Source organism: Serinus canaria, chromosome Z (assembly GCF_022539315.1).
Source record: "Serinus canaria isolate serCan28SL12 chromosome Z, serCan2020, whole genome shotgun sequence".
Classification (NCBI taxonomy): Eukaryota; Metazoa; Chordata; class Aves; order Passeriformes; family Fringillidae; genus Serinus; species Serinus canaria.
In genome coordinates, this window is record NC_066343.1 from 52858523 (window position 1) to 53403819 (window position 545297).

General features: G+C 38.3%; 7 protein-coding genes, 1 long non-coding RNA gene and 1 pseudogene across 16 annotated transcripts; 4 read left to right on the plus strand and 5 right to left on the minus strand.

Annotated features, from left to right (window-relative positions):
- The first annotated feature begins 12572 nt into the window (after positions 1-12572).
- LOC127061048 (uncharacterized) lies at positions 12573-21274 on the plus strand. The gene is made up of 3 exons (XR_007780469.1): positions 12573-12725; positions 13779-13894; positions 21112-21274. It is a non-coding gene; the product is annotated as an uncharacterized LOC127061048 (long non-coding RNA).
- Positions 21275-44002: 22728 nt separating this feature from the next.
- Positions 44003-80757, plus strand: SCAMP1 (secretory carrier membrane protein 1). Its single transcript, XM_009094022.4, has 9 exons — positions 44003-44231; positions 56300-56377; positions 62486-62584; positions 62845-62956; positions 66384-66512; positions 72090-72249; positions 73963-74064; positions 75858-75975; positions 77580-80757. The coding sequence occupies exons 1-9, from the start codon at positions 44175-44177 to the stop codon at positions 77742-77744; spliced, it is 1020 nt and encodes a 339-aa protein (XP_009092270.1). The 5' UTR covers positions 44003-44174; the 3' UTR covers positions 77745-80757.
- Positions 80758-83690: 2933 nt separating this feature from the next.
- Positions 83691-87838, minus strand: LOC127061097 (uncharacterized; annotated as a pseudogene).
- LHFPL2 (LHFPL tetraspan subfamily member 2) lies at positions 83691-203423 on the minus strand. 5 transcript variants are annotated; one of them, XM_050987045.1, is made up of 5 exons: positions 203243-203423; positions 142055-142107; positions 106306-107255; positions 101577-102360; positions 83691-88164 (listed from the first exon to the last, which is right to left on the minus strand). In XM_050987045.1, exons 4-5 carry the CDS (start codon positions 102004-102006, stop codon positions 87908-87910), a joined length of 687 nt encoding a protein of 228 aa, XP_050843002.1. In that variant the 5' UTR covers positions 102007-102360; positions 106306-107255; positions 142055-142107; positions 203243-203423; the 3' UTR covers positions 83691-87907. The 5 variants fall into 5 exon arrangements, with proteins under 5 accessions (XP_050843002.1, XP_050843001.1, XP_030093167.1 ...); XM_050987044.1 differs by lacking the exon at positions 106306-107255 and adding an exon at positions 115636-115764; XM_030237307.2 differs by lacking the exon at positions 106306-107255 and having other exon boundaries at positions 203243-203422.
- Positions 203424-214461: 11038 nt separating this feature from the next.
- ARSB (arylsulfatase B) lies at positions 214462-289038 on the minus strand. 4 transcript variants are annotated; one of them, XM_050987198.1, is made up of 9 exons: positions 288722-288844; positions 287303-287484; positions 285798-285984; positions 283378-283568; positions 282620-282827; positions 258822-259065; positions 250647-250717; positions 228307-228435; positions 225956-227739 (listed from the first exon to the last, which is right to left on the minus strand). In XM_050987198.1, the coding sequence occupies exons 2-9, from the start codon at positions 287315-287317 to the stop codon at positions 227474-227476; spliced, it is 1311 nt and encodes a 436-aa protein (XP_050843155.1). In that variant the 5' UTR covers positions 287318-287484; positions 288722-288844; the 3' UTR covers positions 225956-227473. The 4 variants fall into 4 exon arrangements, with proteins under 4 accessions (XP_030093210.1, XP_030093208.1, XP_030093209.1 ...); XM_030237348.2 differs by lacking the exon at positions 287303-287484 and having other exon boundaries at positions 225949-227739; positions 288722-289038; XM_030237349.2 differs by lacking the exons at positions 287303-287484; positions 288722-288844 and adding an exon at positions 288983-289032 and having other exon boundaries at positions 225955-227739.
- A 6557-nt stretch (positions 289039-295595) lies between these two features.
- Positions 295596-333912, minus strand: DMGDH (dimethylglycine dehydrogenase). 2 transcript variants are annotated; one of them, XM_030236836.2, is made up of 15 exons: positions 333620-333912; positions 331586-331751; positions 326645-326743; positions 325187-325351; positions 324559-324763; positions 317751-317999; positions 316424-316622; positions 312923-313092; positions 312611-312764; positions 311543-311708; positions 308950-309080; positions 307344-307561; positions 306311-306468; positions 305046-305104; positions 295596-295695 (listed from the first exon to the last, which is right to left on the minus strand). In XM_030236836.2, the coding sequence occupies exons 1-14, from the start codon at positions 333694-333696 to the stop codon at positions 305057-305059; spliced, it is 2205 nt and encodes a 734-aa protein (XP_030092696.2). In that variant the 5' UTR covers positions 333697-333912; the 3' UTR covers positions 295596-295695; positions 305046-305056. The 2 variants fall into 2 exon arrangements, with proteins under 2 accessions (XP_030092696.2, XP_030092697.2); XM_030236837.2 differs by lacking the exon at positions 333620-333912 and adding an exon at positions 333092-333156.
- A 104-nt stretch (positions 333913-334016) lies between these two features.
- On the plus strand, positions 334017-351204 carry LOC103819545 (betaine--homocysteine S-methyltransferase 1). The gene is made up of 8 exons (XM_030236838.1): positions 334017-334154; positions 337872-338004; positions 341785-341903; positions 343946-344137; positions 344726-344873; positions 345756-345938; positions 349489-349717; positions 350180-351204. Exons 1-8 carry the CDS (start codon positions 334032-334034, stop codon positions 350349-350351), a joined length of 1299 nt encoding a protein of 432 aa, XP_030092698.1. The 5' UTR covers positions 334017-334031; the 3' UTR covers positions 350352-351204.
- Positions 351205-381146: 29942 nt separating this feature from the next.
- Positions 381147-444814, plus strand: JMY (junction mediating and regulatory protein, p53 cofactor). The gene is made up of 11 exons (XM_030236643.2): positions 381147-382137; positions 399231-399404; positions 412700-412850; positions 414666-414835; positions 419714-419879; positions 423186-423373; positions 429932-430018; positions 432524-432619; positions 433826-434372; positions 435969-436279; positions 439442-444814. The coding sequence occupies exons 1-10, from the start codon at positions 381298-381300 to the stop codon at positions 436274-436276; spliced, it is 2727 nt and encodes a 908-aa protein (XP_030092503.2). The 5' UTR covers positions 381147-381297; the 3' UTR covers positions 436277-436279; positions 439442-444814.
- Positions 444815-453761: 8947 nt separating this feature from the next.
- HOMER1 (homer scaffold protein 1) lies at positions 453762-539562 on the minus strand. Its single transcript, XM_050986467.1, has 9 exons — positions 539492-539562; positions 516227-516383; positions 509818-509949; positions 505259-505351; positions 498984-499126; positions 476843-476999; positions 463709-463819; positions 461915-461995; positions 453762-456348 (listed from the first exon to the last, which is right to left on the minus strand). Exons 1-9 carry the CDS (start codon positions 539494-539496, stop codon positions 456160-456162), a joined length of 1068 nt encoding a protein of 355 aa, XP_050842424.1. The 5' UTR covers positions 539497-539562; the 3' UTR covers positions 453762-456159.
- Positions 539563-545297: the final 5735 nt, after the last annotated feature.

A 545297-nucleotide genomic window follows, 5' to 3' on the forward strand; every position in this document is an offset into this window, starting at 1 on the left:
TGGTCTGCCCTCCTTACATCCTCCCTTCAGATACTTAAGCATCAATAGATCCCCTCTCAGTCTTCTCCAGGCTAACCAAAATCAGCTCCCTCTGCCTTTCCTAAAAAGTTACGTGTTCCAGTCCCCCCATCATTGTAGCCTCTGCTGGATTGGCTCCAGAAGCATCATGTCTTTGTTGACCTGAGGAGCCCAGAACATATGAAGTGCTGTAACCTCACCAGGGCTGAATAGAGGGGCTGGATCACCTTCCATGACCTGCTGGCAATGCTCTTCCTAATGCTTCAAGAATACCATTGGCCTTCTTGGCCACCAGGACACACTGGTGGCTCATGAACAACTTCTTGTCCATCAGGACATGCAGGTCCTTCTCTTCAGAGCTGCTCCCGAGCAGGTCAGCCCCAGCCTGTGCTGATGCCTGCGGTTGTTCCTCCCGAGGTGCAGGACCTTGTGTTTCCCTGTCATTTAGAGATAGTGTCAAAAGACTTGCTGAAGTCGAGGTAGATGATATTCACTACTTTCCCTTCATTTGTCCAGGAACTTGCCTCACTGTAGAAAGTAATCAGGCTGAGCAAATGTGATTTCTCCACATTGATGACTCCTGATCACCTTCTTATTGTCCATGTGGATAATGATGGTCTCCAGAATGAAGTGCTCCATTACTTTCCCAGGGATTGAGGTGAGACTGACTGGCTGGTAGTTTCCTAGGTCCTCATTCTTGCCCCTTTTGAAGACCGGGGGGACATTTGCTTTCTTCCCATCCTCAGCACCTCTCCTCATCTCCATGACCTTTCAAAGACGGTCTCACAATGGTGTCCACCCGGTCTATCAGTATTCATGGATATGTCCCATCAGGGTCTGTGGACTTGTGGATGTTAAGTTTGACTAAAAGGCATCTTACCTAATCCTTCTCAACCAAAGGAAAGTCCATCTTTTTCCAAACCTGCTCCCTGATCTTCTAGGTTAGAGTTCCTAAGGGGTGGCCTAGGTAGAGAAGACTGAAACAAAAATGTGCAGTAATTCTACTTTCTGTGGAACCTCTATCAGTGGGGTCCCTGTTCCATTCAGTAGCAGGCTCACAATATGCCTAATATTCTTTTTCTTAATGATTAATTGAGGTATTGGTATTGGTATTTGTATTTTAAAACAAAATATAAAGTGGAATGTGGAATTAAATAAAAGAAAGCAGAAAATTGGTTTTAAAAACTGGAATGGCCAAAAAGGAAGAATGAAGTCTCAGAAAACTATAGTGGCTCTTTCAGATGGTGATCACAGAAGATAAAATTCTTAACAAGAGTGTAATAGAATTTGTGTGAGAAACATAGGATAGTTTCTTATTGCAGGAGAAACAAAGGGAGAAATTAAAAGATTAATGCCAAAAAATTATTAGTCTTAACATTTTTCTAAGGGTGAAACACTTGCGTTACTTATCCTAGCAGATTTTTTTAAATGTATGATAATTTATAAATAGTTTCTAGAAAGAACATAATGAACTGGCTGAGAGAATAAGGTATTTAAGCAATTGCTACACTCAAGTGCATTTGTATATTAAAGGGGTGAAAAGGTCAGTAAATTATTTTCCTGGCAGACACCAGGAATAAAGAAGTTGAAATAACATCTTGGAAATAACACTAGTTACAAAGATAATTTCAGACAAGGACGGAGGGGGGGACGAAATAAACCAGCAATTTTTTTTGCCAGACACTTCCCTTTCAGTCACATCTGAATAGCAGCCATTCCTAACCTGGCACTCCCAAGGCCATGGAATTGTGTGTTCTGTTGAACAATATCTCTAGGTTCTAGAAGTGGGGTAAGGGCTTCTCAAGACCCTACAACTTAGATTCAAAAGCTAACTCATGTATTTAGTTAACTAAGTCTTAAGTATTTTTCCTATGATTAAGAAAGTATAATGCACATTTCTAAGCTCTTACTGTTGAAGCTATTTTCAATGTGTATTCACAAGCCTTTTTTAGAGCATAGGCTTAATTTAAATAAATTCGTAGTTTGTCCTGTTCAGTGTATCAAAAGATGTATTTAACAAAACTTGAAATGATACAGAGAGATCAAGATAAAGAATGACCTATATATGAGAGGAAAAAACCTGAATAGATCTGTAGTCTGTGGCCTAGAAAGATAGAGATCATTCTGGTTTATGATCTATATCTATAAAGTCATGAATTGCACAGAGAATGTGACTCATTGTCCCATCTGCTTGGAGTTATCATATAAAACCTGTAGACTGTAGGTCCAAGATAAAGAGATACTTGTTTTACAGTGCAGCTGAATATGTACTTTGTTAGTTGCCAGAAGCACTGTTGATGCAGAAGTTTCCATGAGTTCAAAGAAAAAGAAGACAAAATCATGAAAGAAAAGATTCATGAACATAAAGGTTATTGAAACATCACTGGCTCTGAAAGTTCCTGAACCACAAGTCTATTACAGAGAAATACCATTATATAGTCTCCTCAATCTGATATTCTTCCATAAGAATCCGATTCTGGTAATGCTTACAAGTTTTTGAGGTTAGATAGACCTTTGGTAGTGCTTCTGTTCTTATGTATTTCAGTTCACTATTCCTACTGCAGTTAGATAAATAAGTAGATATTCCTTTTATAACACAGTTCAGCAGCTGAAAAATGAGAAATTCTGCAAAGCACAAAAGAAATTAGCACATACATTATCTAAGGGACTGGTTCAACTTCTACCAAAGACTTGGAGTCTGGTAGAATGGGAACTAAAGTCATGCTACCTTTCTGTTTCTGCTTTCTCTTCTAAGGGACACATCAGTCTACTTTATCTGTATTTGAAGAATGCCACTTGTGATGCAAGTCAGGCTACACATCCCTTCTGATCACAAAAGCTGGCACTTTATTCAGGCATCCTGTTTTGTTTGAAGAAGCATCCTTTATTTTCAGTCTTATTTATCCCTCCATGTCTTGTTTGATATCACTTCTGAAACTAAAAAAAAAATTGTGTTTTCTCCTGACAAATCATTGTGATGAGTCTTTAAAAACTATTAAGATGTTTATATGGCGATCATGGCTATTTTTACTATGTACTTGAGATGATACAGCAAGGATGACCCATCTATTCTTCTCTTAGGGACACCAAGTCCCAGCTTGCTGGTGATCTAATCCTTCATTTATAATGCTTTGGTGTTGCATGGTTATTAGATCCAGTGCCCCACAATGCAGTTCACTCCGTCTAATCGCTTGAGTCATCACAGTGAATATCACACAAAAATACCTTTTCCTCTGAAGCAGTGAACTAATATCCAGTTTGTTTTTTTTTTTCCTAGATTCCAAGCTACTTCATTCATTTTCCTATGGAAGAAATATGAAATAAGATAACACTGAGTTATCTTGCAAAATCCTGTTTGGCCTTCTATACCTGTTTTTTCCATAACTGAACTTACATGAGGAAAGGTTTTCTACAAAACTTCATTGGAAATTGAATAGTATCTTAGGTGCATTATTCAAATATCAGACAAGCAACTAGCATCTAAGAGTAGCAGAGGCCTTAGACATACTTCCTTTCAAAATTTTAATAAAGTATTTATAGATTTGCTAATGTGTTGTGCAAATCTTTTGACACCATTCTCATCAGAAAGTTCTGCTTCCATAACCTTTGATGTCTGCATTTCTTTTTTATTTTTATCACTAGTGACTGAGTCATGAAATGCTAGTGAAAGAACACAGCTGCATTTCCACTACCCATTTTTACTGGGTAGAGAAAAATGTTTTTTACAGAGAAAAATGTTAAAATTTAAAATGTTTTACAGAGGAAAAACATTGCATGTTAGAGGTCTGAGTTGCTTCACAACAAGCAAGGCTTGTAATAATTATTATGTTAGAAAAATAAACGGATGGAATAAGCAAAGCCATAGCAGTGGTCAGTTGTACAAAGGAGCTTGTCTACCAGGACATTCAAAAGGAGTCTAGAAAAAGGAACTACTTTGAAACTGCAAAATTGAGCATATAGAATAGACAAATCTGACACACTAGTCCGAATAGTGAGGGTATGGGAGTGGTGTAAGGAATCCAGCTGGGACAGCAGGACAATGACCAGAGTGGTCAGCATCTGGTTCTCCTCAGCAGAGCTTTGTGTGTTGGGCTTTGCTTCAAGGGCAGAAATAATGCTGAGCATTAGAGAACACAACCTCACCCATGCACATGTCCAGTAAGATTTGGGATTGGGGGAACTGAAGAAAATTAAAGCAATGAGACATCGCCCTAGATGCCAAACACCTTCCTTCTGCTTTGACAAAGGCGTTTCTTTATAAAAGCTTAGTATATAATGTCCAATTCCTTGAAAACAGGGAGACAAAGACCAAACTACAGTTTCCTTCTGCAGTTTCCAAGCAATTTTTTAGCCTTCTGAGGCCAACTCCTATCCCTGCAGAGGGGAAGTCACAGCTGGTGGCTGAGAGCATCATGCTTCTTAAATTTTGGTAGTTTTGGGACCTATGAGCAGGTTGCCTGCTGAATAGATGAGGAAAAACTCATGGATGTATTCTACCTGGACTTCAGTAAAGCTTTGATACTCTCTCCCACAGCTGTAGAAGCTGACAGTCAATAGCTTGGATGAGTGTTCTTTTACTCTTTTTTTTCCTCTTTCCTGAGTAAAAAAGTGGCTGGATGGCCAGGCTGAGAGAGTGGTGGTGAATGGAGTTACATCCATTCACCAGCACTGGTTACCATGGCTGGTCACCAGTAGTGGTGGCAGTCGTGTTTAATGCCCTCATTGATGACCTGGACAAGGGGATCGAGTGCATTCTCAATCAGTTCACAGGTGACACCAGGCTGGGTGGGAGTGCTGATCTGCTGGAGGGCAGGAAGGCTCTGCAGAGGGATCTGGACAGGCTGGATCATGGCTGGGGCCAATGGTGTGAGGTTCAACAAGGCCCAGTGCTGGGTCCTGCCTCTGAGTCAACAACCCCAGGCAGCTCCACAGGCTGGGGCAGAGTGGCTGGAAAGGAGCTGGGGGTGCTGGTGACGGCGGCTGAACATGAGCCAGGGTGTGCCCAGGTGGCCAAGAAGGCAAATGGCATCCTGGCCTGGATCAGCAATGGTGTGGCCAGCAAGAGCAGGGCAGGGATTGTCCCCCTGTGCTGGGCACTGGTGAGGCCACACCTGGAATCCTGTGTCCAGCTCTGGGCCCCTTATGATAGAAAAGACAGTGAAGTCCTGGAACAATTCCAAAAAAGAACAATGGAGCTGGCGAAGAGTCTGGAGGACAAGTCCTGTGAGGTTTAGCTCATGTTTATTCTGGAGAAAAGAAGCTTAGGGGAGACCTTGTTTCTCTCTGCAATTGCCTGAAAGGAAGATTTAGTCAGGTGGGAGTTGGTAGCTTCTCCCAGGCAACAGGAGACAGAATGAGAGGGCATTGCCTCAAGCTGCACTAGGGGAGTTCAGGCTGGACCTCAGGAGGAATTTCTTCACTGGAAGAGTAGCTAAACATTGGAATGGACTGCCCAGAGAAGTGGAAATTCACCATCCCTGGAGACGTTCAAGAAATGGCACTTATCACCATGGCAATTTTGCATGATGGTGGTTGTTCAATGGTTGGATTTGACGAGCTTGGAGGTCTTTTTCAACCTTAATGATTCTATGATACTTATATACTTGCTTTTCAAAAGAATTGTGGACTTAAATATTTTTCAGCAAAAATTAATTGAAGCAGAGTTGGTAATTAGAGGGACAGGCTACTTTTACCCAAGTCCTTGCAAATGCATTGAAGTATGTCTGAATTCAGGCAATATATCAGAAGAGAGTATACCAGCAAAACTCTTCTAAGTGAACATGAGCTTCCAGGCTTCCTGAAACAATAGATATAATTTTAAATCTATATAGGAGCTCAATAGTTTGGCTACCTAAGTGCATCCCTTCTCCACTGCTTTGGACTTACATCAATACTGCTCTTTCCTTTTTTCTGTACCTTGTTTTCCCCTTTTTAGTTTCTCTGCATGGCAGTCAACTTCCCATGCATTAGAAATTTGATACCAAAATAAAGGAAGGCTGGGGGAAATCTCAAATCTCTCCTTTTTGAAGGCAGGAGACTAAGAGATGGCCTCTTGTTCTGGCCCACTCTGGCCTTTCTGATGGTCTTTTAATTGAGACATGAAAGCAGTACAGAAAATCTCTTCTAAAGTAAGAAGGGCAAAAAAAGCATGAAAACTTTATGGAACAGAAAAAAAAAATCAGAAATAAATTGCCTATTAAACAAAATTTTAGAAGAAGGGTTGGAGGAATACAGAATAGAAAACCTTGCCAACATCTCCATGACACCAGGTTAAAGACACCAAATCTGGTTCTCCAAAGATTTTGATTCCATTTAATGATTTCTACCCACATTAAATAAAATCAGAGTTCTAAGCCTCCTAGCACAAAATAAAAATTCATATTCATCAGGTACTTCTTGCTGTTGAAGTTACACTACGATTTTTGAAGTGAACTTATCTCTGGCATCTAATTTAACTTAGTTATGTTAGAAATCTGTGCTTTTGAAACTTTTTTTATGTGGTGATTTCTTGGTGTGACCTTCTTCCATAGGAGACCCTGTCCCTCACTGAGCCCTGATTTTTAAGTCCATAGAGAGAAAAGGACTGTGCAAAGATCCATATTACTCTTAACACTATGAAGGGCTGCATTATTAGTATGAATCAGCATTGAAGGGAAATAATAATAAGAATAATAAATTAAGCTTTATTCTGTATTGGTTAATGAAAATTGTTTGTGGCAGTTCCAACTTTAGGCACAAGAGGTAGATGTTTTCACATGGAACATTTGATTCCATCAAATACTTAACACAACTAGTCAGCTTTTATACTTCAGGATAAGGGGTAGTCAATTGTTGCTAATTTCCTCTTCTATGTTTTATGTATTAATACATTTGGAACAAGTGAGATTAATTGTAAAGATGTAATGTGGAGAATGGGAGTAGCCCAGCATTTATTTATAATGGGTTACGTATTTTGCCCAGGGGATCTTAGGGCTTCACAGGGAATGCAGTGTCTTGTAAATATTTTGTTCTCTTGACAAAATTTTTTTATATGCACTTACATGCAATTTTGAGATCAGAGTAATCACTGTGAAACAGATTTTGTGTGGGATTGAGTGTATATTGCTGGCATTCACCTGACCTGTGCTGAATCTAGTGACATTCTGTGTGGTTTGGGACTGTTTTGTTAGTTATTTCTTGCTCTCTTCAGCCTAAACAGATTATTAAGCCAAGACTGAAAAGCCAACCTGATTAAAAGCCAATCATATCTGTATCCTATAACACTGTTGCATTTTTGCATATTAAGATTACATTATATGGTTTGGAGTTTTTTAAATAAGTCATAGGGAAGAATTACTTGAGTCTATTAATATATTTGAGTTTTTGACATGGTGAAAGCTTTTCTATTCCTTAATATCATGAAGAAAAAGCAGCATGCTACTTTTACTTAATTTCTGTTGGGACAACAAGCACATTCCCTGGTTAATGAAGAAGGATTATCAGTGATGGGATTTTTGTATTAATGCAAATATGAGCATTGCTTTGGATATCAACCAAATTAACTATTAAGTTCAAAATATTATCTGTATTTTAATCCTCTTACAGCTACCTAAAGATGATACTGCTTTTTTAAATAGGCATCAGTGTAAGCTTTAAACACACTTTATCACAGACCTGTGTGTTACACAGACTCACAGACTCCAATGTAAAAACTAATCTTTTTCATTCTGGGTCTCTTTTTTGATGTGGGATGACCAGAATAGTGGGGTCTGGTTTGTGTATATGTTCATTAGAAGACACATTAACTTTATTGTAGTAACTTATGTGAGCAAGGATTGCTTGCATGAATGAGAGTTTCAGAATGGGAACTTTATCGTATGTTGTGGCCTGTAATGCCTTTTCAGGAAATGCAGTCAATGACAGGTATCTTGGTTTTGCAAATCACTATTTCTACTTAGTATCTGAAGATTTTGTTTGTATTGTCAGTGAGAAAATTGTTTTATGGAGAATTATAGGTACTTTAAAGGAGTCTGAAATTTTAAGTAATTACCTGCCATTAATTTTCTGAAATGCTATGGATAAATTGTTCTCATTTACATTACAATTCAAACTTTTCTTAATGGTACTTTCCAATGGATCATCAACATATGCTATTCTTTTGTGATAATCCATTTTCATTGTGAACGCTGCCCTATGCAGATTCCTATATCCAATGCATCCACTTCCTTCAGATGTCATTGTGCTGAATTTTATCAGGTAAATTTTCCTCAGAGGTTTAACGCTGTGAGTACATAATCCCTATTACATAATCCCTGATGCTGTGAGTACATAATCTGTGCTGTGGCAGATGATTTATAATTGCTGTCTCACACACTGCAAAATACTAATCATACCAAAAAGTTAGCCTTCTCTTGGTCCTTGTAACATTCATTGGCTTGCCAGCCGTTCACTGTATTCCAACAGGTTGTTGAAGCTGAAAGTGAAGAATAATTGATTTCAAGTAGTATGCTTGGTAGTACCCACAGAAATCTCTGCAATACTGTTCCACATCAGTGAGAGCATGGACTTTATAACAGTAGCTTACGTTCATTTAATAAGTTTCTTCATATACATGCAGTATTTCCACATAAAAGAAAGCCCATTGTGGAACAATAACTGAAGAAAACTCCAGCTAATGCAGTTTCATATTTCCAAATTAAGAAACCCTAAAGATGAGCAATCCAAGTATGTTTCGTTAATGCAGTATTACTACTTCAGGAATTTAAGCATCAAAAGCCAGAATGAGGCAAACTTTCACAGTAAAATGCTATCCTTTTAGCTTGAGGTGTTTGCAGAAACCTCCTTCAGTACAAACTGGAGACAGATTTGGTAGAAAAAGTGTCCATTCTAAGGAAAACCAGTCCTGCCTAGGGGAGCTGGGCAGGACTTTAAATGAACTACTTTTCTTATCAGCCAGACTGTGACAGGCTGTTTCATGCAGAGAGACCACAGACACTCTATCCTGTCCCTTAAGCAGTGAGAAGCCAAAAGGAGCAAATCTGCAGTGCTACAACAATGTGTGTTTCAGGTCACAGACTGCTTCTGTGAGCACAGATCAGACACCACAGAACAGTTTCACAGTGGTTCTTGTTTTTTAGAGTGGTTCTTGTTTTTCACAGTGGTTCTTGACCCATTTTTAGTATCAAGATTCAGAGTTCAGCTGGCATCCTAGTTCTCTACTACATAAAGCAAGAGCACCCTAATAGAAGGAAGAGTCATATGCTATAATAGAGTACTATGTAGAACAATACCTAAACTACAGCTACCTAAATTAGCTCTTGAATACCTGAGTGTGCCTAGGATATGTGATTATTGTTCATGAAGCAAATACTCTTATGGTTTTGTGGTAGATATCAGATATAATAAGTTGCACCAGGAAACTGAAGCACAATGAAATTACAAAACCAGGTTAGTTTTTACTTTTGAGCTGAATTGGATTTCCTTTTCAGTACCAAAAATGCACCAGACAAGAAGGTGGATGGATGAAGAATGGATAAAGGAAGAATGTAGAACCAGTGGAAAATAATGTGATGATGAAATGGGATTGCTATTTCAAACTTGACCTCTCCTACCTTAAAATTAGGTGTGTAAAGTTTAATACTGTGCAGTATACAGCTTTTGATGTTTTAGCATAACAATGTATGAAAAAAAGCTAAACATAGCAGAACTTAGTTGAGGTCCTGAAAAACCTCCTGATTTGTGCTCGTCAGATTCAACGGAGAAAACTTTTATATAGAACTGAAGAGGTTTACTCTTGACTGCAGCTTTCATTTGAGAAAAGGAAATGGATACCAGAAAATTACCAATAGAGTAATTTAGGCCACTGAGCACAGGAAGAAGAGGACAGAATGTGGTTTGTTAAGATTTTTCACAACAGCCCAAGTAAATAGTGATAATTAATAGTGCTAGTTATTGCTAATAGTGATAGTTATTCAGTTCAGAGGTTAACTTTTTGAGAATGTCTTATTGTTTACTGGACCTCTCTTTTTGATTAAAATGGTAACTAAACTGAGGTTAAAGCTAATGAACTTGCAGAGAAAAAAACCCCATCTCTTCTTTCCCTTAATAGCACAAATTTAGATTATCCCAGAAACATGATTACAGAGGGGTGGATTGAGTTAGCTAAACTATTTTAGCCACTTTATCTGGGACAGTAAAAATTTATAAACCCAGAATTTTTTTACCCAGAATTTTGGGTATTAATTTTCATACACAGCTTCCAAATGTGACTGAAAAAAACATTGCTCTCTTTGCAATGAAGAGAAATGAAATTCAAGGAGCTGGTTCTGTTTTGCAAGAACTTAAATGGTCCTGTGTGTCACATGCTTAAATTTATCTGTCTCTCCCATCCAGCTATTTGATTTGCACTAATCTAAAATTTTCAGATGTGTTTCTTGGAGGATGAAACTCATTGCTTCTCTTCCAGGACTGCCATTCTGCAATGCACTACCTCTAGATTATTCTTAAGCATGACCTTGATCTACTTGCAAAAAGACAGAATTTCAAGCTTATGGTTCCAAGATTTTATAACTAACTATGCACAATTCAATAAGTGGCAGGATCCCATTTAGGCAGTTATTTTAGGCTGCCTAAAAGGAGAAAGAGAAGATATTTTTCACTACTTACTTAATGGTTAATATTTCTATTTCACAGATTGCCTAGTATATTGTTTCTTCAATTCTTGTTTTTGTTTATCTTAAAATTACTGGAGATACTGTAGTAATTTACTTCATATAAATGCATATAGCTAATCTCTTTATGAACAAAAGGTAGCTTTGGAAAAATGTCTCTCAATGAGGAGAATATCACTATGTCTACCACCTTAACTTAGTATCTCCCTATTGCAAATCTTGAAAAACTGTAGCCACTATGTATTTCAGGGAAAAAAATTGTATTACTTATTCATTTATAAGATTATATGAACATTATTTTAATATTTGTATGTGAGTTGCAAGGAACTAAAAGACAGATATTCTTTGCTGGGTCTGGCCAAACTTTTAGGAATTAACTACCTAATTTGAAATCCAGAAATTGCTCAGTGCACACAGAAATGTATGTCAAAGGATGATGTTAATGCTTTTGGAAACAATTTTGCAGCAAAATAAACAACCAATAAAAAACCCCAAAATATTAAAAAAAATTAATAGAAATCTCTTCTTGAGAGAGCTGTAATTTTGGTTTCATTGATTATGGAACAGGCTTTAGCACTAGCAAAAGGACATAAAAATTGAAGAGAGATACTATTTTTAAAATTAAGGCGTATTTGCAGATTCCCTTTGCTCTAACTGACCATCTCTCTGAAGAATTGTTCAAATATGCTGTCATGTTACACTTCAGAACCCTTGGAAACAAGAAGAAGAAAGACAGGGGAATATACTGGAAGGCATTCTAATCCCAGGATAAAAGGAAAACATAAAACAGAGAAGTCAAATAATTTGCTACACAACTAGAATGAAATTTCTGTGAGTACTAGGCTGCATTTCATGAAAGTAATTAAAAGAAGTAGTAGTAGCTACAGGACTAAAATGTTCAGTTCTGCTATGAATATAAAAAAGTGATTTTTCTTTTTTAAATTAATTAATTTAGGCATTAGCAACAGCTTAGCACTGCCAGAAGGTTGAGGGAGCATCTCTCTTGTAAGGAAAGACAGAGAGAGCTGGGCCTGTTCAGCCTTGAGGAGATAGAACTGAGAGGGGACCTCATCAATGTCTGAGTACCTGAAGGGAAAGTGCCAGGGAGATGCACCAGGCTCATCTTGGTAGTGCTGAGCAATAGGACAAGAGGCAATAGAACAGAAACTTATGCTCAGGAAATTCCACCTGAACATAACGAAGAACTTATTTACTGTGGAGATGACCGTGCACTGGAATAGGTTGACCAGAGCAAGTGTGGAATGTCCTTCTCCAGAGGTGTTTAAAAGCTGTCAGCATCCTGAGTACCACTGGTGCAGCAGACCATGCTTGAGCAGAGAGGCTGGGCTAGGTGACCACCAGTGGCCCCATCCATTTAACTAATCCATGTGTTTCAGTGAACAAAGAAGGGTACAAAAGAGACTAAACAAAACTTTTCAATAACTCTAAAGAAAAGATAAAACCTTAGAGAAACTTAGAATTTTATCAGTTCAGTTTGAGGGGCAACCAAAAGAAAGATGAAAGATTACTTTATTAGGATGTACTTGCATGTCATCAGGACAAAATGAATGGTAAAAAAGAATGGAGCTACCCAAGGTAAGCGCAATAGCAATGAATTTAAATTAAAGCCATAAAATACAAAATAAGCCATTTCTTAATCTAAATTGAAGTGGTTAATCACTGGAACCAAAAACAAATTTAAAAGTGTATTCAGATGAAAGCTAAATGGTTACTTTCTTCTCCACTTGTTTGATTTAGACTCCATGTGTTTGGCTTAAAACTGGATTAACCATATAAAGCTTTGTGGTCCATGGTGCATGAAAAATTGAAATAATTGAACTAAAAATTTCACCTTACCCTTTACAACTGTGATTTTGAATTTCAGGTTTTAGAAATGAAGTTTACTGTAAGTAACATGGGAGAATTTGAAGAAAGCATCGTACACTTTTTGTCCTATTCTCCCTGATCTTCATCCCAAAATGAACACTGCAAAATAAAATTAATCTGAATCTGAGAAATCTGGAGCAGAAATCTGAAGCTTGTAGATGTGCATGCAATGTGAGTAAAACAGCTGTAGACAGAAGACACAATTATAATAACCTAGCATTTTATTTTTGTAGAAGTTAAGTACATGCATTTGTTTTTCATAACACTAGAAGTTACCCATCCTCAGATTTTTGAGTAGTTGCTACTATCCTCTCTCACCTCCCCACTACCATCAGTATGTAAAGAACTCAAACCTAGTACTGGAAAGGAGTTATTACATGGCCTACCATTGTACATAGCTAATACATAATAATGAAGATACAGAAAGATGATTTAGTGAGTTGATAAATATGATGGACAGATACTTAATTGCAGAGGAGAAAGTTAATTTACTGCTGAAGTGTCATTATTTAAGTAAAGCTTGTCTGTTCAACAGGCATCTACTTAACAGAGATGTTATTAAAGCTAAATTACAACAACGTGGTGAGACATCTCCATCTAAATAAGACAGACAAGTCAAAATGAGTGATGAGGTACTAATTTTACAAATTTTCAGTTAAGCCATTTATTATAATTACCATATGCTATATCTTTCATTTCTTCATTTCTCACTTCATATGTGGAGCCATTATATTTGTATTTTTGTTATTCTAAGTAGAAAACTAATATAGACCTTTTTTTCAATTTAGAAAAGTTATTTAGTTGAAGAAGGAATATGAAAGCAGGAAGATATAGGGAACACCAGAAATTAGCACATAATAGGAAAAAATTAACATCAACTGTTACATAAAGATAGGCACATGAGACAATCTGAAATACACATTAAGATTCATGGCTGCAAGAGAACAAATTTAAAATCTAATAAACTGGTTACCTCAAACATACAAAAACTAAAATAATTATTAAATCATATCTTTGACTATTATCTGAAGATAATTGAGTTTTAAGCCAAGAAAGAGTAGATCACAGTAATACCAATGTAATAAGAAAATATGTATGAAACCTAATAACTAGATGACCCAAAGTAATGAAAATATTGAGAATACAAGTCTGTGGGAATGGCTAATTGTTGAAGAAATTTTAGGTTTAAAGACTTAATGCAGAATTTCTATGTCGTTCTTCCAGCTCCATTGAAGAAGGAAGAATGTTCGTCTGTAATGCTCTGGCATTCCTCTAAGAAAGGAACAACGACCGAATGACTTTTGCACACTTATGGCCTTCACGTTTGAATTAATACTTAGGTCCCAGCTATGGCAAAGCCCAGCCGGTTTTCTGCTTTTCTGCCAAATGTTAAGCAAAAGCAAATCTTGCTTCCCTCCCAGCCTGCATGTTCCACACACGCCAGCAAACTGAGGGGGCAGCTGTAACAAGGCCCACTGCAACGCAGATACTTTGTAGGCTCCAATTCCCACCTGCACTGGCTCCATCAGACAAGGGCAAGCTTCCGTCAGCTTCCCAGAAGCAGCCTGGCAATTGCCCCCTCCCTGGCCCCCTCTCCATCCTGCCCAGCCCCTGCCAGCAAAGCCTTGCTAGGCAGTGCCATTTGCTGGGCTAGGTAAAAGAGTGACTTGGATTCTTCTTTGGTGCAAATAGCAAAGCTGGGAGAAGGGAGAGGATAGTGACCACAGCCGCTGTGCTTTAGCTGAGGAGATTGGTGGAGGCTCTGAGAGGGAGAGTGCTCCTTGAAATTGAAGCTGATCCTGAACTCCTGATGTCTTTGTGGTGCATGTGGACATGAATGGTGTAGAATGGGAGAGGTTGGAGATGTCCTGGAAGGCAGTCAAGTCCATCTGTCTCCCAAAATGAAACAAAGTTACTTTGCTGGGCAACAGAAAAGGACTGAACCCTCTGCTCTTATCCCAGAAAGTGGAGTGACACAAGAGCACTCATTTAGATCCAATTGATTGAATTCAAGAAAGCCTCCCTTCCCACTCCCAGCCGAGCTTTTTAGGCATCAAAGGATGAAGCCCCAGCGTTCTTTCATTGGCAGTAATGGAGACAGCCCTTTGTAAGTCGTGCCAGCTGAGCAAGGGGCAGGGCCTGTGGGAGGAATCCTGTGCCCAGATCCTTCTCTCAGGGCAAGTGCCACGTTTGCAACACCAAGCAAATGGAAGGAACCTTGCTGGAGTGATTTCATGCAGACCAAAAGGCAAAATGGAACCAACTTGGTTTTAATGATAAAGACAGATTATGTCTCAATAAAGGCAAAATGACAAAAGACGGAGTATAGCAAACACAAAACCTCCTACATTTACTGCTAAATCTAATACTACTAATACATCTTCAATAATACTACTGAATCTTAACTAACCAATTGAGAGATTCCTACCATGGAAACTAAGGAGAAGCATAAACAACCCTAAAGACTTAAAACCAATCCTATTTCTATCTAGTCCTCTTGATGCCTAACTCTTGCTAGCCCTGGACAACTGCAGCCTTGTCTAATTTGGCCTCTTCTTCTTGCGGAGAGGCTCTGCTTCCTTCCGTGGGCGATGTCTTCTCCTGTGTTTGTTCCTTTCCTTCATGGTTTCAAACACCCTGGAAGACAGGAAACAAACCATCCATGCTCAATTTAATACACACCATGAAAGCAAGCACCGAGATCTCTGTTTCAGTATCAATGTCTGTCTTTTCAGGCTGGGACACACTTGTGAATGGATCAGCACCATGAGTCTGATCTTTCTGGTTTCAATTCCTTGAAATGTCTTCCTCCTTTTGCTTCATCCTACCTTGAATTTGATCAGCACCACTGGATGCAACCAAAGCTTGGTTTGACGGCGCTGATCAAATTCAAAATTTCTACTTGTATGAACTGCGTCTTGTTGGGGCACGGCAAGGTTTCCTTGGGAATGCCGGGTTTGAACGGAGCCGCTTGGGTTGCAAGTGGCTTGTAACCTTGAGCACGGCTGCGAGGGGCGATCCTGCAAGTGGCCTCAGCTTCCCCTGTGGTGCCTTTGAAAACGGCCAGCCTGTTTTAGTCCAGAGGCGCAGCTTGGAGCAGAGAGAGGAGGAAGTTGCGCACCGTTTGCACTGCCCGCACGGAAAGGGGCCTCCCGCCGAGTGGGGCGGCTGGCGCGGCTGGCAGCAGGGACACTCGGCGCTGCGAGCCCTCCTGCGGCTTCTCTTCCCTGTCTCCCCATCCTCCTTTCTGGGGGGGCTTTTGCTCCTCTTTGGTTGGCCCACAGTCTGGAAATCAAAGAATCCTTATCAATGTTTCCTTCCTCTCAGGAAGCTGGAAATCAGAGCGTCCAGCAAAAAAATCTATTGGCCAAAGCAAATTCTTCCAAACCCTGAAGAGCTGAGGACACGGCTGCCTTTGGCAGTGAGCTGCCAGGGCTGCCAGGCCAGCACTTGGAGGAAAAGACTCCTCCTCTTCTCTGCAGCCCAAAGGGGTGGGCTGAGTGCGTGCCTATCTGTAGTTCTACATTTCTTATTTATACCTCTCTGCCTGACATCTGCCTACCTCCCTGCCTAATATCTATTTCTCTCTGGTTTTCTTCCACTAATGTCGAGGGAATGGGATTGGAATTCTGTCAAATTAGTGAAGACACGTGCTTCCCCATTTTCTACTACCCAAAATAATACTTCTCCCTCTCTCTACCTCTCTCTCTCTCATTGCGAACCAAATGGCTGTTTGCCAGTAAGGAAAGTTGTAGTGGAGCCACAGCAAGCACAGCTCCTTTTTTGGAGTGTGCTGGGATGCCACAAATGTGAAGCATCACCATGAACGGAACTCGGATTGCTGATGTTAGCAAGAGTGGGGAATTAAGGGTGTGATTGGAATCAGCGAGGCTGCCAGCCCTTGAGAAAGCAATCTGTAGAGAGTCAAAGGGCATTTTGGTGGCAGTGCTGCTTTCTTGGGTCAAAGTTATGCTCCAGGATTCCGTATTTCAGGGCAGCATCTGCTGCGCCTTTCCCAGCGCATGGGACGATGTGATCCTGGCCAAGCGGCGTCTGGCATGGCTCGCCAGCAGGTTTTGTCCCCTTCCCCATGTTTCTTGACCCTCCTGGCATGTCTCGATTCTCTTCCCACTCACCTGAGCAAGAGTGCTGGCAAGTTTATGCTCTTTTTTCCAGGAGTAGTAGTACTCCACACACTGTGCCACGGTCTTACTCTGGACCTGTTGTCAAGAGAAAAGAAGGAATCTAAAGCGGCCCTGCTGTAGGCTGCATTGGAGAAAAAGTAGAATATGGAGTAAAGGAGGAAGTAAAATCAGGGAGTAAATGGAGTAGGGTGTCAAATGAAATCAATGTGGAGTAAGAGAGGCATCCTGCAATAGACAGACCACATGGAATGCACAGATCAACAACCAATCCATCTAGCCCAGTTCTTCTTTCCCCAATTCACTCCAGGTATGCCAGCGCAACGTCTTGTGCAAGGAGCAGCACACGTGTGAGACAAGCCTGACTGCATAAAGCTTCTCCTTGCAAGACAGCTTGGAGAAAAGGGCTGCAGAGGCAGGATGGTCATTTTCCCACAGGCCTTGGATGTCCCGTTTTGTTACTACTTTAACATCTTCGTCACTTGAGAAGAGAGAGAATGAAGTCCCGTATTTGGTAGCTGAAATACCCAACCTTTCCTTCTGATGATCTGCTCGGGTAAAGAAGGTCCTATGGGGCTTTACCTGCTTCTGGATGAGATGAAAATCCTTGCCGTAGGTGTGGAAAGCCTTTTGGAAGGACTCCTTCTCCTCAGGTGTCCATCTATCAGAGCCTGGCCATAAAAAAAGCAGCAGGTAAATTGATGCCTCCATCCACTGGATGTAGATCCCACTGGCTGCCCAAACCAACTCGGCGCCAGCCATCGTTCACCCGTGTACATGTCTGCTCCCTCAGAAGGTAAGGAAGAGAAGGGCAGGCATTCCCCAGGGAAAGGGCATGGAAAACAAGGAAAGCTGAAGGAGTAGATGCAGCTGCTTTCCCCACAGAAGACCAGACCTTGTGCAGGTGTTCACACTCTGCTTTGGTTTACCTGCGTAATGGTAATCAGCCAAGGGATGGCCTTGAGATGTTGGAGGCCCCCCTGAGAGCAGCATCTCCAGAGCCTCCTGCAAGATCCAAGGGGAAAAACGCTTTTATCTACCCCACAAGAATAACCAAAAGCCAAAAATCATCAATGCTGCCTTTCAGCTTCTTTGCCCCTTCAGGGATTCTGGCCACTGGGTCCCATATGAGCCAAAAGTTGTGATTTGCTCCCAGTGCCTCGGTTTTGCTGCCCAACCCTTTGATCCTGGTCCCCAAGAGTGGCATTTGGCTCACCAACTCTGTGATTTTGCTGCTCCTGCACCCAGAATGGCCTCAGCTCCCTGAGCCTTCTAGGAATTTCCCCTCAAAATGCCTTAGAGAACACAGATCTCCAGGCAATTTACAAGGCAGCAGGCTGCAGGAGCCTCCCCGCTGGTGCCTCCAGGAGAGACATTGTCACTGCTGGAGCCATTTGGGCTGAGCCCTGGCAAGGCTGGAGGAGACACAGCAGGCATCAAATGCTCTGGGCTTCCTGTTAAGTGCCTTCTTCAAAGAGCAGCCAGGAAAGGCTGTCCCAGTGCCCGGTCCCCGGAATTCCCTGCCCATTCCTCCCTGCGCCCAAACAGCCGCTTCTTACCGGAACACTGCCGCGTGCCTGGTGCAGGCAGTGCAGGGCGAGCTCCAGGTTAGCTGCTGCCCTGGGAATGCCGCGGGAGCTGGCCATGTCCAACAGTTCTCTTACTGCAAGCACAAGAGAAAGGCGCCAAAAGGCAGGCTTGAGCCGAGAAGGGGCAAAGGTTGCCATCCAAGGCAGAAGGAAAGCACAGGAGCTAAAGACAGCAGCTTGGAGAGCATGGAAAGTAGTCCAAAGACAGGGGCAGCTGAACCAAGGGCATTCTCCTTGCCTCTAACACTTCCACGTGGGAAGATGAGCGAGGCAAGGAGAGCAGCAGAGCCTGCAAAAAGCTGCCTTTTTACCCAAAAAGCAGCCTCTCACACAGCCGAGTGGAGGCAAAGTGTGACAGCTACCTTTGTCAGGTTTTGCCATGTCAGAGTCATCTTCCTCCCAGGGCTTCCAGACCAGGGTTGCATGCTCTTCATCCTCACTTGGTGGTCCGGTCTGCAGCTCTGGGAGCTCGGCCTGAAAGTCACTGCCAACATTGATGTGTCTAAAGGAAGAAGGAGGTGAACGTGAGAAAGGCAAGCGGTCAAGAGGCATTACCCGTGGACCCAAAGCCTTGCACCAATCCTTGCAGCCTGACTGTGGAACAGCAGTTCTCCTCTCTGCCATTCCTCAAGCTTGCTGTCCTTTAACCCTGTGCCAAAACTCACGGCTGACTGTTGGCTCTTGCTTTCCTCTTCATTGTGCCCCTCCTTTGCACCTGGAAGAGATCAAAAGAATGCCCCAGATAAAAATCATTCTGCCGAGATGTGTTGGTAGCCTTCCTTCTCATCCTCCTCATTGCCAACCACAAGCTCCTCTGTCCCAGCTCCCCTCAGTTTGCTGTCGTTGCTGCGTTTTTGACTTGGCATTTGGGAGGCAGGACCCTCCAGCATTCTGCAGCTTGCTCATGAGTGGAAGCAGAAGGGCATGCACCAGTCCCTTCAGTCTTGGGGCCAGGGAGAAGACCCAAGAGAAAGGCAAGGAAGATGTGCCAGTGCAGACTTTGGTCGGATCTAAGGAAAAGTCTCCTCATTCAGAGGATGGTAAGGCCCTGGAACAGCCTCCCCAGGGAAGGGGTCACAGCAGCAAGCCTGACACAGCTCCACAAGTGTTTGGACCCTGCCCTTGGGCCCAGGCTGTGATTCTTGAGGCTGTCCTGGACACACCCAGGATGCAGGCTCAATGATCTTAGAGAATCCCTTCTAGCCCACAACATTCTGTCATAGTGTGACTGAGCTCCTGAGAAGGACCACTCAAGATGGCATTTCATGGCTGCCTCTGACCATGAGGCAGAAACAGCCTTATGGACATTTACGAAAAACACAGACAAATCTACACCAATATCTCTATGAAAAAGAGATCCAAAACCCAAATCTCTTTAAAGACATTAAAATAGAATGTGTCTGTAAATGGTGTAGGCATGTAAGTCTGTAAGATTTGTGGAGACCAGATCATTTTTGAAGATGAAAGGCAGTATTGGGGGAGAAGCCCTCCCAGAGGAGAAGTGCCATCATTCAGGTTTTGAAGCTTTGGAGGAGGTGTGGGCAGGGTCAGGGCGTAACAGGATTTCTTGACACTAACGCCATGAACTCCTCAGGAATGACCAATCTGTTTTGGGGTCAGCACAACTCAGCTTTAGGAGTGAAATGGGTGCCAAGAACTTTTAATCAGGTCCTCAGTGGACGAGAATCTGCAAGTGCACCGTGCCTTGCAGATCTCTACGTCCTCTATGGAAAGGTCTGTGTTTCCCCTGGAGGCAGCATTATTCCTAGAGAAGCTGGAGGCCGCCTCCATGCGGAACCTGGTCTGGGGAAAGTGAGCCCACAGCCCATGTGTCGTGGCTGGTGGGAGAGGCAGCTGGAGCCTCCTGTGTTCTGTTAGTGCTTTGAGGGCAAACGGGGACTTTCCTACCTTTGGCGGTGCCCAAGTGCTGTGGGGATGCCTGGCGGCAGAGGAGGAGACGAGGGTGTCGATGCAGAGGCCAGGTGTGGCGCCAAGTGGTGCCAGAAGGTGGCTGCTCAGGGAGAGCCCAGGAGCAGATCCTGCAGCTGCTGCTCCACCGCTGGTCCACCAGTGTTCCACCAACGGCCGCAGCAGTAGGAGACAACGAGAGTTGCTAGGGGCAACATTCCATGCAGAACCCCAGGCGAGCCAGGGCACAGGAACAGGGATGGGCCACCTTTGCCCCTCTTGCTTCTTCTGCTGCAAGTTTGCTCTGAGAACCTTCCCACTGCTTCTCAGCAGTCCTCTGAGGAGAGGGGCAAAAGCAGTGCAGGCACAGCTCTGGGTCTTCTCTGTGCTTGTCTGTCAGGTGCCTCCAGCTGAACGGGAGCCTGGCCCTGTCAAAGGGCCCAGACTCCATCTCCTGCCCTGGAGAACCAAAGGGACTTTTGTCCCTGGCTCTCCTGTGGCTCTGAGAGGAGCTAGAGGTTGCAAGTGGTTCAGTGGAGAACCAACTCCAAAGCTTTCTCTCAAAGTGGAGGCATTCATCCTGCCCACTTGCTCAGTTGTCCTATGGGTGCCAAGTAATGTCCCTTGATGTTTGACTCCTTTGGAATACTGAGGTGGCCTCTCACATCTACACTCCTTCCTTGAAACTTGGAGAAACAGGATGTTTTTCATGGGAACTGATGGGGACACACGGTGGGGCAGTCCAGGAGCATTTTTGTAGTCAACATGCAATGCAAAATTTCTATGTCATTCTCCCAGCTGCCTTTTTTGAAGAAGGGAGAATGTTTGTCTCTAATGCTCTGGGATTCCTCTAAGAGAGGAACACTGACCAAATGACTTTTGCACGCTCATGGCCTTCACGTTTGAATTAATACTTAGGTCCCAGCTATGGCAAAGCCCAGCCGCTTTTCTGCTTTTCTGCCGAATGTTAAGCAAAAGCAAATCTTGCTTCCCTCCCAGCCTGCATGTTCCACACACGCCAGCAAACTGAGGGGGCAGCTGTAACAAGGCCCACTGCAACGCAGATACTTTGTAGGCTCCAATTCCCACCTGCACTGGCTCCATCAGACAAGGGCAAGCTTCCGTCAGCTTCCCAGAAGCAGCCTGGCGATTGCCCCCTCCCTGGCCACCTCTCCATCCTGCCCAGCCCATGCCACCAAAGCCTTGCTAGGCAGTGCCATTTGCTGGGCTAGGTAAAAGAGTGACTTGGATTCTTCTTTGGTGCAAATAGCAAAGCTGGGAGAAGGGAGAGGATAGTGACCACAGCCGCTGGGCTTTAGCTGAGGAGCTGGTGGAGGCCCTGAGAGGGAGAATGGTCCTTGAAATTGAAGCTGATCCTGAACTCCTGATGTCTTTGTGGTGCATGTGGACATGAATGGTGTAGAATGGGAGAGGTTAGAGATGTCCTGGAAGGCAGTCAAGTCCATCTGTCTCCCAAAATGAAACAAAGTTACTTTGCTGGGCAACAGAAAAGGACTGAACCCTCTGCTCTTATCCCAGAGAGTTTAGGGAGACAAGAGCACTCATTTAGATCCAATTGATTGAATTCAACAAAGCCTCCCTTCCCACTCTCAGTTGAGCTTTTTAGGCATCAAAGGACAAAGCCCCAGCGTTCTTTCATTGGCAGTAATGGAGACAGCCCTTTGTAAGTCGTGCCAGCTGAGCAAGGGGCAGGGCCTGTGGGAGGAATCCTGTGCCCAAATCCTTCTCTCAGGGCAAGTGCCACGTTTGCAACACCAAGCAAATGGAAGGAACCTTGCTGGAGTGATTTCATGCAGACCAAAAAGCAAAATGGAACCAACTTTGTTTTAATGATAAAGACAGATTATGTCTCAATAAAGGCAAAATGACAAAAGACGGAGTATAGCAAACACAAAACCTCCTACATTTACTGCTAAATCTAATACTACTAATACATCTTCAATAATACTACTGAATCTTAACTAACCAATTGAGAGATTCCTACCATGGAAACTAAGGAGAAGCATAAACAACCCTAAAGACTTAAAACCAATCCTATTTCTATCTAGTCCTCTTGATGCCTAACTCTTGCTAGCCCTGGACAACTGCAGCCTTGTCTAATTTGGCCTCTTCTTGTTGCGGAGAGGCTCTGCTTCCTTCCGTGGGCGATGTCTTCTCCTGTGTTTGTTCCTTTCCTTCATGGTTTCAAACACCCTGGAAGACAGGAAACAAACCATCCATGCTCAATTTAATACACACCATGAAAGCAAGCACGGAGATCTCTGTTTCAGTATCAATGTCTGTCTTTTCAGGCTGGGACACACTTGTAAATGGATCAGCACCATGAGTCTGATCTTTCTGGTTTCAATTCCTTGAAATGTCTTCCTCCTTTTGCTTCATCCTACCTTGAATTTGATCAGCACCACTGGATGCAACCAAAGCTTGGTTTGACGGCGCTGATCAAATTCAAAATTTCTACTTGTATGAACTGCGTCTTGTTGGGGCACGGCAAGGTTTCCTTGGGAATGCCGGGTTTGAACGGAGCCGCTTGGGTTGCAAGTGGCTTGTAACCTTGAGCACGGCTGCGAGGGGCGATCCTGCAAGTGGCCTCAGCTTCCCCTGTGGTGCCTTTGAAAACGGCCAGCCTGTTTTAGTCCAGAGGCGCAGCTTGGAGCAGAGAGAGGAGGAAGTTGCGCACCGTTTGCACTGCCCGCACGGAAAGGGGCCTCCCGCCGAGTGGGGCGGCTGGCGCGGCTGGCAGCAGGGACACTCGGCGCTGCGAGCCCTCCTGCGGCTTCTCTTCCCTGTCTCCCCATCCTCCTTTCTGGGGGGGCTTTTGCTCCTCTTTGGTTGGCCCACAGTCTGGAAATCAAAGAATCCTTATCAATGTTTCCTTCCTCTCAGGAAGCTGGAAATCAGAGCGTCCAGCACAAAAATCTATTGGCCAAAGCAAATTCTTCCAAAACCTGAAGAGCTGAGGACACGGCTGCCTTTGGCAGTGAGCTGCCAGGGCTGCCAGGCCAGCACTTGGAGGAAAAGACTCCTCCTCTTTTCTGCAGCCCAAAGGGGTGGGCTGAGTGCGTGCCTATCTGTAGTTCTACATTTCTTATTTATACCTCTCTGCCTGACATCTGCCTACCTCCCTGCCTAATATCTATTTCTCTCTGGTTTTCTTCCACTAATGTCTAGGGAATGGGATTGGAATTCAGTCAAATTAGTGAAGACACGTGCTTCCCCATTTTCTACTACCCAAAATAATTCCTCTCCCTCTCTCTACCTCTCTCTCTCCTTGTCAACCAAATGGCTATTTGCCTGTAAGGAGAGTTCTAGTAGAGTCACAGCAACCGCAGCTCCTTTTTGGGGAGTACACTGGGATGCCACAAAAGATCCCTAAAATTGTGAAGCATCTTCATGAAGGCAGCTGGGATTGCTGATGTTAGCAAGAGTGGGGAATTAAGGGTGTGATTGGAATCAGCGAGGCTGCCAGCCCTTGAGAAAGCAATCTGTAGAGTGTCAAAGGCCATTTTGGTGGCAGTGCTGCTTTCTTGGGTCAAAGTTATGCTCCAGGATTCCGTATTTCAGGGCAGCATTTGCTGCGCCTTTCCCAGCGCATGGGACGATGTGATCCTGGCCAAGCGGCGTCTGGCATGGCTCTCCAGCAGGTTTTTTTCCCCTTCCCCATGTTTCTTGACCCTCCTGGCATGTCTCAATTCTCTTCCCACTCACCTGAGCAAGAGTGCTGGCAAGTTTATGCTCTTTTTTCCAGGAGTAGTAGTACTCCACACACTGTGCCACGGTCTTACTCTGGACCTGTTGTCAAGAGAAAAGAAGGAATCTAAAGCGGCCCTGCTGTAGGCTGCATTGGAGAAAAAGTAGAATATGGAGTAAAGGAGGAAGTAAAATCAGGGAGTAAATGGAGTAGGGTGTCAAATGAAATCAATGTGGAGTAAGAGAGGCATCCTGCAATAGACAGACCACATGGAATGCACAGATCAACAACCAATCCATCTAGCCCAGTTCTTCTTTCCCCAATTCACTCCAGGTATGCCAGCGCAACGTCTTGTGCAAGGAGCAGCACACGTGTGAGACAAGCCTGACTGCATAAAGCTTCTCCTTGCAAGACAGCTTGGAGAAAAGGGCTGCAGAGGCAGGATGGTCATTTTCCCACAGGCCTTGGATGTCCCGTTTTGTTACTACTTTAACATCTTCGTCACTTGAGAAGAGAGAGAATGAAGTCCCGTATTTGGTAGCTGAAATACCCAACCTTTCCTTCTGATGATCTGCTCGGGTAAAGAAGGTCCTATGGGGCTTTACCTGCTTCTGGATGAGATGAAAATCCTTGCCGTAGGTGTGGAAAGCCTTTTGGAAGGACTCCTTCTCCTCAGGTGTCCATCTATCAGAGCCTGGCCATAAAAAAAGCAGCAGGTAAATTGATGCCTCCATCCACTGGATGTAGATCCCACTGGCTGCCCAAACCAACTCGGCGCCAGCCATCGTTCACCCGTGTACATGTCTGCTCCCTCAGAAGGTAAGGAAGAGAAGGGCAGGCATTCCCCAGGGAAAGGGCATGGAAAACAAGGGAAGCTGAAGGAGTAGATGCAGGTGCTTTCCCCACAGAAGACCAGACCTTGTGCAGGTGTTCACACTCTGCTTTGGTTTACCTGCGTAATGGTAATCAGCCAAGGGATGGCCTTGAGGTGTTGGAGGCCCCCCTGAGAGCAGCATCTCCAGAGCCTCCTGCAAGATCCAAGGGGAAAAACGCTTTTATCTACCCCTATTCTACAAGAATACCAAAACCCAAATATATAAATGCTTTTATATACCCCTCTATTCTACAAGAATAACCAAAAGCCAAAAATCATCAATGCTGCCTTTCAGCTTCTTTGCCCCTTCAGGGATTCTGGCCACTGGGTCCCATATGAGCCAAAAGTTGTGATTTGCTCCCAGTGCCTCGGTTTTGCTGCCCAACCCTTTGATCCTGGTCCCCAAGAGTGGCATTTGGCTCACCAACTCTGTGATTTTGCTGCTCCTGCACCCAGAATGGCCTCAGCTCCCTGAGCTTTCTAGGAATTTCCCCTCAAAATGCCTTAGAGAACACAGATCTCCAGGCAATTTACAAGGCAGCAGGCTGCAGGAGCCTCCCCGCTGGTGCCTCCAGGAGAGACATTCTCACTGCTGGAGCCATTTGGGCTGAGCCCTGGCACGGCTGGAGGAGACACAGCAGGCATCAAATGCTCTGGGCTTCCTGTTAAGTGCCTTCTTCAAAGAGCAGCCAGGAAAGGCTGTCCCAGTGCCCGGTCCCCGGAATTCCCTGCCCATTCCTCCCTGCGCCCAAACAGCCGATTCTTACCGGAACACTGCCGCGTGCCTGGTGCAGGCAGTGCAGGGCGAGCTCCAGGTTAGCTGCTGCCCTGGGAATGCCGCGGGAGCTGGCCATGTCCAACAGTTCTCTTACTGCAAGCACAAGAGAAAGGCGCCAAAAGGCAGGCTTGAGCCGAGAAGGGGCAAAGGTTGCCATCCAAGGCAGAAGGAAAGCACAGGAGCTAAAGACAGCAGCTTGGAGAGCATGGAAAGTAGTCCAAAGACAGGGGCAGCTGAACCAAGGGCATTCTCCTTGCCTCTAACACTTCCACGTGGGAAGATGAGCGAGGCAAGGAGAGCAGCAGAGCCTGCAAAAAGCTGCCTTTTTACCCAAAAAGCAGCCTTTCACACAGCCGAGTGGAAGCAAAGTGTGACAGCTACCTTTGTCAGGTTTTTCCATGTCAGAGTCATCTTCCTCCCAGGGCTTCCAGACCAGGGTTGCAGGCTCTTCATCCTCACTTGGTGGTCCGGTCTGCAGCTCTGGGAGCTCGGCCTGAAAGTCACTGCCAACATTGATGTGTCTAAAGGAAGAAGGAGGTGAACGTGAGAAAGGCAAGCGGTCAAGAGGCATTGCCCGTGGACCCAAAGCCTTGCACCAATCCTTGCAGCCTGACTGTGGAACAGCAGTTCTCCTCTCTGCCATTCCTCAAGCTTGCTGTTCTTTAACCCTGTGCCAAAACTCACGGCTGACTGTTGGCTCTTGCTTTCCTCTTCATTGTGCCCCTCCTTTGCACCTGGAAGAGATCAAAAGAATGCCCCAGATAAAAATCATTCTGCCGAGATGTGTTGGTAGCCTTCCTTCTCATCCTCCTCATTGCCAACCACAAGCTCCTCTGTCCCAGCTCCCCTCAGTTTGCTGTCGTTGCTGCGTTTTTGACTTGGCATTTGGGAGGCAGGACCCTCCAGCATTCTGCAGCTTGCTCATGAGTGGAAGCAGAAGGGCATGCACCAGTCTCTTCAGTCTTGGGGCCAGGGAGAAGACCCAAGAGAAAGGCAAGGAAGATGTGCCAGTGCAGACTTTGGTCGGATCTAAGGAAAAGTCTCCTCACTCAGAGGATGGTAAGGCCCTGGAACAGCCTTCCCAGGGAAGGGGTCACAGCAGCAAGCCTGACACAGCTCCACAAGTGTTTGGACCCTGCCCTTGGGCCCAGGCTGTGATTCTTGAGGCTGTCCCGGACACACCCAGGATGCAGGATCACTCAATGATCTTAGAGAATCCCTTCTAGCCCACAACATTCTGTCATAGTGTGACTGAGCTCTTGAGAAGGACCACTCAAGATGGCTTTTCATGGCTGCCTCTGACCATGAGGCAGAAACAGCCTTATGGACATTTACGAAAAATACAGACAAATCTACACCAATATCTCTATGAAAAAGAGATCCAAAAGCCAAATCTCTTTAAAGACATTAAAATAGAATGTGTCTGTAAATGGTGTAGGCATGTAAGTCTGTAAGATTTTTGGAGACCAGATCATTTTTGAAGATGAAAGGCAGTATTGGAGGAGAAGCCCTCCCAGAGGAGAAGTGCCATCATTCAGGTTTTGAAGCTTTGGAGGAGGTGTGGGCAGGGTCAGGGCGTAACAGGATTTCTTGACACTAACGCCATGAACTCCTCAGGAATGACCAATCTGTTTTGGGGTCAGCACAACTCAGCTTTAGGAGTGAAATGGGTGCCAAGAACTTTTAATCAGGTCCTCAGTGGACGAGAATCTGCAAGTGCACCGTGCCTTGCAGATCTCTACGTCCTCTATGGAAAGGTCTGTGTTTCCCCTGGAGGCAGCATTATTCCTAGAGAAGCTGGAGGCCGCCTCCATGCGGAACCTGGTCTGGGGAAAGTGAGCCCACAGCCCGTGTGTCGTGGCTGGTGGGAGAGGCAGCTGGAGCCTCCTGTGTTCTGTTAGTGCTTTGAGGGCAAACGGGGACTTTCCTACCTTTGGCGGTGCCCAAGTGCTGTGGGGATGCCTGGCGGCAGAGGAGGAGACGAGGGTGTCGATGCAGAGGCCAGGTGTGGCGCCAAGTGGTGCCAGAAGGTGGCTGCTCAGGGAGAGCCCAGGAGCAGATCCTGCAGCTGCTGCTCCACCGCTGGTCCACCAGTGTTCCACCAACGGCCGCAGCAGTAGGAGACAACGAGAGTTGCTAGGGGCAACATTCCATGCAGAACCCCAGGCGAGCCAGGGCACAGGAACAGGGATGGGCCACCTTTGCCCCTCTTGCTTCTTCTGCTGCAAGTTTGCTCTGAGAACCTTCCCACTGCTTCTCAGCAGTCCTCTGAGGAGAGGGGCAAAAGCAGTGCAGGCACAGCTCTGGGTCTTCTCTGTGCTTGTCTGTCAGGTGCCTCCAGCTGAACGGGAGCCTGGCCCTGTCAAAGGGCCCAGACTCCATCTCCTGCCCTGGAGAACCAAAGGGACTTTTGTCCCTGGCTCTCCTGTGGCTCTGAGAGGAGCTAGAGGTTGCAAGTGGTTCAGTGGAGAACCAACTCCAAAGCTTTCTCTCAAAGTGGAGGCATTCATCCTGCCCACTTGCTCAGTTGTCCTATGGGTGCCAAGTAATGTCCCTTGATGTTTGACTCCTTTGGAATACTGAGGTGGCCTCTCACATCTACACTCCTTCCTTGAAACTTGGAGAAACAGGATGTTTTTCATGGGAACTGATGGGGACACACAGTGGGGCAGTCCAGGAGCATTTTTGTAGTCAACATGCAATGCACAATTTCTATGTCATTTTCCCAGCTCCCTTCCTTGAAGAAGGGAGAATGTTCATCTCTAATGCTCTGGCATTCCTCTAAGAAAGGAACACTGACCAAATGACTTTTGCACACTTATGGCCTTCACGTTTGATTTAATACTTAGGTCCCAGCTATGGCAAAGCCCAGCCGGTTTTCTGCTTTTCTGCCAAATGTTAAGCAAAATCAAATCTTGCTTCCCTCCCAGCCTGCATGTTCCACACACGCCAGCAAACTGAGTGGTCGCTGGTTTTAAAAATATTTTTCTGGAAAATAATACATTGTTCGTTCTGGATGTGTCACCCTTTATATGCCGAAATTCTTTGCTGGATAAAGAACATCCTTTCATTCTCTCCAGAGATCTGAGGTGTGGAAGGAATGAAGAACCTCCATTGGATGAAGTTGCTTTTTCCTCTTTTGTCCTGTTGTAGACAACTTAAACACAGACCTGAAACTCTCGTATTTTCTGCCTGATTAGAAAGTGGGTAAAATAATTTTAGTTATTGCTTATCAATCCGGAGTGGGATATAGTAAAAGAAACCAAATTTCAATTTTTCCTTTCTTGCTGTGGGTGCCCCTCATTTCCCCTCCCACCTTCCCCCCCAGCTATTTTTTAGTATGTTATCTCAGAAGTGCTTCCAGCTTTGCTGATGGATTTGCCTTGGCCAGGAGGTGTTTAATCTCGAAGTCAGCTGGAACTGGCTCCATCAAACATGGGGAAGCTTCTGGCAGGTTCTCACTGAAGCCACCCTTGTACTCCCCACATGAAATGCAGCCAGATGATTGTCAGCCCTTTTCTTTGCCCTAAGGAAGCCATGAGCTGTTTTCTTGAGAGCAAGAGCCATCACAGAAAACTGTCTGCAGGCGTTTTTTTCAGAAAACTCTAAAAGAATTAAAATTATACATTTTGACATTGTCCTGTAATTTGCTAAATTGCTGAATAAAATCAAAACATTTTCCTCAGTATTGTAGCAGTTGGTGGACTTCCTGTGGCACTTTTCCTTACACAATTTATGAGCTATATATTGCTGTTATTCCAATAAATTGTTTTAAGTTAAGTGTTTTCTTATTTCCCCTCTTTATCAATATGGAGCCTGGCATTCTCGCGAAGCCCATTAGTACTGCAATAATTACAATCACATCACTGTTGTGGTATTTAAATATAATTTGGGGAATCTGAGTATAATTTGGGCGATTTAATGGAGTCGTAATATTAACGTGTGGAGTAAGTGGGGAAACTTGCAGACTGCTGATATATTAAAACACCTGAGGAACTTAACTGCTACCCACCTTGTTGCTGGCATGTAAGGGTGCAGCTGACCCTGGCTGGGAGACAGAGATCACCAGGAGAGCCATGGTTCCATCCTTTGACAGGCACTCAGGGTTTGTAGGGGTCTTTTTTGTATCCCACTGTCTCCAGCGACACTACTGAGTGTTAATGCTTCTCATGTCATACACCATAACACAAAAAAGGGTGGGGGTGACCGGGCATTGGCCATCCAAGGACTTCAAAGACCTTTGCAAACAATTCTTAAATCCTTAGGATTTGTTTCCTTGTTGCATAAAATAAAAATGATAATATAAGCAACTGCACCAAATTTCTCTGAGCACAATATAATTCAGAGAGATCAGAGCAGGAATCCTCAGTGTTACAATTCCTTCTTTTTGTGTTTAAAAAATTGAGCTTGCTGTTGGCTAAAACTATTTTTCACTCCTATTTCTCAGCTAAAAGCTAGTAACAAAATCCAGAAACAGTAACATTATATGGAAGAAAAAGACATGGACATTTGTAATACTTACAACATTTTTATTTAGAAAGTCTTTTTCGATAGTTGTGTGGGGACACAGAATAAGATGAAGGGATTTACCTACCGGAAGCAGCAATTAGATTTCTTTATATTTTTATGACTTTATGTTCATCATATAATATACACAATAAATTTGGGAAGGATTATAGAATGTAGGCTTCTTTCAGCAATAAGCAAATTAATTAAAACACTCTAAGTCACATACAGCCTTGTTGTTTAAAAGTGTAAAGGATGGCAGATGTCTTCAGAATTGTATAGATAGTAGATGTTTTGGCATTAATGTTATAAAGAATGAAGACCTATTTCAATGGTATATGGAATGGCAACTACTTACTCTTTTGTAAGTGTGAAAATACTATTACTGGTGAGCATACCTGGTGAATTCTTCAACTTTAAATGCGTAGTGGGACTTCAGCTCTTTTTTTTTGAATCTGTTAATCCACAGAATCTTGAGTAACTTTATAAAAATAATTTACCAATTCCTAAATGTTAATTTCTTTTTTAATTTCACACAAAATAGAACAACTGGAACAGTTTTGTGGTAGGACAAACCAGGACAACACTGTCACAAAACTCCTGTAGGAAACACATTTTTAGAAACACTGATGGAATGGATTTTACTGACCACAATCTCATAATGTAGCTGGGTGAAAAATATTCCATCTATTTGCTCAACAATTCTTGCAGACATAAACAACCTCTAGAATTTAAAAGCACAAGTGATAGACTATGGCACATTGGGCAACATACAATTAACCAATATAAATACAGTGCATAGAAACATACACACATTGACATACACACAGAGAAAGAGAGGGAAAAATGTTTTCCCTCAGCCTCAAATTAAACATTGCTCAAGTCTTAAAACAACAGTAAGTATTAATCTATGGCATAGATTGGGAAATGTATTTTTAACAGACAGATTTAAAGATAACTATCTGTGATAGGAATTTTTAAAAGCAGTCAGTTATAAAAAGTTTATAAAGGCACTCAGTCATTACAAATCAAGCTGATAAACAATTTACCTTATGACATGTCATACAGACATCTGCAACCTTCAAAGGCAATGGGAATTGTTTTGCTATGTATTATTTCAACCCTATATTTTAAAAAGCAAAATTCAGTCTCTAAACGTATGGAGTATGGATTGCAAATGTGAACCAAAAAATTAGAATGAGCTGATACAGATCACAACTGTGACATCAAAATTGATCAAGCAACACGAATTCAGTACTGTTTCATGGAACATTTCAATTTTTATAAAACTTGCCCATATTATGTCCCATACGTCAATGTGAAATGTAAGATTACACAGGCACCATTTTATTCAGGACATATTGGAGAAGGGAGAGCTCATGTAGTGCTGTTAAACTGAAGTGGAAATGAATTTGGCAACAGCATTCTGGGAAGAGAAGCGCAATGAAAAATGTATTAGTCAGGGAAAGGTTCTAATAGTAAATGAGATGTGAAATGATGAAAGCCTTGCTGAAGGTTTTTAGGTGTTAGGGTGGATAAGAAAGGGGCCACTATGACTGTGTACTTCTAACATTTTTACTTCACTTTATGTTTCATTGCAAATGCTTGACAGAATCATTACCAAGCTTATCTTTTGGATGGGACATCTAAGTGAAGCTGGATTGCTTTTTAACATTTCCCAGGTAGTTACCAAGAAGATGGAGTACTTCTGTTGTATTTTTCACATTAATTTTCATCTGAATTAAATACCACATATATTATTTTGTTGTCTGCATTTTCTCAGCCTTTCTGTGATGTCTTTTCACAAATATAGGAAGAATGTTATTTGGTTGCTAAATATTACTTTAATGTTAAGTGCATCTCACAGCGTGTGCACATAGCAGAAAGCAGATAGTATACAGCATCCTTAATCTGGTTTTATGAATATTGCAAATCAAAGAAAAAATGTTTTACAATGAAATCACCCTTTGGAATAGAAATTTTAATAGTATTCTTGATTCAAAATCCTGCACTTTGTGTTCTGCATCACTTTTGGGTTCTTTATTATTCATATTTTCACTGATTTTAAATATGGATTTTCTTCCAAATACAGTTATGGAAGTAACTGTAAAACAGTTACAGCATGAAAAACAACATGAAAAAATAAGTGATTTTGAGTTACAGTCATAGTTTACATTAAAAAATATTAACTCCTTTGAGTCCAAGAATAAACTTTTGTATACTTTTTCTAAGAGATGCTTAGCAGGATGGTACCATGTTTCAAAGTAAGTTTCTTTCCACCAAGTGGATCATATAGCTTCTGGTGACTTATTTTAAATTAGGCTTAATAGAAGTGGCACCTTATATATGAAACCAGACACACCTACCAAAAGCTAACATAAAAAAAGGGAAAAGAATTTAGGGCTTTCAAGGCAAATGTGTTTTGAGAACAAAAATAATAGTTTATTATACCATCTTTTCCTGGCCACTTATGACTATTTAAATGATACTGGTACTTTCAAGATATTGATAATATAAGACATTATTAATACCCCAGTAGATAAAAAAATCAAACTGTAATTTCTTCTAAAATGCCATGACACTTAACAAAGAAAGTTATTTAGCAATTTTTAATACCTGGTTATGGGCTATACTCCAGCAATTTCAGTGGTTTGAGAAGTTTACAGATATTTCAGTGTTCTATTACAGATTTATAATTCCTTAATTCAGAAGTAATTTACTAGAGGAGAGATGGGATTTTCTAAGGGGAAAACTTGCTTTGGATTGATTCACAGTATTTTAGTAGTACACATGTACTTCTAAATGTTTTTTATTCCATCAGAACACAAGCTGGAGCAGAGCACTCTAGATGCACTACAGCTATACCACACAGAAATAATGGTACCTTATGATATTTGAAATAATTTGGCTACCCAGTTTAATAGATCTGTACTAAGTATATTCTCAATCCATAACTCTTTATCCATATTAATGCTGACAGTATCATCTATCATCTATTCATCCTTATGGAAAGACAGAAACAAGAACATCTTTGGCAAAACATTCCCTTTGTCAGTGGCCAGTCTTTCATTAAGGACCTGCATGTTTTCTCAACAACACTTCTGATCTCTGTTTACTAAAATGATGATTTACCATTTCTAGCTTCTAGGTTATTCTGAGTTTTGAATTTTCAGCTATGGACTGGAGCTTGCTGAACATTTGTGCTCTGGTATTTCGCAGGGAATAGTGAATCCACTTTAGTGTGCTTACCAACAGTTCAGCATTGGTGCCATGACCTTTAATGTCAAGCACTTTTGTGGAGTTCTGGATTTCTTTACCTATTCATTCAGATCATGTTAAAGTTTATCCATATAAATATATTTTTGGGTGTCATTTTTAATTATCTTATCATGGACATAAAAGGCTGCATAATCAACAAAGACAATGGGTTGGAATGGAGAATAATGGATATCCTTAGCTAATTTTGCAATTTAATGTAAACAGCATCTTTCAAAACTGGAGAAAAAGCATTTACTTATTTATTTTTAATGGGGACAAAGGGAGGTCACATTAATAAGAAAATCCTTCCTCATGAATTGCAGGGGTTTTGGCGCGTAACCTCCTGAAGAATTTTAAACTTTTGGGCTAATAATGCATTTTTTCTTTCCTTCTATGTAATGCTTCAGAGAGACAGGCTTTTTTCCAAAGGCAGAAAAGGCATGGAGAGTTTTTCTCTGCTTTTGATATGCTTCCAGTGATGCTTGCATCAACCATGAACAAACTAACCTTTGATAACTTAACATTTTAATGATTTTAATTAAAACACTGTTGTAAATAACTGATCAGGGTCACAATAAAGCAACTTATCTAGTTCCTGTGCTCTGTTTCTCTCCAGCAACTAAATTTAGTGATGCATCTATGTACTTCGCTATCTTCCACACCCATTTTTTAAAACAAACCTGTCCTAAGAAAGAACCAGTACAAAATTGAATCAATGTTGAAATCCTTTCCTCTAGAGATTTGTAACACTTAAAAGAAACAGTACTTTTTGTCTTGAAAGCATGCACTGAGTGACTGTTACTGAGAGAGCAATTACTGCATTTTTAACATTAAATAGACTCCTTTTCTAATTGACTTTAAATCTGAGCAGACAAAAGTTTAACAAACAATTTATGTTTCTTCTTCTTCAGAGACAGCCTAATCTGTGTGCTGAAATGTGTCATTTTTCATACCCATAATTTGCCCTTTCTGAAAATAGCCTCTGAAATTAGTGAGTGGGTAGTTTTTTTAGTTCTACCAAAATGCTTTTTCTTTTAAGGACCTGATTTACTACCTCTTATGTATGTCAAAGGGCAAATTCAGAGGGACAAGTTATTTATTAAAAAAAGTAAGTTCTTTCATATGAGCCCATGTGCAATAAATCTCTTCCATTTCAAACTACGCTGAATTTACAGCTGTGTACATGAAGAGCTATCAGAAACTGGAATTCCAGAGCTATTTTCTGTGTCCAGTCCTACTGCTTGCTGAGTGCCTGCACACATTCAGAGTATGCAAGTAAGATAAAATTGATTTTTCAAAAGTCAACTGTTAAATGAATGTGTGTCGGGGGTTGGTCAAATGTCAGTGCCTCTGCAAAAATCACTCATTCTCCTCTGCTATAGTTAAGGAGAGGAGGGGGAAAGAAAACACTTTAATAGGATTCATGAGTTGAGGTAAGGATTGGCAAGAAATACTTTAAGGGCAAAAAAGGCACAAAACTTAAAAGATATAAAGAAAATTTTATTAACAGAATTAAAAGAAGATGAGAACTAAAATAAGAAACCTTTAGAACATCTTTACCACCCCGCCCCCAAGCCCTTCTTTGTTGTCCAGTGACAGAGCAGGGAGACAAAACAGGATTTTTAGTCAAGCTGTTACTTCTAAGGATCTTTCTTCTGTTTGCTTGGGGAGAGAAGTCTCCTTTCCTATGCCATGGGGTCTTTCCCAAGGGAGACAGTTTTCTGTGAACATTTCCAATATAGTTCTAATTTTCATGAGTAACAGTCCTGCCTGAAAACCAGCTGAAACACAAGTCCCTCCCACAGGCAAAAACAGTCTTCCCAAAACTGCTTTTTTCCATGGGTCATTAAGTTCATGGGGTTTTGTTTTTAAGGATGAGCTGTTCTAGTACAAAAAAAAAAAAAAGCAAGGGTCTTCTTTCTGTCTCTGGAAGCAAGAGTTGTCTCTCTCTCTGTTCAAGTCTCTCACCAGATCACAGTTTTTCAGCATCCACATGTTCCAGTGTAAGCACCTTTTCTGCATGGGCTGTGGGTGAATTCAGCATCCCCACATGCACTTCATGAATTATAGAGAAACAGCTTGTTGTAATATGGTTTCCATATGGTTTCACCATAGTTTCCAGAAGAATCTCAGCTCCAATGCTCAGAGCACCTCTCCTTGCCCTCCTTCCTCTGCTCCGCCCTTAGAGTTGCTATGTTGTTTTCCTCATGTGTTTTCACCTTTTCCTTTTCTCTGACTCAGGAGAAAAATCAGTGTTTGTTGGTTCATTTGCTCTGAATTTCCATCAAGTGGAACAGTTTTTGCAGAGTTTTGTAGTGCTGAAAGGTTGATCTTGTCCAGGCTCCACATTGGGGAATTGCTCGCTGTGCTTTTCGCTGTTGGCCACGTGGTCTTTGCTGACACTGTGCAAGATGCGCTGGCTGCCTGTTCCAGTCAGTGTCAGTGTCCCTCCTCATGTGAGGGGCTGAAAATAAGAAAAAGCTGCTGCTGTTTCTGTCCTTTAGTCTGCAATGCAGCAGGTTAGAAGTGGCCAGGCAGGCAAAGTCTATTGCTGGCAGTGACAACATGGTGGTGGCCACATGTCCGCTTCTGGCCCCGTCCGCTCTCAGACTCAGCCAGGGCTGCTGCTGGCACCAGGCCACATGGCTGTTCGCAGCACCGCGATGGCCCCCGCTGGCATGGCTGCTCGGAAAGGGACCAGTGGGCTCCTCTGGGAAGGTGCCCAGCCAGTCTCCTCATCCCTCCTCACAGGTGAAGAAGAAACAGAGCTTCCTGCGGTTTTGTCTTTCTTAAGTATGTTATCATAGAGGTGTTACCAGCTTTTCTTATGGGCTTAGTTGTTGCGGTGCGCGGCCAATTTCCAGTTATGTTATCTCCCCTGTTTTGTACTGTTCTCCCCATTTCGTAGTGTTCCCCCCAGTTTCAACCCCATACTTGATTTGATGGTTCAGTCCTGGTTCCCCCATTCCCTCGAATAGTATCCTCCCTGTCTGGGCACGCTGCCAAGCCCTTGTCTCCACTCCCGTTCCCCTAGCAACTACCCCATTTGTTACATTTTCCTCCCCTCCCAGGCCCTGTCCATCTCCTGGGACCCTGCCCATCCTTCCAGAGACTTCTCCCTTCCCCAGGAAGTGATTGGACAGGTGCTCCGAGCCCCTCCCTGGCTTTTGTATCATTTGTTGCCTCCTGTGTCTGTTATGTTCAATGCCCCTCCTCGGTTTTCCCTCATTGGTTCATGTAATGTATCTTCACCCTTGTTCCACCCCCTTTATAAACTGCTGTCCCTGTTCCCCTTTGCCCCCTGGAATTTCCCGTGGAGGCGAGTAAACTCTCTCTGTACTGCATCCATGGGGTGGAGGACCTCTTTTCTTCCAACTTCCTCCAACCTTCGCCGCTCTCCTCAAACGCTGCACCAGCCTGCCGTAGGCGCTGCCTGGACACCCCTGGCTCGCCTGGGTAGTGCCCCCCGCTGCTAGCTGCTGCCAGTGCTCTCCTGCTAGCCGGCGCTTCCCCCTCCCCACCGTGTCGGGAGTCGAGGGTCTTCGAAGCTGCAGCGCGGCACTTAGTAGCATGTCTGTTCTCAGAGCCAGCCAGCAATTGGTTTTAGCAGGCATGGAGGAAGCTTTTAGCAGCTCCTCACAGAAAAAATCAGTTCCATGGATGGCTCCTTCCCTCCTTACCAAAAACCAATTTATGCAAAACCAATACAATATGCTTTCCTAAACCTTACAGAAAACTCCCATGAGAGCACCAACTATTGAAAAGGAGAACACAATATCCATATTTTATATATATATATATATATATATATATATATATATATATATGCCATCAGCTGATTTTGTTCACAAAAAAAGACTGTAGAGATTTGTGGAGATTTTTGAAAGCTGTAGTTCCTAGGGCTTATCTTATAAATTAGATTTGCCATATAATAGTAGATACCTTCTGGTTTATGTCATGTGCCTATTACATGTGATAGGAATGCTGTTTCCCGTTCTGTCATGGCCCTATAAAAAATTCCGAGGAATGAAGTTTGAGCAAAGAAAAAAATAAAATTACTGTATGCTATTAAAAAACATAGTTAGACCCAAACTGGGATATCTGGTTACCTAACTTATGGTTTACTGTCATCTCTTCTCCTTCCCCTTAGTAAAATTTCTGGAAATCATTCCTTTCACTGAACCATAATCTGCATAATTTTCCTTCAACACTATATTTTTCTTATTTCATGTTTAAATTGTTTATTTATGTAACCTTTTGTCAGTTTCACTTCTGTTCTGCTATAACAGCCTTCAGAATAACTAGACCACACTTGATCTTTCCAGCGGTGTGATAATCTGCAAGATGAATTTCACCAGTAGATCCTTAGATTTAATAATTTTATTTTTTTATATCCATGACAGCTTCAAACTATATGTGACTGTCTTAAATTTCCCTTTTTGTCTAAAGCTGTTGCAGCACGCATGCAGTTGTGCACTGTCATGTTGCCTTGGAATACAATCTGAGTCAGTTCCGATGTGAGGGCACATTTCCAACACTGTTGCTCAGTTAGCAAGAGTTATTAATGGAGGTTTCTGGATGGTGAGAAGCCTGATATTCTACTGCTTTGTGTGGAGCCATTCAACTGTTCATCATCTTTCCCTCTGGGACTCCTTGTGGACTGCACTCATTGGAAGAACTGGCCTTCTGTGTATCATACCAGCGTTCTGCGTTACAGGCCAGAAGGAAACCTGTCCTTAAATCACTGCCTACATCCAGGACACCATTCAGCACTGCAGACACTACTTTTGCTTTTGATGGGGTAGTGACTGCAGCAGCAGAGGCACCGATTCCTGCCTGATGACAGCTGAATGTGTCCTGACACAGCTGTATCAAGACTCTCTCTTAGACTCCTTGTCCGCTAATGGTCACATTCAGAAGGAACGTACATCTGTAGATGGAATTACACCAGGCTACCTCAGGCCAAAAACTCACAATTTTTGTGCTTTGTGAGAAGAAACTACTTGCACCTGTGCAACAGAATCAGGAGAATCCAATTGTGAAAAATGCACTCTGAGCTATTCTACACAAAACCCTAGATTAGTTCTACGAAACTGTATATTGTTGAATTGATACTAAATCACCTTTTGTTTTTCATCTTTTATCCTTTTTTTTTTATTTGTTCAGAACTCCTGACATTCTAGGACTACAGTTTTGAATTATTTTTCATTGAAATTGAAATTGAAAGCAATTATGAGAAAATACAAGTGATCAAAAGCAATGCCAAACATAAAATAAGCAAGAAAAGCACACAACTATCTTTGTTCAATTACGAAAGCACAGTTTTAAAATTGAAAGGATGAAAGATACACTAAAAAGTTATCTCCCAGGATCATTTGGCTGGAAGGGATGGTAGCACAAGTTATGCCACTGTCTGGGAAATTCCCACTGATGGATACCTGTGTACTTCTTATTGAGTGGTGCAGATGTGAGGAGAGGCTGGGGAGGTATAGAAATGGACCACAGAAGACAAGCATCTGCAGTATAATACAGAAAGAGAAAACACAGTAGTAGGAGAAACTGAGATCTTACTGGCTGAAATAGCTCTTTTATCACTTTCCTTAGCTTGTGCTTTTCCTCCCACTCTCAAGTTGGTAAATGGAACATATGCAAGCAGGACAGACTGCCAGTGTTGTTTGGCTTCATTCCAAAACTGCTTGGAGTGCACTCCTCACTCCCAAACAGCATGTGTTTGCTTCATCACATCTTCCCTCATGACTGCAGCTTACTATTCAATGCACCCACACACTGGCTTTCATGACAGATTAGCAATACTCGTAAAGGTAGCATTTGTGGCAGTGTGTGGCTGCATCCACACCTGTCATGACTCTTAAGAAAGGAGGGGAAAATTGCTATTGTTCTTCCAGCAGGAGTAACTTTTGTTACATGATTACATCCTGATGTTTTGGCCAGTGTCAGTGACTGCCAGAGTCTTTCTTACCTTTACTGTCTGTGGGATGGGGAACAGGCAGCAAGTTCAGTCAGGGGGAAGAATGAAAACACGTTGTTAGTGACAGTTATGATGTGCCTGCACAATCCTTAAATACAGGCAATCCCTGTCATGGGAGAAGGTCTCTACTCCTTACATGAAAACAAGCAACTGCTCCACAGGGAAAAAAACAGAGGGGAAGGATGATTTGATGATGATTTACTTTTTGTCCCAAAACAGACAGACCACAATAGAACTAAAGGGAGTAAGAAGAGCAGCACCATCTAATGGGTCCACTGAGGACAACTTTTACTTTTCTTATACCTTTGTTTTGAAAACATGACATTGAGCAATGTCATTCTAAGCCAGCAAAACTGATTCTTTACAGAAGCTAAGACTGGCATGAGTTTGTTAATACACAGCATGCCATTACAGCACCTGGACGTCAGTGAAATCAGTTACTTCGAGAAAAAAATACAAGTTAGTTCTCTGCTGTAAACTAAAGTTCAGTTCTGATCCTCCTGAGGGGCATGAGGAACACTGTCTGCGTTCATATATTCTTACCTCAGTGTGGGTCTGGGGTGTGTACAGGGCAGCAACAGCCACAGCAAGACTGGTGCAGAGCAATGAGCATGCTTGGCACGAGATCACTTGACAGTACTAGGCTGGCTTTTGGCAAAATGACTGCAGTCTGGCTGTGCACCATTTACCTGTTCCCTTCTGTAAATCAGCTATTGCCTTGGAAATCCTTCTTCTCCTCCCAAATAGGTGAGCTTTTTACAGAAGAATTCCAAACATCTTGCTACAAATCTGGAACATAGTGGGAAAATCTAAGTGTAGAGCTTCAGAAAGTAGTCAGGGTTCTCGTAAGAAGGGCAAGGTGCTCATCAGCTTGTGAGCATTCACTGTTATCCCTGTTAGGTGACTCCAGGGGCTTGACTTGGTTATGCACTGTATGCTTCCTGTAAGTTGGCTAAGCTGGTTCTACTCAGAAAAGAGTGCTACTGTAACTTTCGACAGTAGAACTGGCAAAGCTGCGCACTCCCAGAAAAAGGAGTGCTTCAACTAATGCTACAACTTCAGACTATTAAAACAGGCTTATATTAGTTCAACACTCTTTATGCTGGAAACAAAGAGATTTTGATTTAGTCATCGGCACAGTGAAAATGAAATTATTATCTTGTGGAATCAGGGCTTCCTTGATAATAAGAACAAGAGGTGAAATGGAAGTCTGCATGTACAGTTCTGCATGCTACCACGATTTCTGACCTTTCTCCTATTTTTTCCATGCGTTTTTCTTTTAAATTCATGTATAAGATTTTGGGAAATAATGCAGCTCATGATCTCCAAGTAACACAAGGAAATGCCTGTTTAACACACTTCTGTTCCTTCCCCTAAAGTTAAAATCTTTCCAAAATTTTGAAAGTAAATGTCTTTGCTGCAAAGCCTAGAAAAAATATCTTGCTACTTCAAATTATTCAATTTGGAGGAGCTACTATTGAATCACTCTTCTTTTATTAGTAGGAGCTACTATTGAATAACTCTTCACTAAAAGTTTTACCTAACAGACTCGGTGTTTTCTGCCCAAACTTTTGCAAGCCTTTACAAGTGGTATCTGCACATGATCTAATCTGAAGTTGTAACATGTACTTGTACTACCACAGAGTTCTACTCCTCATTCCCACTACGTGAGCTTCTAGGAGTCATCCAGTCTTCCATGTCAGTAATTCTGCTTAACGTCTGCAGTCTTAGCTATGTGCTTATGTGGCACAGGGACACTCATCATCCCTGCTTTCTTCTAACCATCATGCTGGCATTTGATGCTGGAAGGATTGCTCTGCTTTATGAGAGGAAACACTCTCTATAAGAGTTAAGGTTAAAGAGTTAAAAAGGTCTTTGTAACAGCTTGGTTTTACAATTTGAAGGTCCATTCTCTGTAAAACTGTGATCTATTTGGTTGGAGCAGACTACTGATCAAGACAGACCACTTGATGGTCTACTCATATTTTGAACATTTTAGACTGAAAAAAACTGAACTCTGTCAGGCTGTGACCACTTCCCTGGCGAGCCTGTTCCAGTGCCCAACCACACCCGATGTGAGGAACTTTTTCCTGATGTCCAACCTAAACAGCCCCTGACTCAGCTTCATGCTGTTACCTTGAGTCCTGTCACTGGTCACAATAAAGAGGAGACAGTGTCTGCCCCTCCTCTTCCTCTCATGAGGAAGTTGCAGACTCTAATGAGGTCTCCCCTCAGTCTCTTCTTCTCCAGGCTAAACAGACCAAGTGACCTCAGCCTCTGCTCACACAGCTTTCCCTCCAGACCCTTAACCATTTTCACTGCCCTCCTTTGGATGCTCTCCAAAAGGTTCATGTCTCTTACACTGTGGCACCCAGAACTGCCCCTAGCACTGGAGGTGAGGCACCTTAGAGCAGAGCAGAAAAGTCCCCTCCCTTGCCCAGACGGCCATGCTGTCCCTGATGCCCCCCAGGACACGGCTGGCCCTCCTGGCTGCCAGGGCACTGCTGACCATGGTCAACTTGCCATCAGCCAGGACCTCCAGCTCTCTTTCCACAGTGCTGCTCTCCAGTCTCTCATTCCCCAGTCTGTCTGTACATCCAGGGCTGCCCCATTCCAAGGCAGAATATGTTACTTGCCCTTGTAAAATTTTACATGATTGGTGATTGTCCATCTCTCAAATTTATTTTGATCTCTCTGCAGGTCCTCTCTGCCCCCAAAGGAGTCAACAGCTCCTCCCAGTTTAATGTTGCCAGCAAACAGTATTCCTTCGAATCCTGTGTTCAGGTGAATGAGTATGTTGAAGAGGACAGAGCCCTGCAGAACCCCACTAGCTGACTAGATGCCAGCCTGACGTTTTTGTAAAATATTTGCTATTCTTTCCCAAGAAAACATCCCATTGCAGTTTCATAATTGCCTTAAAAGGCATATAAGAGGAGAGATTATTCCTTTCTGTAACAGTGCACAGATTATTATCAGAGAAATGTCACAATGCCAAATGTGTGATTTGAAGCATGGCAACCATACAGGAAAATACATTCTTTTCATCTAAACTTCATGCATGCATTCATTAAAGCATGCATGCATACATTCATGTTTAGCTCAAAGAGAAGCAAATACACAGTTGTCAGTGCACACAGTATTTGGACTATCAACATATATTGAGCCATGATATATATGGCCATGGGTGAATATTGGAAAACAACATGACTTCATGTGCTGTCACCATAACTGAGATACATGTATGATTGGAAATAATACTGTAATGTACTTCTGTTGATTGTGCAACACTTGCCTTGTAAATTTTTAAAAAGTATTTTACACTTCATAGCAACTAAGAAGTTGAAAGTGATTTGCTTAGAAGCTATGCTTTTATGATTTGTCCCATTTCCATACCATTTTATGTCTGACAGTAAACTCACAGTACTTCACAAAAACTGAGAAATGTCTGCATAAATCAGAGCAGGCCCTGAAGCAAGTATTGCATTCTCTACAGATCCATGCAAAATCAATTCTCATTTACATATAGTACTCTCCCTGACCTGTTGACAGAATGGCCTGAATGTAATGACTGTCAGTGCTAAGATCAGAGTAATGATACCTGTAGAGCTATTAAAAAATCATAGAAGTGCTAACACTAGTGTGCCTCACCATCTACATTATCATGGGGAAAAAAATACACATTTGAATAGTAAAAAAAACCAGGTTTGCTGCCATAATAATTTCGTCTGACCTGCCTCAAATCTCTTTTTTATTTTTTTGGATTTAAATGAAACTTCAAATAATTTCTCAAGAAAGCATGTAAGGAAATTCAGGATTTGCTGGTTTTGAAAGTGCTGCATCAATGTAGACTGCCTTGGTAGCACTGAATTTCACATTTCAACCATAGCTCTGAACCAAAGGTGCTCCTTTGCATTTATTTGCATCTTTTGGACCAGGTTTTTCAAACTGCACTATCAGCAGAAAAGAGAGAAAGTATTTTAAAAGTCTTTTGAACTTTTGGAAATGCTTGAATACTTCCAAGAGGCCTTTTTAATACTTCCTCCCATGAAAGCGGGATTTTGTGACCGTGGTTCAAAGCCGAACCCTCCCTACTGTCCTTGCAGAATCTTTGTACAAGTCACCTGCGGCCACAAGCTGGACCAACTATTTACCATGCCAAAAAGAGGTGGGAACGAAAGAGTAAATGTATGTTTTACCAAGTAGGGCTTTCTACCTTCACACGTCCACTTCACTGCCCAAAGCAGAGCGGCTGTCCCAACCCGCCCTGCGGGCTGCGGGAGCGGAGGGTGGGGGAGGCCGCACGGGGGCCGGGACACCCGCGCACACACCGGGCCAGGCCGCCCCTGCCCGACCCAGGTCCGGCTGCCCTCCGGAGAGCCCCGGGCCTCCTTCCCCCCGGATCCCAGCCAGCGCTAACCACCGAAGGGGGATACAGCCCCCATTGCCCCAGAGGAGCAGCTGCGAACACGAAGCCGGCCCGTAACCGCAGGCCCTCCAACCAACAGCTCACACCCAACACTCAGCCAGCCCTGGAACCGGCTCTTCTCGCACTCCGCTGCACTCCGCCCCGCCTCGCCCCCGCCCAGCTCAGGCATGAGCTCTGCTCCCGCCCGCCTCGGGAGCAGCCGCTCCGCCCTCATCCCTTTCTCCCTCCCAGGGCCATCCCACCCGTAACTTCACTTCCGTGGCTGCCATTTTGGGCGGTCCGTGGCTGGTTGGTGCGGCGGGGCGGGCTCGGCCCGGGCCGCAGGGCTGTGACCGGGGCTGTGACCGCCGCGGGGGGGGACACCTGCGCCGGGCACTGTCGGGGCGCCGCCGCAGGGGCAGAGCCGCTGGCCGGGGACCGCAGCGCCCGCCTGCCCCCGCCATGTCGGACTTCGACAGCAACCCCTTCGCCGACCCGGACCTCAACAACCCCTTCAAGGTGAGGGGGCCGTGAGGTTTCCTCGGGGTTTCCGCTAGAGGAAGCAAGGAAGAAGGGAAGGAAAGGGGGAAGGGAAGAAGGAAGCAAGGGCCCCGTGGCAGCTGCGGGCCGGGGTCTCTGCACTGAGTGGGCTACGGAGACTCGGAGTGGGGGTGGGGGCAGGGCGCGGAGGATGGGCAGCGTTTCACAACTTCAGAGCTCCGTGTTTCCTTCTGTAGCTAAAATAATACCAGTCGTATTTCAGATGCGTTATTTCGATGGAAGATAAGAGAAAAGTTTGAGGTTTTTTATTTTGAGCCTAGATTTGTGCTAGGGGTAATGCTACTACTGTCTTTTTTTTTTTTTTAATTTTATTTCATCTGGTTGAGCTAAATAGTTAATGAATTAGAGAATTTACCGTCTTCTGTAGCCTGCTGCCTTTAAGCTTACTTGTTCCCTTACCTTTGGGTACCAATGACTGGCATGAATTCTATGCTGCATCTCATACTGCTTTGTTGTAATGTGCTATAAAGCTTTTAGGTTTTGCTCTATTGATTTGTCATACAGCTGTAAATTCTTTCTTCACTCACGGGCTTCAGTTGTCAGAACGAACTGACCTCTCTGGATGCTTCTCCTCCTGTTTTTTTCTTTGTTGTTCGAATCCAGTTCATCTAACTTCTGAAGGTAGATATGTTGATAATATTACTGGACCTTTTGCAGGCACTTTAAAGCTCATGGATAGTATATGGCAGCGAGTTTAGAATATTAGCTGGAATAATTAAGGCTTTTAAAAATTGAGCTGTCACATTTCAAGCCAAACATACTTCTCTCTACATAGATGCTGGAGACATAATGTTCCTAACATTTGTTCGTTAGTGTTGGTCTTAATCATTAGTTTCATTTTTATGGTCGTAAAACATAGGCAATAGCATTCATTAGGTTAAAATTCCTTAGGCTGAGATCTGTTTTCACTTGTTGTATGCAGTTCAGTGGTCTTCTAGGTGAACACAAGTCCTGGTGTTGAGTCTGCTGCTGACAGTAGTTTGGGCTGGTACCAGTGCTGGTGAGCACTCCTCTTTTTGGCACCAAACACGGAAAAGGCGTCGTTCTAGAATGCATCTTTGGCAACAGAAATACATGGTGCTTTTCCTCCTACTTCCATCCTTCTTGTAATAGTTAATCAAATGGCATCTAGCAAAATCCAGGGCAGTAAGGAGTATTAGATGCAAAATTGCTGTCTCTGCAGTGCTCATCAGGCCGTGTAACTGGTCCTGCATAGTGCTGTGAGACCTAAACTAGGCACACACCTGAATTATACTTCCACTTTGAAAATACTACTTGAAGTGCAAAAGCAGTTCCAGTTTCTCTGTAGGGAAAGACTTCTATTGTAACTGTTGGGCAGAATCTATGCTCTGCTTCTCATCTGCAGTGCATAGTGATAAAAGGACAGCTTCTCTGTAACTTGAACCTCTCTGTTTGGACTTCTTCATTCGCAGAAGATGGTTCAGGAAAGCTGTGTGCTTTTTCAGAGGCTTTTTTCCCTTCCTTCAGTTTTGCTAATCTCCATAAAAGTTATCTCGCATGCCTTTACGTACCTGTGCATTTAACTTGAAGGGGCAAAAGGCCACATATATAAGCCAAAGCTTGATGGTCATCTTGTTGGCAGAACAGCTTTGAAACTAGTGGGTACTAATGCATGTATGTATTTAGGTTTATGTGTTTTAAAATACTTTATGCATAGAACCAGTATTTCCAGATGGACTCCTACAGCCTAAGTCATATTGTCTAAACACTATCCTAATATACTCATATTTTTGTCTTCACTTGACAATTTTATGTATGATGTGATTAGTTCTTTTCCTTGCTTTTGAAGCTGCTTCCTGTGCTAATGTAAAATCACAAAATAGTATGGTTGAGAAGGGGTGGTGGGAAGGCATCAGGTGGAACAGTTGTTGCCAAGATCTAAAGATAGATCCTTTTTTTCTTAAACATTTTGGTTTTACTAGTTGTCTGTGATCTACATGGGAGGTTTCCTGTAACTGTTCCTATGCCTTTTAATAAAAAGATTAGAGCAGTGCTTCTTGCTTGATGTTGAATCCAATAAAAGTATTCTTTGGAAAGATAAAGGTAAAGCATAAACACCTAGTGCTCAGTATTTTGGGCAGATTATCCTTTTGGAAGTCTAAAAGTAAATTATCTGCTGGAAAAAACTGAAATTAGCTTACCTGGCTTGATCATGAAGTGCTGTGTATTTTGAGACAAGTGACTACCTAACTTTTGCATTTTTTTATTCTTTGTTGCTTTAAAAAAAGCAACAAACTGGAGCTCAATCAGAGTCGTATATGCTTTTGAAGTCATAGTTTCCCTCTCTAAATAAATGGGAATAGCATTCTGAATGCTATACCAACAAATCCAAGAGATGAGTTTTTTTGAAAGTCATCGGGTACTGAAATAAACAGATAAGTGGCAGGCTAACATTTACAAGCTTTTGGTAGCATTAAAGTTGTGGTGAAGAAAATGCATCTACGTACCATACAAATGAGGATGTAAGGATCCTTTTATAATATGATGTATCAGCAACATGAAGATGTACATAGTTGGTATAACCTCAGGTATCATGGTTGGAAGTGAGTTAGTAATGAAATCTATTAATTTTGTTTACTAAGAAGCACTAGTCATAGCTTCTGAGTGTGAATTCACACTTTGTAAAGTTCTCACTTAAAAATGCTGCAGTCCCACAGCACCCAAACAGGGTGAGCAGAGCAGATGTAGTGATGGTACCTGCATTCAGTGCTAGGCAGATCTATAGAGAGGCAACAGATCTGAGCCCAGGTTAGAAAGCCAAGCCAGGGTCAGGATCATGTCCAGTGAAAGTAAACATGATCAGCCAGCAGTCCTCTGGTGATCAGGTAAGGTCTTAGTAAGGAGAGGGGGTCTGACCACTTAAGAGGAGTTTGGGAATCCTCAAGGTCCTGACAGTCTGTCTTAAATAGGGTAAAGCAGCATGAAATAAATTTTGTATGACAAAACAAAAGCACATTTCTAATGTAGCTGTCTCCTTGTGTTCTTTTTTTCTTTTCTTTTTTTTTTTTTTTTTTAATGTCATAGGATAGGTGATGGTTGTAGCCTTCTGTCTTGGGAGGTGATACAGTTACAAAGGTTCTGAAATAGCAGTCTCAAAATTCGGTGTTAGTATCATTTACTCTGAAACAATCAGCAGTTCATCTACAGTGAAAATTGTTGGTTCTGTGTTCTTGGTTTGATTTTTTTTTTTTTTAAGTGAACAATCCTCCTATTCAGAGAAGTCTTTTTAAGTAGAGGTATGAATTTCATAGGCTCTTGGATCTTGGCTGACAGACAGCAAAAGGTTTGAAAACTGACTGTTAATTATCCTAAGATATGAAACAGTTATTTTTTGATAGCTGTAGAATGAGAAGTATAAAGACTGAGTTGTGTGATTAAATTCTGTAGGGTCAGTTCATCTGATGTGTTTAGCTCTGAGCAGATGCATGTATTTGACACCCTAGAAATTATGATAGGCCTGAAAACTAAGATACATTTCTGTTCAAATGTGAATGGTGACCTTCAGGGAAATACCAAATCACTGTGTGATAGGAAGATTTTTCTTTTTTCTTCATCAAATTTAGTGTGGAAGGGCACAATCAGAGCAGACCTCAAATGTATGTATTGTTAAGTATTTTTCTTCAAGTGGGATTAGGGATCCAGACTGTGAGTTGATAGCTTTGAGCTGTTGCTCCAAAAAGACAGATCTTATGTAGTTCTGTCATGACTGACATTCTTGTTTGGATGGCTGAGGTACTCTGCCATACCCAGAAAAGGCACTGAATTGCTCCCTCTGACGTCACAGGATTACTTGAGTCACTAGAGCTAAGTACAGAAGTAATTCCAGTTATAAATTGGATATTATGCTTAATCTTGGCTCACATGAGTACAAATTAATCTCCTGATTTGGTGGGAAATACACCCCAGAGGTTTGATGTGGAGAGCAGTTGTGCAAATGACTGTTACCTTTTGTGGCAGCAGAATCTGTAGAGTTTATATTGTGGTTGCTAAGGTGAAACTAAAGTGATAGAAACTTAGAGGAAGTAAGAGAAGTCCTGATTTTTTTGAAGAATTGGGACCCCTATTACATAAAATGTTTGTGCAGCTTTAGAATGAAGCAGTTTTGTCTCATGCCTATATGCATAACTGAGGTTTAATTCCTGTATCTGCCTATAAAATATACTGACTTAAGTTGTCTGTCTTAAAGTTAGTATATGGCATAAAATATAGGTATTTTTTCTGACTTTTACTATCTGCTTTCCCTTCATGTCTTCAAAAATTATGAATACCCCTAAATCTTGCATAAATTCATGCTGAACATCATGGTAGTAGATTGTCTTTTAGCTGTTCTAAATGGAAGTTGGCTTCCAAGAGTACACTTCACCAGTGGTGTAAATGCACTGTAATCTGTTAAAACTGTGGTTTTAATAGTTATTAAGTATCTTATAGCTGCATTTTCCCTCTAGATTTTCACTGAAGTGGTAGCACATATTGCCTAGGGTTATTATTGCACTGTATACTGAGATTCAGCATTACAAAGAGGAACATACACTATCAGAGCTGGGAAAGGAGAATGGTTTGAGAGCAGCTGTGAGATGGGGGTGATAATTTGTTAGGCATCCAGTACTTCACTGGAGGATGAGGCTGGTGCAAACTTTAGGACAGATTTGGCCTTGTCAACCTCTGAAGTTCTAGGTTTTAGAGGTGGAGATCTTGCCTTGCTCAGTTGCTCAGATCCCTTCACAACTCTGCTTTCATGTGATGAATGTCACATATAACAGTCAGCATTTGATATGATAAACTTGAAAAACTTGGAATTATGAAATAACTGTTATGTGGATACTCAGGTATTTTTATTATTATAGGTCATAATTTTTTACCAAATGTTTATTCAACATGTGTGAATTGCAATTTCAGAAGCTTCCACAAAACTTTAGGATGAATTCTTACTAAAATCTTACTTTCCAACTGTTTTTTTGGTTCTGTGTAGCTTCAGTGATTTTTATTTGAAATGGTTTTCAATTGCTGATGTGTTCTAAAAGCATAATAATTTCTATCCAAATCAGTGTTTAGTGTTTATAAATTCAATTTAAATCAATCAATTCAAATTTCCTGACCTCTGCAATAAAATACTGCTTTTATTTCCTTGCTAGTCCTTGGGACTAATGTAAAAAAATGTTCTGGGCAGAAAATGCTTTTGTCTTTTGGTAGAAGAGTAGCTATCCCTCAAAGTGAAAAGTTTTTTCAGCAATATGAGTGACAGTTTGGATGGGCTGATTGCTAGTTCACTATATTCCCTTTACTTAAAATCACAGTTTAGAGTATAAGCTTAACTGATGCTGTTTTTCAGATTATTACTATATTATGTATTTTGTAGAAGTTGTTTAGTGGTGGTGTAACAATTCTGGACCCATATCCAGTGAAGAGTAATTCTACCCATTGTTAGAGATGTATTTACTTCTTCAGTCTTTAATTTGGTACTGTCTTCTGTGTTAGTGAAACTGGTAGCTGATGACTAGTTTTGGTCTCCTAGACAACAGAGGTCTATTCCCTTCAATTCTGTTTTTTAAAAAGCTGTAAAAGCTCACATGGAATAAATTATTCTGCTCTGTTTTCAACATTTTGTTTGTAGTTAATTGTGTTTGTACACCCTCTGTGATAACTGGGTATTCAGTTAATTTTATCTGTATCTGAGTGATGTGAGCATAATTTGTTACCTTGGCACAGAAGATGCTTTTAATAGTTCTATAGGTGCTCTTGCCAGTATGAAATATAAATGTGTTGTTTTTTTCTGTGTTTTCTCAGTTTGTGTTACTGTTTGTTGCAGTATTTTTTATGACTTTTTCATTCTTGGCATAAAAAATAGGTTGCTGCTTGTACCTGTCTTGTCAGGGTTAAAAAAAATGTGTTAATGTTTTGTTTCAAGATTGATGGTACAGGAGAGAGATTGCAAGAAGCAGGTAAAAGGAAAGATTTAGATGGAAAATGGCTAAATAAGCTGTGCTACTTTCTTAAAACTTCAGTCTCCTAAACTAATTCAGATCTTGAAAATGTCATTTGAAATTACTGTGTGACTTAAATGCATCAATAGCTACGATAGATGGATATGAAAAACAGTCTGGTTTTACTTCTGTTCTATGATTGTATGACTAATAGTTAAATAAAAATATCAGAAACTCTGGGTTTGAACTGACAGGAATTTGGGTGAGATAAGGCTGGGTGGAACATGAGATATGGAAAATAAATTATTATAGCATAGATTTACTTACTCCTGTGGAATATTAGTTTTTACTGTTTTTAACCAGTAGAATATGCATGTTATGCAAAATAGAAATTTGATGGCTTTTATTTAAAGGCTGCTTCTTCTGAGTATGTCATCCTGCACAGCATTTATTGGTTGTATTCATTATTCAAACCCTGAAAAATTTCTAAATTCAATGGTTTTTTTTTTTAATTCTGCAGCAGTGAGTATGAGTGCTTCACAATTTTCATCACTGTGTTTAGATGAGTTGGCATTTGCTCCATTTTTAAAATGAGATTCAATGAGTGTAAGGTAAATTATTCAAAACAATTCTTTGTGTTTTGTGGGATGTAATCTCTAATCTCTTCAAAAATATGTTAAGTAGTGTTTTGAAATATGAAGTGTAGCTCCTGTTGGTATCAGTCATTTGATGCACTGTAGGTGTTCAGAACAATTAGAATAGCACCTACACCTGGGCACCCTGACTGTGAAGAGCTGAGGAGAGTTCTAGTAGTGAATGAGTTATAGGAGAGATATGAATTTCCATACTGGTACTTTCCTGCTTCAGCTCTGGCATTCCTCTTTTCCTGTGATGGCTGGTTTACTTGAGTCTTTCTGTGTCACAAACTTGTATTGAAGTCTAGACTGTGTAATTCAAGTTTTGTGAATGCAGGATTTCAATGCTACTTGCAGTGGTGGAGTTTCAATTTGTGTATTTCAATACAACTGTAATTTACTTCCTTTGCTGGGTAATGAAGATTTACTTGAATAGAGCTATTATTAAATGTCCTCTGGGTCATTCAGGTTTTTTTTAGAGCTGCTGCTGCTTTAGCAAACAATAGCAATATTTGGCAGAGGTGTAGCAGTTGTTGATTCAGAAGGCAGTGGACTTTTGATAAAGGGCTTCTTGCTCTAATCACTGCTTTTATTTAAGTGTTGAACTTATTTTTGAGTGCTAAGACTGTTGCTCTAGTACACCCTGTTGGCTTGGCATATGTTCTCTTTCATTGTTAGTGTTGGAATGTCGCAGTAGATGTACAGGGAGATCTGAGGAGTTTTTGACCCTGGTCTTCTTGAAAACACTTGAAGAAAAAAAGGCTTTCTTTCATCAGATATTGATTTTTGTTTGTATGTTGTATTTCTGAATATAGGTTGCTCTTCTGAATTTGACTTGACTACTGTTTCATGCTTTTTGGAAATGGCTGCTGTTCAGTTGGTGTCTCATGAGTCTGATATTGTAGTTATTCAAATAATTGAGTTTATGGTCTGCAGGCTCAGTTTGATTCAGTTATTTGGTTAGTACTCTGTGCATTCTTCAAACACAAGTTCAGTGTTGAAATACGCTTTTTAAGCAGCTAATTCAACCTAAAATCCTAAGTGCTATTCAAGTCATAGTAATTAGACCCGCCGTTTCACTGTGTGGCTGGTGGTTAGCAATCACAAGTTGCACATGTGTCCATACTTGGAACATTTTTCTGTGGAGGAGGGGGTTATATGAGAGCATTCTTGAAAGGAGTATCACATTGAAAGCATGAACAAAGTGTTTTATGCTCTGCTAATTGATGTTAATGTGTAAAGACTGGACTAAGTGTACTAGGCCTGACTAGGATGAAGTTAATTTTTTTCATAGCAGTCCCTGTTGTACTGCTTCAGATCTGTGACCAAAACAGTGTTGGGATGGCACTGATGTGTTTGCACATTGCTGTGCAGTGCTTGCACAGCACCTAGACCACCTTTGTTTCACACTCTCGCTGCCTCTCAGGGAACAGACTCGGGCCGGAGGCTGGGAGGGGGCCTCAGGCAGGACTGTTGACCCCTGCTGACCAGAGGGATCTTGCATGCTGCATAACATCGTGCTTGTCAGCAAGGCTGGCGGTCGTGGTAGTAAGGGGGGGAGCTGTTCCAAGCAACCATTGCTCAGAAGCTGAATGGACTTGTTGGTGGGAGTTGGTGAGCAATTGCCTTTGCTTGACTTGTGGGGTTTTGTTGTCTTTTTTTTCTTTGCCTCTACCTTCCCCTCTCCCCTCCCACCTTTAAACTGTCTGTTTTCTTAACAACCACAATTTGTATTTGCTTTTTCCTTTTTGGTTCTCTCCCATATCCCCCTGCGGAGACCTGTGAATGAATAACTAGTTTCAGGGCTTTGCTGCTGGCTACAGTAGACATACCACAATAAGATAAAAGTTTTCAGCTGTATTCAAGTTTCTACTATTCTATATTGAATTTTGAAATTGTCTTATTTATATTAACTTTGTTTTAACTTCATCTTTTTTGATCCTGTACTGGTTAGTCTAGTAAACCAATGTATAATTCAAATGTTATATTTAATTATTTGCATATTTTATGTACTTTTCTGTTTAACATTTCAAGTAATTTCTGGTTCAATTTTGACAAGAAACATACGTCTCCATGTTTTCCCTCTTTTTTGTGGTTCATCTGTTCAGTATTTTGTAATTGCATTTTAGCAAATAACATAGTAACAATAATAAGTTTACCAGTTTTTGTAAGACCTGATGATATTTTAGTTATAACAATGTATTTGAGTCTAGCATGGTAACTATCGCAGGCTTGTGAGGGAGACTCACCAGCATGGCTATTTTGAAACAACTAATTAAAGATGAGTCAAATATAAGAAAGATGATATTGAATTCCTTTTAGCATTGTTTTGCATGCATCTTTAGAAAGGATGATTCTTGTTCAGTGACCATTGGAATACTGTTTTGAAGCTAAATGTACGCTTTAATGAAAAGTAGTTTGTGACCAGAGGGTGTTTTAATTATGCTTATATACATGAATTTGTTTAAAATAGACAACATATAATTTTTAAATCTTTGAGGCAATGAATTTTCTTAAGCTTTTTTTGTAGCAAACTTTTAAAATTGTCTTATATGAAAAATTTTGTGAGTATAGCTGTTGGAATAAATGCACTTGTTCTCGTTTCCTCTGTTCCTTCAAATTTTAGAAGTGATTGGTGTTCTGCCTTTTTTTTTCCCTAGCTGTAAAGAAGTTGACTGCAGCCATTAAGAAAGTCCTCTGCCTGCATCTGCAGATAAATTTCCTTCTAAGACGACTAAGCTAAGGCCATAATAGATGCTGATTCTAAGAAAGCAGAGTCTGCATTTAAGCTTGATTTTTATTTTATTTAGTTGAACAATTTCTGTTGTAGATTAAGTCACTTACTTTTTTAAAAAGTCACTTAAGTCGCTTAAAAAAAAATAGGGTATGTAATAGAATCATAGAATAGCTTAGGTGATAAGGGATCTTAAAGATCATCTAGTTCCATTTCTTCAGCCATAGGCAGAGAGATATCTTCCACTAGACCAGGTTGCCCCAGAGCTCCATCCAGCCTGGCCTTGAGCACTTCTGGGGATGGGACATCCACAACTTCCTTGGGCAACCTGTTTTGGTGTCTCACCACCCTCACAGTAAAGAATTCCTTCACAATATCTAATCTAAACCCACTCTCTTGCTCTTCTAAAAAGTCTTTATCCATCTTTCTTGTAGATTCCCTTCAGGTACTAGAAGGCCACAATTAGGTCACCCTGAAACCTTCTCTTTCCCAGGCTGAAAAACCCCAATTCCCTCAGCCTGTCTTCATAAGAGCGGTGTTCCATCCCTCTGATTGTCTCTGTAGCCTCCTCTGGACTCCCTCCACCAGGTCCGTGTCCTTCCTGTGCTGTGACCCCAGAGCTGATGCAGCACTGCAGTGGGGTCTCAGCAGAGCAGAGCAGAGGGGCAGAATCCCCTCCCTGCCCTGCTGCCCACACTGCTCTGGATGCAGCCCAGGACTCGTGTGGCTCTCTGGGCTGTGAGTGCCCATGGCAGGGTCAGGTCCAGCCTCTCAGCCAGCAGCACCCCCAAGCCCTTTTGGGCAGGGCTGCTGTGATCTGTGCATCCCCAGCCTGTGCTGGTACCAGGGCTGCTCTGAGCCAGGTGCAGCACCTTGCGCTTGGTCTTGCTAAACCTCATGAGTGTCCCATGGGCCCTCTCAAGAGTTTGTCCAGGTCTCTCTGGTTGGCTGCCATCCTTCAGCTGTGTCAACTGCACCGCTCATCTTGGAGTCATTTGCAGATTTGCTGAGAGTTCACTCAATCTGTCTACATCATTAATGAAGATACTAAATAACACTGGTCCCAGAAGAGATCTTTGAGGGACACTTGTTGCTGATGTCCTCAATCACCTGCCTTTCCTCCATGTGCCTTAGCACAGCTGCCGGGAGTATGTGTTCCATCATCTTCCCAGGCACAGATGCAAGGCTGACAAGGGTTTTCCTTTCTGCCCTTCTTAAAAATGGCTACCCTTATCTGGTCACCTGGGAACTTGCCCCGAGTGCCATGACTTTTCAAATGTGATGGAGAGTGGCTTGGCACCTACATCAGGCAATTGCCTCAGGACTCAGGGATGCATCTTGTTAGGTCCAACAGACTTAGGTAAATTTCAGTCCCTCAGGTGATCATGAACCTGATCTTTTCCTTCAGTGGGTTGTATTTTGTTCTCCCAGTTCTCTTCCTGTCATCCATCCACTTCACAGGTGTAGGAAGAGAGGCTGCCTGTGAAGACTGAGGCAAAAATGATGAGTACCTCAACCTTCTCTTCCTTCTTGGTTACCAGTTTTCCATGGTTACCAGCTGCATTATTGGGGCTGAACCTCTTAAACCTTCCTTTTCTGCTTAACATACTTGTAGAAACCCTTACTGTTATCCTTTGCATCACATGTAAAGGTTTTAAATGTATCACTCTTCAAAGGGAATATGATTGTAAATATATATAACTATATATTTATTTTCTTCTCAGTCTTTATCAACTCCAGGTTTTTTCTAATGTTTAACTAGACTGTTGGAAATGAGAAAATACCTGTATATATCTAAACATCATAGTTATAAAATAAGTGAATACTTACATATATAAGTATATATATAGCTCTTTTTTATGTTTGGTGCACGTATAGAATATGGTACATTTGTACATTTAGGTAAATATGTAACTAACAGTATTTAAAAAATGGATGTACTAATTTTCAGGAAAGCCTGCCTTTTATCCATTGTTATATTCTGAAAATGCAAAAATTTTAAGGCGCAGAAACAATGTGATAGAACCAGGCATCACATGGAATAAGTACAGTTTTTTCAAACTGAGTTGGTGTGGTCCATTGTGGTGAGCTCTTCTGCAGAACAAAGCCTCCCTGACAGTAGCACAGAGAAACGTTTAATTTCTGAAACAGTTTTCTGAAGCTAAATCTTGAGCAGTCTTTTTTGCTGTATAATTAATCAAAGTAGAAAAAAAATTAAACTTTTTCCTTAATTCTACTAGTTCAAGTAGAAGCTGAATCAGAAGTGCTTTTAGCATTATGGGACCCTGTTTCTTCAGCTTCATTTTTATGAAATGTTTTCTCTGTTCTTGATGGAGTTGGATGTTCTTCTGGGTAGGGAGGTCCAAGCGTTGCAGAAAGCTCTTTTCTTTTCTTTTACTTTTCAAGTGTATAGGTGTGGAGTCCACGTCTGGTCAACATAGGATAGAGGTTTTTCCTGTTCTCTCATGGGAATTTTTTTTCCTTATAAATCAAATATATGACAGATGGGGTTTTTGTTACACTGTTAGTCTAGGTTTATAAAAAGCTCATAATAAACATAAATAATGTTAGTTTGGAGATAAAAGAGGTATATGTTTTAGTGAAAACAAACCTCTTTTACTTTGAAAGAAGATCTGATTTTTGTGTGATATAATGAGTATCACCTTTTTGATTATATGCATGTGCACAGATTTATACAACTGTTTCCTCTTCTAGGATCCTTCTGTTACACAAGTGACAAGAAACATTCCTCCAGGGCTTGATGAGTACAATCCGTTCTCTGATTCAAGAACAGTAAGCACATTTATTTCTTAATCATGCTGTTAATATTTTATTTGTAAGGTTTTATTTTCAGAATTGGGACTGATGTTGTAGAATGGGCTGGCTACAGGTAGTGGAAAATGTGTAAGAATAGATAGTTCCATTAAGTATTTGGAGGATGCACTGGAAAGGTTGATTTCAGAGAGCTTTGACTTTTTTAGGAATACTGGCCCTCTGAAAGGGGACCAAAACAGAACTGAGTTTTTTTCCTGTTTTTACTAACTTCTGATAGTTTTTACTAAATTATTTTTCCTGGTTTTACAGACTTCTGATAGTCTGTCCTTGTGGTTTTCTGCATTTCACTAGCTTTGGAGCTTTTGACTGTGACACGCTTACCCAGCATTTTGCTTTTGATTTCTGTTTTACTTTATGAAAATGCTGTTCAGAATAAGGAAAATATTGTGTTTAAATAACTGTCCACAGGCTTTGTGTGCATTAGTGAAAGGGAAAATTCATGCCAGAGAAACAGTTGTTTTACATCTCTAATTTATATAGTTTCAATATACCTTGTGCTTTTCTTTTCCATTGTGGGGAGGAATACAAGAAATAGGATAGTAAATTCATACTGTAACCACATTTTTCAGTGGCTGCTTTGGATAGTGAAGATCTTGTGCAAGATTATTAAATGCGTGGCTGGTTGTTGTCTGTCAATATAATTTATAAATGTTTAAATGCTGTATTTTTAAAATGCAGTTATATTTTTTATGACAAATCTGGTAGTAGTACTGTTAGGGAGTGTTCATATTTGAGTATTTGCAATGCCATGGATGGAACAACGGAATTCACTTGTGAGAGAGAAGGAGCCTATGTTAATTGATATAAACCAGCATTTTAACAAAGTTGCATAGCAAATGCAAATGTGGTGGTAAAGTGGTTTAGCAAGATTCGATGAGGTACATTTGATTACTGCCCAGAAGACATTATCAGAAAAAGCTATCAAGAAGGCCTTCCTGTTTAATCATGAGGCTCAGAAAGGGCCCCATTGCATTCTGGACTCCTTCCTGAGGGCAGGGGGTTTGGTATGTGTGGATCCAGACTTGCTGACTCTAGAATTAACAAAGCATTCAGATTTGATCCTGGGTGTACATAAAAGATGTGGAGAGGCTGGAGAGTTTCCAGAGAAGGACCACAAAGGCCATCAAAGGCCTGGGAAGCCTAACATATGAGGAATGACTGAGGAAACTGTGTTTGTTCAGCTTTGAGAAAGTCTTAGGGAAGACCTTAAGTCCATATTCCAAGCATCTAAAAGGTGGCTACAGAGAAGATTGGGACTCCACATTTACAAGAAGTCACTTGTGAAAAATGAGAGGTGATGAGTAAAAGTTACTGCTAGAGGCATTCAGTTGCACGCAACAGCAAAATGTTTCACAATGAGAGCAACCTGATCAACAACTTACCTCGACTAATCTCCCCATGGAAGTGTTGGATTCTGCAGCTTTCACATTGAGCTGGACAGAGTGCTAGGCCATATTGTTTAGACTCTGCTTTTACTAAGAAAGGTTGGACTAGATGGTCCTTGAGGTCTCCTTGCAGCCTGGTGTTTGTGATTCTTTCCCCATTCTCTCCAAATGGAGGTTAATGAAATATACTAGAGTGTAAAAATATTTCTCCATTTCAAATCCAGATGGATTTCAATGCATGATTATTCTGTGAGAAAGTGATTTCAAATGGAATACTAATATTTGTTGCATTATCTCAGGTGTGCTCACTTTGTCAACTGAGGTGCTTCCTACCAGTCTTTCCTGGGACAGGATGGGACACAGGAAGAAAACCTGAATTCTACTTTTTCTCAGTATTTCTTATTTTGTTTACTGGCTTCTGGTATTTTTGTGCCTTGACTTTTTTTCATCCTTCACCTTCAGTGGTAGGAAGGTAACTTGAAAGACATATGGAAAGAGCAAGACGGCATGGGAGATTTTTGGTTGCATATGTCACCGCCTTGGTATCTAACATGAGAAATCATTTTTGTTAGGGTTTTTTTCCCCCTTTATGTTTATCAGATTTCAAAATCTGTCTTATTTTTGATTGCTAAAAAAAAAAAAACACCCAAAAAATATCCTTGGCTGATCTTCAGTGGTTTTGTCTCCAGCTCCAATAGTCACCATGGAGATTGCATTGTATCTTTTGTCATGTTTTTGAAGATCAGCAATAAAGACTAGATTATACAATTACTATTTTTGCTTCATCATTTAATGAAATTATGTTAACGAAAGCTTTTAATCTTTTCTGTTTCTATCTATGTTCTGAACTTTTTGGAGCACTCTTTGTATATAGATAAGCCTATACACCCATATATGCTTATATACCCATATATACCTACCTTGGTGTGAAAAGACAGATGTCTGCTAAGCAAGGCAGGAGCCTCTCCCCCACAATGGGAAATGTAAAACCCCTCCCTCTGAGTTATTATAATTTTGAAATTAAGGAGCTCTCAGACAAAGATACGGGTGTAAGAATGACAGTTCTTTATTGGTAAGAAAAAAAAATAAATTAGGAATTGCAGTAATACAAAACAACACTGACAGAGTCAGAATGTGACCTGACACCCTGTTGGTCAGAGTATTGTCCCATTAAGTGGTGGCTGCAGTCCTGGGTGGCAAATGTGGTTCTGTTGGAGCAGTGATCCTGTAGAAGGGTGAAGTTTTGCTCTGAAGGTCCGGTGGTGGTGTAGATGGGCCTGGTCTTTCTCTTGGAATCTAGTGGAGAAGAAGATTGCTCCTCTGGGAATCCAGTGGGAAAAGGCTGCCTGTGGTGTTCCAAATATCCGATTATATCCAGGTAGAAATCCTTAACTACCCCCTCCCCCCGGGCAGAGCATCTCACAACAGGATGATGTAATTTTATCAGTCATGCAGTCAGACTCAATGGCCCATTAACAGAAGATATCTCTCTGGAGGGAAGATTGATTGTGGAAAAGGTAAAGGAAACTGTCCAATTAACAGAAGATAATTGCCCCACCTCTAACAGATGCTGATAGAATGTACACCCTCAGCTACATCTTCCAACCTAAGACAGTACCTATACATAATAATGCATATAGCAACCAATTTCAAATTGCTGCATTAGAAAATTGGGATAAAATCATTAGCAGAGTTGGATTTTCTGTTGTTGTTTCAAGAGATGTATTTCAATGGACTTTTTTTGTCCAGCAAATTCCTGGGTAGCTCCCTATCCTTCCACCTTGTATCTAAGCACAGCAGAAAAAACACAGAAGTCTGTGAAAAATCAAACTGATCATCCACTCCTGACTTCTTCTGGAAGTTTTAACCTGTCCCAAATAAATAAACTTCACTTGTATGAGGAAATCAATTCAAGAGAGAATGTCTTTTGAACACGTATCTCCAGTCAGTTGTTGAAAACAAGTTTAGTTAGATGAATTTTTTAAACTGTGTTCTGATTGTTTTTAAACTGACTATTGCTGAAACCTTAGGCTGCAAACTACAAACTTTCACTTTGGGAAGTTGAACTATTCTTTAACTATTACCTAATTTTGTGAAGGGAGCCTCTAATAAAAGTGCAAGCTAAATGATGAAGAAGCTGCAGCTGTCAACTGAAGCTGCACTCTGTCCAGATAAAAACAGGTGCACATAAAGAATTCCACAAAGAACTAATAGGCCACACATCAAAAATCATATGGGACCAAAAGGCGTGTGCAGGGCACAGAAAGAATATGTGGAGAATGAGTTCATAGGTAGTGAAGGTATAGAAGCCCAGGGACTTCTTTGTTCTAGCTTTCTCTTACGACGCAGCCAGCTTAAGCTGTCTTTCAGGTACTGGAAAGTTCTATAAGGCCTTCACAGAGCCTTTTCCTCTCCAGGCTGAGCAAACCCAACTCTCAGCCTGTCCTCACAGGAGAGGTGCTCCATTCCTCTGACCATCTTGGTGTCCTTTCTCTGAACTCACCATGTCCATGGTCTTCTTAGACTGAGGGTCCCAGAGCTGGATGCCATAATCTAGTTGGGGCATCACAAGAGGTGAGAGGAGGGACAGAATTGCTTCCACTGACAGAGGCCACTTCTGGTTAAGCTTCTTTGGATGCAGCCCAGGTTGTGAGCCCAATGCTAGAGCCTGAGAGTGTACTGATACAACTCAGTACTCCTCACTTCTAGGAAAAGCCCAGATTGTGCAGCTATATTTTGCAGGGTTTTTTGTTGAGCATTATTTTGAAGCTAAATGATTTTCCAAGGCATTTGAATACTTCTATTTGTTTCATTGTAAGTAGCTGTGGTATTCTTTTTGCTTCTCAACTTTGATTAGGGTTATAAAAATAAGTACTTTAGCTTGGCAGGAAGGCTTAGAGCAAACTGAGTTTAAAAAGCATGATGGTAATTTTTTAAAGAATCATCTTTTAAGAGCAAGCAATTTCAAAGTATTGTAATTCAAGGAAGTGAATCGGAAGGCCAACTTGGCAGGGATCTTCTTCTAGAATTTAAGTAAAAGTGGGAGGTGTTTGAACATTGAAAACAGGGACGGATAACACTGGAGGGTTTGCAGAGATGCTGTTTGCCACTGCAGGAAAGGGGAGTTGTGTGGTTAAAGCTTGATGAGCATCCAAACTGGACAGCACTGTGGTGGATGACAAAATGGCCTTTTAAAAAGGTCAACAGCAAAAGGATGTTCAGAGATAATGTTGCTCTATTTCTTGATAAGGTCAGTCACCTCACAAATAGGGTGTTGACAGAGCAGAGATGTTCAATGCCTTTTTTACCTCTATCTATAACATCTGATGGGCCCAGGGACGCTTGTAGTCATGTGACTCGAAGGCTTTATAAACTTTGAAGTTGTTCAGGATTTACTGCTCCAACTGAATGCACATAAGTCAGTGAGCCTGATGCAGTTCATCCCAGTGTACTGAAAGAGCTAGCTGATCATTATCGTGGGTCCTCTCTGTGTTATTTTTCAATGGTCATGGGAGTCTGGAAAGGTACCAGTTGACTGGAAGCTGGCAAATGTTGTCCCAGTTTTCAGTAAGACTAAGAGGGAAAACTTTGGTTATTACAGGCCAATAAGTTTTACTCCAGTGCCTGGTAAAATTACAGAGAAGGTTATTGTGTGAGCAAGGGACAAACCCTTGAGAGACAATACAGTCATTAGTCAGAGCCACAGTTAGTCCCTGAAGGGAAAGTCCTGCTTAACCAGCTTAAGCTGGGAGTTGGACTCCATGATCTTTATAGATTCCTTTCAACTAGAAATGCTCTATGATCATGATGCTTTCCTCACTAGGTTCTTCATCTGTTGTAGATAACTTATAATACCTGTGCCTATTGTGCATTGCTGTGTTCTTTGAGTAGTAACTTGGGAAAACACATTAAAGCCATATTGAACTTCTAGCATTTAAGATTGTTTTGATCACTACAACTTTGTTTCCCTGTGCACGCATTATGGAGCTAAGTAGTTATGAAAAAACTGTAGTATCAAAAATGTGTACTTTTTTTGTGTGTAATGAAAGAAATACTACTGTATTTCAGCAACAGTTTGTATCCTCTAAATACAATGGCTGAAATGCGACATTTGCGAAAAATGCATATTTTGCTGGGATTATATTCTTTAAACATGTATTACCCTAGCAGAAATTCTGGAGTGATACCTAGCAAAAATTGGTGAAATAGTAAAGCAGTAGATTATGGATCTTGAATTTGAAAGTTTCATATGTTACATTACTTCTCTAGTTAGCTGGGTGATATAAGCCTTTGTTAAGTAGAAGGCTCTGGAAGACATTCAGAGTTAATAAATTACATTGTGTTTCAGAGTATGAATAGATGACTCTTAAATGCTGCAATCCTCTGAAACAGTTATTGGTTGTATTAATATTCATGTCTGAACGAAATCAAAATTCCATTTACTTTTACTGAATTCCTAAAATTCTTTGTGTGTTAATTAAAAGTGATGCAAGATAACCTGCATTACAGAACTCACCTGATGTCTTTTTTGTAAAGATTGTAAATATTGAAAGCAGCATATCAAGTTTTCATTTTATTTCAGTAGCACTTCCTTTAAAACATCTAAATTGGTTCTTACAGATATAATGAAGTTTATTAGAATAGGGAAATGTTTCTCTATAATTGTCTCTTGTTTTCTTAGCCTCCTCCAGGAAATGTGAAAATGCCGAATGTACCCAGTACCCAGCCAGCAATAATGAAACCAACAGAAGAACCATCTTCCTACACACAAATAGCAAAGGTTTGTCTGCAACTTTTAGGCACTAGGTTCCTTTTAATAATTATTATTTAAATATGCTTCTGGAATAATATATTTTGTAAATAAGTATTGCTTTCCAAATTAAAATTAATTCTGCCTATAAGTAATTGGAAGTAAGTGAATTTGTGCTATATTGGGTCAGTCTTCATAAGTGGAGATGCTTAATTATAGTGAAAAGTCTTGGAATATTTATACCATGTTCATACTTTTTGTCAATATCTGGTGATATTTGTTTTGTTCAGGAGCATGCCTTGGCCCAGGCAGAACTGCTAAAGCGTCAGGAAGAACTGGAAAGAAAAGCAGCTGAACTAGATCGCAGAGAAAGGGAAATGCAGAGTCTCAATCAGCAAGGGGGTATGCATGAAAAATATACTTTATATTTCTGAAATTTCACCTTTCCTTAGAAACTTTTAATTTTACAGTGACGTTGTGAAGCAGATTGACGAGGGATTTTGTAATGTCTTCAGGAAAAGGAAGTTTATCTCCCTTGAGAAGATGAATACAGTGAATAAACTGTGCTCTCCTTTCAGATTTTCAGTGGAAAAATTTTAAATTTTAAATGTGGCCTCTGTAGCATGTTATTCTCTTTTCTCTATTATTCTCTACTGTTTTTATTCTAGATTAGTATCTGAGTAACCCTACTGAATAAAAATGGAGCATTTTGAGATGAAGTATAACCAACTTCTCAAAGTAACATCTCTGATTTCTCATTTGTCTGTTTTCAGCTGTATGAGAACTCTTTCTTATATGAAGAACAGCTCCGCCACTTTGTCTCTCTGACCTATCCTTTCTAAAACATTCACAGTCATGCATGAAATTATTCCAGTCATGTGAGCTATCTTACCATATCTCTGTAATTGCAGTGAGGTGATGGCCTTGCAACTACAGATAGATTTCCAGTTCTTGTTTATTCCCCATGCTGCTGTGTGTGTACAGGCAACTTCAGACATCCAGATTCCCGAGATAGGTAATCCAGCATCCAGATTCCCTAGATAGAGTGTAATAGGAATGATTGTAATCATGAACACCCTTGATGTCATTAGCCCTGTGATTCTCATCTTGAGAAGCAGTCAAGGAACTTCTGTTGATGCACTGGTTGACATGACTTCATCCCTAGAAGGAAGCAATAGAATGATCATAGCCAGTTTGGACCCTCCCCCCTGAGTCCTGTAGCCTAAAGTTCATCTCACCGAATTGGCCAGCATGCTGCCTAAGATTCTCTTGCTGTTTTTTAAGCAGGTGGATCTCATTCCACCCTACCACACCACAATCATTCATGCAAAACCTTGATGGTGGCCAGGAAGGCAGATGTTGAGCTGTACAGTGTGGCTGCTTGTGGCTGTCCCTGTTTCTGTGACCAGGAAGATATATGAGAAGATGACTTGGGCACCAGTGTTTGTCACTTGTCTTGCCAGCTCTTTATAGTCTTCTGTGATCCTGCATATTTTTTGGTTTGTGGTATCATTTGTACCCACATGAGAGAAGAATAGTAGGCCGGCCGTGGTCCATGCTCTTGACAAGTTGGGCTTCCCTCTTGACAGCATTGTGGATCTTAGTCCCTGGTAGGCAGCTTACCTCTTGTAACTCTCTACTGGACTGGTAGAGAGTAAGATTGTGGTAAGATTGTGTCTTAGGGACCCTAAGATAGTCACCTGCCACAATTAGTCAGTGTTTCATCTTACAGTAGCAACTGTGTGCTGCTGGTCCAGATGTTCCTTGTTGTACTTGCTAATGGACATCTAAAGCCTTTAAAACATCATATCTTTTCTGGTGTGGATATCAGAGGGTAGAGGTTGGACTTGAGCTCTGTATTTATGGGTCACCAGGATCTAAGGTGTCTCACACTCAGTGATGTCCATAGTAGGTATATGGTTTTGAAGCTGCTTCTCTATCTCTAGTCCCTCTAACACTGCACAGCCTGTTGCAATTTGTCCACCTTCTGCAGCAGTTCATCAAACTATGCACATTTTATGCAGGTGCAAGCCTTTTCTCCAGTAGAAGTATCCGTGTATCCATTGCAAACTACCACCTGTACTCATGTCTCTTCCATTATCAGTTCCCCCAGTGGATGTGTCAGTCGGACTTCTCTGGGGCTGTCTCAGTAGACACACTTGTTTTGATCCAGAGACCCACCATTATGGCAGAGACGTAGAGCACTTAGCACTTACCTGAGGCATGGACCTACCTGCACACTGCAGTACCCTCCTTGCTCACCCTGCTGCACAAACTGCCGCGTCACATCTTTTTGATGCACCATGTTCTTGTCACTCATGCTCCCTAAAGCTGATTAAATCTCCCACACTGCTCCTCCTAATGCTCACTCCACTCCTGACTGTTTAGTGAGAGCTTCTAGGTCCTCACAGGGCTTTGGGCTGCTGTTCAGGTGTCCCTGAGCTCAAGAAACCTCTGGACAGCTTGATTTCACCCCCAAAACTTACCCCCAAAACTTTGGTTGCTGCTGCTGCCCTCCTGACTGACAATGGCCATATAGTGCAACTGCCTGTCCACTTCACTACCAGTAAGTTAAAGCATGTTATTAAGAGCATTGTTCATATGCCCTGAAACACTGATAACCTGAGGATGTTGACCACTCCTCTGGAAACCCATTCTAGTGTTTGAACATTTTATTGGTAAGGAAATGCTTCCTGATGTCTGTTGTGAACCTACTCTGGCACAACTTTGAATTATTCCGTGAATTGCATTTCTGGATCCCAGGGACATGCACACTAATTTGGACTCTTTTGAAAACATTATAGAGTGGTCTTGATTGGAGAACAGGGTCTTTTGGAATTCTCTAGCTATCTGCATTCATTTGCCTTAAGATGCTTGCTGCACATCTAGGACACTGTTGTCATATGTTGTCTAAATTTGCTACAGTGAAAGGTCTTTGAGCTGGTACATCACCTCAGCTTGATGCCTTTGACCTTCTCGGCTCAGGTTCTGTGTGGCATTGCATTTGACCTAATAAAAGTGTGCTGCTTCCTATTTCAACTGATTCATTTGGTCACTCGGTGATTAATAAATCTCTTGCATTCATAGTTTGAAATGCTGTTGGCAAAGGTTTGTTGGAGTGATTGTCTCAGCTGAATCTCTGAGTCTGTGCTTGGTATGACTTGTCTTCAGCAGAGTGTAAACTCTAGCCTGCAATCAGATAAGCATTCAGAAAATCCAAGTGTCTGATCCTGTGTCCTTTGCAGTATCCTCACTCTGTCACAAAACTGTATCAAAATACAGCGATATTCCTTTTAGAAAAAGGTACTTCCAGACCATTTCAGTAACTGTCTTTCTTGACACTTCCTGCCTTTTAGGTAAGTTTTGACAGGAAACCATACTGGAAACTAGAGATAACTTTGACATTAAAAATACCAGGATTCTGAAAATGAAGTATACTTTTCAGTTCCTTATCTTTGTGTTCAACAGACTTTGTGAGTATGGAAATACTCATTTAAAAGTCAAGGAATTCTCAGAAATTGTTTTTCTGTCCATATCTGTTTTGTGAAAAATTCTCTTTTTAGGAAATGTTAGATGCCTGCTCAGTCTTTCATGTAGATAACTATTGTACTTTCCTTGAGCTGGCTACGCTTAATTGTATTTATTTTCTGAAGTTTATGTTGAGAATTGCTCTTAAAACTCTTGGGTTTGGTAGCCCAAGTTATCCATCCGCTTGAGAAACTCATGCATTAAACACTTCAAGGAAGTTAAAACATGTATCTATTTCAAGTATACAGAGACTGAAACTACATTATAAACACTTATTTTTTCTTTATTTTCTGTTTTGCAGGTAGAAAAAATAACTGGCCACCTCTCCCTGAGAATTTTCCTGTAGGTCCTTGTTTTTACCAGGATTTTTCAGTAGACATTCCTGTAGAATTCCAGAAGACAGTAAAGATTATGTACTATTTGTGGATGTGTAAGTATTTTCTTTTTAAGAAAAATAAAATTCCTGTTCAAACTTGGTGATATATACCTGCTACTTTGGCTTTTGGAGCATCTGTAATGAAGACTTGTTTTAAATCCAGAAGCCAAATATTGAAGCAAAATTTTATGTTAACATCAGTTTTAAAAGTATTGAATTACATCATAAAAGCTTCCACAGAAGAAAAGGAGGATTATTCTAGGGCAATTTGGTTCTAATTTATTGCAGTTGTCTGGTTTAAGTTTCTCCAGTTATAAAATGAACTTTGACCATTTATTAGCTTAGAAATAATTTTACTGGTTTTTAAAATCAGCTTATATATTAAGGAATAAATCTCACAATTAGTATTAATAGACTTTGAGTTCAAGATGTATAATATCCATTTACTTTAATATACATAATTTTATTTAGTTTAATATGTCTTTAATCTGTAGCAAAGGCTTAATATTGTTTTACCCAATTTTAAGAAATAGTGTCAATTAGCTGAAGAATCAATCCATTTTAAAACTATCCTTTGTACGCAAAGAATGCTCTATACCATCTTTGTATGATTAATTTTGCCCTCACTGGGGGGGGGGGGGGTCTGTGTTTTTACTGGAGAAATGCTGGATTAAAGAAGTGTGCAGATGCCATACTTGTTTCTTCTACCTTGTCCACTGTGATTGATACAAGCCTAGTAAATACTCTGACAAAATTGCAAGATTTAGATACTTTAATGCCTTTAATATATTTTCAGCCTTCCTAAGAAAATGGGGATTTCTGATGTTTTCTGAACTTTTTTTCATAGCTTAAGATGTAGTTAGGAAATCTCCATAACTGTACACATTACTCTGGTAATCTTATTGCTGTGATTGAACCGCGTAATTGAAACACATGAAATGAGCAGACAGCATTGAATCAAATCAGTTCCACTTCATCATAATCTGCAGCTTTCTGTATTCATTGCTAGATCGTTAATCTTCAGGTAAGCAACAGTAGAACGTATGACTGGTCACTCTCATAAAATTGACAGTAATTGAGATGTACATGAAATCTAAGGTGAAATACTCAAAATTTTAGGATGGTTACCAATTCTGGCCATTTGCAGGACTAAGTTCTGAAAGGGCATATCTTTCAAATGTGAGGTGAAGTTGGGCAGTTGGAATTGGAATATTAATACTCTTCTTAATTTTCCTTTTTATGGCAAGAAGTTAAGTAAGAAGAAATATTATTTTATTTCAAAATACATGGGAACTGTGCTTTTATACTGACATGACTATCTTCTAGGTAGACTGAGGTTTTAACCAAGTCTTCTTACACTCTTTGTTCTTTATCTGTAGTGCTCTCTGACTTATATATATTACTCAGGAAGGCAGGAATAGAGCATAATAAAGGAAAAGAAAGACAAAATCTATTTCATGGTTAAAAAAAGAAAGATAAAAAAGATTTGGTATAGAACCCTATCCCTTAGGGTTGGCTGTTGAATTAATTTCTCATTGATTGCTTATCCTCTGAGGAGGTACTTATTCCCATAGTAGACCTGCTTCTGCTTGCCTCTTTTTTTTCCTCTTCCAGAACTTCCTATGTCTTGTAAGGTCTAGGGCTTCTCTGAACATAATCACATTTGGATAAATCTAGTACTGCATTCTCAGCACTTTATAAAGTAGGTCCTTTTCCTTTGTAGTAGCCCTAGAAACAAATGACTAGTTTAGCTTTCTGTTTTTCCACAGTTAGTATTAATTTGATATCATCATTCTTGGTTTTTATGTCTCTGAGGAAACTTCTTTACCTGTTTAAGATCCGTATGCTCTTCCTTTCATGAGAAAACTACCCTGTTTGTATCCCTATTTCATTAACTCATCCCTCTTTTCTCCTTTTGTATCAGAAGTCAGAGTTTTCTAATTCTTTGATGTGTTTTATCTTTGCACATTTTTTCCCCAGGGGAGAGACTTTTTATTTTTTTTAGACTGAGTGCTCACATGTTTTTGTGAGCTATAACAATCAATTAGCAATGACTTTTCACAGTTGCTATTGGAGCTTTTCTAGTCTATCTTGGCATTGTGGCCATTGGTGCTTTAAGGGCTTGCACATGAAAATGACAGTTTTCCTAGCTTGTTAACACTGAGCATTGATGTTTAGATCCTTTTGTGCTATTACTGTGTCCAGTGTCAAGTACAATGTCTCTTGACTTATGCCAACTGTCAAAAACAGACTCAAAAGCATGTTTTCAAGCTACTTTCCCCACAGGCTGATAGCATGTGCAAAATAAACACCACTTTGATTTTCAAAGAATATTTCTTATTTGAAGTTACAAATGGAAGAGATTCTGGTAGAAAAATAGTACACTAAAGTGCCATCTTTTTTTTCTTTTTCTGTTCAGGAGAGTATCATCTCATCCTCTGTCTGAGCATATGATAGATGGGGTGTGTGTGGGTGTGGGTGTGGGGGTGTGTGTGTGTGTATCAGTCTGTGTAGATGTTTGTTCTGCCTGTCCCTGAGAACCTCCAATGACAGATGCTTTACAAACTCTCTCCAAGCCTGTTTTCTAATGTATTGCCGTCTTTTAGAATTAGAAGATGCTTCTTGGTATATTAGTTTAATTCTCCCCTCCTGTATTTGATCTTTCATGTTCTATCCACTGTTGCTATGGAAAATACATTTATCCCCATTAGTCATCTCCTTTTGCCTTACTTAGCTTATTTCACTCAGCCTTTCCTGGTGGGTGATGTTTTCTCAAGGTTTGACTGCTTGCTGTCATACAAATTCACTGTTAGTCCACTTATTATTATTATGTGTTTTTTAGTAGCATCAGGAAATTTTTAAAATGTACCTTCACATTTTAGATAGCACATGTTTATGTGCTGATAAGACTGTGTAAAGCCTATGTTATCTGTTTTAGAATCTATTTTTTCCCTATGGAAGATCTTCGTCTTTTTTTGTAATGCATGTTAGCACATCTCTACCATGTAAGCAGACAGAACTAGGAACAAAAGCCTAAACAACATCTGAAGCTACTTGGTGCTCCAAGGTGATCAAACTTCACTAGCTCAGTCCTCACTTGTGAGTTGCCTTGTGGCTTCAAAACTCTCCATTATATAGGCATCCTGTTTGCCTTTAGGCTGTTCCAATCAAGGGTGACAGTCATGTGTCCTAATGTGGACTTAGGTTTCCTGAAAATATAATCAATGAAACATTACTGAAATTAGGCTTAGTACAAAAATTTGTTTTCATATGGTCCCAAATGGAATAGCAAGATCATTTCAATAATTTACATGCCAAATATCTTGAGTGCAACTTGTGATCTTTATCTACAACTCGCTTTCAGACATTTATGGATCATAAAAGTGTAGTTAATTAAGAAAGGAATATATCTAAATGAGAATTCTTCTGTTTAGGGAAGTTTATACCAAAACCAAAAAAGTTAAAGTATTAATATTTATTAAACTAATGTATTTTCCCATTGTTGACTCTTATTCTGGCATGAACACCTTCCTTTTCAACTTCAGCTGCTTCCACACACAAACTAGAAGGCTTTCTTCAATCACACAGAGTACTCTATTGTTATAGCTGTGAGGTTGTCATACAGAAATTGCATGTTGCAGACTTCTGATGAAGCCCTAGGTGATTTCAGCTCCCAGGTGGTCATTATTTTCTAATAGCTTGTATTATGGTTTAATTTGCTGAGGCAAGTAGATGGAAGGTACTTTATAAATGTTAGCCTGAACCTACAAACACGTGTGTTCATATAAGAGCTTAAGCTTTCCTACATCCCTTAGTGAATGTATTGGCTCAAAGGATAAATGATTCTCTGTATCTTGCAGCAAGTAAGTGAAGGCCAAGCACAGTGAAGTGAGAATTGTCAGTCAAGTCTGCTGTCTTCCTCTATAGCATGCTCATATTTGTTTTGTACTGCCGGGTCTCTCTGTTACTGTAGTGAAGCAGACCCCTGTGTTGCTGGTTTTAGTATCAGTAGTGGTTGTGATGCTGCACCCTTTTCTGCACTGATGGTACTCTTTTAAAACTTGTCCTGTTACCATAATTGCAGTTATTAAATGAAAGTAATTTTGTAAAGCTCAGTCTCCACCAGAATTTGAATGTTTCTAGTAACATAGGGGTCTCCATGTGTTCTACTATTAAGTAGAAAAAGAGAATACCCCTTTCTTGTACTTATCAAAGGAAGGCAGGAACTGGCATTTGTATAGTTTTGTTTGCTTTATGAGGGATAAACACATGAATTCGGAAAGGAGTTGTTTTGCCTATCCTTATGGGGCAGTGCTAAGATATGTAGGTGTAATAATTGCCTTTTATTTTAAAGAACAAAGTGTTTTGATTCTGGCAACTCTTACCAGAAGATATGATCTATCTGAGGAAAGGTTTTCAGTTTCATCAGTCTTCCATGCAATGATCTGTGCATCTTGCTTTTAAGAGTTTTTTCCCACTGTGTTGGTTTAGAGCTCAAGCCATAATTAAGACATCAACAAAGAATTTCAGGATTCTCTTTTTCAGAATCTTTAGTATCTTGCCTGTTCTGTTAATCTTGCTATCCAAGAGAATGACTGAAATATTGCTCTGAACTTAAATAAAATAAAAATTATTGCTGTCAGGAGCAGTTTGTGCAGTTATAAATACCCTACTTTATCCTGATCCACAAGGAAAGAAATTGTTCTCTGAGGCAGAAAAATCCTTCCTGAATCACTGGTTATTGCTGAACAAAGAGAAAAGTTCGTGTTCATCTTTGAAGTCTAGCAGAACTAACTTCTGTGCCAGATAGCATGAAGGTAGTAGTTGTAATGTTTCTTAATATTGCCTTATTCTGTTCTAAGAAGTAAACTTAATAATGCATATGCATTTTTTAGTAAAAATTGAATAGTTACTATGTAACAAGGTCTGCCAATGAGAAAATTATAGTATTGAGCTAACAACATACCCCCAAAAAGGCAGATGTTCTAAGAAACACCAGTGTTCTAAGAAATATTTGAATATACAAAATACATTAAAACATCTAGAACAGCTTCGTGTTTTACTGAAGAACATTATAAGAAAGTGGAGTATCTGTTTTATTATATGGAGGACAAAGAGCTTTCTGTTGAAAGACTATTTGGGAAATTTTTGTTTTCAAATTTGAATGTGTACAGTGCCTGTTTTGTGATAGACTTTGTAATTTTTAAGCTTTCTCTCAAAAAGTATTCAGTGGTCTCATAAATATTTGTATTCAGTTATTACTGTAGGAAAAAGATCCATTATTGCAGCTGTAGAAACCTCTTTTTTCTCAATTTAATGTTTGAAAGTGTTTTATTTTTATGGCAAGATATTTTCCATTGCCAGGTAGCTGGTGGTACTTGAATTTTCATGTTGAGTGCTCTCACTTGTGAATACAGGGTTTACCTAAAATTTAGAAAACTATAAAAAATCAATTTATTACAGAAGGCCTTGAGATGGTATTGGTATTGTTTGCATACTGATATTTTGTTTAAAATGCTGTTGTCTTTAAATATTTAAAATGTTTAAAAGTTTGAGTATAACTTTAGGAGTTGTAATGATTTATTGTTTAAACATAACTTAATTAAGATTATTTTACTTTTGCTTCTACAGTCCATACAGTGACACTGTTTCTTAATATCTTTGGATGTTTGGCCTGGTTTTACGTTGATGCTACAAGAGGGGTTGATTTTGGATTGAGTATTCTCTGGTTCTTGCTTTTTACCCCTTGTTCTTTTGTCTGCTGGTACAGACCACTTTATGGAGCTTTCAGGTAACAATTTCAGCTTGACTTGGGATATTTAAAAACTTGTCAAAATGCATTAGCATTCCAGAATTTGCTTGATTATCATGATTATAATCCTTTAAAGTGCTTTCATTAGAAACAAAGAGTATGTTTGCCATTAATTCAGATGTTGAATTTGAAATACAGGTGCCAGTAGTTAGTAATATCATGGAATATCCTTTAAAAATATTTACTGTTTTTACTACAGACAAAATATTTGTCAGAAATACTTAACTTTGTTGAAGTTAATAAGGGGCTGGTAACAGTTGCAAAGAACATTCTTATTAAATCTCTGTTTCTACACCGCAAGAATTTAAGCAGATTGGTAGTCAATATTTTTTTGCTTCCTGAATGAACTTCATAAATAGCTACTCTTAAAATATTGTATTTTTAAGTGATAGACACCTACAGTATCTGTAATTGAAATAGCCTGAGATTCTTATGAATTAGTAGAGCAGGTATATGTTAAACAAACTAGTATTTTTCCTAGTCTTAGCAATCTTTGCAAACTTCAGAAGCATAAAGTGTGTGATTAAGAATATAATGGTGTGTTTGCATGCAAAAATAAACTTTTTCTTAGTGAAGATCAGCATGTAGAGATTTCAAGTCCTGTACTCCTGAAGTTTTGAGTTAGGTTTTTTTTTTTTTACATTGAAGTGATTCAGGATGTTCTCAGTTAAAATAACCTTATTCTTGTTTTAAAAGATTGATGGCCAGAAGTTGCAATTAGCTGTAACACTTAGAATACAGGAAGTTTTATTTTTGCTAACCAAGGAGGTATTGCCATACCCACAAATCTTCAAGGAATCAAATAGTTTTACTTGCATTTCTTGTCTAGTGAATCCATAGCTTGTCTTAGAGAAAATTGGTTAGTTGAGGAAGAAAAACTCTACTTGCATATTCAACTTTCAGTCAGTTGCTCAGCTGAAAATGAAATAGTTATTGAACTGAACTGGTTGTATAGGAATTACAAACTCCTTTCTGCAGGTAGAGCTGTTAAAGACAAAATCTCTTTCTGTGACTTAACTAAATGATTTCTACTTTCTTAAGAACTCTAGCAGGAAGCATATGATATGGTAAATAGTTTTGACAGTAGTAAGTTGAGTGTTACTGAAATTTTGCCTGTACATTTCTATTTGGCTGGGTTGGGTTTTTTTTGTTTGTTTTTGTTTGTTTGTTTGTTTGTTTGTTTTTTGTTTTTTTTATTTTCAGTCTTTGTAAGGCTGGCATTTTAGTAATTTAATTAGGAATGTATTTTGTTCATTTACTTTAAAATAACAACTGCTTCAGTATTCTGGTGTGCCATGTGTTTCAGTAGTTCCATATGAGATCTTACTTCCTTTCACAAGTTAAATATTCTCTCCCTATCTTGCTGTCACTGTGAACTTCACTCTGAAAGTGGAGCAGAATATAAACTTAAAATGGTTAGTTGAAGGGCGCCTGCTCTGGGCTGAACAGAATTATTCTCACCTTTACTAGAGATGCTGCTGGCAAAATCACTATATTAAAGAAGAAAGAGCAGCTCTTGTAAATAAACACTCTAAAAAACCACGGAATTGCTGATACTTCAGGTCACTTGATAAATGAAAGTACTTTTTGTCTAGTTAATGCAGTAAAAAGTTAGATTGGTACTACAGAATATGAATAAAAATGATTACTTTTCTGGCTGCTTTAATCTTTTTTTCCCCCCACCTCTTTCAGGAGTGACAGTTCATTCAGGTTCTTTGTGTTCTTCTTTGTATATATCTGTCAGTTTGCTGTACATGTACTTCAAGCTGCAGGATTTCAAAGATGGGGAAACTGGTGAGTACTCCGTTTGCCGTGGTGTTGTACTGTCTGTAAGACAAACACTCTTACTTGAAGTAACAGTTGCAATACAGGCTGTGTTTTCAAAGGAGTAATCTTGTGTTCACTAGAATGTTACATTTAACTCTCAAAATAGAGCATTTTTGGCGTGCTCTTGACTAGGAGAAGTGGGTGAAATGTATCCAAAGAATGTGGGGTACTTCTGTTACTAGACTGGTCAAAATATCATCCTTCAATTTAAACCACTTTGAACTTACTCTTTCATACACTACCTCCTCTGTTTTGGTGGTGTAAGGAGTTATTGCTCGTTCTGCATTTAAGGTAAAGGAAAGCAAAAATTTAGACAGCAACAACATGTTGTTTGCATATTTTTCGTATTATTAGGTATTTCTAGTTATATTTATAAACTTGCTACTTATTGAGAAATCTGTGGCTAAAATTGTAGAACAACTTAACAAGGCATTTTGGTGAATATATCTTGAATATTATTTGAAAAGTACATTTTTTTGAGTCACATCCATATTCTGCAATAAGTTGACCTTTCTTTTAAATGTTTGCAAATATATAAGCTTTTACATGAAGCTTGTATGTATATTATCTTTTATTTGAGTCTTTGAGGTCTAATATTTAGATTTTACAGGGAGAAACTATGGGGAATCAGTCGCTGTCCTTGAAATAAAGAAATTAACTAAAAGCAAGGTTGTAGTAGCCAGCTGGTAACATGAAGAGTCATAAGTGGCAGTGCTGTAGTTGGGTAATGACACTTCCCTCTATGAGTACTTTTTGCTGCAAACCTCAAAATATATGGAAGGCAGAGAAAACAGTATTACTTTAGAATTGTTTTGTAAGAAAAGAGCCTGATTTTTTTTCCTTTGGAATCCTCTATTGCTTATTCATCCAAGTCTGGGAAGTGTGCTTTTAAGCATATTTGGGGAAGGAGTATTGAAAGTAGCCAGATAATCAGAAAATCCTAATTACAGTTCAGATTTTGGGGTTTAGTGATAGTTTAGTGATAGTTTAGGGATACAGTGGATATCAAAGTAGTGTGTGAAGCAGGCAGGGGAAAGGTTTAAGGGTTTACATAATTTTTTGCTGTTTTTTTTTTTTTAATGTGGAAAAGATCTTATTTATCTTAATGCATGGGTTTTGTTCATAAGGCAGCCTGCTTTTTTTAGTTTTCAGGTCTGAAACTGTTGGTGTCTCTTGGTGTTTCAATTTTGAACACTGGGGAAATGCTTGAAGTAGATACTAACATAGCAGTTCTTTTCTACTAGTTCATCTGATGCTCTCTGCTTTAAAAAATTATATTAACCTTAGTTGAGAAAGCATCACTGAGTGGATACAAGTAAATGAGTCTTCACATGAAAGCAGTGTATGTGTGGTATTCTGTTCTGTATTTATAGATGTTAGAAACTATCATTTTAGGGATATTTTCTCATCTATGAATTCATGTAGTCTTGAATTAATCAGAAATGACGGTATATAACAAAAAAACCTCAAGAAGTTGAGAAGCAGCTCTCTAATTTCTCCACAATTTTGCTCAAGGAGAATAATATTTACAACTATTTTCATACAGTTTCACTGTATTTTCAGTGAAAAAATGGAAATTAAACTTTAAAAGCATATCATAGAACCAGAATATGCTCATGTAAAATTCCCATGATTTTTCTTTAAAAATAATCAAAATGGTTCATAACCAGGAGGTTATGAAATTTTCTTTGGTGAGGGTATCTTTGATTAAATGGTTCATGTGCTATACTAATAAAATTTGTTATTTCTCCTTCCTTCAGTGGGTGGATTTCATCTCTTACTGGACTTAATAAGAGTATTCCTGTTGGCATTATGATGATAATCATAGCTGCACTTTTCACAGCATCTGCTGTTATCTCATTAGTTATGTTTAAGAAGGTAAGTTACAAATTATTTGCCTCTTTTGTTTCCTACGTTTGATTTGGATTTTGCTTTCTGTCTTGAGAGATCTAATATTTAGATTACCCTTTCATAAAGTAGTGGGGATTAAATTACATTCTTCAAGGTGAGCCTTGCCTATTTACATTTGTGCAGTTTTGCTTATACTGTTGTGGAGTTACAAAATACTGGTATACAATGCAGGTATATTCTGCAGATGGGGAATGATAGCTCTGAATTAGAGAACCTGAGAGGTAACCCCAGCACAAAAGAGGAGGTGAAAGCACTGGACACTGTGATTGTAGCTGTACATGCCAGATTGTCCATCAGGCACAGAGAAGTGTGACTGAAATGATTGCTAAGTTACAGCTCTTAACAAATCATTCCCATTAAAATCAATAGAAGAGAGATGCTCAGCACCTCAGAAAAGGATTTTTATTTCTCTATTTTTTTTTTTTTTTTTATATTTTATTGCCAGCTAATGATGCAGGAGCATGAAAACTCAAGGAAATAAACTATTTCTCTATGGTTACTTCCAGTGAATTTCCACCCAGAATATCTAAGTATAGATATACTGATGCACTAGTAAGTCATTGAGATAAATGTAAATGAGAATTCTGATGATGATGTGCTGGCTGGATTCCAGTAATTCAACCTCAGTTACAGTTAAGTTTCAAGATTTTACAGATGCCTAAATTCTTTTGACCCGTTCACAGTAAACTAGAAATTATAAGTGTGTGCCTGGAGATGTCCTTTCTTGTCTTCTGTAGAAATACTCTATACATGAGAAGAAACAAGCAAGAAAAAAGTATGGTGGAATATCTTTTTACATTTTTCTTACCAAAGATTCTTTCCAAAAATCTGCATATTCATATATGACTTGGTTTATCTTTATGGATGAGAAGTAGTCACATTTATAACAGAGAAAAAAGTTACATTAATTTTCCTGATACACTGAATGAAAATGTCTTCGTAGTATTATTTTAGTTATTATTTAGCTAAGTCACAACCTTTTTGTAACTTAACTGAGTCAAAAATAGCATTTGAATTTCAATACTTGATAATTGGGAGTTAATCAGGATTTTTTTGTCTGGTTTTGTTGGTTTTTATTTGCTATATACCATATTGTTAAGAGTGTTTGTAAGTCATATTGTTTATTCCTCTGGTTATTATGCAGAACTATTTGTCATCACACCAGTTCTGCAAATGTGTAACTGTGTAATAAGAATATTTTGAAATTTTCAATATTCAGAGTGTTGCTTACTCTTGTAACTAGTCAGAGTAACTAAAATGTTTCTAAATATTGTTGTAGAGAAAAATTCACCAAATACACATCACACATTTTAGTGAACACGATGAGACCCCTCTGAACTTCTAGATAATGACAAGTATCCTCCACAGTCAAATAATATGTGCAATTGGACAATGAAAAATTAAGAAGTTTTTGGGAAAAAATTCCATGATCTCATCTCTGGATTCACTCAAACACATGAACAAATCACATTTCCCCACCTCACAGCTCCATTTTCATTGAGACTTTGCTGTTGGTCTGCTAAGAAATGGGAAGCATGGCACCATTTTCTCAGTGCTTTTCCCCTCTGTAGGTGCACGGGCTGTACCGCACGACTGGTGCGAGCTTTGAGAAGGCGCAGCAGGAGTTTGCCACGGGAGTGATGTCCAACAAAACTGTACAAACTGCTGCAGCCAACGCTGCCTCCACAGCGGCCACCAGCGCGGCTCAGAATGCCTTCAAGGGTAACCGGATGTAGAGAAACACCGTCACCCCTGTTCTCCTCAACTGTTCTTTATTTTCCAGTCACTTACTATATTCCCTAAATGCCTAGATCAAAATTCACACAGCATGTTCGTTTCTTCCACAGCTGTGCATGGGTTAAATGGGAAATGGTTGGTTTATTTTATTATAAATTTATTTATTTTAAGAAGAAAACCATTTTTCCCCCCTTCTTTAACAGAAGTGTTGAATTCTGCAGTGTAAAGCTTTACATATTTTATGGAGGATAAATAATTTCAACAATTGGCCTGAGAATGAACTCTGGTATATAATGATCAAATCAATGTAGTAAGAATCTGGAAGGTTTTTTAGCAATTCACTCTCATTTTCTTTTTTTTTTTTTTTTTGAGGTCAGGAAAGCAGTTTGGATTAATTATTTTTCTTTGCAAGAACTGATTTCCCTATGTCTACCTTAAGAAGTGGGGTCATAAGCGGTCAGTAAGACGTGACTGAGAGATGTAGTTAGGTTTGACTACTGTTTTTGCACTTTCAGCAGCTGTTGGGGGTCAAATACAAGTAAGGCAGAGAATATAAATTCTTGTTTGGTTTTGTTTTCTTTTTTATTAGGTAAGTCTTTTGATATAAACCTGTAAGTTTGCATGAATACTGTTGAGTTACCTGATCTTGTTTAGGTAGTGTTTTGGTCCAGAATTTACCTGCGCCACTTTATGGCATTTGTTTGTATGTATTTCCATGGAGTGTTCTCTACCTGTGAGAAATTACTATGGGGCATAAACATTCTCTGTAATAGAATAGTTCAGTTTAAGGAAGTTAACTGGTGATTTCAATCACGGAGCTAAGTTATATATTTGCTATTTTTAACTTCAGTATAACCATATCCCCTGTCCCTCTTCTATGTGCAGTGGTATTTTTGTTTTATTTGGGACTTTTTTTTGTTAGTTTTTGTTTGGGGTTTTTTTTCAAGTATAGATTTATGTTTAACAGTGGTACTAAATCTCTATCCTGGACAGTCACTCTGTTTACTGCCTGTCCAAAACACTATATACACAGTATTTAATTTTCTAACAGGAATGTTGTCTAAAATCAGGCTCTTGAAGCAAAGGCATTTAATGGATACTTGAATGAATTTTCCTATTAACTCAGCCATCTCTGTGATGTGATTTAAGCTATAGGAAAAAACTTTTAAACTATTTTGATTTGGCAAAGGGAGAGATATTTATCTTTAATAAGTTAGATTTTATCTCATTGAATTGGAGGCCTAAGTTAGATTGATGCTGTGAAACTAACAATCCATAATAGTATATACCATCACAATATTCTTGAATAAAATATAGTCAGGACTTGGGTATAGTTTGAGTTTCTCTGCTTTGAAGACCTTACGTTTTTCGATTGCCTCATGAGACTTACATATAATACTTACACAATATTTCAAACTCTTCATCATGAAAGATGACATCCCACAACCTGTGTAAGTACACACACACCATGGCTGAAATTAATTCAGCTCTTAAGGTGAATCATAGCACAGCATAAAGTTCTGAGGCCCCTCCACATTCTGAAAGTGGACTGAATTTCAATACACTGTATTCATAATAACAGAAGCTCATTTTAAAAAATACTCCCCTAGCATAATCCTTGAATCAGTAATATGCTGTTAGCATGAATTCTCTTGTTAGTCTCCTTTCACTAACTAATTTTTTTAAACCACACTCAAATTTGAAAAAAAATCATAGTTTCACCTATGCTGAAGTTCACATTAATGAATATATGTGCTTAAGTATTCTATCTAACAAGGCTGTTAAAATGTCATAATATTGGACATGCTAACATTGAACTTAAATTTGTGTAGAATGTTTTTAAAGCTTTCCAGATTAAAGTCACTGTTCTCTGCTGAGATCGGGGGACCATCATTCTAGAAGCTATACATCAAGATTGTTCTTTTCATATTTTAAACTTAACTTGAGGGTTGTATATAGGAACTCTGCTATGGATTACTTTTAAATCTAAATTTAGGGAATTCTTTTGGTACCTCTTAGATTGGAATCCTAGGGACTTTGTCCTTACAATTTAACTGAAGTTGAAGATTGCATAATAGCATAATTATCAGAAAAAACACCAAACAAACTAGAAATAAAACCTGAATTTGGCAGGTAGATTTTTTTCTCAAATGTTTGAAGGTTCTTTGAGAAAACATATGTAATGTTCTGTGTATAAGAATTGATTTGTAATATCATGGGTTGAATGTACAGATTTAAGCCTTCTGAGTGAAATTTAGGGTTGTTTCACATGTGAATTCTTTAAACCAGAAATCTGTGACACTTTGCAGCCCAAAAAGGAGGGAAAAGTTCATTTACCTTTGACAGCAGAAGGCTGAAATTTGTTAAAAATATTTTGTACCCAACAAAAATTAGATTTTATGATCTCTTATTAATCAGAGTATGGCGCCCACTTGAGTTGTCTTTTTGTAGTATTGTGACAAACAGAGTACAAGGTATGAAGTTTAAACACTGGAATGTCAGTAGTCTTTGATTTGTAATTTAGGAGTTGTTTTTATTTATCTGAGGATGTTTGTATATTTTGTAAATTACTAACAATGTTCTGCCATCCTGGTGAATGTCATGGTTCTGTACAAATGCACTTCTTCTGTCTCTCTGTTGCATGTCTGGGTAGTTCAGAAGTTTTGTATATTTATTGTATTAACACAGTGTCATAGAATAAAAAAAGACTTTTTTCCTAGGTGTTTGCTCTGTATAGTTTTGACCAATAATGGGGATTTTTCTTCTAACAGTCAGGGTGATGTGCAGGGAGGATGATCTATGTAAAAGTCTGACTTGCTTTTTATAATTCTGTATATAGATGCTGTATTTCTGCTGAAATGGTGAAGCAAAATGTCCACTATCAATAAATCTGGTTAAAGAGCATTAGTCTACTCAACTGTTACGAAGAAAATTCTTAAAATACTTGCAGTTTACCTTCTTGTGCTGTAAACTCACAAGGGTTAAAATTAAACATGCTCTGTCATGACTGGATGGAATTCTACAGGTATTGACTCTTAAAACATTATTGAAAGTAAAATGAAGTTGCTGAAAAAACTGCTTTGGTAGTATTTATTTTCCTAATTTCTGCCAGTGAATCAACATTTCTGTGTTACTGCTATCCTGCTCTTTCTTTTTTTTAGTCACTAGCACAATCTGTTGTTTTTTTTTCATGTAATGTCAGTTTTAGCACCTGCTCTCTAGTACTCATCTTACTACAGGGTTTCCTCTGAAGGGCTGGATGACTTCATCTAGAAGACTGTGATGTAGGTAAGTTTGCAAATGCATGATGCATCTTCGTGCAGTGATACAGTGAACAGTGCTCTGAGGTACAGTTAGGATTATTTTGGGAGATGGCAGATGTGTTTTTAAAGACACTTTCGTGTGCATGCATCAATCAGTATTGAAATTCTTCCTCCACTTGATTTTTCTAGTTTACAGATCTAGAATGGCAGTGTCAGCAGTCTGAAGGAAGGTTTTGTACTTTCTTGTAAATGTAAGCATGGTTGTGCCATATGATCCAGTCATGTTTTATGTTTAGAATTATTACACAATTTTAGTGCTCTTCATTGGACATAATTCCTCTGGTTTGCTTAGGTTACTTTCCTCAAGAAGTTGTAAGCATGGAAAAGCATGCACACATTGAGAGAAAAGCATGGTTAAGAGTACTGTAATTAAAAATACTCAGTGATACTTCTGGGAAGATATTTCTGCCAAGGAAGAGGCACACACCTAGAACATTCTGGTTATTAATCTGCATTCTGGCACAGTGGGTCAAATAATTAATTAGGTTTGACTCAGTTATATTAAAACATTTGTGAATTAGTTTGTACTTTTTTCCTACAAATTTATTTTGTGTCTGCAAGTAGCTTTTATTTTCATAATTAGAAAAATCAGGAACATTGCCAAAGGCACTAGTGCAGATCTAGCTCAGCAGCAAAACTATACAGTGAAACTTTATACAAGGATTAAACTGGATACGATGTCACATGATACTGAGGGGAAAATAAAAAAGGCATTGGTAAGGATGTGTAACTTGTGGCTCATGCTACCATATATTTTGTTCTGGGAAAAAAACCCCAAAATTTTCCCAGCAGTTTAATGGAAGTATATACTGCTCAACTAAAATTATGCTTTTTGTTGGATGAAAGTGATTACATTACACAGTTGCAGTTTCAGTACAGTCTCTCAGTACTCTTGGAGATTCCTGTTGACTAAGGAATGAGTGTATGTGTACATATATAAAAGTAAGTGTACTGTCCTGCTTTTGGTGAGTGCTCCTTCATGTTCCTGTTACATTACACTCAGATGTGAAGGAAAATGCTTCAATACAGAGGAGCTGCTCTTTACAGCATTGAGAATACCAGGTTTTACTTCTTTATATCCATGATTTAAGAAGGGAAATCTCCAGCTGGAGCTTCCAGATGGGAAGTATTTGGGACTGATTTTTATTAATAAAGTTTGAGGCTGTATTAGTAAAAACAGGGCTGGTGCAGGCCTGGGAGACAGGCTGGCTTCAGTTACTTGTGGCCCTGCACTCGGCTTTTCTGCTCTGTGACCTTGTACAGCTGGAGTTGGGTAGGCAACACTGGCTGGAGCCCAGACCACTGAACAGAACAGCTGCCTCTGACCACTGGTGCCTCTGTGGCATCAGCTGCTCTGCCACTGCTCCAGCTGGCAATGCTGCTAGTAGATTTTATCATGTTTCTAGCCTAATTAAACAATTGCGTATATCTGAGCTGTAGTCATTGCACACATGCCAAAGCATGGTTGCTGTTTTTCAGTGCAGAAGTGTTGTCTTTGCTGTGCCTGTATTTTTTTAGAAGAATGCATGATGTTACTTTTAGAGGAGTGCATGATGTTTTGAAAGAAAAAATGCATAGCCTGGGTTGGGCAGTGGGGTGACACTTTTTGTCCAAGGTAAGAGAACAACAGGAAGTGGTCAGAATACAGAATCACGGAATTAATTAGGATGGAAAAGACCTAAACACTCCTGAGATCATTGACTCCAGCCTAAGACTTATGTAATTAAATATAGCATTCTTTCTCTTTTACCTTGGTTAGACCAAGTTACTGATCCCACCACATCTGAGTGATACCTTAGGCCAGTTTTACTGATTCCTACTCTCTCAGAATTTCACTGATACAAAAATTTTCTAAATGAAAGGCATTTGAGAACAAGCTTTCAGTGAATTGCAGAACAAGACATCATCTTTATATTCCTGTTACTCTAACACTGATAATAGACATCCACTTTGTGATTGTTCCCCTATTCTAAACCCAGCTGGAGTTTGGAGAACAAGTTACAAGAACATGGAAAGGTGTGACAATACACACAACTGGAGTCTTGAACTCTGGGCTACTGCCAACTCCATTAACTTTACTGGAAAAGGAAGGTAATATTTTTAGCTGTTCGAATCAGTACTTCATAATTTCTTTAAGCAGTGTTTTATATTTGGAGAATAAGTGCTCTAACTATACATGTTTTCCAATTCGTAAATTGACAGTGATAGTGGTGCATTCAGTGGCATCTATCCCCTAAGTTCTGGACTGTATGTTTCCAGATGTTCCAAGTTGTAACTAAGAGCTACTTCTCTGAAGTTTAGGAACTGTTAGAAGTGTAATTAAACTATACATGAATAATTATATATAAATTTAATAGAAGCAGACCATTGCAACTGACAAATAAGTGACATGCTGACTTTAAACTACTGAAAGCCTTCCTCCTGGTTCTGCTATAGACTGGCTTTGTAATCTTTCTCTAGTGTTTGTCATGTCACAGCTGAAAGCTAAAACACTGTGGCAAACACCATTTTTAAAATCTGTGTATGATGAAGCAATATTTGTTTCAGAACTGTTACTACCCTTTTTCATGAAAAAGGAAATGCCGTGCTTTAGTTGCAAAATGAAACACATTTTGTCAGAGCTATATTCAATTAGTCTCTTTAATGCAACTGTATTGTATAACACATAGTTACAATTTCAGATCACGTACTTCTGATCAGTAAGCAGTAATAAGTGTTTAAGTCAGATGGGAATCTGAAATACATTATTGGACTGGGATCTTAAATGCTATTAAAGCTACAATCAAAGCTCAGCTTGGCTCAACTTGTCCAATATTCTTGTATTAAGGTAATCAGACTCCTGTTAAAAGTTCAAAACCTCACATTTAATTGAAATTTAGATTAAAAAGAAGACATTAGGTACATCATTCATGCTAACAAATGTACATAGTGGTGAGTCAAGAACAGAAAAACAGTACCACAAATAAACCATGGCTCAAAACCTACTCTAACTGGATCGCTGCAGCTGCTCTTCCTATACCAAGGAGCTGTGTCTGCATTGCTGCCATGCTCTGCTTTTGTTGCACTCTGCCCTTTCCTTGAGATGTAGGCACCAGTGCCCATGGCTTTCAAGGAAGGCCTGAACTCCTCTCCATTTACCACTAGGATGTGGGGGATGGGGGGGATTTAACAATGCAAAATGGAAATTATTTGGCTTAAAAAAAAAAAAAATCACAGAATCCAGAGAACTTTATTGAGTAAAACAGATACAAAGGTGATATAGACAACCCAGAAATAGCTCAGTAGCAATGTTTTTTGCAGTGCCACATTACACATAAAGCACGCTAAGAAACCTTGCTGAGGTTTTTCAGCTTTTTGAGTGTTAATGGCAAGGGGTGGACACAGCTTCACACTGGAAGTGTCTGTATCCTGAGTAATTCAAATCAATCTAGAAGATATTTTTGTTAAAGCTGCTGTTACTACCACTGTTGTATTGATCTTCCAAATCAGTGATTTTATTGCATTACACTATATCCATACCAACAAACTCCAGCCACTTCTTCCCTGGGAAGTCCCTTTTCCAATCACTTGTTAAAATGCAAAAACTAAAAAAAAAAAAAAACCAAAAAAAACAAAAACAAAAAAAACCACCCCAAAAAAACCAAAAACCAGCAAAATAACCAAAAAAAACCCCACAAAACCCATTCCTTGTATTGCACATCTCACACAAGTCTGTGTATATATATATATATATTTAAATATGCTACAATTAAAAAAGGTCTATGGCACTTTATTGAATATAAGTTTAAGAAATTGATGAAACCACAGATGTTTGAAGAAATCTTCAATACCACAAAACAAAGTTAAACTGAACTAATTGGCACACAGGTTTTAAAAAATCCACAGCAAATTCCTCTAGATCCTATGCAGTGCACGTACATTAAGAAGCAGTTACACTCTACAGCCCCCTCATGAAATCAGTTAAATCAGCTTAAAGCTGATTTTGCTTTTTTTCTTTCCCAGAGTGCCTTTGAAAGCTACTGCTGAGGTTAACTTCAGGAGCAATTTAAATAGCTGTGAAATTTAATGAGTGCACCCTGCACCTGAAAACCTCATCCAGGAAAAAAAAATTCACTATATATACCACCTTACCACTTGCTAGAAAAACAGAACCCTGAGAAAAGAAATTCTGATTATTTCTCCTCTGTATTTCTTCCCAGCCTGTCTTCTATCTGTACTACATGAACATGGGTATTTTTGCAAGTTAGTTAATTATGCTGTTGCAGAGCAAGCTGATAATATACCAGCAACAAGCAGAAAAGCTGGTTCTTCTTGGTTGCAAATGCAAACAAAAGCAAAATGTGCCACTGAAAATCTCTTTAATACTTAAAAAACCAAACCCAAACAAAATGTACTATTGAAATTTTTTTAAGCATCATGTGGATCACAGCAGAGGTCAGCTAGTAACCTGAAGGAAGGTTGTTCATTGTTTACTTCTCAACCAGAGCAAAGTATGCTCTCTCAACCTTTGTAAGGACTAACCTGACCTGATTCTGGCTAATCAAGTCCTTAAGCCAGTGCAGCATTTTTCACCCTAATACTGTGTCAAGACTTGTTGGCAGTGGTGATCTGGGCTTTGGATTGCTACCCACCTAAGGAAGCTAAAACCATACATCTGCTTAGTAATTAATTTTTAGCTTTTAGGTTTATATGGTACTCATACAACTGCTTACCCCCTCTTTTCCAACTGCAGGGCCCCCAAGGGCAGGGCAGACCTGAGCTGGTGGTCCAGATTCAGTGCATGCTCCAGAAGGGGCTCGGGAGGGATGCCTGGAGGAAGCCTTGCTGGACCCTGGGTATAAGCCCAGTGCATGTCCTTCAGGTGTGGGGGATGTGGCTAGGGCAAAGCCAATGACACACACAGGTGTGGACAGGGTGTGTGGACTCTAATTTTTACCCTCAAGCACCACTATGTGCTGGTAATTTTGCTTTATTAAAATCTTGATTTGTGTAGGCACTTGGTCCCAGACCATAACTTTTGGAGGGGATTTAAATTCAATATTTAAAAGAACAGTGAGTTCCCTGATTTAAAGTAGAAGATGGCAGATGTGGGTTGCAAGAGCAGGTGAATGCAAGAAGAGGCTAGGTTAAAACAATCCCTTTTTCAATACAGGCATACGTTGTTGCACTGCATCTCAGAGGTCACCTGTGTATCTGTCCCCCGCACAGGTGGCAGGTGCCATGGGCACAGAGGCACAGGCTGGAGCTGCTCTGTCACTGTGGTGGGCAGCAGGTGCTGCAAGGGGACCTCAGCTCCGTGACTGTTCGCCAATCCTCCAGGCTGCCCCGTGCCCGCTGTCAGGACTGCTGAACAGCTCTTGTCTTGTGGAGCACATCAGCAGGGCCTTGAAAGCAGCTACCTACCTGGACAGTAACAACGATTTTTTAATAATTAATGGCAAATTTTAAGGGACTGACCAGGCAAAACCAAGAATCTCTGCTCTGTGTAATAGTGAAGCAACACTGTCACTAGATGATGTTAAACTACCAAGAAATAAGAAAAGGAATCTAAAATTCACCTAGTATTTAATTAGAACTACTCAGATCAATTATCCCCAATGCTCCTATGGCACAGTTGCATCATTCCTTTCTTTGTTAAAATACCTTACAAACTTGGTATCAGAAGTAGTTCTAGGAAGTGAGGCAACACCACAAATAACACAACGAGCTGGCTCTGAGAAAAAAATGGCATTTGTGGCAACTGCTGTTTAATTTCTGCTGATTTAATTGGAAAAAGGTCTACTACTACACACACACATTAAAAAAAAAAAAAAAGGAAAAAAAATTCTTCCCAGCCACATGGAATTCGTAAAGGCTTCCTGAAAAGTTTACATTTCCTAAAGACTCATGTGCGTCTGGGTCATGAGACAGACTTATCTGTAGACTGGGAATGACGTTTCACTGACAAGAGAAAAGGTACAATGTTGAATTACAATTTGGAATCCGCAATTAAAGGAGAGGCTGCTGCCCACATAAGGCTGGTGCTGTGGGGAGCTGTTGTCTGCTTGGGATTTTAGAAGTTTTAATAAAGGCTATAGAAATATTTCAGTTTTATCTGAATCAAATGAGAACCAGTCTAACAACAGCTTCTCTGTCTTGTCAGTGGAAACAATATTTACCTGCTAAGTAATAAGTTGCACACACCTTGTGCTCTTAAGTTTCAAGAGAGAGAAATCTGGCAAGGACTTGACTTTCTAAATGCCTTAAGATTGGTGTAAACGTCAGCTTTGCTCTCTCCAACACAGAGTTAATATCCAAGCAGGCACTGTACTTCTAAGAAGTTCAGTACCAAAAAGCACCTCCATGAAAATGGTACCAAACCAGGTGATGGTGAAGAAATATACACCAGTGAGGGGAGCCCTTGGAAACAAAGCCTCATTAAAATAGGCTTCTCTTTTCCTTAAGAAAAAAAAATGTGCTGGCTTTTATTATTTTAAACCCAAATTCTTCAAAGTGACCAAGGTGGGTCAGGCAATCCGATCAATCAGAATTTTTCAGTTTTAACAACATTCCTGCTATATACATGTGATTACTCACATCCCCAGTCAGATTAATATATTCCACTGTGTCCTGATCACAGAATGAAACTAAAAATATCCCCAAGTATTTACATTCTGCTTTCTTGGGATCCTTTCTCTGATCCTCATTGCCCAGCAAAGAAGAACGACCCTTTCAGTATTTCAGGGTCGGAATGCATGGGGCTCAATCACACAAATGGTAAAAACACGTAAATGGATCTGCTTGCCCAGTCAATGGAAAGCAGATAAAGATCCAGGTGCTGGTATTTTTTCCCACTGGAGTTAAAGGAGGCAGATAAGGTTTTTTCCTTCTTCTATTTCTTCTTGCACTTTGTCACTGGACGTGGCTATTTCAGCTTGTGCCGAGAAGACTGCACAGATGAACGTCAGAACAGTGCCGCCGATTGCTGTGTAGAAAGCCCAGCCCAGGGAGCAGTCTCCCAGTTTGTAAGCAGAAGCATAAAATCCACAATAGCTTATCGCCTTCTGGCATCCCCAACCTGCAGGGTAAAGTATCAAACCTAAGATAAGGAAGAGCCCTAGAAATAAAAACAGAAAGAAGTTTTACAAACAATTAGTCTAACATCAAATGCAGCATATCTAGTAATTGTTATTATGGTCACTAACACTCATAATTTATCAGGATTGGGAGAAAACTGTCATCTCATCCATCTAATCTTCCTTTACTGATTGTTCCCTTCCCTAGTGTATGTCATGCAGTCTTTCAACTAAATTTTAATCTACCCTGTTATTTATGTTGTGAAAGGCTTACTTTTTATGAGAATGGTTTAATTCCTTATTTTAATCTCTGTATTCCTCCTACATCCTTTCCTCTCACACATTATTGCTACAAATACAGAGCATGCAAAATATTCAAGCATCTCCACCTACTGCTTATGCTTGCACTTCTCAAAAATGTAGGGATACTTGCATCCACTTTTGATTTTGTATTTAGCTAGCCCTCATTTAGCTTTGTTTAGCCATTCACCATAACGTGTTTGCCTGTTTTGATCTGGATTTTGCCTACATTGATTTTCCTGCCTGGAAAAAACAAACAAATAAAAAACAACAAAAAAACCCCATCCAAAACCAAAACAAAAGAAACCCATATAAAACCAAAACCACAAAAAAACAGTTACACTTCTACTTTTTTGGCCACATTAGGTCATAGTAGAAAGATAATACTGCCAGTTCACTGAGTGGCTCTCAGAACAGAGGGAATCTGGAGTCACCCTAAACAAACAGATCCAAGTACCCATAGCCAGTGCGTACCTAATCCTGGGATCCTCCAAACAGTTGACTAACTCCTTCAGAAGAAAAGCACTTTCCCAAGTGATGGCAGGGGCAAAAGCCTCAACTCCCCATGTCACTAAACACCCCCAACAGTCTGGTGTGCCTCAGGCTGGAAGTGAAAAGCTCAGACTAGTTGTTCTGCCCATGTGATTGTCTCTTGTATTCATAGGTTTCTCTGTGAAGACCATCTAAGCAGTGAAGGGCTTCATTAAGGCAATTGAAAGTCACATTAGTGTCCCTGCACACGTCTTTGTACAAAGAAAGGAGATTTAATCAAAATGTCTAACATGATAGTGGCTACAGCGCTTTCTTATGGGCACTAAAAAAAATCACAATGAATTAAGCACATACCTCCCTCCCATAAGGAATGTAAGAAGGAGCTAAACATAAGAACAGCTCACAGTATCAAAATTTGCTTTCTGTTTACCTTAAAAATTTACTTAAAAGGAAAATTATGAAAAACAGTTTTTTTAAATGCAGTCAGTTTATCCAGAAAATGAATATAGCTTTCCAGATTCCATAAATATTCCTGATTTACTTTTCCTGCACATCAGAGCCCTTTATTTAACCTGGTATGCTTGATGAAAACAGCTGCTAAAAGTGCTGTTATCTTCTAGAAGTAGGTTAAAAGTTGTGCACTAAAACCAGTCTTTTTTTTTCTTTCCTGTAATCAACAGATTAAAAATAAAATAACAGGTTTAAAGACTTGTTTTTATCTTCTTCCGTTCACTTAGACTAGCAGTTAGAGTTCTCTGCAGTATGTTAGGGTTCCTTAATTGTTCAAAGAAATTTGGCCAGATGCATGAAATCTTCCTCAACAATGAAAATGTGGGTCCTAGCTAAAGGACATGTAAGCAGTTAATTTACACAAAAAGCAAAAATCATCATCCAACTGTCTAAAATTAATGTCTGTGAATGCCAGACATTTCACAAAAGAAAGCCCTTCCTCCAGCGTTTTTCTAATGATGACACAACACCATGGGCATGAATGACCTAAATGTCATTACTCTTTGGGGCAGCAAAATCCATTAGTGAGTGATATCCATTCTCTGTGGAGGGATTTCATCACTGCTTACATTTAAGAACCAGTGACAAATTTTATGCAGTGTTTCCTGGCTGGTTGGCCAAATACATTAAGTATAAAGTATTGCTTTATCTTGGACAGACCTGGATAAGCTGTGCATTCATCCTGCTGAGCCCTGCAGCCATTTCAGACTAAACACCAGCAGTTCCTTCTCCTCTATTCATCACAGTTTCCTGTTCTGCGCAACCAGTGTGACCACACTATGTATCTTTCTGACTACACATTGGTATGGGCCAGTTGCTGCTCTCTCTAACATTCACAAGCCCTTTGGTAAGTAAAAATCACCATCACTGAATTCAGAAGCTGGATCTGAAATGCCAGCATAGCTGCTGCCAACACGGAAGTTTTTTAAGTTTACCACTCCATCACTCAAAAACCTAGACAGCCGGTGTTTACCAGCAAATCCTGCTTACGGCTGAGTGACACAAACAGCACCAAGAAGACACATCCATCACTTTTTTTCCAAAACTAGAGCACTGAGCAACTCCCGAGAGCTACTGGTTCATGGAATGTATGCCCCAAGCTGAGAAGCTATTACCCAAAACTCAGGCTCTCAAAAGGCACAGCACTGCTGCCAAATGTAGTCATCAGGACTTTACTGACTTAGACCTTTTCTTCAAAAGTACAGAAAATTTCTGGATATAAAAATATAATAAATACTATAAAAAAGCCACAATTTGATAAACTTCATCTATTTTCTCAGAGACGCAAACAAGATCTGGAGGAATGCCTTAACTATGGATTTGAATACAGTCAGACTATGTACCTGATTTCAGACAGCTAACTTTGTAACTCATATACTGGACCAGCATCATAAAAAAGTAGTTTCACTAACAAACTTCCTTTCTACTTCTCCATTTCAGTGTAGACAGAAAGTGTTTCATGAGCCTCTTAGCACTATCTCTAATATTTATCACAATTTCTTATTTCATTAATAACTGGCTCCTGCTTGACAGGAAAAGTAAATAAAGATGATTCCATTAAGTCAATTCAAAATACCCACAGGAGAAAGGCACTCCTTTGGTTCATGCTAACAGCAAGTGGAGAGGCACAGGCCCCTCATCACACACTCAGCTCAAAGTTCCCATATCCAGAGCAATGGCTGAGCTGTTCAGGGTCCCGGTCTGCCCACAAAGGAGTGTTTAATTACAGAGGAGCTTTGCCTCCTGCTACCCAGTATCTGAGAAGAGTCAGTCCCAGATCTCATCTCAATGACTCCTACAGCTTGAACAAAACAGGCAGATGATGCTCCACCATGCACTAATAGTGCAAACCATTGCCTAAATTGCCTAAAACAACAGACAGCAAACCAAAACCCTTACCTGTTCAACCACTTGCAGCCAGACACCCCTCAAAAAGAAACACCCTCTTACTCCTGGAAACATGGATGGAAAGGGAAAAGGAGAAAAAAAACTATCTTCTGTTAACAGTTTGCCTTGAGACATGTCTAGCAAGAGGAGAGTAATTATTAATTATAGAGGTTTTTTAATAAATCAGTTTTTGTTTGTCCCTGTGCCTTTGAAGAGAAGCCAATACTCAAGAAAAAGAACAGAGAATAAAAATTGAGTGCTCTGTCTGAAAAAGTTTTCTACAATTAATCTTTTCAGTTCTTTGTGCTGCTGTACAATAAGTGATTTTTAATTTACAGCCAACCTACCTGTGGAATTACTGCTGTTTGTTCACCCTGCTGTTTATTCCCAGGGAGGAACAAATTCACTCTGAAAACATTACAAGCTGTTTTCCACTGTGCTCATCTACAGGCACATCCACAGAGTTCATGCTTGCACTGTTCTAGATTTAACTCCCTCTCTGGGCACAGCTGCACTGCTGAAACTGCAGGTTCTGCTGTACACATACTGCTGTTCCTACTTTTTAAGCAGCACAATCCCACTTCTTGAAATCAGTATGATTATTTTTCAAAATTTCCTTTTTGTTAGTTGTCGCCAGTTCTCAATTACCTCTTCTCTGAGGAATCCTCAAAGCAGAGGTATGAAAGACTGTCACACAATGTTGCCAGATGCCTAGGAATGACAACAGAAAACTATTCAAATTTTTTACCCAGAGGCTTCACCTATAACTCTCTGGTGTAAGTTCTGTCAGCAGAGAACATTTTTACATCTTTCACTGAAGGCAATTTGACCATGTAACCTTTTATTTTCAGGCCCTAATTACTTGCTTTTGAAAAGATGTCTTTGTGAGATTTAGATTTTAATGTTACTATTAGATTACTATGTATCTCCTGATTACAACAGCCTATTAAACATCAGACATTCTTTACTTAAATGGTGTAAGAGCAACTCCTTTCTCCTAAAACACCAAAGCAAAACCTTACAGCACACTGAGAACATCAATATCAATAGAGCAGACTGCATCACTATGCAGAAATATTTCAGAAGACAGTTGACTAATGCTTTTCCTATAGGAGAAGACCTTTTGTATTTGTGCACCAAGAACTTTTCCCCTTTTAAAGGCCTGCAGCTGCAGCGAGGTATTGCTCCTCCTGGTTTTTATACACAGCAATGCTGCCAGGTCAACACAGTGGAAAACCAACAGACCAGCCTTTCATTGTGAGCATTTTTATGTCATATTATGAGCTGGGGCTCAGATCTGAGGAAAACCTTTCTTCTTCCCTGGAAGCAGCCCTTGAGACAGGAGGTAGGGCAGAGGCTTGTTTAGCCAAATGAAGGCATGCTATCTAGTTTTGACAGTCTCCTGTGCAGCTGCTGTTGTGCCACATTAAACAAGAGCATAAACTAACAAAGCCACTTTCCATTGCAAAGCCTGAAACTATCTACTCATTTCCTAGCAAAATAGTAAAAAAAGCTTTTAAATACTGCTGAAGAAACAGGAAATTAAGCAGCTGTGATCAATGAGGTGGCACTGCAACAGGCTCCTATGGAGCTGCACGACTGAGCAGCAACATTATGAGAGAGGAAAAGAAAAAGGGTAAAAGGGTAAAAGCAGGGAGGGACTAGCTTTGCAGTGCTGTGCAGGTGGGCTGCATCCCCAGTGGCACTGATCCTGATTGTTTTAACCTTCTGCAAAACCACAGGGGATTAAGAATCAGTCCAGGGACACGGCATCAACCTGGCACCCTGCCTTTATTGCTCACATTTCCACATGTGTCAATACGCTACCTGAACATTTCATGAGTTAAATATCTGTACAAATATACTAGTGTAGCTTAAGCCACGAAGGCTTTCCCATATGCAAATTTTTTCTTGACAAACCCAGCAGGGATGCTACCAGGTTACCACTCATGCACTTTTGATCACTTTGCCCCCTGACACACAGGTGAAGAGACAGCCTCCGACTCGGCAGCTGCACAACAGACACCTTCAGCCTGTGAAGTGATTCAGTAATACCATTTTAATCAGATGCGAGCTCAAGAGATGGGCTCAGGCCTGCTGACATGGCGTTTCTAGCACTCCACACCGGCTACAGGAAAAGCATGAGATGCTGAATGGAGCATTGCTTAGAGTACCCACAGCACAGGGCCCCAGACCTGCCTCTGCAACTGCTCTTCAGCCCCCTGGATGGCTGCCAGGCCCACCAAATGCAAGCAGCTGACAGAGGCACCTAGGTCTTTGTCCAGAAAGAAAGGGGAAACTTTGCATGTCCTAGTGTCTTGGAAATGGCCTCTGGCCCACTCATAAATGCTGCATGAGGAACAAAAGAAAAGTTCACAGCATTATGAAGATCAATGCTTTAAAAATCCTACCTGGACACCAGAGCTGGTGCAGGCTAACACAAGCAGATCTGTTTTGGGGCATGTTGGAAGCATGGCTGTTGAGAGGGGGAGGGTTGCCAGCAGGCAGTGCACTCAGGCAAGTGCACACCTTCATATCTTCAATCACTGCAGATGACTGCTCACATATATAGATTTCAGTGTACCCTAAGCTGAGGCAGATGAATTAATAGTTTAATACTACAACCAGGTGATGGCTCAAAACCTGCATGGATTTTTTTCCCTTTAGAATTGTCTCAGGGGCATGCACATACCAGAAGAAAAAAATGTTTCTCTAATCACTGTCTTTCCCAAACTGAGGAAGAGGGTAAGGCCCCTACTCTCATGTTTCTTTTCCCATGTATCCCAAATCGTAGATGCTTACTCATAACCAAACCTATGCAAACCTCTGATGACATTAGTTCTGTTGCAATCTGCAAACAGAGACAGAAACACAGCGCAGGGGACTACTGGTGGGACACTCAACCATTATGTTTTACAAAAAAAGTACAAAATAACTCAGTCTATTAGATCAATGTTAGGAATCTGGGGGGGGTTGTTTATTATATTGGTATGATCTTACTGCTTAGACTTCTCTGAAGTGAAGTGTGAGCCTGCAGACTGCTGTTTTAAAGAGAGGACATGGTAAATTCACCATTAGCTTTTAATAATTTTTACATATGTGGTGAGAGTGCCCATTAGTTGGGAGGGAAGAAAATGTGTAGACTCAAAGTAAAATCAGTCTCAAGCCTTGAAGTGACACTGCTGCCTCTTTGCTGGTTGTCAGCCAGGTAAAATCACCACACTCCGGGGGCTCCCATGTGGTGGCTGGAAACCCAAGCAATTGAATCAAGATAAAGCATGTTAAAAGGGAAAAACCAAATGTTTAAATTTTTTCAGCAGCACAGAAGTAAACAAAGACTCTGCACTCATCAGGCCATTGCTCAGGAACAGCCACCTCTCACATTTTACCTTAAGACCCAAAAAAGCACTGAGTGTTTTTAATGTAGGATGACCCTATAAAAGGCTCAGTCCATGTTCCCAATTGAGAAATTCAGTTTAAGATGGTAAATTCAAGGCGGCTTCTGAATCAGGAAAGAAAGGCCATATTAAATATTCTGTTCTTGAAAGAAGCAGGGGCCAAGATCCCATCTATTTCCTACCACTCACCATAACCTTTTCCACTGCCGTTCAACCAGTGAGTGCCATTGCTTCCAAACCACCAATCACTCATGCTGGATTAGCAGAAAGGGAATGAAATATGACTATAGCCCAGTAAGGGAGGCCAAAACAACCACCTCCCTAAGCTTAAACAGAGGTAAAAGGGCAGCAGGTCACCTTTTTCATGGCCTTACATTTCCTCAATACTGATCCCATAGTACAAACAAAACTTCAGTTTGGGGGTGGGGGAGAGGAGCTGCAGAGGAACTAGGACTCAGCCTGAAGGAAAAGGCAAATGAGATGCAGGAAAGGGAGAATTTCCTGTGGCTTCATGAGCTATTCAGCAGCACAGTGCAGGGCATCTGCACTGGGTAAGAAAGCACAATTCAAATCCACTTACTTCCTCACCACCACATCAGGACCACCAAAGACAGAAGCTCAGCAAAAGACAGCCCCTTTTCAAGAGCTCATTTCATCTTTTTTTCTTGTGTTTGAGTGAGAACACAGCATTTGCTAAGTTTGAATGTTTTCTTTGTGTTTGCATTCCATATACAGACAGCAGCATCTGTTTTGGCTCTGAGGCCTAGAACCAAAAATCTGACAGAAACAGAGCCCTTGTGCCCTCCTGATATCCCCGTGGCCTCTTGGGGTCACCAGCACTCTTTCCCACACCACCAGGGCAGGGGTGTAAAGAAGTGCTCAGCGCTTCACCTCTGCTGGTATGAGACCTCAGTGTGCACATGTGCCACAGGTAAAATCTTTTTGAGTGGGTAACATGGGAGCCTCTCTCACACTCAGCGCTGTTTGTTGGAAGAGACTTCTGCTTGCCAAGATAATCAACTGCCAAACTTGATCACTGAAAGCCTGAAATTTTTGTTTATTTTTCTATTCATTTTAATCTGCTGTGTGTCTGCCAGTTTTCATCTCCTGCACCTTGATAATGCAGGAGATGAGCTGACCTCTGAATCTAACAAAACACTGAAATCTGCATTTTATTTGTTTGAAGTTACTAATGGTCTCCCTCAGGCTTAAGAGCAATTTAGCACTTGAACTCAGTTTTCCTTCCCTGGCATATTCCAAGACAGCAGTCCCCTTTGCATGAACTTTCAGCAGCCAAGCGTGCATTAGATATCATGGTGGGATTGGGCCATATAGGTTACAGGAAGCACCATACCGCAGACAGCAAAAGCAGTTCAGACTGTCAGGATTTCCATCTGAAATCCCTCTCCCCTCCCTTTTTATTTCTTCCCACCCCAAGAATTCAGAATTCTGGCATCAGAAAAGAAAAACTCTGAGCTGAATCCAAAGAGGAAATATGCTTTTTGAAAAATGCATGCTCTGCATTTTAGAAAGACAAACAAGAAGCTTCCTTGCCTTCAAGGGCAAAATCACTCTTGCTTTGCTCTCCTACTGCTTGGGCTCCCTGGCTGTTCAACAGCTTCTGCTGCCTGCAGGCAACATCAGCTCACAAGGTGCTTTCTTCCTTATTCACCAGTTTGTCTCTTTCTCAGACAAAGTAATGCCTTGTACAGCATGATGCCACCTATAAACAAATATCCTAAACTATGCCGCAGCTACTGTAACCTTTTCTGTTATGGTATGAAAATGAAAGAGCTGTAGAAGTCTCGTGCCCCTTCTACCACAGCTTGGTGTCTCCTGCTTTTTCACCCCTCCATGATGAAAGGTCTGGCTGACCTCCCACTTCCTCCCCAGCTTCCTCCTCTGCAACTCCCACCGGCCTCCTTAACTTCCAGCAGCCAGGAGTCTGCAGTTGCATGGCTGCACACACCATGAGCCCACCCCGTGTGGCTGGATCCCACTTCACCCACCCCCACAATCAGCTCCAGATCCTCATCTCCTTCAGATGGTTCCTATCACACTCTGCTCAGGCCATCTTCCTAATCACCCAGCCTCCCAAAATGAAAACGGTGCCAAGTAAGTATAACAGGCCAAACAATTTCTCAGCTTAAGAGATGTAAAACAAACTCTTTCAGCAGTGAAGACAGACTGTTATACACACATCTGCTTTGAAACTGAATTTCACCTCTTCATTTTAGAAAGCTGCAGAGAAGTTTCTTTGCATTTGAGGGTAAAATTGTACTTCTGGAACTGAACTATTGCCAAGGTACTTCAGCAGCTCCTGATGGAGGAACCCTCCAAGATACCAAGAAGGGAAAAGGAGAAGACATGGATAGTCATAGAGAGAAATCATGAAAAGGTCAGAAGAAAGAATGCAAAAGAGCTCTTGAGACACCTGAGAAGAGAAAGTACTGCAGAAGAGCTATCATTCCTTGGGACTGAGCAGGGCAACAGTCATGGGGAAAAAAAAACCTCCCAGACCTTGGAAAAGAAGAAACTTCTGGGGTGACAGAGAGAGGCCCAGAGCTGCAGCATCTGGGCCCAAACAGACAGACTCAACTAAGCATCCAAGGGAACTTAATGCTCTCTGGCCTGCCTGCAGCAGCCTCTGAAAACACCAACCTCTGCTGTGGTTACTGGATATCTACCCGTTAAAGATGCCAGTGGCACAGCCAGCCACACCACACGACAGCAAAATGCAGCCATATATTCACCTGAATAAACCAGAGACACTCCTTGGTGTGCACCTGGCACACAGCAGGTCTTCTCACAGATGCAACCCAATTTTTACATGTTTCTGTCAAGCCCCATTACAGTTAGGAGACAGTGGACTGTGAACAGAAGAAGAGATGAGAAGGGGGAGACCCATGAGAGGCCTTCCTGACGAAGCCATCAGCATCCTGGAAAGATTTCAGAGAAGAGGAACTATTTTATCTTCTTTTGGTAAACGTTCCTGGCAAGGCAGCCCTGCTCCAGCACAGTAAAACAGAAGTAAAAGAAACTGAACTCCCAAACCCATTAGCCTTCCTGATGTGTCAGCTCCATTTCCCCACTGCTCTCCCCAAAGCCTTTGCAGGCACATGATGTCAAGCTCCACACAAAAACCCACAGGGGCTTGCTCAAGGTCTGTGGTTGATATAACATTAGTGCAGATACTTTAGCTTCCTCCCCCTGGTGTGCAGTCAAGGTGCTGCTGGTGCATTGTGGCTCAGCTGCAAGCCAGCCAGACACTGGCTGTGGGGAAGGGGTTGTGTCTGCTCAGCCATGGCAGAGACCAAAAAAGGAAGCCAAGTTGCTGATTATGAACTTCATAAAGGAAACTATCAGAGATGAAAGCCAAACTTGGTTTAGGCTCTGTCCTAAGCTCTCCCCACCCTCCTTTGAGGCTAGGTTATGTTTATATTATATTACTTAGCAACCAAGTGAAGTACACAAGCCCAAATAAGACTTGTAAATACATATGCAATTACACTATAGACATACCAAGATATGTCAGTACCAGATCACCAATTATTCACTTCCTATAGCTACATGATTACTGTGAAAATTTACTTTGAATTGATTCTTGTCAGTTAGCATGTAATAATATCCTTTCTCCTCCAGTCTCTGCATTTCAAGTGATTCACAGACTAAAAGTAGAATACTTTCCCTAAAAAGACATACAAATGAAAGTCTGCCTGGTCTTCCTGCTGCTGGATAGTAATTATCTATTCAATTACATGTCTCCATTCTCTGCACTCTCTAATGCAGAGAAAACATGCTTATCCAGATGAAGCAATCTTCAAACATCTCCAAAACCAGGGCTATTGATTACTGTTTCCACCGCTGCAGAATAAAAGACACTGCAGTCTGAAAGTAAAGGGGTAGAAATTCTTGCTCTATTACAAAGGAATTACAGGAGTTTAAACAACAGCCATATTTTCTTCCTTTATGGCCTTGTATTTCTCATTTTCTGCCACAAAAATAATAAAAGAATCCCTATGGTCCAGATAGTTGTATGGCTTCCTCCTGTTGATCTAAATGACAGTTTGCACATTTGTCCAAGGGCCATAACAGAAGAGATGTTGCTTTCTGCTCTGTAGTTTCATCGTAGGCATCATCCACAACTGATCTTGCTAGACTGGAAAGATATATCCGGTATCTGTTATTGTTTTTTCATGATGAATTCCAGGCATAAATTAGGTTGTTGTATGTTTTTAATTATATTAAATCTCTACTGCAAAGATAGAGAGATTTTAAATGAGATTAAGTCTGCAAGATCCTGAGTTCCTGTAGATGACTCTACCATGTGTGCATCTCATGTTTAAAAAGGAGATGTTTGACATACTTGCAAATATTGTACTGATATAGACTGACGAACAAAATTATTTTGTGAATTCTACTTGTACACTTACTAAAAACATAATTTTCATATTAGAAAGAATGATACTATGCTTAAAATTATTAAGGTGGGGTTATAACTTGTTCTCTGGTTAGGGCATTAGTTTATCTATCATAACCCCTGTCTGAATTAGCCACGCTGACAACTGTCCCTCTTGAGCAACTTGCTTTAAAAAAAAGCATTTTTCAAAACTCAGGAACCAACAAAGTTTAAATTAGCATCCACCGTTAGTGAAAAGGAAAATAATTGCAACTAAGTAAGCAGATGTTATAATTCTACTGGAACAAAAGCAGCAGTGGACCCAATAAAATTAATCTTGAGAAAATGAGCTGTGAGCCACAAGATGCCTGGCTGTAAATACTGGCAGCAACGTTACAGTAAGGTGACCTCTCTCTTACCCAGTTTCATGCTGCGTCATTTATCTGAATTGTAAGAAGGGAAGTGCTTCTATGCTCAGTACAACTTGTGAAGAACTGATCTATGCCCTAACACATACGAAATGCTTTGTCAACTGTACTGTTCAATATTTCAGGCTGCAAATCCCATTATGGGTACAGCTGGCTTGATAATAAAACATAAAACTGTCTTAGCATGCATTTTCTCACAAATGCATGGTCTCCAGAACACTATTCTAAAATATAAGTACCTTCTACCTGCTAATCCTAGGAGACAGACTAGGTGTTTTGAGATGGTATCAGAGCTATAAGTAAAGTCATCTTTTCAAAAGACCCAAATCTGACATGCCAAAGACCTATTCATGCTGCTAAGCAATCTCTCCTGTAAAAATGCCCCTCCAAAAGAAAACAAGTAATAATTGCATCTCCTGGAAAAACAGTCATGGATTATTTCTGAAGCATAGAGTAAGAAAGCAAGAAACTAACAACTTCCCCTGCTTTAATCTGCACTGCCAAGCTGCTTCCTTGTCACACTGCTTGTGGCAAATTCTGTATACCAAGACTACAGCAAAACCTGCCATATTAATCTAAAGGACCTGATATGCTAATTGTATGCCACCATATGAACAGAAGCATCTTTGGCCAATCTAGGGATATGATTCTGCTCCAAAAGTACAAACCTGACATTGTGGGTGACATGAAACAACTGTTATGCTTCTATACTGAAGATGAATGAAGAGGCCAGTGGTGAGAGCCACTGTGGTAGTGCTTCAGGAGGCAGCATCAGCCAGTCCCTGACATGTAACTCTGGCTTTGGAGGGTTGCAGCAGGCAGTAAAGTCAGTCTTCACCTACGTCTCCATGTGTATTTAGAATAAGATTATGTTAGGTCTCAACTAAGAAAATGAAACCATTCAGCTTCAGATAAAGGTCTGAATATCTATCATTACATCTCCTGTTCAGGTATAGCCATCACATACATGTTTGGCCACCTCAGTGGGGGTGAGAAGGGGGAAAGCTGGATTCACATTTCAAGCAAAACAAGTTAAAAGCTAATTTTTTGTTGTGATTAAATAATTTTGTGAATTGAAAACATCTGTTAAGAGCCCCACTGAGATAAGAAGAGGAGGGGGCCTTGCTCATTCCCTCCCTCCTCACGGGTCTCTGAGGGCTGCCAGAGGCAGGGCTGAAGACCACTCTCCTCCTCCAGGTGACCACACACACACAGAGCACAAAATTTGAACACCTGTGTATGACACAGGTTTTCCCCATGGCTCAGTGGCAACTACAGAAAAATGAATTCTTCTCTAACTAAGGTTCTAACCAGGGCTGGTTTACTAACAGTCCTTTAATCTCTGTAAAATCTATGGGTTTAAGCAGAAACACCAAATCCCTAGAACAAATTCGTCTTTTCAGGCAAAGCACAGCTGATCCTTGAACACTAAAAAGACAAGCTCACTGGGCTGGGTAACTGCAGCTGAACAATAAGCTGGCTAAAGGAAAGGTTTATCTCAAGATATCACTTGTCAAGCTCACAGCTTTGAAGGAGGCTGCTTGGAATGAAATGCTGGAGGAACTGGGTGTGCGACTATAACCAGTTCTTAGCCCCAGGGTGGTTTTTACCCTCACCACAGTGATGAAGCCTTTGAGACACTAAGGAAACTGCCTTCAGTCCATGGAAAAATTACTAAAGTAGTGAGAGGGAGAGAGACTGCCTTAATATGAATATTAACTTTGTTCTCTGCTGGTAGCAAAGGACAGAAGTTTTTGTAACTGAAAGAAACTCAAACAGAGGAAAAAAACCAAACAGCAAACAAAAGCAATACTGGTCAGTTCATTTTGGCACACAGTCGGCTGCAATTCTGCTGCCAATGTCAGTGTATTACATGCTGTGTGGCTATAAATTTCAGTTATGGTTGAACAAACACCAGCGTATAGAATCACTCTGGGTCTGCCTAATGCAGTCTGTGTGCAGGCAGGCCAGAACTGCTATGTTTCTTCATCTGAATCACCCCAAAATTAAAAGTTCAGTTGCTCTCAAAGTGCACGTACCTGCAATCCCTTGTAGCAGCCCACAGACATTAAAAATGCTTTTCTTCATAATGCTCTGCACACACATAGTAAAGACAGACACAAATGCCACGGTGCAGAGAATCATGATTCCCATGGCTAGGAAAATAGCGGTTGCCTGCCAGAACCCACTGGCAATCTCACTGAAATTTTCAGCGTAAGGCCCACAAAGCGTGTCTCGTCTGGAGAACTGCATGTGGGAGATCCTGGTGCAGCGCCCGTAGATGCCCAGCGTTGGACGGTAGGGCTCCTGCTGTCCCCCCGTTCTGTTGTCCACCTCCTCGGAGCTTGAAGGCTTTGCTTTGCCAATCAGCCAGTCCGCACTCATGAAGGCAATGAGCTCTGCAAAAGCCACCAAGATACTCAGGAGAGTCCACAGCATCGACCGACACGTTACAATGACATGACACATATTGATGTCCAGTGCTTGTGATCAGTGCAGCACACTTAAAAAAATCCAGATACAAGGGAGAAAAAAATTAAATTAAAAAGGAAAAGGACCCTAAGAATATCACTGCAGCTGCTCTGACTACTTTCTCAACTCTCCCACAAAGGCCAAGATGAAGCTTCTCAGAAGAAGAAGTGAACAGCCTCAAGTCTTGCAAGCAGTGCAATCATTTGCTCTCTCTGTTTAGTTCCTCCTTTTTTCTTTCTGGGATGCTGAGCTCTGAAGTATGCGTTTCTTTCTTAACATTCATACTGGCACATGACACTGCAGGCTGGTGGGGGAGGCTACAAGGACTGCCCACTGTTTGACATCATACACCTACAAGAAAAGAGAAAACACATCAGCAGTGAGAAATAAGTCATTTCCACCCCCACAACAAACTAAGATCTGGCACAGATTCACATCAACATATAAAGCTCTAACAAGGGCTGGTCAAACAGAGCCTGCTGGAAACCTCTCTGATTTGTTGCAGGGGAGTAATTAATCTCCCTCCCATTGCTGCCAATACTTACAATATCTGCTGTGCCCTATCCCATGGTGGGTGTTTGTCAAACACTTTGCAAGCAAAGGTCTCAGTAACACCCAGTGGTCCCACCCACTCCTACCACCACACCCCCATCATCTTCTTCTGGTCCAAATTACTAAAGGTGCTGGCAGTCACCCAGCAAAATGTTTGGACATGTTTAAGCAGTTTCACAGATGTGCAGCTCCTGCCTTCACTTTGGGGAGGCAGCACAGCCTGACTTCAGGACAGAGGCTGAGCACAGCTCCACATGCCATGGGCACCTAGGTGCAAGGGGCAATGAAGGAACCTTGTTCCAACCGTCTGGGTTTCTGCTGACTGCAGCTGAGCCAGCCCCGCCTCAAGAAGAGGTGAGCAAGATTACAGTTGCAGACAGCTCACCCTGTGATGTGGTGACCCCTTTGAAGCCTGGATTTTGCAAGGAGTGGTGCCTCCCTGGGTCTGGGATCAAGGTTTGCACCAGCATTTCAGGAAAACACTGCCTGCGGGTATGTCACACACCTCATCTTGAACTGTTGCCAGCACTGGCAGCCTGTGGTGACTTATGCCATTGTAAACAGGAATCTATGGAAAAGCACCCCCGTCACTGCCAAGGGGCCCAAAGCCCCAGTCAGAGAGTCTGCCAGTCAGCCTTGAGCCTCCCAACTCCCCTCAATTCCCCTCCTCTGCAGCCCTGTGTACGCTGCGACTGCAGCAAAATGTTCCCCAGGGCTTTCCCCAAGCCTTTATACTGCCTTTCAACAGCGGCTGATGACATTCCCAGAGTTACACTTATCTTAGTACAAGAGGCAGAGATCACCACACTTCCAACTCCTATCCAAATATCAGCCTCAAAATAACAAACAGGTCATCCCACACGCCTCTGCTCTTGAACTGAAACAGTGTTGCCTGAAAGCAAGGGTGGGAGCAGGAAATGCCCTCATGTTACCCCCTCCACCATGAGAATGCAGCACTTTGAAGTTTTCTTCACCAAACCCCAAATACTGACATTGAACTGGAGGCAAGAGTAAAGAACCAGATCTGGACCTCACTGCAGCGGTGCTGCAGTCACCAGATGCCAGGAAAACAGGCATCCCCAATATTCTTTTTAGGTTTGTCATGGGGTTGGTATTTAATTTCTTAGGAATTCTGAGTCGGATGGTTGAATATTAGTCCCACTGAATGCAAAATTGAAACAAACACATGCAGCTTCACACATTCAGAATTTCATCCAGAAATTTCTACTCCCTCCTATATTAGACATAGTGAATAATCTGCAAGATTTAATCCAGCAATTTCTACTCCCCCCCTACTAGTTGCAGTGAATTGTCTAGATCTGCAGATTCCTTTGGTAAAAGAAGCCTACAGCTGATGTGCCAACAGCAGAATTTGTCTCCTGTAGTTCAGTGTTATGGCACTGCCTTAAAAAGGGACTTTAGACATAGTGAGCAGAGCATTAAGTTTTCAAGCAACCTGACATGCTAATGACTTGAATACACCCTTTGAAATAACAGAGAGCTGAAGTGTCAGCCAGCCAAAGGAAGTTAATTTGCTCAGTATTTCCACTTAAAATAATGACTGAAATGTAGAGAATGTCCACTACAAACCAATATTCTTCCGATGCCATCTGCATGATTAAAGAGAATTTAATTGAAAATGCCTTTATTTTTTTAAAATATGCTCCAGGAAGTTCTAAAATCTGTACTTCTCTGCAAGAACTGCACCCATATGAACTCCTCATCTTTGTAATTCCAGGATTTTCAGTGAGGTGGAAGGGACGTCAGAGCTGAACACCCATAATGGCTGTTACTGTTGACTCTGTACTGCTGATATAAAACACCATTTATTGAACACAGATGAAAACAAAGGTCATATTTACTTAGGTAGGTGGATATTCCAGATGAACACTGGCAGCCATAAAAATATATCACTGATAACAAACATGGGGTGCTATACTAGAAGAAAAGACCGAATCATGGGGTTCTTTTCCAACTGAAATGTAAGCGCAATAAATTGCAGCAAAATTTTATGACAATATCTCTGGAAAAGTCACTGCATGAAAAAAACAGCCTGTCTAAAGCTGTCATGGAAGTCATGTCAACTCTCAGACATTCACTTCGCTGTTGCACAACTACAGGAAATTTTTCAGCATCTAAAAGTGAGGTAGTAGATGTCATTGAGAACTACAATTCAATTGAAAATACTTTGGTTTGGCTTTTCCTAGGCAATGAGTACTTTATTCTGGTGCGAAACACCAAGAGTCAATGCACATACCAATGTATCCTCATCCCTGGGAGAACTTTTGCATAAGCTTTTCCATGCACTAGTGATGTACTCAAAGAAGAGTACCACTCACCTGCAAGTCCTTTTTGTCAGACAGACAAAAACATTTAAAGTAGGATGGTGAGCTCAGAGGAGGGCAGAGGCATTTCTTTCTGAGACTTAGTAAGGAAAGACTGCAGATGAAGCATTGAAGACAAGTTCTAGCTCAGTCATATTTAGGTAGTTAACCTTTTCCTCCCAACAACCTCCTCCCCCCTATGGCTTTCGCAATGAACCTAACCATCTCTCATGTGGCTCCAACAATATGTTTGTGCTATACATGGAAGCCTTTCCAGCTACAGGCTGTGCTAAATAACTGTGCTTCATAAAGCTTCACTCTGCTCACCTCCTGCTTTTTTTTCCTCCATTTTCACTCAGCAGAAACTCAAACCAGGCCCTGGCAAGGCTGAAAACTAGCTGTTTATTCTTCCTCTCAGTTTCCCATCCCTCAACAAGTTTTTTCCATGACAGAGCCGTATGTTCTTCACAGCACGCCACTCAGCATCCACTTCTGACCGACTGTCAAAATATTTGCTTTGACAACCCAAATTCAAAATACACAATGGTTCTTTAACCCTTTTGGTATTAACTCATTCAAAGTAATTCCTGCTGAAGAAGCAGATTACAAGAAGTAGCCTCACATCATAGTCATTTGGGACTCTCCCTATTTTTACTACTGCATTCAGTCACACTGGTGTGGAAGGAGGCCATTCATGCTGCGAAACAGCCCTGCAGAGCAAGTGCCCACATGAGTCACACACCATAGCAGCACGAGGGCCTTGGCAGTGCCATTCTGGCCTTCCACAAACCCACAATCCTTGTCTGGACAGCACAGCTCTTGGATGTCTCAAACTAAACCTTCAGCCTCATTTACCCTGGCTACCAGAACCATGCTCATAGTCACGCTCTGCATTAAGTGAAGTCTAACACAGTGAAAAGATGTCAACGAGAACATCAGATCCTCAAAGTATCCAAAGAGAATAAGAATTCTCAAACGCAAAATTTTTTTGGTTATTTTAATCTAACAAATCAAGCCAACTTAAAACATTGCTAAAACTTCCTTTCTCTTCAAATTCTATTTTGACAACCAGATACACTGCCTCCAGTCATACTTTCACATCTCTAGCTAGGACTATTCAACTGTTGCCTTATACTATACAATATGTCAATGTTCAAAGTATATAAACAACGTATATTTTTCTGAATGAGATAAAGAAACAAAATTGCCTCCACTTTACTTACACTGCCAAAACCAGAAAGTGAGAAGCTTATCCAAATGATAATATTTGAATTAAAGTTTTGATTTTGAAGATGTTGAGCTCCAGGGTTTTGCTTTGGCATACCAGGCAGACAGAAAGGAACAGCTGCAAAATACAAATCTGAGGCTGTTTATTTTAAAAAGGTGTCTGACAAGTAGTGTACAAGAGAACCACAAGTACCTTGCAGAACAATGCTGTGGCCAGTCCTTCATGCTCCCCTCATGATTTAGCTGAAGTCCAAGGCTCGGACTACGATTCAGCTTTTGCCCTTTCCAGTCTGGTTCTGTCAGCTCAAGAGTGAGAATAAATAATTTTCAGATAAGTAGCTTTTGGCTTGGCTGAAGCAAACAGCTGAATGGAAGACCACACAGACTGCTGAAGCCATCCCAGTTTATAAAATAAATCCAAGCACAGTTAGACATTTTCTCCTAAAGTTTGTTGGGGTCCAAAGTACAACCACATAGAGGAATTTCTAAATCTTGTTTACCATACACAAGCTTGAGCATCTCATAATGAAAAATGAGCATATCTTGGAAGTCTGGGTCCTGCTTTCTCTGAAAAGTTTTTCATTAGCAGTAATAAACTCTCTGAATATGCTTTGAACTATGAGAGTGGAAGTGGCTCCTATTTGTGTTGATGTTTACTCACTATTTAAAACCAACAGAGAGAGGCTCACACACTAAGACTAATTACCTCAAGCTGACCCCCACCCAGGCTGACATGAGATCCGACTTTAAAAAGCTTCTATCCTTAGGTGTTATTGGACAAGCAAAGTGTTCAATTGTGAGCTCATCCTGCCTGGTGGAGCGAGGCAGCCATCAAACCACCGAGGTAAGAGGGACTGCACTTCAGACAATGTGATATGAGCACTAGAGATTGTTCATTTTCTGGATAAGTGATAAATGTTGGTAAATAAACTTCTACTCCCACTCAGTCCTCTCAGCATTCTTACAAAAACTGCTGCTCAGAAGGAGATGGCAGGCTTCTGCCAACTTCCCAGAAGTCTTCAAAGCAGTAGAGCAGACAACAAGCAGCATTTGTGAGGAGACAGAAAGGTGCGCCTCTGCATTTCTACCCCAGACACTTAGAGGTGACTTGCAAATGTGAAAAGAAGTACATGAATCACACTCCTGTCAAAAGAGAACAGTGACAAGGATTAGTACTTCAGAAAAGACCAGTTGTCCCAAATGGTTTGGTGTAGGCTCTCTTTGCAGACCTCTCTTTGCAGACCAAGGAGCTCTGGTGGCACAGGTTTCTGACAAACCCTACATACTCACCACAGGAAGCACCTGGACCAAGAAGAGGGAAGGACACTTCATTGTGCCTTTGTTTCATTTTCTAAATGTGACACATTTCAAAGTGATCAAAAAGATTCAGTGTCAGATAACAAAATGGAGAAGGTGCTTTAGAGCTGAAGTGGCTGCACAGCTTCAGACAAACAGCAGAGAACAAACAAAGGATCCTCCATTCACCTACGAATTTTCATCAAATTACTGCCAACCTAAACAACATTCCAGAACAGAGCTTTTTACTTGAAGAACAAAGAGCAAAGTTTTGATTGGTCTTCACTTGTGAATTAAAAAGAGTGAATATTTGCATATCTAATGAATATTTAACCATTATAAACCTGCACAGGCATATAAATGAGTGCATTATTGTGACAGGTGGTTGAAAACACATCAGACTAAACAGATGAATTTTACTGGTAATGGAAAGAATGTAGACTTATGATGCATCACATCTTATTCCTGTTGGCACAATGTGAGATATGAAATGGAAAATTAAAAGATTTTTCAAAATAGTCAAAACTCACAGAAGTATCCTAATCAAAACACTATTACCTTGTTTTTCCTTTAAATTATCCTGTTTACTTCAGCCTCTCCCTACCACAGGAATGTAGATGTAAAATTTTCATTAAACAATCCCTCATGTGCCCAAATATTGTGTACACCAAGTGAAAAATAAACTTAAAAAACAAAAGAAAATAATTTTGACAGTGACTGTTGGTCTCCTGAACCTGGACATGATGTTTATTCCATTTCATCTTGCAAATGCTATGGAATATGACATCTAATTACAGGTGGATTTGTTTCTAGAATACAACACTGTAAAAAAAATAAATACAAAACTTCTTTCCAACTTATAAAAAAAAAAAGCAGTTTAAATGTACTCTTCTTTTTCTGACCTCATTAAAAATCATGGCAAAACTCCCACTGACTTTAATGGGGCCAATACATCACTGAAAAATCACTACAAGAATGAAAGTTTCCAAATCTTCAGACCAACTGCAGGGGTGGTTTAAACACAGAATTCATTTCCCTCTTCCCTCATCCAGACAAAACTTTGCTTATTGCCCCCCCACTAAGAGGATATCAAGCTAACTCAGATTTCCAGCATTGCCTCTGAAGCGCAAATTCTCAAGCTGGAGATTTGTTCCATTGCTCTGTATTTATTGACTTACAAAATTCCTTAAATCTGCAGCCATTACGTCGTGTTTTGAAAATTTACTTGGGATCTTTTGTAATTCCAAAATTTATTAAAGCCTACAATGTTAAGAAAAGCTAATGTGTGGTATTTCTATTGTTGCTTCTCAGGAGAAAATTACACATCACATCAAAAATCATCACTAAGGGAGCAATCTTGGCTACAATTAGTGATAGTCTAACTGCTCAGGAATTTACCAACTGGGAGCAGAATCATGACTTTTCTGTCCTAGTTTGATTCCTCAGTAGCTCACTGAAGTCTCAGTCTTCAGAAATCTCATCTGAAGCCCCCTTTCTTGGTTACCTACATATATGCAAGCAGACTCAAATATTCATTGTGTTGTGATTTCTTCATAAAACTCTTAACTTGAGCTCCTAAGGGAGTCTGATCAGAAAAAAAGGGAGGTTAGGAGAAAAATGGGAAGTCAGAAGGAAGGAACTACTAATATTTATAATATTTATACTAATACATATATATAAGAAAGCCTTGCTATTTTCATACTAAGGATTTTTACTTTATAGGAACCCACACTATGGCTATTTAAATAGTTAATGATGTGTGCATAAGCTAGAGCATCAGACCAAAACCACACGTAATCTGTGCTTATTGTAAAAAACAGTTCACCCCCATGAGTTCATTGTGACAGATTTGGAACTAGTCTTAATAATTTATTAATATTGTACTAAGATATTTATTATACTAATTCATTGGTTATTGTTTAATATGAGACTAGTCAGAAAAACAGGCAGGAAAGGAAAGAATGACTCAGTTGTGACACTTCTCAGCAAACTCTAGGGAATTGCTCACTAAAAAGACAAAACCAGCTCAGGAAAAGGCTCACAAACACAGCAGATCAAAGACCTAAGAATTGTTTAGGAAGGAACAGTCTTTCAAACTGGAGGGAAGAGAAGCTGTTTTAGACAAACAAGCTTAAGAGAAAGGCACCTATGGGATGTGCCTATTGAAGTGAGGCCAACATGGAACACCATATTGCGCTCCTCATTTGCCCTTAAACAAAGCGGACAGCCCTGCAAACAGCCTTGGTTCCTTGAAAGAAGGAAACACCACTTCAGTTAATTCCCGAAAGGAAACCACTGCAATATCTCCTTTTGCATTTGTGGCTCTGTTAGCAGAGCAATCACAAAGGTTATGGCTCTCCAGCCTGTCTGAACAGCCAGGGGTGGGTCATTCCTCTTCAGAGACAAGACCTAAGGCTGTAGACCCAAGAACTGACCTTTCCGAGCAGGAAGGACCCAGAGCTGTTTGCACTGTTACTCACTGCAAACAATCTTCTACATCAGTCCTTCCAGACTAGAAAGACACCTGACAGGTATCGACTGCTCCCCAGGTTCATGACGTGTAACACTCCCTCAGTAAGGAAAGGACACACTTTTGGCACAACAGGATCTTTGCACTTTGGATCCAAGACACACAGCTCAAGCAAACTACCTGCTACGACAGCAGTGACTGATGAGATGGAGAACCTATCTTGTCACAAAACGTATTGTAATCATTCTTGTTCCTCTTAATTCAAACTGAAAGTGAAGCATCGCTCAAAAACAATCAATACAGACAAGGCCCTTGGCACAGTAATGCATAAAATGTGTGTACATTACAGGAACACCTTGACTGTGACTTTTCCTTGTACTTGAGCCGAGGAGAACCAGCAGTGTCTCAGGTAAGTGAAAAGGGCTGTGATGGATCAGAGCTGCCAGAGCTACTGCTTCTATACTGGAAAGGATGTCTGAAGTATCTGGGTGCCACATACAATAGTAAACTTGAAAAGAGTGCAAGAAAAACCTTTTATCCAGGAAAAGGCAAAGTACACAGACACTGGCATATCTCTGTGCACATCAACTAAATGTGAGCTATAGTTATTATTAATGATTAACCTATTGACTATGGCCAAAGAGAAAAACTGAAATTACATATTTTCAATATTGCATATTTCATTCATCAATAGTTACAGGAATGCAGTGTTTAGTTGGGATCTCTAAAATGGAAGCTCACTGCAAAGAGCCTGGAAAAATTTAGACTAATAGCTGAAATACTGGAAATCCCACTTTAGAGCAAGAAGCAAAAATAAACAGATTATTTATTTTAGCAACTGGATTTAATTTTAAAGCCAAGATTGAAGATAATTCTACAGTTGAGCCATGTGCAAAATTCTGGCTTGTTTTAATGCAGCTTGACTTGCTAGACTAGATAATGCTAACAATCCTTTTCTGTCCTTAAAATGTATACAACCACGAAAATTAATAACTAATGAATGTTTGTAGAAACTGAAAAGGGCTAGAGGGGGAAAACCCCCACATCTTTCTCAGCTTCACTTTCTCCTAAAATGCCTCTGACTCTGACATCATGTGGCTTGTGTCACAGAAACAATGCGCAAACTAAGCGAGACCTGTGTGGGGATATGTATATAGGTTGGGTAATGGCTCACCTTACTGCCATATAAACAAAGGCAAAAAAAAGCAATAACCATAAACCATCCCAGTCCTCCAGAGGAGGTGTTCCCTCACTCATGTAATGAAGTCTGTAGCAATACTGTGAACTGAACCTCAATGCTGCCACTAGAAACCCGAAAACTCCGGAGATTTAATATACCCTGCAGGGTCTTGCACTGTGCCAAACACTCTTCTTGTCATCCTTCTAACACAGACCTCAGCTATTCCTGTGCCACTTTGAATCTATCCCTGACACACCACATGCAGACGTACCTTTCCTTCTCCACAAAGGAGGACTGTGGACATGGTCACATCCCCAATAGTGACTTTGATTTTCTGCTCACTGAGAGATGGTTTAGGTAGTAAACTGCAGGGTTTTTTCCCTACAGTAACCACTGATGAATTTGGCAATTACCACAGCAACATGTCAAAACAGCTTCAAAGAAATTCACCTGTAAAGAAGCAAACTTAGCTCTATGACTAGTTTTCTCCACTTGTGCTTCAGAGAGGAACATAAACTTACTCCTAGTATCTGTAGCAGATGATTTCCCAAACATGTATCTCATTGAAGAGGATGAAGCTACGGATACTCACGGGTCCCACTAGATTGTAGGGAGTGGACTTACTTCATGACAGATCACCTTTTTACGGATTGGATTGGTTAGTTTCTTTCAGTTCTCAGTGACATTAATGCTTTTGAAAGCAAATGCAGCCTACAGACTGGTGGGAGGGTAACGCTTGATTGTACCGTTGCCAGCAGGTAGAAAGTCCTTGATTATGTCTTTCCCATTGGAAATGCAAATGAATCAAAACGCATATCTAAAGATCTCCCAAGGAACAGACAGATAATTATTACTAAGAAAAACGTCCCTGCTTACACTTTTTAAAGCTTCCATAAGCTTTATGGAAATCTGTCTGCTCTGTGAGTTTCAAACACTTAACTGAATTCTGAAAATTATCTTTAAATGTAAGATTATCCAATAGATTTCCTCACTGCATTTCAAGTTTTATGCAAGCACAGAATTTTATGGCAAAATTAGAAGCACAGTACAAGAAAGAGTTTCATTAACTGTCCATCATGAAAGTTGCTGTTTAAAACCAATTCTAAACAGTGCACTCATTGCATTCTGTAGGTTGATACTGATTATTATTAGCATTAATTGGTTCTTTAAAATACATGGTTGCAAATTAAAAATTTTACCTTCTGTTTCCTAATAAATGCTCTCCTAAAAACTAACTAGATATTATTAAATCATTAATATCATGTATAAAGCTGAAAAAATATGGTCATTCAGACTATACATGTACTTAAACTGATCAGAATTTTACTCAGAATTTTTTACCATGACTCCCCAATCTAGGACAAATGTCCCAGTTTATGTTGAATATTTACCTTTATCTGAGGCAAATAGGACATGCTCTTTTGCCAATCTTTTTCTCTTTGGTTATGTTAAGATTGCAGAATTAAAAGTTCAGATGATGCAATCAAATAAGCAAAACCATTTCAGCCTAAAACAGAATATACTGAAAAAACACATATTTTCTCTAGTTTTTGGTTTGTTTGTTTTTTTTAAAGATGCTTAATCCAACATTCTCTCACTTTTGAGCAACAGAGATGCCCAAAGCATCAAGGGAGAGAAAATAAAGAAAATAAATCAAAATGGACTACTTAATATAGAGAGGAAAAAAACATGCAGGAAGAAAGAATAACATTATAATCTATAAAACAGGCTTGGGGACAGGGGGATTGAGTTTCTTTCCTAGTGAAGCACTGCCTAATGTACTGAAATGTTTCCAATGACTGCTACTTATTACTAAGCTCCATATCTCTAACAATGTGTAAAATCTTGCAATCTGACAAAGCTGAAATTTTGTCTTGTGTATATGTGTGTGTGTGTATATATATATATATATATATATATATATATACATACACATTACAAAAAGCTTGGAAACATTCTACCCTTATAAAATAATTTTACATTCTTCCTGAATAAAAGTTGAATCAGGAGATTTACCTATTTTGACAGATATAATATCAAGGACACCAAAATTCTTACTTTATTAAACCAGCATAAATATTTCTAGAAAAGTTAAATTTCAAAAATTATCATCTCAAGGCTTTAAGAAAAAACATAAACTGTAACAAATTCCACAATCCACTGAATAAATCAAACAGGAAGTAAAACAGCTTCAATGCACACCCAGTACCCTGACAGTCTCCCAACAATGTTGGATGAACGGTGTCTACAACACTTGCAGGTCATCAGTTTGGTATCTCTTATGCCAAAATGGCATAACGGGCTCCCCTTTTTATCTTTATGTCAGAGAATACAATTCTACAGGAAACTGGAAATAAAACTCAGTCTGTGTTCAGTGTATGCCACTTTTAGAAAAAATAAGGGATTGTTTCTTTTGGAATATTGCTTCTTTTTTACAATTTAATTCATTATGTTGAGTAAGAGCTGACAGATCCATCTGGTGTTCTGCATAGGATAAATTCCAAGAATACACTGGTTGGTACACTGCATTTACTCCAGGGTAAACAAGAACTTACCAAGGTAACAAACCAAAACCCAAATGGAGCATTTGAGTCCTTGCTTCTGTAATCACTTTTCCCGTGACCTGTCATGATGGCAGAAGTAACAGAAAAGAAGCACTCAAAGATTTTTGGTGCAGCCTGGTCTATTTGCAGCACAGACAGAACAAAAGATTTAACTGGACTGACTCACTATTTGGATAATGATCTCATCTGAATTGAGCTGTGAAAAGACTAAGTTGCTTGAGATGACATAATTGCTGTTGCAAAATCTAGGTTCCTCTAGTAGCAGCTCTCCTAGAAAGAAGGCTTTGTTGTAAGACAGATGGTGCAGTTGGTACATGTGCACAGTCAGGTCAGAGCTGCCAGAAGTGCTGCAGCAGCCTCCTTGCAGCAGGCTGTGTTCTCACAGCTGCAATTTGTGATCTGTGCCCTTGCAGTTTCTGCTCTTGTAGGGCTGAGCTCCACATCAAATGCTCGCCTTTGTGTTTGGAAAAACTCAGCATGCACCAGGCTTTGATGGTGAAGCCGTCACCACTGCCTTCATTCCTGGCATCATCTACACTGAAGGTAATCCCTGTTTTGCTGCCTGAGTAATTCTGGATAGATCACAAGAAAAATTGTTTATCTTTCACAAAAAATTCACAGAAAATTCCATTTCCTATGGATTGGAAGAGGCATACAAAGAAAGGTGCAGGAAATGCCACAATTGGTGGCAATTGTGTTCTTCTGTGCTCAAGCTGCCTGTCTTTGGCTTCAAGAACATTCACATTTCTTTACTGCGCATGTTTTTTCCAAGAAAGGAAAGAACTACTTTATTCATTTTTTACTACAATCAAAATCTGCTATCCTATTTAGGAAAAGGGAACATGGAAAGCAGAAGATATTAGATGGCAAAGTTATCTTTTTTTATTTTTCTTTTTCAGTATGGCACCGCTAAACACTTATTTTTTACAGTTTCAAAACCAAACTTAGGGTAATTCCTGCCCTATAAGCAATATTTGTATTTGCTCATCATGATCATGACCTTGGCAGTGTGATTTAAGGCTTCTGAGTCCTTGCAACTGTAGTAAACTCTCCAATTCTTTTACAAAATACTAGAATAACAAAAGAAAAACACTACTACTCAGTGGAAAGTGTTTAACAAACCATCAGAAAAATTCTAAAGCATTTAGCAGAGTCTTAGTCCTTTTACCTAGGATACGCCCACTAGCTTGTCTCCCAAATGCAGGCTGAAATGAAAAACTGCAGAAATTGTAGAGTAGCATTGCACTGAAACAAAATACTGCTTGCAGCATGTGCACACCCCAACTCTCTGTATTCCACAGACACTGTCTTGTATTCAGGAAGGCTTAAAACCAGTTGAAACTGCAAGAAAATATGCTGAAATAACAAGAATGCACATAGCTCCTTTACCCAGATGTAAAAAATCTTCTGTGAACTACATTTTGGCTTTTTATGACCTGTTACATCAAGATCATATACAAATGGTCTAGTTGCTTGGTTTGTAAACAAACAAACAAACATGACAGGTTAGGTTAGGTTAGATTAGACATGTATGTCAGAAACATAAAATTAGCACGCTGGTCACAGTCATACCCACTAAAACAATCTTCTCCCTTGTTTTCAAACTCATAGTTTTGTTTAAAGGTTGTTTTTGTTTTTTTTTCACAGGAAGCTATAAAAAGAAACAATAAGCAGAAAGTACTTAAACCACAAACAAATGCAAGGAAGAGATAAGGTGAAATACTAAAAATAAATCTGGAGCAGTTGCAAGCTGGTGAGGAAGCAAAGTAACAGTAAAACATCCATGTCTTTATGCAAATGCAGTTAAAAAGAAAATAAATAAATAGGAACCAGCTGGTGAGAGGAAGAGCATGGTGGAACAAAGCACACTACGGGAATGAAAACACAGGCTGTTATAATAACCTGTACAGGAAAGCAGCATGCATAAGAGAAGGTCAATGCAGTAATCTGAGACAATAACAGTGTGCTAAAATATTAAGAGGAATACTAGGAATGTTGGACATTCCACGGTACCTGTGTGGAGACTGACAGCTGGTTCATACTCCAAGAGCCTGACTGCTGACAGCCAACTCAGAAAGCCTGTGCCATTCCCCAAGAAAACCCAGCCGGACACCTCAGCAGCACCACCACTTCTTGACAGCACTGGAACAAAAACAGTTGGACTAACCTGGGGAAGGTCTGACACAAGAAGGTGTCCTTGCTCCTTACAGATTATTTTCAACACTCACCAGTACAAAAAGTGACATTACTAGAAGTCTAATAATACAAATGTTAAATGATTACATAGGAAAAGTGATACTGAATTCTACAAGAAGCTGTAAAAGAATGGCAAATAATTTAAATATGTGCTAAAGAATGGTCAATCACTGTTTAACGTTTGGAAACTTGGGGAATTTGTAAAAAGAAGTTTAATATAAAAGACTGAAATTTATCAAACAGCAGTAACATTTCTATACTGAAGAATGTAATGCTGGAGGGTAAAAAAATCAACGTATACTCAACTAAGACCAAGAAACAGGAAACCTCTAAACTCTTATAAGCAACTCCCTTAAATCCATAAAGAACATGAGATTATGGAAGTAAGTCTAACCTTTAAATGGACTGTTTCTTTAGAATGACATGCTAAACCCCAAAACTTAAATTACTATTCCTTTGGGAGCAGAAGACCAAGAAGGGTCTTCAAACAGGCACTGATCCCTCTGTACAATTTAAATTATATTTTGTCTCCTGAAAATACTATGAAAAAATGCACAGAAGAATGCTGCCGAAGACAACTTGAGTTACACTAAATATGGATATATCATCCCATTTTCAAAGTCCAAATAATCCAGTTTCCTAAGGGTAGGCTACCATTCTAAATGAGGGATCACAGCCTTCAAGAGCTCTAGACAGCTGCTAAGATTAACAGAAGCTTCCCATCACTCTGCAGAGTCATGTCCTGAAGATCATGATGAGCAAATACTAACATTGCTCAGAAAGCTGGAATTAACCTAAGCTTGTTTGAAACCATCAAAAAACAAGTGTCTAGCAACACTGACAAAAATAATGTTGACTTGTCCATTCCCTCATTTGCTTTCTAAGACAGCAGAGGAAAAAAAACCATTCATTTAGGTTTGTTGGCAGTGTACTTATGTACATTTATCACTCACGAGTAAGCAATTCCTTTATAAGACAAATGAAGGATGCAAACAACTAACAGAGAAAACCTTGATTTGCCTTTTTTCCCTCCTTGTCTTGGTAGACATAGATTGCATTTGCATTAATAGTTAAAAACTGGGGATACCACACATTTTTCAAAAGCACATGATTTTAAGAATATACTATACCTTGGTTGATTAAGTGAGGTAGCATACAAAGAACATAATTTTTAAAAATTTATATTTAATTTGATAAAACTAGCATTAGCATAGAGCAGATTTTTAAGTCTGACAATACTAAAACACATCTAAATTAATTCAAAGTAATTCTCCACCACTGTTTTGCAGGGAAGAACTGTTATTCCAATACGCATAAACTGTTATGGATGCCATCAAACTGATGCTCTGTAAAAACTAGACAGAGAGAAAAAATGGAATACATCCCACCCACCTTTTCTCCCTGCCATGAAAACAAGAAATTTAGGCCCATTTTTTTCCAACAACAAAATTCAGGCAATGCTTTCTGAGGTGGAGTGATGGGGATGTGTATTTTGTTTTACTTTGAAAAAAGTTGTTAGATATATTCTGCAGATGCAAAGATATATTCATGCATAATATTATTTACCTCCTAGTTAAAATTGTGACTTAAAGCACAAAACAAATACAGACTATGATACTGATCTCTGAGTTGGTAAAATGCTTTCGTGTACCCACCAGAATATTAAGATACAAATCCCTCTGGTTAGTGACATTGTCTGAACTCAGTTCCCAGAAGACACCAATACAGAACACCAAGGCTATAGACATATCAGACTTCTCAACTACAGTGAAGCTTTTGAAACAGTTAATAAGTTTGCATAGATTTTTTTTTTTCCTCCAGCAGAGAAAGATTTCACAGGATACTGTAAATGTTCAGGATAATTTAAAAATTGTCATTTAATTGCCAACAGTTTATGAACTCATCATTTCCATGAGGCTTGCCTTGCTATTTGATCACAGGAGTAAAAACTTCTTTGGACACAAAATGCACCTCTACAACTGTAATCTTAGAAACTAAATAACAAAGTGACTCAGTTACTATGTTTTCACTTAGATCGGCTGGTATTCAGGAAGTGAGACTCCGATTACTAATCATCTGAGAGAGCCCTTGAAATGATGAGTGACCTTTTAAAAGTTCTGAAGAATAAACATGCAACATGAAATCACTGGGAAACAGCTTCTTAAAGAAAACAGGTAATGGAGAAACTTAGTTGAGAATGAATGCTTATCTGACACATCCTGATTTCAATGTTTTGAACCCAACAAGGCTGAGCACCAGCCCTCTACAGAAAGCAGGGCTGCTTGTTCTTCCTCTTAATTAAAACCCATAGTTAGATTTTATTCACATTCCCCATATATGCTGTTAGCACTAGAAGACTACTCATGTCACAAAAATTCTTATGCTGTGTTGCCATATTTTGAGCTCAGACAGTAGTTTACACTAAGTCCACCAAACTATCAGAAAATCCAAATAGGGGTTTTCCAAAACTGCATTTGGAAAAGACAGTAAAAAAAACCAAAGTATGCTAAAACTAAATAAATCAAAGGTAACCCCTACAACCTTTCACTGTATGCAGACATGATCTTTAGTAGAGAAATTCAAGAGGCATTCATGTAGAGGAATTCAATTTATTGAAATAGAAGTCAGTAATTGGATCTGCCTAGAGTAATTTCATATCATAAACACAATGAACTTGAAGCCTTGGTGTATATCAAGGGCTATGAATTAACTAACACCAGTGAGATTAACTGAGGAAAAGGAAAAGGGCTAATAAGACACTGATGCGCTTTGAAACAGCTATGCTGCTTTCTCAGCTACAAATAGTATATAAGAAGCAGATAATCTTTTGCTATATCTCAAGAATGTATGTATGTGCTCAGATGTGCAGAGAACTGCAGACAGAGAGATCTGGAATGTTTCTGGCAATGGGAAAAAAAAAAGAGGTGGGAATGGGGTGGGAAGGGGGGACTTAAAGGGAGATAGGATCAGAATGAACCCTACATCAAAACTATTCCATTTTCTCCCTGTCTGAAAGGGGATGGTGAATGAAGTTTTATTTTTATTTTTTAAAAACAATTGAAGCATCCAGGAATCTGTACATAGCAGAATTCAAATATTTCCTAAAAGTACAACACAAACTAGCAAGAAATCAAAAAAGACAACATCCAATCAGGGTAAGTAGCAAGAAAGAGAAGTATATAAATACAGACTGAAGAAAAGCTAGCAGTACAAGCTAGAAAAGGAAGTGAATGTAAAATGGGTCACAACTGAGTAGGAGTCAAAAGAATGACAAGAGGACAAAAGCAAAACTAAAATGTTCTAATTCAGAGATGTGTTAGTACTCCCATCAAAACACAAGAAAGCAGTAATTACATGCACTTTCAAAGCATCTGGCCTCTTGCTTAACATTTCAGCAAAATACACAGAGATGGCAAGAGAGATCAATGGCCAGAGGTCTTAAAAATGTGGAGGGAAGATAGAAGAAGCCTTGATTCATACGGAAGCGTAGATGTGATAGTAACTGAAGTGATATTGCTCGGACCCTAGAAACAGAGTTCTGGTTCACAATCAGCCCATTAACCTACCATATATTAATGTTTTGTCCAACAAACAATTTTAATCTTAAACACAAAACAGAAGCCTATATGGGTAGTTGAAAAAACAACTGCAGTACTGAATAGAGCTATAAGAAAACATAATGGAACAGAAAAAAATCTGTGTAGGGTTACCATTTAAAAAAAAAATCTGTATAAAGATTTTCTCTACCTTTCTTCCAGTTTCAAGTTTCAGCAAGAGCTATGAAAGCAGCTGTGGCTGGGATAAGTTTGAATGGCTGGACAGAAATGTGGTAAGAATTTCAGGGTGAACTGAAAAGAGCTTTCTTTTACAGTGCAATCAGTCAAACCTGAGATTCATGCCCTTCACATGGCCACTCTATAAATTACAGGACAATAAATCAACCAAATCAAAACAGGATGTGCAGGGCAGTTGCTGTGTTTCTCGAACACCTCCTCTGGGATGCAGATGCAAGACACCCAAGGGGGTTTGCAGTAACTTCCAGCAGGTGATGCATATGCTCAAAATGGTCCAGAAATAATTATAAACTAGATCCCATAATAGAATCTTCTGCTTGTCTTCCTGTCGACTTTTGCAGTGTGCTGCAGAAACCTGCAAGAATGCCATCACAATCTAAGGTTATTTTTTCCTCAAGTTTTAGTTATGTTAGCCCAGGGCCTCTCCATATTCCCTTTGGTAACAGCTAAGGTTGCATAAAGTAACTTTGTAAGTGCTAGAAAAATGTTCAATTGACACAGTTGTTTGATGGAGAATTTTAAGTTGGGTCAGGGCATCCCCTTACAGGAAAGCGGAATGAAAGTTGTTGCAGTTCGGGCTCAGACTCCATCACGGGTTCCCTTTATTCACCAAAATATAAGTTCTGCCTTAGTACAGATTGTTCAACACTTTCCACTCTTAAAATGTATTATCATTGCTTACAACTTTGCCAAAACAGCAATTTGGGCTAAAACTTTCCACACCAGATGCCTGCCTGAGGCTGAATTTTTTTGCACAAGTTTCAGCCAAACAATTTAGATGTTCTAGAAAATGAAGATGTGTTTTCCAGTATTAAACGCATTTGGTGATCTTTTCTTCAAGAAAGAAAGCTTTGTAAGAGTAGATAAACTCTTTTACTCCATAAGATGGTTCACTACACTGAGGGGTGCACATCTATCCTGATTTGGCAGCTGGAAGCCTTTTGTAAGCTTGCCCAGTGACTCAAACCTCCATAGTCTGCATCCGCACTTTGTACACCTTTCAGTCAAGCTGGAGTCCTGATGAGACCAGCAGAGCAGTCACTCTCCCTGAGGGACAACAGATGATTTCAATCAGCTGTGGACCATGTCAGATCAGAGCTGAAATCAAAGCTCAATTCAGAGCACACTTTTCCTCCTGCCAGTGACTGAGCTATTCAAAGGGCCAAGCTGGGGGGCTGCTTAAGAAGGAAACAGTGAAAGAGCTTTGAAAACTAAACCCAAAAAAACAACCGACCAAGCACACACACACACACACACACACACAAAACAAACAAACAAAAAAAACCCCACAAAAACCACAACAACAACCACACCATATCTGGGAGCTGGGTGGGCTGAAGTAATGAAGTGAGCTGGAAGAAGACAGAGAATCTGGATCAGTGAGAGACCTCACTAATGAAGAAACAGTTGAGGTCTCTCCAGGAGGCAACCCAACCAACTTAACCAACTTACTCAGGGATAGCAAATGGGTGTTAACAGTAACAGATGAAAAGCACCTAGAAGTGTACAGAATTTATTTTGCACAAGTACCCTCAAATCTGTCATTTCTTTACATTTTAAAATTCTGCATGACAGCATTCTCAAAAGTCCCTTGTTCTGCATCACTGCTCTACAATGTCCACACACACGTTTTGAAGAGTGGAATTAGATGCTACAGCAGAGCCAGCCAAGCAGGGACTCCTGGGAGACCAAACATAATCCATTTCCTCCTATTCCTGGACAAACTTTCCTCATTCCTTTTACCATTCTGGTAACCACTGTATTCCTCCATGAGGTGACTGAATCTGACAAGCCAGAAAAAAGTTAATCCAGAAGAGAAGGGTAGGAAAGAAAACCAGGAAGGAAGCACACAGGCATTTTCTCAGTGTGCAAGTTGAACTGGCTCCCAATGAAGATGAAAAGCACCCCACCGGGCAGTAGGAAGGCAGCAGAACCACACCCCAGGGAGCACGAGGGAGAAAAAGAAAGGCCTCTCCCTTCTTGTCAGATAAAGGCCTTCACCATGAGAAGTTGAAGGACGTTATTACAAAAGTTACAGTGTGACATAACAATTGTTTAAATCTCCCCATTGAATGGGGCCCCTAGAAAAAGAAGCTCCTTCCAGAAAACATGTCAAAACGACTGATATTTCTTCATTAAGAGTCACAAGCCAAGTCACATGCTGGAATTATTTCACTTTTGCAATGCTTCAATGATTCACTGGCTGCTGTGCAGTATATTACCCATGGAGAACGCGTCTTCATTGTTTAGCTCATATCTATGTGGTTAGAAAACAATATAGTCTTATGCAGTCACTCTTATTTTTCTGTAGTTCAGTCACACTGGTCCAATTGCATCCAGGGGTTGCCCACCCACTTCCAGATTAAAACTAGAAAAATAATTCTTCTGTTTTCATTAAAAGTTCTTCCTCCTTTACCCACATGACAACTGTACCCATACTCAAACAATACACTCCAGACAAGTTCTGAAGAGTTCTCTTTCTATTCTTCATACATAACAGCCCACTGATCCCATTACAACACCAAATCCTGGCAATCCTTGCAGTTAAAATAAATAAATAAGCCCTTAAACCCACCTCAAGAAAGGGATGGGGTGATCCAGCTCCCAGCTGCAGCACTTGTGTTTGAAAATTACAGCGGCGAGTGGCCTGAGGAGCAGCACTTCTGCCCCTGCACTAAACAGCCCAGCCTTTGGCTCCGACACTGAGCAGGTGGGCTGCTGTGACCAACATGAGTCACACAAGAAGCCTGTGGTCCCCCAGATACCTGTCAGAGAGTGCTAGGCAAGACCCCCTCCAGAGTTTCAGAGAGACCTAGGAAGAACAGCTTTCTTCATAAGCTAGGAGCAAGGATGCTAATTGTAATTGTGAAGCTGCTGATTATCCTGAGCGTGCAGAAAGACGCGCACGACTTAGCTTTCCAAATGATTCCCTGCAGATCAATCCTTACTGCACAGACAGACTAATCTGGCTGTAGCCTCTCCCTGCCCCACAGTCCTCTGGACAGAGCTGGGTCTGCATCACAGATCTGCAGCATTAAGTCTTCTGAAGCAGGGAAGGGCTTGCCACAAGATTCTCCAGCTACAGACCAGCATCATTCATCACACCAGCTGACAGATTAGACTTGTGTGCTTGGGAAAAAAGGGAAAAGCAACAAAAACCCCACCACACACTCAGCAGTCTGCAGCAAGAATCAAAGATTATTGCATCACATTCTTGTGCTGTATTCAGGGCTTTTTTGGCCTGAGCTTTCTTCCTGACATCATCTACCATGACTATCCTCCAAGTTCTGTTTCAGAGCTCATTTCCTCATGGGAGCTTAACAGAACTACAACTACACATGCACATTAAAAAAACTAAATATGCACACACTGTCCAAGTAAGCTCTCAAAGAACAAACTTCCAGTCCATTTGCTTATCTAGTACCAGCAACCTACCTTTTTCCAGCCTGTTGTTCTTATCTTCAATATACTGATTTTATTGCAGGATGCTTTTGAAATCAGGACATCAGATATGACTTTTCCTTTTATAGGATTAGTGACAGGAGGCCTCTGGTGGAGGCTTTCTGGGCTTCTGGAAGGTGGAATATATTTTTTGAGAAACTCCATCTCTTTCCAGACTGTCAAGTGCTCAGTACTTTTAATATTACATGCTTAATTGAAAACACCTTTACACTCACTCATGTGAGTTGGGTATATTAACCCTGAACACAAAATATGTCCTCTCAGAGTTTTAAATAATCAATGTTAACATTTATATTTAAACATCCCAACTGCAATAAATATTTAGTTTAAAAATTGTTGCAAGTGTGTATCACATAGAAAAACAAAGTACATCTGTACTATAGATATCTATAAGGACACACAGTAAAGAAAGCTACAAGACTCAGATTCCACCAAATAATAAGTATGTTAATAAATTTGTATTAAAAAAATAATAATCACATTTTCCTTTTTCCCTTCAGGAAGAGTGGATACTAACTTCAGTAATTTGGTTTTCAGATAACAGACAAGAAAGAATTTCTCTGAGAGAGATGAAAGGATTTAGGTAACACTGTATATACAATTAGAATTCCCAAATGTGTGTATCACTGGCAGTTCCTGCGGGTGCTGGGGAAAGATTAGGCTTGATTAAACTGTGCAAGTTTATTTATAAACTCAGTTGTGAAACACACAATAAAAATCTGTTTGAGACAAAACTCAATTTATTTGTGAAACATCTGAATTAAGTTTCCCAGTTATTTTCAAACTAAAATTCCATTCTGTTAATGTGAGCTGAGAAAGAAAAGAAGTCCCTTGAAAGCGTTAGATGCAGAAATAAGGGGAAGAAAAAAACAACTTCAGTTCAAGATTTCAGTGTAGATATTTTACTGCCTATTTGGACAACACAGATTTCAGATGTGTTTGTCTCATGGTTCCACTTCCACACAGTAATGATCAATTCAGTTCAACTGCCATTTATTTCAACAGTAATTACTCATTAGCAGCTGTATTTTGTCAAGACAAGATTTTGCTATTGTGAAAATATTTTCTGGGTAGTCTGGATGTCCTACCATATTCTAAACCATATGTCCTGAAGGCTAATTCAAAAATTTAAACTCTAAGGAGAAAACTTCTCAGCAACATATTTCAACAAAGAAACTGGAGGTCAGAGAGGGAAGGACACGTAAGTTTAGCAGAAGGTTCCTTTTGGTCTATGCTTTTCTTGAGAAATGTCCAGGTCAATCAGACAAACAAGTATTCCTATTCTTAATAGGGAAAATTAAGGTACTCATTATTGACAAAAGAGGTTACAAACCAAATCTAATAATACTGAATATAGATTTGAAATTTGTGTAAGAGTTTACAGCCAATCTTGAAGAAGATAAATAAAGACAATCTTGTATTTAACTTGTTCAACCCACTTCCCACAATACTTTATAGGGAGGAGCACATTCAGCCATATTTTAGATCTCAAACCTTTCAGAGAAGTATCTGACATGTATTTGGGTTTAACCCACTTATTACACCATGCTGCTGAGAGAAGAAAGTAGATTCTGTTCCTAAAAGAGTTCATACAGTCCAAAAGCAAGCACTTCTTTTCAGGAACTTGGATTTAGATGCATTACACATGATCTTCAGAATGAAGGTAGAAGAATAGCAAGCTTTTGCTGCTAACTTGGCATGTGAGAACAACAAAAACCCCAAAACAATTAAAATTGCAAGTCAGAGCATGAAATATTCCCTTCTTTGATTTTTTTTTTTTTTGTATTGTCTTGGTTTGTCTAGGCTTTGGAAATGTCCTACATTGCTTGTGTGCCAGAGAAATTGCACTTGTTTATGTGAAATACACTGCTGAGTTAGCCTTCACCCCTCAGGTCTAATCATAAATTATACTGCCAGGCAGATTTTGTAAAAGGTTTTAGCACTGACTTAGCCATGGAGATTGAAAATAGAATACCAAAATGGCAAAAAAACAGTTATTGATGGAATATTCTCTTACCTAAGCCACATGTTAAAGCTCTCTACACAAATCCTGTTTTAGTCACCTAGGCAAATGACAAAACTCAGCCCTTCAGGGCTTTTCACGGTGTAACAGAGGCTGAAGAATTGAATTAACAAAGAAACCTTGAAAGCAATAAAGGGGCTTGCATAGGGTAGAGCTAACTGCCAAGAAGTGTGCATAGCAAATGCCAACAGGGGAAATGCTCTGAGGTGGGCTAAGCTGCCATTTGATGTCCAAAGTCCTAGGTTATTCCATTAGCTTGCCCAAACAGAGTAAGATCATAAGTGAAACTCAAAGTTTTTACAGTTTATTTGGGATATTTTCTCAGCCAGCCACCTCATTCTTCTTAAAAGAAGCCTCTGACAGTAAAGAAAGTAAAACATCATTCTTTCATTTTTGTAATGCAAACATTATTCACATAGTAGACTATAAGAATATGCTTCTTTTTAAATTCTCTTTACTTACATAATAAATATACAAATGTGCCTGGGCTTTGTGTCCATAGCAATTAATCCCAGTCTTGCAGGATTAAAGATACTGGGGTGGGCTACTTAAAAAAAACCCAAAACACAAACAACCCTTTTGAGAGAAAAAGGGCTTTTTTGCTATGAGGAGCTCTGCAAGTTGAATTTCAATGCTTCTAACACCCGCTTGCTGAAAAACACCATTCACAAAGCTGAAAACAATCCATTATTCTTCAACTGCAGCCTTCAGCTAGAGCTGACAAATGTTTGAAACAAGTCTGAAAATAATATTCAAAATGTATCCAATTCTAAGAGTACTGCACTACTGTATTAGAACATACAGAGAAAATATGCTCTCCAATCTCACAGATTTAAAAGAAAAGCACAGATGAAAAATATGTACAGAAGTTGGAAAAAAATTTCTTCTCTAGTGTAGTAAATTGTATTCAGCTATGAGACACCTTACTAACTGAAAATAACCTTTTGATGACCTTTAGCTCATTAATTCACTCTGTTGGTAACTGTCCTTTCAAAAAAAAAAAAAAAAATTAAGCTTCTCAGGTGTAGGTTGAATTGATTTTCCTGTTCTGTTTCATTGTCATTTTAATTCAGACTTCTCAGTTTCTGTCTATCTTTTTCTATAGAGTTAATGCAATATTTGGCAAAGAAAAAAGGAAAGATACTTGTATTTACCTCTCCCTCCCACATCACTCACCTCTCCGCCATGAAGTGCAACCTACAGTCTCTCCATTTGTCACTGTCATTGCTATTATCCTAAGAGCAAGGGAAAACTTTTTATATCTTTTAATACAATCTTTTGGCAAGTCAAAGATAAGTCCTTACACAAAAAGCTGATGCCTGAAGTCAGATTTCTGTTTTAAGTAGGAAGCTTCTATTTAAATAGGAAGAATGAAAGCCTAATTTAAATTTTCCTTACGCTGTTTCACGGGTTGATGAAAATGGCATTTAAAGTCCAGAAGTCAGTCCTGACAAAAGGAAGAGATTTGCCATGCTCATCAAAGGTTTAAATTGCCTCCTTCAATAGCTAGCATGAGAACATTTTAACAAATAATTAAAGCAGAATAATGCAGATCCAGTTCAGAGGTCCTTAAAAAAACAAGACCAGACAAGTTATCATACTCTTCTGTAGGGGTGTATTTGACCTTGGTCTACCAGTATAATCATAAAATGGACCACTGAACCACAATGGTAGCCAGACAAAGCAAGAATTTCATGTGTTGCCAGTCCATGCTCTTAACGCTTTGTGTCACAGATAACCCATCTGTCTCATTGTCAACACATCTCTAGGAAGAAACAAACTTGCACTGCACTATCTTCCTCTTTCAAAGAGATCCTGCATTAACTTCTAGAAAATTAGCAATAAACTTCCTCAATCCCTACCCAAAGGTGTCAACTCTTTCTAATCATCTACCTTATCCTCCAGACAAAAGCTCTGCTGCTACTGGCAGACCTGACCTTTTGCAAAACTCAGCTCATGAATGCTGTCAGACTGGAGCAGCGGCAGAAGCTCACCCTGTCACTCAGCCTGCCTGTCCTGCTGGTTGTTCTTCCCTACCACTGTTGAAATTCATACATTTAACTACAAATAAAAGAAGCAAATGTGTCCATTTTGGATGCCATTGGAAAAACAACGGAAAATTATGACAAACTAACGAGGTAAACAAGACAAATTGAGGAAACGTTATGCCTTATCTGAAGATGGGAGAACGCATCTGAAAACAGAAAAAAACCAGAAAGCAGTGAAAACAGAAAGCATTCAAGTGAATGAAATACTGGAAAGATATTAATGGCTTGAAAATGATCATGAAGATAGCATATGTAATGATCTAGCCTTACAAAATTTTCAATTTTTTTTTTAACAAAGATAATCACTGTGATTCTATGTTTGGGACTCATAACCTTACTGAATAATGTTCTGTGTAATTGTTTTTCTCTTGTGCAAATATTTACATTGTATTAGTGGAAGAGAAATCCATACTCTTCCATCCCTGGCTTAAGGCATCACCACCAAGTTACACAAGAAGTCATGGCTAACTGGAAACAGCTGCTAAGCCACTTGCATCTCTGTTGTTTTATAATACCCACCAGTAACACAGAGGGATCACATCTTACATCTGCTTCTCTTCACTTCCACATCAAAGTCTTAATAGATAGATTGTAAGAGAAGTTGTCGTTGAAGCTAGGTCTTGAGGAGAGGCACAGAGAGTTGTGCTGCAGCTGCTGCAGATGTTTCTCTGTATGTTTACTAATAGCTGCCTGCTGAGTTTTAACATATTTGGAGCCAGGATTTCCAGATGTCTCCTCCAAAATTAATACAATCGACCAGGAAGTTTACAGAAATAAGATGATCTAAAAACTTCTCTCTTCTCACAATTTTATTTCTGATTTCTGCAGAGGAACTCTACTCCACAAAACAGATTTGCTGGCCAAACATAAGTATGCACAACAACAGCATACCAAATAAAAGTGCTGCAGAAGATCCCAGATGATACATCACCACTTTTATGTACCAGAGACAGTCCTTGATGCTCAGCAGCAGCGGTCAAGCCACTGCATTGCCTCTTCCACGTGCTGTTCACATGTTATCAGCACACCAAAACAGAAGCTAAGTGCTTGGCCTGACATGGATGCCTATCTCCTCTGAGGAGACATTATCCATAAAGTCTGACAGTATAAATGAAATACAAACTCAATACACTAAAATCTAATGGAAATTCACACCAGCATAAACTTTGACAAAATTTTTCTGTCCATCCTATCCTACACTGCCCTCAAGCAAACTAATCTAGCTTGTTTTCCAAATAAGTTATTTAAACAAGAAAGAGAAACCAAGATATGATTCACCGCCCCAAACTTTCGAGCCATGTTTTATTATAAAATGAATCCCTGCCAAGTCCCTTTATCAAATTTATCAAATATTTTCCCACTCCTATTGAAGAATTAATGTGCAGCCACTCATTCTTTAAAAAAAAAAATTAAAATAAAACCAAACAAAAGAGACTGTACTGAGGAATCCAGCTTCATATGCTGCATCTTATTAAACGACTCAAACTGTCTTCAGCCAGCAACCCACAACAGCCTGATTATGATACAATAGGCACTTATATTTCAGTGAAAATTTTGCGCACACAAAACAGGTGTGTGTATTTACAGACTTTACCTCCTGCCAGAAATTTTTCTTTAAACAAAGAACGACCACTTTTCCTAACAGAATCAACATTTCTAAAGCCCCAAAAAACCTAGCTGCAATTAGACAATATAAATCAAACAACAGTAATGAAACATACAGATGACCCAATTTTCTAACAACAAAGCAAGAAGTTTTTTTCAAAGTATTTTAGTGATTTTTAGCATTAATATGCCATTTTTGTCCGTCAGGCAGTTATTGTCCCTTCCTGGAAAATTTTTTTTATTCTGCACCAGGAGGAAAAAAATGCCCCCAAACTGAAAACCTACCAAAAAGTATGTAAAACAAAGAAAAACAACCAAGGAAACACTTATGCACTACAGCTAAAGGACATAGTCTATATATCTATCGAACTTTTCTTCATCACAAGAGATAATTACATCAAACACAGATAAGACTTTTAAAATCTTTACTCAGTATGAGTGAACAAGGACACAACTCAAGACTTCTGGATGAAAAGTGTCCAGCTTTGTTTCCAGTTTCAGAGCAAACTAATCTCTCTAGTTTGTGCTAACAATTCCATTCTTGTCAAAGTCTGTAATACAGACATGTGAAAAACACTGACTTAATGAAGTTTCAGGTTTTAAGAAAGTTCACAGAAAATTCTTCATCAGCTCGTTATCAGGCAGCATCAGCTGGCAAATGGCAAGTTGAAACAATTGCAAACTATTCTGGAGAACACTAAGTTAGAAAGAGATTTGATAAAAGCACATTTCAAAACAGTCTTGGCCCAATATCCTTTTCCAAACAAGCATAGTGTATACTTGTTATTGACCAACATTCAAACTGTTGCTATAGGAGCTTATCCATCAGCCTCCCATCTGCTCTGCATCTCTATTTTCTTTCCCTTTTTGAGCTAAAAGTCATTTTGAAAATGTGAGGAGGATTGCAGTAAGAATTTTGAATCTGAGAACATCAGACTCTGCAAAGAACTAGTGTTTTCTTATTAACCCTGGATAAGAAAAAACAACAAAACCATCACTCACTTTCAGGAAGAACATCTTATAACTTACAGATCAAACTTCACTGTGCCCATTTCAGTTGTACATGACTACGACCAAAATGGTTGCACTCACTAAAGGTACACTAGCACGCTATCTTTAGATTGGTCTTTCAGACCTAAAGTCATTGTTTGAATACCAATTATTTTTATAACATGTAAATGTCAGTTTAGAACAAGAAAGAACTGTATGAAGCAACTCTGCATTTCAAAGGTGGCAGCTATGGGTAAACAAAATACTGTGCTAGAATACTGCAGTGACAGAAGCTACATAATTTATAGTTTCTACAACACTGCAAACTCTGGAGTGAAAAGAAGCAGAAAAGTTAAGCAGTATGGAATGCTTTTCTCTGAATATAGCTGAAGGAAAGCTTTATAGTCAGCAAAGAAAGGACTGGAATCTACTCTTGATTCACTAACAGTCAATATAAGCATACAGCTTACCAAACGTCTGCATGATTTCGAAAAATTTTGAGATTTTCTTTTTTCCTTCTGTAAAACTATAGCTCCCCTTAGCCTTTTCTACTTTAGAAAGGAAAATTCACCTATCAAGAATTGGTAGCTCTGTTCAGCTAAAACTAACAGATATAACTACTATCCAGTAGTAAGTAACACTAATGTTAACAGTTAAGAACTAAAGGTACTAATAATGATCTGGGACAATGCCTCTTATTTTATGAAAATTATAAAGCCAGTATGTTAATCAGTATAGCTGCTGTCAACCCTTATTGTGTTAGCCATCATGCACAAGCCAGCAAAATGCTTTAGCAGTTGGAAAACTCTGTCTAGATCTTTATCAACAGTTGATCAGAATAATAAGATCACAAAGACTTGTGCATCCATTTATTTAAAATAATATGTTCCTTACTGCAGCATGTACTTTATCACACTTCAGCAAACCAACTCCATTCCTTCACTGTTTAAATAACTTTTCCACGGCAAAACCTTCTATTTTGTTATGATAAATGTATATCAAATGATATATGTTTTACTCAACAGACTTTTTTTCTAGACTGTATCACAGAAATACCAGACTGTTAATGCCTTCAGAGACAGAGTTCAGTCTGACTAGATCTTTTTCTTGATTCTCAAATTGAAGAATTTAAACAAATTAAGCTGTGACTTGCAATTTATAAATTAAAAAGTAGGAGAATATGAGCCATTCACAAAAGATTCAACAGAGTTTTCCATCTTAATACTCTCATGTCCCAAAGATGAACACTGCTTTTGTTCCAAAAATAATTAGTGCAATGACAAAAGGTCCAGTGTTTTATCTACTGTTCTCTATCTCTTGCTCTCCTCTTCTCAAAATCTTTTGAAATATCCATGACTATTATCTGCAACATTTCTTTCTGAGCCTCTTTTAACCCTGTGATTTATGGACTCCCAAAGTGAAAAAAAAAGTCTAATTATAATGAGGTAAAAGAAATAAAGCAACTTATTAGTCTTCTAGGAACAACCTTTTGCAGGATTTTTCAAATAACATGCCAAATTCTGTGAAGTTCTAGAGGACTGTTTTAGCAAGAGGTGTGTTTCAACATATACTTCACAGTTAAATGTGTAGTAGCTCTCACTGAAGCCAACTGGAGTTCTACACATACCTTCAGAGAGCACTCGACAGATGTGTACCCTTGTCACTACAAATACAGATGTAGTACCCTTCCTTGTTCAAACGTAATTGCATGCACACAAACAGCACATGAATAGCCCTTCAAAAAGCCACAGCTGTTTCTCACTTCAAGGATTAAATCCAGGTGGATCATATAACAACTCTTACAGTTGTGTTGATTATTCCAAGTTTTAACATCGCCAACATTTTAAAATATGTGTAAAAAAATTGGGTGGATTAGGCCACCCTGGTTGGAAAATCTGACAAAATACATAACTTCATGTAATTCTCACTGATTTAGGCATGCTGCAAATTGCTGGACCTATACAATAGACACTGCATCATTGCACTTTTTGCCAGTTGGGAAATGGGACTAACATACACAAACAGATGAGAATATAGAACTGATCTATAGATTAAACTCAAGTGGAAAATGGTCTCACTTTCTTTTCACCCAAGAGTCTGCTATTCTGACTCCTGTTTCTGTTGAATAAGATTGTAAATATTCATAAGAATATCAAAAGTCCAGCTTTATGGACCTATTTTGGAACATGATCCTGTTATTAAATACATTATGTTTTATAATACATTAGCTTCCAATGAATCACACTGTAAAGTTATGTGTCACATTATTTATTATATTATGTTTTGCAAATATGAAATCAAACTTATATAGTCCCCTTGTGAAGCATTTGGTATAATTACTTAAATCAATACCTATTATTTCATCAGCTGGCACAGAAAACAAAGTTCCATCCTCAAAATACCACTGCACAGTTCCCAGTGTTACTAATTTCTTTTTTATTAGCATGGATAATACCACAAAAATATGCTGCTAGCTGAACCTGCAAGCATGATCCTGTAAAGAAATGTGCAACTATAGCCAATACCTATCGAAACCAAGTGAGCTCAAATGATTTCCAGCTCTTGTGATTTTATCATGAGTCATATCTAGTGTTTTCCTTGAGTCACACATTTAGGAGCCTCAACCATGGTGCCCATAATTACATTTTACAATTTCATTACTGTGGTGAGAAAAAGAGGAATCTGTCAGTTTACATATATGCATCAAGACACTAAGCATGTAGGCGGCACCCTTGGTAACATGCCAGACTATTTTGTATAAAATTTTGGTGAAACAAAACCAAGACATAGTTCCAAAAGTGCTCTTCATCTGCTAATGGTAATTTCTGAGTGAATGTGCAACAAGATCCACATACGCGAATCCCAATGTGTCTTCTTTGTTGTGTAAAAATTTCAGAAATTGAAATAACTTTCATTTTTTCCCTCACAGAGGATAACAATATTTATTGGACAGCTTTTGATAGGAATGATATGACATTCCACCCATGTATAAGATGGAACAAGCCCAAATCTACAGGGACATACATGAAGTTAAATCTTACAGTTGGGTTATTTTTTCCTCTACCAACCAAATAAAATTAATGAGCAGTATCAGTAAGTAAACAACACTGACTGGGCCTTGGTTGCTAAAAGCTCTTATTCTGTTCTACGATTTCAAAGTCATTCAAATGCTATCCAAGGTGCAAGTGGGCATGAAAGAATCAACACTTTATAAATCAGAAGGTGAGTGAGAAATCAAGTGATGGCATAGTTTTCTATTTTAAATTCATCTCCTCTGAAAAGCCTTGAAACTCTTACTAAGTTTTTGAAAAGCCATAAACAAATTTCCTTTCAATATCCTCATAAACATCTGTAAATCTGAACCATTGCTGAGAGCAGATTCTGCTATTGCAGCACTGACCAAAACAACTTAAGGCAGTAGAGGAACAAGGAAAAAAACTTCTCCTGCCATCATTTTCAACACGTAAAACTTTCTCTCAGGTTGCACCCATCAGGAAGAAATTCTGATTACGCAATGGATTAAGTAGATGAACTAAGAGATCTCTGTCACATAAAATTGTTATGATATTTCGTATTTTAGCTAACTTGCCATTAAATATGGAAAACCCAAAAGACACCAAAATAAATTCTCTCCACAAGAATATTCAAGCAAGCATGAACATAAGGGTTCAACAGAGCTTAATGCAGTATGGGAAATTTGCAACAAAACCAACGATGAGCTTCTAGAACATGCTGTCATTTGCTAAAATAAGTAAGAATGTGCTCTGGCTGCTATTCTTAAAAACATTCCCATCTGGCCTCAGCAAACAGGAGAAAAGTGATGCAATTTTCATGGCACCCAAAGCCTCAAACCCAGACACTCATCACCTAGGTGTTAGCAAACCCTTACACAAGGCTTCTCAAATTACTGCTTCCCACCAAGACCTGAAACTGGCTCCCTTTAGCATCTGTTAATCTAATTGGTTCCTACGAGCCTGTAACAATTAAACCTCTTGTTGCAAGGAGCAACAGGGAAAGGGGATTTTATATATCCACAGCTGGGCTGTTAGCAGAACAAATGGACTGCATCTTACTCAAGGGCTCTCACCAAAATTCAATTATTAAACTGTGAGAACAAGAACAAGCATCAGATCAGATGAAGTTGATGGCCCCAGCAAGTGGGCTGAGCTCAACATACTGATTAGCTGCTCTATCACAACAGCAATCACAAAGGGGGACAAAGGCTGCCCCATTTCTCTAGTCATCAAATGCAACAAAGTTAGTGAAAGGGATGTCTAGTCATGGCAAATATGGATTGAAGAACTCATTCAAAGAGTAAACAGAAATTTTGCATGATCTATTATGAAGCTGATACTTTTTGGTTAGCCTGTAATAAGAAGGAAAAGAATGGAACCAAAGTCCTTGTTTAGATTCAAAATATTTTTTCAAAAGGGAAGTAATGCAACAGCTGAAGAAACTGAGCTTTTTACTTATGCAAAACACTTCAGTGTATTTCAAGTAGAAATAACTTTTTTTTTCCCGTAAGAAGAAGTGAAAATGGAACTAAGTAATACCCAGCTCGGTATCAGCCCTGGTCCCTTTTCCAGACATTTAAGAACACCTCTGTGTACTCACAGCAGATTGTCACCCTCAAAAGGAATTTTCATACATCTAAGCAATGTGAATAAAGGCTTGCAGAGCAGGAGCTGTAATATACTTAGTATCATTTGCCTACAGAAGAAAAGGAATGAAAACAGTTGTAAGTTTTGCAGATGTCTAAGCACAAACATCTTACTCTGTGAGAAAGCAAGTGAGCCCTGTGGTTTTCTTGCAGTGTACTGGAGTAATAAAGCTTTTTTCTAGTCCTTTCTATAGTCTAGTTTGTAAATTATTTAACAAAACCCTTCTCAGAAGTGTTTTTGCTCTGTGCTCTCTGCTATACTTTGTACCCTAGGATTAAGCCCCAAAGCAGCTAGGCACAGCACTGAATTGAGGTGACACCATCACAACCCTGAGAAGTTCCTCAGAAGCTCCTGCAACAGTCTAACATCACACACTTTCAGGTGTCCAAGTGCCTCACACTTGGACACCTGAAAGTTCACTAGCTCCCTTCTTAGGGAGTAGGAAGAACAACTGTTATTTACTTTGGGCGAGAAAGGGAATTAAGCTTCCAACCTTTGCTTCCTTGCTCTCTAGCCACTGGCTTTCATTTTTTAAAATCGTTTGCTTGCTATTTATCCCTTCCTAATCTGCTCCTCTAATTTTCAACCTTTGTGAAACTCCACAAAGTCAACTTTTAAACACAGAAATGCTTTTAACAGAGGAGTTGAGACTTGGTACTCAGAAGTGAATGCAGAAACTTCTTGCTTTTCCATGCATACATTTTCCTGAGTATTACTGAAGAACTATGTATCTGAAAACCCTTTTTTCCCCCCACTTTATGGATGTTTCCTTAGACCATCACAACTACAGACAACTACTACATTCCGCAACTTAAGCCAAGAAACAATTTCTTTTCTCTGATGATTGTAATACACTTCAAACTTATAATATTTGGTCATTTTGAATTGAACTCAGGCAACACTAGAAGGTTGTTCATGTTATGTAGAGATATTTGATGCTTTAACAGGTAAAATTATTAAAAGTATGCCAACGTAACCAGATTAATTCTAAAGATACTCAAATACCTGGAAACACACAAACCTTCTGACAGGCTTTCCATAGTTTTAATGTTTTGAGCTGTGCCTCCAGACACATTTGGAAAAAAGAACATAGCAGTCTTTCAAACAGTCACAAAACACGCTAAAAAATACAATTTTGCACAGCTAATCCTAATTCCTATCTTAGTGCTGTCAGCTGAGCACCATTCTAAAGCCCAAGTGATAAATTTTTAAAATAATTTGCTGAAAAGCAGCACAAATTAGTGTGCTATTACTGTTCATGCATTTCCTTTAATAAGAAGGAACTATACACACAGATTAGTGATTAAAAGAAATAAAAATATATGGGATAAAGAGTCATGGCATCTGGTCCACTTTCTTTTGATTCACTTAGATTATTTCACATGCAGAAAAAGCAGTATTCCCTCTACATTACACAGCCTTACTATGCTAGTAGTAACTCTGAGGTAGAGTTGCTCCAGCTGCCAGGAAAACAATAATTTAAAAACATACAGTAACAAATAAAAAAATCTATCCATGACAATGCTGGGGAGGCAGACCTAGAAAATGCTTTAATTGCATTAAATATAATGCTGTCTTTACATATGCCCATGCAAGAGTATTTTATTATCATACATCTAATGGTTTTTACAGTTTCAGGAAGAAATATGAGTAATAGTAGTCAATTTCATGAGAGAAATATGCTCAGCACAATCTGGAAAACTAGTTGGACTTCAAGAGATGTTTTCAACCTCCCTAATATTTTGTTCTTCTCAGATTCAACTTTTCCAATGCATAAAAAAAATTATCTGCAGGGGAAGATTTTTCCTTCATTTAATAAAATTCATAAATCTTTAGAGATTATAATTTTTTCACTGTCTAGTGCATTAAATTTTACCCCCAAAAGAATCTTTATGAAAACATTTATCTTCATGCATGATTTCTGTAAGAAGTGGATTAGAAAACCATCTGGTAAAGGACAATGGCAACCTTCTACAAGTAGACAAAACTGTTTTGCTTGTGGGAATAAAACAGATTTAAAGAGATATAAAAAGCACAAAACCAAAAAAAAAAAATCAGCCTATATTTTGTACAGATTTTTTTTTAATTACAGCAATATAGAATTTTATCAGGCTCTTAAACTATATTTCATCAGAGTAACATTTAATTAGAAACAATAAAATACTTATTTTAAAGACATTTTTCATGGGCATATTGATGTATTTTAGGAGGCATATATAGCATCAGATTGACTCATATAACATACCTTATTTTGGGTCAGGTATGTTACCTCACCTCCTCCCATTCATTTCTCCCATCCATTTCATGGCACTGAAAGTTGTTAATGTTCTCTCACTGCAGTATAGCCCTTGTCTCAAGTCCTTCTGCACTACCTAGCAGGGATCTGTGACTACTACTCTGAGAGAAGCACTACCCCTACACAGAACTGCAGCAGCATGATCAGACCACTGCACTCAACTGTCAGGGATACCTTACAACAGACATGTCCTCGATTTAGTCACATCTATGCTGATTTAAAAATCACTGAAGGAATTATGGGGGTTCCCTGGTATTCAAAACAAGTTCAGCCAGCAACCTTTGCTCATTAGGCTGGTCAGTTCTCAGTTTGTAACTGTCATTGAATGCTTTTTCCATGGTCTGGCTCCATAAATAATTGGGGGAAAATACATTGTGTTCTTACACTCCAATTCCGCAATTTTAGATGCAAGAATTCGAACAGCCATCAACAAGCTATTTTCCAGCTTGCTTAGAGGCTGTAATACCTTCCTCCATTTAATAGCTTTGGGAAGTAATCTAACAGCTCCAATAGTTTAAGCCAGGTAGGACCAAAAGGATGTAAGAGAATTTCTCTATGGGACATTGAAGAAAAATGGTAAGACAGCCTCAAGAAATGCAAAAGCAATTTGTTATTTCAAGCAGCTCAGTTCTAGTTGGTAATAAAGTACTTGGCTCCACCACTGAGCTCTGTGCACTTACTTTCTTCACAAAGTAAGTCTAGTCATCCAGGGTTGAAAGCAGGTTTCAACGAAAATGTTGGTGAGTTCTATCGCAATTTATCTAGATTTCACTGACAGTTTCTCTTTAAGAATATCTCTCTTCCCAGACATCATGATGGCCCTGTTTTAAAAAGACTTATTTGCATGCACAAGGATAAAATATCTGCTTATCTTCAGACACATGTTGAGCATGCAACCCACAGATCCTGCACTTTGGAAACAAGTCAGTATACTGCAGTATGTGGCAAAAGAAAGAGGGTGGGGGGAGAAGGAAGAAAGGTAAAACGTAGTCTATTTAGCACAGCTGAAAATAAGCTCAAGCTCCTTCTAGTTCCAGCAGCTGCCTGTAATGGAAAAAATGAGGACTGGCCATTGCCAAAGAAGTGGGCAGTAAGAAATAACAGATGTGAAATTTCAGCAACATCATTGGCTAGGTCAGTTTCACAGATGCTTGAGAGCCAGGGTCCCTGTTGGGCTGCAGCATTCTCAGAGGCACACTTGCTTTTTCTGCTGCTGAATTGTTATTCCTCCTGCTTAGCTGAATTCACTCGGCAACCTCGCCCATGAATGCAACTCATGGATAACATCAATGTCCTTACAAGCATGTGTAAAGGGTCCTTGCTTAAAGTTAGTAACTACATTTTCCAAAATCATATTAATATTTCATGTCTCTCTTTCTCAGTCCTGTTTATCCCTTTTTTTGTTTAATGGAAACTTATGGTGGGTGGGGAAGACAGGTCCTTAAAGACAAGATCTTATTACATGAGGCTCACAAAGAAAGCAAGATCAAAGAAACCAATCTAATCTGTTGTATACATTTTTAAGAGAAAGGGCAGTGAGTGAAAAATGCCCCTCAAAGAGTCAGCTCCTATTACACAAGTAATTTTCAAGGACTAATCAAGTTTCTTGATAGAGTTGAAAGGGGAAATTATGAATATAAGGTCTATAGAAATTATCACCTCAAGAGCAGCTCCTGACATCCAAATGGCAGGGTTAAGCTGACTTCAGTTTAAATTAAAATAAAATGAAAGATTATATTTAGGCATCAAAAATATGCCTTGAAATGTAATGCAGAAAACAAAGATAACTGCTACTTTAGGAAAAAAAAAATTAAACAACTGTATTAGAAAAAGACCACACCTAGTGAAGAACACCTAGCATCAGCAATTAACATCATCAGAACTGTAGCTGGGCTGTCACAACCATTGAAAGACACTCTTCTGTTGAGTTCAAAATATGGTTGTAAAATTCAGCTCTTTATAAGCCTAGGTTTCCATGCTATGTCTCATCTGGTATATTTATTACCTGTTGCTGAAAGAAACAGTATCACTCTCCCCTCCTACTTCCCCCTGCTTACTGTGTCTTTGTCCCTTTTGTTGCATCTAGTAATTTCTCAACCACAGGACAAGCCAGGCCAGCATAGTTTCCTGATTCAGTTTTCCTTCACTGGCAGTTAGGGTTTTTTTTTTTTTTCTGAATCAGCTGCCCACCTTGAACTCACCTTGGGACTGGGGGCTGATGAAAGAGAGGGAAAGAACAGGCTGAAGTATCCCTTTTGGAATCAGCCTGAGTTGCATAAGACCAGATGCAATATTAAACCATGCTCTGGAAAACATTACTAGCTTTCTTCTTGTAGAATAAATATTCAAGTGTCTTCAGGATTCCACATAATACAGTGAGTTTCTGAGAGCAAATGGGAAACTGCGAGGAAAAATTGTAGTACTATAGCAAATGAAGGACTCCACAGGACAAAAAAGCACAGTGACAAAGACTGAGGCTCAGTTTGTGGACAAAAGGCCTTGCAATCCAAGTTGACAAGAAGAGTAAGAAATTCATTACCTTTACTAATATCACTTAGAAGGTTAATAACAGAGGCAGAAGTCAAATGCAGGAGTTGGGACAGGCAGCTCTATGCACTACATCACACCGCTTCCTGTAGCAGCAATTGCTATTTACTTACTGCTTGTGGTATGGCGTCTCCATGTCAAGAACTGCACTAGGTTCCATTAGTAATAACACGAAAATGAAACATTGCATTTGCTAATTCATAAGCAAATTAATAGTTCAATGTGGTTCACGCCACCTGAAAGTTCCCAGTGCCTTCTGAAGAACTTGAAAACCATAATGTTTTTCTAACTCAGTAACATGTCCTTTCTTCCCTCTAATGACAAACAAAAGGAAAGAAAATTGAATAAAAATCCACTTTTATTTTTGTTTCTATTAAATGGAAGTGAGGTGCAATTTGTAATTAGTACTTTAGGTTCTGGGTGTTTGTTTTTGTTGTTGGGCTCTACAAGGGGTTCCCCAGATGGGGGAAACTTTTTTGTGATAGTTTTGAGTTAGGAAAAGGAGATGCACAAGACGTTTTTGGTCTTTAGCTTTTTGTTCATTGTTAGCTTTGTATGCTGCCTAAACTAGACTCAGTGAGCAGGAAAAATCTACTTTTGCTGATTGATCTCACTGGAGCGTGGATTACCATCAGCTGCGATGTGAGGTCCTGGAAGGATCTTAGCAGCCCTGCACTAAGCAATCACATCTTGGATAATATTATATGGAAAACAAAAATAACTGGTGCTTTCTTGCCTAATACAATTTCAGAATCTAACCATCATGTTTATTAGAAAAGGCATTATAAGCTTCTATCCTACTTATATTGCAATAAAAGGAGCACACACATAAGAGGAACTATGTAAATGCTCAAGAGTAAGCAAAATACCAAAGATTTTATTAAGAGATTAGCAGAAGGTAATTTGCTCCTTTAGAGTTTTATCTTAGTTGTTTATTTATTGCTTCCAGATACAATCTTATTAATTATTTTGCTACAACTGAAGATTTTTATGCAAATAAGTACTTAACTATTTTCAAACATTTCCCCAAGACAAATTATGCAACACCTTTGAATAAAATGCAGACAACTTGACTTTGCTGTGTTCTAGACAGAGACGACATTATTTACATATTTTGTTATGAGGGAAAAGTTATAATTTAAATTTTCTTTTAAACATAGTAGATCCCCACAGAGTTAATCTTACCAGTTGTGCAATTTTATCATCACGACTACACTTAGCCCTGTACACTGGTTTCTCACCTGCTGCTGCTAAGAGTCACTCAAGTTGTTTTTAGTTTGGTTTTAAAGTTTTAATGCACATGTTAATGTTTCTGTTCTGTTGTTTCCCCCCCTTAGCTGGTCTGAGGCACATTATTATAAAGTAAGTTATATCATCTTTTTGGGTAACAGTACCCAAAAAGCAATCCCAATTTAATGAGTCTCTTCAATTCTTAAGTATCATGTTCTTAAACAGCATCAACTTGAAGAAAGACTATCTGTATTTTTTGTTGAATATAGATATATGAACTGTCTATAATGCTTTCATGGATACAGCAGTTTAGTCCTGGTATTTGTCAGGCAGTGGAGGATGTGAGCAAGGCGCAGATTAAAATGTAGGCAAAAAAAAATTATCCAGGACCAACTGAAAAACTTTAAATTCACTTATCTAGTGAATAACTAGTATTTAACTAGTTTTTCTAGTTAAATACTAGCAGCAACAGAAAAGACACAGTAAATATAGACCTACATGAATGCAAATATTCTAAATTGATAGATCCCTTCAAAGATGTAACTAAATGATAATTTTTGAAATGAAGAGCAAACATACCTTTCAGGGGACATTACAGAAAAAAAAAAAAAAAAACAAACCAAAAAACCAAGGCAAAGGCTTCTCACTGCATTGGTCACCAAAGTGAACAGCACATGGAACAAAATACATGGGCTCTAAACATTTGCTGCCAGTAGCACTGAAATCAAACAAAATCCCATAAATATTAATTATTTCATGTAAATTGGCTCTGCCATGGAAACCAGAGAACTAGAAACATAACATTGTTCCAAATAACTATCTCTTGATAAGAAAATGCAGTTGCTTTTTGGAAGTATTATTTTACTCTTCTTCCATTGGCCTCTTTTCCCAAGCAGCCAATGACAGAACAAGACAAAATGGCTTCAAACTGCACCAAGGGAAGGTTCAGGTTGGACATTAGGAAGGATTTTTTAGGAAGGCACACACAATGCAGAGAATCAGCAATAAGCATAGGGGATCAGGAAAATAATTTAACTTTACAAAGGATACCACAGTTTACATAGGCAGAGTTAAAAACTACAAACAAAAACTGCAGTTTAAAGAAAAAAAAATTTGGCTTGTAAGTAGAATTTGTTAAGTAATTTATTAACTTACTTCAGGTTTCTAGAGTGATATTCTAGAATGATGTATTCTAGAATGATATCTCATTTTGTAACTGCTAAATGTATAAAATTGCCTTATTTTGAAAAGCCAATTCAGGCATCATTATTTTAATACAATGGGTCAAGCTACCACTTCAAAAAGTACAGGTTGAACTGTTACTTTAAAGTTTTTTCAAAGTCAGGGTGATATGAGGAGAGGTTTCACTTATCAAGAGCAGCCAATGAGACTACCTCCTCCTCTCCTTCTTAAAATTTCTGCTTAAAAAAGTTCTCTGAATGCTCTGAACAGGACCTTGGTGTTCAGAAGAAAATATTTAAAAGGTATAAACTTCTGAACATCTTTCATCCTTCCTTTGCAGCAGTAAAACTTCAGCATGTGAAAACACAGAAAATATGATCAGAATTTCATTGACTCACCGCTGTTACAAATCCTTACGTCTTAGTCAACCACTTCAGATGCCTGGCAATACCTACAGAAAAAAATGATGTAAAACGTAAGAAAGCTACAGAGACAAAAAAATCAAAACAGTATTCATTATTAGTATTGGTGGCTGGAATGGTAAAAATGTTGCTTGTAAGAGATTATATGCAGATGGGTAACATTTCACTACCAGGCCATTTTGCTTGGCTAGAAATGAAGCATCCTAGACATCATTCCAACCACAAAGGCACTAAGAAAAAGCACAAACTCTGGACTTCAGGAAGGTAGACTTTAGACTCCTCAGGGATATGTTAGGTGAAGCACACATGGGATAAAGCCCTGGCTGGGAGAAAGGCCCAATAAAACTCACTAATATTCAAAGATCACCTCCTCCAAGCTCAGGGACTACACATCCCAGCAACAAGGAAGTCAGGCAGAAATGCCAATCCTGCATGGATGAACAAGGAGCTCGCAGACAGACATAATCCATAGGGAAGAAGCAAGGACACATAGCCTAGGAAGAATACAGAGAGAATGTCTGAGAAGTCAGGGATAAGGCCAGGAAAGCTAAAGCCCTAATGGAATTAAACCTCTCCAGAGACATCAAGAACAAGAAAAGCTTCTTCAGCAGCTATGTTCGTGATAAAAGTGAGATGGGAAAATGTGGTCCCTCTCTGCAAGGAAATAAGAGATGTGGTTACCCAGGACACGAAGAAAGCTGAGATACTCTCTAACTTTTTTGCCTCGGTTTTCGCTGGCAAGTGCTCCAGCTACACTGCTTGAATTGCAGAAGGCTAAGAAAGAGATGGAACTGCTGGAAAGGGTCCAGTGAAAGACTACAAAGATCATCATAGGATCATAGAATATCCTGAGTTGGATGGAACCCACAAGTAGAGTCCAGCTCCTGGCTCTGTGCAGGATAATCCCCAAAATCACTCCATATGACTTGAGAGCATTGTTCAAACACTTCCTGAACTCTATCAAGCTTGGTGGTATGACCACTTCTCTGGGGAGCTTGTTTCAGTGTCTTCAGAGTGAAGAACCTTTTCCTGATATCCAGGAAATACGGCTTCATGCCGGTTTCCCATGTCATATCACTGCTCAGCAAAGAGTTACCCATTTCAACTTGTGAGGAAGTTGTAGACTGCAGGGTTATGGTTAGGGGACTAGAGTATTTTTCTTCTGAGGAAAGGCTGAGAGAGAAATCACACACTGTAGGACAAGATCAGGTTTTCAACCATCCTCAGGAACTGAAAGTGCACATGTCCATGGAACCTAATAGTGCAGAAGTCCATGGGACCTGATGAAATAACATTCTGAGTAAACAGGACACTACTCACCACGGAATTGGGAAGTTGTGGCAGTCTGGTGAAGTTCCCATTGACTGGAAAAAGGGAATTGTAACCCCCATTTAAAAAAAAGAGGGGAAGAGGAGTAAGACTACAGGAGAATCATTCTCACCTCTGTGCCCCCCAAGACAATGGAGAAGATCTTCCTGGAAACTATGCTAAGGTGCATGGAAAATAAGGAGGTGACTGGGGACAGCCAACACAACTTCACAAAGGGCAAATTATGCCTGATGAATCTGGCCTTCTATGACAGGATTACACTTCTATGATGGGATTGGTGTAGATGAGGAAGGAACAACTGATTTCATGTACTTGGGCTTGTGAACATCTGACATGGTCCTTGTCTCTAGACTGGAGACATGGATTTGACAGATCTACCACTCAGTGGATTAGGAATTGTCTGGATGGTTGCAGTCAAAACTCATGTCCAAGTGGAGACCAGTGCTGGTGGTGTTCCTCAGATGTTGGGTTTGGGACAACTGATGTCTAACATCTTTGTCAGGGACATGGACAGTGGGACTGAGCACACCCTCAGCAAGTTTGGTGATGTCACCGGGCTGTATGCAATCAAGACACTGGAGGGAAGGGATGACATCCAGAGGAAACATGACAGGCTTGAGAGGGAGGCCTGTGCAAACCTCATCAAGCTCAACAAGGCTAAGTGTAAAAAGTCTTGGACATGGATCAGGGCAATCTCAAACACAAGTACAGTCTGGCTGGAGAGTGGATTGAGAGAAGTCTTGAGAAGAATGAACTGGGGCTGTCAATGATATCAGACCTGACACTTGAAGCCCAGAAAGCCAATTGTATCCTGGACTGCATCCAAAGTAGTGTGGCCAGGAGAAGAGGGAAGTGATATCTATCTGCTCTGTTCTTGTGAAACTCCACCTGCAGAGCTATATCCAGCTCTGGCATCCCCAGCACCACAAGTAAGTGGCCCTGCTGAACTGAGTCCAGAGGAGGACTGGAGCACACTCACTGTGAGGACAGGCTGAGTGAGCTGTCCTCACAGTGGAGCTCTTGGAGCTCTTCAGCCTGGAGAAGAGAAGACTCTGGAGTGTTTCCTACTGGCCAGCTGATCAGGAAGAGGAAACAAATGAGATCAAATGTGTGTAGAACAAATGAGAACAAATGTGTGTAGAAACACACAGCTGGAAGTAGCCTCAAAGGCACAGGCACTGGTTCTCATGGGGTACTTGAACTACCCTGACAACTGCTGGAGAAGCATCACAGCAAAGCACAAAACAGTCCAGGAGATTCCTGGAAAGCACTGATGACAAGCACCTGTCACAGGTAGTGAGAGATCCCACAAGGAATGCTGTGCCACTCAATCTCATACTAACAAGTAGAGAAGGCCTTGTGGCAGATGTGAAGGCTGGGGGCAGCCTTAATTGCAGTGAGGATGAGATTGCGAAGTTCAGTGTCAGGTGAGGATGAGGCAGGGTAGCAAGTAAAATTGTAACCATGGACTTTCAGAATCTTATTGGAAGAATCCTGTGGGAAAAGGCTTTACAGGAAATAGGGGTCAAAGACAGTTGGTCGTTCTCCAGGCTTAAGAATGATGCATCCTAATGAGCAAGAAATTGGGCAAACGGGGCTAGGGACTTTCACAGATAAACAAGGAACTCCTGTCACTAATCAAGAGTAAGCAGGAAATACACAGGAGATGTGTATGGCAGGATCTGGCCATTTGTAATGAATACAGGGAATCTGTTAAACTAAGTAGAAATGACACAAGGAAAGCCAAGGCCCACCTAGAATTAAATCTGGCCAATAATGTCAAAGACAACAAGAGGGACTTCTTCAAATATATCAATAACAAAATAAAATAAGAATTATGTGGTCCTGTTGCTAAATGGAGGGAGGGACCCTGGTAACAGAGAATGAAGAGAAACCAGAAGAAGACATTTCATTGAATGTCTTTGCTTCAGTCTTCACAGACAGGACCAGCCCTCAGGGTTCTCTGACTGAGGAGATCAGGGCAAAGCAATTCTGGCGTGAAGACTTTCCCTTGGTCAAGGAAGATAGGGGTAGGACCACACAGGTAAACTTGACATCCACAAGTCCATATGTCCTGATGGGATTCATCTACTGTGAGGCTGCTCACAATGGCAGAAAGCAAATGCCTACCTAGTGTTCAACAAGGGAAAGAATGAGGACTCTGGGAACTACCAGCCAGTCAGCCTCACCCTGATCCCTGGAAAGGTGATAGGAGCACCTTATTCAGAAGGCTATCCACATGAGTGATCAGGAATAGTCAGCATGGATGCACTCTATTAAAATCCTCCTTGACCAAGTTGATTGCCATCTTTAATGAAACTTCCACCTGGAGTGATGAAGGGAGAGCAGTGGATATTGTCTACTTTGACTTCAGTACATTTCCTTAGACAAACTCAGGGATGTGGGCTGGATGAGTGGACAGTGAGATGGATCAAGAACTGGCTGAACAACAGATCCCAGAAGGTTACAATCAGTGGCACAGGGTCTAGCTGGAGGCCTGTCCTCGTGGTGTCCCCAAAGGTTCAGTGCTGAATTGTTTAACTTCTTCATCCATCACTTGGATGAAGGGGCGGATGCCTGCTCAGCAAAGTCACTGATGATACAAAGCTGGGAAGAGTGGCCAATACCTCCAAGTGCTGGACAGGCTGAGGCAGCTGGACCTGTTCAGCCTCGAGAAGAGACAAGTGAGAGGGGACGTCATCAATGTCTATCCTGAAATTTCCAAGGCAAGGCTGGATGGGGCTTTGTCAAACCTGGTCTAGTGGAGGATGTCCCTGCCCACAACAGGTGGCTGAAAGCAGAAAATATCTGAGATCCTTTCCAACCCAAACTATCATTCTGTGAACTTTTGATTCCATGAAGCAGTAACACATAAACTAAGCACACACAAAATCACATATTTTTCTGTTCCTCTATTTTACTAATGAAGTATACCAAGATATGAAAATACATTTAGGATTATTTGTATATTCTGTGGAAATTTATAATGACGCCTTAAAATCAAGTATGACTTAGGAAGAACTCCAAAAGTTCTTAAACCACTGCAATAAAAACCTGACTTACATAGCCTGGTTTTTCCAAAAATGTACCTATAAACTTCTGCCACCCTATTTCATGAACAAACACTAAATCTTGTACCTGAGATGGACTAATCCCTTGGAGATACTGGGCACTGGCTACCCAGGGTACACTTCCTGAAACAGAGTTGGGGGCCTGGGCAGCAAGTGGTCTAAAAATGAGCCAACAGTTAGCCTTGGCAACAAGGAAGGCCAAAAATATCCTGGGATATGTCTGCAGGCTAAGATCCCACTAAAAAGCTATTTTTCACCTCCAGCCAATGCTTTCAGGAATAGGCATCTTGAACAGTTTTGTATCCCCATTACCAAAAAGCAAATTAGGGTGACCAAAGTAAGGTTAGGTTGATTCAACAATACTGAAATATAGAATTTCCCACAGTAAAAGCAAATCCTGCATTTTTATACATCCATCAGGACAAGATATATGAATAACCTCCCCTTACATAAACAAAGTGAGTCAGAAAGTCAATTCGCTCTTTACAAAGGGAGATAATTTGGCCTTGGTGAAGATAGTTTAACAACAGAAAAGCTGGTGCAGAACTTCCAAGGAAGTGTGCTTCTGAGGACAAAGGAAAGTGTACTAGGAGCTCTGCAAAGTCAAGCACAGCTCTGAATTCCTGGCACATAGACTATTCCTTCAGGAAAAAAAAAAAAAAAAAAAAAACCACCAAAAAACACCAACTGACTGGACCAAGCAGCTGTGATTTCTTCAACTTTTCTGTCTCAAAACTAGTTAGCATGGTAATGAAAATATAGCACTGTTAGCAGAGGCAGAGACTATATTCAAGAACAAAAAGGGCCAAATTGTTTTCCTTAAACTCAAGTACCAAAAAATGCAGGATTCATTTTAAGTACATGTAAACAAATCTAATTGTCTGAATGATCCATTAGGTGCTGCTTTTAAGGAAAATTTCCTTGCTTGGAGTCTGAGCTCCCTAAAAAATAGTACAGGCAGGGTAAGACAGGATCAGCCCACAGAGGAAGCTGTAGAAAAGTCTCTCTTTCACAAAGCTATTCACCTGCCAGAGGCACAGTAGTGTTCTTCCTCACATGCACACAAAAACTAAAAAAATACCAAAACTTTGAAAAAAGAGGAAAGTAAGTATACCTTAAAAATCTCCTTTTTGTCACCACATTTGCAACAAAGCTAACAAGAAGAAAGTCCACACACCTTCCATTACCCCACCACCACACAGGCACTTCCCTTATGCTGCAAAAGGCCAAATCCTCCCAGACAAATCAAAATGGGAAAAACACATGTATGCTTTCATTCTTTCTCTCAGGAGGTGTTACTGATTTTGCAATAGCTCAGACAGATTCCTAGAACAGCTGGCAAAACCACGTAAAATCTGCTTCTTCCTTTCTACTCAGCTAGCTGTAAGTTTGGTTGCATTAGCTCCACCCCTCCAAAAAAGGTGGAAACACTACATTCTTCATGTTTAGCTCCTTTCTCATCTGCAAGGGATAAATGTCTTAGCATAACTGAAGGAGACAGAGTCTCTGTAACAAGCAGAGCCATTGATTTAAGTTCTCTTATTTACAGTCAACAGGAGAATCAAATAGACTGGATACTGCTAAGAGAACACAATGGGTTTGATAACATTCCCATGTCACATACCCTGTCTTTGTACACAGTAGGAAGTGGGTATACTTAGGCTATCCAGCACTAACACAATAAAAAATGAATACAGATATATCTGCTGTATCTTAAAACATCCTTTTCAAGTAGCTTTTTTTTCAGATATACTACTGTGTGATACTTCCATGTATTATATAATGGCAAGTACTGAAATCAAAGAAATATTTGCTTACTTCAAGCAGGTTTGTATGACCAATTATGTCACTATGAATAGAAATAATGCATTCAATGGGTTCTTTGTCTTTTGCTATCAATGCAGAACAACATAAAATGAAACGAAAAAAACAACTAGTATTTCATAGACGTCATTAAGGCTGCCTTCAGAAATAACAACAAAACAAGAAGTATCAGTGTATCCCTAAAGTATGCTCTTTAGGGATACACTGATAGTAGGTTAAAAAAAACCCTCACAAGTAAAACTGCCCTCTAAATTAATGAGAATGCTAAACACCATAGGAAGCTAACACCTCAAGATATGCAACAGATTTTTTTAACATTTCTTTTCAGGCTCATTATTTTCTCTCTCACACAATCTACAAAAGAAAAAAAATCCATTTTTCCTTTTTCTATAATCTACCTAATTTGTTCAATCTAGATCATGCTACATATCTATCTGTATGTAATTTAAAGCAAATTTAAAATAGTGATATAGAGCAGCTTAACTTACAACGGTTTCAAAGAGAACAGAAGAAAAAAATCCTATTTCATACTACAAAAATATTTTCCCCTAATGCACCTGTCCTGAAGTTTTCACTTAATAAAAGCCAGATGTACTTCTAATACACTGATCCCTGCTCTTAATGCCAGTTATCCCAGTGCACCAAGAAAACAGCACAGCATAGTTTTATACATGATTAAAATGTTTAAACCAAATAGTACATTTTTATAATCCTAGTAATTGTCACAAAAAGAAGCAGAATAAATACAAAAGCATTAAGAGACCCACACTGCAGATGAAAGATACCTCTTAGCCCTTTACCTTATACAATAGGTTATAGGTGATAAATGAACATTTCTTAAACAGGCCGGTCATTACCAATCAAAGCACAAATATGCAAATTTGGCTTTAGTTAAGTTATTATGTAAAATGTGTTTTGGCTTAAGGTTTGTTTCAGCTAAGCATAAATCCTTATTTGAAGTTTCATAATATAGAACATCAGCCATGAGCCTGATCCCACATTCGCTGAAGTTATTGGGAGTTCTTATCTTTAGCACTATCCACGAGGATAAACGGAGATAAATGGTTTATTTTAAAGGCAGTATAAAAGCACTTAACAAGTTCACTTTACAACATGCTTCTTGAGTCACATCTGTGATACAAAGCAAAATGGCAAGTCCCCCTTCCACAGCTGCACTATGAGTTACATCACAGCCAGCACTTCGATCTTCCTCGGTACAACCCTCTACCAACTCAAGACAACCTAAGCTTTGCAGAACTACCTCTATCAAGTACATCTTCAGCCACTAAAATTGTTCCTTGGCTCCATTTTGGTCATAGAGCTGCTCTAGGTGGCCACAATAAAGAAGAACCAGACAAGAAGTGATTAAGAAAGCAGCTTCACCCTGGGGCCAGCACCGCCTGTTGCCTGCACGCAGATGATGAGAGGACAGGTCCCATGGGCAGCCCAGTGACCATCAGACACAGGCAGGCTCCAGGCCAACCCCACAGCAGGCGGGCTGGAACAGGCACGCTGGCAACACAGCTCTAACACGGACTGATGGCACCAGGCTGGGCTGAAACACACTTCTGGGTCCCCAGGCAAGAGCACGGGCAAGACCCAGGGGAGGCTGAGTCACAAGAGTGCCCTGAAGCCCTGACATGCGGTTGCTAACCAAATGCTCTAACCAGTGGCATGCTCCTTAGCAATAATCACTTGGCAAGCTCAAGCTATTCTTCCTGAATGTCAGCTGGCTTAATAAGTAACAACTTTTGATGAGTATTTATTAGCATTTGAATTATTGCTCCCAGATTACCACACACTGGCCTGCAAAATCCTAAATTTACAAACAAAGTTGTCTTCTGGCAAAAGTGGAAGAGAATGTCACCAAGGGAGACAAGTCAGTTATCTTTTCCTGAAGGTCTAGAGATGGCAACTGTGGAGTTTCGTCACGTCATAAGTAATTAACAAATTCTTTTATTTAATCTGTACCACACATGCTCTTTAAAGCAACAGCTGCAAGATTTCTTTGGTTTTCAATGTCACACCCCCTGCTCCAGCCAAAATTATAGTCAGAGTATCATCAGGGTGACGTGACTATTACAAATCAATGAAACAATCATTAGACTGCCCAAATAGCCTGGTAACATTCCTGCATTTTTCAGTAATGATGCATTATGACTGAATTAGGAACCTATTTGTTTTGTGGTTTTATCCTAAAAAAAAAAAAAAAAAAAAAAAAAAAAAAAAAAAAAAAAAAAGAAAAAGGCTTAAGCACAATCTTTCTCTCCCTCCAAAAAAACCCACATCTGCTTTAACACTTGAGCTTTCCTTACATTTGGGACAAGATATCTAACAAAGCAACCAAACACAGAACTAGGGCCTAGCTTACTGAGTCACAAGCTGTTAAGAGTTCAAAATACAAATTCAAACTTCTCTATGGTGTCAGAAAAACAAAATTGTTTACTCTATGCATATATTCTACATCAAACTAACTTCCATGTCTTCTTCACAGCTTTCATCTACATTGAAGCAATAAAAATATATACACAAACAGTAGTTTAAATCAAAGCACCCAGAGGTATAACCTGTGACCTTCTTCCATTGAAAAACTGCTTTTTAATCCTGAAAGACTTCAGTGATTCATGCAATGATTTTGCTAAGTGACAAAATGTTGAGCTTAGGCCATTCAATTTGATCTCAAAGCAAACTTCCTTCCATCAATAGTTTATATAGACATTATCCACCTAACACACCTATCATGCACTCAAGACCTTAATTCAAGGCTAAAACTATTGCATATTAATTACACATTAAATTCAGCTCTTACACATTAGTATTCAGCTCTTCTCCAGCTCATGTCCGAGAACACTTCTTCAGTCTTGTAAAAAAAGAAAACCCAAAATCCAAAATCCCAAACCCAGTGTAAGAAAAACTAAATGAAGATGAGACTCTGAGCAACATTACACATGCCTTTGTTGAGCATTTCAGTAAAGTCATGTTATAGAAATGAAAATCCTTACCCAAGTACTATCTGCCCAGTTTTCCAGCTCTGGAGGACACCCTGCATTTTCTACAGAGCTCCAAAAGTCCTGAGCCATTTCCATCCAGCATGCTTTTCCAGCTGGACCTTACAAAGCCAGTCCTCTGATGCTAACCCAAGGAAGAGGAAATGAGCAAGCCACTGCCTGGTAAGTGTTAAGGGGCATATTTAATTTGCAGATAGAAGAATTAACTAGCCCGGGGGATAGTGGGAATTGAAAAGCAACTAAAAAATACAATAATTGTGGTTGTGTATACCACAGTGATGCTTTTTTATGCCTTTTAATTTTTTATTCATTTTAACCTTTTTCTGAAGCAAATTTACTTAAAACACTGCTAGAGAAACAATCTTTTCAGAAATGTTCTGGCAATACAAACAGAAAATCTAGGTTTAATTTTTCCTGTAGTCAGTAACATCCTCTTCAAAGAGTGTCACAGTATGCATTTTGTAAGAAGTTATAAATATCCTTTAAACTCCTCTAAATCTTTTAAAAATTATTACTTAACATCCATTTGTGAGAAAAACTGAGATATAAGTTCTTGACCATCTGAAAGAGCAAGATTTTGACAACAAGAAAAAGAGCAGAGATAAGAAAACTCTCTAGTTCTCCGTCAGAGGCTGATGACAGGGTGAAACAAATTCACAAAATTAACAAAATTAACAAATTAGCGAAACATAATATGGGGAACAACACAGGCATAACAAGGGAACAAACTCCCTTGCTAAAGGTTCTCTCATACCAAAATCTTTTTTTTTGGGTGTATTAGCATAGAACTTAGCCACTTATTTCATTCTAGACAAAGGCTAAAACAAGATATGGAGGTATAAAGATGTTTATTTTGAATGTTATTATATCTTTTTTTTTCTTTTTCAAAGCATATAAACAAAATATTATCCACGATAGAAAGTTATTTTGAAAGAAAACATGAAAATTTAAGGTCAAGCAGACCTCCCCAAAAACAAAGAAAAGCAAGAAATTGGTCACTTCACAAAGCACAAGCAAAACAGCCGTAGGAAATCCATATGAAAGATTTGTTTAAACAATATATAAACTCTGGTCTAAGCTTCATAGATCTCTCCAAAAGTCAAGCTAAGAGACAACATGTCTCTGGAACATAACAAACATTTCTGAAAGTTCTTTCTGTTCTCTCCACCTCTCAAAACACTGTATTTTGCTGTCTTAGTAGGAATTAACACTTTAATTGGCTCTGGCCACTTGCTTACTACCAGAATAAACATAATGATGAACCCGAAGGTGAGAAGTTAAGGAACAGCCAATGAGGCAATTAGGCAGAGAGCTCTGTGGGAGGCAGGAAAATGCATCATTACTAATCTCCTCAAGCCCCATTTCAAGTTTTGGGGGCAATTCTTTTATTTTCAAGCCAAAAGCCATACACAGTTGGGTTCATAGCCTTTTTAACCTTTTAATATAAAAGGCTAAACATCTAAGGGAGTTTAAAAACTTTTAAGGAACTACCATAAACCCTAAAATATGACATAATCTTGTCTGTTCAATCAAGTTCATCAGATTTAAGAAGCAATAAATTTATTAGATTCTCTCTTCACACCTCCACTCTCTTTTCTATTTTGAAGGGTCAGGAAGGCAAATTATTTCCAGGCTACACGGGATCAAGTAACTGAAAATAATCACATGTATGTAAGCTACACATTTTAACAACAGATTCAATTTGACAGCAGCAGAAAATGCAGATTCCTATGAGGAGGTACTATTTTTCTAGACCTATGCATACTTCAAAGAGGGCAATCACACAAGGATCAAATATCAACAGTTCTTTTTCCATGAGTTTTCTTATCAAGTAGGGAAAAAAGTACTTCAACAATCCTCAGGTCTCAGTGACCTTCTAATGCCCAGATCCATAATAAGAACTCTGTAAAGTTGAAGCTCTAAGTTTCAGAGTCCCCAAATAGTGATCCTTTCTCCTCCAAAACTAGCTTTCTGAAGTAGTTGTATGAACTGCCTTTTTAAGGGATTTTTCCAATTAAAACTAAGGTTTAAAACACAAGTAGTTTTCTGACATAATTACTTTCTTATGGCTTTCCAGCAATTGAACATGGACTTTAAATCCTCTTACAGGCAAAGCTGAATGGTTTAAGTAATTGTTTTTGAAAGCACACAAATGATATGCAACTACTCTTCAGTATCTTTACAGCATCAAAAGAGGTCTCAAATAAATGAAAATTTAACATACATACACAATCTCTCTTCCATATTCATCCACATAGTATAGTCCAGCTCCATTCAGATGGTCCCCTAAGGTTTTGGCTCTCTAGAAAGAGTTAAATATCTGAAACAGACCCTTGTCATGTTCATATATTAGTACTGTTTTCAAAGGGCTGTTCAGAGGATGAAGACTGAGAACAATGCAAATTCTCCACTCCATGCTCAACTAACAAAGCATCCAATCAGTTCCCACTGAGTTCCAGTTCATTTTGTGTCCAGATGTAAGTGATTAACAGTACATTGTTTGAAACTCAATTCCACATCTGTTCTTCTGTGGGACTTGGAAAACAGATGAAGTTTTCTGACAATTGTTTGCAGAGTAGATAATTGCAAGCATGTGTAATACTATCCCAAAGTGCAAAACACCATGAGTCTAAGAAGCTTTTTTTGCTGAATGTTTTTGTTGCTTTTCTAAGTAAGATAGAAAAATAAGATGCTCTTGGATGGAAATTATTAATACATTCATAAGAAGTCATCATCTATACCTAAGAAGGCAAAGCAAATAGAGACTTTCTTTCTAAAGATCATCATTTCACATCCCAGTATACTACCCAGTCAGCAAAAATCCATATGGCCTATCACTTTTAAAAGTTATGCAGAAGTGGCAAATTCCTGAAGAACTACAACACACAAAATACATTGTTTTGTCATGGAGCATTGTAGTAGTGAGAGAATTTTCTGGACTATGACAGTTGGCATCTTTTGAACAGATCACAGATTTAAGAGATATGGGTGAATTTTCTTTTGATCTCTAGAAAATGTGGGTAAGCACAGAAAGGAAGACTAGATAGCAACTCTTCCCTGTATTTGCCAAAACAAATGCAGACAGCATCAAAGCATATTGGGAAATGCTAGGCTCAAGAAAGCACTTCTTCTATGCAAGACACAGTTATACTGAAGAAATCTGACACAGTTTGCTATGGATGCTTAATTCCATATTGCTAAAGAAATTATGTAACAAATTACAAAAGAAACGACCCACTGATAGCCATTAAATGTAACAAGTGTTTCCTCCAGTATGTCCTCAAGATGTAGAGCAGTAGAAACTATGAAAACATCAGTCCAAATTTCCTCGGTATTTTAGGCAACTGGCTAATACTTCTACTGACCAGATAGTTCTAACTACTTTATTTATGGTCTTATGATATCACCTTGGACCTTCATCTGACCTCCACATACAACAAGCACAAGAGTTACATTATCTACACTGATTGAGAAAAATTCACAGGGAGGGCTCAGGGTAGATAAAAGACACTGTTTTAAAAAAACTTTTCCCAATTAATTCTGAGATTAAAGTAAACTGCTGAGACTAGCTTATTTTGTTAGAGCATGGTGGTAAGTGTGTTTGACCCCCTAATGGGCCATTCACTGAAGAGCTGGACTTGATGATCCTTGTGGGTCCCCTTGCAACTCAGAATATTCTGTGATTTCATGAACTATTAGTTAGCTATATATAAGAAAGCCTCTGAGAAGGGCCAAAATTTCAGTTCAGTCACATACAAATAAACCAGATACTGCTGCCAAGGGCTACCATGGTACTCTGATTTCCCAAATACTTGGTGTTTTCTTAAAAAGGCTCATGTCTGAGATATGGAATTACCTCATACGGGAAAAGGTGTTTTCAAACTTTTCTACGCCATCATTATCATAAAAAAATATGGACGAAACCAGAAGCTCAAAAAAAAAGCCCAAAAACCCCAATCCAAACAACCAAACAAAATCATAACATTTTATTTGTAAAATAAGAAAAGTCATTATTTTTAGTTCTGTTACACACATGTATGCATACACACACAATCCCCAGTACTGGTGAGAGTGGAAACCAGGTTAAACGTGGGTAGTTCCATGTGGCAGTGTGTCACAGCAGATGAAGAACAAGAATGAGAAACAGAGAAACTTCCTAAAATCAAAACACAAAAAGGTACAGAAGAAATCAAATTCAAATAACAGAATTCATATAATTTATGCAAAAATAAGCTATTCAGATAAGGAAAAAAAAGGTCTGCCTTCTACAGAAAAGGACAGTGATGGGTTCTAAAAGTATTCTCATCAACACAATTGCTGACACTCCTTAATTAGGACAGCCATTTAAAATGCATATGATAACCAATTACACAAATTAGAAGGCATGAAGGGGATGCACTACATATTATAATTATAAATTCTCATTTTCATTATGTAACTTACAGAGCATCAGAAAGGCAAGATTTATAATGCAGAGCATGTGATCAGACAGCATTGTGCTTTCAAAGAAATGTTCCTAACAAATCTGAACTAAAGTCACTACAACACTAAAAGGATAGGCAATATAGCTTTGCTAAAGATTAAAATACAACAAATATCCTTAGTTATGCAGAAAAAGTAGGCAGGTTGTGCAGATATGAATGCCATTCCATCAACAAACTGCAAACAATAATGACTTCAAGTTTTACTCTATGATTACAAATATATTTATGTAAAGAATCACTGAAGGCTTTCTGAGGCAAGTGAAGATCAGGCAAGTTATTAACTGTCTGCAGTGAGTATTAGGTGAACAAATGAAATTCCCTGCTACGCATACAATCCTGCTGATGTCAGGACAGCACCAAAGCTAAGCATCCATGCTGCTGAGTTATGCACCAGTCCTGAGCAAGTCCACTTCAGGTGCTGGGAAATGTCAAGGAAGACTCTTCATTCTTCCATGTGCTGTGGGCACTGAAAGAGAGGTACTCCTATTTTTTTAGCTTGAGTACCCTCTGCTAACACCATTTTCTAAAATACTTCTGCATAAATATAACATACACATGCATATATAAAAAAAAACCCCAAAAATCAAAAAGCACCACATCCCTATATTTATACCCAAAAGGCTACAAGCATATCTACTTTAAAGACTGCTATAGGACTTCTCTCTAATTGTGACCAAAAAGCTAAACAAAATTCAATACACATACTAGTCCCATGGGTCTCTTCCACTTTGTCCTTCTGTAATTGTACTAAAAGCTTGTCTGGAGTCTCTCCCTCAGGCATCTGGAGTTGACACTTCTCCTATTTATCTAGCAAAAGAAAGGTCTCCTGCTTCTTCCCTGCCAATACCATGAAGAATTTAATGTATCTGCAGGGACTCAAAGCTTGAAACTCGATCCACTATTTTCATAAACCGATTCACAGATTTACACCAAGTTTTTTGACTTGAGAGCAAAGGGCTTCCATAGAGCAATTTGGGGCTAGATTAAACCACTCATGTTTCCATCAGTGGGGGAGGGAGGAAGAGCACCATAACATGCAGCCACCAAATTGATTTTAACATCCTGAGACAGAAAAGAAATTCCTATTGAAGTCCCTTCACACCTTCTTAAAAAATCACAGCAGATATTTAATAAGTCCTGTGAAGTAAGAAGGGATGAACACAAAGCAATAAAGAGCAAATTGAGGAAATAAAATAAAATGGGAACCAAGAAAAGAATTTGTTTTTACTTTGCAGGAGGGAAAACAGTGGTTTGGAACTTAATTTTACTCCATACCAATACAATGGTATGGTATGGATACATACAACGATATGGATAACTATGAAGAAAAATCAATGGAGAATTTGCATCAAAGGAACATTGACGTGCAAAGCTGAACCAATTCCCCTTTTCATATCTACATAAGATGACAGGTACTCAACACAGAAGGACATACTATTCTATCACATATACTGAGGAACCTGTCAAATGCTCAACATCACCTTCGCTTCTATTATAACAATAAGTAAACTGAGCAACAGTAAGGCTAGTTATTCTAGCTTTAGGGTTTTTTTGAGAATGGAGTACTACTTTGACTGAAAAATTGCCTGGTTGTGCAAAATAGCATCTTCAGTTTCTCTGAACCTCTAAAAGTCTTCCATTAACACATCAGCCAAATGTCCAAATGCGTAAAACATGGAATCTACTTATATTGAAAAAGCTTTATCCCAGGCTTTCTGAAATAGATAAAAAATTTATAGCAGGCTTTCTGCCAATTATTTAAACAAATAGAAGATGATAGCTCTCAAAGATGGAGTTCTTTTTGGCCACCACAAATCAGAGAGAGCTGCTAGTCATCTATACAGAGTCTTAAATAATATGAAGTCTCAAAGAATATTAAACATCTTTTTAATTGATAGGGTACCCATCACTGAGATCCTAAAAGCTGTTTTCATCTTCCAAATTATGATCAAAGTCACTAAAATATCTCAGAATGCTAGGATTCAGAAATATCATTTTTTCATTTTTAAGGAAGAAGCAGGTTGTTATAGAGACTAATCTAGAAGCACAGCAGAATACTAAATTCATCACAGGACAAAACTCTTGGTTTGCATATAATGATGTAGTCACAAAAATCACAGAATCACAAAACAGTCACAGATGAAAGGTAGCGCTGGAGATCACCTTGGTCCAACCCCCTTGCCAAAGCAGGGCCACCTAGAGTGGTTTTTGAAAGTCTCCAGAGAGGGAAAGTCAGGAACACGTGGGTTTTGAAAGTCTCCAGAGAGGGAAAGTCCAAGGACTTCCTGGGCAACCTGTTCAGTGCTCAGCCACCCTCAATATAAAGAAGTTCTTCCTCATATTGAGGTGGAACTTCTTGTGTTTTTTGCCACTGGTCCTTGTGCAGCATCTGGGCACCACTGAAATGTTGGTCACCATCCTCCTGGCACCTGCCTTTGAGATATTTATATGCATTGAGGAGATCCCTCTCAGTCTCTTCTTTTCTAGACTAAACAGGCCCAGCTCCTTGTAGGTGAGATGTTCCAGGCCACTCAACATTTTTGTGGCCTCTACTGAAGCATAAGGATTGAGGATGGACATTGGAAACACAAGCTGCATGTAAGAGGAAGACGGTTTTCACTAGCAAGAATTATGTGTCATTACAAGTCATAGGCAGGATAGCCTTCACAAACACTGAATGCCCAGAAAGGACACCAACATGCTAGAATAAACACTGCCAAGTTTCTGCAACTTCTTCCGATTTTCTGGAAACAAAGTTCATCTAGATAAGGCTATTTAAGATTTTCCACCCAGGTGCAATGTTCAAGCTCGCAAAATTGCAAGTCATTTACAGGAAACGCAACTTAAAAAAATTCAGTCATTAAACAGTATCTGTCCTCTCTTTGTCTTCTGAATACAGTATATCTGCAATATTTCAGCACTTACAAGGGGCATGTAAAAAAGAGGGAGAGCAATTTTTTACACAGGCACATAGTGATAGAACAAGAGGAATGGTTTTAAACTCAAAGAGAAGTTTGGATTAGATGTTAGAAAGAAATTCTTTCCTGTGAAGGTGGTGAGGCACTGAACAGGTTGCCCAGAGATATGTGAATGTCCCATTCCTGGAAGTGTTCAGGGATGGTGCTTTCAGCAACCTGGTCTAGCAGAAAGAGTCCCTGACCATGCCAGCGGGGTTACAAATAGATGATTTTTAAAGGACCCTTCCAACTCAAACCATTCTATGATATTTTTGTTAAAAATACTTTAGATACTAAAAGTGGTTTTAGAGAGAGACTAGTCATAAGCACGTTGATGAAAGATTATATTTAACTCAAAATTCACTTGAACTTTAAAAAGAGACACAGAAACTAAATAATGTTAATTTCTAGGTGTATATTTCAGGCATTTGTAACATTTCTCTCAGATATTCATGTGAATTAGTATCTCTTACAACAGGTTATATATAGTACATATATAGTTATCTGCCACACATGTTCTTCTGAAAGACTGTACATCTAAAAGAAGGGTTTAATCTCTTTTTTTCAACTCTTACAGCCTAAACTGTTTGCTTTTAATGAAAGACAAGTAGTTTTGGACTAAATGACAGCATACATTGCTATTATGCTTGGCTCACAAATTTATGTGCCTAATATAATGGCTTCCCACAGACTCAATCGGGAGCATCCTGCTCCTGAAACAAGTATTTTTTTAATTAATAGAATCAAAGATTAATTAACTAAATGCTACTTCATTTTCTCTAATCATCAACATTATTGTCTTTCTAAATAACACTCAGTATTTCTGTGATCACATTACAATCAAACTCCAAAAATATTTGTATGTGATTTTAAAAGGCTTATCAGGGAACATTCTTCCTGATCACTTTGGATTCCTCAATCATTTTTTCTCACAATACTAAAAATCCATTAAAGTGGACCAGAAGTAAAGAACCTGAGAGGCCATAGATGTAGTTTCACCTATCCTTTAGTCGTACCTGGGGTTTTTCTTCATACTTTGAATAATACTAAGATGCATATCACATTTGGCTTGTTAAAATTTATTGCCTACAATTATCAGTGAGCAAGAATGAAATTAAGAAGTAGCTGCTACTATTGCAAAAGGAAAATAGAAACCTCCTCCTTCTGCATCTTCAAAATCAGAAGCTCTGTGGAGCTTTTGTAAAATTATATTTATTTAAAATAATAATGTTAGGCTACAAAAAGCAGGTTCTTCATTAAAGTAAGTATTCATAATTTTCTGGTTTATCTCAGTATTGCAGCCAAAAATCTTTTTATTGAATTAATTCTAGTTCATTTAAAGCTTTAATTTAACTAATAGTATTAACTACCTACCACTGAACAATTAAATTACTAACATTCAAGGGCACTACTACTCTGGTGTGCCTTTTTTGGTCAAAGACTATATTGCAGCACCACAGTCTGACTGAAAGGCAAAGCCCTGCTTACTGAAAATTTTTCTGAAGTTTGTTAAATGTCCATTTGCATTCAAATGACTAAATTGCCAAGACAATAAATTGCTGAAGAGTGAACACAATGGACTGCCCAAGAGATGCTGTCTGACGATGACTCTGCAAGATATGCTGGATCTTCACACCTGTGATTCTGTGATCCAGCAGTGTGTGGACAAGACTTAAAGAAGTTCTTAATAGCAATGAACTGGTTAGATACAAATGCAAAATTGTCTTTCAGACAGGTAAAATTTAACCTGCAGTACTAAAGAGCCTGTGGCCCAACAACTCATCTCTATACCAACAGCCTGGTCATAGACAAAAATTCTGTTTATTTTTCCTTTCAGCTCTATGGGAAACACCCATTTCTTTGGGAATTTCATCCTAGACTGATAAGCTACTCCCATCTTTCTATCTGTATGAAAAGACAACCTTGTTCAAAAATTCTTTTGAACCTTAACTTTGGAGTAAAGTTTTTCAATTTGTGGCACAGATTATCTAAAGTGAAAATGTCATAAGGTTATTTAGCATTTAGAAAATTATTAAAAAACAGAATGAGAAGGAAAACTATAGTGGCAGAATGAGCTTTCTTACTTATAAAGGCAAAGAGAAGCAAAAATCCTTCTCTTTAACCATTTCATAATATCTGTATAAAACAAATTTGTCTAGATTTTAAAACAAAAGTCTTTGCTATACAATTCAGCACAAGATGATAATTATGTAATACTTCCAGCAGAAAAACAGAACAACTTAGAGACTTGTGCATAAAAGTTCTGAGGCCAACCATGGGGCCAAGAGAAATTTTTAATACTCCTACAAAACAAACAAAAATCTTTCACAGCATCTTGCTATGCCATATTTATGCAGCAGTCAAGTATGACTTTTAAGCCACAATTAACATAAGTAATAAATAGTAAGAACTGATACTTAAAGCTATTGCCTGAGAATGAGAAAACAAAAAATTGCTAGTGTTTTTTTCACATAGAAGAATACAGCTCTTTAGTAATGAGGCTGTGTGCAGTAAAGAGTTGAAAGACACTCATCATGAGGAAGGAGAAATAAACCCCTTTAGTCCTTTACAGTTTATATTGCTTATTGTATACATAGGTTGTGTAAATTACTACTACTTAAAGTAAAACATTAATTCCTAAGAAAGCAGGAAGAACACACTTCCTTCATTGAAGTGTTTTGGGTAAATAATATGCTTACATTGTCCCAAACAGTTTTTAAATTAAGTATTTCTATTGCCTTTTACAAAACAAATCAATTCCTCTGTTCAGTCAAAACAATACCTGTAAATTAAGAGTACTTTCCTGGTTCAACACAATGCCAGTGGGATTTCCATTTGTTTCCTGCTTGAGTTTTAAGGGAGAGTTTTTCTGATAAATGCATCTTTGCTATTTATTTGTATTACACACACACAAAAAAAAAGTTAAGGATTTCTGTCTGTCAGACAGGCAAGATGAGTGTCTCAGCCAGATGAGGGACAGCAACTCTCTTCACATACCTAACACCATGAAAATCCACCTAGCTGAGATGTTCTGATGTGCATATAGTTCATTTTATATGTTATGCATTTTAACTTCACACCAAATTATTTTCCTTTTCTTTCTTCCTAAATTCAGACACAAACTATGCTGCAGCCACCAAAACCAATCACAACCAGCTGCCACAGTGATTTCAAAAGTATACTTTGCCCTGAGAAACTAGGCTAGCAAAGTAAAACTGGTTTAATACCAGTAAGCTCATGGATATCCTTTCATGGACACACATACCAGGTTAAATTTGTGATACTAGGTCAGCTTGCAGCAATTTCCTGTCTCACATCCCCCCCAATACAAATACAAAAAGCAAATGTTTAGATCAAAATGAGATCCATGTAGTGGTCTGCCACTGCTCAGTGTTTAAGGCCGCAAGATCTGTGTCTGCAAGAGAGAAGGGATCTCCACTCTGTTCTCCTCCAGTGCTAGTAACACAATCAGGGCCAACATCCCTTTCCCCAGCACACCAAGAGGGCTCAGCTCCCAGCTGCGCACTGGCACAGCTTCGGCAGGACCAGACAGAGTGGCCTCATGCTAACAAGCCAGTTCCAGCCCCTCTGGCCAGGAGAGGTGGGACAATCTGAACCACCCCAAAGAAAGGACAGAAACATACCTTCACAGCCAAGATCCCTAATGATTTGTTGACACACGTGGGGAGCGGAACAACATCTTAATACTCAAGTAATGCTTTTTTTTTTTCCTTTTCCTTTGCAGAACAATAATGCGGTAATTTTTTTTCAGGAAAGGGTTACAATTCTGGCTTCACTTCCAAGCCAGTAAAGTGTGAGATCATGGGGAAAAGGTTTCTTCCCCTCAACATCCTTGTCATGGACCATTTACTCCTCAAGGAGATGCAGAGTCTGAAATATACCAATGTATTTTCCTCCACATTTTAACATCTTTGTTCCGTGAGGCAAGAAAGAGATGTAAATTTTTTAAAAATTACTTTAAAAAGAATACAAACACATTTTATTTTCACAGCAATATTATAGACTATACACACGTTGCTTGCAGTTCTCCCACACCTGAATGCATCTGGTGACCAGATAAAGAAATTAATGTACAGCCAAGATGCCTCACATGCATGCACTGCTTGCTTTTTAGAAGCTTTCATTCTGCTTACAATCAGCCTCCTTCAGCTGTGTCTGGCCTCCCAGCAACAATATCTCTACCCATTTCAATAGCTGTTCTCTCTCTCTCTCTCCACTCTGGCAACCCACCCACCATGACCCATTCCACCACTATTTTTAAAGGGCTGTATCAATGGCTTTTATCTTTGTTCCATTTCCAGTGGAAACTAAAATTTCTGGAAATTTTATGCCTCCAAACAGCAGCAAAGGAAACTGATTTTATCCAGTGTGTGATTCTTCCTTCAGTCTGCCCATCAGGAGCCACTGAATTCAGCAAGTCACCTACTTGCAGACATATGGACCAGTTTCTCCACCCAAGTTCCCTCACAGAATCAATATACAGAAAAGGGACGTAAAAACAGTTGCAAAGATACAAAGAGTTTATAAAACCATAAGAGTTTCCTAACATAATCTTTAGATTGCACATAGAGAAATTGCCCAGTGCTGTACAAAGACTACTAATCAATTTAAAATCCTTGCTGAAATGTATACAACAGCTTAATAATTTCAAGATAACAATAAAAAGAGGGAGCATATGTGTCGTTCTTTTTACTTTCATTATATAGTTTTAATCTCTGTTCTAATGTATATTCAGAAAACAAAGGGCTTAGCTAAAGCATACATTTTCTAGAGAATTATTTTTAGCTTGTTTAACATTGAAGGAATTCACTACAAGCTCTCCACAGCATGGAACAACGTTCCCACCAGTCTCTCTGTTACAAATTAATGAAAAGCTGACTGCTCATTCTCTGCCTAAAGGCATCTACCACGCATCATAAATTTCAGTCATGGGCACTGAGGAGCAGATCAGGGTACAACCTTACCAAAGCAGTGCAAAGGAAGCTCTCCACATTCATTGCAGCAAGAGGATACCCTAAGCCTTCCACACAATTAGTTCTCATGTACTCTCCTCTTTCTCTCATTACCAGATGTCACCAAAAGCATCACATGGCGGACAGGCTCACTGACCCTCTTTAAAGCACAGTATGCAGGACAAGCTATGCGCTTTTAACAGCCAACTCCGCTGCTGAAATGTCATGTTGAGTTCGAAGGAAAGAAAAAGTATCAAGTATTTGCAAAATTGTATCAAAAAGACTCAACAGTGATCTTTCCATTAAAGGCCTACTCTAAACAAAACCTATGAAGTGTTTTGGCTGTGTACTTTGGAACAATGCCTAGAAAAAAGGCTACAAAGACCCCCCCCCCCCCCCAACCAAACCACTGCTCTTTGACTGGTATTTATCAATAGAAAAGGAAGTATAAAATTATAATATGAAATCACTTGGTTACACAAAAAAAAAACAACAAACTCTAAAGAAACAACAAAAATGTTATATATGATAAATAAATTTTTGAAAGCACTAAATACTGCTTTAATTCAACTGCTCCTGCTTATGTGTGAATAACTTTAGGCTGTTACTGGATACTGGAAAATGACTTAATTTTGAAAGACAAAGCAAATTTAAATACTATACTAAATTCAAGGCTTATAAGCCTTGTCAGTCAGAATTCTCTGTTTCCAAAAAAAGGGAACACCTTACAATTTCAAACAGAGAAGAGCCAATGGACTGTAATACTCTTAACTTGAACACTGTGTAAATTATTAGACAATAGTACAAGCTATTTACTAAAAAACCACCCACATTTTAGCTCATAATTTATGATCCCAGGGCTAGAATGCAATAGTATACCTGCCAAAACTCATCAATTGCTTTTGATTTCTGTATCTCAAAACAACATTGATAAATGTGCAGAGGAAAAACCCACAAAACATTTTCCCTTGATTTTAAGTGTAGTTTTTCACAGCAGGCCACATATTTGTCCCACCTTTTGCCTGCCAACCTGGCCTATTCTGCATTCTGGCAGCCTTTCCTGGAAATTCGTCAAGGTATGCAGTTCCAGGTTTGCACATTATAGACCATCGCAGGGTCAGCACAGACTTGGAACTTCTAGCCTGGAGTTGAAAACTGCACAATATACAGTATCTTTCATGCAACCTAGCAAGGACGGATGAGTCATCTCTTCAATCCTTCTCATGCTAAGGCTCCTAATACAATATATGAAGAAATCACACAAAACAAAGAGAGCTTTTCATCAAATTTTGGAGGAGTGAAGTCTGAATTTTTTTAGTTAAAATTTATAGTGTTTGTCTGCTAATGGAAAACTTGCATCTGAAATAAACCCTTATATGGCAAAGATTTCCTCAGCTATGGAAAACTAATTAAAGCAAGCAGATCCCTGAGCCCTACTACTAATGAAGCTTACTGTTGTCAGATTCGTGCTTCACAGCTGATCAAGCTTTGAGAAGTCTGCCTTTCTGTTGGTGGCTGAAATTAATCAACTGAACAAAGAAATTACACAGAGAAAGAAGCACCTACAGATCCCAGCACAGAAACCCAGGACAATGCCTTGCATCAGGACTGCACAAATTACACTGGCCGGAAGGTCTCGGTGCTATGCACACCCCTTATCCCCTATCACCACAGAATTATGTGGTTTCCAGGCAGAGGTGAAACACTAAAGAGGACTCAGACACTTCTCCATCACGCCCCGAAAGCCTCTCTGTTGCATCTTCTCCCAGCACCCACTGCCTCATGCTCAACATGCTCACAATTCAGCAGTGCTGCTATGCCCAGCCCTTCCCACCGCTCCCTGTTCTGTAATACTCTGCACTGCACAGTGCTAATGCACAAACCAAAGCTGCCACAACAAACACCCACAGTGCCCCTTCCACCACTGTATGCCAAATACACTCACTCCTTCATGCAAGGCCATAAAGGCACAGCATTGCTGAATGGGAACTAATCGGGCATTTGATAAACCACAGACAGGCTCTTATGCAGGCCAGTAGGGAAAACAAGAGGCACAACTGGACAGCCAGGACACCTGGAGAGAGTCTTTTTACAGGCTCAACAGACTGGTCACAGTTCAGATCCAGTTCATGACCAGGTAAATGGATGATTTTCCTTGGAATGAAAAGCAAGTGTGTGGGGTTTTGTGGGAACTCAGAACATCACTCCTGATGTCCAGAGCTACCGAGAGAACCCTTGGGGGTCTCGGAGGTCTTAGAATGTTGCCAAAAGCACTTGGTGGCTTGATTTTGATCCATCTAGGGATGTGCCACCGACGTATGAGAAGATGGAACCTGTGGGAATTACCCGGGTGTGAATGGTGAAGGGAAAATGTAGTTATAGAGTAAATTACAGATTTTGGGGTTTCTGTACAGGGGGGTTATGGAGGCAAGATGGAGGAAACAGGGCAGGTCACAAGACTCTTCCTCCTTCTTCTTGTCATCCATCTTCTGGTGTTGTGTTGGCACTTGGGGATTGGTCTGGGATAAGAATGTATCCGGTGACGAGAGTGATAGGTATTGGGGGTAAAAAGTAAATATGACATACGTAGTTTTTGTTATAAAAGATGTGCCCGCCTGGGGGTGGCCAGAGTGCCTTTGGCTGCCGTGCTGGTCAGATCCCAGTCGGGCAGAGAAGGGACTTTACCGATAAGATATAATAAACAATTCTGAAGACCGAAAAATCCTGGAGTCCAGACTCATCTTTTGAGACACAGCCTGCCAGAACCACCCTAAGCGTGTGTGGGGACAGAGACAAACAGCCGAACTCCACAGGGTTTTTTTAATTTTAGAGTAATTTTACTCCTATTTAAATGAAATTTATCTAACTGAATTAGTATATCAGCCTCACCAGCTGTTTGTCAACATGCTTTTCAAACAAAGTAAAATGCTATTAAAAAGATTGCCTTCATTATTCTCAAATTTTTACATAAAAATAAAGGCAGAAACCATAAAAACACAATTGTTACAAGTGCTTTTGGCACCAAAAAATGCCTGTGGAAATAACTTTCATGAAATTACAGCAGCCACTGTTAATGACTATGTACAGCACACAAAGGGAGGAACTTCAGTATTACACTACTTGAAGAAATTATCATAATTTTCACAATCTCATTCCTCCTTAATTTATATATGTCATCTAATCCGTAATTCACAGGATCTTAGTTAATTAAAGAAATCTTCACTCAGTTCTACTGATAACAAAGTAAAAAATGTCAGTGCTTTGGCCACCAAGTGGATGGTCGTACTTTCCCAGTCTTGTGAGATTGACTCTTCATCAGAAGACTGTCAGACCTTCCAAGCCTGAAGTGGTTAGAAGTCTTCAGCAAATAAAAACTACCAAGGAGAAGAGTACAAGAGGTTGACAGAATGACTGATGCATGGAAAAATCAACGAGGATCCATTTCTCAAAGCAAAATCAAGTGAGCAGGTTACTATAATGATGGATCTGCAATAAACTAGGAAATGCTTTTTCTTTGCAATGTACACCTGAATTACAGAATCATTGCAGCAAGACACTGGACACACATAATGCACAAACAGACTCAAAAAAAACCCCTAAATTCTTGAATGACAGACCCACTGCTGGTCATTGAAAACACAAATGCCTGTGTTCAACCAAGGACACTCCTAAACCACTAATTAAGGGACCTAACCATGGGAAAGAATTACTACATATACTTCATGCATTTCTTACATTTTTCTCCCTAAGCAAGTTTATTAGCTGCTTTTGGAAAGAGTATGAAACTAAATGGACACTTGGCCTGACTGGAACATGCCTAGTTGTCTGTTCTCATGAAATAAAGGAAAATATGCCAAATACCAGATGAAGGCAGACAAACCAACAAGCACAGAATGCATGCCGACATTAGACTCTTTAATTTTCTACTGGTTTACAACCAGCATTAATCACTATTTCTGTGAATAGCATGATATAATGTAAGATACAACAGATTTAGACAGAGTTATGTATAATTATTGTGAGAAACAAAAATTGCAAATAAGAAAAATTATTTTGCTTGTCTCATATGTGTGATTTTATTCACTACTGGGAAACAAGCCATGATGCATAGCCAACTCTGAAACAGGAAAACAAATTAGGTACAACCACTTTCAAAAGCCAAGGCTGTATTCCACAAAGAGGTTACATTTTGGTGCAGTTTTAGAAAGATTTTTTAATTCAGTGGAAATTAAGCCTGGACAGGTGGACCTCATACCTGAGGAACAGCAAAGTATGCAACTCCCAGTATAAGGAGAAAGTAGTAAATTAAGCCAAGTTCTGTTCCCTCTGTGTATTAAATGTCTCTTTTTAATGTGGTTAACTACTAAACTTCCATGAGGATCAATAATCCCTTCAGATTTATCTGAACATCAGTAAACTTGCCAATCAAGTCTAATTACGTGGCAACGGGGTGGATTTGCGGATGTTTTAGGGATTTATTTAGTGGTAGAGTTATTTATTGTGTTCTTGTAAAACAAGAAAAATTAAGTACACAGGAATTTTTCAAAACTTTTTCTAAAGATGAGGCTAAATCTGATATCTTTTCTATGGGGAAGACAACACACCAATCTAAATTTCATTTTGTCATCACCTGTTAATAATGAAATAGGATTTTGTTTTTTTGGAAAGAGTTTGCTGCCCAGATTCCATTCACTGCTATGCTCAAGAGCCATCAGAAATGACAATAACACTTCAGCCTGGAAAACTAGCATGACTGAGACTCCCTGTCTCTAGTTTTGTGACATGTGAGAACCTGTCCCTTCTAATAAACAAAAAGAAATGAGTTATTGAGAATATGCAAATGGATAAATCACACAGGAGATACCAGGTATTAGGCAGCTGCCACAGAAAATGGCATATCTAAGACAGTTCTTACTTTTCTACTATCCATTCAAATTATACTATTTTTTTTCTGCCCGACTCATAATGGAAGACAATATGTCCTATAAAGATATTAACTTTTTGTGAGAAGTCTTCCACAGCTCTCATTTTTTTTCCTGTGAGACTAAACAGTCTCTCCCTTCAGAATCTTCTTGCAGGCAATAGAATTAAAGCACTTTATTACAGCTGCTATGTGCAGTACTCTACCTAAGACCTCATCAGTGCTAAACAGAAAACAACAGCTATGTACCCTTACATGTAGCATTCCTTATTTATGTATCTCAGATGCATAAACAGGTGTATTTGTCCTTTAACTATACACTCCAGATTTTGACTCGCTAGACTGATTTAAGTTTTTATTCCTCTTCCAGGAAGCATGCAAAACATAGCAAGTTGTACTCATCTTTTGGAATTTCAACTCATTTTGTTTGCACTGTCTCTCCAAATAGTAAAAGCAATTGCTTTTCAGCTGTCCTTTTGACCACGTAAGATCCATCTAAATTTTCCAGTTGAGGCACAGGACCTTGTAGAGGAAATCTGGCCATCTGATAATAGGATTGCTTTTGCTACTTATATGTCATGACTCCTTACATGCAACAAATGGATCTATAGGGTCTGCTCAATAGCTATTTACCATATTCTCTGTGTTCTACTAGCCAAGTACCCAATAAAAATACAGAACAAAACCAAGAGGTACTGGACCCATCTGAAATGCCTTCTCAGTAGTCAGTAAACCATTAATGACACCTGGAGACCTTTTCTTTACTTGGAAACCTTTTCTCAACCACTTGAGTGTTCATTTTACAATGATTTCATGTGGAATTCCCTACCTTTTTCTACGAGTGACATGTGAGGTAGTCAAGAATATTACATATAGTCACTGCATGAAAAAAAAATAAAGTCAAGATACCTCATCTATCTACCTCTCATCTTCTATCCGCGAGGTTAGTTATATACCAAGGAAGGAAACTAAAATTGCCTGACACAGTTGGCTCTTTATAAATCTAGAATGGTTGCTTATCAATTTTATTATTCCAGAGGCACTTTTGCTATTAAAGCAATTGTTTAATAACTTGTTTAAAAAAATGTGCAGGGATTAAGGTTTCATTGACCACTTGTAATTCCTTTCTTCTTTCAGGTTTTATTGACTGGCTTACAATTCCTTTCATATTCCCCAGCACCTTTACAATATACATATACATATACACATATACATATATTTATATTTAAAATAAATAAAGAAGTAGGGAGTGTAGGTTCACATTTGCCCCTACCCAGTCTTCTGAAGACTCTCCTGTTGTTTCAAAGACTCTCTGAATATTTGGACTAGTACCTGACAAAGAGGTAAATTATATGTTGAGTTTTTAGTTTAGTAATCTTCCAGTTCTTATCTGAGCTATTAAAATCAGTGAAAGAAAAACATAAGTTGATCACACCAGACCTTAAATAGAAGAGAGGGAAAAATTATGAGAACTGGACCTCATTAAGAGTGATTCCTGGCTATCTAGAATAAAAAAAAAAGAACCAAACAAACAAAAACAACAACAAAAAAACCCCACACAAACAAGCTCCAACAACAAACCACTAGTTTTAAGCACTTATAGCCCCTAAGGCAGTAAATGTTTGTAGTTGGTTGTTTGGGCTTTTTTCTTTGAACTAAGATAGTAAAAAAGTGGTCTAAGCCACCAACCTTATTGCTTAGCTTCAAAAGCCTGTTGAGAGGCAATAAAACAGGGTTGTTCAATGAAGCTTCAAAAAAAAACTCCTGTGAAAAACTTACTAAGCCCCTTTGGGCAGGTTTGGCAAGTGAAGATCTACTCAGGTATTGCCTTGATCTACACTGCTGGGCAAGTGCAGGAAGCTGGTGTCTCCACTGTTGTGGTCAAAGGTACTCCTTACTGCTATAGCTGGAGAACATTGTGCTAACCGAAGTCCTCTGCTGGTTCTCAATCGCAGTCAGCACTGTCACTTCCCTGTTAAGTTTTCCCAAAATGTCAATGTAACCAGCCAAGACACAGGGAATGCAGCAGGAGGTGCAAGAAGGCACTCTGTCTTTCTGCACCTGCCTTGAAGTAAATGGAAATGTCAAGTTACCTAGCAGGTGGGCTACACACTGTATTCAGCACACAAAAACACGGCTTCACTAACAGGTATTGTTACACACCAATTAGTTAAAGTGACCTACTGGTACTGCCAGAAACCACTTCATCCTTTGTATACTTATTTAAATAATTTAATTATAAAATGTCTCATTAACCTAGGCATATCAAAAAGGTGTTCTCATGTCTCTTCCCCTCTTTTGTTTTTAATAAAAGAAAAATTTAAGAGAAAGAAGTTTTTTTAAAGAAAAATAAAACCAAGAGCAAGAGACACCAATAAAAAAGTAGGTCCCCAGTTATGTCAACACATACAATTTCTAGAATTTATGCCCTCTGGCTCTATTCTCCACCACTGTTTACTGACACTACAGATGCTGAGTTAACTCACATATTGTAGCTTCATACTTCCTTGTAGCCTAGAAAGTATAATATTAAAGTCCCTCCTTTTACCAGTACCCCATTGACCAGTAAAATATCTAAATTTTTTCTTTTCGCCTGATAAGCTTTGGGCTTATGATACTACTTGTTCAGAGTTTCAGCACAATTTCAGTTTGCTGTATTCAATGCATACATGGGACTTGAGAAAGTACAAGGCCTCACATCTTCTGTGTGTTGCCAATACAGTGCTGTACCTCATCAGACAGCATACCAGTGGAACAGTTAATGTTTAGAATTTAGAAGAACTGAAACGAATACTAACATGCTAGAGAAAAACACAATAACATACATGGATGAAGGAGGACTGATTAACTAATTTCTTAACCCTTATTTCTCACAGACATCCATAGTGTCCTTATTTCATTAATTAAATTCAAGATTTTTTTTTTCTTTTTTTTGATCAGCAGTAGCTACTTACACCATATCATTCAACAAGGACTTGAAAAATCAACTATGCCTTAACATTAATCATCCAGAAACACAGCTGTAAAGGATTCTCAATTCACACTGGCATTAATAAGGTTAGGTGAGCAGAAATCCTTCTGTTGGGATGTGGATCAAAATTCTACTGAATAGGATCAAGGTTATAGTATCTATACTGTACTTCAATAACACTGCACTGAATTGAATTAATTGTTTTTGACTTTTTAAAGTTATGTATTACCAGAAGAAATATCACTTTCCGCAGAACATGGCAGTTGAAGAAATTGGATTGCACAGCCTCCTACTAGTTTAAGAAAAAGAAAGAGGTACTGACTGGCTGACTCTGAGTGACCCTTTGTTCAGGAGCAACACACTTGCACCAGCACACCACAGTGTGTCCATGGGAGAGAAACAGGCCACGCTGCTTCATCCTGGCCCATCCAGTTCCTTCAACTACTCTGTAAGGAACTAAAGGTAACAGAGAGGTGAGCTGTAACATACCTGCCTGAAGTACAGCGTAAGCCAAGCCAAGCATTTAACTAATTAGTTGTCTTTCCACTGCTTTAACAACAGGCACTTTCTATTAACATGATAACAAAATATTCTGGAAAAGAAAAACTATGTCAATGCACAGCCCATTCCATGTTTTTCCCTTCTACAATACATAGTTTTTCATTACGTATTTCTTTGCACAGGACTTAAATAAGCCCCTCATTTATACAGATCCTTTAGTCTAGAAGAGAGGCTTATAGTTCCCAGTTTAAACAATTACCATGATGCGTACTTGGCTATCAGATTGTCTTAGTAGACCTTAATAATTCAGAAACTTGCAGAGAAAACATCACAGAAGCAAAAATGCTAGTGTTTGTATTAAACAATGGCAAACTGAGGAGTAAGCAGCAGCACCTAGATTTACATTGTAACAGTGACCCAAATTAATTCAGTTGTATTTCCCCAACAGATGTCTCAAAACCAGTAGTAATTCCACCTCCTTTTTTAATTCTAGGATCATTTATTTCAAGACAAAACATATTTACCTGAGCTGAACAGAGATGAATGTTTTTAATAAGATTTTGTCAGACAGACCATTTTCAGAACCACAAAATATATTTATTACCCAATTAACATACATTTTTATGCTACATATTAAGATAAACTCATGTACTTGGAAAACTAATTAACATGCTTCTAATGACATGTTAATTCACGCCATTAGAAAACAAAAACATGTATTTCTGAATTGGACACCATGCCCTCCACACATGTCAACCAATTTAGTCTCCTTCATCACTGTTCTTTTCAGATTCCATGTGTTTGTACTGGTTGTTTATGTGACTACACTAGAAAAGCACTGTAACTTGTTTTATCTGAGCCAAAGAAAAACATATACATACATATGCATCAGATACATTACAACCCTACCAAAAAAAAAAAGTAAAAGCTGATAGGTCCCATTCAGAAAAACAACTTATCTGCCTTTAAAAAGAAGAAAGGAATTTGCCTTTCATGATTTCACAATACAGCCTGGCACCATATGTTTCATTTGGATTTTTCTTCTATTTTTGTTTTTCTTCCCTCTTGAAGGACTAGAGCAAGCTCTATTATGCATGGATTCAGAAACTACGAGTCAGCCAAAAGTCGCAGATCTCTCAGGATAGACATGTCCATCTGTCATTTCACAGCAGGAGAACAATAGCAGCTTCAATATAGACACAACAAGCTCAACACAATCCTTACACAGCCAGACAGAAAATCTGCCATAGCTGATAGCTAGCTGCCTTTGAAACTCCAGACAGATGTTCCTGTGTAACACCAGGATCAATTGCTGCTTTCTTGTTTCTGTATTTTCAAATTCCTCATTTTTTCCATAGCAACCAAGAAACAGTAAGTTTACTACTTGTAACCTCTACAGACCTTTGGGAAAATCACACTTCAGAAGCAACTGAACCCAAGACATAGAAGCATATTCTTTAATCTGCAATTTTTCTGCTCTTGGGGCCTATTTTAAAAGCACATTATCCATAAAGCTTGACAGAAACTGTGCTTGTATTGCATAATGATTTTCTACAGCTTTGCTTAACAGCCTTCAATTATCTTCTCCATGAATCTGTTTAAGAGCATACTGCATTGCTTCTTGACTGTTGAAAAAAAAATCCACTTAGATTTTAAAAAATTATTTATTTCATATCTGTATATCTTGAAAATAAAATTTATAGACAAAAAAAGAGAAATCTTTATAAAGCACTCTAATTTAATCTTAGAGTGGCTATGCAGAAAAAACTGACAAAGCATTGGTTGCAGTTCAAGTAAGAAAAAGTGTTACTCCTAATAGTCAACCAATTTATATGCCTAAAAATAGTCTTAGTAGACCCATCTGTTAAATTTTTGTTTCAGTAGTATACGGTGGAGGTTTTTCCGGATGAGTTTCGCTGGGTTTTGGTAACAGCAGATCTGCAACACCAGTTGCAGATTCCTCACAGTTCTCATATTTTCCAGAAGTAAACAAATTAGTCCTTTTAAACAGGATAGTGCCTGTATCCAACTGTGAAGTTTGCTTCATTGAGAATGAGCTTCTAAAATGCTGGACTTCCAGTAACTGAGGGCACACTGAAAACAGACATTTTGGCACACCTTCAGAAGTCCATGCTGGTATTTAAAATTGAGCAAACCCAAAATTAAGCAAAAGAGCCTCAAAACTTGACAAGATGAAGGCTGACAGGGGACATCATACTAGCTCACCAGTTTTTGTTCAAGAACAATACCATCTGAATTTCTTCTTTATGGACCTCACAGACAGAAAAAGGTAACAGTCCAGAAAAGGAAAGAAAAATAAAGAAGCTTGAGAAGGAGCAAGAATAAAATACTCAAGACATGAAGCTAGAAGGGATGTATATGCATATGACTGAAAAAGTGTATGCTTTTTACCACATCCAAATTCCAAGGTTTCACATCAAAAATTTATCTGTGTCTCTCAAATATTTCTGGAAATTTCACAGGCACTGGATGTAAAGTTCTTCTTAGCAAAATCAACATGCTATTTGAAACTATAACACAAACTCATTTTCTTGTAACTTTCCACAAAGATGCACTTCAGGCCCACCCAACTGGCAAAGGCAATTAAGCCTGCATCAACCGAAAGTCCTTTAAAGTTTGTTGGGTAGAAACAGTATTTAAATAAATAAAGATCTCTCAAATATCAAGACAGTTTATGTATGCCACGGCAAGGGAAAAAACTGCACGGAAAACTCTTCTAGATGGGCTTTTAGTTTAGTTTTTGGATGGCAGATTGTTTGCCCTCTTATCTGTACCGAAGCTTGGAATAGCCTGAGGCAATGAAAAGCACAAACTAAGCAAGAGTAAGAACACAGCTGGAAAAGTCAAAAGGTAAGATCAAATTGAATTCCTCACCATTAAGCAACGGGAACAACAGTTAAACCTGTCACCTAGGAAAATTAAATCTGAAATACCTGCTTTTCACTTGCATCCAAATCTGTTAACATGGTTGGTATTTTTCCTTTTACATCACCCCTTTTTGTGAAGCTATGTCATAGTACATAAGTCCTCTGTTTTCCATTAAGAGGTGTTTTCCCAAATAACAGATAATTTAAAGCATGCATCAAATAATTTCTCATTCTGAAAAACAGGCTATGTTTTAAATATTCAAACTCTAAAATTTCACTTTGCATTTCTTAGCAACTGAATTAGTTGATGCAAAGTTAGTCTGTAAAGAAAATAAAGCTTCTGGTAAACATTAGAGCTTCCCTTTTCTTCCTTACATCAGGTGCACAGATCCATTAGAATGGGCCATGTGCCTCCAGGAAGCAGACCAGAGTCAGGAAGAGTCTGCTTCTCCAGGAAGCGGAGCAGTGCAGAGTATTCCATCCTGGACATACAGTACATTGTAAATGTGTCCACCTCCCCTCTGCTTTTCTCACTTTACTGTATTCCTTCAGGTATTTTAAATATACCAGAAACATCTGCAGTAAATAAGGACCAAGGCTGAAAAGTAAAAGCACACAATACTTAACTATCACTCGACAGACAACTAGATCCTTACTTAAGTTGTACAGCTGTTCAGGGTTGAAAATTACTAAGGAAATACAATGAAGGAGCAAGAGTTTTCAAATTGCACAAGAGAATGAATGGCCATGAGAGTTATAGGAACGGTTCCATAAAAAAAAACCAATTCTTTTCCTAGGAAAGTTCTTAAATCAAACAAAATCTCACACTGGAGATTCAGTAAACCTCATGATACAGCAAGACATTTTAGTATAGTGTTGGGAGAAATAAAGTCACAATCTATAAATTGCAGGGTAGGAATAAAATTTGTGCCTTAAGGAACTATTTCATGCTGGGATCCTTGCAGAGAATACTTCTCCTGCATGTGTTAATATCATTGATATAGTACCATCATACTTTTGCCCTAAACTCTCACAAAAAGCCATTAAGGTTATGCTCCACATGTTTAACACAGTATTTAACTGCTGGACTTTACATACACCAGTACAACACTTGTTGACATCTTTCTGGAGCCTAGCTCAGCACTGTACCACATCATCAAAACACTCTTTTCAAGTCCACACAAATGTAGATGGAAGCCTGCTATTCACCAGGAAACTCCCTCTGCCAAGGTGCATTTACAGAGCCTCTGAGTTTTGTTAAACAAACCCAAGAGCAAGCAGTTCTCCAGACAGAAAAGTATAAAAACAGAGTCAGGGCCACTCTCCTGCTCCTATCTTTTGTTCCATTATGGATTATCACTGAAATTTTTGAAAAATGCAGCCTTGAAACAAAAAAAAAAAAAAAAAAAAAAATTAAAGCAAAACAACCCAAACAGTTTCCACTGTGTCTTCACGTACTAGCTGGCAGAATGGGATTATTACTAGTAGTTTCCAGATGCAAACAGACTGATCACAAACTCATTGGCAGGACTCTGTAACATCCTTTATCCCAGCTGCAAGAGCTGCTCTGCCCCCCAGCATTGTCACACAAGAACCGGTCCATCTTCCTTCATGTAAACAGAAGTAGCACATGGACAGTTCACAAAGCAATGGGAAACTGACTGCCCTGAAACAGCAGGATTGCCCTGTGGGTCAGGCAAAACTGCAGCTTCCACAGCAAGCACAGATGAACATACCAGCACATTCCTGCAGGCAGAAGTAGTGTGACACTCAGTGAGCAGTGTGTAAGTGAAGCAGACCCTCAAATGCCCTTTGCTTCAGAAGATCCCTTTAAACAGAAATTGTCTTTACTGCCTACAGATGCAGAAGTGCATGATCCCAACAGGAGACGAGGACCCAGATGGAAGACATCTTGAGTATGGCAAGTAACTCAACCTCAACCAGACTGTCTCTGCAAGACAGCAAGTATTTTGATAGATCTCAGAGTAAGTAGGTTTTGTGTCTGTGATATCACTTAACTCCGCACTGCTGACAACTGTCTTCCATTTATGTTTTTCTAGGGCACTGGCTTGTACCTGGAAACATTCATCTTAGCATGGCCGCTGCCACGTCTGCCAGTCACTCCTCAATCCAGAGTACTACTACGTACAAGGGCCACAGCACCACGTCTCCTCTTTCCATAAAGCACTACTTCTATTTCCAGGAACAGACCAGTTTATTTTCTTCTTTCCAAAACTAACATTACTGCTACTGAAATCCTGGAAAAAGAGACACCCAGGGGAGAATCAAACAGCAATAACAGAAGTTGTGAAAACAAAATGGCTTCCTTCCATCTGTGAAACACAACCATTGGGGAGGGAAAAGGCGGAATGCTTTGAACAGGAATCTCTGCAATAAGAGTTTATTTAGATGTGTCAGACAGACAGTGTCCTGCTGTGCTTGTCCCCAATTAGCTGGAATTAGAAATAAGATGGGGAGAAGATTGCAAACCTTTGATCTGAAGCAGAACAACGCCAGTTTCATGGTATCAGTCATGTCATACCCTTAGAGGCAGCCAAGCCCGAGATCTGTTCCTAAAATTCTCATACATCTTATCCTGTATCCACTGACCTCCTTTGATCCAAATGATGAGTAACATACACAAAATGATACTACCTCATAGAAGAAGATGAGACCTGCCTGTAACCCCATCGCTGCAGCTCTGGGAGCTGCTTAATTAGTTCAAAGTTTTTTGCCAACGAAAAAGGAACATCAGGGCGGGCTTCCCCTCCTCCCCTCCCTTCACTCTGCTCCTGTACCTGATAAGAGAGCACCATCTCCTTCCCTCCTCTACATCAGCATGACAGACCATCCTAAGCCTGGGTTCTTTTTGTCGCGAGTTAGTCTGGGAGACGCGGAGAGAAGGCTGATCAGGAGCAGAGCGAGGCTATGCCCTCCCTCAATTCTGGGGAATCAAGACACTGGATCACCCCCAGTACTGCCCTCCTTCAATACCATCGGAAAGGTTGCCCACCTATGGGACTTTAGAACACTAATTTGCCTCACCTGTAATATTTTTTTTAGTATCATTTGACTAGAGTTAGGCTCACACATTGTTTTTTCTGATTACTCCAGACATCTCTGCTTTCTATTATGACTGCAGTACTGCACAAGCACTCAGCCTTGGCAATGCTCATGTTAAAGTTTTCTGCAATCATGGCAGAAGAGAAACAGAAACTCAGATTTAGGACAGACCTACCTAAAAACGTTATTAGCTTGCTGGTTTATTTTAAATTACTGAAGGGCACAATTGTTGTGCCTTAAAACCATTTTCTTATTGAGCAACACAAACACGGTTAAGTTTGTAGCACACATTTCATTAAAATGAAATATCTGTTAATTAAGTAACAGATGTTACTGCTAGCATTGTGAATCCTAAGTATTTTAACACACATATTCACATAGTAACGTACAAATGCATGTACTTTACAAATGTATACATAACTATCCAACTTCAGGGACAAATGCACATTTCACAGTTCAGTTAGAAAATACAGCTCTTACACAGAATAATATATCCAGTGCCTGACACCTGTCTTCACTTATTTGAGACAACTAAGTTTAAAGCATAACTGCTAATAATATACTGATCTCCCTTTTTAAGGATACTTAATGTCATGACAAAACACAAACCTTCATCTTTCACTTCCACCAGGAAAGTATTTGAGATCTCCTAGATCCTACATGTATTTTAAACAGAGGTTTAGAATTAAAAACTTAATTAAAGAACAGGAATTTAAATGGCCTAAACTTACCCATCAGTTAACAAACAAATTTATGTGGCCATATCTGAACACACACATCTGACGACTTGAAGTGTGCCAAGAGATACAACACTTCCTTCCTGTGATTTTTAAACCTAGAGGGACAGTGAACTTAGAAAAATTTGTCCAAGCAGCACTGTTTTGAAAATCCACAGAGGTTTTCAATGATCAGCTGACCAAAAAACGTTATCTGTCATCTGAAAAAAATTATATATAATTTGAATAATCTACTTAAATGCGAGTGTTAAAATAATGTCAGAATAAACTTCATACCCAAGCTTCACTATTTGCAAGGGTGAATACCTGCTGAAGCTAAATTGTCTCCTAAAAAAAAAAATCATCAAGAGCTGCACATTGCTGAGAAACAAGCTTTATCTCTTTAAGTGGTAGCAGAGTAAATTGTGACACAGAAGGAAACTCATGCCCCAAGCTAGATAAAGAAGTCTTCTTTCAGATAAGATTTCATTTGCATCTGTGTTTAGCAGCAAATTAATTGACAAGTTCATCTCTTAAGATGGTGGAGATGTTGGGAAAAAACACCCAAACAACCCAAATCAACAAAACCTCCTACTCTTTAAAAGGGAATTTCCAGGCTTTCAAGCACAGCACCCAGTTATCACACATCCCTGGTAATAGAGATGGAACAGTCCTTCTAAAAGATGAGCTAGACACAACAATTCCTGTAATTCTAGGAGTGACAAAAATGTATGCACACAAAAACAAGCTTATGAAAGTGGGAAGGGGAAGGGGAAGGAAGGGGAAGGGGAAGGGGAAAGGTTAACGGGAAGGGTGTACCTGGTCAACTTACCTGGTACGGTGTAGGGAGCAGGGGAAGTGGGAAGGATTAACTTGATTCTTCTTCCTAGCTTTTCCTCTCCATAATAAACTCTTATTGCAGGTCTTGCAGATAAAGCCTGACAGGCCTATACTTTTACTCAGTCCTCATTTGTGCAGCATACTTTTTCCCTACTACATAAAGTGTTCAGTTTTCAGTAACTACAGGAAAAATCTGAAGCAGCCTCAAAGTTAGCCAAAATTTTAAACCCATTCACAGATGAGCTGGCTTTATTTCAAATGAACACCCTTCCAAGACTTATGTATTTGTGTGTCTGTGCATCTGTCATATATATCTCTAGTAAGCAAAACTCCACAGATGTTAATTTACCTGCATTAGTAACTTGAAATATTTTCAATGGTTTGAAAAGAAAAAACAACAAACAAAAAAACAAGCACCCCACAACACTTCTCTGACAGAAACATGAAATAAAATTAGATCCCACTGCACTTCAGAAAAAAATCTGTTAAACCCAAGAGTTCAGTCAATAAACATTAGCCCCTTACATCAAATGTAGCTTATAAATGATTAAGCTTTAACACTCACACCCCACTCTAGTAGGTCAGATAAAATCTGCTGCTTCTTAATGGCAAAATATTTCACCAGTCTGACTAATCACTTCAGAGTAGTTAACTCCTTGATTCCATGTGTTTAAAGATTAACATTTACAGTGCTCAGAAAGTATAAGCCAGTTACTGAAAAAGACTCTATTTGCAGTTCATTTCCTTTGATCTGAAAATACATACAATAGCTACTAGCCAATAACAACTCTACACAGAAATAACTTTTTTAAAGATTTATATTAATTACAACAAGGAACCTGGTGGTCTGAATTCTATATCTGATTCTTTATGATCCAAGAAACTAATTTAAACTAATTTTCTCAATTAAAATCTTTACAATCATACATAACAAAAAAAAAAAAAAATCCCTGAAAAAAATCACCTGCTCAAACATGTGAACTCTACTGCTGGACAAATCTCATTTTATTACCAAGCAAAAAGCAGAGGCTTTTCTTATATTTCTTCAAAGAGGAATACCAATTCTAGAAAGCTAAACTTAAAAAAAAAAGAATTGTTTCTGAAAATCTCTTTGGAAAAACTGACATATATTAACATAGCTCCAAGTAAGGATTTTTAAGCAAGCACCAAAAGCAAAATATATGCTATATATAAAATAATAGCTGAATTTTACCTATATAAAATAATAGCTGAATTTTACCTTTAATCCCAGCATGTAAAAACAGTTTTTTCCCTTCCATTGATAATAAAAAGCAATCAGGAACAGCAAGAAGTACATCTTCCATTGCTTTTTACTGGAGCCATTGGGTTTCAGCTCCTTGGAGATAATCAAGTCTTGAGCATGAAGAATGCATCACAGTAACAAACAAGGGATGCATCACATGACATACTTCCAACATATTCTAGCAAATAACACTTAATTCCCTTCTTCTGATGATACTGTGAGGGAAATTTCTAACACAGCTGATAATTCAGTGTGCAAAGTTAACATCAAATTGCTCATGCTTTAGAACCGGGAGGAAGCTGGTTTCTGAAATACATATCTAATGAGACAATGGGGCAGCAGCCAGCCTGCCTGCCTGCCCCACGACCCTGACAGCTCAACAGTCAGCTCTGTTGAGCTGGAGATTTCCTTTCACTACTGCCAAAATACGGTCACTTATAACATGCATTTTTTTCTGTATCAGAAACCTAGCACCAGCTTTCAATACCAGTTGCTGGTAAAAAAACTGTTCAGATTAAACATGAGATGGCTGTCATGCCTCACACTCTCCTGACTCTCTGAAGTTTCACACATTTTTCATATATTTAAAAAGTCACCTAAAACCAGCCAGGGTCCTAAGTAGAGGGTTCAGAAAGGGTAATTCCCAACTCCTAACTGCAGGCACCAGCTAAGTGTCACGAAATCAGGTCCTTTCAAAGTCCTTTTCTGTGTCCTCTTGGCTCTCTTACTCTTGAGTAGGTCAGCTTCAGTAAGATGGGAAAATCCTCCAACTCCTCACCTTCTGACACTTCTGTGACCTGGTGGTGAGGACACTTGGAGGTGGTGACTACAGGTGGGTTCCCCAGCATGCAGAGAGATGGGAACACAGATCATCCACTTTCAGCGGGAGCACCCCAACTGACAGGCGAAGGGTGGCTACAGGACTACCCCTTAAACCAATACACGGTGGGAATACAGGACAGGCACAGTTCTTTTACCTACACAGCCTCAGGAGAGAATCCCATGTTGGTAGAGATGCGCAGCACCCACCAGCCAGGTGGTAGCACCATGTCAAAAGTAGGCCGGAGACGAGCAGCAACACTGCCCATGGGATAATCCCGCAAGACTCACCATTCCCTTAGAGATCTCTGGTTCTTTCTACTGACTCTACAAACATTGCAGGCTCTAAGATCAGGTAACACGAGTCAGGTGGCAAATTTTTCAGCACTCCATGGGATCAAATGTGGACTTGCTTTGAAGCTGCACCCTGCACTTTTATGACTGAATACACTTGTATATCAATTTCTGGCAGAATTTTAAAGCATGCCATTCTGAAAGTAAATTAATGGAAGAAAAATGAGTCAAGGGAAAGATTCGGTTTCCTTTTACATGCATGACTCATTTTAATTATCATCCTGCAGGCAGATCAGTTAATTGCTAGAAAGAACTGATTATTTACTCCTTTTCTCATTAGGTAAGAGCGATTGCACACTCAGACTGAAAAAATCATAACATGAACTAAAACCAGGCCTTGCTTTATATTTCTAGAATTTTTACTTTCTTTTGTATTTTTACCCTATTTTCAAACTATATTTTTTGGAAAATAACGGTGAGTCTACACTGCTAAGGCGTGGTTTTATTTTTTTTAATATCTGAACTCTAGTTACATCAGCTAATAAAGTGTTATAGTATCTATTTTTTAAACTAAGTATCCAGATGCATCTCTAGAAGTTTATATTTAGATCAGTGAATTAGGAACACTATTTCACAGCATAACTCAGTATACAGGATTTTCTTCAAAGCATTTATCATATCAAGTTTGTTTTTATTTTACTGTACTGTAAGGAATCTCAAATTAAACTAATTTTTCAGAGAAGAGAAGAAAAGGACAGAAATTTTAACTGCTTTTCAGGGTTGTGTGATATCCCTCTGGGATTTTTTGTGGAACAAAGGAAGTCATGCCAGAAAGAGAATACAAAACTCAAATTGAGCCCTGCTGACATGGCAAGTGCTCAGCTAATGAAATCATGCCAAAACTAGCACCTATAATTAACATACAATGGAATGGCAATGATGAAATCTTAAAAAAAAGTTATTTTTCATTCTGTATGAAGGAGTGGGTGGGAAAGTATCTTTTTTTCCCTAAAGAAATCACATACATATGTTGATATTTCAGCTTGGAAATAAGACACGGCAGGTATAAATAATGCAGTCCCCCAGCTGCCATGATCTATTATTGAGGAGTAATATATTTAGAGAAATTATCTGGATTTACGAACATTCTCACTTCTGCTGACAATCTTCAAGATCGCAGTATTTCAAGGACATATTACTTCATACAGGAGATGCCTCCAAGAAAGCATTCAAACTTGTGAGTGGGCAGAAATCCTAGGCCACTGGTTGCTGGCAAGGAAAGTACTGGTAGAGTCCATCTGGCCAGCTAAATGTGGCAATAACTGCATTGATGTGGAGGTGACTGCACTGCAGGAAGGACTATCCCACAAGCTAACAAGGGCAGAAAGTAAAGCCAGGTAGGTAGAAAGCACAGGTGACTATGGCTGACATGGCAGCAGTGTTGTGTTTCAACAACTTCCCTTCCCCTTCCCCTTCCCCTTCTGCTTCCCCTTCCCACAGGAATGACATGGAACTACCGGAGCAATTCCAGAGGAGGCCTCTCACAAAAATTATGAGAGGGCTGGAGCACCTCTCATGTGAGAACAGGTGAGAGATTGGGGTTTTTCAGCCAAGAGATGAAAAGGCTCCAGGGTGCTCCACTTTATAGCACCTTCCAGTATTTAAAGGGGGCTAACTAGAAAGCTAGAGAGGGACTTATTCAGGGGCATGGAATGACAGGACAAGGGACGACGTCTTTAAACAATAAATAGGGCAAATCCAGGTTAGATGTAAGGAAGAAGGCTTTTAAAGTGAGGGTGGTGGAACACTGGAGGAGGCTGCCCAGAGATGTGATGGATTCCCCACTCCGGGAAGCATTTAGTATCAGGTAGGATGAATCTCTGAGCAACCTGACCTAGTTGAAGATGTCCCTACCAATTGTAGGGAGGTTGGACTAGATGACCTTTAAAAGAAATTTCCAATTCAAAGTACTCTATGATTCTATTAAACGGATTCATACATCATCAAACTAGAAAGGCAGAACTGCTACGTAACTCAAGCCATATGACTTCTCTGAAATAATTCAGCATTGACCTACAGTTTATTTTCTAGGGTGGAGAAAGCTGTGGGGAGAAGGAAACTGTAATCTTGATTTATCTTTACTTTCTTAAGTTAAGAAAGCCTATCTTAGTCCACTATAGATTTTTATGGCTCTTCTCTGGTAACATCAACATCATCTTATGCTGTATCTCATGATATATAGACATTAGCAGGTTATCCCAGTAGCGATTGTATGAGTGCCAAATGTATGATATAAACTCCACTCCCAGGCAGAGCACCTCATTTTTATTCTCTGGCATTGTGACAGGTCTTTCTTCTTATCCTTGGATCTTCCCTCTATGTTGACAACTTATATTGAGCTGATTATCTGCTGTGACCCTCTTTTCAGAGCTGTCACATTTCCACATGACATGCCAATGGAGTTATTCATATTTCTCATCAGAATGACTTTGACTTCAGAATTTCCAACCTGTCCACATTACCATCTCTTTCTGTAATTTGTCATTCCACTACCTGCTGTATGTTATCAGCAAAGAAAGCATGGACTTTTTCCATCACTGGTGATTTTTAAACACTCTTTTCATGTTGCAGGTTGAACAAGAATTAATCCAGAAAAATATAATGCCTCCACGGCCCTGAAAGTCAGGCTGCCTGACCACAGGGGTTCTTTAGGGCCTTGCAAGCTCTGGTTTTGTGACTCTCCAGAGGTTCACATGGGTAATGTGATTTTTGTCACCAATAAAATAACCAGTGAAGAGACAGCAGCTTATCTGCAAATCCAGCTAAACAAGAACAACTCCATATTTACAGTTATATTAGGTACCTGTCAGTTAGCCAGGTCAAAGCCAATATTTTGATTTTGCTTCAGTTAACTTTGGGAACAAAAACGGTTATTGAAAGTTAAGTACTTCACCTGGAAGTGAAGATGTGTAAGTCTATTACACATTTTTATCCATCAACTGAACTTGTCACTTCACATAAGAAACAACATAGAAATTTTCACCAGATGAATTTTCCACAAGGCTTTAACAGCATTAGTTTTATACACTCATTCTATTGCCTATTAACTCAATCTCACGAAAGACAGCCCCATGTCATATACACAACCTGCCTTTTCCAACATTTCTATCAAGTCCACCCAGCACCATTTCCCTGGAGGAGGGAGAGCGTGGTTTTCAAGGCAGTACTCACTGCTCAAGAAGCAAAATACTGCTGCCTACCACAACCTGATGCAGAAGGTCAGGACTGAAACTACCAACCATGGGTCCCAGTGACCATTCCTAGTGCATCACTGCCTGCTACCACCAATCTGCTCTTACCTTCTCAGGCACCAAGGGCACTCTGACTGTTCAGGGCTGACAGCGCAGTCACTCACATCTATACATTCAGCTCTCCTCCCCAGCAGTCCATAACAAAACACAGATCCAGCCCGTAAGTCCATTGTACAACATTAACTCATCACATCTAATCTAATAAACTAGAGACAGAACACTTATGTCATATTCTAGCCTCTGAAACTTCTCCAAAAGAAGAAAAAAATAAATTGGTGGGAAAGGTGAAGAGGATGGAGATGTAAATAACATTAACAGAACAGAGAACTTAACTGCTCAGCTCTCCCAGATTTTCTGAATGCACTTTCTTTGGCCTTGGTGATTTTAAGGGATTCTGTTTATGGCTGTAGTTATTGGACTAGAGCCTGTTTTGTTACAGATTTGTGATAAGTGCCACAGTATCTGTTCAAAATACTGAAAATATTGAATAACACTAATTATAAACATCTTATGGTTTTGCTCCCTAATTTACAGTTATGCCATTCATACTAATGCCCTAACTGTAATGTGCAGCTCAATTTGCTTCTTATAGAAAAAGCTCAACAGTCCTGAGCACAGTGATCAGGACAATCAAACTCAAGCGGCAGAGTTTTGACTTCTCCTAGATTCATAGGTGACTCCTCAGTATCCAAAAACTAAAGTCACCTGTGAGGAAAATAGGTGGGAGTCTAAGTATTGATAACACTGATTATTATCCTCCCCTAATAATTTAAATCACAAATGATTAATATAAAAAACTACTATTTTTGTAATTTCAGATTTAATACAGATATACTGTGTATCTTAGAAATGAACAGACATCTGCAGTTTAATAGGTGGCACTGGGAAACATTCTGAGTTGTGTCATGATGAGAAGACATACTCTGCAAAGCTCTTAAAATTAAGAATCTATTGTATAGCTGCATACAACAGCTAAAGACCAGACTTCGCCACCCACTAGCCCTCCAGCAACTGTATGATCTCAAATAATTTCTAAAAAATTGATGTTTTTTCAGAATCTTAAGACAATTGAAAATGGGCAGGGAGCACTTACTATTGGAAAAGAGCTTTAACTGTAACTACATTAGCTATGCTGGATTTGGGTTTTTAATTAAATTTACAGCCCACAATTTCCATTTCTGCACATGCAGAACGAATTTCTTCTCATCTATGTGATCCTAAGCATATATACGCTGTATAATTTTGATGGAGGGAAGCCATACATTTTAATTCACCACCTTTTCCCCTTCATAGTACCTCTAAATTTCAGTCAGATCTCTGTGGTACTGCAACATCATCACTGCCAAATGGGTCATCTGTCTTTCATCACTTTTCAGAAAAGTAATTTTTTTTCAATTTTAGATCAACAGATCCACCTAAACTTGAAACCCAAATACATAGCTAAAGGCTGTCCACAGTTATTCCTAGTTATTAAAATTTTCAGCACCAGTTCATGTTATAGTTGATGCTGGTATTTCCTAAACTGTCAGTAAGCAGAGTTTTTATAAAGGAAAGGAAGATTACATCTCGTAAGTGTCAGTCAGCTTCTGAGGTAACTTTAAAAATACCCAAAACTCTCATCAGCAGGAGCTCAACACTGCATTATGGGCCTCCATACAACTCCATAGAGCTCCAAACAACATTAAACATTAATTCCTCCTGAAGAGAAAGAGAAGTAGATAGAATGCTCATAGTGTTATTTAAACTTACTCCAGTTTCTTTTGTTTTTTAAAACCCTAAATTAAAACTGTATCCTGTCACCATAACAACTACAGTTCTCAGATAGTTCATGATGTATTGTTATACAGTCTTACCATGTTTTAAGAATTGGAATTTGTGTCTTCAATGCTATATTAAATAAATAAATAAATAAATAAATAGACATATAAATTAGTTAGTTAGTTAGTTAGTTAAATGAATAGAATTAGGCTTTTGTAAGTGACTGAAAAATATGTCCTTTTCACTTGGTACCTCAAGACAACCTCCCAGTATTGGACACTCTCTCTGAAGCTGCTGACATGCAGAACCAGAACATTCTTCTTCTACCAAAGTCAGGCCAACCATAAAAATCCAGACAAACAAACAAACCCCCAAGACAAACAAACAAAACCCCCAAAACCAAAACAATCAAAAAACTCTGAACCAAACCCCCCAAAAAGCTGAAACAAACAAACAAACAACAAACAAAAAAAAAAAAAAAAAAAAAAAAAAAAACCAACCAAAAAAAACCTCCAAAGGAACAAAAAAAATACAACCCAAAAGCCTCCAAACCAAACGTTAAAAAAACCCCAAACACAACAAAACAAAAAAAAAAAAAAAACAAAGAGCAACAGATCTCTCTCTCTCTCTCCTTTCACTATTATCTATATCCATTTCTTTCTCAAATGCTTAACACAACTTCATTACTTGACTGAAAGAGCAATAAATTCAGACTCTGAGGAACTGACAGGAATAGGAAATAAAAAAATAGATACTAAAGTGAACATGCACCTTTTTGAAGCAATTATCTTCATTTCAGCTGAAACAAGACAGATGCTCCATTTAACAGATATAATTTCCATGCAAAAATCAGTACTCAAAATTTTATTGAGAAACTGACACCACTGAATTTTCTGCTATTCTGGTCCTATCAAATTGAAATCCAATATAATATCTAATTTTGCATCATCTGTTATGAGAGGAAAGCAAAGATATCACTGCAATCTGTTTCAGAATAAAACCTTTGGTCCACAGATCATGCTTTAAATTTTCATGTTTAAAAAATCCCTAGCTATAATGAAAGACCAACTGATAATATACATGTTTTCCTAACTGCAAAACAGTGTTCCTCAATTATGTTCCAGAATACTGAGGTTTCTTGGAAGCACTTTTTCTCAACAGCAGCCATGCCAGAATATGGGCAAGTTGAGTAACTGGTTGGTCCTTTAAAAGTCTATCCATTCAAACCATTCATGCAACTAAAAACCCTAACAGTTCAGCAATGCAATGAATGAAGTAACTGTAAAAAGGGATGAGCTAACTTCGCTTTTACAAACTTTTCATTGTGTTAATTTTTTGGGCAACATTTATCTTTCTAAAGTATCAACCGTAAACGCACAAACTATAACTGAAAGCAGACAGAATCACAGAAAGCTTCCTCAAATTATAAAGTGAGCAAGTGCCTCATGACTTCAAAATTTCTATTTACCAGGGATAATTAATTTAATGAACCACACTTCCTGGCAATGTGCCAACCCACCTCTTAAGGAAACACCAGAAGACTGTATGACTACAAATGCAGTTGGCCACTGATTTATCTGAGAAGTAAATTGTGAGCAGTACTCTTTAATTCATAAGAAGAAATATAGTTATGAAGTTTTGGAAGAGGAATGGAAATACCCCAGCTATTCCTTTTGTTCAAAAAATTCTGCTTCCCTTTTTTTTAAAACAGAGGTCATATTCCTTTGTTTTGTTTGATCTAGTTCATTGCCTATTGGTTACATTTAAAATTTCTCATTACTGTGACTGATTACATGAACCATCTGACATCATCACACATTAAAGTCTCCCAGACATGGAGAATGACAGGGATTAACTATAAACCTATACATCTAAGTATCACCATGCAGATCCTGCATATTAAAATCAATATTTGGCAAATATTTCCATTACAACTTCTAACACAAGTTCAAAAACTAATACACTTCAGCACTAATGAAGCTAAAGTTCATCTAAAAACAACACAAACCCAAATAGTTCTCAGAAATTGGAGGTAGGAAATAGAGAGTCTGCTCAGTGTAGGTCAATGCAAGACTGCTCATTACAGCACTGCTTTCTGAATAAAGCAACCCATTTAATTTTATTGTATCCGACTAATGCAATTTTTGGTATTTGATAAGAAATGGTTCCAGAGAAAATAATTTCAATATAAAACATAACACTGACACACAGCTCACATTTTCTTCATTTCATTACCACCTTGCTTCTTTGATCTAATTTCACCACTGTTCAAAAAGGCTGTTAAGAGTAGTTTTGTTTTTCTCATAAATCTTCCCACAAACCCTCTGATCCTTCTGACACCTTCTCCTTAATTCCTGTGAGTCTATCAACAACTTTTCATAACAAGTACCTTAAAATGCCTGCAATTCAAACAAACACAAACGTAAATGGACAAAGAAGTATTTATAAAACAGGAAAGAAGCACTTTTTCTCTCCTCTCCTTTGTTGGTCCCTAGAATATTTTTGCATACAATTGGAACTCATATTTTTTCATTACAACCTCAAACTCAGATCTTACAGGTTTTCCTGGTTCTTTAATAGTTTTTAGGTTTCTCAGACCCATTTTCTTTTAGTTTAAACTGCACAGCTGCATAGTAGTAAATAACATATTTCAAAATAAAACTCAATCAGTTTCTTCCTCTTACTTAATTTGGGATGCTTGATGCTGAATGAGGGATGACACTATGATGTCTATATCTGATGATATTTTCTTCACAGATACCTGTCCAGGAAAATCATATATTAGTTGTCCTGCGTGCTAATTATGGTCAAACACTACTTCTTCCACATGTCCAATCAATCAAAATAAAGACCGCGGGTATTTGTGAGACTCAAAATACATCTCAAAAGTTACCAATGTAACAAACAATCTCATTATTATAAATATTAAACATCATAAAAACTGCAACACATACCATTTGCTTTTGTAATATTTTCCAGACAGTACACATGTTTAAAAATTTAACTATTCACATATTTAAACAGCTATCTGTCTTGTGCTGGAATAAACCAATGTGTAGGTGGTGAATCTCCCAGCTGAGCTGCACGAAAACATTAGTACACAGAAAAATAAGTGAAAGGGAGCCAAAGCATCTCCCCTCCACAAGCAGAAGCTCATTTAAGCATATGAAAAAACATAGTCATTAGGGAAACTAATTTATCTTCTGTTTCTGAAAGGATATAATAAATAACAGACAAAACTACAGTGTGGGCCATGTTCAGGAAATCTGTGAGGTCTCTTGGACCACACACTCCCTCCAGAAAATAACACAAATTAGTCATGAAGCAACTCACCCACCCAGGGCAATGCTCAGATCACTTACATATGGCTGGAAAAGGAGAGAGAGACATCCACCAAATGGTTACCAGCACCAAGAACTACCATCACTGCCAGACTCAACAGCAGCTATCCCACTGGCATTTGAGGATGCAGGAATAGCTACAGGCTCTTCAGAAGCTTGAACTCCCCAATAATCCAATGCAAATAGGAAAAACAAAGTCTTCTGTTGACTACTTCATTTACTTTTTAAAACTTCAAGATGCAAAAGCCCTCAGAGCTACGAAGGTCTCTGAGCCACAGTCAGCAACCACAAAAGTGAGTATGGATGATATTGTGCCAGCCTGCAATGCAAAAGGAAACCTACCTGCAAAGGAAAGGGAAATCCAACTACTTCCTGATCATGTTAAATTACAGAAGAAATATGAAATTTTTCAATCAACAGCTGCTTCTCCTCCAACTAGCTGACAGATTAGGTATGTCAGCACTTTCCAAAAAACAAATGCACCCTATCTTTAAAATAAGATAGGTCACATAGGAGCCATTCAAAAAATTGGCTCTCAACAGATCCATAATCCAGGCAGATGGACCAGCTACTGAATCATGGATTCCACTGTGAAGGCATGTGACCTTCAAAGAAAAAAGGAGAGGGGAAAAAAAAACAGGAAAAAAAAAAAAATCAAGCTTCTGCAGCCTAGACAGTTTCATGCTAACTAAAGCCATATATGGTTTTCTGCTTTAAATCATAATCTCAGTCAAATGAAAACACACACACACAAATAAAAACAACTAAAATAAATTATGCATGTAGAAATTAAGATTCAAAGCTTAAAATTAGCCTCTACCCACTAAGGACAATGCTGAGCAGAAATGTTCATTCCTCTCTTGGTTCATAGACAAAGAGTGTACTACATTATTAAACCATTAATGGCATGGACATGTTAAAACAACAGAAAAACACAATTCGAACTAGTTAAATTCAGAGCTATGAGAACATGTAACTCATCCAGGATCAACTAATTAATTTACTTGTATAGAAAACAAGTTTTATCAAGTTGCTATTTGTAAGGAGCAAACAGAAGAAGTTGGTGGACCTACTTATTGTTCCTTAAGCAGGACACCAGCTTCACCGCAAGACCAGCACAAAGACTATTTCTATCATCAGGTAATGAGATAAATGCAAATTAAGAGATAGACTGTTTGCTTCTCTCAAGCAAAATCAAGATGCCTGTGGCTGTCCAAAGACAGAATGCTCCCTGTCCTGAGCAAGGAAGCTCACAAAGAGGGGCCCCTTGCACTGTCACTTGGACCTTCTACCTTGTCCTCTCTTTATGACTACTGCGCCCCATGTACAGGACTCTTTAAGACATTTCTGTACATTAAGCCCTATTAAATGCTTATTTGTTCCTATTTAATGGAATGTGGGTTTCGTTATTCTTACCAATTACAGTCCCTTTAGGAAAAACAAATGTTTGACCATACCTGCTTCCTCTTTAAATAAGAAGATACATAATGATGTTCCGAGCTTCTGAGGCTATGCAGAAAACCACAGGAAACAAACTTAAAAACAAGCCTCTGCTTTCTAAAAAAGAAACTTTGTATTTCTGAGAATTTGACTGAGGAAGGACACATAATGGTCTAAGTCAGCCCAAAGTAAGTAGCAGATAATTGTGTTTCCCCCAAACTACAAACCACTTCACCATACACTAGGGCTGTAAGTGCTCATTCCTCAGCTATCAGACCAACTTCCTCCTATGAGTTGTAACTGCTGAAGGCTTTGGAGAGAATTTGGAGTGTATTTCACTTTTGCAAAGATGGCTACACATAAACTGATCTCTTCAGCTGATAAATAATGCTCAAGACAGACATACAAGTCTGATGTACTATTACTACTAGATTTGAATTAACCAGTGCTCCTAAATAGCATTTCACATTATCAGATATAGAAGAACATAACAGAGCAATGATCAGTTTTTGTTCAGTCCTTCTAATAAAGGAAGGTGCATTGGAAAGAGAGAGATTTGGTTTTGTTTTGATATTGGTTTGTTTGACTCAAATAAGAACTTTTCATCCTCACTGGAAGTAAAAAAAAAATTACTCAGTCAATATCTGAGGTCAATGAACATTTAATCATGATAGCTACCTAAATACAATGGCACTTTTCTTTTCTTTTTTTTTCAGCACAACTCAATAGTAAAAGGCTAAATGGAGAAAAACCATTACAAATAGGTTTTTTTGTTGTTTACTGATTTCACAGATCATATTTACAGTGTAAGCCTCTCTGATACATTCCCTGAATCTCTGGCAAAGAACCTTGCACTATTCCTCAGCTAAAAGACAGTTAGATATCTAAACAGTAGCTTCATGTTACCTGGCACACTTGTAAGTATAATCAGTTAAAGACATAAGTATAATCAGTTAAAGCTGAATCTTTCTCTATCCATACAGGAGAGGTGTTTTAGTCCAACAGAAGAACTGAAACACTTTACTGCCTGAAAAGAATAGTTTCTTTTATCAGTTCCAAAATATCCAGCTGTGATGCTGTTGACTGTGACTAACTGAATCTGGCATAGCTTTAATAATCCTTCAGAGAAGAGAATTTTATTTGCTATATGCAAATACATCATCAGTTCAAATATTTGCAAGTATCAAATGATGATATTTGAACAAAAGAATTCTTCTAGGGTTTCTTACAGTCTATTCTTAAAGCAATCAGGAAACAACTTTCTTGTACTAACATCAATTAATGTTCACTCGGTGTGTGGAGATCAAAGTAGTCACTATATACAAATATCCCAACAATAACAGAAGAGCACTCACAGTTATTTACAACAAACTTCAACTACAAAAACCAAAATGTTGCTTTTCCCTTCCCACCTCCAAAGCCACACACTTCAAATAAAGCCCACTCTGGTGTGTGAAGCAAAGTGGATGCAGGAAACGTATGATCAATTTACTCCAACAGCAGATGTAGTTACAGACTACAGAGGCTCAAGTAGGATGACGAAGGTATTAGGAGCTTCCTAATACCTGCATGATCCTTGCCTCTTCAACATAGACTCCACTGCACTCAGGAAAAATCTAAAAAATCACCACTAGTAACACAGAACAGCCTAATACCTGGCATAAAACACCCTCACTGACACTATGACTACTGCACAGGCTTTCCACCTCCTGGCAAAATTACTTTTCCTCATGACACAAACCACTGAGAGGAGAAACATAAAATTGTTTATTTGATATTACAAGAATAAAGGAAACATTTATAAGGTAAAACATGAAGTAGCCTACAGACAGAGTCTGAAGGGAAAACACTATTAATTTAACCCCCACACTCTCTTTAGAAAACCCAGCCAAAATGTGTTAAACATATTAATACATTGCAGAAAAGTAAAGAAGACTTGCAACCTATGGCTGCATCTTCATTAATGCCAGATTACCATTTGGTACATTGCTATTTTGTATGACCACTACATACACTTGCAATACAAATTTATGCCCAAGCAAGCACAGGCACAAGCACATTTCTGTCAAGTTTGCCCGAGTGCAGGATGCTGCATTCAAGCCGACTTCATGTCAGCTGAAAAAGTACAAACAATATCTGTTTAGGTATTGTCAGAGTCACAGACAGATGAGCAACATCTGACAGAGCAAAAAACCTACTAGTATAAGGTTAACATTAAAACTGGGGATGAAAATTTATATTTACATGAGACATTTGCATATGTGGTTATGGGTTTCAATTAGCTTACAAGTGCCTTAAAGATGTATCATTGAATCAACAATCTAAATCAAGCCAGTAAATCAGTGTCTGTAGGGTAAAGAGCAACAAAGCATCCTCCTCCCTTGATACTCCTCTGTCCCAATCAGAGACGTAAAGGCTTTCAGTCTTTAACTCCGCAGGGAATCTCATGTAGCATGTGTTCATGTAAGCAGTTAAAATGTATCTACAGTAGAAGGGAGATGGGCAAAAACCCAAAAAACTTTCCTATTAAATACAATTTCACACACACGTAGGAGAAAATAATTCAGAAAAGCCAAGTTAAGATTACAGACATAGCTGCTTAGATTGCCTAAATGAGACAATATGTATTATCTCATCTGGCACTTTAGCATGACTGAAATGAAACATAATTTGCAGTTGATGCCAACTGGCAGGAGACAAATGTTCATGGTAATCTTTGTGTTTTATTAAGAAAGTTCTTCTGTCTTAAATTACACGGAAAATGGATTGGAGGCTTTTGGTCTAAAAAGTACAAGGCTTGCAGATGCTACCCTGAGCTGTTAACTCATAGAAAAATGTGTCTTGAGTTTTTACAATTTAAAAGGACAAATCTAAAATCATGCCAGGTCAAATTGTCTACCCAGTACCTCTGTCTCCAAGAGCAGCCAAAAGCAGATGTCTGGGGAAGAGCATGAGAACAGTGTAATCGTTTAGTCATACTTTCCCCAAATACGCTTGTCTCCAATAATTTGCAGCTCAGGGACTTCCAAAGCCAGAGGTCATGCTTATGTATTTAATAATCCCTTACAGACTCTTTTTTCCATTAGTTTTGTCCAGTTTCACTTCAAGTTGGTATAAATTTTCAGTATCCACAACATCCTGTGGAGTTACACAACTTAATATATGTGCATGACAAAATTCCTCTTTTTGCTATTCCAAACCCAACACCTGCTAGTTTCATTTTCATGCTCGTTAGTTCTTGTACTGGGAGAGAAAATGAGCAACATATCCCTAAGCCCCTCACCACGTCATTCATGTTTTTATAAAAGTATCATCACATCCCAGTTGTCTCTTCTCACAAATTTAATTGCTTAAGACAGTCACAGTGCTGAAAGAAGATCCTCATCAACTCACTAAGTATGAAGAGGATCCCATTCTGTTTTATTCTACATCATTAGAGCCTCAAGACAAATATATTTTTAACTGGACAAAAAAAACAGATGTGAAGTAATGAAAGGTAACCCAAAGAAAAGCAACAAAAATAACTGGTACACAAAACTCAGTGCCTGTGAGGCGAAAAAAAGCATGTTATTATAGTTAAAACACCACAACACAAAAAAAATTACTTGCTTTTTCCTAGACAAACGTAGAATGAGCAAAGGTAGTATTAAATTACTACCGGAAAGGAATTAATTGGATAACACACAATGAAAATTTTAACATGTCATGATGATGTAAGGGAGACCACTGAGTTCCTTAGAACAAGTCACAGATGACAGATACACAGACGATCCTAATCTGAGGCAGAAGAATGGGGTAGATGATGCAGTAAGGTCTCTTCTAGTCCTATCTTTGTATGATCTTCTTGGGATGTTAAGTGGAATCTCTTCCTCTCAGTGATTTAACAACAAAATAAAAAAGCAGGGGGGTGGAAGGTTAAAGAGAGCTACAGGGTTGGCTGCTCTGGAAAAGAAGAAGTTACAACCTGCTCACAAATAAATTGTTTATTGAGACCCTTTCCTTGCCCAACTCCAAGGAGCCTGTGGAAAAAAGAATGAGGGACCACCAGCTAAGAGCTGGAGACATTTTGCTGAAAATGGGGACTTTCATTCTCTGACCTTGCCTGGACATTCTTTAAATCTGGTTGGGAAGCAGAGGCATACTATGCAGAGTACAGTGCCCATGAGTACATGATGCACCCCCAATGCACTCTTAAGGATTGTTTACTTACTGTGCAATGCATGCAGTGAGCAACAGAAAAACAAGGTAAACTGTTGATACAGGCTAGTCAAAGATCAAAAAATTAGACTATTCCTAAAGCTCTGTTTTAGACAGGACTTTCACTCTTTAACATTAACATGTACCACTCTTGCAGTAACCAAGCTCAAGGAAGGCTGGATATTTCCATACTCCAAATTCAGCTGCGATAAAAGGCAAGCTTTAATTCAAGCTGCCCCAGGGTTGTCATGGAATGTGGTCTGGGCCACTTAGATGTAAAGATTGGTTGAAGGCAATTGCACTGATTTTATGCAGTCATGATCATGACTAATGATTGAATAAACATGTATACGCAACACAAACTTCATCCACATTCCTGCAAACTGGATACCTCTGCTAAATGATCTACCATCTCAGCAGCGCAATCAGCTGGGCAGTCTGCGGAATATCTTATGCCAGCTGTCATGTAATATGTCTATTAGTACCTTTAAAAGCCCCAAAACAAAGAAAAATGAGACAACTGTTAACTCCTTAAAGGGAAACCATACCAGACATAAAACTAGCTGGAGAAAAATCAATGCACAGACACAGAGAGAGAGAAAGAGAGAGAGAGAGAGAGAGAGAGAGAGAGATGAGATGTAAGAATGCATGAAACTTATATTATTATGCCATATTCTACCCACCATTTATGTTGAACTTAAAATGATTTACTAAGAGCACAGAAACATATCCACATTTGACTGAATATAAAATTAAAATATATGCTACTATTTCCAACATGCAAATAAAAGAATACATTACAATATCAAAACTAGAACTTACATTTAAAATTTTCTTGTAAACTTTAAATTACTCAGACCTGCCTGGGCAGAATGACATTCAGGTTTTATTAGGTGGCTGTTCAGAAACAGTTACAATTGCCAAAATTTTCATGATGACCATGATTACCTAGTGCCTTATTTTCTGAAAAAAGTTTCATAGAAGGCTGCAAGAACTAGAGCATCTGCACAAGATATTCTTAGTATTTTTATTTCAAGCATATTTATATTTCAAGCATATTTCAGTACATATTATTCATCAGTACCAAACAGTTGTGCAGAAAGATGCTGCCATTCCTTGCACAAAGGAACTCTGTTGAGGTACTCTGTACAAATATTACTTTAGTTGTCATGACTCGCTTACAGAGTGCAGTATGGGGATAGGAAAGAGAATTAGAAAAGGGAAAATTATAAAACTCATGACACTTTAATAGGTAAAGCAAAAGCCATGCACTTAAGCAAAGCAAAACTGGGAATTGAACTAATGCTTCACATGGGCAGGCTAGTGAAGCATAATGCTGGTTTCACACCATAGGACTTGGAGTGAAACATCCCTGGAGCCAGTTGTGGTCAGGTATCACAGCTGCATCTCCTTCCAACTTCTTGTTCACCCCAGTCTATTTGCTATCAGAGCACAAGAAGCTGAAAAGTCCTTGACTTGGTGTGACTACAGCTGAGCAACAACAGAAACATCACTGTGCTATCAACATCAGCCTCATACTAAACCAAAAACATAGGACTGTATCAGCTATTATGAAGGAAAATAACTAACTCAGCTGAAACCAGAACATGAGTAAACTCCTAATATCTGATAGAATACGTACTTTTATCTGACCAACTTCTCTTCTGCAGGTACTTCAACAGCAGGAACAGTAACTATATTTACAACACTGTATATACATACATGATTTATTAAACATTAAATAAAAAACCTCATCCCTTTATATGAAAGTATTTTTGACGCAGCCTTCCCTCCACATGCTTACTGCTTGCAGATGATGTATTGAAGTAATAAACACATGCTAAGAGACAAAATAAGAGTACATAACCATTAAAGACAAATGTATCTACCAACATATAATACTGGTGTATAATCCCCACCACACATTTCAGTGATGAGGTCAGGTTTAGACAAATGAAAGTTCAATGAAAAGTCTGAAAAATTTGTTTACAATGATCCCAGACAAAAGTCTTGCAAGGTGCAATTCACTGACCTATGTAAACTGATTTGGCTTTCAGATAATCTCCCAGTGAATACTATTGCAAAATCTATAAACACAGATGGCACCAACTGGCACCCTATCTGCAATCTCAGCAGAAGATCAAACAAATACAGAGACTGAATTTATCTTCCCACATCACAGGTAATTCTTTCCAAACAGGTTTAAGGGATTATCACTCAAAGCTGAACCAAGAAAGTTCTGTCACAGCTAACCAAACTCTCAACCACCCTGAGAAGTCACACTGCTCAAACAAAACAGATTTTAAAACTGTATGCTTTTAATAAAGTAATGCAACATTCAATTCAAAGTAGGCTCTGATTATAATTGCTACAATCACAATATTGACCATTTCTATTAGCAGTAAGCTCACAGGATTTTCTCCTCAAGCACCCTTACATAAAAACTTAGTTGGGATCAAAAGGAATGAAAAGGCTGACAAGCTACAGTCAAACTTTAAGGTAAAGAATCAGTTGTACTATTAAGGCATAGTATATTATTTTATCTACAAAACTTACTGCTATTGATCTGGAACAGAATGACAACATTGATACTTATTGCTGAATTTGAGAAATTATGTACTATAAAGGCATATAATGTATGCAATGCCAGGAGTCAGCAAGCATGAAGATCACTTAGTCAGCTCTAAAGCTACTACTGTGTGTAATTAAAATCCAAAACATATGCATCAGTAAGATGTAAGATGCCACACAGAACACGAGTCCAAAAATACTTCACCGTCTTTAATATGATATTAAGTATTAAGACAAAGAAATCTGAAATACAGCAGAGGCACCAATGACAAAGGAGCCACTTCAGCAATATTGCTTCACTGATTGTTTCTCAGCACTAGAAGCTGTTAAAGGTGAAAAAATCAGCTACAATAAGCCTTCCTTGTGTGTCTGGGTTCATTATAGTACTCTCAGTGGCTGCAACACAAAATTTTGCTTTCTTCAAGACATTTTTTGCTCTTTTTGTAGTATTTCATTCTCATGGTTCATCATTTAGTTCCTGTGTTTTCACCATGGGCTTCAGAAAAACCCTTAAAGAAACCCCAGCCAAGAACATCTAAACCAAAATACATAAGAAATATTTTAAGGAACAAATTGCTACAGCATTCCTCTCATGCATCAATGTCTCAAATATTCTGGATTCTCCTTTGAAGAACCCACATCTAACTTAACTACAGAGCTCCAAGCTGAAAAAGGGAGTATGATTATGAGAACCAAAAGACAACGAGAACTGGAGAAATTAATCTTTAGCAAAAGACCATGCTTTTTTTGGTTTTTTGTTTGATTTTTTTAAAATTACATTAGTGAATCAGAAACTGGAACCTATTGATTATGTGAACAGCACAACAGTCCCTAAATATCTTTTGCTGTGGTTTATTTATACTCAGTTATGGATACATACTGTAAATGTCCAACTGCTACATAAATTACCACAGTTCGGTATTTCAAATACATTCCCAATCCATTCAATAGATCGGGTGCATTTGCAGTCAGCTGTTTGCTGTGCAGCAAATTTATAATTTAATAATTTTTCCACTTTAATAATTTTTTAAATTATTTTGCATTTAGTTTTCTTTGGAATTAACTACCACAAAAAATGTCTTTTAGGAAAATACTTCTAGGAAAATTGATTACTCTCTGATTAAGTGATGTTGAAATACCTATTCATGGTTAATGTCTCACCTGCTAGAGTTGTAAAGAGAAACAAAGGCAAATTAGAAAGAAATTAAGACTTCAGACCTGCATTTTTTTTCCAAAATGCATCACCTTCTGTCAGCAGCAAAAGCATCTTTTACTTACAGACAGTAAAACAGTACTTGTTTAGACAACTTTCACAGTACCTAGCCAGATACCCTGAGCAATTTTAAAAGGCAAGGGATAACACTACTATTTTTTTAAACCGGGCTTTACAAATGCCTTACATTCAGCTTTATTCCAATTCATTCATATGTAGGACAGTGATGTTGGAATAATGCATCCTGTTAGGTCACTTTCCCAGGGCAGATTTTAGGCACCACAGCTCAGGAGAATCCTGTAAATTTTCAAGAAAGCTAAAAAGCCAGAAGGGAAAAGTCTCTGGTATTATTTTAACAGACTTGTCAACTAAAATCACATCAGCAATTTGTTGTCTTTGCAACAAAAAAGGGCTCTGAGAATCAGTAACATCTTCCAGCAAGTTGCCACCTCTTTCCTTGTTCCCAAATGAGTTCAAAATGCTGACACCCCAAAATTATTTATCATGTAGGCAGAAAGCAGAGAAATGGGAACTCTTGAGAGGGAAGGGAGGCACTGAAAACACAGAGGAAAGCAGGACAAAGGAAGACACAAAAAGCCCTTATTCACAGGGAAGGAATGGGGACATAAAACAGTTTCTCTTATTGCTACCAGCAGTTAGAAGCTGAGCACTGCTCTCCTCCCCACATGGTGTGAAGGGTCAGCCAACAAGAGGAGCTGTGTGTTTGTGCCTGGGCACGAACACACATGTGTGCAGGAGGTGAGGACAGTTAGGGACAGTGGGGCAGCCATCCTCACCCTCCCATTTCAAGCTTTAACAGCTCTGAGGCAAACAGCAGCTTCACCAGGGGCTATTTCTATGTGGAGAGAAATTTCTATTTCGATCTTTTCATCTTGTAACAAGCTAGGTTTAAGATGCTGAGGGTAAAATTCCTAGAAACTCTTTTCTTCCCTGATTTTTTTTTTTCCTTATGATTTGCAGAAATCTTACATTAGCTAGCAGCTGCCATGCGGTGTCCAACACATCCCCTGCGTTGCAACCACCACTTCTCTTTTAGCGGGGAGCCCTCCAATGGGTACTCAATGTCTAACAGAGTAGAATCTTCTGGAAACACAAATTTTGATGATAATAATTCTGTTCTCCAACACACTCAGGAAAATAATGAATCTTCCTTTTCATGTATTTTTTCTTGAAACAGCAATGTCTACACCACATGCAAAATAAAACACCAGGTTTCTTGCCTGTTGCCAACTAAACAGTCACCTGCAGCGCAGCCAGATTCTGCTGATGCAACAACACATAGCAGTTAAAAAGTCATTGTCCTACTGTATTACAGAACACCACAAGCAATCTTCACAGCTACAAGCTAGAACACGAAAAAGGATCATGGCAATTATTGGCTTCCTTTCAGTCTTTGCCAGCCGTACTTGTGATCCTAACTTACCAGCCCAGCACAATCAAGACTGTCTTAGAAGAAATGAAGGAACGATGCTTTGATTAAATAAGTAATAAAAATAACTGTAATATTCTTACACAGCAATGCTGCATCCATTCCCAGGGATTTACAGTCGTAAAAGAAAATGACACACTACTACTACTTGCCTGACATGTGGGTACATCATCATGCAAACATTTCCCAGAATGCTTAATAAAAACAGACGATTAACTAAAAAAAAGATAAAGTGGGCAATTTCCTCCATGCTGATTAAACCCACTGCGTGACTCAGAGGGAGAAATCCTGTGAGGAAAGCAGTGATGTGATTTAAGCTGGAGTGGCTGCAACTAGCATATGGAACGAAAAACTGAGCAATGGTCCCATGAAAGTGTGTCTGAGATAAAACCCTCTCATTAACAACTATCTTAACCGTCTGCCTATACCCTGACCTAATCATGCATAAACATGGATAGAATATTCAAGAAGATCCCAGAGATTAATTTGGTTTATATTTTTGTAGTATGTTTGATTCAGAAAAAATAAAATGCAATGTCACTGACATTTCCCAGTTAGCCATTCTTTGTGCGCAGCATAAATTTTCAGTGTCCATGAATTACTATATGGAGCACAAAGTTTCTGTGACCAAAGCAAACCCATTGAAAACAACAGGGCCCCATGCAGGTATGAGCTTGAGCAGTCAGAACCCACTGCAGGACTGGGACCAAGGAGACATCTTCATTAAGGGATCAGTAACGGTGCCTAAAAAATTTTTCCTAGGAAAGCCAAACCTTGTTATTAACATTTATAATATTTTCTTCTGGATGAGGTCAGCTGGAGCTCTGTAATTGTGCTCATTTATTCCTACTAATACATCTCTCATTAGGATGCACACATTCGCAGCGACTCGTCTGCTTAGTTCTGGCTTGGTGTAAACTTACTAGGATGGTGCAACGCTGCTGCTCTGCCACCAGGTACTGGCAGAGTGTGCACTTGTCTGGACACGGCACTGCCAGCCCATGCTGTTTTACTTGATGTTGCTCCAGCGCACCCACAACTTCTGAATTATGGGATCCAATCTCACCGGTATGTTACTGAGTGCCTTTGGAGTGACACCCAAACTACCAAAAAAAGTGCACCGGTAACCTGTGTCACCTACTTTCTGCCTTTCCCTGAAGGGCCCTAAAAACTAAAATACGCACAGATACACATATCCGTCCCTCAAAAACTGGTCCCAGAAACACGACGGGTATGAAGAACTCGTCAGCGATGTGAAGGCACCCAGGTGAGCTTTGAACCGTCGCTCCCAGAGGCAGCTCACGGAAAGTCAAGAAGCTCCCGGGGAGAGGCTGCAGGTGCCCGGGCCAGGGGCGACCAGGGGTGGCGCCTCCCACTACCCTGCTACCCGTCCCGCACGAAGCCGACCGGGGCCCCCCGACGGGCGGTGCCCCCCCCGGCCCCGCCCCGCTCCTTACGGCGCGGAGGGAGCGCGGCCGCCCCGCCGTCCCGAACGTGTGCGCGGAGTGCGGCCAGGCGCCGCGGAGCCCCTCCCGCTGGCCGGAGAGAGCCGCGTCCCGCCGGGAGCGGCCGCTCGGCAGGACTGCCGCGCGGGAGGGAGGGGAGCGAGAAAGGAGGGAGAGAGGGAAGGAGGCAGCCTGCCGGCCGCGGGCGCCTCGCCGGGTCGCGCTCTGTGTCCCCGCCGCGCTCCCCGGGGAAGGCGCCCGGGTGCAGTCCCGCTCCGCCGCTGCCCCGGCGGTCGCCGTTTGGCTCTCGTCGGCGCCACAGCCCCGTTCCTGCCACCACCTCCGCCCTGTGCCCCGTCCCGCCGCGGCTGTTCCCCGGCCTGTCCCTAAGGCTACAGCCCTGGCCCAGGAGAAGCAGCCGCCGCTCGTGCAATGAATGGAAGCACAGCCAGCGGTCTCGGTCCTGCCTCCAGTCCTCCCAGCCCCGCATAACTTCAGCGGTGCCGCTGCCTCACCTCTGCCGGGCAGAGGCGACTCCTCCGCGCAGGAGCTCCGCTCTCGCCGCCGCCTCCGGCCCGCGCCCCGCCGGGCTCACCCTCCTCCGCTCCCGCCACGACCATGCACCGAGGGAGGAGGAATGGGATCCCGGCGAGGGCCGACCCGGCCGCCCCCAGCCGGAGGGAGGGAGCCGCGGAGAGGGGCGGGGAGGGACGGGCCGCGGGCGCCCTGCCCTGCCCAGGACCGGCCCCCTCAGACTGACGTCCCCCGCTCCCACACCGCCGGCCGCGGGGAAGCGCCCAGAGCGGCCCGGGCGGGAGCCGGGCCGGGGCGTGCAGGCACTGCGGCCATGGGCGGGCTGGCGTGCCCCGATCGCTTCCACAGCCGGGGAGCGGGGCTCTGGAAATAGCCCAAATAACCGCTAGCCCGCCATCCTGGCGTTTGAATAACCAAGGGTTCTCCATCTGCCCCGTCCGACCCACAGGCTGAGAACGGACCGGGCAGCACGACTGGCAGTGTCAGGCCCGGTATTGCCTATTGCACGTCGCATCACAGTCTGCCCCACCGGACTTAGCCATAGTGGATGCGCCTCCTATCCAAAAATTCCTCTTGGTATAGACTTCAGAAATTCAATTTATAGTGCAACAGAATGTCTAAAAAGTCTACAATGCTTTTATTTTCAAACTTTCCCCCCTCAGAACAAATAATTTCCCATCGATATTCCTTTAAAATCATATTTAACACTCTTCCAGTTTCAAAGCAACACTCTGATGACCCAGGCTTTTCCAAAACTTTGTAATTTTTAAAGTATCTTGAGATATCTAATGCCAAGAACATACGTGTCTACAAGCAGTGACACTCATTTAAAGCATCTGCAGAGAAAATTAAGGTTTAGGCTTGGACATGTCTCTGCATGCCTCTGCTATCCCACACTGTTGCACCCTTGTGTAATATGCTGCTGGTTGTAAGTGGATGACAGGTGTCTAACTTCATACAGCTCATCTCAGTGTCAGCTTCACTCGCTGGATTGGAACTGGCTGTTGCAACAGATAAAACCAGCTGCTAAGATGGTCAATAAAATAAATCACTTTGGGTATCTCAGAGACATAAATGAAGTGCTACACCAGTGCAAAACTTGATTTGCAGCAGGTAAAGCTGTCCTCCTGGGAAAAAGTAAGGAGTTCTCTTTTCATTGCTATCAGAACAGTATCTTTCACAAACACTGCATTTACTTGAAGCTATGGCTTTTGACTAAATTATCCTTTTACGGCCATGATACAGAGCAATCAGTGCATGCAGATCCTGTTGACTGCTTGGGACTCCAAAGTCTTCAACTCTGTAAGAGCACATTCCATCTGATTGGACCCAGTTGCTGGATCTGTGCTTTTTTAATTGGTGTCTGCTGCTCAGAAAACCAAAAGCCACAAAATGTTCTCCCAGGTACATAGGTTGAGGAAGAAAAAACAAATACAAAACTCCAAGAATTATGTTACTGTGGCAAAAACAAGAAAAACATATGCAACTCTCTACACTTAATGAAAACAGAGCATATACTTTCATGTCTCATTATTGTCCAAACTTCTGTCTTTAGATTACTTTTCCTCTTTCTGGACAAGTCATTAATGAAACATTCTAAAAAAAGTTTTATTAGAGACATTTTTGAATGTTCCCATTAGAGAGTCTGAAAATTAATTTTCTACAAAATAAGGGTGTCTTTGTAAAGCTGAACTTTCTGTGACCTTTGAGAGCAGCTACTTTAACATACAATAGGAGACAACTCAATAGGTCTGTCCAAAAATAAACAACTCTTTAAAGAATATTTTAACCCTAGAGACTTCACACAAGTAGTGTACTGACAACATTATTCAATAACACAAAGTTAACATATTAGTCATATTTGTTTTCAGAAAGCTATGAGGCCTTTTGCATTCCTGCTTTGGAGTGCACTTTGAGCTAATACCAACAGTACATAGGTCTGCTACTTTTGGATCAGTTTTTTCTGAAATAGATACATGCTCCCCGCTGTTTCAAAAAGACAGAACCATGATACTACAACAGCAATGTGAAACTGAAAAATATAAAGTCTGTATTGCAAATATGCACATAGCAAACATCAAAAAATGCTAACTTTTTCAAAGATATATCTATTAACTCTTAAAAAGATAAAGTTAAATGCTAATTGAGTTAATAAAGCTTAGCTATAATGAAGGGAAAGAATTAATAAGCATTCCTACTATCTTCATATATGAAGTCAGCTTTTAAACAGACACCCACATGTGTCCAAATCACAGTTAAATCTCACAGCAATTAACAGACTGGATATAAAGAGTGATGTTGTGATTGTTGCTGCAGTAGCGGATCCAGTGGCAGCAACAGCTTTTTCTTCCTCCTCTATTAATTGTTTAAAAACTGTTTGCTATTTAAAAATACACAATAGGGACAATTAAACAGTGCTGCTATCAGTAAATGGTAATGTCCAGGCTTAGCCAGTGGATAAATTACTAATGGGAATGACACCTGATAATAAGCAAATGATAACCCATGGAACTCTGTTAAAGTGTTTAAGAAACTTGTTACTGACTTACAGCACTGCATGTAACACAAAGGGCAACCATGTCTTAGAACATTTTCATTTGGACTAACAAATAGTCTGACTCCATTGGATCCTGTCTGGTCCACACACATATTGTTACTTCTTAGTATACTACCTGGATACTATAAAAAAAACTTGTGTGGAAAGCTCTACTTTTTAGTATACTTCCTAGGTGCTAAAAAGAAAACATGTGTGGCAAGCCCAGTGCATCAAGTGGGGGCTGAACAAGTCTGTGACTTAGAAAAACAGCCACGAGCAGGCAGTTTTCACAAGGAGGTAGGAAGGAGCACAGTGAAATCCCCTGATGTAGTCTGAAGGTCAAGGATTGTGACCCTGGCAGATCTAAGCATAGCATAAAATTCTCTTAATTTGAACACTTCTTTATTTGGAATTGGTGTGAGTAACTTGGTATTTCCTTCTATCTAAGTAGCGGGGTTTTAATGCTAACTAATTACTATATTGTCTTTGATGTGCAGCTCTAAACATTTTTATTTAGCTTATCTTAAGCCCAACTGCACAAACAAATAACTCATCACCAGAATTTAGCACATATGCGTTATCCAAACAGGAAACAGAGACGTCAAACAAGCACACTTTGGATTAAGTAATATATGAGATGAAAAAGATGATATAATGTTTTTTACCCTTGCTCACAGATCTTTCCAAGTATTAACTTCACAGGCATTAATTTGTTTAGTCAGTTTTCCTCCCTAAATATTGGTTTACTTATAACCCCAGATAGTAATAAGTGATCTCATTTTGCTTGATCGATTTAAATTCTCCATGGACTGTTAGAATGAAGGATTATTTTACCCTGAAATTTCCTGAAGTTCACCTGAACAAATACAGTCTTGGATGTGTCCCAGAAAACATTCTCTGAAGGTTGTAAGAATAGAATATAGACAGGGCAGACAAAACAGGATAGCAGAAAGTACAACCAAAGAGACTACGACATCCAAATAACTAGCAAATAACATACAGGTTGGAAAGAAGAACAGACACTATTTGGCTCAAAATTATGTTCTCACTTAGCCTGTGAATAGTCACTGGAAACTATTAAAGTATTGGATAAGATACAAAAATTTCTATATAGAGCCTACAAAAAGCTAAGAATGAACAAAGTGAATATCATGTGTGCATACTGGAATTAGTAGTTAGGCTAAAGAGCAAAACAATCTCAACTTTTTAAGCTCCAGATATATTCATACTAGATTTGTTCCCTCATTGCACTTACTCTTCTGTTGCTTTTTGTTGTTGATATTTTGGTCCTACTTTTTAAGTGGCTGTTGTTCCAAAATCTTCTTACTGTGGAGGAATGGAATAAATTTTAATATTCTATTCAAATGAAGGATCTGACTAAAGCAACACAAGGGAAAAATTTTTTGGAGTAAAATAATGTTAAAGAAAATGCTGCATTTTGAACTTGTCCCAAGAACTCCAAGGGAAATGGGAAAAGAGGAGTTAATAGGCAGAAGATGGTGGGAAATATACAAAAGAGAGGACTCAGCTCTGGAAGAGTGAGGAAACTGAGTTGGGACATGGGTGTTATTTTATTGTGGGTTTTTTGTTCTTCTACACAAAAGAAAAGTAAGATGTAAAACATCAGCTGAAATAAATCTTCAAGAGAATGTGTCTTTCTCAAGTAACACTTGTTTTTGTTTGCAGCTTCAGAAATTTCAGTTTTTGTAAGCACTTAGCTATGACATTTGATTTTTCAGTAGTTCTATAGTGTCAACCAGTATATGGTGTTACAGAAAAGAATTTATTTCTCTACTGTATAGCTGTATAGTGACAGTGGGGACAAAAAAAAAAAAGACATTTGAAGAATGGAAAAACCCATCTGTTCATACTGGAGACTTCAGGAGCAAACAAGAAAAAAGAGGCTGCGGTTAAGCTAAAAAGGTCATTCAAAATTATCACTTTTTGTTGTAGATAATGAAAAAGGTGCAAGAGCATCCACAGTGAATAACAGCAATACTATATTGTATGTATAGATTTCAGAGGAAAGGAATTTTATAGCTCAGATCAAAAATAAAGTTAATGTGAGAATTGTAGTCATAGATAACGAAAAATTACTACCTCAAAGTTGTTATGCACAGAATCAATGTGCAGTATCTAGACTTAATGGCATGTGATGACCTAGGGAAAGGTCAGTGCTGAGTAGCAGAAAGCATGGAGATGTCTACAGAGAGAAAGGAAATAGGAAGAAGGTTTGGAAGGAAAGACTGGGACCTGTCTTAAATCATACTGAATCTGAACTTATTACTTCATTCCAATATATCCAGTGACATATCTTGAGATTTTCATCTCTACAGGAGAAGGAAGTCGAGGGTGACTCAGGAAAGCTAGTCTAATAGCCTATTTAGATACGAAGAATAAGTGAAAGGGAGAAAGGACAGGGCTGCTTAAGCCTCCGTGGGAAAGCGATGAAGAAAGCACTCTTCCAGACATACAGACCAATGCAAGGCAGCAGCAGGCATTCATCAAAATAAAAACAAATTGAAAAAATAAGGTCAGTTAAAACAGTGTCTCACAGTCTGAGACCTTTAAAAAGAAAGCAACATGAGAAGAGACAAAGGCCTGTGGTGGGTGTCTGAGATATCTGTTGACCCTGGCTGAGTATTCTGGGGTCTCACATTCCATCTCTGAACCAAGCTTGGTGTTTTGGGGACACTAATTGTTAAACTAATTTGGGACTCTGCCAATATGGTACAATAGAAGAATCCACCACTATATTTTAAGAAGGCTTTAATTGAATGCAGACACTCAGACTCACTGAAGGGATCCAGATTTATCACTCTGCCTAATCTCTATTTTTGAAACACATATTATTGTAACTAGTATGTAAAAAAAAGCTTTCTAGGCAAATAAATGCTGTCTGACACAACAGCGGTAACAGCTGTTTTATCTCCTTTCCCATAATTTGGCGCTGCAGGATGGAGAATATTTAAAAGTGCACTTTGATGCAGTAATTAATGGGAATTTAAATTATCAGTATCCTTTCAACTGAACAAACCAAGACATCCATTAGGAATAAATATTTAAAGAGGTTGAGTTTTAAATAAGATAGTCAATTATTGAAATTCCCACATTAATAACCTGCTATGCTAATCTGTTTCTCTTCTAATGTCCTCAGGAGTTCTGAGAGAAATCATGGACATTCAAATGACTGAGAAGGATACTATGCATAAAACATTTGAAATTACTCTATCAGCTCATATATCCAGTTGAAAAAAAGCAATTCTGATGCCTTCTTCAACTACTAGTTTATTCATCCACAAATGAGGCATTTTCTAGGACTTTTTCCAAAATATCCTACAGTTCTACTGGATATGTTACAAATTATAAAAGGAAATAGCCTACTGCTATTTCTAGGAATTATATATCTCAAAAATTCATTCATCAGTGTAAACATCATTAGAGATAAATCTCAAAGATTGTAACATCGCCAAGTTTTTCAAAGCAATTTAACACTTGAAAAAATTGCTTAAGAACTGGGAAGATTGACCCAAACTATCCAAAGAAATTCAGTGTAACAGTCTTGTTACTCCAGTCTTGTTATTCCCAGTTCTATAATAACTGCTTGAAACATTTTTCAGAATTAAAATTGGCATTTCTAGGAATTCTGACTTAAGCATAATTCAGACATGATTACACTTAAGTTTCCTAGGCACCACAGCATGTCAGTGAGAACCAGAGCAGCACAAATCAGAGCAGGTATAGACACCCACTACTCCCGCTGGCAGTATGTGCTGGTTTTGAGCTAATTTCTACATATTTCCCACATTCAAGGATAGGAAGTGGATTCCTAAAATATTTTATGCTTATCTGGATGCTCAGGATTTTGCACACTGATCATGGCATTGCCAAGAGCCAAAAGAAGGAACAAACAATGATGCAGATTGGTTTTTTTGTTAGATTCCCCTTTGTTTTGGTCTGGTTTGGTTTTTGTTGGATTCCCTTTTCCTTTGTTTATCCTGTAGACTATTGCATTTCCACACCTTACACTCTGATAAAACTGTCCTTATAGAAGATATAATTATGCCCCCCAGCCCTGGAGTGTGAATTAGTAGTTTATCCTCGTCACCTTGTCAGCTATCTGTAATATCTGTAATCTTCTAGGATGTTTTTGAAATCCCTCTCTTGTCTCATGTGGCTCTAGTTTTGCTGTTTTCCTTTCCTGCTCCTATCACAAATGTATTGAAAGTCTTCCTACTTCTAATACTGATATTATGAAATGATCACATCCATCTCCAAAATAGGTTAAATGAGCTTTCCAGGCAGTGTAAAAGAAAGATAGAATTCTCAGGGTAAACCATGCTGTCTTGAATCACACTTTCAATCTTGATCGTTGTTTCTCCCTGAGAAACCTTTACTTTCTGTTTTCAGGCTTATTGATTATAAATCCAAATTGGAAACCATGCAGCAAAGGACTTTTGCCAGCACTATATATTTTGGTTTACCCAGAACTCTGAAAATAAATTAAAAAGAAAAACAAAATACAAAGGAGTTGTTGCATGTTTAAATTTAAGCTTCCTGAGTAGTAACTCTTTTACCATCTGCTTGGACCTTGCCACAAGCTATTCCAACACATTCAAAATTAAAACGGCCCCTAACCTTTGGAGGGCATATTGTACAGCAATATCTTTCATTAGCATAATGTATTTAATTTTTCCAGAAGGTAGTTAGCACACCATATATAATTTAAAAAGAAAAAAATAATAACATTAAGAGAATTTTAGCTATAGAATACCTGAAATACCCATCAAATATGAATTTTAAATTATAATCTTACAAGTCAGACATACTCTCTCTGAAAAAAACCTCCGACAACATTAACACATCCCGTGGGACTACATCATGTTTATGTGAACGGCCTCACAAAAGCACTAATTTGACATGTGACAGATTAAAGAGATTCAGATGTCCTAAGAAGCCTGGGGGCACACAACTTCATGTCTCTTCCAGAGAACAAAAGATATGCACATACATACTGACAATAATTTGGGGATGATCATTTAATGTGGAGGATCACAAACCGTCTACATAACCTGGGGAAACCCAGATCTTGCTAAAAGAAAATATTTGTGAATTGGAAAAATGCTTTTTAAGGTTGAAGCATGTATTTTTGATATGGCCTGCATACTAACTGACACCAGTAGGCTTTTCTTCGTCAATCACTAATCACTAATGTAGCAATTTCCTTGTAACTGGGCAAACTATGGAGTATTATAATGTTAACTTCCTCAGCACAAGGCCATGTGTTCTGAATTTCAGCAGAAAAAAAATGGAACATGTACAAAGGGGTTTAACCACAATTCTTAAAAAACTCCAACACTTTTGAAATCAGATTTCATTGTTCATTGCAGCACATAACACTTAATTTAAGTGACCCTTAATATTAAATTCTTTCAAAGAACATATATACTGAATAAATGATGAAGAGTGAGGAACTACTCTCTTAAAACTAGCAAACAGACTTGCTGATTTTACACTACTTAGAAGAAAACATAGAACCTCAGAACTTTTTCAGAACTCAAAAAGGAATCTATTAAGAAAACCCAAATTTGTGTCAGCACACTAAAAAAGTGCTCCAGTATCTGAAGCTCTTAGTGACACAGTAATGAAATCTTTTTTTGGATAAGACTGTTTAGCCAAACAAATGCAATAAATGTTTTCTTTTTACATAACCCACTGAACTGTCTTCAGAAAGATCATAGTTCTGCATGAAGCTTCTTTGAAAATATTGTGCCTTTTCATTATAAAATGGCATTTCTGTAAAGTAACACTCTGACTTTGTATTTCAGCTTAGTAACAGCTTATACGTATAATTAGGCCACAAAAATTAATCTAGTGTTTTGGCTTTAAATTCCATGTAATTGAGCTCACAAGGTTACATCAGTAAAGACTTGTGTTTACCAGAACACTGGCTAAAAGAAAACCTTAAAAATAAATTTAATTTTAACTGCCTTCAGCAGCCTAAACTCTGCTGAAGGATTTATGGTATTCTCCCATAGGAAAAATTTTCTTTCTCCAATTATTTGCTGAATCTTGAATCAATCACTTTGTTTGATATGGTATCTCTATATCAACTTTAAAAGAATGTGAAAATCATGCCCAATATAAATACAGGAGACCTATTTAGGAGCTTTTGCTTAAAAGGCTTTTGCTAGAGGTTGAGGATTCTGGACAACAGGCTGCTGAATTTCTTTAGGGATACAGCCCTTTGCTAAAACACATATTTCTCACTAGTTTTAACTTTCCTTTAAATTAAAGACCATCATTTTTGTAACAACTCCTTTCACCTTATTGCTCATTTACCCTTTAGGTGCATATTTGCAAGTTACCATGAGAGATTTGCTGGGATGTATAACTCAGGATTCTACTGGTCACATCACAAAAACTCAGAATGTGAATCACTATCTTTAAATAGGTTGATGGGCCTCATGGAAAATTACACTTATTTTTCACAGCTCCTAAAGTCATCTACACTGCAAATCCACATGTCGACATAGGGTGTGTAAATTTCTCTTCTATGCCATTGGTTTGTGTACGTTCAGTGTTAACCCTGTCTGCTGATGAGACACAATTACCTTGTGTCTCTGCAAAATAATCAAATAATCTTAGTCCCTGCTAATGGTCAATTCTGACTGCAGCATAAAACTTGTTTCCACAGTATCTATCCTTGTTAAAGATAGATGCCTTGGATCACACACTCAGAAGCACAGCAAGAGCCTTTTATTTCTCAAAGATTCTCTCATACACTAAGTTACACTTCATCTTTAACTATGTTGTGTGTAAGGAGGAAACTTTAAATTGCATTTTTATGTTTTTGTCTCTGAAATAATTAAATTATCTGTTTAAGAAGTGATGAATGATCTATATTAAAACAAAAATGAAAATAATTAGCTGGAGATAACATTAATGAAACATTGCAGTGATTAGTCCTAGGAATTCATGCTTTCCTTATTTAAACAGATAAGATGGAATCAAAACAATAGCTTGGAAACAAACAATACTGATATTGCAAGGACATTGCAATTATTGAGAATAAGCAGGAAAATGAAGTAAGAGCTGAGAATTAAAATACCTCAACTGATTAAAAGTAAACATTAATAATTATAGTAATTATAGGGCTACTTAAGAGGAAAGAGAAAGGAAGCAATTAATTATGGAGAAAAAATGAGGCACATATTGACCAAGAGTATTACATAGTTATTAGTGCATACCTTTCTAGCAGTTGCAAAATATCCATAGAGAGGCAGTGAATAAAGAAAATTCTAATTTCCAACGCCAAAATTGTAGAAATTATTTTTTCAGTGCATAAGATCTTACTGAGCTATTGCCTACACCTTAGAACTTGATATCATAGCCAAATTCAATGATTATACTGTAGGGGACTACAAGACTAGCTAACAAAATAGTACTAAATAGACAAAATATACATGGTGGCCCCCATGCAAAAATAAGACTAACTCTCCCACAGAAACCTTTAAAAGATGGGGGTTTGCTAGTTGAATACATTTAAACAAAATTACAAATTTCAACTAAGAAAGATTTCTCTTAAGATTTTTTTTTCCTAGCCTTTTCTTATGTGGTATTTGGGGGACAGTAACACAAGAAATTGGTGGGTACATTTGCAAAGTCACTGTAAGCACAGGTGATATTTTAACATCAATATTAATTCAGCTGATGATCTTTCCTGGGAGTCACATTTCATTATGAATTGTTGCAACATTTGGAGCACTTAGAGGAAATCCTAAAGGAAAAAATTGTTAAGTATAATATAGTAAACTAAGGAGAATTCAACTTTTTTTTTCTTTTGACAAAGTAATCCATCAGGTTGCATTGAGAATTCACTGAGTGGCCAGGACACAGTGCACAGTCATTTCTAGTGCTGCAGGAAGAAAGTCAAGGTGCAAGGTCATTAAAATGTGCTTCCCTGAAGCAGTTTCTGAACAACTTCTGACATTGAAAATTAGGATTGAGGTCACTGTTAATATGCAGAGTATATATTCTGGGCTTGAAACCGCAAACAAAAAACCCCAGCCTTGTATGGCAAGGTGCCCATCGTTTCCAAGACATGTAACAGCAGCAAAATTAACAAAACCCAAAGTTGAGGGTATATCAGGAGCTTTTATGTGCATCCTCTGCTTACTGTGTGTATGCCAGTCTTCTGGATTCACACATTTGGAACAGTCACTGTTTCTAACAAATTAAGATTCTTGTGGTTTTGGCTATCTGATTTCAATCAAAACATGTGACTCAGAGCCAAATCATGGTATTTTTTAAAGTGATTGTAGGCCAAGTGGTCTTCAGGAAGCACAGACAGAGTCCATGCAGTGAAAACAAATAAGGAGCACCTTTTTATTTCTCATCTGTCATATTAATTAAAGAATGATAGTGGCCCTGAACTTCTATTAGTCCTATTCTAAACACAGTAAGTGAATCACTCTCTCTTTAAAAAATAACCAAAGAGGAAACACTTTTATTCTTCATAGTCTGGTCATAAAACATAAAATCCAGTGAATAAATTTTTTGCAAGTCATGGGTCTATTAATTTAAATGACAGGTATCTTACTTTTCTTATGTAAATACAAAGGAAGAAAAAAGGTGGACTAACTCACAAGAATAAAAATCAGGTGTTTTTACCCCCATACTTGGGGAAACCATATTTATTACCAGAGAAGTGGATGGTCTGTACCAGAATTTGAACAAGTGATAACCACAGCTTGAGAGACAGATCCAGATTCAGAAAAACTGAAGAAATATAAGGAGGTTACACATTTAGGCATGTAGTGAAACACCTGAAATGTCCTTAGCCTCAGAAATTAATTTTCAGTGGAATTATTCTTCATTTAGAACCTGTAAAGGAAAAACAAACATCATAAATTGTTCAGCTAAAATAACTTGCAAATAACTGAATACATAAATCCAAGGCCTGGGTTAACATGGTTGTACAGTAAGTTGAACTACATTCAGCATCTTTATATTGCTTTATTTTTCTCACAATGTTCAAACTAATAAACTTCAACTATAACCTTAAAATTCAGTGTCACTGATCATAATTCATCATGCTAGCAATTTTAACCATGTAATTAGGATTTTCTGTTGTTTTTCCCCCTGATTACGCTATTTTTTTGTTTAAATACAGCAGGCATGTCTCTAACATCTTCCAGAATTGCACCAAAAAATTCCATACCAGAGACAGCAAAGAATGCATAAAAGAATGACCCTTAGCCTCATAAGTAATTGGAGAAAGTTGGTATCACCCTCAGCAACAGCACATTCTCTCAACTCATCTGAAGTTGCCAATATCATCACATTTATGATAAGATGCAATTATGGCTGGAAGATTCCCACAGTCCTGCCAGATTCCTCAAGGATATTAGCACTTGTCTGATTGCAGTACACAACAAAGACATTGTTAAAAAATCAGTGCATCAATCAGGAGGAATTTGGAGACTTTGAAGTTTAAAAAAAATAAAACACGAGTGTGGGAAAGAGAAGCTACAACAGTTAGGTGCAGTTGTGTTTGTCAGGTTTAGTTAAATGACACACTCTTGCATAAAATTTTGTTAGCAACATGTGTAGAAATAAATTTTCTTTTTAAAAGAAATACATTAATATCATTAGTTATTTGAAAGTACTTCAGCTTTATGTGATCTTTTCCCACAAGGAAGAGCTAGCAAAATAGAACGGAACATTAATCATCATTAACCATGAGTCTCAGGTTTCTAATTAAGGGAATGCAGAGCCTGAGACTGCACTTCCTTAACACTGTTGCCAGTGTTCCTTCCTCCCAGCAGCTAATTTCAAAAGGGTGTGCAGAAAGTCTGAGGTGTTGGATCTATGAAGAACAGGGTGTAGTAAATGTAGTAAATGCATTCTCTTCTAAATCACTCTCTGCTTTGTAGGCAATACATAAACTTCAGACATACACAATTCACTAAAAGTGACAATGAAAAATACCCATATCATATCCTAGGAGCACAAAATCATTGTGCTGGAATTTACGATTACAACCTTCTTACAGTAAGCATAGGGAAATGTACACGCTTTTATTTTTCTAATTTACGTTTATAGTTTCCGTCACTGTTTGGGTACAGATCCAAGCTAAAAGTCATATACCAGAGGTGTCAGCTATAGGTATGTACTCAAACTCAAAGTTTAGAATTCACCAAAACCTTGCTATTTATTAACCCAGAAATTTGCAATAGCTGCAGGAGTGGACTTCTCAGAATTTCTTCTGAAAGTCCAGAAAATATCATAGTTTTAAGAAATGTTCCAAAAATACTTATCTCTTCAAAAGGATCTTTAACAGATTAGTCACAGAAGTGACTAAGGAGGTTCAATATATGTAGATAAAGTGCAGCACATATACTGAAAGCACAGAGAAGAGCAAGAAGAGATTTCCTAACTGCTGTCCTTACTGCATTTGTTCCTGCTACAAACAAGTCTTACGGAAGTTTACACAGTTCCAACTGAGTTTGCAGTTTGTATCATGCTTGAAAATAATCTGATTTTTCCAAATAGCACTAAGGTCTTCCAATGAAGTCAGAGGGCATGCTGACACCAGCATGAACTTGAACAAATCCTTAATGAGAACAAGCAGCCAAAGCAACTAGATAATTTTCCTAGTCCAGAGTCCAGAGGCTTTGCAATTACTATAGTAAAAATACATATCCATTACAGAAAGATAAATAAGCAGAGATGATAGCAGCAAGTAAAACTGTGTGTCAAGACGCTTGTTCTCTCAAGTGTCTTACAACCATATTCTACAACTGATGCAGCCATGGTGACTGCATGAGCAGGCTTATGTGCCGCTAGGACAGAAGTGTGCTTGAAGAGACATACTGTGCTTACAGAAAAATTGTGTTTTAAAATTGTGCAGCTGCCCTTAACCATAACCGTACCATCAGCAGAGAAATAACGAGCCTGTCAGAAAGAAATTACAGACTGACTAGAATTGAGTTACTCACTCTGAGCATGAAAAGATCCAATTGTTACCACTGCATACATATGCAGAAGTATGCCACCACCACATGCTTGCTAGAGACCAGATATTAAAAAATAGAAAAAAGGGACAAATATCTTTCTAATCACTGCATTCTTTTTGGTATGAACTAGCATAGCTCATAGTTGGGTACAGTCAAGCTGTATCAGCCTCCCAATATGAAGATTTTGGCTCTTCTACGACTTTTTATTCCTCATGAGTTTGGAACAATAGGGCTGAAATCAGAGAAATGCAAAAACATGATTTCTCAGTGAAACGTGCATAACTAGACAATGTGATGAGAGCAGGAACTGACAAGAGAAAGACCAGGTCATGAGGTTTTCAGTTTGTACATGCCAACAAATCATTAAATGTGCGTGAGGATTTACAAATGCTACATGATCTGAAAATCTGTTCTGCCTTTAAGTTTTTGGTTTACTGCCTTTGAGAGGAGAGGAATGAAGAGTGTCAGATTACAAAGTGGAATTCCTACTGCTGACCAGAAAACATTGGATTTCCTTGTTCGAACCCTAAGGGAAAGAACAGTAGCCACTGTTATGGCTTCTTGGAAGTCAATTCCTAAGCAGTAACATAAACCTAAATATGGGCCCATTTTAAAAATACAGAAATCTCCCAGATTTACTGGGCTCTCTGTCTCTGTGGACTTTACTATGGGTCTAACAAAAGCAAATTCTGTCTTAAGCATATTTCTTTATGGGGTTTATAGCTGTAATTTATTCTTTCTTTAAAATTTTTATTCCAGGTTTTTGAGCAGAAGGATGAGAAAATGGAGATCATAACTTTTTCAATGCAGTAAATTTAATAAATGACAGCTCCTAAGGTCTGTCCTGCAGGTCTGTTTAGAGACTGAAGTTCAATGAATAAATGTATGTTTGCTAACCTTCTCTGGAGTCACATCTAGATAATATTTCTTTTAATGTTACAATGAAAACCATGACAAAAACCAAAACAACATTAAGAAAGAATAGAATGTTTGCAATATGCATATATTTAAAATCTAGTTATTAGCTGAGAGAGTAACTCAGCTGAATTACAGTTATTAACTGAAAGAGCAACTTTCTCCTCTTCCAGCAGTGATATAGAATAACAGTTGTCATCTATCATATTTTCAGATTAATGTTCAAAATAAGCCATGATTCCACTACAAATATAACTTAATCAGTGAACAATAATCAAAGAGTTTTTCCTGAACTAAAACAATAATTTTAGTTTATATTATAAACAGGAGTATTTAATTCTGCTCTACAGCTTGACTGGATCAGTTTATAAAACAAACTGGAACCATGACTGCACTCGGGCTGAGTGACCAACACCCCAAACAAAGCTTTTCCAAACAGAGCCCTGTCTGTATTTCTCACAATACCCTGTCCTCTCCACCTTTTCACATGGGCAGCTAAGACACATGGATGTCACTTAATCACTAATTAATTCTGAATCTTCTGATGGCAGCTCATGGGCAAAGACTTTTCATGAGCACTGCATTCCCTTGAAGCTATGGCCTTGAGTGGAATTATTCTGACTTTCCCTTTGATCATACAGAGAGATCTATGCAGCAATCAGCTCCTAAGACAGGAGTGGAAGAAAATGGTGCTACAGGAGCACTGCAGTTGCGTGCGCATTTGGGGCGGACAGTTATGGACCTAAGCAATGCCAGATCTCTGCTATATCTAGAATTCTGATGATTATCAGTGTATTATAGTCACTTATTACCTGGTTAATATTTAGGATAAACCAAGAGTTCCTAATTCCTTTCTTGTATTCTCATGCATCAGCAGTACATTTATGACAAGGACAATGAAAATAAACTATAGATAAAACCAGCATTTGCATTTAGAAAGAGGCTATTACTTTATTTGAACATGCCATCAAATAATATTAAGTAAAAGGATGGATAGTGGCTGTTGTTAAAAAGTCTGCTTTTGCTTGCACCTTATGATGCTTACACTGCTATAGGCTCTGAAATGAATTCTTGTTAAAAAGTGTTGTGATAGCAAGGTCTGAGCATCCCCACTGCTTCTGAAAAAAACTGATACTAAGTAATTTAATATTGGTATTTAGAACCACAGACTCAAAATATAAAATTCAGAAATACAACAAACTTAGACAATGTAGGAGCTTGCTTTGTTTGGATTTGGGGTTTGGATTAGGTCCACACATGTAATGCATATTTTGTCACAAGTTAAATCTGAAATGCATAATTCACTGCATAATACAAAAATCTTTAATGATTTTTGTGGGCTAATAATTATGCTTGCCTCTTAACACCACACTCAGTCTTTATCACCAGGAAGATGGATTCTTCCAATTGCATTTAATGCTATAAATAGAATAAACATTTTGCATAGAAACTCTTATTTTTGTAAACAATTATTTTTAGAAATTCTTTTTAAAATTTCTTTCGTATGGCCTTCTCTTTATCAAAAAGTAAATACAGAAAAAGGTAAATTCTAAAAACTTCTTAATGTAAAGCAATGTTCACTAGGTTCTTGTGTACTATGGGCAGAAATAATTACAAAAAAATCCTGTTGTTAACAAGAAATTATAACTCAAAGGAATTTCAGACATCTTATACCTGCTGCCTCTAAGAGACAATCTCTCAATCATTCACATTCCTAAATGTTTCTTCACAGTGGGCTACTTTCTAGGGCAAACATAAACAGAAATGCAATTGTTCTACTCTATTCCCTCCTACATTTTTCAAAATCCAGCTGGGATATTTTCATAAGTCTCCTTTGATATTATAAATATAACTATTTTTTACTCAAAGGCTATGCCATTTCAGCTGTTCTGGATTTTCTTTTTCTAATGCTGAATTTATGGCAAAAGAAAACTGTCAGTAAATTCCTAGCCAGGCTTCTCCACTATATTAGTTTTGGAGCTTTAGTTAGAAGCAGAGTGATGGTAATGTATATGTTGCTCTTATCCAATTGTTTAACATACCATGACTATGCTCTCTTCATTATAGAGAAAAGTCAAAACAGAACTGAAAAGGCAGGAGAATGACTTTGTTTCTACAACATGTCACTGCTGGGGCTGTGGGGTATGACTAGACCAGACTAATAGCCACTTTGGGATTATTTCAGACAGTGCTTTTTCCATCAAGTATGACTTGTAAAACAACATATTTGAAAACAAAGCAAAAAGGACAAGAATTAAAGAGAAAATTCAGTACATCTATAGAGGCCACCTACAGGGCAGCAGTGCTTTCATGACTCTTGTGCTGGCAGTTACAATGTTCACAGCCTTTTAAAAAAGGCTCCTCTTACCACATACACAAGGGAAAGGGGGAAAAAATTATGATCCTCCAGGAATTGACTATTTTCCTGGATAACTGCACACTGATGAGCAACAGCAAGAAAACAATTTGGAATCACAGAATTGCCCAGACTATAATCTATAGCTAAAAAAACCCCAAACTATTTTTTACTGTAAGTACAGTTAAGCTGGAACTGCGAGTATGTTTGCTAGAAGTTAAGTCCACACTCTGACTCAATGCTCTCAGCATTCATCTCTTCATCGTCCAGACAGACTCATTAAAGTTTTTTCCCAGCGAAGCAGGATAAATGTGAAGGGTAAACTTAAGGGCTCAGATGTCCTTGAATAAGCCATTTCTGAGTTTTCTATCCAATAAAAATCAATGACTCCTAGTTCATGAGTGTGCTTGGGCAATGTACACAATCAAGAAAGACTTCAACATCCCTGGTTAATAGGGCCATCGAGTGATGTCTCTGGCAGATTTGCAGGTCCCATGAAATTTTTTGGGCAGGCTACAGATGTCCTGATCAAAGTTTTCCATTCATTACCATGGGCTCTCTGCCCAAAATTTCTCAATAAGCATTGCTGAATACCAAACACAGCTTACTTTGTTTGTACGTGTATTCACTGTGTTCTGACTCCTTGTTTGCTTGAAGAAATAGCAAGAATGCATAGCTGAAAAGAAAGACAGGGCTTTTTTATTTTTATCACTGTCCTGAATGTCAAAATCTGGCAGCCCAGAACTGTGGCTTTGGTGCAGTACCTTGTTGTGGCTTTTGAAGATTTGTCCAAATAAACACTGCATTCCTTAGATCCAAATCTAGCTATTCGGACTATACTTTTTTTTCTAACTATAGTCCTGCAGACAAAATATAACTGCCTTTATTGCTATTGAGTTTAGCCAGGATTAGGGGATCGACATCCAGTAACTGCTTTGGTGATGGCAGCCGGTAGTCACTTCTTTGAAACTTGGCAGCAGATACATCGCCAACCTTTCCAGTATCTCTGCACCCCACCCCACAAAACCAACACTCTCAGGAGGGAACACTAACACAACAAGAAGTACTGCAGCATCCTCCTTGCCTCTGCTAACCTCAGTATGCAATTATCACAAGGGCTGTCACTGATCCCATCCACGGTTGGATGCCTGACTGATTCTGAATACTCTGTGCAAAAAAAAGTTTTTACTGTTCCTTGCAGCAGTTCTGCCCGATCTAGATGAGCTCATACATTCATTACAATGCACTGGAAGGAAATGGGGGAGCACTGGATTCAGAAGCAGCAGCTTGGGACCCCAGGGAGTTCTTTACACCATATGTTCAACCAGGATTTTTCCACATAATAACCCAGCTTGAAACAAAATTGAGTCCACTGCCTGCAGCTGACAATGACAGTAAGCTGAAAGAGTTAAAACATTCAGCAGGAAACCCGCTGGCAAAAATATTGCTTAACCTCCTCAAACTTAGAATTGGCAGGTTTTTTTTCCCCTTCTCTTACCAAAAGCACTACTTCCCTATTACAAACCTCAGCTTATTTATAGTTGAGAGACATGAAACCTATGGGTCTACTTGGGGTGGGGCTCCAAAGAGACTGCCAAGGGCTGGAGAAATGGTCCTCTGACCCCTCCATCATGCTAAGGTTAATGTTATGAGAGAGACACAGCCTTGGGGTCTAGCTGGAGCAGGACCTGTGGTGGGCTGCCAAAGGAGCAGGTAGGTATGAAATTCTCCCTTAATAACTGCTGCATCTTGGAAATGGTTTGGTGTTCCTACATTTAGGACAGCCCTAACCTGTGGTTAGATTCTGGATCCTCTGGTACTGCTTGACATTTTATGTTTTTCATCTGTCAAGTAATCTTTCATTTTGACTTTAAGTGTTTTGTGATTCAGTTGCCCCTTTGTCATTTGGGTGTCTCTGGCCCCAGGGTAACAAACGTGGCTACACATATGGACTGCATGTCCTTGTGTGCCCAACTCCAGCACACACGCATAGGAGCCCTGTCAGTGCTCTATCACCGTCAGCCCTTCCATACAGACCTGTCTGCAAGAGGGTGGCACAAGTTTAACAGGATTCTCTGTGTAACTTCATGCTCATTAACTGCTTGTAAAGGAAAGCATGGAACAGTTTTGGGTATATATTCCTAGTAGTCTTTCTACCATTAAACCACTTTGTCAGAAAGTATGATGAAAGACCAAAAAGGACTGGTAGTGGAGTTTCAAATCCACATCAACCTCAAGTGTTTAAACTCTGGGTTCGTCTGTTCAGACATTCCAAAGAGGATTAAGCTTAGATCTTTATCCAAGACCCATTTATCAACCTTAGGAAAGTTGGGCAGATTATTTTCAGGTTGAATATATGGCCTTTGACTCAAGGAAAGATCCTGATCTTCTGTTTTGTTTATAAGATCATCCACTCCTTGACTGTGTACATCTTTTTTACAAGTAAGCAATGCAAAATGAGTAGCCAGTGGCAACATTCTTCCTAAACTTGGTTACTTTTCTGAAGCTTAAATAATTTCTAAAGCATAAAGATTAGAAGTTTCGAATTCATAATGCTCAGATGTTTGCTAGATTAAGAACGAATCTTAAATTGGAAAGGGATGAAATGATGTTTTATTTAGAGTTCAAAATACTTGCATTTTTGAATGTTACTCAAGTAACCACAAAACATATAAAGAATTCTCTATTTTCCAACTCGAAACAACTTAACAGTATACAACTCTTTGCAGATGCCACTCTAAATGTGTCAGCCAGATGTTTTTTTTTCCCTAACACAGTTCAATTCAAATGTTTTATGAAGGACCACCCATGGAAAATAATTAGACAATTTAAAAAAATAAAAATTAGGTCTACTGTAGCTGAGAAAACAATGAATTTTCGCATTTTAAAACATAACGAGAGGAAATAGAGGGTGAGTTGAATACCTGTGTGAGACAATGATATGTCACAGTCACTTCCTAATACATGAAATATAGAAATTAGAATATCAGCAAGATATTAAAATGCAGATTGCAGGACATAGAGAAAAAAGAACACATAAAAGCTCTCTTTACCTCTGAAATTAAAATTAGAATTTTTAAAATCTTTTCTAACTTCAGCCAAGAAGCTGAAATTGATGGGAGTCAAGGACATTAATTATTGAGCTTTTACAATTTAGGTGATTGGTTTTTTTCCTTCTCCATGAAACTAGCTATCAGCATAAAAAAATCCAGTTAAAAATATCATTAACAGAAATTTCCACTTCTGTGGGTAAGACAACATTTTTCCTCATGTAATACAAGTGCTGAATCCTGAAGGACAGACAGGAATGTCAGCCAAAAATTTCCCCCATCACCAAGTCCAGTCCCTTGTTATTGCGACAACCACATCTTGTAATGCCTACTGTAAATTGAAATGTTATATGTGATACTGACTGAGAACAGTTAGCTTTCTAATCTTACATGTCTGCATTTGTACATAGGACACTTAAAAATATGCACTACGAAAAAAGAGTAAGGATAACATAAACACTTCGGATCTACTTGCCTTACTTACATGGGAATGGCTGTCAAAGTCTCCATTTGCATTTGATTGCACAAATAAACTGTACCAAAAACATTCTGGATGAATAAGAACTAATGGAACTTCTGCTCTTTGGATGATTTATTTCAAAAACACATTTGAAGGACAACATGTATCATGATGACACATACAGAAACAATAAATCTAAAGGTCACAAAAGGTAATTCAACACTTCACTCTTTTAGAATCCTATACTGGAAACCACATTACTAACTGTATGCTACAATTAGAATATGGAACTTACAGTTGCACTAAACAGGTGAGTTATAAACTAACATAAATCACTGTATCAGTATAAAATAAACTGACTGCAACAGTTAGAAAAGGGAACTGTAATAAAGGTTTTTTGGAGCTACTGAAGGAAGATGCAAGCTTTGTCAATGTGATGCAATAGCTCATAAAAAGGTTTTGTTGCTTTCATTTTCCCTCCCTTGATGTGGTCAGCAAATAACAGAGCCTAAGCCTCAGTTATCATAAAGAATCTTCAAAAGCTCAAAAGTGAAATGCTGCTGTACTCTGAAGCCAAGATTGTTATGGTCCGATTGAATCTCTCTAATTTACAGGACAACATGGTCTGTAAATTATTTTATGAGCTCATTAGGAAAGGAAAGAAACACACACATCAAACAAACGCTCACTCTCCTTCAGACAAACAAGACTAACATGAGAATTCACTAATTAAGTCCTTAATTCATGAGGTTTTTAACTCACAAGTTGTCTAAGTCATAACTCACAAGATATAAGCAAAATATTCCCAGAGCTGCTGATGAAAGTGCTCATCCTTTCTCCTGTGTCACAGTGCAGGCCTCCTATGTATCCCATCAGGAAGCATGAAAACCTCAGCAGATTGGCTGATGCTGGATATGCTTTAGAGGTGTTTTAGGGCAAGCTGTCATGTTTACAAATTCCAGCTTTGAAGTTTGGTCTAGATGATTCCCATAAGTCAGTGGATTCTGAAGGAACTGACAATCAGTAGGAAGGATTATGTCTGTAGCAGACAAGTAATGTCTTCGCAATGACCTGAGCCCCTCCTGTAGGCTTCCTACGTGTTGCTCTCTCTTGGATCTCACAGCACTGGTCCCAACATCAGGTCTTTGTACGAGCTGAGTGTTAGCTAAAACCTGAGCAGGAACTGAAGGAACAGCCACATGACAGAAAGAAAATCCTAAACGTGTTTAATGAAATGGAAGGAGATATCATCAGGTACCAGTTTGGAGACTGCTTCTATGGTACGTATAACATTTTCAATTTATTATTTTAAATATATTAGTTCATACGAAAGTTGTTAACTGTAGTATAGTAGGAGCTTCTGTCACAGTAAGTTTTACCAATGGAAATATTAATCACCTGGAGGCAGGTAACAATCAGAGGATTCTCCCAGTGTCTAGATAAGCTGTGGAAGTGCATGTCTGTGTTAATACCAACAGCTTAGAAAGTATTTGTGAGGCTGGGTACTATGCCCCAGTGGAAAGGTTCGTGCAAATTAATGGAAGAGAAACTAGTCTTTGAGGCACTGAGCGATTGTTTAGAAGGTGAGGAACAATCTGAAGAGTTTGCCTAGTCATATCCTGCTGCAACCATTTGCTTTCAGCCACTGATGGATGAATGGAGAAGGAAATTGAAACTTGGTCTGAAACAGGATTCCATAGGAATATATCTAATTAAACAACAGAGAAAATATATTGTCTGTTATATGAGAATTACTTTTTCTGAATCTACGTTTCTTTTTTCCTTGTCTTCAAGGCTGAAGATAGTGAATGAAACAGAATAGGAAAAAAATACTGATGTAAAGGAGCAGAAGTGACAAAGGAGTGAGAGAAACATAAAGCTCTTTGGGAGAAAGATAAAAAGCTGAAGAGATTTCTGGAGAAAGATTTGCTTCCACTCATAGAAAAAACATCAAAGGTAGAAAAGACGAGCATTCAAGATTAGATTTAAGACTGTATAGTACTGAATAAGCTGTATTAGAAAGCATATGCATTTTCAGTTTTTTGTTTCATCTTTTTTTCAGACTTTATCTTTTCTTTTTTTTTTTTTTAATGCACAGATTTTGTCGAGCCTTTCTCTTCATTAATCTGTTTGCTAACAATTAGCATAAGTCTCCCAAGAGAAAACTGGGAAGTTTAGTAAAATTTTAGTCCAATTTATATGAGTTGGTCCTGGAGCCAGGAAAAAGGCAATTAGATTCCTGCTTTTTGGAGATGATGACAGATTGAGCTCTGCATCCTGAGAATTTAGCCAAGGACACTGAGAAACATTACCAGAACGCAGGGTCTGAGACACCAATAGAGAGCTGGCAGGTTATCTTGCATCAATTTGATGACTAACTGAGAAATGTTGCTTGGCTTGGTTTCTTCATGGCTCAGAGCCCACTTCAGGATGAAAACAGACTCCACTGTGGTAAAAAAGACAGGGTACTTACCAGGCAGACAATAAAAGTAAGGTTTTGTTCATCACAGGATTGTTGAGCAATTCTTGCAGAAAGGGGCCTGTGGAGGTCACTGGTTGCTCCTCACCACCTCTACCAAACCAGATCAACTTCAAATTTGATCCAACTTCAGAGACAGAATTGTTCAGAATCTTCTCCAACCAAAGACTGAAGATGCCCAGGATTAGAGTTGCCACATTTCCCATATTTAATTAAACCCAGAGTGTGATATTTTTTCCTTTCCTTATATTGCATTGGAACTCCACATGTTCCCTGTGTGCTTTTCATCTTTGTGCATCTCTGAGTAGAGTCCTGCTTCCTCTTCTCTGTGTTCTCCCATTAGGTAGCTGAAGATAGCAACTTCCCTTTTTCTCAACACCATAAACTAACCCATTTCTTAATCCCTCCCCATGATCATATTCAGAGCTCTCCACTGAACTAACTCCAACTGGCCAATATTTTTCCTACATAGGGAAGCCCAAAATGTGATGCTGTGCTCTAGCACTGATAGAAGATAATTAAGACATCCCTAGCTGCTGGCTACATTCTCACATATATGGAACAACAATGGGTTGGTTTTCTTCACCTAGAGAGAAAATGGCAACTCTTGTCCTAATTATTGTCCAGAAGGATGCCTAGATGTTAATGCTTTCCATCTGGTCATGGCCGAGCATGTACTCCTGAATGCAGCTGTTCCATCCCAACTGGAGGACTCTGCAATTGTTGAAATCCATGAAATCTTTAGTCACCCATTTTTTCAGCCTGTCAAGATCCTTCTACCTGACAGCCCTGCACTCCAGCTGATCATCTCTCTCTACTCTGGTTTGATACATTAAGAGAGAACAAGAAATAGAGATTTTGTTGTATTTATGAGGTTTTCTTTTTTTATTTTTCCCTTTTCTGGATGGAAGTACAGGTTAAAGGCAAAAAATTTATGCCAATACAGATTTATAACAGCTTTCAGTAGAATTTGTATTTTGGACAAACATGAAACAAGAAATCAATATACTCCCACAAGAATGATTAATTTTGGATGTCTCTGCTGCCATGATTCCTTAGAGGGAATTGCCATGATTCCTTAGAAGGAATTCAATTCCTTTCAATTTCTTTCAAGGAAGGAGGCAATTTTATCTTCTGCACTAGAAGTATATTCCAAAGAATATTAAAAAAAAAATTACTAACATTTCACATATAATTGCTGGGAATGAGAGAGTGGGAAAAGACTGAAATAGGATTCCCAACAGATCAAGAACAAAAAATAGTGAAATATTCAAAGAATAAGCTCACAGTTAGCAACAGCTCATTAAAGAGAGTACAAAATACATCACTAGGACTCTGAGTCCATAAACCAGGCTCTGCTACAGAGGTTTTTTGCAGGGTGCAAAGCTGTGTGGACTATGCCCAAGGACCCCAAACCCCAGTTGCTGCTGGATCACAGGCGGGATCCTCATCAGGGTAGAACACAGGCACTGAATGTTTGTGATAATACTGAAGCCGTGAGAGCAGTTTTTCCACTACATGAGGGTGTTTTTCAGACACATCATTTTTCTCTTCAGGGTCATGAACAATATCAAACAGCCAAAGCCTCTTTGTTGATGGATCAGACGACTGAATCTGTGACTCATTGTACAAAGACGGTGGAGGGAACCAATGACTGCAGCCTACAGGAACAGGAACAGACCAAGGGTCAATTCTGAGATACAGAGCAGCAGTGTGGAGACACAGTTTTGCTATAATTGATGAATTCACTAGGTCTCTTGACAAGCCCCTGCACAACAACAGTTGCTGGCAGACCTTAACTCTAGCCCTGCACCAGAACCTCTCAAGTGCAGGGCTACCTAAATAGGAGTCTCATTTATGCAAAAAAACCCACTGAAATTCAAAATTCCATGTAATTTTATTTCATATCAGCTAATTAATTCAATAGTCCCTCTTCTTAGATTCTATGATCCTTATGGATCCCTTCCAACTTGAGATATTCCATAACAGTTTTTTCCCTACAGTTTCAGTAAGTCGCAGACAAAATATTTGGCAAATGAAAAAAATACATAGTTTGGATTTTAGAAGTGCTCATTCTAGATCTTTGCATGCGGTCAAAAACCTAAGAAATTAGCTGAATTGCTAAAAAAAAATTACTAAAAAAATTAAAACACATGAAACAAAAGTAAACCATATTTGTGGTGGGAGGGAGATAGGATACACTGTACAAAAAGGAGTTATTTTGTTACCTGGATATCCAGTTAGTAACTTCCATTTTCCATGTCTTATTGCTGCATGTATGGATATATTGAAAAGTGTATCATCCCACCGAGAAGAATTGCTCTGTAGTAAAGATGTCCTCTTATCAATGCCAAGACCTTAATCAAACAATAAACTAAGTTAGGTACATTGCATATTCATGAGGTAATTTTTAGAACTCAGATGGAAAACAAAGCGGTATCACCCATTTATTCTTCCCTACTGGATAAAGAATTTGGTGTATATATATGCAAAGATCTGGGCTATGATTCAATGGATGTATTTAACTCTGAACTTGAACTGCATTTTAAAAACTTACCAGTGGAATGGTAAGTAAAATGTCACAGCTGAGTCCAGATAACTGGATTCATTTTGTATACAGATATTCTATGTGTATCTCATAGACCTGTATTAAGAACACTCATAATTGGAATTACTAAACTTGGTCATTCAAGTGCCTGTATCCTTTTCCAGGTAGGAATATAGGATTGAAAGCTCTCCTGAAGTCAATGTTAATTCTCTTAGGTCACTTCAGGGAGCAAGTCCCAGATTCTGACCACAACAGAGAGCTGTCCCTTTGGACTGAGCTGGCTATGTTCACAAAAATCCACATTTGGTCAGCAAGCTTCTTCTTTGGCACATCTTCATACTGTCTTTGGAGGAGCTGTGTACGATGTGGCCCTATCTACTATTAAAAACTGAAATGTCAACAATGCACACATTTCCTCTCAAAAGGAAACCTGAAGCTCCTTATAGGAGGGAGCTCAGGAAAAATAATTAAAATGCATTGACCAGGGATGGTTAGGAGACCCCTTTGCTATTGAAACCAACAGGGAGGAAGCAAATCAGACGGACAGCCCACGAGCAACCAAACCAACTTCCGTGTCAGCCTTCATAAATAAAATAGGCATTCAAGACATAACACCTAGAAGTTTTATATTAACTGTGTCAGCTGATAACACTTTACCAATGACTAACAGAAGGCAACTTTAATCAGACTAGAAGACACATTATGACATGGAGAGAAATCAATGCTGGTTTTGTAGCTTCTTTTCAAAAGAGATGGTTTTCAATCAGTTTAGGGAATCTGAAGGACACAGCTGACAGATTTTCAGATGAGAATCCATGAGATGTACAATGATCATGTAAGAGCCAATAGGAACTAAGTATTTCTAAAAAGAGTAAATTCTGCAGAAAACAGTGGGGCAAATACACATCTAATGGAAAGAAGAACAGAAGTTTGGGAAAGGAAATGCTAGATACAATTTCTCCATTTTTTATGAAGGACTTGCAGAGTTTCTATTTTCATACTAGACTTTACACTTTATTTTCTTTAATAAACAGATTTGTGCATACCCAAGTTCCCCGTCTACATCAGACTTGTATAATGTTCCCAGATTGTAAGGATATAGGATGAGGAATAAGGATATTAAAGGCCCTACTTTTTGGACTATGCATACACAGACAGGGGAGGACTCAGCTCATCTTACATCAAGAAGCACTGAAGCTGATCTAAAAAAGAAAATAAACCTCAAACACCTATGAAAACAACAAAAGCCTCATAAGTAACCCCAGCAGAATCTCTTCTGGAAGACAAATCCTCACACAGCCATGTGATGTCCATAAAAAATATGAAACAGTTTAAAGATTAATTGCTTGGTCTAAAGATAAAATTATGGGAACATGCATTTCTGATTTTAAAGTTTAGCATGAAGAATATGCTTCCGCTTGCTGAGCTACACACAAGTGGAACTACAACATTACACAAGATAAACTATTTAAAACACTTTGAATAAATTGTATGAAAGATTACATTTTTAGATATACTTTGCAAAATATCCTTAGAATGCCATATATGAGACTCAAAATGAGATTCAAGGAGATAAAACCGTTTTTAAACACTCTGATTTGGTCCAGGTAACAAAACTATACTCCTAAATGAAAAATAATGCTTGTACCAGAGAATGAAGCTGAAGTTACTTGGTGAAATACTGTCTTTCAGCAAAATTTCATAAAGAAAATGGATAAAGTCCCTCATGCTGAGCTGTTATAAACAGAACTCTGCCAGTCATGTTAGTTCACCCACTGCAAGCCCTTGTTTTGTGCCAAAGAAATATACTGTCTATTATTCAGGGAAGTGCACTGCTTTCCAGACAGTACAAGACAATTTTCATCAGACATTTTGGTCACGGAATACAGACTCTCTACAAGGATACTTACCAGGATTGTCAGTTTATTACATTACATAAGCACCAGATACAGAAGTATTATAAATAAAAATTTTGCTTCATATGAATTCTTTTCTTCCCATCCTATGACTTGCAGCTTAAACTCAGATATTCCTCCTGCTGCATTTACCCATCTTCCTCCTTCCCTTCTTTTACAGGGATCCCTTTTCTGATTTTGCAGACTGAAAAAGTCATATTGGTCTTGTTTCCTTTTCACACCAAAATGTTCATTCCCATAGCATCTAAGCAGGATTTTTTCTGCATTTGTTCTATATTGTGGGGGAGTTTTTATTTATTTTTTTCCATCATAGTTGACAGTAACAACAGCCTTGTGGACTATTCAGCAGTCAAAGGAAAGATGCCTTTTATTAAGTCCTTTAATCAAGCCAGCCTTCATAGGTCTGCGTACACTCCTTATAAATTAATATATTAAAAAATGTGATGCTTTTGCTTGCGTAGAGGCTAAATATTTTACTTTTTTACCATTGGATCAGTATATCAGTGGCTAATGAAATAAGCCCTTGTTATTACCTTGAAAGAAAGTCCCACAGCCTTTCCCATTAATTTTATTATTGTTAGACAGAGGCCACTGTTTCCTGAAGCTCAATTTTAGACCCTCACCAGTAGCTTCATTTCTTTTTTAAGTAGTCTCTTGGGAAATGATAAAACTTACATTAGTTAGGAAAGCAGTGACCTTTCATTCAGATATTTATTTTCAAATAGTTAATGCTAAAATGGATTTTTCTAGTATTTTAGAGTTTTGGTTGAAGTTCTAGGTACCAATTATTATTCAAATAGCTTTTATATCTCTGTAGGAAAAAGCTGGGTCTCACAGCAGACATTGCCCTTGGCAGATGATTTTGGAGTTTATAGTATAGTTTCCAGAAATCCTTTGTATTGACAGTCTTAAAAATAGTTTCAGGATCAGATTTTTAAAGGAGTTTAGGTGGCCAACTCTCACTACCCACAGAAGTAAATACTTTAAAAGTCTGGCTCTTTGCCCCTTACAGAAACTTCAGCTTAGTTCTTTTACTTTGGTTATCATACATTTTTTCTATACACATATATATTTCAAATTAGGATAAAAAATCCTATGTAATTTTCAATAGCTAATCTGTGACTTCAAGAAACTTGATTTTTTCAAAGGCCAATGTCATTAACTCTGAAAAAGCTACACAAGATGCTCGGAAAGCATCAGTCAAAATGTGGGCTACATTTGCAAAAATAATTGCCATTTTGATAATTTGTATTTTCCCTAGCATACTCTTCAGTCAGAATGTTGGAAAATTTACTACTGGATAAGTACATAAGTAATATCCTGACTGTTGGCCAGAGAATATCCTGGACTTTTTCGGAAAAGTGAACAATCTTTCAGTGCATTAAGTCTTGCTAATGCACAAATTTAAGTGCAAAAAAAGGGAAAGAAATAAACATGGTGGAGAAAAGCCAGCACTCCACACACAAGCTCTGAACTAGCTACTGCTATTTAGGGAAGTGTTTGCAAAGTTTTAATGAACAAGTATGGTCCAGAGGCTGTCCAGAAAAGCAATCCCAATACTAAAACAGGACACGATGCCACCACTGAGATCCTTCTTGCGCCTCACATGGTGTACTGTGCAGTTTTCGTTCTATGTTAGGCAACAGACACAGAAAAGCCATGCAAGATACAAAGACCTGAGACAAGGAAGACTAAAGCTATGGAACAACTTCCATGTGAAGAATGACTAAATAAATAGGACTCTTTATCCTCAAAAATGGACAACTGATACGAGAAAGTACAGGGGTCTAAGAAATTGTGTGGCCAGGGGAACCTGAGAAAGGAACAACAAGTCTTTCCCAATATGGGCATTGAATAAGTTATGATATCATGTACTGAAAATAAATTATGCATATATTTCCTATTTACAAACCAAACTCAGGTGTGGAATTCCTTTACATGGAATGTTGTAGGTGCCAAAAGTTAATACACGTTGAGTAATAAAAGGATTCACAAAGTGGAAGAAAAATCCCTCAAGAATTATTATATCCAAAATCACAGCCTAAAGATTAAGAGCAGGTTGTGGGGGCCACACAAGAGAGATGTACTTATGTGCTTGCCCTCATGTGCTACACAACTGCTACTCTCAGAACAATAAACTGGACTGATTTTTGGTGTGGTCTTACACAAGATGGGTTACCAAATTACTTTCAGTTCAGGAGATGCAAATCAAAAATTAACAAAAGGAAGTGCTATATCGAAGTACATTCATACAACTTTTATTATATTAATCCCTGTATTATATTAATCCCAGGACTGAACTGAAAGAAACAAAAACTAAGTAGAGAATCATAGCACCACAGCATATCTCCAGTAGTAAAGAATTCATGGGGATCATAGACTCCAACTCTCTTCTCCTCACAGGACTACCCCAAACTAAACCATGTGACCAAGAGAGCTGTGCAGATGCTCCATGAGCTCTGACAGGCACGGAGCTGTGACACTCCCTGGGGAGCCTGTTCCAGTGAAGAGCCTTTCCATAATGCCCAGGGTGAGCTTCTCCTGATGCAGTTTCATTCCATCTGCTCATGCCCAGTCAGCAGCCACAGAGAGAGGGGATCAGCACCAGCCCCTCTGCTTTCCCTCTTGAGGAAGTTGTAGGCTGCCCTGAGGTCACCCCTCAGCCTTCTCCCAGCTGAGCAAACCAAGTGACCTCAGCCACTCATCCCAAGCCTTGCCCTTGAAGTCTGACACTACATTGGCTGCCCTCCTCCCTAGGTATACATGATTCAGATTCAGGTTTAACTATGATTTCACAAATCCATGAACACCATAAGTAATTTCTAGCACATCCTCTAGTTTACTTAGAGTGCTATTCTTTAAAGGAATGGTAGAACAAAGTAATGGTAATAATAATTCCTACTAGCCATGACTTCCAATGCACAGATCAGTGTGCAGACAGGTCAGTTATTTCCTTAGGGCTGTTTTTTCACTTACACCAGAACATAAATCAAGAGGACAATAATTGAAATAATGGATTCTCACTGAAATCAGAATCTGACATCTACATTATTTCCTGCTTTATTCATACCATTTTAAACTTTAGAAAAGCCCCTACAATTTACAGAAATGTTACAAGATGACAGGTTTTGCCATACTGAAGTGTGTCCCAAGATGTGGTTACTAACAGAAGATTAAACATAAAACAGAAAAGATTAACCAAAACTTCTTACTTGGCCCAGCAATCTGTTTTTTCACTTCACTTCCCAAGCATAGGGAAAACCATAAAAAATGCTGCAATGTGCTTAGTCCTGTTTTATTCCTCCACACCTTTCATAAAAGCTCTCTGACCTCATTCAGTATCCCATGTGTACTCCTGATTTAAAACATCATTTCTGTTAGGAGTGTAGGTCTTCTAGAAAAAAAAACTGTCTTCCTACATATTTTTGCATACACTTACAGCAGCCTTCTGCTTAATTCATTAGTTCATCTATTCAACTGGGCAATGATTTCTGGAGGTGGAAAATAGGAAGTAAAATTTTTTCACATTTCTACCCTTCTGATCAATGTACTGTTGAGAATCAATCATCTGTTTCTTGGCTCATACAATCCTAGTTACCTACCAGAAACTTAACTAAAATTAAAAAATACTAATTTATCTGACTACCATAAAAACCACAAAAATGTCTGAAAATCCATTTATTTTCTGTACAATTCAAAACCTTTTAAATTCTTCTTCTACTGCTGCAAACCAAAACAACTTCATGATCCTTTCATGCCTGCAATGCTACATGGTAAGAGAAGAAAAGAAGGGTTAATCCAGTTATACTGCATTTTACAGCTTTAGATGCCTATCAGAAGCTCTCATCTTCCTGTGTGGACTATAAATCCACTTTATCTATATAAGTCTTATGATGTTTTCAACAGTTTCACTGATAATCTCTAAAATACTGAATATTTAATCAAGAGCAAATAATAGAAAAAAGTTATCCTAATACAACCAAAATCAAAAATAGCACAGACAACAGCAAAAAGCCACTGCCACACTTGGTAGGAAGGCTGGAAAATTCAGATCTGTAAGCTTCTTTGCAAATATTTCCTATGATTCACTTCAATCTTTGCTTTTTACTTTGCAAAGCAAATAGCCCAAGTACCACGTAAATGTTATTTGGAAAATGGTTAAGGAGAGTCCACATCCACATTGTGCAAATTAGCAAGTTAAAGAAAATAAAAGGTACAATCTGACCTGCTTTTTAAAGAAAGGCTTACTCTTTAAGTTAATCTAAAAGAAACATTTTTGGAAACATTTTAATAAATATAACTAGTTTCATAAGAGTACACTCATTTAAACATTGATATCTAATTTTTAACTGTCAGCAGGAAGAAGAGAAACTAAATAAAGTGTAAATCTTCAGCTGTGATTTAAAAGAAGGACTGTACATGTTCTATATCAATATTCATGGTATTTTGCAGATCTAATAAAAATAGATCAATTACTCTTCTCATTCCTCTAGCTTTCCTTCTTTCATCCACTGAGACCAGCTCAAGCAATTGGTAGAAACTTAAAAGTATGGCAACATAAATAGACAGTACATCTAAAAATATAATATACTCCCTTCAGTGTATGATTAAGATTATGAAAATGACTGACGTGGAGAACAAGTTTTCTTGGCTGGTATGAGATCAAAGAGTACACAGTTCTCCCTAACGTGCCACTTAGCAAGGTCCTGACCACAAAACTTTAAGTGCCCAAAATGCTTGAAGCATGCTGTATTTCTGTACACTGTGGTCTACAACACAAGTATGTGGGGAGGCAATGTTGAGTACTGAGGAACAATTTTGGAGAAAGACAAAGGAACGTTAATTTATTATTTATTTGTGAGCCAGAGCCTTGACCAAAGAGTAATCTGAACAGCTAAGTGAATATCAGAGAGGCCATGCCTGCAATTTTCCAATATCTTACACAGTAACAAAAACATTCTTTTATAAGCAGCTGCATATAATCAGTGCCCTTTAAGGAAAACAGAAGCAAATTAAGCTTCTACCGTTATTACCATTATTTCTTTATCTGCAAAACAAGGATGTCAGAAGTTATCTACCTTTCTCAGTATATTTCCCAAAGGAAAAATGAAAAATATCAGCATTCTCTGTAGTTAAACTTCTATTTCTGATATAATAATGTAGAAGCAGTATGACAAGGAAAATATAACCACAAAAAGCTCCAAGCTTAATTGCAACCTGCTTGACAGAAAAGACTGAAAAGTCTGTATTAAGAAAAGCCACCAAACCCAGGGTGAATTGAGATTTTAGGTGGCTCACACTCTTTGCAATCCAAATAAAAAATACATCTGAACAAATACTAAACAGGTGTTACTGCTTTACAGGTAAAGCACATAAAGAGCGTTCAGCTCAAGTAGGAATATCACCATCATTTCCTGTCAAACAAGTGTATGTACATATTACACTGGACGTCTCAATAGTTTCAAACCTTGCAGTTTGTAGGGTATACTGCACAAAGAGATTCCCTAGATATTTTCTTATTACTAAAATTTTTCTCTGTAGTTCTCAAGACGTGTATTTCAGTATAAATTTTGCCTGGCTATGCAACAACCCTTAGAACGTTTTTGCTTACTCCACTCCAGTACTTAAATAACAGATAACAGATACACATGGAGCAAAAGTTTACTTCTCATACCACATGACCATGTAGGTCAAGAAACTAAGCAACAACAGGAAAAGAGAGAAAGATTCTCACGTGGATAGAAAAGCACCTAAAAAAATAAAGAAACAAAAGCAATTTCAATTTCACACTGGAGAGACTACCACTGGTTTCCTAAAGGAATTTGTGCTGGGACCTGCACCATTGAACATACTCCAAATGACCTGGAAAAGTGAATGCACAGTGAGACAACAGAGTCTGTGAATGATGATAAGTTATCTGAAGCTGGCTGCGAAGGATGACAGAAGGCCTGTATGAGGCTGGGCAGTAGGTATTAATATAGTCAGTGATATTTAATGTATCACTGACTATATTAATGCAAGAAAAATTATGCACATGTGAAAAAATAACCTGAAATTCCTATAAACATATAAAATGAAGGCCTTTGTGACTCTCATAACCAAGAGTGAAACCCTGGAAGCACAACAGATTGAGCTGACACTTTTTTAGAATTATGTCAGCGTTGTACAAAAAGTGAACTGAGCAAAAGGAATTATTAGAAAAGGACTTGTTATCAAAGCAAAAAGCCCCCTGCAACTGGAAAACTGTAGCTTTCGTCTTCCCATCTCAAAACCAAGACTGAGAAAGTTCAGAAACCAGTCGCAAGGTTAGGTGGTATGCAATCCCTTGTAAATAAAACACCTCTGCTAGGTGTACATACTACTTAATAAAATTTGCATTTTCTATGGAACTCCAAGGACCAGGTTGTTTCTGCTCGCTCCCATCCTGTGTAACATCGTCCAAATACAATCATATAATCAAAACTTTTAAATGACAGGGGATATATAATTTAAATATGCAGGCCAAATACTTTGAGCACTTTAAACTTACTACACAGTAAGTAGTAAGTTACCTCATGAAGTATCCTGAGTGAAATCCCATGACCTAGGTAGTTTTTTGGGTTTTTTCAGGATAACTTCAGCCTCTACCTGGCCTATTTAGATATCACCTACAATGCAGAGCGGCACTACTGCACACTGTGTAGCCACAGAGAGGAAAACTCAAATATGCTGAAACTCTGAGTGACACATAAATTCTTCACTTAGGAAGTTCATTGTCTGCTTAGGCTAGAAATAGCCATGTTCCAATGGCACGACACTACGTTTTCTGAACAAAATGGATTGGTGTTTTATTTTTTGAACCACACTGGAGATGTTTCACAGATAATCTCCATGTTATTCTATCACTTCTTAAAATCTTTTAATCACATTTCAGCTATCAGAACAGCTAGGACAACTCTCTGAGCTGCCAGTCCCTTGATATCCTTTACCCAGGTTATAAAGGTGACAAAAGAGATGGCATTTTATCAGTAAGCACTATTGTCACTCAGACAGCATTGCAACCAAGTTCTGATTGTATTCAGAGACTCTTGGGGGGATCACTGCAAGCACTCATGTTTTCAGACTTTGCTAGCAGAAGCTGAAGGAACACACACAGTGCTACAGGTGTGACAAGAAGCTCCCATCGTGGGTTTCAGCCAGACACGGTCCCAGAGCAAGGGACACAGCCATTACAAGACTGCACCACACAGCAGACAACAAGAAACTACTGAACTACAGAAACCAGTGCTTGCTGCGAGGCAGCTTTAGGGAATGAAGCGGCACTTCTGTTAAAAAAAAGATATTGTAAATAATTTAAAATAATTCAATCTTGTGCATACTGGCTATTGAGTCATTGAAGACTCTCACTCTTAACAGACAGGCTTTCAAAAGGTAAGGCTTTCACCTGGCAATGGTTAGTCTCAAGGCAAGAAATTAGATGTTCAAATTCTGCTGAGATTACACTCTAAAACATTAAAAAAAGTTTCCTTATTTTGTAAAAATGTTTTTATTAGAGAAAGTGAACAACTCCACATATGTTGCAGAGTAGAATTCTGCCTAATAGTTGAACCAAACCACGCAGACTACTTCCACTAGGACTTAAAACCAACAAGCACTAACGAGTATTATTTCCACAGTAAGGTAATGTATAAGCCTCCATGCCTCTTGTGATCTGATTAGTAGGCTATGAAACCACAGAGGAGATCCCCAGACAGAAGTCTGGGACTGGCAAACCAAAATCCACTCATATATGAAACCCAAACAGAAAGAGACTATTTTCTAGTATTTTCATTGTCATCTTTAAAATCAACACACTATTTAATAATCCAGTAATTCCTATTGTATCCACCATCTTGTATGTATTGCCAGAAAAATGGTAATTGAATAATTCTCCTACTGCTTCCATTAAAATAAAAGCTTCTGTTCTTAGCTAAGTTATCTGATGCTACTATCAAGATTTAAAATTTTTATTTACATGTTGCCCAGTATAGAGAAAAAAGAAAACCCAAGCAGTTAAAAATATCACACACGATTACTTTCCTAACAATAGACAATGCAAAATCCTTATAATCATCTTGCCCCATTTGTGTGCTACAACAGCAGAACTGTAGTTAAAAAAAAAAATGAAGAACTTTCTTAAATATTATCAAATTCCAATAAAAATTACCCTCATGACAGCAGTCATCAGCCTCCTAGAAATCTCACCACATGCATACACTCAAATCCTGTGTGATTGGCAGGCTTCCCGTGCTTTTCTAATGCTCTACTGTGGAACAGTGGGAAGTCAGTTAGAGCTTCAAAAAATCTACCCTGAAACAAATGGGAACCTTTCCATTAATTCCACTGGGCTCTGGTTCAGACTGGTTAAGCATCAGCAGTAACAAACAAGGAATTTACACCCTACCAACTCCTCTTAATCAAATAAATGAAGCTAAATTCCCCTTTATCCATACAGTTCAGTAGACACAAAGTGTTTTCCACAAAACAGTCATATGAAAGGCTTTTTGCTGTAAATTTTTGTTGTTGCAAATTTGCATTTACAACAATCACTTCTGGCAACAACGCATAAGCTTTAATCAACTCCTCAAATAAAAGTGATTCTGAAATCAAAACAAAAGTGCCAATACATGATTTACCAATTCTTAAAAGAAAGAGTTTAAGAAAATAAGAACACACAATGGCATAAATTACCCAAAAAACTGATCCTTATGGATGAGCAGATGAAAATGAATTCCAGAGTAATTTTCCCTGCTCCAAAACCCATACTCTGAAGTTCTAGAAAATCAAAACAGTGTTTACTTAAACATAATTCCCTGCAGCACTGAAACAGCAGAATGAAGGCAGACTTCAGGTAACAGGTAACCAAACACTTGGTCCTTTATATGAACATGGAGCCACACACAGGAACAAAAAATCAAGAAATGAACTATAACTTCACTGCAGTAAAACTCAGGAAGCCACCCAGTAACTCTTCTTTGTGGTTAGCACTGCTTTCCACAACCACATCTTCTGAACTTTCCTCCAACCACATTTTTTCAACTGTCCAATAGTTTCCTCCCTGAGGAAATTCCCAGGCCACACCAAAAGCACTAACCAACTGAGTTATTTTCTTTGTTACAAACAGTTTTGAACAGTGACCTCCCATCTTTCAGGAGAGATTTTTCTCCAGTTCTGTGGAAGTCTGTACTTACATTTCACATCATTTAATAAATACAAATAGTATCAATGACAACACAGAAAATAAGTGATGGCATGTCCAGATGGGTTTGTGTTATTTTGATTTCTATTAATACCAAATTTGTATATAAAACTTTCAATTTATATAAGAAAGTAAGGAAAGTTAGTGGGTACACCATTTGTAATACATTCTCAACATTCTACTATCCTGTAAATCTTACTTCAATGATATACATGTTCTTGAAGCATTCAAGAAGCAAAATATTCTGTAGGCACAGTGTGGTTTTCATTTGCAAGTGATCTGGCCTACAGTTTGACTTGCAGACAGTCTAAAAATATATTAAATCCCAGGTCTCTACATTACACCATAAAAACCAGAACGGTACACAAAAAAATTAAAAAAAATTAAAAAAAAAAAGAAATCCAGATTTCCATTGGTATTTCCTAGTTTTTAAGTATCTGGATCACAGGAAAACAGAAAAGGTTCCAGGAAAGTTTAATGAGGGAACAAAGAACAGGGAAACACCTTTCAGGATACACCATTTCTAGTGAAGGCCACTTCAGCAATTAAAAAATGGTACCATCTATATTGTTTATCTGCACCCGGAATAGAAGTAGTCTGGATCTACAGACTGTGTCAGAAATGCCAATGGATTTTCATTCTGTTTTAATTTCTTTGCTTTATGTTTTCGATCAAGCACAAACATGCTGTACATGAACACTAGATATTTTTTTCCCTTCTAAATTTCAGGAAATAATATAGTGAACGTGATATTATTTATTATATACCCTAGATCACAGTGGTTACAATATAGAGAGAAGTGCAAGTACTACATTTTTCATTTCCACTTATGAATATTAAATCAAGTCTCTTACGTACCCTGAAAATCTGGACTGTCTCTAATGTAGTAATATAATTTATTACTCATTTCCCTAAAATCCTAAACCACTCAGATGGGTCAACTTCTCACCTGCAAGATAAGATTATATTTTCAAATAAAATTTTATTGAGAAGTAAAAAAGCTAAAGGATAAAGGTTACAGTTAATATTTTTTACAGTTGGAAGATAAACCTGGACTTCATATATATTTTATTTATAAACACAAGGCTTTTTGAAATGCCACATTTGTTTGATAACAGCATGAAAACACACGGCTGTTCTCCAAAAATTTATAACTCTCCATTTATAACTTTCTCTCGCCTATGGCTACAGAAGCAGAAAAAGTCTTCAATACAAGTAGAAAAGAATTCCCCAAGCAAAGTTCTCCCTTGACCATAACAGAAAACTTTGCACTGTGTTTCTCATGGATGAACTATAAATTTGTTGGTGCTATACTGCAAGTTTAGTTTGAGCATTTTATACAAGGGAAACTTCATGACAAGAATTACCTTTTGCTAGACTTGATTCTGTGGAGAGGCCTGTCAGTTACTTTTCATCAAGAAATGCAAGAGACAAAGCAAACTCCAGAAGGAGTTTTAAGAATTTCTCCCTATTGCTTTGGCAAAGAGCCTACTGTTATCTTAGCATGAACACAATTCATATTCCTCCAGCAACTGATTCAGCTTGTGAATTTGGCTCCCCTCCAGCAGACAGCTCAGTCAACTGAAGTATAATCAGCTCTGGTGAAAAATGCCAGTCTCATTATGATCCCTTTGATACTCTGCAAATTATCATAAGGCCTTTATTGATAACTGCTGAACTTCAGCAAATCTCAGTCAATGAACTCAAAAATGAAATTAGAGTAACTTTTCACAAAAATGCAGTAATTGTTTTTAATTTTGTGATTATAATGGGTAATATTACAAATGTATAGACTTTTCTTTCTTAGGATATATTCTTTCATAGGATATATGATTTGAACCAACTTCATTGTATTGTCTCTGAATTAACTCTTACTTACACGAGTAAAATTTTTGGAAGAGATGGAGAAACAGGCAGAAAAAGAATATTATGGATATTTATCTTAACATTCAAAGCCAAAATTTAGAACTTAATGAATTTAGAACTCACTGTATTTTCAAAAAATACACATAATTTAGCCTCTTCATAAATTTAGACTCTTCATAGTGGAAAAGTTAAATATCAAAGCCACAGCAGGTCATTTAGTGTTTTAAAGAAAGTATATACTAAGAGTATCCTGTTTGGGAACAGACTGTTTTTGTTTAGACACTGCTTGTTGTCCATTAACAAACCTTTAATCCTTATATTCATTAGTGATCCTTAGACTTTTGCCTTCTTATCAAGCACAAAGACAAAAAAATCTCATGGAAATCAAAGCTCAAAATTACAAGGTAGCTTTGAATAGCACTGTTAAATTAAGTAACATTTTCCCTCTTCACTATAAAAAACAAACACTATCAATGTGAGAGCAGAACAAGTTCTTCACAGCTATTTCTAGATCTGCTGCAAATCAGTGGATTGCTGGTTTAGGTGATTGTCTACACTACAGAAAATTCTCCTCACCAGAAGGAACATCTTGCACATATTTTGAAAAGGCTTGAAGTCACACAAGGCACATTCTTCCATCTACATTTTTATGTCTTCACCCAGATAAAGTCAATTCATTTTTGCTTTTCTGCTCATTCTTCTAAAGCCGACAATTTTTCCTTCACATTAGTAGTGAATAAAATACTTATTCTACAGTTTTGTCTGAAAGATAGCTCATAGAAAGGGATTTTTCTATTTCAGTTATAGAAATAGAACTTTTATATTGGCTTATCCCATTTATAAGGTGCATTTCTGAAGCTACACAAGTATTTGTAGCTCTGATGCCTTAATTAATGTGAAAGTTCATGAAAATTTGCCAGAAGGAAGAACAAAAATCTTGGTACAGCCACTTTGAAGTGCAGATGGCTCTGTGAGCTTACAAGACCTTTGCATTTATGTACTTTGTACTGATTCCCCTTTTTTTGAACCATGATGTGTAGAGCAATTATTTCAGCTCAACAAGGAAACTCTGGAAATGTCAAGGGCTCTTCCAACCTACACTGTGACAATGAATTAACAAAGAAATGAAGGGCTTAGCCACTTCACCGAGGAAAGACATTTTGTGACCTTTCGCTGCTTTATGGAAATAATGAGTTTTCTACAAAACTCTGAGTCTTTCTCTTATTTTTATAAAATAAAAACATTTGAGGAATAGCCTTGACCTTAACCTTGGGAGAACAAACAGAATACTGATCTTAAGAAGAGAATGAACCCTGAGACACTGTAACATCTGGACATCAGGTTGACAAGGTGTAGATCTGTGCTGCACACAAATTTAAACAGTGAAGCTCACCTATCTTAATTCACTTAGTTAAATGCTATGAAGATCTAAATCTAGTATTATTACTTCTAATGTCAGTTTTATCACAGCAACATTTGATTGCAAAGGAAAGATTTATACTAGAATACCATATTCAGTCTCTTCCCTTTCAAAATACATATTTACTTAATTTCAAGAGTAGACATTCGAAGCATTCACCTTCTCTTTTAGAACATATTATTTCTTTACAAAAATAGCACACCACATAAACAATTGAGTTAAATCCAGAATCATCAAGGGCAGCAAAAAATCCCAGTGCACATCAGCTAGGTGAATCACTTATTCAGTTACTACATTCTTAGACAACCACAGAATTAAAAAAAATTAAAGTTATTCTAAATAAGAACAAACTTAATATTACAGCCTACAATGCCAAACATCACAAAAAGAGATACAGAAAAATGAAATGTTAAACTTTCATTTCCAATGGGAAAATAAGGGAAACAAAAATCAAAATCTTGCTTTTTCTAGGGAACAAATTTTTACTGATTGTACAGAACTTACAAATTACTGAAAATATATCCTGTTGTGATGGCCTTATATGTGAAACACCCAAACCCCATCTCCATCACTGTAAGGATTCTGTGTTGAAGGTAAAGAGAGCTGAACAGCAAATCTAACAACCTGTGCTCTGTTAAAATTTTTTAGGTTTTTGTCTCAGAGATATTTAATTTGAAAAATATAATCTACCATTTATGTCAAAGCTTGCATAAAAACATAAAATGCTAGCATTATGTTCAAATAATTACAGAAAAGAATGAAGCATAAAGAAGCAGTATAGAGGAATTTCTGTCCTGATGCTTGCATTACACACCTAATCAAGTAACCTAACATTTCTAAATTCTAAAAAGAGATTATCTACATCCTAGAGGAAACATGGGGATTAGTATTTGTGAGGCTCACCAAACATGCAATCCTCTAGTATTAAATACTGCAGGGATGGATGGTTCATGCTGAGATGCAGATGGGCTAAGAGCCAAGGCAATGCAGAACCACAGCCCAAACTTCCTGACAGCAAGAGCTACACCCCAGAAACTCACATAGCTGAGAGTTAAAAGAAAAACACCACTTATCTCTGATGTGAATGGCAGCAGAGGTAGCTGGAACAGCAGCCCCCATCAAGGAGAGGAGCTGAGCTCTGCCCAGAATTGTCAGGTCAGTATAACACGCACTGCATGAAGCGGCTGAGGGATCCAGGGTCCTATGCTGGCAACTCCTGCCTTACAAACTTCCAGGGGGGGTCATTGCAATTTATGATTTTCTTGAAATGGGAAGATGACAGAGTCCAGATGGTCAGCATGCACATGTATAATTTTGCAGAAAAATGGTAATTTGGACAAGCAAAGAACACGTATATGATTTGTCCATTCTTGACCATTCTCCCAGCTGTCACTATGTAAGCTGAGCCAACTAACTTTGCAGGTCAATTTTCTGTAGAATTTTGACTCAAAAGTAGATTCTGGGTCTTAAGCCTGTCACAGACATGGAGTGTATTTATCCCATTCAACACCCATCCAGCACACTCATTCATGCATCTTCTGCTGCCACTGATTAACTCCATTATGACAATTTTTTCCCACTTTCTTTTTCTTTTTTTCCCCTTTTGTTAAATAATTCTGAACAAGCTAGATCATCAGTAATAGAACTGGAAAAGAAGTAACTTCTGTCCTACAAACTCTCAGGAATCATCTTTTACCTAGGCAAATAAATAATAAATGAGACATAGAGGACCCAGGAGCGTGTACTCTTTAATTAAGATGAATCATTTTGGTATATGTATGGATATAATATATAATGCTACAGGCATTATAATGCCATTTTAATGTCCACAAATGACACATCAGTCCCAGAAGAGAAAAGATTTCTCTGTTGTAATATATTATATGTTCATTCTGTATATAGCAGATCTAGCCCTTTATAAGCAATCATTTATTTTGGCAGTTAATAGCGCAACATATGAGGTAATGCCTTCTTTCAAATGTCAAGGAGAGCAATGTAAAAACTGATTAATTTTGCTCTAGGCAAATAAAGGCTTGGAGGAAAATCACAAAATGTTTTTACAAGTTCTCTGTCTTGGATGTCTCCCTCTGAATAGATATATCTTCTAAATAAATTGACTACAATTAGTAATCCACACTGTTATTATGCCTTTGAAGTTTTAGTTTATGGTTAAGTCTGGAATTTTAAATGAATGTAAAAGTTTTTTTCAGCCTAATCCAGTGCAACCCAAAACATATTTATTTTGAATACATCTTTCTAATTTAAATAAATTCAAGTTCTTTTTGAAGAGAAAGTGATGCTACACATGTAGTCTACAAGATTTTGTGAAAGTCACCAAATTTATGAATAAATTTAGCAAGTCAGATTAAAGCTAATACAGTGTGTACTGACAGATTCTGATTAACAACTCTGAATTAAGGGGTACATTTCCTTTCAGCATGTCATTTAGTTTTGATTCTCAAAATAAAATTGCCTTCTGTGGAATATAAAGTTTCAATGCTGCTTCAAGACAGGCCATCTAGCAATGACTGTGGTCAGAAAAAAGTTAGCAGTTAGGGGAATTGAGACTGAAAGCCAGTTGGGTTTTAATTTAGCTGAATCACCAAAACTTGATGAAATGCCATAAGGCTCTTTAAAAGACAGGAGATGTTTCACAATGGAGGAGCTGATGTCATCCGCACAGCTGCCAAACCATACACAACTTGGCTATCTTTTTATTTTTAAGGAAAAACTCAAAAAAATGGGACAAAACAATTTTGTTTCTTTCTCTTCAAATGTATGTAAATCCGTTTTTTTACTTATGCAATTTTAAAGTTACTTTATACATTTTATTTGTGCTTTCTTAACCTATACATTACAGAGAAAATTATACTCTCAATATAATTTCAGCTTTCTGTTTTTAATTTTCTTATTTTACTACTGAATCATTAAAGGTAACAGAAAATGTGGATATTCCAGACCCAAATCTGAAAGATAGTAGATTTTTCATAGCAAATTTATATAACTGTAAACTGTCTAATAAACTACAAGGCTACATTGAGACCAAGCAATTGAGATGTACGTTCACCACTTCTGAAAACAACCAACAGTGTGATGAAGAAACAATCAGAACGACGAAAGCAATGGCTTTTAGCAGGGAGGGAGAGGAGAAATCACTCTGAGGTGATTGGGTCCAGCTCCATCTGCAGAGCTCACCAGACTGGTTTAGGACAGCAAAACCAGTGGCTCAGCCAGAAGATGTGGCTTCCCCTCCTTCCCCGTGGGGTTCTTGTTCCAGAAGCAGCCAGACAGTACTAGGAGGTTTGCCTCCCCTTCTGCCTCCCCTCTTCCAGCCACACACCCTCCTTGCCCCCGCCTTGGGTTGCCACTGGCATCTATCAGCCCCTCCAATGTGCAGATTCAACCCACATTACAGAGGAAAACCAGGCTAGCGAGTTGGGTCAGTTCACAGAGGTATCTAAGAAGTGCCAACAAGAGCATGTGGCTGGGAAAGGGGAGGGGAGAAGGCAAAGCTCATCCCCAGCAGAAACCTGTTGGATCACTTAATCATGTATCATGAAACAGAAACCTCAGGGTTTAATTTCAGAGCCAAAGGAATCAGTCTCACCTGTCCCTCTAAACTCCTTCTAGTCCCAGTCTTTGTGCCAAAATGAGCATTTGGCTATCCAGCACAAATCCAGAGCAGGGGAAAAAACGATTATTAAAATCTGAGCCAGTATCCTGACCTGGTTCATAGCCCAGCTCTGTGAGTAGTTTTGGTGACCCATGAGAAAGGGGAGCAGTGGGGAGGCACTGTGGGAGGCAGAATATCCTCTGTGTCAGCAGCAGCAGCCTACTAGCTTAACTCCATGAAACTACTGCCTCTGCCTGAGTTTCCCAACGTGGTCAGAACTGATCTAGCTAGTGAGTCTAGCTAGTGAGTCCTGAGGCCAGACCCTCCATCTGCTACCAACCACACACTGATCCCCTGCTCTCCATCACACAGCTACAGGGCAGGTTGATTCAGCTCACTGATGTGGTAGAAACCTTTCCTCTTCTTTTGACTGGCTACCCAAAACAATCTGAAAACTGACCTAGCAGAAAAATAATCTTGTTACCTTGTGATTTCTACATCTAACACAAGTGAAGGAGGAAGGATAGAAGAAAGGTAGAGGACAAGCTGGCCATTTTGGCAACAGCTCACCACCAGACTAGCTCTGCAACCCCCAAAGACCACAACCCACCCCTCTCCTCATCCTAGTTTTGGAGATCCCACCCTAGGTTTTCATTCCACTGTATGCTCTTACAATAGTTGCAGGTCTGCACTACAAACCAGATCATTTTGTTAAGAGAAACGCTTGCTTTTAACTCTAACCACTCCACTGGGCTGCCACAAGTCAGAGGGAGGTTATAAGATAAGTCTGTGGCCAGGGAGAGGAATGCCTTTTTTAGCACTAGAGATGGAAAAAAATGAAGTTTAAAACACTGCCCGTGAGTGTCAGACCACAGGAAAGGTTTATATTTGAATGAAGAAAGCCTGCCTTCTGAGAAAGATGATCTACTTGAAGGAGTCAGTGAAATACGACCTAAGTATTTTTTTGTAAAATGGAACTGCAGGCAAACCATTTTACAGTGTTTTTCCTCTTGTGCTCTTTACTGTTAACAAAAGGAGATGTGCAGTACTTGATACAAGACTACTGCAGGGCTACAGTGTTTGCCACTGGACATCAGGTCCTGAGAAAAGGTAAGCAGATGCTGATCAGCAGATTCACCAGATCAGCTGGAGTAATCCGGGCTGATGTTCAGAGATCAGAAACCAGCGCTCAGTCTGAGAAACTAAAAAGTTATACACTGTTACGCCACAAAAGGTAAATAAACACACAGCCCAATGTCAGTGCTAGCAGACCACAGCCGCAGAGATGCTGCTAGCTCTGCCATCAAGACACCATGTCTCACTACTTTAACTTAACTTTATGTTGAATACTTGCCTGTAACAGTTGACTTGTCACTAAACTAATTAACGTCTTTTGCATAAATTCTTCCCTGAAGGAGTGCTTATTTTGGTGTAAAAAATCTGAACAGAACAAACCTCAATTTTCCTGCTTCAGTTAAAAAACCCTATTAATTACATAAGGCATCCCATCATTCATGCTTATATACATATATATAAAATATAAATAAAATCAGTGTTTTCTGATCAAGATGAAGATAAATGCATCTATTAAATAAAACTACATTATGGTGAAAGAATGTATACATTACAGACAAAACCACTCAAGAGTTCAGGAACACTGAACCTGCCCTGAGTGCAGGTAAAATAGTAACTTCATGCTCTACGTGTGTCCAACTACAACAGTATTGTCTTCTCGCCTGATTAACCACAGCAATCTGAAAACTCCTTTTTTAGTTACATTTAACAGAATCTTGATATTTAATTGCCTATTTGCTGTTTTACAGTACTCTGCAAACCCAAAGGCTCGGCTAATCTTCCAGTAGTTATTTCATTTCCTAATTCAAATTTCTATAAAAAAGAAAGTATTAGAATAATAGGAATACTTCATCTGACATCGGATGATTCAGGTGATGTGATTTTTCAAAGCAGGCTAGGACAAGAGCAAAATATGCATAAAGAGGGTAAAAGGTTACACAGGAGTTTAGAAAGAACACAGCAAAACCTGCAAGAGTGTTTTAGCACCATGGGCAAAAGAGTACTCCAATGTCAAAACAGTTAGGACACGGAAACCATAAACAGTCAAGGAAAGAGCAAGACTCCAGAGTGGCACAGTTAATCATTAATCATCTTGGTGAAAAGAAGAGTGCATGGACAATTTAAGATGCTTTAAAAAAAGAAAAAAAAAAAAAAAGGAAACCAACAAAACATAAAGAGAACATGCTGAAAATCTGAAAGTGCTTGTATATTCCAAGTTTTGTGTCTCACTTATCTATCCATAATAGAGACACTAGCATAATTTTTCTAGATATTAACTCTAAACTTATTATTCAGATTCAATAAATGAAAAACAGACAGTAAGTAAAAGTCAGCTGACTTACATACATATCCAATTACTCCTAATAATTCAGACTGCTAAATAGAAATTTTAATCCTTATATGACAAAGCATAATTTCACTAGGAGGCACAAAGTAATTTGCTGAAAGAATAGGCCTTTGCTGAGAAGAGACAGCGAAACTCTATATGGTACATAAGAACGTGTTGGTGAAGAGTTCAGTTTTTGTTTTTAATTACTGCAGTTTTGAAAGGCACATAAAAACATTGTAAATTTACAGGCATGCATATAACTTCCTCTGTTCGTGATTCCTAAAAACCACACCTTATGCAGCATAAGAGTTGCACCTAGTACAGCTTCTGACCCCCAGCACCACTTCTTGCCCACATTTCAGGCAATGCACACAACTAAGGACACGATACAGGTAGCAAACAGTGAATGATCATCAGAGCACATCATCATGGAAGCAGTTTGGGGTCACATTTGCTAAGAGCTCAGGTTCCTGAAAACCTCCTTTGCTTGTCCCCCCTTCTGCTTACTCCAGGAATCTGTCTATTCAAACAACTCAATCACAGGGCATTCCCACAAGTAAAACACAGTCTCTGAAGTAGGCCTGAGAGTACTTCACCAGGGTATAACATTGTACAGGAATCCTATGACTCACTAAGCATATTTTGAAGGGAAATTGGAGTAGCTACACCTTAATTCAATCAGTATGTAAGAACTTATCTGCAGGCAGTGCTGCCCAGTCAGCATTAGATAGGCACAATGTTGTTCCTTCTCAGAAAAGAGTCACAGAACCAGATGTGCATTGCAAAAGGCCATCTTACCCATTTCCATCCAGTCATTGCAGCACAATGTGCATTTGTCTTGCAGGCAACAGATCACTGTCTCCATTGCATTTCTTTTTCTCTGCCTGGATTTACTTGTCTATATAATGAAGTATAGAAATGCTATAAAAACTCTGGAAGGGACCTGTTCCAATGGTCTGTATGAAAAAAATGTCTGCCTGAAAAGCTTGTAGTCCTTAACAAACTAGTAATGTTGAATCATAAAACAGATGGTGCTTAAAAAGAGCTATAGAATTAGCAAAGTTCAGCTCCAATTCATGTGATTGTGGCATTAAGGATCCAACCCACATGATTGTGGAACAAAAGCAATCACACAGCTTGGAACTTCTCAGCTCCTCACAAACTCAAGCTTTCCATTTGCAAGGTCATATTATAGAGCTGTATCAAGATGTATTAGGGCGAGCAGCTCATTTGGAACCCTGCAGAGAGGGTTTGGAAAGGGTTGTTGGCAGTGTGCCTCACTGTGCATCTCAGGCACACAGCTGCTCCTCAACATTTCCATGTTACAGAGTTCTTTATTCATTACTCAGCGATGTTTCAGAGCTCTATGAAACAGGAAGCCCATGTTGATCGCGTTGAAGAACTTACTCCATCCAGGGGAGGATGTTTCTGTATTTTAAGGCTATTTATTTAAAAACAAAAGGCATCCTACTGTATTTTGTTTTACCTGGAAAAAAATACTTCACTTATAGAAGACAAGAAGTGCTCAGAAGGTAAACGAAAGGTAAAATAAAGGTATGTTTAATAAATCTTCAGCATACTCACATGGGGAATCATCCACAAACATGGGGTCTATGTTATGCAGAATTTCCACTCTGGGAGAAGGTCTTCCTTCACTAAAAGAGATTTCAAAATGAAATGTTAATTACCTCCTATAGCTCAATAGGAGTCTGCATCTTTTATTTTAAGGCTTTTTTTCTTCTTAATAGAGAGTGAGCTCATAACTTTAAATTGATTACTATCAAGTTTAATCTGAATACTCCTTCCTGGCTGAGCAGCAACAACTTTCGCTTCTACAAGCTCTCCCTAACTTCTGTGGTGTTTATTTAGATTTTTCATAAGTTTACTGAGTAGAGAATTGGCCCTACCTAAGCAGGATTTTACAACAACCAATTTTAAGAGCCAGCATAAGATGGCATAGCACTTGCTATGCTCTCTGCTTATCTGAACAAGTGCTGGAAACCTTATGGGTGGGGGCCTCAAAAAACACAACAAGCATTGCTATCCCACAAAAACACCACCTTTGATTTCTAATTGAGGTCACAAGGATTATTTAGATACTTAGAATCTTGTTGTGTTAAAGAAGAAAATAATCCTGCTTTTTCTAGCCATTCAGTACATAGAGATGGTGGGAAATAAGCCTCTAAAACTTACCCATAAATTTCTTAGCTAAGTAAATTCTAGACCTAAAAAACTGAGTAAATGAAATTCACTCCTTATAAAGGGCAACATGAGTAGGAAGACATAATTAGAAAGAAACATGTTTACACAAAGACACAATAATAATTTATTATTTGACAATGAACATAAATAAATACTTTCAGAAATTTCCAGATAATTTAAATTGATTTTTCTTTCATTAGAGAGCTCACTTAAGACACAAAAAATTCAACCAGGGCCCCTAAGCTTCTTGACATTAAGAATAAAAACTCAGGTAATGTAAAACTCCTCAGAGACATAAAAAATTATGGTTATTTTAATATATAGAATATATCGTTAAACAGTATTTACCTGTAATTTAAAAGTTGCAGTAGCAAACAAAATAATATTTTTCTGTTACATTTCTAAAAAAATTTCTGGGTGATACATTTTGAGTGAGTACAGAACCATCAAGAAGAACTAAAATATTAAATGTGTTCAGGTAATATAGTATTGTAATTAATAGAGAGGAATTACACTAATTAAGCTACAGTTAGTAATTTAATGTATAGAAACTGCCACAAAAAAGTTTTCTCCCAAAATGTGGGTGAAAGGCTAACTGTGTGCCCCTCCCCCCACAGTGTATATAGTAGTCACACTCTTAATTTAAGAATGCTTGGCCTTATTTAAACAAATTTTATCTTACATTTAATAAACTCTATGCGCTCCATTGACAGCTGTGTTCAAGTGTGCCTTTCACCATCTGTTCATAGGTAACAGTAACAAGAACCAGTTAGCACAAGTAAAACTAGGTTCAAATTTATAGCCTGTGATTGACTCTGCAATAACTGAAAAAACTGGGAGGGTTTTCTTTCAATTTCTGAGCTGCATCTACATTTTCCAGAATATTTTAAAAGAAAGAAACCACCAGAGTTACACGAAGTAATTCAGTATCTTCCACCAGAATCAAATACAGCACAATTAAGTAACTTACTCCTATTTACTTCTCATCTTTATAGATTCAATATTCATACAGTGCTGCTCAGTATTCACACAGTACTGAGTGACCAGCAGGGCAGGGAGGGGATTCTGCCCCTCTGCTCTGTTCTGCTGAGACCCCAGCTGCAGTGCTGCATCAGCTCTGGGGTCCCAGCACAGGAAGGACATGGACCTGCTGGCAGGAGTCCAGAGGAGGCTACAGAGACAATCTGAGGGATGGAGCACCTTCCTTTATGGACAGGCTGAAAGCTGGGTTTGTAAAGCCTGGAGAAGAGAAGAGCTCTGGGCAGCTCCCACAGCAGCCTTTCGGTACTTAATGGGGACAGACTTTTTAGTAGGGCCTGTTGTGACAGGACAAATGGTGATGGTTTTGCACTGATGGACAATTGATTTAGATTGGATATAAGAAAGAAATTTTTTATGATGAGGGTGGCGTACAGTACAGGTTGCCCAGAGAAGTACTAGATGATCCACCCCAGAAACATTCAAGGTCAGGTGAACAGGATTTAGGGCAACCCTACCCCTCATTTAGTTGAAGATGTCCCTGTCTAAGGCACGAGGGCTGGCCTAAATGACCTTTCAACCAGCCTCTTCTATGACTCCATATCAGTCTATGATAATACGAAGCATGTTTACAGTGTTCAAACAGGAAGGTAACTTCTTCATAAATTTTAACATGGACAGTGGATATTATATACTAAACATGGCTATTTACATTACAGCTGATAGAATACAAAAAATAAAGATTATATTTGCATTAACGTAAGTTTTTCATGCAGCAGTTGCCATTATTATTTAATCCATTTTTGTTCTGGGATAGAATACTGTTCTTAGTACCTTGGTTGTGATTTGTATGTAATCATGAGATTTACTCCCTGAAGCTAATGGCATCCCTGCATTAAGCTCCATGGAGCTATTACATGGTACAGCACTGCTTTTCAGTTTGAGTGCTACTCCAGTAATTCTTGTTGTACAGAGCGTGGATATTCAGAACCAGCATATATCACAAAACAATACCCGAAAAATTTGGCATTGCATGTTGAAAAAACCACCTGCCTCACAGCAAAAAACATCAGGAAAACAGAAACAACCTTCTGGGGACAACAGATAGGAAATTCATGCCTGTAACAGAGATCCGTTTCCCTGGAAGTGCCTTAACTCTGCCCTCCTTTCCATTTATAAAACTCCACAGAGACACAGATGCAACTGCAGATTCACCTTGGCAGATGTTCTGCAAGGGTATTTTGCATCAGGAATATAGTCTAGCCAGGAGAGCTACAATAACAAAGCAATAATATTCTCCAGGGAATCCTGCCTTTGTATTTTAGTAACTGCCTGGGTAACCTATCTTACAATGCTCTAATTTTAGAATATTTATTTTAAGACTTCAATATCCTAATACGTCATCCCTCCCCCTAAACATAAGGAACTTTTTATATTGTCTGGTTGTTATTCTACCCTGTCAGATGGTAGAACAATTAAGATATGTCCTTATTATTTAATTAAACTGTTAAAAGCTCCTGTTTTTCAAAACAGTCCTCTACGTAAGACCAGCCTAATGAAAGCATGTGGCCTAACTTCAGTGATGGTATGAGAATCAGCTAGTTAATTCTTCTGATTTGCTAAGTTCTTAAAACATTCTGAAAGCCTTATTATTCCTTAGTGAGCACAAACAAAGATCTACATGCAATCTTTCAGTTTTGTTGTTGTTAAACAGCCAGAAGGTGTCCTTGGCAAGTAATCCAAGGTTTTTCAGGGTGTGTTTGTCTTGCACAAAAACATTCTCACTGTCACTAAGCAAAATCTGAGTCTTTTTATAACGTTGTCATATTTCTTTGGGTCTTATTTTTAACATTTTCCTAAAATTATATTTCAGATACGTGGGAAATAAACATACTCTCAGCTTTACACTGCTCTTTCGTCTGCAATAATTTATATCATAACAATGATTTCTTTTTAAAACAGGTGCTTGATTTCTAAAATATATGTACCCATTCAGTACAGAAAAATTCAAGTTGATCTTACTTCATTTACTCCACACAATCAGTTATGATAGTTCAACATTATAAATATATAAAAATGAAACTTGCCCTACAAAATATATAAGTAAGACTTTAAACTCTCTGCTTAAAGAGATAATAAGCTTTGACAAAATAATAGTTACTTGTACTGTATTTTTTCCTGAACCTCTCAGTGCCTATCACACGGCTTCATGTGGTCTACAATTCCATTTTTCTGTTAATGCAAAATAAAATACTTTTTCAGAGCATGGACACACTAGACATTCAGTGCTGAAAATCAAGATGTATGAAAAAAATCTATCAACCAAAGAGAAACTACTTTGCCAAGTGTCTTTATTTCAATAGAGTAAGCATCTGGAGAACAGATGTTTCTTAAAAATGCAACTGCCTTTTGTGATACTTGCTTGGAAATGTGCAGTACAATTTAGACTCCATGACTGGTTGCATTTTAGTATTGTTCTTGCTATTCTCAACTGCTATTTTTGCAAAATCTATCAGCTATATTATCACTGTATTTTCAGAAATTATTTGTAATACATATGTGGTTTTAGACCTATATTGTAGTCTTGATAATCTAAGGCAAGAGAAAAGGGAAATCTACTATGATTTATTATTCATTTATAAACCTTTATAAAATGTTGATACCTGAGACTGAAAAGATCTGATAGCTATCTAAAAATGGGTTGACACAATGATACCATGCTAAGTTACTTTCAAAAAGAGGTGAAAGACATCAAAGAGGAAGTTACATTTCATTTCAAAGGTACTTGGAGAAAAATAAAAATTACATAGTACTGGTTTAATTATATGCTGCAACAAAATTTTGCAGAGAAAAATAGTCCAAGATAGGTATGGATGGAGAAAGAGTGGTAAAATCTGCATGTAGAGACAACATGATAAATACAAGAGCAGGGAAAGGGCTCTTGTAATGACCCATGTTAATGACAATCCAGACTAGCGTGTCAGCACAGCCCCAGCACATCAAGACCAGTGGAAAAGGAAGCAAAGCAGTGATGGCCCTCTGGGACTCACAGAGGTAGTGCAAGACACAGATGCAGCATCAAAATGACACAAACAGGCATAACTGGAACCTATGCACAGCTACCAACCTACAAAGAGCACAGAAGAATCTTGAAGGACTTCAGACCTGGCATCACAGCAACAGAAGCTGGGCCCATGTGTTCACAAACATCATGGTGTGGGGATGCCAGGTGGATGGCTTGAAATCCTCTGCCCCTGTGTCTGCCTGGCCAGACTCCCCAGACACACACACCTCTTGGTGAGTAAGACTGTCTGGCTGTAAGAGTGCAAGCAAAACCTGCTCTATTTCAGTTTCTATTTCAAATAAAATCTCATTCCTCTTTTATTAAGTCTTTCATTGATATAGTGCTGAAACAGTAAAGGGTCAGCAGATGGATTTGGAAAGAGAGGACAAGCTTATGAGTTAAAATCCCTGTCAAAGAGTTTTTATGTGCTGTGCAACTCTTTTACCTAAGAGTTCAAACAGTGGGAACCCAAACACTCTACTTCCTCCGTTTCATGCACTGTAGGCCAGAAACTTAATAGTATAGGTAACCAAAAAGAATGCAAAAGAAGGTATTTTTGTCTACAAGATGTGTGCTCCTGAACATCATCTTTTCCTGCTATTTCCTCCTAACTGTTATTTGTCTTCTGGTTCTTCAGGCCAGAATTAAGCAGACAAGGTATAAAAGGAACACTTGGCTCTCATGTGACTCTCAGCACTTCTTTGCACTACAAGTACTTAACATTAATTTGTGTCATGTTAGTGTGATTCCTAATTTGGACTACCAGTCATTTAACATCATGACAGAAAGTTCATCTTGGCCTAGAATTTCAGAATTTATACTCAGCTTTTAAAAATTTATGTTGAATTTCTCTGCATTGAATATATGTTAATATTTCTATAGTACATTACATTTATACTGTTATTTTAGTAGTGTAAGATTTATTATAAATTATTGCATTATATAATTATATTTTAGTATTGCATGAACATCATATTAAGAACCCATTTTTTAAATACTGATCATTAATAGACAGATATCAGTGAAATAGATTAAATATTTTTTGACTTCTGAAAATACCTTCACAATCCCATATATTCTTTTGACTATCTAAATTAAGGTTTCAAATTTATGATCATTTTTCTTTTGATTATCCACATACGAACTAGCAGGATCAGGATTAAAGTGTCCTTCCCTCAAAAAAAATCACAAGAAGCTTATGCATTTATTTATATCAGACTGAACTGAAAAAAAACAGGTGCAACACAGTGATTCATTTTCCTTTTTCAAATGAGTTAGAATCTTAGAAAGTTATAATTTCACTCACTGTGAGCCATTTGGTCCCAGAAAAACAACATATTTGAACTTTTCGTCAGAAATCACCAAAAGGGCACTGTGCCTTCATTGTTTGCTATCCAATATTCAAGTGACCTTTTGAATTATGGTCATGAAATTTAATATACTCATTTATCCTGATTACATGGGAAAATCATGTGAAACTTGACATTTTGGCTGCAAGGTCAACCAAGGAATAGCCCAACAGTTAGAAAACCTGACTCGTTACCTGTCCAGACAGAGGCCGTCTCTTTGACACACCTGAAAACACGGGTAGTCACCTGCTCCCTGGCAGTGCCAGTAAGGATTGCATTCATTCCCTTTACAGAGAGGGAAATGCAAATGTCAGCAGTCTGCTGGAACAGTTGTACCCATCCTTCCCAACAACTCTCCTGCTGAAGTCACCTGATCTGAGAAGATTAAGCCATTGCAAAAACACATGGTTGAAACTGAACCTGAAGTAGGCAGGAATTCTCATGGTAGCTGGAAGAAAAGTCTGTGGTTTAGGTGTATCCCGGATCTTGCCAATGCTGCATTTCCCCACAGGAACACCGACAAGTAAAACATTTTACTTCTTCTGGCTGGATGGGAGTCTCCATTCCCTCCTGGCAGTTAATGATCCTTGGCCTCAATTATACATATCGTTATCTTCTTCCACTTGGAAGAGAGCCACACAGTACACCTGGGCACAAGGCCATGAGCTTCCTGTAAACTCCAGCTACTGCAGAAAACCACTCCTTAGCTCTTCAGAAACACAGGCAACACTAAGAATGAAATCAAGATTACCAGCTTCTAACAGGTAATGTTACAGGTATAGACAAACCAATTGTGAACTCAGGATACAGGGCTTAGTTCCGGGGAGGTGCAGGGGGTGGGGTTTGGTTTTGCTTTTTATTTTTCACTCCAAGATCCATATAGATTGATCCATGGATGGGTACATGGGTTCAAACCTGTCTACTCTAACTCTCAATTTCTCATCTCAGTCCCTAACCCAGACAGCATTCCTCCTCATGCTTGTTTAGGAATTGCTTTTAACTCTTGCAATTCAGTCTAGGATACTAAGACACACAAAAAAAAAGGGAACAAAAGGTGATAACACGCATAATGTGGTACACTCTACCTGCTATAAAAGCAGAACAAAGGCTACCAAAAGAAACAGAACACTAATCCTCAACTGAATAGCGTGTAGGAAATGGGATTGTTAGTCCTTTTGTTCTGCTTTAGCAGTATTGAACTTTTCATCCTAAATTATTCTTATGTGAATTAAAACTATATTCAAAGACCTACTAAAATAAATATAACTTCTACAAAGACAACAGGATTTAGCCCCATCTATGAATACATTACATGCAGCGCAGAAAACGAAGAAACAAAGGAATTTAAACCAACACAATTTTTGCAAAACTGAAAACTGGTCACAAAACTTTCAAGTTCTGCAGAAACTTAGGTTTTAAGGACTTTTTAATCCTTTTTAGTGGAATAAAAGAGCATTGAAATAACCCAGCTGGAGCTACATTGCCTCTTTTTCCAGTCATTTAAGCATGTCTGCGCTGTGCTGTTGAGTATTTCAGCTTGCTTGAATCAGTCACATCATCATGACCTTCAGGAACCAGGTTAGGTGTACTTTTGTATTTGATCTCAAAGGCTTTTCAAGACACTGGACAGCATGACACAGGTCTGTGCAAATGGTTACACTGTGAGCCAGCCTGACTGAGCTTAAGTCCTGTACTGAGCTAACAAACCATCAAAGTTGGATCCATGTTCAGTGAGTTTAATGTCTGATCAGATTTCCCATATGTCCAATTCCACTGCAGAGGCACCTAACTGAGCTCTGTAGAGAGCAGGGTTTGGTCCATAAAATTTACTAACATGTACTCTATGCTGTGCAAAATCAGTTAACCTACTACAAGATAACAGAATGTTCTTTAAGAAGTATACCATGCTTGTGAGCTGTTGTGTTCACACTGAAATATTCAAAATACCAAGGTAAAGCTGTATGAAGGCTTTGCATCTGCAACCAGAATTAATTTGCACCCTGGATAATTCTCTCATAGACAGCACAATTGACTGCATTCATACCTTCCCTTTTTTACAGGAAAAGAACAGGTAATATTTCCCTCTCCATTCCAGTTCTGTTTCCTGGGCTGATGAAATTCTTCTCATACCAGAACGATGACTTGGTGATTTGACATGAAAGTTACCTGATAGTGTTCCAAACATCAAAGCCATCCAAAGGCTTAGTGCCATTGGTACGTCCTCCAGCAAGGTGCACCAGCGTTGGCAGCCAGTCAGAGATATGGATGAGTTCGTGACTTTCTACACCTTTTTGTTTCAGCAAAGGACTTGCAACAAAGCCTACACCTCTCACTCCTCCTTCCCAGAGGGTCCATTTTCTCCCTCTCAGAGGCCAGTTATTCCCCCCTGCTAGAGTTTGTCCTCCATTATCTGAAAAACAAATAAACAAAAAGAATTCTTGGTAAGAAAGAAACAGAACAATCCTCCCCACAACATCTTTTCATCCATTTGAAAAAATATTTTCACAGGTGAGTCATGTGATTATTTGCATACTGCTGTTAGGTGTCCATATAATGTCAAACATTCGGGGCCAAGCAACCAACATGTTACATTTAAAAACCTAAATTGCATCAATGAAAAGCTATCACTGGGCAGAAATTATCCCATACTAGAAGACAGTAATTTAGAAAGACTGTGCTAAGAATGACTTCTGACCATGATTCAAAATACCATTAGGTATTCAAAGCTTTCAGAACCAAAGACTCCAAAATTTTAGTTTCAACTAATTTAAAGACCACAAGAAGAGTTGCTATCAATGCCATCATTAGTACTCAAAATACACTGGTTTCCAAAGCAGTATAATATGCTTAAAATGGAAACCTGTTATTCCAGTCTCAGGGCAATACTCACACACCTAGTTTAAAAGCAGGGTTTTTTCCATATTTTTAGGAAGCCACACATAAGGTTAGACAAAACAGGGTTTCCTTCTCCTGAGGCAGAATGATAAAGCCCTAATAAAATGAATTTAAACTAGCATAACTGAAGTGATTCAGAAATTCAATTTATTGTTTGGTGAGAATAACATATAAGATGATCAGAGAAAAAGCTGAATCACCACAACTACAGAAAAATCTACGTGAATTAGAGATGGCTCATGGTGTGCTTTTAACTCTCTCTGACCAAGATTCCACATCTAGGGTAAAACCCAGATCCTTGAAGAAATGATTCTTTGAATTTACTTCATTGCTGTTATACAGTTGTTCTTGTTTAAACCTACTGTAATGCTTCCAGAAGAGTCATTGCTGGCAATTCTGTTAATTAAAATTTTTCTCTATTTTAATGAGGTTAAAATTATTTCAAATAGTAATTGCTGAACTGACATTCAGTGCAATTTGACAGGTTTGTATCGCATTTTCTAATTAAAAAACATGAATTTGAGGGAAGAAACAAGAAGTTTCCCAATCCCTTACAGAAGAATTTCACTGTAAGCAGAATAAAATTATCTTTCTGGTTGACAAGAGTTCAAGAAGCATTTGGACATACTCTTGGGCACATGGTGTGATCCTGGGGGATGGTCCTGTGCAGGGCCAGGAGTTGGGCTCAATGGTCCCTGTGGGTCCCTTCCAAGTCCCTTTCAACTCAGCTTATTCTGTGATTCTGTTTTTAATTAGGGATCAATGTAAACCCCCAGATCTTTCTACTGCACTTTTGTTCCACAAAGGAATAAACCATGGATACCTGTGAAAACTTTGAAAGGCAGAAGCCCAAGCTAAATGAAGCACTTGGCAAAAAAAAATTATTTGAAAAGAGTTAAATGACCTGTGACCCAACCAGCTTTCAGTTGGGTGCCCATGTTCCTGCATTTTTGGATTTAGAAGAAATTAATGAAGACTGCTACCATTATTTCTTGCACAACAATGTTGAGCTCTGAGATCTGAGAACTTAAAGCAGTTGCTGGTTACAACAAAAATGACAAAAAAACCTATGTCAAACCACGACAATCAGTTTCAACAATTCCTTCTTCTCATAATGTAAACAGGAATTCCTGTCAGAGATACTCATGGGACAGAGTTTTCAGTAGCTTTTAACCTTTGGTGGCCTTAGAATAAAAGGCATCTTATCCACACTGTATCAGAGCACAGTTTGGACATACAGAGGAATCAGAACTTAAATATTTCACATACCTCCTCTGTATCACAGACTGCTCACTGTCTGTGTCTGTTCAATAGCAGTACAGCAGGGTTTTTCTAATTCCTGATTATCAGCAACAAAGTAGCAAGGAAATTATAGAAGTAGGTGGTATTTCTGAAGAACAGCGAGAAAGAAGTTTGCACTTCTCGGGTTATAGTCAAATCTTTATGTTACTTTCTTTTTCCTTGCTTTCTGTAAAAACATTCACATTCTGCCAGTTTCTCTACAGATTAACTTCCCTGATAAAAGGAGTCTATCTAACACACATCCTGAAAAAACTTGTCTTTTATTAATAGTCTATCAAGTTTAAAAGAAAAGGTAGAAAATTTGTGTTTTGATAGTTGATCTAATATGCAAATGAAAAAACAATGAACATATGAAACAAGGCCCATCCCCTTCATTTGACTGCTCAATCTCACTTTGCTAAAACATTACTTTTTCCTTCCTTGGGAACTTATGTTCAAGTGCTCCTTCCTGCATAATTTCTTGACTGAGTTATCAAGAAAGTGTTGAAGGAGGGAAAAGGATGGTTTCTATTTTGACTACTAAGGTTTGTTTCCTTTCTAGGTAGGCAGAACACAGATGATGTGTCACTAGCAGCTTGCACGTAAGCAACACCTTCCACACAGTCTGAAATGTTATTGAGGGCTTCAAATACCTACAATTTGTTAAAGAGGAGCTGGTTACATAACAATGAAAGACCCTAATGGGACCTGTATTAACAAAATATTAAGCTAACTACTAAATAATAAATGGAGAGGGAATAAACAAGAAGCCACTGATTGCATGGAGTACAGACCTGGCAGAAAGTCCACTCAGGACTGTAATGCTGTTCTGGTCCTGGTTTTACCTCCAGGAGTACATCTGGACAGCAAGAGACAAGATAGGCACCAGCTATGTGTGTGTGTGTGTGTGTGTGCTGTGGATGTATTTTGATGCTAAACGCTTGCATGGGTTCAGAAAGCCAGTGAAGAAGTTATAGTCGAAAAAAGCATATAGTTCCTATATGAAAATACATCACCTCAGTTGCAGGAGTTTCTTCAGCCACAAATGCTGAAGATTTGCAAGTTTTCACTAAAGTTTCCTAGACACGTGCCAAAAAGAATTGCTATAGTGAGGGGGTGCCTGGCTAGACAGATCCTTCATCTGTGGAAGCACAGCCACTCTCATTTTCTCCCAAGTAAGTTATTCCTTACTAACTCCTCATGCTATTTTACCCAAGTATCTCAAACATGGAACTAATTCCAAGTCCAAGTGGAAACTCACATTAGTTTAAAACACACACTTAAAATCCACCTAGGTGTGATACAAATGAAATCATTGCTCCTTCATGTTCTACACTGGCTTCATATCCAATTCTAAATCCATTTCAAAACAATAATTTCTGAACTATTTATCGCACATTTTTGAAACTTTTTCTCTCCATGATTTATCCTATCTTATGTCAGAAGACAGTCTCCAGAGCAAAGCTTTTGGAATCAAGCTACCTATACCTTGTAGACCCAATTTATAAGATTGCTTAGAATTAAAGTTTCAGCCTTGCTACTTCAGCTGAAAACACAAGCCTCTCCCGGGCATGATACTTGATTATTTCTTTGCTGGAGACAAACATCAAATATGATTTTCATTAAAAATTCTGAAATAGTGTGGAAAATTTAGTGAGTGGATGTTTCTTATCTGTAAGAACAATTTTTGCAATTACATCTACATAACTTAGACTACAGCAGTCCCCACAACACACTAGGGGTATTCAAAAATTGTAAAACTAACCAGCTCTTGTCCCTGAAGAAAGGATGAAAGGGGAGTGAATAGGCTGTATCTAGAAATTAGGCCACTTGGCATAAGTATTATCTAGCCAATTTATGCGGTTTTGTTTTCTTTCTTTAACAGAAAAATCACACATTTTTAAAGAGCTTTATTCCTCGCTTGGCTTGGCTTGCTTTGAGAGATGCTTAGCTACCATTGTTTCTCACAGCATTAATCACTCTTATGTATTATTTTAATGAGGGGGGTACCTAGATGCTTTATGTCCATTCTCACTGAATTTTCTTCTACAGGTCGAAATTAGTGGCAACAAATGAGAATATGGGGAAGAGCCGGTCTCACTAATACAAAAATGGGCTGAAACAGAATTTTTAGCAGGCACCACTACTAGCAATGAAAAAATGCTCAGCACACATATGCTGAGTAAATGACAAAACAAGAGAATAAAGGAGAGCAATGGAAGCATCCTGGCTACTTTAAAAGGTAGTTTCCATCAAAGCTGAAACAACACCAGCTTCAATGGAACAAGTAGAAACAACAAAAATATGTCACAAAGTACCTCCATCCCAGAACAAATTAGGTGAAAACAGGACGTATTTTCGACACAGAAAAACAGACAATATAACCTATTCTTAAAATGCAGGTGATTGCCTTTCAAACTACTGTGTTTCTCTTATTAAAAATAAAGAAGAAGGGTTACTTTAAAAAATATACTTACTAAAAACTGTTCAACATAAGAAAAACAGATGCAAAGTAAACCTTGTGTATCTTGCACAATACAACTTTATAAATACAACTTTAAAAAAGGAGGCAAATGTTCTTCTCACAAACATCTGCTTTTGTAATTAATATTCATTGTCATATACATGAGAAAGATTTAATTTGCTAGATCTGTAATTTCTAAACTGTAAGAGATGGTTCGCAGGAGTTTTTAAGGGAATCAATAAACAAAACTATACAGCGAGGCCCTTCTGTTTCTCTCAAATACTTCTCTGAAGAGTTGCCAGCTACCAAACATTTTGACTAGCGCAGTGTATACACACGGTGATGTGGGATGTGTGTAACTAGGAAGCAGTTTAATGACTAAGATTTCCTTAAAGAAGAGATGGACAATAAAAAACATCAATTCTGAGAGCAATAACTTACAAAGCATGGACTCAAGTCTTTGGATGGACTCACTTTCTTACAAAATTACCCTGGAACTAAAGCAACAGTCTGCTTTGTGCTCTGAAGACACCACTGGAAATAGATGGTCACAACTATGGGGAAAGCTTAACATGGGATTTGTACCTTACTAGACAGCAGAAAAAGGTAAAAGTTGATTTAAGAACAAACTCTGACAAATGCCCTTCCCAGGTTCATAACCATATCTTGCCTACATACATTCATTGCCAAGAAAATTCACAGTAGTTACTGAACTCAGGGGCAATATTAATAGCATTAATAGATTTGTTTAGGCACCAGAGATCACTTCTCTGAAAAATTCAGTTTAGACTGATCAATGGGCTTGAATGTTATTTTCAGGAAAAGAAGCTAAATGGAAACAAGTACTGTAACACTGTGTAGGGCCAGCTCTCTAATAAAGCAAGCTTAATCTTCCCATGTTGTTCACATAAAAAAAATTAAAATTCATTCTTGTCTATGCAGTGGAATGAAAAACTTATTTTAAAAAGCTATAAAGAGACCTTTATATTTTATTTTTTCGATAGTGGGCAAAACCCAATAATAAGAGTTTCCAAAGACCACCTAAATACAGCACAGGCAACACCCTAGCTTCTCCACTACATGGACATGTGGACCAAGTGACTTCCTCCTGTGACTGCTACTGCCCGCACATGCTACCTCAGCAGCTTTTCAGATCTGCCTGATCTGCCTGCCTTACATTAATGGCTTAGAACAGAGGTACCATTTTCTCTGCAAATAGGCCAGAAATTAGTCTTCATTTAGAGATATTCCTTGCTGTTTTTTTCATCAAGTCTTAGATAGGGCTTCATTGTGTAGATTAAAAGCGATAAATAGTACACTAAAACTTTTTGCCTTTTTTTTTTCCCCAAAAGAAACAATGTGTCATCTTGTACAGCTACCTATTTGTTCGAACAGACCAGGCCTTGTTTCAATTACAGAAAAGTGAATTTATTTTTCTTCCTAACGGAGCATATGTTTTTTGTCTCCCTTGTGACCACTCAGGTTACTGCATTCTTCTTTCAACCACAACTGAGCTACACCCCACAGTCCCATTGACATGCCTGGCAAATCGTTCTAGACAAGCTCTTCCGAGAGGGCTTCCTGGAATTCCTCCAAAGATTCATCCAGGACTGTATCTGGTGCTGTTATTAAGCAGTTTTTACTCCAGCACTTCTCTTCAGTATGCATTTTCTTAATTCAAACAATAAAGAGCTACCTACAAGTCCCCTTACAAAGGAAATAAAAACTCACTCTTGCTGACTGCTTGAGTCAGACAGTAGGAATACTTCACAAACACACTCATCATTTACATAAACTGCCTTCAACTTGTTCTGCACCTTCCATTCTGCTGATATAATGATAGGAGTGTGTTTAAGTTTGTGATACATATTATCCAACCTTAATTACAGTATCAGAACTGTAATTTGATATATATGTCCTAATAATCTTAATTCTCAAGGTGAGTTTAACAATAGTTTTTAGCATTTGTAGAACAAGGAGTAATACAGAAAATCTTTATGACAATAATTTTAGAAAATACAATAGTAATTATATAATTCCTACCAGAAGAATAACAATCTTGAGGAAAAAAGTTCTCTTCCAGCACAATCCAATATGGTAAATATTTCTGTTTTTCTCTGTATACCTCACTGCACAATAAATTCTGCATAAAAAAATTTTAGCAGTATGTTACAGAAGACCAAAAATGCTTGATATCCCACAGACACACACAAAATTAAACACGTTAAATGTTTTATGTTACTAAGGTTTGCAAATTTAACTACTTCTTGTATACTTATATTCATTTTTTAAAATAGCTATCCAAAAATTTATTACATCTGTATGTATATAACTCCTATACTCACTGAACAAGAAATAACCGATCAACATTTAGGATTTGACTGACAAGGAATCATTTAAAAAAAAAAAAAAAAAAAAAGGGTGAGTGAAATCAGGCACAATGAAGTGCTGTGTGCCAAGAAAATCTTTGACTGTGAAAAGACTTTACTATCCTATTCAGAACATGGCCCAGATAAATAATTTGAAATAATAAATCTGCAAGGGCAACAAAAGAAAAAACTTTTAATATCTACGATTACATAAACACAATTAGGTGTTGTGAATCAATTCAGTATTTGTATATCATGTACTCATGATAACTTTACCAACCATTAGAGTCTTTAAAGGTCTAGTATAACATTTCTGGTTCATGGCTACCAACACCCAGGTGCAAACCCATTTGAAAACAATTACAAAACACTTGCCAAATAATGCTTATGTACCTACAGTACTTCTCAAATCCAATATTGGCATGCCCCAGCTTTTTTTTCTGTTTTCCACCTGTACTTTAGCTTCTAGTCTTTTTTTGAATTGATTAATTTCTCTAAAGCTGCAATAGAACTCCCATGTTCTTTGATTCTCCTCAAGGGCCCCTGAAGTAAGCTGATCTAGCACACATCTGTCTGATATGCAAACTGTGCCAAGCTCTGTTTGAAAGCCTTGTCTAAAGCCACACAATATTTTTGAAGTGAGTACAGACCCGAAGAAAAAACAACTTTAATTTTTTATAATGCAGGGTACTTCGATATGTTATCAAATTAAAATATCTTCAAAATCAGGAGAAAAAACCTTTTAAGCCTCTGCTACTTCTGAAACTAAAGGCTGCTACCATCCTACAACCATCAAACTATATGTAACTTAACATGAAATATGTGCATAAAAAGTTTGAAGGGAAAACATGGTCAATAATGACTCTCATTCCAGTTTCTTGCTTCTGATTAATATATTAATGGTTTTGTGAAGATAACAGTGAAACTAAGGTGGTTTCTCTTTGCTAAATGGATCAGAATCTCTCCTATATGCTCCCTCATTTAATTAAAAAAAAACTGCTGTAACTCAGAAGGATGTTCAGCTTCCAAGTGCATCCCCCATCCCTCCCTACCAAACAGAAGTGATATGTCCATATGGTAAACAGACAATATTAAGAGGAAGACAGGATGAGGCTGACATATGACCAAAAGTATGCTGGGAAGCACTGAATTTCACGCATTAAATTTTCTAAGGGCGGAGACTGTCTAACAGCTGGCAGCACCTAGGTGGTTTCATTCAGTAAAAGCATTCACAAGTTTATTCTGCATGCATTTGGGTTTCTTCCTCTACTTCTGGAAGCAGTGTGACTCTCTTAGAACAATATTACCAAAATAATATTATGGATCTAATTAGGAGGCATATTTATAGCAGCTTTTGGAAGAAAAATAGCAGGACGTAGGGATGCTTTTACTGTTCTTACGTATACTCTTTATAAGCAGCAACCAGCTAAAACCACACCTTCAGAGGTATGGAAAGATCTGACCTCAGACCTGCTACATTTGTACTTTAGGCTGCAAGATGTAAGGTAAGAAAAGAGGATGCTATCCCAAAGGTGAGGACAGGAGCTTGTGGAAAACTAGTTTCACATTTATTGCTGATCGGAGCCATACACAAGAAAAGAGGTCAGTGACTTGACATGAAGCAGAAGCACTGAGGTGCACATGGCCCACAAGGAGACTGATAACCTTAGGGGAGCATTATTTCACTTTTCTCGAGTGTCATTTGAGGGGGAGAGAAGAAATGACTACTTTGACCATACAAGATTTTTGTTTTCTTTTAAAAAGAAAAAATAAAAACAAAAAAGAAAAACAACCCAAAAACCCACTTCCAGGGATAGGAAGCTGCCAAAACTTAGAATTAAAATGCAAACAGCAGAGACCTAATCTAATATACAGGCATTAAAGCCCCAGGGCTCTTCCCAGAACCCATATTTTCCATCCTAATATCCTGTACCCTCTTTTTCTTGGCGTTTATTTGAGAGGAAGCAGCTTTGATTGCCTTCTGTCACTCCTCTGGCACACAATAAACAGAGCAATCTGGAGTTAATTTAAGCAGTTTAGCACATCAGGATACAGCTGGGAAAGGTTTTGGGAGAAAAGCTGGGGAGAAAGAACAGGGCTGCACACAGTCCAACCCAGCCAGCAGACAGGAAGGTGGTGCAGATGGGTACCCTCCAACACCACCGCCTGCAGACAGGGAAAACTGCCCCATGATGAAACTCTCCAATCAGCCCAGGAACAGCAGAAACCTCGGTGCAAGGAATTTAGAAATCCATTCCTAAAAGCTGGAGTAGGAGGGCCACTCCTTCATGTAAGGAGTATTACAGCCTATCCTTGGCCATTCAGTAGTAACCCAATCCCTCCTCTGTGTCTACCACTTTAATATTTCACCCTCTATAAGCCAGATGTCTTTTTTTCTTCTTAAGTTTAGACACATGCATTGATTTTACACTGTGCAAAGGATGACTTGATTCCGGCCACTGGACAGACTTACATCTGTTTTTTACATCACTTTTTTTTGAGTTCTTAATCTCTTGGGGCCCCAGCTATACCCAGAATATATTGACTGAGTTCATTACCAGAAAGAAACACATACCTGCTGTCAAAATAATATAAAAATGAAACAAAAGTCTTTAGTTATTACTTACCACAGGGGACATTTCTAAAAAGTGCAGCATGCACCTTAGGAAGAAGTATGTGTCCACACACTAATTCTCACACCGAGCACATAAACCCCAAAAACTGAAACTCTACTCCAAAGAGTGAAGAAAATAACATTTTTTATAACACTAGTTTTACAGAGAGGACGAGAAAGGCTAATTGTTTTGTGATCAGTTGTAACTGTTTTGCTTGAGGTAGGCTGTGTCATTCTCTAAGAGATCATGATGAAAATAAATAGGTAATTTTATGGAACAAGGTGGAAATGCAACCATTTTCTTATCTTGTATAGGCACATCCAGCATTGCCTAAGGCTCTCCCAACAGCCACCTCAGCTTTTGCTAAATGCAACCAAGATTACAGGGGAGGAAAGGGTTATTTTATAGGTTATAGCAGGGTTTTTAACCAGTTTCCATATATCTGTTCTTCAGCAATGGATTATGTTTTCCAGGCTGAGAAATGGCAAGCAAGCTATTTGCTGAATAAGTGATTGAGACTACATTTTGCTTGTTATTCCTTTCTTTAACATCTTTGCTTGGTTACAAGTAACAATGGCTGAATAACATACTTCTGAATCTAAAAAAGGGATGTTAAGCTGGACAAAACTGAACCTATGTTCTCCAAAAACCAGAAAAAAACTAGCATTTACAGTTGTAAATATATATATATTTTCCTCTCCTTCATTTACTTATACTTTCCTCTCCTTCATACTGTCACATCAATGCTTCATTCAAGTGAGTGACAAGAAGGAACACTTAAATTCAAAATTTTTTAACTTATTAATGATTATTTTATTCCAGCTTTGTTATTTTTTCCCAGCTACATGCCAAAACATGCCCTCTTTAATTACTCCCATGTTTGAATCTCTACAATCTGCCTGCACCATGCTAGTTCAGTAAGGTCACCAGCAATTTCCTCTTGGCAAGATCCAACCTTTATCCAATATCATCATCCTTGAACTTTCTGTCACTTTAGATCATATTTCCTGAATCCTGAACTTGTGAAATCTCTCCTCTTAGCAACATCTAGCTGCACAGACCACACTCAGTCCTCAAATATACACTATAACTCTCAGACATTTTTAAGGGGAGTTGTTCATATGCACAACAGAAATGACTGTAGACTTCAACAGAATAGTCAAATGGCATATTTTGCTCTCTGTGGGCATTGTAGTTTTAAGGGTTTTGTGCCTAATGATAATTCCCTAGAACATTTACCCTGGAAACTCTATCCTTTACAGGGTAATTTTTTTCCTTTTTCCATTCCCAAAAGTGGGAAAGAAGCAGAAAAATCCAAAATGCACTAACAGATTCCTCTGCTCAAAGACAGTATTTCATTATACACAAAGCTTTAGGCCTGGATGGCCTAAACTACAGTACACCCATACTTCAGAAACAGGCAAATCCTATCATTTTCAGAAGACATCTTGCCTTCTTTTCTCTGCAAATTTCTTATCTAATGCAGTGATATTAAAGCCATAGTGCTTTGTGATTCAACCTGTGCTTACCAATTAATTTTTTCACTAGTGCTTGACATCCCTGATGCCACCAGCAGTCAGAATTTATCATCTCATTTATATCACTGATCAAACCACCCACATGATCCTTCCTCAGCCTGCTTAATCCAACCCTGCCTTAAATATTAAGTCATAGGGTAAGTCACTGCAAATGAGGGGTGGCTAGAGGTGATGGTGGCATCTCAAGTGGTGAGCTCCCCTAATCTCCACATTTACAGCTGCAGTTGAGTAACCACTACCTGACGCATATATTAGTGAGTCCAGAAGTCATACATTCCCTCTACTCCCACTTTAGCAGGGCAGTTTTACTAAATCCTACTTCAGATTTCTCTTGGGATTTCAGAATACGTGACCCATTAAATTAGGCAAAGTCTTCAGGTCCATGTTTTCCCAAAGCCTATCTCCTCATTTGCCTGAGGCTGCAGAAAGGCTCTGACTGAACTAATTTAAAGAACAGAGGTAATTAAAACCTCTCAGATCACACAAAGGATAAACAATCTCCAAAAAGGGCTGATATGATTTGTAAGTATGATTACGCTTCACACAGTTATGTCAAAATCATCTCGATTAATAAATTGAAACCACTGTAGCTATTTAAAATGTTCAAGCTACCCAAGGTCACTTGGAGATAATCACAGGAAGCCACATGCAGGCCCTGAGCAGCTGAGAGACCTCAGGGGCAATTGCCTGTGAAAGGAGTCACCTGTAGGCAGAAAAAGCCCCTAACCTTAGCCCCATACATCAGCATCACTGTCTACACAGCTATTCTTCCACCTGAGGCATGCATTTTTTCCTTTTAGGTTTTTTTTGGTTGGTTTTTCCTTTGTTGTTGTTGTTGTTGGGTTTTTTTGCCCTTGCGTTTTTTCTGGTACCTTTTATTTTCTAATGAACTGTAACAGATGGTCAGCAATAGTTTCTCTCTCCTAGTCAATGCAAAGCATTTGTGGCCAGTAAAATCTAACTATTAAATTGTTTTAAACAAAGGCTTTGCTTTTTCAATCCTGTGAAATTGCTGGAACAGAGCTTGATGGCAGTAGAACGTGTGATACATTCAAGTAGGCAGATACCAATTAATATCCTCTGCTATCAGACTGCAATTATGTGCAACGTTACAGAGAAAAGTAATGGAAAGCACCTTTTGTTTTTTAACCCCCATAACAGAAGAATAGTGTTGAAAAAATTTGGACTTAACCAAAAAAACATGCAGGGGATGTCTTTCTTTATATCCACTTGCTACAAATGCTTATTTGATCGTAAAATTTGTTACAATGCTTCTGTGCAAATAGAAAGTAGGCCTAAAGCAGACTTAAAGAGATACAACTATTAAAACTCTCGTTAGGTTCTGCAAACCAGATGTCAGCATACGCTATCTCATTGTTGATTTGATAAAGTATATTCTTCCAAGTCATCAGAAGCAGTATAATGCTTCAGTACATGTAGTCCTCTGCAGTGATCAGTAACAATCTTTTGCATAGCCTAAACATGGAGATCATCTACAATACAAGAATTCAGTAATGAAAAACCTGCACTACATTTGCTGCATTATCTTGTTTTATGTGTTGTAGGTTAAAGCCGTTTACACTAAAATATAAGTGAAATTACTGCTGCAGACTTCTGATTCTTCCCAACCAGTTCAAGCTGCTCTGGAATCTTAATACAGAATTCAGGGTCAGCTCACTTCAATGTACACAAAGCTCTGGCTGTATTTTAACTTGAGAAAACAGAATTGGAGGTCAAATGTAAGAGCAAGCACAGGCAGCATTCCACACAGCAGCAGTGCTCAAAGTGCAGATAAAAGAGCGGGTGTCTCTTCCTGCTTAAAGAGAAATGCAAAGATAGATGCTGTATTGTAAGAGACAGATACTCCAGTCATAGGAGGCATGTCTAGAAACAGAGATTTCAAAAGGGCATAAAGAGTTTTAAAGAAAGCAGAGGAATGATTAAGACCAAGCTGTAAGGAACTGAAAAAAACAAACAAGGAATCTTCCAAAAGTAGAGGAAATCAGCTCATTAGTTTCAGTGTTAGGGTGAAGAGAGGGAAAAACCTGCAGTGAACACTGCAGTAATAGCTCTCCAAGCTATTTTCACATCAGAAATCTGCATAATCTGATACACTTACCTGTGGCCAAATCTTAGCATTCACTGCCTAATAACTAGCATGTTCATGGATTTCAGTGTTTCTTCTGGTATTTTTAACTCAACAATCTGTAAAACATATGTCTTCCTTTGCATTCAGCACAGCTATATTCTGACCATCTAAATAAATTCTGCTGGTTTTACTCTCCCATTAATTAAGGCAGAGAGTGGAAACCTTACTCTCTTAATGGACACTACACTAATATTGCCCACCAATATTGATCCACTATATTCTATGTATAAGAATAACATGAAATAATGGAAGGTGAAAGAAAGAACAGTTGTGCAGAGCTTTCATTTGGAAGATCTTACATTCTTCTGTAGTGTTTAGCCTAGCAGCATACTTTAGTTCTGGAATATTCATAAATATACGAAACAGATGTACTAACCAACCCATAGTTTATATGGACACATATGAAAAAAAAAAAAAAAAAGAAAAAGCAGGGAAGGAAAACAGATCCAAAACATCTCAGCAGGGATTCAAATAACCTTTTTCAGATACTATTCATTCAACTAAGGCTATCTCACAACACCTGCAACTTCTTCCAAATTCTTAACCCAGACCAGACAATATTGCTGCTTCTTTCCCAAGAGAATCAATGATTGATTTTCCCTGTGTTTCTATAGGGCTGTCAATGACTGACAAAGTAAATCCCCTGGAGAAGCAATATTTCTAAATAAATACTAAGGCTTTGTGTCAGATGGTTCTGGGTTGTTTCAAACAGTATTTATCAGTTACAAAGGAAACCTAAAAATGTATGTATATAAATATCAAACCTTGCTTTAGTACTATTAAGCAATTATTGAAAAAATACTGAAATAAAAAATCATAAAAAACCTAACAAATAACATTTTTATAATTTTGAATGGCCTTCTATAATATAATGTACTGGTAGAGTTTTCAGTCCTGAGAGATATGGGCCAGGTAAAGAGTGAAGACAGGATCCTGAATTTTAGGGAAGCAAACTTGCAGCTCTTCAAGAAGCTAGTCAATAGAACCCCCCTGAGAAAATGCCCTTGAGGACAGGGGAGCAGAACAGAGCTGACAGATCTTTAAGGACATTGAGCGCAAAAAAAAATCTCCTGAAATCCAGGCATAAGAAGTCATGGAAGAAAGGCAATGGCAGAGTCAACCTACTGGTAAAACTAAGGGGCAAGAAGAAAATGCATAGGCAGTCCATTTCACAATGTGGAAGTGCAAACAGATATTCTGGGAAGATCATAGGGATGTAGTCCAAGGCATGTATCAAGGTATGGCTGGAGCTGAGCAGCCCTTGGTAAGCGACACAGAAAGTAACAAGGTCTATACAGCCAGGATAGAATGGTCAGGGGAATGGAGTTCTCCCACAGCAGAGGTGACTGACAAACTGGTAAGAATGAATGAGGAAAAGACTGAGATATTCAACAACTTTTTGCCTCAGTCATCTTCTGACAGTCTCTTTTCTCACACCTCTTGAGTGGATGGACCACAAGAAAGGGAGCAACTGTAAGAGATCAGGTTCATGACCACCTGAAGAATTTATATAAATCTACAGGACCTAACAAGATGCATCCCAGAGTCCTGAAACCGATGGTGTTGCCAATCTGCCCTCTATGATATTTAAAAAGTCATGGCAGTCAGGGCAAGTCCCAGGTGACTGGAAAAGTGAAACATGATACCCGTCTTTAAGAAGGGTACAAAGGATGACCCTGGAAACTACTGACCTGTCAGCCTCACCTCTGTGCCTGGGAAGATGATGGAACAGACCCTCCTAGAGTCAGTGCTAAGGCACATGGAGGACAGGCAGACCACGGACAGCCTGACCACGGACAGCCTCCATGGCTGCAGGAAGGGCAAGTCCCATCTGAGAAGCACAATGGCCTTCCAAAGCAAAGTGACTGCATCAGTGGACAAAGGAAAGGTTACAGATGTCCTTCATCTGGACTTCTGTAAAGCCTTTGACACAGTCTCCCAAAACATCCTTCTGTCCAAACTGCTCACAGCTTAATGCATTCGCTGAATGGTCACATTCAGAGAACCAGTCAATCCCTCAATGTCTGGATGTAGATCAGTGGTGAGTGGCGTCCCTCAGGGTCTGTATGGGGACCAGCACTGATTAATATCTTCACCAATGACACAGTGGGACCAAGTGCACCCTTGGCAAATTTGCAGACAACACCCAGCTGAGTGGCGAAGCCGACATGCCTGAGAGACAGGATCTCATCCAGAAGGACCTGGACAAGCCCTGGGAGAGAGCCCACAGGAATCTTAGAAAGTTTAACAAGACCAAGTGCAAGGTGCTGCACCTGGCTCAGAGCAGCCCTGGTACCAGCACTGGCTGGGGATGCACAGATCACAGCAGCCCTGCCCAGAAGGGCTTGGGGGTGCTGCTGGCTGAGAGGCTGTACCTGACCCAGCCATGGGCACTCACAGCCCAGAGAGCCACACGAGTCCTGGGCTGCATCCAGAGCAGCAATCATTTCCTACATTTTATGAATCTTACGCTCCTTTGAAGAGCTGGGGCTTTAGGAGCATTCATGTTCTTAAACTTAATCATAACCACATGGAGGTCAGTGTGACGGCCCATCCAACTGAAGCAGAACTAGAAAGCATATTAAAAGCTAACTACGAAATTATTTTATATGTAACCTACAGAGTTTAAAAAGCCATTTTAACAATGTTAGTGTCTTGGTATTCTTGAAAACAGAGCATGTCAATGAAATTACTCAGGTACTTCAATATTTCTACAAATCGGATTTCTGAAGTTTGCAACTAAAAAGAAACAAAAGGTGTAACACGCAAACAAACTCAGACAAGCGAAAAAAATAGAAAGCAGGACAAAACCCCTATTTCTATACCTTTCCTCCTGTTGCCTATTTCTGATGGGGAGACTGCAGAAGAGCCAAACCCTCGTAGTTTCATTTGCATTAAGTGTTGACATCTCTTTTCTATAATGTAAATCTGGACTTTGTATGATTTTGTTTTAACCACTATTGAAATTACAGATTCAGTAGTAGTTCACATTAGTAAAGAGGAAAGAATGACAACCACAAGTAAAAGTGATTCAACAATTTAAACCCTCACAAGTATTTAGCACACATGATACCACCACGCATCATTTAGCGTGTACTATGTTAGTTAAAAATGAAGTAATGTATATAACCAGGAGACAAGTCTACTTGTCTACTAATAAGTAATGCTTAATAGTCGTACACAATTTTGAATGAAAACCACAATCAGTTGCCAGTATCAACAAAACAAGCAGGCAGCTAGTGCTTGGTTTGGTTGGGCCTTTTTTTTTAGCTTTTTGTGTGAATTTTGCATAGGTGAAAGGGAATTAAATAGCACTTACTAGTGCCAGACACAATATGAGCAAACATTAGACACAGCATCAATGCACAGCTCTGTATGTGCAACTCACTTTTGACCTCCAGCATTCTTGCTGAAAGTCTAGGTCACAGAACAGGACCTCAGAGCCCTTTGTCTGTGTGATTTAAGCTCATGGTTGTGAGTCACAGTTAAACAGAGAGCCCTGTCAATAATACTGGTAAAGGATCACATTTGGGGAAAATTTTTCCCCTCTGATCTTCACAGCAAAATAATGCTTTCTCTGTACAAGTTTCAAGTGCAGAACTCCCATTGAGGTTTCATTAAAAAAAAAAAAAGAGTACAGAATACATAGCAGAGATCTACACTGTGGATAGGAGACTCACAGCAGGAATTGGAGAATAACTTTGCCCTTAATTTGAACTCATGCTCTTCCCTTGTTCCCCACATTGCATCTGAAAGATCCATGTGTAGTTGCGTTTTCCAGTCATGCTGCAAATATGAATGAAGAACATTCACACTCCCTCTGATGACTTATACGAAACACATATTTCCAACAAAATGAACAAAAATCATTTGGCAAGACCAGCTGATGAAGAAACATCTCTTGTGTACCTCATTCTGATGTTGCTTACTCACAGTGGGAGGAATAACCTTGAACATTCAATTTTCAATGGCAGAAATGCCACTTTTTCTTCAGAGTGCTGACACATTATTGCAGTGCTTGATACAGATTTATTTGTGTATGTGTGACGGAAGCACTACTGAAAGCTGTTCAATTAGAGAGACAATAAAAAACTACACCTTCTAATATAAAATTCTGTTACTGTAATTCTTATTGTACTTTAAATACAACCATAGGGGTTTTATTTTCCAGAGCACCATTTACTGAACAACTTAACTGAGCATTTACAGAGTAACTTTTATCAAGCAGTGCTCATAAAAATCAGCCTCTATGGTTTTTTGCAACTCACCAAAACTTCCTCCTTATTCTCCTGACTTTTCCAAAATTGGGGAAAAAGAAAAAATTGATCCCATGGGAAAAGAAATTGATGTACACAAGCTTCCACTACTTACAGATTTAGCCTGACAAAAGGACAATCTTTTCCATCCCACTGAATTTTTTATTTTATTTTTTGCTTCTTAGTACAGTTTTCACGATAGCAGCAATCCTATCACAGACAGCTTCAGTCAAACACTTTCATTGTGAGCAGTCTCAGTAATTAAACAGGTCTCAGTAGTTACAGATCCTGCTGTGTCAAGGTCTACACCAGCAGGCACCATCACTAGACATGACAGAAACAGAGAAGGCAATTTTAACCCAAAACCAACAGGAATAACCTAACAAACTTCCTATGTCTACAATGAGCAAGTCAGACAAGACACTGTCAGGAAAACTGTGGATTTGTCCCACTGTCAGGAGAAGTGACCACTTTTTGGGTGTAGAAAATTCTGACACAAAGAATAAAGGCTTCTCAAACACTGTTACAGAGAACAAAACTAGTATGGTTTAGTTTAATACTAATAATTTAGGGCACCTTTTGGGAGCTGTGGGAAATTATTAAACATTATTGTTAATACACAAAATAAGCTGGTTTCAGCATTCATCTCATTCTGAGGAAAAAATCACTAGCATAGCTATTAACATGTTTGAATCAAAGCTTTATACAAAAATAGCCCATTTGCAAAATTCTGGGCAAAATTCACTTCCAAGTTAATTTACAAATGAACTTCACTTCAAGCACTGGCATCTGCTAAAAACAGGAAGAAAAATTCAAGATTCAACTTACAATGGAGTTTTTGACCATGAAGACAAAAAAGAAGCTAATATCTCTGGTATGAGGTTACTCTCTGTTCAGGAACTTGGCTTTGGAGTGTTACATTTTGCATGGAAAAATCTGTGAGGGGGGGGAGGGATTAATGCTAGATGGAACGGAAGATAAACAAACATTTCCTACAAAACATTCTGGGTTTTCATAGGATTTTTAAAGGGAAGGGGAGGAGGGAGTCAATATATTGTCTATCAACATCTTTCAGTATTGATTTTAAATCCATTCCCACCACAATATTTCCACCTTTGATGACACATTCTCAAAAATGTAGTCTCATTATAATAATCTGCATCATACGACAGAGAATGTGGTTTTTAATTTCTAAATTATCACTCATACTTTAACATGGAAAAAGCCTGAAAACAAAAACAGAAGCCAGCACTAGAGTACAAATCACCAGCCACATGCACCTTTCGTTGTCGCTGATATTTAACAATTCTAACTGATGCAAATACAGGGAACTGTCAGAACTTGCCTGTATAAAAATAAGACCAAATAAACAAGAAACAAAACAAAAAAATAAAAAACTGGAATAAATTAACTCAAATAACTAGTGCGATTGAAGGTGCTTGCAGCTAAGGCACTCGTGCTTTTTTCCACTTAGGAAGCAGCAGATGTTTAGGCAATAGATGCCCAGGCATCTTCCTCACTGAAAACACACCAAACCTCTCAGAAACCTCTGAAAGACCAATTAAAACAAATCTTCAGGTCTGCAATACAAAAATCTGGGTGCACAAGCTTCAAAATTAGCACCTCAGATATCACAGACAGAGAATAATGGCTCTAGTCAGTTGGTTTGGCCAATCTGCAATTAGAAGGCTCTCTGAAACTCCTTATAAGCAAAAGTGAAGGAGCAGGAGTTCATTTTTGAACAGAGATATCAAGAAGATAAAAAAATTCCCTTAAGGAATCAGTGAAAGTCAGATTTGTAGTCTCAAAGAAGGCACTGGAAAATGAAAATCCCAGTATTTCATTAGCCAAAGGCCACAATATGTGGGCTGGAATGAAAGAGAAAAAAAAAAGGAAAGAAAAAAAAAGGGTAATATGAAATTTTGTGGGGGGGAAAAAACCTGAGGGCTATGATAGAGACTGAATAAACATCAGTAAGTATGTCCAAAACAATCTGTGCTCTTATTAATCATAATTCTACAATGATAAAAACACCGTCTTTTGGAGTGAAAACAGTCATCACTGTCACATGCTCCATTATGGAAAGGATTTATGTGGTTTCCTCTTAGCAATGTAAACCAGGGCTTGAAAGGTTCCCCATGTTTTGCTTTTCAAAGCCCTCTGATGGCAGCTACCGGGCATTACAGTGCTAATCCACATTTAAAAACAGCAAGAAATTCTGGAAGAAAGGAGTGTTGCTCCACAATGTTTCAGTATAACAAAGAAGTGAAAGTTAAATAAAGCAAAGGATAGTATCTTTAATCCAGAACTGAAATTATGGGTCATATTCCTTTGCTTTAATGTTGGCAAGTTCACCCCAAAATTTCTTGTAATGCCTTGCAAAAACTATAATCACATTGGATTCACAGCAAATCCCCACTTCTTACCTCAAATCACAGTTCAGTATTTGAAGAAAAATTTGGACTCAAAGCCCGTGTTAATAGTTCTGAGCCAAATTTGTACCATTTTAATGCTTTTAATGACCTCTATTTTAAATCGAGCCTCTCTTCAGGGACAGTAGTTACAGTCTCCTATGACTGCTAAAAGGAAAAGTAAGCCCTATCTCTCCTTCTCTTTGATTTCAAGTGAACAGAAGGCCAAGGGTACCCAACACTGCTGCATTCATTTTCATCTGCTTTGTTTAAACAACCAATTATTTTATTTTCATCAATGACCTCGTTAGCACAGTTACTTGCATCTGCAGTGTAAAAAATGCTCCATAAAGTAAATTCTACTTCATAGCAAACCATATATTTGTGTATCAAGCTATTACTTGATACTCAAATACACCACCACATGCCATTGAACCTGCTCACCTTTTTCTTATTTACTTGTATAAATAGCCTGTCTATCTTTTCAAAAAGACACCTCAAAATGAGGGTTGATTTACAGGACATACTGATGGAGTCAAACTTTGCTAATGACCAAACATAATGAAGTTTTTATCCTAGGATCTCCATCAGGCCACTTTAAAGAGGAACTTAAGTTCTTCTACACAGTTCACAAGACCCTTTGAAAATGTGCAGTATTTCCATTTGTCAACTGGCATTGACAAATTGTTTCCAGGGCAATCCCTCTTAAGCCATAACAAATAGGAAGAAACATGAAAGAATATAATAATAAAAAAAACTCTACCACAAAATGAAATATTACATCATAATGAAATATTACATAATATTCTATGTTTTTTTAAATATGTACCCACTAAAAAGAAATCTACAGCTTGAGGAAAACACTTAACAGAGAACTAATCAGATGACTATGTTTGTCGCAATGCTACTTGCTATAATACAAAATACAAAATGACCATCTGTAAATTATTCCTTGGGCAGGACTTTTAAAGCATGTAGAGACACAAACATGGAAGTGTGAATTTTGGCCTCAACTAAAAAGGAAATAGTAATGAATCTGGTAAAATGTACCACAAAAGTAGGGCCTTCTTTTTCCTCTATAGACTTTCAACAACACCTTTATTAAACGACTTTGGTAACAAAATAGAGAGTGCTTTTCTCTTAGAATGGTCTGGGTTTGAAAGGACCGTTAAAAGTCATCTAGTCTAACCCCCATAAAATGAGCAGACTTCTTCAACTAGAACAGCTTATTTAGTGCCCTGTCCAACCTAGTTGTTCTAGGGATGGGACATCCACAACCTATCTGTGCAACCTGCTCCAGTGTTTCACCAACCTCATTATGAAAAATGTCTTCCTTATATCTAGTCCAAATCTGTTCTACTTCAGTTTAAAACCATCACCCTTTGTCCTATCACAACAGATCTTGTTAAAAACTCTGCTCCTCATATTTTTTAGAAGCCTACTTTAATTACTAAAGGCCAGCAGTAAGGTGTCTTCAGAGCCTTCTCTTCTCCTGGCTGAACAACCCCAACTCTCTGTCCTAACAGTGAAGGTGCACCAGCTCTCTGATAATTTCTGTGACCCTCGTCTGGACTCCCTCCAGCAGGTCCATGTCCTTCCTGTGCTGGGACCCCAGAGCTGATGCAGCACTGCAGTGGGGTCTCAGCAGAACAGAACAGAGGGGCAGAATCCCCTCCCTGCCCTGCTGCCCACACTGCTCTGGATGCAGCCCAGGACACATGTGGCTCTCTGGGCTGTGAATGCCCATGGCCGGGGCATTGTCCAGCCTCTCACCCACCCAACAGCACCCTCAAACTCCTCTGAGCAAGTATGATGATTCTGTGTCTTTAACACTGCTCATTAAACTTATGGATAAACTTTATCATTCCCTAGATTCTCCCTCGCAGTCTTCATAGAAATCCTTAAATTGAGTTTTAATCCCACAAAATGGGAACAACTTTCTTGGAGAGAGCTCTTGATCATAAAGAAAAGTGTGTGTCCCCTGCTGTGTCCCACTAAGTTAAAAAAGGGTCTCCCAATGCCAGAACAGCACTTGGGGCAGGAAGAGGCACTTCTCCAAGCAGACATGTCCTAAAGACCTGAAGGTAAATCATACCATAATCATAGGCTCATATTATAGCTACCAGGGCACAGCAGGACTCCCAGTTCCAAAGGACCTGGAGGCTGTGCAGGGAGATCTGACACAGCACAGCTCTCTGCAAGGGATGCTCAACTGCAGACCCTCGCATGTTTCTTTTCAACCATGTTCCAATGTCCATTCTGAAACACACCACCTGCAAAAGTACTAAACAAAATATAGAAAACCCAAATAATTTGACACGAATTTTCCCTTTTCTGGTCTTTTGAAAATGTTTTATGGTTATAACACTTAGTTTTTGAAACTGGGCCCTTATTGCATGCAATGTTTTATGCCTGTAAAGAATAACTGCACGAATTAAAGAGAGAACACTGAAAAGACCCAAATCACTGGCCCCTGTCCTGCCTGATTTAAGTCCAATTTCCATGCATTTTGATCATCTTAAATTTAACTCTTGGAAGTTTAAACTGTCAGTTAACTCAAAATAAGTCCCATTAGATAGGGTAGGCACTTATTCTCCTGATTGTTTGACTCTTGTTGAAACATGCCTGCAACTGATTGCAAAATAATCACTGTTAAAAAACAGGGTATGGAAAAACAAATACTTCATAAATGAAAAAAACAAATTTGTGTTTTTAATTCACTCATACCTTGTAATTCTATCTCAGATGTATTTAGTTTTATTCCACAATGTACTGAATAAACAATACTCAAATAACGCTACCAAGCCCCAGACTCAGCAAAGACTGGGTTTTTCCATATGGAATAAATACTGGTATAGTTTTCCATATGTCTTTGCTTACTTTCAGTTCTAAATATAAAAACATTGCAGACATGAATAGGCATAGACAAGTTATCAAATCCTGCTACAGCCAAAACCTGGACACAAATAAAACATCATAAGGCAAACAGGTTTGGACTCAAAATTAAACTCCAAGATTCTGAGTGCTATAGGCAGCAGCTGCTACACTCAAAACACGTAAGTGAATTTTCCTCAAACTTTGGTTGATTATTTTTTTTGTTTTGCTTGTCTGTTTGTTTCAGTTGTTTTTGTTGTATTTGAAGTGTTCACAGAAAATTAATTTGCCATTTTGACAGCCCTAATATGTAAAGTGTGGATAAAAGAACAAATGTATGCATTGAAAGGCTACTTCCCATTTCCAAACAAGAATAAGTATGTTCCTGAAACCCAGCCAAGCAGCTGTATTTCAAAAAAGTTCTGTTTCATTCTTAATTTGGAAACAAAGGAGACTGCTTTGCAATGTATTATTTACATTACTCTAATAACCTAGAAACTGGATCATGTGCCTGTACATATAAAAACTTAGATTGTAATTTGGCTGACTAGACTGCTAATCATATTTTCAGCTGTTTTGCTAACAGACTTTTGTTTCATGGGACTAAGATGCCAGTGAAATACTTCAAAAACAACAAAAACTACACGACATCTTAAAGTGAGGGAAAGAAACAGTTTTGGCTTCCAACTGCTTGCTGTCTGGCTGTTTGTCTTTCCTGAAACACATGGCAATTCACAGACAGGACAGACTGCTTCAGAAGAAATAAACTTGTAGACAGCTCTCAGTAAGGATTCAATTCTGACAGATCCTCAGCAACTGCAGTGTCAAGTAGGACACTTCTAACTCCACTGCAGTCCTCAGATTTTATAAAGGTATTTGTACACCACCAGGAGCATCCCCCATGTGCAGACACTACTTCAGAGTTGTTTTTGTCAAGCTTGAGAAAGCTCTTAGAGAAGGGAGAGAAACTGCTGTTTCACATAAACTCCTGCTCAACTTTCATCACTCTTATGTCATTAGAAGATATCCAGAGGAAAGACAGAGCGGCCAGATCTCTCTGTAGTCAGCCTGTTAGCAAAGTTATTACTAAAAGAATACTTGAAGGAACTTACCAGTAGAGAAAACAAAAACTGTGTTGTCCCAAAGACCATATGTTTTCAGAGCATCAGTAAGATTTCCTACAGCTTCGTCCATGAGAGTCACCATTCCTGCATAATGGCGCCTCTTCACATCTTCTATGGAAGAGTATGGTTTCACGTATTCCTCAGGGACCTCGAGAGGTTCATGCACAGACTGAAAGGCGAGATAGAGAAAGAGGGGCTGGGGTGCAAGGGTTAGAATGGAAATTGGTTAAACGTAAAGTAATAAGTGCAAAAGTTACTGCAGCAAAAGCAGACCTCTTTTATCAACAGTGCAGGTAGTGCCTTTGATTTCTTCTACAACTTCTACATCTTCTATTCCCTGCACATAAACTACGAAAGCTTTGAAAAATTACTTTTGAAAAGCTGTGGAAAAGCACCGGGTCTATTTTTTCTTCATGACGTAATTGTTAACAATTTCTTTCTATTAAACTTCTCACCTTAAGCTTCCTTTCTCTGTTTAGAAGTGCAAACTACTTGCTCAACCATTTCTAAAAATGTATTAATTACATTAAAATAGAAGAAATGGAGAAGGGTAGCAGGGCAGGACCAAAGCAGATTTTGGTAGCAGGTGAGTTTTACCACTGCTACTTCTCACATTTAGCTCGATGCACCCATTGAATAGCCCTGAACTGCAGCTCAAACACAGCTCTCCCCATTAATATTTCATCAATGTTTTTAGAAGCATTCTTTAATGCTGAAGTTATCAGAGTAACATCAGTTGCCTGTACCTTTTCAGTTTTGTGATTGGCTATAAGATCTATAGCTCTTTCTGTGAATAAATTTGTGGAGTACACATTTTTAAATCCAGTTGCAACTTCTTCCCCATCTCGAAAGTCCAGAGCACAGCGCGTCACATTCTTTGCTTTGATGAGGACACAGCGATCATGAGTATAATAATCCTCACTGCCCAGGAGATAGCCTACAACAGGAAAAGATGTCAAATGAGCAGGCCAACATCATGTCACATAAACACATACATCAGGAGGAGAAAAAAAGTCAAACACAAATGTCAAAACATTAGTGGTTTTGAGCTAAAACACAAATTCAGCCCTGGACCACCTACTGTGAGACCCCTGACACGTCTAAGTAGCTCCACATTTAATACCTCATAGGCTTTTCACTGCTAATGCCAGCATTAATTTCAAAAGAAATTAAACATTTTGAAAACAGTATAATGACCCCTTATTTCTACTTGGATGTCCATGAGCACAAAAATAATGCACTTACAGCCAAGGCAGTGATCTAGCCACAAACTAGTCTGATTGTTGGTGGTATGATTTCTGTGTTTGTATTTTGATGTAAGGTCTCCACCTCTACTGGAAAGTTTGGAATTTTAAAATCCATTTATTCAATAACACCCAAGTATGAATCATCTTTTATATCTGTTGTAATGCAGTTTCTGATCCACTGCTGACACCAGCTGGTGAAGAAGAGACACCATCATTTAGAGATATCCAAAAGAAATTAAGTAAAAAACCTGCATGTGTCAATTTGCTCCTACCTAGGGCTAGCCTGTTAGGCATGGAGAGCCCTTGTGTTTTAGCATGCACAAATAAAACTTTTCAAAATCACTCGAATCTCAAAAATTACACTTGAAATTGGATTTTAGATTTCTCCCCCAGTATCCTGAAAAAATGGATGAATCTGAAAAAAATACAGTCCTGTGTTTTGCAAAAAAAAGAACTTGTGACAAAAAACCAAAATGAAAGAAATGTACTTGAACATTTTCTTTTCAGCAGCTGCAGCCAGTTATTTCTGCAAAAACAAATGTACAGAAAAAATAAAGTTGTCTTAAATAAAATATAAATGTCTACTATATTTTTAGGAGAATAAAATGGTTAATTTTTCAAAAGATGAACTGATTTTATAGGCAGATTGCTTACATCAATGTACTCAGAGGCACATGTCACATTTTTTCCATTTTGAATGCCCTCTGGGCGAGACTGCATCAAGTGTGCCATGGAATCATAATGGATGCCTACTGGAATCACATGAACATTGCAGGATAAAAAAACCACTATATCCTCTGAAAAATTATGTCACATTGAGCACCCAAAAACCATACCCTGTCCTCAGGCTCCTGTATTTAAAGCCTGCTCAGTCCCAGGGTGAGATTTCACAAGGAACAACAGCCTATCTACAACCATGCCATCACAGAGATCCCAAGCTCCTGTGAAGGGATGGGAGAAAGCACAAATGCTTAAGCAATGAGAGCCATTATATTCCAATCCACATATATTAGATTAATTCAGTTGTGAAACCACAGCCCTGAGCTCCCTGAAGAGTGAAAAGAAGCAAACTATCTAAGGGAACAGTTTTTCCCACCTCATGTTTGGATGATCATAATTCATAAAAGGCACACACATAGTACAGTCACACTCTTCATTTAAGCTGCAGGTTAGACAAGAGCAATGCACACTTCTGCATTGAAATGAACTATTTTGAAATTCATCATTCAAGGAAAGTGTCTCCAAAACACTTTCAAGGAAAGTGCAGATGGACCTCTTTGAGCTCAGTGCTGTGCAGAATGAGATGTACATCAGACAGCTCAAATCGCGTAACATACGTGACACTTGTGCAAAACTAATTAATGTGGAATTGATACTGGGACAGGATCCCAAACCACACTCAGAACAATAAACAAAGCACAGCTACACGCTGCTCTGCAAGTAATGCACTCACATTTAGGCAATCTACTGTTTAGTCTGAGAGCTTCATTTCCTAACTTGTGAGTTTTTGAATACTACTTTACAGAGGCTTTCACACCATCTCACCACCAGCTCTGGAAAACCAAAGCTTCACAAATGGGCTGTAATCCCCCTTCCCTATTCCCCTGTGCTGCTGTAGGTAGGAGACAGAGAATTCAGAGCAAAAAGTTACTGGGAAGGAGGGAGGAGTGAGGGAAAATGGTAAGAGAGAAATACTTGGAGCCACACAGTCATTCTGATACTTTCTCCAGTAAGTTGTAAAGCTTGAGCATACATTTAAGGTATTGTCATCTTTTAAGGAGTGATACTTTGAAAATATGCATAGCCAGGTATGGCTTTACTTATAATTCAACAGTAAATCCACTGCTGTTACAAGAATGGGGCAGTTTCTGATCCTTTTCAACACTGCATTTATTGCCCATATTAAATCAAACCATTACCAAAATAAGTGTCAAATCCTCTGCGGGTTGGAAGGCATTCTTTTCTGTACATCCCCAAATGCCACTTCCCCACCATGTGAGTAACATATCCCGCCTCTTGAAGTAGCTCTGGGAGGAGTTTCTCATCCAGTGGCAGACAGCTGGGCTGACATGGCCAAATTATCTCGTGTTGTAAACCAGTGTGGATCTAGCAGAGAAAAGAAGTGTGAGAGATCCCTTACAATGCAGCCCACAGGTTAATTTATAAGCAGGTAAAAACAGAAGCACAGCAGCATTAGAGATTAGCAAAAATTTTAGGGGCTCTTCATTTTACCAGTGTAGCACTGAAGATGACGAGGAAGCTGCAGGTGAAGGGCAGGTGCTGCATGGAGGAAAACAAAAAAATAGCACTGCAAGAGTTAACATCTTCCCAGGCTTAAATCAAGCTCAATGAAAGAAACTCCAAAACAAACAAACAAACAAACAAAGACACACACACAAAGCCTTTTATGCTTTTAGCTAGAAATCTAACAGGTAAGAATTATCATTATGGTCCGTTTGAAGGCTAGGGACATCTCAAGATGGAATGAGAATTTAAATGGGATTGAAATGGGCAAAAATGCATACGGTGGGTGAATCCAGCAAGCTTTTGCCTGTATCAGAGAACAGTCACTGGAGGAAAGGTCTAGAAAAGAAAACTATTTTTCTATTACTCTTCTAAATGGACATTATATATACATACTTGTATATTTATTTGCATGCTTTAAATTAGTACAAGCACTACAGAAAGCATTTGGATATGGGGATTACACAAGCTTCACACTGACTAGATCTGATATTCACTAGTCCTACTAAAGTTTCCAGTCTTACAAAGTGGTGAATTTTGTATTAGTTTACAAAACCATCACTGATAACAATATTTCAAGTAGTGTATCACACCTGATATAAGGAACCTCCTCAGTTACTGATACTACAAGCTGACTTTTGTCAACTTCTCTGTCTTCTCCACAATAAAAAAGGCACTTCCCTAAACCTAGGCCTGCCAACATATGTACACAAGTATATATGTCTTGTTTATATATTAAATGCTTCTAGCAATCTGTGTGTGTCAAAGCACAAAGTCTCCAAGATTCCCTGGAGCAGATGACCAGATTTTATGACTTTACTAAGCACACCAGTGTAGCAAGCTGCATGATTAACTTTCAAAGCATTGCTTTGAAATTTAGCAACTCTCTGAACTGACTTTTAAAACAAATAAGCCGTGCTCTTAGGCAAGTGGGTAAGGCCCTTTTCTAAAGGGCCTACCACTTCCTCATCTTCTTTGAACAAGGAGGTTCCAAAAATTAAATTATAGTATATATTTTCTATTATACATAAAAAACCATTAAAATATTTAAAAATGCTTTATTACAGAAAGCATTAGTAAACCAAATGCACAAACTAGCAAAGCATTGTAATTTCTTGCACTGTATCTGGAAAATGAGAAAAAGGAGGAGGAGGCAACAATAAAAAATATCTATAGCTACCTTAGACAATACCATTGCTTTTCTTTCAGACGGCCTGCAAGGTGGCTACCAAAATTTCAGCTCCACATTTAGGTTACTTTCTCAAGTTTCTAAGCAACAGTTAATCACATCCATGGGTAAAACAATTTTTAAAAAGACCCCACATATTTGCTGCATAATTACTGCTGCATGGAATGTCTCCTCTATTAAAAAAAAAAAAAAAAAAAAAAAAGAAAAAGAAAAGAAAATTACTTAAATTTTCTAAGATTATTTTACTCAATTGCAACATGGTCAACACAAAGATTATTAAATTATCAAGTCAGATATGTGGGATGAATTTAAATCCAGACTGAACTATAGGTATTTTCAAAGTCCACTTTTAAGATATGATGCAGCAGTGGCCCCTTTCTTAGAAAGCACATTCAGATTATGAACAGTATTTTAAAAATATTCACTACGAAAAAATATTTTAGGTTATTTAATAGAACAAACTCAAGGGTTGTTAATGATAATGTAAATTGCTTTTTCCTATTTATCATTATTAATTCTTCAACTTTCAGGAACCAGACAAATCCTACTTGGAAGGAGTGTCACCTAGAACAACATTCCTGCAAGAAGAGAGAGCATCCACTAATACAGGATGATATTTATTTTCTTTCACTCAGAGCAGTTTATTTGGCAATCACTGAGGTTAACATGGATGTGCAGGACTTCTTGAGACAGAGGGGAAGTTCCTGAAACACACTTAACCCTTTGAGAGCTTCTTCCTTCTGTCTATGCTGTGTGTCCATACTTTCTTTCCCATCCCCCACTCCCCATGTTTTTGCCAAAACTGCAAAAAGGATGGTAAAGGATAGAATGATACCAGTACTATAAAACCCAAATCTTGTATCTGCATAATTGGAAGAAAAAAAAAAGGTGGGAAAATCAGGATAATCACAATGAACTATTTAGACACCCAGACTAATGCCCATTCTGTGCTCACTCCACCGAGGAGCGCCGAACATCTTCACCTCCTGCACCAGGTGGAGGTGAATGTATAGCTTGTGGCGCGTTTGGGCGCTGCACTGGAAATAAGTAGCAAACACAGAACAAGCAATGCTCATCTGCTTCTGTCTGCGTCTCGACCGGGTTGTCCAGTGGAAAAATATCCAAAAGTCAGGCGACTAGGGCAAGGATATTTTCCAGGACAGCCTGCCGTGCCTGTTAATCCAACCAAAGCACAGAGAACAACTCGGCTTTTCTGGAAGAGAACAATTTGCACTGATTCCATGTCTAGTTTACTCCCGAGCTCGCAAGGCGAAGTTTGCACCTTCAGAGCAGCTGGTTTCCGCAGCGCAGCGGCACAGAGACCCAGCAAGCCCCAGCGGCGGCACGGGGGCTGCCAGAAGCGGGCAGGGAGCAGCCGCAGCACGGCAGGGGTGGGAGCGCCCGCCCTACCTGGTAGCGGCCCGACAGGAGCTGGCTGCGGGACGGCGTGCACAGCGGCTGCGTGTAGTAGCGCTCCAGCCGCACGCCGTCCGCCCCCAGCGCGTCCAGCCGCGGCGTGCGGATGGCAGAGCCGTGCCAGCCCACGTCGCCCCAGCCCAGGTCGTCGGCCAGCACCAGCACGAGGTGCGGGGCGGGCGGGCGCGCCGCCGCCGGCAGCGGCAGGCACAAGGGTAGGCACAGGGGCAGCAGCCGGCTGAAGCACAGGCTCACCAGCCGGCTGAAGCGCGGGCATGACTCGCCCGCCCGCCGCGCCATCCCCCGCAGCCGGAACTGGGCCGCGAGGAGCGCGCCGAGCCGGGGCTCCGCCCGCCGGGCGAGCGGCGCGGCCCACGGGGCGGTGCCGGGCGAGCGGGCGGGGCTCGGGCGCCGCTGCGGCCTGGGGCGGGCCGTGGGGCTGGGGGCCTGGAGGGTGCAACCGTGCAGCGTTACGCCGATGGGATTTGGTGTTAGCTTAAAAAAGAAATTGTAAAGGTTTTGACGTGTTGGTAAGGTATGCAACCCGCTGATGCTGGCGGTTCCTTCCAATTTTGTCTTGCTTGAACTCCTATATTAAACACCCGGTTCAAACCTCGGAGCCTTTCCCAGGGGAACCAGAGAATTATGTGCAGGCTTGTGTCTCAAGTCATCTGTGGTTTTAATGAAGTCAGTACAACATTATGAGGACAGGACAGAGTGCCTTCTCGTAAAATTATCTGGACTGTTAGTTTTGCCTTCATAGCAGCTCGTCTTTCACACTGCCTACAGAGCTTATTCTGTGTGTAAGCACAGCAAGGCAGCTGCAACACACATACGGCCTTGCTGCTGGCCAATGTGCAAGAGGGAAAAACAAGCTGCAGCCATCACTGAAGATGCAGCTGAGGTGAACGAGGCAACGATTATTCCTGTTGGAGAAACTCCTGTCAGCATCAGCTGCTAGTGCACACACCCACCCACGCACTCACAGGAGAGAGAGACCCGTGTGTCTTCCCTCTCCCTTCAACCCACAACCCCCTGCAAAATCATAAGCAACCCGTGCTTTTTTCTCTCCATTTTGTCCATTCAGATGAGAAGCCTAGATCGAGGTCTGGCTGTAAAATGGTGCTTGTGACTGTTACAGTGTAGGAAGGAAGTGAAGTAACACAGAAGCAGAAATAGCAGCAATGTCAACGGGGCTGTTTCTTCAAACCATGTAATTGTCTAAAGCAATATTGCAATCTACCTTAGTTATAAGCTTGATGTAAAATTCAAGAGAGTGAGAGGACAGAAATAGCTGTCAGCTCTGATCAATTTTGTTCATCCATGGAGTATATATAAATTTCAGTGTCCAGTGGAACATCAACCATATATTTCCCATATTCCATTTAGCTGGAATGGTTAATACGTGTATTCCCAATATAGCCATTTGGTAACAGGCAAAAGAACAGTCCACATTAAAATTTGTTTTTCTTGGTTGGAAAGCTAAATATTGAGTATACTGGATTCCCGACTATTTCCTGACGAGTCTCTGTAGAAAGAAAGTTCCTGCTTGTTTTAATGAAATCTAGTGGATAAGCCTATGAAGCTACAAAGTTGGGTTTTTTAAAATCCCACAGGTTTCCCTGCTGGTTTGAAAACAACAGCTATGATGAGTGATGTCAGCTTTTTTTCTGCAAAGACAATGTCCTACAATCTACAGCCCATACTGGAATGAGAAGCCACTGTACTGTCCTAAAGTCAGTTTTCTCCAAAGTAAATTCCAGGATTACTGACACACTGGTGTGTGACTATGAGTAGTATTTTCTTTCTTGAAATGTGATTCATACTGTTCAAAAGCTTCAAGGTTCCGTTTTCTCTTGTTTCTAGTTCAGATCCCATGACCAGCCTCAAATGTCTCACTGAACTGTTTCTTTTTCTAACTTCTTCCATGTCGGTATTACAGGTAAAGTTTCATTCAAGTGTTAGCACATTCCCACAGAAACCCTTTTTGCTCTCTCAAAATAAGTACTTTGAAAATCTGCACAGTGCTGGTGAAACCAGAAATTTTGAAACAAAATTCATAATTTCTATTTACCTTTCAAGTTATCATGGTGTTCAGATGTGGCTGAATTCATACTTCCTTGCAGAGAAGCACCAAGAGTTATGTACTGGTTATCCTATTCCAGTAGAACTGGATATGCTTGTTGCCTGACCACAGTTAGTGGTGATTACATTGAATAGTCTTAAATAGATACTGCAGATACTGCACAGTCAGTCTGAATGTTGCTGCCTGCCATATTTTCTAGGATTTTGGGGGTTTTATTTATTTTATTACTAGTTGAGGGAACTGGAACCCCAGTCAGAAAAAACTATTTCTCTCAGAGAGTATTCTCGTGAATCAAAAGAATAAATCCAAGAAATGGTCTATGTTTAGTCTCTTACATTTCAGTTTATCTTTTCTGAATTTGGGTTTGAATAATTTGGATGTTGCTTTGGGATCAGTGATTAAAGAAGTCATTAGCTTGACACACAAGGTTACAGTATCAGTGTGGATTTATTATGCCGTAAAAAGCATGATGTGGACTCTTGTAGCACATGGAAACTTGGAAAAAAAATTCAAATGGTAATAGTAACATCTACTCTGGTGTGCAAAAACACTGGAGATGGAAAAATATAGGAAAATGGGAAACAAATCTTTCTGAGAAAACTGCTTTTTACATATCCTGATTTGAGTATTTCAGAAAATTTCCTAGATGACCATCATTTTTTCACCTCATTGCAGTCATGTTTCTTCTCTGTTTGCTGATGAGGTTGAAAAAGACTAAAGAAGTCCCTACCAATCTTTCTACACTGGTATTTCTGTTTGATTGGTTAGAAGCCCTCTTAAAACTCAATACTTAAACATTCTTGCTCCTATTCACTTCCTCTTGCTGTGTCTTGGCACAAGTTTACGCAACACCATATCTCAATCTGTAACGAAAAGAAGTGACAGGAAACTACAATAGCTGCTGAACACTTCCCCCAATGCATTTCTTCAGGTTTATGTAGTTTTTTTAAAGGATTGATTTATGTATGTGAACCTGTATGTTGGCATGATTTGTAAAGCTTTGTCCTGATACTTTCATTTATCCATGCTGTTCTGATAAATATTCAGTAAGCTGACTTGGGTATCAGAGCAGTAAGAACTCAGGTCAACTAGGAAACACTTTCAAGCATTGCTATCACAGCTACAGACCCTCTAATTCTCAGCAATCCTTGCTTAAAACAACTTCTGATGTCTCTGCTCCTGAATTCATTGTTAAAGAGTAAGGCATTCTTAAGAAGTAACAGAGAGCAACAAGATATTTAATTTGTCTTGCGTGTGGTCAGTGATGAATCCAGAGTTGTTTTAGTCTTGTAAATTGGCTGCAAGAAAGAAAATATAGCCTTGACCCAGAAACATTGTTAGCTTATCTAAATCTTGAAGTTAAATGAAACTTAGAACCATGGAATATACTAAACTGGAAAGGACCCACAAGTCTCATTAAGTCCAGCTCCTAGCCTTGCACAGGACAATCCCAAGAATCACCCTTTGTGCCTGAAACCATTGTCCAAACACTCCTTGAACCCTGACAAATTTAGTGCCATGACCATCTCCCTGCGGAACACACCCCAGTGCCTAAAAACTCTGTGTGTGAAGAGGTTTTCATAATATCCAACATAAACCTCCGCCAAGTGGGCTTCTGGCCATTCTCTCGGGTTCTGTGACTGGTCACCACAGAGAGGAGATCAGTGTTGGTCCCCCATGATGAAGTTGTGACTTCAGCTACTCCTCATACAGATTCTACTAATGGGCCAAGGCTTGATCTTGGTGTGACTTGGGTCACAAGAGCTGTCAGTGAGAAACCCCCAAAGAAATCAGTGTCTGGGCTTGTTTAATACTACACTGTAAAATGAGAGAAGTCTGTGTCAGCTACACATAGAAATTAGGGGTTGGGAGGTTACAGCTGGAAATGCAGTACCAGCTGCCAGAGGGTACAGGTTCTGAGTTCACTTGACTATTCATCATTCTTTGCTCAAGCTGCAGAAGGCCTTCACCTTCTGCAGTCAGATTGATCCAGTTGATACATGAATCTTCCTTCTGAATCAGAAAAGGAGTTACAAACCCAATTCTAACTGTCAGGCTGGGATATGGAAGCATTGTTGGAACACTTTGGCATAGTAAAGCTAATTAAGAAAGTATAGATGAATCTGTTTCAGAGTAACTGTTCCACTACACTCCAGGATGTGAGGTCTAGTGAATTTGCATAATCTTGGGAAATACTACAATTTAAAACAATGTTTCTAAGCATTGTTCTTTTTCTCCACAGTATAAATAAAACCATATAACATCAACTTGTACTTCAGATTTCTTAAATGCTCACAGAGTCACAGTGGTTAAGTGCCTCATTACAAATAATGTTATCTTTAGAAAAAGTAACATTTTGATGGTTCAGCAAAATAGAACTGAATCACTTATGAAAGTGATTCATAGCAGAATAGCAGAGAATAATTTCTGAATGGATTTTTTAATTCAAGACAGTATGACATGCAAACCTGGCAGAGCTCATATATTTAATTTTGACCTGCTCTATAAAAGATATTCAAAACAGCACAATGTAATGTCAGCTTACTTTATCAAGAGTGACTGTTCATTACTCAAATTGTGTTTCTCCTGGTATATACTATTAATAGATTTGCTTCTTTGTTGAAGATTTAGAGGCACCATCTCTCTTGAAGGAAGTGCATTTTGGACAAGATTCATACATACTTTGAAAACATTTATCTATAGCCTAAAGGACAGCATTACTAAGTTGGAAATTTTTACATTGTTATTCAAAAGAATTATTGAGAATATTATTGAATTCTGAATGAGTGTTTTATTAATTTAGTGTTTTCCCATCATACACACTATCCCAATGCTGCTCACCTGGTTTATTGAATATTTAACACTCATTAAAGCTCCTTTGCTGTGAATTTAATTATATTTTTTCATTGCTAATATTTCTATGCAATAATATATGGCTCATCTATATTTGCTTCAATCTATAATTAACAGTAAGAAAAAAACTGACCACCTTTGGTGCCTGTCTACTGGTTCAGATTTAATACAGTAAATCTGTAACTTAAGTTTTGTCCAGAAATTGAGCAATAATATACTGTTTGTTGTAGCATATTACATGTAATATGCCAGATGATTTATGTAAAATTGTGCTTCCTGTATGGAAAAATATAGAATGGGCCTCCTATAACTATTTCACTGAGAAGAAGTAGATTTCCGTCTTCTATGAGAATTTCTGCCAGGCTGGTACACAGAGAAAAAATGCCCAGAGTTCAGTTTACCTTTAGTAATGCCTTTATTATTTTAATGGTTAATGGTATGTCTTTCAATTCCTTATGAAGTATTCTGTGTAGAACTAGTGACATGATTTTATGGGAACTTGCTATTCATGTGTAAAGACTGGAAAAGCTATTTCACCTCAAGGGCAGGCAAAGGAGGAAGTGTGAGTGTGAGGGAGGGGGAAGAATTTGCTGTTGGACAGAATCAAGAGCACATTTTTCATATGGATTAACGCAGATCTGCCAGCCAATGTGGGAGCAAGCTGAATCAATGATGTGCTCATTCCTGCCACTTTCTGCTCTCAATTGCTACTGAGAAGCAGAACACAGGGCAGCTCATCAGCTCTGCTCAGTTCTCTAATGTAAACAGCGCATACAGGGAATTAGGAAGTAATGCCGTTGAATTTCTCACTCATGTATGTCAATGAAGATCTTGAGTTGAGTAATTAGAAAATATGAGTAAGTTAATTCTCTTAATTTTATGCATATTAATGGTACTATTTCCTACTGCACAATTTGCTGCATCCTCATCTATGTTTATATTTTGGGACTTTCACCCTTTTTCTGAAGGCGCGTTCTTGTTGGTTCAGTCAGCACCAGTGGCTCCTGTATAATGGTTGCTGGATAATTTTTACCTAAAAGTTCAACTTCCAATTTCTGTCCAACTTTGCTGAGTTCTATGGGAACATATGCGAAAGCTAGACTCTGCTGAGCTCCGTAGCTGAAACATCCAGATGTGGTATTGCCAATAACCTGAAAAGAACCAAAACCAATTGTATTTATTTTCAAGATGCAGTGGATTTTCTGGAAAAAAGAAACAAAAACAAAACAACAACAACAACAATGAAAAAACCCCATCCAAACAAACAAACAAAAAAACCCCAACCAACCAAACAAAATACCACCAAACCCCAGCCAACAACCCAAACAACTAGACATCTCACATTTAGGTTTATACACTTCAGACATCCTGAAAGTTTCAAGTGTGTCATGCAGTTCATAATATTCTCAAGAGAGTAAGACCACCTGAAACTGGGAAATTTTTGCTTCTTAAAAAAATACCCTGTTCTTATTATGCTTAATTAAGTTTTCACGGGAACATATACAATACACGTGCATATGTTTATTATCCATAACAATTTAACTGCTAGTGAGTATTTCAACATAATATGTGCTGAAGTGTGGAGCCCCAAACTTTGCTGTTTAATTTCTTTTGAGCAAAAGTGTTTTCTTAGAACAGCAGTGAACTTGCAGAAGAAGAGAATGGATGACAATACGTTAGTCTGCCCCAACCCTAGTTTCAGTGACTTGACAGCATTTCACATCTTCTCTGTAGTTATTTAACCTTTACTTCTTGCTTGAAGATTAGTGTGTTTATCACAGCTTCAAATTGCTCTGTGCCAGCAAAATAGAAATAATGCATTCACACTTAAAACACAAAGATTCAGTTCATGGGGAATTAAGACTGATTTTTGCAACATGAACTATATCCTTGCCTTGCCATTGTGCCACACACTTTCATTTCCCTCTGGATCAACATTATCTGTTTCCAGTGTGAGATATATCAGTCGTCGTTTGAGCCCCTTTTCTTTAATCTGCTTCAGTGCTTGTTTTCCTGTAAAGTCTGCTGCCTGAAAAAATAGAAGGTAATGATGATATAAATTTATTTGGATTCTCCAATATATTTAGAGATCTAAATATTCAAATGTATCTTAATGTGTTTGCCCATCACTAGTATTTTGTATGAAATATAGATGAAATCAAATCTTTAGCAGACAGTAAATCTTGTATCTTGGTATTTTAATACTGGTACATTATATTATATACATACATACTAGTACATTATGTTATGTTATATATATATTCTGTATATTCATTTTCGTAGATCTCAGCCTTTAATATCCATAATTCCAATGTAGTGGAAACACATACATAGTGAACTGTGGTAAAGACTACCTGCCCAGTCAAGGCTGTAAGCCAGAAGACTGTACATCATCTCAATGTCTATGAGAAGAAGTGAATTCCAACACCCAGATCGTAGAGTCTGGGCCTTGCTCTGTCAACATGCTTCATTTTGAAGCCATCATCAATTTATGACATTAATCTGTCAGTATTCCACTTTGATGTCTCTGCCAGGCTGCAGAGCTGGCAGTTTACTCCATATCCTTGTTTTAAGGCAGGTACGTTTTGTTCCCATATCTATCATTTCATGGATTACACAGCAACAGAAAACTGCTGTTGTCTGGAGTTCCCTTTTTCATCCTGCTAAGAAAGGTAAGCAGGATTCTCATATTTCCAGAAGAAGACTGCACAAATGAGTGACTAGAATGGGTGTAGTCATTGGCAAGTTTCAGAACCCTCAAGGGTATGTAGGACAGTATTTACTGTATTTGATCACATTGAGCTGATTCTCTCACAGGAACATATAGGTAGGAAGGGGCCTCTAAGCTCACTGAGTGCAATCTTTCACCAATCACTGCCTTGTTAACTACAGCACAGCAGGAAGTGTCATGTCCAGTGGTTTCTTCTTCACCATCTCCACAGATGGTGACTCTGCCACAGGCCTTTATAATGCTTAACAACCCTTTCCATGAAGAAATTCTTCATGATATCCATTTTTTTCTCCTATGGCATAGATTAGACAGAACAAAAGAATTGTATTCAAACTAAATTGCCAAATACACACAAGCCTCCCCATGGGTAGAAATATAACAGCCCTCCCCAAGAGCAGAAATATAACAGCAGTTACAAAGTCCTCTAGCTTTCGAGCCTTTGCTTCACTAGCCGTGAAAGCCATTTTAAGACAGTTGATCTTAGGTCTGAAGAAAGAATTATATTAATTTGATAAATGTTTAAGGGAAAAGAAATGAAATATTGTTGAAGCCTTCAAAAATATTATTTCTGGTAATGTTCTTTACTTTCATTAGAGAATTATTGCACTGTCAGAATTACAAGCAACATGTATTTGGAACAGATATGATACAGTTAGTTCACGTGTTCTTGTATTTCTTGAGGTCCATATAAATCCATGTGTAGGCTCAGAATAAATTATTTAAGTGATGAAGAGTTTTTGCATTAAGAAAGGTTAGGATCTTCAAGCAAAGAAAAAAACTTATGAACCAGTTAGGGAGCAATTAGTCTGAAAATCAAGGTGATTCAACTGGGTATAGAGCAGTTACTGCACATAAAGATCAGAGCTGACACTCTTTGGGAGAAAAAAGCATGAAATACAGCTCAGACCAGAAAAAAGACTGTGAGGATTCATTTTGGAATATAATGTCAAGATGCAACTGCAAAATATAAACCAAAGATCTAACACCAGAGAATAACAAGCTACTGGTAGTTCCCTCTCACTTTTCTGCTACATGGTAGGTGCAACTGTAGGAAACACCTAGAGTCAGAAATCCAAATAAGACTGTATACCATAGCATGGCTCACAGACTAAAATGATTTGCATAACAAAGAGAAATACCAAGAAGTAAGCATTCTACAGGGATACTTAGCACTGAATCAATTCCTTCCTATTCATGCTTGTGTAATATCAGGTATTTAGTCACATGGAATGTAACTGTGGAACTAAAGGCAAGTATTCAATGCCATGTTATATGCCCCAGGTATGGAAACCACTAGAACAAGCAGCTAGCAGGCTTTAGAATCTACCTAAGCGTGGATCATTTTATGCCTGTTGCTTGCAGATACAAAATTAAATCCTTTCCCAATTCATTTAACTGGGCCAAGCTTTTGGGCACCTGGAATAAACCACTACATAGCATTATGCTAACTGAAGATGCATATGAAGAATTTAATGTAAAGGTCTTGTTCTTTGCTATTTTCTGTTCATTGAAGGTTAAGAATATTCCAGTCTTTTTAGAATGATACCTTGGAAAAATAACCAGGATGTAACCTAGAATTCAAACTCTACAAAATACACGCCTCTCATATATATACACACACACATTACAAAAATGTGTTTATCTACATGTATAAATATATAAACAGATGCATACATGCATACATACTTGAACACTACATGAACATGCATAAAAACGTATGTGTGAAAATACATGTGTATATATAATGTACAACTGCCAGTCTATATGCGCCTTTAAATATTTAAAGCACTTCCTAAATTCCAACTGTAGGAATTCAACTAGCTCAGATTACTTCTTTTACAGTTCTTGGGTACTCATGGCAATTTCACACTCATGTATTCCCACCATTATTCATTTTTGCTTTTTAAATGCATGTGCATAGGATTGTTCATTCCAATCAAAACAGAATTTGTAAGCTGGTGCATTCAACCTCAGTCTAGCTATTTTTGGCAAAAAATGCTTCCTCTTTCTAGGAGAAAAATAGTTAGTTTTCATACTGCTTCTATTTGCTTTATCTTGTCATACAAAATATAATACAAAAAATCATATTTACACCAGTATAATCCAATAAATGAATATAAAATCCCCCAAAAACGACAAAACAGAAGAAAAGTAAACAAATGAAAACACTGAACAATTCCAGCCTTGAACAAATATCAAATTTAAAGCTGCTCTTTGCTGTTAAGAGTTTTTAAAAAAAAAATATGTGGCATGTAGGAACAATGCAAAATCTTTGTACTAATTGAAGTAAAGACAGTCCTAAAAAGCTAAGCTTAAAATAAGAAGACTTTCAAAGTAATCTTTGGCACAAATTCCCAAAGCATTAAACTTTGGCAGACATAATGGTTTTAACATAAAATAAAAACACTTCTTAGACACCAAAGATAAAGACCACATCTACTGTTTAGCTTCATTTAATTTGAGTGCAGTTCACCAGATAAAAAGATGGGCTGTTCCTTTTTACTTGTGTGTTAGATAAGTTTAGATAAAATTAAATGAAAAATCATATCACAAAGACAAATCAGCCAAATTTTTAAAATAGCACGTAGCTAAAGGGATACCACTGATTAGTTCATCTATTAATATCCTGTATATATGTTCCTGCCTTATCCTCCTTATCAGGCTTTTACTTTGTGTTATCTTGATAGCACAAGATAAGCCCACTGTCTTTTAGAAAGAGTTTACAAAACAATAACCAAGGTGATTTTTTTATGCGCAGTGAGATACCTTGAGGAGTTTAATTTACTGTGTTTCAAATGTACATGGCTTTCAATGGCACCCCAATCCTAATTCTAATCCTCTGTAAAAACCTCTTCTAGTTTAAGGGAAGCAAAGGAATAGAAATTATCTATAAGCCTTTCAAAAACTTTTTTTTCCATGTTTCTCAGTCTGTGTAGTTTATCAGAATTAAGTTGGAAGTGTCTAAAAAGAAATACGCTGTATCTGTTCAACAGTTACTTACAGCAAAGATATACAACTCTCTCAACAAGGAATTGCTGTAATTTATTCAGAATTCCATTTAGGCTGTAATTTATTCAGAATACCATTTAGGACTGTGGGCATAGAGCCAAATTATGAACACAAAGTGACCCAACAGAGTAAGGCAGCACCAACAGCTGCTGCCATCTACTATAACCATAATGTTACAACACTCTGGAGGCAGCCTCTATACAGTATTATGAAATTTTTCATAGCTAGATGCACTTTAATTATGTCAGGGATAACACTCCAAATGATATCTGCCTCACCAGCCTGATAAAGGAAGACAATTTTTCTTCTCGGAGAGCAAATATTTGACAAGTTTCTTTTTCTGTAGCAAATCAAAGCTACAACTTACACCACATAAAAAATTTTTAAGGGAGGTGGCCACTCTGTATGTATGACACCTGCACCAATGCATCTTTTACTCACTCCACCTAAGCTCTTGTATGCAGTCAGCTCTAGGAAGTTAATATGCTAGAAACAACTGATGAATTACTGAATTATTTTGGCTAAAAATCCCTATCTAAGTGGGTGCTTATTCCTTTACATGGCCAAACAAACACACAGGGAGACACCTAGATGTGCATTTTATACAGATTACAAAATCTTTGCAGATTCTTTCTAACATGTTTCCTGTATAAATTTATGAAATAAGTCCTCTGTTTTGTGACCCTCTGGACACCAAATGATGTAATGATAGAACACAGTTCTACTCACTACTGAACTTCAATTTGAATGGGGACAGGATTTAGGTGGAAAAGTACACTCAACAGGTTATACGCGTAATATATGGAGATTGAAAGGAAGGGGAGGGGAAGAAGTACCATGCCCCATCTCAAATTTCCTATCCATCACTCCATCTTTTTTCTTGTCCCCAGGCTCCTTAGCCCTCTTCAGTAAAGCCTCTTTTTTCTTCCTCCTCTTCCCTTTCTTGTGTGGAGTAAAGCTGGCATGGAACGCAATCTTATTCCAGGATATGGAGTGAAGTCAGTGACCACTATTGTAGTCATTCCTTTCAGAACAAAAGGGATGCAAGCTGGAAAAGTGAAGCAAGGGCAGACAATGGCAATCAGGGGGTGCTGCAGGAATTCTTGGAGCTCAGGCTGTTCCACATCAAGACCATGGGAACACAAGTTGGACAGAAACAACTGAGAGGCAGTTTTGGTAAGTGGCCAGGTCAGAAACAAATTACTAGAAAGAGGAGGGAATAGAACTGTAAATCGAAGCCTGCTATCAAAGGAATAAAAGGGTGGAGGCACATCCTTAGAACAGCTCATCCTTGTTTCCTGAGAGATAACATCTTACATATTGTTATGTTGGAGCATAGGTCAATACTCCAGGACTGGATCTTGTCATTCACTAACCTATAGGAAGCTGAAGGGTGTGACAAAACTTCTTTTCATAATGCATTCCAAAAAAATTAAATACTCATGTGTCTAACAAGTGTAATAGTAAAATCCACCAAATGTCTAAGTGAGAAAAAGAGGTAGCATTTGTAGCCTGAGAGATGTGCTTTGACAATAACATTCAGGCAGCCACTGAGTAGGGATGGAGGAAATGAAATGCAATTAGTGATAAGCAGACAAGGAAAAAAGCAAGAATCAAAGGAGAAGGTTGTAGGTTGGTAATACAAAGGGGCGGGGGGGGAAGGGGCGGGGGGAACCCTTCTAGAATTGACATAAGAAAAAACAAGCGATTCTGGATATAGAAAGATCTAAAAAGAAATTTCTAATTAAGAACAAAAAACCTGCCCCAGTAAATAAAGATGGCCGAGGCCAAGAAATGCTGCCTACGAAAATAGTAGTTTCTCCTATTGGAAACAGACAAAATATGAGTTAAGCACTCGGATCCTGAGTTATAAAAGCAGAGCAGAGTTCCAAAGGGTTTCCTTCATCTACTGAACTCCCTTCCCAAGCCATGGTGCTGCTCCCAAGTCTCTGTTTCTGCAGCGAGCGCGACCAGGAGATGGCAGTCTTGGATACAGCAACACAAGCACAAAACCACCAACAGCCAATTGCGGACTCGGAACTCAGAAAAATCTTTCTGAAAGAATTAATATCCGTGAGCTGGTATGAAGGTTTTTCACTCTAACATCAAGTTTCATAGGGATTTCTGGTCCATTACCATCAGGAATAATAAAGGGCTATTTTAAGCCTTCAGAGGTGATATCTTTGAGTACTCAAAACTCTGAGCAAGTGCAAATGTATGGAACAGTATTCTTGGATGTGGACCAAAAAGAATTGCAGATTTTCTTTCTTAAAAATATTCTGTGTATTTTCTGGCACAGTGACTAACATTAGGACTCTACTGAATATTTTGTAGCAGAGTGCTTATTAATGAGATGAGGCTATCTAACAACTATCTAACTAACTTACTAAATGTAATTGATCAGCCAAAAGGAAGACAACAGGTATTAAAAATAACCCAAGCCATTCCTAACCTGGAAAGAATTTTGTTGCAAAATTGTGAAAGCATTTTAAACTCTAAATTATAAATTAATCCTGCTAGTGTCCCTCCACTTTAGTTAAATTGCAGCCCATCCTGCTCATCTGTGCAGGAAAGCAACTAACACTTACATTAGTGAAACAGGGATTATCAAGCAGACTCTAGAGGAAACCACTTAGAACAAAGCTTCAGAGTTACTGGCAAAATGAAAGTGCCACAGAAACCCTGTGGAAATGTGGTTTACTTATTGCCATGTTATAATTTAATACCCTGTGAGGTATTAAAGAAAGTCAGCTTCAGCTTTGAAGAGTTTTTCCTATTATTAATGACAAAAAATTACTAGTCTGTCTGCACATGAAGATGATGCATACTAAACTTTCTAAACACAGAAACCATCAGGACTTTATGAGGACTTTACATCTCTTCATATATATTCCCCAGATATATGAATGTCCTTTTGTACAAATTAAAATTCTTTTTGAACATATTACCTTCACTGGCATCTGCTCTTCATTCATTTTAATCTGTTTAGAAACTGTCTTCATTTTCTATGACATACCATTCAAGATTCACTTATGCTGAAGTCTTTTCACAACAGTTTTGTGAGTGTTTCAGCTGCTTGTTGCACAGTAAGAAGCACTCTAGTAATTAACTGAACAGTGCCTTTTGGTTCTAATTTACACAGAAATCAGCACTTTCCCCAACTGGGGGTGCATGCTTGAAGAAATAATCTTTGTGAGGTGCTGGACAGGCCAAAATGTCAAAAAAAAGTATTTAAGTATCTGTTGCTTGTAATTTTTATCTCAGTTACCCTTTTTTGAGGGGAATGTTTCTGCAACAATACAAACAGGTAACAAAATAGTGTTTGGCTTGTGTTGACTCACAGCTGCCTGTTAAGAATGGTGAGGTCTCTGCTATGCCAAAGGTGCAACAAAACCAGAGGCATGGAACTGTGACTCAAACTGCCAAGAGGCAGAGTAAATAATCTCAGACTGCATTTCATGCTACACTGTTCAGAGTGCTTCCAATAGGTGAATTAGCTCAGGTACCTCTGAAGTGTCAACATATAGTCACAAGTGCCCTCATTTAAGTCAATAAAAAAACATTGATTATTTCCTTTTTCGCATTAGTTCAGCAAAACTGGCAGATGTTTCAGGCTGACACACTGCATTTCTGTAGGACATTCATTCATGCCCATTTGTCTACAATGTGAGTACCTGCTCTGGGGAACTTCTCCAACCCTGCATTTCCACCATGCAGAGTGTGCAGAGCAACTAAAGAATCAAGTGCTTTAATGCCTTCCTATGATCTGCATGGGCATCTTGGCAAGCTGTTTCCAACAGCTTTCCCTGCTTATGGCTGCTTTCCTACTTTAACTAAAGGAAAGGAAAAAAAAAAAAAACAAAGAAAAGAAAACAAACAGATGTATCAAAAGGAAGTGGAAAGAAAAACAAGTAATAGTAACATTTTTTTAATTGCCTTCCCTGTAATTCTACTAATCTCTCTTCAAGAGGGATAGGCCTGGATTTTTTGTAAATGCAACTTAATCCTAACCCATACAATTCTCTATTTCCCTTGCATGTGTCAATTCCTCAGATTAAGGTGAAATTATATTACCCAGTGTAGAGAGCTGTAACTCCACTACACGTAGGAACTGCCATTTACATTCTTGGGAGCACCCTGTCTCAGTCTTGCATAGGTTGAAGAACTTTTCCTTCTACAGAAGGTTCAAAAGTGAGAAGAAAAACACCTTCCTGGGCTTCTTCTGTTACGTTCAGTGAAATTGTCTCATAAATGTAAAAGCATCCTTTTATGTTTAACATGGTTCTGTAATTCTTTCCTGTGCAAAGTTTAAGATTTGTTTTTTATTTAGAGATGTAACCTAAAGTCTGGGATTCTTATTATCAGTTCTACAGTGCCTCCATATAACAGGGCAAAAATATCAAGGACCATTTATTATCTGTTTATTACAATTTCAGGTATAAAGGGAGCATAAATAATAACAGCTTGTTGCTATAACACAGTGCATCATTGTCAAGATTAAATGTTTTTCAAACAGATTTTCTTCTTGAAAGAAGAAAAAAATATATACTTTATATTATATTATATACTGTATTTATATTTATATACTGTAAATTTATATACTTTAATTTACAAATTAATAATTGAAGAAAAAAAAGATTAAGTCAGAAATAGCCAGTCATTTGGGACACTTCACTTGCAATCACTAGGACCAGATTTTTCATGTTAGAAACTTCAGATCCATTGTGCAGGCAACTACTGCATGAGTTGATGGAGTAACTGATAGCAGCAGATGGCTTTAGATCCGCACAGGACATGATTTCAACAGATTTTGTGTAAAGGTCCTCTATTTGACAGAGTTTAGACATTTGGTTTGTGATTCATTTGGACCAGGAAAGAGAATTACAAGCTTTTTTTGTATCTATTAGACTAAAACAGAATTTGAATTGCAAAAATAATAATACAAAAAAAGTGAGGTTGCTAATTAGAGGAGATTGAACAACATATTTTCTTTTTTACTGCACAGTTAAATTCATTCTTTAACCTTCAAATCAGGTGAAAACAAGTTATGAGCAGAGGACCTCTTCAGAAATTCCACGAGCAACTAATTATTCTTTTAACCAGTGTACTAATTTTACTTGTATTTAACTTATTGTTGTCAGCTGTCCCTAGCAGTTCTAAAAAATACAATTTTTTTCAGTAATTGTTGTAGCAGATGGTAGCCAGGGAAAAAAATTCTAGAGATACCTGCTTCAACAAGAATGAAAAGATAGAATATTATCACGATATGAACAGGTTTGTTCAACTTCTGTGTGTGTATGTATGTAAATATATATGTGTGTGTGTGTGTGTGTATACACACACTATATAGTTACAAAAGTACATGACTAAAATTGCTCTCTGAAAATAAACCACAAGGAGTTATTTTTCATGCAGACAACATTTAGCATTTGCAAATTTCTGATCTAATGTATAATTTTGGTAGCAAGGAACATGGGGAAGACTTTTTTAAACAAGTTGCTACTTGTAAAGTAATTATAATGATAGTCATTGATTTACTAAATCTATTTTATTTTCCAGATAATGGCATTTTTCATGTTCAAGCACTTAAGGAATAATCTTGGACGTAATAGAACATTTTGGAAAATAGTAAGACATACCTTGTTTAGCTTTACAAATACTCCAGTCCAGCTTCCAAGGGATTAGTGTCACAGTTCATCTGTTTAAAGATATAAATTCACCATCCATATGTTACGGACCATCAGAGCTTTTGGATTCTACACATCCTTCTATTTACTCCTGTGCCAAACTCTTCCACACTGTGCATGCACAGCTTCTGCCTGAATACACTGCAAGCTTCCAGCGTGGGATTCAGGTAAGGTATCAATTTGCACAGTGTAAACCACATCAATATTGCTGTGTAAACCACTCATCTAAGTTTCCAGGTGCAAAGTAAACACTTTTCAGTAAGAAACAGGGTTTTCCATCAAAGCAGAATGGAACCTCAGAAAACTGAGTAACTGAGGTATGCACACCATTTGCAGCACAGCAGAGTGGCTTAGCCATAGAAGGAAATAAAACACAGAACTGATTTCAGTCACTACCTTCCCAATAGGTATAGCAGGAATCATTTCTTAGGAAGCACTTGAAGAAAGAATGAAAATAACTAGCACAGGGCAAACCAAAAGGACCCCTAAATTCCCACAATTTCAACCTCTTGAGTTCTTTCATTTCCAAAGGAAAAATGTAAGGGGAAATGAAATTATACTGATTTACCCCAAATTCTCTAGGCCCTTTGAGTAGTTCTTTCTTATGAGTGAGCTAATTCTGCAGGAACAAGGTAATGGGAGACAAATAAGTTCCAAATACATTATGAAGCAAAAAAAAAAAAAAATTGCCTCTCATGACATAGTTGTTAGAGAAATAAAACATTTTGGGTACCTGTCAGCCAAACCTTTGATTGTAAAACACTAGAGCTCAGCAAAACCCTCATAATTTTGTTATACACAAGAGGAAAAGCATATGTGAATCAAAATAAATGTTTCTTTGCCAGCAGTGCAATGGAGTATACCAGTTGGTTTAATTTAGAAAATTACCAGTAAGAAAGCAGCTTTTCCTGCTTGAGGACAATTTTCTTTTCATGCTAAATGGAGAAAATTGTACAAATAACAGCTGGGCTAACAATGACTAATAACTGCATAGTCATAACAAAATAAAAAATAAAATTAAAAAAAACCACCAACACACCTCTCAGCCAACAAAAAAAAACACTCCAAAAAACCAAACAAACAACAAAAAAAAAAACAAACCAAAAAACCAAAACCAAAACCAAAAAAACAAACCCAAAACAGAAAAAAAACCCAAAACAAACACCAAACAAACCCAAACTTCCAGAAAGAATAATAAAGAAGTAATATTTACTGACCTCTGCTCCCCAGGCTCGGAAACCCTTTTCCAGCCTCAAAGCATTTAGAGCATATGTCCCAAAGTCATCAATCCCCTCTTTTTGTCCAGCTTCCATGATTGCATTGTAAAGAGGTACAGAATCTTCTTTTCTGTGGTAGAGCTCCCAGCCTAATTCACCTGTTACACAAAGATTAATATTTTAATCAGCTCAGTTAAATTATCCTAATAAATACATTCCTGTCCTTGATCAAAAGTAAGGATCAATGCAGTTAGTGTTAATTCACACTCTAGGGTCATTTCTATCATACAGCAAGTCTAATTCCCAGCAAGATCTACCAGGATTTGTGCCCTACATCTTTAGCAGTGGTACTATTATTCAAATTTGAACTGTTAACTGAAAACTGTGGGTAAAAAAACGATCAAAATAACTGATAAGAAAAGGTCATCTAACAAAGTCACAGGGATAAATTAGGGATATTATGAACAGATGATGACTTGGCAAGTGAACAGCAAATGTAACTGAGTGTAAATAAGAATTAGTGTATTTAGCATATTCAGCACAACAGAAAGAAAATATGAATTGCAAGAACTTCAGCTGCTTCAGAATGCTCTCAATTCAGTCTATTGCACTCAAAATTGATGAAAGATTAAAAAAAAAGTAACTCAGAAAGCCCAATACGAAGCACTACAGCTTTACATTTTCAAGGCACATTACAAACACTAATATACGGTAATCCAAAAACAATTCTTGACGTTGGTTTTGCAGCAAATACCAAAGAGGTTATCAGAACTGGCCTTTTGTTCTGCAAAATAAATATTTACACTATAGGGTATTTCTAGAGAAAAAGGTCTTGGAAAACTCAGCACAGACCCTGACCATATCACATCTGAAAATCAATGTACCATGAAGCCTCCCACACTTACGTGTAAGATGCAGCAAACCTACTTCTCAAGAATACATGAGAAGACTTAGTTTTCAACACCATTTTAGTGACATGTATTATTTTATTCATTGCCTCTTTCCTAATGTGTATGTTTTTCCCACTGCTTACCTGTGTAAGATATCCTAATGGCAGTAACAGCAATATTGGAAAGTTTCAGATGTCTACACTGGAGAAATTTAAATGAAGCATCACTTAGGTCTTCATTTGTCAACTTCTGGAGGACCTGTCGTGCATATGGACCTGCTACACTAAGTACTCCCATCTCATCTGTCACGTTTGCTATTTCTGCCTTGTATCCACCTCTTGTTATTTTGTCTTCTATCCATCTGCATATAAAATAGAACACTGATGTTACACTTCCTATGAAAAAACTTGAATTTTATAAGATTTTACTAGGTGTTATTTTTTGATAGTCTTCATTTCCCCAGCACCTCACAGTCCCCAGTCTCAAAACCAACCAAACTATGTGCTGAATTAGATAGACAAATCCATCATTGATGTTAAACAGTTTTCTGGTGAGACACTGATATAGGAACACAGGGATCTGAGGTACAGCCAGGAAAGAAAAGCCTTTAAATGGGTAGAACAGTATTTTAAGATAAGAGAAAGAAGTGATCTCCTACAATAACAACAGATTTGGGCTTGGATCCAGAATGTGTTAATAAAATGTTAACATACAGGAAGAGTAAGGAATAAACACTATGAACATAAGAATTCTCTAAATGAATTCTGTGACAACAGAAATGTACAAGCAAGTTTGTTGCTTCCTGCATAGAGCATTCAAAGTATTGGCAGGAAATTGAGTTAAGATTTAATAAAAAACAACAGCTGCAAATTATCTTTCAGGAAGCTCAGACAATAAATACAATGGGTACATTTAAAAATCTTATGGAGTACTATATTTTTAAGCAGTATGGTAAGATCTGAGGCCTAGGTAAGTACCAAACAAGACTGTAGAAAATCTGTAGATTTAAATACACTAGATCTGGCCAGTGCTCCTACCCATTCCTGTGGGGCTGTTGTGAAACAGTACATTATTCTTTGCCTGTCAGGGTAGGGAATTTCAGTCTTTAATGTGTTGATTCATTTTGATTATCTGACTTGCCAGCAACCTCCAGTAAGAAGAGCACTAGAAATGTGAATTCCAATGCTTTTCTATGAGAAGTAATTAGTAGAGTCATCCTCCTCTCCCTCTCCTTTCCCCTCCCTCTCCTCTCCCTCTCCTCTTTCTTTTTACTTTGTGAAAAGAGCCCGAAGCAGAAGACACTGCCACAGCATCAAGAAGACTGCACTGCCTATCTGTCTGGGCCAGGTCAGTGCCTCTGGGGTCATCCCTGTTAAGAGCCAATTTTCTTTTTTGCGTAAGAGAACACACTAGAAAGGAACAGCCATGCTGCGTTACATCATGCAATGCCAAAGACAGACAGGTTCAACAACAAAACAAGAACTACCTCCAATAAAGTGTATTACATAACTGTTAGCAAGTTCTCCATCTTTTTAGATCAGCAATAATCCAATACCCAACTGCTTATACTTCAGAATTCAAGTCAACCAAATTTCTAAGAAACTAAAATCAATAAATAAGTAGAATTCTCGTGAACTTTGTTAAAAATTTGTTGAGTAATAATTGAAAATTTGGAACTTAGTAAAGATTTTTTTGTACTAATGTGACTGTATAGCACTATGTACTTACTGTATAAAAAAATTCACTAACCTTAGATCATGGAGTTCTGACCCTGACCCAGTTACAAGCATGAATTCTCCAGGATACAGTTGAGAGACAGTTAGCTCAGCATAAACTTTTCCTGTTGGTGTTAACATATGGCTTATATTTGTGGAACCCACCTACAGAGTAAAACTTGTGATTATTAAGAATGCAAAATAAAATCTTTGAATTCTTAAACATCATTAAACATATGGTTATTTGTCTTCATTTGAAAAAACAATTTTTTAATGTTTGCTCTGCTATGCCTTAATAGGATCAGAGAGATATATAGCTGGCCAATCTCAAGATTTAGAGTAGAAACTTCACTTTTTCCCTTATGGAAAAAATGGAAATTTTTAAAATAAGTTAAATCTAGACCTTTGTAAATATTTTCTAATTATGCATTACTCAATGCATTCTTAAGCTACATTTGTTTTCATCTAAATAAAAAATTCTCCATGTAAATAACATGAATATTGTATTTCAATCCTGTGAACAAGGTTTTAGATCCCAAGAGACTAACATATGCCTTTCCCTTGACTATAAAGACAGAAATACTGAGCTGGCTTATGCTTTTGTGGCCCTGATTTATGAATGCTTTTCTATTTTTTGTAGTTGCTGACTATGAATCTATATGTCTGCATTTTTGAATCAGATTCTGTATAGAAACTCAATCTCTAGAGACAGAATTTCAAGTAACAGTTACTTAGCAGTGACCATAAAACACATACATGTTCATACATATATAATCCTTAGAAACAGAAATGTGAATGTGCCATAGCTGTTGTCTGGCCTGGTTCCAGAGGCAGAATATAATCTCTCTGCTTTAATCATTCTGCTTTCACTGAAACTTGTAAATAACCCAGTCAGCAGCCAGATTCCAACAATAAACCAAGCAAGAAAAAATACATTTCAGATATTAAGATTATTTTTCAGGCCTTATTACATCAATTAATTCTGCCATAGTTATAGTTAAGTTATAGTTATTGGCATATTACAGGCATACAGTTGAATTTTCAGGACCTGATGCTGGTCACTCACAATCTAATTGCAATACAAATATATCTCTGGTAACTCCACTGAATTATTTTATGATGGAGACAAGCATGAATGGGACTAAAAATCAGGCAGCTTAAATAACAACAGCTGTGAATGCTGGATTTTGAAGTGGACTCATAAACTGTACCTTCTGCTTTACCACCTAACTTTCCCTTAGCATTGCTGATTAAACTCTGTAAAAAGCACTTGGTTTGTTCTCATAATTTCCTGTTTAATCTTCATTTCCCTTTACCACATATTCACATATTCAGCAAGTATTATCCATGCCCAGTGATAACTCAGTTACTCTGCCTCTGCCCCAAACTAAACCGAAGACAAACATTCAATTCAAATTGTTATCACAAAGCTAATGCAGTAAAAAAATATGACTAGATGGAAATTCAAGTTCTTTTTTCTCCTAGGATATCAACCTTGTGCCTTCCCACTGAGTTGACTTTAACCTCTCAGAAGAGCTTATCCATCTTCAAAACTGTAGTCTCAGCATACTTGCTGTTTCCCTGTGTTTTCTCCCTTTGGTGTCTGAAGTAACAAAAACTGACACCTACTGCAAATACTTAGTGAAATTCTGTGCTGAAATGGCCAACCCAAGTCATCCTGCAATTGCAGGGTCAATTCAGAAAGCAGCAATCTGCTTGCTGGAGGTGTATCTCTAAAGTTAGACAATACATGAGAGTGTTTGACAAAGTAGGAAATAAAAAGGACTCAAGTTCAAAACCCGAAGACCAAGAATAAGAAATCTGGGGTAGTTTATCACAGTATGCCATTTTTGAGCACAGGATCATACTCTGAGGATCTATGAACAACCATATTTGTGAAGAAATGATACGTGTGAGGTGAAGTGGAATCTCCTGAGTATTTGCAACCCTGCCTACACCAGGCAGCCAGGTGTGAAGCAGAGTTAGTATGAATAGAGGAAAACAATGGGTTTCATTTGGAAAAAAAAGACAAAGCTTCTCCCTTGGGAACTCATTCAGCTGTGGTCAGGCAAGAGCCCCTTCTACTGTTCTGCTCTGCTGCTCAAGCTACCACCTTAAAGCACAAATTTAGACAGGCAGCTGCCAAGCTATTCTACTGTAAAAAATTTCCAGGTAGGATTCACTTGCATTTTTTAGAAAAAGATTTGAAACACAGGAGGCAGTCTGAGGACATAAGGAAATATTTTTTTACTATAAAGTGTCTAAGCATAGGAGCTAGTTGCCCAGTTAACTCAAAAGCCATCTGGACATACTCCTAGGCAATGAGCTCCAGGTGATGCTTGTCCAGCAGGAGGCAGGACAAAATGATATCCAGAGGTCCCTTCCAACCTCATCCACTCTGACTCAAAGACCTCTGCCAAAAGGTACTTCTGCATGGGGCTAGTCTGGTATAAACTTCATTTGTGTGCTTTTAACTGAGAGCAATACATCCGACCCAGAAACTTCTCCAAAGGATCTGTGTATTTGGTATCCAAGAAATAGTATTACAATTTTATAGTTCATTTTCCATATCTGAAACAGAGCTTGACTAAGTTGTACATTACAACAGTTATCACTGTCCCATTTACCTTCGGAACAACATTTGCAAATAGATGATCAAGCAGTTTAACAGAATCTGTGCCTTTTACTTTAAACTTGCCAAATGGTGACAGGTCAATCACACCAACTTTTTCCATAACCTGTTTGTACTCACGACCCACAGGGTCAAACCAATTTGTGCGCCGAAAACTGGGTCTGAAACAGAGCAGTTAAATACATAAAACACAATTTAGAAATTTTGTGCTCTTTGCAGCAAAATGTAGTCTTCAGTTTTTTCAGTTTAATAATCATCCAAAAAAGATAGTTGTAGGTAGCTTTCCTAGTTGTAGGTAGCTTACCCAATATTTTCCTTAGTCTAACACAGCTTAATAATTAAAATCCTTTAACAACACAGAAAGATATGGGTTGATATTATATCAACCACTCTGCCTAATGAACTGTGAACTGTTCAAATGTTAGAATAAGTAGTGGTCTGTCATGAGTAAATTTACAGCATACTTTGTTGATGAATCATTTATTTAAGTTTGAGGTGTCAAAGGTGTTTACTTCTGAACAGCAAAGTGTGTCTCTTTATTCCTTTATGAGCCTCATTTAGATAGAGTCCAATATCCCACATAAAATATTTATTTCCTGGAGACTACCTGATGCAGGCAGGTAACCATGTAAGCAGGAATAGAGAAGGGGGGGGAAAAAGCAAAGAAGATTGGGCTTCCCCTCTCCAGACACTTACACAGAGAGGAATGAGATTTTTCATTAAAATATTATACTGTGCTGCTGATCAAATACTAAGAGATGGAGAAAAACACACATTGATAATGAACAAGTTGTTTTCCAAGCTCTTCCTTGAGCTAGGTTGCTTTCTGGTATCTCAAACCTAGAACAGATACAAGATACCTTGATGTGCATTTTGAAATATCTTCATTATCAGAACAAAATGTATTCTAAACTATGGAAAAAGCAAGAATGGAATATCAATCTAATAGATACCTGTTGCTGAAATGAATGAAAAATGCATGCTTCTCATTAAATTTAAATTGATTGTCTCTTGCTATCATGACAATTTTTTAGGGGGAGAAAAAAATTAATATTTAATTTACTTGTATCCAGTCTCATCTCCAGGTTTGTAGAACCAATGAGGTTGCTCCCATCCTGCATGGAATCCCATTGAACATTTTGACTTTAACAAATCATAAAGCCCACTGGTTCTCTCTGTTGGTCTCCCAGCAAATCTTTCTTCTTTAGGGTAACCAACTAGAGTGAGGAAAAAAACCAAAAGTCACCAAAAACTACAGCATGCTAAGATCATGATCCAAGATAGAAAATACATCTAGAAGCCAAGAAATCTAGATAGAGGCTTTGCTGGAATCCATCTTCAGGACATAAATATATTTAAAAAAATATCTTCTTACCAATGTTATTAAAGCCGTAAGATTCTCTTGCTTTGGCTGCTGTGTATTCTGTGGTGGTCCACTTTCCATAGCGGTTTGGATCTACTTCTATCAGGTCAAATGGAGGTTCCCCCTCAAGGATCCAGTCACTGAGGTACTTTCCCATGCCACCAGCATGTATAATGCCATACCTTAAACCCAGGAAAAACAGTCCTGCAGCACCAAGTATTTCACATTTTGCTTTTTAAAATCAGTACTAACATAGACTACTAACACAACCCCCAAAGTATTTTGAATTTTCCCCTCTTTTTTAAAAATTCATTCTGTTTTGTTGTTTTTTCAGAAATTAAATTATATTTTAATGGATATTTCTACAGCTCCACTATCAGCAGCAGAATATCATTGGAAGTGTACAGCAGCTGCAATTTAATGACAAATAATCATTAATATCAAATAATTTAATTTTTTTTAATACTACTATGTCTTCAAAATAATTGCCTTCTGTCTAGAATATGTAAAAATCTTTGTTGTTTGTGAAGTGCTCCCATGAGCACAACAGATAAATCCTTGACTAAACAGTAAGTCTGTCCCAAATCAAGTTTAGATTAGCATGCAGCAAACCATAGACACTCCTACAGAATAATGAAGCTAAAACCAACTTAAATTGCTAGTCATCAACTTTGCAATCTGAAGTCTATGTCTTCAGTTAAAATAGGCAAGGACTTTGCCAAGAAGAAAAAAAAGAAGTAATCTTGTGCTTATGCATTCTAATACATATGCACAAGAAGAATGAATGCATAATAGCAATTATATGAACTTGATATAGTATCTTATCCGTTATTTACTTATTTATCTAACTAAAATAGAAACATCAAAAAACGGAGTACATTAAATAATTTTGCCAACTACTGTCAGTACAGCACAGTTCAGCACAAATCTTCAGACTGAGCAGAAACTTCTAACACTGCAGTGGATGCAGGAAGGATGAGTGCTTGTAAACTGCCACTACATAAGAGTTAGCTGGTGCTGGTGCTAATTTAATTCTTAGTCATTCATGGGTACAAGCGTTGCTACCATGAAAGCTTATGATGCCTTCAAGAACAGCTCCAGATGGAATCTTAGGCAGTTCAAGTCTGCCTGTGCCATTCACTGCAGCCAAAAGCAAAGGAGAGCAGCAAAGAGATTGTGAGTGGGGACAGACCCAACAAGATGTGTAAGAGCCGTGTCTCTCGGGCTGTTTTTTGAGTCCACTTTGGCAATGAAGACCTTCAGCTTCAGCTGAAGACTGCTGAGCTGATGGTAAGCCCAGGAGCAAGACAGTGCAGACGAGGTACGGGTACAGGTACAGCCGTGCAAATGGACTGCGAGGGCTCCATATTTTGCAGTTTTGCAGCCCTGACTGCGCACCCCATTGATTTTAGTGCTCTTAGTTGGGCCTACATTATCAGAGATTTTACATTACATAAGATGCTCAAATCCCTCTTTATCTTAGATAAGAGGGAGCTGATTGCGTGAATGCAACGACCACAATTCTGCTGCACAAGAATGAAATATGTATTTCAGGGATAGGATATTACAAGTAGCTATGAAGAGTGACACAGTGTAGGAATCTCAGCCTTCTTATGATTCAGACAAAATTTCCTTCATGAACATGAACCATTTTTCTCCAGTTTTTCATCTCTCCTTCCAATCCCTGACAGATTAACTCCCCTTGTAACTGTCACATTCTTGTGTCTTACCTATGAGGTGTTGTGTCTCACCCACTTTCAAGTCATTCCATTCCTATTCTGAAGAAATCTGAGTCTCTGCACACTGTGGTACCTTTTCTAGTGTTTTTGTCCCAAGTTATGGAATGATTTCATTGCTTTGAATTAAATTTTTCCGAATAAAATCCTTAAACTACTCTCGTTAATATTTTCAAAACTTTAAGTAGCTAAAAATGGGAAGCATTGAGCAACCTTAATAATAAATAGTGCTACAAGCTCTGCTAACTATACTTAACTTCTTTGCATGTTAAAATGCCTAGCAAGCTGCTAATTTTAGATAATAAAAATCCTCTAATCTAAAAGCACTAAGTCCTCTGTCACAATGTCCCTGCTAGTTGACTGCAAGATAAGGATTTGCTAATGCACACAAAAAATTACAACACTGGTAGAACCACTGCAGTGACCCAGAAGCATAAAACAGAGATTCAAAAGTCCCTGAAAAGCAGACAAAGTAATCCAGTGACAGCCACATAACTGCAACCTGTGTCTAAACAATACGAGATTACTCAAACACCTGAAATAAACTGTTTAAAGAAAATTAAACATGTAACACTAATCTTCAATTTTTTACATATGGAATTTGATTCTGCTCCCATTGACGCCAACAAAGGAAAACATGCTCCAAAGTCTGGCCACAGAGTAATGAACTTAAACAGTCGTTTTAGTGAACAAGGTCTAGGCAAACCGCTTTTGTAACTATAAGTTCTGCAAATGTTACTGAAAGATAACATTATTTTTTTTAAAAATCCAAGCAGCAAAGGTGAATACCTTTCACAATGAATCATTGCAAAATTACCAAGCTCTTTTATTTTGAGAGCCTCAGAAAGCACGTTAGTGATACTGCCTTATCTTACGATCGGAGGGTTTGTTTGGTTTGGAATGAAAGAAACCTGGAAAAAGCTGAGCTGGATTTTGAACAGTAAATTAGGCAATTGGAAAAGCAATGTAAACAGAATGTGTTCAGTAACATCTGCTTGGAATTGTATTTGGTTCATTCTATCCATCTTGAATCAATGGTCAAACTAAGACAACTAAAGAGATGTTGGTGTTTTAACATTTGCTCCAGTGCAGCCATAATGAATAAGATGTAAATCACATTTAAGAAAAACACCATAATGGATGGGAGAATGACAACAGTAAACCATATATTTCTATTGTTGCACTGCCCTCTTTATTTGATTTCCTCCAATACCCAGCAATGTAATTTTTCAGCTCCACTTTCAACAGTCAGAAACACTGGATTTGTATCCCTGCAGCAGTCAGTCACACACTACACTGGAATGTCCTTATTTAATATGCCTTCAATTCTTCCCACAGAACTGTATACTGCACATTCATTTTTGTCCAACTTCAGTGAAACCAGTTTTACATACAACAAACAACCGTAAAATACAGTGTTATTCAAAGCAAGAAATATAATTAACTGGAAAGTATACTTTTAAACCCAGTATTTCTATGACTTTAAATTGCTGCACAGACAGTACAAAGTACTTCAATTTTTTATTGCTTCATAAAGTGTCACAGCTATTGACCTCCAGATTAAAAGCAGGAAACCAAAAATTACTGAGTGTAATGAAAAAAGAGAGAAGGATGATCTTAAGTTATACAAGTTGTGGTTATTAAGATTACTTACAATTACATTTTAACACAAAATATGTGCAAAACAACTCCCAAGCCCATAAAAATGCACAAAGCTTGAGCTGACTACTATTTTAACAATATGACAGACAAAAATTGTCACAAAGAACTTACTCACCCGAAACCAATAGCTACCCAGTAATTTCTGACACCCTGATGTGGTCCCACCATAGGAAGAATGTCTGGGGAATAGGTGATAGGACCTGCAATTGTGTTTACGATGTCTGCTTTTCTCAAAACGGGGACCATTTCCATGGCAGCCTCAATATGTTCCATTATTCTGTCTAAATCAGACTCAAAAAGTTCTTTTCCAAATCCTGCACAAGTAATTGATTCTTATTAAATATACTTATTTACACAGAGAGCACATACATTTTCAATACAGCCAGAGTATCTATATATAAATATAGCTATCTCTACAATAGAGCCCTCTATATCAATAGAGCTATCTGTCTATAGATAAAAGTTTTATGAGAATAATCAGTGCATATGTTCAAGCCTTTGCCATCCTACATGGGAAAAATGGCATGCATAAAAACCTAGTTACCTGCAGGACCAAGTTTATTTGTCACTGCAATTATACTATCCTTTATACATATTTGTTTAACCCTAAGGTCATGCAAATTCAACAATGAAGTAGAAAGAAAGTGAAGACACACAGAAACTTTCTTCTACATTAATAAGACCCACTTATTTTTCTCAATAAGCAAATAATTTGAGGAGGAGAAAAAAGATAATTCCTGTATCTGCTTATGATTTCCATGAAATCATATGACTTTCTGGGTAGGTTTCAGCCCTCAGTCTCGACTCTAAGCAAGGCTGAACACCATTATGTAGAGGCACTTGATGCTACTGGAGACAGTAGGTTCCAGAAACTGTGACAGGGCGATCCAAAACTGAACCGTGTTACCTGCCCTTCCTTAGGAAATGCTGTGTTTTTTAAAACAGCAATACTAAGGACTTTGTATCACTTTCTGTCTGGAAGCAAATGGAAAGCTGGAGCCTAGATATAACAGCATTTTGTCTAAGACATTCCTTAGCTGTTCCTATTTGACAATCACATTACCTCTGGGGTATCAATAAACATCCAGGGCCCCTGTCAGCATGCTGGAGAGAATTGTAACTTAGAAACATTTCTATTCAGGCAAAAAAGGCTATATAGCGCAGATTGGGTGACTGCCTCAAATTTAAGCACATAAGCACCTCCTCAGGAAGTAGGGTAAGACTACATTGTAGTAGGCTTTTCTTATGTTACATTTGTATTTCTGTTATCTTTTATCGTTAGAGTTACATCTATTCTTTGAAAAAAGTTTTTGCATTACAATCATGCGTTGCAAATATTTTGTATTTTCTGTCACGTAAGTAAGTATGACAGCCTGGGATTTATGCACATTAAAATCTGTGCTAGTGCTTATTATGTTTAAAGATTTAATGTTCTTAATCACCTGGTGGGACTCCATTTGTTACCCATGACTCCTGGAGCTTCATTTTCTCCTCACTTTCGTATGGACCAAACAAAAGACCATCCCTTTCTTGCCTTAGATAATATGATCCTTCTAAGTCACGAATCACAGGCAATTCCGTTTTAAGGGCTTTCACTTCTGGGATAGTTGATGTTACAACATACTGATGATGAACAGGTATTAGAGGGTGTTGCAGGCCGATCATCTTGCCTACATCACGGGCCCAGAAGCCTAGAGAAGAAAAAAATCAAAACCAAAATAGAAATATTCAAACATTCATTTCAGTGAATGAAAAATGACAGTAAAATATTTGCAGTACACATTGTGTTTTTATGTGTGACAGGTTTTTTCCCCATACTTCTCATTTTCACTTTATTTTTCATATCATTTAGCCTATTTTTTCCTTCCATAATTCCATGTCCTTTTTTCCTAATTATACTATTACATATTATTATAGTATGTACATCTCAAAATATAACTAGTAAATTATAAATTAGACTTCTAAAAGTTCAGAAATGAATTTAGTTAACAGTTCCAGAAACCCCACGGCTTTTTTCAGGAAAGTAGGTCTGCAGTGTACTCCTAGCAAAGTTAGAGATACTTAAAATCCAGAATAAATTAACTCACATTAGAGGTGTCAACCAAGCCCCTTACTATCAACCAAACAAGCTAGTATGCTTTACCAATACACTAGTTAAATCCTAACATGCCAACAGACTAAGGCAGTACTTTTCAGGCAACTGACCTTCAGGAATTGGAGTTTCTCTCCTCTTTCACATGCATCATGTGACTCACATTAATTATGTTTCTCACTCAGCAATCAGTGCATAATGATTATTGTATTGGTGAACAGTCAAGTGTGCTTTCCCACAGCCATCAAATTAGAAGTTCTGATACAGACTCTGACCAGAAAACGCAAGCAACCATTTCCCTGCCTCTGAAGCTGGCTCAAGATCCTCCATGCATACCATGAGAGAGAAGTCAGAGAAGACCTAATTCTCCTGTGTTAAGTTGGTAAGGCACACTCTCTTAGTGAGGTATCTGTGTCAGAATGAAGGAGTGGAAACCACTTAGCTGCCAAGCACTGGTTTGGGCTCTGCATCATGGCTCTCACATCTGCTGCGAGGCAGGAACAAAACAGACTTGGGAACCAGACAGGTACAACTGACTGGAACGGCAGCTGCTCTCTGCTGCTTTGAATATCCCTCAGCCTACCTCTCCTGACTTTTATATCAAGGACCAGAGGTCTCAAGAGTGGGAATGAAAGGGGAAAATCCAATGAAAAAAGAGTTTCAGGGGAGTTTGGGAGTGAGGGTTGGAGGACGACAAAATGAAAAGCAATGAAGAGGTAGCAGGGCCTTCCAGATAAAAGGCTGTGTGCCATATGGCACCAAGTAAAAGAGGGCAAGCCAGTCTGGTTCCTGTGTATCGAGCTGACTACAAAGTGCTTAACACAAAATACCTCCAGCGAGATTTTCTACCTAACGCAGCTGTCCCTTCTCCTAGGACATACACTTCATGCAGCTCAGTTTAATGTGCAACTTTTCTTCCTTTTTGCTGTTTACTTGTCTTAACCAAATTCTCCTACCTCTCTCCTCAATTCCATACTCTCCAAGACCTGGTCAAAATTTGTCAGTGCCCCAAGGACACCAAAAGGCATAAATGAGCTTGAATAGCTTGACCTGGGACATCCACCCATACCCATGGGCACAGGAGTCCCATTCCAGGTCAGCTCAGGTCCTTCAGAACCTGTCTGAGCTGGTTTGATTGTGTGCCTGTTTACAGCTCTGTCACAACCATGCCTGTGCCTGGCCATGGAACACATTGATCCAGACCCTGATCCGTGGACTACTTCTCAGCTTGACCTCAGCTCAGTCTCAACTCTGCAGCCCTGCTTATCAATTGGCGGGCATCATTTGACCTCGGTTACCGTCACCAGGCCTGTTCCTGACCTGTGGTAACATTCCTGGCTTGGCCCCAGCCTGGCTTCATCACTATGGATCTGACTGTGCCCCATCTCCACAAGTCCATCTGGAGCTGAGCCCAGCTGCAGGTCCTGGGCCTCCCCTGCTCAGTCCCCTGTGCCCTGCTGGACAGAACCCTTCCTGGCTCGGCCAGCCTTGCTTGGCTCCTCCTGTGGGGAGCAGCCGGCTCATGCCGCTTGCTGACATTAACTGGGAATACATCCTCTCACCTCCGGCATGGCTCAAAGCCACGACAATTAGGAAAGCTGAATTGGGCCGTGCTGGCCTTGTGCCATTCCTCCATGCCAGGATGGCTGTCAGTCTCCCATTTAATATTACAAACCAGCCACAGGGCCCAACAACCACTGTATTTAAAAAATGTGAAGTTTGCAAGGAAAACATTTTCCGTGGTGATTCACTTAATAATTACTGACAGCCAGCTAAGGCGAAGCAGCAGAGGAAATCCAGCATCACCTTCAAGAGATCTGTTCAGCTAAAAGCCCTTGCCCAGTAAATGCTAGAAACTTGCACCTGTTGCTGTTGTCCTATGCAAGGCTTTTGTTTCTAAATGGCATCTCAGCATTTGGAGGAGACTCGTTGCCAGAACAGTTGTTATGTCAGTTAAATTGGCGAGGGATGATTGTGCCATAATCATTTAGAGTCAGTGATCCAAAACATCCTTTAAGGCTAATGAAACATTACTTCGGTTCTCCTATGCAGAAGACAATAAAAAATTTTAATAAATCTGCATTTCTGGCACATATGCAAGGGTTTCCTTTGTTACACAGGACACATGCAAATGCAGATTTAAGTGGCAGCTAACAATCATTAGGGAGCTTCTTTTGATTTGAGCATTTCCATGTCACCTACAAATAAAACTATTTTAAGGTAAGGTGAGCTAATGATCCACAGAGGTCATAAAAAGTTAAAGCAGCAGAAAATTAGGTCTTTGAAACAGCTCTGTTTCTTTCTTAATAATAAGAAAATTTTTAGCAATTAGATTTTGAGAGTAACATTACACACAGAGCTAATTTTAAAGTGGTTTTAAGTAAGAGACAAATAGTTTAGGTTTGTTTAAAATAAAATTTATGGTACTGTACTTCTAAAAAGGTCACACTTATGATAAGTACTTTTTTAATTGCTTAAAATAACAAAAGGTGACATTTACTAAAAGAAAAATACTGTGGTTTCTTTATTTAAGGTTTTTGAACAAAAGCAAAGATGGCAAAAAGAAGAATATATTCCCTGAAACAAAATTCTAATTGGAAGCAGATGTCAAGTCATATCACACATAGTAGAGATAAATGAAGGCATATATTATATCTCTAGGACATTTGTGAAGATTAAATTGTAGACTCTGCAAACATCTGATGCTGAAATATTTAGTGGTAGTATTACTTAACATATCTGCTGAAGTATGTCATCTGATCACTTCTTGGTTTTGAAAAGGAAATCTTCTACCACTATATATAAATTCTTATATATATATATATATATATATATATAGTGTTTACATGTCTGAAAATACATGCTTATATGCATACACCCTCACTGTATATAAATACAAAATTCACTATTTTTGGTGACTTCAATCAAACATTCCAAAAATAGGCTGAAAATAACTTCAGCAGGCTCAGTATGGTTGCTTCATGTCAGGGATTATTTATTAGGCATCTGCTTTCCTCTAAAATGGAAATCTCACATAAGGAATAGCTAAAGGTTGGTTGGAACTAGTTTGTTCCAGTTCTGCAGCAGATGTCAGTTGCAGGGTGAGGCAGGGAGGGAGAGAGGGAATGTAAAGAGCCTTCTGATGTATTTTTCTTTGCAACAAGAGCCTAAAATTATACGAGTCATGATCTGTAGTGGAATGAGGCAAGGCTGAGAAAAAGAATTCATGTTATCTGAGAAAACATTTATAAGAGATATGTGTTATACAGTATTGATTTTACATCATTAGCCAGAATGTTAAGCAATATGTGCTTCAAATATTCATTTTGGCTGAACACTTAACTATACAGGAGAATTAAGTAAATATATTGTTGATTTAAAAACTTTTTAAATAATAAAAATGATTTATGAAAAGCTCACAAGAGCGCATTCTAATATTAGCAAATAAGCTCTGGAAAGCATTTACCAGAAAGCCCTGCCTAATATCAACTTGATATATTAGCCAAAGAAGGATAATTTAAAAATGTGAGAAAATTACTACATCTGTGATACTTCATCCATATGATGCAGAGCGAATAGGTAGGAATAATGAGTGTCTGGAAGTCTGTGGCCTAAATAAGTCTGATTGCCAAGAGAGCTGCCTTTCCATTTCATAATCTTAGATCTGTTCCAGACCAATATATCCACACTGTGTAACAAGTGACATAAGGATCTTATTTGTAAGAGACCTTGTGATTTTGTAACTGAATGCTGTTCCATAGTTCATGCCTGAAAGATATGAACTGTCAGTCCAAAGGCAATCAAATATTGACACCTCTCCTTTTCCAAGTGCTTGACTTTGTGATTTACATAAAAATTTTTATGCTTCTTTAGTATGCTTCTAAAAAGCATACTAAACTCTTCTAGTCCTCTTTCCCTCCAGAATTCATTATGTGGCACTCATGAGCCAGCTTGGAGCTTCAGAGTCCTGTTATTTTAGGGAGGCATATAGCAATAGCAGGTGATCACCTATGTGTGGAAGGCATATATAGAAAGTGCACTTTTCCATGGGTTTTGCACTTTTCCATGGGTCTTTACCAAAAGCTTGTAATGATTTAACACAAGACAGGGTTGTCTATATCCCAGAATCTGAAAGAAAGTCCTCTAAAGCACATCCCCTGAGAGTCCAGCTGTTTGATCCCACTCTCTATAAATTCCTCTCTCTTTTTTTTCCTGCTATCTCAAACTCCACTTTTACTCCATTCCTTACATCCTCCTTCAGCTATTTTGTCACCATGTGCTAGTCAGTCTCCCTCGTTTGTCAAGTTCTGTCCCAGCAGCCTTCTCTTCCTTCCAATCCACTCCCATCTACCCTTCCCTTTCTATTACATATTACACCAGTCGCTCATGCTTTAACAGGACAGTTTTCCACTCAGTTTCACATACAACCATTCTTTGAGCATCTAAGCTCAATCATTTACTAATCATTTCATCTGGAAAGCTCCTAGCTTCAGTTTCCTTAATGAAACAAATGAGATACCTTCCCACTACCTCTCTGGTGCCATCCCTACTGCTGCCATTCACTCCTGGTTTGAGCTTCCTTACTCAGTAAGTCCTGTATCATCTAACTGTTCCACTTGCTGCCAGTGCTCCTAAACACTTCCAAAAATCTTTCCAAGGCATTTTGCCCTCCCAACCTATTCCCCTTCCAGTTCAATTCCTTCATAATTCCAATTGTCACCTATGGTATTTTACCCACCAATAAGAATAGTCCCTGTCTCACTTAACTTCTTCATTTTATCTGTCTCACACTAGAAAAAGGTGCTTAAATTTTTTTTATGTTCCACTGCAAATATAGAGAAAGGAACTATAAAGGTGTATTCTTCTCTCAGTTCACTTGTTCCATCTGAGTAAGAAAGTCAACTTGGTGTATCACAGCCTCCAACTGAAGACTGATGGTTCACTGCAATGGGAGGTATGCAGGACTAATACCCTAAAAATGCAGATATAATCCAGTTCAAGACAGAGTCAGCAAAACTTTAATCTATATGGTAAATATTCAACATGTTTTGAAACAACAGAAAACATAAAATCTTCTACTAGGAAGCAGAAAGCATGCTTCCCATAAGACCTTTCACCAATAATATATTTTTCTACACTTACATAAACATTGTAATAATAAGTGAATTAATTTAGATTGAATACAGGTTTTTGGACTTATTAAGTTGCTTAGGAAAATAAACACAAATCCAAATTACACCCGCCCAAAAGTTCTTTGAAGCAGAAACATCAGTTTGGCCTCTTTAACACAATGAAGAATAATATTAGTATCTGTAAATACAAGCTCCCTTGAGTTAGGCAACTTTTATGACATACAAAAAATGCGCTGTTAAGCCAGGCTCATGTTTAAAATGTGACTAAAAGGACAACAAAATATCTTCCATTTCAAGGATATGTGGATAGAGTTAAATCTTGGAGAAAGATCATAGTGAAACAGACAAGGTCAAATTCTCAGTCTCTTCAAAGAAACAGTGAAAATATTTCCATTTCATATGTACATTCCATCTGCCCTCCTAGGTATGTTTCATCAGGTTTTAGACACATGGGCAGTTCACCCACTGGGCACTGGAACAGGCTCCCCAGGGAAGCAGCCACAGCACCAGCCTGACGGAGTTCAAGAAGTGATTGATCAATGCTCTCAGGAAAATGGTGTGATTCTTTGGGATGTTGCTACGCAGGGCCAGGAGATGGAGTCCATGATCCTTGTGGGTCTTTTCCAACTCAGGATATTCTACGAGTCTGTGACTCTAGACCTGGACTCTCTCCTCCACAACTTATTGTAGACTAGTAAAGACCTATTTTGCTACTAAAATCTAACAGGGCAGTCTGATTACTAATTGCAGGAGACAAATTGCAGCAAATATCCTTAATGCCAATTCAAGGGCAATTAATATAAGAGCTAAACTTTCACCATACTAGAGCTACATACTGGAGCTCTATACTAAATGTATAAGAGCTACATTTTCACCATAAAGAAATATGTGCAAACCACAAACCAAGTGAATGTTCAAAACCATATATACTCCTTATACGTGTAACCCACACAATTCAGTGCAGGTGCTTTGTGTTAGCTAGTATGTAAATCTGAAAAGCATTCAAATGCTTATATTAAATCCTACCTGCAGCATTCACAATTCTCTTTGCTTGGATTATTCCAAGTGGAGTTTCAACTTCCCATGTCCCATCTGATCGGGAGTTCAGATTAGTCACTTGCACAGGATAATTTAATTGAGCACCGTATTTTCTGGCTCCTGCAGCCAAGGCCATAGTTAGAGAATAAGGATCTATATGACCATCTCCAGGATTATACAGGCCAGCTAAAACCTAAATGGAGGTAAAATCCCCCAAATGAAAGAAAGTACAATTTATCAAAATTAGATAGTTTTTTTATAAAGCTACTTTCTTACTTGAATATAGTAAACATTAGGAAGTCAAAGAAATTTTCAAAATATATAATAATTTTACCCAACCTAACAATGGCCTACGACAGTTAAATTCCTCAGATCTCCCATGCAAAGGCTGCAATTCTTTAATATCATAACATTATATTAATAGTATGTACTCTGACATACAGTATGCACAAAACTCACAAATTCTGATTTTAAGCTATGATACATCTCTTTTCCATTGAAAAAAAAGAATCTGCAGCACAATTTGTATAAAGAAAGGAGACCGTACATGTATATTTCTGATAGACCAATATTTAATTGCAATGGAAGTTATATTTCATAAAACTGGCTTTTTTACCTTATCCATGTTCAATAAGGGAAATAGTTCTTGCACTTTCTCAGGCGTGATTAAATATTGCTCTGTTGGGTGCCAACCAGCACGAGTCATTTGGTATTTGAATTCATCCACTCTAGTAGGGGTTGAAGCAATTCTGATACTGCCAGGCTGATGAAACCCCACAGGCTAAATCAAAGAGAAACAGCAAATTACTGAAAGAAACTTTTCTGATTGCCATATATATATATATATATATATATATATATATATTTATTTATTTATTTATTTATTCTGTGCTAAGGAGAGTCAACAGGAATTCTTCCACTAACATCATTAAGAAAAATGCAAGCAAGCTATGGGCCCTTGAAGGAAGAGGCCTTGGATATAGACTCCTAGAAAAAATAATTTTTCAAGAAGTTATCAAATTAGCTTCATAACTTAATGCATACTATCTTCAAAACAGTTGAAAGAAGTGTTTATTGAATGCCATGATACATTCATTTTTACTCACAACTAATAAATACTTGATATATGCACTCACACACTTTCAACACTAGAATCAGATACTTTTCAAAAGTAAATATATATGATATATTTTATTTTAAAAGCTGTCATTTGCATGACTTCTTATTGAATGTATTTAACTGTAAGCACCTGTATAAACACAATGAAAAAACACTCGCTGGTTTTGTCTTTTTAATAAATTAAACATCCTTACAGAGCTGGACACTGACTGCTTACTTTTCTTCACATTTTCTATGTTATGTCACAGGACAATGATAAGGCTGAATAAGTCTTTCACAGGAACTCACAATGATAACCTGATGTGGCAGCTTATCTATTTGAGTAGCAGAAAGAAGAAAAAAGCATTTTATGACAAATATGAAAAAAAAATATATATATATATGAAAAATATGAAAAATATGTTAAATGTGTAGACCAGTAAAATGAGGTTCATTTAATTTCTGCTGCTGCCCAAAACATTTAAACACAAGTTTACTAAATTATATCTATGAGGCTGAGAGATGCCAAATGAAAAAGATGACTTCTGTGTTTCTCCACATATCCATTCCTTAAGTCACTAAATAAAAACACTGAAAGGGACGGGAAGAATTGCAGCAATCTTCTCAAGTACAGACAGCATCATATCATATGAATTTTTAAGCAGACATATTTAAGGCAGGAATGTACCATAATCAATCTGCTCATTCCAGATTCCTTATACTATTTTAGCTCCTTTATCAAGTTAAAGTTGCAGACCTGTTGTGTCTTGAGATGTTTTATGAGCACCATTTTCCTAAACTGCAGAGGGATCTGGGAAACCATCTACAAAATGTAGTGACTGGGCATGAAGAAGAATGTATTTCAATAAAAAGGTATATACTCCTACTTCACACCGTTTTAACTACACTTTTTTGTAAGACTATTGCTACAATTGGTATTGCTCTGAATTAACACTTCAAAGGTTAAGGGGATTACCTGTCCTGTCTCTTCTTCCAGCTTTTCATAGAGTTTGATGCTGTAAGAATGGATTTTCTTCAGGTTTATTCCAGGATGAAAATAAGTAGTTAAACCAGCCTCAAATAAGAAATAGGAACAACATATATTAGAAATGCAGTGTTCTTGCCTTCCTTCCAACTGTCATTTAAAAAGAACTGCCAAGATACTCTAAAGAAAAACAACACATGGATAGAGCCAACTGCTACAAAAATAAAAATAAAGTCTTTTCTGTACTTAAGCCATTTGTGTTTTCTGCACAGGTGTTTTCCCATCTGTCTTTTCTCACCAAGTCTGCCAACCCATGATCCTGTTGCAGTTGTTCTCTCCTATCTGATATCTCAATTTATATACAATATCACAGTGCACCAGACTATTGAAATGCCCAGATAATCCAGTGGAAAGGAGTGAAAAATAATCATTTGTCAGTATAATATTTTACAGTTCTATCTATATTTTATTCATAAATTTGACTCTAAGTATTTTTGGTAATTTTTATTACAATCTGATTTGAACAAGAGATCACAGAAACCTGTAGGAGGGAGATTCATCTAGTAAGGGCCCCTATCAAGCACAAAGCAGGCATGTTGATTTCAGGGAGTCCCTGGGCTAAATTAATAGTCTGGAAAAAATATTCCTCGTTCATTTCTTATTATCATATTGAACCATTAGCATCACACAGGACACAGCTGAAGACTAGATATTTGACTAAAATGTGATTTTTGTCTCATTTGATACATGTGAGTTCATGTTGTGAACACATTTATTTAAATTACCTTAGAGTAATCCCCAGAGCTGTTTCATTGCAGAGTTTTTAACTGAAATTTGTTTGTTTCTCAAAAAATGTATTCTAAGGGCCTTTTTTCAGTGTGTACAGAATAAAGAAATAAAATAGGCATTGAAATATTTAAATTGCCTTAGCCATGAACAATGCCTAAGAGTAATTACTTCACATCTACCTGCAAATTTTGTTATCTCATTTTATTTTCACTATATTTTTTAATTTATGTAAACATTTTCTGGCCTTCTGTTATTCTTCCAAATGTAGCAAGAAATCTTCCAGATGTAAGGAAATTCCATTTTAGTGGTCACTATTAGTGTAGTCATTTTGAACTGAATAGGTCACAAATCTCTTGGAAGTTAGCTACAAACACACATATATTCAAGAGCATTTAATTGCAGAGATTAAATAAATACTTCAATCTCTTATATTTTCAAGTAAAGAAAATGAGTTTAAATGCACTTGACACCTTTTGGGTTGAGATAATAAATGTTTCTGATTTCAAGAGTGCAGCTAGCAAACAATGATAACCCAATTTCACTAAATAAAAATTAAGATAATTAAAATAATAATTAATAAAATTATAAAATAATTTTAATGAAACAAAAAGATTGAATGGGTCCTTAGGAGACTTCTCCTAAATTTCATATTCAAAGCAGGGTCAGCTACAAGATCAGACCACATTTCTCAAGATTTTTTCCAGATTCTTTGAGAATCTTCAAAAACAGTGGCTGCTCTACTTTCCTAGCCACATACGGAACTTTGCATTTGGCCTTGTTAAATTCCATAAGACTGTCCTTTCATTCTTGCAGCCTGCCTAGGTCCCTCAGCATGGTTGCCCTGCCCTTGAGTGCAATGACTACTCCTCACAGTTTGGTGTAAACTTCAAAAGTGGATGAGCATGTACTTCATCACCTACTCCAAATTACTGATAAAGATGTTAAACAGGATGGGTCCCAGGACAGATTCCTGAGACATTCCACCTATTTCCAGGGTTTGGGGAGAATATGACCCATTCAGCCCAGCCATCCAAAGAGTCTTTTAACTTTCTAGCTGTCCAGCCATACAGACTGTAACATCCTCAGTTGAATAAATGGATAGTGTGGGAGAGGGTGTCTAAAGTCTTGCTAAAATCTAGGTCACATCCATGGATCTCCCCGTGTCTAAGAATTTATAATATTCCGTAATAGACAGCAATCAGACTTGATCTGACACGATTTATTCTTTTCAAATCTTTTTTGACTGTTGCAAATCACATTTTTTTCTCCCTTATGGACCTGGGACTCACTTGATGATTTTCTGAAGAACTGAACTAGGGTTAGCAGACCTTTAGCTCCTCTGCTCAGTCTTTTGGCTTTTTAGGAAAAGTCATACACATATGCCCTCTGCTAAATCTCTGGCATCTCCACCAGTGTGGAGTGTTTCAAATGTGATACATCTGCAGCCTTGTGAGAATCAGCAGCATTATTGGATGCAGCCTGTCTACTCCAACACACAAGCATGTATCCAATTACTCCAGAAATCCCTGGTCTGGTCCTCACCCACTGCCTGAAGTTACTCTCCTCCTTTAAACTGGAGGCCTGAGAAACCCTGTCAGAGCAAACTGAGGCAAGAAGGCACTGAGACCTGATTAGTGTAAATTGTGACTGAATTACTCACCTCATTCACTTATTTTCATTTTTTCAGCCTTTTGCTATAATTGCAGGAGTAGAAGCAGTTCTTGTTGCCTTTCATTTTCCCTCCAAATCTTATATATAGCTGAGGTTTGGCTTCCCTAACATCCCCTTCACATGCTCAGGTAATTCTAAATTGGCTGATTTTCAGTTTTTTCATGTTCTATCACCAGTATACTGCATTTTTCTCTGGAACTCAGTCATAAATTCGCTCTGGCCCACCTGGCTTCCCAACACATCTACATGGTTTTTTTTCCTGAATTTCAGCGTGAACCATTCTTGTAGTTGAAGGAGATTTTTCTCTAGGCTTTACTCCATTTTTCTAAGAGACTTTGTAATTGTACATAACCATGATCTGGAAAAATAATTTAAAGAATGGCCACTTTGCTATGACAACTGATACAAATATTTGAAAGCACTTTTATAAATGAAATTTTTAAATGTTGAAAAGTTCATATATCAGTTTTGTTCTCAGTTTCAGATTTTATTCTAATGCCGTTATTAAATTAACTTTCTGGAGGAAAATGTTATTAACACTGTTATATGTGTTAAACTCTCTCTTCTTGCAAGTGTGACAAAATTAAAGCACTTTATTATTTGATTTGTGCTGTGCTTTACTGTCAGCAGAAAAATCAATGGCATGTTGCAAGAAAAAGTATAATATAATATGTAACAACTCACTCTGTTACACTTTTTCATAACTGATAATATAAAAAAATGTGCACATTTGTTGTGCTGTCTTAATAGCCCACACGAAAGTCAGACAAAGTTATCTCAGGCCTGAGAAGTGAAAGAAAGTTTTGGCAGCAGCACCAGAAGGAATCTTAGCTATCTGAAACATGATCGTGTGCTCCAGCAGGACTTCCTGGACAGTGAAAGAGGTAAAATGTGGTACAGCGCAGCAATATCTGAACCAGACTTTCAACATGTGTGGCTGCAGGCAATGTGCTATGTGCCATTTCATGCCTTAACAGCATGTGTAATTGTCATCTGTATTTAGTGTCATCTGCATTTAGCGAGGAAAACGCTGGTAAACACACAGTGTCTGGTATAACAAGGAACTCTCTCTCATAGTGATCTTTCTACTCATCTGAAACAGATGTCACCAACTTTTTCACCTTCAGACAAAGTCCTCTAATCCTGAGTTCAATGAAAAGAGACAATGAAGACAATGAAAATAGACCATGTAGTTATCTGTTTTAACATGGCCCATAATTAGGTGTTTTGCTGTGTTAATTGCATCAAATTCCTTTTAAGAGGTGTCATAAGGCATCTCTGTCAATTTTGGCAGTGCAGGCAATTTCTCTGCTGAGCTCCAGCTCCTTACCTTTGAAACTGACCCTCACTCAGGGCTCCAATGTTGCACTCACTAAGAACTGTAGGCAAAAGTACTGGAGGAAGGGTTCCTTTAATACTGCTATGAGCAGTAAGTTAGGGTGAGCGAGTGTAACAACAAGAGCACAGGAAACATTCAGTAACACCACCATTCAGGATTCTGGTTCCTTAAAGAACTAGGGGATTTTTATTGTTTTTTACAAACATATGGTTTTGTATATGCATTGGGCAAATGAAATTCAGTCTGTGCCTCTGAGTATTTTGTAGTCATGATTCAATACACAAGATGCATGATCTGACACTTTACATGGCATTGCTCTGTTTGCCAAACTGTTGTATTGTACAATTACTGAATGTTGTTTCTTCTTACTACATACAGTATGGTTTCTTTTGCTTTGTTTATTGAAAAGCAAGTACAATTAAGTATACTACTTAAACACTGCAGGCAATGATATTTTTTCATTTCATATTTTAATACTGTTCTCTCAAAAAAACCCCAAAAAACCACAAAACATCTGCACTAAGATGAAGCATTGCAGACTTCAGACTTCCTCCTCTGGGAGAAGTATGAAAGTACAAATAAAACATTATTAATTAATTTGTCCTCTGAAATGTAAATTATTGCATAAATGCTCTATTGTATTAACAGAATAGATCTAGAGACACCAAACTGTTGGGTTTCTGCTCTTCTGTGTTTCTACACACTGAGATAACAATCTCAGTTAAAAATAGCTGGAAATAAATGGGAGAAGCATCCACTACTGCATTATTGTGGCAAGCTTTATTTAACTTTGTTACATTACCTACTCCAGATATAGATTCAGAAAATACGGAATTACATAAATGCACATTGTGAACTAGTATGACCATGTGATTAACATTATTAAAGGAGGTGTTGCTACCCTGACATTATTACATGTGCATCTTTTTAGTTCATGTCCTTAGAATGCAGACAAATATGCAGGCTTAAAAAAACCCAGACTGTACATTTGTTACCCTTACTCCTCCAAGATTTTATGTAAAGTCAGCAATGGCATGAAAGAAAGAAGAGGGAATAAAAAGGTAACGAAACTTCCACTACCACTGTATACCCAAAGTATTGTTAATTTGAGACATGAACAAAACATTTCTTACTGCATGCCAGGTAGATCCTGCAGTGAGCTCAGATTTTTCTAGCAGGACTACATCCTTCAAGCCAGCTTTAGCCAAGTGATAGGCTAGACTCACACCAACACAACCACCTCCAATGATCACTGTGTCTGCTCTGTCTTTCCCTAAGGAAGGAGATGAGGCTTCCTTACTAAAAAAAAAGAAAAAATTACAGACAGTTAGAAAAAGTCAGTTACACTTTTCCCCATTTCTTTTGTTTACAGCTTTAAGCATAATACACATGGGTTTCTACTTGGGAGTTTACACACATAGCTTAAGACCTAACCTGTTCACTCATATCTACTTTTAAAGTAAATATTGTTTGAGGGTCATACGGGTAAACAGTAGTAATAAAAAGAAAAAAAAAACCAACAAAACCAGAAAACAACAAAACAAGTTTGCTTGCAACTTTAAATATTATTTATCCAATATACCCTTATATGTGGATCCTATTTCTCAAAAATAAGCTAATGAATAACATCACAATGTCAAAACCTGATATTTCCAAAGTACTGTAGTATGTGCAACAGATAGGTGTTTAAAATACTTACTTAGTAAGGACCCTTAATAAATTTCTAATACCAAAGTCAGTAGACTATGTCAGTGTACATGTTCATGAAGAAAAAAGCTTGATACGTACATTCATGTTCTGTCTATTTTGCCATGTTCACAGATTCACAGAATATCTTGAGTTGGAAGGTACCCACAATGAACATTAAGTCAAACTTCTAAGTGAATGGCCCATGTAGAGACTGAATTCACAACCCTGGTATTATTTGCACCATGCTCTAAACAACTGAGCCATTTCCAGAGTTGGCATCTCCTACTTTGCTTAAAAATTATAGAAACAGGTTTTTGTCAATGGCCCACACCTGCTGCTCCACACCTGCTGTACTTTCACCACTACATGAGTTCAGCATAAACCAGAACTGTTGCCATAAGCAGCCCTATTCTTCTGCAACTCAAGTAATCCTCCTCTCTACTGCCTCATCCACAGACAGCCAAGCAGCAAGCTACATGTGGAAATTTATCACAAATTTTTAAGAAGTAATTTTTTGGATGTGAGGCAAGGTAGCACATCTTATTACAGCAGCAGTACAGACTACCATGAAACAACAGTATCTTTCTCTTCAGTTAATCTATACTCATTTTTATCTCTCCTCTCCTCCTACACTTTCAACTTCTCTGGCAACAGACTTTTCTAATGTGTAACTAGTCTTCTACGTCTCCCAATCAGAAATGAAGGCTACCAGTTTTATGTCTAATGAAAGAAGATCTCACAACATTTTAAATGCAATTGCAGGCAGAGCACACACCATGATTATGAAGTAAGTGGTGGTGAATGAAAAGTAAAATAAGTGGGAGCGCAGGACACCACAGGTGTTCTGTATTTGGTGCACCACACACATGCACGGGTTCTTTTTTCTGATTACATATTAATTTTTGCAAGTTAACAGTAAGGTGTTTAACAGCCAGATGTGTGGCACTTACACCAGCTTCTCTATTGAATTTTGAGGCACATGATAATCAAGGTCAAGCATTAAGACTTTTCTTATTGTTCTTTTATGCTGTGGATTCGAAATCTCCTCATGTGCCTTTCAGCTTTTTTCAAACTTTTGCCCAGGAGCCTGGCAAGAATCCGGGATTCACCTTCACAGAGAAATAAACAGGTTACCCAGATGTTTGATCGTTCCAGTTAAAACCGGTCATTATTTGCTTATCGGTATGGCCCAGAAGACAACCGAAGGGACCTCGCTACACCAGGTCAGCAACACACCCAGAGCTGATTCCGGCTTTGGCACAGCAAGGCGAGGGGCACAGAGGTACCTACAGGCCACAGGTGCCCCAGCCGGAGCTGGCTCCCGTCGCCAGCGCCCTTTCCGCGCATCCCGGACAGCAGCGGCACGGGGGCCGCGCCTTCGGGCGGCGCGGAGCCACCGCGACCGGCCCCTCTGCCCGCGTCTCCCGCCCCGCCCGGACCAGCACGGCCCGGCCCGGCCCGGCCCGGCCCGCACTCACCGCCCCTGGGCGCAGAGGGGCCCGGGCCGGCGCGGGGGCCGCAGCCGCCGCAGGGCTCCCCGCAGCACCGCGCTCATCCCGCACACACAGCAGGGATGGAGAGTGCTGGCTCCGCGCCGCTCTCCGCCGCGTCCCGTCCCGTCCCGTCCCGTCCCGTCCCGTCCCTTCCCGTCCTTGCTCCGCCGAGCCCGGCCCTCCCAGAGGAGGGCGCCGGACCGCCCCTTGGAGCAGGGGGCAGTCGGGGGGGCGGCCGGGGGGCAGCCGGGCGCCTCCGAACCTCGGGCCGGGAGGCGGGAGGGAGCGGGGCTGCCCCGGCCGAACCAGAGCGCCCCGAGGAGTCAGGGGCCGGGCCGGGTGGGGTACCGCCCGCAGCGCTGCCCACAGCGTCCCGCCTCCTCCTGGGGCTATAAACATGCGGCAGGAGAGCCCAGAGAGTCGGGGATCGCATCGAGCCGTCGGGGAGTACCTGTGCGGCCATCGTCCCTGGGCGAAGAAGATGCTGCCGATCAGGAAGACCGCGAAACAGGGCAAAAGGGTAAATCTCCCGTCTCCCTCCCTCGCGCAGACCCGGCCGCTGCTCCCCGTGGTGCGGGGACGTGCCCGCCTCGGCAGGACGGGGCGGTGCGGAGCAGTAGCCCCGCGGCGGGTGCCCGGCACAGGGCAGCGCGCCCGGCCGCCTCTCCCGCCCCCGCGGGGTCGTGTCGGCGGGCTCTGCAGGGCAGCTGCTTCTTGACTGGCATAACCCGCCACTCTCGCTGCTTAACCTCTCTCTAAGGTACTCGGTATCTCCGCAGGTAAGGGGATCTTGTGAAAATCTGAGGTAAAGCCGTAGTAATTGTACCTGTTCAGCATCGAGACGTTGAGGATATTTGGACATCGTTACGAGGCAGATAAATTAGACTGATCTTAGCACAGTCACAGCCCATATAATCTTGGTTTCTCTGAACATATAGAGTGGAGCCGCCAGAGTACAAAACCATTTAGTGTAATACTATTTAATATGCAAATTAAGCAGGATTTGCAACACACTTTAAAAAAGTAAATTAAAATCAAAATAGTAAATAGTTTAAGGATAAACTGTCATTGGATGAGATTTCTGTCTCCAGCACCCTGCCTGCTCTGTTTAAAAGGTCCAGGTTTCTCACCCCTTGATTAATATGACTGGTATTTGTATAATATCATCCCAGACTTCTATGTATGCATACCTACTCTTTCCCCATTTAGCTAAAGAAATTAAGCCAGTATAAAAAGTTATCCAGGCACCAGCCATTCATGCCATTAAGGCAAAGCTATGAGCAATACCTGAGTCAAACTCTCTGACACACATCAGAACTGGTACCCTGTGCAGCTGCTTGCCAAGGTCAGCAGAATCACATATTCTATCTTCTATTTAAAGGACACTATTGCCATTAGTAGGGCACATCTTTCTCAGAATGGGTTTTACACATTTTTATGTGTAGAGCAAAAGAGCAGCAAGATATGGTAAGAAGTCTATGAGCTCTAGGTCCTACAGATAAATCGATTATAAAAGAAGAAGGTATTGGGTATTTGTTCTGCTTTTTATATTTTGGCATATACCACCTAATTTCAACACCTAGCAGAAATTCCCCCTACAAGCTGTGGAGTTCTCTTTAGGGCTTGAGATGTGAATAGTTGTTTCAAGATTTATTTTCTCCCAGATGATGAAAAGGTGGGTTATAGGTTGACCAAGGAGGCTTTTCACTTACACAGTCCAACTACATGCCTAGAGAAGGTAGTGGGAATATCTTCACAGAGGCGCTTGCACTCACACTTTCCATGTATAGGTGTATGGACCCTGTGGTGCCACTTCATTCATAGTAGCAAAAGTAAGGCAGCAAAAGATGGCTCAAAGAAGCCTTGGACAGCTTTTTACATATAATGGTTTTTGTAATTTACACTTCTTTTTTGTCTCCTACCAGATCACTTGACAGTACAATATTGATCTGGATTAGACATAAGTGCACAGCAGTAGGTCTCTGAACAAAACAATATTGATGCTGAATTTTGGTTAGTTATACGGTGGTTAAATAGGTGGTATTTTGCACAGTATATGAGGTAAAAATTATGTGAAGAGAAGATAACCGACCTATAATGAAGTCTGCAAAAGGTTATTTCCATTTGAATCCAGCATGACCCTATAAACTAAGGTTTTATTAAGCATTTTGTGCTTTATTTTGTATTTATGTCTCCTGTCAATAGATACCCTGGTGCTAGACTTAATATATCACAATATGTTTAGGTGCCATGGGCTATTCAAACATGTCTTATGTTGTTTCTGTGTGTCAAAAGTGAAGATTTGTACTTCAAAATGAAACAGAACTGTGAAGAAAAACTGCTATTAAATACTAGAAGTAACTTTTTAAAAGAAAGTTCTGTTATAGTACATTTAAATACATAGTATAATAATAAATATAATACCTATATATGATGTCATTTTGTGTCTATTACTCAATTGTTCAGTTGAAAAACAACTGAGTCTGCCTTTATGTTAAAGATTTCTTTTTCTTCTGCAAGCCTGTTGTCTGCATATCAAATTTCTGAAACAGGCTTAATCTACAAAAGATTCTTTGGCAGACAAAGGAAGCACAGACTCAAGCAGTGAGCTTTTGCTGGCACCGTTTGAGGCATTCTGTTACAAATGAAAATTGGTTTATTACAAGCACAATCTTCACAAAACCTCCGGACATTTACTCTAAAATTGTTTCTCCCTGATTCTGTGGAGACAATGATAAAAACTTGCACACTTCGTTCAAGTTTTAAGGTCAGTGGGCTCAATATTTTGGCAAGTCCATCGTATGGAATGGAATCTGATGCAGAGATTTTCAGGCCAACGCTTGGCAAAGCTCTGCACAGCAGCACGGTACAGACCAGACCTGCTGTTTTGCTGCAATGCCAGTGCCTCAGCCAAAGTAGGTGATGCTCTCAGCCAGGCTTTGTAGGCTCCAAGGAACCTTACACTGCTGTGTGTGGTGCTGAAACTGGCGCAGCTGGCACGCTGCTCCTCACTGTTGGGAAGGCCTTGTCCTTGTTCTAAACAGCAATTCTGAGACATTGTGTTTGTCTTTGTGGGATACATGCCATGAGGGAATTGTATTAGTGAAAAGGAAATTATCAAGAAAGATAATAATGGAAGTTCGAAGGGTAATTGCAAAAAAACCTGTCTGCTCAGCATGAAAATCACACTCCACTCTGTGTCCATAAGGCTATTCTTTTTCCTACTCCTGCAAACTTCTTCTGTTGAAATGAAGAAAACTACAATGGAAATTTCAGTCCTACCCTTGATTAATTCTTATCCTTTACTCACTACCTTCATATATGTATTCAACCACTTTTTAATACAGATGGGATTATGGTTGCCATTAAATTGTAGAAATCAATCCTACTCTAATAGTAGGTACTTTTTAGAAGTTTTGAACAAGTCAATAAAGCAAATAAAGGAATAAAAATGCAATGTGTTTTAGAGCAAGACAGTATTTGTTCTCTTGTTTTTCAGTTTTACAAAAAAGATAATTGTCACTTTCCTTGCATTAGTGTGGAGTTCAAGGGAGAAGCAAGGTTAATCTTGCATAGAGTTTTGTAAGGTTTGTAATTTGGCACTCTAAAATATTTCAGGGCTGTGCAAAACAAACAGGATTTTCTTTAATTTTGTAAATTTGGGTAAGCAAACCCAGGCTGTGAAAAGACTGCCAGAAACTGCAAGTCAGCTTTCTGAGATGTGTCTTGTTTGGTAGGAAACTGTTGCATGCTTGCTTTTCTGTGGTGCCTCTTGTGCCATCTGGAGTCACAAGCTGCTTGTGGTACGGCTCTGTGAAGGTGGCATTGGAAGCTAGAGAGCAGATGAGCTAATAGAGAGATCAGTGGTACTAGTGTCTTATTTTAAGAAGTTTCTCATGTATTTTACAGGAGAATTTGAGATGGCATATTACTTTCATAGGAAGAGAACTGGACCACTGACTTGCAGCTCTAGAAACAATATCTCTGGCATACAATATAACTGACTCATGAGAAGTCTTACACATAATATATCTGTGCATATTAAAGCCTTATGCTGCAAAAGAACACATCTACTGGTCTTTAATTAGAATTTTACAAAGGAAATTTATTACTTTTTATTATTGTGGCAAAAATATTTCTACTAGCTCAAAGATATTTGTCTGCCTTTCAAAAATACAGAAAATAGCTACCAAATGGAAGAACTGTAATTATTAACCTGCTCTCATGCTTTCTCCAGGGTATTCTAGAACGCTTGGATGCTGGAGAAATTGTGATTGGAGATGGGGGATTTGTCTTTGCTCTTGAAAAGAGGGGATATGTAAAAGCTGGGCCCTGGACTCCTGAAGCAACTGTAGAACATCCAGAAGCAGGTCAGTTTTACTGGGAAATGATATTCCTATAGTGAATATAAACAATGTAATCGTTGGCTAAATAATAAATATATAGAGCTCTTGTAGATTTTTAAATGCAAGTGTTCCTTGACACTGTAGAATTACATTAAGAACAGCCTGAAAACAGCTCATCTTGCCTGTTTTGTTTGCTCTAACAGTGGCCAAAATCAGTTGGCTCTGTAAGAATATGAGTAGTTCAAGCATCTACTGAAACCTCTTCGGAATGCTCTGCCAGTTTTCAGTAACTTCCATCCCAGGGACTTTTTCATGCAGATGAAGTAATATTTGTGTTTAATAAGATTCATTGAATTCTTTCTCATAGATTTATCCAGTCTGTTCTCGTGCTGATTATTTAAAGCTTGTCATTAAAAATATCTTATGAAAAGGAATTCTGCAGTTAACTATCTGTTTTGTTTTGTTCTAGTCATTCATTTATATTTATAATCTAAAATAGTTTTTTCATTAATTCTTGCAGAGAAATGACAGTTTTTAACATTGTAATGGGAGTATTTAATGTTTCTGGCTCCACTGTAAAATGGGGAATGATAAACCTGATAGGAACCTAAAAATTGCAATAAACATTTAACAGAGAGAAAATGACCAACCATTTTATGGCTTCCAGTGTAAAGACTGCAGTGTTAATCATAAATAGTGCAGAAGCAGATGGTATTATCTATTTATGCATGCTTCATTACAAGAAAGCATTTGCCCTAATAATATGATGTGCAGTTAATCCCACAAGTCAATTCAGAATATCCCGGAGAAAAAAAAATCTTTCTTCTAAGTGTTTTCCTTTCCAATTTAGTGTTTTCTGCTATACAGGAGAAGAAGGAAGAGATATCTTAGTTCTCTCTGCTACATCACTTTGTACACTTCACTTGTTTATTCAGCCGAATCTTTCTCAGCCTTCAAATGTCACTTATGTGTCACTTAGCATCCCTAATTTAGGGTTATGGGCAGCTTTAGATAATGCAGAGCTCCAGGAAAGGTTTAAAGATTGATGACCTAATTTGCTGACTCTCATCTCCCAAAGAGACAGTCTATCATCTCTCTATTTCTCTCCACATCTACCTCTGTCTGCCCCTGCATGTTCCATTTTACAGCTCATAGCACTTGTCCCATTTTTGCACCTCAAAAGCCCTCCCCACTCTGCACATGTCTCTTATAGGCTATTTATAAATCCACCCTTCAGGGCAAATCTGCTAATTTCTTTTTGTGCTGTGGGGCTGCTTTCCCTCCACACTTTTGCTCCTGCTCACTCAAGGGTCATGTTACTTTGAAAGCAGATGTAGTAGAACACAAGGAGCAACTGGTGGAGACAATGGGTGTAAAAAAACCATACAGCTACCAGATCTTCTTGTCTTTATAAAAAAAGGAAAAGGAAGGAAGTTCTGAGAAGGCAGCAAGGAATTAAAAAAAAAAAAAAAAAAAGAGTTCAAGGCCATTAACTGTATTACAGAAGAAGGGATTTGCCAGACTGGTAATTGTAGAAATTAGGAGATCTATATTTTTCTTCTGAGACAGATCAGGGATTCCTCTGTGCTGAGCCATATGCATGGGTGCTTATTGCTCCTATCTCCTTCCAGCTTATGTCTGTGTCTTTTATGAAATGTCCAACTTGTGATGCATTTAAATGAAAAATTGGTATTACACATCTGACTCCTAAAATGCATCAAATTATTAATAATGGTTTAGCCTCATGTGTGACTGTTATTGCCATTTCTCAAGTGCTGGAGGAAACATGCTGGAAGTCACACAAGTAAACTACAGAGTGGCTTGGGTTTTTGATATTGCATAGTGCTGTGGGTTTGATAAAAAGATCAGTGTATTCTACTGGTAAAGCCTATTTGCTTAAGATTGAATGAGATTCACGCTGATACTTAAAACACTATTATTTCCCTCAAAAATGTATGCCAGGTCTCCTATTCACAAACCTGGTATTTTGGGGTATGAAGTTCCTTAATCACATGTGTTAGATAATAATATTTCATTTTCCAACTTATGTCACCATCCGTATTCACACAAAACCCAGGCATTCTTCTAGGTTTGGTCTGCTATTGGAATGTCATAGAGCATTAGTGAAAATATTTGTAGATTTTTTTTTCCTTTTCTGTTTCCTGACCAGTTTTCACAATGCTTCCTCATTCAGGAGGATAAAAAAAAACCAACGAAAACATTAGAAACATATGGATACAGTCCTTTTATTTGGGATCAGTGGCCTATTGTTATGATGTAGGAAAAAGAATACTCCCAGCACTACAACTTTTTTGTCCCATCATAAAGATGTGAAAATTAAAGTTGATTCCAAGCATTCAGGCAGGTTCCAGAAACTTTTTGAAGAGTACCTCTGCTACAGTCTATGTTCCTGGAAAGATTTTTGTGACTGCTGGGCAAAAAAGTGCTGTGTTAAATCACCTGTGTAGTAAGAAAAGAAGCACTTTGTAGTTACCCAAGGCAGCAACTAGAAATAAAATACTGTGCCAGTAGAGACAAGCAAGGGATGCAACACGGATCCTTCACTGAAAGCAAACATGCTTGCATGTATGCATGTTAAATCTAGCTCTTTGAGCTTCTATGCTGTAGAAAGCTATCTTTGTTGCAGCATATGGGAGTTATTTTATTCTCATGACAAACTTGCATAATTTTTTAGTGACACAAACTGTGTCTGTAGACAGTGAGTTATGATAAACTAGGACTTCAGGAAAACCTTTCTAAACATCTGCCATAGAAATTGCAGTGTTCTTGTGTGTGTAGGTAATAAGTATCTTGTGTACAGTAAGTAAGGAACTCCTGTATTTGCTATAAGCTGTTAAGCATTTAACTCTGTTTTACATGATTAGTAGCATTCTAGTAATTATTGTAATTAATATTCTGTGGATATATATAAAAAATCAATTAACAGTTCCTGTTCTGTTGCTGCTGTGGCAATTGCTATGTACTGCTTACAGCCAGAAAGGCATGTCTACCATTACAGAGCCTTTTCCCAAAGTCCTAAGGTAGGAAATTTGTCTATTGAAAGTAATGATAACCTTTCCTTTAAAAGTATTGTTGTTTATGTAGTAAAATCATCATGTGGTGACATAAGGGAAGAATTAACTCTGTGCTGTGAGTCACTTTTCTGGAGCAATAAATCTTCTTTTAAGTAAGGATGTATTTAGCAAAATAGAGCTTTGGTTTTGGCTGACTATACTCTTCTAAAACTTTGGGGGAGAAAACTCAAATAGAGGAGGCAATGAAACACTGTGTTCTTCCATATAATTATCATCTTGTCTCTTAATTTGTTGCTATGGTACTTTCTTCTGTTTTCTTCTTCATAATATAGAAGCTAAGAGACGACAGCTTTTTCATTTGAAGAGCCTTTTGTCTGGTATTTCTTGTTGTGCTTTCATGCTCTTTTGTCGGACATCCATTATCTCTTCCTAAATCACTATAAAAAAGCTCTATAATGCCCTGTATCTGGGAGATCTGAAGGACTGCAGAAAATAGAGGATTGTCAAGGTGGCAGGCAAAACTGAATCTGCAGCTAAACTACAGAGAAATCTTTAGTCATTCTTAGCAGAAAAGAATGAAGAAGAAAGTTTTCTACCCAATGTTTTGATGGTGAGAAGAAAGAAATTCTATGCAGACTCGGGTACTGCTTCTAATTTCTCATAATTGGTCTTCTAGTAAACACAATGTCACTTACTTTACAGTAACATTACACCAATAAACACTGGATTTGGGGATGACACAGTAATAACCTTGTCTCTTAATTTGCAGTTCGTCAGCTTCACCGAGAATTCCTCAGAGCTGGATCCAATGTTCTGCAGACCTTCACCTTTTATGCCAGTGAGGACAAACTAGAGAACAGGGGCAATTATGTAGCTGAGAAAATAAGTGTGAGTAAACCAATTTTGGAGGTACAAAATAAGTTGATCAATTTCAAAAGGTTTGGCAAAGATATTATCAAGTTTGTCCTAACAGTTTTGGCTATATTTGAGGACCAGAGAAAGAGATGATAGAATGTCAGAGTTTGAAATAGCAAAAAAGCAAGGTGAAGTGACAAAAAACCCCAAACCAAAACAAAAAATCAAACACAAAATGGGGAAAGGATGAAGAGAGGAAAGGTAATGCCCACATTGTATTTTTCTGTATTTTTATCTGAGGAGATGGGTTCACTGGAGTTTAGGTACAAAGATTATAGGGAGTACTAAATGCAGAGAGAGCAAAACTAGTGAAAAAACAGAGATGTTTTAGCATCCATAGAAATTACTGAACTGTAAAAATGGTGAAGAATCTTAGAGAAAAATGAAAAGCTAATAAGGACAAAATGTTTTTAGAACCACATCTTCATTAAGTAGCAACTAAAATAATCCATGCTATACACTATATTCAATATTCCCCTTCTCTTGTGTGAAGATAATTTTTTACATCAGTAGAAGTACCATGTTAGTTTTTTCTTATCTGCTACATAGAGGAATTGTAGGATTTGGGTGTGTTTACTAGTCACAGGTCTAGACACAGGCCCAAGGTCTAGTGAATTCCTGGCCAAACATTTATATATAGTATCTTTGAGACTAGAATATTTGTCATTGAATGGTTTCTCTGATCCCGTTCCTTTGGTCCTACTGTACATTCTATCTTCTGCAAACTAGAGAAAATTCCCCAGGGCTCAGGGAGGAAGGAATAGCTGTATCTGTGAAGGTATCCTCAGTCAGAAATTAGAACAATCTGGATTAGGGAAACACTTGAGGCTTAATTGAGTTTGTGCCAAAAAGTCATATGACCAAATTTATCTGAAATGCTGTACCTTTTGCATTCAATGGATGCAACACTGAAATGTCTGAAGTGGTAGTCCCAGAAACACAGTAATCCTGAAACAAGCCATGCTTCAGTTCTTGCTGACATGCAAAATTATAAAGGCTGGGGAGCACCTGGTATTTGGATTGCATTACATTAAACCTCTCAAAATGTATTTCCTGCCATGTATTTTCTAGAATCAGGTTCCTCTAGGATTTAAGTAATTTTTGGTTCCACCTCACAGAGTCCCCAAACATGTACCCATGCACAAATGCAAATGGAAGAGAATCTGTCAGCAACAGCTTTAAAAATCAGCTGGGTTTTTTGAGGCAGCCACGTAAAACTTCAGTGGAGAGAAGATTATGGACATTCAGACTTCTAAATAGTCTATGGACTGCAGAGAAACCTGCTGTAATTAATACTTGTTAAATACCACAAATAATGATTCTTTTCCCATGATCTTTTTTTTTTTTTCTCGATTTAACCTTTTTTTTGAAAAGATATTCTGGTCATCCCAATTGAGATTTAGAAGGAATATGACTTCTGGTCTTGGTGATTATTTAGCAATATTTTTCTCTTTTTTTAAGTTGGCAACTTTATTATTGCATAATTAATGATCTCTTTTTTAAAATGTCTTAAATAACCCTGTATGAATATTATGTCAGGGGTGGGAACAGAACACTATTCAGAACACTGAACTTCAGAACACTAAAGTACATTTAAAAAAAGAAAAGTTGAAATTCTCATATATCTTGTTTTCCATTCACAAATTTCAGAATGAAAACATATGCTTAGGTGTAACTAACTCATTTTCTAAGAGGCAAAGAAAATTCCACTTTACACCAAATATTTGTTTTTTATGGGCTATTTGTGTAAGATCTATTAAAGGTATTGTATTTTGTAGTATTTGATAATATGATAACTTAGAAGAGGCAAGAAATTATTTTCCTGTTTGTTACTGTTTTAAAAAATCTTTCTTCTTAATCAATATTACTCTAAAAATCCATGTGACTTTAATTATAATTAGTTTAAATTTAACAAAAAATATGAAAAAGCCATTATGACTTCTTGCTGTTTTTGTCCTTCTAGGGTTGTGCAGGCCTCTGGTAAGGTAATACTAACAGATTCTGTATTCACACAGTGCCACAAAGTGAATGAAGCTGCTTGTGACATTGCAAGAGAAGTGGCTAATGAAGGTGATGCTTTAGTGGCTGGAGGAGTCAGTCAAACGCCATCCTACTTAAGCTGCAAGGATAAAACAGAGGTTAAAGCAGCCTTTCAAAAGCAACTGGAAGTCTTTATGAAGAAGAACGTGGACTTCTTAATTGCCGAGGTAAATCTGTAAAAATAAGTGCGTGCCTTCAACTGGCAGAGTGTTAAATTTTAAGATGTCTAGCCTACTTTAGGAACTATCACTACATGTTGCTACCTCCTTCAAAATTTTCTGCCGTGCTTTTATCTAAGTAGTATCAGATATTTTTGTAAATGTCCACCAACATCTGCAGGTGTTCTAGAATAGGATCTTTGAACCTCAGTTTCTACCTAAGTCAAGTAGATTTCTGTAAGATACAAAGAGAAAATTCTGATGGGATCTTGACTAATCCCTATCTCTTCCAGTACATGGAAAGCAACCTAAGACAACTTTTCTAGTTGACTATTGGTCTTGGGTTAATCCTTGATTAATTTCCCCTTATGGGCATTCTTGTTCTGAAATAAAAGTATCATTATTTTCAATTTATTTTTACTCACTTCTAAAAATCCTTTTTTTTTTGTGTGTGTGGCCAGTAAACTCAATTGAATTATGTTAGTATAAATCAGAAAATAATCAAATCATTGTATTGATGGTGAATTTGGGGTCTGGATAGAAATTTTTATATTTCTTTGCTGAGAAACAAAATAGCCTAGTTTTAATTTTTTTCAGTATTTTGAACATGTTGAAGAGGCTGTCTGGGCAGTTGAAGTTCTAAAAGAATCTGGAAAGCCAGTTGCAGCTACGATGTGCATTGGTCCAGAAGGAGACATGCATGGAGTGTCCCCTGGACAATGTGCTGTCCAGCTGGTAAAGGCTGGTAAGAACCTGTTTTAATGTGCCCTTTGAAAATATGGAACAAAGAAAAGTCCCTAATTGTTTAAATAAATAATTTATTAATAATAGACGCGTATGTCAAGGTAGGTAGGTAGCTTCCCAGTTGTATCTGATAGGAGTTTTGACTCTGTAGAAAAGTTTTTATGTGTACTTTACTAGAACAGTCTTGTAAAAACATATGGAAATACAGCTATGAAATGCTTGATTATGTGCATGAAACGGGTAAGAGCAATAGCCATAGAAATCTGATAGTGAATACAGCAAAATCCTAAACTGCTCAAATTTCATTGCAGACCCATCCCCAAATTCTAGAATCACAAGCACAAAGCTGCTTTTGATTCTCTGCTCTTGTTTTTGCACACAGTTCAAGCTCAAGATGAGAGAATTAAGAGAATGACAAAATGAATAATATTAGCTATGAAAGGCTGCTTTCTACAGTAGAAGGGGAAGGGGAGAAGAAATTATTCAGAGGCATGATGGGTGAAGATACACAGGTTTACATATCTATTACGAACTGCTCTTTTCTTTTCAAGTTATAGTTGAAACCCAAAGGTAGAACTTGTGTTAGAAACCTGCTACCTGTTTCCATATGTGGCTCTACATAATCAGACTTCACTGATTAAACACTCTAGGAGGGTAGAAGAAAAAACATCTGTAGAAGATGTGATTCATCATTAGAAAGGTAAAGAGGAGTGCAGCTGTGATGTAAATGGCATGATCAACCTCAGAAGAGTTGTGCCTGCACATCTGCCTTGTTTTCATAACACTGATGTGAAGGTGGACAGCACTGCTTCTAGAGTGCTGTGGAACTTGCACCTCCCACTTCCTGGGGAGTTGTGACCTGAAGTTACTTTCCTCCTCCTAGGTGCTTCTATAGTTGGAGTCAACTGCCATTTTGATCCAGAAACTTCCATCGAAACTGTGAGGCTGATGAAAGAGGGCTTGCAGGCTGCTAAACTGAAAGCCCACCTGATGTGCCAGCCACTTGCTTTCCATACTCCTGATTGTGGAAAGCAGGGATTTATTGATCTTCCGGAATTTCCCTTTGGTAAGACAAGGGTATATTTTTTGTTGGTGGTGTTGCTTTATTGGCTGTTCCTGGCGTTATTTTGCCCCCAGCTTTTAGTACAGCTGAAGCTGCAAGGTGTCCTTTTATTCAATATGATGAGTCCTAGTTATCCTGTCTGGCATATCCTAGATATCCTGTCTAGTTATCCTAGTGCTGGCATCATCCACATAGGGAGAATACTTCAGTAGTATCACAGTGTGTAACTTAATGTGTAATTATGATGAAAAGAGGTAAAATGCCACTATCTAAATTAATTTTAAAAATATTCTTCCTCATGCTGTAGAACCCCGTTCAGGACTGCTGTAAACAGTCCAAAGAGCAGCAGCAAATGTAGTAAAAAAACCTAATTTTTCTGGGTTGTGATATCTATTTCACAAGGCCTACGTTTGCCTGTGTCAGGATTTAATGTACAATACAGTACAATGGATATAGGAGCATTATTATTGCACTCATAGTAGTTAAATCCTGTAAGTGTGACTGACATTAGAGAGACATCAGAAAGGGGACTTTAGTATTGCTAACAAATTAGGAGTTTGGAGAAGAAGTCTCCATGTATGCTCAGGAGAAACTCTGCAAAAACTGAAAGAGTCAGCCATTTAATATTTATATGAGTCTTGTGAATTTAGGGCTTATTTTCATGTGAATATTTTGCCTGTAACATAAGGGCAAAATCAGCTTAAACATTTTAAGGCTGAGTAAAAAATTCTTTCATTTTTAGATAACATACACCCTTCTTTTCAAGATCAGAATAAATGGTCCTAAAACATTCACAATTTGAATTTGCAGCAAAACAACCTGAGAAGTAGATGTGATTTTCAGGAAGCTTGTGGTTTTTCTTTAAATTCCTCTCTTTACATAAATGAAAGAAAGAGAATAAAGCATAAGCTTGGGGCATTCATTAAATGATAATAACACGTCTGAGTCCTGAAAATATCTAAGATGCTAAAAAGTATTAGGAACTCATTTATCCTATTCATTCCTTCATATAGCTCCTCTGATTGCAAGCAGAAAAAAAATCAAACAGATGCAGTAAGCAATCAAGTGAATGGAAGGATTCACTCTGGTTTATTATGGTTCTTGGCTTGTGTGCTATAAGCAATCTGTATGACATCTCAGCATTTAGAATTTCCATGAATTATTAATTGGTAAAGATCTGCTCTGTGAGTGTTTTCAAAACCCAGAAGTAGCAATTGATTGCTTGACAGCAGATAATCTCTTCAGTAAATTATTTTTAAACTGACCAAATTACCTGGTTTTCATGAAGGCAATAACAGAGAGATATTTAGATATCTGAAGAGTACATGTACTCTCTACAGGGCAACAAGATCTAAGTTTCTAGGGAAGCATAAGTTATGTTGTATTGACATACTCCAGCAATTAGATGCCAGAAAGATTTATTTTTCTGTAGATCTTTTTCCATTTTTCTATGTTTTCTCTTCTGTTTTACTGCAATTTCTCTGAAATGTCACCAGTTAAATAAGGCCAATGTTTTAGAAAGAAATGACCTGGTAACTGAAAGCATACCCAATTATCTCAAGGGTAGATATATTAAGGGAGCAAATCAAGGAGCATGTTACAGTTTTTCCTCATCAAGAGCTGTTAAATTAGAGATATTTAATTCTGAATAAAGCCAAGAAAAGTATTGCATTGACAGACATGGAAAAAATAAATAAAACGTTAGTCAGTTTTGGGAAGGAAGGAAACAAGGATGTTGTGTGGGACAGTATCAGTGCTTTGTGAAAGTGACAGTCATCACTCTTCTCCACCTATGTTGTAACCCCATCATAGGAGGCCACCAAATTTGTAGGCACAGTTTGCCCTCAGTAAAGTCGTGTTGGCTGCCACCAATCACATCCACATCCATGTGCCTTAGTACAGCTTCCAGGGGATTTGATATAAGGTTTTTCTGGGCATTTTAAGACTGACCAGTCTCTCTTTCTCTGACTTTTCCTTTTTTGCCTTTTTTAAAGTGTGGGTTATGTTTCCCTTTCTCCAGTCACTAGGAAGTTCACTGGACTGTCACAAGTTTTCAAATATGATGGACAGTGGCTTAGCCACTTCATCTGCCATCAGGTCACGTGGATTGTGACAGGGTGATGGAGATGGCAGGGAAACAACCTATACTGTTCCCCTGAAACTTAGTTGCTTGTATAGGTGTAAGTTTAGTGCACAATGATGCATTCTTACTGTTGATCATTTGTATAAATTTTGCATTAGCTTCTAAATGATATTTGAAAGAAGAGGAAATAATGCATTTGTGCTTCTGATGCTTTCTATCACATCTGCAGCACTGTACAAAAGCTCGTTTTTATTTGAACAGCTTTCTAAAATGCTTAATCAAAGTTTTCCATGCCATATTTCCATGGTACCTACTTTTCCTTTGTCCCATATTTCCCTCTGAGTCTAATAATTTTCTGTATAAGAATCTTTGTCTCCCTTCTGCTTTTTTATTTTTAAACCTGAATCTTAACTACAAAATGGACTTAGGGTATATCTGCTTGTATCAATTTCTTGCATGTTAGGCATTTTTGGGACAGGACATAGGGACATTCTCCCATCCTACTCTCCTTTGAGTTTCTGGAGCCTTACTACCTCAGCCACAGATTCTTTGCCCAGCAGTGTTCAGTGCACAGACATGGTGCTGCACTTAACTGATAACCATGCTGGCTCGCAGATGAGTGTATGCATTAAGAAGTGAGAAGATTTTTGTTCTTTTCTTTCTGTATTTTCATTTCTTAAAGTTTCTCAAGTCCCCATTCTTTTCTTTCCAGTTAATGCCACTCGTGTGCCTCCAACTCCTTGAGGTGTGTTTTTCCTTGCTCTTTTCACTTTTTACTCCTTTCCTTCCACAAGTCTACTCTCTCAGGTCCTGTTATTCCATCACAATGCTCAACAAAACTTACCACAGGGATGGCATTCTGACTTACCTACACACAGAACTTTCCACAAAGAACGAGGTGTTTTGAGGCAGCAAGCTGCTCATGACTGGGATTATAACTAAGGACTGGGCTAAGAAATAGCTAAGATCCCAGCTGAAACAGCTGGCTGCCAATATCTGCTTGGGGAAAAAAGTGTAACAAGCATTTCTCAGGAATAATGACCAGGATTATTCCTATGCCAGTAGGCTGATACCTTCTCCTTTCCCAGATCAGTGTGTGGTAATCAGTTTTCCCAGGTATTGATTGTGTATTAAGAAATGTAGCCATAACATTGAAAGTATTCCAATTCTTCAGCTAAGAACTCTGCAGAATGGGGAACATGATCAGCCTCAGAATATACTAGGTGCTGTTTTGGCAGGCCAAACATGTTTACAAGCACAGGTCAGTGGAGCACTGCAGAATCTGAAAGCTAGCCTTCTAAAAGTTTCAATCACTGATTCTAGGTCAGACAGCTCAAACACATACATCTACATCTGCAACCACTTTTGCAAACAGAGTCCAAGTGTTTCAAAAACATGATTTCTTACCAAAAAAAAAGGTAAAATTTGAATGGACCATGGTGGAAACTTAGGATATTAATGTGTTTGCAGGTTTGGAGCCAAGAATTGCCACCAGATGGGACATTCAAAAATATGCAAGAAAGGCCTATGACTTAGGAATTCGTTTCATTGGAGGCTGCTGTGGATTTGAACCATATCATATCCGAGCAATAGCTGAGGAGTTGGCTCCTGAAAGAGGATTTTTGCCAGAAGCTTCTGAGAAACATGGTAGCTGGGGTGATAACCTGAGCATGCATACCAAACCCTGGGTCAGAGCAAGGTATGTATATCTGACCTGGAAACCAACACACCTTTTGCAAAGGCTTACATTGCTCCACAGAGTACACTGGCTTAGCTGATATGGGCATCTAAATATTACTCATTTTATGTTTAGAATTATACATTTTATACTTGATCTCCAAGAATTAAAGCTGATCTAAGAGCAGGGAAAGGGGTGAAGGAGAAGAAGAGGAGATCCTGTGAATGTAATTCATGACAATGAAAAGGAGAATATTTTATATCAGCTCCTAATGGTGGCTTGCTTGCAGTATTCCTTTCAAAGATGGAAAGATACTTTTAAAGCATGTAGCATTTAATTGCATACTTTCATTCATACTTCTATATATAAATATAATGTCCATATTTACAAGTTAGATGACCCTTTGCAATTGTCATTTAAGTCACATTTCCTTCCATATTATGAGGTGCTGGGAAAAAACTGAGTTTCTTTTTCTTTATTTAGGGCAAGAAAAGAATACTGGGAGAATCTGAAGCCTGCTTCTGGCAGGCCATATTGTCCTTGCATGTCAAAGCCAGATGGCTGGGGAGTGACCAGAGGAGCCAAGGAGCTGATGCAACAGAAAGAAGCAACAACTGAACAACAGCTGAAGGAGCTTTTCCAGAAAAAGAAGTAGAAAAAGAAGTTCTGATCCACTGCAGTCATATAAATCTTAAAATGATTTATCTACAGACCATCTCAGACCATTTAAGAAGAAAATTTGTGAAGATGAATACTGTGTTGATTTATCAGTTAAAATGTAATGAAAGAGAGAAAATGCAGAAAAAATGTGATTACATAGTAAATATGTCTAACATTGATAATAAAATCCTTCTCTGGACAAATAGCTTAGAGAATACACAGTCAAAAGTAATTTTGGATTCTCATAATAATTAAGCTTCGGTTAGCTGAGTGCCATTAATTGGGTAGACACAGAAATACCTGGAAAGTAATAACTGGCTCAACTCACCTGTGAAAAAAGAAAAAGCCATCTATAAATACAGTATCAATGGACTTCACCTCTGAAATCTGTTTTCAGTTTGTTATTCCTCAGATCTCCAGATTTGTTGAGAACTAGTGCAGCTTCCTCAGGCCTCCAGATTTGTTGAGAACTAGTGCAGAAATACACAAACTGAAAATTATTTGTGGTCACTTTCTTGGTTTCAAGAGAACAAAAGTAAAAAATGTATCTTATCATTGTTATCAAAACTTAAGGAAAACGAGATCTTGCAGGAATCTCTTAAATGCAGAGAGCTTTTAGAAGAGAAAAATGGCAGATAGGTAACTCAGTTTTTGCCTTAAGGTACCATGTATGCAAGATTTACTCTTATGGGGATTAAAAGCCTTAAGAAATTACTCTGCAATCCAAAGAAATGTCAAATAAATTAAAAAATAATATATTGAAATAGTACTGTATTATCTCCACATCTTAAATTGTAAAATGTCAAAAAGTATATTGTATCTCCAGTAAAAAACTAATTTTCAAATGATGCAGCTGATTTCTGGAAATCTCACTTAAATTAATTGATTATCTTAAAACAGCAGGTTTCTAAAATATGACTCTTGTTTAAAAGAGTAGTACAACTTTTTTTTTTTTTTTTTTTTTTTTTTTTTTTTTTTTTTTTAGCTGATTGATTCATTCTGCAATCTTAGTTTTAAAAATGAGAAACTCTGTTAGGAAATAGATGCATCAATTTAGTTAAGAAAACCCATGGAATTTGGGTTGATTTGTTTTCAAACGAGAAACACTGATTTGTTTTCAAACGAGATAAGATTTTCATAGGAAGGGTACCACTATATTTAGAACTTGTAAAGCACACATTCCCATCATTTATTTCTGTGAAGTACCATACAACTGCAATTTCTGTTTAAATGAATTTTCACCCATCCTACATTAAGGCAACTGTGAAACATTTATGAAAATCTCATTCTCACAGTTAATATTGAAAGATGTATTTAGACTACTTTTTATGTATAAGCTTTTTTCCTTGTTTCTATCCATGCTGGTATTCTGCAGTTCAGGAAACACTTACATATGCAACACTTCAATGAGAAACTTAATGCATCCTTTTCAGACTGTTATTGGCAGACCAGTTTAAGCCTGCCTTCCCCAGGCTTAAAGCATATTAAAATATTTACTAGCTAGAAATTTTGCCTGAAAGACAAAAGCAGACAAATCAAGAAAGTAGATATTTTAAAATGCAGATTATTTGGAAAGCGTCCATGTAAGTATATATACTTTATATGCTTTATAAACTCCTTTCTCCTCCTAAGTCATTCTCAATATTACCTCTGCAGAGAGTGGAATATTGCAAAATCTGTAAAACAGGGACGCCAGATCTTTGATCATCATCAAAATTCTTGTAGCATTAAGAACATATGCATGATTAGGTGGCTTAAAACAAAGGCTACAACCAGTACAGAAGTGTTTTGAACAATTATTACCTGTTTAGGGACTTCTTGTGGCATAGAATGATGTTTGGCCATCATACACTAACTATACAAGTAGCTGGGCTGATTTTTTGGAAACTGTCATAGCATGCAAAAGTTTGTATTGAAATGAATGACTTCACAACACGGAATGGTGAAGAACCTGGTATTTATGAAGATATGATTTTGAATTTTTGGTATCTAGTTTGGAAAAAATTAATTTTAACACATTATGATGAGAAATACTTGAAGGCCATTAAATACATGGAAAATGGGAGCTGGCCCAAGAGCAAGGTAAAACAAACATTCTCTGTTTTATCCATATCACAGGCTGGGCTTATAAAGGAATTTCCAGTGGGATGGAAACAACTTCAGGATGCTTTATTGATCACTAATAAACCCAATCTATTAAGAAAACCCGAAGTCCACTCCAAAAAATCCAACAGCACCATCCTCAAAAAAACCAGCCCAAACCCACAAAACCACCAACCAGCAAAGCCAACTAATCTTTCTCTCCCATTTGTTTCTGTGTAACAATTCAGGCATAAGGAAACTGTTAGATCTCACATGTTTCTAATGGTTAGTTACATGACTTGTTGAGGAAATAAGAAAAGCCAACAGCACACCTAGGAAATTTGATTCCCTGGAAAGCCTTTCTGAAAACTTTGGGAAGTGAAAGGGGCTTTAGAGGGCTAGCTCCTGTATTTAGTACCCTAAGGATCATTTATTTGCAGGACAAAGTGATTGCTTAACCTGTTAGGAAATAAATCTAATGATGTAGCTGCCATGACAACAGGTTAGTTCAGTGTCTACAATCACAGAAACACAAAATATTTGGAGTTGGAAGGGACCCCCAAGGATCATGTTTTGTTACTTCATTCTTAAAAAAATTTCCTAATTTAAATATTCCTTGACGGAATTTATTATTTCTTTATCATTTTTCATTTGTTTTTCTCCATTATGTCTTTACAGCTCATTAGAGACATGAAGACATGAAGAATTTCTTCCTTTGCTAAAGTCTGTTATACATTTGAAGATTTACATACATTCCTTGTTTATCTCTCAATCCAACATACCCTGTTCATTCATTCTTCCCTGTGAGTCTGTGATTCATCATATACCCAGAAATCCCCTCCATCAGATCTTTACCCAGACGTTGCTATTTCCTATGGTTTTTATCTGTGAGCTGAAGTGAAGTGATCCGAACCTCAAAAGTACAGATCCAGAAGTGAAAAGCTAAAGTCTTTGACATTTCTAAAATCTAAAGAATAACTCTTACTCATGACACTGAATGTCAGGACAAGAGGGGCATGAACAAACCATAAACTTCAGAAACTACTAGCTATCTGCCCTATGCATTAGGAGATGGCTACATATTAAGTAAGCTCTGAAGTTTCCAAGAATTTCAAGCAAAAAAAATCCTAAAAAACCTGATGTGTAGTGGTCAGTTGTTGGTCTGATTTATCTGTAAACCACAAAAATGCAAGGAAGGTATAATAAAGAAGGAAAATTGGGAGTTAGTAACAAAACCCACATTGGCTTTTTTGTTTTTGTTTTCAGAAAACAGCTTTTTTTCCCCTGCTCTCTTAAAAAGAAAGTTTTTTAAGACTCCTACTAAATCTGACATCTTCAGGTACCACAAATTTCTTCCTAAAGCAGTTTATGGCTCCACCTTGTCTTTCAACTCTGTTCACAAGTGCAATGGTGGGTTCAGTGACATTTTTTAAATCTAAACATCAAAAGAAGTGGATTCATGTGTCTGTCTTGTTCTGCTCAATTGACTTAAAAAAATATTGAACATAAATTAATCAACTTTAATTCTGCATTTAATTAAGTATAGACACCAATGAAATAGGACGGGCAGAATATTATGGTAAAATACATTATTTCAACAGCTTGCTCTGTTACAAAGTTCTCTGTTGCCTTTTTATGTTCCACTTTATTCAAATAGATGGTATTTGACATAAATTTTATGAAGTCATGATACTGAATCTTGCTGGTGGTGTGTACTCCATCATGTACAACTCCTGAGAAAGACAGTAATCAATTACATCCGTACATTAGGAATCTGAAGATGGACTTTCCATATATTTTGGTCAACTACACCTCAGAGCTCCTGTGTCTAGTAAAGTTGTGTTTCTGAAAGAAAAACATATTTGGGTAATAGGACTTGGTGCTATCAGAGTGGAGAGTATGAATTTTCAAAGCAGATTGAGAAATGTATGTTGGAATGGGGAGAAGTATCACAAAGCAAAAGCAATCAAACATGCATCAATCAAACTAAGATTTACAAGCATTCCCATTTGTCCCTGGGTGGGACAAGAATGTTTTGTAGCAGTCATTTGCAAACATTTGCATCTTATTGTTTCTGTGCAATTGAAGAAAGAGATCAAGGGGCAATTCTAACATGGGAAGGAAGTTCTATATGCAATTTTATTTATAATCAGGCAATCAATCAATCAATCAATCAATCAAACAAACAAACAAACAAACAAAAAATAGGTCAGTTCTACCCAAGAGAAAAAACAAGAACACTTTAGGTCATACTTTAGGTCAAGCAGCACTATTTTTCTGCTCCATGCAGGAAATTTTCCATGTTCTTTTTAATTATGTCAGCTGTTATGCTGGAGCATCCTGCTGGCTCTTCCTACAAAGGTTTTATAAAAAAGCACTTCACAGGAGCATCACAGTATTACAGACCCATGGAAAATCGAAGGTGTGTCCTATGAAGGCAAAGGATTTTTTTGAAAATGTCATGCTTTCCAGTATGTTTTTTTTTCTCTGATTTTTTTCTGTATAATGAAATCTCAGTAAATTGTACTTTGCAAGCTCAGGTCTAAAGCAACCTAGGAGAACACTGCCTCCAGGTGGCTCTGTGCACGGCTACAGCACTCGGGAAGGGTGGGCCCTCTGGTGGCTTCTCAGATCTGCACACACGGACAGAAACCAGAAGAGCTGCTAATTCCAATTTAACTTCAGAACAGGCTTAATTACACCTGTATTTGCTACTTAACAAGGAAGTGTCTTCTTTACAAGAACTGTAAGGGCTAATTAAGTCTCCAGTTGTGCAACATTTTAGTATTATTTTACTTCCTCAGTAAAAGGATTGACTAAAGTTTTTCCTTGAAAATGGCCAGGTCTGCTCTCATCTTAAAAAAAATCAAATTATATACACTGTAGACAACCATTTTAAATTGTAGAGAATGGACAAAGGACAGAAAGATTGGAACAGAGGGAGGACAGAGGCAAAGAGGCACTGTGTGCAATATTAAATGATGTACAGCACTGCACCTACTGCACAACCAGGCAGAATTTAGATGTGATAGGCAGGAACATCCATGTCCTCTACAGACACTGCTTTCTGCAAGGGCAGACCTTGGAAGGTTTCTCTCTGTTATTCTGGCAAGACTGCCCCATAACTGAAGGGCAAATTGAGGCTATATTCTTTAAACCTTCTGTTTTTCCTAATGCTTCTATTCACACGAGAATTCTTGTCTCAGACAAATCATTGTAATTCCACCCTACTCTCATACTGCTACACCTATGTTTAATGTGACTGGTTCTGCTGGTTCTTCTAGGCAGACAGGACTCCTAAAGATAATTAGTATTTGCACCATTGATCTGAAAGACAATTTAGAGGGTTTGTTTTTTTCAGACCTGAAGCTGTACATGCTCCATTCAGTTCACAGTGATACCGAGGCATAAAGGGGCACAAACAGGATTAACTGTTTTGCCTAGGAATGAAGCAATCCTTTTGTATCATAATGATACACCTTATCCACCTTGTGGGAATATAAAACTTCCTACATGTGGGAATATAAAGCATTGCAAAGGTGTGAGAGCATGACCAGGACAGCCCATACTCCAGTTACTTTTGGTTAGAAAATTAAAATAGCTTATCAGTTATGTCATGTTATCCTGTGGAAGAATGGCTGCATAGGAGTATGAAAGTAAAGAATTAAAATAAAGGATCTGTTAATGCTTTACTTTGATGCTTGACAGAACTGATACAAACTGCCCAAGGTGTAACAACATAGTAAATCAGACTTTTGGGTTTTATGTGTAATTTTTACCAGAATACTCAGCTTAGAGTGTCCTGAGGACACAGAAACTCATTTGGCTGAAAAAGGATTTGGCCCTTGGTTCAAATCTTCATGCATAAGCTACGCAGAAGTCCTCTACAAATCTGATTAGCTAATTTGTTCTCACTATTACTATGGATCTAAATCACTATTCTCTTGGGTTATTAACAATTGGGAAGATCACATGGGTGAGCATCCAGTGCTGACAGACCAAAGTGCTTCACTCCAGACCTGTGGGCTGGTATGAATCCCTGTAGCCAGGATCAAAGCCAGAAGACAGTCACATAAGGTAGCCAGATAAAACAGAGGTAGTAGGAGCAAGAATATATTTCATTCACTAGTGGATATGTCTTTACTGTTCATGGAAAAGCTTAACAGTCTGACTAGCACAGGATCTGTTTTATTAGGGTGCCTGGTTATTTATGTATCTGAAGCATACAGAGATTTCTGAGCAACATACCCTATTCCATTAGTCAGCTTGTTAGCTGCAATAAATCTAACTAATAAATCAAAGCTCTTCTCATTCTTTTGTCCAACGTCCTGGTCTCCTTTCTAAAAGTAGTACCAAAATGTGTGCTGGGCATGTGACAGACTTACCTTTTAATTTTATCTTACAGGCACCCTACAGCCATAAATGGGGCTTTGCAGATACTTGTGGGACATTCTTCGGGTTTTTTTCCTACTCATGAAGAAAAACTACATCGAAATTTCATAAACAAGCAAAAATCACGTTCGTTTACAGGAGCACACAGTGAAACTTTTGTTATAACCTTCAGTGATCTGATGCATGGAATTCATTAAAATAATCAAATGTATAATACTCTCAGCTCCAGATTTTCTTACACATGAAAGCCTGTTTCCATGTGAAAACCTGCTGCCCCTCAGCGGCTTCTAAAGGAAACAACAGAACAACGTAATCGAACATACAGAACAAGGAGAACCTGCTTAGAATCTGCTCCTGTTGGTTAAGAATAAATTAACATTTAATTATTAGAGCTAACTATTTGGTTAATACTAAAGAACAGTCTGATGCCAAGGAATAGTTTGTAAACAGTGCCTTGATGATAATGCCAGTTTGTTCTGCTTATTTCCTGAGCTTACAGTACCTCCTTCTATCCAAACAATGTCTGTTGCAATTCCTGTAGGGTGACAACAAGCTTCAAGTTAAATGTTAGATATAGGTCTTATTAGATCAGGTAAATTTCAAGAAGATAGTACAGTAGGGAAATTTTGCATTTCAGAAAACTGGGCCTGACGTTTAGAAGCACCAAGTGTTCGTAACTATGGATTAAATCAATGTGACCCAGAGCTTTCTATGACACAAAAAAATTGTTCATTAAGCAAAGAAAATAAGACTGGGATTCATCATCTGAAATAACATCTAGTCTCCACAACCACTAATAGTTCAAATAAACAACAAGGATGTAGCAGAAGGCTATGGTAATGAAAGTGTAATTCATCTGAAGAACCTTATATAATTAGATTACATTTATATAACCTCCCTTCTTGCAATATCTCAGTGATTCATATTTTTTTAAAGTCCTTAGTTTCACAGGCACTCAATGAGGTAAAAAAATACTGACCATCTATTTTACATCTGGGAGGCCAAAGCTAAATAATGAACAGGGGCAACATTCAGACAGGGTCATATAAGTTTACTTCACTATCATAAATACTTTGTCCACTAGTGCCTCTGGAAGCTGGATCTTCCAGTCTAGTATAAATAATGCTCTGAATAACTCCGTGGCACACTCTTATAGGTAGATGCCATGGCAGTTGCAAAACCAAAGGTTTGTACTGACAGCACACAGTCTGACTACGGCCCTAAAGACCTTGTCCATCGTCATGCTGAGTTTGAAGAAGAACAGAAAGTTTTCATTGGATGCTTCCCAAGTCCTGCAGGTCAGGCAGGAAAAATCTGGGCAAAGGAGGATTTGTGAAAGTAATCCTTTAATGTAATGGCTGTTTTAGGCAAGTCACAGGAAAGCATAGTGCCCTTACCTGGATTCATAATGTCATAGAGGAGCTTCTGGCAGATATTCAAACACACTTTGCTCTGGGATTCCTTTTACCCAAGATCTACTTAGCTCCCTCTCTGCAACTTTTTTTTCCTTTTTAAAAGATCAAGAGCTTCATTTTCAATTCAAGTGAAGATGATTATAATTGATGTGAATTATGCAAAGCCTTTTGTAGCATTTTCCATTCTGGCACATTCAAAGCCTTGGATCTGAAACACCACTCTGTATTGCTGTTCCAGGTCTCAATCTATAGAGCAATCCCATTCCTAGTTTCAGAAATTTTTTGTCTGGTGATCATATTATTAATTATGATTAATATGAATATAAGTCACTACATTTAAATTTGGGTCAGTGGATGAATACCATCAGATGAAACTGTCCTTTAGTAAGTCCTTTGCAATCCATAAATAACACTGATGAGAGCATAACAAAGGCCCTTTGTGTTATTGCAGAGTGGAGCCAAAAATGTTCTTGAAGCAAAGTTTGTTTTCAATATAATTACATACAGCTCATACATAAAACAGCTTCTTGTGCTAAAGCCAAAAATGTAGTCTTTTACATTCTATGAACATCCTCATCTATATTAACAATAGAAACAAATGTATGGCAAGATCATTCATGTTTCACAGGTTCTTTTTATTCTGTTTGAGATAAGACACAGTCCTGCAAGAGTCTCACTGCTGGCACAAATATTTGCCTGTACAAACAGCCTTGAAACACTGGGAGTTCAGTAAGTGAATGCAGGGCTGTTTTGCTGTCTTTTGCAGTAGTGCCTGTTGCTGATCCTGACTGAAGACTTAAAGATCCTCAGAAAATGAAGGAAATATATTTCAAAACTCTGCAGAAAAAGTTGAAAGTAAGTAACTCCGGTTTAGGGTTTTTTACATTGTGTGTATTAAGATGCATTTAAACTTTCCAATCAAAGTTAAACAGTTAAGATTTTACTTTAGAAAACTGAGCACGTTCCAAGCCACCTCCATCAGCTGAAGCATCCTGTCAGGATGGTCCATTTTAAGACTCTTCCACAATTAAATAATCATTCTGGATGGCATGATGGAAACAATTTTGAATCCCCCAAGTTGGGTGAGAAAACCAAACAATTTTCCCTGCAAGGAAGTACCATAACTCACCTAGGAAATTTTGTTCCTTAGTCATTTGTCCTCACATCCCTGCACCCTTCTGTGCTACAGCATAATGACTACAGAGTCAATGCCAATAATATACTAATTCTCCATTGAGTTGACTCATATATTTCAGCATTTAATCTTTCTTTTTTAAAGCACTAGTGGAAAACAAATTATGATAACCCACAGTGCTGTCTCACCCCTCACCAGCATATGTTTCTCTGCCATTGCAACATCTGGGTTTGCATGGTTCCAGGAAGAATCACTTTTTACAGAAAAATTGTCCCTGTATAGAAATTTATAGCAGCAAAGGGCTGCTATAATGACCCATCTCGTCTTCATCATTATTCCCACTAAAAGGACAGAAGAGACACAATGGCTATGCTACAGTGAGAAGTGGAATGGACCAAATGACAGAGGTAGCTGGAATACTTCATGTAAATGTCACTTCTCTCTGCTGGGGACAGGTCAAAACCCTGGAGGCCTTGGATCAGCATATTTGTGCATATTTGTGCATATTGCAGTTTACTTTGCTGGGAAGGCATGATCCAGATGTTACAGTTGGAAAATTTCTCTTTTAGAAAAAAATCTTTTTCCATCTTAGTTTCTGAGGAGTTCTTTTTCCAACAGGTAAAGCACAGTTCTGATCCTGACACAACCTGCACAATAAGGGCAGTATGTAGCTAATATTTCCACCAAAAGAATCACATCTTCAGAGAGCAAGAGTACTCACTCTCAATAGTGAAAGTGAATAGTCTTTCACTTTCTTGCAGTACTCTGGGAAAGAAAAGTATTCTTACAAGAATGCTGTTTTACTGTGACATTACCTGGCAGCTCACCAGGGCGGAGCTAATGCTCGAGCACCACCTCTGTCAGAGAAGCAGGATGTAATAGAAAGCAGTGACTCTACAGGAGGCCTGCAGTGTGTTATAGTAGCAGGTTTGCCCCCTTCGCTGCTTTACTTTTATTTTCTCACACTTCATACTCTACTCACTCTACTGGTAGTAACAACTAGGGGCAACAAAGGCAATCTGATACCCTTTTGCATTTCCCATACACATTTCCCTGACATATTGGGCAGACTAGTCTTGTTCTAAATAACAATCTAGATAAATACAGCCTGGAAATCATTAAATCATTTAGGTTGGAAAAGTCTCCTAAGACCATAAAGTCCAACTGTTAACCCAACCCTGCCAAGCCCACCATTAAACCATGTCCTTAAGTACCACATCTACACATCTTTCAAAGACATCCAGGGATGGTGACTCAGCCACTTCCCTGGGCAGCATGGGCAGTTTCAATGCTTAAAAGATAAAGAAACCTTTTCTTAATATGCATCTAAACTTCATATCATCATGTTGTCATATCAAAAATGACAACACAAAATTGTAACACAGGACATAAAATAAATCCCTCACTGTCCCTGAGGTTTCTGACTTTGATAAAAGTAAGGAAATCTCTAGAATGCATTTTTCTAATGGCACTCAAAGACAGAACCTAGAAAGAAACAAGATAAAATAATGTACATTTCCTAAGCATATCTGACCTAAAATTTAAAAACTGCCTACTCATTACCTTGCAGAAAGCAAAAATGTAAATTCTAAAAAAAGAAATAAGTGAATAAATACATAAAAATACAAGGTCCTCATCCACGATGGATAATATCATTACATGGAAAGCATAACTTTGCTTTTTCCATGGAGAGTAACTATCAGTTTCTTGAGGTTGGGATTGAAGGCACTTGAGACAGTAGTTCATGTTCTGACTTAGGTGTTTATTATTTCTTATCAGTGAAACAGCCCCACAGCCATGAATTCAGCAGCCTTTCATTAGCAAGGCACAAATTTACTATCTCTTGTTACAAGGTCTTTTAAGACTAAACTGTCCAATTAAGACCTGACACCTAGATTATCTTCCCTTTTAACCCAATAACTGATACCTCAAAGCCCGCAATGAATTTTCTGTCCAATTTTCAGTCCAACTGGACTTTTCTGTCCAATTACAAAACAACATCCAAATCCATGAAGAAGAAGGAAGAAGAAGATGAAGAAGAATGTAAGAATAAGAATGTAAAGAAGAACAACATGCCTCCGCCCTAAAACCTCCATCTCGCTAGATATTTATTTCTATATTCCAAACCCCCCAACTTTAAGTTTTCCAGCCTGTGACATTACACACTTCTAACCAACTACACACCTGTAATCCCAGTGCTATCAATCAGTTTTGACTGATAGCCTCAGGTCAATGGCAGTGTTTTCTTGTGGGCCTTTGCCTTTAGGCACAGAAAGTTTAAAATTCTCAGCATGCAGGATTCCAACAGTAACATCACAAGGGAACAGATTATTTTACTGATATGACTTAAATAGACCTCATCACCAAATAGAAGATATGCGCCAAGGATTAGTATGCATTTTATACTTACTATTAAATCTCCGGAAATAAAATAGTTAAATATCTGCTTGGGTAAGGAGTTTCAAGCTATCTTATAACATGCAGTGACAAAAAAATACTTCATATGAGATCCAGAGGTAAAACATAAATCCCATAAGGAGTGTTCTGTGCTAAGGAAGGAAACTTCCTCATACACAATTCAAATGTCATAAATAAAGGCTGGTAGAAAAGGTTTCCAGAAGAGAAGAACCTAAAAAACAGCCTTTTAAAATTTCAGCAGAAAAAAAAAATTAAAAACTGATAGAGACTCTTGCAACCTTAAACCATGGGGAGAGTCTACCAAAGCAGAACTACCTGCAGCAAAGTTTAAGGTAATGCAGCACGTGTTCTCAACATACTGTGACCATCTATATATCTGTGTAAACTGGTAGCACAACTGGGTAGGCAGCCTGGGTCCTAATTCTATCCTTAAGCACCATCTGCCTGTAGTTCAATAAAACTTCAGTATTAACTAATGAAAACAATTATCAAATACACTACATAATACACTACACTACACTAATGGGAAAAATTAGAAAATTTTTACTATAGAATTTCATTCAAATATGTGGCATTTATTTAGACAATCTAGTACTCAGTGAAGAGCAAGCCTAGCAGTACAACTAAATCCCTGTGTTTTACTTTATTTCCTAACATAGGAAATATTCTGTATTCTGTAGTTCTCCATTATCTAAGTTCCCAGTGAATTAGTTTTTGATCTGTGGGCAATTGCTTTGATGAAGTTGCTGGTGCGACAATTATCCTCCATCCAGCCTATTTCAGGAAACAATTTGGAGGGACCCTCTTGTTCGGCAATGGCTAAAATAGCAGCAAATCTGTCTCACAAGGACTAAGCCACTGAGGATGGGACAGATGCTGAACTGTGGGGTCCCATGAGATCTCACTAAGTGTGGGAAATGGCTCAGATCTATGGGACTGATTTGAATGCAGAACAATGTATATGAGTGTGTGTAGGCATTCACACACAAGTGAACATGTGTTTTTAAAAAACATAGCAGTGAAGGGATTCTCTGCAAATGCAGACAAAGAAGTTGGTAAAAAAGCAAGATATAGCCAGCAAAGGAGTGTCAGGAACATGACTGTGAACAAAATCAAAGCAGCTTTTGGGCTCTCTATGCTGAAAGAGGTTTCAAACTGAGGAAAGAGAAATTTGCTTCTGTTACTTGAGTTCAAATACACTCAGAGAAATCTGCTCAACCTCTCTAAAATCCCTGAATTACACCATAAAATACCTTGCCGCATCTTTATTTTCTTCTTTTAGTGGAAATACCCTGAAATACTTTCCAAACTGATGAAATATTCATGCCAATAATGGTGAAACAGTATTTAGGCGGAAAATTTGGGAAGTTGCACAGGAAGTGGAACTAAAATTGGAATCTGGAAAATATCTGTGTGTATGTTTTTGAAACTGAAAGAAGGAATGCTTTCAACTACTTGATTAATGAAAGTTGCACAATGCTATGTCTGTACTTATGTTCATATAAAGCCACTGAACAAAAATTAGGCTGTAATTCAGTTTTGAATTGCTACCTTCAGCATGATGTTTTAGTCTCGCCTGCTCCTCTCTCATCTTGCCTATCACAAAGCAAACTGAATTCACATTGTGACAGTATTAATGACAAGAGGCTGTTACTGACTGAAATTATTACATTGGAAAAGAAACTATACCACATATATACTACAAATTAATAGCAGAATTTTCTTTGTTTCCTTTAAAAGCAAACCAACCAACCAACCAAACCAACCAAAAGTTAAAAAGAAGAAGTGATTTAACAGATGCATTGCACTGTATTTCAGAGTGTCTGTGATGTTCCAAACCAATTTGGTGGAAATCCAAAGTTATATACATGCTGCATACTGGAATATACTCAAAATATTACTTTCCTCCCTGTTGTAATTGCAAGAGCTTACAGAAGATTTAAATTATGCCCTTTTCACAAAGATGACTCCATATTAGAATCAAAATGTCTCATGGGAACTGGGAATTATAACTAGAAATCAAAACCAACCCCTGTCATGAGCAGCGCCAGTTGCAAAATTGAAGAAAATGGAAGTAAAAAGCGTGCAGAAAAAAGCTGATCAAAGATGAAGGCACAGAAACTACTGCTTTGATTTAAATGTTAGTAATATTTGAAAGAAGAAGATGAGAAAATGAAATACCTCCATGATGTATATACTCAGAACCCAGTGGGAAAACAACTTGGAACTATTAATACATAAGGTTAACATTTCAATTCAATTTTGTCATATACCGAGAACACTTTAAGTCAAATTATACTGTGTAAGGAAAATGCAGTAGGGAAAATATGTTTTTCAATCCAAAAGTGTAATTAGATTTTAATTGGGGCACTCAGAGCAGGCCAAGTGACAAATGATAGACAGCAAAGAAGAAAATAGTAACTAAATTAGGAAGAGAAGAAAACCAGGGAAAGTAGAACAGGAGAAAGGAAAGAAAAAAACTATTTAGCTCTTGCTGCAGCCCCCACAAGCTTTTGCTTTCCACATCTCTTTCACATTTACTGTGACCTCCCCAAGGATCTTTGTGTTTCACAACCGTAGAAATCATGAAAACACATTTGCATCACAGAGTATCTATTTCTCAACCTTCATTTTTCTTAACTTGCTTCACACCTCCATCATTGACTACAGTCTGCTAAAATTATTTAAAGTGCTTTTCTGAGCCACCAATCTAGTTCCAAGAAACCCATCACCACAGACTGCCACCCAGCAGTCTCCAGCTTCTTTACAACTTCACCTTCCATTTCCCACAGGCTGCAGCTGCTCTTATTGATAGAGTTCATCAGGAGTAAAATGTATTCAGGTGTCTAAATTGGAGAAACTGTTTCTTTCATTATGGTAGAAAACCTAATTACAAAACAGCCCCTTGCCCATAGCTAGGCACCCATTAATTCCTCTTGGGCTCCAAAACCATTTCGTCTTCTTCATTGAAGGCATAAGAGCTCCCATTGCTCCTTTGCAGTTTACAAGTCATAGTATTCCAGCAAAATAAGTTTGAAACTGCTCAGTATTTCACACACACAAAAAAAAGTTTATATTATTTAAAAGATTCAAAAACTTTCATTTTCAAAATGAAACAAAAACATTTTTATCTGACTTCTGAGAAAGAAAAGAAACAAAAAGCAAAAAACCTATCTTCATTGCATTTCTGTGTAATGTCACTGAAATACTTTCTATTTTCAGCTGAAGGGAAAAAAATTACCAAAATTTTAAAAAGTCTTTGGCTTTTCTTGAAAATATTTTTATACTGAATCATCTGGGCTTTCCTACAAATCCAACAGAGCGAAGAGGCTGGGCCTCCTACCTAGGCCCTAGCCTGAGGAGCTGAAACACGTCTCAAGTTGTCCAAAGTACAAAAATCCAGCTCAGTTGGTATGAAGAAGATATGTAATCAATCTCAAAAATTACTTAGTATTATTATTATTATTAGTAGTAGTAGTAGTAGTACTAGTAGTTTTGGGAACTACTTAGTAGACTGCAAGATGGGAAATTAAGTATATCAAGGGTAAGTGAGAGCACACGTGCTACTGTCTCAAGAGAAATGCGAGGATTGGCATCCTGTGTGGAAGTCCAGCCAGAGAAACTGTTTTGAACCCTGGGAGCAAAAGGGGACATAGAGACATCATCTGGTCCTAAAAGAGATACAAAAAAAGGAAAACTAAATAAAATTTCATGTTTTTTTTACTTGGCTGGTTGGGGTTTTTTTGCAGCCAATTAGTGAGGCACTGGAAGAGGTTTCTCACTAGATTCCCCATCCCTTTAAATGTTTAATCAAGGTTGAATGGAACTTCAAGAAACCTGGTGTAGAAGAAAACTGGTGAACCTGGTGCACAAGAAACGTGGAATGGGTCTGTGTCCACAGCAAAGGGAGGTTTGAACTAGATGGCCTTGAAGGTCCTTTCCAATATAACTCGTTTTACAGTTGTGTTATAAAATAAATGTTTCCTCCCAAGACAATGAAGATAATGGTTAATAAGGACCAGTTGATGTTTACCCTGTATCCATTCCTACTCAAATAAAAGTGTAATGGTTATTTAAAGAAAAAATAGTCAGTGGCATGGCAAATCATGGTATTCAAATAGTCATGAGTGGCTCTCAAACTGTAATAGGAGTAGCAGCTCAGATTATCTGATTATCTGATATCCAAAGGCATTTGCTCTGAGAGAAGCTCAGAGAGGGAAATAATAGTCAGGAAACATCAGATTTCAGCAAACTGTCAAACAGTGTTATCTACATAACTCCAGAAGAAGATTAAAGAAGTTTAAAGCTAGAAAAATCTCCAGGTACCTGTCCAAGCACTGTGAAAAGACTGTGAGACAAACAAGTACATCCACTCTGACCCCTCTGGGTCTTCTTTACTCAGCCCTGAGAAACACCCTGACTAGAGCAATGCCTGATGTGAGCAGGCATTCAGCTTCAGCAAATGCAACTGCTGAAGACAACTTTCATTCCTGCCATCACATCTTTTTACCAGTGTCTCTTTCACTCCCCAACATTTTCTTCCTTCTGCTCCTCTTGCCATGCCTTCAGCTTAGGTCTTAGTTGGCTAGATCACTGTTTTTGGCAGCACAGATGCAAGTCTAAAACAGGCAGAGTAAACAATGCTTTTGAACAGCTCAATGCTCATAAAAGCCAAATCTTGAAGTCACTGTGTCTCCTCTAAGAACAATGCCGTAAATGAAAGTCAAAGCAGAAACAGAATATATATGTTCTAACTTGGCTTTTTTCCTCCCTTTTCCTCCTTGTGTGTCCATTTCCTAATTTATCATTGAGGAGGCAGATTCAGGCTTTGACCACAAAAGTAATAACATCAACTCCAGCCATTTCATCCAAAAAGAAGTTACTACTATCTTTAATACCACCTAAAAAGCTGCCAAGTACAACAGCTTCAATTATTATAAAATACAAAACAAAATTAACAGCTACTACTGCAGGTATTGAGAAGTTAGAAATGTGATTAAAATTTCCCTCAACTCCTTTCCTGATTTTTTTTTGTCTTCTTTGTAGCTAATAAAGGTTTAAACTTCTGGGATTTGGCTGGATTTTTGTTGGTTTTTTTTTAAGTGTGGATGCTTGTTGACAGACATTTGGGCGTCTCTGAATGGCCAGACTTTAATTACTTAGTACGTGCAGTGGGTCATATAAATAAATACCTTCTACCCTCCTGACTCATTTGTTCCAGTAAAACAGGCATAAAGTTTGTAATTAACACAGGATGGCACTATCATGTCTCCATCCCTCAGAGAGGACTCTGTAAACACTGTGCCATTGTTTCTTCATTATTTCCTTCATCCTAGTGCTCTTCCTCTCACAGCTTATCTGCCAATCCCTGGGTTACCCCCCACCCCATTCTTACTGCTTTGGGGACCTCAACCATGTCTGCTCTTCCTAGCCAAGAAAACACTCCAATCCTGATATCCATTACTGAAGTGAAAGGCAGTCCTTTCTGCTAAAACTCAGAGTCTTCACTTTTAATTATGAAAACCTGAGACAACACAAAATGAGGCCTGAGGACCTTTTTATATTTCAGATTGTTCATATTCTTGCCTACAAGATTCTGGTTTACAGCTAAGGTATTATTGTTACACTGCAGTTCCACTCCTCCCTTTTGGCCTCAGCAGTCACTGCAGCACCTCCAATCCTTTCTACAGCACTCCCCTCCTTTTTACAGGTTGTCTTTTGTGTAGACACTTTCCTTGGAAAGACTCTACACATGATGTGCTCCTGGGCATCCATTCTCTCCATTTACTATTCCCTATCACAGATTCCAGCCAAATTTAGAGCCAAAGCACTTCACCCACTATTGAAATGGCAGAAGGTAAATAACTCACACACAAGGAAACATCTTCCCATCAGAAAAAAGCCTCGGTGGTGCAGTTTACCTAACAAGACTGAGAAATCTCTGCTGTTGGACGCATCAAGAAAGAGATGGTAGAGACTTCTGATGAGTTATCTTGTGAGGAGTGAGTTATCTGCAGTAGATTACATTCTGGGAAAATGGATGTTCTACCTGATCTGTTGAGACTCTTCCAGACACAGTTCCCGATTTTGCAATAAAAGTAGGAATATCTGTGTACGGTTCAAGCAGCCATTTAAAAGCTGTGGTCAAATTGCATTAGATCTAAACACTTGGTAACAAGTTTTTTAACAGATGAAGTATGTTGCCACCACCTACAGCCTGGTTGCAGGTGCCCTTTTCAATACCAGCCTTTTCCCACATCCTTTCCCCTGTTTTGTAGTGCCTGTTATGACTGCAAACATGACAGGAGAAATAGCGGAAATATTTGCCATACCACTTGGAATGGATGATATTCCTTTCAAGTCAGTGAGACAATTCAGAGTAGTGAAGGAAAGCATGCAATTTCAGCAAAATATTAGTGTAATAACAATGAAGATTTGAGGCATTGTGGAGAGTCACACTTAAAGAGATGTAATAAGGAATTACAAATCACCACATTGAAGGTAAACTTTCAGTGAGGGAAGTGGCATTTAAGATTCTGATGTTGCACATATTAAAAATAACATCCTTCAGTAAATAAATTTGATAGCATTCAGATTACTCAGGAAAATTCTAAATGCAATTTGTGAAATTAAAATGAAGGGTGCTAAAAAAAAGCACCCAATGGGGAGTCTCCGGTTACTGATGAGATCACAAGGGAAACATTTGCTCCCAGAAAGAAATGATCAGTATCTCACTGGGGGAATGGTAAGCAAAAGATGAGGTGATAGAAATTCTTAATAGATAGATATTTGAACTCCCAGGATATATCAAATAAAATAAGGATGCAATGCAGCTGAATTCAATTAGTTGCAACTGGTGAAGTTCTTCAGTTGGTCCATTTCTGCCAGCAGGTGGATTCAAAACTTTGAAAACTATTAAAATACAGAATAGATTAAAGTCCATCGAGTTTTATAGAAAACAGGGAGCCACTACAAAAATGCAGTTGTTAAATCCAGAGGAATCATCAATATTTTAAATAAGCAGAAACAGATTGATCAATGCAATGTGTAAATGAGTTTTCTGTGTTGGTAAACAAACAAGGACTTACCAAGCAAAATAAACAGGGCCATCTTTCAGTATTCAATACATACAAAATTACATAATCAGAAAAAATCAGTCTGTCCTACTCTTGTAGACAATGTAAGGAGAAAATAATAGAATTTAACAGATAATGATTGTATCAATCAACAATATTTTTAAAAACCGTGTTTTTCTCCAACCATATTTGTCTAATAAAAGGCATATCTCACTCATTTTAACCATTGTTAGACTCTTTTTTTTATAGCCATGGCTATAACAATCTGAATATCTCCAAAAGGAATTAACATACAGAATACAGCTTTGATAGAATTAAATATAAAAGAATTGCCATGGTATGATGACAGGAAATTACCAACAGGAACTTTAATAACCACTCTGAATTCTTTAAATCTTGCATCAACAGCAAAAGATGTTGAGATGTGTTTGTCATATGATGTAATTTTAGGAATAAAGACTGGCTGGAAAAGCTGGTAATTAATGACAAGCACATTACAAATCTTTAATAAAAGCCATTCCTATGGATGACCAGTTTCCATGCAAAAGGAAACAAGATCACAGTCATAAAGCAAATATACAATAATAAAAATTGGTTTCTTATGTAATTCTTTTATGCATGCTATATCATGTTAAAATACATATGCTATATTATGTTAAAAGCAAACTGGTGACTGTTAGAATGTATAATAACTTACAGAGTCATTAGGTTTCATTTCAGTAATGTCAGTATGAAACAAATATGGTAACAAATTTACTAAACAGATGCTGAAAGTAAGCCTTGGTAATATGAGATGCAGAGCCCGAGCTAGTAACACTGAAATGAGAGTCTTGCACCCCACTGCTGGGTGTCTGAGAAAACAAGGCTTACACCATCACCAGCCATTACTCTGTGTCCCTGCCACTCCACACCTAATAACACTTCAATGGGCCAGACAATTCTTTAATTTGAATTGCAAAATAATTCATGCTGGATGAGTCTAAGTGATGAAGAATCCAAAGTTAAATCAATTTTAACAATTTGAGTCACAAAATTATTAGTATTGGATTAGACCTCAAGAGGTCATTTGGTTTCCAGTGATGAAGTATCAATGGATAAATACATTTTTCTAAGTTTCAAAAAAAAATCCATTAACTGACATCATTATTTGCAGAACATATGTTTTGAATCAGCTGACTGACCAACTATGACACATGTACTTGTGTTAACATAGCACTAGGTGAGTCATAGCACATACCTATGCTTACCCAGGTGGGATGGTGCCCTGGTGAGTGCTGGGTGAGTTAGGACATTGAATTGAGGATAGAGAACACAAATCTGTAAGAAAATGGCTTCAAACATTCTATTGCTCATGGAACTAAATTGTTGCCTGAGGCACAAGTGTAAGAACTGAAAATAGTAAGACTTATTAAATGGGCTACAGAACAGTAGCATAACATCTGATGTAGGTAATCTTCTAATTTCAGCTTAAAAGGCTCTGTTTCATTTACTTTAAAAAGTAAAATATGGACATTGCTTCTATTCCGAAGGGCCCACAATCAGAAGGTGAATTTTTGTGCAGAGTTTAAGCTACTGCTTGAGGGGAAAAATATTTTTTTCTAAAAATTAAAGCTTATGCTTCTCATTTGCAAGGCTGATTTCCTTTCAGATCATGTATTCACCAGCTACATGAAAGTAACAAAGACTCAAAGAAACAACCACCCTCTACAAATGCTGAACATTATTCAAACTTCTGATCAAGACTTCTGTCCCTTCCTCAACACTTGCATTTAAATCACAAATCATAGCTCTATATGATCTCTCTCAGACATTATTACTCTTCAAAATCTGATCATCTGAATCTGAAGAAGGATTTTATCCATCTGTTGGGAAGCATGAAGGCCCCTCAGCAGAAGATCTGTACTTGTTTTTAGCAGGACTGTTCTGCTTTCCTCAGTGCCGGCAGTGGGATCACATGACAATTTATTTGAAGATGGAACCAGATGAAGATACCATCTGTTTCTTCCGTACTGTGTAACTGGATCAGACTCAAGTATGTAGCAGCTGTGGGTGTATCTATCTCTATAGACTGCAGCTGATGCTATCCAATACTTCTCCAGAAAAGAAAAGTTCAAACAGGATGAGAACTTATTTGGAAAGTCAGTTAAATGTCAGGCCTTCTACTGCTGCATAGAGGAGAACACCTTAGATCTCCTAGATGTAGGTGTCTCATCTTGACATGCTCACATGAATACTCGGGAGGAAGTCTTGACTGAACATCAGCAGCATTACTGTGACATTTCCCTCCAGAACAGGAGTTTGTGCTGTTGTGTAGAGTGTTTCCACAGTAATCTGGAAAATTTTGTTGCAAGAGTTTCTCACTCATGTATATTTCTTTGCCCAGCAGGTTGTCCTCTGTCTTGAACTGTCTCTAATGTCACTGGATCCCAAAATGCTGGACGACATATGTGCCAAACTATTACTGCTACCAGCAGCTATTTCTGCTGAAAAGCTGGTGAGGCTTAAACCTTTGACTTGTGTTTTACAAGACAACAGAATTTCCAAATGCCTAGGAAAATAGCTGTGTTTAGTAAGTATCACAGAAGTCTAGTTATTTTTTATATTCTAAAGTCTGTCAGTATTGGTGGTTACTTTCTGTTTTAGCTTCTGTCTGAACTCTGCCTCTGTTTTAGCATACTTGGTTGCTCTTTTGGGAACCAAATCCAAATTTTTTAAGATGGGCCTTGTCAAAGGAACATTTAAGTATTTCTATACCAGAATCAGAGCTGTGACTGATCCCTGCACAGACATATACAAGGCAGCTTTAACAGAAGGATGTTGGATATTTAGAAGAGTAAAGCTGAAATAGCAGGGACATTACATACAGACCGGAGATACTGTAATTTCTGTGGTGAGGTTAGCAAGTGACTTAAAAAGCAATAGACAGCCTTGAGAGGGAGAACAAATAATAAAGATCACTAATTGTTCATTAGTGATGAAAGTTGGGCTGAATGATACACAATGTCTTGGGGGAAAAAATTACAGTGTTTTTACAAATATAAATCACAATTTATAATTGATACTTCTTAGTATTGTAAACAAAATAAAGAAAGCAATAAAGATCAATGGAACAGGAAAAGACAAATTTCCTGTCATTTCCTGAAGGTATTGCCTTGATTGACATCAAATTCCTTGTCTGGTAAGTCATCTTTGAAGTCACAAACATAGCAAACAAATCCTGATGCTTTCTTGGATCAGTGCACATTTTTGTCATATTAATACATTAAATTTACCAGGTTTGAGCTAAGACCTCTTGAGTACTGGCTAGAAATGTAAGACTTACGCCATAATCATGTAACTGAGCCATTTAGGTCCCTTACTCAATATATACTTGGCCTTTTAGAGAAAAGTATTTAGAAATTTTACAATCCAAACTGTGACCAAAGGACAGCATTGGCTGTGCTTATAATGAGTCTGTTAGGCTCATCTCAGCCAACATATATGCAATGACATAAACCCTGCAGAATCTTGCATAGGTCAGATTGCCTGGAAATGTACTGGAAATACAAGTGACTCATCAGTACTCAATTTTCCTCCCTCACACTACAGAAAAAACAGCTTAAACGTTTATGGGATATGTCAAGGATTAAACATGAGAAAGATAAGAGGTTGCAGTGGGTTGATCTTAGCTGTCAGGTGGCCAGCACAGCTGCTCTGTCACTGTCCCTCCTCACCTTGATGGAGGGGAAATAAATATGATGAAAGATTTGTGGGTCAAGTATAGACAGGGAAAGATCACTCACCCATTACCATCATAGATAAAACAGACTCAGCTTGGGGACACTATTTTAATTTATTGCAAATCAGACGATAAGAGGGAATAAGAAATAAGAACCAAACTAAAGACACCCTCCCCTCACCTCTCCCTAATTATTGGGCTCAACTTCACTCTGATATTTTCTACCTCTTTTCCTTAAGCAGCACAGGGGAACAGGGAATGGGTCTGCAGTCAGTTCAATACAGATTGCTTTGCCACTTCTTCCTCCTCACACTCTTCCTCTACACCCGTGTGGAGGTCCCTCCCAAGGGAAACAGTCCTTCATTAATTTCTTTAACATTAATCATTCCTACAGACTGCAGGTCTTGAACTGCCCCAGTGTGGTTCCCTACCACTGGGTGCAGTACTTCAGGAATCACTGGGCTCTCCATGGCTCCAGCCCAGGCTCTCCATGGGGACACAAGTCCTGCCAGCAAACCTGATCTAGTGTGGGCTCCTCTGTCCATGGGTCCATAGGTCTGGCCAGAACCTGCTCCACCATGGGGTTCCAATGGGGGTTACAGCCTCTTTTGGGCATCCACATGCTCCAGTGTGAAACCTGTCACAGGAGGCAGATGGATCTCTGATCCACCATGGATCTCCATGGGATACAGGGGCACAGCTGTTTCACCATGGTCTTCACCACAGGTTAAAGGGGAACCTCTTCTCCAGTGCCTGGAGCACCCTCCTTCTTCTTCACTGGCCTTGGCATCTGTAGAGCTTATTCTCTCTCATCATCTCACTCCTCTCTTAAGCTGCTGTTGATGTTGCATAGCTTTATCTCCCTTCTTAAATACATTATCCCAGAGATGCTGCCACTGTTTCTGATGGGCTTAGCCTTGGGCAGGGGCAGGTCTATCACAGAGCCACCCAGCACTTGCTCCATGAGATGCAGGAAGCTTCTCACTGAGGCCAACTCCTGCAGCAGCCCTACTACCAAACCCCATATAAACTCAATATAGAGGCCAAAAGCTAAGTGGCCTTGAACGTACTCTTTTGATCCAAAAGACAATCCAGAATTCTTCAGATAAATCTTTTTTCATACATTCAAATCATTTTAGCCCAGGCCTGGTCTGATCTTGCAGACAGAGAGATTATCTCTCTATCTGTGTATCAGGGATAGAGATGACACCTTCAAAATATCTGGACTATTCTCTTGTCATTTGTTCCATTGATAAATCAGAAGTCAGACTGTATTAATTGCCATAGGAGCTATAATTTCCGTTTTTAAGATTTGCTTAGGTATTTTATCTGTTGCAACTTGATGGTTGTTCTGTGGTTTGTGGCTACCCTTCCTAGTTCCAAATATTCTTCACTGAGTTGAATTGTGGATGTGGCTAAACATATTGCTTCCTCTTTCCTTGAGTAATCTCTTTCAACACTCCACTACAGTCTTGATACTGCTGCAGAGATCAATACACAGTATTCAGAGCCAAACAGGCATCTTCTTTATAGAGAAATATTTCAAGATTCCTCAGGAATTACTTACAGCTGCAGTTTTTTCACTCTCAGCCTTGAAGAAAAAAAGACTTTTGAAAAACATTTTTATGAAACTATCTTTTTTTAATAATGAGATATTAAGAATGTTTTTTAATGCCAGAAATATTTCTTTCATTTTTATACCTAAGATAAAAGAAAATTTTTCAAAGAAAATTTTGTATTTATCGAAGTTCCAAATTGTTCTTTCTGTCATCAAGATAGTTTTCTGTATCACTGTGTACTTGCATAGACAATGTAAGAATAATGTTTCTGTTAAACAAACCAGTTGACAAATTGCTTTGTAACCCACTAAAAGAGCTGCTAGAAATGCCACTCTCAAACCATCCAGCTTCCAAGAAAGGAGTGTTCCAATTTTTTCTCTTGCTGAAAAATGTTTTCTATCTACCACAAAGACTACTGATATCTTTAAAGCAATTTAGTAAAATTCTTATTACTTAGAGTAAAAACTAGTTAAATGGCACATTTAACTTTGGGTTTTGCATCATCTGATTTTACAAAGAGGGATTATTGAGTATTATCAACATTATATTAAATTAATTCTGCCTTTTATTTGAGCAGACAAACTGACCTTGCCATTGTACTTACTTGTTGGCCTAGAAGGGAGAAGATAATTTCATGAACCATTATTTTTAAAGGAAAGGAAATTATTTATACTTTAACTACTGTGCCCTCTCAACAGTAAGCAAGAGATTACATGTTCAGGTCATCACACATTTGTAAAGCATACAGTTACAACTCCATGTGTTCTACAACTGCAATAATACTTCGTTGCAGAAAGTTCTTCAGTTTAGAGCCAGCATAAACACCCAAAATATACAGTTGTCCTCCATGAAATGGATGGGCTATCACACGCACTGTAGCTATACTGGTGCTGCTGTACAATGCAAATCCTTGTCCTTGGAAACTATCTGAAATTATTTCAATCAAAACTGTTAGGGATGGGCACTTCCAGAATCTCAAGTGCAGATACAGCTAGAAAGTATGCTTTTGGGTGGGTGTTTCATTGCTACTAAGACATCACAAAGCCAGCAGTGGTTGTATGCAGCCAGTTTCTTGTCTCACTTCACACAAATAGAATCACAGATACAATATTAAAAGTTTTGCCAGAACAAAAAAAGGACTCCAACCAACAACAAACAGATGTTGCTATTCGGCTTGCCCATGCTAAAATTTGAATCACACCATCAACAGAAAACTACTAAAGATGCTTGTTCAGCATAGCTACGTTAAGCACAATAATTAATAGCAATTTCAGGACACCTAAATATAGTCCTGATGCTACTTTGAAGTTCTTTGACACACACTATTGAATTACCTCCCCATTTAATCTCAATTGCCAAAAGAAAATGCATTAACTGAGTTAAATAGTCAACTGAGACTCTATAGTCTTGTATTCAGGCAGAAATCACTTTTCCATAGCAGGTGTTTGGAATTGATCAAACCTTAAACCAGGCTTCCCAGATGAGGCCTTGTTTCTCAATAACATTTTGTAGTAAAGCTACTTTATCCAAGGTGGTCAAGGATTCAGATCCAGATGGGTATAATTTCAGCTCAGCCTGAAGCACGCTGCAGGAATCACAGACCATGTGCTGGAATGCTTGTATAAACACATACAGGAATATTTGTATACCTGTTCACAACATCAGCATGCAAAAGACAATTTAGGCAGCATCAGGTGAGATCACTTTGCAAGGGTTCAGGTTAACCAAATCTTTTACACCCGGCAATTACTAATCTACCTCACACATGTGCCAGTAAATATATATGTGCAGTTCCATAGGATTTCATCCCATCGCCAGATCAGTTTTGCATTTATTATGTGTGGATCTGCCTCGGCAGGTCACCTTTTCTGTCAGATTTGGATTCTACAGTTTTCTTGTTCTCCCAACACCAGCCTGAACTGCGATCACACTGATCGCACCAGCAAATAGAGGCTCACATAAATGATACTGCTAGGGAGAAAAAGCAGAAAACTCCTGGAAATTTGCAAACCTACTTGTTGCGGTATCACTAGTTCAAGATTATAATAAATATCACTGCCCAGGGATAGCAATGACACAAAGTACCTTAAAAGTTCTGGCACTTGACCCACTTCTTACAAAGAAATAGGACATCAATTGAATTCCTAATATTACATTTTAGCTCACTTAGCAGCAGGACTCTTGTGGCCCTCTCTTGTGGTTTGACACTGTCTGAGCATCAGACACCCATGAAAGCCACTTGCTCACCCTCCCTGGCCACAGCAGGGCAGAGGAGAGAGAAAAATTCATAAACGAAGGGTTCATGAATTGAGATAAGGACCAGGATAAAACACTTCAAGGGCAAACAGACTCAGCTTAGAGGTACTAAGTGTGTTTATTGCTAACAAAATCAGACGATAATGAGATGTAAAATAAGTCCTTAAAGAACACCTTTTTCCCCCAAGCCCTCCCTCCTTCCCACTGACAGCACAGGGAGACGGCATGGGGATTTTGGTCAGTTCATCACCGAGGTTTTCTTCTGCTGCTCAGGGAGAGGAGTCCTTCCCCTGTGAGGGCGTGGGGTCCCTCCCACAGGACACAGTTCTCTGTGAACTTTCCCAACATGGTTCTCATGAGCAGCAGTCCTCCCAAACTACTGCAACCCGAGTCCCTCCCATGGGCAGACAGACAGTCCTCCCAAAATGCTGTGGCATGGGTCACTCTTCCACAGAGTACAGTCCTCCAAGGACAGGCTGCTCCAGCCAGGAAGGAGAGGCCCCTCTCTCCTCCAGGCATCCACCCACTCCAGCATGGGCAGCTGATGGATCCCTGCATGCCCTGTGGATCCCCATGGGCTGCACAGGCACAGCTGCTTCACCATGGTCTGCACCACGTCCTGCAGAGGAATCTCAGCTCTGGCACAAGGAGCACCTCCTCCCCTCCTTCTGCACTGACCTCGGAGTCTCCATGTTGGTACCCTCACATGTTCTCATCTTCTCCTCTTCTCTGGCTAGGAAAAACTATGCCCACTCTGTTTTGTTTTTATTCTTAAATATGTTATCACAGATGGATTACCAACATCTCTAACTGGTCCAGGCTTGGCCAACAGCATGTCCATCCTCAGAGCCATCAAGGATTTGTTCTGCCAGACATGGTGGAAGCTTCTCACAGAAGCTACCTCTGTGCCTCCCTTGCCACCAAAAAACTAGGCTGTGCAGAACCATCACACCCTTAAAAAGCTTCAACTCTATAAACATAATAAGCCAGCTTGTTGCTGCTTCCAACAACCCTCTTGGTAAGGTAATCACACCTCTCAGGCATGCAGTTTCCATGATAGTGGCAGGGTCTCCATGTGCTGCAGTGTCATGCTCTCAGCAGCAGCATGGCAGCAGCAGCAGTTCCCTTCTCTCCAGAAAGCTCTGGGGGTTTTTTCAGAGACACGTGCCAGTAGTTCTTTCAGTTGCTGAAAACTTATCATCTTTTTAAGACATGTGAATCAACAACTCAGATGGATTGAATGCTACCTAACCCCCTTTTTTTAATGATGAACGGTCCAGTACACCCCACCACAAACTGCAGGAAATCTAGGTCTTTTAAAATGCAAATTTAATTTTTTTGCTGGTTTATTTGGGAACAATCAGTGATTTTTCCTTTAACCACCCTTAAAAAAAATTCACTAACATCTGAAAAGATTTGTCTATATTTTTATGAATGAAGTGTTATGGATGTTCTCCAATACAGAAACTACTATGAAGGCTACTCAATGCTTATTGATAATGTAATTTTAAAAAGTTATTTCCTTGCAGGTCCCTTTCTGTATGGGTACAATTTTAACATAGTATGACAGCTATTGAGAGCTGATGGTATGGCTTTTCTGTGCCTGAATAGAGGCTTATCAGAAACTTGATTGTAGCCAAGTGATTCCAGACTAGTTTTCAGCCAGCTCCTAAATGTTACATTTACCTAGTTCTTGCTTTAAATCACACCAGTTTGCCCCTCTACAGTCTGAGAACAGCCAGAAGACCTCAGCCTCTACACTAGTGTACCTGAAACACCAGGTGTCTCATCCTCTGTCTGATGAAACATATTTAATACATGTTAAATTTTCTTAAGCCTGGACATGTAGGGAGAGATATATATTGCTGCATCTTCACTGTTTTTTCTTTCACACATTAAAAAGACAAAGCTGGCTTGCTGATTACATTCCTCTCCAAAAATTTTGTTTAACAGAATAACACAATCACAGAAGAGGGTTGGAAGGGACTTCTGGAGGTCATCTAGGCCAACCCCCCCAGCTACAGCACGTGTCAAGCAACATATCCAGGTGAGTTTTGAATGTCTCCACAGTGGGAGTCTCCATCACCACCTTGAATACTTAACAGAAAGTACTGTATTTTCTCCACAAATGTATTCTTTGCTTGCTTGATTGGCCACTTCTGGATGGATTATAATCAAATCTTTTCCACACCATTTCGCAGGTGCTTTAATCTGATGCCTACATTTACAGTAATAGGAAAGAATGCTGCAATCCAAGATGTACAGAATATGTCACCCTTAACCTTAAGAACAGAGATAGTACATCTTTGAAATGCTGAGCCATAGTTCCCTCCTTTTTTCTAACAGCTAGGACTTCCAGACATAACCTCCATTCTCCTGCACTCATGAGGTTGCTTGGTTAATGCCCAGAGAATGTCTGAACTGCCAGAGGCCCTTCTCAAATACTTCAGCCTCCAAGGACAGGATGACAGTCAATACAGTAACTTTAGAAAAAGGTTCTGACTCATTCTGGCTTTCCTGACAAATGAAAATTCTAATGAAATATTTTTATTTCCTCGGTGTTTCCTCTAATCTGGAGCAGGACAATAATATCACTGATGGGCTGTATTTGGTCCAGCTGAGATGAAGTTAATTTTCCTCACAGCAGCCCTCACAGTGCTGTGCTTTGCACTGGTAGCTACAGAGGTGTTGATAACACACCAATGTTTGGCTTCTGCTGTACAGCACTGGCACAGCACCAGCACTGTCTTCCCAACATTCTGCTCCCCCCTCAGTTGGCTGGGCATGAGCAAGATTCTGGGAGGGGACACAAATAGGCCAGCTGACCTGAACAGACCAAAGGGGTATTTAATACCATAGGATATAAAATATCATAAAGCATAAAAAATGTAAAAGCTAGCAAAAGGAGGAAGAAGGAGGAGACATTATTTATGTTTGCCTTACAGAGCAATGGCTACTTGTGCTGAAGTCCTGGGCTTGTGGGCATGGAATCTTTTGCTTTTACTTGGGTAAAATGCTCTCAATCCACAAATTGTCTTCCATCTTATTCTCTGTCCCCCGTCCAGCTGAGGAGGGGGAGTGATAAAGTAGTTGGTGGCTACCTGGCATCCAGCCAAAGTCAAGCCACCAGAGCTCTTTTTGGCTTCTGATATGAGGCAAGACAATGGCAGTTTTATATCATGCATGCTATCATTGTTGTTATGTAGCAAGCTCCTCTTCAGAACACTAAGTTTGTGAGCAGCTTATCTCTTTATTTTGCGAAGCTTAGGAACGCATTTACACAAACAATGACTCTGTCCTTTGCCCTTACATTGATGGCTTTGCCATGCTGGAGGAGCTATTTTGTGGGGATGATGAGAGAATACACCTCCCTTTCTCTGACTATATTGATGTAGATGGTTTTATTATGCAAGCTCCTGCAGTCCTTGTTCATCCCTACAGTGAGCTGTTTAATACTAATAATTAATACTGCTAGCATATTATGGGATTTGTGTAATCTGGCGTCGTTCTGATGTAATGGGAAACAGAAGATGCAACAGTTAAATGTGCTGAAGCATTGCTTCCCAGGAAATGCCCAGTGACATCACTTGTTGCTGGTAAGTAGAGAATGAAATCTGTCTTTTTCCTTAGCTTGCATGCAACCTTTTGCTTTTACTTCAGTAAACTACCTTATTTGAACCTACTGGTTGTTTTCCATCCTACCTTTTCTCCTTTTTTCAGGGGAGAGAAAAACTGAAAAGGAGGACTGATAAAGTGGCATCCAGCAAAGGTCAACTCACTATATGGGCCAATGCAAATTGTCCACCAGTCTTTTTTTTGATAAAAATATTTTCAGTTTGTTTTAGTAAGACGTATTTTTGTTCACTTGTACATAAGGATAAATGGGATATTCCAAAGGGCACCAGGAAAGAGCTTCCCTTGAACTCAGAATCACAGGGGATTTATCATTCTTTTAAAGACAATCTTGTGAGAATTGTCTGTCCAACCAAAAACCTACGTGTTTTGCAACAAAACTGGTAACCTGGGAATGCACTGCAGACACTGCAAATTCCCAAGGTGTGAGCACAAAAGGCCAGGTCTCAGTTCAGTTTCCTTCAGTTAGTATGCAACTGCCTCAAGACAGCTATTTCGGAACATGCCCTTGTCGCCAGGACTCGTCACAGAATCTTCACTCTATTGCAGACTAACCAGGAGTGCAAGCTCCTGTTGCACGGCATACCGATGATCTTTTAAGTATTTTGCGTCAATCGCCAGTCACAAATACAGCACACAACAGCCAGAGAGCCATTGCCGGCCAGCGCCGCCTCCCTCTCTCCGCCCCCGCCTCACCGTCCCCTCACAGCCCCCGCCGCACCGCCCCCTAGCGGCCCCTCCGCACGGCGCTGCGCGAGACCGCCCGAACGGCCCCGTTGGGGTTCCGAGCCAAGGGGCGGGGCGTCTCTCTGCCACGCCCACCGAGGGAGAGCGAGCGTGGCGGCTCCTCGGCGCGAGGCTCCGCCCGCCTCCCTCCGCCAATGGGGGAAGGCGTCTCAGGGGGCGGGGCTGCCGCAGGCCGCGCGGGGGGCGGGGCCGGCGCGGAGTTGCCGCAGCGCCGCCGCTTGTAAACAGATCCCGCCCCACGTGACGCGCGCGCGGTGCTTGCGCGGGGGTGCCGCGCATTGTCTGCGTTGGTGACCGGCGGGACCCGCGCAGGGAGCGAAGGAGGCGATTCCCGTCCGCCCTTCCTCCCTCGTCGCTCCGGTGGGGAAGCAGCGCACCCTTCCCCTTGTACCCCGGCCGCTAAGATGGCTGGTGGTGGGCGGTAAGGCGGTGCGGAGCTGCGGAGCAGCTGACGGGACGGGAGCGCGGAGGGCGGGCGGCGTGTGCCCGTGTGCGGAGTCGCGCAGCGCCATGTCCGCCTTCGCCCTGGAGGAGACGTTGGAGGCCGACTGGGTGGCAGTCAGGCCGCACGCCTTCCAGGAGCGGGAGAAGCACAAGTTCGCCTTCATCGTGGCCTGGAACGAGATCGAGGGCAAGTTCGCCATCACCTGCCACAACCGCACGGCGCAGCGGCAGCGCAGCGGCTCCCGTGAGCTGCGCCGTGGCGGTCCCGAGGCCGGAGCCGTCCCCAAGTCCGGCGGCCCTGCGGTGCGCAGAGACCCGGGGCCGCCCCGGGGCTGCGCCCATGCCCGGGCCGAGGCGCTGCCCAAGAGCCCGCTGCGCCCCAAGGGCAGCCCGGCCCGGAGGCCGCAGCGCGGCCCGGAGGCGGCAGGTGCCGCCGAGGAGATCGAAGTGCTGGAGCTGGGGAAGGAGGACGTGGCCGCCGCGCTGTCGCTGCCGCCCTCGCCGCCTCGGGCGAGCGAGATGGGCGCTCCCGACGCGGAGCCGGCGGGGGAGGAGTGCAGCTGGGCCGGCCTGTTCTCCTTCCAAGACTTGCGGGCCGTGCACCAGCAGCTGTGCTCGGTGAACTCGGAGCTGGAGCCCTACCTGCCTGCCTTCCCCGAGGAGCCCTCGGGCATGTGGACGGTGCTTTTCGGAGCACCGGAACTATCCGAGCAGGAGATGGACGCCCTCTGCTACAAGCTGCAAGTTTACTTGGTTCACAGCTTGGATACCTGTGGTTGGAAGATCCTTTCGCAGGTGCTCTTCACCGAGACCGATGACCCCGAAGAGTATTACGAGAGTCTGAGTGAGCTGCGACAGAAGGGGTACGAAGAGGTGCTCCAGAGGGCCCGCAGGCGCATTCAGGAGGTGAGGCTACTGCGTGGTCCAGATGCTCCCACTTTAGTGTCGTATTTAGTTTAATCTGTGCCATCTTTTTTAGTCATTCTTGTTCTTGCTGTCCTGTTCCTTAGTGAGAAAAATGGGGCTTAGCCTTTCCAACGTCCCTAGGGTCAGGATTTAAGGAGGTGCAGATTTCCCTACTCATCGGAGTGTGGGTCAGTACTTTTTTTTGTGCAATCAAATGTAGATGTTTTTTAAATAAATATCCGATGGATTTGGCAAGGTCTTGCTCCCATATTTTTGTTCTTGTATTGCCTTGCACCAGGACGTGTTGGGGTCTGAATTTTTTTTCTTTTAAATGAGAGCAGCAACATGTGGTGTATATTTTGATAGTACAGTTTAGGCATTTAAGACCAGAAAATTCCGGGTTCATACAGTGGTGCTGAATCTGGTATTTTTGTAGCAAGATTATGTTTTCCAGTGGAGTAGGAATAAGTCCAACTTTTGTTCAGCTGAGAAGTTCCTAGAGTTGGAATTTAAAGAAAAAAGCAATTTGTCTCGTCTTAGTGAATATTTGTTATGTTGCTGTTGATATTGTCTGTCAATACTTGGGTGCTTCAGGACACTTCGTGTCTTTCTTAAGCCATATACTGTTCTAGATAGAGTAGTTGAGGACGCCCATCTAACTCACTTCTAGCATCAGTATGTGAGAATTTTTACTTTCTCGGTCTTCATGGACTGAGTTATATGAGGACCCAGATTTCACAGGTATAAAATGAGAATTTTACATTTGTTTTTGGACTTTGGTGGCCTTGGTCTAGAATATCTGGATCTATCAAGGCGTGACTATGAGTATGAGTCAGGTTACACTGTGCTTTATTTTTACAAACATCATCTTAATTCTGTTGTGGATGTAGGTCAAGTTTGACCGCTTCAGCTACCCACATATATCCTGCCAATATTCTTTTGCAAAATGTGTGGTCATGATTGTTTTTTCCTTGATGGAGTGTGAGGATATCTTCTTGCTCTCTGATGGCATACTTTTGAGTCCATAGAATTCATGCCAAGCTTTTCCTTTGTGACTGGAGTTACAGAGTATGAGAAAATTGTAGTATCTGTGATGTAATCATGGTAAGAACATCCAAGTATAGCATTGCCAGGTAGTTTATTTCCAAACTGTTGTGTTAGGGTGTATAATTTTGGTTTTCCTTTTTTTTTTTTTTTAATGCCTATTTAAAGGACTGAATTAAATCTTGCTATTTGGCATACAGTTGGTAATTTGTTTGATAAAATTCAGCATTAAAAATTCAGTTTGATAAAATTCAACGGTGGTTTTAGCCCACAGACTATGAAAACATACTGTCTTTCACTGTTTTTTTTAAATTACATGAATGCTTTGGAGTGTATGCTTAAAATTAGATTTGGTCTACAATTCAGCAGTCTTTACAATGAGTGGTGCAGGATAAGAGAAGTTCGTGTTAAACACAAGGAATTTGGGAGCTGGATACTTAACTCGAGGGATGTGGCATTTTTGAGGAAATACTAGTTAAGAATTACTGAGGAAGAACTATTTGTTTGTTAGAGAATCTCAATTTCTGTTTTGCCAGTACTACTGGCAAAAATAAATTGTTTCTCTAAACTACATAATTTTATTCTGTGTTAATGTTCTGAACTTGGTGCAGACAAAATGGCAGAGCCTGTGTATGTATTTGACTACTGTGCAACCCTCCTTTCCCATGATAACCAGTCTGGTAGTGTACCTAAAGTCAATACAGCTGTACTTCTGTCAGTTGTGTAAGTCGATCCTTCTTTAATTAAGGGTAGTTCATGTTTAAGAAAAGAAACCAATAGAATGACCTGCTCTTTCCTTCTTGGCTCTCAGGTTTCTCTTTTCCTTACCTGGTAGGGGTTTAGTTGGTCTACAGGAAATGTCTTTCTTTAAGCAGATACAGATGCTCTTTGTCATTTTAATTCTAAGCAAATGAAGCAGTGGATGATGGGCACTGCTTGGTATTTCTGAAGTAAAGATCTTTGTACTTTAAAGAAAACCTAGTGAATGCATGTTTTATCTCACATTTTATTTTTCCATCTGTGCTGGAATTCTGTCAACTGATAGCAGGAATGTTGGATCCAAGGAATTTTAAACAATTTTGTCTCTTGTAAGAATTTTTTGGGAAAAGAGGAAGTGATTGCGAAGCATTGGTAACCAGAATGGTATCTAGGAGGGAATGTGAAGGGTCTTCATTAATGTAAAATTGTGCAACTCCCAAGACCTTGACTTAGCAACTAAAAATGTGCCTCTGTAGTTTATAGTTATTTAATATAGCTCTTATATTTTCTAGGACAAATTCCTCTGTGCAGTTAGACTGTTACTTGAGAAAAGCTTGCAGTTTCTCTTGATATGTATTCTTAAGTGAGCAACCAAACCTCATGTTCATTGTTTTAGCATCCCCGGCTTGGACAGTCATTGCTTTCCATAAACTACACACAAGCGAGTTTATTTTCACAGCAGTTAGTAATCATTGCTTTTTGTAATAGCAATTTTTATCTCAGTCCAAATTTTAGGCCTTTAATAAACCATAATAATGTTGCAAGTAGAAACAGATCCAAGATGAGTAAGTACAATAGTTTTAGAGGAACTGTGTGACCTGGGATTTATTTCTTCTGCCTGATTTGCAGTTTTGAAATAACACTTCTTTTATTTTTTTTCAAATAAATTCCTCAACTATTTCAAAGTTAATAGTTTTATTTAGAGTAAAAACTTGTTCATTAGGTTTATACCCATTGAAAAAAACCTTCAGGTACTTAGTTAAAAGATAAAAAGATATTATTTCAACATAGAGTATACCATTGAATCCTTTTCTGGGATTCCAGCTTCCTGGACAGTATTTCCAAAATACTATACTTTGTGTCAGGAAGGCAGAAAAAGTTTGTATTCTTGGTTCTGCCTGTTTATGTTCTTCCTACATAGAGAAGAGTTTTTCTAGGCTAAATTTCTGTGAGTTTAGTAATAGCAGTAATGGTGCTTTATCTCTTTGTCCATTCCGTGTTTTCAAAAGGCTGAAGGTAGTCATGTTTTCCTGAATAAAAATGATGTTAGTGTACACTGTGAGCAAGAGGATGGGTGGCTTAGTCATGCCCCAAACACGTTTTATTGTGTGCTCTTGCATAACAAGTTGACAATTTGGAAAGTCTATATTACATGTCTACTTCAGCATCTTTGAAATATCAGTTCCTGGGAATGTTCCTGTTCCATACAGCTCTTAGTAGCCTGAAGTTTGGTCTACAGCCCTGGTTGGGGGAAATTTGGTGGATGATAGTCTATAGGATCTTGAGTGCCAGGTATAAAACTAGTCAAAAGCTTGCTTTGTTTTTCTTTTTGCTTTATAAAATCTGTGAATTCCAGTGTTTGCAGGTAGACAAAGACTGTTTTGTATTCCTGCTCTGTCTTCTTTTAAATTTTTTTTAATGTGAAAGTTCAAACACTTGTAAGTGCCTGATTAAATTCTGAAGTAAATCTGAAAGCATCTTCTTTTCAGTGGCTGACTTCAGACTGCTGTGAAAGTGAGGACCTACTGTTATTTATAATCTCCATCTCCTGTATAGTGATGTATTTGCTAAGCATGAGAACAATCCTGCTTAGTTTAATTTTCTTTTGATTCAAAGAGGTAGAAAGGCTAAGGAAAAATGAATCCATTTTGTTACAGTAACGACTTGTATGAGAAGAAAATGTGGCATTTTTTGATGGAAAGCTAAATGGTCACTTTATTTCCTTCATAATCAGATAAATTTTTAAATTACTTTTACATGTTTAGTAGGCAGGTGTTTTTTGTTTTGAATGTATGAAATATGCTTGTGAAATTAGAGGAAGTGGCAAGGAATTGGTTCAGTTATATATAATGGAATTTCACATTTGTTACTTCTCAACATGTATTTCTTCCGTATTGTCGCTCATTTCTGTTTATATCAAAAAAGGTATATAATATCCAATAACATTTTGTTTTCTTGAAGCTGTTATAATATTTCAGTAATCAGTAATATTCAGGGTTGTCTCAGTAACTAGAAAAATTTTATTTCGTTGGTTTTGGCTGTATGCATTCAGTTCTAAAATAAATGTTTATATGGTAGGTAGTGGGGCACTGTAACAAAAGTGGAAGTTTTCCAAAAGTGAGGTGACTGGTTGCTGTTCAGTGATCTGCATCTAGGCACAATAAGAGAGTTAAAAGAGAGTTTAAAGAGAGTTTCAACATCAGAATCAAAGGTAATACAAAAGTAAATATAAAACATGACAAAAATTGATTCAGTGTTCCAGTAACATGGAAAAAATGTTAGCAACAGCAGTGTTTCCATCAAAACCAATCTACCATCTTTCTATGCAAGAAGAAAGAATAACTGAATATTGTATATGAACTGCAATAGTTAGGTTTAGAGGATACATAAGATGTTTCAGGAGGTAACAGAGCACTGGTTTGAATTTGACATTGGGAGCACAGAGGATTAAAATAAGATACTGTGGAATTTTTTTCCTATTGACATGTGGAGAGCAGAGTTAAGACTAATGCTGGGTATTTGGGAAGTCCAAGCTTGTTTTGTTGGAATGCCTTTTTTGTGTGTGTTTATTATTTGTAGAGTTAACACTTTTTTCTAGTAACACTGTTTGGATTATAAATCCATTGTAAAAAAACTGTTTAAGTGCTGAACTAGTACTGTAAGTTAGTACTGACCAGAATATGTCAGCAGCTGTAGGGTATGCTCTGTAGAACTGCCAGGTAGCCTCCAAGCTCTTTGGAGACACCTACATGATATTAATACTTTGGCTGGTATTGGGCAACTGCTAAAGCAAGTTAACAGTGAGTACTGCAGCTGTACCTGAAAGTGAGAGTGCTTAAAACAATGTACATTTCTTCAAAATATGGGAAACTTATATGTACACAAAAAAAAAGGGCATTGACTTCAAAAATTAGATCATTCTTGACAGAATTTAAATCTTAGATGAAAAGTAGAGGTGCACCTTGTTCAATATAGCAGTATTAGTAACCCTGGTCTTAAGTTTTAGAAACTGAAGACAGCAGCTTGCAAGTCTAGTAATTAATTTCCTTATCCAAATACCTGGAAGAGGGGGAAAAAAATGCAGTATATGGTCTTTTTAACTGCCTAAAGTGGGATTGGGGAACCATTTATGTCTCTTACTTGGGGAAGTACTCTGATGCTAAGATAATTTCATTTAATATTCCCATGGTTTCCCTAGATATAAATTTTCCTTTGTTTTTTGTTTAAAATTATTAGTACCTATTTGCAGCATTTTCATATGACAGAATATTTTGAAGAGGTGCGAACAACCTATGTTATATATGTTCTGTACTCCATTGTGTGACTCAGGATTCACAGCTTCCGTAATTTCTTAGCCTTTAGAGATGATATTGGCTTGTACTTTCTTTGTGCTTACCTTTGTCTTCTGTATTTTTTCTCATTTTTTCCTACCATTATTTTCTTTATCTTCAATTGAATGTCTTCCCTTCAAGTGAATGCTTTTTAAAACTGCTTTCTTAAGCCAGTAACGTTTTTTTTCCTCTCCTTTTCTGGCTGACATAGTGTTATTATCCAGGCAGGTGTTGAATTTGAAAGCAGATTCACTGTCATAGTTTAATCTTTTTATGTTTCTGTAGCACGACAAGACACTGTTTACAAATAGTCAGGGACGACTGTGTGCTTTACATATGTAAATATTGCTACCACAAACCTAATGAAGGTTTTGAGAAGCAGAGATTTTTGGAAATTACTGCATTTTTGGGTTTTGAGGCTGTGCTTTTGAATTTATTTTTTAATATTATTAGAAACATAGCATTGCAGTGCACCAGGATATTGCTGGTACTGGAGAGGTCTTCTACAGAAGTTAGGGCTCAGGCCAGCTAAAGATATATCTGCCAAACTATTTTTGCAAGAGATGGAAGCCTAGTAGGTTTTGGTAGAGAGAGAAGGAAGCTAGGACAGGAGGAGATGGAAAATTATATTCTAAGGATACAGAACATCAGTGAGTTAGTCAATACCTATATGTATATGTTTTGGTGAGAACACAGCTTCCATGGCAAGCCAGGTTTTGGACATAATCATCTGCAGCCATTCACTGTAGATGTAACTAGAACATGCGTGATATATCATCATGACTCCGCTCACCAGTTACAAAACCTTTGGCAGATACTGCTTTCAGTTCAAAACCTTTCAGTGGTAAGACCCTATCTCTGGGTTTCTTTTCTACCTATTCTTTTCTGAGTGAGGGATTTTTGTAGGAATATCAGATGTATGTCTGTGAGTTTTTTTTAATTAGTAATGACAAACATTACCCATTCAGACAAATCTGAAAACTTGCTGGACTTTTTTTGTTAAGGATTTGCTTCTGGAAAGGTCTTAGAAAGCACTTCCAGTCATTCAGCAAACATTTAAAAATTTTTTAAAGGAACTTGAGTACTTCTGATTTCTTAAATACATAAAACAACCCAAACTTTTAATTATCTACTGTTAGAATACTTTCCAAAATGTGTTTGTGGCAAGTGGTTCTGACCTTCTTTTGGAACAATGCTGTGAAAGACTTGGATGGGTTTGGGTTTTTTTCTCTGAAAAATATTATTTAAATAATCAATTAGCATTTGTTTGTGGTGACTTGCAGACAATTTATGTGGTCATCTAAAATTAATAGTAGCACAGCTTTTCGCATAATAGTATTGCATCATGACTTTTTTGAGCTGCTTTAGGGAAAGCGTATTATAAAAGATTTTCAATAACTTAAAGTCATAGATTATTATGTTAGAAGGAACCTTAGTGTGTTTTTTAGTTGCACCCTATTCTTATAATAGAACTAGTTTTGATTAAGGCTTTCTTTTTTTTTAAAGGAAACCTGAACTTCAAAAAAACATTGTGTTTTATATCTGTTGAAAGGAAGTATAAAACAAATGAAGAAGAAAAAGAAGAAATGAAAAAGATATGAATGTATTAATTTAGTTGTGAAACTTTTGAGGGAGAAAATCTGTAGATTAATTCTGAAAGTTTCTAAGTTTGTAATTTTTCTACAGTGTAAATAGCCCTGTCACTTCAGATCCCAAATTTTTTAGCCTTCAGTAATGTGTTACTTGTTCATGATCATCAGATGTCAAAATTTTAAATTGTATCATTTTGTCACTTCAGAGTAGTATAATTCAGAAAAAAATTCATATGTGGGAGGAGGTTAAAAAAATCCCAAACTACTTGCAGTATTGGAGGTCTTCTGGAAGAGTTGAATGAGTAGATAAATGGTATGTATAATTTCAAATGTGTTTTATCATGCTGCTTTATCACACATGGATTTTATTTCCCATAAACATTTAAACTGAATATCCTTTCTCATTCATTTCTCCCTAAAAACGGGAATAAAACCAACTCAAACAATTAGCAGCACAGATTACAAGTTTGTGTTCCCCCTGGTGTTAACAGAAATTGCTTTTGCCTGAAATACTGTTCTGTTATGAAAGTGATTTAGTAGCTTGCAATTTACTGTATTTGCTGTAGGAGGAAAAATGTGCATGATGTGGGATCTGAGGATTTTTTTGATACCTTATTTATCCTTTTGTTCTTAGTAGTGGACTGTAAATATGTCCTTTCTACTTTTGGGTTTTTTTTTTAATTTATTCAACTTTTAAATAAAATCTCTATTATTTGAGCTTGGAAGCTTTAAAAATTGCATTTAGGGATGCAAAATGCTGTTTCCTTAGGCCTGCCTTTCCATGATTGCATTGTATAAGGTGCCATACAGGCTGAACTCTATCAGAATTGACAGAATTCACAGAGGGCTGTTTGAGTTACCTCTCATCTGTCACCCGGGCTTAAAGGTGGTTCATCATCTGTGTTGTTGAAGGGAGCTGAAGAACTGGATCATCAGCTTACTAGTGTTGACAGGGGGGATGCTATCGTTTTCTGTCCTCCCCCACATCAGCTTTGTGTTCCTTCCTGTTCTGCTTCTCTGTCCTTTCAGTATGCTGATTCAACTTAATAAACCTCAGTAAGTTACTTCTAGAGAGACTACAAAGTAGTTTTTTGCCAGACGCTGAGTTAGTTGAAGTATCTGAGAAGTACTAAAGCCAGTGGAGAAGAGGGCTCCTGAGAGCAGAAGGAACATGGAACTGGAGTAGACTAGGAAGAAGAGAGGCAAGAGGGGATGGGAAGAGGAATCTTCTCTTGATGGGAGCAAGCTATTGGGTCAGCTTTTAGGAGTAGATTCACCCTCACAAGTACTTAGAATATGTTATTGTTGTAATGCTTTTCCTGCTTTGAATCAGATTTTTTAAAGTCTTACAGTAGACATATCGGACATTTGAGAATTACTCGTTACCATTCCAAATGCACTGTAAAACTGCTAAGAGTACTAATTCACTGCTGCTGATCTAATTCCCATGAACTGACTTCTCAGTGAAATTGATTGTACCTCTTAATTTTTTTTTTCTTCCCATCAAATGTTTTTCTTTTCATAAAAGAAGAACATAAAAGAACATTTGCTCTTTACTGCAGGTGAGTATTTGGCTAGGCCTTTATCCTGACATGGCAAATCTTATGTGAAAGGGTTTAAGACTAGCGCTATAATACCTTCTAACTAAATGTATTTGTTCTGTGTAAATATTAGTTTGTTTATATAGTTGTCAGTTTTGGTGCTCTTGTGTATATTCTCCTGACTAACAACATAGTTCAGAACGATAGAAGAAGACAATCTGTGGACCAAAAGTTAAAGTATTTTATGGCACAGCCTGAATACTTATGTAATGTATGTTCTCAGTCTTCTGACCTGCAGAGAAAAAAAAATTACTTAGAACTCATTAGGATATGTGTAAAGTAAGCTCTTTGCCAAGCCTTCAGGGTGAGGTGTTGCCTAGAAGTCTTTTTGTTCAAGTTACCATGTTCCAACCAACCAGTGATTCATTAGTGACTTTATCTTTTAATTACTTTGCCACTTTTCAAAGGAAAGGAGTCCCAAAACACCATAATAACTCTGAAATACAGATTTAAACAGATCTATTTCATTCATGAAATTATGTTACAATGTAAATACCTGTTTCTGTGTAACTAACAGGAAAAGGAAAACCTAGCACTCCTGTAGGATGAGTGCTCCCATGCAGTTAGCCCTTGATTGCTATGATTTCTGTTGCTCATCTGTGGCTATCCAAGTAATATACTAAATTCAAACTAATACCTTGTATTTATAGACACTCATTTGACATGGCAGTCTGACTAAGGAGTTGTACAGCCACATCACACAGTAAGATAAGGTGACCAGACTAGTGCCAGCTTAAAAAAGTACCCCACATGGTGTTACATGTTTGTCTTGTTTACAGAGAAGGAGATGCATAGTTTTTAGTTGCTGACATTTCCCTCTTGAGCTTTCAGAAGAGATCTAGTTTGCCATACATTGTTGTCAGAGCTGAGAGCTTTAGGCCTGAGCCTCGTGATTTTCCAACAAGTTATATATGTACATACAGTTCTGCTTAGATTTCTATTTAGAATTCCATGTGGGAGGAGAGAAGTTGCATTGTTCAGTAATGATGTGTACATGGAAGTCATGTTTTGGCTCACTTGGCTGCATTAAAATTTCTCACTCAGTTCAGTTCTTTTCTTTATCTATGGAGTTGTATTACAGGTAGTATGTATAAATGAGGTGTGTTTTGGTAGGCAGTGTAAAAGAACTAGACAAAGGTAATTGTTGCTGTCTAGGAGCTGTAACCTGTGTATAAGTGAGGATTACTGATAGGAGTGAAAAGTGGCCAAGCAATCCGTGCTGGTCATAAGCTCCTGGGGTGTGCTCTTGCAGTGGGTAGATGTTGTTGGCCACATCAGGTGGCCACCAGAGCCACTCTGTGACTCCCTTCCTCAGCTGGGTAGGGTGAGAAAATGATGTGGCTCATGGGTTGAGATGAGGATAAGAAGAGATCACTCACCAGTTACTGTCACAGGCAAAACACAATCAGCTTGGGGAAATTAATTTAATCTATTGCTGATAAATCAAAGTTTGATAGTGAAAAATACAACCAAATCATAAAACATCTTCACACCATCCCTCCATGTTGGGCTCAGCTTCCCTACTGATTCTCTACCTCCTTTCCCTGGATACCATAGGAGGATAGGAAAGGAGGGTTGGTGGTCAGTTCATCATGTGTTTTCTTTACCACTCCTTCCTCTCCGTGTTTTTCCCCTGCTCTAACATGGGGACCCACCTACAGGAGACAGAACTCCATGGACTTCTGGCAGTGTAAGTCCAACTCATTGGGTAAAGTCCTTGGGAAACCAGGTGCTTCAGTGTCTGTCCTCCGCGAGATCATAGGGGTCCTGTCAGAAAACTTCTCCAGCGTGGGCTCCCTTGTCCATGGGGCCACAGGTTGCCAGTAGCCTGCTCCAGCATGGGCTCTCTGTGAAATTACTTCGGGGCCCATCCATCTGCTCCAATGAGGGTGGTCTTCCACAGGCTGCAAGGATATCTCTACACAGGTCCTTGGAGAATCTCCCCCAGATTCTTCTTCACTGACCTTAGTGTGTGCAAAGTTGTTCCTCTCACCTGTTCTTGCTCCTCTCTTGGGCTTGCAGTTTTTGTGCCAGCGCTCTTCCCCATCCTAAATGCATTATCCCAGAGGTGCTATTGTGGTTGCTGATGGATTTGGCCTTGGCTAGTGGTGGGTCCATTTTGGAGCTCACTGGCTTTAGCTCTGTTGGACATGGGGGATGCTTCTGGCATCTTTTCACAGATGTCACTTCTGTAGTCCCCCTGTACAAAACCCTTTCCACCCACCTGGAAGATCTCTGCGCACATATACTGAGGTCCTAGGCTCACCCTGTACAGGTAAGGGAACTGTTTTAAATAGTGTTTAAAGGGGAATTATGTGGTTCCTTTTGTATTAGCAACTCTTAAAGAGTCCTAGATGACACATCTTATGCAAGTATTCTTAATTTCTTGTGTTTTAAACACCCCATGTTTTGCTTTCCAGTATCTTTGTTGGGTTTTCTTGTTTGCTGTTTCATTTTTTTGAATACATGTGAACTTTAAACTTGTTTGCTCTGTATGTTTTATCTGTGGTTTTAGTTTAATTAGTTGAATTAGCTCAGCTCTTCTTTAAACAGCCATTTTAAAAACTACCCAAATCCAGACAATAACCTTGGCAGTGCATTAGCATACACTTCAATTCCCTGTCTTCAGAAGCCTATTTGGAAAAAAATGGACACTTTTTGTGCACTCAGTAGGTGGTCAGTTGCTGTGTTGTTTCCAGATAAGTTACTGAGGAATTCACTTGTTTTTATCTTTTTTAAATCTTACAAGGTTAGACAGATGTAGTGCTGGATCCAGCATTTCCCATGCTTGTCAGTAATAACTAATTTATTTATCACATCCTCCCTCTCTATCTAGATTTTGTGTTCGCTTAGATGATTTCTGCCCTAGCAGTAAAGTATACTTTAGATCTGTGTGGGAGAGTCTGGCTTTGGTCTGTTACTGCTACAGTAATGCTACTGATCTTTTTTTACCACAAAGGTAAGGATTATTGATGGCAATGCAGTCATGCAAATAGCTGGATATCCTGGCAAGTCTTAATCTCTTAACTGTGATGGGTGACATTTAAGTACAGAACCACATGTTTGTAAGAGTGAGAAAAGCAGTTTGCCTGTAGTGAAGATTTCATGTAATTGAGACTTCTGCTTATTGTCAGGACATGTAGGAGTATATTTGCTTTAAACAGCGATTTCTTTTGTTTGGTTAAAGAGAAACAGTTCTAAGCATGTTCTAATGCAAAAAACAAAACCAACAAACTTGCCTTCTAAGTTCAGTTGCTAGAATTTACATACAGATTTTACGTATTCTCTAGCTTTACTTCTTTATAACTCATCATCTCACTGTCGTTGAGGACTATTGCCAGTGCATCCTCAGGAGGCTTGAGTATTTTACTCCTAGGAATGCTGTTCTCTGGGCAAAGGGTGAAGTAGCTAAAACTACTCTATCTGCTGTACTGTACTTCTCTCTGACACCAGCTATCTGTGTTCTAAATATGCTTCAATTTGAATCTTTAGAACTCTTCTTGGAAATGGCAGGTAATACTGTCAGACTTCTGACAACCTAAATTCATAGAAAAATAGGCTCTTCTGTAGTTATTTCTGAAGTATGAAGGAATTTAAGATGATAAAAATAAAAATATCATTATGACTGAAAAAATATCTTAATAACTGATTTTATCTAAAAATGGTTATGTGTCATATTGCAATGTTTTTATAAAATACGCCAAAATAAATAGGAGTAACAGGGAAAGTTTTGGGAGTATTAGCAAAGGTGATTCTTCTATGATTAATTTAAACTTTGGATTATGCACCCAGCTGAGGTCAACCTGCACATAATTACACTCTCTGTTGTAATGCTTTTAAAGCTTTTTGAACAAAATAAAAAAGTACAGAAAAAATCTTTGTTATATAGTTCAAATATATGTGCTGTTAAATTTAAAAAAAAAAGTGTTTCCTGCTGGTTAGAGTGTATCTGCATAATAGTTGCCTAAAAAATATGGATTCATTTAGTTGTGAACAATGTAGCATCTGTGAAACATGATTCTTAAAATAAATGCAGCATTCAATGGGTATAGAGCTAGTCAGGCCTGTACAGGATGTTACTCTACTCTCCTCCACCCACTTCTTTAAATAATATAATTTAAAAATTGTGAGAGTCAAAAATTCATACTGAGACTACTGAGAAGTAAATGAGCAGTAACACTGAATGTCTGTGCTGAGAACTACTCTTCACTGGGGCATAAAACATGCCACAAAAATTGTTAGTGTATTTTTTGCCAACACCTTGAAAACTGCCTGGCTTTAAGGTTCTGTGTCGGTCTAGGCACTTGGCTAGGTGGGCATTTAGTACTGCCTGTGTGAAAATGGGAGCATACAGAGTCAAACTACCTGTGGGTCTATGGAGGGTGTGGTTTTCATTATGACATCAATTCTGCGCTAGTCCCAGCATCCCAGGTTGTCTGGGATGCTGGGAGATTCAGACTATAGTCTGAATACTATCTGGATGATAGCCAGCTAAAAAAAAAAAAAAAAGGTTTAGCTTACTTTGATCTGGAGCAGGAAAGTTCCATCAGGCTGCATTATAATGGGAGGTGCTCTATGCAGCCAGTTTTACAACATCTGTTTCCTGTGTTAGTGCCCCCTTCCAGACTGGTGGCAGTGAAGCACCTGGACTCTTCATCAGGGTTAAAAGCCTCCATATAGAAGTAGAATCAAAGCTATTGGTCTTCTGTTAATACCAACCTGGATTGTTGAAGCCTCCTGGTTGGTACACACTCTAGTTTCAAAATGTGAGAAAAAATAGTTCTGTATTCCTTTAAACCACTTTTGTAGAATCATTTAGGTCAGAGAAGACCTTTAAAATCATCAGGTCCAACCATTAATGTATCACTGTCAAGCCCACCAATAAACCATGCCCCTAAGTGCTACATCCCTGCATCTTTTAAATATCCCCAGGGGTGATGACTGAGCCACTTCCCTGCACTGCCTATTTCAGTGCTTGACAGTTCTTTCTGTGAAGAAATTCTTCTACTGTCCAATCTAAACCTGGCACAATTTGAGGTTGTTTCCTCTTGTCCTGTCACTTGTTGCTTAGAAGAAGAGATAGTTCCCCTCACAGCTAAAAAAAGAAAATGTTAAAAAAAACCAGTAAGACAAACTGTACATTTGCATTAGGCAAGATTAGGGAAGAGAGCTGGCAATGGTATTTCCAAGTGCTGTATAGCTATACCATCTTTTTTCTCTTTGTTTAATAAACGTAGAGTTGGCTTTTATAGTTAGTTCATACAGTTCAGGTGACTTTTCCTAGAAGCTGATCTACTCTTCTTGGGTTTTAAGTAAGCTACTGTACTATTTTGAGAAGTGCTGTACCTAGAAATCCCATTTAGTTTTTTGTAGGTCTTTCCTTCCCTCTCTCTTCTCTTGGGGAAGCACCCATGCAATGAGACACTATAGGAATTTTTCTGCTTCCTGGTTCCTTGGTAGCTGGTAGGGCGAGCAGCTATTTTTAACCAGAAGGAGTCGATATTTTGATTTATTTAGGCTAATCTTGTAAAACTTATTCTCTAGACAATTCACCAGTTCCATGAAAGGCACCTTAGTGCTTTTCTTGTAATGAGGGTCCCAAAGCTGAACACAGTATTCAAGCTTTATGTCCAAGGTTAGTGTTTTTTGTGAAAATGGGGTGTGAATAGATGGATGGGTGTAATGAGGCTGTCTGTAACAAGTACTCTCAGGCTGATTATTTACCTATCTGTTTTGAAGAATTGAAGAATACTCCTATTGAATAGCTCATTGATCTTTGCATTAAACCAAGTAAGAATATACTCTTTGGTTTCTAAGTAATTTTACTTGTTTTGTTACATCTTTTTTTGGAACTGCAGAATAGATGAAATTTTGTTGCCATTTTCATTCAGAAACCCCTATTAGTAATAGAATTCTGCTTGCATCATTGCCTTAGGGATGAAGAATGGAAGCTTACCTTGTGTTAACTGTTAAAGAACAAATATATGTCTAATTCTTAATTAATTGGTTATGAACAACCTGCCCTTACTTCTATGTTTGGGGTTTTTAAATTGAAGATTTGGTATTTTTGAAGGAGTTGAGAATTAGGATTTGATTTAGGTTTTGGGTAACTCCAGCAGCAGACTAACACAGGCAAGACCATGAAGTTACGCCCATTTCCTTACCTTTGGTATGCACAGGAACATTTTGATAATTCATTATTTTATCCCTGCTGTTTTCAGTGATAGACATGATTTTTTTTTTCGTAACAGCCAACTAGTTATAAGTAGCTGCTAGTTCTTAGTGTCGTTAAGATGTCTTTGTACTATTCTGATAGTCATAAAATTGGATTGGTCGTTCATTTCTTGGCCCTTTAATTTCAGCTTATGCAAAGTTGTGTCTATCTACTGAAATATTAGAACTACTAAATAGGCCTTAAGAATGATCTGTGAATAAAAAGGAAAAAGCCCCTCCATTGTATTGTTCTGTCCCTGGAATAAATGTACCTAAGATTCCCCTTTAAATGATTACATTTTCTTGAATTGTCATTTTTTGTTGCCCTCTAGGATTTATATCATAGTGGAGCTAGTAGTATTTCACAATGAAACCGAGGTGTAAATTTATTTAATAGTAAGATACTAATAGCCTAAGCAACTAAAAGGAAATTGTCATGTACTGGTAGAGTTGCTCTTTGGTGCAATGGGTGGCTTGAGAAGAAAGATTTAGGAGCTTGATGGAAGGCTAATTATAGCTTTGGGACTGCAGAGGGATTCCTGATTGTGCTTGGGGAAAGTAGGAGAAAGTTGGTATATGCAACTCTCCTTTTAGACCTTAGTCACATGGAAGTGGAGCTGAGGAAGATGGTGCATTCTTAGACTAGATGGTTGAAACAAATAGTGAGTTGGAATAGTGTGTGAGACTCATAGGGACTTAAGGCATGAATCCAAGAGTATCCGGGTTTCTATAGTTTCCGGTTATGTTATGTGTATCTAAGACTGAAAGTTAATAAAATGTTAGTCTTACAGACTGCAAGCCCAATGATTGTGTTCTCAGTGAGAACTGAAATGCTACAAAATACTGTGTGCTACTGGAAGAGTAGAAGAGTATAGGCAGTGACTTTGTGGTAGGAACAATTGTCTGTGTGAAATTGTTTAGGTAACAAAGCAGTTTCCTCCTTGTGAGGATTTTCACATGTGTTTTCATGTGTGTCCCAGACCTTTCTTCTCTGCTAAACCTTAATAAGGGAAAGCTCTTTCTGTCTTTTTATGGAATCTGGCTGTTACTTTAATGCTGAACATATAAATAAAGCCATTACGAGCATCTCTACATTTGGCTCTGCATCCTCTCTCTAACCTTTAGTGCTTCAGAGATGTTCTAAAACAAACTTTCCATTACAAAGGAAGACATTGTTCATACCCATTCTGGTAACTGAAACACAGTTCGCTATAGAGAGATTTCATGGATGGCTTAGCATCCAACTTCAGTGAACAGATAGGATGTATTTACACCACAGTGTTACTAATCTTTAAGTTTAAATAAACTTGGACTGTGAATATATGCTTTTCAGATGGTAATATAAAGGGCAAGAGATTTTGCCTTAGAAAATTATATAAGAGGGAAATTAATTTCAGATAATCTTGTCTTTGTAAATGCATTAAGTACTCCAAATGTCTGTATGAGATTTGTATTATTAAACAAGTAAATTTTTTTTTTGACCTGGTGAAAGGCTTCCAGCACCATGTGAAGTCTGCTCAGGCAAATGCCCAAAATAGACGCAAAATGAGCATATACAATAAAAAAATCTTACATTGTAGCTAGTTTGTACAAGTGGATTTTCTGCTTAATAAGAACTAAAAGACAGAACAGACAGACTTTGATGTTGTATTTTCTTATATGAATTAAAGTAGTTTTATTAACATCTAAGTATTTTTTAAAGATTATATTGCTTAGGTAATTCCCGTTGTAAAAATAAAATGAATGAAAGGTTCATACATTTGAAGTTTTGTAACTGAACTTTGTAGTAAGTTTTGTTTCATATGGGTTTTCTGTCTGAGGCCACACTGATGTAGTGGGGGCTGTGTGTATCCAAAGAACAGACTGACAAAAAACTGCAAAACCCAAACACCAAAAATTCTCAAAAATGTAAAAAATTCAAAATGCAACTTCTCTTTTTGTCTCCTTGTCTACCACTCAGTTTTCCCCTGCTCTGTTACCCAAAAGTGGGAAGTGTCTGAAGTAGCATACCTGCTCACTACAGTAGAAATTGTTGTGCTAAGTTGCTTTTTCTGTTTTCTTTGTCCTCATATTCATTACCTTCCAGAAATCTTTGGAAATTAAAAAATCAGTCTGAGTGTTGCTCAGTTAAGGTTTCAGAGATGTGCTCATACCTAACTGGCTGAATTGAAGATGTGTTTTGGGGACTAAGATTGTTTTGTTTATATGTGTGGTGATTTTGTGGGAAAGGGAAGATGATACAAGATGATAGGCTAAAAAAAGCTTTTTAAATTGCTTTCACTTTTATCAGGAATGTTCCAATATTTTCATTAAAACTCATACTTTTTCTGCAGCTTCTGGAAAAACATAAGAATACAGAAAGTATGGTAGAGCTCCTTGAACTGTACCAAATGGAAGATGAAGCCTACAGTAATCTTGCAGAAGCCACCACGGAGCTCTACCAGTACTTACTGCAACCATTCCGAGATATGAGGGAACTTGCGATGCTCAGAAGACAGCAGATAAAGGTAGGGTAAAGGCAACTCATATACTTATTATTTGGGAAGTTCTGCTCTTTATATCCTGCTTACTGGTTCTGTTATGCAGTATATGAAGTGATATTTTTCCACTAGATGCTGACCTTGTTTTTGTGGGCTCTTCACTAAGATGAGTGTTTTTGATGAGTGAGAACATCTGACATATGTAGCTAAACACCACCTGTTTATCTTACTGTCTTACCCTTCAAATGCATGGCTGAATTAAATAGGTCAGACTTAAAATTTTGTGGTTGGGAATACTGAGTAATATGTAAAATACAAAGAGATTTGCAGTATTTATAATATTGTTAATTCTAGAAAATTATCTCAGGAAACTAAAAGGAAAAGTAATTTTCTGTGTAATCAGGTGAACTGTGAAAAGTCAGTAGCTTTTTTTCTGATGTTGCAAAAGACTTAAACTCATGGAACATGAATTAAAATACATAACTTGTTGTAACCCTTGGACAGTATAGTTTCCTAAGAGCTAGAAAAGCCATCTACATTTTGGTAAATTTGTTTCAGAATGAGTATGTTTGTTATATTTGAAAGTAATTCTGATCTTGAATGCTTAGCCAGAACTAACAAATGTTATCTTTACTGCATCTTGGATGTACTTTTGATAAAACTACTGGTTCCTGTGCAGATTATTAAGACTACAGCCTTCTGATTCTAAGCTAAAATTTTGTTTCATTTAATCTGTATTGTAAATGTCATTTTATCTCAGCTTGATACCTTGTTCAGTTAGCCAGCAAATTTTTTTACTGTTTTCAGCTTAAAAATAGTGTTCCTCTTTGGCTTTGAGAAGGAATGAGGGAGGCAAAAGAATTTTTTATGTATTAGTTTTATTTTGACATATTGCTGTTAGCCTAAAGTAATTTTTCAGAAAAATCAGCAGTCTTAAGTGAACTCAGTTTTATAATGTGATGATGTTGTAACTAAAAGTGCTTTTTCTTCTCTTGAATGTTGTTGCTGCATAGAGAATTGGCATGAATATTTTTTTCAGATGTATTATACAGTTGAAACCTATAAACACTTAATTTATTAATATGCTTTCTTCAAAGCATGGTGAAATAATTCACATTTTATTGGAATTTGTAGTAGAGAAAAAGATGATTTGCTTGTTCTTTTGTCAAATAAGAGCAGTAAATATTAGAATGAGTAAAATTACATATTAAGAGTTTTGTTGTGTTTTCCTCTGCTTTGATTTTTTTAAACCTCAGTAATATCTTGAATTCTGGTTTTAAAATGTATCATTTAATATTCTTCCTGAAAGAGTCATGTTGATAAACTTCTGAGGTGTGTTCTGTGGTTATTTTAGTAACACATAATTTCTTTGAATGTACATTGTGTTCTCTTTCTGACTTGGCAATTTGTGAGTTAAAAAACTTGGTTGCCTGTATAATGCAGTAGAGAAAGATGCCATCTCTTGTTTTTCCTTTCATTGTTTGAGAGAAAGCAGTACTTGTATCTATGATGACAAAACATATATTTATTATACTGGGTAGCTAGGGTTGAAGAAATGTTTTATAAATAGAACTTGTGTATGAAATGGTTTGTATTAACTTGCTGCATATGTTTTCCTGGCAGGCTTTAATGTTTCAGACCTTTTCTGTATTAGGTATCTGTTTCTGATTTGTGGGGAAGTTGTTTTTGTTCTGATGGTTTGATTTTTTGGGTTTTTTAAAGAATTTGGAAGGTTTTAAGTTTTTTAATCAGCTTAATTTTGTCAGTTTTCACAGTGAGTTTAGAAGGAAGCTAATTACATCACCTGTAATCTTTGGGAAGAGTGTTTTTTGATTTTGGAGTAGGGCATAAAATTGGAATATATGTCATCTGGTGTTAAATTTCTGCTCTTCCTGTGAAATTTTAAGGAAGACACAAGCCTATAGGAGGGAAAAACAAAAACAAAGTTATGTCTTCAGTGGAAACTTACTAGAGAGGAACATCTGTATTGCACCCAGATTCCTTCTTTGGGGAAAAAACCCACCAAACAACAAACCAAACAACCCAGAATGAAAGTTCACAATGAGGTTAAAAACCATGTGGAAGCTTGGAAATGTAGATTACTGCTGCCCGTTATAGACATGATAGAATCTTGTTTCATTTTATATTTTGATCACGCTAATTTTTCAGGTGTATTTTCCTTCATTTTGTATAAAGGATGGAACATTTAGGTGTGTGAAGAGTCAAAGCTGTGAAGTAATTAAATATTTCTGGATTTGAAAAGTAGGATGAAAAAGGTATAAGATCATGAAAGGAAAAAAAGCTGGGTTATTTTGAAATGAAATGAAATGTCACTGTGGAAAAGTAACTTCTAATGGCATTTCTGCTTAATTATGGGCTAGTCATCTAACCCTAGAACAGTGTGTTCAGTAAGTGATTGCTTGTCTTTTTTTGGACTTCCAACATCAGAAACCTGGTTTTGTTTATATAAATGCTCTTTATATGTAAGTGCTGCTCAAATCCATGGGGACTTCCCTCCAAGCATTTCAAGATGCTTACCAGATACCGTGCATTCTTACAAGAGCTGAGCATTACAAGCACAGCTGTGTTCTGGACTTAAATCTTTATATGTATGATATGGGAACAACCCTGCTCACCCCAAGGCCTTTATGAGGGATACAGAAATAAAAGCCAACTTTTAATGAATGCTATTATCAAACTGAGAAATGCTTATCAAAGAAACAAGTCTGAACTCATTTCAAGATTAAAATATAAGATACACTTACTAGACATACTCAGTTTGTTTAGTATGACTGTATTTTGTAAGGTAAATGTGAAAAGTTGTTTTTATAAGCCAACCAAACAGTCCATATATTCACTGAATTCTGGAGAAGGCATAATACAGGAATTGAAGACAGTATTATATTTTTTTATATCCATAAAAGTTGGGCTGGATTTGTGTAGTCATTTTCTGATTTAATTACGGACTACTACTGGTTTAGTTGTAATAATATGTAAAGACATTCAAGCAGTGAGTTTTAGCATGGTAATTTCACAATATGCGTCACTGGACCTTTCTTCTGATTTCACCTTTTCTTTCTGATTCCGTTGAGTATTATATAGGCACCAGGCAAGTGAAGCTTGATACTCAAATGCCGTGTTACATGTTTTGGGTTGTCTGTATATTCTTCCAAGAACTGCGAAGTCAACTGTGAGCATAAAAGCACAGGACAAACAATGTTCGTAGATTAATCTAGCATTGATGTTGCATTTTAAATGGAATTTAAAATACTCTCTTTGCTAATAATCAGACTACTTGGCAGCTAAGAAAGGGTGTTAACATTTTTAGAATCAAAAATTTTCACCTTTATGCCCACAAATCTTTCCTTAATCAAAATAAATAATATCCCCGTGAAAATTTTGTTATTTTTTTTGTGTGCCGAACACATTGCCATAGCAGGAAAGTTGGAGGTAGTAGTCATCAATAGCTGGAAATAAAAATGCTAAGTGTTTCTGAAATTTGGAAAAATCGGAGTAGGTACCTCTGTTCTGGTGCCTTTGATTTCAGAAAGTTAAATCTAAACTTTGTGAGATCCTCCATATACAGTGGTGTGTTCTCAGAAAGTATGGAAGGGACCAGCAAGTTAGTGGTTGATACTTGGCTGTAGAACTACTGGCCAGGTTACTGTGATCAAGCTTTAAGTCCTGTAAGACTAAGACATGAAGGTTTCATTTATACAGGATACCAAATCTGGTAAATTAGAAAAGACAAAAATTATTTTAAAAAATGACTTCATGGGCTAAACCCCAAAGCCTTTTTTGTCTGTACGTCTGTGTTCACCAGTCTTCATACAGCCAAAAAAACTACCTTGCTACTTAGAATGTTTATGGTCTTGTAGTTGTGGACAGTACTTCAGTCATGATTAATAGGCACCCAGTTTGTTCAAATGCCAAGTGAAATCAGTGGGAGGCCTTCCCTTTTCATACTTGAGGGTTTTTTGGATGTCCTTGATATTGGACTAAAGATAAAATGTAACAAATTGCTTCACAACCTACTTATGGATGCCAGCAAAACTTCAAAACATGCATTCTTGAAGGTCTGAGTTGAGCTGGTTTTGCTTAACTGGAAACTGATAATATCTCATTACAGGTGAAAGCCTAGAGCCACCACCATCTCAGCTCATCTCCAGGAAATTAGAACACTGAAAACTTATTGTATGTTAACTATATTAAACATACTCATAGCTTTGTTGCTTACATGTTAATGATTTTTACTTGCTTGTTAGTTCACGTTAATGTGAAAAGATTTTAATCACTTCAGATACATTAATATTGAGGTCTATCACTGGAAGCTAGAGATTAGAGCAGTTTATATGGTGATGATTCATAACATCCTGCTTTTAAAAATTTTGGAATCTTTTATTAGTCTGTCTGAAAGTTTGCTTCCCTTTCAAGCTTGCTTATGCAGATTCTGGTATATTAAAATACAGTTCTAGCTCAACTATGTGTGAATTCCTTTGTTTAATATGTGGTGGTGAATTGCAGTAGTAAAGTTTTTAAATTATGTAACTTTGATTTATGCAAAATTAAGTACACAGAAATAAATTACATTGTATTGAACATGTAAAATTTTGGTTAAAGAATAGTTTAATGAAGTATGAAACAAGTTCAAGGGAAAAGAAATTTAGAGGTGAGAACAGCTGGCAAAACTGAGAGAATTACTTTTAAAAGTATGTACAGAATATCTTTTTTTGAAAAGTTTCTAATCACATAAAGATGTTTTGGAGAAACTGTAAAACATCAAGGGATTTTAAACTTTTTAAAAATCTATTTGCAGCTGAAGGTGTGTCCTCACATCATTAGGAATAATACTTAAATAAACATAGCTTTTGAAAAACCTGTAGACTGGAGAAGAAATCTTTAGTTTATGCGAAATGGTCAGAACCTTCAGGGAAATTATTGCTTGCATGTTTGTTGCAATATGGTAAATTATGCTAATTGGCTTTATAGATTCAAAAGGATTGTATATCAGTCGCTGTTTACAGTCTGGACTATAAATCCTCTAGACTATTATATGAACTCAGAACAGAACATTTTGCTGAGTTAAAGTTAGGACCTTATGGACTTTCTCAAAAAAAAAAAAAAGTTCCAAAGAGACAATCTGATAGAAAGCAGGCTGGTACCCTAAGTCATTCTAACAAAACTTTAGTTCCTGTTAAGAGGTAGCTGATTACAAAACTGTGGTGTGTATCTGATTGGTTAGATCTGCTTGTCTAAAAATTGAGTACAAGACTGCTGTAGATATTCAGCTATAAAAGTGGTTCATAAGACTTGTAGAAAAATTTGATTATGCTAGAATGCTGAAAGGTTTATAGTTTATTTTTTTTTAAAGTCACTGTAGAAAAAGCTGTTTTGGATAATAAAATGGTAGGTGAAATTTCAATAAATAAAAATTATTGTATGTGCAGAAGGTTGATGAGGAAAAAATGTATAAGATTTATCTTGAATTTGCTGTCAAACAATAAAATGGCGCTTTTGCCAAGTGCCAAATAGAAAACATCATACTCTGGTATATATCCATGGTATATTTGCATCTTGAATGTCACAGTTTTAGTTTCTTCCTCTCAAAAACATACTACAGTATCAGAATAATGACAGTATGAAATGCAAGGGTGTTTCCCTGTTAAGCATTCTCAAAGCTAGACCAGAGTTAAAGAATTGGATTGCCTTAGTGATTCATCAAAGATCAGAAAGATATATAAATCATGAATGTTAAGGGGTAGAAAGTATAGAAAATAGGGTGCCTCAATGAACCTGTGCTGCTTTAAAACAACCTACAAATAAAGCAGAAACAAACTCTTAGTACATGCTTAGTACATACCTTACATGCTCTGTGGCAATAATTTCCACAGTTTAACTGTGGACACCAAATATATGTGTGTTCAGAAGGAGAATCATCAGTGGTTATTAATGATTCAGATTAACCATCAGTTTAGGAGGCCTGTAAAAGAATTTGGTAGTTAGCAATGTATCTGTACGTTTTCTTCATTTATTTTTTCTAAAATGCTAGTAATGGAGGAAATGGTGCAGAAAAATGCAGAATCAGTGTATCCATTCAAAAAGGCATCTTGATGGAACTTTGAAAGGCTGATGAACATGCAGAAAATTCTAAATTATGTGTCCCTGAGGATTAGAGTCGAGGAGGGTGAAACCTAGAAATGTATGGTTTTTTTTTTTTTTTCCTTTGCAGTGTTGGAGATAAGGAAAGAGGAAAAAGGAAGAGACTTTGATGCAGTGTTATTCAAACTGCAGAGGTCAAGGGTAGGGAGTGAAGGCCTTCAGAGGTTGAAAAATTTGCTGAGAGTTTACAAATTTACAAAAAGATTTTTTACTTAAATATCTAAATTGCTTGAAATCTAGTACTTTTTAGCGCTTCTTTTCAGTAGTGCTCTGAAAAAACCCCTTTTTGTAAGCTTTCATCATATTTTCTAACTTCTTACTGAAACTTATCAGACTTTATTTGCTAGTTTGAGGTATTTTCAGTCAGTGTCTATGTTCATGGCTATTTTTATGTCTTCAGTCTGACTTCTTCTGGCTAATACTTTTGTCAATATTTCTCTTTCTTCATTATATCTGTATATAAAAATTGTCAACCATATTTTGATGAACTCTTGATATATATGCTTAACATTTTGTCTGTTGCATATATTAGGTTTTTTTTAACTGAAGTTTTAAAAGCCCATCCAATCATTTTCATGCACAAACAGAATATAGAATGTCTGGAAACACTCAAGCCCACTTGCCTTTGAGTTAACTTGGCTTAAACAGCATTTTCAAATAACTAGTAGAATGTCTTCTTAAAAGTATATTTTCTGAAAAATAAAAGCTTTCTTTTTGAAGGTGAAGTCTCTTTTACTCTAGGTCTCAGTCAGTGAAGCTGAAATGTATAGAAAGGTTTTATGATATACAGATGAATGAGTAAGGAAGGTGTAATGCTGAGTATACTGTGCTTGAATTCTGTCAATTGCCAATATGAAATACTGTAGCTTAGTGTTTTTAACACTTTACCTCTTTACATAAGTTCTTGTGTGTCTTGGGAAAAAATACCAGTTAAATAAACCCAGTCTTTCCTCTTATATGTTTACCCTAATGTAAATCATCATATGATTTTTCTCTTCTGACTACTTCTTAGTTTTTCAGTATTTTCCATTCTGGAAAAAACATTAACCACTGCACTTCACAGTAGACTGACCTTACTATTCAGTATTCTTTCCGTATGTCCTAACACCTTGTTACCTTTTGGTTTGTTGCTTCCCTTACCGTCCTGACTAAATTGTATATGTTGATTTCCTGTGTTTTAACATAATCAAAACTCATGCAGTTTGTATTTTAATCCCAGGTGCCAGATATTATGAGGAATCTAGACCATGCAAACTGAATGGGTTTTTAGGTATTAATATTGAAGTCCATGTCCATATTCCTTAGGGTAAAACTGTAAAGCCCTTTTCGAAGGCGAATGCTTTCACCTAATATATTTAGAGCTGTATGTACAGAATTATAACTTATTTGGGAAAATAGTTTGTGTTAACAGTTGGGATCACAGTTAATTTAAAAACAATAAAAACAACAAAAAAAGTTAGTAGGCCTCACTTGGATAAGTCTCTGATTAGATGCTGAAATAATTGTTTTCTGGCTACTATGTCTAGCAGGCTGTGGTTGGACTTGCTTTTTTGACCTCTTGGAGAAGGCAGATAGCTGAGCCTTTGATCTGAAACATGTTTTCATGTATAAAGCCATTTCTATTTTGTGTTTTGTCACCATCATCTGCACTACTCACTCAGCTGACTTTTTTTTTTTTGTTCTTATAATTAACTGAACTGCTGTTACATGTAACATTTTTCTCGTTTTCTACCTATTACAAGTCCATCCAGGAGAAGGATAACAAAGGGAGCTGGAGAGAGATGTGACATACCTGCCTAAGTTATTTCATGGCCTGGGCCAAGTCTTACTTCTGTCAATCTTGTTCATTGTCCAGAAAAAAACATGCAAAGTGTTAAAGACCTTCACTTAGTAGTTGTATAATATATGTCTATCCCATCATTTCGGGCCTGTTGCTCGTATTTTCTCTCAATAAGCTTACTTTAGTCTCTTCAGAACTTCACCATAATTTGCCAACTGTTCCAGAGAAGGATATTTCCAGTACAACATTGCCTTTGTTGATCCATCCTCGTTTGCTTATGGGCTAGTTTAGGAGCCTCCTTTCAGTTTGTTTTCTCTGAAGAATTTATTTGTTCTCCTTCAGAAACATATAAATACAGTGTTGAGATATGTTCATGTTCCATTAGTCTGAAGCAAAAGCTGATGAAAATAAGTGTTTGTGTGATGTGTTGAAGTTAATGGCTTCTGTTTCTATCCCTTTTTCTGTGTTTTGCGACAACCACTTTTGTGAAAGCTGTCATAATTTTCTTAGGCTTCAAAGCATCATTTGAAGTAAAACTTGTGAAACATGAAAGTCAACAAAAGCAAGCTTCATCATCAGGGAAAAAAAAAATCATAGCAAATTTTACCGTGAAGCTTGGATTCCTCTCAAGGAGATTATAGGATTTTTAAAGGAAGAATAGCTGGATTGTTTTATTGGTAAAGTGATGAGTAGAAGAGAAATTGTAGATTTGGCTTCTCATCTAGTTGTTAAAAGAGAGGTTTTTCTGTAGACCAGGCTTTCTCCAAAACTTTTGAGTCCAAATGAGCAATTCCAGGCCAAAAGCTCACTTTGAAAAAATATTAGGTAACTGGAAAGCCTTTTAGGTTAGGAAGAAACTTCAGCTGCATTAGAGCTTCTTAATTTTTAACTAAAAATATTATTATATCGAAAGTAGGTACACAATTTTACAAGAAGTGCCATTAGGTGACAGCACTTATTAGTTATTCTTTGCCTTCTTTTAGTCATACTTAGCATGGATAATAGTAATGTAAAGATTATTTGTTTAGTCTCTAAAATGACATCTGCTCTTTTATGAGCTGTAAAAACTGAAGATGCTTGCATCATAAAGGTGAGCAAAATACAGCATAAGCAGGTTATGCATATATTGCAAACAATAATGGAATGCAGAAGTATGTAAGAGCTTCCTTTAATTCCATAATGAGAGTTCTTGTCTTACATCAAGGTGATTAATTATTGAAGAGAATATAGAAAATAAAGTCTTCAAGACTCACAAGCCTGGACATAAACATCAACAAACTCATGTTGATGTTTATGTCCGTGGCTACTCCCTTTTCCTTTTTAACTTCTTAGCTAGGACAAAGTAAGGGAGTGGTCACTTCTGTCCTGGAGGTGTTTGCAGGTGGGGAGAAAACTTGCCATTTCATAATCTTCAAACTCCAGAGGCATGTTCCTTATCTTTACTCCCCAACTTTTCCCCCTATTACAGCTGTAGTCTTCATTTAGGCTATCTCTTTCCCTCCATTGGCTTACTTTCTCTTTCCTGTGATAACATATGCCATGAATAATTTCTGTCTTGTATATAAATGTACCACAATCACATTATTTAAATTGAATATTATGATTTAATATATATTTTAAAAGATTTTTTTCTAGTGGCATTTTCTTGGACTGAGGTCTAATGCCCAGATAGCTGTTTGGCAAGGGCACCATATATATTTCACCCCCATGTCTCAGTTTTTCATTTCTGTTTTTCTCTGGAGATTTTGTGTCCTGCCTGGAAAGGATGACAAGCATCAATTTAATTAATGACCAGTGGATTACAGTAATTCTCTAGCTAGGTTGCACTTGAGAGCTGGTAATTCTTCTAAGTGTTGGTGCTGTCAGTATGTGCACACATAATATCGTTATCTCTTTTTAATATGTTTTCCCAAAGTGTGCCAGGTCCATGGCTAGAAGTATCTTTTTGTATGCCCTCTATCTTCTAGTTTGTCATAGTTATTTAGTTTTGATTATAAAGAATGACTGTAATTACCTTTGGAAAGGTTACGATCAGTATTTTGTTTTATACTGTGGTTTTTTTGATTGTTTCTTTTTAATAACTTTTTCATTTTTACATTTTGGTGGCAAAATTGAATCAGGTGGAATGAAGTATCTGGATAGGAAGAGATTGGTTTTCCCATAGGTTTTTTGACTCCTTCAGGTCAATGGAGTGGCTCTCAGAAGTCCACGGGGCATGTGTGTCAGGCAAACCCAGCAGAGCAAGCTTGGGCAGGAAGTGAGAAGCAGGGAGCAGTAGCCAGCTAGATCTGAGGCACCAAAGGAACTCCTAAAGTTTGCTGCCACTCAGAAAGTCATTGACCTGATAGAAACACAGGTGCAAGCTGTCTTCAAGGAGGCAGTGCAGATTCTATTAGTTGAATACTGTTCTGGAGTTACCTTATGGCTGCTTTTCCCAAAATTAGATCCTGTCTTTCATGTATCTGAAGAGTAACAAAGATCTTTGTGACTGAGAATTGTTATTCCAGCCTGAAGCCTATTCTTGAACTTTCTCATTTGGAATTTTTTCACCTTGACCCTCAGTTCTCTCATGCTGTCATAGCTGTGGAGAGGTTGTAGCTGTGGTAGTCTGGTCCAACAGCTTCAGGAGTGAAGGGAACAAGCTTTTCAGTTTAAGGTTCATCATTAGCTTCTAGCCATTTAACTTTATTAAGAAAGCATGTGGGATATTTCTTCCCCACTCGTACCTATATTCTGTCTTCACCTTTAGATTGGATGCTGCCTTTTTAATAGTGAGAGCCTCATTCTTTGTCATAGTTGAACCATGACCATCAACTCAGCCCCATGACTGCTTGCTCACTCTAGCTCAGTGGTGGTGGGAAGAGAATCGGAAGAGTAAAACTGAGAAGACTCATGAATTGAGATTAAGACAGTTTAATATGAAAAGCAAAAGCTGTACATGTGAAGCAAAATGGGGAACTCATTCACTGGTTCCTATGGGCAGGCAGGTGTTCAACTGTCTCCAAGAGTGCAGTGTAACAGTGACTTAGAAAGACAAATGCCATCCCTCTGAACATTTGCTTCCCTCAGCTTTATTGCTGAGCACAGTGCTCTATGGTATAGAATGTCTCTGTTGGTGAGTTGGGGTCAGCTTTCCCACTTGCGTCCCTTTCCAACTTCTTGTGAATCCCCAGTCTCCTCACTAGTGGAGTGGGATGAGAAGCCGAAAAGGCCTTGGCTCTGTGTCAGCACTGCTTAGCAGTAGCTAAAATATCCCTGTATTACTAAGACTGTTTGCAGCACAATTCCAAAACAGAGCCCATAACAGTTAATACGAAGAATGTTAATCCAGCCAAAACCAGCACATCCATCCTCCATTATTCTGTGTCTTCAGAGCCAGAAAGTTAACACTCTGTGTATGTGTCCCTTATCCAAGCTGCAGAAGGCAGAGTCCAAACATGAACATTAGCTGTACCTTTTATCTTTGATTTTTTTTATTGTACTGTTCTAAGAGTTTGACTATCTGGCTAGATGTGTAGGTGTGGGCAAACGTGAAGGTAGATCAAGCAACATTAGGGAAAAGTTTCTATCCATTTTAGCTTTTTGGGGCTCCTTTCACACCTCGGTTAAGCATAACACTGTTCCTGCAGCCTAAAGGCGAATTGTTCATCTGTTCTTGTTCATGCAGTTGATTAAAGCCACGACTTCTTGGGTTTTCTCTGTGTTGCTTTATGTGTACCTTTAGTGCTGATTATGATATATGGATGACATACTTGGGATTGTGGATAATGAAAAAATGCTTCCCTTTTTTGTTGCTTGTAAATACTTGCTCTAGGGAACAAAGATACAATTATATCATGAAGTCATAAAACTCTTCAGCTTGCTGTGTGTGTTAAAAATATTTGGCAGACAAAACTTTATGAAAATATGTTACTTTGAGGCTTATTCTCCTAGAACTCGTGCCTAATAAGAACGTTACTCACATTATCAGTGATCCTTGGTCTATTCAGTGTCAAGTTACCTCACCTCTACCAAGGAGCAGAAAAGAATGACTTTTAACTGTGTTGCTTTTTATCCAGCTTCACAAATGAATTTGCTGTTTCAGAGTTCTGTGTAAATGGAAAGCATTAATTTCACCAGTGTGTAATTCACTGGTGTGTGTGTGTGTATGTGTATGTCTGCAGTTCAATATTTATTTGGAAACCTGTCTGTCCACTCATAAGTATTGCCTGTGTGAAACATGTTTCATACCTGCTCCATAGAATGACATGTTACAATGTATCTATGTATCTAGTGAGTGTTATTCACTTACCACGTGTCCACATTATGCTTCACCTCTTGCCTTTCTAAGAATTTTGGAAATATAAAAGAAGTAGATTCAAGTACCTTATTAATGTCTAAGTGTTTTTTAAGAAATGAACAAGTATTTAGATAGCATCCATTTGTTTTTACTTGTGAAAATCATCCATCTGAGAGACAGGGACAAGTGGGTACGTAGGTCCTGAACAGTCACTTAAAAACCTTTCATTTGCAATTTGAGTGGAATGGCTATTTAGACCAAATTGAAGCTCTGTGAAATCAAGATTAATACTTGAGGCATTAGAACTTCAGGTTGAAATATTCAGGGACATACAAAGTTATGAGCACTTTTGCTTTTGTTCAGTTTTGCCTGTACTATTAAGGTGTCTTCTTGACTGATAGATATGAAAAATATTAATAATTAATACTTTGGTATTGCATGAGCAGGCTTAAATTTTTAATTAAGATACAAGATACATTGTCTGTTGTAGTGTGACAGGTGTGTAGAAATTCTCAGGTTTGGGAGAGAAAGCTATGTATTTATTAACTGTAAACCAAACTCCAAGTCTTTTATTGGCTTCAGATAGCTGGGACCTCAGAATAAAATTGCCTTGATCTTGGCAACGAAAGGATGTTTGAGCTCCTAGACACTAGGAAAATACACTTTTTAAAGTCATCTATAACACAGAAAAACTTCTAAAATGTTGATGATCACTTAGCGCTACCCCCTGGTTGCCAGCTTCATTCTGATCAAAGAGCATTTATTTACTTCATAATTAAATAGTCCAGGCTGGAAGAAAGCCTGGATGAAGCATGAAGCATGCATGCAATCTGCTGGTAATGAGATACATAATAAAAAGATGTTGACAAATCAAGCTTATGTATGTGGGTTTTATGTGCCCGGTAAGAACAATAATTATGGAAGATGGATGTACTTTTTGAAGATAAGGGGGTGCTTCCGTAGAGTTTTTTACTGTTGAGTAGAAAGTGTGGTGGTAGTTTTATCTGTTTTGTTGCATTTTATTTCTTAGCCCTGAAGCTGTTTGCTGTTGGCAGGATAGCTGCAAATAATTGTATTTTTAATTATGGGCTGATTTATTTTCAGATCTCAATAGAGAATGACTACCTGGGCCCCAGAAGAATTGAGAGTCTGCAAAAAGAAGATGCTGACTGGCAGAAGAAAGCTCACATGGCTGTGCTTTCTATTCAAGATCTTACAGTTAAATATTTTGAAATAACAGCTAAAACACAAAAAGGTAGTTATTTCCTGTCATCGTATCCATCAAATAAAAAATTAAATCATTTAATGTTTACTATGTTCTGTGTTGTACTGTGAGTTATTTTTTTCATCAATTCTTCATGAGGAAAATGCAGTTGTCATTCCTATTTGGGTTTTTTTCTGTGTCTATTTCAATCTTTCAATTGTAAACCTTTTTAGAACGTCATCAGCAGTGAACAGACTAGAAATTTTAGGTAGAAGTTTTACAGCCACTTTCTCAATGTAATTGTATTAGTGGTACTCTGTATTTGCAAAGGATTTAGGAGCAAAGAGTCCCTGGTGGATTCTGTTTTCTGTACTGGATAAGGCAGACCCCCATAGTAAATGTTAATTGTCTTTCAGCTGATTCCTTTTCTAGTATTCTATATCTTTCAGTAATTTTTTTCATTACTAAGCATTAAGCAACAGCTCAGTTTAACTACTCAATGAAAGCTGCTCTGTTGTTCAGAAGCCTTCATGGATATAACCTTGGCTTTTCTGTGTTTGAAGAATGTGATGGTTTTAATAAAAAGTGGTACAGTAAAGCGAGGTCAAGTGACTTGGTATGTATGCCCATGCTCTCATCCTTGTACCATTTTACCTTAAATAACCAATTTAATAGGGCAAACATACGTTTTCCAGTTCACTGACAAAGTTTGTCCTGGTGTCCTCCCCTGCCTAACTGCAGGTCCCTCTTTCTTTCTTTGCCTTGGTGATAGTGATTGTGCAAGATCCACAGGAGAAATCCTTTTTTGACTGGTAGGTCTCTTGCCATCTCTGTACATGACTGCTACATCTGACTCAAGAGATGCAGGCACTGCATCTCTGTTCAGTGACCACCCAAGTTAATGTGAAATTTAGGTGTGAAATTTTACCTTACTCTGACTGGATGACTTTATAGGTTTAAGCATGTTGGAATAAATTTAGAGGAAATTCTAAATATACTAATCAGCTTCGCTTCTTTTCTAGTATGACAAAGGCAGCCAGTAAGATACACTACTAGTTGATAATGCATATTTATAGATATTTACTTTTTTTGTTCACATGATTTTTTATGTACAGCAATCAGGATTTGGGGGAGAACCAGTGGATAGTGACATGCTTGAAGGCTGAGTACAGTGTAGATCTTTAAAATACAAGTTATTTACCTGGTTTTTGTGTTTGGGGTTTTTCTTTGCCTCCTGGTGATCGCAGGGTAGTCTTACATACCCAAATACTAACAGATGGCAGAGGAAAAACACATGAGAACATAAAGGTGCTTCTTATTACCTAAGAGCAGCATGTAATAGCATGTGGTGACTTAATGCCACCCCTTTGATTCCATTACTTTTGTGGCTTTTGCTTTGCAATGCTAAGTACAGTATCACATGACCTGTCTATTAACATTGGTGAAAATCTTGTATGTGTCCATCTAGATGTTGTCTGGGGCCCAAGAATAGTAAATCTGAATCAGGCAAGGAACTTCTGCGTTTTGAGTTAAAAGATAGATGTTTTAATTTCATGCGGTGTTCTTACAGAGTTGCACTTGAAGTTAAGCTGAAATCTTTGTTTTAAATAGTATTTTTTTCACTCTTCAGATTTACTTTAATTTATGACTGTACTATAGATGTTATTAAGGTAAGCTGGAGACTTTAGTAGCTGATAATGGGTGGTTACAGAAGTGGGGAAAATTTGGGATCCAGTTCAAGACCAAATAGTTGTATTAATGAGATTTTTATTAAGTACAAATGTGTGCATTTTCTTTGCAGCAGGATCACTAGTGGTTTGAAGAGTAGACTAGTAAGATGCCTGCCTCTTCTGTTCTTTTTTGTAGCTGTGTATGATCGAATGCGAGCAGACCAGAAAAAATTTGGTAAGGCAGCATGGGCAGCAGCAGTAGAACGTATGGAAAAGCTTCAGTATGCAGTTTCTAAGGAGACTTTGCAGTTGATGCGTGCTAAAGAAATCTGTTTGGAGCAGAAGAAGCATGCACTGAAAGAGGAGGTAAGTTTTCATGCCAGTAAGTAGAAAAATAAAGTGCACAGAAGAGCGATGTTAGACAAATGATGTTGCAATGTAGGTGTGGTGAGTTTTGTGCCACTTACCTACGTTTTCTGTTCACTTTTTCCTGGTTAGTCAACCAGAAAGACAGTTTTTGCTCTTTATGTTTACAGCCATCCACTGGAATGAGTAAAATGAAGAGAAAGGATAGGACAGAAATTGGCCGCTATGTAATCTCTGCAGTTTAGCTCTGAGACGTGACCGTCTTTTCAGAATAGCTCTGACATTCTATATGGAAGGTGTTTGACTTCTATATGGAGTGTGTTGCACTCTTTTTCTGCTTACCTTAATTACTAAGGCAGTGTTCCACAGGGGGCTGTGCTAGTTACGGTTTTCCCGAGGAAAGAGTTAATGCATTAAACTGTGCTTAAATGTGTTAGCAGGAAAAAAATCCACATTTATTGGATTTTGTGACATTTCAAAAGTAACAATGTTTCAAATTCTCTTTTAAACCTAGCTACCATATGGATGTTTGATGCAAAGAACTTCCTGTCATACTAATGTTAATGTGTATTCTAGCAATTAGATGATTTTTTTAGGAGAACTTTTCAAACATTTTCAGCAAAATTTGATTAAACTGATGATGCTGTTATGAAAAGGTTATCCAGAGAGCTCACGACTTGAGCACTGCAAAGGCTGGTAGGTTTGTAAGGCTGATAGACTATGTGTCTATTTTAGGATCCCTCTGTAGAAGACAGCTTGATCTGCAGGGAAGAGAGAGTACATGCAAGACCCAGAGCACAAAAATAGGTTTACTGCATTTCAGTGCTCTTTAGATTTGGAAGTCCAAGAGTTGTCTGGAAACCTGAGTTTATCAGGCTGTTGTCATCCTTAGTCAAGAGTTGATGAGACAATCCTAGGAAATATATTGAATATATTGAATATTTTCACTTAGAGTAACCACGCATCTTCTTTTTGTGGCATATCTTATTTTTTTCCCTGTGGAGATCTCTGAATTTTTATTGAATGAGATCTCAGTCTGATAAATGAGTGAGTGTTTGGTCTGATATGCTGAGGCTGCACAGGAAAAGGAAAGATTCCTTGTAGTATACATTGGGATGAAAGTGAGCTGTGAGTTTGGGGCTTTTGGGGATGGAGAAAAAAGGACTATCTAATGACCATGGTGCTTTGGGATGGTGTATTACAAGGCTTAGAGAGCTCTGGGTCTGAGTACAGTGACAGGGAGATAGCACCAACCAGCTTCTGTTCTGATATATGCACAGCATGTGTTCTGAGAATGTAAAAGGCTTAAGTATAAAGAGTTGAATGTGAGAAACATGACTGGGAATCCCATCTTTGTGAAGAATGGTGGTAGTCTTGTAAAGATAATGTTTGTAGAACTGAAATACCTCCTGGCAAATCATTTAGCTACTAAGAAGATAAAAAGAGGATATTTGTTCAAAGATACTAAAATGCTCAAGAAATGAATACATTTGGATTTTAGCTCAGAAAAATGACAATTCAGAACAGAGATGTGATATGACTTCACTTGAGGAAAGTGTTTGTGTTCAACAGCTTGCCAATGGATTTTTGAACATTTAGTCTTGGAAAAGAAAAGTTTTGCAAGAGCATATTGTGGCAGGAGAAGGGGAAATAGCTTTAAACTGAAAGTGGATGAGTTTAAAGTACATATTCGGAATAAATTCTTGGAATTTTGGGGGAGCAACACTGGAACAAGTTGCCCAGGGATGTTGTGGACCAACATCCTGAGAAGTGCTCAGGGCCAGCTTGGATGAAGCTCTGAGCAGCCTGGTCTAGTGCAAGGTGTCCCTGCCTGTGGTGGGGGGCTTGGAACTTGATGAGATTTCAAGTCCCTCCCCAACCAAGCTGCTCTTATGATTCAGTGAATGCAACCACTCTCTGATTGGTATGAATGCAACAACAAAGACTGTAGAGATTAAATTATTTGCTTTCATTAGTGCAGAAAGTTGTGGCAGGAAATTGAACTTGGATCTCACCAGTTTAAGTTTTTTGCTCCACCACTGTGGTGTTTTAACCCCAGCCAACAACCAAGATCATGTGGCTGCTCACTTGCTCCCTCACAAGTGAGATCAGACAGGCTAAAAGCTAGAAAACTCATGGGTTGAGATTTTCAAAGGCAGTTGAATAGGGAAAGCCAAAGCCAAAGCCAAACATGTGAGCAAAGCAAAACAAGGAATTATTTCTTGTCTTCGCATGGGCAGACAGGTGTTCAGTCATCTCCAGGAGTTCAGAGCCCCATCACAGGTAACTGTGACTTGGGAATACAAAACTCCACTAACTCCAAATGTCCCTCCCTTCCTCTTTCTTCCCCCCACTTTATATACTGGGCATGATGTTACATGGTCTGGGATATCCCTTTGGTCAGTTGAGGTCGCCTGTTCTGGTTGTGTCTCTTCCCAACCTCCAATGCACTTCTATCTTTCTTGCTAGAGTAACCATACAAAAAGCATATAAGACCTTGGTTCTGTGCAAGCAGTGATAACAAGAACATCTCTGTATTATCAACCCTGTGTTCAGCACAAATCCAAAACATAGCACTGAGACAGACACTGAGAAGAAAATTAGCTCTAGTCCAGCTAAAACCAGCACAACTGCAGAATGTTTCCCATACTGTTCTCATGTTAAGTTTCTTTATGTTTTTCTCATTATGTTGATCAGCCTGAGAGCTACCAAGGATGCAGCAAATTAGTGGTACAGATTAGGTAAAAACTCGTAAGAATTGCTCTCAATTAAGGAGAGAAATTTTTAACGGCATATAGTGAAATACATCCAAAAGAGATTATATTGTTTTGAATTAGCACACATTATTAGTATCTTACATGAAGTTTTAACATAAATTGTTGACATTCAAGGTCTTCATTTTACTTTTTCGTGGGGAGCTATTATATGGCTAGAATATCTGCCTATGAACCATACAGTAGTACTCATTTCCCATTTCTTTTGCACCTCAAAGCTGAATAAAGTGGTGGGGTGTTAGTTACCCCTAAAACAGAACAGGTAACTAGCAGCATCTGTAGTGTGTGCTCTTTGTAGGGCAAAGTTACAGTTGTCAGATGATAAGATCCTTTATCAGGCAGATACCAGTGCAACTGAATGAGGTACTCAGCTGCTATAACTTGGTGAGCTGATACTTTTGAAGGTCATCTCTGTGTGTCTTTATGTCTTTATTTAGTTTTTATATACATTGTGTATTTAAATTTTGGAACATCTGTTTCTAAGGAAAAATTGTGAAGGTTTGAGTAATTTTCACAATTCATGGAAAAAGGGAAGTTCTTAGGGGTGGTCACATTTGACGCTACCTTAATTTAAAAAGCAGACAAACATTTCACACACTGAGTTTCCTTATCCCCAAACCCACCAAATTTTGCTGCCTTTTACAGTGAGGAAACCATGAAAAATGCCAAATGCCTTGAAAACTGCTAATATTATAATGAACAATAAAAATTATCCCTCTTATATGGAAAAACTGGAGAATCAGATTCAAGGGAATCAGTCCTTTTGTCTTGAAAAGTAGCCTGTAGTTCACTCCAGTTATGCAATCAGTATGTCATTTACTGTTCTCATCAAGTTATTAACTTAATATACATGCAAAGTAATAGAATGGCATAACAAGACATTTTTGTGTAGCATTGGACTCTAGCATATACATGATACATTAATGATTGTAAGGTTTCTGGTGTTCACTTAAGGACTTACTAGAGTTTTCAGACTAATAGTTGATATATAAAATATGCATACAGAAATACAAAATATAGCAGAAGAAATTTAAAATAGAAATTGCAAGACTTGATTTGCTGATCTTCTGTCTAGGAGTCTTATATGGAAATAAGTATAGTACACAATTAAATTTGCTTTTAATTGAGCTGTTAAATCCCTGTCAATAGATAATGGGGCAGGTGCTAAAAGCTTACATGTTTAAAAAAAAAAAAGGGATTGGACAAATGTTTTTATTAAATCCAATAAGTCTGTTTTGTATAAGAGGTGGCAATGTGGTTTAAGTTATGCTGCGGGCTGTGCTAGAGGCTGGTGAATCCTTTTGGGAAGATATCACTGCAGTGCCTTTTTTGTTTCATTGTCCTGGATTTTTGCAACATTTTCCCAAAACAGGGTATTGATTAAAATGGATCATTGGTTTAATTCAGTACAGATACCTTTCTAGTTTACTGTAGTCATACTTAAATAATCAAGGAACCCATTTGTAGCTGTTAGTTACAGACTCATTTTTACAATGAGAAGATAACACCATAATGTACAGAACATGCTAGCAAATATTTTTTTAGATGTATCGCCCAATAGGTTGGGCATTTTTTCTTGGTAGACAGTAGTCCTTTTTAAGGACTGTCTATAATATGAAACTGGACATTTCTTCTGTATAAAGAGGTAGACAGATCACAAATCTCCTTCAAAATTTACCATTACTTTCATCCAGTTTCTGAGAGAAGCCATCAGATATACATAATTTGAGCAGGTAAAGAATTTGGATGTGACCCTACATCTTCTGTGTGCAGGTTATAGAGGTGTATGAATTCCCTTCAGTCTCAGCACATAAGATTCCCTTACACGCTGGTATTTCTTAAATAAGATCTGAATGGCTGACTGTATTGAGCAGATAAATCTTGTTTCATTGCCATGTAGAAAAAAAGTGAGTTATTAAAGCCATCTTAAAGTGTGTGTCTGATCAGAACATATCTTAGGGACTTGATGTGTTCAGTTTTAATGTGTTGCATTTACTGTACCAGACAGTATCTAGCTGTAATCATAAAATCTGTGGTTTTGTTTTTGTAATTATCCTGAAGTTGTATGGTTTTTGTTTGTTTGTTGTTTTCTCTTTTTATTTAGATGCAGAGCCTGAAAGGTGGTACAGAAGCGTTAGCCCATTTGGACCACTTAGAAGCTGATTACTATGATCTACAGCTTCAGTTATATGAAGTGCAGTTCGAGATCTTGAAATGTGAAGAGCTGCTACTGACAGCTCAGCTTGAAAGCATCAGAAGATTGATGTCAGGTGCTTTATTTATTTCAATTAATACAAATCTGTGAAAGATAATTTTCTTCCTAAGAGTCCAGGGAAGCCTGTGGGAATGAAATGAGAACAGATTCTTTGCCATGAGAAGAGCTGCAAAAGTACTGTCAAATTAAAATTTACACCTGTTTTTAAGGCATAAGAAGTTCTGGTATGGTTCTCATTGCCTGTATTTGGAAATTTGCATATAAGATATGCAAACTATATATGTTTTGAAGAACTAAGATAAGGGAGGAGGAGATGCCTTAATTACTGTACTTGTCTAAAAATATGCAGTACGTATTGATATTACTTGTTTCTTGAAAGTGATTGGTTCCAAAGCTGTATGTGCAAATTTGATTCCTTTTGCTACACTTGAAGCTCATACTGTTATCGGATTTAGAGCAGCAATGAAAACCTTATGCTTCCAGAACCAACTATCCCACTACATCTCACGTACTTACAAACTGTGGAAACAGTACATGTAAATCATAAAGCATTTTTCCATCCAGTTCTGTCCTTTAGACCTTTATGTCTTTAGTGTTTCTATTTAAGCAAGCTTTGTTTTACTGTTTTTAGAGTGTAGGGCTTGAATTAAAAAAAATTGCTATGGATAGAACATTCTCGTAAGAGAAGTTTGAAGCTTGATTGTATTTTGAGTTGTCACTGGAAAAGGAGAAAACATAGGTGTTGCAGATTTGTCTCACTGTAACATGAATCTTCACCTTTATGGTTTCTGATGGAAACAACTATTACTGTATGATTGGAACATAAGGGTTGGAAACTTTGTAAATGAGTTACAGAAGTGTGGCAGTTTTGACTGGGTAGAGAATTAGTTAGTGGGTTTGAGATAGATAGATAGGTTTTGGACTGGGAAATCAGACATGTAGTTTTGTTACTGAAGACATCTGCTCACTTACAAAATGAAAGAAATCCCCTGAACAGGAGATAGAGAAGAAATGTGTATTAAAATCCTTTGCCTTTGGTGTAGTGAAACTAAAATGTCTGGGCTGTCAGAGACTTAAGCTGTAAAAGTGTCACAGGGCAATACAATTTGTCATTGATGTTTTCTCCAGAAATCTCAAAAAAGCCCTCAACCCACCACCTAATTCAAAATAAAACCCTCAGTCAGCTAAACCATCACCCTGTTCCTACCCTCATGGCAACAAAACAGTTCACCATTCTGTCTTCCTTTGCTATTTTAAATTTGTAAGATACTGTTTAATAATAAACCCAAAACCATCCCATAGGACAGAAAATGAAAAATAAAGTTCCTTAACGTCTGAGAATTGTTCAACACGTGAAATTACCTTCTCAGACTTATCTTAGGTGGATAGAACAATCAATGTGAAAAATAATGTGATGTGCAAGTGACTTGTATGTTTGAGACTATTCAACACCAAATCTGAATTCAAGCATCTAAAACATTTAGTGGTCTTTTAATATGTGCTGTTTCCTATGATGTCAAAAAAAAAGCATGCTCTGTTACACTTGCTTTTTGAAATGTGCTGATAGTAAAGTAAGAGACTTCGATTTTGCACATCTGTATGATTTGAAATTCGTGTGTGTAAGCCTAGTCTCTCTAGTCTCTGACTGTAGTAGTTCTGCAGGCATAGTTCAGTGAATTCTCAACTAATGTTTTGAGAGCATGGTTTGAATTGACTGCAGTTGGTTGTGACCTAGAGAAACATCTTTGCAAATTTGGTAAAGGATCGGAAATGGATCAAGTGATAATAGATTGTCATATTATGAGCAACACTAGTCATTAAGCAAATACCTGCATTAAAATTCAAACAGCGTTACTTTATTACGTAGAATTTACAAGGCTTTTATCTTATTCCTATGAAGTATGAGCGCATTCTTGTCAAAATGGTTTTGTGATGGGTGAGCTTTTATATTTCCAGTTTTAACTTTGCATGAAAGTCTTCTAAAGCAAAATTCTGGTGTAAATCCTCCCACTTTATAGCTATGATGAAATATAATTGTGAGCCGTGAGTCTTCTTCTTACTCAGTGGTATCTCAAAGGGAGTTCCAGTGACTTGACAGTTACATATTGATGAAGCTTTACAGGGTTTTTATTTTTTAAACTGAGTGCTGAAGTAAAGGGACTATTTGTTATGTTTTATTAGCTTTTTTTTTTAAGGTGGATATCTTGCTGTGCTTTATTGTCTGGTCCTGCCACAACTTCAGCTGAACTGAAATGAGCATGGTAGTCAGAATTCTGGTTGTAGCAGAGACTGTAAACACAAATAACATGAAGTGACAACTTCATGACAACAGCTTTTAAAATGAACTGTGTACTGAGGAAAATCCTTTGCCTGTCCCCAAATAATCAAGTAGCTGAAGCAGGAGAAATTACAGTCTTTCTGAAAGTAGTTAAAAAAGTTGAAATAAAGTTTGGTGTTGCTGTGGAATAGACACTTGACAGACATGCTAGCTGCATCTGCCTGTTTCAGACAGCAGTAATGCATTTCCTTCTTACTGTATGACAAATATATCCTACTTTATATGCCAGTGGAATAAGAACAAGAAGTCTTTGCTGCTTCTTCATCCCAACATCCTTCAAGGATTTATAATCACCACACTTTCCTCCTTGGCAAGAGATGAGAAGGCAGCATTTAAAGATGAGCTCAGTGTTATTCCAAATGCTTCACTCAGGAAGCTAAAAATCATGAGTGTTGATAAAACTATTAGTAATTACCTCCTTTTCAGGCCTATAATGCTTTGAAGGATTGCCTTGAAGTTGCCCTCCCTCCCTCCCAGGAGCAGTGACTGGGACATCAAAAACCTGTGAAAGGATTTTTGGTGTCCTGTTGTCTGAGTCCCTTACATGAAATTACGAGTTGGTTGTAACAGAAGAATCTCATACCAAGGGCTTCTGATTGTCTTGTCTATTCTGAATTTAATGGTGAAGAACAGAGAAAATTGCTACACACCTTGGGTCCCTTGTGAGACCCAAAGACATGCATGGGCATTGTGTTCAAATTAGGTGAAATGTACATTTTAGCTGTACATTTAGAATTGCATTTGTGTTTTAATACTCTAAGCTTGGCTTAATAGCAGGCTGAGCTTCATTGGTATTAATTTCTGTTCTTCATAAAGACCTTAAAGCTGTACAGTGTCTTGCTGTGTAATGCTTTCCCTCTCACCACTGATTTTCGGTGGTAGTCCTCTACCAAAGGACTGTGGCATTCTGCATCATATCTTGCATGTCAGTGGGAGGGTTGTTGGTGAAGAAAACAAAATGTTAATAAATTGCAAACCACTGATTTTATTTTATTTTCTTTATTGCTGACATCTTTAAAACAGAGAAGAGAGATGAAGTGGTGTATTATGACACTTACGAAAGTATGGAAGCCATGCTCGAAAAAGAGGATATGGCAACATCTGTACACTTGCAAAAAGAGGAGCTGCAAAAGTTACAACAGAAAATCCGCCAGCTGGAAGCAAGGCGTGGACGTATTTCAGCCAAGAAAGCCTACCTCAGAAATAAGAAGGTACTGTTTAATTACCTTTTTTTGGACATAATTAACAAATTTAATAAAACTTCAAAAGGTTTCCTTGCGGATACAAATTTCCCAGAATTTTAGTGCATTACGTTCATTGTTTGTTAAAAGTTGTTTTGCAGAATATTAAATAAAATAGCATGTATTATTATACTGATGTATTTAAGATTCTGTTTACTTTTCTTCTAGCTGTAAAGGAACCTTCAATTACTTTGAAGTCAACAAATAAACTTATTTCTATTAACTAATCAGAATACTTTCATGCAGGGAGTCCATGCTAGAATTAATGTTTTTATGGAGAGTAGTTTAGTATATGTTTGCCAAAGAGAACTTTCAAATGTGTTTCTCACTAGTGAGTTCTATTTTCATTCTCTTACCATCCTTTTAAACTTATGTCATGTGTTGTTGATATTCTTTGTTTGGCAGATCTATAGGAAATACAGTCTATATTCTTAATTTGTAATTCTGGGTGTGTTATTTAGGTCAAAGTTTTGGGAGACCATTGTAATGCTTGTTAGAAAATCAGTTCCACCCCATACTATGTACTGTAAAACTATGCAGAAATGTCAGTTGACAGGCCTCATTCTGGATTAGAATGAGTGATCTGTTTGGTTCTGTGTTCGCAGTCATGTCCTTTATGTGAAAATGACCCCTTCATATAAAGAGTTCTAGCAGATTGACAATAAACCCTTCAGGTTTTGACTCCATAATTAATATATGTATTTCTATACCTAAATCTGAAGCATAACAGAGTAAATGAAAAGCTGTTGATACATTTTATGTATTTTATTTTTTGTATTTTGTCAACCACTGCCTGGTTTCTAGTTAACCCAATATGGAGAAGACTGCAAATGAAATATTAGAAGAGAGGTCTCCTGTTAGCTAATTATGTGAAGTAGCTTGCTTTGTCATTGTGTTTGTTTTACATGAGTTTGTAAAGAGAAAAGGTATCAGGAACGTTGTTAGTATTTTAAGAGAATTTACCTGTTGTGTTACGCTAATTTAAACAGGCTATAGTATAATAAGATAATTTCTCCTGGATGTGAGAAGACATTGCTGGCACCTTACAAAGTAGACAAACCTGTTTAAAAAGGACAGCCTGTTTGCTGTTCTTTGCTTAACTTATTGGAGTTCACAGGTCAAGAAGAAACCCTGAAGCAGGAGTAGAGATTTTTTAGCATTCCTATATATCTGTATAATGAACTAATCACCTTCAATGGCTCATTTGTTTCAGTATTATGCTATGATAGATTATCTTTTTAAGCTGAAGGAGTTGGTTTTGGCTGTAGCAGGAGTAGCAGCATGCCTGGTTGTGCCCTGTGATGAGATGCAGAGCTGTGTGTGGTAGTGTTGCTTTTCTGCATCTGCATGCTGGAGTGGTAGTGTTGCATCTTCTCAACATTGTGCTGGGATAACTGTGGCTATACTGCTTTCAGGACCTGAGGTAATGTTTCCGTGTGGAACTTGGACATCACGTTGCTCTCAGAACTAGTTCCAGCTCTCTTACCTATGTCATTGCCCATCATAACATTCTCTGCAGTTGAATGCTGCAGGGAGATATTTAGCTTCTAAGAAAAATCACAGAGTAGAACAATGTGTGTTTAAACTTACAGGAGAAAATAAATGATCTTTATTTGAGCAAAAAGAAAGGGCAGAATCTGTTGTGTGCCATTGTGTGGCACTTGTTGGGCAGAAAAGAATATGGCCATTTTTTAGCTTCTCTTACTGCTGGATAACACAGAGTCCAGCTAAGCTTTCTGGCAATTACCTGAACATGAAAGCTCATAGATTTGTCTCATTTCTTTAAGCAATCTTTGCATTTTCAATGGCCTTTCTAGTGATACTGTAAAATGTTCATGAATGTTCTTTAAGGTGCCTGGTGTGAATGCTTGTATTTGTGGGGGAAAAAAAGGATTCTTGCTCTGAAGCGCTTGGAGGTTAAGTGATGTATGCAGAACTGAGATACAGATGGGATACAAAACCAGACTGTAGATGGTGAGAATGAGGGCAGTGATGACTGAATGCTATGTGAAGAAAAGTGACTTTTTGAGGGTGAATATGGAAAGTACATACTGTGTGGTAAATCTCTGTGTCTGTCTCAATTAAGAAACATTTGTTGTTGAACTGAGATGAGAGTGTACTTAATGCTTTTCAGATTGTGTTCCTGACTTTGCGTGTTTCAGCAAAGTATCTTAAAACATACTTTTAAACTGGTGTTCTGTTTTGGGTTGGGTTGGTCAGATTTTGGTGGTGGATGGGATGGGTGGGATTTTTCCTTCTTTTTTGTTGGCTTTTTTTTTGTTTTGTTTTGTTTTTTGTTTTTTTTTAAAGCTTGTCAGTTCTGTGGTGTAACACCAGTTCTGTAGGTGAAAACAAAAAACAAGCTATGCATTAAGTGGTGTATAGGACAGTCTTGTGATATGTTTAGAAATTGCAGTCCTGGCTCATTATCAAGATTTTGGCAACTGAAAATGCCCTTAGGAGGATGTCTCCTTTCTAGCAGTAGATATCAGAATTAAGGAAACAATAGGAAATTTTTCTCCATCATCAGTTTTATTTTTTCGAAGAAGGTAATTTCATCATCCAGGTATTTGAAAATCTTTTCTATAAAGGAGATAACACAATGAAAGGAAATAAATTACTCTTTATAGATGCTTTGTAATTTAAATATAAACTTCAGTGACTATAGTCTCTATTTTGTTTTTCAGAACTTCTTTCCCTGATTTTACAGATGATGCATCAGTTTTTCAGTGATGTTGTCAAATAATCGTACCAAGCTTTTATTTACAAACGTTGTTAGAGGTTTATTGCAAACAAAATTCAGTCGTGGCTCTAGAATAACTGAACTGGTATTTTAAAAATTCATGGTTTTACTGAATTTGACATTTTTCTACTGTACTACCATGAGTATAAACTATTCATTTTCTTTTTTTAATACAAATCTCTTTCCATTTGTTAAACAATCATTTCCTGATGTTCTTTTGTGTTGATGACAGTGAGTTATTAAAAAATAAATTTTTAATAGCAGTTTAACTTTTTTCCCTTACTTCTAGAGAGCTAGGTGTAAATTTTTCATGCAGGCAATTGCTATTGTTATGCCAGTCTACCCCCTGCTGGCTACACATTAGTATTAATTAAATTATCATATGGAACAAGCAGCTGATTTATTAGGGAGCTAGATTTATAGCACCGAGTCAAGGTGAAAAAAATAGTGTAGAAGGTATCCTGAAAACTCTGAAAAAACAGAGTTGTGATGAAATGAAGTTATTTTGCACCCAGAAAGAGTATTCCTTATCACAAGCAGACTGGTTGGTGAAACTGTTTGGGGTATGCTCATAATGTGTGTTTTCATCCAGGAAACTTCCTCACATGCCTTTGTGTTCATTTAATAGGACACGTTTAGAATTTTACAAGCCTACATTTTAAAGCACAGCCCATGCCAAAATAGGTGTTAGGAAGATGCACTGACAGCTGGCGTAGGATTATTAGTATTCTGTTATTAACTAGTCTTACAACAACAGCAGGATAAGAATGTAACTACACTGAATGCTTTTAGTAAAATATGGTTTCTGCACATGAAAAGCTAGCCTTTTAATTGGGATTTTTTCTAAGCTGAAAGCAAGACTCACTGGAACTAGTTAGATATAATACTAATGCAGATCTCTTTTACATGTATTGTATATGACTAGTCTTAAACATTGTAGTTCATGCAGTGACAAAGGTTGAAATGGTCCCTCAGCTCCCCCTTTTTTTCTCTAATAGAAGTACGACTTGATACTGTGAAATCAGTCAGTTGATTAAAGGAAGAATGGGTGTTACTTCTTGTTGCTTTCCCAGTTCCATACAGTTGATCAACATATTTCTTGAGGCTCTTACTGGACATAATTTCACAGGGAGGTGCTGAACTCATCCCTGAAGGTGTTTGAGAAGTGTCTGGATTTGGTGCTGGATGATGGTTTAGTGGTAACAATGGCAATGCTGGGTGGACAGTTGGATTGAATGATCTTAAAGATCATTCAATCCAACCTTAAAGATCCTTTCCAAACTTGATGATTCTGTGATAATGTGCCTGCTTACCAGTGCTTAGAAGTAAGAACTACCTTGCATGTGTAATAGGCTGTGTATTCCTGCTCACACACCCAATTATTATGTTTGGTTTTATTGTTTTGGTGTTTTTTGCTGGAGTTCATTGGTATAAATTGAACTTGTCATCTGCCATAATCATCCAGTTGGTTTTCTTATAGCTGTCATGTGGGTGTTTTTTATTTCATCCTTTATTTGAAGTCACTTAATTATGTCTACAAGTAGAACCCTGCATTTGTCCCTCTGAAATTGCAACCTTTCCTTTTTTTCTTAGGCCATTTCTGTAATTAGTTAAGATGATTCAGATTTCTAATCCTGTCCTGCAACATGTTTTCAGCCCCTCCTAATAGTTTTTATTATTTCATGTCAAAGAAATCGAATTACATTGAAGTAAGTTGTTTATTAAAAAAACTCAGCACCAAATATGTTTTGGTCAGGTTTGTCCTCTTTACATACTTAAAATATTTTTTTTTATTGCATTTAATCGGAAATGTTTAAGTACCGATGCTAAAGTGAAAACATTACAAAAAATTGTGCCCCTGAGCATCTGAGACATGTCAAAAACCCAAACTGTGCTTAACTTACATTTTCTCATTATTTTATAATATTTAAAACATAAATAGAGAATAAACTGTAAACTAGGTAGGAGTATTTGAGAAAGTTGTTCAGATTTTCTGTTAGTATAATGTAGCTTGCTGTGTCTTTGAAACACAGAGATGAGGTATTTTGTACTTTTTCAGCTACAAATTAAATTGATTGACTGGTCCAGGATTGACTCTTTTCACCAGGAGAAAAAACCTCCAGAAATAAATACAAAACCCAGCAGTGTTTGGCTGTATTATATGTGTGGACCTGTAAGAACAAGTCTAAAGTAGGTTCACACAGATGATCAGAGGGTTGCAGCACTTCTCCTATAATGACAAGCTGGGGTTGTTCAGCCTGGAGATTAGAAGGCTATGGGGAGACCTCAGTACAGCCTTTCAGAACATAAAGGGAGCTTATAAATAAGAGGGAGAGTGCCTTTTGACATGGACAGATATTTTACATGGACAAGAGGGAACAGCTTTAAACAAAGAGAGATTTTAATAGCTGTTAGAAATTTCTTTCTCTGGGGGTGGTGAGCTGCTGGTGCAGTTTGCCCTGAGAAGTTGTGGATGCCCCATCCATGGAAATGTTCAAGGCCAGATTGGATGGGGCCCTGAGTACCCTGGTTTAGTGGAAATTCCCTGTCTGTGAAAAGGAGGTTGGCACTGGATGACCTTCAAGATGTCTTCCCACCTAAGCCATTCTGTGATATACCTCTGATGAAGGTGGGACAGTATTTGCACAGAAATCTTTGCTTTTGTCAGTTACTTGTATACAGCAGCAACATTGATGTTTTTACTGTCCCATACAGGAACACTGGTACTGGTTACTTTTTTTATGTGATCAAAGCATGTCCACAGACAACTTGCAGAAGAACAGCTTTTTCTGCATTTTTTAGCATCCAAAATAGTGATGTTTCCTTAATCCCTCCCCTCCTTTTTTTTTGTGCTTTACTCCATCAGCTCCCTCAAGCAATGCTTTCAATGGCAAAGCTCTTTTCTGAATCTACCTAGGAAGTCATACTGAATGATACTTGAGAACCCCATCAGCTCCATGCTCTGTCTGGAGTCTCCAAATTGCTAACATTGCACCTTCTTGCCCAACTGTGAGATTTGTTTATGAATGTACATCTGACTTTGTTCTAGTTCTGCGTGGTGCTTGTACCAGGTCTATTCCATTGCTTATACTGTCCAATTTCCTGGCCCTCAGTATCATTCAGTGAAGTTGTCTATCTACTTGAAGTTTGACTCTTTGACTGTTATCCTCTTCCATTTTAACATGGCCTAGTTTTTTTGCTTGTTTGGTTTTAACATATTCTTATTTGCAGATGGTGTAACAAATTCTTGTTTTAAACCAGATGTTAAAGATGTGAACTCAATGGTCATAAATGAACATGATGACTTGTAACAACTTTATTCCTGTCTGTGCTTGTGGGGAGAGTACATGGAAAAAGATGAACTGATATCTGTAAATGGGAGGCTGTCTATTTGCATAAACAGAAATATGTAGTACATTCAAGAGTTAGTTATTTTCCGTTATTTTTTTTCAAATACGTGGTGTTAAACAAGGGTTATGAAGTGTTGACAGGTTGGTGATTTTTGCTACTCTTATATTGGTCCTGTAGAACAGAGTTTCCAAGCAGCTGTCACTTGGATCTACTCTTTTGATAGTTAAAGCTAATAGATTTTGGGGTTGTCTGGCTTGGGTTTTTTTTTTTTTTTTAGTTACAGTTCATTGTAAGTTAATGCATCCTATGTAGGTAATGCCTATGAAATAGGCTCTGCAGTTTCTATTTTTCTACCTGCCATTTGCTAAATATGACATTATGTAAATCTATATTTAAATTGCGTGCTTTATAGGTTGTGTTTTGTGTCACTGCAGGAGATCTGTATCGCAAAGCATAATGAGAAGATCCAGCAGCGTCACCAGAGTGAGAAGGAGTACAAAATGCACCATACTGTTCAGCTGGTAAGTTTGAGTTTTCTGCTGGTGAGCTTAGCCTGTCATTAATAGTTTGCATTCCTCATTATACATTAATTAGGGGTGCATTCAGAGTGATAGGTCTTTCAAAAGATGCTGTATATCGCTAACCTTTGCACCATGGATTTCTGTGTCATATTATGCTGGCAAGGGTGAGTATATAGTTGTGTTAGGAAAACATGGAAACCAAGCAAGTAGATCAGTTCTTTATGCTAGGTTGACATTCTGTGTGTTTTGTTATGTTTGTCATCATGTGCACATAGATGATTCTGAACATCTCTGAGTACCATGTTGGGTATGCTGATAGGAGTAAGGAAATCACACATATTTATTCTTGAATCTTAATAAGCTTGGTTACTACTTTTCTTCCTTCTACTAAAGCAATTAGTGGTATTATGTTATATGAACTTGTAGTTCCAGATAGACGCTCCATGATTTTTTTCATAGTCTCGTTGCAGAGAATAGACCAGCTGGTCTCTTACACTGTACCAAATAGGCTTATCTTAAAGGGTATCCAAATTTTGGGAGCTGATATAGTATCAATATTTGATAAAGATCACTGACAAAGATGCATTGAAATCCAAGTCACTTTAATTCAAGCTTCAATTAGATTTGTGAAAGTGATTCCGTTTCATCCTTATACATTTTTAACATTGATATTTTTGTCCAGGAAGTCAGCTGCATAATTTATTTTATGGAAAGGCTACTTGTCCAAGGCAGTATGTATTGGAATATTCTTTCAGGAATTGTAAAAAAGATTTTTTTTTTAATCAGTTCTTATAATAAGGCAGAGGAAGTTACTGTGTGGACTGTCGGCCATTTATCAGTCTTACAAATAAGACTTGACAAAGCCAAAGGACTTCATTGTCTCTCAAGTACTGCAGAGCTTTATATTATGGAGTTGCCTGCTTGAATGATACAAAGAGCCTTATGCTAATTTTTTGTGTTTGTGTGGGGTTTTTCTGGCAAAAATGCTACTGGAAAATTCTAGCATTATGGTAAAATAGGTTTTAAAGTACTAGATTTCATTAAGAATTTTGAAAAGATAACTCTTAGAAAACTTTGGAAAAAGGGAGTCCAAATTTGAAACCAAATCCAAATAAGAATTGCAGTTTTACTGTTTTACTTAAAAGTGAAACAAAACCAAATACACAAGTCAGCCAAAACAAAACAAACAAACAAACAAAAAAAGCAACACCTTGATTTTGAGGCTGCTTCAGGAAAAGTTTGATCTGAACGCATATGTAACATTCAGGTACAGTCATAGAATTGCTTTTCTTCCTTTCTCTATGTTTCTGTTCTAACTTCTTTGGCCATTGTTCTTATTTTCTTTTACCATGTGCTTCTCCTCTTCTTCACCTTTTTCTGTTTTCTGTCCTTACTATTTTTCAGACATGTTCTCATCTTTCTCTCCCTAATGCATCTATACTTCCTTCCAAATCACAAGAGTTGACTTTTTGTGAAGGACACCAGGCCACTAGCTGACTTAAGAAAATGGCAGGCAGACACTGCTTTTGTGATGACTGAATGAGAATAAAAGGTTGACAAAAGTGATCAGAATTTTTGATTATGAAGATACGCTTTCAAAAGTAATGTTAAATGCTGTGAGTCATCTTTAGAATTAAAGCTGCTGGTTTTGCTCAGGATTTTTGCTTTGTGGTCAGCTGTTCCATCACTTTTCCTGATAGCTTCTGAACTTGCATGCAGTGCAGTTCACCTTCCAGTAATTAGCTTCCATTTCCAGTAAATTTGACTGAGGAGTGAGTGTTTGTTTCCAAGGTAGCAACTCTTGCTGAAATTCTGTAAGAAGAAATGATTAGTTAAAGGAGATGTACCCAAAGGTATGTTTTCTGTAAGGTAAAATTGCTGTACAAGAAAAAACACAGCTGTACAGGTGCGAGGAAGAGCTTCAGACCTTTACTTAAGGCAATTACATAAAATCAAGCTGGATTAAATAACAAAAGCTGGAGTAAATGCAAAGCTTTATTTACTGTAGTAAATGTAAGTGTGAAAGCATTTACTTAATTTGCTCACTATTGGGTTCAAAACTTTGTGATGCTGAGTTCTGTGAATTCCTGTACTTTGTGAATACAAAAATAGCTTGTTTAAATGGACAGCCTTGCAATTTGGACTGTCATTTTGCAATTGGAATGAGGGGGAAATGATACTGCTTTGCTCTCTGGCTAATTTATGTAATTTTAATTCACGGGGGCCTCTCTAAGTATAGCATTCTGTCACTTGCTATTTCTCATCTCTGAAAGTAACAAGTCTGCCAAGTGTTCTGTTCAAGATTGAAACATATTTTTTCTGAGCTTTGCACTACTTTGAGACAACAAACCAAGAAATGTATACTATTTTTTAAGGGGAAGTCAAAGGCCAAATTTTGAGGTTATGTTTATTTGAGAAGTATCATTTTGAAGAAGAGTTTTTTCCTAGTGAAGCCAAATAGAGCCCTAGATGTAATACTTACATGTTTTCCATATATTTTCTCAGAAACGAGATCAGTTGCAAGATGAAGAGGAAAGAAAGAGCTCCTGGGTTAGTCAGGAACGACAGAAAACGCTGGACAGACTTCGTACATTTAAGCAGGTACCAGAAGAACAGTTGTTCTTTTCTGGCTGTTTTCTTTCTCAAAGAAGTTCTCACTCATTCCAGTAATAGCATTCACTTTCCTATTAGTTATTCTCTTTCGTTGTATCATTAACTGGTCTTTGGAAAATTCACAACATGCACAAAATGTGGCATTGGTGGTAACAGATTCCTCTAGCTGTTGCATTCCTAGTGCCATAATAAGTTTCCATCTACTTTTACACCTATACCTTGTCAAATACTCTTGAAGTATAATCTAAACAGTACTTCCCACAAAGAGCGTTGTCATCTGACATGGCCCGCTACCTGCTCCTTCTTATTACAATGGAAGCATCAAAAAGTGTATACAAGGTGGAATGAAGGGGAAGGAATAAAGAATAAGGGCTGAAAGTGAAAGAAAACAGAGACTGTATTAATTGGTGTAGACTTTTTCTTGTATACATTAAAATAATAAAGGTATGAGAAGTTTCTTTGCTGGAAAGTTGTCTTCTTCAGCAGTATTTCAGCAGTATATTCATGTCCTTATTGTTTGCAAGGCTCCTGAATTCTGTAACTTCTGTAAATTGAAGCAAATTTACTTATTTTAACCAGTAACTGTTCATGAGCTGACTTTTTCTATTAACATACTAAGACTTTAAGCTATTGCTTTAGGCCTTCCACAGTTGTGCAAAAAATATTACACCTGTCTTTCAGAAGCAGCTGAATTTTTTGCTTTAAATAGGCTATGGGTGAAATTAATATGAAAAGACTGATAATGAGGCAGCAAATTTAATAAGTAAATTAGGGCTGAAAATATCTGATGTTCCTAATATAAACCTTTTAAAACAATTTGATTCACATATAAGGCCAGTGTATTAAGTCAGGACTGGTCTGCACTTGGGGAGGGAGCCACTGACCAGGTTTAGAAGAGGAAAGCAATAGAGAATTTTGAATTTTAGTTTCCATTAAAAATGTTTTGAATGTGTAATCCAATTCTTAGTAAAATTGTAATTCTAATCTATGTATTTCACTGATTAGACTAATAAAATTGTGGCTTAAATAAGAAAAAAAATATGAATAATTTTTTGCATAAAGCTGGAGATAGATTTGCTTTGTTTTTACATACAGAGCAAAATAAAAATTGTTTGTCAGAAATGACAGGTATGTAAAATCTAAAATAGTCCATTGCAAGTGCTTACGTTATTGTCAATACCTTATTCACTTTAGCGGTACCCTGGGCAAGTAATACTTAAATCGACCAGACTACGGCTGGCTCATGCAAAAAGAAAATGTGCAGCCACCTCAGTGGCCTCTGTTGAGCAGCCTCAATCTTTGCCAGCAACCATACAAATCCAAGAGAAGAGTGAGGAGGTGGAATTGGAAAAAGCAGTTCAGCCTTTGCAAGTGCAGGAATCCACAAGCCGAAAACAACTTCAGGATGTCTCATTGCCTCCTAATGGTGTTACCTCTGAACTGCCCCATGTTAGCACTTCTCCACTCACCAATGACCAGCTTCAGCCAGAGACTGCAACTGGAGTACAGCTTCCACCCCCTTTGCCTCCTCCACCTCCACCTCCACCTTTGCCCTCCAAGGAAGATGCCACCAAATCCTCAGAGAAAAGTGACAGCTTTGTTAAACGTCAGAGTGTGGAGAAGGGAGTCCAGCACTCTTCTGGTGTCCCACCAGCACATCTGTTTGACAGCAGTCAGCTAGTCAGTGCCAAGAAGAAGCTTAAGAAGACTGGTGATCTAGAGGGTTTACAGAGGAGGAGAGGTAATGTTTTAACTTCTGCATATTGAATTTAAATTTTTTTGTTATTAATTTAAAAATTGCAGTGCATATCAGTTCATCTTTTGAATTGCTATGTAGGAAAGTGCATGGTGTGATTAATTTATTACTAATTGGAAAGTTGTTAAATCCTTTTTAGCTGAGAGATGCAGGCAACTCGAACACTAGGGCTTTTACCAACAGCATGGTGTACTTGTTCAGTGGGAAAACACTTGTGAAATTGAGTCTACGTTATCCCATGTTAGACTAAATAGAAAATGGACCTAAATGCTGTTGAAAAGAATATTTGTTTCTACTTAATGCCTGTAAATACTTTATGTTTCACCTGAGGATGCAGTGTTCTATTTAATAACTCAATAACAATAATTTTTATGTAGTCCTATTGTTTATTTTATTGGCTCGCATTTTATCTTGCATTTTTTTGTAAAGCACCTGTTGTGTGTGCAGTTTTATATGCATCATAATATGACAAATATAAATTCAAATCAATTATCCTAATAAGAATATTGTTAATGTCTGCAACATCACTCTACCTGCTGCTTCATATCCCCTGAGATGTTCCAAGTTTCTAAGTGGCTTCAGAAATTTGTCTCTGTGTGACAGACAGGGGCATTACAATCCGTCCTTCCTCTTTCAAATGTGCTATACTGTATTCTTTTATATTTCTCTTCTCATTGTGTTTTTCTGTCTAGGCCCTTAGTGGGATGGACAAAGCTTATTCCTAAATGCAAAACAGGTTTTAAAAAACATACTGTACAATGTACAAAAAAGAACCTGGAGATAGATATGTATTGATAAAGAGGTGCTGCACAAATTAAATGCTAGTGTATGCAGTGTTTAAACTTTATTATACTTTATTATAAAGCATTCTCTGGGATGGAGATATTTCCCACTTGTGGTTCTTACAAGAACAAAAGCCTAATTTTTATTTTTGTGGAAAACTAGTTTCAAAATTAGTGATAAAGGAAGGATTTGTCAGAAAGAACTATCTCTGACTTCTTTGTTTTCATTAATTATTAAAGAAGACAATTTTTATAACTGTGCTGGGACTAGATGCTAACAAAGACATGAACCCAGAGAAGTAGGAAAATGCATGCTCTTGCAATTCACTATATTGCTGCTTCCCTGGCTTATGGAAATAGTCATGCAATAGGTAAATTTGAGCTAAAATTGCAGATGGTAACAATGGATCCCACAGTCCAGTATGTAAGACTTGTACTAATTACCTGAGTTCTAAAGTAAAAAAAGATTATGCAGTAAACGCTTCTGTTATGTTGAAATCCTTGCAGTTTATTTGACTTCCCTGACTACAGACAGAAAAGCCACATTTGTTCAGAAAGTTTTTCTTCCTGATAGAAAGTTAAGTGGTTACAAAAATTACAATTGTCTGTATAAACCAGCTTTGACCTGGTAATAAGGAAGATTATTTAGAAGCTAAAACAGTATTTGAGCTACTATTATACTTACATATGGGACCATCATATTGATAGTATGCAGGCACTTTTTGGTCAGTAGGAAATAAAAATTAAAACTGATAAAATTTTGTGAAAATAATACTGAAGGTCTTTTGATTTGCTGCAGTGAGTTCCCCAATGGATGAAGTGCTGGCTTCCTTGAAACGAGGCAGCTTTCACTTAAGAAAAGTTGAGCAGAGAAGTCTCCCTCCTTTTCCTGATGAAGATGATAGCAATAACATCTTGGCACAGATCAGGAAAGGCGTGAAACTGAAGAAAGTACAGAAAGATGTTTTGAGAGAATCCTTTACAATTCTGCCTGATACTGACCCTCTGACAAGGAGCATCCATGAAGCATTGCGAAGGATTAAGGAAGCATCACCTGAGTCAGAGGATGAAGAGGAGAGTTTGCCTTGCACAGACTGGGAAAACTAACCTGTAATTAAGCTACATTTAAAGATAATATTTCTGCAACAGTTTTTTATAACAGTAGCAGCTAAGCCTCAGGTTGTGCATTCTAGGAGACTTAGTAGGAATGTGACTAAACTGTCTGACATCCAGTGTGATTAAAAATTTTACGTATGAATTGAGTATCACTGACTTTTCAAAGAATTTAAGGTTTATAATAAGGAAAACCTCTTTTCAGACAGTATGTTAGCCTTTTACTGTTCCGTACTTCTGCTGAATATTGACAGGATGACTGCAGAAAAAAGCTCTATTTTATTTTAGTAACTTTGAAGGGATGGTTCTTAGTTTACCTACAAAGTTTAAAAAGCAGCACAATCAGTCTGGGACACACCTTATACTTACTTTCTAATTATTTCTAGCCTTGTAAAAATTGGGTATGTCTTATTTCAGACTGAGTAACTTCTAAGTGAATGGCAGTTAGGTTTGAATGCTGAACACATCAAAATCTCATAGGTCACCTTGAGTGGCTGACTTGTTATGGCTTGGTGTCAGTCTCTAAAATCTCTGACTTAATTGAATTTCCAGGCTATAAACAGTAAATATACAATTTATACTTCTGGTAGTCATGTGAATTCCATGAACTTGCATTAATACTAAGCTACAGTGCCTGAAAGTACAGATATCAGACTTCAGCAGATGCAAATTAATGATTTCAGAACAAACCAAAAATTGGCAAGAGATCAGTTTTCAAAATAATTGCTGCATCAGTAGCACAAAGTTATCTCTGACCGCAGCAGCAGCATAGGGCACTTCTCTGTGGTGGCTCTCTCATGTTACATGTTAAAGAACTTGAGTGTCAATGAAGGTTCCCACTAAACCTAAAAATCTGAGAAGCCAGAGGCATGACAATCTGTAAAGAAATTTAAAATCTGTTTAGAAGGAATATTTAAACAGAATGGAAGACAAACTTTTGTAATCCTTGCAACATAGTTAGCAGTAGAAAGAAGATAACCTTTTTCAATATTCACAATCCAGCATTTTTACCCTGGTTAATTGTTACCATAGATGAGAGTGACTGTTGGTAAAGTACTACAACTGTTTAAAAACGGATTCTGATTTGGCACCTGATCTGCTGAATCTTCTTATGATTATGAAATACTGTCTCAATCTGTTGGCTTGGTGTGGTATTTTCAAATTATAACATTTTAATTTTTTGATAAGGAAAATAAATGCTGTGTTCAATTCCTCAGGAACTAGCCATTGGCCACCCTAATGATTTCACACTGTTTAATTATGGCTTGCTCCTAGCAGTACCAAATGTACTGCTAGTTTTGGTGTTGAAGCTCCAGGAGTGGAGATGTGCTTAACTCTTACTGAAACTCCAAGTGAAAAGAATTTTGCTTTCATGTAACTTCTTTCTATCCTTGCATATTGAAAACTCCCACTACCACAGCTCTTCAGAAATCAAGTGACAGCTATAAGAAAAGACATATCTTGGAACTAACTTGGCTTTCTTAGTGCAGTTGCAATTAGACTGCAATCTAATTTCCTAGATAACAGATCAAATTTAAACTTTATGATTTGACTTTGATTTTAGTAAATCTATTTGACTGTTTCGGATTTTGTTTCCATTTTTTTTGGCAAGATACAAAGAAATTTTCCAAGACTGACTTTATTTTTTTAAAAATCAAATTGTTGACCTCCTAAGCATTTTACATCGGAAGTGCATCTTAGAAATATTCTGTGGTCATTGCCACACAGTGTAAGTATATGTTTTTCTCTGCTATTTGCAGCCCCATAAAAGGAGTTCAGAATAGAACTGACAGCTGAAAACCAGGGACAACATGGCAGGCTGAAAATAACTGCCATGTGGTCCGTGGTTGTTGTGTCCTTTTTTACCAGTCTACATCCTGCTGAACTCCTGTGAAATCATTTGGACCTAAAAGCAGGATTCAGTGTCAGTTCAGTGTCAGGAGTATGTGCTCCTTGTTCTTTACATATCTGGGATTTAGTTTCTCTTACCAATATCATTTTTATTACAAAAACAACTGTGTTAGATGTTGTTTTAGGTGAGGTTATTTAACACATAATTGTTTAGATTGAAAAATGGTTGTAAATAATAGCTCAGAAAATAGCTCAGAAATAGCAGAGATTGAGACAAAGCCCTTGAAAAACACAAATGAAAAAATACTTTCCATATAGATGAGCATACTTGCTTGAAGATACAAAGTGGCTTACTAGCATTCATCATACAAGAGTGAAGTTATGAAAATCTGTTGTAGAAATAGCAGGCTAGTATTTTTTACTGTAAGGTCTTCCACTTAATATCATGCTTTAAGACTGACCTAGTTTTTAACTTGTAAGTGCTATGCTTAATTATATGTGTCTCTGGATAGGCTAAGTGTAATGCAGATATTTGCCTTACAAAAGGGAGGCTAAATCTGATACAGTGATGTATATTTATTAAGTACCAGAAAGTTTCTTGATATATGTGAAGTGAATATTAGCAGTGCTCAGTGAAGTGGTTTCATTAATTACCGAAGTTTGAAGACAAAAGAAATAGTAACTAATTCTTACAGGAGATCTAGTAATTTCTTGTATTTCCTGTTCTGTGAGTTAACTTCTACATAAAGTTATGACTAACCTTTTTAAGAGCAGTTCTTTCCAGACACTATGAAACATGTAGTAGGATACTGAGGCATTCTGTATACTGAAGTAGCTGAGTGGGCAGTATAAATGTGTAGTAGCTTCTGTGTGAAAAATCTTGAGATTACTGGTTATGAAAGTAGACTGAGAATATCTGCATATGAGTACATAACAGTGCACCATAGTATGCTAAGAGTACTGTAAGTAATGCAGAACCTGCGTTCCTGTCAGTGGTGGACAAAATAACAGATAACAAGGGAGCTTTTGTTCTCTTTAGTCTCCTAATCCAGTATTTTGGGCCTCTTCAAACTAATTTGTGTTAACTGCCAGTAATACCAGAAGGCAAAAAAAAAGTCCTGGTCATATGTGTGTTCTGGCTCCAGAGTCACTGTGTCATTACCCTGGGAGTAAAGAGAACCTTTGCTCAGTATATTGCACTGTTCAGTATATTGCATGTTAGAATTGCCTAATATGTTGAGAATATCAGAGAATATTTGTGCAGCCGTTTAGCTTTTCAGATATTCCTTTTTCTTTCTTCCCAAACAGGTGCTTGACAGCCACCAACGTGCGAAAAGAAACCCCAGTTGAAGATTACTTTTCTTCTGCATTTCTGAGAATTCAGAGCCAGCAGTTATGACCATCAATTTCACAGGAGGCTTTCTTTGGCAAAGAAATAGTCTTTCTTTGGCAGATCACTCAGTACTTGGAAAAAAATGTCCTGAAATGGTAATTTCAGGTCACTTTTTTCTTTATTTGTTCAAACAAATTCTGGTTTGGGCACAAAGCTAAGTTGTTAAGACATGCATTTTATACTATCAAGAATGCCCAATTCTTAAGCACTTTTTATATTTGCGTTAGTAATGTACGGCCAGTTAAGTGAGGGGCCCATTTTGAGTTGGGAGACTACTTGCTGTTGGAGTAACTTTGGGGTTCTAAACCAGCTGTAAAATGGCCCCTTCACTGCACTGAATATCTCATGTGCTTGAAAATTCAACGAAATGGCTCCCTGCAGAGAAGCTTGCTGTGTAGCAGTCTGATATTCCAGAAAGAGAATTCCTAGTTGCACTACAGTAGCTGAAATTCAGTAACATGCAACTAAGACTTTTTTTCTTCTTAGCTTGAAGAAGCTTATATCAGTATGAAAAGCAACAAGTGACCACAGCACAATGAGAATTAAGAGTTGAATTCAGTACATATTCAAGAATGTGTTTGTTTCCATCATGATATATTTAGCAAGACATACTGCAGCACCTTTTTAGAAGGTCATGTTTAGTCTGACATCTTTTTAAGGTAGACATTTTCATGCTTTTTAAAAATACTTAGCTATGCTGAACCAAGTTAGTTATACTTTTATCATTTGTTATAAGAAGCAATATTTTGTAATTTCATACTTAAAAATATTTTTCTCTTTTGGTTTAAAATGGCTTTTGATTAGTCTAAGCAGCCTTCTTTTAAAAGAGCTCAAAGCACTTAAGCATTCTGATAATTGAGTTGTGAAAATCATGCTATTCTTGCTGGTTTTCATTATTCCCTTTAGTGGCTGCGAAAATGTTTGTATTTCCTACCCAAAAGCCTACTGGCTGAAAAAAAGTTTCTTTTGATTCTGAGTGTTTTATTTTTAAAGGAGAGTTACAACTTCCTCTGCAGTGAATACTTAGGAGTAGTCCTAAACCTCATGACTAATGGCTGCAGGCAGCTACTCTTACAATACCACAGTACCAAGAGGTATGTCAATACAGAGATACAAGCCTTGTACCACCTAAAAACCTCATGTGGTATTAAAAATCAGCCCATTACACTTCTAGGAAAGCTGAATTTCCACTTGTATTTTGTTTTTACTAGTGTAACATACACTGTGTTTGAGACATACACAGTCCCTGTCCTTTGTGTTGTGTGGTCCATTCACTGTTCCTCGTATGACAGATAAACTACTTTATGGGGATCTGGGTTCTTTTAAGTGGAGTTACTCATTGCTGCTGTCGTGTAATGGAACACGTACTGTGTTAACATTTATAACAGGGGATTTCACGTCTTGCCGTTTACTTTCAGAGAGAGGAGCAGGAGACCTTACCTTAGCAATAGGCTGTGTAATCTAAAGGAACCTCAGCTCTGGGACCCTTCAGTCTATTGAAGATGTTTTGCTGTGGCTGTCCAAAAATCAAAGCTCTGTCAAACATCTCGGGAGGATTTTCTTAACCATGTTGCCTTACTTATAAAGTTAGTGAACATTAATTTTCCAAGCACCTGCGAGCAGCGTTACTGTAGAACTGTATAGATTTTTCTGTGTTAGTTGCTAGGTCTCTATTTTTCAGCTGTGTGAAACACCTGATACTGGCTTTCTACAGGCCTAAAACTACATTATGCTTTTTTCTTAAACTTATTGTCTGAATTCTGTGTTACATGGTATGGTTGCAAACTGTCTGATGCTGTGTTCATGTAGTAATTAGCAGCACTGTCAAGGTTCATCATAGTCATTTGACACTGCCTATACCATCAGCTGTTTTGTTCTACACTTGTTTGTACTTTCAGTCACACCACTCATTAAAACCAAGGTAATCAAATTTTTGGCTGTAGCACAAAACAGAACTTTGATGTAGAATGGTAATACACATTATACGTTTCATCTGAAACTTAGTGCTAAATTAAACAAGCAACTTTTATGTTCATTTTTTCCTATTTTCCAGCCTGTGGTTTCATTCCTTAGAGTATGCATACAGAACCCTAGCAAAATTTCAAGCCGAGGAAAAATAGTGTAATTTTAAGGTATTTGTGCAGTGGTTCCCTTGCACAACACGTTTGTCTGCTGTTTACACTGTGTTATCTAAATAGCTCCATCCTGTACTCTACTACAGTTTTCAGATGTTTGCCATGTAATCTGTCATCTTTGCCTTGAAAAATGTGTGCATGTTTGATGAAAATTATTCTTCTTAATCTGTTTCATATTTAGCTGAAATCTTAGATTTCTGTAGTAGCTTAGTCTCAATAGAAATGGAGTTCTCATATGAGCATGTATTTTATGGGCACACAAAAAGTAGTTGTTATGCTGAGCATAGCAGTATGTATCAGTTCAAAACTGCCATCTTCTGTGTGGAAAATGAATGGATTTTTTTCCCACATGCTGCTCAAAAAAAAAAAAAAAAAAAGTCCTGAATTTAAATCTCCATGAGTCACTAGATGTCACAATTTCACGTAATTTTCACTTTGATATAAAAATTGTGCATACATAGTGTACACAGGCTAATGCATAAAAGGTACCATCCTCTGCCATGTGAAATTTTCCAGTGGGATGGCTACTGCAGAAGAAGGAGAAAGTTTAGTATATTTACAAGAAACCTAGAGAAATTATGACAGTCCTGCGTTGAGGTCAGTTCCTCCACAGCTGAGAAAAGCTGTAATGATTGTGTTGGTCCATGAGAAATCTTGGCAAGCATCACTAAGGAAAAACACGTAAACATGCGCAAGGAAAAAGAGCCTCCATAAAAAGACCTGCCTATTGATATTTTTCATTTTACTGTTGTGGCTGCATTGTTCTGTTGCTAGTTATTTATCTTAAGTAGTTTATCAGCTTTTTGGCTTTTTTCTATTTTTAGAAACTTACTTCTTTTTTCAAATTAAAAGTTTTAGTATGGTATAACTGATACAGTGAAGTAAAGATTTGGGATGAATAATGTTTATTGTACAAATGCTTATGTAAGGACTGGAAAAACCTTTTATGAATGGGAACAAGAAACTAAATCAGTTTCTGCTAAAATAACCAAAATGTGAGGTAAACAGCAATAGTCTTGTTCAGAAATTGAATTTATATGAACAAGAATTTCATGTTCTAATTCATGGAGGTTCCATATCCTTTACAAATGACCAATAGTCTTACTCACTTTACTGTATTTTCATGTTAGTTATCTGTCTAGGGTAGATGAAGGTTGGTTTTTTTTTTTTTTTTATTCTTTTCAAACATCACTTCTAAGTTTTGCCTAGTTTTGTTTGGTTTTTTTTTTAAATCTGACAGTCTGCATTCTACACCAGACACTTGTAAAATAAATTAGTATGATTATATATTGTGTACTTTTGTGACTGAATTGGGGATAGAACTCAACATACTTCACTACATTATTTGTAAAGAATCATTTGGAGTATAAGCACTATATTCTGTACTGTTTAATAATAAAGTAATGATAGATGCATTATTGAAGATGCAACTTATTGAGAAGAGGAGACAGAAACATTTTTGGTTAATGTTACCCTTATTCCATTTGTTGCACTGAATTTCAGGAGTGTAATTTGTAAATCAAGTTTGCTCATGCGTGTAATCAGATTTTATTTTCATTGTAATGCTTATGTAATTAAATTACCTGGATGTATTTCTGGTAATGATTTCATAAGCATGGACAATATGTTGTTGATGTTTCGCACTACAGAATTAATGTTAAGAACAAACAAAGCTTCTTGCAAAGAAAAGGAGTAACAGAAGCACCTTACTGGGAGAGCATGTTGCATGATTTCAGTTCTCTTGGAGCTGACAGACAGTAGGTCATCCTAAACTTGACTGCAAATTGCTCTTTGGTGTAATAATCACATCAACATACTGCTATCAATGCTATCAACACAATGGCTATTTTTAACCTATAAATATACTGTAATTTAAGTTTTCCTACAAAGTGAATTTATATTTAATTGCTGCCTAATACATAAATACTTAGAATTTTTAGGAGGGTTGAGGGAGGGTGGGCGGGCATGCCAATATATTTGTGGGAGGGGCTGTTGCATATATGGGTCTTTGTACTTCCCTTTCAGTTTGACTGTTAATCCAAAACTCACAGCTCTGGCTTTGGTGAATCTGCAACCTGACATTTATGTATTTTTATTGTGATTCAGGTCTTCTGTATTCTGTAGCTCAGAGCTTCAGAATTTGACAAAAAAGGTCATCTTTCCATTCTCAAATGTGAATGCTCTGTACCTCTAATATGGAAAATGACCACGCAATTAATTTTATTCTGCTGAGTTTTTAATATTAATGTATAGAGCATTATCTAAAGCTCATTGACCAATAGTGTGTCCATTGAAAACAAGTAGAAAGGATGAAGACCATTTTGGTGCATACAGTCCAAACTCTGCAGAGACTTTATTCCAGAGACTGTCACCTATCCAGGAATTAATTTGCCATGAACTGGCTTGATTTTTCAGAGTATAAACATAGTTTTGACTTCTGAATTCATAAATAGGTCTTGGGCATTGGGGATATTCACTTAACATCTTCCAGCATGTTGTTGCTGTTGCTGTATGTTTTGAATTTCATTTTATGTGTATTCAAATGCATCATCATGAAAGGAAAGCTAAAGAAACACAGATGGCTACAAGTTGTCTTAATGAATGAAGCCAATGAAGCTTAAGGAAACTAACTTCTTTGTTAAGCCTGTAGAATAAATAAGAAATTATGAAAACAAATTTTCCATTCACTAGCTTTGTGCAATATTATCATTAGACTAAGACACTACTAGCACATTGTGCTTGGCTTTAAGAAAGTTCTTTAATTCCATTATATTCAAAAGGACATATTAAATGCATATTTTATTGTAAACAACTCTGCAAATTTACTATGCCTGAAAATGCTCAAAGTTATTAAGTATTAAGCACAAGTATGTTTAAAAAAAAAGTTTAACTAAACAAAGATTTCTAGCAATACCTAGAAACTAAAAAAAGTTTTAATTGTCTGCTTCTGGGTCTTTTTTCTTTAGTGCAGCTTTTCTGCAGTGCAAGTTTATTGCTGTGTATTTCATGGGGTTTTATTACCATGATTCAGAAATTAAAACCTGTACGCAAAGTACTGCATTCACCTTATTGTACATGCGATGTAACATCATACTCACAGTTTTGGTGCTTTAAAATTATTCCTCTTTTCTTTATTAAAGGATATTTATTTGATCACTGTCTTGGTTTTAACTTTGATTATGTACTGGCATTTAAAAAATACTTTTGGTACTGTTTGGTTCCCACAAAAAACAATTTCAGATCTAATTCATTTCAGTTCCCATTGATATTCTTACAACTCCTCAAATTCTTTGTCATGGTTTAATGATAGGTGGTTGCATCTAAGCTATGTTGCAGCATGGAATATTTGTATTTAGGTAACATCCTTGTAAATGAAGCCACATGAACAATTTAAGTGTTACAGAAGAACCTTGCTCCTAAATGATGCTGGGTAGTTGTGCATAATTACAAATCACACCCACTTTCCATCTCTTGATCAAAAGACAGAAACACTATCAAAAAGGGTGAAAGTTTAAATACAGAAATGTTAAGAGCTTAGCACCCTTATTTACACCTACCATGTCCCTGACTGGAGTTCCTAGGTGTCTGTGGGCAAGTTCTTCCTTTTATTGCTCTAATTTTGTGTTTTTATGTAGACCTAAATCTTGCAAAAAAGGTATCTTTATATTGTATCTCTTTTCCCTTTCTGTGTCTTTGGTGCAGTGCAGGTAGGTTCTGTTTCTAGCTGGTTCCTTAACATGAGGAAACAAAAAACCAGTGTATTTCTGGAACAGGAACTTTTTAGTCCCATTACAATCCTGAGAAAACAAGAAAAAAGGACATTTCAAAGAGCAACATGAAACCAACTTTGTATTTATAGTGCAAATCTACATTGCAACATGTCTTGTACAAAATTCAAAGCTGTCTGGCTTTGGTTTCCTAGTGGTGTTTTTCATGCCAGGTAATAATGACTCTTAATTTTGGGTTATGGCAGAACTTGTAGAACAAGGAGAAAATGTGTTTTGAAATAATCAGTTATTTGATCGTTACTGACTTAAGAGAGAAGAGTTGTATTTGTGTCTGAGGTCTGTTCCTAAAGCTCTGGCAGTGTGTGACCTTGATGTGGGTGCCTGCACAGGTTTTGCTCTGCAGGACAAACTGATGCTCCATCAGCTGGTTCTGCTTGGCATTGGCTTCAGTAGATAGGCTGATGGTCTTTTATAACTCTCTACACTATCCATACAGGTTGGAAATTAATTAAGTGCATGCATCAGGATTGCAGATGAGTCAATATTATCTGTAGGCAGACTTAAAAGGCAGTGGCATGCCATGCAAAATAAGGCCTCTTGTTTGTACAACACGGAAGATGAAAGACCATCTTTTTTTTTTTTCCCCCTGCTTGTTACATATCAGATGTAAATTGAAGGTACATTGTAAATTAATACTCAGTGGGCCACAGTGCCTCTGAAATAGGGGAACTACTGATACATGCAGGGTTTGTCTCTGTTCCACCTCTTAATACTCAACAGAGGGAGTAGGTACAAGGGAAAGAAGTAAAAATGGAAGGTGTATTTCGCAGATGTTTTTTTCCAAAACCTATGAACTGTTGCTTTTCTCAGCAATTCTTACTGCTGCTTCCCATTATAGGGAGAAGCCCGTTTTATAGGCTTCATTCTTCCTGCAATTGGAGGGAGCTTAGAGGAATCCTGGACTGCCGCAGTATCTCTGAATCTTGGGATCAGCAAGCCATCAACATGTCACTGTCACCACTGCAGATGGAGCTTTATGCTCAAGTCACAGATCACTATCTAAATCTACCATTACAGAGTTGTGCCACTGTGTTTTTACCGTTTGTAAAGGAAGGTTATAATGTCCATAAAAATGGATAAAATGGTGTCCTAAACCTTAGATGTACCATGTCAGCCATTTAACTGTTAGAGGCATCATTTTGCTTACACAAACTGCCCTTCAGCAGAAAACCATCCCAGAGGTGTTCCCAAGAAGCTGCAGCATCATCACCGTGTAACCTACCTTGCTCACAGAAGTGCTGCCAGTCTCTGTCCGCATCTCTATCCTGCAGATCTGATCCCACAGAGAAGCATTTCTGCCCTTTCCCCCTTTGCAGCAGGATTCTCAGTCTTTAATTACTTTCTCTAAACTTTATGCAGATCTTTACCAAAGTCATTCTCACTGTCCAGATTTTCATCAGCTCAAAAACAGCACATCTCCCTTGAACTGTTGCCTCCACAGGAAGTGCTGGTGGATAAAAACAGGCACAGATTACTCTCTGTTGTTAAAGCTGCTGCCTGTGTTGTTGCTGGGGTTCGCTTATCATTAATCAACCAAAACTTGGGGGGAAAAAGAACCAAAACCAAAACGAAAGTTATATTCACATTCACACTGTATCTGCTGTCTTACCCCTTTTTCCTATTGTAGTTTTGTGCTGTTTGTGGGATGTTTGTTGGAGATACTTGTGCCATAGGCAAATCATCTGTATTGCTTTCTTGTCACTCTCCTCACCATGGAATGCAGCAGCCTTCTTGACTTCTCTGAGATGTACCCACATAGCTTACATAAGACTAAGCACATTCACAGTCTTTCAAGCGTAAGTCAGTGTTTACTTCATTCTTTCATCTTAACAACTTTTCTAATTAGCATCACATTCCCTCTGTACATTACTGTTTAAAAGTCAGGAATAAGGAAGATTTAAGAATCATGCAATTCATACAAAGCACTTATATTAACTATACTTTTTCTTCCTCAGTACTTTATTTTAATCCCATTCAATTTCAGTAAGAGTGTAACTGTGTTCTTAGCATACAAAATCATCAGTGCATGCTCAAACTGCCATGCATGTTAAAAGCACAATTTAAACACCAGTAACAGACATTTATGAATCAACTTCTTTTGAAGCACCATAAAAGGATGGCCATTTACCCCCCCACACACACATTTTACTTGGCTTTGAGTAAAATGACTGTTGGAATGGATAAAATCCTGTGAAAACAATTTGACAGAAACCACTGCACACTGCTCTAGGTTTCTAATTACATGTTAAAAAAAAAAGTCTTAAATTGGCATTATAAAATAATGTTTATAGCATCAAAAAAAAGAAAAATAAAAAGCACATATCCTATACTTTTGATGATGGTGTACATATATTTTTGTCATGGTTTCCTAAAGATTTCTGCTGCTGAAAAGTCTTCTCTTAATAGCAGAGTAAGTTGAAATATAAGGTTTGTTCTCCTGCCCAGCAGCACTGTAGGAGGAAATTTATTTCCCCCACTTTACAACAGTGTTTTATGTGTCCCTGACACACCCATACCTTGCTCTGTCAGTCAGTTCTAAGTCAAACTGTGCTCAGGGAGTCAGGGTATTGGTTTTTGTGAGGTCTGACCATTCATGGGCCATTCCATCAGTGCTTGTGGCTGGGAGATGGGCAAAAAAACCCCAAGTGATACTTGGAGGGTGTCTACTCTTATTCAGCCATTCTGGGAAAAGATCAGAGGAGTGCAGAAATTGTCCTCAGTCAAAGGTTCTATTAGTTAAAGCAAATCTCTGTTTAGGAGATCAAGTTTGTCACTCTTTAAAGAAAAAAAAAAAAAAAAAAGAAGAAAAAGTCTACTTGGGCTATGTATTCAGGAAAACATGAGCCACACAGTGCCTACCAGGGCATGCTTTGCTTAACTGGTGTACAAAATAACATGCATTATATTTAAATACTCAAAAGCAGTTACATTTCCAAGTTAGTGCTATGTCCCATTTTGCAGAAAACCCCCAACCCTTCAAGTATTCAGCTTTTAATCTCTCTTTGCAGTGAGAAACTTTGAACAGAAACTTTGTGTCTCAGACAGTATTTGTTGCTGTCAGCCATCTGGGATAAACCTGGGTTCTGCTCCCAGCCATTAGCTGCCTGAGATAACTACAGAATCCCTGCCTTTTGAGGCCCAGATGAATGAATTTGCTGCACTCCTTGGTAGATCTCAAGGTTGCAGGGATACTCCTGGATAAAGAAGTGCTTGGTACTATCAGTAGTACCAGCTTGGCTAACTGAATGCAAACTTTAGCTTCTGCTCCCTTCCTAGTGGAAGGAGCCTAGCTGTTCCCCAAGAGGACACTACAGTGTCTTCTATTAACCCATCAATAAATGTGTCATTGCAATAGCAAGCTGTGAAGTTTCAGTTTAAAAAAAATGCTTAGCCTGAAATACTGTAAATTAGAATTTCTTCACTTAAATCCATCAAGATCTTCCAGCTGATGAAGGCCTGATCCCTTGACATGCCACTGTCACCAGCTAACTATTTTCCAAGTAGCTGCATGCCAGCATTTATGCCATGTAAGACCCAGCACTGTGCTTGTGGGAGCTGTAGAGGTCACCTTACAACTGCCTCAAGTAGTGGCCCCCTCTTCTAGTGCAGCCCCTCAAAAGAGAGACTTGAAATGTTATGGCAAATTCCACAGCCACCTAACAGCTATTGCTGAGCTGTAAAACTGGCCTCAAGGCTGGTGAACCTGTTTGTTGTCCCATAAGTGAACCATCCTCATTGCCAGGTTCAGAGAGACTATTCCATGTTTGGGCACATCAGCAGTTCCAGTGCAGTTGCTTGCTCCATCACAGAGGTGACCAGTGCTGTGCTCTGTGAGGCCTTATTGCCTTCTGCATTTTAGATACCTATGTCCTTGTCACGGCTTCAGCACTGCAATTAGGCCCAAGTGTCAAAATTCCTTTAAACCCCTCTGAAATGATAGCACTGTTTGCCACCTGCCCAACCTGTTACTCAAGACTAAGTCCCATAGCTGGATTTCCCAGCCTGACTCAGGTAATGAGAACTGTTCTCATCTTTGTACTTGTTCTCTCATGGAGATTTCCAGTGTAGTTATAATTCATTTGCAAAAGACCTGTCACCTATCCTAGCTGATGATAGAAATCCTCTAGCTTGATGGGAACTTCTGCTGCCAATCCTAACACATTTTTGCATTTTGACTTGAGGAGTTACATGTGCCTTATAGGTATTTTCTATTTGTGCAATACAGTTGTCGTCATTGGTGAAGAGCATGAAAACTCATGTCTTATGAAAATACTTGCATTGCTGTCTTTATGACAGCTCTGATTCAAGGTACTTTCTAGCAGTGTGCCTCAGTAATGCTTATTTAGATGATCCCCAATGCTTCCTCACTGAGGCTGAGATGATCATGCACAACAGTCAGCACCTCATTCACACAGGTATCTCTTGTGTGGGTGGGTTTTGGGCTTTTTGGGGTTACTGATGTCCCTGCTGGGTGAGCTTGACACTAAATATTTATGTTTCTCATTCCATAAGCAGTTTAGGACTTATATTGACTATAAACATGTTTGGTTGTTCCATGTAATGTAAAAGAAAGAACACAGAACAAAAGGAAAAATGCAAGAAATAGGGGATAATGAAAGTTTTGACTGGTAGGTTGAAATGGTAACAATAACCACCTCAAATAAAGCTTTCATAATTTCTTTTCAAAGAGGTGGGGAAAAGCAGCTTATAGCAAATCTACATATTACTCTGCTTCTTTAAGATATGCAGAATTAAATTTCCCCTTTCTCCCCCTGCAAGCAAAACTCTGAATGTGCAAAATGCTCTGGAGCAAAAGGGCTCCAGACTGGTACAGAGCTACAGTTTTGAAGCAGCAGCTTGTGAACAAAGGACAGCAAGCCTTCCTGGGTGGCTTCTGGGACAGACAGCAAGTGCAGTTGGCAGGGTGTAGCTGTGAGGCTGTGCAGCAGGGACTCGATGCAGGATGCTCGCATGAAATACTACTTGAGGCACTCAGCTACATACTTCTACCCTGGCTCCTCTCACTAAGTGAAGGTCAAAGAGAGCTGTACCTTACACTGATAGATTTCTGGTTCTCATTGCTGTGGATTCCTGAGAAACAAAACTGCTGGAATTATAAAAATAACCATATATATTCAGATGTGAAGAAAGAAGTTGATTTAATGTTAAAATTTCCATCCATAAGTAAGGGCAATGATCTTTCTCCTGCAGGCAAGTACAAGGTTATTTTGTTTCAAATTTCTTTTGTTTTGTTTAGAGACAATTCCACTGAACATTTAACAAAATACAAGCCAGACTCAGAGAATTTCAAAGGCCTTGTTCCCTCTCTGTAAGTATCTGCATGACTATATTTAATCCAACAGGAGGAAATCCATACACACAGATTATTTTTACACATACCTTGTCAAGTGTAGCTCTTCCTCTCCCCTTAGCACCTGGATACATGGTATTGTTTGTGAAGGTCCTTAGTTCTGCCCTCCTTCTTGATCTACTGGGAAAAAATCCTTCTTCTTCAAGAATTACCACAGTCACAGAAATGCAAGTTCTCTTCCAAGAAAATGTCTATGTTGCTATTCTCAATCTAATGGAAGCAAAAGCACCTGACACACTGCTGGATCCATGCAGTAAGATGAGGCTTGGATGAGAGGAGATGAGATTCCCAAAGCAGGGAACAAGGTTGGAAACTACTTCCAAGTTAAAAGAAAGAAAAAAACCCCAAACTCAGCTCAGAATTCCATTAACATCATAGGAACAAATATCATAGGAACTGATGGCTAATACTGGTATCAAACCTCTAGAGTCATGAAGGTAAAAGACAGAATGGACACGGGGTTTGCAGACTGTCAGGACTTCAGCTGGGTTCATGAAACACACCCCCAGTGCTGACCTTGGAAAGCCTCTAGCAAACAAGAGTGGACTTTCGGGGCAAGCCAGGTGTGCTCAATGTCAGCAGGATGTGAGCACCTAAGGGAAGTGAGATCCTTTCAGGTGGTTTGTCATTCCCTATGCAAATCATTCTCACCTATTTTGCAGCTACACAAGGGTTCCGCACTAGGGAATCTTTTTGAAATCTGTGCTTCCCTCACCCACCCCGAATTTACAACACCTTTGATAGTTACTTTCCTTCCAATGCCTTTATCTGAAAATACTAAGGAATTATCGTTGCATCTGAGCTCTGCTTATGCAAGACCCGGCAATAAAGGGGAAAGTAGGTATATTGTGTTTCTTTGGTCCTATGATGAGCTGCCAGCAGTGCAGAAGCAGAACTGGCCACTGCAGGTCCCTGAGAGGTTGTGGTGGGCAAGCTATGAGACCCCTTATGGTGAGAAAACCCACTTATGTCTATAGTATCTAGAGGTATTGTGACATTTAGACTCACACCTGCTTTCTGGCTAGGCATGGCTAGAAGAGTGGACACGAGCTGAACTGACTCTGGGATCTAAGAGAAAACTCCGCTCATTTCTTTCAAAGCGTTTAACAAAACAGGGAAAATTCATCCATCTTGTCTGAAGTAAGTGGAGTAAAACAAGGAACTAAGGCTGCTAAGCAAAACCGTAGATTTCAAATAATGTGTGTTATTCCATGATATGGTCTCTGCTTAGCACTGTTCAGAGGTAGTGCACAAATGCAGCATTACTAAGAAAATGTAAACAGGACAGTTTGAACATTGCTTAGCAGAGTCAGGTCCATTTTCTGAAAAAGAAACCCCAGTGTATAGGTGTGCACTTAACTGGCAGGTTCAGGTACTGAGACTAAACTATGCACATTGGGATGGAGTTTCTTGATGGTATTTTTTTAATTCTCTTCTGACATCCAGATCTAATCTCTAATTAGATCTATCTTTGGCCTTAAGGTTTTTTCAACTAACCAAGTTAAGTGCTTCTTCTGATATCTGCAGCTCTGCAGAGAATTAAGGTCCACAACAGTTTTCCATTCCTCTCTCCATGCAGTAGTTCTGAAAAATGGCTTTGATTTTGACTTTTGAATGCAGTGTTCACAGAGTGCTGTTCACCAGCCACTTCAGTATAGTATATATAAGATGATAGAATGAAATGAGGTTTAGCCTCTTATTGAAGGCAAACCTGAAGTTAATCCCCAACTGCTAGAAAAATGAGCAGAAATCAGAAACCTTTCACAACTGACAACTGAAAAGACATAACCCAAAACATTAATCTTTAATTGATGCATTGTTAATTCTAGGGTTTGCTTTAAAGGAATTATCTTGGAAATGCCACCGATAGCGTTAAATGATACTTATTTGTGTAACAACTGGTTTAGCCCTTTATTTATTTATTTATTGATTTCTATTTACCTGAAAATGTATTTTCTTAGAGATGTTATAACCGCATTTCTGCATTATCAGTTCCTTTTGTTCTCCTCTTTCCTGGATATACTGGCCAGGAAAAGGAACTTCCAGTCATCTATAATGGACAGTTTAATTCACACGTTTTACTTTGTCCACATAGAAAAATGCAATTTCTGGATCATTGAGGCATATGGATTATGAACAATACACTCCAAAAACTAGCTATCCAGACGGGGATATACTTACAAAAATTTTTTATGTCAAAGTCAGGATTTCACAACATAACACACTAATGCAAAATCCAGTAGCACCTGAAAGATTAAGGTAGCTGCTGCTATCACTTGCACATACTTGAAAAAGATTTAAGGAAAAAAAAAAAAAGAGTAATACATTCTCCAGAGAATAGCAAGTGTATTTCAAAAGAAAGAACTGTAGGTTTAATTTCTTTTTTCTCTTTTTTTTTTTTTTTTTTTTTTTTGGTTCTATTTCTGAATTTCTGTGAGGTTTATGGTAATTCTTTTGTTGGCTTTTTTTTTTTTCCCCAAGACTGTAGTTGCCATGTAAATTTATACACAAAGTAACTGCTCTCCCCTCCAGTGCAAGTTCAGGTCATGTTTTCAGGCTATAGTACTGAACACTGTTTTCTCTTATACATATTCCCATAGTTTCATTAAAGATAGATACAATGTACAGTACTTGTCTCTGGGACAATAATGTTTCAAATGGCAAAACCTTTACGTTTAAACAGAAGTGAAGAGGCTACAGTAGGTATAGCCACCTAAGTATGAACTTTCAATCACAATTTCTAAACACTTGCCTATTGTACATAAGCATTAAAAATAGTCTTAGACATAGGATTTTATTTATATGTGCACGTATGTCCACCTCATCCCATATTTATGTTTGGCAACTATTTGGGAATTCAAAGGTGCAGCCCTCAGTAATTGTATTATTTTAAAAAAAAATGAAGCTTATCTATTCTATGAGAAAAAGAAATTCTCCAATATCAATTTCCAATTTTAAATTTAATTTCAATAGGAAAATATTAAAAATGTGCACATCTAAATTTTTCCATGTTCTGTATATACATATGTGTGTGTACTTATACATAGAAATGCTCATGTACCACACATATTCACAAAATTTAAGTGGAAATATTTCTGTCCACTATTTTTCCCACACATATGACATCATATCTTTAAAAATGTCAATAATAATATCATTAAAAATAATATTACATTTATTCCATCATTATGTTTTTTGTATTCTTTCTTCATCCTTATTATGTCCACTGAGCATTAACAGGCCAAATTCTCCATGCACTTCCACGGATGTTATGCCAACGGAATGTTGCTGACATCACATCAAGGACACATCTGGTTTACAGCAGCACAAGTGACAGGAGAATCAGGCCCAAATATCCCCAGGAAAATTAAAAACTGGCTGTATCTGCTCATATGGACCTGATGAAGATATACACACTACTGTCTAAAATCCCCTGAATGATTAACATGTAGCTCACCACAAAGTTTTCAACCAGTAGCACAATGAAACAAGCTCCCCCCCCCACTTTAATAAATGTGAGAAAATACCCTAAAAAATATGGAGAAAGCGTAAACATTGTGTATATTACATACCATATAATACAAGACAGTTTTAGCATTTAACCTAAGCCACTTCCCTGACTAGTCAGGGGAGACCTGATAAATTACCAGTTAAGGGAAAAGAAAAAGGTATTTTAGAAATAAAGCATGTCTTTCCAATATAAATGACAACCTGCGTGTATTATATGGTACATACACACAGTACACACATGAAAACAAACTTATCTTTTCTAGTTTTGAATATCAGAATCTAAGTGAAGAAAACTGTGTTCTACAAATTGAATAAGCAGCTAGATTTCATGTTTAACATTCAAATTAATTTGGGGAGCAAACAAAGGTTCGTGCATCTTTCAACTCTGAGGTCTGACATTCATTCATACATTTTAAAAAAGCCCTCTTCAGCATTACAAGCAATTTATGGCAAGAATGCACTGTGATGCAAGACACATGACAATTGGCTTACCTTTTAAAGAGTTGGGTTTTTTAAAATAAATCTACTATATAAAGAAATATGCATTTGCCAAAAGTCTGTTAAAATTACATTAAAACAACTTTAAAACCTGCTCACTAAGGATAATTCAATTAAATGTCTTGTTTTTAAACACTAGTTAACAGTTCAGAATATTGCCTGGTGTAGTTTGGATAAAGGTGTGATATGAAGACCCACAAAAGAGTAAACATGTCTTCAGTTCAATTTGCTATGACAACAAAATTTCAAGAAAAAACTTCTAGCCTTTTTGGCTAGACACACTCAGTGTACGAACAATCCCTTGCGGTACCTCTGTGCTCTTAATGAATCTGTAACAGAACAGTGCACCTCCTAAGCCATTATTCATAGAACCTCTGTTTCATGTCACATTCTGAAAAAGTCTCTTGCAGAACAGATTAACAGCAAATTGAACATTCAATGTAAGTATCAAGGCCAGAAAACAAAAAACTGGCCATTCCTTGTTATGTGTGCAGGTCAAATTTAAAATGCTAAGTTTACATTTAAATTCTCAGGGCAGTTTGGGCTTTTTATTTTTCCAGTAGGACTCACCTTCTATCACTGGTTGGCTTCAAAATTTAGTTAAGTGGAAGATACTATCTCACTGTAAGTACATGGAATTCATATGAAAAACTAAACCTTACATTGGACAATATTGTAGAACACCAAAGTAAGCTCCATAAAGAAATACGGTATCTTCCAGTATATATGTATAGCTATAAAAAAACCAAAAAGCCAACCAGCCCCAAAAAACCAAAAATGAAGAAGTTTATACAAGCAATTATAGTAAATTTGTTTCAATTAAAGATGCAACTCTCTCTCATTCCTGGCAAGAATAAATTTGTTCCGGCACTGCTTCTCCACAGTGCAACATATCCTGAGAAATTATTAAGAACAAAATACAGGGCTGTCATCACAAAGTTCTTGCACAAAACACAGTATTTAAATATCTTAAATAAAACAGCCAATAAACTATATTGTATCTGTCATAAAATGGGACACTGCTAATTCTTCCATCACTGATAATTAGAAAAGGATTGCATTCAATTATTGTTAATGTTTTTCAAGTTATCTGTGGCCAATAATGTAAAAGGAGGTAATTTGTAATTCAAGTTTTTTTCTTAGTTATTTTTTTATTAAACTGGCTACAAGCTAAGTTCTAAATTTTACACTGAATTACAAGTCAAATTTAAAACAATCCCTCTCAGAGGAGAATTTTCTAATTTTGTGCAACTTTGATGCAGAGCCCAACACAGTCCTATGAAGAGAGACAGTGCATCTTTAAGCTGATTGGCACTGAAATCCCATTTTCTTTAACTGCACTCTATTAGCTTGGCCAAGTTATCTCGTAATTCTGTTAGTTCAAATATTTTTCCATCAAGAATTTCTAAAAGTGTCTTCAAGTTATTGCGAAAAGCTTCTTGCTCATTCTGACTTTTCTCCAGACGTTGCTCTAGATCAGACAGCTGTCCTTCCAGGTCTTTGTTTCGAATTTCTACTTCCTTCAGAGAAAACACACAACATGTTAATGTGTTGTCTGCAAACATAAAGCAGTCTAATGTCCTCCTGGTACTCATGGGCAATTTTTGTCAACTGCTTTTTAAAATAATTTGTAACCCTTTACAGTTTTCAGTATGTCAAAACCAGAACATGAATTGTTACTACAATTGCATATGTACTGCCACTTCCTCCATTTTTCCATAACTATCTGAAGGACTGAAACTTTTGCAGAGGAACAAACTTTAGTCAGTGGACAAATGATACACTTATTCAGGTATGGTATCACTTCTATCATTCAGAAATGTACTGCCTAATGAAAACACCTTCTTAGAGTTTACTTACATTACAATCAGTATGCCCTGATTTAGACTATATGATTTGCTCAAAGACACGGTTCTCCATCAAAAGTTCTCATGCAAAAACCCATCCAGAACACTGCTTTAGAGACAGAGGAGCACCACCTTATTCCCATCCTGTATATGGGCTTTGCACTCTGAAAATTAAGACAGGAACATAACTGGGCCCAAGCAGAGGTCAGGGTGACTGTAACAAATGTAAACCAGGAGGTGCAAGCTGCTCATGGTGCCTCGCTGCACAGCACCCACCTGCGGAGCAGGGACAGTGGCAGAGCCACCACTGCTGCATGGACCTGCTGTGCCCTTCCCATGCAGCGGGGAAAGATGAAGCACACATCCTGGGCACGATGGATGCAGCCCAGGGGGTCTTACCCTGAGCAAGCTCCGTTCTCACCCACAAGGAGAAGCCCTTGGCATTCGCCCCTGGGACTCCTCACAGCTCCAGCCTGCACCTGATGGGCGATGGTGCCAACTGCTCTACCCTGCCCTCTCTTCAACCAAATCACAAATGAATCGGTCACCTGGGTCTGGAATAGAATATTGTTCTTTGTTCCATTCATTGCACACCTAATAAATTCATGCTAAGTTTTGTAATTTCAGTTACAAAAATCACTTTCAAAGGCAGCACAGAGACAGTGTCTTTAGTACGCCCATCTCTGTAAAAGTGCATAGTGAATTCCTATTATGTACAGTAACATGTTATTCAACACCTCCTCCCTTTACAGTGGTTTTGTGTCACAAAGCTTTAGCAGGCCTGCTCTGAGATTTTACTGTAACTAGTTTTACAAATAAGAAGTGAGATCTGGAATCAGTCAATGATCACAGCATGAGCAACTCCTCTTTCAACCCTTCAACTCCCTCACTGGTTTTGGTGTGATTCTTCTGTCTCCCTCAGAGATCTCAGCTACCCATAGAAAACAATCTGACCTATACAGAAAAGTTATTGGGTCATTCTAGAGTAACAGGTATGTAATGGCAGCCCTGTGTCAAAGCCTGAGAAAGGTATCCACTTGCGAGGGACGGACAGCAGAATTGATTGGGTGCTGCATCCCTGGCCAAAGGAGGGATGGGGTGACATGGCCAGTGCTCAGCTTCAGCTCCCAGCCTCTGCAGCAGTGCAGAGTTCTGGGCCCCCCAGCAGGGCTGCAGGACATTCACTGCCTCATAGCTGTGGCTGCTTGTGGAACCAAGGGTTACCTCCCAGCCAAACTGAAGGCCTCCCTTACTTCTTGTTTGCAAATGAGCAAGTAAAAAACTATGGAGTTTTGGGCACCAGTCTTGAACAGCCAGCACACCTGAGAGCAGGAATTACCCCTTACTGCCAGGCTCAAGAGAAGAATTAATTTGTTTAGCACTGAATAATTTAGTGCCAAAGCACTAAAAGAAGCTAACTGGATAGCGCACTTGTAAAAATTATAGAAATAAAATGCATGCTTATATAGTGAATAACTACCCCACTGCTGCTACAAATGAAGACAACTGGTTATAACTCAGTCAGTTATACCATTTAAAGACTTCTTCATTGGATCTACTCCTGCCAAGTACTTACAAGTACTACCTGGTGTAGTGATTGCACATGTCCAAGACCCTCTGAGGGCCAAGTGATTACAGTATAGGACATAAAAGTGAAATCCAAGGTCCTCTCAGCTTTGCCAGAGTGACACAGTCCTTTAGCTCACAGAAATCTTATTGCTGTTTTTCAGTATTTGCCCATCCTGTCAATGCTCCTCTCCTAGTCACCAAATTTGTGTGTTCTACGAAGACTTCTTGCCACTGCTCCTACCTCAATGATAATTAATTTCTGCAAGCAGGCAAGCCAGTGATGAAATAGACCAATTTGGGACCAATCTATAGATACTTATATGGTTTTACATTTTGATATCTGGGTTTGACTAGAGCATTCTGTTGGCCTGTATCTAGCACCTAAGAACAACCTCAAGGCCCTTCTCACACATTTTTAATAAAATATGTCAGAAGATGTTGCTATTAATTTCTGGAAAATGCCACTTAAATTTACATTTGACTCTTATGCATATTTACCCTAAATTAGTATTAATGCTTTCTGCAATGTTATTGCATTGTAAGTTCATGTCCAGCTCATGTGCCGTTTCCTGTTTCAAATCAATCAACCTCAAAACTTGCTTCTTGATTGGAAGAGATGGATTACATGCAATGTAATCTATTCCCCTAACTGTGCCATTTCCCTTTACTGGCAGCTGATCTCATCCAACAATAAATTGACTCTTTGATACATTCAGGCCCTTTTCAGAATGTATTTTGCACTTGGATTTTTTCCTTTGGTTTTTTCAAGCTCTTCTTTCATCAGATGTAATCATTTCTCATAATATTTTCTCTTACAGAATAAATAAATCATTACTAGTTATGTTTGTTGTTCGCACTGTAACAATCTTTTGCAAAATTCAGTGCAAGGGTTGGAATAAAATATTAAAACCATACACAATAGCTACATTTAGGAATTAGCCATATTAATAAAGATATTCTGACCTACTGTGACAGTCATGCTGATCATGACTTACTGATATGACTTCTCTACATTACAAATGGAATTAAGACCCCAATACTTAATCTTCATGATAACATATTGTTCCTCGCTAGAGTTTTCCAATGATTGGTATCTAATCAATTCCTGATATGCATCTGTCAGAAATGCAATACACCTTAAAATACTAATTTCTTTGCATAGCATTTTTCACAGAGGATTTTTACCAAAATATTTTTAAGTTACATAATCATTTGCAAAGCACAACAGGGAAAAATAAAGCACAAGAATAAAGAGTGAGAGTAACAGATACAAACCCTGGAGAGAATCACCCTGAAAATAAATGATGAGTCAGGTAAGTGAACATATATGGACAGTGTGAAACTACAGCAAACAATGGGACAGATGTAGGGTGAAGTGCCTCAGAGAATACCAGTATAATCAAAGCAGGACAATTACAGCAAAGCACAGACTCAAGATCTTTTTTCTGGGTAGGATCAGGCAGAAATTAAGTTTAAGCTTAATAAAGGCACCTTTTAACTCAGATCCTAAGTGATCCTTTAACTTTACTTGAATAAAACCATATAGAGCCATTTCCAGAGACAGATAACTTACAATGTGACACGTGTACATATATATAAAATATATCCATTTGGTGATTAAACAATCACAGACTAATAAAAAGAATTAGGTTAGAAAGGCCCTTAAAACAGCCCAACAAAGCCTTTCAACCCTTTGCCATGGGCAGGAACCCTCTCTTCTAGATAAGGTTGCTCAAAGCGCCATCCAACCTAGCCTTGGACATTTCCAGGGATGGGGCATCCCTAACTTTTTTGGGTAACCTGAAGCAGTGCTTCACCACTGTCACCAAGTAGAATTTCACCCTAGTATCTAATCTGAACCTACATTCTTCCAGCTTGAAGACATTACTCCTTGTCCTACCACTGCAGTTCCTGATGAAGAGTCCCTCCCTGGCTCCCTTCAGGCCACTGTCAGATACTGTAAGGTTGCTGACAGTAACCTCTCCATGCAGCCTTCTCTTCTGCAGGCTGAACAGCTCAAATGTTCTCAGCCTCTCTTCATGGGAGAGATGTTCCATCCCTCTTATCAGCTTCATGGCCTCCTCTGGACTCCCTCCAGCAGGTCCGTGTCCTTCCTGTGCTGTGGCCCCAGAGCTGATGCAGCACTGCAGTGGGGTCTCAGCAGAGCAGAGCAGAGGGGCAGAATCCCCTCCCTGCCCTGCTGCCCACACTGCTCTGGATGAAGCCCAGGACATGTTTGGCTCTCTGTGCTGTGAGCACACACTGCTGGTTACTGTTGAATTTTTCATCTACCATCACCCCTAAGTCCTTCTGGGCAGGGCTGCCCTCAATTACTTACACATAAACATACCAAAATGGAACTACTGATTTTGTAAGGTAAAGTTTTAATAAAATTATACCATTTTCTAATCTTTCATCTTTTACTAGCCTCATAATTCTGCTTGCTAAGGACAATTCTGGCTCACCGCTACTTTTCATATGATCTTACAATGAAATTAATGCATTTGCTATTGCTAGAACAATTTCCAACTCTTACTAAAATGTTTCTTTTTAGTCTCTCACATTAATGCCTTTTCAGATGAAAACTTGTATATTTAGCCTAAAGCCAGCAACACTTCTTGGAACAGGCAAGGTCAGGTGTACTCAAAATGCTCTTTAAACACTGTTCAAAGTAATAACATACTTTGTATGTTATTACATACAAAGTTGATGTAAGAATGGGGAAAATGAATGAAATAATTTTGATCTTTAGTGTTTTATTCTGTAGGTTAACATTTGATTCGTGGAGGTTCCAATTCATGTCACACATTTCAAAGAATACCTGCCTAATGATTTTTATGTTATAGCTGTGATCTGATGGGGTTTGCTTTCAGCATGCTAAGCCATAGAACCAAGAGAATTCCCTTTCAGCACTTTAGAGTTGGAGCTATTTATTGCCTGAGTTTCCAGTTCTTTCAAAACTCAAAAGGCTGAACCCAGAGTTTAATCCACAAAAGCTTTTGGTCATTCCAGAGGCAGGTGTGACAAGGAATGTGGCTATGCAGGCTGGTCAGTGCAGTGACAGACAGAAAAGAGCTCAGATGAAGCACGGGAGAATATAATGAGAGAACATGAATTCCAGCAGCCTCAGGTCTCTGGCACTACACACAGTAAGAAACAACTGCTAAAAAACAATAAAACCACAATGTTTCTAAATAATTCCAGGAAAATGTAGAAAGTGTGGTTTTAAAGTCTGTACTACACAAGACACTTTACCCCCACTCTCTCAAGGCATATTTAAAAACTGAATACAAACTCATCCCAGGCTGATGATACACAGACAGATCATTTCAGTGGCATGCAAAAACTGTGGAAAGACACTGCTGTGAGAATGAGACCAGAACTGTCCAGGACAAGGATCAGGGAAGCATGTTTGTTAACCTGAGAGTACTCTGTGCACTCGTAAAAGCAATGTGGATGTTTTTCCTCAGATAAAAATAGCAATTTAGAGCAGGTAGAAATTTTGATACAAATTCTTAAGGGTCGTCCCAACCCAGCACTTTCAGGGCAATCTAACTTACACATTCATCTGGCCCATTCAGTGAATATAGCACAAGTTGCACATGTGAACTGCTCACTTGCTGATAATTTTTTCCTTTTCTTTACGTTAAGATGATGCACTACAGCTCACCTGTAACTTCTGGGTCAGAGAATCCCTCTGTGCCTGGAGCTCTCTGGCATTTTCAATTTCTTGTTTCAATCCTTCTATTTCCTAAGGGAGAAGAAACAACCTTGCTAGCAATGTGTTACCTGGCTTGGCCTTGGTGCTGGTAATCTGGCTCCTGCTTCTTCTTCAGAGAAACTCATCACAACAATACCAAAACTGGCAGTTGGCTACTGCCCATCAGAGAACATGATGTGTAAGCCCTGCTCCCAATACTACTGAATCACAGTCCCAAAACAGCAACTCCATTGAGAATGAACAACAGTCGACAAAAGCATTGTCTTTTGTAAAAGTCCAAGTTTTCTTTTCCCCCTGAGGAGGCATGAAATAATTTTTGCCCAAAAAATTAAGAAAAACAAATTTAAAAATTAATTAATTCATTAATTTTCAAATGTAATTAAAAACAAATTTATACTTTAAATTCTATTAAAATCTACTCTTCTCCATTTTTTCAAGAAAAAAAAATCTAATTTTCAAATGTAAACTGCTTATTATGTCACCAGCAGCAGGGCTGAACATCAAAAATCTGCCTGTTTCAATTAACTTCTGTAAAAAGAAAATCTAAAAGAAATGGCATCTTTAATTTAGCAATTAGAAAATCGTAAGGTATAAAACAAGAAATATAGATGAAATAATGAACAGAAGAGAAACCTGTTCACTTCCAGAGACAATAGAATCAGTGAACAATACAGTTATCAAACTTAAAACTAGTAAGTATTCTTGTCCAGACAGCATATTCACCTCCCAGAACTCATTCTGGCAAGATTGCTTTGCAGCCAACACCGCAGCATAATTCAAAACCGAATGAGCAACAAAATGGGAAACGTTACCAAGCTGAGCCTAATCTATTAAGTAGGAAGGAATTTGGAAAAGGCTTCATTCCATTTTGAGAGGATATTCAGGAATGACTGTGCCTCTCCTGCATCCTCCTTGGAAACACCTTGCAGCACTGAGGGAAGGCTTGGCAAGACACACTGCCCCTCCAAGTACACATGCCAGTGCCCACAGTATCTTACACGGGGCAAATAATTCTTCCTGTGCAGCTGCTTCCATCTCCTTTTCCCACCCATAAAGGCGTGATTCTTGATCTTTCTGTGGCACAGATATGCTTTCCTCTAGGACATATGCCAATGCAGGTGTTAGCCAATTCCTTTTATTTACTTGTTGCTGGTCCAGGCCAAGGCACACGGCACAGTAAATACAAGGCTTCAGACTGGGGGTTTGGCATGTGTTTAAGGAAATTGATCTTATGGAATTGATTTTATGGACCATAAAGGTCAACTCTATTAACAAAGCCCGAAAAAAAGACTGGACTAAGGCATTGATCTATTACTTGTTTCAAATCCTATTCTACAGAAAAACAGAAAGCATGCCTGTAATAGGTTCCTTTCTTAGGGAATCTGGACTAAGGGAATCAGTGTGATGATTGCCCTGTGGAAACCACTTATCACTTATGACTTACTTTTGCAAACAGGAATGTTTGGTAAAAGCAAACAGGAAAACATGATATTTTTTTGTTGCTATCCACATACGCAGTTCTATATTGGGCTGATTAATTATAAATTAATTAACAAATTATAAATTACTAATAAATTAGTAATTATATAAATGAAACATATTAACAATTTCAAAGAAGTTGAAAAAGAATGTACTTTGTAACATTAATAGTAAATAATTCAGTATCTAGCCATCACAAGCTTAATATTGAAAGGTTTTAAAAATGATGTAATAGAAAAGCCAAAACCAAATGTTAGCAGATACCTCTTCTTTTTTCTTCAGTGTAGACTCTAACTCCTGTATTGTCTGGTTTAATTCTGTTTTATGAGTGTGGACTGCATTGGCTTGACTGCTCACACACTCCAGCTCAGTCACCTGTTGAAATACGTAAAAGAAACACAGAATTAATACAGAATTAATTTCAAGGTACTATTACTTTGCATCAATAGCTGCCTTTGAAATACACCCTAACTTCTGGATGACTTCTGTTGATTAAAATGGTGAAGATTTTCTTATAAAGTTAGCATAATGTTCCATTATATATTGTTATGTAAGTTGTTGCTATGAATTCCTGGAAACAAAAAAAAAAATCATTTGTTATAGGCTGAGAAGAACACTAATTAAAACTTATACTAATTATCGAAAGTTTTAACAAAGTTCTGAATTTCCATTTCAAACACAGTAATGCCTTGATGACTAAACACAGATCTGTCTGTCTAACTAACCTCTCCATCTGACACTTCTTAATGTTCTACCACCTTACTAAGTCACAATGTTCACACACTTCCTAGAAAGCCAATTAACATTTCACAGCATCACTCGGCATCGACAGTGCAACACCAGACACTCAGCCACCAAAGTACAGCTGCCAGCTTCTAACTTTCCCTAGTAATGGAGCTCATCTCTCAGTGACAAAGGCAACAGCTAATGCCACAATTTGGATTTGCTCAGTTCTCTTTTTATTAGCAGACAGTAAGCATGCTCCATCTGCCATTGATTATGTTAAGATAATTGGCAGTGGTCTGCACTTTTATTTTATAATCAAAAGGATGCTAATGTTCTGCCACTCACAGATAAACAGTTTTTAAAAAAAGCTGCTGCATCAAGGAAACAAAATCCATGCAGCTAGAGCCTATGCAGAAAAGTCTCTGTTTATGTACCTCTCACATTACAGGTCAGAATATTAGAGAACTTTCACACCACATGTCTGGCATGAGTGCACTAAAACACTTTTGTTTAATAACTAAAACCTAATAATGAATTTCTCTCCAGAAGTTATGAGCTTGTCAATCCTAATATATTGTTTTCAACAGAGCTGCATCACATACCTACAAATCTGGCCACAAAACTCCTTTGAACAAAGTGCTAGTTAATTCTGCAAAAAAACCCTTTAACACTCAGTTCTGGGAGAGGCAGCCATTAGGCAGAGGGCAGACATTTTCCAAGACAATTTTATTTCTTAGGTAAAATAATATCTCAGGGAATCAAGGTTGCTGCTTTCCAGCACCAACATCCCCTAGCTAATAAAGCCACAGTGATACAAATCATTTCAGACTCTGAACTGAACTATTTGTAGGCCCAAAAGGTACATTACTGAATCAAGTCCAAGGGAGGACAAGATGAAACACAAGGAAATTAAAACAACTTCTCCTGTCTGAATCACAGACCACAAACCTCTCCTCTGCAATAGCCATGATGCATCTAGGCTCTTCTGCTGGAAAGCTATTGGTTAGACATTTCTGCACATGAGGTTTCTTGGCAGGGCTAAAGGGGATGAGAGAGTAGGATATAGCTTGGTAAGGCAACATGCCCTGTCTACTCCAAAGAACTTTCTTATTTGCTGGCATTGTCCCAAAAGGAATACCAGTGCTCATGACCAGACCAAAAAAAAAAAAAAAATTTTTTTTGCTTCATTTTATCATATGCCACTGAGCATTACAACTGAAGTCTTATATGATATTCTCAATTACACATATCTTAGATGATATTCTCAATTACACATGTCTATCTGTATTTAGATTCTTATAATACTGTTACAGTGTTCACCACTACAATTACACAAACAAGAATTGGAACACGTCGATGAGGACAAACCTGTATCTGCACAGTGTCTGACCTAGCATATAGAGGGAGCAAGAATCAGAAAGGCACAGAGCAATTTAGACTAGAAATGGACTGGTGGACATCTGGTCAAGGCCTCCTGGTCAAAACAGGGCAAATTTTGAGGTCACATTTGCTTGCTCAGGGTCTTGCCCAGTCAAGAATCCTCCACTATCAAGCAGAACTGCAACAGTTCTGACATTGCAGGTTTATGAAGAGCTCTAGCGCCTTCCTAAGTTTTGCTGGAACTGTCAGACTCATTCACCCCTTTCACTTTCAGCTCTTCTGATATTTAACTTCTCAAAAATTTCCAAGCTCTCCTGCTGAGATGTTGAATAGTAAGAATAGTAACTTCCAAGAAGACAATCTCTCTTACAAAGCTGTTGCATTCAGCAAGACCCACTGGCCCACAGCAAGCACCAGCACAGAATGCTCACTTACACAAAACCTCATCTGGAGAGACAAAACTCAGCCCAGTCCCCAAACTACCTCTGCCCTAGAACCTCATGCCTTGAAGCATGCCTGCAGAGGTCTCTTGTCCTGTGACTAAGGAAGCACCTGGACTCCCACTGTTCTCCATATGGTTTCCTCTTGGCTGGTACACATAGAGAGGATGTATGTATTGGTGCAAGCTTGGAATCCAAGGGGCTGATGAAACGAACTGTTGGATGAAATGTTGCTGTCCTAACTTGCATCTATTACTGCTGGTTAAACACACCTCCTGCAGCAGCCCTGCCAGGTGCACAGCTCGTGTGAATACTCCCAAGTACACCCTGGTCCACACTAACTCAACACACTGATTGAAATTGCTTAAGCAAACACAGATGATTATTCTTAAGCAGAGCAGGCTGTGCTCCCACAAACCTTCTTACCAACAGAGGCAACTGCTCTCAGAAGGACAATTAATTGCCAGCACTAAAAGGGCTGTGAGGTCTTACTCTAGCCCAGCTTTTCTCTGGGCAAACATCCATCTCTTACTGATTATGCAAGAAAATAATGTTCAACTGTTTTGTTTACTGTTGATTGAAAACTCAGTAAGTTGGGAAGAAAAAGAACAAACTCAATTAAAAAACCGGGTTACTTTAATCAGTCTTATTTAAATGCCCATTTCTACAGAGATCTGAAAAGATGTCAAATATTTTCAGGTCTTAATTTTCTTGAATGTACCTATAAAGAAGAAAAACATATTGTGACCCTTTCAAAAAGATCTGCAGAGTAAGATGGGCTGGAAAGTGATGTGATATAAAGAATATGCAATTGAAAACAGAAGTAACAAAAGATAAAGCTCTAGGCAAAAATCTACATAGCATTTACTTGTCCTGTTTCTTGTCTCAAATTGCACTTAATTTTCTTATGACCAGTGATCCAAAAATCATTACAAGTAACTGTTAATGCATTATGCACAGAAGGGGACATAAAAATAAGTTAAAGTGCTTTAGCCTGACCCTCCCACAGGCTATTATCAGGGACACCTCCTCATTCAGTGTTTCAGGTTTAAAAGCAAAGCTCAATCAATCCTTCAAACCCTTGCACAGCAGTATCAAGCAATGTAGCCATGATTACACCTCATTTTGAGTACAAAATTCAGACTGAAAGAACAGTATTTGAACAGTAACTGGCTAAAAAAAGTCCTGCTATTGTTCTACCATAAGACTGCACTGACTTGCATATCTGAAAATGTCAATAACTCTGGCTTTGTATTTGAGACTAAAAAAGAAAAAAGTTACTGTTCTTAGCCTCTGTTTCTTTATTTTGCATTTATCATCCAGGTAAGGATTACATATAAGGAAAATAATCTAAAAAGGCGTTTTAGTGACTGTTTAGTGTGCAAACTCTTCTAGCATGTGGATGGCATTATACTCAACTGCCTACTTCAGTATGAAATACATCAGCTGAAGTAGGACAGCAAGGCAACTTCTTCTGGTAGACCCTAGACCCTCCTAGCAGTGGCCATTGTAGAGTTTTCTGGACATTTCAGTCTAGGTTCAACAACCAATAAATGCAGGAGGATTCCAGGAAGATGTTTTCATTGCAGCAGAGAGCAAGCAGACTGGGCTGCTGGGAAGACTGGAGGAGGGAGGCTTCAGGCACATCATAACACAATAAGGAGTAACAGCCTTGGTGTGAGCTTAAGACAGTGACAGCCCAAAGCTTCAGAAAACTGAAAAGACTCAAGAAAATCCTGACCACAGAAAATTACTTAGCAAGTGAAGACTTCAGGTAGACAGAAGAAAAGAAGTGGAATGGCACAAATGTTTTGAGTGGTGACCTGCCCTAAGAAATTATTGACTAAATGATTCTGTGCTGGATTTGCTCCAGGTGGATTAATTTTTTGAAACCACTTTCTTGAGACAAATTGTACAGTTCAGTACCAACAGATCAGGCAATTCCTTCTTACCTACATACAGAAATTATTCCAACTTCTACAGAAAGGCAAAGCAAGACAGATTAGAACACAGAATCCACTAGAACACAGAATTTGTTCACAACTGTAGAATAATTCAGGTTGGAGAAGACCTTTAAGATCATTGAGTCCAACAGTAAACCCAGCACTGCCAACTCCGCCACTAAGACATCTCCCAGTATCACATTTACATGTCTCTCAAATACCTCCAAGGATAGTGACTACACTTCCCTGGACAGCCTGTTCCAATCCTTCACAGCCCTTTCTGTGAAAATTTTTTTTATACTAACTAAACTGGCACAACTCTGGTTCTCTTGCTTGTTACTTGGGTGAAGAGACCAACCCCCACCTACAGCCTCTTTTCAGGCAGTTGTAGAGAATGATTAAGTCCCCTCTGAATCTCCTTTTCTCCAGGCTAAACACCCCCAGCTTCCTCAGTTGCCCCTCACTGGGCTTGTGCTCCACACCCTTCAACAGCTCGTTTGCTCTTCTCTGGATTCATTCCAGCACCAAAATGAGCTTTCTGACCTGGGGGGCTCAGAGCTGGACACAGGATTCCAGGTGTGCCCTCACCAGTATCCAGTACAGGGAGATAATCCCTGTCCTGCTCTTGCTGGCCACACTGTTGTACAGGCCAGGATGCCATTTGCCTTCTTGGCCACCTGGGCACACCCTGGCTCGTGTTCAGCTGCTGTCACCAGCACCCCCAGCTCCTTTCCAGCCACTCTGTCCCAGCCTGTGGAGCTGCCTGGGGTTGTTGTGACCCAGGGGCAGGACCCAGCACTGGGTCTTGTGGAACCTCACACCATTGGCCCCAGCCATGATCCAGCCTGTCCAGATCCCTCTGCAGAGCCTTCCTGCCCTCCAGCAGATCAGCACTCCCACCCAGCCTGGTGTCACCTGTGAACTGACTGGGGGTGCACTCCATGAGATCATTGGTGAAGATATTAAACAGGACTGGCCCCAGTACTGAGCCCTGGGGAACAGCACTGGTGACTGAACAGCAGCTGGATGTAACTCCACTCACCAGCACTCTCTGAGCCTGGCCATCCAAGTGGTTTTTTACCCATATTAGCATCATATATTCGGTGTGGCTGTACCCTATTTTCTCTACCTGACACAACTAACTTGCTGTTTCTAGAATGCATTTTTCTCCACTTTATTTACTGTAGATACAATATCCAAGATTTACTAGCCCAAGCTACGGTGCAGAAAACAGAGTGCTCTGAAGTCACACAGAGTGCTAACTGAAGTGCTATTCAGAGTGCTGAACTGAAGTATTAATTATGTATTTTTAACTGATTAAGTTACATCCCTAAAAGGATCGTAACTATGACTGTGACAGTATTGTTCTATCAATAATTGAAGATGAACTTCCCACAAAAGAAAAAAGAGCCCTTTGCTCTCCATGAGGAGAAGAGAAACGCTGTTTCATGGGTCAGTAAAACTGTGGATAACTGCATACAGTTTCACATAATTTATGTAGAGAAAATGTCTCAGTTCTTAATGGTAGACAGTACTAAGAAGCACAACAGCATGCAACAAGCTAATCATAAAAAATTATTCCAGTATAGCTTTTAAGAATAAAAAATTCTGGGAAGACTTTTGTTGTTAAGAAATGTGAAAATACAGAAAACAAGAAAAATTGATTTTTAAAGGTGATTCTGAATGAACAAAAAGCACACAATGGTATTATTCATATAAATCAGTTCTGACAGGAAATTAATTATTGCAGTTTTCCATGATTTACCCATAGATAAAGTAATAACCTGGGGGTGAGTGTGTTGCTCTACCAGCAATTTATTACTTTTTTCAACAGAGAAAACTGAAGATTTTGCTAAAAAGGACACATTTCTGTCTTTGGGCAGTTGATGCCTTAAGCCATGGAAATACCAAAATGTTTTTCACAGAAGATGAAATAGGAATAACCTATCATCTGCTTGATTTTTGTGAAGAAAGCAATGAAACTGTAGCAGGAATCTTTGAAAATATAACAAGTTTACCCGAATTGATGATTTGACCTTCAGCCATGCATTATTATTTGCAATTGATAAGGTAATACTAAATTCAAAGCACATCCCTTTCCCTACAATCTAATTAGCAAATTAGGTGACTTTTTCCAGTCACCTAGCCAGTTCATGAAACACTTGCAATACAAACACTGTACAGATATCATCCTTCAGTCCTGATCTAAATCCAGTCATCTTCTTATTCTCCTGCAGAGTTTTGGAATTACAGTATGTATTTAATTCTGCAAACTTTAACTATGTAAACACCTTGTCGCATGCCTCCACAAAGCATGTGTTTTATAACTTGTAGATAAATGTATCTTAACACTTCTCTTAGGATTTTCTAGAAATAAGATGGGGATGAGAGAACACTTCTGTGAAAAATTATTTTCACAGAGTCAGAGTAGCTTAGTTGTTGGTTTATTGGGTTTTTCTTTTTCCAAATTATTATATTGTATATGACACACTCAGTGAAAGTGAATTCCCAAAAAGAAAAAGGAACACTAGCAAAACAGTCTTGTGTCCTAAATGTAAATCTTCTCTCAAAAAAAAAAAAAAAAGGCAAATTGAAGAAGATAAAAAATACTTCAATCCACCATAAATAAAAAAAAAGGCAAATTAATTCACATTTTGATTCAAGGAACATAACCTGATACAGCTGCCCTGTCTGAAAAGAGATCATGTTTCTTGTAAAGTGTAATTATCAACCAAGAGTTGAATCTTTGTAGTGCTAGGTGGATTATCGTTATTAGGAATCATGGACACAAAGGGAGATTAAACTATGTGCTGGGTTTCACAAGTCTTCTTCTAAGAAATGCTCTGATAGCCTCAGGCTGACAACACATACCGTTTCAAAAATAATAAAGCACTTATGATGGCTGAAATGGATATTCTAGGGACTAAAATTTATGATGGCTGAAATGGATATTCTAGGGACTAAAATATACATCTGAGAAAAAATTCCCAACATATATTGTCTGAAATAAAATACTAGTATTTTTTTCCGTTGGTATCCCCTAATGCCATGCAAAAAAAGTGGTCATCTATTTTCATTGTAAACAAGAATAACAAAGCTGCTATCTAACCACATGCTAATTACAGCATCTTAAGGAGAAGATTATAATTGGTTAGCTTTTTTTTTCTTAATCAATTACACCTAATTTTTTTCTTAATCAATCAAACCTAATTTATTCAAAATTTATTCAAAGCTAAATTTGAATTGTTCAGTAGGAGGGACACAGTCTTAAAGGGAGAATGACAAGAGATAGACATCAAATAAAAAAAGGTGAATTACCAGTAATTTTTTGGATCAGAACTCCATTCATAAACTTCTTGTTAGCATGCTTTCTGGCATATTCTTTCATATTTCCACTCTTGGATAAGGAAATTCCTTGGACATATAAAATCAAACAGTTTTCTACAGTAGTCGCAGGGCTGCTAACAAGACTTGTCAGCAAATATGAAGTCCATGGCACAGGCTCCAATCCAGCACACAAATTCATCACATTGAATTCACATGTTCAAAAGTTAGTTCTGGCTATTCAAGTATCAATGCAGCTGATGGAAATGTGGAGGTGACTTCTAAAGAGTCTGCAAAGATTTTCTATATATAATCTGAATAGATGGTTTATACAGCACTCCATACTTCTTTTGAACTTTCACATCTTGTTACAGATTGTTGTTCTCTTTAAGTGACACGGAAACAGTCCAATAAAATGATCATGTTTTTATTTTTGTATGCTCATGCAATTTTTTAATATACATTTTAAAATTTCTTATAACAGTAGAAAAATCATGGTCCACTATTTATCAGGTGATTTTAATAACTACATAAGATATCTCACACTTCATTCATTGAATGAAAGAACACAATAGCCATTTTTATCTTATTTTATGGGAAATTTTTGAAAAATAACAAGCTGGAATTCAAGAGTTTACCTTTCTGTTCTTTCATGAGTACCCAGGAGCTTGATCACTTCCCTTCATCTCTTTTTATCTTAGGCTTCTTTTCCTGAAGATGAATGATCTTCAAGGACCGCAGCTCTTATTGTTATGCACTGGTGTTATTACTTTGTGCTATTGCCCAGTGTCATAGGATGATTTACTTTAGAAAATAGTGTGCATGAAAAAATTTAATCATTTTCTTTTTTAACATGACAAAGACAGAACTTTGGGCTACTTTACGTAATTTATATCATCATTTAATCTTTTCATCTTTGTGGTAGCAGGATTAATGTTAGGGCCCATGTTATTCTATTTGTCTGAAGTAGCTTACTTCAGGGTTTTTCTTTCTGTTACTGAGCTGTTCTAAACTTATGAATCCCTTTTGATGACAAAAAGCTACGCAAGGTGCATAGGAGTGCTCATGAGCCCCATTTAAGAGAAATTTTTTGTCGTTTCTGAGCAGATTAGAGAAAGCTGAGAGCTCCAAGTTAAGCTCATGACTGGCACCACATTTTCCTAGGAATTATCTCTTTGTATTTGAGAGGTAAAAATCCATACACCCATTTAGCAAACTTCTGAAAAATAAAGTCTCTGACAAAATATCAAATACAGTGTTTCTGAATTAAGCCTAGAATGTATCAGAAGAGAGCACAACACTTCAATTTATTGAGAATGCTTCACTCAGCCACACTGAATCTGTATTCCGTTTTATCTCAGCTCTAGGCATTATTAAGGCAGAGAACAAATGTAAGAAGGAAGATAAAGGCCTCAGGGAAAGCAAACAAATGTAGGTTAACACAAAACCTGAACTGATAGATGAGTAAACCTTATACTTATTCAGAGATGGCCAAAAAAGAAAAGTGGAATTATTTTAAAAATGCAACCAAAATCAAATAAAGAGAAGCAACCTTAGACAATTTCCTGAAGAATGGAACTCCTACTCTTCATGCTTTTGTCTCTACAAGAATTACTAGAAAAAAGGAGGACTATCTTAGACTGAGAGAGACTGAAATTGTTAATGGATGAATATTGGTAAAATCCCTGGAGGGCTTTTCCTGCCATAGCAAACTGCAAAGAAGCAGCTGTTCATCTATGACCACCAAAGCCCATCCCTCCCCAAATACACCTACTAACTGGAATTTGGATTGTGACTGGAACTTGAGATAAGATAAAGGGGGTGCTATTGTCCGGCCATTCCAGGTCTGGGGAGAAGAATGTATCCACAAGTAATACTGGAAGAGAGACTGAATGCAAAAGTCTCAAACATTGGGGGGCAATCTGCTGATGTGCAAAGTACCCACCCAAGTGCAGAGGGCTGCCTGGGCAGACTCAGGGACACTCACAGGAGCCTGAAGGGGCTCATCTCTGCTGATGGGCCATAGCGAGCTAAACTGCGCTGGCACAATAGGCAGCTGTAATGACAGTGAACCTCAGAATATAAAACTCATGGAATCTTCTGAGTTTTTTGGACTTTCCCCAACCCTGATGGACCAACACCTTCACTGAAAGACACAGACATCAAAATTATACCAAGTCTCATTTCTGGAGCCAACAAGGGGGGGTTGATTATAAATCTTTCCATATTTGTCCTTTTTTTCTCTTTCTTTTCCTTACACATTTTTAAGTGCTATTTTTATACTTTTATATTGCTATGTTACTGCAGATAATAAGAACTAAAATGGCTACATTGGCTGTTTGTCTTTCCAACCAAATTGTTTTAAAATAAACTCTTTGTGTGCGTATATATATATATATATACATATCGATACACACACACACACACACACACACACACACATATATATGTTTGCAAACACTGACTATTCAGTGTCATTTCACTCTAATCTGCCCCAAGGGATTTATTAACAAAAATATGGGTTACCCTTTCCTTCTAGAGCAGGATGTAATATAGACTTGATATATAATTTATACATAATGTCAGGTGAGATTGATTCCAGTTTGGGGAACAGTTTTTGGATCAACTGCAGCTACATGCTTATACAGAGCAGATAAACTGCACAGAAAGACAGCATAAGACAGGGACTGAACACTGCTTGCTGCTGCAGGAACTGTAACCAACAGTCCCCAGATCTGCTATTTCAACAGCACATTTTTGATCTGTATAAGAGAGAAGCATCTGACTTGCAGTTTCTTTTTGAAGTGAGGCACTAATTCAGTTTGAAAGATCAGTCTCCAGCATGCAGTTTAGAAGAGTTTTTGTATTGCACTGCACTGTAGGGTAACAGATGGAGATAAAAAAATTTTTTAACACTACATACATTTTTTGCTTAGAGAATTTAATTCATTGGGTTAGCCAAGTCTACATTTTTCTAAAAGCAATTCCAACAGAGGGCAGTACTCCCAATGAACTTCCCTATTGTAATTTACTGGCATTCCCGGAGAAAGTTAGGAACAGAGTGTTTCTGTATTCCTTGTGAAATATCAACAAGTCTTGAGGTCACAGGTTACAGAATCACCTAATAAAGGCATGTAAGCAATGATCAAAAGAGCACAGTGTAGATAATACCCTGCTATGGATTTTGTGTTTCCTCAGAAATACAAAAAACTGCAGGAAATGTGCTGAGAAAAAGTTAAGAAAAATCATCAGCTATTAATTAACGTACCCTCAAAGACTTGATTAATACTGTTAAATGTAGTATCAAATAAAAACAAAATGAAATGCTAAAAACTCCTATATTCATTAATTTTATTTTCATTAATTTAATTTTTCAAAAACAGATTTTAAATAAGACTTGACTGAGAGTGCGAGTAACATATAAAAAAATAAAGGGATCTTTGCCTGTCTTGTCTGGTTGAGTCTTCTAAGGCAAACAAAGGCAAACACAGCCACTGTTGTTGTGCATTACTTTTCTTTCTTAGGTAAGGGTTTTCTTGTCTCAGCTTTGCAACACCAAGCTGAGACAATACAGTATTTTAGGAAGAATGCTACCTTATTACATCCACATTTTAGCAATGAGTTATTCACTGCAAAGCTTATCTAGTGTTCAAATTCACCTGAACATTTGTACTGCAGTAACTTTAATACAAGGCTGTAATTTAAATAATTTTATCAACAGTGGCTGGTGGAGCACAGGCTACAACTCCCACTTTTCCAAATGAGAACTTAAATGAGATGACAGACAAAGTGGCAGTCTCCCTCTGTAACAACACACACTACAAGCTTCTGCTTGACTGGAACATTTCTGAAGCAAAGTTTTGTCAGCAATTTCCAATTTCTTAAACTGAAAGCACTTTGAAAAAATCACCAGTCTTAATTACATTTCATGCGTTTTGTCCAGTCAGCTATGGCACACAGACTTACAGTCTGTTGGAAGTTGTTGTTTTTTCCTATCAAATCCTTTAACTGGGACTTCAGGAGTGCTGTCTGCAAATCAGTCTAAGTGTAAAACATCCCCAACAACTTGCCATTTCCCTAAGTTTCTTAAACTGCAGGGTATTCCTGTTTCTCTTTCACACAGGTGAGGCACAGCCCACTAGATTTTTCACACCTCAGAGGAATATAGGATATTTTGGGAAGACCTGAACAGCCTCCAGTTAGACAAGTCCAGCACAGGTCTGAAAGACAGCTCTCGCAGGACTTGGCTAGCTGTAATTGCCATATCTTATTTTCTACAGGTGACTACAGCATTTAAAACCAAACAGAGAAGTCTGCAATATTCACCCTTCTTTTTCAACATATTCATGACACCTGTTTTCATGCATAAAATTTACAACGGTTTCGTTTGGGGTTTGTGCATTTTTTTCTTAACTATCGCAGAATCATAGAGTGGCCTGGATTGGAATGGACCTTAAAGATTATCTCATCACAACCTCCCCTGCCACAGGCAGAGACACCTTCCACTGGACCAGGTTGTTCAAAGCCCCATCCAACCTGGCCTTGGACATTTACAGAGATGGGGATTCACAACTTCTCAGGGCAATCTGTTTCCTGTGCCTCACCATGCTCACAGTAAAGAATACCTTCCTAATTGTAATCTAAATCTACCACCTTTCAGTTTGAAGCCATTTCCCCTTGTCCTGCAATACATGCCCTTGTAAATAGTACCACTCCAGTGTTAAGTACACCTCCATGATTTTTTCTAAGCTAACCTTTCTTAACAAAAGTGATAAAGCTTCATCAAAGACATCTTTCCTTCACACATGTTACTCATGCCTTCACTTTGGAGAGAAACATGCCCTAAGCTATGACAAATTCATATGGATAAAGGCTGATAGACTATACAACACAGAGAGTTATATGTGAAAAGAGAAGCAAAATTAGATTTTGAATACTTGTTTTCATAACTTAGACTTCAACCTTGCATGTAATATTCCTTCCTCAAACACGGTCCTTCCTTTTCCCATTGTGAACTAACTTCTGGTTTGCCAAATGACTTCTGCAAAATTTGACATGAAGGCAACAGGACCCAGACCCTTCTGTATGAAAATAGGTGCAGATCTCTACTTGCATATAGTGACCTTGTGTTTGTGTTGTTCAGAGTCCTTCGTGTACAAGGAGGGGGGCAAGCTCTTCATCTTTTTTATATGAGGGCATTACAGCAAGGTTTCTTGAACTTAGAAATTTGATGTCAAGCTACTGATGGCTTAAAGGCAGAAGGGGCTGGACTTCAGTGCTATGGAGAATGTAATGAAACAGATGTGATGGCATCAAATTAAGAGTTAAACCTGCCAAATAAGTCATAAGGTTTGATAACTTCTTGCAACAATAATCTTTGCAGAAAAAGAAGTCCTACAAAGCAAATAATTTCTGGAGGAAATGCTTTTAAGAAAACTGGAGGAAATGCTTTTAAGAAAATCATCAATTTCTATCTCAAAGACTAAACCTGAAGCTGCAACAGTAGACATGTTTTACTTGAAAATGAGTGAATACAGTCACTAGTACTTCCACCTCAAGGACCCTGGCCATTTGCTTTGACTTACCCGCTTATGAAGACGCTCTGCTTCCTCCTGATATGCAGCAAGTTGCTGTTTCCATTGTTTCACATTGGCAGTGGACTCCAGCAGGGCTGCTGTGAGCTTAGCGTTATTACCCTTGAGCGTGGCCAGTTCTGCCTCCCAATGCTTGCTGATTGTCGAACTGCACAGACAGAATGAGAATGGTCAGAACTCCCAAATCTCTTCCTTTATGCTTCTTAAACGTCTTATAAAATTTTCTTTTAATATCCAGAAAAAAGAGAATTACACAAAAAAATTATATAACTAACAATATCCAAATATTATATCTATTTGGTATATAATTATATACCAAATATAACAACCAAATGAGAATCCAATTGCTCAAATCATCAAAACTATAAATTAAGAAAGTATAGGTAATATCATAATTGGAAAAAAAAAAATCTACCTTTCCTGTTCAACAGGGTGTATTTATAAATAAAATGTTAAAGATCCTGAAACCTACATAAGCTTCCCAAAAGCAACTGCATGAAATGTGAGAATATGTATATGATTAGTCACTCTTTTAATGTATACACATTGAATGGAAGGGCTCTTTTAATCCACTACTTTATTACATGTGTTGTAGGAAAATATTTGCTATTGACTTGGTTAGAGAGAGCTAATCACATGCTTTGGAAGAGCAGCTTTGTGGTCTTAATGCAAGTCTTCCATTCCTGAAATATGCTTTATTAAATACCATATTTAATTTGTTCTTGCAAATTCAAAGATCTTGAATTTCATAATACTATAATGTGTTTTTCCTCACTAATATGAGCAAAGAGAGTAGGATGGATATACTTCTGCTTTCCTTCAAAGTGGAAGCTGATGTTGAGGTTTACAGAAGCAGCCTATAGAGGAAAATTCCTGCTTACAATTTAGCTGTTCTCTTAGCAAACACAGGGTCAAAGGTAGTTAGTTTGTCATCATTTGCAGACCATATCTTTACACTCAATATGCAAGGGAAAAGTATCTCAGACAGATCACGTGAATGTATTATATGCAAATAGCTCATTAACATGTACTTGTATAATGTTAACAGCACATGAGTTGCACACCTACATGGACAGTACATGCAGAAAATAATTAATTTTGTTTCATTAGCTCACTACTAAAGACATCAGTGAAAACAAAAAACCTGTAACTTTGACCATAATTTTACTATACTAAGAATTATTATTATATAATTATATATTTTAAATATAACTCTTTATTAAATTAATAATAATTAATTATGTTATTAATTAATATTTTGAATGTAAGTTTATAGCTCTAGTTCAACTTTGTACACATGTATAATGAAATATTTTGTCATCATTTTGTCCACTTGGTTTCTTTCTTCCACTTCCAGCATATGCAAAGTCCATCCCATCAAAGCAAATTTCAAAACCATTATGACTCCTATAAACGCTCCTTAGGTGCTCAAAATTAACCAGATGCTGAGGAACATTTATTACCTATTCAGACCACATGTTTCACTAAAATATTAGATCTGATTCTTCCATGGTACAGCATTTTTTTCCAAATAGTACTTTGTCCCCTTGAACAGGAATACAAGTTCCTCCAGAAGAGGATTATGCTCTAGCATTTAATGATACAATTAATTAAAAGTTCACCACTGGAAATTTTAGATCTTAAAGGACTAACCTAAAATAGTTATGATCCTACTTCCTCAGGGGATAGACTCTCATATTCAACAAGATAAGCAAGAATTTCTGTAACCATGTTCACTCTTCTGTTCCTCTAATCAGATTAAAGTTTCACTTACTGTAGCCCAGAAGATAAACGAAATGTATCAAAAGAATGCTCAAAATATCTAGTTCATTAATACATTCATACTCCTCTCCTGATGTTCTGATCCAGCAATAGGCAATCCAGTAGCTTCACTCAACTGAGTTCCATTTAGCAGTCCTGCAGGACAATTGGCTACTACTAGCTTCTAGGAAACTGTTTACAAGTGAGACCGATATTATCTCACAAAATGTGTCTTACTACTCATCTTTGCCCTCAGAAGATATATGCACTCAACAGCTGTATCTGAGGGAGTCAAAGGCTGAGAACTGTCTGATCATTCATTATCCACAGAACTGAAAGGATTTTTTTTCGACAATGATACCCTTCTAATCCATGAAGAACCCAGAAGTCAGACTCTCAGGTAGCAATGAGCAATAATATGAGGGTGATTGGTGGTGTGCATCACTTCCACCTTTGCCTGGTGCCCCTACTACAGTTTCTCCCAGGAAAATAGCCAGGAGCTTTTAAGCCATTCCTTGTATAATGGAATGTCAGTATGAAAGATGAAGTGTGTATTTTCTTTTACTGCTACAGTTACCCTAGTTCAAAAGCTGTAAGGTTTCTTTGGATCTGGTTATTGTTTAATTGGTTATTGTTTAATTGGTTATTCTCAACAGCAATAGATCAGTTATATTTCTCAACTGTACTCTTTTCCCTAAGAGACCCACATAGTTGGCAGGAACCTTCCTGTTGTAATACAGGTTTGACTTGCTTGTAGCATATCCTGGAAGTTTTTTGCTATGAACAATTGTTACTGTATCTTCTACAGATTCTACTACAGTGCCATAAAATTGAAACGTGTTACTTAAATGGGAAAATAAAAACAAGAAAGAAGATAATGAAATCATGATCTGTGGATTAGCTTGGTTAAAACTGGATTTATATTAATTACTTTAAAGCCAGATAAAAGCACACTTACAGCAGGCTGTTCTTAGGTTAAACTGAGAATATCTGCATTGAAGCTTGTATCTGCAGAGCTATTACTGGTTCAAATTTACCAACCCTTCCTGAGAAAACAGTGGGAAACATATAATTCAGACACAATGAAATTGTCTCTTGGAGAAGGAGACACTAAGACTAACCCCTGTGAAAGCAAACACAGAGATACAGAAGATGATGGACACATGGAAAGTCCAAAAGCGTCCCAGAAACTGCTCAAGCATGTAGCCAGAATTTTGATGGTGGAAGAGGTGCACTACAGTCCCTTGGGATAGGTACAAGAGAGCTGCACATACTCTTTCTCTCTAAAACCTTTCACTTAATTCCTGTCTGAAAGGCTTGCTGCCCTCACTGCACCAGATTCTGTCATAGAAAATACACACAAGTTGTCTTAACAGTTGTAAATACCTAAACCTAATCTGAATCATCCCTCATGTGCTCTGAGACTATGTACTCTACAAAGCACTTAAAATATGTACACTTACTCAGTGATCACACTGATCCAAACAGTAATATCTACCAGAGCACTTTCCAGCTCTGCAGTGTTGCAGAAAGCTGTATATAGACACTAAGGGACACACAGTCATACCCACTTGCAGTCTTGTGGTGCAAGAATTCAACTTGCATACAAGCTTGTTTTCTTCTGAAAGCCATACATCCCTTTGCTGGCAGTGTCACAATTTTAACAGTTATTTCTTGAAACCTGACAAAATTAACATTACTGACTGCCTGACAAGCCCAAATTTCAAGACAGTCCTTCAAAAAAAAAGAAATATCCTTAACACTCTGCCTTGTTGCCTGTTTTTCAGCATGAAAAGCTACACAAAAGTTTTAAAAAAACCTAACAGAGAATAAAGTCGGGTCATTTCCCTTGTGAAACTTCAGAACATCTGAAAATGCAAGGACAAGCTGTTTTGCATGCATCCCATTGGTGCCAAATACAAAAGAGAGAAAGGGATCCTCTAAAGAATAATAGCAAACTATGAGTTTTATTTGCTCAACTACCATGCTAATTTAAAAAAAACCAAAAAAATAAAAAGCTTCCATAGCAGAGGTTTGGATCTCACAATGACAACTCTTCATGGGATTTCAAGTGCCTTGGTTTTGGTCACAGTATCTGGTATATGTGTAACATTAGACATGTCCACAGTCAGAACACCACACGGTGCCCCACTGTCAAGGCAAATGATTCAACATGAGATTTTTAACACCTATGACATCCTGTAATTCAATCACTTTCACAAAACACTTTCACAAAACACTCCTAGAAAAATGGCTGGCTGGTACTACTCCACCAACTGTGATACCCTCTGAAAATTGACGTAGGAGTCAATGATCTTCCTTCTGTACATTTAGGTATTCTGGCCAATTAACATCAGGCCAATCTCCTTTCTCACTGGGGATTAGTTACAAGCCCAGTAAGTCACTGAGGAATTGCTTTAGTATCTGTCCATCTGTGACCTGAATAGTGTGCCAGAGGCTATAAATGCATGATTATCTTTCTCTGCAAAGTAGGTCACTTAAGGAAAATTAATCCGAAAAGCTCCAGTCACCACATTTAGCCAGTTGGAGAAGGCTTGCAGAGTTGGAAAGGGGGGATAAGCACACATTGATGAGCTCCATTCAGAATGAAGTCATTTTAAGAAACGCATCCATGAAACAAAGAAACAAAAGCACTTCAAATTATGTTTCTGCTTTTTAAATAGTTATTGCTTATTTGCTGTCCGCTTAGTTGAATGCAGTACCAACACTGTGAAACATGGTTTAAGGTTTATTTCAAATTTATATCAATAAAATGTGAAAAAATCTACTTTATTAATATTTAGGGATATTAGTATTGCATTCATTGCATAAAACTGATTAGTTTAAAATTTATTCTATAGCATAGTCATGGTTTCAAGAAACTACTGTTATTCAATAGCAGGTAAATTATTTTCTTCAGGTGTCATTGTGATCTGCTCTGCAGGTGTGGGGTGAGCAATCCTGCCTTGGGACAGCAGATGTGAAGAGGAATTTAGCCAAGTAAGAATGGAGTACTTTCTACAGAATATGTGGATCTGGTATAATAACTAAATACATGAGACTTGACAAGTATGAACAGAGCACAGTCCTGGTAGCAGCTGCCTAGATCATAAATAGTGGCATGTGTTGGAAGCAGCCCATGAGTCTGGTGGAGTGAGTGTTATAAGCAGAGGGAGTGGAATGCCAACCAGCTGGAAACAATGCATTAACTGTACTGGCAGCAGGGAGTGACCCCTTCTGACAGCTGGGCTGGTAAGCCTTACAGAGCAGCTCTTCATGCTCAGCAAAGCACAGGGGCATAATGAACCATTTGGCTCTGTTGCAGTAGCATCTGAGAGATCCAGTGTACACAAAGCATGGCTTCTTCTCCCTGGAAGTGTAAGGCAAGTGTTTGCGTTTATGTAAAATTCCCCAGTGCATTTGGAAAGGAATCCTGCAAAAGGTCCTTATGAAAGCCCCCATATCAAATAAGCTTCAGCTAATGCTGAAGGCTGTAAGGGCAAGATCTCTTCAACAAGCTATGCTTGCTATTGCCTACACTGAAATCAGGTGACTGCTTGATTTGATGGAGATGTTGACTCTGCTGGTACAGCAAGGGGTTGCAGCATCCCTCAAGGCATTACTAAAAACTCACAAGAAACCTCCGCTCATTCATGCTAAAAATGAGATTCAAGCTCCTCAGCTTACAACCTGATATAGAAGAATTTTTAAACAAACAATTTGGGAATTAGACTCCTTTTTGGAGATTTCAATAAGCATTTACCATGGCCATCTATTAAATGTCTAAAACAACTTTGTGATGGAAAGGATTTAAACCTGATGGGTTTTGGGAGTTGTGCTCTTGCTATTCCAAAGCACCATAGGCCTACAATAATGATATTGAAATCTCTCTCTCTCTTGAATATTCAAAACAATAGGGAAGAGAAGGGAGTTTTATCTTCTATTAAATTATGGAGAAGGAGGAGCTCTATAATGAGCCAGAAGTTGAAGAAAGAGTGTACCAGGTTCGGTCTCACCACTCCAGGAGGATTGAAAGGGTGTGAGTTGGTCTGCCATTTTTGTCTTCCTACAGAGCTGCCTGCTTGTATGGGTCTAACTCTGAATTTACGTACATGTGGGACAGAGAGACCCAGTTAAATAATTAAAAAACGGCAAAAGAGGGAAATCTACACTAAGAACAAGAGATTTTGTAAGAGGAAAACATAAGACACAAAACAATTGCCTCTTCACAGCCACTGCTCACTGTCTTACATGCACTGTGATTAACCGTACACATACAAAAGGAAGTCTTACTTGATAAACTGGAATTTATTAAAAAAAAGTAAATCTTCTCAAAGTTATAATCCAGAGATAATTACCAGGAAATCGCTTTGAGTTAAATATTTTGAATGCGGCCAATGAAAAACTAATTAATATTCAAAGAGATCCTTATCCTTAATTAGAGTATTCAAAATAATTTTTAGTAAAGGAGGATAGGTCCCCTGGGGAGAGAAGGAAGAATATTAACAAAGCTTGAAAGATCTGTTCTTCTTTTTGGGATAAGAAATATCTACATTATCTCAGTGGAGTTACATCAGCACAAAACCAGAGAAACATGGTCGTGAATCAACTCATAGCAAAAGAGATGAAGGAGGCACTTGAAGCCCATTGTACTTTAAGTGCGGTGCCTAATATCAAAGCCACCCTGCTGGAAAGCAGGAAAGGCAGCTGAGTGAATGAAATGAGGAATCAGCAGATGAGAGAAGTGTCTGGGAGTCTCTCATTCTCTACAAATATTGAAGGTTCATCCCACTACAGGACACATTATTTCATTGTGCACACACCTTTGTTCAACTAGGAGCTTCAATATGCTTGAACTCCCAATTTTGATATCAATGTAGAAGGCAAATACAGAAGCTTTTTCTGCAAATTTGGGCAGCTACAATATATGGAGATAGAACAGATTTCTTCCTCAAGGTGTTTCACATAAGAGCTTTCACCTTCATTTAGCCTATCAGCTTGGCCAGCCTCCTGACTGGACTCTCAACCCCCCAGAGTACCCACACAGCCTATGGACAGAAGACTTGCCTTTCCAGCTCTGTCACAGGCAGTACTGCTCTTACATGGCTCCTGTACTATGCTGTATCAGCTCACTGAGGAAGGATCAATATTTTTGTGGACTTAATGGGTGAAAATGACAAAAGAAGTTGAGTAATGATACAGACTCTTTCCGTGATGAAGCAGACCACTATGCAATGAAAATGGGTGGCCATATCCTATTCAGATCCACCACCTAAAGTCATGCTCTGTATTTTGGTGTGCAGCCTTTATTAATCACAGGGCTATAGAAACCACCATAACAAAGACTGCTTTATCATGGAGGAATAGACTGGATATGAAACTCAAATTTTTAAGAATGGGAATTTTCACATAAATACCACATCCAGTAACAGAGCATCATATGCCTGCAAAAGGCAATAAAGCCAGAGTTAAAAATGGCAAACTATGTGTTCACTGCTCATGGAAACACTAAGAGTTAATAGAAAAGAGGAGCTCTTGAAAGACACTTCATGGATTATTAAGACAAAATTATTGCTTCAGCAATGACCTCTAGTCATGCAGGACTTGGGTCCCAGTCCTGAGCCAAGTTAAAGGAAGGAACAAAGCAAAGACAAAACAATGACACTACTAAGTTTCCTGTACTGCATGTTATTGCACCCTGGATGTGTTAACACAGGTAACATTTAAACTCTGATTCTTATTTAAATTATGCTGTTGAGCACAGAACTAAGCATGATTTTGTACACTGTACCACAAAGCGAAAAACCTGTATTTAACCTGAACAAAGTCCCTGATCTCTCTGAAGAGGCTCAACTTCTAATTTTATACTTTTAAAAAGACCTCATTTTTATTAGTAATTAAATTTTATAAATAAACAGAATTTTTTATCTCTTTATGAAGGCCACAGAGTATAAACAAAGCCCAGTGACTCTTTCTTATAACTTTAAGCCCTTTGAAAGCACAAATGTGGCTAATTCATTTCTAGGTTTTTTGCAGTAATCACTAAAACCTTACTAACCTAACAATTATCACATATTCTGAAAAAGTGAAAGAAGAAATTGTCCCTGCACCCTTACTGACATAGCATATTGGTGTTGTTGGAAGTAGTTTACTCTCAGATCTGTAGTGTGTAACTGATACCCAGTAAGTTTTTTTAGTGCACTGAACATTAGGCATAATTCCTTGCTGTTGCTATGGTGCTAAATACTTCAAGTATTCCAACAAAATTACATTTTGAAAATCAACCAAAGTTTTTTAGGAACTTACATCCTAGTTTTTGAAATGAGTAGGTATTTGACTGCAAAGAGAGTAAAATTGACTCTGGCATTTATGGCACTTAATCACTTTAAGAAATCAATTAGATGATGTGGCTATCAGCAAGTCAGATACTAGGACATGGTAATCCTGACACTAAAATGATCTTCATTGTGGAACTAATTTGTACACACAGGAATTAAAAGCAGTTTAACTCAAATTCACACTCTGAATCAGTATGGATTAATTCTGCTAGGCCCGTGGCTAGGCAAAATCCCAAGTTTCTTTCAAAAATCCTACTAACAACAATAGTTTGTGTGTGCACTAAATCAATTTGCACTCTATCAGCAATTTAAGAGAATAGAGTATTTGACTTCCCTACACACCTCTTACCTGGGCTGTCTTTTATTGAGTGCTATTCAGATTTTAACAGTTTCACTGAACTGTGTTCTCAACTACACCTTCAGTGAGTTTTTTGTCACAAAAACACTATGGTGGGGAGGACAAGGAACAACTTCTTCCACAGTGACCACCTTCTCCACTTAGTGAAATAGGGACAAAAGCCCTGAGCTTCCAAAGGTTGTGTGGACTGGGGAGTTTGCACTCTCCACAAACTGCCCTGCCTAGTGACACCTAGCCAAGGAGATTCTAAATACATTTTGCCCATGGTCACATTTAGCACCCTTCCACCTTCACAGATTTCTGAGGCCTTATGGGATCTGTAATCCTTCCATTCCCATCTGAAAGACTCCTAGGCACACAGTGTTGATTTGTGTTTTTGTGCAAGGAGAATAACATTCGGATGGCAGTGAAGCCTTCTGATCACTGCAGGTATGTTGGAGTGGAAAAAAATGCCATACAAAACACAGTAACTGTGCCCTACAGCCAGAAGTACAGTGAATGGGCACAGAAGAGGAAAAATGAGGAAACAATTCAGGCCACAGACCTCAGCACCAAGGCACATTTTATTTAGCAGTCTCAATGTGGCTCAGAAGGCTTTGGAAGCTGCAGGTTGATTCTACAGGACTCAGGCACAGGTTTTCAGCTCTGCAACAACGGAGTGAAGACAGTAAGAGCTACTCCCTGGGCAACCACAGCCACATGCAGAGCAGTGAGTTGGCTAAAGAGACTTCTCCCAACCTTGTAAGCCTGACACAAACCTCACACAAGTAGTGGAGATCCTCAGCACAAGCCTCTGCCTGCATTTATAAGTGCTGTCACAGCTGCAACTGGAGCGTGTTGTGCCTCTGCTGAAGATGAAGCAGCTGTTATAACTGGTTCAATGTGAAAGATTTACAAATGTCTGGTTTAGTTCTTAGCTAAACCTTTTGTTATTGATACAACAGGATGGCTCAGCCTATAACACCCCTTAATGCTGGTTCCTATCTTACTTTCATAGCAGACACTGACCTCAGCAGAAGACTCAATACAGCTGCAGGGCTTCACAACTCCACTACCAGCAATAGAAAGGCATTTTTATAGAATGACCTACAGAAATGGTTCTATATCATTTGCAAAAAGACTCTGATTTATGACTACTGGGCCTCCACTCGGATAGTACCTTAGGTTATCTTATATCAAATAGTAACTATTCGTGCAATTCATTTTTGCATTACAATCGCCAGTTTGCTTATCTATCTCAGTAAATACAAGGACATGCATTAATCACACAGGGAGTGCAGAGCTGGACTGTCATTCACATGCTGAAAACAAAATAAGCTTATTCCATAAAGGGAACTGAAGCCACCTTGAAGCACTGAAAATTTAATTAAGTTTCATTTATCTCCTATGGTAGCCACGCAATTACTTAAGAGTCAATAGCTTAAATATAAAATGCAAACTAAATAATCTGTGGAACTCTCAGAAGTACTATGAAGAACAAGCAGTAAGTTGCATGATATAATCACAGTAAAATAGTTATTGACTGTATATATTTAAACAAAACAAATCACAAGTGAGTTGTAACACATGTAGATACTGCAAGTTGTATTTTTTTTCCACTCCAGTTCTTAAAGAGAATGGAAGTATTACATTTGGCTTGTTTAAACCAAATCTGAATCCAAGAAGAGACTGTATTACTTGCACTATGTTGATCCTAAAGCCAAATTTACTAAAATAAAATTAAACTGATGAATCAAGATATTCAACTTAATACATGGGAAGTCTCTGATACTGATACTTTTGGACATTCCAGACATTTTATTTCAGCATGTTCACACAGCTCTAGCTTCATTTGCCAAATGACTTGGAGCTGATTAAAAAACTCTTATATTCTAGTTCATTGCTCATTTGTGCCAACTCAATACATTACAGACAAAAGTTGATGGCTGTTTGGTGTTACTGTGGAGTACTCTTAAACTCAAAAAGATAATACATTAAGTACACATTTTTGACAGACAAAATAGTTGTGTTTATGTGTGCCTGCCCCTAACCTCTGCCCATGTCTGCCAGAACAAGGCTGACACTATTGATGTCCCATTTCAAGGGGTCTGCCTACTACAATGTGACAGAAAATCAACACGACACAATTATGTTTAATCAAACGACTTGTTCAGGTGCAGACTGAATGCTGTTTGCACATTCAGACACATCCTGAAATGGCTTAGAGGAATGCAGCCTTGGCTGTTTACTTGATCAACAAGATTTTACTCAAGTCTTCTTGGGGCTTACACTATCAGGACAGGAACCTTGACCCGGAGGGTAGGGAGAGTAATTGAAACAGTCCATCAGGGAGCCATGGCAGGGTGACTGCAATCCCAGGTGAACATCATGCTGTGTTGCCTCCACAGAGTACAGAAAGAAAAACTGTGCATTGCAACACTGCTAGGAGGTACAAATAAAGGCTGTATCTGGTAAAGAGGGTTTAGTGAATGAGACCTGTCTGCAGCAGGCTTAGATGTTTAAAAGCCAAGAGAAGTTAAGTACCCCAACTTGGCACTACAACCACCCAGTTTTAGGTGCCTCTCTAGGAGGAAAAGCATCAGGCACTACAGAAGCCCTTCAGGTGTTATTTTTTGACCTCATTGTAACAGGGATGTGGGAGAATTTGTTCCACCGGAGAACCCAGGCCACAACATCCTTCAAGGGAATTACTACCTTAACCTATCACTAAAGAAGGGAAAAATCTTTAGCAATCTTAATTCATTTGACAAAACCAAGGCACTTATAAAGTATCATATAAGTAATACAGGATGGATCTTTTGCCTTAGACTTGAAACTAAGCTTTTAACCTCATGTAAAATTAAGAATTTCTGGTCCTTGGTCCATTGGTCTTGAAGGGATGTAAAATGATCCCTCAAAGAGTATACATATTCTACATGCATGCATGCATACACATACACACACACACACACAGACAGACAGAGATTTTATGAATTCCAGATAAATTCTAGAAAAAATAACTTAGTTGAAAGCTATTTTTTTATAAGTTATTCATTTAAACATGAAATATTCATTTTAAAAATATACTTTGTTAGTACTCTTTTAATGTAGAGAGTTTTCTCAACCTCTATTCTCTTTTTTGTTGAACGTTAGCTTTTATATATGCATTCTTTCAAGAAGTGGGCAGAGGTAATCCATTTGATTGAATCCTATCAATAAGTATCTAAACCCAGCAAGTGGCTTCATCAACATGATCTCTTTGCACCACACAGACAACTGTACGTTGGCTCTGAAATGGTGAAGTCAAAAGGCGCAACAAAGTTAGCTCCTAAGACACATGTGCCTGTGAATGAAAAATATTCCAGGGACAGAAGTATTCTTGCAACCCTATCCTATCCTCCCTGTTCTGTGTAACTGCTGGAGGAGCCTTTACGAGGTACAGTTGTCAATTCTGAAGACTTACTCTGGCATCATAAAGGTAGCAAAGACACAGGAGCTGCATTCACATTTCCTGAATTCACACACTATTTCTGCCTCTTCTTAACCCAAGCAGAATTTGGTACAGCAACACTTCTACCTCACATTTTCCACAAGAATAAAATCATAACTGAAGCCAGATTTCACTGCTTTTGACTTTTTCATTCTAATCCTCTAGTATTGAGGTATCTAATTGACTAAAATTAGCTCATTGGAAGTCCATACAGGCTTCATTAACACCATATAAGCAGTTTATAAATGGCAAAGCCCATGGATGAAAGAATCCATGCTGTGTGTTTCAGGGGAATCCATAGCTAACATTTCGCCAAGACTCAAAGTGGAAATGTTTCATGACTGAAGATGCTTGGTGTCTTATAACTCTGGTGCAGTGTACACTTCATACTCAAATGCAGTGTAAATTGCCCTATCATATCCCCTACTTTTTATCATATATTTAATACTATTGTCATAAGTGACATCATGAAAAAAATGAAAGACTGGCTCTTAAGCTTCAGTACTTGCAGAAGATGGTGCTAGCCATCCCCTTTCTGTTTTCAGAATGTACTTTTAGTCCAAGAAGAGAGTGCAGATAGAAAGGGAGTAATACAGCAAATTCTGAAAAGAATATAAAAATCCATAGACTAAATTGGTCACTTCATCTTTAACATGAGGTATTAAAGGATGAAGTTCCATTTCTTTATTGTCCGACTGGAAGTTTGAGAAAAATGAGTTGTACACTGTTTCAAGAATAGGAATTAATTAGTCTTTTTTTAACACTGTCATTATAGTTATCATAATGTCTACCAGATGGCAGTGAAAACACAATCACACAGTACACATGAAACTTCAGAAGCAGATATCTATCTATTTGTACAGCTTCTCAGAGGAGATGTGCACATATCTCATGATCCACCGCTACCCCTCAAATAACACAGGAGGCAGAGTAACTTGTTGGTATCAGTAAAAAAGATCTAAACTTATATATTCATGCAATGGAGCTTCACTTTTGCTAAAAAGTGTATTCAACTAAGGCTTTTTCCTTATTCCCTCTCTCTTTTAAAAAATACTTTCTTCAAGTAGTCTACTGGGTTGGGCCCCACTGCCCAAAAGGTTTAACATACATCCTCTCTCTTAGAATAAATCAAGCAGATAAGGAACAGCAACACAGGGAAGTTTCAGAAGAACATGGGAGCAGGTGAAACAGACACAATACCTGGTGCAGGGTAGAGGGGCCAAGTGACCGGGAAATATAAAGACCCTACAGGTGAAAAGAGCCTCTAACTGAAAAATTCAGGCTTTTTTAATTTGCTTTATCATAGAATCACAGAATGGTATGGTTTGGTTTGGAAGAGACCTTAACCATCATCTAGTTCTAACCTGCCTGCCAAAGGCAGGGTCATCTTCCACTAGACCAGGTTGCTCAGACCCCCATCCAACCTGTCCTTGAACACTTTCAGGGATGGGGCATCCATGACTTCTCCAGACAGTCTGTTCCAGTGTGTCAGCACCCTCATTTTAAAACATCTGGGTGAAGATGCTCAAGTACTTGATCAATTGAACAGCTGGAGATGTTTCCTCATTAAAACAGAAATATTCAAGAAGGTATGGCTTGGGGAAGGCAGGTTTATATAGACTTTAAAGGAGTAAGCTTTAAGCTGTATTTTGAAACTACATTGTTGCTACGAATTGGAACATATTTTAATACAAAAAACTGACAAAAAGCAAAATTTTCTCCTGTTGAAGTTTTTTTAAACATGTTTTAGCTCATGGACTTTGAACTCAGAACTCTTTAGCAACACTTGAATTTCTTTCACTAAGGTATATGACAGAGGCATTCTTCCATGACTACTGACTGTAAGTTGCACTATTTGCACTAAGTGTATCTAATTTTACTAAACTAATCAAAGTAAACATGAAGTGAACCGTGGGATGAGTAAAATATGCAAGAATTGAAATACGACAGTGGTGGAGATTGTTCTGCACAAATCTTCAATTCCCTTCACTGTTTTTTCCTCTAAAACTGTATACCCTTTTCAATAAATTCTATGCGGATGGGAATACGTACCCTGAAACCCAAGACCAGATTATTCTTGCATTTCAAAGAGACACATCATAATGACAGTGAATTTAGAGGTGGAAAACATGAAATTAACATGTCTGGAAATGTTTCTTTAGCATTTGCCTACCCATATAGATGTATAGATGCATAAGCATTGTATTTTGTGTTGGCAAAGGTAAGAGGACTTGAAACAAAGCAGCTACACACCAGCTACTAGGAATCTTTATTTTCTAACGCACACTTCTGACTGACTTCTGGGGCATAAGACAGGGCACTGAAGAGGTCTCTTTGCTGAGGCAAAGCATGCGTGTGCAGACGGGTGTAAACTGCATGATACTCTTACCTGCAGAACAGACTGCCATGAGTCTCATTACAAATAGTCCAATTTTCAGGTTCTAAAGAAAGCCCCCAACTTTCTTATCAAGAATTAATTTTAGGCTGAATTTACAGGCATGGGTGGTTCATGTTACATTGATCTTGAAATACTTCATTGTAACTCCTTTCCTAGCCAATGAGGAGGAGACTATGATGTTTGAGTGATCAGACCTGGTGAAAAACGTGTTTGTCCTGCAAAACATCCCCTCTGTCTTTCTTTTTAAAAAGAACGTCTCTTTTCAAGGTCAAGACTTTTGGAAAACCCATTGAGACCCAAGAGATCAAAAGCTATGTGGCTGTTTTGGCTTTTTCTTCCCTGGCAACTTCAGGTATTATTGGCTTTCTGTTTTCTTCCTTTAGTGGGAGTCTGAAAAATTCCAAGTATGCAGTGAAGTTTCCAATGCAAAGAAAGCATGACATTTGTTTCAAAGTGCTAAGTCTTTCCACAGATGAGTTTCAAATGAAAACCAATTCTACAAAGCGACTATTTCCTCTCAAAGCTTTTTGTTTGTTCATTTGTTTTCTTGGAGAATAGTGTGTTGAGACCTCCAGCATTTCTTTGGTGCATCTGTTATCTTTTTTATTAACAACAATTTCCAGTCTTGAAAAAAATTTTTTAAAAGACATCCAAAAGAGATCTCTAGTATATTATGGACAGGACTTTGGTCTACTTCATGGTGTCTCAGGAAAGTTCAGTTTGCAGTTTATAGAATCATAAAATCACAGAATGCTAAGAGTTGGAGGGAACCTTAAAGATCATCTAGTCGCAAACCCCCATGCCATGGGCAGGGATACCTCCCATTAGACCAGGTTGCTTAAGGCCTTGTCCAACCTGGCTTTGAACAGAGCCAAGGCTGGGACATCAACCTCCCTGGGCAACCTAACTCCAGTACCTCACCAGATTCAAAGTAAGTATTTTTTTCCTAATATCTAACCTAATTTCATGTCTTCCAATTTGTACTGATTACTCCTTGTCCTAGCACTACACTCCTGATGAAGAGCCCCTCTCTGACTTCCCTGTAGTCTCCTTCAGATACTGGAAGGCTGTGATGAGATCTCCAGACAACCTTCTCTTCTCCAGGTTCAACAGCCACAACTTTCTCAGTCTGTCTTCAAAGAGAAGGTGCTCCAGCCCCCTTAATCCTAATCCTTATACACCTAATCCTGTTTTACTGGTTGAAAGGTTTCCTATAATGACATGAAACAATACCAAAAACAGTGATGGAAGGAGGAGTAAAGATGACATGAGGTATCAACTGGCTACATAAGATCTCCTAAAACTACAGTTTTAATAATGTTTTTTGAAAAGATGATGGCTCCTTAAGCTTCCAACTAAAAATCCATGCAATTTTAAATAATATATGTACAAATTATACCGTGTACCAACCTTATAGACACTGCTTATAAATTTAAACAAGTATTCACTCTGGTATCAAAATGCACAATAGAAAAACTTACTTGTTATTCAAGTAAGTTACTTGGAAAATCTAGAATAAAGAAATAGCTCCTTCACTACTGCCTAAAAATTACAAAACCAGGTGATTTCATGCTTAAGAGTGGAATCCTAAAATGAATTAATGCAGGTCAAAAATTGTATTTGTGAGAATATTAACAAAAGTAATTACTGTTAAATAATGGGTGCAACACAAAAATCCAACCTGAGCCACTTGCCCTGCCAAATCAGATTTAGTGTTACGCATCACACATCCCAATTCACAAAAACAATGTTTATAATTGCTGAAGTACTAACAATCTTCAATGTCATCCATACTTTGAACAGGTTGAACCCAGTGCATTTACTTCAAAAACAGAATTTCATTCCTTAAGCAAGTTTATTCATTTTCTTTTGGTTTTAACTGGTTTTTCGTTGCTTTTTTGTTTTTTTTCTTATGTATGCTATTAAAGGGAGGAAAATCACAAAGTAAAAGTAGTATGGTTTTGGCTCGTTTTGTTGTCTTGGTTTTTTTAAAATATAAATTGCATAGGATTATATTCCTCCTCTAAGAATGTACTTGACAGGTATGTTTCAAGGGCGCTTTGTTGTCCCTGAGGATGGTATTTATATAATCTAATTTCAGACACCCAGCTCATATAATTTACATCATTCTCTCAGAGTCCTTACTAAATAAACCTCAGGAAGTAAGCAATTCACATACCCTAAATAAGAACATGCCTATGTGCACAAGGGAGACTGTGAAATTACTCTCTTAAGCATTAGATCATTTTTAGTTTTTTGCTTTCACCCATTTTCCCAGCTATTAAAATTAGCTCTATTAGTTCCAGAGTTTCTTAATTTTGAAGAGTTAAGCAACACATACAACATGGACATTCTTCCTCTGTACCTCTTCTCTATTACTAGAGACATCTTATTAAAATGGTTTACTATGAATTTCAAAGATATCTTAAAGACTCATTAGAAATTGACAAAATCAGGGAAGTCAGACATAAAAAGAATAATTAAACAAACACAATGTGAGACCTTCCTTTCAAACTACTAATGTCCTAGCAGGAAATTCTATTTTGAAGGAGACCCTACATGAGCTAGATTCCAGCAGCTTAGGCAGAAGCGCAGAAGTTTGGGAAGCAGCTGGAACTGGGTCAGGAAAGGCAGGGAGAGCACCAGGCTCATGCCAGTGAAGCACAAGAGGCTGGAAGAACAGTACAGCTGGCCTTCACAACATCAGAAAATGTTGGTTGAGGGCAAGTCATATCTAGGTCTAAGTTTCTCTATTAACCAGTTATTTGCTTACACTGACAGCTGGAACATATCAGGCCTGAGTTTCTTCTCTGAATGTGACACAAGAAATCATCTTGTTCAACAGAGCAATTGAATTTTGCAGAATTCCTCTAGTGTGCCCTAAAATGTCACAGTTCATTATAGTACTGTGCAATGTGAAGAAGTTGCTGCCTTTTATGTTATACAGAACCTTTCAAAAATGCCTGATTTACCTTTTTCATTCCAGAAACCTTTCAAAACCCAAGTGGATAAAGTTTAGAGCAGCTTGATCTCATCTCACAGCTGTTCTTTGAGCAGGAGCTTTGATGAGAGAGCTTTTAAGCAGCCTCACAATAATAAATAATCCTCTGATCAGGTTAAATAACATTCAAACCCAAGTATTTTTAAAAAAGCAATATGTGTCCCCAGACTACCTGATAAGGAAGCGTAACTCTATAATAAAAATCTAAATACTAGGTTTAAGTTTAAATTCAAATTACAAAATGCCCCAATAATTATTAACTCAAAGATTTTCCTTAAAGCCAAGTTGGCAGCTCTGTCTGACTCACAAAGTACTTGTACTATAACACAACTACAATATTTAAGCTTGTAGAAGTGAATAGTTTCAATACACACAGTGAAAAAATCTACTGAAGAGATTTCTATATACAACTTTTAATGAAAACTCAGAGAAAGAGCATGACCTAGCAGCAAAAGTTTTTGGTTTTTCTCTGTTGTACAGCATTGGATTTACATGCAGCATTATTAAATGGTAACCTATCTAGACAATAACATATCTAAGATACAAGCATCATTCGAATTAAGTCCATTTTCACTAAGGCAGTGAGTCAAAATTCCCCATTAAAAACTTGAATACAAAAATATGAGTCTTAACAAACAAGCAACAAACACACACATTATCTATTATCTGATCAAAACATTATGCAATAGAAATTCCAAGTTTACGTATTACAAAATAAAATGAGGTAACAGGTACAAGTCATGGTTGACAGGAAATTGAAAACTTTCGAAGTTTGTCCCAGAAGAATCCTCTTATATTTCCTTTCTGAAAATGTGTTTTATCAGCTTCTTAAGATGTCAAAAATGGAATAAAGCTTGTTATAAGCAAATGTATTCTCTTCAAGAGTGAAAGAGCAAATTCAACAGTTATCAAAGAGCAGCACTTGCAAAGTTCACCAAATACACTATTCAGCCTTAAAATATAATTCAGATATTAAAACTGAATAGTTTTAATAAAAGTTTTAATCCTCATGGTGCATAGAAGACAATTGTTGTGAAAACTTTAAAAGACAGTCACATCCGTAGTGGTCAAAAGTTTTTAGCAATTTTTTTTCTCTCCAAACCCCACTTTGTAATCAACAGATTTCAGTTGGAAAAAAAGACCAAAAAATCACAACTTGAAGAATGTGGAAAATATTTTTAAGCCGGAAATCTATCTGAGGAATCGAAATTTTACTTAAGAATAGAAATATGTGCACAGAACAAAAATATGCATATTTTTTAGTCATAATTTAAATATGAGATTTGATTACCTAGCTTCTGCTAGAAAAAAGTCTTCTTGGACTAGCTATTGTTCAGAAAAGGACTGATCAAGGTCATGGACAAGATTTTTAAAAATTCTAATGCCATTCTTTAGGCTACATTTTATTTCATTTGTTCTGGCAACATTTACTCACTACAGCAGTGCTCAGTCTATAGAATATTATAGGATGTGGGAGTTCACAGTAATATTACTTCATTGTTCAACATTAACCATCATACATAGCTTAAAAAAGGCAAGATATTTAATTACAAGAGTTTATCTTTGGTGCAAGACTTGTAACTGTTTAGTACAGTTATCTCTTATCTCTCAAGCAGTTGATCTGAATTACACTGCTTGTGAAGAGCATTAGGGCTTTCCAGAGGAGAATTAAATTGAAGCAACTAGAATTCAGCAATGTAATGCACAAGGGGTATTAATGGAATTTTAGACATATTCTGGAGAATGTCAATTTCAATTCTTACAACTATTTACTGAAATAATAAAACATTTGAGTTCTAGTAAAACTCTGATGACTCGAGTACTGCTGATTTTTGGGGTCAGAAAATAACTATAAATACAAAAGTAGTCTATGCTTATGCAGCCAAAATAAAAGATCTCAGCTACTTACCCTAAAACTTAAAGGGCAGGAGAAAACATATCTGGCCAGAAAAGACATGTTATAACAAAATCTAACTGAACTTTTTTCAGGTGTGCAGATTGAAAATGAAAAGCAGTAGGATTTAAACTAAAGCACAACCTTCACACCTGTAATTGCTGAACTTTTCCATTCCTGTCAGACTTCAAATACATGTAAGGACATGAAACCCCTTACTTTAACCACTGTTTTGACAGTGGCCCCCTTCAAACCTTCGCTCCTCCCCTCCTCTGCCATAGACATACCTGGCTCTGCTGTGCTTGACAACCTTCTTGGCAGCCATTCTCTCACCTGGCCAGCCACCACTGCCACACATAGGTGGTCACCTCATCTTACTCCCCACAAAAGCTACAGCACTTGCCGCACGACTGCATGGGCTCCTTCTGTGCTGCCCCAAACCTGCTTCCGTGTGCTCCAACAACACTGAGGACCACACCTTTTCATTCTTCACACAATAAGTATCTAGAGTTAATGCCAGAGCATAATGGAGCTTTCCCATTTATTGAATAAATGAACTTGTTATGGTAGTGTTATTTCAGAGCAGTATAAACTAGCCTGGGTGACTCTCACATGCTCTACAGCTAAACTCACTGCAGGGAAATCCAAAATGCCTTTTCTTGTGAAAAGCACCTAGAGATTGATCAGCAGTTTCTGGACTAAAGCCAAATCAGTGAAAGAAATGCCACAAACAAGACAACTCAAATGCCCTTGCAGCATTACCTTCCCCACCCAGAAGTGCTGACTGAACTTTACCTTTGCTGAAATGTAGAATGCAAAAGGAAAAGGCCCAAGATCAGCAGAAGTTACCAGGGTGCACAAAGAAAGGGCTCAGTTCAGCAACTCTTCTCCATCACACACAGAGTGCCACACACACACCACATCATCAGAAAGTCAGGCAACAAGGGAAAGCACAATTCTTTCCTGTACTCCTGACACATGAGAAGCCCAGAGAGTCTCCAATAATTGGGATGTAAGGTTTTAATTTTTTTTTCCTTGTAAGTCAGGGCAAGCAGATTGCCTGTGGAGAGCACCCTTTTAGACAGCACAAGCACCTAGGTGTGTCTACCTATTTGCAAAGTTATTATTATGAAAACCTTCTACAAAAACATCCCCATTTAACCAGGATTAAGACAATCCTGGAGGCTTCACTTTCCATCTCCTTTGTGCATATGTTTCATGCATATTTATTTATTTATTTATAATAAATAAATAAAAGTTATTTATTTATAACAAAATTCTTACCTATTCCAAAAATTTAATTTATTTCAAAGAGGTATATAAACTTGGGTTTTTGTTCAGTAATAGTTCATTAGCAAACTTGAAGCTACCATCAGCAAGATAAAACACTGACCTTTTGAGAATGAACAAGAAGTAAATCTCAAAATGCAGAGTTATTATTGGAAGATTAATTCTAGCTACTGATATCTAACAGGACAAAAACCTAAAACTAGGCACTCACACTGCTTACATTAAGTAGATAGAAAAATGCAATGCATGTAAATGTTTTGTAAACTCTACTCTATTTCATTAAAAATCACAATAGGATTTCAAAAGTGTCTTCAGTAATGCTCAATGGAGAGCAAACTTAGTTACTACATTGGCATACCAGAAAACATATTTACATATGCAGAACCAGAGGGGACATCTTCAAACTATAAATTTTGTAAAAGAACAAACCACACTATTCATGTGCGGGCTTTATCACAACTCCTTTTCACAAAAATATTGACAGAAAATTTTGATACTCAAACAGTTTAAACAAACTTGTTACAGAGCACTGATAGATCTGCAACATTTGTAACACTTCTTCACCATGCACATAACATTCTCACAATGCACCATTTTTCTGAAACATATAATACATGCACTGGTGACAGTATAAAAATAAACAGAATCATTCTGTTAAAAAAAAATAGTGTAAGAGGGTTTTTCTCATTTGAAAAATGCAAGTTAATTTTTTTTTTCCAGATGCTTAACAGTATTATTCTCATACAAAACTGAGATGTTCTGCACAATTTTGGTTTCACTTGTGCTCATTTTGAATTGCATAATTTATCTGAAGTAATAATATTCCCCAAACTTTGATCAAGAGGTCTTAAACTCTACTTAGGCTGAATTACACAATGCTTAAAAAATAAATCTAGTATTTCTAGATGTGTTCTAAGTTTATTAAATGTTTCACTTACTCTCCATGGTCCCAATAAATTACGTGTTTTATTGAGAGCAGCTCCTTTACAATTACTTCTAGTAGGTAAGATGTATCCATTGTAACTCATCACTTGTATAATTAAATAAAATGTCCTACCTTTGTTAAAGAACAGAGCACAGCATTCCTAGCACAAAAAACATGAATTCAGTCTGAAGTAGAGTTTCACTTCTCTCATATTTTGAAAAAGAGTTGAAAAATTTTACAACTGTCAGAGAACTGCGCAATTTAAGCCTGCTTTAAACTTCATCATCCAAAAATGCTGTAAGAGTCCCTTTTCTTCCAAGAACTTGTCAATGAAAGGTTGACATCGAGTCCCATCAGCCATTTAAAGAATGTGTACAAAAATAATTTAATTGGACTATTCTATGAAACAGGTAATTTTACTAAAAATTCAGACATTGAAATATTGATTCCTGTTAAAGGGACACCTACACTAACCAGTGTTCAAGGGCTGATTAAACTATAATGTTCCCCCAAATTTATTCCAAGAGATTTTCTCCTTTTTTTTTAAATTAGAAAAAAAATTACAAATCCAAAAGTGAGTCCATTTTTGGGGTGAGAGGTGGGTTTGCTTTGTATCTCCAAACAACATGGGAGAAGGTCCCTTTAACAAGGAAGGAGATAGGTATCACTTAATCAGGATGTGGGAATGGAATCTGTACCTATGGGTAAATGGCAATGCGTTCTGAGTTGGTTCAGCCCTTGGTTCTGAGTTCTGCGTCACTTCTGGCATCGCTCGCTCGTCATCTGTCCCGTTAATGCTCTCCGGAGTTAAAGGAGACTGAATATCCCCTCCAGCTGATTCCTTAAGTGAAAAGAACAACACATTGAAATTACAAACTGACCTGCCCAGAAAGGTTATGTACATAAAAGCACTAACATTCATTCTTAAACAATACACAAATTTTAGTTTGTATTAATATGGTGTTCAGATTTCCAGCATCCCTCATGGTCCCATTTCATCAAGTGTATTTAATACAGAAGTATATTACCCAGAGATTCACATTATCTTACACAAAACACAAGTGGCATATGCAAGATCCAACCTTCCACTTTAACAGACCTCTCTCTTACCTGGAATTACATTTCACCCTCATTCTGATACACAGTGGTGACTCTTGATGCCTGGAATTCCTGTCTCATACTTTACATTCTAATGCAGTGAAACAAACAATTCTGGCATTTGTTTCAAAATCTAGCTTTCGTGCTGTTTATTAACCAAAGTGAACAGTGGGAGGGTCATTTGAAGTGTGTTCCCAGTTTCACCTATGAGCCATCTGTAAAGAACACTTGTTCAGCAAAGTACAGGCAAAAATTTTCATAGGCATGTTAGTCTGGCCTAACTCTTGCTGGTCATGCTATTATCTGGGAAGGAGAATACTCCAGCTACAGCCAGGTACACACAGCTACGGCTATGCAACTGAACACCTGAAGAACTTAATGGTTGCCTCCCAGCAGAAAGCACTGCTGTGTTTTTCATTAACTTTCATCACACCACCATGTACGTTCATGTGTATGTTTAAGTATGAAAAAGAAGAGAGTTGATGATATAAAGAGGCAAATAGATTATTCTATACAAATGGCATGTTTTTTGTCTTCTACTACTACTGCTATTATTATTGTTACTGTTAACATCATCCAATAGGATAGACAGTTTCCACTGACAATAAATTAAAGACTTTCTGGATCTAAATGTTTCCAGTTTTTTCTTCTTCTCAAACTACATTATGTATTAAAAAAATTTACATACTGCAGTCTAAAATATCTGTATAGCTTGTATCTTTAGGATAAAATTCCTGTAACACTACTACTAGACACATAAAATCAGAATCTACTTATTAAAATGTTTTAAATGTGAGTGCAAAAAAATATTTCAATAGAAGGAAAAAATTATAATTTCCATCTAGGCTTTTTTTTCATTAAAGTACTTCCATAGACTTCTAATATGAATGAAATTTAAGTAACGAAAATTAAGGCAGAAAAACATCCCACTCTATGTAATAGCTAAAGGTTCATGGCCTGCAAATTCATGAACAAAAGAAACATCAGTTTTTAATGTGTTTCTCCTCCACAAAGAGGTTAATCAGTGCTTTCACACATCCATAACTACCCCTGCCTGATAAGTAATTTATTTGAAGACAACTCTAATGGAGCTGACTATGAACAAAGCACCAAATATAATAGAAAAATCCACTTACACTTAAAAGATTTTTCACAAATGTTTACAAATAATATGTTCCAATTTTATATGAATTAGAGGAGTAAAAATATTTTAGAAAATTTTGTGAGATGTGCATATGTAATTATGTTTTTATTGCACGCCATTATAACTTCACATAACCACTCCAGATTTTACAAAACTGGGCATGACATTGTGATATTTATATTTAAATTAAATAAAACAGTGGGGTATTCATCAAAATACATCTTATATTTCAACATCAAGAAAAACCCCACATGCACTTACAGAAGGGCCCTTAAAGTAAAACAAGTAGACATTACAGAACAGATCAAATCACCTTTTAGTGATAACAATAAGGAACAGAAAAAAACTAGAAGTTAGTGGTTCTAAAAGAATGAACAAAAAAAACCCCCAACAAAACAAAACAAAACTAAACAAATCCAGCATGTTTAGATATTGAGTATTATACTGTTGTTTCAGTAAAGATTCCATACACCTTCTTGACACAGCTATTCTTCATAGTACTTCTCTTCACTGTCTTATGAAATGCACTCTCCACTTATGCAATGGCATAAGTCTACTGGCTACTGCCCCCCAGACGCGTATGAAATGTTTGTTGCAGTATTTGTTGCAAAAATTCATATAACATCCCAGACCTTTTTCACAAGCTCTAAGGGAATTTTGTACTTCTACAGAGAAAAAGACAAAAAATTATAAACCAGGATAATTTTGCCAAAACCAAACATTTCTTTCACTAAAAATCATGTGATTGTAAATTTTTTCAGGCAATAGTTATTCCTAATAGTTTGCATAGGAAAGCCTCAGAATCACAGACAAGACTATTTTAAAAATTTTACCCACCCCACAATTTCACAACCCAAAAAAGGTCTTAATCTGAAATGACCAGGGTCAAAAAAAAACTATCAGAGCACAGTCATCCTTAAAAGAAAAGAAGTGAGGTTCAGATGCCAACCTCTCAAGACTGATGGGGTGCAACTGCAAACTGTACAAACTGCTCTATTTGGTTCTGCACTTAAACCTAATTAAGGTTAGTTTAAAATAAAAGAAAGGGGCACAGGTAGGTAGACACAATTGTCAGGCTATTGCTTCATGCAGCCCAGTGAACACCAGATGTAAGTGTGAGTGCATGGGGAAGCTAGTAACTGAGAAATGGGTGTTTTGCCACTGTGAGATCCATGAGTTCTAGAACAAAAGCAAAATGATTTCCCATATTACAAGATGGATCTGGGAAAAAGGAGGTGGCAAAGCAGGGGACCCAGTATTTCAGTTTTATGTAAAAATAGTAAGAGGACTGAAAGTTTTTATAACCTAAGACTCTATGAAATGGACACCAGATGGTAAAGCTATGTGCATAAGTGGTCTTAGAAGTCCTGAAATAGACAATGTCTTTCTCGACCAAAGCCTCCAGACATACCAGATATAGATAAATTGTGTACTATTATATGAATCTGTCTTCATACAGATGGCTTTAAAGTACAGATTCTCTGACACAGAAACAATATGCTACTCTTCATCTTGAGAAAGCCCAGGGTACTCAATGGGACTTACATATAAAAAAGCAGCATCTCTCTTCTAATTTGGTGGTCCAGGCCACTGTCTTTCCCTGAGCAAGTGAAGTTCTCTTTATAGTTAAGAGAAATGGTGATTTTATCTATTATCTGATATTCTGGAAAATTAAAGTAAAGCCTGCTGGTAAGCAGGCGGAGAACAGGGAGTATTAAAGAAACAGAGAGAATGAAAAGTTTAAAATTAGCAGCAGCATTGCTTAGGGGACAAGGCACTCCTGCTATAAAGTAATTGCAAATTAGGCTACGTATGGTTTTCTTTCTACCATGTGTTTCCCACACACTAAAAAAAAAAAATATGAAGAACATATTCCATCAAATGAAACAAAATATCAAAAAAACCCACGAAATTTCCACTTCCTTTCCTGGCCATTCAGGCCCTTTATAGGAGCAACACTTGGCTAAAGCACATAACACCTGACAGAATGAACCTAATTTCAACGGACTTCAGGCAAAATTGCTCTGAAGTTTTAACATGGCTAGAATCTGCTAAATATTTGAACTACAAATACATACCAAATTTCTGAGATATTCTTGCTGTTATTTCTTGATTTCTATTTCTCTGCAGTTTCCCAAGTTTTTGCATGGCATTCAGATTGAAACTAACATGTAGCAGAGGTATTTTCAGGCTTGCATCAAATAATAGTGAACAGCAAATGTCTTGTGCAGTGATTTGTTACACTAGTTGTAGAGATATTTCATAAAAATTCAATCTGTAAGGCCATACTGAGGCAGGAAAGTGTATTTTTCCTCTTAGAATTCTGTAGTAGTGAGGGTGGAAAATACACCATATCCAGTACTTGAAGTAACTGATAAATAATAATGACATTTTTTAAAACTGTACCAAGCGAAATAAAACATTCTGTTTAAGTTTGATGTTTATATTTTCCAGTTTTGATAAGCATTTTCCTACTTATTTCCTACTTATTACTTAATTTATTAAGTAATTTAATTAATTTAACACAGAAAGATATCTGCATGTCCAACAGTGCAGAGGGACTGATCCTTATAGACAACTGCGTCACCATTACAGAGCTCATAAACTTCCCAATGTCCTTCCTGCCAACACTGCCAAAGCTCCACTGAAAAAGCCAAGGTCCTGCAAGGTGTTTACTGACCATTAAAAATATCTCCTTTGTCTTTCACTCTCCCCCTCTCCAAAGGATGACTATGCAAAAGGGGAAGAAGAACAATAAGATGATTCAGAAAAACAATTGAATTGTTTGCCATGCAGCCATCTTTTAGCAGATGATGAAAATGAGAGCAGGTGCTCTTTCAAATGCCTCTATGGTCCCAACTTCCCCCTCTAGCACCAAGCACCCATCCTCCTCCCAGTCATAAATCCAACTGAATGAGGCCAGTACCACAGCTTCTTACCTATTCTAAACTCTGAAGTTCTTGATTTGATTAGGGAACTAGCATGTGAAAAGTACTATGTTCATGTGTCAGCACTTGCACTCACTGAACAACTCAGAATAATACACTAGCTTATCAACACTGTGAAAAGCCAAGTGAAGAAAAGCAAGGCCTGAATAGGAAATTATTCTTAAGTGTGTCATAATGAAATTGCAGCCCACAATAGGCATTATAGAATCATTCAGAGTAACATTTCTGTAACTGCCTACAGCATAAAATATTAGGTTCCAACTGTAAAAAGAACTCTGTACATGAAAATGAACATCATTAATAGCTGCTCACACAGTTTAAGAGAAAGCTTTAACCCTGATGAGCTGCAAGACAAAAGCATCTTATCCCTGAGTAAATAGATCAAGTTTACGTCCAAACCATCTAATAAGTCACTCCATGTGAGAGCGTCAGATTTAACTTCTGAGTCCAAAATATTAATCAACATGTCAAAAGAGAAGCATAATATTTTTTTTGCCTATAACATCAAGGAACTAGAGGCTTGGGTGAAGCACTTCACTGTTTCTAAAGTCAAGTGTGTATTATTGATAAGTATATAATATTGAAGTACTTACTTCCATTGTCTCTGTGGAATTTATTAAAAATTTAGGGAGAGTAAAGTAACTTATAGAAATCCCTGCCTTATTTTTTTACATTTCAATGGAGTAAGCAGTTTCCCATTAACAGCAAAAGCCAGCTTAGCATTTGGGCAAAGTGCTTACAGGAAAAACAACATGATGCTTGCTCGTTGTACTGATGTTGTGTATGTTCTGATTTCCACGGTCTTCTCTTGGTAGGACACCAGATGTAGCTTTCTGGTAGCAATAAAACTATTTGTGCAGCACACTGCAAACTGCCTGCCATCCTTACTCCATCAAAGAGCAGAGACAGTTATAGTAAAAAGCACTGAAGATACACTGATTCAATGAAAAGACTCCCCAGAAAAAAAGTTCAGTCTACTCAACTCCAGAATCCCTGCTGTAGTTGTAAAGCTGTTGCATGCTCCAAAAGAAGGAATTGCATTTGTCTTCACTACTGCTCAAAACAAAGCAAATAGCTAACTGAGTCAAAACTTGGGCAGCAGGCATATAGGAGAGATGCGGCATAAAAGACTCGAGAAGTTTCTTTTTTCAAAGCAAATTCCAAGTATTTATAATTAATTTTAGAAAAAACTAAGGTAAATTGAATATAGTAACTGAGTCTCTGTGCCTAGATTAACTCAGTTCATGTTTTGAGACACCTTTTATAAACTCTTACTGTATGACACAGCTACGGTAATAAAACTCCAGAACCAGCCCGTGAATCTATCATCTTCCTTCAATGCATCTCACAAGAGAAAACTACAGTAGGAAATAAGTAAAAATGGTTTGCTGCTTCAACCTTTATTTTTGGTGCAATGATTGTTCTATAAGTTATTTACCGTGCACCACCAGAAGCTTTGTGGATATAATAGGAAATAGTACCAAAAGTATTTGGTATAGTTCATTTACATAAACATGTTTACTCATTTTCTTGGGAAAGCTGAAATAAAAGAAAAGGAATTAAAAAACCACACAATTTTATTTTAGAACAAGTCTCTTTAACTTGCTTGCAGTATATGTTAAATGTATTTTTAAGACTTCTTTACACTCTTGCTGACCAATGAGAGGATTCACAGTAACTGAAAAATTGCCCCTTAATTTTTAATACATATGTACGTAATGAACAATAAAAGTAAGTAGCAGAGACAAGAGGTATGATGCTTGAATCAGGCAATAAGACTCACTTGAGAGGGTGTACTTGTTAGCTCCATCTTTTCATGGGATTTTTCCTTTGCTATTCGCGCAGCTTCTTTGAACTCCTGAAATTTTTCAGCAAACTGAAGATACATATGTTTAAAGAATAAAAAAAAGAAAAGAGAGAAAGAGTAGGCGTGAAATAATACATTGCATGCAGAACAGAATGCTGTACTTTGCATTTCACAATGTCAAATTCTGTCAGTAATTTAAAAAATTTTTCTCCTTATTAGATACTCATTTAAATGAGTTACACAGTGACATACCTTTCAGGCACTTAATACATATCTTAATACACACTCTTTATATGTCAGGAAAATGACAATGCAATGAAGTATGATCTGTTGCTGGTGGTTTTAAGAAACTCAACTCAGAGATGACTAATAATAGGGACAACTGCCTTGCCATAGCTGCTTTCGGATTCAGGTTTTACCCTCCTCAACAAATAATCTCCTTCTGAAGCCTAATGTGGCCACCATGACCTAGGAAAGCTTTTAGTGTACTTTGTTCTCTCATGACTGAAACAATACTGACTTCTTCCCAAATGTTAACTGCATTTATAATTTCAATAGCTAATAGAAAAGAAACAGTAGAAATACTGTGTTTATCTCTAGAACATTCACTGACATCAATCAAGTTAACAAATTCACTGAACTAGAACTGCCTATACTGAACACTAAATCATGAAATTGAGCATGGAACTGCCATATGAGGCTTTAATTCTATGCTACATGCACCTCTTCCAGAAAATCGCTAAAGCAGCAATTTAGAAATATATGCACTCTGAAACCCTCAAGATTAAATTATTTGTTAAAAATAGGGCCTGGTTTCTCTGGCTACAAAAAAAAATTGGCTTCACAGTTCTCATCTTGCCACCACACTAATTGCTAGAGTGGCCACAAATTTGTATTTGTGTCCTACTTCTTTTATACAGACCATTATCTTAATATGATCGGCTTAAGAGTGAAATGATTCTGCAAAAATACCAGAAGCTTCTCCAGCAACTTCTAAATCTCTTTGGCAGCAGCGTATGAAGAAATTGTTTTGCACTCAATGTATATACAAGGTACAAAGGCTACCTTTTGTGTGGCACAACCTCACCAATTATTTTCAATCAGAACTTTACTTACTTCACAAGACCTAAAAAACCTTAGTGTATTTAAACATTTTTCTGGTAGGCTACTAGTATCTGAGGACTTCTCTCCACTTGTATCCTGTATTTCATTTGTTACATTATTTAAAAGCTTATTTTTCCTGTAAGTTTAATCAAGCATCAAAAAAAATCTCAGAACAGATGATGAAATTGGCAACAGATGATGAAACAGGTCACCAAACGAGGTAATACTTTTCTAAGACTTGTGCCTAAACCTCAGAATCTCATGGGTAACCTATTATTTAAATCATTCTTAAGACCAGAGAATTATTAAATGGCAAATACGATTCTGAGGTTTGGAATAAATGGCTGAAGACAAAGGTAGTAAATATGACAGCCACAGAAACATCTTTTAAAAAAATCATAGATCAATAGACAGCATTCTAAGAAAGAGCCAAAAAGCCCCATTTGGTTGAGATTTTCACAAATTTTCTAGAATTCTTTGAGACAGTCAGGTCATGAATAATAGCTATCTCTTGATAAAATTCCTGAATAACAAAGATGAGTCTCATGGTATGAAAGAAGTTTTCTGGAAGGTCACGTTCTTAAGGAAAAGATGAAAAATTGTGCATGGAAACTTCATAAGGCTGCTGTCAGTATCCATGGCGGCACTTCCCATTTAGCATATTCTTTAAGCTTTGTGGAATAAATCAGTCAGCTAACTCAAGAAGCTAAGACAGCGTACCCTAAAAGGAATATTTCTTATACATCAGGATGCTATCAAAAGCACAGACATATTCTGAGAAAGTAGTCTCAATTTTTCCTCAAAGTGAGAGGATATTGTGTTTCTCCTACTGCAGCAGCAAGAGGGACTCTGCTAACAAATTGTGGTCCTGTGAATATTCTTCTACACAGGTATCTTTCAAGTATCACTGCAATCTTCTTGGAGCAGTCTTGAGATGAATTTGTGGTCTAACATTGAGAAAAGGCCTAGTGAAGAGAAATATTTAATAAATTTTCCTCTATACTGTTTGTATGTGAAGTTGATTAGAGTGCCATTATTTTTCATCAGACAGTCTCATTCCACTAATTTCTATCTGGAATAACTGTACAGAAAAGAGGCTGCCATTGTTGCACTCTACCCTAGCAATCAGTTCAGAAGGACGGGGGTGTGTGAAAAAGAAACAAACAGTACAGAAGCCAAATGTACTATAAGACATGCGGACAATAATGTGAGAATAAACAGTTTACTTTATCTGCTGGGATTATTTGCATCATTAAACTGTGGAAACTGGTCACAGACTAGACCAACTTTTCTTGTGGTTGAAGGCTGCCTTTTGCTCTTTGGAACTTAAAACAGTTACAATCCTAAAGCACTAGCTATATCAGAGTGCTCTGGTAAACCTGGCTATGATGCACAGAATTGAGGGCAAGTAATCTGAGGGAGAGACAAAACAAAGAGAATATAGACATGATTTCACTGAAGTTACAGGGCAGATCTAATTCAGGTCTTCTGATTCCCAATCAAACATACCTACCAGCTTCAGTGGCTGGACAGCTTTTAATCTAAAGAAAAGTTTTCTTTCTCCATCACTAAATAAATAACACAAAAAAGGTTTAAAGAACACAAAAAGTTAAATGTTTAGGAATTTTAGTAGCAACAAGTGGCAATTGTAATCCACATGAATATCAGTTTAATAATTAAGATATAATATGAAGGAACAGTATGCTGAAAAGGGCTCACAGATTCACAATAATCCTCAGAAAAGTTCTGTGACTCGGTATTTTTCTTAATAAATTTGCTTATTGTCCATTAAAGAGCAATCTGAGTAAAAAAAATCTGCTCAGAAAAAAAGAAATTAAGAAAAAATGTCTACTGTAACCTTTCAGATTAAGTTTTCAACAGCAATATAGAGCTTTAGGTAAAAGGAATATTTAAAAGTCCTAGACATCTGTTTGATGGCAATGAAAAGAATGGGAGTGAAAGAACTGCAATTAAGAAGGCGATGGAGGACAAGAGTTGAGGACCGAGATTAAAAAAAACCCAACATATTTTCACTGGCAAGGACAAACTAGAGCTTGAAGTCAGGCAAAGAGTGTGCGCATGACTACAGCAGGATGCTTTGCCTTCAAAGAATCATCTGTGAATAATAAAAACAAGCTAGTCTAAAAGAGTAGTAAACTAGATTAGCATTTGTGCTAAAGCCATTGAAATATTAAGAGAATTTATTACCATGCTGGTAAGCAAGTGCTTCTAGGATATACACACCAAATTAACTGATGAGGTTTCCAAGTTCACTGAAGTAATAATGATAGGTGCACAAATGCTTGTGCAATACCAGAATCACTCAGAAAGTCCTGTGGTTGTGTTGCTTTGTGGGAAGGAAAACCAAGTGATTATGAAAGGATGAAATCTTACAACTTTGATGCTTGCCCAAATAAAGTAACTATACTGGGTCTCATTTTGATGGGACCCAGTATAGCTAGGCTGTGCTTATCCTTGGAGAGGGACAAATAATTTCTCAAAAGGGTTGCTATGATTACTCTTGCTTCAAACAGCCAGCCATCATTATTCCTTCCTGAACATGTTTTTCTCTGATTGCACTTAGGTGTCCAAATATTTTCTTTATATCAGTTAGGAAAATTTTCAGCTTAATATAAACACAAGCTCTTAAACTGCACTGAAATTCCACATCTGAAGAAAATCCACACTTGTACGTGTTCTTGGACTCATCTACCAGGGCAGTAGCAAAACAACAAGTAATGTAGTAAGGATGCTCAGAGTACCCATGACATCAGTTTGAGAAATGGGGATTTCTTCTTTCCTTGGAATGAGGTCTATTTCCTTCTTGCAGAAGTAGACTAGAAAAGAAACTCATGTATGGCACATACTGCTTCAGTAAACATTTCAACTTTTGTATTCCAGCAGAAAATGTATTTTTCTTTTACACTGAATATATTTCCCACTAGCTTTACTCTAAGGCTGCAAACTTTGAAATAATAGTAATTTGATGTACTACATAGTAGAAAAGTGAACGTGAATGTAGCCTAAAAAAAAAAACGCATCTGAAGACTACAAACAGTTTTTTTGTAGGAGAGCTAAATACACAAGAAATGTCAAATTGTTTAGTTCTTTAAATTCTACCATGGAAAAACTGTAATGAAAGAAAAATTTTAAAAAAAGAAAAACCTAACAAATCAGTAATTAGAAAACATTAACCACATAAAGTGTAATAGGCTTCAATCTCTCTCCTTTTCTTCATCAGTTAGAAGAAAATTTGCAGATCACTCTTACTTCTGTGCTTTCACATTATAAGGATTGATACAGAACAATTTTTTGTAAGTTATTTTAAATAACTTACTTAAATTACAGTAGTGAGTACTGAGTCAAGATATAGTGAGCAGAAATAAAATATGCTTAAGTAGCTTCAGAGAGTCGCCACTGGTTGTACTTACTTTTGAAAGGTGATGTTCAGATGAAAATCCCAAGCCATAGACTGTATTCGCCCTGCTGTCTGCCCACTGGCCAAACTTCTGGGATGTTTTAGTAAATGTCATGTTGGGGGTGATGGTGCTGTTTATTATTGCCTGAAAAAGGTAATAACTGTAAAAATGGGCTTCATGTTTTTTATTTTTTTCTAAAGACAACTCATAATTGAAAATGCCAATATTGTAGGCAATTATCTGAATGCACTGAATGAGACATGCTGGGAACTAGGAAACAGCTTTCTAATTCAATGCCAGCTAGAATTGCAAAGGCATATTTTTGCATACATTGTAAGGAGGAAATAGCTGGGGAGGGGAGTAGGCATCAATTCACAATTGAAAGCAGTCCTTTTAAGTTTCTACATGTAAGGGCTATCAAAGTCCTTTTTTGTCTCACACTTGTATTTCTTTGTCCCTTAAGGCAGTGCCTCTCAAGCTGCCTGTCAACTCTACTGCTGTTCTTCCCCCACCCCTGCTGCAGATGAGATTCTCACTGAAAAACACTCAATAATACAAAGGAGCACAATTTCTTTTTAAATCTCAGTTCTACAAGAGTCTGTTTTCTTTACACACATACAAGCAAGGCTAACAATGGCAGGGTCATATACCAACAACAGAAATGGAGCTACTCTTGCTTTTTCTTTTCTAGTTCTTGTTCTTGTATCTACAGGATGCAAAAAAAAAAAAATCATCCTCCAGCATGTAAATTCTGATAATACAAACATAAAATGAAATTACTAGGTGATATGCTGATTCTACTAAAAGCAACGGAAGTTTCACTGTGGATTTCAACAGTATTTCCATCACATTTAAGAGTACACATGTGAAATGCAAACTGTAGAGATGGGAAGAATGTAACACTGTTTTCTCAGAATTGTGATTGAGAAACTTTAACATCACAGTGACCAAGTACTGCTCTCCTAAGACCAAGATCCACTAAAATCAAAATCAGTCTATACTACTTGAGTTACACAGACTTCTGGATGGACTTTGAAATAAGTAGTTTTTTAAAGGAGTTTACTTTGCACCCTTTGTTTTTGCTAAGAGATTCGGGTACCAGTGGAGCACAGCTATCACCAAATTAAAAATTTCTATGAATTCTACAGGGCATGCCTGAAAAAATTACAGCTGAGGGGCCAGCCAAGCTCACAAACAGCACCCATGTTCATGGAGATGAGTATTGCAAGAAAGTTCAAAAGCATACCTTGCATTGCAATGTGTAGAAAGACAAGCAAAGATACTGCAGCACATACAAATTTAATAAAACTCTTTCTTGGTGACTTTGGCAGCTTCACTATACTCACATTAATGAAGATGAGTAAATCTGAACAGAAATTCTTTCTGATAATCTTTGTCTCTAAATACAAATTTTCCCTACCACTGTGAACAACTCCTTGAAAATTCTGGAATGCCTGAAAGCTTAAATTTGAGCCAAGAAGCCTCATCAGATCTGAGACAGGATTTGCTGCATGACCAGAAAATGGAGAACTATCTCCAGCACTGTCTGAAAAACATCCCTCAGATTTTCATACAGAAGCTGCTTAGTGAACTCACTGGTACACAAAACATTATTCTCCTTTCTTTAGGCAAAAGGTTCGGAGCTCACATAAAGCCATGCTACTTGAACTACCACCTCCAACTGACCATCTAGAAAACTGCTGTCCTACAGTATCTAGGACAAAAGAGAGAATGTGAGATGGGACTTCTCAGAAAAGAGGTGTTCTGGAACTCTTTTTTACTTGTATGCTTCTTGTCTTTTGTACTCTTAGTGGTTGGAAGCCCACATTTGAAATGACCAGGTGGAGGCCCAGAACAGAGCTGCGCAAACTCACTTATTGCTCAATCTCATTTCCTATGGAAGCTGTCAACAGTACTATGTTGAAATTAAATATCCTAGGGACTGTGTAGGACAGATTCCTCCTCCCAAATCAAGCTCTAGCTATGTTGTCTAGTCTGCTTAAGCCCAAGCCCATCATTGCTTGATTAATTGAAACTTACATCACATATTTTAGAGAGTGAGTATTATGTCATGGACATAACTTCCTAAATTCAGAAGAGGACTCTAATGCCAGAGAGCTAAGACCTCCAAGCAAAACACAGGTTTAAAGCCTCCACAGCTACCATTTGCTGCAGTGACAGCAGCATGGCTGGCTGCAGCTTAACCCAGCTGAAATGGAGAAATGCTTCTGCTGACCACACGACAGGCTCCACCACGGAGAACCTGAACAGGGCGCCTGGCCCAGAATGGGATCGCTTTTTTGACAGCAATCTGCATTTAGGCTGGTTACATTGACTGTCAAATTGCTTTCTTCCAAGAGAGAAAGGCAGGAAGAAAGCTTCAAAAATAATTGTGTTGAGAGAGTGTTGGCTGTGATTCTTTCCTTTATTTTCCAAGAAAGAAAAGAGGCTTCATGTCAGTAGACACCATTAGCCCAAAGACTGGGAAGACTACATTCAGATGCTAGTGATTTAAAAAAAAAAAAAAAAAAAAAAAAGCCCCTTCACTGAATTTACCAATTTTACAATTAAATCAAGGTTTTCCATCTTCTTGAAATTAAAAGCCTTGATATGCTAGGTCCCTCATATCCAAAACTATACTTTTAAAAGTGTAATGCTAGAGCATCCTACAAATACAGTCCAGTGTCAGCTACCTCTGGAAAAAATGAGATATCTAGCCTTCGTATATTTAGCTTGAAAAAACATTTAGTTTTTAAATCAAAATTTATAATTAAGCTTGTCTTGTCCATTCAAATGGGTACTGCTTTAACTGCTCTCCTCTAATCCAGATTTCACTGCATAGTTATCAGTATAACAAGTGTCAAATATTTCATCAACTTTTAAGAACATTGTTTCCATAAATGAACAAGAAGATTTTAAAAACAGAACAGAGTCAATCTGACAGGAAGACATTTAGCTTTTGAAGAAAACTGATTTAGTTATCTGCAGGCTTTTTTGGAATTATAAAATAGCTTTCATGTTTCCCTTTCATATTACTTTAGCGATGAGAAAATAGGGCATGTGTCTGAGCTGTTCATTTTACGAGCTGCAAACCCGACAGCTGCAAGATATATAGTAGTGGTCAAGTACAATTTTATCTTCTGCTTAAACTAATGGCAATAATAAAGACACAGAAATTTCTAACTTCTTCAAGGGAAAATAACTGAACACTTGTGTGTACAGGTTTTACTTGAAACATTTATTGAGCATTTAAAAAATTGTCACTTTCAAGCGAGACAGTGATTAAAATAACAAGATCATCTGCAGCAACACTGATGGGAGACTTGACTGAGTAATAATGTATGCAAGGTTCATGGAACCTGCAGACTGGGAAACCACTCTTTTCCAGAGTCTTCTCTTGTCCTAGATTAACATAAAATTTAAGTTTGTTTTCCTGCCTTGTATCTGTGAAAAAAATTATCAGAGAGAGTTAACTAGTAAAGCAAGAACTGCACTATACTTGGTCTCCTTCCTTTTCTCAGAGATGGCGAGAGACAAAATGCAAAAAACAGTGGGACTCAGAATAATCCTAATGTCTGCCTGTACTGTTACTGGAGAAACAATGGAAGCTTTGTTCAATCACCCAGGAGAAAGAAGTACTAAATCACATTTTTCCAAGGAACTCTGAAATGGGTATATAATTAATGAGAACTGAGAGCCTTAGCAGCAACTGCTCCATGTTGTTATGCCATACTACACAAGAAACCTTATTTTTCAGGCTTTCTTTTGATTCTGAGACTGGTAGGAGAAAAAAGTCACATAAAAGATATTTACTCAAGAGGTCAGAAAAACCAGATTCAAGTGCCATCAAATTACTTACATCAAGTTTTCTCTGCAATGGGCAACAGGGCTCCAAATATTGTGCATGACTATAAAATATAGAGCCTGTACACTGAACACCTTATGGTCCTAGAACACTTTCTGTAGTCAAGATAGAGGGACATACATGATATCTAGTGCAAGATATTTCAAGAGGAGACTATAGCTTCAGAAAACATAACACAAAATGCATTAAAAGTAAGCGGAAGTTGTGTCGGCAGGAACTGTCTTGACTAAATCAAGCTCAAATAAGGAAAAAACCCACCTCTCTTTCAAAATTAACCAAAGACCCCTCAAGCAAATTCAGGTTGGAAACTGCAATGTACAGTAGGGGAATGCATATCATATCTTTAAATGTCCTTTTGTTTTCATGTAGAAATATTTAATGACTCCTAGATAATTAGTAGAGAAGTTAAATTATATCCAGGAATATTTCTGAAACGCAACAACCTAAAGAGAGAGAAGAGTGTGGGACAGAAATAGGATTACCTCTCAAATCTATAGTATACCTCTCTCCAACATTCCTACTGCAGAAATGTACATGTGAGCTGCCTTTACTTACTGACTTACTGCTCAGTACCTAAAAACTGAGCACATCATTCTCTCCACCATACAAACCCAAAGGATGTTGTAAACCTCATCAGCACACAGGTGTACAATAAAACCTGGCTGTATCTGTTCTCCCTGAGAGAGGGGTCTGACAGCTTCAAAACCAGTAGGGTTTGACAAGTGGTTTTGGCCACTGGCAACACGTGCATTGTCAGCAATGTTACTGACACCTAGCTATATGCCATACAGCAAAGACTCTCTCTGGATGCACTCAAACTTAAAAATGCTTTATATTTACATTTAACTCTTTCCACAAAAAATATTTTTTACAAACAGACATGCTAAAAAAAAGGATGGGGTTTTAAGTAAAAATAAATGAACTCTCTGGGAATTATGCTAGAAACCTACTTAAAATTCTTCCATGTGTCCCTCCGCTATTCACTGGGGTATGTTTCAAAATAGCACGGTGAATGCCTGAAAGAATGGGACTATCTTAACCTTGACTGGGATTCTAAATCTTCATCTACGACTTGAATGAAAGCATTATTAGGGTTGCAGCACTCAGAGTAAATAAAAGCGATGAACTGAATTATCAATGTACCTTGCCATTAGTACTAGATGTAGAGAGAATGCTGCAGCACACAAAAGAACAACTAAATAGGTGAACAACTACTCAACAATTTAATTCAGCAGGCACTCAGCGGGAGTCGCAGCATTAGGATGAAGGCATGTGGATGTCAGAAAAAGGATCTTGTATATTCTCTAGATCAGTTAAAGCACTACATTTTATAACTGGTATTCCTGATTTCATACATCATCTAGTTCCAATCCCAGTATCTTTATTCATTAATACTGTCCCAAAAGTTATTTTAACTATTTGACAGAACTAATTGAATCATTTGAAGGGAGGCTGAGAAGGAAAAAGCAAACTAAGACTTAAAGCTGAAAAAAAACTGGTAGGCTCTGAAACCACTCTCAGCCACTTCAAGCAGAGATTTTTGACTATGAAATGAATTTCTATATACTTCTTTGTGACAGAAAATCTCCTTTTACATTTAAAATAGCAATATTCTGGATATTTTAAAAAATGCAGGGTAATAATTTTCAGCTTTCAATAAGTAGTCATAAAATCTCTGTGAATACTGCCATGCTTTTAACAGAGTATTTCATTTCCAATCATTGTGAACTGATGCATTTCCAAAAGCTTCAAATGAAAGTCTCTGGAAAGGATCACAACTTTTGATTACAGTCTGGATATCTTTAATGCCCTTAGTGTAGAGTTTTCTGCTACACTGTTTGTAAAGTTACTATTATTATAGTTATGTGGGTAGAAACAGTCAAGGATTTTCTGCACATCAAATTAATTTTTTAGACATGTTTTACAAGAGGAGCAGTTCAGCACAATATCCATTCTAGTTAAAAGAGAGAAAAAACCCAACCCAAACCAAAAAAAAAAAAAAAAACCAAAACAAAAAAACCCACCCAACAAAAATCCCCTACTAAAACCAAACCAACTGAGTCTAGATAAAAGCTTGCCATTTATTACGCAGGCTTTATTAGGAGGCAATCCTCACATTCTCTACAGCAAAAATTGGAAGATTATATAACAAAGGATTTACTAAGTGATTATGGCCACTGAACAGATGTCCTTCATAAAGCTGAAGCTAATTATATTGATAAATGATTGAGTACAGAAATGAAAACAAGTTATTGTAACCCTATGAGTACTTTTTGTACAATTTTTTGTCTTTTTAGCCTTCTCATAGCATTAACCAAGGAACAGGTCACCACTTCAATCAGCAATAGTTATTGAAGTCAACACAACTACATGGAAAACAGAATTACAAAAAAACACTTAAAACACACGATGAGGCAATGTTTACCATTTTAAAATGTCAGTAATCTGTTGGTCAGATAATGATACAAACATCTGAGAAGAAACATGAAGAATATCAAACTAGAAAATAGTAGCAAAAATGCTTCAGACAACTAGGTTTTCTGAAACATAATTTACCTTTGAGCCATCCAAACTGATTATCCTGTAGACATTTCTTGTGCTGTCATAGAAGTAGGACACAGTAACAGCATGCTTGCTGGTGGGAACCCAGTTCTTCTTAGTGTTTGGGTCAATTTGGAAGACATGAGCTCGGGTGCTGAAGATGGGTTGTTCCCTGAAGGAGTGAGAGAAGAAACATTAATCTAATCTGTATGTACTATCATTGCACTATCATTGCAGACAAGCTATCTGCCAGTTGTGTCCATTTGGATGTACACAAGTTACTCTGCACAATTAACCTTGCCTGATGACTTCTGTATGTGCCACTGCATAGAGCAGGTAAGTTTTTTTATACATATATGGAAACAAAACTCAAGTCTTCTAAGGCAAAAATCAGCATTCATTTGTGGAGTCAGATAAACACAGACATCTCTAATAAAGATTCAGCACCATCCCATCATTTCCCCAGCTCTTCACTGCCCACCTAATCCCTCAAAATTAAATGGCATTAATGCATGTGTAACTTCTCTCATTACACTGCACACCGCAGAGTGTGCATAACTTCAAGTCCACTTCTTCTCCAAAATCTTTTAATACTCTGATTATTCTCACCAATTTTATGCCACAATCTGGATCTTAACTGGTTGATTGAATGCAATTACTCTAAAACTAACATTAATTAAGGCCAGGAACATGTGAATCCCTCATTATTTGGACATTTATGCCTAAAGGTGTAAAGGTATTTACCAACATTAAATAATGTATAAAATACATTTTAAAATGTAAATTGCTTAGCAAATAAAATTACATTTGGCAAAAAAAAAACCCTTATTACAATTTAGAATTTGCAAGATTTTTCCCCATGACCACTACCAGGACGCACAACTTTGCACAGAAATCGAAATACATTTTAATCTCACTAAGATGGCAATAAGATGACCTTCTACAAAAGAGTGACAGTATCAGTAGATGAGGGGACAGGTGGGGATGTCAGTTATCTGCACCTATGTAAAGCCTTTGACACATGCCCTACAACATACTTCTCTCTACATTGGAAGAGATGGATTCAATGAATGGACAGTTTGGTGGATAAGGAACTGGCTGGACCGTCACATCTAGAGGGCAGTGACTAATGGCTCAGAGTCCCAATGAACATCAGTTTTGATATGTTCATCAATGACAGAGAATGGAACTGACTGCAGCCTCCACACTTGACCCCAAGCTGAGTGGCACAGCTGATGCACCTGAGGGATGGCAGACCATCCAGAGAGACCTGGACAAGCTCTAAGGGAGGGCCCATGGGAATCTCATGAGGTTTAGCAAGACCAAGTGCAAGGTGCTGCACCTGGCTCAGAGCAGCCCTGGCACCAGCACAGGCTGGGGATGCACAGATCACAGCAGCCCTGCCCAAAAGAGCTTGGGGGTGCTGGTGGCTGAGAGGCTGGACCTGACCCTGCCATGGGCACTCACAGCCCAGAGAGCCACACGAGTCCTGGGCTGCATCCAGAGCAGTGTGGGCAGCAGGGCAGGGAGGGGATTCTGCCCCTCTGCTCTGCTCTGCTGAGACCCCAGCTGCAGTGCTGCATCAGCTCTGGGGTCCCAGCACAGGAAGGACATGGACCTGCTGGAGGGAGTCCAGAGGAGGCCACAAAGATGATCAGAGGGACAGAAAACGTCTCCTGTCAGGAAAGGCTGAGAAAATTTGAGTTGTTCAGCCTAGAGAAGAGGAGGCTCTGGGGGGAGCTTAAAGCAATCTCTCAATACCTATCGCGAGGCTACAAGAGCCAGGGCATACAGTGAGGGGACAAGGGTTGATGGTTTCAGACTGAAAGAGGGCAGGTTTAGATAACATATTAGGAGGAAATATTGGAAATACTCTTCAGTGAGGATGGTGAGACACAGGAACAGGTTGCCCACAGATGTGGCTGTTCCATCCCTGAAAGTGTTCAGGGCCAGGCTGGATTGGTCATTGAGCAACCTGGTTTAGTGGAAGGTGTCCCTGCCCATGCAGGCAGGCTGGAATTAGATTACCTTTAATGTCCCTTCCAATTCAAACTATTCTATGATACTGTAGTTGTCAGTTTAAGTTTAGCTACATTTTAATGACAAGCTGATTACTATATTTTTTAAGGAATGCTGCCATCAAATTCCAAAGATATTAAGTACCAGGACCTTAGGTTGAATTTAACTTTTTATGTATTTTGACTCTCATTTTCAGAGCGTGAAAAAACATACCCTTTGACCTGCCCTCATTTTATTTCAGAGGTAAGTTTTTAACACTTTTTTTCCTCAAAATAAATTCCCACAGAATTTTGGGTACTTGTAGTCAAAGGGGTTTAATTTGACCTCGCTACAAAGGGGTACATGTGAACTCAGTGAAATATCTCTATTGCTCAGCAGGAAGAGCAGCTTTCGGTAGTAGAATTGTATTACTCAGCTGGGAGTCAAGATTCCTTGAAGTTCACCAGATTACAGACATGGTGTTCTCCTACATTGGGTGTTGGATGAAATGACAGAAGCATGCAAAATAGACCAGAGGGACAGCAAAACAGAGTTTCAGTGAAAGATGAAGAAGGAAGGGAGGCCAATGGGATCAATGCACAGGCTAGCTGTTAACAGAAATGTACCCTCAGCTTCAATTCATCTTTTCTTTGTAAATCACCAAGCTACAGGAGGTTGCATAGCTGATCCAAATCTCTTGCAACAAATGTTATGCAAAGGTGACTGGCATTTATAGGCTTTTTGTTTAACAGAACAAACTAATTCTTTTTGCTCTTTTGAATATCTACAATTACTTCTTCAATCATAGTTAAGCTTCAGTTGTCTTCAATATCAGATCTATTTTATAATTTATCTCCCAGTTAAGCATACGCCAATATCAAGGGACGCATATTAACATAATACACCAGCTCTTTAACCCTGGAAAATTTAAGAGCCCATCAAAAAATCTTAGAAGCCTGCCAATTGTTTTGATGAATATTGACATTGAAAGGAAACTATAAAGGCTCTGACCATGTTAATGAAAGATCAAAGAAGAACTGAATCCAAGATGTAGATGTGTGGTTAGTGAATATGCATTTGACTAGCACTGATGCACAGTTCACTCCCAGCACAGTATATCACATAACTGGGACTTTCAACACACACAGGTTAAGATTTTTATATGTGAAAGGTAGGTGAGTACTATATGGCTGAAGTGAGTGTTAGTGAAAGTTAACTGTTCAGCCCTGGGATGCTGCTCTCCAGCACTGTCATTACAAAAATCTTCCACAGTGCCACCAAAATATCCTCAATTTGTTTTATGAGGTGACCTGCATGTTCCTGTTGTTTGCTTAGCAGTGCTGCTCAAGACAAAGCAGAGCACTTTGCAGGGCAGAGTGTGGGTCTGGCATAGACACTACATTTAGATATGGAACATGAAATGAAGGTAACCTACACTTCTTTAATTGCTTCTGATAAAACTAGAGTTACAGTCTTTTCTTTCCATGCTTAAAGCACAGCTTTACTGAATGACAAGCTGTCTTTGCTCTGTGGAAAAAGCATAGCTCCCTTTGTTAAACGAGCTGGATAAATCATGATTTTGCCAGATTACTGGGGTAATTAGGATTTTTTCTGGCAAAGACACTAGACTTCAGATGACTCTAGAATTATACCACTGTTTTGACACTTGACAATGAACATTTACAAAGATTGTTTCTAATGGAAGTGATGCACTATATATCTACAGGATTAAATGTGTTATAGAACCAGTCACTGATGCACCACTGAAGTCCTTCAAAGCTGCTATACAATTACATCATCTGCATTTTTCTGTAACAACATATTATATAGAGCTACTTAAATTTTAGATTTCCTAAAACACCTGTGAACATGCAACACATAATGTATAAAACATATAAAAATATTTGTAACTTCAACCAATACATCTTCACATTAAAGTTTTGCTCTTCCATTATCCACAAAAGGACATGATGCCCTCCCAGTCTGGAAGTTTCAATCAATTCAGCTGAAATAATATTAATTTTAGGAATATGAGATAGGGAGATAGCTTCTTCTTTGCCTTCCTAGATGGTCAAACAATTAATATGGTTTTTTAAAATATAATATATATATTATATATTATAATTATAATATATATTTCTATATATAAAAAATAAGTCTTCTATTTTTCACATAATCACAGAACAAGCTGATTTGGAAGGGATCCTCAAGGATCCCTGAGTCCAGCTGTTGGCCCTGCATAGCACCACCCCCTCCATATGAAGTTAAGAAAGGAAGAACATCTTTAAAGAAGAAAAATCAATCCTGTAAAAAAACTAAACTGCCCTACCAGTTTCTTACTCTTCCCTCTCTTCTCTTCCCCTTGCAGCTTTCTCTTCTTCTTCTTTCATTATCAGAAGGTATTCAGTACTCATTACAGACATTAATAGGAACTAAGAGGAGAACTCCTCACTAATTACAAAGCAAAGTAATTAATTTTTCCAGAAATATACTGAAGCTGAACAAAAAGAAAACAAACTAACAAGAATGCCATAGTAACACAGTCTGACTATTAGAAATGTCCGCTCAGGCATGGTAAAAACATTAAGGCTCATATCCCGCTGTTCTTAATTGCCTCAGGTCACAACATTATGGTGGTCAGACAAAGACTAACAAGAAGTAAGTGCCAAGTCCTCCTGGACCCAAGAAGCAATGGGATGAGTAAGGAAGCATAGTAAATATCACTTTAGCAGGCAGAGTCATTACAGGCTTTTCCATAATCAATCCAGAAATTCATTCATAGATATGTGATCAATCCCAAGCTAAACTTAGGAGATAAATCTGTTTACTAAGAGTTGAATGAATAGTTTCCAACCACTCTTTCCGTTTTGACATCTTAACACAGCCTTTACAAAAAAAAAGGCAGACTGCTCAATATAGGAAGTGTTACAATCAAAGATTGCATAAAAGAAGCTTAAGTTAGTATAGAAGGTTAGAAAGTACTTTTCTTGCAAATTCATTATTAATATATGCTTCATTTTTTAAAAATGTATCTATTCTTTAATGTCTGGTACTTCTACAGCACTAGTGGTGAAGACCTCTTTTTGCTTATTTCTTCCCTCATACTATTGCTTACCATGACTCCTAAATTACCTTAAATGCTACAAAACCTGTAATTTCTCAAGACTGGGATTCCATTGTCTTAGTTACTGAAAATAATAAGACCACTGGAAAGAAAGTATGAACCTCTACAACATTACTTGAGGTCCTACTTGCTTCCCCTTATGGAGGGTTAATGATGCTAAAAAACATATTAAAAATTTGATACAACCCTTCATTCCTCCTCCATACTGGGCTAAATTGACAGTGTTTTGGCAGAGAAGTTGCTGCACTATGTAGGATGAGGTAATGAACTTCCCTGCATGGACACAAAACTAGGCCAGGGTTGCAGATAAAGACCAAAGAGACATGGATGATGACTCTTAAGCAAGAGCTGGAGCAAAGAGCTGCCCAGGCAGAAACAAACAGCAGACACCAAAATAGGCTAACACTGAGTGACTGTGACCCATGGGGGAACTGAGTTCTAAAAAAAAAGGAACTACCACGGGCAATGCCTGCCACCTGGAAGTTTTAAATTTCTCAGCAGAGGTATTTTCCCCATACAGTAAGATAAAAAGGGAATGAATAAACGTGTGTGATGGGGTGTTCTTACTCAGCTCAGTTTTGATAGTGAAAATTCCATGAGATTCATGACCACGTCTATTTCTCCAACATGGATCTTACAAACTCCAGTGCATTATCCAGACTTCCTGGCTTGGATGCACATGGAGTCCCCATCCCAGACTGCATTCAAAACAAGTCAAACAAAATGTGCCTTGGAGATTTTTTCTTGTTGCAAAGAGTGCAAGGTTTCACCAATCAAGTTTCATAAAAAGAGTTTCAGAGGAAGATAATTCCACATGCAGGCAAAAACAGGACAATATGCCTGTGGTCAAAATGGGAGTGCAGCCACACTCCAGCTGGTTGGAGTGGCAGAGACTGGACAAAAAGTGCACTGTCCTCATGCCATTAGAGCCCTGGACACAGCAGACCCTGCCACATGACAGACAGCATGCTCAGCACACAGTCTCTGGCTGAGGACTGCAAACCCCCACAATAGGCAGCAGGCATGTTTTGCAGTTGGTCATTTTGCACAGACTGAATTCCAAGCCTCTATAATAGCTGTCACCCAAGGAAACTTCTCCCCAGGTCAGACAACATGAACACTGCACATGGTATTTCAGGCATTTGCTTATTTAGGAGAGGACAAAGACCTTTTTGCTTTTTCCAAATTTCAGCATATTAATCCTACAGCTTTTTCCCAGTGTCCTGCTAGTCTTAAAAATATTCTCCCCTAGCTTGTTTCTGAAGCTGTAGCAAGCTTTTTTTACTCTAAGCAGCTTGAGAAGAGATTCCTGAAAACAAATGAGGAGAATGATTAAAAGTGCAGCTCCAGTCAAAAGCAATTAATAAACTACAGCATCCAAACATAGTCAGTGTTGTTTAAGGAGTCTAAATCAACAAGCTCTGCAAACAGTTCAAAGCAACAGGAAACCACAGAATTTTCCATGTTCATAAAAACGCTCTGAGATCTGATAAAAATTGTATACATTTGAGGAAAAGTATTGCATAACACTGGCTTCCAATGTAAGGAAACTGTTCTGAAATTTAATCTCTTTCTGGAAAAAAAAAAAGAATAGGAAATACCTGACAATACCATCTTGAAGTTAAAATTATGAAGTTGAACAAACACACTCAGTGGACTTGTGTAATGACTATGACTTCAGATTTTGCTTTTTGTCTTACACACAACTTTCATCTACAATGTATATATACAATAACAACTTTCATATCTCAAAACAAGCTTTGAGATAGTAAAAAAGTGAAAGTTACAATAATGTAATCAAATCAAAATCTCTCCCATCCCACCAATGATTTATCTAGTTCTACACCTACATTCTTAAACCTGGTTTTGCTGTTATGTTTTGGTTTATTTGAAGTCAGAAAATGTTTAGAAAGTTGCTACAAAAAAGTTTGTTTTCTGTATACAGTTATCAACTAATACGTGTACCTGCCTATTTACCTATGAAGTTCAAACTATAAGCTTTACAGACTGCTCTGTAGCTATGTAACACTGCACAGGCAGTGCCTTCAAGCACTGAAAAATTATCTAGAGACTTTCACTAAACCTGTTAGGTTAAGTAAAAAATACATTTACCTTAGCCAGAAACATATTTATGTACTGTCTATTACATTTGCAAGGACCTGAAGTTTTAACCAATTTGTTTCAGCTTGAAGTAGAATATTGCACAGTACTTAAAGAGACATAAGGTATAGGAAGTCAGTAGAAAATATTTTAGTGATTACCAGAAATCTATTATCTTTTAAATATTAGTGCCTGTATATAGACTAGTGAAAAATCTGTGAGCTATGTGGACAACAGAGGGAAAAGTTACATTCTATTTATTGCATACCTTAACACCCCACATTTTTGAAAAGGAAAAAAAAAATAAAAAACCCAAACAACAACCTTGCAACATTTTACTGTGGGCTAAGAAGTATATATGAAATATGTATATACACAGCTAAATGCAAAGAATATAGTTTTTTACAAACCACATTAAATTTGATGCCTATGAGCAGACAGAACTAAACAGAACTCTACTTAAGTCAGCAGTTATGGACTGCCATTAGCAGAAAAACTGCTCACTTGTAATTATTGCATCAATTAATAGAAGTTTTATATTACACAGCAGACGAGTCAGGAAAGCACATAACTTCAAATATTTCTGTAATCAATTCCTTTTGCTAATATTTTGGCACATCCACTAAGGTAGGCGGCATCTTCAGAAGGGTAACAGCTGGTGAAGGGACTGAAGCACAACTCATATGAGGAGCAGCTGAGGCAGCTGGGGGGGTATAGTCTGAAGAAAAAAAAGAGACTGAGGGGAGATCTTGTCACTGTCTACCACTATCTCAAAGGAGGTTGTAGCCAGCTGGGAGTCAGTCTCTTCTCCTAGGTAAAAAGTGATGGGATGAGAGGAAATAGCCTCAACTTGCATGAGGGGAGATTTAGAGAATGTATTAAGAAAATAATTATTTACAGTAAGGGTTATCAACCAGTGTGCCCAGGGAAGTGGTGGAGTCATCATTAATGGAAGTGGATATGGCACCTGAGGACACATTTTAGTGGTGACCATAGAGCTGGTTCTAGGCTGATGGTTGGACTTGGTGATCTTACAGATCTTTTCCAACCTTAACAAGTCTACAATTCACAGGTATGCAATCCTATAAAACAGTCTGTTTGGGGAACAAATGGATGACTCTATATGTGCCAATCTCAACCAAATGCTCAGGAAGCCCACATACAGTACCTTCCAGAGAAATAAGGGAAAGAAAAGAGGTAGGGGAGTTTCATACAAAGGGGCACCATAAGACAACCACAGACAGCATTTAAAATGTATTACCACCACATGAAATCCCAAGAGTTAGGATTACCATATCCTGGAAAATACAACTCTTGCCACTGAACAAACAAGAAGACAAAAGAGAAAGTTTATCTAACCTCATTCCTCTTCTGTCTGAGCTTACCACTCATGAAGCATCTTAGTAAACTTTAGAAGAGTAAAGAGCTTTTTCCACAGCACAGATTTACACTGAGCTGTAGGACAGCACAAGCATTACAGTCTCACAGATTTGGTAACATCAACAGCATGGAAGGTGGCAGACTTGCAAAGCTGAGGACAAATCAGTGCCTACTACTTAAAATTAGGGCTTATATAGTACAACAAAGAAAAATTCTAACAAAACTCTTAAATTTTTGGTATAATGACAGTGATCATGGAGCTGTTTACACTAAAGATTAATAAAGCTACCTATAGGTTATGTATAGTATTAAACTGATTTTTTTTTTTTTAAGAAGGAAAATAAACACTGTATTTGCTTTCACTTCTGCAATTCTCTGGATTTGTTTTAAATGCCTGTTCTCCAATGCTCCCATATGCTGTTATTGTATGCTGCTCAAATTCAGCAAGAAGGCAACCAGCTGAAGTGTTGCAGGAAACATTCACAGCAATAATTTATCAGTGACTGTGAAAGTTATTCCCACAGCTGAATGATGGTCCATCTCCCTAAGGTTTTCCTTTTTTTGTCCTTCCACACAACCTTGAAATGCCCGTTTGCATAGCAAGAATTAAGGGACAGCTCTGGGAATCAAATGAGGTCACAAAAAGTGTCTTATCAAGTACTCAGCTTTATCTTCCTAAAGCTCTCACTTCAGTTTATTAACTTAATCTAAGAATATTTGTTTAGGTATCTTCAGAATTTTTCTAGGTACCTAAGTGATTATTCCTGTAAATTCTGCAAGTAAGTGGACAAAGGTATCTCTGAATAAACGTTTACCTTAAGTTTGTTTTAATTACAAAATTGAATAGAACTAACAGCTTTTAATGGCTTAAGAGCAGCTAAACTATGTTAGGTTGAATTTTACAACAGATATTTATATATAGTGAAAATACTGAGAAATTATGACACTAAAAAATTATAATTTCTTCTTGAATTTTGCTCTGTGTGAATATTCCTGTCAGGAAACCAAGAGAGGAGTTCTCTCTCTAGAACTAGACAATTAATTTTAAGATCTACAGCTATTTTCTGCATCTAGTCACTAATAGTATTTATCAGAAGTAAACAAAAAACTCCCAACCTAATGTCAGATTCTAGTCTATGAACAAAGAATCCTGAAATAACAGTGTAATGAGATATTTCTGAAAGAAGTCTAGATATTAACATTCCTACAACAGCCCTTACATGCAGTAAGCTAAGCGATGCTGCATCTGCAATAAGCAATAAGCAGGCAACGAATGGTCTAAAAGCATTTGTTTCTCTCCATTCTACAGCAAGGAAATCCAACTTAGCCACACTTGCAACACAGGCAGAAAAAAGAAGAAAGCAGAAAGGAAGAAATACTGTTATTCATGCTTGTTAGTAAAATATGTTTAGAAAGGCCCAAAAGCAATCTACAACCAGGCTTTCTAGTTAGTTCCCCTAGTTCTTTGATACTCTCTGTCCAGAGACAAGTTTTCCTTTCCAATCTTTATACAAAATGTCCCTGCAATGGAGTTCTAACAGTCAAACTACTCTTAGAGAACTCATGTAAATATTTTTAAGGGAGAATATTAGGTAGTATAACTGCTAAGCTTGAATTTCTACTGTTATTTCACACAGTACATTATTACAAAGTCATGCAACAATTAAGTTATAGTTTCCTGTCTTCCTGCACTACCAATTTTCTTGAGTTGAAATTAATAGATATTTTCTATACATGGTCCTCAGGAATAATATCTATAGTCTTCAGAACCATTACAAGAGCTAAATTCAAAGTGGGGGGAGAACAGAAGAGAAAAAAATAAAGAAACCCCTTAGACCAGCAGCACAAGCATAGCTCTCAAAATAATAGAAGCAGAGGGAGCCAGAGCACAAAGTTGCTTTGGGATCCAGAGACACTGCTAGTGAGGCAGGAGTTCATGTACTGCTTTACAAGCAAGCGCATCAGCTGTCTCCTTTCCAGAGGCATGGAGAAGGATGAGGAAAATGAGGAGGAAGGCTCCAGATGGGACATAACTTTCAATCTCTGCAATCTCCAGAATGCAAGCCTATTCATGACCTGCATGTTTTCCTTTTCACATTTCACAAATACTCTCAAATTAATTTATGGATTCTTGAATGTCTGAAGTTCAGTAGTTTCTTTTTCAAAAATTTTCAGATTGTGATAAGGGCTGTTTATGCCACTCACAAGCAACTAATTAGACCAACTGATGCTGACTAAACAAGGTAAGAATTAAGCCAAATTGCGTGGGGCCACTTAGGTGCTCTTTCTGAGGCAGAGATAGGTAGAAACAGCACCTTGCAAGGTCTTTGATGTTAATCATAGTGGTCAGTGGGATTTAAGGGTCATACCACAACACTGGCAAAAATGCCACCCAGAGCAGCAGATTCAGAAAATTGACAGACTGAAACTCCTTGCTTTGTCCTGACCTGAAAGCATAAGACTGTCTGTAAATCAACACCCTCTGTTCTAAAGTTTGGTTAGATCAATTTAGAGGCTGTAATAAAATCCTTCAGCAGCACTGACAAGTGTCATCATGCACAGGTAGTACAGTATGAAGGGAGTGAGAATAGAGGGATGGCACTAGGACATGTAAATCACTGAAATAATAAGAGTGGCAATCAGACATCATCTTAGATTCCATAAAATACAGCAGAGTTCAATAAACAATGTAAACAGTATTTTCTGATTTGACATTCAGTGTGATTTTGCATGCTCCATCAAGTCTCATCATTGCCTAGACAAGAATTTCTGTTCTGATGGCTGTATTTCACAGCTATGGAGCAAAGTGGCAAAGCTGGAGCTTTTGACAATAGACTGATGAGAATTCTGAAACCTAGAAAATAATAGAAGAAATACAAAATCATAGAATCAAGTCATCATGTGTTTCCATTGAGATAAATGGAAATTATATGGTAAACAGAGATACTACTTAAAAATTAGTCTAACTGCTGTTTTTCTAATCATCTTTGACTTTGAGAGACAATGCTAAAATAATACTAGTCATAATTTTGTTATTATTAAGACTAGATGTCTTGGCAATTTGCTAACAGCAGAAAATGCAAGGAATACATATCCTCCTTGTTTATTACTCCACATTTGGAATTTGTGTCAAAGATATGTCTGTACTAAAATGAGGTTTCCTCACTTGGCACCACAGTCTTTACCAACTTCTCTTTGCTTTTTAATAGCTTTTATTAATCTCCTTATCGGCTCTAAACTTCCATTTTACTTCTCTGCTGACCTTCATACAGAAACAATCACACCTCCTCACCACTTCTCACCCAATCAATCACATCCACTCCATCTTTTTCCACATCTCCAGGTTAATTTTGACATGCTTTCTCCACATGAAAAAGCTTTTTCTTTAAGTGGGCCTGGCACTTGTCATGCCTTTCATTTCCAGCTTAAAACCCACTAACAACATATCTGAGATTAAGAATTCATCAGTTAACAGTCAGTATTAAGAGCTTTTGCACTTAACCCTCAAAAATAAACACCCTTAAACAAACCACTAGCACTACCACACTGATTGCAGACATCTCAAAGCTGAACTCATGCTTCCACCAGCCCCAGTGGAAGTATCAGAATTGACATAGGAAGTGGCTGAATAGACATGCATTTCAACACCAGCACCTGATCTTCAACCAATTTGCAATCCCAACTGGAGTGCTACAGCTGCATGTTAAGTTTCAAATGAAAGAAAAAAAACTGTTCCACATCAAAAGATGAGAACTGGATTATTTTATTTGTATCAAGGAACTGAATTAGACTCCTAGAAAGGTAAACAAATTAATTTTATATTCATAAATAAGAAATCAATTTGAATCACCCATTGAGCACTACAGGAACTATAAAGACTCTTTAATTCACTTTCTGCATATTATTACCATGCCAGCAAGTTTCTCCCTTCTGATAACACTACTGAATTTTGGATGCAATGGTTGAACCTATATTGACCGGTAACTGGGAATCCCAGGTCCGTTTCCCTGATTGCTCACAGTACACTTACGCCAAACATTCTGAGACACCCAAATTTTCTCATTGGATCATAGAAGGAATTCCTAACATGGCTCCAAATCCTGTCTCTCCCAATGACATGCTTCGCACTGTCAGGCAACCTCCCACAGTAGTGAGATGCAAAATAATGATAAAGGGCAAAATCCATTTTTTAATATACTAGTATGAACACACCCTGAGCACAGAGCAAAGAGTGCTCTGCACAGCCCACTACAGTGGCTGACAAGGGAAAAGTTAGACAGGTTTGCATAGTAAGCATCAGTGAAGGGAGCACTTATGTTCCTGCGCCATAGGAACAAACCTCAACAGGCAGAGGAGGACAGTCACACCTGGACTAGGCTGTTCATTCCACTGATAAGCAGCTCATGAGGACACAGCAGTCAATACTGTCTACTTGACTTGAGCAAGGTTTCTGACACCATTCTCACATCCTCACTCACAAATTCAGAAAGTGTGGACTGAATGAGTGGACAGTGAGGTTGATTGAGAACTGGCTGAATAGTAGATCTCAGAGGGTCAAAATCCATGGAAAAGTTGGAGGCCTGTCCCTAGTGGTGTCCCCCAAGGTTCAACACTGGGCTCTAAATGTTTAATTTGTTCATCCTTGAACTGTAAAAAGGGACAGATTTCTCCTCAGCAAATTCAGTTATGATACTATGCTGGGAGGAATGACTGATACCTCCAGGTTCTGTGCAACCCTTCAGAAGGACCTTGACAGGATGGAAAGACAGGTAAAGAAGAGTAGTCTGAAATTCAGCAAGGGCAAGTGCAAGATCCTACGCCTGGGGAGGAACAATCGCAGGCACCAGCACAGGCTGGGCCTGACCCACTGGGGAACAGCTCTGTGGAGAAGGACCTGGGGGTCCTGGTGGACAAGAAGCTTTCCATGAGCCAGCAGTGTGTCCTGGTGGCCAAAAAGGGGGGCATTAGGAAGAGCATTGCCATGCAATGGAAGAGCAGGTTATGGAAGCTGATCCTGCCCGTCTACTCAGCCCTGGTGAGGCCTCACCTGGAGTGCTGTGTCCAGTTCTGGGCTCCTCATGGCAACAGAAACATGGAGCTCCAGGAGTGGGTTCTGCAGAGGCCACATAGACATGATGAAGGGTCTGGAGCATCTCTCTTATGATGAAAGGCTGAGAGAGCTGGGGCTGTTCAACATCAAGAAGAAACAACTGAGAGGGCATCTCATTAGTGTATAGAAGTATTGGAAGGCAGGGTGTAAAGACAATGGACCAGTGGTGGACCATCTTCTCAGAGGTGCTAAGCAATTCGACAAGAGGCAATGGGCAGACACTGATGCACAGGAAATTCCACCTGGATGTGAGGAAGTTCTTCTCCTCCTTTACTGTGCAGTGACTGAGCACTGGAACAGATTGCCCAGAGACGTGTGCAGTCTCCCTCACTGGGGATACTCAAGAATGGTCCGGACACAAACCTGTGAAATGTGCTCTGGGATGACACTGCTTGAGCAGGGAGGTTGGACTACATGACCCACTGTGGTCCCTTCCTATTTTACCCATTCTGTGATCCTGTGAAGATGACAGTTCTGGAAACACAAAGCGGCATCAGTACTAGCCACAGGTATTGCTAGTGAAATAATGTAAAGAAACATTTTCTCATGCACTTCCTTTGATTGTGCTGGCGGAGGCTGGTAAAGACAAAGTGGTTTGTGTTGTACTGGAATTAGATTAGCAACTACTTTGGAAACAGCACTTCAAAATTTAACTTATACCTCTGAAAGGTACTTACAATGACCTTGGTTCTAACCCCAAGATAGCAGGTGGGCGTCAGGGCTTCACTCAGATGAAAATAATTTTAAAAAATCAGGTCTCAGGACACTACTTAGCATTTTGACAAACCGAGCAAAAAAAAAAAAAGGATACTCTACAGTTAGTGCAGAAGTTTTGGCTCCAATTGCCTACTTTAGAGACCTATATTTACCAGCTCAATAAAAATATTCAGCAATAAATGCATGCTACTACAGTTAAGAAGCATCTAATCGAAGAGCAAGAACCAGTGTTTGTTAATAGCTAGTTATCTTAGCATGAATTTTTTTTTTATTAATAATTTTCCTTACATGGTACCTGAATGAACTGGCAGGGTTCCATGCCTTTAAAACCTATGTGTGAAACAAGAACTAGAAAAGCCTCCCTCACCCCTGCCTGTGCATAAATATCAGAACAGATATTAAATGCAACAAACCAAGCTGCAGTGTTTCTATACCCATGAAATAAACAGTGGCCAAAATCAAGCAGGTTTGTTAGCTACTTACAGAATGCTTGCATTGCAAAGTCAGTTTTAAAGAAAGCTGCATTTAAAAACATTTTATAGTGTATGCTAAACATGGTATAGTCTTCCCAAACTGGAGCACTTAGGTGCTCCCATGGTTATGTCCAAAAGAGGCTTAACTGAAGCATCAAATACTGGTCCATGTAGTAGAAACTGCTATTTCCCACTCACTAACAGGTTTTGTGTTTACAAACACACTGGTAAATATAGTATATAGAATGCCATGAGCATTCATTCCATTCATGCCATGAGCATGAAGTACTCATACCATAGTTAACTGCAAAATTTTTCGAGTGTTACAAGCAAATGAAAAGTAACAGTTCCTCAGGAAGAGGAACAGTATAGATATAAGAAAAAATAATCTAGGGTTTCCTGAATAAGCAAATTCTTGGGTTTTACAAAAACATTAGCCAGTGGCAGAAGTACAAAGACAAAAAGACAAACATGATGGTGATGCAGAAGGTAACCTTTGCAAGATTTAGATGTGCATTCTTAGTGCAAGTGATTTGAGGAGTACCATGTCCATCTCTGAGCACTCAAGACCAGCAGTATTCTTTGAATGTTGAATTTGCCATTGTTACTGGCAAGGAGAAGAAAAGGACTCTTTAAATATATTTTAATGTCAAGTAAAATCATTCTTTGTAACAATTAGAGAAGAAACAGATTGTCTTTCTTTGTCTAAGAACTTCACCCCAGCATAATATTAATTCTCCGGTTCTGTTAACAGTAAAAGTGGCATATTGAAAAGGATCCTATAATACTCATTATCATTCCATCCCAGTAATAGAACTACTCTAGCTTTTTTTGCAGTCTGATTTTAAAAACTGTAATTAATGTGGACTAAAGAGGAAGTTTTGTTGTTGTGTTTTTCTAAAATTTCTATGTCACATTTTAGCTCACCAAATACATAAGTATCAGTAAAAACTACTTCAGATCTCAAGTGGCCTGTTAAGATCCATTGTAAGAGACATGGGCAGCATTTACATTCAGATATGAGGTTATCTTAGGGAATCTAGCGTTCGTTTCACAAAATTCAACCAAAACAGACCATTCTTTAATCATGTACTTCAGCACTGGTGCCTTTTTTTCTTCTCAAAGATCCTTTGAGTTTTACTATCATATGTAGCCAGACATCTGAGCTCTGCAGTACTTCTGAGAACCATGAGTACCTAGGACTCCAGCCAGCAGGACACCATCTATTCCCAAGCACTGCTAATTGTTTCCTAGTAAAAATCAGTTCCTCCACATGTCTAAATGTAGAAAAGGAACTTACACTCAAATGCTGAAAAAGCACTTGGAAATCAGTATCCAGAAGGTGAAATTAAGCTAAATCCAACAGAAGTGTTCCTGTCTAATTGCAGGTTAACTCTTTTAGTCACACACAGTCAGTGAAAAACCCAGGTAGCGCAAAAGCAAGGGTTAAAGCAAATCATATGTATATGTGCTTAGGACCCCAGTTTACTGCATGCAGCCATTTGACAACAGATATACATAGTACATAATATTGCAAATGCTTATTTTTGTTAGCATGAGAAATACCTTAAGATTCCTTCCATGGCTGTGTACTCCATAGTAAGTCACAGTGGAGAAAACAGTGTTTTTTCCAATATCACACAGTACATTCTTTCAGAATTTTGTACAGACAAGCCAGGGCTAGCAGTCTGTTGGAAATGAACAGGCCTAAAAAGTAGGCCTAAGAATTGTGAGAATACACGTCAAAGATTATTTGTTTCACCAATACTTCACTGTAAAGTGTTGACCATTTAAAGCTTATTCTTCAGTTTTCAAAACTCAGGGAATATCTCATCATACGTCCTTTTACAAGAAGAGATTCAAGATTAACTGTGGATCCATACAGCATACTATTTACACAATAAGTAACTTAAAAGCACTTTAAAAACCCAAATTCTATACCCAGCAATATAACCTATTATCATTTGGACTTAGTGGGTTTGGGTTTGGCTGTGGTGTTGTTTTGTTTTACTACAAAATACACTATTCAAAGGGGAAAAAAATACCATTTCTCAATAAGTTGAGATTCAACCTAGTGGACAGTCACAAAAAAAACCTTTCCAGACCTGAACTTCAAAACTGAGGAGCAAAGTTCAACAGGAGCAGGTCTGAGTTCAGACCTTTTTAAATATTTCCCACCAAAGGAGGTCTATCCCACCTATAATTGCCCTTCCCTTGTGCACACACCTGTATTTGCAGTCAGCTAGATTACAGTACTGACATTGCTCACTGCACAAACACTGGTGCTGTAGTAGACAAGTGGAGGAAGCAATGCTTGCTTTCTGTGGTTCCCACCATTTGGTGTCAAGATCTGTGAAAATTTAATAATCAGGATGTTTGCAAAGAGCACAACCACAAACATCAACAAAACAGTGCCTGTGAATCATCTGCATGTATGTGGAGGAAGAAGAAAAACCTGAGAGTTTTCAAGTTCTCCCCTCACATTACAGAAAACAAGCAATGCAGTCTAAGTTACCTAACTTGATAATCATAACTAAAAAACCAGAAATCATGACAAGTTACTGGAAATGTCAATATATGCTTGTACCTGGCAATCCAACATAATGTATTGCATGTTTAAACAGTATTTTCCTAGACTAATTTTTTAACGATGACTGGCATTCATCACATCACTACTTGCCACCAAAGAAGCATATCAGAGTGCAGTCTGTTGCCAGAAGCATAACTGTGATGCAGTTCCAGAAAATCAATATAGTACTGAAACACAGTTCCATTACTTCACCAAATGGAGTAATGCCACTACCAGGACTCTGTGTAGATAAAACAGAGCTCAGCAGTGCATAGTGCAAGAACCAGGTAGAATAAACCTACAGCTCCCTCTAGCCTCTTCTCCCCTCTAGTATTTCTGTCCTGAACACAATACTAATTTTGGTGGATCTCACATGGCTGAGCCTTGGGAAATATAAAAACTTGAAACAGAATGGGTAAAAGAAGTCTGCTATCAAAACTGGATATAAAAGCAGATTTTTCATAATGCAATGCTTTCAACACCCATTACACCTTACTTTTAAGACTGAATATATCTGAAAAAGCCTTGCAGGAAGAACAGCACAAAACCCTGAACTAGAAAGCATGCTCTTTGAATATTTTTACAGAAAGCTTTCACCTAAGTAGGGCTTTTAAACAGGACATTTAAATACATGTTTCATGGGATCTTTAAAATAGAAGAAAAAAAAAAAAAAGAGGTGGACTCTGGGTTTTTTTTCACTTTAAATAATACAGAATACTTAGTTTCTTTGTTCACTGTCACAGTTAACTGATACTAACACTATAACCACATACACGGGGAAGGCTGAGAGTCTTCTCCAGGGCAAACCTGTCTCAGATAGGAAGTGCACACTGCTAAAACACAGGCACATATACATACACTCATGCAAGGTCCATTCCGGACCTAGTTGCAGACTGCCGGGGTATGAACACACCACACTGGTTTCCTTGCTAAGCACTCTTAACTTCTAACATCTGGACTAGCAGAGACCTTGGTCCTTGTTAATTATTTTAGGCCTCAACAGCTTCCAAATTACAGACATCTTAAGGAGACAAAGAACTAAGTTCTAGTCTGGTTGAAGTACCTGTATTGTTTATATGGTTTGGAATACCTTAGAAAACCATAGCTTCAACTAAAACAATGTCCGAGGCACCTATACTAATGAGAAGCTACCAGTAAATTAGTGTTATATCATATGATAATGTTCTTCTCTGAAGTACACTAGTGCATAGACACAGATTTGAAAGGCAATGATTCAAATACTGATTAGCTAAAAGCATGATACAATCATAAAAAATAAATGTTTTGCAACAAAAATTCCCATAAAAGTGATATCTAAATACAACTTAAAACTTTTACTAACTAGCAGGCAGAAATACTCTGCTCAGCTCTAGTTAAATGTCATTGCCTTCCCTGATTTGAAGTGCTGACCTGTTACAGAATTATAAGCCATTGCAATCTCTGTGCCTCCAAGACTGGATTTCCTTAGATACTGGCTCAACATCTAGTCCTGCAAAGATAATGGTAACTGTGGTATGGCAAACACTGTTTTGGAAAAAGAAATCACAAGAACACACATAATACACACACATCTGATGCTGGCCTTGAGAGTAAAAATAATGAGAACAAATACTGAGAATAAAAATGAGAATAATACTGAGAATAAAAATAATCCCAACATAATGAATCTGAAGGATTTAAGTGTTTATTTTCAGCAGAAGTAGAATTTTTCCAAAAGGGTTGGCCTATAAAATCTTGATAATGCATGGAAGTACCAAAACAGATCAACTGCAACCTTAATTCATTATGAATACCTTCAACAGATCAGCAATCATCCCCTCATGATGCTCAGGACACTCATTTATGTTTTATCAGGCTTGAAGATCTGGTTCAGATTTCTTATGTTTGTTTCGAATTCATAAAGTGACTGTGACAGAACACAATTTAAGCATGGTAGAAGTCTACACATACTGTTCTCTGAAAAGTAGTTTATGAACCATTTCACACTGACTTACATGCAGTCTGTTTTGGTATTTATACATTGCTAATTCTTTACAGGTAACAAAGTTTTGTCATCTGTAGAACTTGTTATACTCTCCATTCTGCTACAGAAGAAAGCATAAACTATTTGTGGCCATTGCTTTCACACAATAAGCACCTCATTTACCCCTGAGACAGCAAGATGGCCAGGAATTACAGTAACACTGAACTACTGCCAAGAAGCTACACCTTCCTCTCTACAATCTCAAGCATTTCTGTGGAGCACAGCTGATAGAAGTGTTGCTAAAACAAAGTCTGGGAAAAGCTACCATTAAGTCTTGTGGGAGGAAAACAGGTTAAAGAATGTGAGTCTGGAAAAATTCAATAATCAATAATACTTCTGGGTCCCGACAGCTTTACAGTGTCTTTTTACCCAGATACAGAAAGCAAACTGAAACTATTCAGAACAAGACTGTAGTCTGTCCTGTTTAAAGAAATGTGTTTGGCTAACTGCACATACTTCAAATAGAGTAAGATCTAGGAGAGGATCAGCCAGTTGCAGGCTACCAAAAATTAAAATACTTATTTCTAGGCAAGTGCTTATTTCTAGGCAAGTGCCTAGAAATAAGCACTAATAAGTATACCCTAAAACACTAATCTTTCTCAATATTCTCCAGCCAACTTAAGAACTCTAGTATTCTAATTCTGCCATCTCAGACTGACACATAACTACCTTTATGAGGATAACATACTAAATATAGTCCAACAAAACTTAAGATGAAGGCTTCATAAAGACACCTTGACTAACATGACATGACAGAGATGAGCACATCTTCCAGAAGCTTTTACCTCGTAATTCCTTATAATTCAGCATGAATGATGGGAAAAGCAAGTAGCAAATTTAGATATCTGTCCACAGCCATCATGTAAAGGCCATCATGTGAAGTAGTTATGGAGAGAATACGCATCAATAAATCAGGAATTAATCCTAGATATTATGTTTAATAGGACATCAATTTCTGCATCTCTCCAGAATTCACAGCTGTACAGCTTCCCCATTGTGTCTGTAAAGAAGTGTATTCATTACAGCCTAAACAACAACTGTCTCCCTGTCTCTACTTCCCCTGCTCACAGATAGAAGTACAAGCTCTACCAATAACAAGAAAAATATAGCAACGATTCCAACTTGAAACACAGTACTTACCTGGGCAATGCATACAACACCCTAAGCTGCCAATATAAATCCTGAGTATGCTTTAGAGCTGTTATTTGAGATTTTTAATGCAGTCAGACTTCTGCTCAAAGAAGACCGATTGTACAATACTGGCAATGAACACGTTATCAACTAGGACAGATCACAAAATCTGTGTTTTTCTATTAAGGAATACTATATTGTATGTGATCAATCCAACAAAAGCTTGTCCACAATGGTTATATCACTCAACAGTAACTACTGATAAGAACTTGTTTTTATGTAACAGGAATGAGGAACTGGGAGAAGTGAGACAGACTGGCAGATAGAGAAACAAGAAAGGACATCCTGTGTGTCTGGCCTGAATAATCCATGGGGCTTTATACACTTACCTTCTGTGACATGAGACACACACAGACATATGGGATACAGCAATAAGAAAGTGTCCTGAACTACTCTACATTTCTCTAGTTTCAAGTTTCCCAAAAAAATGTTCAACAGCAGCACTGGCCCAAAGCCTAGTTACTCACCAGTTGGTTTCCACCACACACCGAATGCATAATTACCCGGCTTGCCTGATGGTATTGCACGTGCCAAACATTGCACAGCAGAACAATTAATTCTTCATTATATGTAATCAGACTAAGAAAGCCCCTGCTGGTTTGGCAAGCCAGCTTCCCTCCCCCAAGTTTTCTGTGTTCTAACCATTGAAACAGGTGAGCTCTCCACCAGCTAGGTGGAGACAAGATCAGTCTACAAGCTCACAGAGCATACCAGTCCCCATTAAACACTGAATGTAATATACAGTCCATCATGTGACCCAGGTACATTGAATTACCAATGATTTTGCAGCTCGCTTCTAGAGCGCTCAATTTTCAGACCTTAGTAGAATATAGAGTATCAACTGGTGAATTAAAAGCCCAGGGCATCTTGGTGTAGAAATACTATGAAATCCATGGATACTTGCATTTAGAAATTAATTCAGAACACCTATCAAATCAAGACCTCTGCTCTGAACAGTAACAGATGTCTAATACTTAACCATAGTTGCACTAACTGGGTGCTGGCCCTGGCCTGGGTGTGCTCACTCAGATTTAGAGAGATGTGGGTTTATCAGTAACACATTCCTACATTTCAGGGTTTGTCCTCCTTGTTAGAAGATGGTTTTGCAAAGGAATTCTACATTGCATTACCCCCAGGCATACTGTCTAAAATGTTTTTAAAATATTTGCTAGCAAATTTAGTGTTCTTGACCTTAATGTGTCAAGATATCACTCAAGTCATTGCACCAACAATTGTGTTTTTTAAGATTATTTCAGCTCTCTACAGATAGGGATTTGGAGTGTTTATTAAGAAGCTATACACTAAAAGACTAGGAGAGCTGGAGCTCTAGAGACAAAATGTTTGCTCCTCTTCAACAATTCAGTGGATTTGTAATATGATATGCTTAACCCAAGTACCTACAAACATAGTATTAATTTTAAATCAATGAGAAGGTTTACATTATTTTAATTTTCCATAATCCTGTGTGTGATTAGCAATTTTAAGTATATATCCTAAAAAAATTATCGTATCATTTAGTCTTTTGGCAGAAACATCACTTTCTTGGATATGTACACAGCTGCAAGTTCAGGTTTATTCTGTTCAAATTTTTTTAATGGAAGGGAAGACAACAGAAAAATAAAAACAAGCCTAAGGAGCAAGGAGTCATTCCTTCCTACATCTTGACCTGTGACCTCCAGTGATAGCACAGAGACAAAGATGCAGCTGTTACCACCACACATGCAAGGAAGTTAATAATTTGAAGAATTCAAATGTCCTAAACAGCTTGAGGAGACATCTGTAACTCCCACAGTAATATGCCAATTTCACATATTAATTCCTAAATGACCAAAATACAAAGGACATTATTTGTAACTTTTGTAGACTGCCTCCACCTTGCAGTTTGCCAGATCATACCAGGTTTCTGTTGCTTTGGAACATGGATGAGTTTCCATTCCACTATCAGACAACCCTGGTAGCATGGATTATTTTTTCAAATCAGTATACAATTTCCTAAGGATATGACTGTGGAAAGTTTTTATAGGTATCTATGTCACATTTTTATCTACCAATTTGTATGAGATCTGAATAATTACATAGATTTTATTCCTTCTAATTTCCTAAAGCTCTCAAGTGGATTCCCCAGTTTACTAGGGAACCTGCTGTGAAGCCGACTTCCTCAATTTGATAAATTCCCACGCAGTTCGACATTCTCTGAAGACTCCAGAAGAGTGAAAGCGAGCCTTCCCTGTTAAGGAATTTCACCCTAGAGCACTGAGTTTAAAGCACTCCTTTTCAGGACTGAACATCGCCTAACAACCCGAGAAAGGTCCTCACAGTGAGAAACTGGGAGCCGAGACGGCTCTTTCAGAATTCCGATGTGGCTACGGCGGAGACAAACCTCTGCAGATCGCGGTGCGCCCCTCACGGATCGCACGGCTCTCCCCTCACCGGGCTGATGCACGGCACCAACTGCAGCAGGATTCCTGTTGTTGGCGCACCCCGCCAGTGAGACCCCTCGACTCCCTGCGCATCCAGCAGCGCCCACAGCTCCGCGGGCGGCCGCTCCCACCCCCAGCCCCGGCACCAGCCCGGCGGCCCCCGCAACATCCTTACCCCATGGCGGCCGGCAGCGCCTGGCACCGGTGGTGCCGCGTCCCCGGGGCGCTCCTCGCCGCGCCGGCAGCTCCGCAGCCCCGTGGCTGCGGGGCCGCTGCTCTGGGCTCGCCGCAGCTGCCGGGGGCCGAGCGGGGCCGCCCGCGCCCTAGGGAGCGCCCCCCGCGGGCCGGGCTCCCATGGCCACCGGCTCCGCCGGGCGCCCGCAGGCAGCGGTTCCGGGCCCCGGGCGGGCGGCAGCGGTGGCTTCGGGGGCGGACGAGTCCCCTCCTGCAAGCGAACGGGGAGGCGCTCGCCTTCTTCGCGAGGGACTGGCGGCGGCTGCGGCGCTTCTCGCCGGGACGTGCGCGGCCGCGGAGGGCTCCGTGTGCTTCAGAGGCGGAGCGGGATGGGGCAGGCAGTGCGCAAAGAGCTCCACGCCGACGCTCCCCCTAGCACCGCCGCCAGCAGCGTGGCGGGCACGAATGCATTTTCCCGAGAAGGCAGAGCGAGCCGTGGCACCGGCGCTGGCATCGGACTCCCGGCGCGAGGCCGCTACCGACGAGCTGCGGCCGCGCGTCGCCCGCGGGCACCGGGGCGCCGCGTTCCCCCGATCTGCCCGCCCGCCCACCCCCGGCTGCGGAGATGCGGGGCACCGCTCCTCCTTCCCGCGGCGGCGGGCCCGCTCCTCGCCGTCACGCCTTCTTCTGCAGCGAGCGGGCGGGCATCGTCCTGGGGCGCGGCGGATCGGTCACTGACAGCGGGCGGCGGGAGGGGCCGCCGCCGTCGAGCCCGCGCTGTTCTGCGGCGGGGCCGTGGGCTCAGCCCCGCCGGTGGGACGGAGGGAGGGAGCGATGGCCGCCTCAGGCGGTGCCCAGCTGCTCCGGCGCCACCGAGCCGCTGCCTGTGCCTGCTCGCATCCCCCGCCTCCGCCTCACACCTCCGCCACCGCCCGCTCGTCCCCTCGCGGCGGGCAGGCGCAGCCGCCGCGCGGAGCCAGCACCTCCGTCCTGCTCCTGCTTCCCAGGGAACGGGAAGGGAAGGGAAGGAAAAGGGCGAGAAGAGCGGAGTAGAGCCGCGCCCTGCCCTACAGCCCCGCGCCGCACGCGGCCACCGCGCTCCTGCCCGCGGCGGCACCTGCCCGCTCTGCCTCCATCCTCCGCTCGGGGAGCTTTAAATAGAACACGTCACCGCGCTCCCCTACGCACCGACGTCACGCCCCGCTCCCGGCGCTGACGTCACCGGGGTGCGGAGGATGATGTCAGAGTAGTCCACGCCGCCGGAAGCTCTTCTATAATAGGGAACGGCGGCGGGGGGAGAGCGGAGCGGGGAGGGCTCGGGGTGCTGGCGGCGCCCGGGCCGCCTCCTCCCGCCCCCGGCCCCTGCGGCGCCGTCTCCACGGCAACGCCGCGCCCGGCGGTTCGGCGGGGAGAGCCGGTGTCATGGAGTCACGGGCGAAGGCGGTGCGGAGCCCTCTCCGAAACGTGGCTACTGCAACTTCCCAGCCCTCCGCCTTGCCAAAGCACAGGCCCGCGTCCCCCTGCTCTGCAGCCACTCTGCACACACTTAACACAGACAGCGTTGCCGGAAAAACGGGGAAGAAACACGACAGCCGTTCTAAAATTGTTCTCCCAAAACCGTGCATTCCCTTACATCGACACTAGTACTATCGAAACGAAAGAGACAGCACTGTAGGCTGGATTGGACCAGCAATATTAGGCTGGGTTCTTCAGTTGTGCCAGTACAATTCGTGCAAACAGGAAGCTTCTAATCCATCACGCTTGCCCAAGCTCCAGCATCATGTACTGTCTTGCAGGGATACACCTCATCCTGAGTTCTGCAAATACTTCCATGAACTCCCTGAGATTCCCTCAATTTGTAAACATTAGGTTTAACTATTCCCAAACACTGCCAGTGGCATTGGGATGCCTCAGGTGGAAAATGCTCCTTGCTAGGATGTCTTTCATTATTTTCATGGTATTTACTGCTTAACTGAGGTTGTAGCTACCCCAGAGGCATATTAAACTACAATGAGCATAAAAGGAAGATACTGATACTATACTAGATGCCAATCTCCATATAAAAATTGAAGAAGCCCAGAATATTACCAGTGTGTGTTACAGAATTGTGAAGCATGACAAAACCAACCATGTTAGAACTGTTGCTTTAACAAAGGGTTGCTTGTCCTCTCATAGAACCTCTATTACTTGTGATCAAGTGTATCCCATGAAGAGGCTGGAATAAAAGACAGCCAAAGCACTCGCCTAACAATCTGATCTTCCTAGAGTCAGGATGCATGTTTCCAAAACTTATTTTAATTTACAGATGCATGCTTTACAGACTCTAGTTACAACACCTTGACCTCTAAATGTAATCAGCTATGGGAAAAGCAAGGATGATAAATTAAATATCAAGGCAAACCTCCCCCAATCACAATCATAGGAAACCCAGCATGAATCATTACTATGGGAGTAGCAGCAAGGCACACTGCCTCACAAGGCAAAAAAGAACAGCTTCCTCAGTTGCCCATTTCTCATTTCCCACACACCACCTCATAAGCTACAGTAAAGGCACTGAGCTAAAAAAACTTTAGTCTGAGTGACAACAGTCTAAAGTTTGTTGTGTGCAATGCTCAGAACCTGCATAGTTATGATGAGGCTGCATTACTTCACTGGACTGCAATTGCTGTGTTTGGGCTTTACCTGCTAGCTCTGAGATATGAAGTCCTATGTCTTTTCCACTAAAAATCAAACTATGTGTGCAGGCTTCTGTAATAAAATGGAGGTACTGTCTGGTATTGGGGTGGGGGGGAAGATGGGATCCACAATTATTCCTTCTTCTATATGATTAGAGTGAAGAAGATCGAAATTAATGTCATGAGGCAAGCAAAACAAGAAGTAGCTTATATGTGCGTATTCACTGATGTCAAGTAGCTAGGACCCTATATTCATTAGCTTCTAAAAGTCTGAAATGGTACTCTGCATGACCTGCAGTAATGGCAGGTCAACAGCAAGGAAACTAAGGCTTTAGTTTCATATATGAGTAACTGTTGCATCACTTTTGTTCTTTCAGCTCAAGCTCACACACTAAAGCAAATGCTTTAGTATTTCATTATGTTCACAGTATTTTGTTTAGATATCACAAAGATGATTCCATCTGTCTCTCCCTTTCATCTTGTTCACATATTTGTCTTCCATGAAGTATACTTTTCTACAGCATGGGTACAAACCCAGAAATCCCAAGAATGAAGATAAAAGAGAAAAATGTTAAAATAGACAAATAAACACTGAACCCTGGGGTGAAGAATAGTGTGTTCACTTGAAAATCAGAGGTGTGAACAGAATCATGGACAAAGAAACGTGGAATATCAATAATGCCTTTAGTGACTTTTGAAATAAATGACCTGTATGTTTCATGCCCTTCTATAAGTAATAAAATATGAATACTGGGACAGATAAGATCCTGGGTGGGGGAACAGAACTGTAGGGACAAAGAAAGCTTTACTAATTCTTCATTTAAACAATTTTTATTTATTATTACATTTAAGTGCAGAGAGTCCACCTAAATGATTACTTCTCTTCCATATTTATTTTTACATTGCCTCCAGTTCTGACAGGTTTCTCTAATATTTAAGCTTTGTCTCAATTGCACCCTTTTACAATCTTGATTAGTTTCCAGGTTGATTTTGTCAAATTAACATTACTTGTCTTGTGGAAAAAGCCTCTGTTTATACTTGCCAACCTTACTGAAATCCCTTTTCTGTCTTCCATTCCTCAAATTAGTATATATAATACAAAAACATGGTGATCTATGTCAGCTAAGGCAGAACTGTACATACAGATACAAAGTAAGCAAGCCGGGTGATTAATCATAGATATTAACAGGAGAAATACACAATCACCTCATCTTGAAGACTGAAGTGATATAAAATGGAGAATTTTAACAGTGATGACAAGACTTTTAACTCTTAAGCTTTGGGGTTTTTCCCCTGGTATTTTAGAACACTTCTTTGTCTAGAGCATTTTGTTGGAGGTAGTCTTGAGCATGCCTGGAAGTCATCAGCAGCTTAGTGGCTGTTCCTTCACAAAAATACCAAGTAATGCCACAATCAAATAAGAAACGGATGGCTTCAGGCAAGGCAAAGCACAGGGTGGTGCAGGAGAAAGAGTGTTATTCTGCAGAGTTGAAGTAGCATACTCCTGGTGTGTATATTCATTGCCAGCTATTGAGCTGCCAAACCCTGTTCTGACACCCTTGTCCAGAATGGCCAACCAGCTGGGGCAACACCTGTAAACTTGGCAGCAGTTACTGATATCTCTGAAAGGAATGCTACTTTGAGTCTCTCAGTGGGATATCTGTAGATGGAAAAAAAACCCAGATGGCTGTGCTGTCTGAATCTCAAGCCTGCTGTGTATCAACATGGCCACTGCTCAAAGTCCTGGAACAGCAGAAGTACAGAGCTGGAACATCAAGAAGCACTACAGAGGTCTGCATTTTGCCTAACTTTGCATGGTACCTGTTTTTTCTCCATGCAAAACCAGATCTGTACCACTTGATTGCACACTGGCTATGAGCTACCGTTCCTATGAAAAAGACAGGGGAATCCCATTAAATTATATTACACAGTGAAAATGTTTGAACTGCAATTGTTTGTTCAGGTCTAGTTGACACACTCAAAACAAAAGAATTCTAGCTGCAGCAAAACCAGAAACTGTTAAAGGGTTGTTTAGGGAACCTCAGAGCAATTATGTGAGACTAGAAAACTAAAAATTGGCTTGTTTGGTTTATGAAAGTAAAATCCAATATGACATATTATTATGTTCTCTAAATATTTTGGGTGAGGTTAATACAAGTAAGGGAGCAAAAAGAGCTATTAAATGGCAAAAGAATTAACAAGTGTAAGCCTTCCATACATGTTTTTTTCTGGTACTCCAAAGGTTCTGCTCTTCAAGAAGCTTATACCTTCAGGAGTAGCCTTCCTAAACAAGGATTGTGTGCAAAAGAAGCAATGACTGAAAAGTAATCACAGATGGCAGCCTTCTCTGACTCCATCTGGGAAAAGGTAGAGGTAACTGAGGACATAGACATCTTTGCTACAGCAGCTTACAGCCTGCAGGTTCTATTTCCTCCATGGCTCAGGGCTGGGGTACTACCATTCCCTTACATCAGCTATTTTGTTCTGTTTGTTTGTACTGTTTGTTCAATACCAGATGAGTTTAAATTCTAGAATCCCTAAGGAAACCAAGGATGTTTATGCCCGTTGAAGGTGAGGGAGCCAGGACCTCACACTTGCCTTGCTTCTCATGCATTGCTGCTATTTAGTGTCTCCTTCCTTCTCCTACTCCTTTATATCTTCTTATTGCCCTCTTTTCTCCTGTCTAATAACAAATTTCGCTCCCCACACACATGATTCTTTCAGTGAGTGGGATCACTTCTCCATCATTCTTCCTTGCAGGATCTGCATTTAATATATAAGTGGAGAAAAGAGAGGAGGAGAGTAAATGTCACCCTCTTCCCTGAGCCTAAGGTTTTTGTCTGCATTTTTATCAGTCTAGAATAAACTTCACTGTTACATCACGTGGTCCTGGAAGAATTCTGGACCAATTTCACAACCACTGTTTTTTCTCCTGAATAGATGAAGAAACGTAATTGTTGCCTTATATTCAAGTAAATGTGGTACTCTCAAACTAAGACTAGATTTGATTTTGAAAGCAACTGTATGACATAATTCCCTGAGATGCCTTATGGTCCAATATTTCTAACTCTGTGCTATTGTCAGTGAATGCTAATTTCCCAGCACCCACTTCCAACATTTCATTGTCTTGCC

What these genes read in the sequence shown, in the direction of transcription:
- SCAMP1 (XM_009094022.4), top strand. Translation starts at nt 44,175, where the DNA reads ATGTCGGACTTCGACAGCAACCCCTTCGCCGACCCGGACCTCAACAAC. An exon ending in CCTACACACAAATAGCAAAG is followed by an intron (nt 62,585 to 62,844) that starts GTTTGTCTGCAA and finishes TGTTTTGTTCAG; the next exon opens with GAGCATGCCTTGGCCCAGGC. An exon ending in CCACTTTATGGAGCTTTCAG is followed by an intron (nt 72,250 to 73,962) that starts GTAACAATTTCA and finishes CACCTCTTTCAG; the next exon opens with GAGTGACAGTTCATTCAGGT.
- LHFPL2 (XM_050987047.1), bottom strand. Translation starts at nt 102,006, where the DNA reads ATGTGTCATGTCATTGTAACGTGTCGGTCGATGCTGTGGACTCTCCTG. An exon ending in GCTGCTACAAGGGATTGCAG is followed by an intron (nt 88,165 to 101,576) that starts GTACGTGCACTT and finishes TTTTATTTCTAG; the next exon opens with GGCTCTTCCTTATCTTAGGT.
- ARSB (XM_030237348.2), bottom strand. Translation starts at nt 289,027, where the DNA reads ATGGCGCGGCGGGCGGGCGAGTCATGCCCGCGCTTCAGCCGGCTGGTG. An exon ending in TCCTGTCGGGCCGCTACCAG is followed by an intron (nt 285,985 to 288,721) that starts GTAGGGCGGGCG and finishes TTTCTCTGCTAG; the next exon opens with ATCCACACTGGTTTACAACA. An exon ending in GTTTGTGGATGATTCCCCAT is followed by an intron (nt 228,436 to 250,646) that starts GTGAGTATGCTG and finishes TGTTTGATTAAG; the next exon opens with GTCTTGGCATTGATAAGAGG.
- DMGDH (XM_030236836.2), bottom strand. Translation starts at nt 333,696, where the DNA reads ATGAGCGCGGTGCTGCGGGGAGCCCTGCGGCGGCTGCGGCCCCCGCGC. An exon ending in TTACGGCTTTAATAACATTG is followed by an intron (nt 312,765 to 312,922) that starts GTAAGAAGATAT and finishes TCCTCACTCTAG; the next exon opens with TTGGTTACCCTAAAGAAGAA. An exon ending in CATTAGGATATCTTACACAG is followed by an intron (nt 306,469 to 307,343) that starts GTAAGCAGTGGG and finishes TTTGTGTAACAG; the next exon opens with GTGAATTAGGCTGGGAGCTC.
- LOC103819545 (XM_030236838.1), top strand. Translation starts at nt 334,032, where the DNA reads ATGCGGCAGGAGAGCCCAGAGAGTCGGGGATCGCATCGAGCCGTCGGG. An exon ending in TGTCCAGCTGGTAAAGGCTG is followed by an intron (nt 344,874 to 345,755) that starts GTAAGAACCTGT and finishes TCCTCCTCCTAG; the next exon opens with GTGCTTCTATAGTTGGAGTC. An exon ending in AAACCCTGGGTCAGAGCAAG is followed by an intron (nt 349,718 to 350,179) that starts GTATGTATATCT and finishes TTCTTTATTTAG; the next exon opens with GGCAAGAAAAGAATACTGGG.
- JMY (XM_030236643.2), top strand. Translation starts at nt 381,298, where the DNA reads ATGTCCGCCTTCGCCCTGGAGGAGACGTTGGAGGCCGACTGGGTGGCA. An exon ending in GACTTCGTACATTTAAGCAG is followed by an intron (nt 432,620 to 433,825) that starts GTACCAGAAGAA and finishes TATTCACTTTAG; the next exon opens with CGGTACCCTGGGCAAGTAAT. An exon ending in GGGTTTACAGAGGAGGAGAG is followed by an intron (nt 434,373 to 435,968) that starts GTAATGTTTTAA and finishes GATTTGCTGCAG; the next exon opens with TGAGTTCCCCAATGGATGAA.
- HOMER1 (XM_050986467.1), bottom strand. An exon ending in CAGAGCGTCTTCATAAGCGG is followed by an intron (nt 463,820 to 476,842) that starts GTAAGTCAAAGC and finishes GTATTTCAACAG; the next exon opens with GTGACTGAGCTGGAGTGTGT. An exon ending in CTCTGACCCAGAAGTTACAG is followed by an intron (nt 456,349 to 461,914) that starts GTGAGCTGTAGT and finishes TTTTCTCTGAAG; the next exon opens with GAAGTAGAAATTCGAAACAA.